At 41.5% G+C, this 576,716-nt stretch overlaps 3 protein-coding genes, 2 long non-coding RNA genes and 1 other non-coding gene across 10 annotated transcripts; 3 read left to right on the top strand and 3 right to left on the bottom strand.

The window, feature by feature from the left end:
• Nucleotides 1-83,295: 83,295 nt before the first annotated feature.
• On the bottom strand, nt 83,296-163,778 carry TRPA1 (transient receptor potential cation channel subfamily A member 1). 3 transcript variants are annotated; one of them, XM_069957472.1, is made up of 28 exons: nt 163,610-163,778; nt 147,539-147,668; nt 143,901-144,063; nt 136,685-136,860; nt 132,934-133,041; nt 131,526-131,634; nt 131,299-131,447; nt 129,038-129,174; nt 124,453-124,501; nt 121,661-121,760; nt 119,124-119,224; nt 117,444-117,613; nt 115,677-115,841; nt 115,283-115,397; nt 111,169-111,335; nt 110,746-110,836; nt 109,147-109,206; nt 106,332-106,430; nt 104,835-104,905; nt 101,461-101,605; nt 98,663-98,752; nt 96,914-97,089; nt 95,319-95,448; nt 94,390-94,572; nt 91,774-91,842; nt 89,494-89,613; nt 89,148-89,245; nt 83,296-87,543 (listed from the first exon to the last, which is right to left on the bottom strand). In XM_069957472.1, exons 2-28 carry the CDS (start codon nt 147,662-147,664, stop codon nt 87,348-87,350), a joined length of 3,363 nt encoding a protein of 1,120 aa, XP_069813573.1. In that variant the 5' UTR covers nt 147,665-147,668; nt 163,610-163,778; the 3' UTR covers nt 83,296-87,347. The 3 variants fall into 3 exon arrangements, with proteins under 3 accessions (XP_069813573.1, XP_069813575.1, XP_069813574.1); XM_069957474.1 differs by having other exon boundaries at nt 131,302-131,447; XM_069957473.1 differs by lacking the exon at nt 163,610-163,778 and having other exon boundaries at nt 147,539-147,861.
• A 105,637-nt stretch (nt 163,779-269,415) lies between these two features.
• Nucleotides 269,416-288,298, bottom strand: LOC138784411 (uncharacterized). The gene is made up of 5 exons (XR_011361837.1): nt 288,207-288,298; nt 279,182-279,404; nt 273,880-273,954; nt 272,245-272,419; nt 269,416-269,567 (listed from the first exon to the last, which is right to left on the bottom strand). It is a non-coding gene; the product is annotated as an uncharacterized lncRNA (long non-coding RNA).
• Nucleotides 288,299-324,178: 35,880 nt separating this feature from the next.
• On the top strand, nt 324,179-527,388 carry KCNB2 (potassium voltage-gated channel subfamily B member 2). Its single transcript, XM_069957468.1, has 3 exons — nt 324,179-324,560; nt 344,494-345,191; nt 523,845-527,388. The coding sequence occupies exons 2-3, from the start codon at nt 344,613-344,615 to the stop codon at nt 525,969-525,971; spliced, it is 2,706 nt and encodes a 901-aa protein (XP_069813569.1). The 5' UTR covers nt 324,179-324,560; nt 344,494-344,612; the 3' UTR covers nt 525,972-527,388.
• On the top strand, nt 450,792-450,982 carry LOC138785083 (U2 spliceosomal RNA). The gene has a single exon (XR_011362057.1). It is a non-coding gene; the product is annotated as a U2 spliceosomal RNA (small nuclear RNA).
• On the bottom strand, nt 472,880-548,476 carry LOC138783159 (uncharacterized). 2 transcript variants are annotated; one of them, XR_011361643.1, is made up of 4 exons: nt 548,231-548,476; nt 535,556-535,656; nt 531,347-531,406; nt 472,880-473,160 (listed from the first exon to the last, which is right to left on the bottom strand). It is a non-coding gene; the product is annotated as an uncharacterized lncRNA (long non-coding RNA). The 2 variants fall into 2 exon arrangements; XR_011361644.1 differs by having other exon boundaries at nt 535,561-535,656.
• On the top strand, nt 548,269-564,475 carry TERF1 (telomeric repeat binding factor 1). Of its 2 annotated transcripts, XM_069957469.1 has the most exons (13): nt 548,269-548,500; nt 551,475-551,570; nt 551,653-551,783; nt 553,884-553,970; nt 554,888-555,037; nt 556,308-556,387; nt 556,514-556,558; nt 557,012-557,086; nt 557,870-557,926; nt 558,397-558,441; nt 559,056-559,144; nt 560,005-560,090; nt 562,661-564,475. In XM_069957469.1, exons 1-13 carry the CDS (start codon nt 548,344-548,346, stop codon nt 562,826-562,828), a joined length of 1,266 nt encoding a protein of 421 aa, XP_069813570.1. In that variant the 5' UTR covers nt 548,269-548,343; the 3' UTR covers nt 562,829-564,475. The 2 variants fall into 2 exon arrangements, with proteins under 2 accessions (XP_069813570.1, XP_069813571.1); XM_069957470.1 differs by lacking the exon at nt 557,870-557,926 and having other exon boundaries at nt 548,271-548,500; nt 562,661-564,474.
• The last annotated feature ends 12,241 nt before the right edge of the window (nt 564,476-576,716 follow it).

The following is a 576,716-nucleotide window of genomic DNA, read 5'->3' as shown; positions in this document are numbered from 1 at the left end:
TATCTGGATATTCCTGTGTTTTGAGACTCGCAACCAAGGCTCAAAGGAATCTTTTTTTGCATATTTAAATTTTGGGGGGCATCAGTGGAGACTCTTGATTGAGTACTCCATTAGAATTTTTTAACTAATCTCCTTGAGTTCAGTGATTAATGTGTTTTGTTGGTTGATTTGTCATTGCCCCACTAGCCAGAATCCTGCTCCACACTGACGAGGGGCAAATACCCCGAAACAGCTGTCTGTGGATGGCTGCCTGCCTTGGCAAGCCCTTGTCATGTCACAATACTCGCACCTTGAGTTAGACTTTGACACAAAAGAGGCCACCCTGTTGTTTCCCTATTTATGTTCCAATACTCTCAAAAGAGTGGGACTTAAGGGGTTATCTATCAGGGTGGTGTTGTGCTCTCCCCATCTGGAGGCACCCCTTGGCAACAGGCTAAGGATATCTGGCTATTCCCATGTTTTGAGAATCACAACCAAGGCTCCAGAACTCCTTTTTTGCATGTTGCTATTGGTTACACCCTTTGTAAAAGCCTGTACTTATTGTACACAAGTGGTGATGAAGGTAGTGGTAGTTTCGCCACTAAATGTTGCTGTATTAGGTATATGTATTTGGATGCTGCATAGCTGCAGTATGTAAAGGGTTATTGTTTGTTTGTGTGTCACCTGGATCTGTGAACTATGGGAATCTTTTCTTCTTCTATCCTATCATCTCTCTTTTTACTTCTTCTAATGCACTCTTCACCCACTCACAGCGCACCTTAGATACACTGTGGAAGGAAGTCACATGGGTAGAGGAAGTGTATGAGTCTTTTGTGTTGGACATTGTAGAGGAAGGATGCAATCTAGACAGCTCTCTACAGTGGTCCTCTCTGCCAGGTCCTCCTACTCTCAAGAGTTCAGGCTTAGTCAGATCCCCGTATGGGTAGGAAGCAAGACAAGACACAACTAACAGTTTCTCCTCAGTGTACTCTACACAACATTATGCAGTGTTAAGCTCCTACAGGAGAGGACAAGTCAGAGATAATCTCAACCCCCTCCGTGGACTAGGAGAGTCACAGTTCAGGACAGTATCCACAGACAGCAAACAAGCTGGGAACTGATCCAGATAGAGCAAGGTTGCTAAAAGCTTAGGAACTCTATCTCATAGAGCAGTTGTCAGCAGGAAATCCTCAGCATTCCGCTCATCCCAGGTAACAAGGTCTGGGTCCTTGTGTCACCCTCATAGGACAGGTCACCCGACACTAGTGGGCATTAGGTGGTGTTAAGATCCAAAGGTCAATACACGGGCACAAGTATTCTCTTCTTCTTCTTCTTCTAAGTATTCTTCTACCTCATGATCCCAACATCCCAGCAGAGCACAGTACTACTTGGATTGGGACTTTCACAACATCCTCCTCTCTGCTACTCTGATTCTTTGTATCTCTCAACATGCTACTCAGTCAGCACAACTGTGCTCTTTACTGTATTCCTATCACAGATCTGGCTGCTGTATTATCAAGTGCACTACTGAGTGTATTATAAAGTGTATTATCAAGAGCTTTCTCAAGAGAAATGTACCCTCTCAAGGGAAAGTTATTTTACCTACTGCACACAAGTAATTTAAAAGTAAACAAAAGCTTATTTATGATAAAGAGACTCTGTGATTCTTCACCTTACACCGACACAGTGTACACTACATCCTTGGGACATTTCCCCTTTCTGTGGGTGGCAGTTCTAATAGTCCGGGAGGGTCACTACACCACTCCGGCCCACCGTAATATCATCCCAATGGACCCTGTAGCAGCCCGGCAGGGTACTGACCACAGGGGAACAAGGTACAACCGGCCCTTTAAAATAAAAGCAGGTGTGCCACCATACCTGTGTGCCCAACCGACACTGGCGTCATGACATAACATAACTGGGCCCAGCTGTATCTCGGCTAACCACCATAGAACTATCAGGAACTGGCAGAAATGCTGTGGAGAGTAGTCAAGGTGGAAAAATGAATAGCAACGGGAAAGCAATGCATTCTGGGACTTATAGTACTGATCAACTAGCAAGTACAACTACAAAATACAGAACTTAGATGGACCGCAAATAAATTATTTTTGGAACAGAGTCAGAGAGGTAAGCAATGCTATCTGCTTCCTATAATTTGATATCAGTCTTTCACATAGCTGTGAAGAATGCCACACACTGCTTTTCCCTAAGGAACTGTTATAAAATACACTGACATATTGGTAGCTTTTTGAAGATAAAACAACTATTAGATTTGGCCACAGAATTTCTATTGGTTCCAAGTAAAGACTTTGTGCAGCAAAACTATTGTAACGTACATAGAGTTTGTATAGATCCTTACATTCATCCTCAGCATTGTAGATATATAAGGCAAAGACAGGAGAAGCATTTAGCGACATTCATACTAGTAATCATGGGGATCCCAGTAGTGGGCATTAACCACCTAACAGGTCCTTTTAGCTTCCCTGTATTTGATTAATAAGCCTACAAAGCATTTAGCATTTCTTGAAATCTAAAGTAGTTACCCCAAGATTATAATTTACCAATCCATAGTGTAGCTAAAAAGTATCTGATCTGTGGGCAGTTTCCATTCTCGTTTACATGCGGGGCAGTGACCATACAAGGGTCGTGTGGTAGAGGATTGGAGGAATACAGCCAGGAGGGTTATGAAAAAGGACAAAGACCGGAGGTATGCATATATCCGTGCTGCCAGTTTCTTGACACCAATCACAGGAGCATGACATACATACCTTTAGCAATGCCCTGTGATCTAGCACTTTCAGTAAAAGGCATCTTTATTCTTGGCTGACTATTACAGAGGTGGGTCAGCATTAGACCACCCCGCACTCCGACCGCTGCTGTATCTGCAGGCCAGCCCCCCGGTAACAATCCGTCTGGAGGAGGCGGTCAATTCCCCAACATCTGATGATCTTTAATGAAAAGTAGGCTAGCCCCTTAAAGGGAAATTATCAGCCTGTTAGGAGCATCTAACCTGATGATATGTCCCTAGGCACATATAGGCACGGGGTGCTACTTTTATCCTCAGCACCATTTTTTTTAGTACCTTGTATTTTATTCATATGTAAATGAAGCAGATTGGTGCACTGGGGGTGGAACTACCACCTTCAGTGTCTTGATCCAGCCCACCTCTTGTAAAGAATACAGGGGTGGCACTCTGCAGTGACGCCACTCTGGTGCTCATCAATGCATCACACTAGATGAATATTCATTACAAGGTGGTGGGAAGTGGTCTGGTGGGGGTGGATCGGTGCATTGAGGGTGGATGTCCCACCCCAGTGCACCAAACCTTGGATTAAACACATGGATTAAACTACAAAGTACACAACATGGTGCCAAAGATGCAAATTAACTGCTTATAATCTGCTGAGTTTCCCACCAAGAAAGAAGTCCGGTGCTGGGGACTATTTTTTAAAAGACAGGGGCAGGGGAGGAACATGATAAACCATTATTACTCACCTGTCCCCGTGCTACTCCAGTGCCAGATTGCCGCTGTGGGACCCCCCCCTGGGTTCCTGGGATTTTCAACGCTGCACACAACACAACCTGGTTGATGGAATGTCTGCTCAGCCAGTCAGTGACTGGGACGGGACACAGCTCCAGTCTCTGATTGGCTGAATGGGCTGTCCATAAGCCAGATCTGCATCTTGATGATGGTGCCCCGACTCGGGAGAAAATGTCTTTTGGCGGGGGTCCCGTAGCCTGCCACACGGCGCACATGGAGAGGTAAGTGGTGGTTTCTTATTATGCTGAAGTTAGAATAGTTAAAAACTTTGCAGACAGCATTTCTTACATCCTCGTCAATATATTGCATTAAATCACCCATCTATACAGGCACGCTTAACTCCTCTGTGCTGTAGTAAAAAACTGAACCTGAGAGCTTGTGATGACAATATTACATAATATCTATATTTGACAACTTTGACAGTGTAGTAGCCCATAAATGCAAGAGCTCCCTTAGTTAATACAATGTAAAATAAGCGTGGTAAAAATGAATATTTCCAGTGAAACCGTATCTGCATACAATTACTTTACTATTTTATCTGATCTCTGCAACAGGTGCAAGGAAGCTGGAGCTTGGGAATCGGTTCCCACTGTTTTCCTAAAAATGATCTCAGACCCAGCTAACACTTGAGGCATGCAGGTTTTCCCTACTATAATCTGTTTTCTGCTTCTGTGTGATAATTCCTGAGCCTTTCAGACCAATTAATTGTGGACTCCCTCGTAGCAATGGGGAAGTGTATACTGCTGGAGGAGAGATTAATGAGGGCCAATGCTTTTCCAATATGAACCAAGTGCTGGACGAGGTATCTAGGGTGTTGAAATATACAAATGAAGTTGTCTTGCAATTGGATAGTTTGAACTTAATTTGACTCTTTTTGCATTAAGGAAAGGGGATCATTTACACTACTGCAGCATAATCTAGCATCATCCAAACTGAAATGGTTGTGTGTTTTCGAAAACTTCTCTTTTCTAATATTAGTTAAAGTGTTATTCCAGTGATTGAATTTTTAAAGTGGACTCGGGATGCTTTATAAACATAAAAACAATGCCTGTTCAGTCAATTACTTGCTGCAAATGTTACCCCAATTAGTAAGTACTGGCTGAATGGGAAAGAAGCACTAGAAAGCAATAGGGACTGGCAGTAGTCAGAAGATTGGGGCAGGCGAGTATGCTTGTTTTTGTTTTTTTAGTTTAAAGCACCCTATGTCTACAACACAATGTTCTATTCTCTGAATTACCCTTTATTAGGACTAGTGATGAGCAAATATCCCGATGTTTAGTTTGGATCCCGAACACGAACATAGAAAAAAACTATTATGATCCGTTCATGCTCGCCGAACATTCATGAACAAATAATGAACATACAGTAGAAGCAAACATTTAGGTGCTGGGGCGTGGCTAAGTGGTGCTTTGGCCGTAAAGTCCCGCCCAGGTATCCCAATCCCAGATAATTATAACATCCACTTCAATAAAGACCTATTTCCTCCTTAAAAAAAAAAGAAAGAAACACTGATAATTTGACCCCCTCTATCAAGCAACAGTAGGTGGGAAGAAAAAAAAACATATATATATATATATATATATATATATATATATATATATATATAAATAATTATTTATTTTTAATTGTATTTTTTTTTTCTAGAGCTTGTTCACTACTGTCTGCACATTGTAAAGGCACAAGCATGTTTGCCTCATTGAGCCTTACAGGATGCTTGGAAAATATGCACTTAGTGCTCTTTGATGTTGCATTACTATAACATTAGGAGGATGGAAGCTTGTGAAAATGAAAACAAACGTCTAAACCAATAGTATCAAATGTTACACAATAAACTACATTTATCCTTTGAAAAGGAAGAGGAAAGAGGTCACCATAAGCTAAAATTCTAGCACATATTGTCTTCATACCTAAAAAATATCAGCAGATATGTTATTGAACACTGACAATTTACTACAACTTTGACTACAAAATATACTAACTGTTAATTACCAGCGAATAATAATTATACCCCATACACTGACAGCAACTTAAAGGGGTTTTACAGGATTGGAAATACAGCAGATTATTTTCGAAAACAGCACCGGCCGTGTCTGGTATTGCAGCTCAGTTCCCCTGAACTAAATAGAGCAGAGATGTAATATCACAAACAACCTGAGGGCAGGTGTGGCACCATTTGTCAGAGAAAATTAGTAAGTTTTTCTAATCCTGTAAAATGCCTTTAATAATAATTTCTAGGTCTCCACTAAAACAGGTCATAGGGATAGAAAGCAAACAGATTTCACATTTTATGACTATAAATGTTTATTTGGAAGAAAGGAATGATTTTTATTATGTTTTTGCAAACAAAAAATACATGGATCCTGCACAGCACACAATACCTAGGTTAGGTGGGTGCTCAGAACCTGACCCAAAAGAAGCAATTAACCCAAAACTAAAAAAGAAGGTCAGGATAAGTACCGGCACACCAACAATATAGTCAAAAATGAAAAAAATCTTTATTAATGTAAATGTGGCATACACGAGACAACATCGAAAAACAATTAAAACAACATATAACACTACACATGTTAATGTTAATAATAATAATAATACGGTCATAAGACCATGGTGAGCCAATGCAACTGTCCACTCCTCATACACCATTAAACCAAATAGAAATATGAGCCCTGATACCTATAATATATGAACAAGTAACTAGAGTAGGGTCGTGAAATATGATACCAATGCTGATGGCAATTTGCATATACTCCAGAATGTTATAAAGAGTGATCAGCTTAACAGCAATTACTTGCAAAGTCAATATTTGCCTAGAAAATGAACTTTATCCCCCAAAACACATTTCAACATCATTGAAGCCCTGCCTTAAAAGGACCAGCTAACATCGTTTCAGTGATTGCTCCATTAACTCAGGTGTGGGTGTTGATGAGAACAGGGCTGGAGATCAATCTGTCATGATTAAGTAAGAATGAGACCACTGGACACTTTTAAAGAAGTCTGGTGCTTGGCATCATTGTTTCTCTTCTGTTAACCATGGTTATCTCTAAAGAAACACGTGTAGTCATCATTGCACTGCACAAAAATGGCCTAACAGGTAAGAGTATCGCAGCTAGAAAGATTGCACCTCAGTCAACAATCTATCACATCATCAAGAACTTTAAAGAGAGAGGTTCCATTGTTGCCAAAAAAGGCTCCAGGGCGCCTAAAAAAGACCAGCAAGTGCCAGGACCACCTCTTAAAAGTGTTTCAGCTGCGGGATCAGGCTACCAGCAGTGCAGAGCTTGCTCAGGAATGGCAGCAGGCAGGTGTGAGTGCATTTGTACACACTGTGAGGCGGAGACTTTTAGAGCAAGGCCTGGTCTCAAGAAGGGCAGCAAAGAAGCCACTTCTCTCCAGAAAAAACATCAGGGACAGACTGATATTCTGCAAGAGGTACAGGGAGTGGACTGCTGAGGACTGGGGTAAAGTAATTTTCTCTAATGAATCCCCTTTCCAATTACTTGGGACATCTGAAAAACAGCTTATTTGGAGAAGACGAGGTGAGCGCTACCACCAGTCTTGTCTGATGCCAACTGTAAAGCATCCTGAAACCATCCATGTGTGGGGGTGCTTCTCAGCCAAGGGAATCAGCTCTCTCACAGTCTTGCCTAAAAACACAGCCATGAATAAAGAATGGTACCAGAATGTCCTCCAAGAGCACCTTCTCCCACCGTCCAAGAGCAGTTTGGCGATCAACAATGCCTTTTCCAGCATGATGGAGCACCTTGCCATAAAGCAAAGGTGATAACTAAATGGCTCAGGGAACAAAACATAGAGATTTGGGGTCCATGGCCTGGAAACTCCCCAGATTTTAATCCCATTGAGAACTTGTCAATCATCAAGAGACGGGTGGACAAACAAAGAACAACAAATTCTGACAAAATGCAAGCATTGATTGTGCAAGAATGGACTGCTATCAGTTGGATTTGGTCCAGAAGTTGATTGAGAGTATGGCAGGGAGAATTGCAAAGGTCCTGAAGAAGAAGGGTCAACACTGCAAATATTGACTTGCTGCATGAACTCATTCTGTCAGTATAAGCTTATGTTACTCATAATATGATTGCAATTATATTTCTGTATGTGATAAAAACATCTGACAAACACACATAAAAACCAGAGGGCAGCAGATCATGTGAAAATATAATATTTGTGTCATTCACAAAACTTTTGGTCATGACTGTACAGATGATACACGTGAAAAAACTGTGAGAATAGATGCATACTGTAAATAAATAAATAAGTCATGTATACACCAAACAAGTAGGAATGCAAAAAATAAAACAATATAGAAGCACAATGAGGGATAGTGCACAAAAATAAAAATATAACTGGATGCATGGTGTTGGGAGTGGAAAGAGACCAGGGTCCACCGTTGCGTCCAGTTAAGTCGACTTACTTAAGGGTCTTCCCAACATACTAAAACATCCTGCCTTTCTGCTGCCACCCCCAACCTCCTCTATGGCAACATAACTGCCATCCTGCTGTTCCACCCATACTGTGCCCACTGCTACCCCTTGTGCCCTCTAAACCTAGAACACTGCCCAATGCTATTAAAGGGGTACTCCAGCAAAAAGCGTTTTAACAGTAATTGAAACACATTACTAAGTTTTATACCTGTGTAATATGCTTCAATGACCTATCTGCCCCCTTCCCTATCTTTTCCCCCCTCAACCCCCAACCAGGAAGTGAAGTAAACTCATTCTTACCTAATGACTGTTGACCCCAGGCTGCTCTGTGGCAGCCATTTTTGACAATGACATCATCAAAGGGGAGGCGGGTCTAAGCCCTGTGAAGCCGGCCTCCCTTTGTCAGATGACTCAGGTTGCTCAGCTCTGATTGGCTGAACAAGCTGTAAGCCATCTAAAAGTTTTACAGAGTCAGTTAGACATAACAGGAGACAAAGTGCATCATGGGAAAGCCCAAACCAGGAAGTAAAGAAAAAATGAAGCCACCAACTGGAGTTTCAGGTACCTTCAAACGGAGACAGACTCCGGAGGGATGGTAAATGTAAAAACTATGATTGATTGATTGATTGATTGATTGATTGTTTTTTTTTATCAGTGCCGGAGTACCCATTTAAGTACTTCAAATAAATTAGATCCTGACCATCTTGATAAAAATGACAGCAGGAGAGAAACTGCAAATTAATGGGTCCCTGACTAAACTCAAACTTCAGTCAGACAGACTCCAGTCAGGAACATGTTAGGGATTGCTGTCTAGTGGCTGTCTATTTATGAGATAACTGTGTTTGCATGATATGTTCCCGAAGTAGGAACATAGCCTTATTCATAAACTGACACACCTGTCTCGCATAAACAGATGCCCTATACTGTCGTTCATGGACCTCTCTGACAGAGGCTGCTGCTTACTCCCCTTCCCCCGTCCCTACCCCCACAAACCTTTTTCCATGTCCCCTTCCTCACAGACTCCTTATGTTACTCCTATTACCTCCTCTTCCTCCCCCTAAGTTGTGCTGGAGCTACAGATGAAAGGACCTACTGTATGACCACATCATCAAAGGTCTTGAACTTCAAGCTGCTGATGGACTCTTTGTACAGCAATCAGCTACAGCAATCATTCTGGTCCTAGGTCCATTGTGTATCATGCCTGTCCAAGCAAGCATAAGGAATCGGCACAATACAACAATTATAACTCTTGTTGTGACTGATTACTGTTAGCTTTACAGCAGCATTTATATTGGATAGGTTTTTGAGCATGTGAGCATGCTTTGTGACCTTTGCGGAGGTCACTCTACAAAGAGGGTGAGGCTGAGCTGCTTTTGTCATATCGATATATTGGTGTCAACTTTCATTTTAATCCTATAGGTAATAATACAAAAGACACTGCTAGAAAGTAATCTATACAGAACAGAAAATGTTAGATTCATATTAAACCTCATGCCAGACTGAAAAAGACAGATTTTAGGATTATTTTGTAATATATTGTAGATAGTAAATTAGAAAACTAGAAAAAAGCATCAAAACTTTGTATACATTATGTTTAATTTAAAAAAAGCTTGATGTCTAATGGAGGTCAATATCCAATGGAGGGACAATATACACTTAAGACAGTAGGTGGGTTGGAATAACCTTTCTAAAAAACAGGTAGGTATTATGCTTGGCACAGTCCTCAGGCCATACAATCCCCATACATACTCAGTGCTGCCATGCTGGACATTCTCGTCTGACCCAGGTGGTTCTTTGATATAGCACTGATTGCATAGTTGTATAGAAGATATAAAGAAAGGTGGCACTCACCAAATTCTGTAGGGTCTTTTATTGCACAAAAACAATACAATGGGGACAGTGGCAGTAAAAAGATCAGTGGGTGCACTTCTTCCAGCCTAGTGATAATTTACATCTTTTCCACAATTATCTGGAATAACCATTAGTTGGCTTACTTCCAACCATACATGTAATGTATTTTTGACTTGTTTGTGCTACATCTCTTTGTCAAAGCCACTCCACCTGTTATCATACCCAATGGAAACATATCTAAAACTCATAATGTAGAGCAGTCACATCAGACAGTTGCCTCACACAAATTGCATCAACATTTTTGTGCACTTGCAATAGTAAATCTGAATTATTCTGTGCATGAACCACAACAGAGAAACAGCATGCAATAATTGGGCTACTGTACCCTTAAACACCCCCCCCCCCCACACACACACACACACACTCCTTCGACTGACTAATAAGACGTCAAGTGTAGTCATAACTGGAAGTGCTTGTCAGGACTCATTACAGATAAAGGGATATTTGCAGAACCTAGCCACTGGGTGCTGTAAATGATGACCGCTCATGGGGCCCAGTGTTTTGCAGGAGCAGACCATTGGGCCCCCTGATTCGGCAGGCCCTGTAGCAGCCGCTATGGCTGTTACAGTGGTAGTTACACCTCTGTATTGATGATATGTCTCTGGGATATGTAGTCAATGTATGTTAAGAGGATATTAGTCCACTAAGACTACCAATAACTACAACAAAAGAATTTCTCATTTTCATTCTCCTTCTTTCTTATTTGTGGGGTTCCTGAGGTTAGAGCCACACAGATAACAAATTGATGGCATAACATTGGAATAAACCAAGAACATTCAGTAGTACTGAATCTTTATGATTCCTGGAAAGTTTTAAGCTACAATAGCATCAGAGCAAAGCTTTTGTGTAATGGATTTATCATTGTGCTAAAACATTGACTTCACTAGGGTGGTCAATTAGTCATTAAAAAAAAAAAACAATAGCAAAAAGAAAAAGATATCCATCTTCAAATATAAAGACTGATCAAAGAGAAAATTATTTAGCCAGAATAATAGGCATGTAAATTCATACCACTAAGCTGAACCTAATTAGTCTAAGTAACAATAACAGTGATTCCCTGGCAACAATCTTTGCTTCTAGGGTTGCAGTCACTGCCTTGTGTCCTAATCCCTGGGTGACCTGGACGGAGAGAAAACATCATTTAATTAGGATAGTGCACATTTTACATGATTCATGCTTGGTTTGGACATATATATAATATGTAAAGCGGTAATGTAAGGGGTTTGCAAAAAACTGCAATTCAACGATCATGTGAAAGAATGGTATTCTAGTGCTGTTTAATGTCTTTAAGTTTTAAACCAAAGTAAAATTAAATTAGATAAATGTAATGATAAATGTTTTTTTTTTCCAACCCATGTGACCTTTCCCTTAGGGTCCTATTAGACAAAGCAATTTTTAACGATTAACGACTATGACGATTGCAAACGAGATTGTTTATCGTTAACCCGAAATCGTTCACAGCATTAGGCTGGGTTCACACTATGTATATTTGAGGCTGTATTTGGTCCTCATGTCAGGTCCTCATAGCAACCAAAACCAGGAGTGGATTGAAAACACAGAAAGGATCTGTTCACACAATGTTGAAATTGAGTGGATGGCCGCCATATAACAGTAAATAACGGCCATTATTTCAATACCACAGCCGTTGTTTTAAAATAACAGCAAATATTTGCCATTAAATGGCGGCCATCCACTCAATTACAACATTATGTGAACAGAGCCTTTCTGTGTTTTCAATCCACTCCTGGTTTTGGTTGCTATACAGCCTCACAAATACAGCCTCAAATATACATAGTGTGAACCCAGCCTAATTAAGGTGCGTTTACACAGAGAGATTTATCTGACAGATTTTTAAAGCCAACGTCAGGAATGGATTTGAAGAAAAGGATAGATCACTATCTTTCCTTTATCACCTGTTCCCTGTTTATAGTCTGTTCCTGGCTTTAGCTTTAAAGATCTGTCAGATAAATCTCTGTATGTAAACGCACCATTACACAGAATGATTGTCGCTAGTTACAATCGTTACTATGGTCGTTACTGCGATCGTTACTATAATCGTTTACTTCATTTGATCCTAGCAAAACAATGAACAATGTGCAATTACCCTGAACGATTGTGACCAAATGCGAAACATGAGCGAACAATTGTGGAATTACAGCAAACTGTTAGCGAACAATTAACAATGACTTTAGGTTCAGATCCAAATCAACGATCAACAACACACAAACGTTTTTCCAATTGTTGCTTGCAATTACACAGATGATTATAGTTTAAATTTGAACATTATAACGATTTTTTGCATGATAATCGTCCCGTGTAATAGGGCTCTAACTCTTCAAGGGAGACTCCACCAGATGTTTAAGAGAATCTGTTCCATTGGTATTGCAGGTAGCATGTTCAAGTGCAGATGAAAATTGAAATATAGTTTGAGGAGATTGATATATAGTTTGTGTGAAAAGTTCCACAATAACTTCCTATCTGCTCATTCTGGAGAAAGTATTCAAATGGGTGGTTATGTGATTGATAGCTATCTGTGTATATGTGTACATATAAAAAGATCTGCCAATCACAGCGCCATGCCACTGATAGCACCAAACCTGTGGATAATAAATGTGGAGGTAGGTAAGTATGGAACTGATTTTGAGAGGCGTCACCAGCTCTGAGGACATTGGAGGAGACAGCAGGAAAGCACTGCTAAAGGGGCAGCAGCTTCGCAAAGGATTAGGATAGGGAATAGACAGAGAGGGTGCTGGAATAGTGAGGGGCCAAAGACGCATGGGGGGGAGGGCTAGAGAAGGATAAGGGTATTATAAGGATAATTATAGGCAACAGTATGGCAATGATCACACAGTAAAGAATTAAAACAGAGGTAGCATATGATGAACCACCTAAAAACTTTGCCTGACACAGCATAGCAACATCCAAAGAAGGTAGAAGGTACTGTTGAAAGGACGGCAGAGGACATGCGTAAGATGACATCCACAGATAATATGGTTCGAAATGGACAAGACAAGGATGCTAAATTGGATTTGACTTTGAATTTGACTGTAGCAGTTGGAGTAACATTCCCTGCATCATGTGACTCACCACCTCTCCCCCCACCGTGGTTTTGAGTTTGATGTTCATGGGGTATGACCGACTCAATACTCAACATAACTGCAGAACTGATGTGGCTCCGGCATCCTGGTTTTAATTCCTTGAGGATCTGGCAATTGTCTCATGCAAAGGGATCATCACTTGAGGTTCTGCCATACTAAATTATGTGCTGCCCAACAACTAGAATTGTCATTTGTTTCTTTAGTTTGAGCAGGGTCTGATTTTTTCCCCCTCCCTTTATCCTCTTTTGTTTTGTTATCATTTTATGCCAGCAGACACACACAGGTCTGTATACAGACACACACTAAAGAATAGAATACTGACAAAGTTTATCACTCGGTTTCCAAATTGTACAAAAAAAAGAGTGAGAGAGAGACAGACAAACACAGAATTAGACAGCAAAGTTTGCATTGTTCATTGTAGCACTATTTGGTAATAAAAGAAAAACATGTTTGTGCATTTTTATGTGAAGATCCTTCTCATATTTTATTTGGAAAGATGGGCAAGGTCAGCTTCCTTCATTTTATTTTCCCTGTTTTTGAAAGGCAATTTTCTGCCATGTTCTGCCAATTCACAGCCAAAGTAGTATGTATCTCCTTGCAGTACAAGGATCTGCAGGCCCCTGTGGCACGGAATGGGCAGACAAAACCTATGATCCACTCTAGGCAATAGATCCAAAGGTGTCTCGATATTGTATAAATGTTTTCTTTTGGAATGGGATCTGGAATTCGGGAGCCGGAGGGCATGGGAAAAGGAGGTGGGGGAGAGGGTGAACTGGGGGATTGTCTACCATAATATTAGGAGAGTAGCGTCATCGGCAAATCACCAACTGATCCAGTTCTATATTGTACATAGACTATACTATACCCCCGCCTTCATGTTTAAAATAAAAAAAAGACCTGACGATCTATGTCCGAGATGTAAAGAAAAAGAGGGGGACTTTGGTCATATGCTGTGGTCGTGTGTAAAGCTCGAGCCTTATTGGTTTGGGGTGATACAGAGAATCAACCGGGATCTGGGGCTGTCTTTAGAAGAAGATTTTTGCTTGTTCATTTTGGGTGGTACGTCAAGGTTACCTAGTAGGACCTCTGGTAGACAAAGAAAAGGTTTGTTAAAAATGGCGTTTTGTGCGAAGTTATTGATTATGAGAAGATGGATCTCTTCCCAGCCTCCGTGCTTGGAGGAATGGGAACAATGTCTGAGATGGTATCAGGGTCAGAGGGGAGAATAGAGGGGCAGATATTTTGATTGAATACAGTGCTATTCCTTTTTTTTTTTCTTTCTCTTTTCGTCTGTGCAAGGCCAAATCGGGGGTGGGGGGGAGGGGGGTTTGATGGGAGGGGGGGATAAAGGGGTATTATGTATTTATTGGATTGTGTTATGAAAAAAGTGTCTCCTTTTTTCCTTTTTTTATGTAGATTTGTGGAACTCCCTGTGTGGAGAACTTGCTGTAATCATGTTTTTTTTTTTTTATATATATATATAAAAAAAAAAAAGATCCACTCTTAAGGAGAAAGATATTGCCACAACCTTTGGACAATTTCCAGTGTTGTGTATCACTAAGCTTCATCTTTCCAGAATTAGCAAAACACTGTGCAGTCTTTGTTACAATTTTGTAATAAATTTGTAATAAATGTGTTCAGACTCAGGGAAGTGTCCAGAAAAGAGTTCCTGGGAGCAGGGTGGTGGTGGATCTGAATCCCTTCTTTCCCTGGAGGGGCCAGGTTGTGGGGAAGGAGGCTGAGCTAATGGAGCAAGGGTTCCACTCCCTTAGGTAGTGTGGATGGACTGCATGGAAGACTGGGTAAATCTGATCAAGAGTAGGAACTTACCTCTCCCTGTGCCCACAGTGAGCGCTGTGCCCAGCCTCAGGACCCCCGCCAGAAGACATTTTACCCTGAGTTGTGATTACGTCACAACTCTGGAGAAAAGGCCTGTCCTGGCTGATGGACTGGCCACTCAGCCAGTCAGTGACTTGAGCGGTGTCCCTCCCCAGTCACTGACTGGCTAAGCGGCCAGTGCATCAGCCAGGTCATGGTGTGTCAGTGTCGGAGATATCAGAGCCCGTAGGGGTCCCGAGGTCGGTCCCACCACTCATCATGGGCACAGGGAGAGGTACATTTATACTTCTGATAAAATTCCCTCCTGCCACTGCCAGATTTTAAAAACAGACGATCAAAAGAATAAGTATAGCATACCTAACAACTACACATTTATACATCTTTCAACACACTCTTTTCTCTATAGATATTCACAGACAACTCTGTGAATGTCCTTCACAGTGGTCAAGCCAAGAGCTCGGACTGGAACACAATTAAGAATCTCTGGAGAGACCTGAAATGGCTATGCATTTACAGGCCTCATCCAACCTGACAAGTCTTGAGGTGATCTGGCCAGAAGAATGGCAGAAAATAAAAATTTAGGTGTATATGGTTCAGTTCACATGTACAGACTTGCAGCGTAAATCTCGCTGCGAGTCTGTCAGGTCCTTGCAGTTCACTGTCACTACATACTCACGAACCTTACAAATACAGACAAGGCACTACCACAAAAATTAATATAACTAATAAAGAACTGATCAAAAAAATTCCTGGAGTGCTCAAACCCAATGTAGCATGAAAAAGCACAATATACTACTACAAGAAAAGAGCATGCCAAAAACATCGGTGGCACTTCCAATAAAAAGTATAAAGAAATAAATCAATTAAGATGAAAAAAGGTATACTTTATTACAAAAAAGCAAGTGAGAAACACTGCATAAAAGAACTTAAAATACACAAACAAGACCAAACACTGTACCATGTACAGTAGGCACGGCACAAGGACAAGCCGACATGTGTGTATGAGGGATCCTCACTGGTTAAAGTAATGTAAAGTGAAATGGACACAAGTACAAGAGTGACAGATGGTAAATGAAAAAAAAGCCGAAGCTTAAAGAAATGTGTATCACCAGATAGAAGGATCCATGTCGGCGTCCACAGAACCCCACGCGTTCGGACTTGAACACAATTAAGAATCTCTAGAGAGACCTGAAATGGCTGTGCATTTACAGGCCTCATCCAACCAGAAAATAAAAATTTAGGTGTATATGGGTCAGTTCACATGTACAGACTCGCAGCGTAAATCTCGCTGCGAGTCTGTCAGGTCCTTGCAGTTCACTGTCACTACATACTCGCAGCTGTCTGAACGACCGCTGCGTGTATGTAAATCTGCCAGCCCCTTAACCCCTTCTGCTGCCGCCTTGCTCCTGCTCTGTATACATTACATCTCCACGCTGCTCCTTGCGTACTGCTCTCCCGCCCGGCTAATGAGTGTGTTGCCCAGCCGCAGCCACTGATTGGCCGGGCGGCACCTTAAGGGATGTGCAGCTGGGGCTGAGAAATCTGAAGGGCCAGATCGACAAGTTGCGCCAAAGGCGTTGTTTTTTTTTTCCTGTTTATTTCTGTTTTTCGTTATTTGTTTTCCTAATTTTATAATTAAAATTTGTTATTATTTACATCTCTATGCAGTGTTTGTATTGATTTCTTCCATTCGTTTTTTAATACACTTTGCTCAAAGGCAGGCACTTCAGCTCAGCCTTCTAAGAACAAGGTAGCAGGCAGGCACTTCAGCTCAGCCTTCCAAGAACAAGGTAGCAGGCAGGCACTTCAGCTCAGCCTTCCAAGAACAAGGTAGCAGGCAGGCACTTCAGCTCAGCCTTCCAAAAATTAGGTTGAGGACCATCAAGCAAGCCGTGGAAAAATGAGGTTGAAGCCCATCAGGTGAGCCCTGGAAAAATGAGGTTGAAGCCCATCAGGTGAGCCCTGGAAAAATGAGGTTGAAGCCCATTGGGTGAGCCCTGGAAAAATTAGGTTGAAGCCCATTTGGTGAGCCCTGGAAAAATTAGGTTGAGGCCCATCAGGTAAGCCCTGGAAAAGATTATATGGAGGCCCATCAGTTGAGCCCTGGAAAAATTAGAAGGGGGGGGGGGGGGCTTGAGTTGAGCCCCTGAAAACATTGCCCATAGTAGGCTTAAAAGGTTTTAAAGCGAGCCCCCGGAAAAATTGGGTCTAGTAGACCCTACAGGTGCAGTCAGGGGTTAAGGAGGAAGTAGGAGGTTGAGAAGGAGTAGGAGATAATGTGATAGGGAAGTGCACAAGGCACTTCACTGTTGGCTGCTTTGCTGTGGTGGACAAGTTCGGAATTCTAGGTCTATCCAGTTGTTGTTCATCTTTATTAGCGTCAGGCAGTCAGCACTGTCCATGGACAGCCGGCTGCGCTTATCGGTTTGGAACACCCCTGGCTGCGCTGAAGAGCCTCTCTGACAGCACACTGGCAGCAGGGCAGGCCAGCCCCTCCAAAGCATATGGAGACAGCTCAAGCCATGTGTCCAGCTTGTTCACCCGTGCCTTTACTGGACTTCTGGAACAGTATGTATCACGTGCCTTTACTGGGCTTCTGTAAAAGTATGTAACACATGCCTTTTACTGGGCTACTGAAACAATATGTATCAGGTGCCTTTTACTGGGCTACTGAAACAATATGCATCACATGCCTATTACTGGGCTACTGGCACAATATGCATGAGGTGCCTATTACTGGGCTACTGGAACAATAACTATGAGGTGCCCTTACTGGGCTACTGGAACAATATGTATAACGTGCCCTTAGTGGCCTAAACCAGAGAGACTATAAGTCACTTGTACAAACAGGGCACACCTGCTGATGCTGATGCTACTATTATATATGTTTTAGCACTGAGAAGTGCTTTGGATTCAGAGATGACTTTTTCGCTGTATCTTAGCCCTGAAAAGGACTTTTGGGTTCTGTAGAAAGCCTGCCTAACCAAAACGCTACTAAAACCTATCTCTCCCTGCTCCAAAATCTTTCCCTGGCTAGGTTGAAAGCGCATCTGCGGTCGAGAGGCAGAAGTCAAGTATTAAGTATGGTATTAAGTATGGTTCAGCCATCCAATGAGGGTAGATGCCGTTTTGGCGCAGCGTGCGTACTCCCAGGGTCCCTCACGGCCTCCCTGCATGGTGATTGGATTTAAAAAAGCGCGAAGTGCAATGAGAGGGATTTCGAATGTTTGCCGTGTATTCGTCACACTACTCGATTTAATTTGAATCTTTCGAATACCGCAATATTCGATCGAATACCATCTCGATCGAATCGTATTCGCTCATCTCTACAAATAATGTAGCTTTTTCTTCTGTAGTTATCTATAGTAAGAGAAAAAGTAGATAAATGATGAAAACAGACAGAAACATAACACATGGGTACAGTATTAAGGAACAATAGGAAAGAGCACATAACACACTATAAAGATAATACTGTTAATAATGTGGAATGGTTTACTGCTGTAGATTACCTGCATCAATTCAGCCTTTAACTGTTCCACCTGTTTTTCATTTGTGGTGGCATATGCAATCTCTCCGGCGTCAGGATAAGACAACATAGTGTCATGGGTCCTTCTTACCAATCATTCTCAGTACTCTCTTAACAGCTAACACTCAGACACATCCTGTGCAAAGTTTACTCCTACGAACATGGTGTCCTTAGAGCTTATGTTAAATAGCTTAGTATTCAAGTCTTTCCTCCAAAGGTACATAGAGCCTATGCATCACTGCAACCACAGCTTACACTTTACAAATCATTTGTTGTTTCCAAGAAGATAGGGCTAGACAGGGATGTACGTAGTTATAAGACATTTTGCTGAGTAAGGGGCAAATTCTTTATAGCTGCAAAGCTTTATAGCTTTGTTTACATAGTTGAGATTTTGTAGGTTTGTAAAGAGAAAAATGAAAATGAACGAATTTTTATGTATTTTTAGTTTTTAAGAAAAGCCGTCATCTACAATTAGAGATGGGCACAGTTTTCAAAACTTTGTTCCAGCAGGTTCACAGGTCCAAACTGACCTTTAAATAGACCACACTAAGGGTATATTCACACGGGCGAGAATCTCGCTGCGAGCCCAGCAGGTCCTGGCAGTTCCCATACACTACATACTTGCTGCGGTCTAAACGACCGCAGCGAGTATGTAATTATACCGCCCTTAACCCCTTCTGCTCCCGGCCGGCTCCCCCACTGTAAGCATACTTTACCTGTCCTTGCTGCACGGGGTCCCGGCGTCCTGCTCTCCCGTCCGGCCAATCAGTGGCTGCGGCTGGGCAACACACTAATTGGCCGGACGGGAGAGCAGGACGCCGGGACCCCGTGCAGCAAGGACAGGTAAAGTATGCTTACAGTGGGGGAGCCGGCCGGGAGCAGAAGGGGTTAAGGGCGCAGAATTACATACTCGCTGCGGTCGTTTAGACCGCAGCAAGTATGTAGTGTGTGGGAACTGCCGGGCTGCTGCGAGCCCGTGCGTGTGAATATACCCTAAAACAACTAAACAAGCTGTTTTAGTGCAGTTCAGCAAGTTCGCTCAACAATACTTACCTGTCCACTATCCCCCAGTATCCTCTTTCTCTGATCACCGGGTTCACTGCAGTCGCCTCCAGCCATTCACTAACTGAGACGGGACTGTATGATGGCAAGTGATTGTATGAGCGAGCTGTAACTTGAATCACTGGCCATGGGACGGTCCCCTCTCATTCAGTTATTGGCTGAGCGGGCTGTCACTCTTGTCTCGGGAGTGACAGCCTGCTTAGCCAATGATTGGCAGCAGGGATGTCCCATCTCAGTCAATAAACGGCTATGCAGGCTGAAGGTTACTGTAGGTGACACCGGAGAGCTACAAGAGGGTTTGGGGTTTTTTGTGTATTTTATTGTGCTGACGCCATCTTTATGAATTCATTACAAACTTTGCAAAAAGTTTGGTTTGGCACTGAACCAAACTTTTTGCAGTTTGTAAGGAATCTTGGTTTGTAAGATTCAGTTTGCTCATCTCTACCTATAATACATTTATGGGAATTTTTACACATAGGTTATAAACATCTATGATAGTAAAAATCCCGGAGAAACTGTTATTTCACAAGAGAGAGAGAGAGAAAAAATAAGACGCAGCCGTGAAGAAGTGCCATATAGGCACGAAACAGCTGTAGCTGTATCGCTGATGGCGTCCTCTTACATGTCTGTCTGCTGTTTATATTTTTGTATAGAATAAAGAAACAAGAAGAAGACCTTTACAGTGGTAAGTGCCATACCTTTTTCTTAATTCCTGCTTAGTTTTGGTAGATTAATGCTTCAAAATGTTGCCAGTGTGAATTTTACCCTCTCACTGCTATTACTGAAGCCCTATCAGCCTACACCATGACTAAACTGTTTGCCAGTAGTACACACAGTCATTCCTTCATTAGTTGCCTAACCAATCACAGCACAATGCTCATTCCTTAATATCATGCCATGACATAGTGCTGGTCAAAGTGAACTGAACAGACTAACATTATGCTGGGAATGTTTTACATAGTTCTATAGATTATACATGAAGGAGAGAAATGTTTTCTGATGCACTATGCTTGCAAGGTGCTGTGTGGGCAGAAATCCAGGTTTGCAGCAATGCTAGCCCTCCCTCCCTGTAAACTTAATAATTGCATTTAGTTTTTGTGTTTATTCTTTTTACTTACTTATATTTTATTTTAAAATTTCACAGTGTATTCTATGGCAAAACTATTTTTAGCCAAATAAACAATACTGCAGCAAAAAGAAGGAATGTGCAAGAAACAAAAGCTGAAATATATTTGTTGCAGTGTCACATACATTAAACTTAGGGCAAATGTTCCTCCTTACAGATGTGGAAGTCATCTGTAGTCTGTAAAACATATAGCCATATTGAAATGATTAAGGCAGAGCAAGATTTAGGAAATCCATAGCATTTTATGGATAAAGTGACTTGCATTAAAGTGTGATTGACCATATCCTAATTTATCACGTTTTGCTTATCATATCATGTTGAATGACAACTTTATATCTGAAAACCATCTGCCTGAGAAAGTCTGTTTGGAGTTTCGTGCTGCATATTGCATGGCTAAAATGCCATATAAAACGGTGACAGTACAGAAATATATGTATCTTTATATGTATATGATATATATCTGAATTAAATAATTACATTGCGTTTAGAAACTATGATCCAACTGAATTTTATCACATAAAAGATGTGATGTATGTTCTGTTACTTTGAATAGTAATAATCTAGTAAAGCAAAGGACAGATTATTAAAGGGGTTGTCCAGCGAAAAGTTTTTTCTTTCAAATCAACTGGTGTCAGAAGGTTATATAAATTTGTAATTTACTTCTATTTAAAAATCTCCAGTCTTCCCATACTTATAAACTGTTGTATGTTCAGCAGGAAGTTTTGTTTGTTTACATTCAGAAACAGTGCTCTCTGCTGACATCTCTGGCCGAGTCAGGAACTGTCCAGAGTTGTTGCAAATCCCCATAGAAAACCTCTCCTGCTCTGGACAGTTCCTGACTTGGCCAGAGATGTCAGCAGAGAGCACTGTTTCTGAATGTAAATAAACAACACTTTCTGCAGGATATATAGTAGCTTATAAGTATGGGAAGACTTGAGATTCTTAAATAGATGTAAATTACAAATCTATATAACTTTCTCACACCAGTTGATTTAAAAGAAAACATTTTTTGCTGGAGAACCCCTTTAACCCTTTGAGGACCAGGCCCAAAATGACCCAGTGGACCGCGCAAATTTTGATCTTAGTGATTTCGTTTTTCCCTCCTCCCCTTCTAAGAGCTCTAGCACTCTCAGTTTTCTATCTACAAGCCATGTAAGTGCTTGTTTTTTACAGGAATAGTTGTACTGTGTAATGGCGTCATTCATTTTACCATAACATGTATGATGGAATTCCAAATATATTATTTATGAAGATATAAATAGGTGAAATCGTAAATAAGAATGCAATATGGTAACGTTTGGGGGGTTCCTGTGTCTACGTAATGCACTATATGGTAACAGCGACATGACACTATTATTCTATAGGTCAGTCCGAACACAACCATATGCAGGTTACACAGATTCTCTAATGTTATATATGTATTTTTTTTATAAAATCCTTTTTTTTGGCAATTAAATATTAATAAAATGGGCCTATTGTGACGCTTATAACGGTTTTATTTTTTCACCTACGGGGCTGTATGGGGTGTCATTTTTTCCACCATGATCTCTAGTTTTTATTAATACCATATTTGTGAAGATCGGACGTTTTGATCACTTTTTATAGATTTTTTTAAATATATAATGTAACATAAAATCGGTAATCCGCGCACTTTTTCCCCTCTTTTCGTGTACGCCCTTTACCAGTCGCAATGACGCTTGTTATATTTTAATAGATCGGACAATTACGCACGCTACGGTATATTATATGTTTATCTATTTATTCATTTTTATATGTTTTATTTATATAATGGGAAAGGGGGGTGATTTAGACTTTTATTGGGGGAGGGGTTTTGGGGTAGTGTGTTAGTGTTTTGAACTTTTTTTTTTTTACACTTTTGAAGTCCCTTTGGGGGACTTCTACATACAGTACTTTGATTTCTACACTGATGAATGCTATGCCATAGGCATAGCATTGATCAGTGTTATCGGCGATCTGCTCATTGAGCCTGCCTGTGCAGCCTTAGTGCAGCAGATCGCCGATCGGACCGCACAGAGGCAGGTAAGAGACCTCCGGCAGTCCGTCTCAACGATCGGGACCCCCGCAGTCACACTGCGGGGGTCCCGATCGGTAAGTGACAGGGGACTCCCTCTGCCACTTACACTTAAAAGCCGCGGTCGGCGTTTAAGGGGTTAATGACACGCGGCAGCGCGATCGCTACAGCGTGTCATTACCGGTGAGGTCCCGGCTGCTGTTTGCAGCCGGCCCCCACCTGCTATGAAGCGCGCTCCGCTCCGGAGCGCGCTTCATAGCGGGAGAAACACTCAGGACGTAAGGTTACGTCATGGGTCGTCTGGGGACAGACTTCCATGACGTAACCCTACGTCCAGGGTCGTCTAGGGGTTAACCCCTTAGCGACCCATGACGTATCTGGTACGTCATGGTGCTGCGGGGGGTGTTCAGAGCGGGGTACTTCAATGCAGCTGTCAAACCTGACAGCTGTATTGAAGGGCTTTAAACTTTATGTCCCTGGTGTCTAGTGGGACGGATCTCCCCCCCCCCGGGATGCGATCACAGGGGGGTGATCCGTTCTTCTGCCCGTGCCAGGCTTCAGCATCGCAATGATGCTGATCCCGGCAACGACAACGTCCCGGAGGAGCGATCCACCCCACTAGACACCAGGGAAGTGCTGCATCCGGTAATCGGATGCAGCTGTCATCTTTGACAGCTTCATCTGATTACTGTATTAGCGGGCACGGCGATCGGACCGTGCCCACTAATAGCCGCGGCCCTGGGCTACACGCGGCGCCCGGGACCGCGCCGGTTCAGAGTGGGGTCGCCGCGCGGCCCCGCTCTGGACACCTCTTTTGGACCTTGGTGGATCAGCGGCATTAAATCAAGTTCTTTTTTTCCTAGGACAGCAGTGAACATTGGTGGATCAGTAGTGTATGCTTACTTTTCTCCTTGGGTAGTAGTGGATCAGTGGTGTAAAATGATGCTTTCCCCCATGACAGTAGTAGACATTCTTAAGTGGCAGCAACATCAAGGGCAATGTTTTAGACCTAGAAGGCCCCTTAACAGACACCTGGCAGCACCAGCAGTGGCACTTTTATAGACCCAGACATACTTAGAACAGACACTGGGAGGTGGCAGCGGCAGCACACAGACTTTTTGCGACCCGGAGGGGCCTAGACAGTTGACAGTGGTAACTGTAGCAGAATTTCCTTTTTTTTTCTATGAAATATGCGAGATAAGAAAAAAAAATCTCGTAAAATTAAAACCCGACAGTTGAGCATCCAACTGGCAAAAATGGAAATGAACACCAAGTCAATTGGGATATACTTAAATAATCCAGAAAACCCCACCCGCAAAAGCGCGTATGGAAGAGAATGGAAAATATATTTTTACAACAACTTTAAGCTAGAAAAGATATTCCTACTGTACTGTACAGTATGTTCTTAAAAGAAATGGTGCAAATAATGTGTTCAAAAACCTTGCTGAATCTGGGCCTCTGGCTTTTTGAAAGACATGCATACATATCAACATGCATACATATAATCTGCCTTTGAGCAACAGATAGCTGCTGGTAGTAGCTTTAGAAGTTTCTTATATCACATTATATCACATTTAGAGGACATCATCCTTTGTGATATATACCTCACCAACAACTCTATACGTTATCAGGAACCATTGTGTAAGCTCTAAGTATCCTTGAGATATCTTAAAAACCCCAAGAAGAGTTATTGTTCAGTTACAATGCGTGTCCAGAAAAATGGAACACGAAAAGTAAGATTCCTTGGCACAAGGAAACCCTATGGCTATGTTTAATAAGTGTGCTGCAGGAAGTGGTGCAAACTATATACGGGGGGGGGGGGGGGGGGGGGGGGGGGTGCTGACATCCCAGTGGGGCTTGTAGGTTATGGGACAGCGGCAAGGGATTATGGAAAATCCTTTGCTCTAGCCAAGTGACAGTACTTTAACTAAAAATGTGCATACGCCATTGTGATTGTTATGTTTAGTGAATTTTTTAACGAATCCCGTGGAATTTGCTTTGTTCATTCTTTAAAATCACCTAAAGGGATACTCCGGAGAAACAAAATTGTTTTTAAATCAACTGGTATCAGAATCTTATACAGACTTGTAAATTACCTCTGTTTTAAAAAACCCAAGCCTTCCAGTAGTTATCAGCTGCTTTATGTCCTGCAGGAAGTGATGTATTCTTTTTAGTTCAACATGGTTCTCCCTGCTACCAACTCTGTTCGTGACACAGAATAGAAAACCTCTACTGCTTTGGACAGTTCCTGTCACAGACAGAGGTGGCAGCAAAGAGCCTAGAAGTAATTTACAAATCTAGGTAAATTTCTGACAATATCCTACCTAAGAACTAATGCTTAAAGGCTTACCACGTTAACAGCCTTTTCAAACATCTATTTGGCGCCAACATCAGCACGAGGTCCCGCGGGCAACACAACTCACTGCGCATGTACGGAGCTCCGATCTGCATTAATACCTGGGCTGAGCACGGTACACGCTTCCAGCATTAGGAACAGCTCAACTAAGACCGGCAAGTTTGAGCGCACAAGCCAGCCGCTCCGGGGACCCTTCTTCTCGCAGGAACGGTGAGAGGTGTAATACACACCACACGAATGTACTAGCAATTGCATGCACATCGCTATACTTACGCGATAACCATTACTCAACCTATTCCTGCTGACTATATATCAGGCTCATTTGCCGTATGAACAGTTCGCCACATGAATGCTACCATTTAAGACTTCACAACTGGATCTGAGTAGCGCACATTCATGAATGTTTGGCGTAACCAAGTGCTATATAAGCGCCATCATACTATGAACTCTGCTACAATCATATGATTTACCATTATAAATTTTAGCTTATAGTGCTGATGAATTGAGGATATTTTGTATACCAATCATGTGCACAATTTTATAATCTTATACCACCATTTTGCATTTTTTCATTCTTTTCATCTATTATTATCATTTTTTCATTTTTTCATTTTTTTCATTTTCCATTTTTTTACCTACATTTTTCTTTTTAAATTCCTATATTATTTTTTTTTGCCATTTTTTACGATCTTTTTATTTCTGGTATAAATCATATATTCTACATATTATATCTGTATTTATTTGTGTTTTATCATGTCACTTGCTATTTAATATATGTTTTTATCATGCTATTGGTTACACGACATATACTATATACAACATTTTGATTATTTACCAGTAAAAATTATCTTATAAATTACCTTTATATCTCATTATTTGTAATTATTCACCTTCTTTTTAGACTTGTCTAGAGGACCTAGATTCCCTTTTTCCTTTACTTTATACACCATTGTCTTTAGGGTATAGACATCACATAGGTTAACCTCGCCAAGTCATTAGCAGTTGAACTCACACTAACCGCTTCCTGTGTTATAAATTTCTGACACCAGTTGATCTAAAGTCAAATTTTTTTATAGAGTGCCCTTTAAATATTTTTTTTTTAACTAGTATGAGCAAAATATTATCAACAAAACAAATGTACAGAAAAAACTAAAATAATAGCTTGGATTTTCTGCAATTGTCATCAGTATCAGATGCAATATGTGCTGGAGGGTGACCCCACCATGACATTGCATGAAAATGCCATTTTTGTTCATTGCTTTTAATGCAGTTTGCTCTCAGTATCATGTAACACCGTTACCACATAAATCTCACATTCACAAGACACAGGGCTATGCTTATTTCTTATTTATATATAAAATGCACGTTAACATTTGAAACCATGCATAAACCACAGTATTTGTTATCTAGATATTTTGCTTTCCCAGAAAGTCTTCCCTTTTTCCCATCTGATGCATGTTTTGGCTAACACAATTACATTATACTCCTCTAATCCCTTGTATAGAAGAGAATTTTTCCCATCATCTCCGAGAACAGCTGCAGTCAAAACAAGTAGATCAACACTCCCACCTGTGTTTCTGGAAAGATGAGCCAATGGCTTGCACAACAATCCTCCATTTTCCAGAGCTCACTCATCAACCCTTTACATTTCTCTGCAATATTACAGACACTATTGCAACCTTATGAACTTCGTATACAGGGACATAGCTGCTGACATCTTTTGCATGAACCAGACTAATGTATTTCATTTTCAAATCTTTATTGCTGGTCACTGTCTTCATAGGTAGGTTATTTCTATAAATCACTTTACAGTCATATATTAAACTATTACTTCTACACAGTAATGTAAAAAAAACCTTAGGGCATATTATGTTTTTTTATTATTATTGTAAAATATGTTGACAAGGGGCGCGGCTTGCTGATGGGCATGTAAACATCTGCTGAGTTGGAGTTTTAAAGTTATATCGAAAGTGACACTTTAAGAAGCAAGGGTGTCAGAAATTGTTGGATTAGCCAGTTCTAATTTATCACTAGGAAAGATGTAAAAATTATAATTTTCTGGGGACTCTTTGGTCTTCCATGTCAACATTGCAACAATGGCTTCTCTAATGTCTGGTATATAGAACACTAGGTGCATCAACAAACGAGAGAAATTTGAAATTTTCTCTAGAAAATAAAAAAAAAAGGTCCATGGTTGTCAAATTTCTAGAGGTGCAGTTTAAAGAAGAATTATGAGCAGACTGACTTTAAAAAAAAAAATGCTGAGGAGGATGAAAAGAATAACATGGACTTAGCTCTCCGACTCCAGCACTGGTGCCCGCTTACCGATGCTCCAGTCCCTGGACTCTTCCTGGTCCCAGCCAGTCAGGCTAGGCCGTCTCAGTCATTGCGGGGTACCGCCTCTGCTACTGACTGGCTGAGCTTGCCTGACACGTCATGTTTCAGGGCCTCTCTCTAACTTGGAAGTGGCCAGGGAGATGCTGTAAGTGTATGTTATTTTTTTCATCCTCTCCAGCACTTTAGTCAAAAATTAGTCTGCTGGGAATTCTTCTGGTAGGCTGCGTTCACACTACGTATATTTCAGTCAGTATATGTATATTTCAGTCAGTATATTTCAGTCAGTATTGCAACCAAAACCAGGAGTGGATTAAAAACACAGAAAGGATCTGTTCACACAATGTTGAAATTGAGAGGATGGCCGCCATTTAATGGCAAATATTTGCTGTTATTTTAGAACAACCGCTGTTATATTGAAATAATGGCAGTTATTTACTGTTATATGGCGGCCATCCACTCAATTTCAACATTGTGTGAACAAATCCTTTCTGTGTTTTCAATCCACTCCTGGTTTTGGTTGCAATACTGACTGAAATATACTGACTGAAATATACGTAGTGTGAACACAGCCTAATTAAACCTATAATGTGCCTATAGATACATTGAGGGAAAAGAAGCATTGTTCCTTTTAACAATGGGAGTCGTGGATCCTCTGTACCATCACCAGCAATGGCATAAACCGCACCAGGGAGTGGAGTGTAAGGGGCCGCTGGTTTTCACCAGAGCCCGCCGCAAGGCGGGATGGGCTTGCTGCGGCAGGCGACCCCCAGGTCGCTACCCCCAGTTTGGTTTGCTAGTGACGGCGGGCAAGGTGTAGCAGGAGTAGTAGGCAGGTGACTGTGCAGACAGTGGTCTTAGGCTTAACCGCAGGTGGCAGAGACAACGGATAGGAATCACGGACAAGGGCAACGGACAGGAACAAGGGACAAGGGCAGCGAACAGGAACAACAGGGAGCTGGGCCAAAACACTATGGGAAGCATGTGGAGGCTCCAACACAAGGGACAGGGCATGCTGGGATTTATAGGGAGTGATTGTGCACATGGACCAATCAAGGGCGTACTGGCCCTTTAAATCTGTGACAGCCGGCACGCGCATGCTCTAGGAGGCAGGGACGCGCACGCCGGCCGAGACAGTCAGCGACGGGAACGGGGCGAGGTGAGACGCCCCCGGGGGCCGAAGCAGCAGCGCCCCCGGGGGCCCCTGAGAGTACACAACATGCCAACTGCCAACATGTTCAAGGTGTTTTTCATTTTTTTAATTGTTATTTACCATTTTGGTGCATACTAGTTTGTAAATGCCTGATACAAAATGCTAATTAATTTACACCTCTGCCTTTGTGTGTATCAAGTGCCAAAAATAGGACCAGAAAACTTTTTTCATAAGCAAACTTTCATCACAAAAAATATGACTCAAAGGCATGTATCTGCCATAGGCCAAACTTTGGTATTTGAGAGAACAAAAATGTAGAATAGTAAATCCATCCCTGTATCCATTGCTCAGAGAAAGTATGCAGAATGTTGATTGTACTCTATAAAACACAAGGGGCAGATATTTTTTGATGGCATCTCTTGCCATTGTACTCCTACAAAACGCTTCTTTAAGTGGTATTATAGTAGGAGCCATACTGTACTACAAACTGTTACTTTTTACCTACAATCTAATATTATATGTCTCCTCCCCAAGAATAAACCTTCCTGTTATCTTATGGGGGTTTACAAAATACAGCAGAGTAAGTATCATGCAATAATCTGAAATTCTAAATGTCATTCAGACTCAGAAGTAGCCCACCTCTAAACAACTTTCCATTTCCACTGGCAACATACAGGTCCTCTAATCACTAATAATGATATATAATTGGCATGACCAAGGCTCTTGAAGCCCCGAAGTTCCCAACACAGCCACTGGTGGTAGCTAAGGTGCCATATTACCCATATTAATGCCAGTCAATGGAAACATTAAAAAAAAAATTATACAACTTTATAAAAGAAATGTAGAAAAACAATATCTTAGGAATACCCCTTTAAAGAGTTTATGTAATTAAAAAGAACTTTGAATATGTTGCATAGACATGTCAAAAGTTTTGATCATACAGGACCTCCTCCGATCATTAGATATAGCAGGGTGAAAGTGCATGGCAGCATGCTTGACTCCCTGACAGCTTGATCTGACTGATTGAAAGAGACGTTTCCATTATCAGTCTATAAAATCGGCTAGCCATGGGCTGAAATGTGCTGCCGAACCTCACCTCAATTTATCTAATAATCAAAGGAAGTCTCAGCACCTAGACCCCAAATGATCTTCATTTTTGATGTGTCAAATTTTTATTTAAATGACAGTAATGTTTTAATGTTTGAGGAGACCAAGGACCTTAAAGGAGATTTTGTAAAGACATGGGAAACTGATTCATGTCTTTTTTCACCTTATCACCTCTCTTCCTTCTTACACACACACACACCCACATGCCACCAATCAGACACTAGCTAAGGTAACCCTGTTAAAAGGAGCTAGTTCCTGATTGGAGGGTCTTTTTTCAGTAGAGGTGGGGAGGGACTGAGACACTCAAGCGAGCTACTTGTTTCCTGCTGTTCACTACCGCTAGCATGCATTTCCAGACCCTAGGGAGGGTGACGTCCTCTGAGGAGAGCCTTGTCCATTCCAGGGATACCATCAGCAACACGCACGGGCAGTATCTGGAGTGAGGTATTGATCCCAGTAGGACAAAGCAGCATGCAAGCCTATGTATCCTACTGTAACAAATGGCTATTCTGGAAAGTCTTGGAAAGTCTGCTCAACCTAAAACAGGGACCTGGAACCTTGTACTATCCTAGCAGGACGGGAACCCCGACACTATTGGGCAAAAGGCGGTCATATCAAAAGTATCTATACGTGAGTACGAGTATCTTCTTCTTCTTCTGCTACTTCTATCCTCAACTATGGTATCCCATCAGAGTACTTTACTACAATGGACAGGGCCCTCAAGACACTCCTCTACCCTTACTTCGGAAAGTCTACTATAACTAGCTCTTGCCTGCACCTGCATGCCAAAGTCTTCCTATTATCCTGTATTGCACTGAAGATTCTAAGTAAAAGGAAGTTCTTCTGGTTAAGTCATTGGACTCTCGTCTTTTCTTTCTTGCACCTACACACCAGTTCACACTTGGGCTTCCCTAAACCTTGAGCGCGGTGCCATTTGTCCGGGGGTGGGTTCCAATACCACTCCTGCCCATCGTGACAAGTTCCCAAGTGACCCTACACCAACAGAGCTTCCACAACACCGCACAAACTCCCCGCTATATGGCAAAATTACGTTGCTATCGAAATATATATCTCTCTAAAATAAAAAAAGACATTCTTCACCATCCCAAGCGTCATCCACACAGCTATTGTGGGTTGAAGTTTTTAATCTACAGAAAAAATTTAACCAGATGATAACACTGACTCTGAGGCTTTTGTACAACCTGCAAACTTACAGTTCAGATTTGTCACCTTAACACACCCACTTCTGTTTTCCTTCCGTTATCTTTTACTTGTCATGTACTCAAGTATTACTTTGTGAAAGCCTTATTGTTTACAGGGAAATCTATATGCTATGACTAACTAAAACAGAATATTAATGCATTACCATGCTTCCTACATACTATTTCACTGTGAGGCTGCATTCTCCTTACTAGATTTTGTTAGCTCTACTTCTCTTGCTGTAAAGTTGTTTGACACACGTTATTATTATTATTATTATTATTATTATTATTGGGAGCGAGACAGAAGGTAAAGGACAGCCAGTCAAAGTGTCATGCAGAATTATTGTAGGTTGTAGTCTACTTTCAAGAAATGGGTTTTTAGGTTACCTTTGAAGATCTTGATGGTGCAGAGAGAGTAGAGAGTACCACAGTATGGGGGAGGCTCTGGGAAAATGTAGAAGGTGGTTGTATGTGTGAGTTACCAACAAGAGGGGAGCACAAACGGTCATTGCAGGATCGAAGGTTGCGTGAGGGACAGTAGCAGGATAACAGGTTAGAGATGCATAGAGGGGACAAGCTGTGGATGGCCTTGTATGTCATGGATAAGTAAAAAAAAAAGCAAGTCTCTAGAAAGGGTACCAGCACTACTCAGTAGCATGGCTTGTATAGGTATAAGGAACATGCTGTGCAAACGTACTATATATTGACTGCAGTGAAGGTGCTTCTCAAAATGTGACCATAATTAACATACAATGATGTGAAGATAAAGAGTTGAGGGCACTAACCAATGTCTTGCAGTATTCTTTATTCCGAAATGCAGTAAAATTCAGCAGGGCAAAGACAACTCAACTCCAGTTCAGGTGCGGTTTGCAATTAAGCTCTATTCACTTCAATGAAACTGAGTTTTAAAATCTCACCCAAACTGGAGACAAGAGTTGTGCTATCTCTAGAAGAAAGTGGCCATGTTTTTCTAATGCGCGATAACTGTGCTACATCTCTTTCTAGAGCACTCACAGTTAAGACTGCCCTGTAAAACACCAATTCCTATTTCTTCCTTTCAACAAGACAATTGTTATTGACCCAACACGTGTAAGGCCATGCTTACATAAGTTTTTGGTTCGACTTTTTGTTTCATCTTTAGGCTATGTTCTTACAGTGGGACGGACATAAAAAGACAGCCATCATTTAAAACATAATAGGCGCATATAATGTTCATGATCATTATTTGCAGCTGTCTTTATAAAATAATGTCCATCATTGAACAATGCCTGTTATTTTGCCTAAAAAACATTATGGGACTGTGTTTTGTAGGCATCTTTTGCTTAAAAATTGCCATCTTTTTCTCAAATAATGGCTGTTACATAATACAATGTGTGCATTACCAGCTGTTTGTTCATTGAACACAATAACGATTAAAGATGGACATTTTTTGGCTAAATTTTGTACCTTTACAGGGCCGAATAATGGGAATTTTTTGATACAAAAGAATTAAGAATAACTATATGTGAACACAGCCTAAATGAAACATTTTTGTTAAATGGAATCTGTCACTAGATTTGTGTGGCCTTAAATGAGGGCAGCATGAACTAGTGCTAGAAATGCTGAACAGATCAGTGTATTATTACTTACATCATTCTGTTTAGCAGTTCTCCTAATTTGCAGGAGAATAGGAATCCTCCCACACCCCTCCCCCGCCCTCCAGCTGCTGATTGACAGCTGATTGCCTATACACAGTATGGATAGATAACTGCCAATCAGCAGCTGGTGGGTGGAGTTTTCCGCTTCTCATGAATATCCAGGACTACTGGGCTCATGCACATAATAGAGAGGACTACTTATTGTCCATGTTATTCAGGAGGATATCTCTGAATCAGCTGTACAGAACAATGTCAATGATATATCATTCTGTTCAGCTTCAATGTCACTAGTTTATGCTGCACTGAGATAGGACATCATAAACCTACCGACAGAGTCTTTTTAATAAAAAAATTGTCTAACATTAGCTTTCTTCTGGACAGAACGAAACTATCCCATACTAGCCAAACCAGACTCAGAGCTATTTTGCGGCTCTTGATCTTGTAGGTACAGAGCAGGGTGCTGGTTAGTAGAGATCCCTTATGTGCTGCTTGAAAGGGGGGGAGGGTTGCACTGTGTATGGAGCCATATTTTCTGTAAATGTTTTATAGGAAAAGTATTGTTACTGTTGTACTTGTGACTTTGAACGGACAAATTGGCAATTATTTAAGCAGAATATTTTGTTTGACTATCATTAACATACAATATTTATCAATTTTTTTGTTCTGTACTGAATTAGAAATCCCAACTATTTGTCACTGTTATCTATCAGCCATGAGCAACATGCTTAAAAGCTTGTAGTGGTATATACAAACACTAACCTATAGACCCAGAGATTGTAAATTACATCTCTATTAGAAACTATGACATTGGGAACAATTCGTTACACATAATATATCATAAGACTTTTTTTTTTATTAGGATTGTAAGATGGTTATTAATTAAAAAGAAAAACAGAATATATGTAGATACATCTTACATTAGTCACCTGATTTTGAGTTACCATCAATAAAGCTTATAATGAATTTTTATAATAAGTTATTTGGGGAATATTTAGCCAAATGATGTAGTTAATTTGTTTCTGTCATTTAAGTGTGTATAAGTCTATAAATCAGAGCAGCAAAAGCCAGCACTTTGTTTCTACTAAGGCCAATATCACATGAAGAAATTATTAATGCATTCTTGTATCCATACTCAGGAAAAAGACTCAAAAACATGACTTGTGGCCTAGTCTCTTTATCTGTGTGAGCAGGAAAGACAGCGCTGCTTAGCTCATGTACAGTATACAGCACTTGTGGTAACCCAGGGGGTGCAAGGTTTTGTTTGCAGAAGCTAGGTGTTGCGGTTTTGCTGTGGTACTTGTCATGGGGCTCAGAGTGGTAGTTAACGCTCCCTGGGACCAACACATGCCCGTTTAAGTGTTCCTATTACCCCTCTTGAGCATTGCGTTGGTTCAAGACTTAAACACAGTGCATGATAGGCACAGGCATGATATACAAGTCCCTTGTTCACGAGGTGTTTTCTTTTTCTATTTTGTCAGCTTTCCCTTTAGAGGTGAATCTCTGCTTTTAGTAGGTAAACTAAGTTGGGCTATACTTGAGATTTTAGGAAGTCTTTTAGAGGACAATTTAGTAGCTTTAGACTAGTGACAAGTGACAAGGGGGACTGCCTAGAGGGGACCTGTCCAAAGAGCAAGAAACTCTGCTGTAGGGGGTTCTGAGAACGCAAAAAGAGTGGTCAGTGGAGCCTCAGTCACAAGTCTTAAAACACAGGAATAGCCAGATATCCCTCCTGGGAAATAGGTGCCTCCCAGTGAGAAGATCACCAAACTACCCTGATATGTAGTCCCTTAAGTCCCACTCAGTTGCAAGTTTTGGGACACAAATTTGGAAATATCAGGGTGGCCCCTTTTGCATCAAAGTCTGACTCAGTTACGAGCATTGCAACATGACACAGACAGCTGTATTGGGGTGTTTGTCCTTCATCAGTGTTAAGTAGGATTCTGACTAACAGGGGATGACAAGTAGACCAACAAAAAATAACAATACAAAAAAACAAAAAATCACTGCAACCATATACATGACTGTAATGCAGGCCCTGACCCCTTGAAAAAGGCTACGCCGAAACGTGCGTTGGGGTGGGGGCCGCCGGTGGACACTCTGATCTTCACTGTTTATGGTAGGACACTGTAATTATTACTTTCTGTATCTATTGAGATTTGTGTATCATCTATTGCACCTTTTTGGTCTATCTAATATACAATATTTACACATAGTTCTCTTGGTACCACATTTAGCACTTTAGACTACCATTTATTTATTTATTTATTTCATTATTTATTTATTCATTTACTGGTGTCCATCTGCAGCAGCCCCCTCATTGTATGTTTGTCAATTTTAATATCTCTTTGTCAGCCATGGTTCATTGTGTATTTATTCATTATTTTGTCATTTGTTTGTAATTTTAATAAATAAAATTCATATGTTGTAATATATCAGAGGTTCAGTCGTTTCTCTATTGGTTTTTATGCCTGTAATGCAGGTCTGAACCTTCTCCTAGATACTAGCGTGGTATAGGAGGTGTCGCTAGTGCCCTGGAACTCGCAGGGCTGGTCAAAATGCAATGTCCAGAAAGTATTCCAGCGAGACAGCCATCCTTGATAAAACCCACTTTTATTTAGCTTGGACAAAAATAGAATAAAACATCCAACACATGGATAGTGCAAAAAGTGGGTTTTATCAAGGATGGCTGTCTCGCTGGAATACTTTCTGGACATTGCAAAAAATAACAATCACTGAGCTAAGGGAGATTACAAAACAAAAAAATCAATGTAGTACTATTTCAGTTGTGAGTATTGTGACATAGCAAGGGAAATACCAAAGCCAGGCATCCATCCACAAACAGTGTGGAGTAGGAATAGGAGAATTGCTCCTCATCAGTGTGGAGTAGGATTAGGAGTATTGCTCCTCATCAGTGTGGAGTAGGATTAGGAGTATTGCTCCTCATCAGTGTGGAGTAGGATTAGGAGTATTGCTCCTCATCAGTGTGGAGTAGGATTAGGAGTATTGCTCCTCATCAGTGTGGAGTAGGATTAGGAGTATTGCTCCTCATCAGTGTGGAGTAGGATTAGGAGTATTGCTCCTCATCAGTGTGGAGTAGGATTAGGAGTATTGCTCCTCATCAGTGTGGAGTAGGATTAGGAGTATTGCTCCTCATCAGTGTGGAGTAGGATTAGGAGTATTGCTCCTCATCAGTGTGGAGTAGGATTAGGAGTATTGCTCCTCATCAGTGTGGAGTAGGATTAGGAGTATTGCTCCTCATCAGTGTGGAGTAGGATTAGGAGTATTGCTCCTCATCAGTGTGGAGTAGGATTAGGAGTATTGCTCCTCATCAGTGTGGAGTAGGATTAGGAGTATTGCTCTTCATCAGTGTGGAGTAGGATTAGGAGTATTGCTCCTCATCAGTGTGGAGTAGGATTAGGAGTATTGCTCTTCATCGGTGTGGAGTAGGATTAGGAGTATTGCTCCTCATCAGTGTGGAGTAGGATTAGGAGTATTGCTCCTCATCAGTGTTGAGTAGGATTCTGGCTTATGGGGGCAATGAATAGTAGACCTACTATACTGGTCTACTATTGGTCTGCCATTGATCTACTAGCCCTTCCACTTATACCAAAGAGGCTAAGTAACTGCAGCGGGGTACGTAGGCAAATTGGCACTTCTCCAATCTGCTTGCTTAACTATAGAAGCTCTGCCGGACTTGCAGAGCTTGTAAGAAGATAATTTGCACAGTTCCTCCTCAGGCCCCTCCTGAACTGGACCCTCTGATGTACTAGCCAGCCATGGCTAGGGATACAGGAACACTGGAATTCAGGATACACCAAATGGCAAGGTTCTGTGTAACTCACGCTCTGGCCCTATGCGTTAGCAGGACACTTAGCAGGAACTCAACTGTATCTGGATGTGAACTAATCTGGCTCTGTGTCTACTCACTATGGTTCTGGAACATTGCACACTTTATTCTACACTAGATGAGATCACAGTATCTATCACAATATCTAATCATCCACATCTCAGACTGCCTACTCACTTCACAAGACTCTCTTGGAAAATATTTCGAATACTGTAGATCTGCAAAGTCAACAGAAAAAAATTTGGCCGTGACCATCAATTGTGTTCAACTTTATTTGTGTATATACAGTATCTGACTTATATTTATAAGACTCAATGGAATCAGAGTTTTCCGCATAGGATTTGTTTTTATCTTTCTTCGATTTAATGTAAATCTCCAAATGTGTATGACACGTTTTACAGGCCAATCATTATTACATGAAGATGTCTTTTCAGTCTGTTTCCCTTATTGTTACCACTAAACCTCTTCCTCAAATTTTATGGAAGAAAACAAAACTAAAATGAAGCTATTCCGGTGTCCTTCTTTTATAGCTTTGCGTCTCTTAGCGGAATCATGCTTTCTTTAAGGAACCCTTCAAGTGGTACTGTATGCCTGCAGGTGCATTGTCATGACTTGGAACTCGCACTGAAGTCATGCGAATATTTTTTGTTAGCATTTTAACAGTTACAGAACAAGACAATCGACAATACAGTTTTTGTTCTTATAAAAAAGAAAATAAAAAAAACTCTCAGATTTCCCCTCTCATTGTAGAAGAATGCATTCTAATCCAGCAGTACATTCTTCTACATTCATTAATCCTGCTGCTCTAGAATAGTTCACATGAAATCCTAAAATCACCAGGCTTTATGGGGTCCAAGAGTAAAACAGGGACATCCTTGAACTTGTCATCTGCTGAGGTATCCAATTACATCTTTTACTCAGTTACACAATCTTAACAACGTAAAAACTTGTTCTTCTCATTCATGTAAAGTTCTACAGCAGGAAAGCTTTAAGCATTTTACACGTTCACAAGAAGAAGAAAAGATTTTGCTTTCTAGGAATAGTCAAGAACGTACTATAGATACAGATAGAATTCTTCTGCATTAGTGTTACTGTAATTACTATTAGTCTATGTTCCCACTATGTCTTTTTTGGCCGTTATTTTAGGCTATGTTCACACAACGTAAGTTCATAGCTGTTGTTGCTGATTTTCAACAACGGTCGTGATTACTACTGAACCTATATTGTGCTGCAGGCTAAGGGAACCCCGGCCGGAGTGTATACACATAAGAGGAGCGTTGAAGATAGCCTTACACTGTTATACAATTTTTTCAGGTTCAGGTATGAAATGAGTCATTTGACAGGCTGAATTTTTTCATAAAGGACACTGCTGCAGCTGGAAGCAATCAAGTGCCGAGTCGGAGGAGGAGCATATGTGGATCGCTCCGCGCGGCCGGGCTCTGAACTAACGTAGGCAGCCAAATTGGTTCAAAGACAAAAACAGTAGTGAGGAGCGAGCATGCTCACTCGAGCTTGGTACTCGTTCGTGTATTAAGGTACTTGATGGTACTCGTTACTCGGACAAGCATCTCGCGATACTCGAGAAAATCTCATCATCCGTTTCCTGTAAGTTTGGGTGCTATTTCTCAGCCAATAAACATGCAGGGGACTCCAACCACTACCAGATTTTACCGTAAAGCCCCCCAAAAACTAGTGTGTACTACACTGTATTGCTGGGATTTGTAGTAAACCTGCATAGAACTTCACTGCTCATTGTAAGGGGGTATCACAGAGTGTGTGTATTGGTCCAGCCACTACCAGATTGTACCGTACAGCCCCCCCAAAACTAGTGTGTACTACACTGTATTGCTGTATACTACTGTATTGTAGTATACCTGCATAGGACTTCAATAGAATGTTAACCCAACTGCTACAGTCAAATTGAAAATTGAAAGGGTGCTGGGGGTAGAAGGCTACTTGTTGGCTTCTGCTGGGCCTTAACTGGCCTCCATGTTGACTACTGCTGGGCCTTTACTGGCATCCATGTTGACTACTGCTGGGCCTTTACTGGCATCCATGTTGACTACTGCTGTGCCTGCCCTTACCTTCCTTGCCTTGTCCATTTAAAACCATATTATCTGTGTATGTCATCTTATCTTACGGGTGTCCTTTGCCATTCTTTCACCAGTACCTTCTACCTTTTTTCAATGTTGTTCCCGTTTTTAAGGCAGGATTGACCAGAGCACTAATGGACCAGAGCATCCATGTTGACTACTTCTGTGCCTGCCCTTGCCTCCATGTTGGCTATTGCTGGGCCTTTACTGGCATCCATGTTGACTACTGCTGAGCCTTTACTGGCATACATGTTGACTACTGGTGTGCCTGCCCTTGCCTCCATGTTGGCTACTGCTGGGCCTTTACTGGCATCCATGTTGACTACTGCTGGGCCTTTACTGGCATCCATGTTTACTACTGCTGTGCCTGCCCTTACCTTCCTTGCCTTGTCCATTTCAAACCATATTATCTGTGTATGTCATCTTATCTTACGGGTGTCCTTTGCCATTCTTTCACCAGTACCTTCTACCTTTTTTCAATGTTGTTCCCGTTTTTAAGGCAGGATTGACCAGAGCACTAATGGACCAGAGCATCCATGTTGACTACTTCTGTGCCTGCCCTTGCCTCCATGTTGGCTATTGCTGGGCCTTTACTGGCATCCATGTTGACTACTGCTGAGCCTTTACTGGCATACATGTTGACTACTGGTGTGCCTGCCCTTGCCTCCATGTTGGCTACTGCTGGGCCTTAACTGGCATCCATGTTGACTACTGCTGTGCCTGTCATTGCCTCCATGTTGGCTACTGCTGGGCCTTAACTGGCATCCATGTTGACTACTGGTGTGCCTGCGCTTGCCTCCTTGTTGGCTACTGCTGGGCCTTAACTGGCATCCATGTTGACTGCTGGTGTGCCTGCCTTTGCTTCCTTGTTGCTGGGCCTTAACTGGCATCCATGTTGACTACTGGTGTGCCTGCCCTTACCTCCTTGTTGCTGGGCCTTAACTGGCATCCATGTTGACTACTGGTGTGTCTGCCCTTGCCTCCTTGTTGGCTACTGCTGGGCCTTAACTGGCATCCATGTTGACTACTGGTGTGCCTGCCCTTGCCTACTTGTTACTGGGCCTTAACTGGCATCCATGTTGACTACTGGTGTGCCTGCCCTTGCCTCCTTGTTGGCTACTGCTGGGTCTTAACTGGCATCCATGTTGACTACTGGTGTGCCTGCCCTTGCCTCCTTGTTGCTGGGCCTTAACTGGCATCCATGTTGACTACTGGTGTGCCTGCCCTTGCCTCCTTGTTGGCTGTCCACCCAGGGAAAGCAGCTCAACATGAAGATTCTTGTTATCTCCTCTCCTCCTACTCCTCTTCCTCCTCTTCCTTCAATTCTCGGCCAACAGCCTCATCTTCGTCTGCCATGCAGTGTCTGGCCTAATTATTGGGAGGCTCAATTGCTTCCTCACTCATTTCTAATGGTTATCTGTGTCCTCACTGCCATGCTCTGACGTCACACTACGTCTGCGGAGGAGCGGGACTGGTTGCTGGGGGCCCCGATCGCGCCCCCACCAACCAGCCAGCTGTTTTATTTATATTTTGTACTTTTACTCTGTGTCAGGCCTAATTTTTGTGAGGTTCCACGCCTGCCTCATCTAAAGGCCGGTAATGGCCACTTTATGTTTTTTTTTTCTAACCTTCAATTTAAATTTTAAAATCAAATCGACTTCAATTCAAGTGCTATTTTGCAGGGCTGTCTGGTCATCTATTGTATCTCCAAGATACACGCCACATCCTTTCATTTTTTAGCTCGGGGCCTCCTAAGAATACTGTATTGTTATTCTTCGTCCCTACCTCCAAAGAGACTCCTATCACGCAAAACTGCATGAGGGTGTGAGCAAAATCTAGCCATAATCCGGCTATCTTAGTTTTAGGCGTAGCAGCACTGCCGTGGGTAAGCACTGCCGTGGGTAAGCACTGCCGTGTTGTAGCCTTTTTAAAGGCAGGATTGACCAGGTCTTTTTAATACACAGGCTACCGCACTTGCCCTCTCTTAGAGACTCTTTAAAGGATTGAAAGTGTATTCGTTCTAATTCCGGGGCGTCTTAAGAAGAATCTATTGTTATTCTTCGTCCCTACCTCCAAAGAGATGAGTCAAAATCTAGCCATAATCCAGCTATTTTAGTTTTAGGCGCAGCAGCACTGCCGTGGGTAAGCGCCAACAGGCGGTGCTCAAACTGTTGAAGAGCACCTTCTACCTTCCTTTGATATTTTAGCCTTTTTGAAGGCAGGATTGACCAGGCCTTTCATCAGTAGCTTCTAACCTTTCTTGGATGTTGTCATAGCCTTTTTGAAGGCAGGATTGACTAGGTCTTTTTAATACACAGGCTACCGCACTTGCCGTCTCTTAGAGACTCCTTAATGGATTGAAAGTGTATTTGTTCAAATTCCTGGGCCTCTTAAGAAGACTGTATTGTTCTCCGTGTCCTCACTGCCATGCTCTGACATCACACTACATCTGCCGAGGAGCGGGACTGGTTGCCGGGGGCCCGCCGATCGCACCCTTGCCAACCAGCCAGCTGTTTTATTTTTATTTTTTTGGTCTAGCCGTGGCCGGGGCCTCACCACCCCCGGTCAAGAGGCATCAGGTGTACCTTTGATGGTGACTGACAGCTGGCCTAGCCAGTTAGCTGTCAGCACCCGGGTTCGTGTCCACTAAATATCCCAGCCCCTGGACTCACTCCAATTTTTGGGTGGACTCATTTGCTTCCTCATTCACTATTAATGGTTCTCTGTGTGTGTGCTCAATGCCATGCATTGTCTGGCCTAATTTTGGGGAGGCTCACTTGCTTCCTCACTTTTAATGGTTCTCTGTGTGCTCAATGCCATGCAGTGTCTGGGCTCACTTGCTTCCTCACTCACTTTTAATGGTTCTCGGTGTGCTCACTGCCATGCTATGTCTGGTATAATTTTTGGAAGGCTTACTGAATTTTTGGCTGGTTCATGATATGCTACCTCTGTTTTAATGGTTCCCTGTGTTCTAACTGCCATGCTGTGTCAGGCTGAGTTTTTGGGTGGTCCATATGCCTACCTCTGTTTTAACCAGGCTGTTGCACAGAATTAGGCATAATGGTGTCTCTAGGCAGCCTCAGAGGCATGCATACATGCTGCCCCTGTTGTTTCCTGTCCATTTCCGTTGTGTTTTCATCAATTTCTGAGGTTGACAGGTTTTCACACGACCTTCCCTCTACCGAACTTGAGTCTCCTGCAAAAATGCTCGAGTCTCCCATTGACTTCAATGGGGTTCGTTACTCGAAACGAGCACTCGAGTATCGGGAAATACTTATCTCGAATAACGAGCACCCGAGCATTTTAGTACTCGCTCATCACTAAAAAACAGTTGAACTCAACTAATTTTGTGTTGCTGAAAAAAAAAAAATGATGTTTAAATTTGCTAGTTCATGATTCAGATTAGGTTGTCTTTACTTATGACACCTTTCATGCAGGCTGTGTTTCATTGCGTTCCTGCATAAATTATTAGGAGTTATACCTTATCCTTGAAGCCACACTCTGCGCACGCTCTACCGGAGATCCACAGGAACTCATCTCATCATATTTGAGCCTGTAACCTGAGGTACCCTCATTACCACTACCTACTCTAAATCACCTATTACGCGGGACGATTATTGTGTGAAAAATCGTCATATCGTTCGAATTTAAACGATAATAGTTCTGTGTAATTGCAGGCAACGATCAAAAAATCGTTCGTATGTTGTTGATCATTGATTTAGATCTGAACCTAAAATTATCGTTAATCGTTTGCTAATCGTTCGCTGTAATTCCACATTTGTTCGCTCAAGTTCCGCATTTGTTCACTAATTGCTGAGTGTAATTGCACATTGTTCATTGTTTTGCTGGGATCAGAAGGAATAAACGATCATAGTAACGATCGTAACTAACGACCATCGTTCTGTGTAATATGGTGAACAATTTCAGGTTAACGATAAACAATCTCGTTTGCAATCATTTATCATTAGTCGTTAAATCGTTAATCATTAAAAATCGCTCCTTGTAATAGGACCCTAAGGGACACAAGTTTCTTTTGAAGAGAAGGATCATTGCTCCCCATGGATACTTCCTTGTATCTAGTCTAAAAACACACAAAACCTCTCTGCAGATAATGTTTCATTAATGGGTTCATAAATTTGTACTAACCTATCTAACTTGGGAATGACTAACGTGACACACAAGTGTATGACTTTATCATCCTCCTGACGTCCCTGGCTGCTTCTATTCATCTCTAGCTGGTGGAACAAGAACGCACATATAATGCCCCCTCCATGCCTAAACTCCCTGAGGATCCCACAATAAAAGGTGGCATCAAAGAAAGGGATTGGACAAAAAGATGACAACATTTGTTATTTGATGATATGTGCTCTATGTACAACTCATATGTGTTGCTATTATCTGTACTCATTCATTGGATGTTTTTATTACATGGTATTTTCTATTCATGAGTAATAAAGATTTATTTTAGCATATTTTTGGGGGGTACAGCTTGTTTCTTTGTAGGTAATTTATATGTACAAATCCTAGAGTCAATCTCTAATAGTGACTTTTTGCTAGACAAGATAAACATACCTACAAGATAAACATACAAAAAAAAAAAAAAAATTCTGATATAGGGTACGCCCGACCCATCGCTCCATCCATTCAGGTAGGGCAAAATAGGTCTACAATCCCAGACTTTGTTTGAACCCTCCTGACTACACTCTTTCCTGTTTCAAGTAGAAATACATTGTAAATAATTAATTGCTTCGTGAATAACTTCTCTTTTCACCTTATCCGATTGTGTCAATCACGTTTTTCTTTTTTTCCTAGTTTCTTTTTTAACTGGATAGGAAGGTTAAACAAAGACTTGTGAAAAGAAGGTTTCAGGGCAAAGACCACCTGGTCCATCTAGCCTGCCCTATTAGTACTTCCTCTCCGTGTTTGTAGATTTACCTACCACATCTGCTGGAAGTTAAAAAAAAAAAGAATATTTTCTTGTGTTGTTTTTGACCTTTCCCTCACTAACCTCTGATTATATCCCCTTGATCTTGTATTCAGGTTTTTTTTTTTTTTTTTTTCAAATTATTAATATTATTATAAACACTCTTCTTCTTTCTAGTGGTTATACATATCATTAGCTTTCCTTACCGCCTGGTGACTGATTTTAACACTGTCAAAAATCCCTACCCCTAAATCTTTCTCTTCTGAAGTTCTTTGCTAACACAGAACTACAAATATCATCTATTGTTTTGACCACATATCTAGTAAAGCTAAATAATTTTCTATATTACTGACACCTCCAGGAAAATTAACCCTATTGCGCACCTGTGTGTCATCAGCAAACAGACAAATTTCACTTCTCCTATGTCACTTACATACATATAAAAAAGAACAGACCCTTGTGGCCACCACTAGTAACCAGTCTCTGCTCAGAATATACACCATGAACAACAACCCTCTGATATCTATCCTTCAGCCAACCACAAAACCACCCATCCACTTCCTACTGACTCCTCTATGAACTCTTAATGGGGGATTGTATTTAACGCTGGTGAATTGGCAGTTAAAACTAACTTTAGGCTTATAGATATTTTTCCAGGATATCACGTCTTTGAGAAACAGGCAGATGTTATAGCCATTCCAGATGTTGAAGAAGCAGCTTCAACTATGTGTACTGATTTGCCTTTCTCAGACAATTAAGAAGAGTCCAAAAGCCTGAAGCCAATGAACAAAGAAGTGAGGCCACCCCCATACCTTCCATACTAGATAGGAATAGACTAAAATCTTATTTTTGACCTTCCTGTCTCACATAGGTCCCCCTCTCACCTCTGCCTGGACAGCAGCCGGCCCCCACAGGACCCCTGCCCAACCCTCAGACAGTCACTGGCCCCCCGCCCCACCTCCAGACAGCTTCCGGCCCACACCAGGTCCCCCACACCAGACCTTCACCTGGACAGCCGCCAGCCCACACAGGCCCCACCCCTAAACATCCACCACCCGCATAGGCCCCACTCTGTCAGACGCCCCCCCCCCCCGCTTTATCACGGATAGCCACTGACCCACACAGCCCCCCCTGCACAGACACCTCCAAACCCCCACCCCATGACAGCTGAGCCTGATGGGTATACAGTATGTGTTAATCAGACCCAAATATGAATTATGGATGGTAAGAGGATAATGCATTTATTCAATCATAGGAGTTTTAGAAGACCCAATTGATCAAAGTAGCTTTGTTTTGTGATACATTTTAATCAATGAGATTTACAGTATGTGTTATATAGCTGGACTAAATGAGCATTTTGCCAATGCAGTAATCCAGGCTTCTTGTTTCTCACAGTGGTGAAGCTAGAACATCATGGCTGGTGATATATTTACATACCTCAATGTTCATGCCAATTCAACATGTTTGTCAATGGCTTTCGACGTGATAACCTTAACATCAGAAATATTTCTTGGTCACTTCTGCCACTGTGTCAAGTGCTCCAAATTCCCACAACAACATTTGCATTAGGAGGGTTTAATGCCCACTCTGGGGACTTTCACAACAGCTGAAAACTTTTCATGAGAATATATAAATGGCAGAAGATTCTCTCTTGACCTCCGCTGTGGAAATAATTCACTGCCCTTAACTTAAGTTACATGTGTTGAATAAAAAAAAAAGCTATCATATTGTAACACTACATATAAAATCTGATAGTAAGGAAATGATGTTACTCAATGAACTGTATATTGTAACTTAAAGGGTTATTCTCATCTCAACTAACATTGATAAACTTCTAGAACATGTCAAATAAATATTTTTGTAAATACATTCATTTAGCAATGAACAATAATGTTAACAGGAGTCGGGCTCTATAGACTATAACAGAACCCAACTCCTGTAGTCAGGTGGATCAGGCAGCCAGCCAGGGATTGCAGGGTCCACATATACATATGTTTTCTAAAGCGTGATTTTTTTAGGTGCCCTACCATTACAGTTTTTGCTTACTGAAAGCTGTCCTTTAGACTGGCGCTACAGGGTAACTTTAGCAGTGGTACTGGTTATGAAGCTGCATCACTGTGACCAAAAAAGTGAATGGAATCATTCATAGTGACACATGACCCAGCGATAATTGGCCATACCACCCCTGTCATAGCCAAAGTGACCATGTAGCCCTAATAAAGCAATATCCTTTGTGTTAGTTTTTGTTGTTTTTTTATTATTCCCACTTGCCCACTCTTAGTCCCTACTAGTAGTCCCTATTAGTAACCAGGCAGTAAATTGTTATCTATGAATGTACTAATAGATTTTTTTAAGCCAAAGACATAAAACAAGCAAACTGAAAGGAACAGGATGAGGTGAACTATAGCTAAGGCAACTGCTATGGGTCCCAGAGGTTTAGGGGAAAAGCTCAGGTGAAGATTGTTCCTTATTATTGGGAATAACAAGGTCATGGCTTAATATTTTTAGCATTACATTTGATCCTTGCTACTTATGCTGCTGTTTTAGTTTCCTATTATTAAGGGGTGGAGGCCCCTCTCTTTGTACAGGAAGAAGACCTAGACTAGTTTAGCTAGAAGATGAAGAGAGTTTTTTTTAATGTAATGTAAAAAACTTAATAAGGGGTCTCAAATGGGGTGGGGGTGGGGAATTTGCTCCAATAAAGTACATTTAAGTTACCATATGGGTTGCAGAGATGGAGCTTAGAAATTAGAGGCTGTATTTCCATCTTTTATGGGGCCCTATACTTCTTTTTTTCCTGTACCATATCCCTAAGGGTCGTATTAGACAAAGCAATTTTTAACGATTAACGAACGCAAACTAGATTGTTTATCATTATGCTGCGTTTACACGGAACGATTGTCGTGCGAATTCGCACGATAACGGTCGAATTCGAACGATAATCATACATGTAAACGCAGCGAACGATCAAACGATGAACGAGAAATCGTTCATTTTGATCTTTCAACATGTTCTCAAATAGTCATTGATCGTTCGCAAAAAATTTGCAGATCGTACCGTGTAAACGGTCATTGCGAAAGTCCGGCCACCCGCAGCCCGCCCCCCCTCACCCGTAGCCGGGCCCTCCGCCCGTGGCCGGGCCCCCCGCTCATCGGCAGCCCGGCCACTCATCCTACAGCCCCCTGCGCCGGCCCGATCGCCACCCTTGCAGCTCCGATCGCCAACCCTTCCGCTCTGATAGCCCCCGCCGCCCCGGCCACGAGCATACCTTACCTGCTCGGCGTAGCGAGTGTTCGAAATTTCTGGCTCCCCTCTTCAGTGCATTGATTGGCTGAAGAGGGGAGCCGGGAATTTCAAACGGCTCCTCTTCAGCCAACAGTGCTGCCGTGCATTAATTGGCTGACGAGGGGAGCCGGGAATTTCAAACGGCTCCTCTTCAGCCAATCAGTGCTGCTGTGCATTGATTGGCTGAAGAGGGGAGCCGGGAATTTCAAACAGCTCCTCTTCAGCCAATCAGTGCTCCTCTTCAGCACTGATTGGCTGAAGAGGAGCTGTTTGAAATTCCCGGCTCCCCTCTTCAGCCAATCAATGCACGGCAGCACTGATTGGCTGAAGAGGAGCTGTTTGAAATTCCCGGCTCCCCTTCTCAGCCAATCAATGCACTGAAGAGGGGAGCCGGGAATTGCGAACACCCGCTACGCCGAGAAGGTATGCTCGTGGCCGGGGCGGCGGGGGCTATTGGAGCAGCGGGGGTAGCGATCGGAGCGGCGGGGGTGGCGATTGGAGCGGTGGGGGCGGCGGGTTGGCGATTGGTCGGCGGGGGTGGCGATCAAGCCAGCGGGGGGGCTGTAGGATGCGTGTCCGGGCTGCTGATGAGCAGGGGTGGGGGGCCAGGCTGCGGGCGGGTGGGTGATCTTAAAACGATTGAAAGAGGATTTTTCCGTACGATATATCGTACCCTCTAAACCAGTGCTTCTCAAACTTTTTCTACTGAAGCCTCACCCAACAGACCAAGGCAATGCCTGGGCCTCACCAGACTGACCAAGAGGGCACCTGGGCCTCACTATCTGTGGTGGAAGTCCATAGATAATGCTAGAGCTAGCTTTCACCTGTCTCCCAAGCTCTATATACTAATAAATTAAGTACAAAATACAAAATAAGATCACAGTTACTTCGTGAAAACTGGCTCCTCAGCTGGGCCTCACCAACAACTAGGGGGCGCCTCACTGGTGAGGCCCGCCTCACAGTTTGAGAAGCACTGCTCTAAATGCTGATCGTTATGTTAAAAAAAATGTTACTCCGACATCGTTAATCATACGATCGGGCGAATTATCGTTTCGTGTAAACGTAGCATTAGACTGGAATCATTCCCCATATTACACAGAACGATAGTCGTCAGTCGTTACTACGATTGTTTACCCCATCTGATCCTAGCAAATGATGGAACAATGGGAAATTACACTGAACGATTAGTAAACAATTGGTGAATAAATGCGAAACTACAGAGAATTATTAAGGAACGATTAACGATGAACGATTTTTCACTGGACGTTTCATTGTTGCCTGCATTTACACAAAATGATTATCGATTAAATTTGAACGATATAACAATAATTCGCACAATAATTGTCTGTGTAATAGGGCCCTAACTTGCAATTGCTTAATAACAATTACAGGTCAAAATAAAATACGGTTCACTAGCATGAGCGGGCCCCAGTGTACAGCTGTGCTGCATGTATCAACAAAAGCGTGAGACTTGGTTAATTACATAGGAAAAGCAAAATATCTCCCCCTCCCCCTAATAATAACTGATCGAATGGGAACATGCTTTTCCTAGAGACATCCTAGAGAGATATATTAGGGTAATATAGAGATTTTTTTTTTTTTCAGGATTTCATATAAACCTACTAAAGTCAAAGAATATCACTCATTTCCTTCACTCTGCATAGCTGTAATTTTGTAAGTTACGGCTGGGGACAAGGCTCTCACATTGGTGTACTTGTTAAAGTAACTGTGTGATGGCTAAAGTCTTTCCTTGTTCTACCTCAGCATCTGTACCACCCAACGTGCCAACTATGTCTCCCACATTATGGTTGGAGATGCAGAACAAACAGCAAAGAACCATTTTGGGGGAAATGAATCCAGACGTTTCTTCATGACTCAGGCATCAACATTGTCCTGAGGGTTTCCTATGGATTATCCACTGATGACCACAAACCATGTTCCTGTTGCATTTGTGAGACACAACAACACCAGAGGTTTTACATCCATCACCGCGGGATCACTAACAATAGGAGAATGATCTGTCATTACCATCCAAGAATTCTGCTTTTTCTCTCACTTCTGATTAAAGATTTTAGTCACCATGTTTGTTAAAAAGTTAACTGTTACATGATACTGGCGTATTTGGCCATTATTGGATTTATTTCCTCAGGAGACAGTGACGAGATTTTCTTTATAGCACTGATGAGGTTGATGCCTTTGACAGATGGTGACCTTAGATAAAGTTTACATCTTTCAGTTACTTAGAGGACACAGCTCTCATTTAACCTGCAGGTGCAAAGTATTTATCTTGACTTTTGTACAAGAGTTAAAAGATACAAGGAGCTATCTCAGATAGCAACAGGAACGGTAAAGGTCTTTCTGCTAGATTGTATTGGCTTGTTACAAGCTCTAATGCTACGTTTATACAAAGCGATAATTCGCCCAATCAGTCGTTTAACGATTTTGAAGCAACGATTTGGTTTTTGTAACATTCAGCGTTTAGACGAATAAATTGTTAGAAAAAAACGTTAAACATTTGTAAGAAAAATTGTTATTGCGATCGTTTTTAAGATCGCTTAAGCCCATCTTTCACATAGGGTGAATCTTTGAAAGACTGTTTACAAAAAGCGATCTGCGGATTTTTAGCGAACGACCAACGACGATTTGAGAACACGTTGAAAGATCAAAATGAATGATTTCTCGCTCGTCGCTTGATCGTTTGCTGTGTTTACACCGAACGATTATCGCTCAAATGCGATCGTTATTGCGAAAATTCAAACGATAATTGTTCCGTGTAAACGCAGCATAACACTTCTAATTATTTGTAGTGCTTTATTTTATACTGTATTTTAAGAAGAGCAACATCCTAATGGATATTGAACCTTAGTAAAAAAAAGAAAAAAAGTATAAAAAAAAACATCAGCCTGTTGTATGTAAATCTTCTCTTATGTGCCTAGTATCATAAATATAATTCTCCCAAAGGCTATTTTCACAAAACGTACTATTTTTGAAAAAGAATGGCCATTGTTTTCCATTAAAACAATGGCCATTCTTTTCATACTGCAGTGAAATGCGCTGAAGTCAGTGGAACAATGGCCTTTTTTTTTTTTCTAAAATAGTGTATCATGTGATCATAGCCAAAAGGTGGAAAATTGTATATCTTTTTAAAATAAAGGGGTAGTCCTATTCTATGACATCTGGGCTACTTTTATGAGTGTCCGTGTTTAGTTTTTTGCTGACTAAATAAAGACAGTGTACAATAGGGCTTCTCTCCCAATGGGGTATTCTTCTGGCAACATTCAGCTCCTTCTCTTGTAATGCCCCTATTCAGGGGCGGATTAACTTTACCATAGGCCCCAGGCTGTTCACCAAGCCTGGCCCCCACCACCACCACCACCTATGGTAGCACGAGAGTAGTGTTCATAGTACAGGATGGATAATGTCATGATGCCCTGATATGTGCAAAATTGATGTAAAAATACAGATTTTTTTTTTTTGTGCAAATCATGGCAGAACTGTAGCCAGGAAACAATACTCCACTCAAAGTATGTCTTTTGGAGTGACCTTGGGTGACCATCGGCTCCCCAAGAGCCCAGGGCCCTGGGCTACTGCCCGAAATGGACCTATTATAATCCACTACTGCCTCTATGTCTTAATGTAAATGCCCACTCTGTGACCTTTGCTGGGCTTTTGCAGTCCAGAGAAACACCCTGTGGGCTTTATTTCCCAATGATCAATAAAAGATTGAAATCTGAGTTTTACCTCTTAGTTCAGAGTAAGAATACCAATTCTACACCATCTTTACTTTCGTCAGCAAAAAGAAGCTGAGAGGTCCACTTTAATTGCACAAAATTAGAGATGAATGCAACTTGAGCATGCTCGAGTTCGATCATTACACGTCCATGTTTTCTCAGACTCCCTAGAGCTCCATGCAACTTCTTCAGCCACCAATATTCATGCCAAATGATCAGACTCAAGCATGCTGACATAATATGGTACTTACATCCTTGTCCAAAATAGATAATGTGTTTATCAGTCTTGCCGACTTTTCCTGTTATACCATGTGCATAGACGCTGTGATCGCAATTTGTGCAGCACATTTATAATGGCTTTTACTACTTTGCTGGTCAATTTCAACTTTTAAACTTTTTGAAAATTTTTGCATAGTGGCATTTAGTCAACATTTCAAGACAGACTGAAAAATGGGTGGAACCTGTAGCAGAAGCCTGAGCATACCCTCAGATATCTGATGTGGATTCGCCGTGTATATCCTACATGTTCAGATTAGATTTTGGACATAGTTTAGTGCCTCAGGTTAATGGGGATGATCTCTAATAATGATCTGTATGTATTTTGCATTAAAAAAAAACTGACATCACAATATTTATTAGCTTTGTCCAAATATCTACTGCCTTCATTTTGCAAGACTACAGACAAAGTATAATAATAATACCAGAAGCTTATTAATTTTCTAAAAATTTTAAGTTTTTTATGGCCTTGGCTGGTTTTACATTTTACTAAAGGATGGGCTCATAAGAAAGACTGGCAAATTTTTAAAGCATTCCCACAACAGGACTGTCGGCTATTGTCTATAGAGGAATTCGCTCTACCCCAGTCTCCTGTAAATATGCATCAATGATTGATTATGAACACTTTTAAACATTCTTTTCTCAGTACAGTAACATTCACTTCAGAAACATGTGTCCTTCATTTCAAGCAATCTCCATGAACAAGAGCTCATCAGATCTACATTTTTTTTTTTACAAACAATGAAATTCTGGGACTGATGTATAAAAAAAAAATTCAGAAAATCACAGATGTGCAATAGATGAGGAAGCAACCCTGCAGTTACCAATGTAAAGAGCTAATTTTAACAAACAGTTCTATGTCATGTCCTTACTTCGCACTCCCACGAGGCCTTCGGGCTCATTCTATAAAACTCAATCTCATTTATACATGTTCCTTAGAGGCTTCCAAAATATTGAGATCACATTTTAAGTACATTTTTGTCTCGAAGAATTAGGATGTGGATTAAAATCTAAATATGCACTTTAATGACTTGGATAGCAGTATCATCGACATTCATGTCATTCATACATGACTGACATTTTATCAATAAGTTTCAAGTATTTACAGAAAAAAAGAAGAAATTTACATAATTAGGCTATGTTCACACAATGTATTTTTTTTTAATTAATTACAGCCGTTGTTGCAATTTGCAACAACAGGCGTGATTAATTCAAAAGCTAAAGAATTAGGATGTGGATTAAAATCTAAATATGCACTTTAATGACTTGGATAGCAGTATCATCGACATTCATGTCATTCATACATGACTGACATTTTATCAATAAGTTTCAAGTATTTACAGAAAAAAAAGAAGAAATTTACATAATTAGGCTATGTTCACACAATGTATTTTTTTTTAATTAATTACAGCCGTTGTTGCAATTTGCAACAACAGGCGTGATTAATTCAAAAGCTAAAGAATTAGGATGTGGATTAAAATCTAAATATGCACTTTAATGACTTGGATAGCAGTATCATCGACATTCATGTCATTCATACATGACTGACATTTTATCAATAAGTTTCAAGTATTTACAGAAAAAAAGAAGAAATTTACATAATTAGGCTATGTTCACACAATGTATTTTTTTTAATTAATTACAGCCGTTGTTGCAATTTGCAACAACAGGCGTGATTAATTCAAAAGCTATTTTGAACTAAAAATCAATACGCTTAGTAAACGCTTTGGCTGGGATTGCAAGCGGCTGCATGGAAAACTGACATGTCAATTTTGTGCGGCCACTATTCATTGCGGCTGCACTTTCCACTGTGTGGGCTATGGTGAATTGGAATGCGGGCGCACATGGATGAGTCCGCATCCCAATTCAACATAAATGAAGTTCATCCGGCCGGTACTGCGGTACAGAGAACAGCGTCATACAGCGTGTGAACCCGGCCTTAAAAGGAAAATGAGATTAGGTCTTGTAAACACATTGTAAATACTCGTACACCTGTCTTAAATTTGGCCCAACTTCCAATTGCCCCAATGGATTCACTAAGAGGCACATGCTTCTTAGTGAAACCATCCTGACTTGCCTCTGCCATAGGGCGGGTGCAGAAAACAGGAAGTACAGTAATAACTACAGGAAGTTCCATGATAAAAAAAAAATAATGAATGTAAATTGAAAACTTGCTTTATATTACTATATTACTTTATTATCTACTGTTAATTTAGATTTTGAAAGTTATAATGACAGTGACCCTTTAAAGTTAGAGATGAGTGAACAGAATTATAAACCCAGATTCGTTACGTACTTTGCAAAAAGTTCACTTTGTTGCAGAACCAAATTTTTTACAATGTTCGGAATGAACCAAGTCCAAGATGGTGGCCGTCACATTTTAATACCATTCTGCTATTATATAAAGAACAAAAAAGAGTCTATGCTTACCTGTCTGAATTCCCCTGGGGGTCCTTATACTGGTCTCTAGTTTCCACCACTAATCACACCGCCTCCACTTCCAAGACACAACCAATCACTGATTGAGACAGGACAGCGCCGCAACCAGTGATTGACTGAGTAGGCTGTCACTCTCAAGACAAGTTTGTCTCGAAAGTGGAAAAAGCTGTGATCAGCGGGAGACACCAGGGCAGTGCAGACAGGTAAGAAGTTATGAGTGAACATGCTGAACTGCGCTAAAATAGCTACTGTAGATGCCTGCAATTGTTTAGCTGTTTTGGTGCAGTTCGTTTAAGGTTTGTTTCCGACAAAGCCCAAACTTTGGATCAAAGTTCAGTGAACCTGCCAAACCGAACTTTTAAAAAGTTTGCTCATCTCAATTAAAGATATTCTCTCTGACTGATGTCTCTATGAATAGGGGCCCTTTATGCAGATTAGTAATACAAAGTTTCATGGCTGTACAACCACAGAATTTGCAATAAACTTTGATCAATAATAAAGGGCCTCTTTACTACCATTCAGTTTAATAATAATTTAGCCATAGGGATAATTTTCTGCTGCAATGAAGATATTCTTCAAAGTGTCTGTGTGGCCTGACAGATGCATTACAGAGCTCAGAAGCACGGCACCGTTTAACAGAATTGGCACAGTTCATAGGGGATGTCATTAAGAAAATATTTCAGAAAATGCAAAAAGAGGCACTGTCCATAATTTCCTGGGAAACTGCTACTGCCATCTCTAAATCCAATAGAAATAGCTAGATAAGTTTCTTTACTAAATGTGCCATAGGGATCATGTACATGACAAGCTAAATGTTAGTGCCCAGGGACACATTACGGATTGTTGGGTGCTCATCCTGACAAGCTGGAGGTTATATGACATCTAAACAGCCATTGAAGGGTTAAGATAGATAGATAGATAGATAGATAGCAGGTGTTGTACATTCTGGATGATCATATGGCAGATAATCCTTGTAATATCTAATATGACAGTCACAAAAAAAAGTGGTAAGAATTCTATTTTCCCATAATTTATAGGGAAGCCCGTTATTGAGACATGTGGAGACTTACAGACCATTGCTGCTTCACTGAGAATTCTGGGAAGAAAGGATATGCAAAATAGCTCTCACACCTCCTAAGCCAAGAGATGTCCCGTCAAGTCAATGAGCCTTAGATCATTGACTGGGGATTTTTTTGCTAAGCCAAACAATCTCTCCACACTTCTTTATGGGGGGGCATCTATAAGGGGGACAACATAAGGGGGCAGCTATAAGGGGGACAACACAGGGGGCCATCTATAAGAGGGATAATACAGGAGGCCATCTATAAGGAGGCTACACAGAGGGGTCATCTATAAGGGGGACAACACAGAGGAGCCATCTATAAGAGGGATTACACAGAGGGGCCATCTATAAGTAGGCTACACAGAGGGGGGCATATGCTATAAGGGAGATTACATAATGTCAGCCTACCCACTAAATGAGGGCGTAAAGGGGCCAATACAGATGTGAAGTTTGTAGAGAGATGAGAATAGTGCCAGAGGGAGGAGCCTAATACGTTTGTCTGGCAGATTGTGTGGATTTGTGGCTCAGAGAAGTTTTCATAATGGTCCAGGGCAGATGGAGAAGAAAATAAAAAGGGAACAACTCTGATCAGAAAAGACGTCCCCTGTGAGTCACTTGATATAACTGCACTGTAATGTATGTGGTGCACAGAACCTGTGTAGAGCTGTGGCTACCGCTATATGACTGTATAAGGGGATATTGATCTTTGTACAGTGGATTTTATTCAGTAGCAGCGCTAGTGTTAGTCAGTATGTGGGGGGTATTATTTGTAACTTGTTATCTGGTGCTGTGTTTTATTGGTTTTAGTATACAGGATTTGGTCAGGAACAGGTATGGCGGTAATATGTATGGTGATAATATTTCCTTCCTATATACTTGTATTATTGGTAATATCGGTCTTGGTAAATATATCAATTGCATCACTTGGTCATTAGTAACTGCATTGTAATCACTTATATCAGTGGTCAGCTCCATACTGGAGAATGACTCCCATCCTGTGCACGAGACCGTGATAGCATTGGGCAGTACTATCAGTGACCGTTTAGTTCACCCAAAGTGCGAGAAGGAGCGATATCTGAAGTCCTTCCTTCCTGCAGCGGTTAGGCTGTACAACCAACACCGACCCATGCAGAGATCACTCCATAAAAAGAACTAAAATAGTCTAATGTTTTTATTGTATCTTTTTTACCTTTTCTTCTCTTTGTCTACTTTAATCGTAATGCCTTTAAGCTTTTTGTATGTGTAATATCTATGCTGCTGTAACACACTGAATTTCCCTATGGTGGGACTATTAAAGGATTATCTTATCTTATCTGATAGTGTGCAGAGCCTGTGTACCATTGGTGTATAAATGGGTCAGTGTATGGTTTGCGCTAGTGTACTGACAAAGCCCCGTGGTCACTACAGTACACTAGTGCCATCATAATTAACCCTGATGCTGGGAGCTCCCAGGTCCAGTCCGCAGAACAGTGTGACGGTATAGTGATAATATGGTAGGGGTAAATGTTTTTGTTCTATCCCCTATTAGTGCTGTTCTGGGGTCACTACCCTACACTGAGCCCCCACAGATCTATGTATTCTTATATGCCACAAAGCATCCAGTGTATGATGCACCTAGGACCCAACTACAACTGCTGCAGCCACTACAATTCCCAGCAGTAACTGACAGTCTGCAACCCTCAGGATATGCTGGGAGTTGTAGTACAGTAAAGAGACAATCCTCTGATAACTGGTGCTGTAGACAGATGTATTGATGGACCTTCAGGACCCACCGATTGCAGCCACCAGGAGCCACTGCACACAGTGATTTATTAAATGGTTGTCCTCCCAGAAACTACAACTCCCAGCATTTCCCTGAGAGCTTTATCAATGTAGGGTGTTCTGAGATTTATTACAGATACAGATGAATCCAGGAAAGGACCGTGTCAGCATGTCGTGTGTCACTGGTTCTTTATTGGTGGGCCCCAAGGATCATTTCCTCTGCTGGGCCCTAGGTACCCCAGTCCGACGCTGCTACCATGCCTACTCACTACTGCCTGGTTGAATAGTTCCCCAGTACTATAATTCCCAGAATGCATTGATTTCCCTCAGCTCTTCATCACAGCCTTCCCACCCTGCCTATACCCTTCCCACAGCACCCTGCTCAGTTTTCCATTCAGAACTTTTTCATAACATTTAAGTACACAGCAGACTGGATGCTAATACATTGTTTTAATAAAGTTTAACTTTATTTAAATACATGTAATTTGTTTTGTACACATATGCACCTCCATTGACTGGCAGCAGTAAGGAGCTGCACTCACATTTGTGTTGCAGTGATAGCGGGTGCTAAAATATATCACAATTGGCCGCACATCTCCCTGTGAAAGCAGGGGATGTGCGGCTGACAGCAATATTTTTAAATGGCCACACGAATAATGCAGCAATCATTTTGGTGGCCCGCTCAAATAATGGTGCCTTCTCTGAAATATCTGCAAACAAGTGCTGATCTCACTTGTGGTGCTCACTTGCGTCATTGTCATGTATAAGCATACTTAGACCTAGTAGCCAGAATGAAAACTGCAAGATTATTTTAAAATATACAGTAGATAGTAAAATGAAAAAATGTTTAACACAACTCGATTTAAACTATAGGTCAGTTTGATGAGTGATGAGCGTACATGCTCATCCGAGCTTGGTACTCATTCAAGTATTAAGGTACTCGATGGTACTCATTACTCGGACGAGCATCCCGCGATACTCGAGAAAATCTCTTTTTCTGCGCTTTTTCTCAGCCAATAAACATGCAGGAGACTCTTTGGTACATTCTACGATCACGTGGGACCCATACATGTCGATAGCAGCGATTGGTTGGCCAGATCAGATGACCCTGCCATATAAAAATCTCATCCACTGAGGCTCGGCTCGCATGCTGGAAGAGATTAGGGACAGAGCTGCTGCTGGTCAGGGAGAGCTTTAGGGAGGGAGTTAGCATTCCAGTAGGCAGAGAATACTAGCGAAACAACCAAACAGCCTTTGTAAGGGCTTCAAATCGTTTTTAAATTGTATTACTACAGACTGCTTGCTGGGATTTGCAGTGCAGCTACCACAATTTCATCAGCACACTGGGGTGATCGTCTGCTGGCAGAAAGGGGACATTAGGTGTTGCATATAGACCCCTAAGAAGTGCTCAGTACTATTTTATTGGGCCCTCTACTATATTTTCTGATTTCTGTATTTCTTTTCAAGCCACATTTAAGTTCACTACTGCTTGCACAGTGTAAAGGGGGTGTCACAGAGTGTATAGGTGCAGCCACCACCAGATTGTATCCCACAGCCCCCTAAAAACTAGTGGGTCCTCTACTATATTTACAGATTTCTGTCTTTCTTACTCAAGCCACATTTAAGTTCACTACTGCTTGCTCAGTGTAAAGGGGGTGTCACAGAGTGTATAGGTGCAGCCACCAAAAGATTGTATCCCACAGTTGTTGCACAGAATTAGGGCCCTATTCCAGCAGACGATTATCGTTCAGATTATCGTTAAATCGTTCAAATCTAAACGATAATTGTTCGGTTGAAATTCAGTTAACGATTAACGACCAAACGAGAAATAGTTGATCACTTTATAAGACCTGGACCTATTTTTATCTTTGCTTGTTCACAAAACGTTTGCAAATCGTTTGCATTGAATAAAATGTCGTTCAGTCGTTCGCAGTAGACACGAACGCAATAGCGAAGAAAAAACGATCGCAAATACGATCATAAGTAACGATTATTGTTCCATGGAAATGAGTGAACGTTTTCAGGTCTTTCGCAATAGCGGTCGTTTGAGATTGTTAATCGTTAACGATTATGCGAACGATAATCGCCCGATGGAATAGGGCCCTTAGGCATAATGGTGCGATTAGGCAGCCTCAGAGGCATGCATACATGCTGCCCCTGCTGTTTCCTGTCCATTTCCGTTGTGTTTCCATCATTTTCTGAGGTTGACAGGTTCTCACACGACCTTCCCTCTACCGAACTTGGGTCCCCTGCAAAAATGCTCAAGTTTCCCATTGACCTCACTGGGGTTCATTATTCGAAACGAGCACTCGAGTATCGGGAAATACTTGTCTCGAGTAACGAGCACCCGAGCATTTTAGTACTCGCTCCTCACTAGTAATGATATATTCACTTTAAGCAGGCTGACTATCTAATAATACACTTCATCTATAGCATCGTTTCCCACAGAAATGGTGCACATTTATTTTTAAAAACTACAATAAGCAAGGCAGCACACGTTATCTGGCCATGCAGAAATAACTGTTTCTATATGCAGCTTCACATTACATGTAGGCTGATGGCACAATGAGCAATTGGCAATGGCAACCATCAGCTGGCATTTGACATTTATAGCATTTTATTAGATTTTTACTGAGTCTCCTAAAAGCCAAAAAACCTGGGTGTGTGGCCTGGTTATAGAGGGGTGAAGATGTCTCTTTGTTATGGTAACAAGGCAAAGGACACAGGTAGCAGAGTAGATCAGGAGGCTTCCTGTCCATGGTGTGATATAGTCTGGGAGCGCATCAAAATAGAGTAGCACTAGAACCCGATAGAGGATCCAAGCCATGGTACACTGTCATCCTGAAAAGCAGTGAGCCTTTATACCAAACTCTTGACCCTTGTCATCCTGAAGACCAGCAGTCTGACATTCTGAGCCTGAGCTTTACCAGCCAAGCACAACTGGCCTGAATGTAGCCAACCTGAGCCATGTAAAAAGTCTTTATTCGGCAGAGTTAACAGGCCCATCAGCACTGCTTGGATAATGAAAGGACCCCCGACATAGACCATTAGTAAAGTAACCAGCAATGACATGGAAAGTTAATAGACTGCTACCAGTTCCTCCCTAAACACTATTCTCTAATGTATTTCAAGAGACTGATCTTCTGTTGGATCCATCCAAGGCTATGAAGCTCTGCACCCCCCACTTTGGTTGTAAATGCAGACTTGGGGAGCAGAGATGCATAGCATTGTCATATATGCCAACTTTAACAATAAGCACCCTATTACATGAGCTGATGTACAGCCTAAATCTTGCCTATCAGCACTGTTTAGAAAGCCTATTACATGGCTTCACTACTGTGCAATCGCTGGATCATTTGTGTGACTCTTTGCTTTTCTAATTCATTGACAGCACATGCCATATTGCATAGAGCGATGTGATGTACAGTCAACGAACGAGGATTCTCTGACCTGTCAAAGCAATGCGATCAGCTGAAGAATGATCACCCTGTTTAGAAATAATCCATACCATTATAATGCCATAGAAAAGCCCAAGTGATATTGGAGATAAGTTCAATAACCCATTATGGCCATATGACCTTTTATTCTATCAGCAAGTCTTAGGCCAAACATGTCTCTGACTCTCTTTAGACACTGATTTATGATGTCAGGGGGATTATTCCTCTGTAACCTTTATACCTTGTCTACCCTCAATGCCTTAGCTCTACTGTTACTAAGTGACACAATCTCATGGTTCAAACCCCATTTGAACCACACTAAACCAATGTATCATGATAAATTATCTCCTTTCTTTTGAATATATATCTCTTGTAGAATGCCCACAGTTACCTTATTAGTTACACAGAACATCAACTGTAGATTCTTGGAATAGTATTTTAACCTTAGTGTCCAAGAAAATTTTCACCTTTAAAATGTATCGTAGAAGCAAAAGAACCACACCAGAAATCAGTTACAGTACAGACCAAAAGTTTGGACACACCTTCACATTCAAAGAGTTTTCTGTATTGTCATGACTATGAAAATTGTAGATTCACACTGAAGGCATCAAAACTATGAATTCACATATGTGGTATTACTGTATATACTTAACAAAAAGGTGTGTCTTGTATGCTAGGTTCTTCAAAGTAGTCACGTTTTGCTTTGATTACTGCTTTGCACACTCTTGGCATTCTCTTGATGAGCTTTAAGAGGTAGTCACCTGAACTGGTCTTCCAACAGTCTTGAAGGAGTTCCCAGAGATGCTTAGCACTTGTTGGCCTTTTTGCCTTCACTCTGCAGTGCAGCTCACCCCAAACCATCTCGATTGGGTTCAGGTCTGGTGACTATGGAGGCCAGGCAATCTGGCGTAGCACCCCATCACTCTCCTTCTTGGTCAAATAGCCCTTACACAGCCTGGAGGTGTGTTTGGGGTCATTGTCCTGTTGAAAATTAAATGATGGTCCAACTAAACGCAAACCAGATGGAACAGCATGCAGCTACAATCTACAATTTTCATAGTCATAAAAATACAGAAAACTCTTTAAATAAGAAGGTGTGTCCAAACTTTTGGTCTGTACTGTATTTGCCCATGGATTACTTTCTACTTGGTGCATGAGGGTGGAAGCCCCATTGGTGGTGACCAAGGGAGGTAGAGACAAGCCAAATGTATCCAAACCTGAAGTGTCCTTCACACCTTGACATACCCCCTGCCAATCCATCCGATGAGCAGGGCATAGATAGACAAAATGTAAAAATGTGTGCAAACTGGTGCCAATCTATGCCCAGGCGCAGATTGGTGGCTCCTGATGAACAAAATCCATTCATGACGAACATACCAGTTTAAGAGCAGAATCACCAGCCATTTGAAAGGGGTTTTCCTAAATCAGTAAATAACCCACTATTAGGGTTTGAAGGGAATAGCAGTTTATCATTCTTAAAGATTTCCAGGCAACATAAAATAAAAAATAAAAACTGCTGGACAGCAAGGGGTGCTGTAAACACAAGAAACATAGTTGACCTGCTCAGGTCCAGTGCAGCTGCTGTGCCGCCTGTCTCCATATCCCTCTGGTTTACAGTACCTCCCTGTTCCTTTAATGTCACGGCCCCACAGGAGTGAGGTCTTAATGTCACAGAAACTGGGAGATAGGGAAGACCTGTGGGTCACGGGGTACAGCAGCAGCTGTGCTGGACCGAGACAGGTACGTGTAACTTGCTTATTGTGTTTATAGCACACCCTGCCGTCAAGCATTTTTATTTATTTATTTATTTATTTATTTATTTTTATTTTGCTTGGGCAACTCCTTTAAATCTCAAATTTTAGGTTTTGATATATTAGGTATGGAATTCTTCCTACGCTTAAGAAAAAAGGTAGATTAAGGCTAGAGCTACATGTCACGTGACCATAGATCACCATATTGCACCTAGTACATAGATCAGTACTTATCAGCTGCTGGATGCCCAGCAGGAAGTGGTATATATTTTTTCAGTCTCTTTGTTGGCACCTTTGTCCATGTCAGGAACTGTCTAGAGCAGTAGCAAATCCTATAGAAACCTCTCCAGTGCTGGACAGTTCCCATCACAGACAGCAGTGGCAGCAGAGAGCACTGTGTCAGGCTGGAAAAAAAAGTATACCACTTCCTGCAGGACATACAGTAGTTGATAAGCGCTGGAAGAGATTTTCAAATAGAAGTAAATTACAAATCTGTATAACTTTCTGGCACCAGTTGACACCGGAAAGATTTTTTTTTTCTCTATAGAAGCCCTTTAAATTGAGAGTGCCTTTTAGGACAGGGTCTGATATATATCATACTGGTTTTTGTAGAGAACGTGTTGGGCTATACAAACAAATAGAAATAAATACAAATAAGCAAATATAATGTGCCACATAACTGTAACTTAATAAACATAATATAAATGATAAGTTCCCTTGAGTTGAGCCCTCGGCACAGAAAGTCTGTATATACACATTTTTATGTAATACAGAAAGTGCATGAGAGCTGACTGAGATAACCAGAGGTTTAGACCTGTTCTGCTGAAGACCTGATATCTATTGCAGTGTTCGGCAGAGATGGAGATACGGCAGAGATTTCTTACCATTAATTGACACTAATGCAGTGCAAACTATTTGGTGAAAGATTTTTTTAATGGCTGAAATACTATAACTCAGGACTTAGATTGCAGGTGCAGAAATGATATTCTACACTCCCGGGAGAACTAAATTGTTCTTACTGTGAAATATCAATTAAAATTTATAGTCGCCTGTGCTGGTTCAGTGTCCTTTTCATGGGAAGCTTTAACTCTGTTATTTAACTTTTGATTCTGCTTCAGAATGTATTATCCAGGCACTTGCAGTCGCCATAGCATACCCTGCATCGATGTTAAAAGTATAGTGAAAGATTGTCAGGGTTTTTTTATGAGGTCATCGAAGTGACTTTTAAATGGGGCACCGGGCCAAACCTGATTCACACATCAGTTCATTAATTCACACAGCTGTCTAGAAAATCGGAATAATAACATGTGCTGCAAGGACTAGAGAGGGGTGAAACCTTCAGGACAATATTTCAATCAGCAGCCCTTGCTGACATCAGAAACAAGGAGCGGACAACCTCAGCTTGCTGTGAACAGCAGCGACGGGCTGAGCTAAATAACATTTACAGCTTTATTATTTATCTAAGACACATTTTAAGGCTAAGTTCACAGAGCGTATAATAATAACAACGGCCGTTGTTGCAGATTGTGTTGATTGTAATGGAATCTAAGCCAGAGTGTACACACTCTGTATACACTCTGGCCGGGATTTCTTGTGGCTGCACAAAAAACTGACATGTCAGTTTTCCGCAGCCACTATTCATTGAATAGCAGCTGCATAAGACTGACAGAGCATACAATGTAAAGTGTGGCTCGGGCCGCACTTCACATTGTTGGCTATGGTGAATTGCAACGCGAGAGAGTAAAAACAGTTCAGTAGATTATGAGGTAAGATGGCAGCCCTCACTAAAAAAAAATACATTACAAAAAATTACAAAAACAGGCAGAAAGATTAGCTCCAAAATGGAAAAGATGTCAAATAGTTGTCAAACTTGCGCATGCTTCCCAGCCAGTTCTGTCCCAAGAGCAGAAAGGAAGATGCTGAAAAAAAATTGAATCTCCAGAATTTCATCATGAGACCTGCAGATTGTTTTCACCACTGTTGATTTCATAGTCCATCCCTCTGCCATTAAAAAAGGGGCTTTACAAATTTGGTCTACATGAGAGATGTGCCAGGAGGGGAGCACTGATGTCCAAAAAGATCAAGACCAAGACTAAAGTTTGTCCATAAACACCCAAGCAAACACTAAGCTGTATGGAACAGTGGGGAAAATTGGTCACAATGGTGACCATAGATCAGATACTGCATGATAGGTCCAAACAGTATATCACTGATGCATCTTCATTACAGATCCACATGGGTTGTTACCCCAGGTGTCATATCTGCCTAGGTCCCTAATGATAGCTTAAAAAAAATAACTAGTCTGGCGTTTCTGTTGCCAGAGGCTCCGCCTCTCTTTGAGAATACATAAGGTCATCAGACGTAAGCCACGTGATATCAGAGCAATTTACTGTCGCATTCCTTGTTTAAAAAAAGTCAGATGAAGTAACAAGTTGTCAAGTGATACGTTGATCCAGGGATTATTCTGATTGCCTGATTGGAGTCGGGAAGGATTTTTCTCCCTGTGATGGGGCAATTGCCATCTGCCTCATGGGGGTTTTTGCCTTCCCCTGGATTAACACAGTAGGGTTTCCCTAGGTTGAACCTGATGGACTCTTGTCTTCTTTCCACCTTATTAACTATGTTACTATGTAAGCCCCTAGTACATAGACGGTTAAGTTATGGAGACAGAACTAGGACAGGAAGGGACAGAGGAAAGTACGTCAGTTGTACTTGAGAAGAGGTGGGTGTGAGAGGAGGAGCAGAGAATCGAGAGTCTAGTGGGAGGGGGGTGGGAGATCAATTTATATTCATCGGTGTCCTTAAAAGCCAACCACGGTAGTCAACAGTGCGAATATCTGTCCCCGTAATGAAAGGAATCCTCTTACGTTGAATGTGATTAAGTTCAAAGCATATTTTCATGCAAAAACAACACCATCCCTGTCCCCAGGTTTTATGTGGCATTACAATTCAGTTTTCTTCAACAATTAATTTTCTTCAAAAAAATTGACTTTCAAAATTAGAGATGAGAAAATTTTCTGTAATAACGAAGCAAATTGGTTTGTTATGTGCTGCTCATCAGCCGGCTGCCTTTTAACCCTTTGAGGACCAGGCCCAAAATGACCCAGTGGACCATGCCAATTTTCATCTTTGTGTTTTAGTTTTTCCTCCTCCCCTTCTAAGAGCTCTAGCACTTTCAGTTTTCTATCTACAGGGCCACGTAAGGGCTTGTTTTTTTACAAGAGTAGTTGTACTTTGTAATGGCATCTTTCATTCTACCATAACATGTATGACGGAATCCCCAAAATATTATTTATGAAGATATAAATTGGTGAAATCGTAAAAAGAATGCAATATGGTAACGTTTGGGGGGTTCCTGTGTCTACGTAATGCTCTATATGGTAACAGCGACATGATACAATTATTCTATAGGTCAGTCCGAACACAGCCATATGCAGGTTTACACAGATTCTCTAATGTTATATATTTTTTTTATGAAATCCTTTTTTTTTTGCAATTAATTATTAATAAAATGGGCCTATTGTGACGCTTATAACGGTTTTATTCCCCCCCCCTCCGGGGCTGTATGGGGTGTCATTTTTTCTGCCATGATCTCTAGTTTTTATTAACACCATATTTGTGAAGATCAGACGTTTTTTTATATATAATGTAAAAAAAAAATCGGTAATCTGCACACTTTTTTCTCTCCTTTCATCTATGCTGTTCGCCATTAGTGATGTCGATTGTTATATTGTAATAGATCAGACAATTATGCACGCTATGGTATATTATATGTTTATTTATATATTTTTATATGTTTTATTTATATAATGGGAAAGGGAAGTAATTTTAATCTTTATTGGGGAGGGGCTTTGGGGCATTTATAAAGACATAGGCATAGGCATAGCATTGATCAGTGTGATAGGCGCTCTGCTGTTTAAGCCTGCCTGTGGCAGACTTAATCAGCAGCGCACCGATCAGACCGCACGGAGGAAGGTGAGAGACCCCCAGCGGTCCGTTAAAATGATTGGGACCCCCGCAGTCACACTGCGGGGGTCCTGATGGGTAAGTGACAGGGGACTGCCCCCTGTCACTTACACTTAAATGCCGCGGTTTAAGGGGTTAATGACACGCTGCAGTGCAATCGCTGGAGCCTGTCATTAACGGTGAGGGGCCAGCTGCTCACTGCTCAGCCGGCCCCCACCTCCTATTAAAGGACGTACTGGTACACCCAGGGTCGTCTGGGGACGGTAACCCATGGCGTACTGGTACATCCAAAGTCGTCTAGGGGTTAACTCACTGCCGCTCCGTGTTGCTCCTCCCGAGGTGCTGGAAAAAGCTGGATCCAGTCCTGGGAAACTGGGAGAAGAAACAAAATAAAGACACAACACAGGTGTCAAATGATTAAAATTTTATTTAAAACCCCATGACACTGAAGAAAAAAAAACTGCAGACACAGACTTATGAAGAGTCACTCTCCAGCACTTGGGTGAGGAAAAAATCCCTGTGGATAAAACCTTGAAGGAGCCTTGAGTGAGAGAGTGAGAGAGTTCTGGCTGCCTTATCTGTCTGTCACCTTATTAATGGCTAAGCGGGAGTACCATTTCTCCCTTACAGATCCAGGTTCACCTCCCATGAAGGTAGAGACTTGGTTGAAGGGATAGTCTAAGGATACCTTCACATGTACAAATTCTGCAGCAGATTTCATGGTGCAGATCCGCAGCGGATTTGCAGCAGATTTGACTAAATAAATGAACAGAGTATTAAATCTTCACCATCAAATGTGCTGCGATACGGTACATATGAAGCTACCCTTAAGCTGGGAACCACCTGTTCCTCTACTAGAACCTCCAAATTACGTCAAGGGTAGGAGAGAGTAAAATAGTGGAGCTCAAGGTCCTCTGGCTCATCCAAGATGGCACTGATCCAGGCAGTGGGCCTTTCTTTTATGGAACTTTCCTTATGGAATAGGCGATTGACCTCACAGCTCACGGTTGCCATAGTAACTACAAGTAATCATACTGATGTTTTAACCCTTTAGTAACTATTATTGTGCTTTACTGCAGAGGTAATCAAACACATTTATGTCCACGCAAGTAGCTTATGGTTCGGACACTAAGTAAAAGGCTTTGCGATAGTAAAAAGTCTAAGTAAAAGGCTTTGCGATTACACAGGTAGATGTAGATGTGATAAACCAGGGTCCAGCCCTGCCCCCAGCACATAGCTCCAAACTTTTTGGAGGACCAAAGAGAGACACATATGGTCATTACACTAACACAACCGGCACACGTCCTACAACGGCTCTGTAATTGTCAGTGACTGCACTACATACAGCGTCTGTGGTTGTCATGGTGATGCTGCCACAACTAAACATGGCCGCTGTGCAGGACCTTGTACTGTAAGTGCTGCCCTTACATGAGATGTCAGAAGCATGGAGGATAAATAGATAGATAGCAGAAATTCAGCAACACAGTCAAGTCCAGCTGTAGATGTCCTGACTTGAGTTATATAAATAGTAGATATCCCACAGAGAGAGCTGTGAAATATCTACTAGATAGATAGATGGATAGATAGATAGATACACAGGACCACCTCTAGGTTTCAGTGTGTCCTTGGGTGACTTACCTTGAGGACCTATTACACGGAACAACTATCGGCCATATTTGGCCAATATTGGCCGTTACGACCGATAATCGTCCTGTGTAATAGAAGGCAACGATCGTCAGGTGATCGTTGCTGTCTTCTGTCTTTCAACATGTTGAAAGACAAATGACTATGATAGCAGAGATCTTCTGCCGTCGCTCAATGGAATAGGAGAGGTGGCAGAAGACCACTGTTATCCTCTATGGGCCCCCTGCAGCTCCCCGCGGCCTCCCCTGCACTTACCCGCTCGCTGCCACCACGTACAATGGCGGTGGCAGCGAGCGGGGAACGAGGAGCAAACGAACACTGACAACACTCGTTTGGTCCTCTATGTTACCCCCTGTAATAGTGACTTTACTGGGCCCCTTTTCAGTAACACTCATGCAGCGGTAGTTAAAACAGAAGAAACTACAGACACCTAACTGCTTTGCACCTGCTGTAATCGCACTAGGTATCATGCAGCTGTGCATTGAAAACATTAAAAGCAGTGGGCAAAACCTGCAAGAATAGCTGGCATTAAGGATGGTCCGAACCTGCCGAGGTTTAGGTTCGTATAAACCCGAACGCTCGGCATCAGATTCCCGCTGTCTTCCCGCTCTGTGCAGTGGGTGGATACAGCGGGAGGACCGCCTGGAAAACTGGGATACAGCCTATAGCTATGGCTGTATCCCAGTTTTCCAGACGGTCCTCCCGCTGTATCCAGGAAGACAGCGGGAATCATTGGCGAGAGTTCTGGTTCGTACGAACCCGAACCTCGGCAGGTTCGGACCATCCCTAGCTGGCATGCTAGGTTATAATTTGCAGTGCAGGTCACCTTGCACTGTGGCTTTTGGTTGGTTGTAGCACTATGCTGCTACTGGAGACTACAGCAGGCTAGTTGCTGGCAAATTTAGTAAACCAAGACCAGTATTACCAATAATGCTAGTATATAAGAGACAAATATTCTACCACAAAATTACCACTGGTCTCAAGTAGTAGTAGTGTCCTCATGTAGGTATCCCCCTCGCTCCCAGTTGGTAGTATCCCCTTGTAGGCAGTCTCCCCAATAAATGGCGCCTCTATGTACTTAATCACCCCTATTGGTTAACACTGCCTGCGGCCACAACAGCCACTGGCGGTACAGGGAGCCAATGGCTCCTCTCTGTGGCAGTGCACCCTATTGACCTGTAAGCACTTTTTACATGCACTTACCATTAAAGTGCTAGGCACAGCACTCAGTGGCTTAGGGCGCTCCTCCAATGATTACACTACCTTTCACTTGGAAGTTTTGTGACAAAAAAAGTCATGTGAACATAGCCTATATGTGCAACCACCTCTAATTATACTAGCTACAACCCTGCTATCACCTCTTTTATAGTAAGCCCTGTCTATTATCATATGTATAAGGTAATTGAAACAGCATATTTACGTATTTAATTGCATATAATTACAATAGGTGACAAACCACAAACACAATGCTCATTAACACGATACAAACTCTTACTATGCCTCAAAGGAGCAATAAAGCACAGTATTAGTAGTGTAAATGTGAGTGATTTCAGCACTGTGTGACCCCATGATACTGTACACTACAAACTTATAATGACTCCTTGGAGAGGTTAACTAAGGAGTGTTAGTGCTGTAAGCAGGAAGTACTTCCAGGAGAGAAGTGAACTAAGACACATGTCTGACCTACCTTGAGCACTAGATAAAATAAAATTGGCAAAAAAAAATGCAAAGAAAGAGGCTTTCCAAAGGGTTTTAGTTGCTTTCAGATGACCTCAATACACATTGATTATGTTCACCTTTTCCTTATTTGCTCTTTGTAGCGCTATACTATTCCCATGTAGTATATAAGTATGTATATCTTTAAGGCCAAATCCTAAGGAGCATGTAAAGTGATATCTTAATGCAGACGATATGGACATTTCCTATGATGAATCCAAAGAGAAGTCATGATGGTCCACAGGAGGGCAGTTAGGATGGGAAATGTGCTTTTAATTCTTACCGCTTACCTCTAGAGGGAATGATTCTGCTTGTAATTATAGAAACAGGAAAACAATAGAAAAACATAATATTTAGAAGTTTTCTCTCTTTCTATTTTTACTTGTAGTCATCAGAATGACGGGCTCTGCTTTAAAAGGTCCCCATGCAGGAGCAGTGTGTGGGCCCCTTTCTAGCAGTTAATTTGCCGAGATTATAAGGTGTCACAAAATTGTAACAAAGGGTGTTATGAAGTGTGATGACTTTATGTATTCTTTTAAACTAGTTTATAGGGAGTTTCTTTGTAGTTTTATACCATTAAAGAGGTTGTCTTAGCAACTATTTTTTATAGATATGCTTAAAATGGGGTGACCAATATGAAGCTGCCACCAGTATGCTCAGCCTATCAGCTGCCACAGCAGTATGACATCTCTGCCACTGATTGACTGAGCTGGCTGTAACATTACATCTACAAAACCGCAAAGCACTGCATACCAGGGATCGGCAACTGGGAATACTGGCAATGGTGGGGAAGCAATGGTGGTAAGGGTTCCATCTTTATTTTTGTAATATATATATATATATATATATATATATATATATATATATATATATATATTTGAATAATCCCTTTGAAATGAATTATTGAGTTGCTGAAAAGGAGGTGGTAAAAGAGGCAGGGCAGCTCACATGTGGTCCTGTCCTGTCCTTAAATATAAACCTTTTGGTCAAGGGCAAAAGGTCACCATAAGTGGCTTGATTGAAATCAAATTATTATCATCTATTTGCTTTTGCAGCTGTCATAGCCATTTCTCTATAGCTGATTGGTGCCACAGTTTTATTGCTTTGATCCCAATTTATGTCCCCTGATGAACTCAGAAATCCCCTGGGGAAACATGGTGAGATTTTATTATGGACATTAGTTTGTTTCAGTAGTCTGTCTTGTAACTGGGCCTTTTTTTGGAACAGACTATATAATAAAAGTTATTGTTAGCTGGAGTTATTGTCACTAATCGGAGAATCTCTTTTTGGTTATTATTACAACCAGTATACCTCTGCCTGCTGCCAGACTGATATTGTTGAATGCTATTGTATACTTAGGTGAACAATGATTTGGACTTGAGCAACATGAGCTTATATACATCCTAGACCCACAATCCAGACTAAAAACACATATTCTAAAATTTGGTATTATAACCCACACAAAACAGCACTTACCAATCTCAAGTCTTAAAATGTGAATGCCACAAACTCACACAATGACTAGACGATAATACAAATGTAACCATAGAAAAAGAATATCCTACATTTTACCTTGAACCCCATTATTGTGTTTGTAATTTTAGTTAAAGGGGTAGTGCGGTGCTCAGAAATTATTCACAGAATAACACACATTACAAAGTTATACAACTTTGTAATGTATGTTATGTCTGTAAATCGCCCCGTTCCCCGTGTCCCACCACCCCCACCCGTGTACCCGGAAGTGTGGTGCATTATACATTACCTGATCCGTGTCGAGGGCCGTCCGCCATCTTGTGCCAAACGTCATCTTCGGACGGACGGCTGAGTCGCTGCCGCCCGTCCCCCTCCGCCGCGTCACAACTGTGCTCAGCTGCGTTTGGCTGAGCACAGTTATGCTCAGCTAATCGCGGCTGAGCATCGGAGGACGCTGCAGAGGGCGGCCGGCATTCGGGACAGTCGGAGCTGTTAGCCGGCCGGCCGCCCGAACAAGACGTCACTCGCTGAAGATCGTAGACGGGTGTCGGCACGTGACAGGTGAGTATAGCGCACCACACTTTCGGGTACACGGGTGGGGGTGGTGGGACACGGGAGAGGGGGCCATTCACAGACATAACATACATTACAAAGTTGTATAACTTTGTAATGTGTGTTAGTCTGTGAATAATTCTTTACCCCTTTAAGGACAGAGTGTTATATAGTAAATCCAAAGCATCCCCTTAGAATGACTCTCAGCATCCTGATAGGTCACAGGATGGTCCCAGTGAATAACTGCTCGAGTCTCTGCTGTAATAGGAGATGTTTACTAAGGATACCATTTAATTAGGAAGATAAGTCATTGGCTTTGTGGTTGTATTCTATGTCTGGACGGAGAAGGTTAAGTAACCTCTTGTTGAAATATGTGAAATGGCTGCCACAACTTAGAATCACTGTGGTCCAAATTAAAAAAGGTAAATAATTGTCACATATTAGACTTAGGACTTAAGAGTTGGAAAGATTTGGTATTTTGGTACAAGAGAGGAGAGGAACATAAAACCATACAATTCAATCCAGCTGTATAAGCAATTCACATTGCTATATCCCTGCCTCTACATATATTTATCTTAGGGTTTTCTACATGGTGCTGTAGGCATCCCCCATCCCTCATTTACTATAATGACTAGGGCTGGGGCATGACACCCCCTGACTACTTTAGCAGTTGGGCTAATTTTACCAGTATCATGTCACTCACCACTTCTCCCTACTGCTTCTATTCTGGCGACCGAATTTAAAATTATTTTTTTTTATTTATTTTTGAATTTTGAATTATAATTTGATTTTGACTTTGAATTAAAATTTGAGTTTGAATTCGAATTAGTTTAAATTTTAAGTTTGAAGTTTGATTTTTTCTTTTTTATTTATTCAAGTTTGTATCCAGCAATAGCATGGTATGAAATGGACAATACAATCATCCAATAAAAATAGCTGGATTATGGCTAGATTTAGCCTCACACCCTCATGCAGTTGTGCATGAGGCAAAATCATTGGAGGTAGGGACGAAGAAGTAACAATACAGTCTTCTTAAGAGGCCCCAGAATTTGAATGAATACACATTTAGGCTGGGTTCACACACAGTATATTTCAGGCAGTATTTGGTCCTCATGTCAGGCCCTCATTGCAACCCAAACCAGGAGTGGATTGAAAACACAGAAAGGCCATCCACTCAATTACAACATTATGTGATCATAGCCTTTCTGTGTTTTCAATCCACTCCTGGTTTTGGTTGCAATGAGGACCTGAAATGAGGACCTGCCTGAAATATACTGTGTGTGAACCCAGCCTTAATTCTTTAAAGAGTATCTAAGAGAGGGCAAGTGCTGTACATTTTCACTGTCTGTTACTTTTAGCTGTGGCATGTACCTTAGAGATACAATAGATCACCTGACAGCCCTGCAAAATAGCATTTGAATTGAAGTCGATTTGAAAATTGAAATTGAAGATTAAAAAAACAGGCCATAAAGTGGTCTTTTCCAAGCTGCTGACTACTGCCTTTGAAACAGCTACAAAATGAAAGGACAGTAGAGGACACCCACAAGATTACATCCACAAATTGTTTGGTTTGAAATGGACAACACAAGGATTGAAAATGAGGATCCACCATTTTCACTGTGTGTTCCTTTTAGCTGTGGCATGTACCTTGGAGATATAACAGATGACCTGACAGCCCTGAAAAATAGCATTTGAATTGAAGTTGATTTGATTTGAAAATTGAAATTGAAGATTAAAAAAACAGGCCATAAAGTGGCCTTTACGAAGCTGCTGTCTACTGCCTTTGAAACAGCTACAAAATGAAAGGACAGCAGAGGACACCCGCAAATCATCCACCAATTATATGGTTTGAAATGGCCAACACAAGGATCCTAAATTAGGATCCACCATTTTCACTGTCTGTTCTTTTTAGCTGTGGCGTGTATCTTGGAGATACAATAGCTAACCTGACAGCCCTGCAAAATAGCACTTGACTTGAAGTCAACTTCCTTTGAAATTTAAAATCAAATATTAGAAAAACAGCCCATGAAGTGGCATTTACCAGCCTTTAGATGAGGCAGGCGTGGAGCCTCCCAAAAATTATGCCTGACAGAATGGTGGTGAGAACTCAGTGAACAAGGTAGATGACGCAGGTTTCAACCTCCCAAAAATTAGGCCTGACACAGCATTGTGGTGACAACTCAGTGAACAAGGTAGATAAAGCAGCCTTTCAGCTTCTGCACCAGGACCTGTTGATATTAATTCACTCTCATACTTGGTTCCTCGGCTGGAGTGAGAATGGAAAAGTTCAGCTTGTACTGAGGGTCCAGGAGGGTGAACAGCCAGTAATCGGTGTTATCAAAAAAAAATTTAACCCGAGGGTCACCGGAAAAATAGCCTAACATTAAGTCAGCCTTGTGCGCCAGGGTCCCAACACGCAAGAATTCCTTCTCCTCAACAGGCTGACTCCTGCTCCACCAATTCCTCCTCTTCAGGCCATACACGCTCAACAGCTAAGGATTGAGCATGCGTACCCTGGGTGGTGGATAGGTTACTGAACACATTATCCGCTATCCATGTCATCACCTGTTCACACTGCTGCAGTTTCAATAGCGGTGTACCCTGAGACCCCTTAAGTTGCGAGAATAAGCTAGGGAGTGAATGCCTGCGGTGTGCCACTTTTCTCTCCTCAAGGGGTGCTGTGTCACCCTGCCCAAAACCACGGCCTCTGCCCACTGCATCGCTTAGAACCTCATGCCCACGCCCTTAATAATATCATATTGGTGTAGCAGAAAAATTTTAATTGCTCTATATTAATTTTTTTTGTGATATATCATTTTTTTCTTGTTTCCATTTACGTCGTTCACCATGCAGGAACAATAACATTATATTTTAATAGAGCGGACAATTCCGCACGCTACGATATGTAATATGTTTATTTATGTATATTTAGGCTATGTTCACACTACGTAAAATAACCGGCCGGACTTTTGCGAACGAAACTACGGCCGTGGAATTACGAACGCACGGGCTAGTCGTTAAACTATGGCCGTTGTTTAATTTTGCTTCCTAGCATGTTTTTAAGTAGGCTGAAATGGGTCATTTACTTTAAATACTGCGCCCAGCCCGAGAAACCACTCAGAAAATTTTTTACATAAAAATCAAGTTTGATTCGGCAGATATAAGTTTTACGTTTGCGGCTGCATTGAAATCCACGGCCGTTGTTTTACGTAGTGTGAACATAGCCTTATATTTTTATAATGGGCAAGGGGGTCTTTTAAACTGGGGAGGGGGGTTATTAGGGTTTTTTTAATACTTTTTTTAACACTTTTATTTACAGTAAAAGATGCAATCATTAGATTGCATTTACTGATCTATGCTATGCCATAGCATAGCATAGATCAATGTTATCGGCGATCTATATATAGAGCCTGCCTGAGAGCAGACTCTAAACATAGATTGCCGATCTGACAGGATGGAGGTAAGGAGCTTACCCCCTCCTGTCGACACATGCAATCATGACCCCCGCAGCACGGCTGTGAGAGTCCCGATCACTCAGTGACGGATGCTTGATCTGTCACTGAGCACCTTAAACGCCACAATCGCTGTAGATCGCGGCGTTTAAGGGGTTAATGGGACTTAGCTGCAGGATCGCAGCTGACTATCATAACCTGCGGCCCTGGAGACTGATGTAAGTGGGATCACTCTCTCTGCAGCTATCCCGCTCACATAAATAACCCTGTCAGTGCAGAGAACGTATATACACATTCCTACTGCACGGGGTATGTGCAGTAGAAACATACAGTATATATACATCTTACTGACACAAAGGGGTTAAAGGAGGTATCCAGACTAAGAAAAACATCACTGCTTTCAAGCAGACGTTGCACCACTTCTGTCTGCAGTTTAGGCATGGCTTTGCAGCACAGATCAATTGAAGTTAATGGAGCTAAATTGTTATCCCACACACAGCCTGATGACAGGGGTGATGCTGTTTCTGCAAGAAAGTAACTGTGCTTTTTCTAATCCTGGATAACCCCCTTAATTATGGCTTATCATAGAAATCTTTATCTCATAGCTATTTTCTCAGAATGTGGTTTATGCAGCATGGTAAAGTCTTGGTTTGATTACTGCAGAATCTGTGGGAGAGGATGGGAAAAACCCAATGAACTCAATCCTAAGGTTAAAAAAGCAGAATGACATGCATTCAATTGTAGGCCAGAGTTAAGCTGAGCAAAGGTTTGTAAGTTTCTACTAAGGGAAACCGATTAGCACATACTGTATATTCATACACTGCAGCTTCTTCCCTGCTGGTTGTGAAGAATAGTCAGCGTAAACCACCTGGATGAGCTGTAAATTAACATCACTTATGGCTCTAATTCATCATCTGAGCTACAATAACTTATAAAACACTATGAGATTTACATCTCTATTCCTGTAATAGATCTATGATTCCCCTCTGTGAACTACAGAAACATTGAGACTGAGTCATATTAAGACAACATGTATTGTAATGTCTGGTGATTAAACTTCCCTGCAGATATAAACAGAGATACGGTTATGGATATTAGGGGATTTATTAATAATTATAAGAATAATGTTTATTTATATAGCACTAGCATATTCTGCCACGCTTTACATTTCAGTGAGTTCATATATAATGGAAGTCAGGCATTACATTGTAACAAATTAAACATCAATTTAGCCTGACCATAGTAGGCAATGGGGAGAGAAGGGAGAGGTGGCAGGAGAGAGTCAGACACAGCAAGATTCTGATGAAAGCTCTAATCTTCTATGTTATATCTGTAAGGGGCTGCTGCTTTTGAGTGTGCGCTTAAGAGATAGATTGGAGCAGGATTTCCTGTTTCGTTTGAAGGTGCTAGATGTTACTTGTAAGGGCTAGGTAGTGCGTTACCAATGCGGCACTTGTCATGGGGCTTAGAGTGGTAGAAGCCCTCCCTAGGTCCTAACATGCTGTAAATAGGTAGTCCCTGGTTTTCAGTGTCCAGTGTAGTTGAGTCAGGAGTGTGGTAGTGGATGAATGACATGGGAGACGGACACACTTTTCCTTTAGACGCTATCTTTGGTCCAACTATGCAGTGCTAAACTACTTGAGAGAGGACAATTTAGAGATCACCTCAACCCACGCTGAGAACACCTTTAAAAGTGCAGGACAGTATCCTGAAACAAGAGGAACTAATCCAGGTAGAGCAAAGTTGTTACAAACCCACATACTCTATCTCGCAGCGCGGGTGTAACCAGGTAAACTTGGCCCCATGCTCAACTTAGGTAACAAGGTCTGGGGCTTGTGTCACCCTAACAGGACGGGTCACCCAACACTGTAGGGCAACAGGTGGTATAGCAACAACAAAGGTCAAAACACGGGCACAAGTATACTTCTATTTTCAAGTATCCTTCAGTATTCTACTTCTTCTTCTTCTTATAAAGTTCTGGCAGAGCACACTTTTACCCTGGGTTGGGACATTCAGCACAAACTCCTCTCCACTACTCTGAGTTTGCAGCACAAACTTCTCTCTACTGTTCTCAGCTCACTCTACTTCTCAGCACACAACCAAGTCAGCTTAGTTCTTAGCGCAGATTCTGTTCTGTCACGTCTACCGTCTACAGCCTATGATCAGCAATTGTACAAAGTATTCTCACAGTAAAGAAGATTTTATTTACGACAACAGAATTCAGTGATTATTGTTCCGGCACCTACATGGTCACTACTTCATCCTTGGGTCATCTCCCCTTTGTGTGGTTGGAGGTAACGATAGTCCGGGTGGGTCACAGTTCCACTTCAGACCACCGTGATAAGTACCAAAGGGAACCCCTCACAGCCCGGCAGGTCACCGTCCACAGGGGAAAGGATATAGCCAGTCACCTTAAAATAAAAGCAGGTGTGCCTCCACACCTGTGTTCCCCACTGGCACTAATGTCGCTACAATTTACCGCCTGGCTACGTTAAATCTCGACAAACCATAGTGGCGTCACTCACCACCATCTGGCAAGTGAACGGTCGTCCACACGTGGGCACCACACTGCCAGGGAGGCATGATTGCTGGCAAGATTTCCCACCAGCTGTGACTACTTAGGAACTCCAGAACGCCCACATGACTAGATGGGTAAGTTTTACAAAGAAGTTTTTCGAGACATATATGTAACGCTCGCAACATTTACTTATATGTCCTTAAATAGTGCTGGGGGAGATATAGGGACATTTTTAGAGCTATAACAGTGTTTAGTAGGATTGGTTCCCTTTAAGGGGGATGTATCCAATTAGTACAGAACTCTAAGGGCTCCTGGTGATATACTTCACTCAACTGGTATGTACGACTATGACAATCCATCTATTGCTGGACGAGGGAACATAGTGACACAGGTACAGTACGGTATGCATATTTATGTCCTATAGCAAGAGGATCATGGGTAAAATATCTATCAATGAGCCCCCTATTACTGGGTCAGAAACAATCTCTACCCTAAAAACAACCATGGCACAGTTTATAACCCTCGACCTATGGCAGACTATTGCTACACAGAGGCAAATGAGACCTTGCTCTGGGAAATCTCCTACATACCATCTATTCCCAGCAAAATGGTTAACCCTTACAATGCTGAAAGATGTCTCCAAATACAATGTAAAGCCCTCCTTCTAGTCTAGTGTCTTTCCATACTGTATGTCCCACTGTTGATAGTCTCTTATACTGTAGGGTCCTCTGTAGTTAGCCCCCATACTGTATACTGGCAGTGTGATGAAGGGTCATTTAATACTCATTATATACATGACTGTGATATGTGTGTCTGAGTAATATGATTTTAGATATTGAAATGTGTTCAGTACACTTGTCAGTGATGCACCTGGAGTCATTGGGGTGTTACACAGCAACTCCAAACATCTCCTGAATTTGTGCTTTCAATGTATTTATTGTTCTCAAATATGTACAGTATGTACATGTATTTGTACTTTGTATTTGTTGTCAATTGTTTTGCTCTGTTGGATTAAAGAGGGTTTGAAATAATGTAAGGTTCCTGGTATTACTGCCTGTATAAAACTGTGGTCACATCAGCGCAAATATTGTGCACACTGTAAAAGGGTAAAGATTAAGTCAGCCAGTGTGTGTGGAGGACCCTGCATGTAAAGCCACAGCAGCAACCAGCAAAAGGTTGCCATCGCAGTGAGCACAGTGGCATACCTCCCAAATTTTTGGACGGCCAAAGAGGGACACTGTAAGAAAATTTTACAAACATTTGTATAATTTTTAATTCAAGGATGCAATTGCACATATGGGATCTGCTGCAGATTGATGCAACGACACATACAGGATCTGCTGCAGATTGATGCAATCACAAATATGGGATCTGCTGCAGATTGATGCAATCACACATACAGGATCTGCTGCAGATTGCTGCAATCACACATACGGGATCTGATGCAGATTGATACAATCACACATACAGGATCTGCTGCAGATTGATGCAATCACACATACAGGATCTGCTGCAGATTGATGCAATCACACATACGGGATCTGCTGCAGATTGCTGCAATCACACATACAGGATCTGCTGCAGATTGATGCAATCACACATACGGGATCTGCTGCAGATTAATGCAATCACACATTCGGGATCTGCTGCAGATTGATGCAACGACACATACAGGATCTGCTGCAGATTGATGCAATCACAAATATGGGATCTGCTGCAGATTGATGCAATCACACATACAGGATCTGCTGCAGATTGATGCAATCACACATACGGGATCTGCTGCAGATTGATGCAATCACACATACAGGATCTGCTGCAGATTGATGCAACGACACATACAGGATCTGCTGCAGATTGATGCAATCACAAATATGGGATCTGCTGCAGATTGATGCAATCACACATACAGGATCTGCTGCAGATTGATGCAATCACACATACGGGATCTGCTGCAGATTGATGCAATCACACATACAGGATCTGCTGCAGATTGTTGCAATCACACATACGGGATCTGCTGCAGATTGCTGCAATCACACATACAGGATCTGCTGCAGATTGATGCAATCACACATACGGGATCTGCTGCAGATTAATGCAATCACACATTCGGGATCTGCTGCAGATTGATGCAATCACACATACGGGATCTGCTGCAGATTGATGCAATCACACATACGGGATCTGCTGCAGATTGATGCAATCACACATACAGGATCTGCTGCAGATTGATTCTTTTAGTTACATTGATATCTGCAAATCTGCAGCTGATCCTGGAAGTGTGACTGAATCCTTAGTTCCCAGTCACATATGAGTAACGCTGTCTGTTATTGCGGAACCATGGACGGGATTACGAATGTGTTTCAGCAGCTATCTACATTTACAAGGATTCGCTGTCAGGTGACACAATCATTTTTTTGCAGCACAGATCTTGTTCCCAAATCAGATCAGTAACACCTACAGAAGTGTGTATGGGGCCGTAGAAATCAATGACACAAGTGTGAATCGAGTGTGTCACAGTGGCCATAATGTCATATGATTCATCTGAATATTACAATTTTTAGGATACAACCTGCCCCACATAATGGAATATTATGCAAGTTTGGGTCTATTATACAGGAAGAAATCAGACACTTTCTAGAGCAACATAGAAAGTTTATTGATGCAAATCTAATTCCTAGGTCAAAAAGAGGAACATGTAAGGGGCAAAGAGGGACAGAGGGACATGGGTCAAAAGTAGGGACTGTCCCACCAAAAGAGGGACACTTGGGAGGTATGCAGTGGTAAAGCCAAGTCTTTAGGTAAAAGGACCTACTGTTAGGACTGGTTCAGCTCGGTGTTCATAGCAACCAGAATGCTTATGTTTTTGACATACTCTCGATCACAGTGATTTGACTGACAACTGACTCGCCCAGATAGCTGTCAGTATTTGGACTGGGCTGGGACTTCTAGTCTAGTGAAAGAGCCTAGTTTCCTAGTGCCTCCTTGATCTAGCGTTTGTGACCTGACTATTCTGTCTATTTTGATCTTTGGCTGTTGTGACCTCGACTTCTCTTCCGGATATTGATTCTGTAGCTTTGCTTCCCATACGTTGCCGACTTGAACTGCTGACCCCCTTTTATTGTGTGTGTTTTGTCTTGTTTGTTTTGTATTACCACTTGCTGCAGTATAGGGAACGCTGCCCAGTTGCCCGCTGCCACCTAGGGCAGAGTGTGGCAACTAGGTAGAGACAGCTAGCGTGGGTTCAGCATCAAGGACCACACTGTCTGTGCCTTCCCTAGTCAGTCCTGACACCTACTGAGTACCTACTGAGCAGGTGGATCAGCCATATGGCTTTTAGCACATGTTGAGGCTTGGAAGTAACCATAATCAGTCTGTCCTAGATAGAAAGAGCTACAGGATGCTATGTGTTCTTAGTTCCAGAGAAAAATCTCCATCTGGACCAGTTCTACAGTTTAGTGCAAACTGGTAAGGAAAATATGTATGTTTCTACATGCTAGGCTAGCTTACTATCCATATAGCTGACTTCCAAAGCTATATATTTGTATGTTACACTGACACCTAGTGTTATCCTTTGAAACATTCACTATAACTACTGGAAACACTGACGTTCAAGGGCTCTCCACAACTTTTCAGTCTGACTTCTATCATTTAATAATCTCTGTACCCAACAGGTGCTATATACTGTATATTGTAAGTGTATGAAATTTTGTCTGCGTTAATTGGATTTATTTTATTGGGGTCAGTCTGAGTCTTCGTTGTTTTGTTCAAGATAAACCTAGAAGCCATATATAATAGTAGCAGTAGAAATATAGAGTAGCAGTTAACCACTACTTATTTTAGCTTTTAAAGAAACTCTGTACCCACAATCTGACCCCCCCAAACCACTTTTACCTTCGGATAGCTGCTTTTAATCCAAGATCTGTCCTGGGGTCCGATCGGCAGGTGATGCAGTTATTGTCCTTAAAAACAACTTTTAAACTTGCAGACCTGTGTCAAATTGGCGTGGCCTAGAGTACCCATGTCCTAGGCTTCCAACACCTCTCCATCCCTCCTCCCCGCCCTCTTCATCATTAGGAATGCCCCTAGAACAATTTCTCCTAATCACCACCTGTGTGAACACTACACATGAGCTGGATCGTTAAGGCGCTGTGCAGTGTTCAGTTGATGAATAGGAAAAACCATGCCCGGGGGCTTTCTTAGTGATGAGGAGGGCAGGGAGGAAGGATGGAGGGGCATTGCAATCCTAGGGCATACACACTTTAGGTCACGCAAATTTGACACAGGGCTGCAAGTTTAAATTTGTTTTTTAGGACAATAGCTGCATCACCTGCCAAACAGACCCCAGGACAGATATTGGATTAAAAGCAGCTATCCGAAGGTACAAGTGGTTTGGGGGTGTCAAATTGTGGGTACAGACTCGCTTTAACCTCATAAATACCTCATGAACAGCCAAACTGGTAGGAGATGAAGTCATAGAACTCATAGGAGATGAGTCATACGGCAGAGCCTACTGATGAACAACATTGACAGCTTTGTTGCCTGGTGCGTTAGCATAAAGGTTTTTTCCTGGTCCATAGTTAGTGAGTGCTGTGTACATCCGGCAAGGTCAAGACTGTCACATACACCTTTCCAGTCACTCAGTGTACCTATATGCCACATTTGGATGGACAGACAGATATTCACTTTTACAATAATAGATATATAGGGGGAGATTTATTAAACATGGTGTAAATTAAAACTGGCTCAGTTGCCCCTAGCAACAAATCAGATTCTACCTTTCATTTTCCAAAGAGTCTGTGAGGAATGAAAGGTGGAATCTGATTGGTTGCTAGGGGCAACTGAGCCAGTTTTACTTTACACCAGGTTTGATAAATCTCCCTCATAGTTTTAAATCCTGTTTCAACTCTTACGCAGGACGTGATACAGTTCAAATCTGTTCTAGAGAGATACAAAGCAGGGACTCAAAAGTAGGAGCGGCACAGATGATACCAAGCTTGCATTATCAGTGAAGTTCTGGGATTATAAAGGATGAAGGACTATTCCGGAGACCACAGGAAAGCTTTCCCCTACCTACCTCAAGTATCTACTGTGCTGACAGTCTGGCGAAGGAAGGGGGGGAAATGAGTGGGTTAAATTTGTGCTACACTGAGCTGTTTGTTGGTGTTGTATTGGTGCTGCATTGAAATATGTGTCACTGCTGGGGAGGTATTTAGTGCTGCATTGTGATATTGGATGCTGCTGGAGAGTTATTTTGTGCAGTACTATGATATCTACCTAGCGTTACTGCGGAGGAATCTGGTGCTGCACAGATTTATTTGGTTGGCAGTGGCACCAATCTGGTATTTGGCACTGTTTAGTATTTTTTGTTCGCGGGTGAGGTCTAAGTAGACATACAGGGCCGTATTTACCACTAGGCACCCATGGTACGGTGCTTAGGGCAGCATCTTTAAGGGGGCAGCACCAGGGGGCACTCCCACTCCCTGCTCAGACTTGCCAGTAGATCTGGTGGTGGTGGTGGGGTGTTATTGGTAAGGTCTTGTATGTGCTGTCACCAGGATTAGTGGCCATACGCCTATTGGTTACTGCATGAGGGTCTAGTTTCAGCTGCATGTTGTGACGTACAGTAAGGCTATGTTCACACTACGTATATTTCAGTCAGTATTGTGGTCCTCATATTGCAATCAAAACCAGGAGTGGATTAAAAACACAGAAAGGATCTGTTCACATAATGGTGAAATTGAGTGGATGGCCGCCATTTAATGGCAAATATTTGCTGTTATTTTAGAACAACGGCTGTTATATTGAAATAATGGCAGTTATTTACTGTTATATGGCGGCCATCCACTCAATTTCAACATTATGTGAACAGATCCTTTCTGTGTTTTTAATCCACTCCTTGTTTTGGTTGCAATACTGACTGAAATATACTGACTGAAATATACGTAGTGTGAACGCAGCCTCAAACCTATAATGTGCCTATAGATACATTGGGGAAAAGAAGCATTGTTCCTTGTAACGATGGGAGTCGTGGATCCTCTGTACCATCACCAGCAATGGCATAAACCGCACCAGGGAGCAGAGTGTAAGGGGCCGCTGATTTTCACCAGAGCCCGCCGCAAGGAGGGAACGGCTGTTATATTGAAATAATGGCAGTTATTTACTGTTATATGGCGGCCATCCACTCAATTTCATCATTGTGTGAACAGAGCCTTTCTGTGTTTTTAATCCACTCCTGGTTTTGGTTGCAATATGAGGACCACAATACTGACTGAAATATACGTAGTGTGAACCCAGCCTAAATGTGGGAATGCGGCCTAAGACTGATCAGATACCAATATGATGTTCAGAAACTAGAAAATCATAATGGTTACTGGTAAGTGAAAATGGGGGGTCTGCAGGTTTAGCACCTAGGGCAGCAGCAGCTGTTAATACGGCCCTGTAGACATAGCGTATATTGTTCATGAATGTGTTTGGATACAAAAACCTACTGACAGTAAAATAGGAATATTTAGGGCACCCCTACTTTACAGTCCCTACTGCAGTTTTCATGGCGCTCTATGCTAAAAGTATATGTACCCGTTGAAAGTATACAAAGGAGTACAGGCATCTGACAAATGCAGATGATTGAGACCACATTGCATGTCCATGCATGGTTGGGTGTCCAGGGCACGGTTCAGGGATATAATGAACTGTACTGTGTGAATGAACACAGCCCTGTACCACCATTGTGACTCCTCAGGATTGATGTGGACCCCAACAATTGAAACCCTATTAATCATAATGGCATATCCTGGTAATGTGCCATCACTTTATATGATGGGACAACTCTTTTATCAATGTTTTAAGGATACATGGAAGGCAACACTGAATAGCAAGAAATTTGGGACTATTCCACTCCTCCCAGGATACTCCCAGGTTGTCGCTTATGTGTATAACTTATAATCGATAAAATCAAAATCATGGAAATTAATTATGTTACACATGGAAAACAACACTTTAGCCAAATATGACCTTTTATTTGCATTTCGCATTACTTTTTTTTTTTTTTTTTTTTTTTACATTATATTGATGTATTTTGTACAGCAGGTTATGTGTGCTGCATATCCATATGAAAGCATGTATCACACCTCATAATGTCAATATTGGAATAATAGATCTTCAAAATCTTATACTATTGATGGTACAATAAGAGACTCTTGCTGAACAAGGCGTATAGATATGACATTCAAAAGAAGGAGATGATATTCAGTTACATAAAATGGCCGTCAATGAACTGGTAGCATCCACAGGATTATGAAAAAGCTATTAAATTATCTCTTAGTTATAGGTAAAGTTTCACTTAAAGAGTACCTTTCATTTAAACAATCTTCTGACATGTCTTAGCGGCGTATCAGAGGTTTGTATTGTCAAAGTCCGGGTGATGAGACCCCCGGCAATCATTAGAATGAAGGGGCTGATGGTGCAGCAGCGGTGGACTTAAAAGGGTTATCCAGCGCTACAAAAACATGGCCACTTTTCCCCCTACTGTTGTCTCCAGTTCAGGTTTGCAATTAAGCTCCAATTGAGTTTCAAAACCCCACCCAATCTGGAGACAACAGTAGGGGGAAAGTGGCCATGTTTTTGTAGCGCTGGATAACCCCTTTTATTATAATAGAGCCCTATGGAACTTCCAGTAACCAGAGCCAGAAGTTCCACCGGACTCCATTATAATTTTCTCGACTGCTACTTTACCAGTGAGGTGGACATGACGTCTACCCCTTCATTTTAACGATTGGTGGGTGTCTCAGCACCCGGACCCCAACTAATACAAACCTCTGACATGATAGTTAACCTTTAATTCTTTACTAATTAAAATTATATACTGAAACATATATTTCCCTATTTGTTTTCTATTGTATGTATGTAGATTTCTTTTTTTAATTCTAATTTCCTTGCAAAATAATAAGGCACCATCACTGCTGCAGGGCCTGTTTATATTACATCAGGCACCAGGACAGTCAGAAAATGATCTATTGGCTCATTTTCTGTGCCACATTCTAAAATACTTACCTGATTACCATTTTGTGTTTGTGTTGGTCTTTAGCCAGTCAGAGACCATAGAAACCAGACCAATCACCATCAGCCTGGCGTCTCATACTCTTCTAGCTCTGGCCTGGTTCCTTGTCTCTGCCTACTTGTTAACCTGACCTTTTTACCTTCTCTGCCTTCTGGTGTTTGATCCTTCTGGCTTCTGACCTCCCACCTACTAATAACCTCCCACCTACAGATACTACCATTACGACACCTCTTGGCTATGGACCCTTGAACTGTACGCTGAATATTTATTGTCTGCTGATTCTTCTGCTATGTGTCCTCCAAGTATTGATCTGGTTTGCTAGACTTTTCTCCTGGTTTAAATTCCCTTTGCACATAGGAAGGAACTGTCACCCAGATGGGGCTGCCATTATCAGGGCAATTGATCCAAGTAGGTAGAGCAGAGGTGCGGGTGGAGATCTGGGCTGAACATCTCTGTCCCTGTCATTATACATGTGTGAGGCGTTATGCGGTTTCCATTTCTTCCTGTAAATGAAGGAATCCTGTGTTATCTGCCTCTACTTTTCACTGTAGTCCTGCCCTGAGGATTATACGTTGACTGGCGTATACACAGAAAAACAGGCAGCGGAGAGGAGGTACTGACTAGCCACACCTACTTTACTCCCCCCTCTCCTACCGTCTACTTCTTCGGTGTACTTTGTAAGCGCTCATTTTAATGGCTCTTTACAATAATTCTAGTGAAATGGAACAGTAAAAAAAATAGGATTAACATAGAAATTAGGCTGAAATAAATATTTTCCTAATAAAGTGCCTTAAAATAAAATGATAGAAAACTTTTGGGCTCACTGCAATTGTACTGAATCTAACAGTACACAGAAAAACAGGCAGCGGAGAGGAGGTACTGACTAGCCACACCTACTTTACTCCCCCCCTCTCCTACCGTCTACTTCTTTGGTGTACTTTGTAAGCGCTCATTTTAATGGCTCTTTATAATAATTCCATTCAAAATGGAAAAGTAAGAAAAATAGGATTAACATAGAAATTAGGCTGAAATAAAGAATTATTTTCTTAATAAAGTGCCTTGAAATAAAATTACGGAAAACTTTTGGGCTCACTGCAATTTTACTAAATCTAACAATTCATCAGTGCACATATTTCCTTTTGTAAAGCTTATTTTCAATGTAAATATTCTAACATTTGTCTAAGCATGTCAGTATTTTTTTCACTATAAGTACCTTTATTCTTTCAGATTTATAAACATTAAAAGCTAATGTGAGAATTACAGGGGGAGATGGGTAAAAGCTGGTTCCAAACTAACCAAGCTTTGCTCTCAAATAATCTCACAATTCCTAGGTACATGAGAGGTTTCGTTTGCGTCAGTTAAGGGCCCTGAATATGGTGCAAAAAATATTGTTATCGTTTATCGTAATATCGTTATATCGTTTGAATTTAGTTGATAATCGTTTTGTGTAAATGCAGGAAACGATCAAATGACCAACAAGAAATTGTTTATGTGTCATTGATCATTAATTCTGTGCTGACACCAAAATCATTGTTAGTTGTTTGCTAATTATTCAGTGTAATTCCACATCGTTCACCCTTCTGCTGGGATCAGATGGAGTAAACATAGTATCGGTCGTAACTAACGACTATCGTTCTGTGTAATATGGTGAGCGATTTCAAGTAGCTCTCATTTAAAAGCGTTTATTGTTAAAAATTTCTTCGTCTAATAAGACCCTGAGCTAGATTCACATCTGAACATATCCCTCTGTGGTATGCCTTGTGGAATGCTGATATAGATAATAGCATACACCCCGCTCCGGATCCAATGATTCAAAGCTATTTCAATAGTGCAAAAGTGACTATGTTTGCCACATTCACCAGCAGATACTGTTTTTTTTGTGGGACTCAAAATCATGGGGAGCATGGAGAGTGCTCAAACAGTTTAGTGAAAGGTAAACATAGACACATTTGTATAGTGCATAAAAGCTATATGATCACTTAATATGGAGTCATACAGCCTTTGTGCAGCCAAATGACATAAACAGGGGTGTAACTACCACTGTAGCAGCCAAAGCAGCTGCTATGGGGCCCACTGCATCAGGGGCCCCATGGCCTGCTCCTGCAATACCCTGGGCCCCTTAAGCTGTCATCATTTGCAACACAAGTTGGCCGAGTGGGCCTCCCAGGATCTGCAAATGTCCCTTTAACTGAATGCACTGCAGTTATGACTACACTTCATGGCTTAGTGGTCAGTTGGGAGGGGGCTGAATCAAAAGTTTGCTATGGGGCCCAGCCATTTCTAGTTATGCCACTGAACATAAAAGCTTTGTTATGCCCTCTGTATGAAATTAGAGGTATATGGCCTAAAGGCACCATGTGAAACTCCTACAGAGCTATATGCATGAGCCCTTATAGGGGTGTTGCCACCATTAAGACATCCCCTTTTCACAGCACGGGATGCCTCTTGATCCCTCACTTTTATGGATAGAGGAAAAATAAAGGAATAAAATTTCTTCAAGGTTGTGAACACAACCCCTGTATTCTTAGGTCTGCATATATGAGGTTGGGAAGAAAAATCAAGTGTTATCGCATATTTAGCATATACAGTACAGTAGGAAAACTATCATTACTTAGGGTTGGATTCCTCTGAGCTCTTGTTTTTCTTCTCCATAAGAACCAGACAATACAAGGGTAAGTGTTCTCAGTCTTGGGCTACATAAATTACTGAAAACCAGAACATATATTCTTGGAAATAAAAAAAAAAGGCATTTCCCAAGAAGGAGACATATTACCATGGGTTGCCTTAAAATAAAAGCTCAGAAATCATGGGTCAAGTATTATACCCTTCAGTTGCTATCTGATAAAACTAACTACCATAACTTCCCATGAAAGACATAGTGGTGGACCCATTTAAGACTGGCACATAATCCAGATGCAGACCATAAGGAACACATTTCAATACAGCAGTCATCATCAGCCTTTGAAATATGTATGGTCAAATGAATATACAGGATATATTAGATGCACCAGTTTAACTTTTACATTTTACGGCTTTAACCACACAATCCCATTTGCTTTCTTTACGCTCCATCTGTTTCTTTGGTTTGTTATGGTGAAAGAGATCCTGCTGGTCTTCTTCGTCTGCTTCTGATACAATCTCCATTTTCTGAATTATTAGCTTGATAAGTTCATGCTGCTTCTGCATTACTGTGGATAGGTCCTTCAGTCTAAAAATTGGGCAAATATTACAGTCAGTTCTTATAGACACAAGATAATTTTTCTGCAAATCTAAGTATAGTTAAAGGGCCAGGTGAAGTAGGACTAACAATAAGTATAGCTGGGAGGATACATTAAATTGATTGTGAAGGGAGCAGAACACGGCTCAAGTCTTCTGCAACCAAGACATACCACCACCCCTCCGCCCCCCACCAATAACTTTTATTAAGGCCTATTAAATGACACTTTGACAACAGCACCCATGCCAGTACGGCGATTGTTACATGATGAATATTGAGGCCCCATTCACACGTCCGTGTCAGTTTTTACTGTCAGGAAATCCTGATCAGGAGACCTCAAATGTCATCAGGAAAGTATCAGGATTTCCTGTCAGTAATCCGTTTTTACCATCAGGAAACCATCAGGAAAAACCTTCAGGATTTCCTGATGAGAAAAAAAAAATAGTTCTTAATATGGTCTAGTATGCCAACATAAGGGATGATGGGAGTTGTACTTCTGCAACCTGGATGGCCACAGGCAGCAGAAGTAAAACTCCCATCATGGCCTGTCAGCAGAGGCATGATGAGAGTTGTACTTCTGCAACCTTGATGGCCACAGGCAGCAGAAGTACAACTCCCATCATGGCCTGTCAGCAGAGGCATGATGAGAGTTGTACTTCTGCAACCTGGATGGCCACAGGCAGCAGAAGTACAACTCCCATCAGGGCCTACATGATGGGAGTTTTAGTTCGGGGGGGATGTTGTATCTCACCTGTCGGCGGCGGCGGCTGGTGGTGAGTCCCGGGCGGGTTGGCGGAGGTGCAGAGCTGGGTGATCACAAGAGTGACGAGCTGGGTGATCGGGCGGCTGCTGTCCGGGGGTGCAGCGAAGGGTGGTGAGTTCCGGGGTGGGGGGGGGCACTGGCGTTGTGCGTACGCGGCCGGGTGATCCAGCGGCTGCGGTCCAGGGGGGGTGATTTGGGTGGATGCTGTCCGGGGGAGGGGGGGGAAGCTGTCCAGTCCGGGGGGGCGGGGTAGGTGCATGCTGTCCGGTCCGGGGGGGGTGCGGGGGTTGGAAGCTGTCCGATCCGGGGGGGAGGGGGCGGAGTTGGTGGAAGGGAGGGAGGCCTGTGCTGCTGCTGCCTGTGCGGTGGGAAGGTAGGGGTGCCAGTGTTTGCGGGGGCCGGCCGCCTCTCACTTATCCGGAATCACGGGCACTTTCCTGATGTACTTCAGGAAAGTGACCGTGATTCCGGCGCTCCCATAGACTTCTATGGGGGCGTCCGGGCCGGAATTCCGGATAAAAATAGGACATGTCCTATTTTTTCCGGATCTATTTTCCGGAACGGACACCCTTCCGGAAAAATCCGGAAGGGTGTCCGTGACTAATTAAAGTGTATGGGTCCGGAAATCCGGATGTTTTTTCCGGACGTGTGAAGGGGGCCTAACAGCAGCCCTTAACTTCTGACACTGGAAAAGAGTCACTGGGTATGAGGCCAAGCCATTTCCATAACAGCCCCATGGCGAAAATAGTTGTCTTCAGTCATTAAGGGGTTAACAACGTTTTGATTCACAAACCAAAATACAGAAAAATAGAAGAATATGGTGAATACAAACCTATTCTTCTGCTTCCAAAGTTCTACTTCCATTGTGGCATCATTATTAGGAACCTCAGCTTTAAGCCCTTCACAGGTGAGGAAATAATTCAAAAAATTCTAAAAAAAAAAAAAAAAAAAGTTATATTATTCCACAAGCTGTGGAATGACAAAGAACGTTTTGAACAAATAGTTTTATTTTCTCTTTAGCAACAGTGGCACAGTATGCAGGATAGTTTTAGTAGGTTGCATTGGATCTAATTAGAAACATTTTGAACTATAATTTAACAGAACCCATTTACATCTGTCAGGTTTCTGTTGTATCTGTTTGTTATATAACAAAATATTAACAAGAGAACAATACTCACTGATGTGATAGCAACTCCCCATATTCTTGGCCGATTGGGGTAAGCTATAGAAGTGACTTGATCCACACGCTTCAAGAACCAGTATGGAAGTTTCTTCTCTAAATTTGTATGGAGATTCACCTAAACATAAACAAGTACAAATACATAAATACAATGAAGATACACTTGGTATACTTACTATGTTGGGTCATATGTTTCAGGCTTTTTCAATCAACCTGGCTTAGGCTGAAATATTTTTTCTTTTAAATAGATTCTCCTTTTTTAATAGATTCTCCTTTTTTAATTTAATCTATCAGTTGCTCCTTAGTTTTATAGAAAAAAAATAGTATGATGGCAGAGCTTAAAGTGTACATATCATTTAATCAAACTTATGACATGTCATAAGAAGTTTTGATTTGTTTTGTGGTGGTCCGGGTGCTAAGACCACCACTGACTGGTAAAATTAATCTAGGAGACCTCACGCCTCATGCCACATATTGTTTGCTTCAGCTTCCTCAGGTGCACATAGCAGAAATAAAGAGGCACAGCACATGCAGCTGGGCACATCTAATTTATTTTAGAGATCAGTGGGGGTCTCAACACCCAGGCATCAACTGATCAAAACCACTGACTGTGATATGTCAGACGTTTGATGAAATGCGAGAAACACATTACAGAGCAGAATCCATGTTTAATGGAAGAGATACTGACCCTTAGATTCCTCCTTGTCAGTCACCATTATCACAGCACTTTTCTACTTTCCATATTTAGCTGTCATCCATCATATAGTACAGGATATTTTAATTTGCATCTGTGGTGTCCCACCACTGCTGTTACTAGTATTTTACACCCCTCACAAAAGTCTGTACTTCAAGTCAAAGTGGTAATAAAGTAGTACCTAATTTTTGCCACAAGATGTCACTACTGTATGTAACTGTACTTGTATACTGCACAGCTGTAGTAACTAAAGGGTTTTTCTTTGTTATAATCTGCGCACCAATAAGAGCCTTCTTTTTTTCTCTACCTATCTCTGTACTCCTTTCGCTTTAATCTCCACCACTCACAGGGGACATTACACTTACACCTGTAGGAAGTCGTCACATGGGGAGGGGAAGTACCCACCCACACTTAGGGAGTCTTACCTAAGTCTTGGTGGAGAGAGGATGCAAGATAGGACAGTCCCTGCTGTAGTACAGCTGGACCCTGGCTTTTCCAAGTCCCCACTCCAGTCCATGTACAGTGCAGTCCAGTCAGTGGTAGTGGACAGACACACATGGGAGACACAGACACCAGTTTCTTGAAAGCAGCACTTCTACACACTATGCAGTGTTAAGCTACTCAGGAGAGGACAAGTCAGAGAACACCCCAACTCACACCAAGAACACGTCTAAAAGTGCAGGACAGTATCCTGATAACAAAAGGAACTGATCCGGATAGGGCAAAGTTGCTAGAAGCCTACGTACTCTATCTTGCAGTGTGGGTGTCACCAGGAAATCCTGACCACTCTGCTCAACTCAGGTAACAAGACCTGGGGCTTGTGTTAACCTAAGATGGGTCACCCGACACTGTAGGGCAAACAGGTGGCACAAGACAACAAAAGGACGAAACACGGATGCAAGTATACTTCTACCTTCAAGTCTTCAGTATTCTACTTCTTCTTCTTCTAAAGTTCTGGCAGAGCACACTTCTACATTGGGTTGGGACTCTCACGACAAACCTTCTCTCACTACTCTGGACTTGAAGCACAAACTCCTCTATACTGTTCTCAGCTCACAGCCAAGTCAGTTCAGCTCTTCTATTCTACGGCTCTCAGCACAGATTCTGTTCAGTTACGTCTACAGTCTATGATCAACTATTGTAAAAAGTATTTTCACAGTAAAGAAGATTTATTTATGGGAACAAGACTCAGTGATTATTGCTCCGGCACCTACACAGTAGATACTCTATCCTTGGGTCATCTCCCCTTTCTGTGGATGGCAGTACCGATAGTCCGGGTGGATCACAACTCCACTCCGGACCACCGTGATAAGTCCCCAAGGGACCCCCTCTTAGACCGGCAGGTCAACAATCACAGGGGAAAGGATATAGCCAGCCACCTTAAAACAAAAACAAGTATGCTTTCATACCTGTGTGCCAAACCCGCACTGGCGTCACAACAGTACAACTACAGGCTGAGCTGTATTCCGACTAACCACCGGTCGAATGCCCATGCGGGCACACACCACACATCAAAGTCAACCTTTTTTTTTCTTTGCTTTCCCAAATGTGCAGCAATTTTTATTCTACAATATCTCCACTCACCTGCATTGCAATCCTTTTAAGAGCTGCATTCCTCTGTACTTCTGCAATGTCTCCAACAGCCAAACCAATCTATAGATTCAATATAAGATAGCAGGGTTAGTCCAGTGACCATCAGATACATACCACGGCACCACTATGCATGTCAGTACCACAGATACAGTACAGTGCCACAAAGACAGTACATGTTAGTCCCTTTTTAACATTATAGTATTAAGTTTCTTTGCAATAAAACAGCAAAAAATAATATCACCTGATCCATTGTAAAATTCATGAAATTTTATGAAAACTTTAGTTACTTTTAGTGTCATCAACCCCTTCTCATAATGAGGTGGAAAAGCTAATATTAACCCCTTAAGGACATAGCCCAAAATGGACTTAAGGACGGGACAATTTTGAATTTAGCATTTTCATTTTTTCCTCCTTGTCTTCTTTTATTTTTCCAGCTACAGGGCCATGTAAGGGCTTGTTTTTTTCAGGAACAGGTGTACTTTGTAAAGGCGCCTTTTGAACTACCATACCTTGTATGAAGGAGCCCCCACAATACTGCAAATTGTGGGGTTCCCAGTTTACGTAATGCACTTTACAGTAAAAATTACATTTTATCTTTATTCTATAGGTCAGTCTGAATACAGCGATATGCAGGTTATATAGCTTTTCTAATGTTTTACTATTTTTATTAATATTAAAACTTTGTTTTTGCAAATAGGTGTGATTACAATGGCCCTTTTTTGACTCTTATAGTGTTTTTATTTTTTCACATACTGGGCTGTATGGGGAGTAATTTTTTGTGCCATGATCTCTAGTTTTTATTAATACCATATTAATGAAACATAACTGATAATTTTTTATTTATTTTAAATAAAATGTAATAAAAATAATCAATCCTGGTGTTTCTTTAACTGCTTTTTGTTTACGCCGTTCACCGTGCAGGAACAATATTGATTTATTTAATTAGATTGGACGATTACGCATGCTACGATATATAATATTTTTATTTATTTATTTTTATGTGTTTTATTTATAAAATAAGAAAGAGGGGGGATTTAAATTTTTATTGGGGGAGGGGCTATGTCATGTTTTTAATTTTTTTTTTACACTTTTTATGTCCCCTTAACATTTTACATTACATTATATACACTGATCATTGCTATGCCATAGCATAGCATTGACCAGTGTAATCTGTGATCATTGCATAGAGCCTGCCTGTGCAGACACTATACATGGATCGCCGATCTGACTGCCAGCAGGAAGGTAAGAGACCTCTGGCAGTCAGATAGAACGATCGGAACAGTGACAGGAGCACAGCTCCTGTCACTGATGTAAGGGCCGCCATTAACAGTGAGGACCTGGCTGCATATAGGAGGTGGTCCCCATGTGCTTTGAAGTGAGCTCAGTTCCTGAGCTCACTTCAAAGCAACGCCAGACTCCATGACGTACGGGTACAGCATGGGTCCTTAAGTGACAGGATTCCATGACGTACCCGTATGGCATGGGTCCTTGAGGGATTAAAGTTAACTCCAATCCCACCCACTTAACCCCTAACAAGTTTTTCATAGAGAATTGTTCCTCACTGGTTGTCAGCCCACTGGTGTCCCCTGAAAAGATTGCAGGGTGTCAAGGGGTTTTAATATACCTGAAAAAAGGTCCCAAGGGGCATCTGTCTATTAGCCCACTGAGAGTCAATTAACACGGAGTGAAATCGACGGAATTCTGCCAAGGAATCCTACCTGCCTCAGTGTGATACTGTTTCTCTTTGGGAGAGCTCGTGCTCCTCTGCTTCTCTCAATCTTTGCTCAAAGAATGAACACATCAATTCTTTGAGTAGACAGCCGCGGAGAGCAAAGGCACGTAAACCCTCCCATAATGAAAAAAGTGTCACACCGAAGGAAGGCGGGATTCCGCGGCGGAACTCTCCGCTGATGGTCCTTAAAACAATAATGGTTTGAAAGCAATAAGAGGTTATTATTTATGATATTTAGAAATACAGCAGGCTCAGGAGCTAACACTTCTAAGCAGCCGCCAAGGATTACACTTGGTTTTATCCACTAAATAAAGTTTAACCCTGTTCAGTCCCCACCCAAAACCTAAGCTTGTTTGTAATAGGTTTCTATTACATAAATTGGGCCGTTTGACTGCAGCACATACTGACTCACACCCCAAAGCTGCAGAAAATACTCACTTCCTGATCCACATGGTCTCAGCTCCTCTGTTCCCTCCTCCTTTCTGACACCAAAGTCACATGAGCTTGGTCTCTTCTGTTGCCAGGCAAGCTGTAACACCTCATCTCTAGCCCCGCCCACCACTGATATCACACCAATCAATGAGCGGTGCAGGGAAATAACAGAACCGTGACAGAGCAGTATAGGGAAAAGGAAAGAAGAATCTTGTGTGGAGAGCAGTCAGTGTGTTGTGAGGTAAAATGAAGCAATGTCCTGTGTTTGTGAGGAATAAACAGTGACAGAGAATATACCTGAATAAATCCTGTTAAACTGCACTACAATGGAGCCTGCTTTGCTTAAGTGTGCTATAGAGAGGATACGCTTAAGGAAAAAAAAATGTAAGAAACAAAAAGTATTTTAGAAGTACAATATCCCCATATCAAGAAGTATAACTTACAAGTAAATTCATCAACAGGATTGGGATTAGCAAGGTGAATACAACCAGATGAGCAAATGTTAAAAATGGATATTCAATCTGATCATTAAGCATTGGCTCCAAAAAGCTGTCATGATAGTTGACATCACCAAGCATCATGGTAAAGGTCTGCATTAGGGAAAGGATAGGGGTCTTGAACGCCATCTAGAGAAAAAAGAATGAAACTGAAAATTAAATCCTATTAATGTTAATAGTGAAATAAAAATCAGTGCCAGAGCTAACAGTGCTTCCTCCATTAGAGGATTATTTAACTATTTATTAATTTACAGAAGAGAAATTCTCAATACAATATAAAAAAAATCATTTTCATAATTTAAAGGGTTTATCCAGCTCTACAAAAACATGGCCAATTTCTTCCAGAGACAGCACCACTCTTGTCTCCAGCTTGGGCGGGGTTTTGCTGCTCAGTTCCATTGAAGTGAATGGAGCTGAATTGCAAACACCCCTGAACTGGAGACAAGAGTCGTGTTGTCATTGAAAAAAAATGGCCATGTTTTTGTAGCACTGTATAACCCCTTTAAGACTCTGTCCTAGCTTCCCTTTGGCAATTGTATGCACCATTAAAGGGGTACTCCAGCTATTCTTTTTCCAATAAATCAAGTACTCAAAGTACTGGAAGACAGGAGATTTATAAATAGAAGTAAATTACAATTCTATATAGTAGTTGAATAGAACAAAAAAAAAAAAAAAAGTTTCCCTCTAAACATATAGGAAAATATGCAATGTATATGTAGGTAGTTGTTCTTTAGCCCATTTAGCCCACAGGAAAAAAAAAAAAACACAAAACATAAATTAGAGATGAGCGAGTACTAAAATGCTTGGGTGCTCAATACTCGAGACGAATATTTAATATTTATATATATTTAATATTTATTAAATATCTGACATACCTGTGGAGTTAGTACCACGTAGAAGCTTAATCCAAATCCCAAAATCAGGAAAAAGAAGAGGACTACAATTCGTACTAGTGTTCTCAGGATCTCCCAAAACATTACTATATAGATTCCACAGGATTCAAACCTGAAAGGATTTTTCAAAAGTAATAGTAAATGTTACTTGTCACTACTGTAATCGAGCATATAGTAATTCTTACTATAACAGCAATATAACAAAAAAAGGGGGTAGTGTTACTCTACTATTGCTGCTATCTGGATTATATTAAAATGTACAGTATTTGCATGTCCCTAAGGTGGTGGAAACAAACCAGCCATAGTTCTCAGTATTTGTGCAGCTCAGCTAGTACCATAGTCAGGCCTGTAATAGGGTCACAAAACATGTACTGATCAACAGGATAAGTGGTTGTTTGTAGACATTGTTGGACAATGTACTGTAGTAGGTAACATTGATAAATTCTATGGAGAATTCTCGAATCATTTTTTTTTTATACCAACTTATAAGGGAACATAATTTTTAAATGGGCATTTCTAAGTATAAGGGTGCCTTCACACCTACCGGATCCACAGCGGATCTCTCTTCTGTGGATTCGAAGCGAGAACCGCTGCGGATCCGGTACCATTCACCCCTATGATAGCACATAATCGCAGCGGGATTAACATTCTGCTGTGAATATGTGCTTTAACCCCTCGCTGTTCGCAGCCCCGCCGCCGCATTAGCCCATCCTCGGCTGCATCCCCCATCTCCGGCTGCATCCCCCCATCCCCTGCCGCATCCAGCAGTCCACATCCCCTATCCCCGGCCGCATCCTGCAGCCCGCCGCCGAGATCATAAAGTACCTGCTCGGCAACACGGCTGCAGTGAGGCTCCCGACTCCGGTCCTGCTCATTAGCGGGACCGGAGCCGGGAACCTCACTGCAGCCCCGCCACCGAGCAGGTACTTTATGCTTTCGGTGGCGGGCTGCAGGATGCTGCCGGGGATGCGGGCTGCTGGATGCGGCGGGGGATAGAGGAATGCGGCCGGAGCTGGGGGATGCGGCCAAGGATGGGCTAATGCGGTGGCGGGGCTGCGGACAGCGAGAGGTTAAAGCACAAATTCACAGCGGGATGTTAATCCCGCTGCGAATATGTGCTATCATAGGGGTGAATGGTACCGGATCCGCAGCGGTTCTCGCTTTGAATCCGCAGAAGAGAGATCCGCTGTGGATCCAGTAGGTGTGAAGGCACCCTAAAGCAGAATTAATCCTGACAGGATTCCTAGGAGAGATGGTGAGAGTCCTGCCTATCCCCCTGTCAATCAGACAATGTGGGTGGGGTAAAGAGGCTTCTCATTGTCTCTTCTAAGGGTTCTTTACGTAGAACCTGTCAGATTCTCTTGATAAGTGTGTATTTCCCATAGAATTACAGTCCTGAAACATTCTCTTCATAGAAGTCTGCGTTGTGCCATTACTCTGTTGTTGATCCTGGAAATATGTAAATAAATTGACACCTGGACGATACCATCCCCCTTCTGAATAGGTTGTCTTTACAGCCTGACACAATTACAAGTGATTAAGATAGAATATTATATAATGTATAACAGATAGATTACCTTTGAAGGTAAATCAAAAAGTTGACCCACGATGTAAACACGGCACAGGCTGCAAACTGCCATTTCCAACTGGCCACCTGAAGAGGACTTGTACAGACAGACGATGCAAAAAGGATGCTGGACATATAGATGGCCCAGTCTATAATATTACTGCTGTCCATTAGATACTTGAGTTTCTAAGATTAAAAAATATGATATAAAATAACATGACAATACACAGTGCATATCTTGCATACTCACCACAACTAATCTTACAGCATCATATGCATGCATTTTATTACTGTTACATAGACAAAGACCACGGTACCAGTCCCTCAGCGTATTACAGACCCAAGTATCAGGCCCCCAGCATATTATAGACCCCAGCATCAGGTCCCCAGCATATTACAGACCCTAGTTTCAGGTCCCCAGAATATTACAGACACCAGTATCAGGTCCCCAGAATGTTACAGACACCAGTATCAGGTCCCCAGAATGTTACAGACACCAGTATCAGGTCCCCAAAATGTTACAGACACCAGTATCAGGTCCCAAGAATATTACAGACGCCAGTATCAATTCCCCGGAATGTTACAGACACCAGTATCAGGTCCCCAGAATATTACAGACACCAGTATCAGGTCCCCAGAATGTTACAGACACCAGTATCAGGTCCCCAGAATATTACAGACACCAATATCAGGTCCCCAGAATGTTACAGACACCAGTATCAGGCTCCCAGCATATAACAGACCCTAGTATCAGGTCCCCAGAATATTACAGACCCTAGTATCAGGTCCCCAGAATATTACAGATACCAGTATCAGATCACCAGCATATTACAGACCCCAGTATCAAGCCCCAGCATATTACACGCCTCAGTATGCACAGCAATTTGAACAATATACCAATTTTTCGCACAATAATCGCCACGTGTAATAGGGCCCTAATGAAAATCCATCTGTGTATTGATGATCACATATTTTTTGCAGACCATAAAATCCCTGTTAGTTGTTTGCAAATCTTTCACACATCATTCGTTATTGCCATCATTATCATGATCCCTTGTGTACTGATTCGTATTTACAATGGTAACTAATGACTATCGTTCCATGTATTATGATCAACGATTTCAAGTTGTTTTACAAAAGTACTAATTTTTCATTATTTATCCTTGATCTGAGAAAACAAAAAATCGTTTTGTCTAATAGGATCCTGAGAGTGCCCATTTAGGAACAGACAAATCTGTATTTTTTGCACTAAGGTTATTTGGATGACGAGTATATTGTGTCCATAGACATTGCCTATCTCTTCAAAAGCCCCTGTACTACTTAGGAGGACAGTGGTATAATTAATAAGGGACAGTTAAGGGCCCATTATAGATTGTTGTTCTGGGCCCATTTCATACAATATACCGTTACTTTCGGTATAATAGCTAGATTTATGGCTAGATTTATGACTGGCCCACAGGGGAGCAGGGGAACCCCCCGGTGGGCCCTACCCATTGGTGGGCCCCTGAGCAGGAGGTCTGCATCCCTGTTTAGCAGCTTCAGGATGACACATAATCCCCCAGTTAGTTTCATGGGACTTCACCTTTCAAGAAACTTAAGTGGACGGCTGTGCTGTTTGCATAGAGCAGGGATGGGGAACCTTTGGCCCTCCAGCAGTGGGCCCCTAGAATAAAATAATCCCTGGCGGGCCCAAGTTACCCCAGTCCGACACTGGATTTATCTATGACTTACAAAGCCATGTCTTCATTATGTCACATACCTGTTGAAACATCTGAACAATTTCTTTCACAATTCCAAAGATACTCATGAGCATTACAATGCTTAAGCAGGTGCGTATAAAGTGTGTGTCCTAAAAGTAAATAGCAGAGAAATAATGAATCTTCAGTTACACGTTATTGATTGTCATCTTACTTTGTATTATATAGCCACTGCAATCAAAAGCCGCTGTACAAATCAATATTAGATATAAGCATAAAAATTATTCTATATGAATTACCAGAATAAACCATTGTTTGTGCACATGAGTGAACTCAGTATTTTAGTCCCTAATATCAGCAGCATTGAGCATTTTCCATCAGTTTTTCTCCTCTGCAGCCTCCAGTTTTCACTTTTTGCCTGAGATCAGCTCTACAAGGGGCACTGGCTGCTATTATGTGCTCCTATAGGATGCGCAGGGGACATCTGCTGGGATAACGCTGTCCGGAGTGGATGGTGGGCCCACAGGGAAGAAGCGCAAACCGGTGGTACTGATTGGGACTTGGGAGACACACAGGAACTTGCGGTCTATCCTAACTGGTCAGTACTCCCTCTCTAACCACAGTCACTCATTTAGGCCAACAGAACTTAAAGGAGAAATCTGGATAAAATTATTTATTAACCCTTAGGGGACACAGCCAGTTTTCATTTTTGCGTTTTCGTTTTTCCCTCCTCGTGTCTATAAGGCCATAGCGCCTGCATTTTTCCACCTAGAGACCCAAATGAGCCCTTATTTTTTGCGCAACTAATTGTACTTTGCTATGGCAGATGTAATTTTTGCCTAAAATGTGCCGGGAAACCAGAAAAAAATTATATGTGTGGTGAAATTGAAAAAAAAAAGTTTTTTTTTTTTTATTTGAGGGGGTTTGTTTTTACTCCGTTCGCCCTAGGGTAAAACTGATTCGTTATATATGTTCCTTAAGTTGTTACAATTACAACGATATGTAACATGTATAACTTTTATTTGATTTGATGGCTTGTAAAAAATTAAAACCTTTTAAAGAAAATATATGTTCCTTAAAATCGCTCCATTCCCAGGCTTATAGCGCTTTTATCCTTTGGTCTATGGGTCTGTGTGAGGTGTCATTTTTTGCGCCATGATGTGATCTTTCTATCGGTACCTTGATTGCGCATATCTGACGCCGTTTACCGTGTGAGATCAGGAATGTGATTAATTAATAGTTCGGGCGATTACGCACGCGGTGATAGCAAACATGTTTGTTTATTTATTATTTATTTTTATTTATAAAATGGGGAATTCAGACTTTTATTAGGGGAGGGGATTTTGTGTTATTAAAAATACATTTTTCTTTTACTTCACACATATACTAGAAGCCCCCCTGGGGGACTTCTAGTATGTGCACTCTGATCTCTCATAGAGATCCATGCAGTATAGTTATACTGCATGAATCCATGAGATCGGTGTTCTATTGCTTTTGGCTGCTGCAGCCAAAAGCAATAGAATGCCGAGCCGGGATCAGCGCCATTACGGCGCAGACCCCGGCCCGGGATGGATGCGGGGATCGCCCCCCTGCAATCGCGCTGCAGGGGGGCGATCCCCCCACTAGACCACCAGGGATGGAGATGAGCAAGTATTTAGAAGCAGCTGTCAACTTTGACAGCTGCTTCTAAGTACTTAATTAGCGGGCATGGCGATCGGACCGTGCCCGCTAATAGCCGCAATCCCGGGCTACATGCGGCAACCGGGATCGCGGCAGTTCAGAGGGGGGTCGCCGCGCGACCTCCCTCTGAACTCCCATAGCGGCACGAGGACGTTCAGTAACGTCCTGGTGCAGCTATGGGTTAAAGTAGTGTATTGCCCCCCAAAAGTTCTACAAATCACCAATATACACTTATTACAGGAAATACTTATAAAGTGCTTTTTTCCCTGCACTTACAACTGCATCAAGACTTCACTTCCTGGATAAACCCTTTAAATATTGATAGGCTATTCAGAGGATGGGTTATCAATAGTTGATTAACAGAGTACCAAGAGGCAACTACTCCTCCCCTCAACTGTTCAGTGCCTGAAATGTACTTAGAGCATTGCCAGAAGCAGATAGATTGTACTCAGTGTAGTGGCAGCCCTGGTTTACTGCAGCCCCAGCTCCTATTCATTTCGCAGGTGGATAGGCTATCAATTGTTTTTTGTATGTTTTTATTTTTGAGAAAATTTGGCACATGGACCCGGCCACAAAAGCAGTAAGTCAGTATTTTATGCATCCTTCTACAGCTTTCTACGCTGAACCTGAACTCAGACCCTCTCCCAGAAAAAAAAGTATGAAAAACAAATATTACAGTACAGCAATGATCATTTCAACACTATCTCCAGTTCTACATGAGAGAATTTATGAGAATTATGTATTTTTTGCTCTGGAAATCTGCCATGAGAATGCAGGCAACTATTTTGTTTTGTTTTTAGTGCAAAAAAAAACACCACCAGGGGGAGTTAGATGTAACTGAAAGATGGCATTCCACTGCAAATAGATAACTTTACTCCCATAAACAGGGTGCAGTAGAAGGTTATATTCCTATTATTGGATTCTATTGATAAAAGCAGCCGCAAATAATGATGATGTTCATTAATTGTGGCTGTCATTATCAACAGACGGCCTAAATGACGGCACGTTCTCGAAGTAGGTACATAGCCTAAGACAGGAGTTAACAACACTTAAGAATACTAAGCAGCAATTTAACAATACTAAACTCTCAGTATACAACATTAGTATACTACATACAGTAATGCCAAAACTTTGGAGGTGCATAAACACATCAAAGTAAAGTAGGAAAATGTAGAGATACCTGAAGTTGTAAAGGCTCCTGCTTTGTTGTTCCATTGTTGCCGTGGTTGGGTACCGAAGCATTTATTATCAGAAGTGTCAGAGGAATGAGACCCAATGAGTAAATAACCAAGTTAAGGAGATGTGCTTTGAATCCATACGCTCTCCTAGAATACAAGCAAAAAAAATAATAATAATCAACTAGATCGAAAAAGCATACAGTAAATTCATTAACATGAGTATTTTGCCACTTTGCTTTTTAAAAAGCATCATATCCTGAAGGGTTGTATGTAGGGATGAGCGAACCGAACCGTTACGAACCAGTTTTGTTACGAACTTTGGGAAAAGTTCGGTTCGGGGACAAACCGAACTTTGAGAAAGTTTGTTACAAATCTGGTAAAAATAACAGCGATGCAAAATTGTACTTTTGTCACAGAATAGACCAGGATACAAGGGATTATTACTCCTACAATCCCTTGTATCCTAGTTTTCTGTGAATATCAAGATGTGTGACGTCACCCCTGTTAGAATGAGACCTTAAATTAGTCTCCTCAGATATACCTGGGTGCTGCCTAATCAAAAATGTAATGTGACAGCTGTCTGTGAGTATTAACCAAGACACATGAAAGCAACTTCAGTGTTCAAGCTTATCGAATTTATTAAGGGAAAATCAGTTCATATCTTAACAATCAGTTTGAAAAAATAGAAGAACCCCGTTTAGCTGCAACAACAAAAAGTTAAAAAAAAAGTCCCATCACTGTCTGAGAAACAAAAAAAGACCAAAAAAAGTCCCATCACTGTCCCAGAAACAAAAAAAAGTCCAAAAAAAGTCCCATCAGCTGTGCCATGGGCTGTCCCATCACTGCAAAGTTGTGTAGAAAAATGTTGGCGACTCATTGGGTATCTTGGTGTCCAAGACCGTGCACCCCAGTGCTGATGTCTGGTCCTTTAATTATGGGCAAGGGCAGTACATGTCTGTTACTGCCCATTGGGTCAACATTCCCCCAGAAGACCACCAGAAAGTTAGCCCATTCTTGCCACTGTCACCTTCCCGATGCTTTAGGGGGCCAGTTCTGCACAAGTTCTGCCTCCACCAGCTTGCAACCATCCACCGCTTTGACTGCAGTCCAACCTGCCCCGGTGTCTTACCAACGATGTCAGGCCCGGCGCTCTCAGGCTGTCCTCCATTTTGTGAACGAAGCCACAGTGGGCAGGAGCTCCTCCGGACCATCAGGTAGGAGATATATGAATGGCTAAGCCAAAGTAAACTAACTGTGGGAAGTGTTGTAGCCCACAAAGGGAGGAACCTTTTCTCTGCAGTGCAGCAGGGAGGGCTGCGTCATACACCTTGTATCTGGCTAGTCCTGTGTTCTGAGACTCTTCAATGAGGCTCCATGGTCTCTTCTTTTGCATATTCATGTTTCCCAGGGGGCAATGCACCTAGGACTTCACTGCATTGAGCGCTTTCACTAGCAGCCGGCGTTGTTGTCGTTTGGCTGGTCTCCCTGAGTTCAGCAATCTGTTTCTCTTATGGCTCTACTAGGCATTGCTTCCACCTAGCCAGAATCCTGCTCCACACTGATGAGGGGCAACACCCCGAAACAGCTGTATGTGGATGGTTACCTAGCCTTGGTTTATCCCTTATCATTACATTGACTTATAGGGCCACTTAATATAGTGGTTTTGGTGGTTTCCTAACAGGAGCTACCCTTTGGCTGGGTCCTTCCCGGAGGGATATCTGGCTAGTCCTGTGTTCTGAGACTCTTTAATGAGGCTCTACGGGCTCTTCTTTTGCATATTCATGTTTCCCAGGGGGCAATGCACCTAGGACTTCACTGCATTGAGCGCTTTCACTAGCAGCCAGCGGTGTTGTCATTTGGCTGGTCTCCCTGAGTTCAGCAATCTGTTTCTCTTATACACCTTGTATTGCACATGTGATAAACCTCATAGTGCACAGATTTCTTTGAACATGTCGTGCCAATTGTTGATCCCTTTTGAGGACGCGACTCTGTGAGCAGGCATCAAGGACATCATCCCACTCGTCCGTATTCTGGAAAGTGCGGTAACCAACAGCATCAGCGAGGAATCCCAGGCCACCACTCCAAGGCTGACCATCCTCCTCCATGAATAGTCTGTTTGCAATCATACTGGGCTTGGTCCAATACAGTACTATAACTGCTGCTGGTTCCACTGTCAAATGTCTGTTTTCCACCCTACGGGGTCCAAGGAACTTTGTGTTCTATGTCCCGTGTAATCACTTACACCTTGGCTAATTTTTTTTTCCGTTATTTTTGCACTTTGATTTTTTTCACTTTTTTCATTGTAATAGCAACTGCAACTAAACGAAACTATACCCTATCAGACTCCTACTATTGTAGCTGCAATTATTCAGCCGTTATTGCAAGGTTCGTTTTCGGTTTGGTTGGTACGAATCCGAACTTCACGAAAGTTCGCCGGATCAAACCGAACTGAACTTTTCAAAAGTTCGCTCATCCCTAGTTGTATGCTTAAAGGGATACTCAGAAAGAAACCTATGTCACTTATCTTCAGGAGAGGTGAACATAAATCACTGGAGGTGAGCCCCCAGTGTGACGACCACCCTCCCTCATCCCTCGTGATTGGGAACCATTGTTTCTAATTAAGCCGTGACAAAGAGGGGAGGCAGAACATCACACTGGGGGCTGGCGAACCCGCCTCCAGTGCTTCAGGCCAGGCCTGTGACCTGGAAAAGACCAGCACCGTGCACAGGAACCAGGCCACGGTTAAAAAAAGAGACCATGCTGGAGTCAGTCTATTAATGTAAAGATCTTAAAGCGATGTTGTGATGTGCAACTGTGACCAAAAGCCCATATAATATGTCGCAAGATAATACCATTCACTAACATTTCGTAAAACATCTGCAGTCTTTATGTTATGCAACCAAAGGCTCAACCAGCTACATGTGAACATACCCTCTTCCTTTTACATTGTGGTGTAGTGCACTTTATTTCCACCCACATTATGGGGGGGGGGGGGATTTATCAAACTGGTGTAAAGTAGAATTGTCTTAGTTGCCCCTAGCAGCCAATCAGATTCCACCTTTCATTTTTCAAAGAATCTGTGTAATGAAAAGTGGAATCTGGTTGGTATAAAGTAAAATTGTCTTAGTTTCTCCTAGCAACCAATCAGATTCCACTTGTGTCTTTATTGGTAGATATACAAATGCATGAAGGAAACCTCTTTTTAGATCCTCCATTACATTGCACCCTTTGTCAGGCTTGGAAGCAGATATGGGAACGTTTTTATTGTTCTTTCTAAGTAAAATTTGGCAGTAGTTCTAAAAACTTACCCTTTCAATGACTTCACCCTAGAAAACCAATACATGGAACATAGTAAACTATCACCTATCTTACATACCATTTCATGAGCAAATATTCTTTACAAACTGGATGAGACAAGAGCTCCACACGGTTGTGCTGTACCATAGCCTACAATAGTAAGTACGGGAAAAAGTCACATCTTTATAGCATGTTGAGATGACATGGCATGTGTAGAAACGTTATAATAAACACAAATGACGCTTCAAGATATTTCAAAGGGAGTCTGTCAGCTGTGCGTCATGCTCAGAGCTGAAGACATGGCGGATAACATATAGGGAGATGAAACAAATGGTATTTTAAGGGGTTATCCAGCGAAAATATTTTTCTTTCATATCAACTGGTTTCAGAAAGTTGTATAGATTTGTATTTACTTTGATTAAAAAATCTCAAGTCTTCCCATATTTATCAGCTGCTGTATATCCTGCAGGAAATGGTGTTTTCTTTTCAGTCTGACACAGTGCTCTCTGCTGCCACCTCTGTCCATGTCAGGAACTGTCCAGAGCAGTAGCAAATCCTCATAGAAAACCTCTCCTGCTCTGGACAGTTCTGGCAGCAGAGAGCACTGTGTCAGACTGAAAAGAAAATACCATTTCCTGCAGGAAATACAGAAGCTGATAAGTATGGGAAGACTTGAGATATTTATATATCGAAGTAAATTACAAATCTGTATAACTTTCTGAAACCAGTTGATTTGAAAGAAAAAGATTTTCACTGGACCCCATTAAGGATAAAGTAATGCTTTAACCTGAGGCTGAGCTGCAGTATGCAGTCCCCCCTACACGCCCCTCTTTGCTGCATTTTTGAAGCACAAAACTGAATGCTGAAGGCCAAGCAGAGAAGGGTTGGGGGTAGGAGGCTGGCATGCAGCATAAGCTCAGTACAGTATTTGTGACACTTCAGTTATTTAGGATTAGTGAGACATTTCATGCACAATTTACCAAGGAAGCGTAGACTAAATAAATATTCCTCAATCTAAATAAGACAGTAAAATAGATATAAGGCCCCGTTCTCACTGAGCAAAACTAGCGGAATTCCACGGCGGAATTGTCCGCGCGGAATGCCGTTAGTCTCCTGCTCATAATGGGAGTCTATAGGAGGTGCGCGCTCCTGCCCTGTCCGCGCTGAAGAATGAACATGTTCATTCTTCAGCGCGGACAGAGCAGGAGCGCGCACCTCCCATAGACTCCCATTATGAGCGGGAGGCTAACGGCCTTCCGCGGCGGACAATTCCGCTGCGGAATTCCGCTAGTTTTGCTCAGTGGGAACGGGGCCTAAATGTGTCCATATTTTAAATCTCATAATGTGCTACTTTAAAGTCTACAGTAAAACAGCCAACTGTGCATACATTGTAGCAAAGGTTTTTTGTTTTTTATGCACAGACTTGACATTTTTTTTGCATATAATGGAGCACATTATTGCATTCAAAATACAGCTGCATTTTGCTGTTATATTTTGCTTTTATTTTTATTGTGTGTGTGAACATAGCCTAAAAGTTGCCTCATTAGCTAAAAATAAAGATAACATGATATCTTACATTTAGAGTAGTCAGAGGCTCATAATAGACATTGCTGTCTTGGAGTCCTTTTTTCTTAAAGGAGAGGGGACATTGAAGATAACGGAAGTTGTACTCAATCTAATGAACAAGAAAAAAGACGGTTAAAATCTGCTCACTACAATATATCACTATCGGCTGACTATAATGTAGGTTCACACACTGTTGAAATTGAGTGGATGGCCGTCATTTAATGGCAAATGGTTGCCATTATTTTAAAACATTGGCCGTGATTTGCCGTTAAATGACGGCCATCAACTAAATTTTAACAGTATGTGAACATGGCCTTTCTGTGTTTTCAATCCACTCCTGGTTTTGGTTACTGATCAAAATACTGAGCAAAAATATTGTGTGGGAACATAGCCCAAATGGGACAGAGGTATGCAGAGTACACATTGGCATTCAGTGACACTTCTATGCAGTTGTTTCATTCTTTTCTATCTGGTCCAGATTAAAGATGAGCGGAACTTTCGGACTTTCGGTCCGAAAGCCGCTCACTCCAGTGTGATGCCTGCGATCCCGGGTTCATAGTTGCGCTCGCAGGAATCTGCGGCCAGGATCTTCCAGGGAATTCAAGATACTTTCCCTGGAAATCCAGGGAATGTATCTTAAATTCCCTGGAAGATCCTGCCCGCAGATTCCCGGGAGCGCAACTAAGCACCCGGGATCACAGGCATAGTAATTGAGCAAAGATGCTGTCGGACCAAAAGTCCAACGGTTTGCTCATCCCTAGTCCAGATCTCCATATATACATATTGTTTCTGCGCAGTTTGTTGCTCAGACATCTTTGGCTCCTTGCTTTTGCAGTAGATTCTTATCCTCTGTATAAAGACTGCCTCCTTATTGTACTAAACTGTGTGCCCTCTGAATGTAACTCTGCCCCACACTGTGTCCCTGAATATTACCACACACTATTACCCATAAAAACAACAGCTCCACACCGTACCCTCTGAATATATTGCTTCTAAAATTGTATCCTTTCAGTATAATATTGCTAAACACTGTGCCCCCTAAAAACAACAGCTCCATACTGTACCTTCTGAATATAATGCTTCCCAACATTGCATCCTTTACGTATAATACTGCTAAACATTGTGCCCCCTAAAACCAACAGCCCCACACACTGTTCTCTCTGAATAGGATACTACTGCACACTGTGCAGCCTGAATATAGTACTGCCACACAATGTACCCTCTTAAAACAACAACATTGACACAAGTGACCAAAGCCATCAAAGAGATGTGTGGCGAATCTGTTGATATAACTCTGCAATTGGTACTATTATGGCTTTCCTCTGCTAATACTCACCTATCAAACCAGAATCTATTGGTTCACCTCCTCACTGCTGCTAAATTACTCAGACCAATTTATTGAAAACAACCTACAACACCACATGTGTAGGCGTGGTACACTAAGGTGGAACACATACACGCCATGGAAAAATTAGCGAGCTGGACACTGCGTTCCCACACTACTTTTCCAAAGATATGGACTCCTTGGGTGCAATACTCTCAGACTCATCAACTGACACTGTAAACCAGACCGAACTCGCAAAATTTCACAATCTCTTACCCCTCTCCCAAAGTAACGGCAGCAACACCCCCCTCCCCCCAACCTCACCCTCCGCACGTCCCTCGGTACCTGTCCTGTGTCTACTGGCCTGTCTTTTATGTTAGTTTTTTTTTAGTTTCCTCTTGAACATAACCTTCTCCACTAACGCCATCCTTAACATGGGTTTGTGCAACGGTGCTTTCATGTCACATTTGTGGCATTCTTCCATTACACAAGTAGTTCATCGAGACAGCTCAGCACTGGGATTTCTATTCTTTATTTTATATCATGACTTGAGATGAGCGAACCTCGAGCATGCTCAGGTCCATCTGAACCCAATTGTTCGGCATTTGATTAGCGGGGGCTGCTAAACTTGGATAAAGCCCTAAGGTTGTCTGGAAAACATGGATACAGCCAATGACTATATCCTTGTTTTCTACATAGCCTTAGGACTTTATCTAACTTCAGCAGCCACCGCTAATCAAATGCCGAACATTCGGGTTCGGATGGACTCAAGCATGCTCAAGGTTCGCTCATCTCTAATCATGACCCATGGTAAACTCTTTAACTTTACGTTGTGGATGGCGAGTTTCATATTATCCACTGTATAAGTACCTGTTTTACTATGAGTACTTCACTGTTTCTTATCGGTTATTGTCTTTCGACTTTAAATGTTTATATATAAACAAAAAAAAAACGTTAAATAAAGAATGTTTAAAAACATAAAACAACATTGTGTCCTCCCTAAGGAGGCAGGGTGAAGTGGCTCACCGGCTGTGAAGCTCCACCCAGGTGGCACAATCCACTAACAATAAAAAACATTTTTTAGCATTTTTCACTGGACCAAGCATTAAGCAGTTTATTATACAGTAAGGCATGCAAACTGCAGAATTTAGACTTTAGAGCTATGTAGAGAAGTCCTCGCACAGAAAGGGGGTGACAGTGTCACTTTAAAACTGTAACCATTGGGGGAGATTTATCAAAGGGTGTAAAATTTAGACTGGTGCAAACTACCCACAGCAACCAATCACAGCTCAGCTTTAGGCAGTGCTGAAAGGAAAGCTGAGCTGTGATTGGTTGCTGTGGGCAGTTTGCACCGGTCTAAATTTTACACCCTTTGATAAATCTCCCCCATTGTGTTGGAGTGAGTTGTGCAATGTGCCAACCAATTTAGACCCAGGAGATGGCAATGCCATAGACCATAGATTTTGTGCAGCTAATACATTGTCCACTCTAGGTAACTCACATAAAAATCCCAGCTCTTCTTGTCAGCTGATGATTCATTCATACATCTGTCCAAAAGGCTCTAAAAGACAAACAAAAAGGCAACAGAATTAACTCCGTCACTTCACAGCCAATGTTCATTTTTAAATATGTAAAACAAGAGTCCGTGGAGTCTCGGTTGCAAATCTCTAAACATGGGATAGCCAGATATCTCCTTGAGTTCAGTGATTTCTGTGTTTTGTTGGTTGATTTGTCATTGCCCTAACTAGCCAGAATCCTGCTCCACACTGACGAGGGGCAAATACTCCGAAACGGCTGTCTGTGGATGGAAGCCTAATACTTGTACCTTGAGTTAGACATTGACAAAAAGGGGCCACCCTGGTATTTCCCTATTTATGTTCCAATACTCGCAACCGAGTGGGACTTAAGGGGCTATTTATCAGGGTGGTGTGGTGCTCTCCCCATCATGGAGGCACCCCATGGCAAAAGGCTAGAGATATCATGTTTTGAGACTCGCAACCGAGACTCCACTGACTCTTGTTTTGCATATTTAAATTTTGGGGGCATCAGTGGAGACTCTTGATTGAGTACTTCATTTTTAGTTTTTTCACTGTTCTCCTTGAGTTCAGTGATTACTGTGTTTTGTTGGTTCAATGTTCATTTTTGCACTTCAATTTTTTCCTCATCATGTTTAAAAAGCCATAGTACTTTCATTTCTTCCCCTACAGACCCATACAAGCCTTTATATTTTGCAAAGCCAATTGTACTTCGTAACGGCTGCTTCATTTTTCCATAAAACGTGCAGTAAAACCAGGGGGGGGGGGATTTTCTTCATGGGGAGTGGGGGTTTAGGGGGGTTGGGTGTCTGGTCTCCTGAATCTCCCGAGTTCCTGTTTTGTCATGGCCCCACAGGAGCTACCTGCTCAGCCAGTGTCCCGCTTCAGTGACTGATTGGCTGAGCGGGCATTTCTGAGTAGGACCATGATGGCACAGGGTGATGCTGCACTGTGGGGGCACAGAACTTTTTTATTATTTTCTCACCACTCCCTTCCCTCCTGGATTTTTCACCTTTGCTCTTAGTAACCCTATAAAGATCTAAATCTGTATAGCCTGGAGAAAAGAAGCAAAGGGGGGATATAATTTAACCGTTTAAATATAATAAAAGCCTTAATAAGGTTCAGAAGAAGTGTTTTAAAAAAGAAACTGAACACAAGAACAAGGGGCCACATTCGAAAATTAGTTGGAGGAAAGATCAGGAGCCCCTTGAGGAAAGGCTATATTACTGAAAGAGTAGTAGATGCTTGGAACAAACTTTGAGCAGATGAGGTAGGAAAATCATAAATATAGATATATCTTAAGATGAAAGTAGAGGAAACACTAGATGGACCAAGTATTTTTTTTTTATTATTGTTTACAGCATATGGAAGTGTAAGGTAACTACAGTAGTTGACTCTTCTCTAATTTTGAATATTTCTGAAATCCCATTATGAAAAGGCCCTTTGTTAATAGCTTCATTTTAGAACCTATCTATCCAAAATATAATGTATGAACTTTTAGTGTAAACAATTACAGACATACTGTACATTTATTTCCATTTGCCAGGTTAAAAAAGAGCACTCACCTTTAGGCTTTCTGGTAGATGATTTACCATTTCCAGAATAGGACACTTAAAGCTAGTAGTGTCTGAAAAAGCCACAAGCACTTCCTCCCACCTATAATAAGACAGAAATAAAATGTAATAATATGTACTGCAATGAGTTCTACAATGTATGTAGAGTTCACAGATATATGATACTGTATACATATTTGCACAGTCTACAATTTGTACTTTCAGAGTGGAGCTAGCAGTCCTGTATTATCCGTTCTCATACAACCTCTTTAAAACATGGCTCCACTATTTGATTCCCCTCTCTATTCATTGTCCAATATGGAACAACCCATTTTAACCTAGAGAGTAAGCTGAAGGAAAGAGTTGGGATTTCTCAGATTTCTATTCTTTTTTTTATGAATTTATAGGTAGCACAGACAGAATCACACTTTTCACCTGTCACTCTGAATTCCAACAAAGACCGCTTCCTTTCTTCCTGCACGAATAGCCTCATGGAGGAAAGAAGCCCCAATTGCATTTAATGTTATAGATCCTCCACTCTCTAGAAGAAGGCCGACAGCCTTGGCATGTCCCTCACGGGCAGCTAAATGTAGAGCTGTGTTCTACATTAGTTAATACAAAAAAAAAAAAAAAAGAAAATGTAAGTACATTGAAAGACATAAAAACAATGAGCCACATTTAACCCTTAAATTAGAAGTCTGGCAGATTATAAAATCCTGCAGCCGGCAGGGGCAGGAGAGAAATTGATTACAAGTACTGACTTACCTCTCCCCGTACCGGCAGTGAGCGGCACACCCAGTCATAGGACCCCCGCCGGAAGGCATTTTCCCCCGAGTTGTGATGGCATCAAGACTTGGGGGAAAAGGCCTGTCCCGGCTGATGGACTGCCCGCTCAGCCAATCAGTGACTGGAGCGACGTCCCGCCCCAGTCACTGACTGGCTGAGCGGCCAGTCCATCAGTTGGGTCGTGAAGTGTCACCACCGGAGAGGGGTAAGTCAGTACATATCAATAATCAATTTTCCCCCGTCTCTGCTGGCTGCGGGATTTTATAAAATGCCAGACTTCTCCTTTAAATGGGCACTGTCATGAAAAAATAAAAAAAATAAAAAAAACTTTTGATATTTCAGAGACACATGTCAAAAGTTTTAATTGATTGGGGTCTGAGTATTAGAACCATGATAGATCAGGAGAACGAACTGGGAGAAGGCTGCATGCTGTGTGTTCACTCCCAGCTCTGTGTCATTTTTCGATCCTGGTTGATCCCATAGAATAACATTTGGCCGTCCAGGTCACATAACAAAGAACTGGGAGAGAACACTCTGCATGCAGACTTCTCCTGGTTCATTCTCCTGATCGGTCCAACCGATTTTTCATGACAGGTACCCTTTAAATTCCCCATAAACTGAAAACCAATGTCGGTGGAGATAGGGGCCGGGTGTTATGGAATAAATTTCATTACAATTGATTATGTATTTTTGATTTGTCTAATATTATGCATTAATCAGTAGTCAAAGATTTTTCTTTCATGTTTACAGCAAATATTGTGAATATTTAAAATGAATCCACAAGTATCATCAGTCTATATGTACTCATCATAATTTTAATCTCCTATGATTAGAGATGAGCAAACCGGTCTGCCCAAATCCGAGTTCAACCCAAACCTTCGGGTTTACTTGGATTTGGGCAAATCAAAAACTTTTACCAGTTTGTTATGTTATGTAACACCCCCTCCTCCAAGGGTTAAGTGAGGATGCAAGAGCTGTGTGTCGGGTCCAGTAAAAAGATAAGACGTGAGCCTAGAAAGGTAATTATAAGTCCCCCCCGACCTCAATAGAAAGAACACCTGCGCAAGAGAGAAGAGGTTAGGTCACTTGGGTCACAGCCCTAATTAACCACCTTAGAGCCAGACTTCAAATTGTTCAGAACAGATTATACCGAATGGTCGACCTAAAAATTTTTGAATGGGACAAGCCAAACTTTTCATGTTTGCTTATTTACAACCATTTGTACTAGCTTTAGAATATGAATGTTCTTTTTAAATATTCTTGATATCCATGTCACATAATCTAAGTGACACGAAAAAACAGAAGAAAAGCTATGCCACAAATAAAGGGTGGCACATCCACAAAGGAGTTAATAATAAATGTGAAATAATGAACTATGTCCTCAAAGCATAAACAATATAGAAATCTTTATTAATGTACAAAGCTACAAGTGCAAGACATACAAGATAAAATCATTTAAAACACACAAAACACACACATGGAACTGTGCAGAGTGAGCACAGACCCAGCAGGCACCCCGACATCTACAATTGTATCGACCCCTTCAATGGCTCATATGATGTTACAGGCTGCTGTACCAAAACCTAACATAAGGTGTGTAGTAAATGTATATGTGAGCCTGTAATCAATAAATGCAAAACAAGAAGTGAGAGAGAGTAAATGTGGCCAAATAAGGCCCGAGCATAAAGGATAGGTATCACCATAGAAGGGAGTCCATGTCGGGGTCCAATAAGCCCCAAGCGTTCCATCTCAACCACAAGACTTTCTCAAAGGGTAATGATATGGTTAACATATGACAAATAAATAGCCCCTGCAATCAAGAAAATTAGGAAGATTGGTATCCACACCTATATAATATTCAATACAATACTTCTCCCATGGAGTAAAACCCGCTCTGCATTCCCAAACATGGCCGCGGCGTCCACAAAGATACTCTGCGCATGTGCACAGCCCTCTAACCACCCCCTCCTCTGTCACGTGAGCGATGACGTGGGAGGAAGCAAACTTTATTCATAACATACAAGAACAATAGCAATCCAGTTGGCTCCATAGAGGAGCATATTCGCCGCGAGTATGCTAGCAATAGGGTTTAACCCCTCAACAACCAACCAAGCCGTTCCTACCAGCAGGACAGCAGGTGTAATTGCATGCTCTCACATAGTTGTATATACAGCGCTGCTCTAGCCAAATGAATAGATCAAATAAACATATTTATTAGTACTCGCAGTAATGGCATGTTTATTGGATCTGTTCATTTGGCTATAGCAGCGCTGTATATACAACTATGTGAGAGCTTGCAATTACACCTGCTGTCCTGCTGGTAGGAACGGCTTGGTTGGTTGTTGAGGGGTTAAACCCTATTGCTAGCATACTCGCGTTGAATATGCTCCTCTATGGAGCCAACTGGATTGCTCTTGTTCTTGTATGTTATGAATAAAGTTTGCTTCCTCCCACGTCATTGCTCACGTGACAGAGGAGGGGGTGGTTAGAGGGCTGTGCACATGCGCAGAGTATCTTTGTGGACGCCGCGGCCATGTTTGGGAATGCAGAGCGGGTTTTACTCCATGGGAGAAGTATTGTATTGAATACTATACAGGTATGGATACCAATCTTCCTAATTTTCTTGATTGCAGGGGCTATTTATATGTCGTATGTTCACCATATCATCACCCTTGAGAAAGTCTTGTGGTTGAGATGGAAAGCGTGGCGCTCATTGGACCCCGACATGGACTCCCTTCTTTGGTGATACCTATCCTTTACGCTCGGGCCTTATTTGGCCACATTTACTCTCTGTCACTTCTTGTTTTGCATTTTTTATTACAGGCTCACATATACATTTACTACACACCTTATGTTAGGTTTTGGTACAGCAGCCTGTAACATCATATGAGCCATTGAAGGGGTCGATACAATTGTAGATGTTGGGGTGCCTGCTGGGTCTGTGCTCACTCTGCACAGTTCCATGTGTGTGTTTTGTGTGTTTTAAATGATTTTATCTTGTATGTCTTGCACTTGTAGCTTTGTACATTAATAAAGATTTCTATATTGTTTATGCTTTGAGGACATAGTTCATTATTTCACATTTATTATTAACTCCTTTGTGGATATGCCACCCTTTATTTGTGGCATAGCTTTTCTACAGTTTTTTCGTGTTATATTCATTGTTTATGCCATGCTGGGTAGAGCACCCCGTATTAGTTATCCATTTATTTGAGTAGTGCCTTGTTCTTTTTGTTTGATTAACATAATCTAAGTGATATTTTGTGTCTAAATGACATTGTATATTATGAACACCTTTAGGCCGGCTTCACACCTACGTGAAACACCAGCCGTTCTGTGACCCATCCGGGTCACAGAACAGCCGGTGTTAGTGAATATCATCCCAGTCACTACTGCAGTACTGGCCCGATGATCTTCATTTGTGCTGAATTGGGATATGGGCGCATCCCAATTCACCATTGAACACAATGGAGAGTATGGCCGGAGGCGCACTTTCCATTGTGTGACCTCTCAGGCTTGTGCGCCCGCTATTCAATGAAACTTAAGACAATGGGGTGGGATTATGTATTCTGTATGTGCCACATTTTTGTGATCTTGTGTGCCAAAGTTTGGTGCCCAGCAGGTACCTGTCATTTACTATTGCTGTACACTATTTGAGCGTTTAATTTTCAAAGATGTTTATGTGTAGAACTTTTGCTTCCGAAAAGGGGAAATGGCTAGAAAGATGTAGGTGTTCCCAAAAATTTAATGAAAAAAGGTTTACTTTTTCCTTGTCCACTTTATCAATGAGTGAAATAGAAGTATCCAGGAGAACCTTGATGGTGCGGGTGTAGCCTCCAAAAGCTGCATAATGTAAACCTGTCCATCCACGATAGTCACTGAAAGCCAATAAAAGATAAACAGTATTAGTGCTATACTACATACCTATATTACATCCTTTTTTTTCTAAAATAGTTAGAAGAATTTCATTAAAAAAAAAAAAAAAGGCCTTGCTTTTCTGGCCTTAACAAGGCAACCCCCTGTGGCAGAATGATGATGAGAATGAACCACTATTCTTTCCAAGGGATGTCTAAGAGAATACTACCTAATAAGCCCACAGAAGGATGGGAGAGGTAGACTTCATTCACATTTGGCTCTTTCCTTTGGAGTTTTCCTACCTTAACAGAAGAGCTCCCTTTTTGAGTAACAAAAAAACTATTCGGTCATGACCATTTTCCGCAGCCAAATGAAGAGGCGTCATTCCTTTTTCATCTGCATCATTGAGAAGCGTGGCATCCGGCACAAATCTTAAGAGCCGCTCACAGGTATTGTAACGCCCGTAGCTTAAATAAGAAACAAAAAATATAGAAAGTACATAAAGTATTCAATCAATGCGAACCGAGCCTTAAAATAACATGATCTGTTCTGTATTTTTAAAAACTATATTATAATTTATTCAATGTATTTAAAAAAAGATGAGTAACATTGACATTAGATGGTATTAGTTATAGAATACTGATTGGGAGGTACAGCCTATATAACTGTCATGAGCTGTAGTTACAATTATGGGGGTAAATATAGTCAACAAGCTTGTTGCTAAACAGGACTCATGGCTGTAATTTTGAGGCCAAAATACAACTGTATTTTTAATATGTCAATGAGCAACCGGCAATTGATTTTATAATTACAGCCATTATTTTATAGTGGTAGCTGTAAATTATGATGAATTTTAAAGGCCGTCATAATAATAAAAAAAAAAATGTGTTTTTTTTAGTCTAGTCTAAAACAGATGTAACTAAGGCTATGGCTGTTTAGCGAAATAGACAGATTCTAACAATGATTATGATCATTATTAGCAGGCATCTATTTAAAGTGACTCTGTACCCACAATCTAACCCCCCCAAACCGCTTGTACCTTCGGATAGCTGCTTTCAATCCAAGATCTGTCCTGGGGTCCATTTGGCAGGTGATGCAGTCATTGTCCTAAAAAACAACTTTTAAACTTGCAGCCCTTGCCAAACGAGAGTATCTGTGCCCTGACTTTGCACCACCCCTCCGTACCTCCTCCCCACCCTCTTCATCATTAGGAATGCCACTGAAACATTTACTCCTGCCTGAACATTGCACAGGTCCTTAACAATCCAGCCCATGTGCCGGGCTAACACAGCTGATGAATAGGAGACAATCTGCCTGGAGCATTCCTAATGATGAGGAGGGTGGGGAGGAGGGACAGGGAGGTTGTGCCAGCCTAAAGCATACACAATCTAGGCCACGGCCGTTGGGCACGGGGCTGCCAATTTAAAAGTAGTTTTTTAGGAAAATGACTGCATCACCTGCCGAACGGACCCCAGGGCAGATCTTGGATTAAAAGCAGCTATGTGACAGTAAAGCGTTTTGTGGGGTCAGATTGTGGGTACAAAGCCGCTTTAACGAGACTACCGTCTTCACCTGATATGTTACCTAAATGGGAGCATAGTCTTAATTTTACAGTCTAAGTTTATGGCTATATTCCAGCCATGGGACAAATACTTTGAATATTGAGAAATCCAGGATCCGCCGACTGTCAGGTTTTCAAAATCCCTACACGTCAGGGTTTTTGTTTCCCAAACAACTAGATTTATTGATTCCGATTGTCCTTGTATTTGGCAGTTTTTTTCAAATGTTACAAATGGATTTGTAGAATCCAATACCATTTCTTTAGTAAATGTATCAGTTATAATATTTTTTAAAAGGACACAAAATCATAGGTGAGTAGTTTTTCCATGATTTTTGTGGCGCAAAAAGTGAATAAATGTGGGGAAACCAAATCAAAAAAACACATAAGGAAAAACTAGTAAAAATGGCAATTTGATAATGAAATGACGCTAGTAAATTAGGAACATACTCCCTTTTTTAAACTATTAAAAGTCCGCTACAGTACAACATACAAAACATATAGAACATACAAAGCGGCAAAGTGCAGAGCTGATCTTTTATTCTTGGTCTTGGAATACAGTGAAACATTCAGTCCAAGTAGATTGTTCACAGAATTAGGAACACCATGGCGGCAGGCGTAATGTAGCGGAGTGCAGCCATCTGCATCTTCATCACTTACAAGGTTCTTAACATCTTCCCGCTAAAGAAAAAGAAAAATGGGAGGAAAAGTACACAGTAACAGATAATAGCAAGAGTTTGCTATAGCCTTACAAATATCCAAACAGTATCTTCATTTACTTTTCTTTTTAAATCTAGTTCCCAAATTGTTGCAGATTTATATAGCTCCCATTGAACCCATTAAGTACCAAGCTCTCTCTTGTGGCAACTGCATGAAACTACAATTTTGCCATATAAACTGCATCAGCCATTTCAAAAGAAATGTAAAACTCTATATGGTTTTGTTAAATTAACCCTTGAAAGTACTGACAAGGTGATTTAAAGCGATTCTGTACCCACAATCTAACCCCCCAAACCGCTTGTACCTTTAGATAGCTGCTTTTAATCAAAGATCTGTCCTGTGGTCCGTTCGGCAGGTGATGCAGTTATTGTCATAAAAAAACACTTTAAAACTGTCAGCCCCGTGCCCTTTGTCCGTGGCTTAGTTTGTGTATGCATTAGGCTAGCACAACCTCTCCATTCCAAAAAACTACACAGGTGCCTTAACGGTCCAGCCCATGTGCCATCCTCTCACAGCTGATGCATAGGAGGCAATCTGCCTGGAGCATTCCTAATGATGAGGAGGGCGGGGAGGAGGGACAAAGAGGGTGTGCCAGCCTAATGCATACACAATGTAAGCCATGGCCAAAGGGCACGGGGCTGCCAGTTTAAAAGTTGTTTTTTATTACATTAACTGCATCACCTGCCGAACGGACCGCAGGACAGATCTTGGATTAAAAGCAGCTATCTGAAGGTACAAGCAGTTTGGGGTGGGCAGATTGTGGGTACAGAGTCGCTTTAAGTGTTCTTGCTACTGTTTGAGCCACTGGGAGCCCTGTCCATAGTGCACAACCGTTAATTATTCTCTTCATTTTTTGGGACAGGGCCAGAACTGGGCTGTTTGCCAGTGTTACACACATGCTATTTGTTATACACCACCCAGACCATTGCTTTTAGAGCAGAGTGGTGGTCTTTAACCCAGAAAACAAGCTGTCAACAATGGGAGGGAAAGAGCGGCATATCAGGAGGAGAAGGAAAGTTTGCTAAATGAATGCATTTGCAAAAATATTTCACAAGATAAGCCCTACAAGTGGTAGTTGAGATGGAAATACCCCTTTAAGACCGGAACTAAAGAAGTCACAGCTATCATGTCCTGGAACTTACTCTGTGATGGTGCGTTCACACCTACAGGATCTGCAGCTGATTTTCTGCAGCAGATTTCATTTAAATAACTGAACACAGCATCAAATCTGCTGCAGATCCTGTAGGTGTGAACGCACCCTAACAGGGTATACGAGAAATCAGTGGAAGCAACCAAGCCCACAGGACCTGAACCATGAGAAGTTGTGGGCTGTTGTAGGCTATGTTCCCACAACATCTAATAGCGGCCATAATTAATGATCTTTAATGTTGGCCGTCATTATAAGAAAAACGCCAGTTTTCCACCTAAAAAAGATTTTGTGGGAACATCAAATTCAAAACACAGTATGTACCTGTAGAAATTCTTCACTGATGTTCTTTAAACCTCCTGGCTGCAGTACTGTGAGGTGAAGAAAATTTCTTCCATAATTATCGGTCAGCTTTACATCAGCTCCTAAAATAGGATCCAAAAAAATTATAATCTTTCAGAGTTTTGTTTCTTTCTTTTTTTTCTTGTAAAATTTCTGCTCATTACTTAGATGTTTAGGAAATACAGAAAGACAGTTTTGATGCATAAGGTTTCCTTCAGTTTAATATATTTTCCTCATGGACCAAGACGAAGCGCGTGTCACCGGGAAACGGCAGTTACCTTTATTTTAGTCTGTTGAAAGGTTGACATAAAGAAGTTTTAGGGAGGTTGTGATGTTTTCTTTTTTAAGAAGCAATCCCACAAAGAGTTTCCTACTGACCCATTACTGAACTATAATAGATAGAAGTATGTTGAATTTAAATAATAAAGTCCATTCTAGTACCTCAACCATGTACTCATCACTAAGACCATAATAAAGGGAGGAATCATCAGGGCCAGAATATTATACTGTGTAACCTGCACAGTGTTTTTTAAAAACATTGCCATTTGCACCCTCATTGAGATTTGCACCATGCCTTTGTTGTACTAGTTTATGCACACATAGATCCCTGGTGAACTGCATTAATATTAGCTGCAAAACTTGCTGGGATCAGAATCAGGCATGTTTTGCTTTAAGCCCCTCTTGGTAGCAATGCAGTACATGACTGCTGATGTTTGGGCCCTCTGAATATCTATGATTATCTCACTGCACACTAGTACTAGTACTGATCCGTTTTGACTGTGGGAATAAAACATTTTATTTGGCCTGTATGAATACACTATACTGTCTGAAATGCTTAAGGTTGATTATTTTGTAAGTATGTACAATATTTTGATATTTTTATAATTTCACTGGGTAGCTTTGTCATGTGTGTAAGAAAATGTAAACTAATTTTTAAAGGAGAAGTCCAGCAAAATTTTTTATTTAAGCATTGTATTGCCCCTAAAAAGTTATACAAATCATCAATATACACTTATCACAGGAAATGCTTATAAAGTGGTTTTTTTCCTGCACTTACTACTGCATCAAGGCTTCACATCCTGAATAAAATGGTGATGTCACGACCGGACTCTCAGAGCTGTGCAGACTGTGGCTGTTGGAGAGGATGATGGCAGGGGGATGCTCAGTGTCCCTCCAGTGCCCTGTGTCCCTCAGTGTCCCCCTGCCATCATCCTCTCCAGCAGCCACAGCCCGCACAGCTCTGGGCATCGGGTTGTGACATCAACATTTTATCCAGGAAGTGAAGCCTTGATGTATTTGTAAGTGCAGGGAAAAAAGCACTTTTTAAGCATTTCCTGTAATAAGTGTATATTGGTGATTTGTATAACTTTTGGGGGGCAAAACAATACTATAATAAAACATTTTGCCGGACTTCTCCTTTAAGTGGCTACATGTCAGTTATATTGTTTATTTGGGATTTGTTGGCCAAATGCAACTGACCCAGTTGATTTTTTGTGTAGCAATGTTGATTGACGTCCATCAATTAGATTTATTGAAATTTTATACAATCTCATGTATGCACAAGAAGTTAGTTTCTCAGTTTATTCTTATGGGAATGCATGAATAAAGAAACTGACTTCCTGAAGACACATTAAGTGTTGGGCTCCATTCACATGGAGCAAAACTGTCGGAATCCCGCCAGCCTCCCTGTGAAAATGACAGTCTAGATCATTTCAGCCAGATGACTGGCGGAACCAGCTGTCAGTCAGCTGATTGCAACAACAAACACCTTATGACGATTGGCTGGGACGGTTGTCAGGGATGCTGTCGGCAAGGGGCTGGTTGCACGTTTCAGCAGCAGTACGGGCCGGGCATGCAGATTATTTTCTAACATAAGACTCTGAAGAATTCAGCAAGTATCAGTGATGATCATGTAATACAGATAAAGGCTATGTTCACAGTATTTCTGTCAGTCTTTTGGTCCGTCTTTATTCAACCAAAACCAGGAATGGATTGAAAACTGCAAATGTTTCCATTATAATTATGCCCTGTTAGTTCCACTCCTGGTTTTGGTTGAAAAACTACTGAACAAAAGACTGACAGAAGTATTATGTGTGAACATAGCCATGGGATATGTTCCCACTTCGGGAACATATTTGTCAAAGATAGCTGTCTCTTGATATATGTATATGTATATATACGTCTTGATATAGACGGACGTAATATAGACGTTCGCTAATAATGATAATGATCAATATTAGGCCCGTCTATATAACAAGATGGCTGCCTTTGCCCAATATGTTACTGAAGTGGGATCATAGTCAAAGAATGTAAGTGAGCCGATAACTCTGCAATAATGGCAACAGTAACAACTACCTGTTACTTCTATTCACCTTGTATAGGTTATTAATGGGCAGAAGATAGATCTTTTTGTGGTTCTGGTTTTTTAAAGCATAATTCATTCATCAAAACAGTTATTTAATATCAAACTCGCCAGATTTGGTCTTATAATGCCAGATGGCTAAGTGTTTGACATGTACCTTTTTCAAGAAGTAAATTTACAATCTTCCAAGAAGAACACGAAGTAGCCATCAAAAGAGGAGTGCGTGATTCATTATCCACACTGTCAATATTTGCTCCCTGTAAATATAAGAAGAATGTGAGCACAAAGTGTAGTCTATAGCATGTAAAGCTATAATAACTACAACCAATGGAAAAGCCATCACCTGTGGTCACAGACTAATGGTTCTGCATTGCACCCCTATAGTATTATACATCTGCAAAGTCAAACAGTAAAACATGAATAGCGGAAAATCAGTGAACTACAACAGGAGGGTTATTTGATAAGTGAAGAGATACATGGACCACGTGCCTATTAGCCAATGTATGAAAAGTAAATATTTTGATAGGTTCAAGGTCCTCTATAAAGCTCTGTGTGAGGAAAATTTTCTATTTCAATGTGTTAATTAGAAAAAACAACATAATATAGAGATGGTCGGCACTACAGTCTCCTCTATCAACGGGCTCCGCTGGGAGTAAGGTCCGGAGGTGAAGGCTTTTAGAAATAGTCTAAAAGATAAACCATTATGAAGCGGAGAAAAACATCATCCAACATTTTCAGCTCTTTGATCCAGTCTTAAAAAAGCAACAGACAGAGTGAGCACATACAGCGGGCAGACAACAAAGAGTTAATGGTAACAGCTTCTTTCACGCTCTTGCGCTTCTGGTGGTCCGCAGAAGTGCAAGAGCGTGAAACAGGCTGTACCATTGACTGCTTGGAGTCTCCTCGCTGTATGTCCTCACTATGTCTCTTGCTTTTTTAAGACTGGAATAAAGACCTGAAAATGTTGCATGGTGAGTGCGGGTTGTGTTTTTTCTCTGCTTCATATTGGTTTATTAGAAAAAATAAGCCTTAATTCTTGTAGCCTCAATAATCATGGCAACACATGAAATTATGGATAGCAAAAAGCCGATCTAATATTACAAATGTGCCCGGAGGCAGAACATCAATATTTACTGCATGGATGGAAAACTGATGACATACTGACAGTATACATACACCCACATTAAAGGGCTGTGTTATAAGTGTGTCATTGGGACAGGTCGGGTCCAATTTACAGCGGCTTGCTGTAAAGCATTTCACTGAATGCTGTTAAAACCATTTAAAACAAGATAAGAGCCCCCATAATAATGTACAAAAAAAGAAAAAAAAATACAATCAGTAAATTGAAACCGATTACAAATAAAAGAACATGTTACAGTATTTGGCTCTAATCTGAATCTAACCCTGTTGGTGCTAAATGGCAAAAGGTTACATCATTTCCTCTCAACATACATAGAAGGACTATCAACCGTACAGTATCCACTAAGAAGATAACACTCCTGTGGCATAAGTGTGATGCTTAGCTACATTATCTTTCAATTGTCTTATCCAAACAGAACAGGTAGTGTTATAGCTTTATAATGGAAGAATACATGGTTCTGAATGAATACATGTCTGTGTTGCAAATAGACACAGTTGTTCAATGTACTCTATGAACTATGATGTTTCCTAGTAATATGAACTGTGCAGCTTATCATGCTTATCAGGGTAATAAGGACCCATTTCTGCATCTGTATAACAGCAGAAAGTTCCAATGTGACCATAGATCTAAGGACCCAAGTGGCCAGCATTGTGAGGCTACATGTTATTAGTTCTGGTCATTAGACCACAGTAAGACCAGGATTTGTGGCCATAATATGAATGCACAAATGTGCCAGCATTGTGCTTAGGTGACATTGGCCCTAGGCCCTAGTCAGCACATGTTTTGGGGGTATGTCACTGGTACATTGGTATATGTCAGGTAGTTCACTACAGAATACAATTAGTCTATTTTTTCAAGCATATACTTGAGGGTCTCAGAACTGCATTCCAGAAAATAAAAATTATATTTTATATATATTTATTCAGTTATATAACTTTGTAATACATCCTAATTTAAGTGAATGTACTAAAAGAGCAAAGGAGGTGGAATTTCCGGCTGAGCCCGTGCTGCAAGCTCTGCTTGAATTTCTACCTGTCCTGCCTGTCCTACTGAATAGGAAGCCTCGTGCGCCCCCCGGCTCTCCACCAAAAGAATTGACTCTGTTTGAAATTCCCCCTCTTTTGCTCTGTGTGAATGGGACCTAAAGGCATTATTCCATGGAACGATTATCGGCAGTATTCAGCCAATATCGGCGGTTACGGCCGATAATCGTCCTGTGGAATAAAAGACAGCGATCAGCCGACATCTTTCATGTCTTCTGATCATTGCAGCCGTTTGTCTTTCAACCATGTTAAAAAACAAACGACTCTGATAGCAGCGATCAGCTGCCGTCACTCCGTGGAATAGAAGGGCGGGCAGCAGACCGTCTCTATCCTCTATGGGCTGCCCGGACGATCTAGCGATCACCCAGGCAGCCCCGCCGCGTGTAATAGCGGTGGCAGCGAGTGGGGAACGAGCTGACAGCGCTCGTTTGCTCCCCACAGTCGGCCCATGTAATAGGGCCTTAAGACCAACTACACAAATATTCTACCACAGTAAAATTGATAAGAACCTAAACTAATAATGAGTGTGATATCCAGAACTTAAAAGGGTATTTAGAGACATGATTTTCATTTCTCTGCTGTATAATTCAGGAATGTTTACTCTGCCATTGATTTCCTTATTACCTGTGACCAGGCTTGCTGCCATAACTAAAGGTTTTAGCCATTAAGTGTTAACTTTATGGAAGGACACGGAATGAATGAAGCAGTGTAATAGATAGCAAACAATGTCTCATTTATTATAGCGTTTATTAGAAATGTAGTTACCATTGATAATAAATAGTCTGCCAGCTCCACATGATCAAACAGGCAGGATCTGCAGGGGAACAATATAAGTTACAGTTCATTATTACAAGCAAATACTTCTATAGCATTTATACTATGAAAGGGCCTTTATATGGTATGCCCCAGATTTTTCCTGAGGTGCTCACCTCTACACATAATAAAATAATAAAACACACATAATACTCTTGTAATAATACATTGTAATATAACCTGCAGACTGCATTCAAAATTGTACCCCTGAATGTTGATCTTGGGTCTCAGAACGGGCAGGTTTTACATCCTCGACCAGGTATTTTTTGAGGAAGTACCTATGTGGCAGGACTGAATTGGTGGATCTGTAGGTTCTCCTATGCTACCCTATCTGGGGGTGGAATACAATAGATGGACAGAAGCTGAGCATATACATATATATATATATATATATATATATATATATATATATATATATATATATTATTTTACCTATTTATTTTTTCTCATGGCTTGATTTATATTTAGGAAACCAAATGGTTTTAAGGGAACCTGTTATAGGATAAGTTCACACTATGTATAGTATAAATTTAACGGCTGTAGTTGCAGGTTTGCAACCACAGCCGTTATTTAATGAATTTACCTATCACATTCATTATGATGGAATTCTGGCCACAGTGTATACACACTGTATACACTCCGGGTGGGATTCCTTGCAGCCGCACCAAAGACTGACATGTCAGTTTTGGGCAGCCGCTATTCATTGAATAGCAGCTGCACAAGACTGACAGAGCAGACAATGTAAAGTGAGGGTCCGGCCATACTTTACATTGTCGGGTATGGTTATTTGGAATGCAGGAACACACGAATGCGCCCGCATCCTAATTAAAAAGAAATAAAGTTCATCCGATCAGTATTGCAGTAATGGCCGGGATGAACTTCTCTGACCCCGGTAGTTCTGTGACACGGCCATGTCACAGAAAGGCCGGTGTCATGCTGGTGTGAATCACTGGTGGATCCTTCCTACCCCAGCAGCCTTGACTGATAGGTCACTCCCTGTTTGATATATAGAGGGATCTGTCAATCAAGGTTGGTAAAGCGGAGAGAAACTGCTGGGGACCGCTCCAAACAAAGGTTCCTATTAAATATGACTGTTCCACTAAGGTTGTATTTATTTGTACACATCAATATCAGGTAGGATGCAGTGAGTCACCAGCAGTCATACCTCATTATATAATCCTCACTGACAAATATTATTTAATATTCAACATCAATCATATTGTAAATCACATCCTAGAGCAGCCAAATGTTACTAATCCACAAAATGTCAGATGGTAATCATAACCTACGCCTTAACGGTAAATACAGGAACTATTTAGAAGAAGGTTACAGTACTCTTATAACCACAGTGCTTAAAGGGATATTAGGGGATGCTGCAAGTAAAGGTTATTCTTATAGTACAGCGAAAAGTTATTCATGTTTCTGTATCAATTCACTGTATAGCCATTCAAAACCCTCACTGTCTGCTTAGGAGAATAAAGAAATCTTGGTCATGTGATGAAAATCATGGAAAGTAAATAAATAAATCATACTTAAAAATAAATTTAAAGTTTCAGCTTTATTTGCAGAAAGCACAAAATCCTGTTAAAGGGGAGCTCTGGCAAAAAAGTCTTTTAAATCAACTGGTTTCAAAAAGTTATATAGATGTGTATTTTACTTCTATTTAAAAATCTCCAGTCTTTCAGTACTTATCTGCTGCTGTATGTCCTGCAGGAAGTGGAGTATTCCTTACAATCTGACACAGTGTTCTCTGCTGCCACCTCTGTCCATGTCAGGAACTGTCCAGCGTAGTAGCAAATCCCCATAAAAAAAACCTCTCCTACGCTGTACAGTTTCTGTCACGGACAGAGGTGGCAGCAGGGAGAACCGTGTTACACTGGAAAAAATATATCACTTTCTGCAGAACATACAGCATACAGAATTCCTGTGTTTGGTCTCTTTTTTAATAGAGAAAAGACCAAAAATCAGCACGGAGGAAGCATTGACCACAGTTTGACCATATGTATAATGTTGATTTATACATAAAAAAAAATAAAATAAAATAAAGCATGTATATTGTAAAACTCCTTGCAATCACAACCCCTGTTGATTTGTTAAAGACATTTTTTTGCAACAGGTACACTTTAATATTGCAACTCCATGTGTAATAACAAAGAGGAGGACAGAAGAAGCAGATGGTGAGCAGGAAGGTACAATCTATTCTCATCTCTGAACACATTGAAACCATAAAGTTAATGAGTTCATGTTATGTACGTTCAGTTCTTAACCTGCAGGCATATCTGGGAACATTCCCGTTACTATTTTTTGTTTATGGCTTGATTTTATACCAGGAATATAATTTCATTAATTTTTTTTTTACTTTGTAATATAAATGTATTAAAATAAAAATATAGTTTTTACTATTTACTTATTCAGTTCTGTTGACACATGGGATTGGGGGGGGGACGCAGGCCCCTCTGCTGCCACCAACATTTGTGTCGGGAATAGAGATGAGCGAACCGCGTTCGGGTTCGAGTCCATCCGAACCTGAACGTTCGGCATTTGATTAGCAGGGGCTGCTGAACTTGGATAAGGCTCTAAGGTTGTCTGGAAAACATGGATACAGCCAATGACTATATCCATGATTTCCACATAGCCTTAGGGCTTTATCCAACTTCAGCAGCCACCGCTAATCAAGTGCCAAAAATTCGGGTTCAGATCGACTAGAGCATGCTCGAGCTTCGCTCATCTCTAGTCTGGAACTGCAGGGCTATCTAAGCCCTGCAGTTCCTGATTCCCTGCTCTGATCAAGCGCTGCTGCACATCACTATGCAGAGAAGGGTCCCATTCCCCCTGTGTACTGTATATTCTTACCACAGTTACCATGGGAGGCTGTCTGACACAATCGCTATGTCTCTTTACAACAATGAAGTTATCACTGCTTGCTCTGCTTCTAGCTTCTAGCACAGTAAGCGGTGATAGCAATGCAACGGCAGCCACACACAGCAATTGTGTCTGTCAGTCTCCCCTGAGTACTGTGTATAAGAATATACAGTATACAGGGGGAACAGAACTCTGTTCTGTATAGCTCTGTGCATCAGCCCTTGAGCATAGCAGGGGATCATGAATTGCAGGACTTATATAGTAGAGATGAGCTGAACTTTCAGACTTTCGGTCCGAAAGCCGCTCACTCCAGTGCGATGCCTGGGATCCCGGGTGCATAGTTGCGTTCCTGGAAATCTGTGGCCGGGATCTTCAAGGGAATTCAAGATGCATTCCCTGGAAATCCAGGGAATGCACTTGAATTCCCTGGAAGATCCTGCCCGCAGATTCCCGGGAGTGCAACTATGTACCCGGGATCGCAGGCATACTAATTGAGCAAAGGTGCCGTCGGACCAAAAGTCAGACGGTTCGCTCATCCCTATTATATAGCCCAACAGTTCCCAAGACAAATGTTGGAGGTAACAGAGGGGGCCTAGTCAATGGAAGTATATATGTAAGTAAAAAAAACAAACTATACATTCATTTTAATAAAAATATATTATAAAGTATTAAAGCAGTGTATGAGCACAAAAAATATATATATATTTGGAGTCCTCTTTTCCGCATTGAAATCTGCTGCGATATTCCATACTGTTAGCCACGGCCTACTTAACTCAGCATCTGCCAGGCTTACAAGCAAATACCGTATATTACCCGTCCTGCTGCGGTGGGAAAGGGCACTGGTTGGCTGAGCAGAAGGGTAGTACCCTGGGAACTGGAGAAGCAAGCTGGAGTGCAAACAGGTAACATATTTGCTTGTTAGTCCGGCAGATGCTGAGTTAAAGGGGTTGGCCACTTTACAGTAAAATAGTTCAGTGTACAGTTTTAGTAAGTGTATTCACTGTATATACTGACAGCAGATCCCTGTGTACCCCATAGAGCTAAAATCACACATCCCTCCTCCAGGCTGTGCTGCCCTACTCTATGGTGAATCTGTCCATAAGATTGCTGACATGGAGGAGCATGTGACCATGCCCCCGCCCCCAGTGTGCTCCATAGGCATGTACAGGCTCAGTGATGGACACAGGGGGTGGGGCATGGTCACATGCTCCTCCATGTCGTCCATCTTATGGACAGCCTCACCACAGAACAAGGAAGCACAGCCTGGAGGAGGGTAATCTGATTTTAGTCTGAGGTAAACAGGGAGCTGCTGTCAGTATATACAATGAGTAATCTTACTAATACTGTACACTGAACTATTTTACTATAAAGTGGCCAACCCCTTTAAGTAGGCCATGGCTACATTCTCGCAGCGGAATAAAAATGCAATGTGAGAATTTAGAGCGATAGGCCATAACAGTACACAGCATAGCAACAGATATGGTACATGTAAAGGCACTCTCAAACATAATAAAATTTTACCGTAATTTGAATTAAAAATTACATTAAAATATTAAGAAACATCTGCAGCAATTCTTGCCATCGTATTAATAGGAAGGTCATTTGATTAGTTTTTATAATTATATTTGAGAACCTTGAAAATTTGACTGTATACATTGTTTTTAAGCTTCCTTACTTATGAAGTGGAGTTTCGTTGTTTCCATCTGGCAAATCCAGAATGTTGTTTTCCCCGGTGTATGATGCTATCATAAATTTCACTATCTCAGTTGCTCCTTGCGTGGCAGCAAAGTGAAGTGGGGTGGCATTATCAATCTGGGAATAAATACAAGTAACATTTCATTAACATGTGACGATAGCACAATAGGGCAAAGGGCAGTGACTGTAATGGTGACCATACACATGGAATAGCTGCAGCTGAGAATTTATTCAGCTGTGTGCGAGCTGTTCTCTCCATCCCTCCATCCTCCACCCTTCCTTTCAAGACCGCTCATGTAAACAGTGTGCCTAGCTCGCTATTTTTGGCGGGAAGATTAATCACAGTAAGGTCACATGTAACTTGACCTCAAATGAACTCTTCCACATAACCTAGTGCAGAGACAGGCAGCCAGGGACACTGTTTACATGAGCCGGGGGCAATAGAGGGAGACAGAGTGAACAGCTCAGACACAGTTTTCTGTGCCTTTAGCAGAAATTGGCAGGCCCAAAATTGGGGGACAGAAACAGAAAAGTTGATTACATGTATGGAATGAATTGTTAATCTCTAGGAGGGGGGATGATTCATCATGTATTTTACTTGAGAGGAACGACCCTTCAAATTGGGCTAATTTCAGTCCAAAACAGGTTGACAATATGTCACTGGAAGCCAAGGCTAGTATTTTTCTCATGACAGCCTTAGTATTACATGATAGCTAGTGTATGTTATTGTATCTTGTAAGTTATAAATGTATCCCTTCAGGGGGATTGGCCAGAAGAAACTCTAAGTACCAAATTCTGTAACTGGTTACATAATCTGTCTCAGCCAAATTTATTATTCCAGGAGCAATTAAAAGTATTTTCCTGGCAAAGAAATCTGTTGCTAAATCAAATTATCAAGCAAACACTAATAGCTTTCTAATACAGAGCTTTCTTCCTAAAGTAGCATACTTCATAAAGTAATACAATATAGAGGTTGAGAGGAAGGAGAGAGCAGGGGGGGGGGGGGGGTCCGCACACACTTTAACACTTTATACTAATGTTGGCCAGACCTGCCACTTGACTGTCAATATAAATTGTATGGGGGTCTTCTGAGACTCTACCAACAGTTGATGGCGGAGACAGGGGTGGTGGATGATGGGATTTCACTGTCCAAACCCATTTGTTTTGAGAAAGATAAGCCGCCACCAAAGCACTCTCGCTGCTCCATAGTCCTTCCCATAGAGAACACAGGAACAGTCACCAGTGCCAAACGTCCGTGTGTATGGGGAGCATGGGAGACATAACCGTTGGCTGACAGTTATTGAAGGTAAATAGCCATCTTTAGACTTTGCAGCAACATATTGTCTCAGAAGGGAAGGGGAGGGTACTGCCCATGGAGCAAAAAAGAGCTAAAAGAAGTCAATAAACTATAAAATATCTGGGCATGGGGATTTAATATCTTAACTCACAAAGGTGTTACTTTACTTTCTTAGCTATTGTTTAATAGCAATTTTATCTGCTCAGTGGTGTCCACTGAGTCCACACATTAAAGGGCAACTGACAGCACAGAACCATAAACAATATTTATCTCGGGCTGAAAGTGTCACAGAGGTAGTTTTGGGACATTGCATGGCCCGCCCTGATCTCTGGCCAATGCTCAGTTATCAAGCCATGTCCATCTCTTCGAGTGACAGGCAGCTAATCTTCAGGTGTGCTGGATTTCAAGGTGAACCAGCTGCCAATCACTCTCGGAGGAGGAAGGGGTGGCCTGAAGAAGGAGAGCAGGGTAAGCACAGACAGTGTTAGGGCCGGTTCACACTGATTCAATGGGATTCCTCGCATGCCTCCGCTCTCTGCGTCCAGAGGTGAACAAGAAATCCCTTTGAAACAATGCGCTCTGCTTGAAATTCCGCCACTTTTACTCCCTAACAGACCAACCTCTGTGACATTGTCAGCCCAAAATAAAGATCTTTTTTCTGTTTCTGAAGACGTAGGATCACAGAGACAAGGCAAATGTACCTACAAGATGCCCACTAACTGGAAACTGGCAACACGGATATATGCATATCCATGCTGTCAGTTTCCCTTTAATACAGTGCAAGATTGAATAAAAGTTTTATCCAAAAGTAGTCCAATCAGAGACCATTTCTATGGTCCCTTTATGAAGTCATTTGATAAATCCCCTGTATTGTATCAGTCATTACTATTGGACCTAATCCAAACTTTATTCTGTAAGAAATAAAAACTTGGTTAAATAGCAACTACCTGCTTGAGGTCTATTTTTGCCCCATACGATATGCATGCTTTCACAATTTCCAAGCGTCCATTTTGTACAGCCACGTGGAGCGGGCTGCTTTTTTCATTATCTGTGAAATTGATGTGATCTTCAATGCTAAATCCAAATTCTTCACCTAAAAGACAAGTTCTTAAAAGGTAAATAAGCAATTCCAGATGGACAAATATAGTAAGAATGGTACTACTATTGCTACCTTTCTTTAGGATCAGATCCATGCACTTTAAAGACCCAGCAAATGCTGTCATGTGTATCGGAAAGCACCCAATCTTGTTTCTCTTACACAGTTTTGCGCCATGGTTAAACTTTAAGATAAAAACACAAGATGAAGATGAAATCACAACACATCACTCCTTAACCTCTTCCCGCTATCTTGTCACTATGATTATTTTCACTTTTCCTCTTTGCCTTCTAAGAGCCATGACTGTTTTATTTTTCCATCCAGAGTGGCATGATCATTTTTTTCTTGTGAAAAAGGAGAATTCCAGTGATATTTACAAATGTCCAGCAGGCAGTAACAGGGAGGAAGATAATAAATAAGCTTAACTTACCGCTCTCTGGGCCCATGAAGCACTGCCTTGACGCTCTGGGACCCTCACCGGGCTCTGAGATCTCCGGCTCCAACAACGTCACAACTCACCTGATGGATTGCCCGCTCAGCCAATCAGTGACTGGGGTGGGACACCACTGCATTCAGCAATTGACTGATGAGGCAATCCATCAGCTGCGTCGGGCATGAGGACATCAGAACTTGGGGGGAAATTAGTTCTGTCCGCGATTCTAGAGTCTGTAATGTGACACATCTGGGGCACAGGGAGAGGCAAGTAACACTTTATTTTTTATTATGTTCTCCCGCCTGCCCCTGCTTGCTGGCAAATTTTAAAATTAAATCGACTTCTCTTTTAAACCCTTGATTTTACTGGCCGTGGTATAAATACTGCAGTGTACTGTACCGTACAAACATCCACCCCAGATTTACATGAGAGGTGCGCGCCTCTCAATACACACAGTGAATCTGTGACTGCTGTTATTAACTAGAAAACAGGGGCATAACTAGGAATGGCTGGGCCCCATAGCAAACTATTGATTGCCCCCCCCCCTTCCCTACTGACCACTAAGTCACCAAAAGCGCTAAAGATGTGACAGACTGAACCCTTGAACTCTTAAGAAACTCCCTGCCTCATAATTTCTTCGCTGCTGAAGTGACACGGCTGAGTCAGTCAAGTAGCACAGAGCTTTAACTGTTTCAGGGCTCATGGCATCATAATGAATTATGAGACAGGGAGGTCCATAAAAGTCTGTGGTATACAGTCAGCTTAGGGACCATATATCATGGACATGTAAATGTCGCCTTAAAGGGAAAGAGAAGTATCTAACCTGCACTAGGACACAGGGAGCTGAGGATAAAGTTTCTCACCCTTATAAACAGTTTTATTAGGAGGTGTTTTAATGTTGCTTTGGGATCAAGTTACACTAAGAGGTTTTGTGATCTTTCTACACTTCTACACTTCCACTTTCTACACTCATTTCCATGAACATAATAATAAGCCTGAATGAATGTATTGATGCCATATCCAACATTACTGTAAATTCTTTAGGCTTACCAGCATTACCAAGGCTTCTGAATTATCCTTATAGCATGCCTGCATAATAGGTGTATTCTCCAGATCACCTTCTAGGTTGACATTGGTAGCACTACAATCAAGTAATGCCTGCAAAAGAGTACAGAAAATGTCAGCTACAATACAAAACTATATTTAGAATAATACTAATAACTAATATTGCTCTTTTTACACCGGTGTCATCACCTCCATTCATAGCAGAGGGCCTGACTATGTGCCATATACTGTCCAAAGTATAGGTTTAAGCAATATCCAATGGACTCTATTGACTTATAATGGGGTTAAGTGGATTTTCCCTCAAGGTTTCATTTTGATTAGAGATGAGCAAATTTACAGTAATAACAAAGCAAATCACTTCATTATCTCTACAATCCGCTCATCAGACTGCTGCCTGTTACCTCTGTGCGGCTCCATGACTCTCCTCCCTGGGTGCTGGGACAAGCTGGATCCAGTCCTGGGAAACTGGGAGAGGTTTCCCAGGACTGGATCCAGCTTTTCCAGGCACCTGGGAAGGAGCAGCATGGAGTGACACTGGTTTAAAAGGCAGCAGGCTGATGACGGATTTCCAAGATAACAAAGTGATTCACTTCGTTATTAGTGTAAATTTGCTCATCATTGTGCACTATTACTGTCATCAAACGTGGCTGATACTGCAACAGAGGCTTATAATGGTTTTAAACAGAGCCTAGACTTGATGTATACTTTTAATTATGTTTAGTCAGGACTCAGGCTAGGTTCACACTGGTGTTATTCTTTCCACCACCGTTCTGTCCAACACCCTATTCATTACTATGTATTTTTATTGTGCTATTTGTCATAGTTGTGTCAGTTTGCATGTATTCCGTCAGTGTTTCGTCAATGAGGATGGATCTAAACAGAAGGTATTTCCGCTCACATCCGTTTGCAAGTTATCAGTTTTCATCAGTTTTTTCCGCAAAAGAAGTGGGAAACCTAAGAAGAAAAATGAGCTGACATGCAAACTGATGCTGACTGATGCAAATGGATGTACAAAATTAATTTTTTTAAAGCCAAAATGCAAACGGACCATTATAAAAAAATTAACATTTTGCAATCAGTTTGCATCAGTCTGCTTATCAGTTTATGTTTATCCGTTTAATTAATATGGATGGATCCATTAGCAAATAAGAAAAACTCTAGTGTGAACCCAGCCTAAGGCTATGTTCACACTAAGTATAACACTGTTATACTGCCAGATGCTGGGCGGTCTTCAGCATCTTCCTGCAGCCGATACCGCTGTATTAGCTGCAGGAACATTATCTTTTTACAGTTGAATTGCGGGCACCATTGGGTGTGCTTGCAATTCAATTAACCACCGGCCATGCTACTGTTTACCAAAGTTGTTTGGCGAACAGCGTCCGGAAATAATAGGCATGTTCATTATTTTAACGCTCGTTCTAAAAAACGGACATTAAAACAGCAATGTCGGAACACAGCGGGCAGCATTGCATTGAATTCAATGCATTGCCGCCGCTGCAGAAAGGAACGGATGCTGATTTCCTTTTAATCAGTGTTCATTCTTTAACCTCTTAGGGAGATTTGCTGTACCCGTACGTCATATATCGCCAAGAGGTGTTCAGAGGGGGGCCGCGCCGTGACCCCGCTCTGAACTGCTGTAATCCTGACTGCTATCTGCAGCACGGGACCGCGGCTATTAGCGGGAGCGGTCCGATCGCCGCTCTCGCTAATTAACACCATTGGATGCAGCTGTCAAACATGACAGCTGCATCTAACAGTGTTAAATGCAGCCCATCCCTGATGTCGAGTGGCGGATCCCCCCCCCCCCCCCCGTGCGATGCGACCGCGGGGGGGGGATCCCTTCATCTTACCGGGCCGGGCCTCAGCGACGTTATGACGCTGATCCTGGCTCAGTATTCTATTGTATTGGCCTGCAGCAGGCCAAAGCAATAGAGCACCGATCTCGTGGATCGGTGCTGTGTTATACAGCTACACTGATCTCTATGAGAGATCAGTGTAGCTGTATTAGAAGTCCCCCAGGGGGACTTCAAGTTAAAGTGAAAGTGAAAGAAAAAAAGAGTTTCCATTGATAAAAAGCCCTGTCCTCTAAAAAAAAGTATGAATCACCCCCCTTTTTCTATTTTATTATTAAAAATAAATAAATAAACAAACATGTTTGGTATCGTCACGTGCGTAATCGCGCAAACTATTTATCACATTCCTGATCTTGCACGGTACACGATGTAAGCGCAAAAAACGTACAAAGTACAAAAAAGTCGCATATACGCAATCAAGGTACCGATAGAAAGAACACATCATGGCGCAAAAAATGACACCTCACACAGCCCCATAGACCAAAGGATAAAAGCGTTATCAGCCTGGGAATAGAGCAATTTTAGGGAACGTTTTTTTGCTGTGAAAGGTTTTATTTTTTTAAAAGCCATCAAATAATATAAAAGTTTTATGCAAGTTGCATATCGTTTTAATCGTACCGACTTGAGGAACATGGATAACATGTCAGTTTTTCCATATGACAAACAGCGTAAAAATGAAAAAACCCCAAAGAAAAAGAATTGCGTTTATTTTTCAATTTCACCGCGCACATAATTTTTTTCTGGTTTCGCAGCATATTTTATGCAAAAATTAAGTCCGCCATTGCAAAGTTCAATTAGTGACGCAAAAAATAAGGGCTCATGTGGGTTTCTAGGTGAAAAACATGCAACTGCTATGGCTTTTTAAACACAAGGACGAAAACTCGAAAACGCAAAAAGGAAAATTTGCTCCTTCCTTAGGGTTCAAACCCACTTGCCGGATCTGCAGCGAGTCTCCTCGCTGCAGATCCCGGCCCTATACTTTCAATAGCAGAGAAACTCGCAGCAGGGATGTACATCCCTGCTGCGATTTTGTCTGCAGCCCGCCCCATTAACCCCCCAGCCGTCGTACATTATACATTACCGGGTCCCGTTCCTGCTTGCTCCCGGTGTCTTCACGGCCCGCCCGGCCAATCAGTGCCGGGAGCCGCCGAAGCAAGCAGGAGCCGGGATCAGGTAATGTATATCCTGCCCGCCCCCGGCAGCCCCCATCGCCCGCAGCCCCTGGCCGCACGATTGCCCCTTGCAGCCCCTGGCCGCACGATCGCCACCCCCCACAGCCCTCGGCCACACGATCGCCACCCCCCGCAGCCCCCAGCCGCACGATTGCCATCGCGGTGCGATCGTGAGGCCGGGGGGGGGGGTCATCGTGCGGCCGGGGGCTGCAGGGGATCGTGCAGCCGGGGCTGGGGGATTTCATGCGGCGGGGGGCGATCAGTGCTGCTGAGGGGGTGATCGGGGCAGCAGGGGAGCGGCCAGGCTATACATTACCGGGTCCCCACTCCTGCCCCGAAGCAAGCAGGAGCGGGGACCCGGTAATGTATAATCTCCGGCGGCCGGGGGGTTAATGGGGCGGGCTGCGATTTTGACTGCCATTGAAAGAATAGGGCTGGGATCCGCTGCGAGTCTCGCTGTGGATCCGGCAAGTGTGTTTGTCCCCTTAAGAGGTTAAAAAAAACTTGGCAAGTTAAATAAATAAATAAATGAATGCAATCAAGAAATACAGTAGCTTTGCCAATAGCAGCCTTTGAGATCACAGTCATTTTCCTAATTTGAGTCGTAGAATGAACAAAGCAACTTCATTGGTTGATATGGGCAATCCTTCAACTTTATAAATGTCTCTAAATATTATGTATAAGTTGATGAATTATGATTAGGGTGACTACCTCTACAATGTGGTTATAGTGCAAGTAAATAGCCATGTGAAGAGGAGACATCCTGTAGTAGTTCAGTAAGTTTGGGTTAGCTCCACGACTTAGGAGAACTTTCACACTGTCAACCTGGTTCTTCTGAACAGACCAATGTAGAGGTGTATTGCCTTTATTATCCACCGCATTGAGCACTAAGAACAGGAAAAAATACAAACAGATATTGGTTATTGTTACCTTAGCTCAACAAAACTTCTAGTTTCGAGAAACATGCATGGTTTGTTAAGATTAATCACAGCTGTTATTAACCCTTTCACGACCTGGGGTCATTGATTCCTCAATGCCCAGGTCGTTTTTGGACATCAGCTTATGGGATCATAATGATCCCAAAGGCTGATGTCCCTATCTCTGCCCCCACTCCTCAGTCCCCTCACGCTGTTACAATCGTGTGACAGCAGCAGGGAAGAGAGGGGAGGGGGTAGAGCTCACGGCCCTGCCCTGCCTTCCTTCCCTCCCTTCCACCGCCGGCCTCCATAGCTAAGAAGCCAGAAGCCTGAGGCTTCCAGTTTCCATGGCTACCATTGGGGCTCTGCAATTACTTTGCCAAGCCCTGATGGACAACGGAAAGAGAATTCTCCCTCCCTAGACGGAAAATTCTCTGTCAGGAGCCCTATAGATGCTGCGGTCATACTGACCGCAGTATCTATAGGGTTAACTCTCAGCACCAGAGCATGGCGGGTCCAGGTTAGCCGGGATCCGCCGCGGATGACCCAGGTGCAGCCCCTGCGACCTTTGTCATCCTGGATCGTAAATTAACATTGCTGCAGCATCAGGCATAGGCTGCAGCGATGTTAATTCACAGTGCGGCGGCGGGAGAGGGTTAAGCTCCGGAGAGTCCTCTCCATGGTGCACAGCTATTTATCATTCTCTCCATATCAGGGGGCAGGATCACAGCTTGCCAGTAGTACATACACAAGGCTTCCTTTCCCTTACTTCTCTGGCCAATCATAGCACAGCAAAAAACCTACTTCTTTCTATTATATTATGACAAAGTTCTGATGAAAGTGTCGGTCATGAACAGGCTGCACTGTGCTGATAATTTACACAATGCTAAAAATAATTGTATTTTATTTTTTTTTTTGACGTTTTTTGTTTTACATGTGAATGATTTTTTTTTGTAGTTTAGGTGTTTTTGAGTGCTGAACTTTTTTTTTCCTTTGCCATCACATGACCACAAAAGGTGCCAAAAGGGCCAGAAAAAAACATGCGCACAGCAATGTCATGTTTGAGATAACCAGAACATTGAACCATTGAAGTCTATGGTAGAAATAACTTTACAGTTTGCAAAAAAACACAGCACCCTCAGCATACTGCATTTTGGAAAAAACTGCCAAAAAGCTTCAGGAAAAGTAATCGGGACACCCGTAAACATGCTGTAGGGTCCTGATCAGTCAGTGACAGGTACGTTTCCTGTCACTGACTACCTTAAATATGGCCATCGCTATAGATGGTGGTGTTTAAAGTGTTAATGACAGGCAGTTGCACGATCGCGGCGGCCTGTCATTATGCCTGCCTCCATGGACACTAATGTGTGCAGAGCTGCTCACATTAAAGCAGGCACATATGAAACATATAAATGGGTATTGTGAACGTGAAGGGGTTAAAAAAGTGGCAGTTGCATTGAGGTTAAAGGGGTGTCCCGGACAAAAACATTTCTATCAAGTCTTCCAGTGTCAGAAAGTTAATTACATATGTAATTGACTTGTTTTAAAATCTCAAGCTTACCAGTACTTTTCAGCTGCTGTATGTCCTGCAGTAAGTGGAGTTTTATTTCCAGTCTGACACAGTGCTCTCTGCTGCCCCTCTGCTGTCTAAATCAGGAAAGTTTGGGGGAATTTTTTTTACTGTTTTGGACAGAGATAGCAGCAGAAAGTACTGTGTCAGAATTGATAGAATATACCACTTCTTACAGTACATACAGCAGTTGATAAGTAATGGAAGACTTAAAATTTTTAAATAGAAGTTAATTACAAAGCTATATGACTTTCTAACATTAGTTGATTTATTGGCCAAGACTTTTTAGAACTTTCTTTCTGGAGTAAGGAGACATTTCTTTGTCAAATTAAGTGATTTGCAGAAATGTTAGGAATCACATAGGGTATCACAAGGAGGGTAGTTGTATGAAATGACAGTGACCATTAAAAGTTTGATGCAACATAATCTTTTGGCTTCCTTTACACACATTTCATTGTACACATACAGCAGCTAAGTACAGGAAGCCTGTTGATTTTTAATAGAAGTAAATTACAATTCGCTAGTTCTTTTTGTTACCAGTTGATTTGAAATAATAATAATAAAAAATTAAAAAGTTGCTGGAGTACCCCTTTAACCCCCTCCCGCAGAAGGGCGGACCGGCAGGTCCTGCTGCGAGTGGGGAGGTTCAGACAGGGGTTGTGTCTGGGACCACAGCTATTAGCGGGTGCTGCCGATCGCAGCACCCACTAATTAGGACAGTTAAATGCAGCTGTCAAACATAACAGCTGCATTTAAATGCCCGGCTCAGCCCCATCCCTGGTGTCTAGTGGCTGGATGCCGCCCCCCACCCCCGACCCGCGCGGGGGATTAGTTATACTGGCCGTCCCAGGACTCAGTTGGCGCTGATCCTGGCTCGGCAATCCATGTATAAAGTCTGCTGCAGAGTAGAATAATAGAGCACTGATCTAATGGATCAGTGCTTTATTTTATACACAGCATTGATCTCAATGGGAGATCAGTGCCGTGTATATAGAAGTTACCCTGGGAACTTTTAATTAATGTATGTGAAAAAAAAAGTTTGAATCACCCCTCTTTTCCCATTTTATAAATAAAAATATACAGTAAATGTTTGATATTGCCTTGTGCATAATTGCCCAAACTATGAAATTATCACATTCCTGATCTTGCATGGTAAGCGACATAAGCGTAAAAAAAATCTAAAGTGTAAAATGCATTTTGAAAAGTGCATTTTTGGTTGCTTCAAATCCAGAAAAATTGTAATAAGAAGTGATGGTAAAAAGTTGCATGTATGCAAGCAAGGTACCGATAGAAAGTACACATCATGGCGCAAAATATGACACCTCACACAGCTTCATAGACCAAAGAATAAAAGCGCTATAAGGATGGTAATAGAGCAATTGTAAGGAACATTTAATTTTTTTTTTGTTAAAGGGGTTGTCCGGCGATAAAAAATTATTCACAGAATAACACACATTACAAAGTTATACAACTTTGTAATGTATGTTATGTCTGTGAATGGCCCCCTTCCCCGTGTTTCCCCCCACCCACGCTAGACCCGGAAGTGTGGTGCATTATACTCACCGCATCTCGTGTCGTCCACGGTCTCCGATTGTCAGCAGTGACGTCTTCTTCGGGAGGCCGGCGGATCTTCCCGAGTGCCGGCCGCACAGTTATGCTCAGCCAATCGCGGATGAGCTTCGGATGACGCTGCAGAGGGCGGCCGGCACTCGGGAAGATCCGCTGGCCTCCCGAAGAAGACGTCACTGCTGAGGATCGGAGACCGTGGTCGGCACGTGACAGGTAATGTATAGCGCACCACACTTCCGGGTACACGGGTGGGGGTGGTGGGACACGGGGAAGGGGGCCATTCACAGACATAACATACATTACAAAGTTGTATAACTTTGTAATGTGTGTTATTCTCTGAATAATTTTTTATCGCCGGACAACCCCTTTAAGTTTTCATTTTGAAATAAAATAAACAGTATGCAAGTTGCCTATCATTTTAATCGTACCAAGTTGACGAACATAGATAATAGTTTTACTATAGGATGAATGGTGTAAACACAAAACTACCCCCAAAAAAATTGTGTTTTATTTTCAATTTCAACGCACATATAATTTTATTTCTGGCTTTGCAACATATTTTATGCAAAAATTCACTCTGTCATTTCATTACAATTAGTGGCGCAAAAAATAATGGCTCGTGTGGCATTGTAGGTGAAAAAATGCAAGCGCTATGGCCTTTTAAACACAAGAAAGAAAAAATGAAAATTAGCTTGGGATGGAAGGGGTTAAGGAATTATAATATACACTGTGTCCTCATACATACAGTATTATGTCCCCTGGAAATAGATGTGCGCACTGTCCACCCTAAAAATGTATTAAAATACTATTAGTGCACCCTAAAATTAATTATAGTACATACTGTTACCCTAAATTAGATGTGAGCCTAAAATAAAATGTCACTTTAAAAAAACCACACTTCTAAACACGTCTAAACATTCAAACCCCAACAAATCAAAAATTTTGACATGTCTGTGTTACAGGGGAACTAACAATATTCCTCTCCATCAGAATAGTGTGATCTGCCATTCTGCAAAAATGTTTGAGAAATGGTTATCTGAACACAACAGGTTTGAAGACATTCATGTCTCCTCCTAATTCCTCTCACCTTAAATTGACTCTGTACCCACAATCTTCCCCCTCCTAATTGCTTGTACCTTCAGATAGCTGCTTTTATTCCAAGATCTGTCCTGGGGTCTGTTCGACAGGTGATGCAGCTATTGTCCTAAAAAACAACTTTTAAAATTGCAGCCCCTGTGTCCAACGGCTGTGGTCTAGAGTGTATGTGCCCTAGGCTTGCACTGCCTCTCCGTCCCTCCTCCCCACTTTCATCATCATTAGGAATACCCCTGGGCAGGTTTTTTTCTATTCATCACTTTTCTGAAAACTGTTCTTACAGGTGATGAATAGGAGAATACCTGCCTTGAGCATTCCTAATGATGGAGAGGGCTGGTGGGGAGGAGAGATGGAGGGCTGGTGCAAGTCTAATGCAAAGACACTCTAGGCCACGCCAATTTGACACAGGGCTGCAAGTTTAAAAGTTGTTTTTTAGGACAATAACTGCATCACCTGCCGAACGGACCCCAGGACAGATCTTGGATTAAAAGCAGCTATCTGAAGGTGCAAGTGGTTTGGGGGGGATCAGATTGTGGGTACAGAGTCACTTTAATTACATCAAGTGTCTGTGGGATACGCCGGAAAAACAAGTTCAATCCACGGAGGTCCCATCTAGCAAAGGATCTGTTGCTAACATGGGTCAAAGATGATTTGGTCAGACCTACACAATATCAGGCAGGTGGTTTAATGTTATGGTGGATCGGTGTATATTCCTACACTTTATGACCAGCCATAAAAATTCTTCACAAGATTAACAGCTGTTGACTTCCCTCCATAGGAACCATGTTATCTATAATTCAAACAGGAAGACAAATACTTTCTTATCTTCTACCTCAAAGCCAAGCTGCTTTCTATAAAATAACCATAATTACCAACTTAGAGAACGCATGTGACATTGCTTTCAATGACAGACCACGCATGCAGTGATTCAGCAAATCAGCCCTCTTTGGGTAAATTTAAAGGGGTTTTCCAGCAAAAATCTTTTTCTTTCAAATCAACTGATATTAGAAAGTTATATAGATTTGTAATTTTCTTGTATTAAAAAATCTCAAGTCTTTCTATACTTATTAGCTACTAAATGTCCTACAGGAAATGTTGTTTTATTTTCAGTCTGACACAGTGCTCTCTACTGACACCTGTGGCTGAGACAGGAACTGTCCAGAGCAGGAGAGGTTTTCTATGGGGATTCGTAGAAAACTGAGACAGAGTTCCTGTCTCGGCCAGAGGTGGCAGCAGAGAGCACTGTGTCAGACTGAAAATAAAAATAAAAATTCCTGCAGGACATATAGTAGCTAATAAGTATGGGAAGACTTGAGATTTTTTAATAGAAGTAAATTACAAATCTATATAACTTTCTGATATCAGTTGATTTGAAAGAAAAAGATTTTCGCTGGACAACCCCCTTTAAGTTTTGTGTATTTATAATACCATATTAGCAAAGGTCCAGTTCAGGCCCCTTTCTTCGCTAACTAGTAGCAGAAAATAATAATCATATTCCCATTTGTGGATGACAGATATTTGTGATCTAATGGGCTACAGTTACTAGGATTAAAGGATTAACAGGGATCTGTATTGAATATTGTAAATGTATTAATAAATTGGTCAATTTAATAAAATGTTAGCAAGGTTATGTTCACACAACATCTAACAGTGTCCGTTGCATAGCAACGGCAGCCAGGCTGCATTTAGTATTTTTCTTTACTGATACCTGTGTATTGGCTGCAGGAATAGTCTTTTTTTTACAAATGACTTGCGGGCACCATTGGCTGTGCCCGCAAATCAATTAACCATTCACTTCAATGCAAAATGCAGCCGCCACCGACACGTTTTATTGTGTGAACAGCTGTTATTAAAAGTAGGCATGTACATTATTTTAACGCCTGTTCTAAAGAATTGCAATGCCGCCCCTACAGTGAAGAACGGACGCTGATTCCATTGCAATCAGCATTTGTTCTTTACTAGAAAATAACATAGTCGAATAGAGTTCTATGCAATGCATTGAAGTCAATGGAACGGCGGTGTCCAATGCACACAATGTATAAAATGATGGACGTTGTCTGCTTGGACATCAAATAATGATCATGACAATTATTTTCAGACAGCTTTTGCAAACAGCGGACACTATTTTTTAGTTGTTCAAGCACAGTTTTTCTTATTTTACCGTCCTTTCACCATTTTTACTATTAAATTCAATGGACATCAGTCCGCCTAATCTAGAATAATGTACCAACAGCTTTTATTGCACTGACAGGTGACCAAACAGGGAAATGACGGATGTCATTCTTTCTTTCTAAAAACTGAGAAGAAAAAAACGTAGTGGGTACATAGCCTACAAGTGCAAATCTTTAAAGGGAACTTTTAGCACTGTCATGCTGCCTGAACCAAAAGTCATTGGGGCGGACCCCATCATCTTCTCCTCACTCCATCAGCCTTCATCGATAGATCTCTACTTGTTTGGGTATAGGGGAAAGAACCCACCACAGACCACCCCTATGTTTTAGGCAGCATGAAAGAGTGACAGGTTCCCTTCAAGATGCTGTAAAACAATATAAGACATCTTGGGAGGCTGTAACATATGTTGTCCGTTCTGCTCTATTTGCCCTTGCGTCTTTACTAATAGATGTCTGTACCTGGAATACTATCTCCCATGAGCAGTGGCTGCGTGTAAACATAATAATAATAAAGTCTTTGTCCTTTGCTCTGTACCGACACCATAGAGTACAATAGACAGTATACACTACATCACTATGTGTGAGAATATGAGGGGCTCTCTTACCTTCATCACAACTTTCATTGATAATTAATAACATCAGCTCCAAGTGTCCATATTTTGAAGCATAATGAAGTGGAGTGGCCTCAGAATCATCTCTAGCCATCGGACTTGAAGGGTTTTTCAATATGAAACTCCGGACACGGCACGCGTTGCCTTCTTGAATAAGCTGTATTATAAAAATGTACAGGGTCAGTGAAATTAAAGAGAGTCTATCAACAGTTTTATGCTTCCCTACACGAGGGTGGCATAACCTAGTGACAGAGAAGCTAAAGAGAAGGATGTATCACTTACATCCTTCTGAGATATCATCCTGCATAGCAAAGACTCTCCTATTCCGCTCCTTTATGTGCATATGCTCAGTAATACTCAATGTTCATGAGCACCAGCTCCCTCTGCTTACTGGCTGCTGATTGGCAGTTGTATATATATATATATATATTGTGTATAGGCAGGAAGCTGTCCAAGAGGCTGGAGGGAGTGGCACGGCATGAAGCCCATTTTCCTGCATATCAGGAGAACTGCTGAATAGAATGATGTAGTATACAGTAACTCAATACACCAATTAAAGGTTTATACCACCCAAATCGAGGCCAATATGACACTCTCTTGGTTTTCCTTAAATATGAGAGTATATTGATACTTTTATCTTATACTCCGGCAGATTTACTGGCAAATATTGTAAACTTACCCTGCCAACACAGTGCGAGAACATGTAGAATAATGTAACAAAAAGCTGCTGTGTCATTCTCACTGCTGATATCAAATCTTGGCTGTGGTTATAGTCGTGTCAGCAAAGTCATTAACACTTTAGGTAGATTATAAAATCCAGTATGAGGCAGATGTGCCCATAGATTTTAATGACGCTCTACTATATGTACCTGGCGCTCCACTGGCTCTTGTATTACATAGATTATTTCCTCTAGAAGAAGCTCTATTTGGAGAAATCAGGAGAATAATACACAGAGCCTTACAGAACACAATATGGCAGTGATGGCACACCAGCTGCTGCACTGCAATTCTGTAAATTGTACATAACTCTTATAACTCTTATAGCTCTGTAGTGTGAAATTCAGAGACTTTGCATATCTAAATAAAGCTCTGTTAGGTGCATAAGGTGTAAAAAGGTATAGTAAAAATACATTGTTAAAAAAAAGTAAGATTCATTGGTCTGATGAGACCAAAATTATTTCGATATTGACGTGTGTAAAACAGTTATAAGCCGATCCACAATGACTCGAGTGGTGACTCTAATTACTGTCAAAGAAGCCGTTAGTAAATATTTCCTTGAAAGCAGTAAATATTTACACTTTAACTTCAAAAGCTTGTTTACTAAGGCTGGGTTTACACTACGTTTCTGCAATCCGTTTTTTTTTTTTTACATCCATTTTTTGCAAAAAAAACAGATGCATGTGTGTGCATTCATTTTGATCTGTTTTTCCATTGACTTCCGTTATATAAAAAAAAAGTATCAAAAAGGATCCGGTTTTTTTTTTAGCGGACACAAAAATGAGGTCAACCACACTTGCATCCGTTTTTTTTTTCTATCTGTTTTTCATCCGTTTTTTGCAAAAAGGGATGAAAAAAACGGATTGCAAAAACATAGTGTGAACCCAGACTAATGGTGTCCAATAAGGCACAACTAAAGTTTTTGAAATAACTGTATGTGTTTGAGGGCTGTTTTTGGTTATGTTACACACACACACACACACACACACACACACACACACACACACACACACACCATATACCAGTCAGAAGGGTAACTTGAAGTTTCTAGGCCCCAATACAAAATGTCTAACAATGCTACAATGCTCCCAATTTACCCCCTAAGCAATGGATGTGGGGCTTGTTGTACAGTACTTGTTGTACATGCATTGTTGTGTTCATCGATCAGCTAGTGAGTACATATCTTAGTCCAGCATACATCATGTCTCTTCATAACCTATTCATGTTTTCCCCAAAAAAGCTCTAAAAAACATCAGAGGATTGTGAACATTTGGTAGTTCAGCCAACTCAAGATCAATGTTATTTCTGTGTTTATACATAATGAATAGTTATTTTACTAGAACACACAGATCTTCGAATATATATATATATATATATATATATATATATATATATATATATATTGATATGTGTGTTCAACAATCAAATGGTTCATTAGAAGTACAAATCCCTGAAACAATGTCCTATCTCTGTCTTTAGTGCACGAGATACAATTTTTATCGAATACATTACTTTAGGAGTAAGAACCTGGGCAGATCTATCATTTCTATCATCAGCATACATTAATACAGACGGCAAACCAGCAGAAAGAAGGAAACACGTGGTACCAGTGAGTCACATTGGAACCAATTCAAACAGCCCTGCAAACACAGAACTGATTGAAAACAAACCAGGACACTGGAAGGGAACATGGAAATCCCTGTATAGTTCTAGCTTTCATTTTTAGTTTGTTTTTCAGTCTTGTGTATGTATTCATAGATGTTACACTTAACACGGTAGAAATTGCCATGTAAGGCTAAGATTACAGGTGTCAAATTTGAATTTTGCAAATGCAATGTGTATTTTACTAAAAAATCCATTAAAGAAATCTGAATCTTATACTTGAATTTCTGCCACAGATGCGTGTTATGAAAAGCTGCACGTCCATATGATGCTAATACTCCGCAGGCTAATCCTCACTTTTATTGTGCGACATCCATGGGATGAAATTTTCCATTGCATGTCAATGGCATACTGGTACCAGCATTGAATGGAATATAGATCATTATTAGATTTGAATCCATGACAAATCCGACAAGCAAGAACTTTGTACACACACAAATGTTTACTTCTAGAAGTTTCCATGCATTCTGTTATCCTAAAGCAATACCTATGCCTGTACCATATTTCCATCTGGAAGATGAGAAAACAGCACTACTTGGCCAGCATAAATTATACAGTATATCCCATTGTGCTTAACCTTTATATCACAGAATTTGTTTCTGTATGGTACCCAAGGTCCAGCAAGTAATGGGATTCTACATTGAAAAACTATAAGACCTATGAATTAACTTACCTTATCCATGAAAACTCCCCTCTCCTCATAACTAATGGATGACAATACATATCAGCATGGCGTATGACTTAAAGCGCAGATATTGAGTCTATTGTAAACCTCAACTTATATTTTATTAAAATGGTATACTTCAATTTCCTGACATATGAGAGGGAGGCATCTGATAATAGAGCAGGGCGGTGAGTATGGAAATCACAATTGCCTTTTGCGGGTGCTGTGTTGCGATGGTATTGGTTGCCATGCAGTCCGGCGTTACAGTCGTCACGTTGCCGTATAAAATTGATTAAAATCTCTACTAAGAAACTCGTGTTCATTTTGGCTTAGCAGTGATACATCTCTGTCTGGGGGTGCAGAATTTCTTTGTGTTTTTTTGGGGCAGCAGGTTATATTTACTGAGAGGCATCAAGTTATTACTTGAAGTTGTGGCATCCTTCTTGCTGTTTATACAATTTTCTAATATACAAGAAAAGGTTTAACATTTGCGCAAAAGTAAAAAAAAAATATATTATAATAATAGTAATAATAATAACTTAGATACAGTATAAATTCCTATACAGCGCAGCTCTATAAACTTCCATACCTTGAATATAAGCTGTGGGTCTTCTAGAATGGAGGTGCAGGACTCAGACTGCAGGATGACCCCATCATATGGCCCACTGTCCTTCTCCCCCGCAGGCTGGAACATTCTCCTGATAGACTTCCTCATATTCCTAGGGGAGAAAAGCAGGACAGTCAGCAGAGATTTTAGGACAGGTACAGCAGTCAGTTCTAGGGATGTCTGCAGAAATGTCCATAAGGATTTATATACGTTCCTTATACTTCCAACTTCACAGGATATCTGCAAAGGATATCTGAGGCTGCAATGTATCTATTGGGGTGAGTATCATCTATTCAGAAAAGGAATGCTCAATGCACGCTGTTGTGGATAATGGAAGTATATGAGCGGCTGCAGTACAGAAACTCCCTCGTTAAGTCCCGCCTAGACATCAGAAGCCAACTTCAAGAGCTAGTCCTGACAGGCTACGTGTAAGACTTCTCCAAAGTTACTCTTCACACTTACTGACAACCAGGCCTGTCTCTCAGTCCTAATAACATCCCGTATGCAGCAATGTACAGACCCTCTCAGTGACATCTTTCAGTAACCAGAAACCCCATTCTGTATAGTTATCTGCTGTATTGCAGGATGAGAAGCTGTGCACACAGAATCCGACATTTCCCTCTCTATTATGTGCTGTGGATGAATGGAGCCTGTGTAACCCTTCTCCTCTAACCCATGCTGGCTGGATTTGCTCAATTGGCTATAATGTGATATCATTGTGCCATTAGCAATGCTCTGCCTTTGTTATAGAAAGCATGAGCACTGAGCTTTATCAGTCCCTCTTACAATGATTGCAGCTATTAAAGTGTTTAGTGTGTACATTACTATAGAACTGCCTCGTCTACAGCAAATATTTCTGTTAAATATGATATATATATATATATATATATATATATATATATATATATATATCCAGATGTAGTCTGTGTTAACTGTGATCACACTGATGCATTTGAAGCAACTTTCGAATTGACTTAAAGCGTAACTGTCATGTTTTTTTTTATTGCAGAAATCAGTAGTATAAGCAATTTTAAGAAACTCTGTAATAGGTTTTATCAGCCAAAAAAGGCTTCTTCTGTACTCAAGAAGCAATCTCCCAGCCCCCCCCCCCCCTGACTTCTTTCCGTGCATTATCAGGCAAACACGTCTTCATTACAGAGAAGCCAGTGAAGACGGGTTCTGCTCTCTCCATTGTAAGCCTATGAAGGGGGGAGGGGCTGAGGGAGATGAGGGAGCAGGAAGAGGTGACATGAAGGTCAGCTGTTTGTAGACTCTCTGGGCACCTAAAACGCTAAATTCAGGTGTCAGAAAGGTCAGTGCTTATCTATGAACTTACTGAGAGAAGATTGCAGGGTGTTGTGCTGTGCAGGACTGCTCCGTGCTCATTCACTCCTAACAGCACCTCCCCTCTCCATAGCCATGTAATGGAGACAGAAATCCTGCTTCATTTGATGTGAGGGGGGAGGCTGGGAGATTGCTTTTTCAGTCAAGAAGGAAACTCTTTTAGTACATAAAACCTATTACAGAGTTTCTTAAAATCGCTTGTACTGTTGATATTTAATGTTTTCAAAAAAATGACCCTGAAATGACAGTTACACTTTAATATACTGTACCTCTCTAACACAATTGTTGCATCAGAGAGCATGTTAACCCTGGCTACATCTATCTATCTATCTATCTATCTATCTATCTATCTATCTATCTATCTATCTATCTCCTATCTATTATCTATCTATCTATCTATCTATCTATCTATCTATCTATCTATCTATCTCCTATCTATTATCTATCTATCTATCTATCTATCTATCTATCTATCTCCTATCTATTATCTATCTATCTATCTATCTATCTATCTGTCTATCTATCTAACGTTAAGTAACTGTAACTTTATTGAAATTTTTCTTAAAGTTTTCCTGACATTAAAAAATAAAATTGACATGACAATGCAGATCCCTGGTAAGAGGAGTCCTGTCCACCTTCCTACCAGTATCATATAGAATGGGTCCAACCAGTGGTGGACATACTCTCTCCTTGGGCCCCGTAGCAGCTGCATGGTCTGTCTCTTTGATATGTATGCCCTTGGGTGTGAAACTCTTGAGTCACAGTGCAAATTTTGTAATAGAGACATCCACCTGCCTTATGCCAGCAATAACACTGCTGTTTTTGTATGTGACAAGCTTGCTTTAGGTGCCCAACAACTACCTATACTGATCTCCCAATACATATGAGCGTTAAGCACAGCTCTCACTATTTTGACAGGGTCAGGCATTTGAAATCCAACAAGCCCAATCACTCTCTTAAGGAAAAATTGGTTAGCCCCCCCCCCCCCCCCCATACACTCTAGACAGTAAACAGTGGGTTCTGCTGACTTTTAACTAAAGAGTATGGGGCTAGATACAATTGCACTTTAATAATTTGCTATAGCTACACCCATGAATCTCCTTGCCATGCAGATCAACCGACTTACCTTCCATTCTACCTGAGTGTGGTGCCCAGATTGCTGGTGTGTCACTGATAAGCATTGCTCGACAGAAGGTGGCTAATAACTAGTATTACAGGAGAAAGTATACGCTTATATCTATTCTCATCTCCTGACATCAGCCTTGTCAGGTATCAATCATTTTCATATATACAAATAAATGAGCAGAAAAAGTAAAATTCTATACAAATAACAGAATATGGAGGAGGTGTCAATTATCTCCTATACTGTCCAGGTGCAAGACTGAAAAATGTAATCCTTCCGGAAATCAATAGCTTTGTCTAAGTACACTAAACCCTCATAATAAGAAGGAGAATTTCCTCACTGTGGTGATAGGCTTATAACCTCTATTCTCCTGGGGGTAGGCCAGCCAATTTGTGACCAATTGTATATGATTGTATATGATGGTTACATGATCTTTGTATAATTCAGCATTACTGTTATATTCTTTTTATCCTGCCCCATCCCATCTCCAGCATTACAGATCAGTGGCAGTCTTGTTCTCTCTCCTGCTGGAGAGGTCCTAACATTCACCGCCTGCACTTGTGACTTATTGGGCATGAAAATCTTTATGTGTTTCCCGTCTGTGCCATCTTCCTCTCCACTTGCACAGTTTGAACATACTTTATATATACTGTAAACATCTGTTTATATACTGTACTGCATTATACAATGATTAAAAAATTGGAATAGAATATTATACATTAGGAACTCTGAAGGAAGTTAACGTTAGCATGCTAGATTTTCTATGAGATATGAGCCAAATGCCATGGGTTGCACTATGAGAATGGTTGCAGATGCCTCAGGTTTACTGTATATTACAGTTAATGCAGTCTCCATTATTTGCTTAACATGTAATTGTCATTTAATTTTTTTTTTATTTAATTTTTTTTTTCAGAAATCAATACTACAAGCAATTTAAAAAAAACTCTGTAATAGGTTTTATTAAGCAAAAAAAAAACTCTTTCTGTACTCAAAAAGCTGTTTTGCAGCCTCCCCCTCTCTTCCTATCTGCTCACTATCAGGCAAAGTCGTAATAATCACAGAGGAGCAAAGTGAAGACTGGTTTGCTAAGTTCAGAATAACCTATGGAGGTGGGAGGGGCTTAGGGGGATGAGTGAGCAGTAAGGGGAGACAAGAAGCTCTACTGTTTGGAGACTTTCTGGGCACATAAAATTCTGGATTCACAGGTCAGACTGGTCAGTCTGGAAGCTTGATAAAATAAATTTGCAGGGTGGTGTGTTGTGCAGGACTACCTTTTTTCCTCTCCGTGCTCACTCACCCTCCTCGGCGCCTTCCCTCTTCATAGAACATAATGGACACAGAAATCCTCCTTCTTCTGATGTGAGGGGGAAGGTAGAAAAGCATTTTTGAGTACAGAGGTAAACTTTTTTGCTTAATAAACCCTATTACAGAGTTTCTTAAAATCGCTTGTACTGATGCTTATTGATTTCTGAAAAGTAACATTTAAATAACAGTTGCACTTTAAAAAAAAAATATATATATATATATATATATATATATATATATATATATATATATATATATATATATAACCTATCTTGCATCCTTTAACTGTTTTTTTTCTTATTTATATTAGCTTTTGACATGTAAAGTCCTCTTCTCTTAGTCCACTCTGACCATGCTCAGCTCCCTCTTCCCTTTGTAGCCATAGGACATGTGATCTCCTCTCCGGGGGCCGAGCTGGCCGTCTATTGACTTGGTAACCCAACTTCCAGGAGACATTATCTGCACCATCTCCATGCACCTGTGCTGCTTCCATAGTCTTACATGTGTCATTGAGTCTGGTTTTCTGTAATATGAAAAGTTATAGTTCTATATCTGCTTGCTGTCAGTGAATCCAGGCATATGTACCTGTCTTTGTGTCACAGCTCTGTATATTGTAAGTGTTATAGATGTTCTTAGAGTCTGGCTAGAACTAGAATGTTTTCATTTATAGTCAGCAAGCAGAGATCTAAACCTGCACTACCCCCCCCCCCCACACACACACACAATAAACAGATGCCATTATGCAGCACACAGCTACAACATGCGCACGTCAGCTCTGCTACATCATCATATCGTATATGGAATACATATTGGGGTGATTTGATGCAAAACCAGTAAAAAAAACTGTTCTGTTTATACTTTACAATAGTAATGACAGCAATGGGCAGGAAAGAAAGCTAAGGGGGCGAGTACGCAAATGGACTAATCTGGGAAATGCATGATAGGAAATGTTATAGATTGGCTTATTAGTGTTATAGATCGGCTTTTAGAAAAAATTGTAAATCATGAATGGCAGCAGCTAGAGAAACAGGACATGGCTCAAAATACTGAGGGAGACTTGGTGAGTAAGACCAGCTAGCATTTAATTTTTTTGCTCTTAGGTGGATAACCCCTTTAAATACAGTTCATTTACTTACAATTGACCTTCATGTTCTAATCACTGATATTAGAATATTGTACTGTATTGCAATTTTGGGGAAAAGTTTAGCTATTTGTTAGCTATCTGTGGCGTGTTGGTTTTGTCTCATTACAGCAACAATATATGGGCTATTAGAACCTCACCATTGTGTTCCTTCCAGCTCCTTAGGTATTAAGCTGGCAGCTCTCGGTCAGAGTCTTATATGCAAGACTCTGATGTAACTGCCCTATCTAACTGTGGGGGAGAGTAGTCCAGTACTGGTGGATTATTCTAACCAAACATATGAAAAGGCTGGCAGTCTTTTGGACGCTAATGGATTAAAGGGCCACTCCAGCTGAAAATTATTTTACACCCCCAGCATAAGTATGGTGAGGGGAAACTGCCCTGCTTCCCCTCTTTCCGGACCCTTTATTTTTCCAATATATAACCCCTTCTGGTCTTCATAGGGAACTGTCTCATAGAGTTATATTGGGAACATTACATTTGGTCCATGCAGTAAGGGCATGTTAGAAAGATGTACTTGTATGCTGGTCTTCTGAATTTCCCCCCAAAGTGCCCATTAAAGAGGGGAGAGGGCAGCTGTTACCTCAACATACTTATGCTGGGGGGGGGGGGGAGTTTTCCGTTTGGACTAATTCACTGCTTATGCCTTTTGGTCCAGGACAGCACCTGATTCAATCACACAGATCAACAGAAATGTACTTCTCTACTAACTTGGGTGAGATGTGCCAAAAGTTTTTTCTAATCGTTTTTCATGATGGCATAATGGTGCTCACTACAACTGACTTTCATAATGTCTGATCAGGAACCCGTCAGGCTGCTATTTTTATATTACAGTACCTGGAGATCTTCCCTAGCATGCCTTTATATGTTATTTCAAATGTAGCAAAATCAGTAAAATCCTCTTTTTTTTAATGAATTTCCAGAGGCATCTCTTGAATGAATATAATGTTACTGGAAGTAGAAAAAAGCAGAGAGCACCAGGCACAGGGCACCATCAAAATGGCACCAACGAGGGACGAGAGAAGATGAGTATGGCTTCTTCTTTTTTTTTTTCTTTTTTTTTTTTTTTACAGCACCCAGGGGTATAAAAAAAAAAACTCTTGGATTAGCTTTGTTAACTGATCTGATTTAAATGGATTGTGCAAATCCATGGACAACCCTGAAAGTCAAACAAGAGAGAATCCTGTAAAACTGTTTATTGTTTTATTCAATATGCATATTTATATACTGAAGGTTATGTATACTCATCATTGACACTTCTATTCACTAGATACCATCAGGGCTAGGTGTTACAGCATTACATTTCACTCCCTGATACATTTGGTTACATAATTCTCTTGTCAATTTAATTTGTTACTTGATATCGTGAGAAGACTGGAGGATGACATGTATTGTGCTCCTGCGCCTGTAAAATTTGTAATTTCCTGCTAAGCTGACATTTGTATAAGTATATTGTTCTACTTATTGTTCTATTACAGACAGTAAGGGCAATATTACCTTATGTTTCACAACCATAACTTTTGTGCCAGCATCTTAAAAAGGCTATAAATAAAAACCATTATTTAAAGGGAAATTAACCTATTTACACATGACATGACATATTAGTTGTGAACTAATAGTGGGTTGTCCAGCGAAAATCTTTTCTTTCAAATCAACTGGTGTCAGAAAGTTATATAGATTTGTTATTTACTTCTAATTAAAAAAAATCTCCAGTCTTCCCATACTTATTAGCTACTAAATGTCCTGCAGGGAATGTTGTTTTATTTTCAGTCTGACACACTGCTCTCTGCTGCCACCTCTGGCCGAGACAGGAACTGTCCAGAGTAGGAGAGGTATTTCTATTTATTCATTATAAATATTTCTATTTATATGTTTCTATTACATAAATTGGACCAATTGTCTGCAGCACATCCTGACTTACAGCCTATGGCTGGTTTCACACACAGTATATTTCATGCAGTATTTGGTCCTCAAGTCAGGTCCTCATAGCAACCAAAACCAGGAGTGGATTGAAAACACAGAAAGGATCTGTTCACACAATGTTGTAATTGAGTGGATGGCCGCCATTTAATGGCAAATATTTGCTGTTATCTTAAAACGGCTGTTGTATTGAAATAATGGCAGTTATTTTCTGTTATATGGCGGCCATCCACTCAATTTCAACATTGTGTGAACAGATCCTTTCTGTGTTTTTAATCCACTCCTGGTTTTGGTTGCTATGAGGACCTGACATGAGGACTAAATACTGCTTGAAATATACTGTATGTGAACCCAGCCTGAAGCTGCATAAAATCCTCACTTCCTGGTCCACATGGTCTTGGCTCTTCTGTTCCCCTCATCGCTAACCCCGCCTACATCAAACCAATCAATAAGCACTTGGTCAAAGGGCAGAGAAACAACAGAACAGTGACAGCCTCCTGAGCAATATAGGGAAATGGAAAGAAGGATCTTGTTTGGAGTCCAGTGAGTGTGTTGTGAGATAAAATGAAGCAATGTCCTGTGTTTGTGAGGTAGAAACAGTGACAGAGAATATACCTGAATAATTCCTGTTAAACTTTACTACAATGGAGCCTGCCTAACTTTATTAAGTGTGCTATAGAGAGCATGGCAACCTCTCCCCCCTAATTCCTCCAGAATCTCAAAGAACGCACTACACGGACAATATCCCACACTGCCATAACCTAAGAGTGGTATCTGAATAAACAGATATGTTGATAGATACAGTATTTTGTTTACAGTGTAAAACGGAAGCAGATTGAGCCAGTGATGGGCAGATACTACAGGATGAGGCAGATACTTGTCAGTTGGCTCTGAGGTGCAATGCATGCTTGGAAATGTACTTTTCTGGCTGGCACCATCTTGGATATAGACCGGCTTTAAGAAAAACGTGTAGCTCAGGAACAGCAGCAGCTAGAAACCTGGGATACGGCTCAAAATGCTCAAGGGGACTTGGTTAGTAAGGACAGATTTTGTAGAATTTTAATTTTTAGCTCTTTAGTGGACTACCCCTTTAAGCTCCTCCCTATATCTCTTATGAGCATTGTGGTTTAACACAGTTCACAGTGTTTCAATGTTATAACATGTACAGTACACTTACATCATCATCATCATCAATCTAGTATCATTCAATCGTTCACTACCAGTCATTACAACAGGGCATGGCTGTGCTGCCGACAGTAGCGGATTATAATAGGCCCGTTTTGGGCAGTAGCCCAGAGCCCTGAGCTCCTGGGGGGCCCATGGACACCCAAACAGACTTATACTTTCAGTGGTGTATTGACTTCTGGCTACAGTTCTCCCAAGATTTGTGTGTATGAGAAAAGGGGGTATTGTGATAATTTAGGGTCTGAATTAATTTTGGGTTCCAGTATCTGTATTTAGGGGCTTAGTTGAGATCTGGAATAATGTTGTGCATTGAATTAGGAGGGAGGAGGTAAGTACATTATTTTATACTTTAACCCCTTGATGACACCCATCTCCAGCCTTGCACCATAGAATAACATTACACTGTGGCTTAAGCTTGAGATGGATCGGAAAGCTCCGCCTCCTAATTCCCAGGAACAAATAGCAGTGAGTGGAGACAATGGCGCTTCTGTTAAGGTATTTAGGCACCAAATTGAAAATGTAAGTAATTTAGAAAATGAAAAGTGAGCACAGTGCGGCCTGATAATCATTTTTCATACATTTTTACAGGTCCATGGTAAATATGACATTATCTATCCTGTACTATGAACACCATGCTAGTGCTGCCATAATTACAGTGGGGTGGGGGGGCCCAAGCTTAGTGAACAGCCCAGGGCCTATGGTAAAGTTCATCTGACCCTGGTTGTCAAGCATGGTGGTCTTCCATTTCATGCACACCTTTAGGCTATGTTCACACTACGTATATGTCCGGCCGCATATTTTCGCGGCCGGACATATACGTGTTAAACTCCGGCCGGGGATTTACGCTACTTGCGGCCGGCTACGTACGGAGCACGAACTTACGCCCGCAGTCTACTTAAGCTTCCCGAGTGCCGTACGTAGCGATCTGACAGCGGTCTTTTACTTGGAAATCTTCGCCTAGCCCCGGACACCCCACAGAACCTTTTGGATCAGCAAAGAATAGTGGAAAAATGAAGAAATCACCACTCTGTACAGGACCGCATGTAACGCTACGGGCGTAAGTTACGGCATTTTCATCCTCAAACAATGGTCTGGTTCATTTTTTACAGCGCAGAGTACGATCCTGGCGTAAGTTCGGACGTAGTGTGAACTGTGCAGCCGTAAATCGTATACTTTCCATTGTACGCAAACTACGTAAATCTCCGGCCTCTTATTCACGGAACGCACTACGGCCGGAGACTTACGTAGTGTGAACATAGCCCCCAGGTGCACAATCAGTAAATCTCACGTCATCACCTAAACAGTATTAAGTATATGCATTACATTTACTAGATAAAAAATGTCTTGAAAAATCACATCTGGTATAATGTGACTTTCACAACTCCCTTAAGCTCTTCTGAGGTCTAATGAGTGGCCATCTCAGCATTTATCATGTCCATAGCTTTACCGATCAATGCAGGCTCTTCAGGGGAAAAGCGGCAGATGCCTTGTCCTGATTTGCATTCCATATAGGCCCGGGTATCTGTGTAGTAAGTGATCAGAAACATTTCCATCTATTCTTGCCAGTGACCAATAATGCACAGCTATCACACCATTTTTCCAGGTTAGAGAATGGGGCACTATTTCTGACACTGATGTTCTCTAGTCTTCTCTCTTGACTATGGGTCTCCCAAAAAGCACAAATGTTTACCAGCAGTGCAGGATCTGCACAGACTCCCTGTCATGTACTTAAGCCCACAGCCCACTGTCCCACTTGCTCCAGCCTACCAGTGCTTTCACTATGAATAAGCCACTGTGGCATTTGGGTGCATTGCTACTTAATAAGGTTATGTAGGTGCCCCCGCTTATCACTGCTTTTCCTGGTTCCAATATGAGTTGTCTCCACAAGAACTGTAGCTTATCCAATCACTGGCTATGGCAGTGTCTCACCTCAGTGAGTAGTTAGCTGAGCTGTCAGTTCCTACATGGGAGATTCATTTTAGGACAAGGAAAGAGCAATGATAAGCTGGGACCAAGAGATGGCAAAACAAAAGCTGCTGGGAGTCAGTGTAGATGAGTACGGGTAAGACTTTTTTTAATGTTTAACACATCCTTAGCCGTATATAAAAAAAAATTTAAATTATGTTTGTGGACAAACTCTTTAAGGGTAGCTTCACACGTACCGACTCGCAGCGTTAATAACGCTGCGAGTCTGTCAGGTCCTGGCAGATCACTTTCACTACATACACACAGCGTTCTGAATGACCGCTGCTTGTATGTAATTCTGCCAGCCGCTTAACCCCTTCAGCTGCCGCCCAGCTCCCGCTCTGTATACATTACCTGTCCTTGCTGCACGGGGTCCCGGCGTACTGCTCTCTCGCCTGGCCAATCAGTGTGTTGCCCTGCAGCAGCCACTGATTGGCCGGGTGGGAGAGCAGTACGCCGGGACCCCGTGCAGCGAGAAGAGGTAATGTATACAGAGCGGGAGCCGGGCGGCAGCTGAAGGGGTTAAGCGGCCGGCAGAATTACATACACGCAGCGGTCGTTCAGACCGCTGTGTGTATGTAGTAAAAAGTGATCTGCCAGGACCTAGCCGACTCGGAGCGTTATTAATAAGCACTACAAGCGATTTTAAGAAACTCTGCAATAGATTCCTTCTGTACTCAAAAAATTGTTTTTTTTTTACCTCTCCCTCACTTCAGAAGAAGCAGGATTTCTGTGTCCATTATGCTCTATGGACAGGGAGGGGCTAAGAGGAGTGAGTGAGCACGGAGGAGAGAAATAGCAGTCCTGCACAGCACAACACCCTGCAATCTTCTCTCAGCAAGTTCCTAGATAAGCACTGACTTTTCTGACCTCTGAAGCCATGTCTCTCCTCCCTGCTCACTCAACTCCCTCGGCCTCTCCCCCCTCCATAAGATATAATGGACACAGCAGAACCCATCTTCATTTGCTTCTCTGTAATGTAGTTTATTAAAATCGCTTGTACTATTGACTCGTGCAAAAAAAAAAAAAAAAAAACATGACAGTTACACTTTTAACTATGTATGCCTCCTTCTAACTACCTAGTTTCCATGGGGCTCTACTGCAGGGCACTATCATTTTGACAGGAGTCCCTACTCCTCTACAATAAACAGCAATATGTTATGCATTACTTTATACTGTCTGGGTAAAAAAATCAGTAAGAGACAATGCACCTGGCTCTCGTATGTCTTAGATGTCACAGACACTTCAAACCTGCAGCCTGTGAAAGGTCAGCATAGTACAGTGAGGTAATAGCATCCACATGTGTTGGGCTGCATACAGCTCATGCCACAGGCTTTAAGAAGATTGTAGCCTGAGTTACATTGTTTTTTGTGGGCACTTTTTTACTTTTTACTTTTACTTTTTTTACTGTATTGGGAACACTGAGGGGGCACTTAAGCTACCCACAGGGCTTCAAAATGACTCTTTCATTGGGCATGGAACACTTTAACTATGTGTTGGACATTAACTTTGCTTCTTTTGGGGTTATTAATAGGGTATAAACTGCTACTAAGGAGAAGGAGAAGAGATAGTTAAAGGAGTACTCCGTAGAAAAAAATGTTAACTAATTAACTGGTGCCAGGAAGCTTTAACAATTTTTAATTTACTTCTATTTAAAAAAAAACCCTCAATTCTTCCAGTATTTCTTAGCTGCTGTATGTCCTGCAGGAAGGGGTGTATTCTTTCCAGGCTGACATGGTGTTCTCTGACTCTGTCCACAACAGAAGCAATTCCCCATAAAAAAAACTCTCCTTCTCTGGACAGTTCCTGACGCTGACAGAGGTGTCAGCAGCGAGCACTATGTCAGACTGGAGAGAATACATCACTTCCTGCAGGACATTCAGCAGCTGATAAATACTTGTAGGTTTTAGCTTATTAAACATACTTAATTTACTCTGTATAACTTTCTGACCCAAGCTTATTTAAAATCTATTTTTTTCCCCGCTGGAGTATCCCTTTAAGTTTCCGTAATGTAACTCACCATTTAAAACCTACCTGAGTGAGCCCAGTAATTACAGATGTAGGGGAAAAAGGTGGCAAGCTGATAGCAGCCATTATCACCTGAATGCACACATGAGGACTGCTTTGTGTGAGGGAGAGCCGTCTATGGATAGCAGCATGACCATACACTGACTGACTGCCTGTGTATAATAAACATCTGACTGAGCCAATAATCTATGATGTGATTTATGTGTTATTCTAACTGCACAAGTAAAAAATGAAAAGACATGAGCTCTGGCAGTGAAAATTCTCTGTCTTCTAGGAACAACAGCAAATGTTGCCTAATAGATCAGAGTTAAACGGCATAAGATGTAACCAATCACATTGCACACATTGGGAAACCAGTGTAACCATCTGTAATAATGTTAATGCTGTTATGTTAGCAGTGACAAACCAGTTCAATTATTAATACACTGTAATGGACAAGGATTGCCCTACAAAGACATTGTATAATTTTACAGACGCTTAAGTTATTTAAATTTTGATTCTTTGCAACTGTTAATAATGTATCTCATATACGGAGCTTGAATAAGAAGGGCACATGTAGCATATCTTCTGTTGCCTCGTTCTTCCTACGGGTGTCCACAGGGGCGGATTAACTTTACCATAGGCCCCGGGCTGTTCACCAGGCCTGGGCCCCCCAACCCACTGTAACTATGGCAGCACTAGCACTAGCTTGCCGTTCATAGTACAGGACAGATAATGTCATAATGTCCTGATTTGTGCAAAATTGCCATAAAAAAAAACTGTGATTTTTTTTGCAAATCATGGCGGAAGTGTAGCCAGGAGACAGTACACCACTGAAAGTATAAGTCTTTTTGGGTGGTCATGGGCCCCCAGGAGCTCAGGGCCCCGGGCTGCCGCCGGAATGCCCCTATTATAATCCACTACTGGGTGTCCAACGTCCACCCAGTAACAATTGCGTCTCATCGCTAGATGGCAGAACGACACTGATAGCAGTAACCTTTCCTGTGCTTCCCAGTATTCAGATACCCCCAGGACTTACAGTAGAATATTGTATGACAAGCAAAAGTTGCAAGAAAACTATACAAAGCATGTATCAGTACTGGAGGGTAGCAAGAGCAAGTATAGGAACTGACCAACAGATCAGAGATGATGGAATGGATGATGTAGTAAGTCAATGGTAATAACAGAAGTCAGAAATGAAGCAGAAGGTGAAAAACGAGAACAAATACAAGGACTGACCATAACTAGATGCCCTTAGTAATTCCTTAAATCTTCCCCTGAACTGTAACAAGACCCCAGCAAACCCTAGCCTCACGGTCCCTGCAAGTGCCCCTATGGAAAACCCTGGACCAACTTCCCCTAACAAAACATCAAGGAGGCATTAAGGGCCAGGGACAAAGCAAAGCTAAACAGAAAACTTAAACACAGAGATCCACAAGCAGATAAAGTGAGTTAAACAGCAGCATCTGCAAAATACAAAGCTGAAAAACTACAAGCGGAGGATTAAAATGGACTAAAGAAATACAATGCAAGAAAGAAATACAAAGAAAGAGTTTAAATACAGTTAAACTATAATCTGCATAGAACTGTACAAGGTACTAAAGAGATGTTTCACTCTAAGGCTATGTTCCCACACTGTATAAGAATGGGCGTCGTGGAACAGCGGCCGTTATTAATTGACATGCTCATTTTTTTGCGTGGCCACACCGAACACCGGCCGCTGTTGTGGGTGTGGCGTGTGCATTAAATGGGTGGCATTGCATTAATTTTGATGCAATACCGCCCAGGCTGAAAAGAACATCCACTGTTTTATTGAAAACAACAGCCATTCTTTTAAAAAATAGTACATGAACATAACCTAAAAATGCCCTATTGCTTAAAAGGTTGTGGCCCCTAAATACAAAAATGCCCCACACTGTGCCCCTCAGTTATAAAAAAAAAAAAAAAAAAATGGGCAAACTTAATTCTTGAAAGATACATATGCTCCACACCTACCTTACATACAGGTGTGACCTTCTGCTGACCTCTGCCCTTAGTCTTGTGCGCAACACTGTATGTTTATACTTTGATTATTATTGATCTCAGTGTAATAGGTTCAAAACTTGGGATTAGTGGTTGCATTCATATTCCAGAGTAGACCATGCATTAGAGGGGCAAAATTTGGTGACGAGCTATCCACAGGATAGGCCATTAGTAACTGATTGGCATTGTGCCGGTACCCAGCACACGTGCTGTTCAGCATTCTAGCACTATACTACAAAACATAACAGAGCTTGTCTGCATTTACAGAAGTGAAGCAAGCTGTGACACTTCCTCACTCCCCCTCCCTTCCAGACTTGACCTGCTTGAGACTCAGCTTCCAGATGTCAATCAAGCAAGGGGGGAGAGGACACATTCCAGAATTTAAAGAGGATGTACCATCAGGTACACTCTCTTTAAAATTACACGTGAATCGAACGGCACTGACATGGGGAAGCTGGTGCCACAGTTCTTTTTTCGAACCGCAGCCTGTTTCCCGCATACGGCGCCGTTCTATTCATGGTTACCGGGCCAGGGGTGAAGCACTGGAGGTGGACCAGCCCAACTCCAGTGGGAGGGAACCCCTGCCCCTCCATGACATGGCTCCAATGATTCTAAAGGAGCCGCGTCATTGAGGAGCAGGGGTTTTCCTCCTACTGGGAGACAGCCCGCCTCCAGTACCTCCCCCCCAGCCCGGTAACCATGACTATAACGGCACCGTACGTGGGAACCGTGCCACGGTTCAGAAAAAGGACTGCGGCACTGGCTTCTCCATGCCGACACCGTTTGATTCATGTGTAATTTTAAAGAGAGTGTACCTGATGGTACATCCTTTTTAAGCTTTTCAAGAGCCTCTTTTACTTTTTGTACCACAGAATAAACACAATGGAAGCACAGCTGGGTATATGAAAGATACCATATGTCTCCTTGATCTAACAGCTAAGAGTTAGCAGTTTGAAGTATGAATTGACAGATTCCCTTTAACTCCAGTTGTCAGCTAACTTATATAGCAGAAGTCATAAAAAGCTGTATAATGAGGAGAGCTCCTGAATTAAAAGGAGCTCCAACAAGTAGACCTTAACTTGCCCTCAAATGTAATTCTATGTTAACACAGGGATTGCAAACTACAACCTTTTCTTTTTTTCTTTATGGGACTTCCATTGCACTTTTTAGTATCTATTTAATTTGCAGTGGATTGCAGTGTATTCTTCTGTATTTTAAAGGTATTTCATGGACTGTCTTTAAAAAAGCAATAATAATGATATATAGTCATTGCACAAAAGTCAGAAAGCTTTTATGCCTTGAATCCTGAGAATAATCCTGCCCCGACCCTCAGTGGAGAGCTGGCTGTACTGCATGGTCACACTCTAGGAAGTACTGGATGTTAGTGAAAAGAGCTTTTTGTGGAAGTTCAGGACCAAAAACTGCCTCATTCCTGGAATTATTGGGGGTCCAGTTGTTCTCTACCAATTCTCTACATCTAGGTAATGTCTTGTTGCAGTTTTTTTTTTTTTAACAAATTTTGATGAGGTGAAACCATGCAAACGCTATTTGTTCCTAAACTTTTTCTTGTTGTGTCATTCTTCCCAACTACCTTTATATACAGTAGTAAATTCCTCTATCTATTGAACTAAAAATGTACAGTGCTGATATATATATATATATATATATATATATATATATATATATATATACGCATAAAATGCTATATTGATATTGGAGCTGCAGCAACTTTAATTTAAAAAAATATATATATATTATATAAGTTATTATTATTATTATTATTATTATTATTATTATTGTTAGTATTTTCACATTAACTAAAAAAGCACGTGTTCTGTTACCTAAAACCTATACTAATACTATAAGTCATCAATGTTTAGTGTTCAGAACCATACAAGCAATGTATCTGCCACTCCAACATAAACCTCCTTTCACTGTTAAGTACTTTGTATCCTTTCTATTCTTTAGAGATGTGTTATTAACCTACATTTGCAGTATTAACCACTTGTGCTATGTAAGAAATAGTATATATGAGTCTTACCTTATACAGCAGTGTCCTGATAACGTCAACTTCCCCAGATGTCCTGCAAAAAAGAATCCCAGAAATATAATGCCTGGATCCACGAGGATCTTCCTCCTTTATAGGTTTACGTCTATGGTCAAGCAGAGTCATTGGTCGTGTCACCTTGTGACTCATTTGTGTCAATATTTCTTCCCTGTGCCTGTTTCACAAACCAGAGGGGAGAAGGGAGGGGTTAAAGAGGGAGGCTGGCGATAGAGGAAAAAAATCCGTCTCTATAAGACTCTTAGAGATCTGTATAGCACAGGACCGTGTGCGAGGTCCTTTAATGAGATAATGTGCAGACTCTTAGTTCTGAAGAGCCACTTGGAATAATTTATTAATTATCTTTATTTTAGGCAAGATAACTGTCTGCAAAAACAACATTTAGTATATTTTTGGGATTCATTTTTCTTGCTCATACACACTTGTGGCTTACCAGCTAAAGTGCTTGGCGTTTGCTTCAGAAATCAGAGTAAACATAGGAAGCGTGTGATAATAGTGCTGTTATTTATATTCTTTGGTCCAAAGAAAACATGCAAAAAATGTCATTATTAGGTAAATGGTTGTTATGTATCTTAACCATCTACTGTTTCATGCACGCAAAAAATGGTTTATTTAGTTTTTTTTTTGTTTGTTTGTTTTTTTACAAACCTACAGCATATTATTTGCTAAGAAGACAACTATAATTAGAAAAAAAGGGTTGGTGAGATGGCTTTAAAAAAGATGATGTTGTCATGTTGATCTATAACCCCTTAAAGGTGTATTGCACTCAAAATTTTTATATGTTGCTGCCCACAGTGAGACTAACAATTCATTCTATACTTGTTATTATCTATTCAGTCTACTTTACCCAGTTCTTAGCTACTGCTTTATGCAGAAGACACCAAAAACAGTGTGTGAGCTCTTCTCTCCATCTCTCCCTTCTGTCCCTGGCAGACTTTATCTGCAACTCTGTAACTTCTTTGTAATGGTGGGTGGGTTAACCTGGGTCAAGTTGCTGATGAACTCACTGTGATTAATCCTCCCGGCCAGGGGCGTAACTAGAACTGGCTGGGCCCCATAGCAAACTTTTGATTGGGCCCTCCTGACCACTAAGTCGTCAAGTGTAGTCATAGCTGCAAGCACTGCAATAATCAATGGAGCTGCATTATAGCGGGGCGGGGGTTTCCTCCCACTGGGGGCGGGTCAGCCCTCCTTCAGTGCTTCACCCCCCGCCAGTGCCCGTAATTAGGACGGCGCCGTACACGGTTACCAGGCCACGGTTCAAAGAAGAGGACTGTGGCACTCAGGATTCGAACACTTCGGTAGTCAAACAAAATTTCCCCCTGAGATACTCGAACATTGTTCTGTATCTGAACAAAATCAGGGGAGATGACTATCAGCTGAACTATTGTGATTGTTATTGAGGTTTGGACACCAAGGCTCACAGGAGCGGGGATTCCCATCATAATATTGGGAATCCCTGCTCTGAACCGTGCTCCTGCACAGGGATTCCCTGCCACTCCAGGCGGCCGGCGCACACAGCTGCATAGGAGACATGTCGACCACCTGGAAAGGGGGGACGTCGCTGTGCAGGAGCTCCGGGGCCACACTTCTTTTCCTCCTTGCCTGCTGGTTGTATAAAGTGCATTGGGGGTGCACTGGATGGGTGCTGTGGGGGATGCCAGTGACCCAAGCTCCTGCACAGTGACATCCTCCCTCCCCAGGTGGCTGGCGTGTCTCCTATGTAGCTGAGTGCACCGACCTCCTGATGAGGCAGGACATCACTGTGCAGGAGCATAGTTTAGAGTGGGGATTCCCATCATTATGATGAGAATTCCTGCTCCTTTAGTGTGCATTCACACATACAGGATCTGCAGCAGATCTGCAGCAGATCCCCAGCAGATTTGATGGTGCAGATTTGAAGCTGTATTCAGTTATTTAGATGAAATCTGCTGTGGATCCGGTACGTGTGAACGTACCCTTACAGTAAGTAGTCTTGCACAATGCTCCACTACTTACTGATAGTCTTTACGTTCTGTGGGGCCCCTGACTCAGGGAGTGTAAAAACCGATTAAACACATTTCCATTGTTCCCTATGGGAGCACACAGCTTGGTTCTCAAACAGTTCCAGAACTGATTAAGTTTGAGAACAGAGGTATTGCTTTATTAAAAAAGACAGACAGACAACCCCTTTAAGACCATTATTATCCATTTCAGGAGTGGTTGACCAGCAAAAATGATCTCAGGAATAATAGTAAGAAAAAATAATTTGGTGTATCACCACCTGTACCTTAGCCCCTCCGGACAGCCGTCCTTTGTATCTCCGGACTCTTTAAGAGAAAGAAATCCCCGAAGTCTGGTCATCAATCCATAACTTTTTTTATTATTCAGGGTGCTGGTACAAACAATGCTCATGCGCTACGCTACGCGCATGAGGAAGGAGGAGCTTATCCTCCGAAACGTCCGCAAGACAACAGGTGGACGCTGGGTGAATGAAACAGCCTTGTGAGCATTGTTTGTACCAGCACCCTGAATAATAAAAAAAGTTATGGATTGATGACCAGACTTCGGGGATTTCTTTCTCTTAAAGAGTCCGGAGATACAAAGGACGGCTGTCCGGAGGGGCTAAGGTACAGGTGGTGATACACCAAATTATTTTTTCTCACTATTATTCCTGAGATGTTGAATGTGTGGGACGGAGTGGAGGTCCCGGAAGTGAGAATTTACTGGAAACTTATATAGTGCGGTTTTGCTGTTTTCTATACGGAGTTACCAGCAAAAATGATGCCAGTAGCTAGTCATATAGTAGTCCACAAGGTCACAAAGGAACCCAAAGTAGCCCCTAAGCAAATAAGCCCTTTTTCACATTAAATAATCAGAAGGAAATTGTGTAGAGTAGATTCTAAAACAAAATAACAGGATATTTGTCTGTGAGCAAACTCTTGAGAGAGTGTGGGTCATACAGGAAGACAATGACACCACACAAACTGTTCTACCAAAGAATGAACAAAGAAGGATAAAGGTAAACATTTGGAATGACCAAAGTCCTCACCTTAATCCAATAGAAATGTAGTGAGAGGACCTGAAGGGGGCAGTTCATTGGAAGAAACCAACATAACAGAACTGAAGTGGTTTTGTATTAAGGAATAAGTATGATCTAGAAATCAAGCAATATAAAAACCAGTGGACTTTGGAATAATTTCCCAATAAATTATGAGCACTGAATCACACTACTTTGAGTTTGCTATAAGGTGTCAATGGCAGACATCAAAGTAATCTACAAGGTCCCCAGGACGGCATTTATTAATGCCCATAAAGTTTTTTTATGACACATGCATTATTGAAAGAGTTATTTCTTCTGCTCTGGGATTCATAAAACTAAAGTGAAATCCATTATGGTTTAAGAGTGGTTACTCTTGCTAGGAGAGGACACTTTGCCAAAATGACTTCAAGGCTACAACAATAACAACCTAAATTGGTGGTCACGTCCAAAGAACATCTGGCTTCTATAACATCATGGGTAGGTGTTTTCTCTCATCTCTGCAAACAAAACAGGGGTGATATGCAACTTGTTTGAAGCATAAGATTAATGGACAGATCAGTATACTGCTGTGCGTAACTCTCTTGACCACACAGGTTCCATTATGTCTGGCGTTTATGAAATACAACATTCTAGACTAAAAACATCATAAATAGCTATCATTGCAAGTGTGATGATAAAGGGATGTTATGCTGCCTCTGGACCAGAAGAACACGCTATTATTAAAAGAGCCTTTAATTCTGCACTAGAAAATAATTAATTATCCAGCCTTGAATAGACCATCAATATCAGACTGGTGGAGTCCAACTACCAACACCCCCACGGGTGCAAATTATACAGTCTCTCCAGTGTTTGCATTGGCTGGAGGTCCATTGATACATAGGTGGACCAAGCATCCAGATCATGGTATTACATAGTATTTGCCTACAAAGACAAAGATACAAAGAAATGTAAACAGTTAGGCAGATATTACACATAGAACAGAGGCATTAGTCAAGTTAGACATGGCTATGTTAGTTAGAAATAGAATGTTTTACCTGTTAAAAAAATAAAATAAAATACCCAGCCAGAATGAGTATCTTTTATTTATTTTTATCTATTTATTTATTTATTTATTTTAAAAGCTGTAATTATTTATTTTTAACACTTTCCCTGTATTGTCTTTCTAGACATTTGTTTTTAGGCAGCTTTGTTATAAATTATTACAGCCTTTAGGAATTAATAGAGCATCTGTCATCATCGGGTATGGCAAAAGGCAGTCTAACAAGACGTGGACAGTGAGCCCTAAGCTGACCCCGCCCAGGTCCAGATCCCTATTGGACCGGCGCTCAGATCCACAAAGACCCTGACCGGCAGAGGCATCTGTCTGTCAATTGAAACACCATACTGCTCAGCTGCAGGACTCAAGCTAGCAGAGAGGCTGAGGAGGCTGAGTGCCCTATTACACGGGACGATTTTCGTGCGAAAAATCATTATATCATTCTAATTTAAACGATAATCGTTCTGTGTAATTGAAGGCAAGGATCGAAAAATCGTTTGTATGTCGATCGTTGATTTAGATCTAAACCTGTAATTTCACATTCGTTCGCTCAAGTGCCGCATTTTTTCACTAATCGTTCAGTGTAATTGCACATTGTTCATTGTTTTGCTGGGATCAGAAGGAATGAACGATCATAATAAGGATTGCAATAACAATCGCAGTAGCGATCGTAGTAACGATTATCGTTCTGTGTAATATGGTGAAGGATTTCAGGTTAACGATAAACAATCTCGTTTGCGATCATTTATCACTAGTCGTTAATCGTTAAAAATTGCTCCGTGTAATAGGACCCTGAGAGAAAAAGCTAGTGGGGCTGAACAAATAAAAACATAACTTGTTGACACCAGGTTCAGTGCCTTCTGTGCACAACCCAAACTGAGGAGCGCAAAGGCACATTCCTGACAGCATCGCCTCTTCCAAAGACATGAAGGAAGTGGCAGAAGAGATGCATTTTTTAAGCCTGCGACAATTGAACAATTAGTACATCACATACTCTCTAATTATAGTGAGTTGTCTCTGCTCATACTTTACTGTACTGCACAAATGTAACCAGTAAGCTACAAAAACAGAAATTATTGGCCTATGTGAAATCAATCTTCAATATTTTTCAGCAATTTTTATATCTAGATAGTAAATTAAAAAATTGAAAAAGTATACCAAAACTAAAAGAAAGTCTGTAATAAAAACATGATTTAAATATTGTAGAAATTATTTTGATACAATACTTCTAAGGAAATAAGGTACTGGAATCTGGTATTTAATTAAGTTACATAACATTTTGATATAAACATTTTGCTGAAGTTCTTTTTTTTTCAGCATCTCTTATTGCCATCAGTGAGTAGAAACATTTTTGTTTCAACTTCAAACTGAGCTTGATCCACATCTACTTTATAACTGTTTATTATACAATCAATAAATGTGCACTGTCACTTAAAAAAAAAACTTTGAAACTTTCAAAATGTTTGAAATGGTCAGAGTCTGGGCATTTAGACCTTAATTGGTTGCTAGAACAAGCCAGGAGAAGTTCCCAGTTTTCCCAATGTAAGGAATGGGGCTGACTTTGTCACATGACCAGACAGAGGTGGAAGAAGAGGCACACTTCAAAGAATTTATCTCATTTTCTTATCAAAGTCCTTAAAATTTAGTTTAAAAGTGATTTGCTGTGTTTGCAGCATAAAAATAGACTTTTCACTTATTTTCATGTGTCTTACTTGATGGTGCTGTGTGTCATGGGGTATGTGTGCTGTGCTGTGTGTCATGGGGTATGTGCACTGGGGTATGCTATGTGTAATGGGGTATGTGTGCTGTGCTATGTGTGCTGGGGTATGTGTGCTGTGCCATGCCATGTGTGCTGGGGTATGTGTCCTGTGCTATGCTATGTGTGCTGGGGTATGTGTGCTGTGCTATGCTATGTGTGCGTGCTGGGGTATGTGTGCTGTGCTATGCTATGTGTGCTGGGGTATGTGTGCTGTGCTATGCTATGTGTAATGGGGTATGTGTGCTGTGCTATGCTATGTGTAATGGGGTATGTGTGCTGGGGTATGCTATGTGTGCTGGGGTATGTGTGCTGTGCTATGCTATGTGTGCTGGGGTATGTGTGCTGTGCTGTGCTATGTGTGCTGGGGTATGTGTGCTGTGCTATGCTATGTGTTGGGGTATGTGTGCTGTGCTATGCTATGTGTGCGTGCTGGGGTATGTGTGCTGTGCTATGCTATGTGTGCTGGGGTATGTGTGCTGTGCTATGCTATGTGTAATGGGGTATGTGTGCTGTGCTATGCTATGTGTAATGGGGTATGTGTGCTGGGGTATGCTATGTGTGCTGGGGTATGTTATGTGTGCTGGGGTATGTGTGCTGGGGTATGCTATGTGTGCTGGGGTATGTGTGCTGTGCTGCTGAGAGACTGTTTTGTGAATTAAAGTTTATGTTAACAATAATTAGTATTTTTTATTGTACGTAATTGTACTGGCTAGGGGCGGGGTTGCATAGATGGGGGGGTTTTGATGGTGGCAGCCAGGGGGGGCTGGGGGCCAAATCGCACCTCTGCCCAGGGGCCCATAATGCTGTTAAGACGGCCCTGCATAGATGCAAAGGCTAATATTTATTGGTATATTTCCGCAGGTGTGGATATATCCACAGACCTGTGGATATATACCAATAAATATTAGCCTTTGCATCTATGGTCTGCGCTGAGACTATATCTCCTTTTTTCTCCTTTGGATTCTACATCCCAATGTAGTGTCCCTCTACATGTTTTTCTTCCTCTTCTTACACCTTGGTAAAAGTGTCTCACTGTAGTGTCACAGGATAGGACAGGAGGCCGCTGTTTCTTACTCCAATCACTAGATGTCACACTTTCACAGCACAGCTGCAGCTAACACTGGGTCTAGCTGCACACACTTTTCCCTCTTTATAGTTACCAGTTCCTTTTACCCGGGGAGTTAGTACCTGGCTACAGTCTGGACAGGATTTGTATATAGTTGTTCCTGCCTCTAGTGAGCCAACCTCTATGGGTTGCTAGACTAGACCCCTAGGGAAGCTGGAGAAAAGGGATTGTCACCACTTGCCTACGCCGTGGATATTACTTTGGAAAAAATGAAAATTGACTCTCTTAGAGAAAAGGGATGGATTATTCAAGCCTGTACCTGCAGTAGAGCACAGTGACAGAAAGCCGCTCTCTACTGACAAGTTGCTCAGCTTAGTAGGAAGGATTCTACAAGCCAGCTTCACCCAGTACAGGCAAAAGGACGCTGGTTGACCTCAGGGAGATCAACCAAAACACAGCAGAGACACCATCACGTGTCTCAACGTCAGTGTATTCTAGAACATTGCCCCCTGGGAAATCGAATATGCAAAAGAACACTGCAGAGACACCATCACATGTCTCGACGTCAGTGAACTAGCCAGACCTTCCCTCCGGGAAGGAACAACCAAGCCAAAGCGTTCTCCAGTCAAGGAAACCACCTCAGCAAGGTATCCATCCACAGACAGCTGTTTCGGGGGTTTTGCCCCTCATCAGTGTGGAGTAGGTTTCTGGCTAGTGGGAGCAATGACTAGTAAGTGCATGCAAAAGGACGCTGGTTGACCTCAGGGAGATCAACTAAAACACCGCAGAGACACCATCACGTGTCTCAACGTCAGTGTATTCTAGAACATTGCCCCCTGGGAAATCGAATATGCAAAAGAACACTGCAGAGACACCATCACATGTCTCGACGTCAGTGAACTAGCCAGACCTTCCCTCCGGGAAGGAACAACCAAGCCAAAGCGTTCTTCAGTCAAGGAAACCACCTCAGCAAGGTATCCATCCACAGACAGCTGTTTCGGGGTTTTTGCCCCTCATCAGTGTGGAGTAGGTTTCTGGCTAGTGGGAGCAATGACTAGCAAGTGCATGCAAAAGGACGCTGGTTGACCTCAGGGAGATCAACCAAAACACAGCAGAGACACCGTCACGTGTCTCAACGTCAGTGTATTCTAGAACATTGCCCCCTGGGAAATCGAATATGCAAAAGAACACTGCAGAGACACCATCACATGTCTCGACGTCAGTGAACTAGCCAGACCTTCCCTCCGGGAAGGAACAACCTAGCCAAAGCGTTCTCCAGTCAAGGAAACCACCTCAGCAAGGTATCCATCCACAGACAGCTGTTTCGGGGGTTTTGCCCCTCATCAGTGTGGAGTAGGTTTCTGGCTAGTGGGAGCAATGACTAGTAAGTGCATGCAAAAGGACGCTGGTTGACCTCAGGGAGATCAACTAAAACACCGCAGAGACACCATCACGTGTCTCAACGTCAGTGTATTCTAGAACATTGCCCCCTGGGAAATCGAATATGCAAAAGAACACTGCAGAGACACCATCACATGTCTCGACGTCAGTGAACTAGCCAGACCTTCCCTCCGGGAAGGAACAACCAAGCCAAAGCGTTCTCCAGTCAAGGAAACCACCTCAGCAAGGTATCCATCCACAGACAGCTGTTTCGGGGTTTTTGCCCCCCATCAGTGTGGAGTAGGTTTCTGGCTAGTGGGAGCAATGACTAGTAAGTGCATGCAAAAGGACGCTGGTTGACCTCAGGGAGATCAACCAAAACACCGCAGAGACACCATCATGTGTCTCAACATCAGTGTATTCTAGAACATTGCCCCCTGGGAAATCGAATATGCAAAAGAACACTGCAGAGACACCATCACATGTCTCGACGTCAGTGAACTAGCCAGACCTTCCCTCCGGGAAGGAACAACCAAGCCAAAGCGTTCTCCAGTCAAGGAAACCACCTCAGCAAGGTATCCATCCACAGACAGCTGTTTCGGGGTTTTTGCCCCTCATCAGTGTGGAGTAGGTTTCTGGCTAGTGGGAGCAATGACTAGTAAGTGCATGCAAAAGGACGCTGGTTGACCTCAGGGAGATCAACCAAAACACCGCAGAGACACCATCACGTGTCTCAACGTCAGTGTATTCTAGAACATTGCCCCCTGGGAAATCGAATATGCAAAAGAACACTGCAGAGACACCATCACATGTCTCGACGTCAGTGAACTAGCCAGACCTTCCCTCCGGGAAGGAACAACCAAGCCAAAGCGTTCTCCAGTCAAGGAAACCACCTCAGCAAGGTATCCATCCACAGACAGCTGTTTCGGGGTTTTTGCCCCTCATCAGTGTGGAGTAGGTTTCTGGCTAGTGGGAGCAATGACTAGTAAGTGCATGCAGAAGGACGCTGGTTGACCTCAGGGAGATCAACCAAAACACCGCAGAGACACCATCACGTGTCTCAACGTCAGTGTATTCTAGAACATTGCCCCCTGGGAAATCGAATATGCAAAAGAACACTGCAGAGACACCATCACGTGTCTCGACGTCAGTGAACTAGCCAGACCTTCCCTCCGGGAAGGAACAACCAAGCCAAAGCGTTCTCCAGTCAAGGAAACCACTTCAGCAAGGTATCCATCCACAGACAGCTGTTTCGGGGTTTTTGCCCCTCATCAGTGTGGAGTAGGTTTCTGGCTAGTGGGAGCAATGACTAGTAAGTGCATGCAAAAGGACGCTGGTTGACCTCAGGGAGATCAACCAAAACACCGCAGAGACACCATCACGTGTCTCAACGTCAGTGTATTCTAGAACATTGCCCCTTGGGAAATCGAATATGCAAAAGAACACTGCAGAGACACCAGAGGTCAACCAGCGTCCTTTTGCATGCACTTACTAGTCATTGCTCCCACTAGCCAGAAACCTACTCCACACTGATGAGGGGCAAAAACCCCGAAACAGCTGTCTGTGGATGGATACCTTGCTGAGGTGGTTTCCTTGACTGGAGAACGCTTTGGCTTGGTTGTTCCTTCCCGGAGGGAAGGTCTGGCTAGTTCACTGACGTCGAGACATGTGATGGTGTCTCTGCAGTGTTCTTTTGCATATTCGATTTCCCAGGGGGCAATGTTCTAGAATACACTGACGTTGAGACACGTGATGGTGTCTCTGCGGTGTTTTGGTTGATCTCCCTGAGGTCAACCAGCGTCCTTTTGCATGCACTTACTAGTCATTGCTCCCACTAGCCAGAAACCTACTCCACACTGATGAGGGGCAAAAACCCCGAAACAGCTGTCTGTGGATGGATACCTTGCTGAGGTGGTTTCCTTGACTGGAGAACGCTTTGGCTTGGTTGTTCCTTCCCGGAGGGAAGGTCTGGCTAGTTCACTGACGTCGAGACATGTGATGGTGTCTCTGCAGTGTTCTTTTGCATCACCCAGTACAGGGACCTGGGACTCGTACTGCCCCATTAGGACGGAAACCTGACACTGTGGGGCAGAAGGTGGTTAGGTGAGATAACTGGGACTCTTCCATACGGGACTATGAGGAAACACTTCACTACATTCTAACAGAGTACACTAGGCAAGGGGCCTTCCTATCCAGTCCCTGACATTTACTTTTGTTATTTTTATCAACTCACCTATCTATCTGTTGGATCAGTATTATTGAATTTTGCACTAAGTACCTGAGCACTGTTTGTGACTAATTTAGACCTTTTCTTAGTAAAGTTTGAATGTTATTTAAAGCGGGACTCTATTGCTTCACTTGCACTTACACCTCGCAACTCACCTTAGTTCTGGTGTGGGTGTGGGTGTTACCACTCCTGGAAACTGTGACAAGTAGACCCTTTCTAGTAGACCCCCTAGAAACTTTAGAACCCACCAGCGAGAACAACATTAGATTCAGCAACCCGGGCCACGGCATCAGCACTTATTTGTCCTGCCCCCACCAGTCCTGAAAAGCGGTTACAGTTGAAGACAGCACTGACACTCACAGAGCGAGAATCCATTAGCTCCCTGCTCTGCCAACTCAGCCAATTACGCCTGTGGCTGTAGGCATTATTATGCCCCTGCCCACGAGAGGCTGCTCCCTCCCTCTCCGGCGCTGAAGCAGGGAGAGGAACCACTACAGTACGATGTTTGTTTGTTTTCTGTTCCATTTTTTCTTCTTTACCTAGTTGGCATGGCTACATTGGGGGTAAGAGGTCTAAATAATAGAGGAGATGCCAACATAAGGGGGATAAATACCAGGGGAGATGCCTATTTAGGAGGGGGAAGTGGTCTAAATAACAGGGCAGATGCCTACATAAGGGGAGGAGGGGCATAACTACCAGGGGAGATGCCTACATACATGAGAGGTTGTTTTAAATAACAGGGAAGATGCCTACTTGAGTGGAGGTTATTAACCAGGAAGATGCCTAATAGGGGGAGAGGGGTTTAAATATGGGAGACTCCTGCATTGGGGCAGGGTAACTACAAGGGGAGATGACAACGTTATTAATTTCCAAACCTGCTTTAAAATCCTAACAGGATGAGAAGGAGTCTTTTTAGCTATACTGAATTACTGCATAAGCTCTGACCCTTCCTTGACAAGGATCAGGATCAAGAAAAGCTCATTCTTTTTGTTGGACATCAGTGAGGATCACTACACAGAGCTCTAACCCTCAGCTCCTTTGATAGATGTGGACTTTAAACACTTGAGGGCACCATGCTATGTAAATAATTATAACTGTTTACTGGATAATTTTTAACTCTATAAACTTTATTAACATAATATTCTTTTGTTTAAGCCTTTTTAAGCTATTTGACCTTAACAAAACCCAAAAAAAGAACATAACTTCCACCTTCTATGTGTAACAAGAAGTACATTATGAGGCTATGTTCACACGCTGTACAAACAACAGGCATCCCGCCACGAATGGCCATTGTTTAGTGCTACCTACGGCCAGAATTAATGATTATGAATACCGGCCGTAGGTAGCGTTAAACAATGGCCATTTATGGCGGAACCCCTTTATTTGGACAGCGTATGAACGCAGCCTTAGGCCGTATGAAACCGTCCATTCTGTGACCCGGCCGTGTCACAGAACGGACGGTGTCAGTAAAGTTTATCCCAGCCAGTACTGCAGTACCAGCCAGATAACCTTCAATTCTATTGCATTGGGATGCAGGAACACAATGGAGAGTGCAGCTGGAGCTGCTCTCTCCATTGTGTGACCTGTCAGGCTTGTGCAGCCGCTATTCAATAAATAGCGGCCGCACAAAACTGACGTCAATGAATGCAATGTATTTTTTGTATAAGTCATAACCGTTGTGTGCAATATGCTGTGATTAATACAAAAAATATGTTGCGTGAACATAGCTTTAAGATGCATTTGCTAAATAATAAAATGCATTAGTTCCTACTTCCGGGTGTATTCACATAGTGTTAGAGTGGTGGATCCCTAATCCTGTAAAGCCACATAAATGAGGGATGTGCATAATCCCAGACATAATGAAACAGTTGCTCATTATCACATGTTTAAAAAGATAGAGCAAAGCATAAATATTTATCACTATAATACAAACAGGATTTACAACAGGGATGTTTAACGCGCTCCATTATTGCGAAATACAAGGCGGCTATTTTTACTGCATAGTTATGGAGGATTTTTACTAATGTGTTACTGCTAGCAGTCAAAGCTCACTTAATGCTGTGATCAGGGAATCCACAGCAAAATCTGCATGTGTTACATTGTATTGTAACTTTCTAAAACTGACTAATTTTTAGACAGTGCAAACCCCCAGAGTGGAATTTCCGCTCTGTTGTTCACACTGCTGGATTTTATAGCTGAATTTTCTGCTGCAGATCCACTTTCCGCCCAAAGAAGTGACATGTCCGCTAGAGGATTCCTATAGAAGTTAATGGGGCTCGAATTCTGCTTGAAATCCTGCTTGAATTCTGCTCAAATTCAGCTCCTCTTCTGCTCCTATATAAAGCAGAAAACTTTCCATTTCAATTCCTTGCTGAATACTCGCCTATTCCTTAATGTGAACATACCCTTAGTCTAAACTGCACCAGAATCATGTGGAAGAATTTTGACACCTGCAGCGAGGCAGGAGTGAGTGGTGTGCATGTGGGTGGAGATTTATATTGATAATGGTGCATTTACACAGAACGATTATCGTTTGAATTTTCGCAATAACGATCGCATTTGAGCGATAATCGGCTCGTGTAAACACAGTGAACGATCAAGCGACGAGCGAAAAATAGTTCATTGCGATCTTTCAGCATGTTCTCAAATTGTTGGTCGTTCGCTAAAAATTCGCAGATTGATTTGTGTAAACAGTCTTTCAAAGATTCACCCTATGTGTGAGATGGGCTTAAGAGATCTTAAAAACGATCCCAATAACGATTTTTCTAACAAATTTTCTAACGATTTTTCTACTGATTTATTCGTCTAAACGCTGATTGTTATAAAAAACAAATCGTTGCTTCAAAATCGTTAAACGTGAATTTTACCAGCACTAATCCATAAGTAAAATACAGAAGAAGCCCCTTGTTTACTAAAATCGGTTTTTCGATACTTACTTTTATCATTTGTTTAAAAATTTTGTTCAACTTTTCTTTCAACTATTTTATTGTGGCATCATCATTTATTCCTGTGATTTAGTGTGAAGGAGTTCATTAGAAACACTATACCTGTGGTCAGAACTGTATACTTTCTTGACTTATGTTATGACGAATGTCAAATGAAAGGCTAAAGAATGGACATGTCCCTTAAAAACAAAAGGTCATGCAAATATATTTGCCCTTATTTCCATAAGCGTCAATGTTCTGTATTCATAGCTATCTGCTTACTGTAGATGGAGAAGGATTTTGTCACACAAAGAAAACTCATTCATCCCATAAGCTGCCTAGAATTCTGAACTGTCTAAAGCTCATTTATATCATAGAGGAACACAGATGATTATTTGTCTCATTACAGTATATGGATCTAATACATGGAGACACTTGCATTCGACATGACATCAATATCCAGAGCACAAAGCCATTGAAAAAAAAAAAAAGAGAGAGAAAGAAATTTTTAATTGACAGCTCATTGCTGAAGATGCCTCACTCCCACCAATTACAACTGATCAGCTCCTTTTTGAACAAACGGAAGTATAGTCTTAGCCTTACATTCAGTGTTTGGGCAAGTAGTGTACTGTACATAATCAAAATCTTATAGTTTCCTATTTGCTCCTATAGTTAAAAAAATAAAATAAAATCAGTACTTATTTATTTTTACATTGCCGTCTTTTTCCAATATTGTCACCACACATATTCATGCCTGCTGAAATATGAATCCTAAACCATATGAAATTGTGAAGCCCACCTCAATCAATGCTAGCTTTTCTGCTGCCTGAAGTGAAAATGAACTTTGCACCTTCTTTGTTATTTACCTATCTATATACCAGCAGTAAATATGCCACACACATAACTGTATATCAGCAGTCTATATCCAGCGCATATAAATACATACCAGCATTGTATACACCACACACATAACTGTATACCAGCAGTCTATATACAGCACATATAAATACATACCAGCATTGTATATACTACATACATAACTATATACCAGCAGTCTATATACAGCACATATAAATACATACCAGCATTGTATATACCACACACATAACTGTATATCAGCAGTCTATATCCAGCGCATATAAATACGTATTAGCATTGTATATAACACACACATAACTGTATATCAGCCGTCTATATCCAGCACATATAAATACATACCAGCATTGTATATATCACACACATAACTGTATATTAGCCGTCTATATCCAGCACATATAAATACATAGCATTGTATATACCACACACATAACTGTATATCAGCCGTCTATATCCAGCACATATAAATACATACCAGCATTGTATATACCACACACATAACTGTATATTAGCCGTCTACTGTATATCCAGCACATATAAATACATACCAGCATTGTATATACCATACACATAACTGTATATCAGCAGTCTATATCCAGCACATATAAATACATACCAGTATTGTATATATCACACACATAACTGTATATTAGCCGTCTATATCCAGCACATATAAATACATACCAGCATTGTATATACCACACACATAACTGTATATCAGCAGTCTATATCCAGCACATATAAATACATACCAGCATTGTATATATCACACACATAACTGTATATCAGCCGTCTATATCCAGCACATATAAATACATACCAGCATTGTATATACCACACACATAACTGTATATAAGTCGTCTATATCCAGCACATATATTTATAGCACATATAACTGTGAACTGAAAATATATGAAATATGTATAGCATAAAAATAACTATATACCAGCAATATAAGCAGTAACCACCCCCACTGAGGGCCTCAACAGGGACCCATAGTAGCAAGCCTCTGCTTAGAGTCAGACTAGAGGCTTAGACTAAATTTTTGCTTCCAGAGGAGGACAACTTGCCATATGTGACATCACATACAGTATGTGCATAGTATTGTATTGTTGTTTGTTTTTAACAGAAAGTAGACAAGCGCCAGAGATTAGGAGTAATATTGCAGCAGTGATTGTGAGGATGAACTAAATAGTTAGCAGCTTGTTAGTGTCAGTGCTGACCCTGCACCCTCAGGGACCCCAGAATTCACCACTTGAGGTAAGAAGTTCATCTAACCTTATGGAAGATGCAGCCCTGATAATACAGTAACTCCAAAATAACATAGAAAGAAATGCCCTGGTTATGTAAATATATGAAAACCTTGCTCCCGCTTGATTTGAAGGTAAGGCTGAGTTTACACTACGTTTTTGCAATTCGTTTTTTAGGCTGGGTTCACACTACGTATATTTCAGGCAGTATTTGGTCCTTAAGTCAGGTCCTCATAGCAACCAAAACCAGGAGTGGATTGAAAACACAGAAAGGATCTGTTCACACAATGTTGAAATTGAGTGGATGGCCGCCATATAATAGTAAATAACGGCCATTATTTCAATATAACAGCCGTTGTTTTAAAATAACAGCAAATATTTGCCATTAAATGACGGCCATCCACTCAATTACAACATTATGTGAACATAGCCTTTCTGTGTTTTCAATCCACTCCTGGTTTTGGTTGCTATACAGCCTCACAAATACAGCCTCAAATATACATAGTGTGAACCCAGCCTTAATCTGTTTTTGCAAAAAAAAAGGATAGAAAAAAAGGATATATTTTTGTGCATCCATTTTGATCCTTTTTTCTATTGACTTCCATTAAAAAAAAGGATCCGTTTTTCTTTAACGGACACAAAAACGTAGTCGACCTCATTTTTGTGTCCATTAAAAAAAAAATGGAAGTGAATGGAAAAACAGATCAAAACGGATGCACACAAACGCATCAATTTTTTTTCTTTTTCATCCATTTTTTGAAAAAAAAAAAAAAAAAAAAAAGATGAAAAAAACGGATAGGAAAATTGCAGTGTGAACCCATTAGACTTGTGATAACTGAAAAGTGCACATCACACACAAAAAGTTGTACAGTGTCTGATCTAAAATTACCCAAATGTACAAAAATGCTTAAAGGGAATCTGTCAGCTCTGTAGCATTCTCAGAGCTTCAGACGAGGGTAGATAGCTGATAGGATGATAAAACAAATGACACTTGATTCTTAGCAGATGTCTGTTTTTTAAACTATAAATCATATTAAAACTTTGTAAACAACCATCAGCTACGAGTGAGGTATCAGTTCTTTCTCCTCCCTATCAGTTATCGGCCCATGTCTGAAGCTCTTAGCATAATGTAAAGTGTATGCCACCATGCTGCAGTCTCTATAGTGTGAAATGTGTGTCACCTATTTTATAGACCTAAAGGTATAAATCGGATTAACATTTGTGACACAAATATACAAACACAAAAACTGTTATAGGACTTTCACAGTCTAAACCTTTAGTGGAAATGCAGATTATTTTCATTTTAAGATCCTTGTAAACCTTTTTGCTCATTTTCAGTTTTTAATGTTTTATTAATATTTCCTTAAATTACTAAATGCTTTTATATAAATGTGTTTATATTTATAACCAAATGCTTTTTTGTTACATAAATTCCAGTGTCACTATTTGACACTGGAAATACAAAAACTGAAACATATATACAAGAAGATTACATATCGCTGCACTTCACCTTAAAAGCTTCATCTTTACTGTATCAAAAAACACATAACAGGATGTAGAGGAATACAAACTCCCTGCCGACTGTTTCGCGCTATCAATCGCTTTCTCAGGGCATGCTACAAGTGTCATGACCTGCAAGTGTCCGGATCTACGGTATATACTCTCTCTGTCATACACATTAAAAAAAAGGTTCTTAGCAAACCATTTAATCAAATACAATGTACCATCTCACCATGATAAGGTGACCTCAGAAAGAGATGGTCCTACACGAACAATTGAATCTCTCTGACTATAAGCCTACAAAACTGGGCATAAAGGATCCAACTGAACTCTGTTTAAAACACCCACAGGAGACGGGTGGATTCAAACCTATAGGCGGCAGCCCTAACCCCAAATATAACGCAAAAAAAACACAAAACACTCCAATACCACTGTTCACTCTGTGCAGGTTGCACGCTAATGTGGCTAATATACAGACAAAAACAGAAAATGTCATCTCAAAATGACATCTTAAAAGTTTTGATTGGTCCAGGTCTGAGTGTTCAGACCTAAATAGAAAATTGCTCCAGCAAACTGCAAGTTTCAGGATTCACCACATATACCCCCTCTAGCGTACATACAATAAAAACCTGTTCTAATAGGTGTTCGATAAAAACATGTTCTACTGTCCAACTAGGTGAGGCTGCAGTAAAGTCATACAGGACAACCTTATCCATGCTGGGCAGCAATTCACTCAAGTTCCTGAAGGTCATGCCAGGATAAGAAGACAGTGGCTAGGTTAGCACTATTAGCCGAATCCTCCTCTGCAAGTACTAGGATTCCTTAGGGGTCTAGCTTCTTCCACTAAGTGGGCCTACATTCCTGATCCTTTGTCACTTGGTGCCCACAAGATAGCCCAGGCAGATATTAATTCTCTTCTACAGTAGAGAACCCTAGGGTCTGGATAGGGCCCCACACCAAAGTCAAGTCAGAGTATGGCTGTGTATAGTATTTGTATATTGTCCACCAGCGAAGATGCTGTGATCTGCAAAGAGTATATTATATATATTTGTCTCTGATTCTGTCAGTGAGAAGCTGAAAGTATTTTCTATGTTACTACTGAGAAAACTGTGAGGAAACATATTCCATAAATTGCACTATATTCCAAGAGGCAGTATAGTGTGTACTGCACTTTTGAAGATTCATTCAGTAAACCGTTTGGAGTGTGCTTAGTTGAAATTTGCCGAGGATCTGAGAATGCACAAATGCTAAGGAATTTCCACTACAGAAAACCTGCATCACATTGCCATCATGTAGATTGTAACACTACAAAAAAAAACACACATAGGTCCAACCAGCTTAGCTTATTAGTGTTGATCCAGAGGAAGGCAAAATCCAAATTTTAACAAATATGGCAAGCCGACCGGGTTTGCCACAAAATGTCATTTACATCAGTTTTAAACAAGAGTATGATAGGCACAGCCAAATGTTTCAGCCTTACCACAGGTTTACTTATCTAAACTCATAATATCATAAAACAGGGTCATTATGGGGTTATTATTAAGCCAATTAAACTTTCTGCCTCTGTTACACCCACTTGAAAAACTTTATTTAGCTGATGGCTGAATGGCCAGGAATGTAAATAGCTAAATTCCTTCAATAGGCACAAAGGATGAAATATTTTTATTAAGACTATTTATACATTTGTTTTTTGTTTTTTTTGTTTTTTATTCATTAAAAGAAAACCAACATAAATGGCTGGAACCCACTCCAGTGCGCAAAGTGCCAGTTTGACCATGGAAAGAAAGATTAAAGGGAACCAATCATTCCAAAAATGCCCAGGAAGCTATACAGTATGTATGGTGTAATGTGTAACTGACACCTATGAGCTTTGCATATACCCCCTAAAATAGAAGTTTGTAAACCTCTTGCGCTGTATGCAGATTACCCTCATCTAATCTAGCGCACGTTCCTCAATGCCAAACTAGTCACAGAGGACCCCCTTGAGTTGGCTGTAATCCTGCCTTTCTGGAAGCGATGGTGCTCAGATACGGCCCTTTTGTGATTTGCAGCAGGCTCCTGTATTGACAATCATGCCCAGAGTGACCAACCATGGGCACAGACACTACCGGAGAGGCAGGATTACAGCCAACTCAACTGCGTCATCCATGACTAGTTTGGTGCTGAGCAATGCCCATGTGAATAGTTAAGGGTAATTTACAGACTGAGCAGGACATTTACAAACTTTATTTTCTTGGGGGTACGTGCAAAGCTCATAGGTGTCCGTTACACGTTTGGGAACAGTGCTGGGAGCTTCATTACACTGTACCTATAGCTTTCTAGCATTTTTGGAATGATTAGCTTTCTTTAAAGGGGTAGTTTAAAAAAAAAAATCCTTCTTCTTCTTTCAAATCAACTGGTGGCAGAAAGTGCCAGAGATTTGTAATTTACTTTCCTGTTAAAAAAAATCTTAGGTCTTCCAAAACTTATCAGCTGCTGTATGTCCTGCTGGAAGTTATGTATTCTTCCCAGTCTGACACAGTGTTCTCTGCTGCCACCTCTGTCTTTGACAGGAACTGTCCACAGCAGTAGCCAATCCCCATAGAAAACCTCTACTGCTCTCCAGACTGGAAAGAATACACCACTTCCTGCAGTGTCTGAGCACTGAGCAGGAATTTTCGTGTGCTGACACTGAAACAAGGAAGTGATTTTCATGGGGAGCAATACCATGACAGCGGAAATGGTGGGAGCACAAGTAAAGTATAGGATTGTTTTCTGTTTATATATACCCTGAACATGGTTAAATAGAAAACGCTCTCCCCCCCAAAAAAAAAACTTAAAACATTGAAAACAGAATGGACTTTTTTTCTCATAAGAAGTGATTTTTTTTTTTTTACTATGCAGCCAGACACAGAATATTGCAGAGTGGAGAATGATGAAATAAGCTATAAGCTTTGTATTTGCTAACATACATTGGTGCAGCCAGCTGTTCTAATGTTCACAGATGACAGAGGAGGGGAACACTAATATGTATGGGGCGAGGCACATCCTGTTCTGTATATCAAATAAAATTAGGGAAAACAGAAGTTCTAAAGGAAGAAGACAACATAATATTGAGAACTAAAGAAAAAAATCTTCCATTCTTTGGTTTCATTGAATTTCCTTCTTTTCATTTAATTTGCCATTTAATTGTGCATTTCAGGAAACGTCAGAATCATTTTTATTCAATCAATCAGTTGATATTAAAATCCAGTTATTCATTGTGAGCGGTTTTCAGGCTCATAGGTTATATATACAGAGTAAGCAGGACTGATCTTATAGCCGCAAAATGCTCGATAGTTTGGAGAGAGTGGATTGAAGCATTAAGTGGAATTATGAAAATAACGGTTCCAGGAAGAGATGCTGGCTCTATGTAAGGTGGATTAACACTTAGAAAACACAATATAAGTGTTCTGAAGTCTCAGGGCAGAGATTGTGATTTAAGCAGAAGTGAGAATGTAAAAACAGCAGAATATTACTAAAGTAAATAGAACTTAAAGGAGAAGTTCCAAAAAACTAAAAAAGTACAGATTGGCAGAGAGAGTTGCAGGAAATTAATAAAAAAAAAGGTAGACTTACCTATCCAGTCTGTACACCCCAGTGAATGAGGAGATAATGGCGCCCAGAACACATAACAGATATATATATGATGGTCATGTGATTTTAACAGCCAATGAGACCCCTACACCTCAGCAATGACGTTTCTGACACTTCTATGTGCTGTGCACTGATTGGCTGGCAAAAAGGCGCTCAAATTCGAACACTAACAGTAAAATGTTCTGTTTGTTTCGAGTTCGAGAAAATCGAACTTAACGTTTCTCGAACAATTCGATCAGTACTAGTTGTGTGTGGTATTACAATTCAGCTCCATTCATTTCAATGAAACTGAGCTACAAAGCCACACCCAAACCCACACATTATCATATTACTTGAGTTATATTTTGGTAATATTTCAGTAGTCTTGTGTTTCGGTACCCTTTCCTATTTTCATTAAGAGATTTAGATGCCAGAGAGTAATTCATATTTGCACAGGATTTGAGTGTAGTATATAACCATGAGACATACAGTACAGTACGTGGTCTGTATAGAAGCTGTACACACCAAACTGTAGATTTTAATTATGTTTTTTAATGTTACATAGTATTTTTCTTGGCTCAATAAAAAAAAAATCATTGGCTACATAAGTGTTCATATCCTTTTAGGTTCTAATACTGTTAACTCTGTCCCTAAAGCAATAAATGCTATTACAAGCCATTTTAAAAGATGTTTACACTTGTAGGAAATCTAGTTAAAAAGAGCTTAACTCACCATGATTCAGCAGGAGAAATGTAGTGAGAGACGTAATCGCATTGTAAATGGCTTTTTTTTCTTGCTTTTAATATAATTTGTTGGAAAAAATTCAGTGTTTCAACGAATCCGATTTTCCAAATATCAACATTTAGCAATGTTGATGAAGTATTTGATATTGTGGAGCAGATGTGGAAAGAAGTAATGATGCTTCCTTATCGGTGGAAACAAGAAAAGAAGATTACTTATCATGAAGGCAATGCCATTTTTATACTTCTCCTTTTAAAAGGAAGTTGCCACAATTCCAAGCTGCACGCTATGTTACAGTTCACGAGAAGCCGAGCAGACAGAAGTGTTTTTTCTTTTTTCTTTTTGAGAAATGTGGAATAACTTGACATTTATTTATGTTAATCCCTGCTCATTCTAAGCTAAGCAGTCATGTGGGCGGTCCTACTCAGTGACGGACAGCTCTCTTTATAAGTAAACTTTTACACAGATAACTGTCAGTTACTGCGCATGTCCACCTACATCAACCCAGAATGAGCAGAGATTTACATGAATAAATGACAAGCTATCCCACAACTTTCTGCCCAACAAAATACATCTCGGACTGTCCATCTTCTCTTTCTCAGTAACTAATCTAAATACACTACCAACAAAAGAAAAAGCTGAACCATTCAGATACAACATAGAAAGCTTCATTGATTAACCCTTAGGGGACACAGCCAGTTTTCATTTTTGCGTTTTCGTTTTTCCCTCCTCGTGTATATAAGGCCATAGCGCCTGCATTTTTCCACCTAGAGACCCAAATGAGCCCTTATTTTTTGCGCAACTAATTGTACTTTGCTAAGGCAGATGTAATTTTTGCCTAAAATGTGCCGGGAAACCAGAAAAAAATTATATGTGTGGTGAAATTGAAAAAAAAAACGCATTTCTTTTATTTGGGGGAAATGTGTTTTTACGCCATTCACCCTGGGGTAAAACTGACTTGTTATGCATGTTCCTCAAGTCGTTACGATTAAAACGATATGTAACATGTATAACTTATATTGTATCTGATGGCCTGTATAAAATTCAAACCGTTGTTAACCAATATACGTTCCTTAAAATCGCTCCATTCCCGGGCTTATAGCGCTTTTATCCTTTGGTCTATGGGTCTGTGTGAGGTGTCATTTTTTGCGCCATGATGTGATCTTTCTATCGGTACCTTGATTGCGCATATATGACTTTTTGATCGCTTTTTATTACAATTATTCTGGATTTGATGCGACCAAAAATGCGCAATTTTGCACTTTGGGATTTTTTTGTGCTGACGCCGTTTACCGTGTGAGATCAGGAATGTGATTAATTAATAGTTCGGGCGATTACGCACGCGGCGATAGCAAACATGTTTGTTTATTAATTTATTTATTTATTTTTATTTATAAAATGGGGAAAGGGGGGTGATTCAGACTTTTATTAGGGGAGGGGGTTTTGTGTTATTAAAAATACTTTTTTCTTTTACTTTAGACATATACTAGAAGCCCCCCTGGGGGGCTTCTAGTATATGCACTCTGATCTCTCATAGAGATCCATGCAGTATAGTTATACTGCATGAATCCATGAGATCGGTGTTCTATTACTTTTGGCTGCTGCAGCCAAAAGCAATAGAATGCCGAGCCGGGATCAGCGCCATTACGGAGCAGACCCCGGCCCGGTATGGATGCAGGGATCGCCCCCCCGCAATCGCGCCGCAGGGGGGCGATCCCCCCACTAGACCACCAGGGATGTGTAACCGCAAGTATTTAGAAGCAGCTGTCAACTTTGACAGCTGCTTCTAAGTACTTAATTAGCGGGCACGGCGATCGGACCGTGCCCGCTAATAGCCGCGAGCCCGGGCTACTCGCGGCACCCGGGATCGCGGCAGTTCAGAGGGTGGTCGCCGCGCGACCCCCCTCTGAACTCCCATAGCGGCACGAGGACGTTAAATAACGTCCTGGTGCAGCTATGGGTTAAAACATATAATATGTCATAATAACATATGTCCAAGCAGGCCCGGACTGGGCATAGGGCAGCTCTGGCAAATGCCAGAGGGGCCGACCCCCTCTGGGCCGGTCCCGACCCCCTACATACTCGCCCGTTTACTCCCCCCCTCAACCCTACACAGCCGTTTTTACAACAACAAGGGGGTGCCAGGCGGTTCCCGACAGCGCCCGACCCCCCTGCACTGACCGCAACATTGCTTACTCAAATCCAACACCCCCCACCCCCCCTCCGGACAGCTGGACAGCATGTGATGTCTTAAGTACACTTCACTTAAGACTGAGCAGGTACAGCACTGTCGGCTCCTCTCACACGGAGCCGACAGTGCAGTGAGTAAAGTTCAAAACGGCCCAGCCAGATAAGACTGAAGCCGCCCCCACATACACTGTGCTGAACAGTGAGCTGTACAAAATGTAACATCAATCAGTCGGCTGTATGTGGGGGCAGTTGCAATCCTTATCTGTTAGACAGACTGGGCTTTCTGTCAGTGTGCTGACCTGTGCCCTCTGCCGACATGTGTGCGTCCTCCCTCCTCTTTCCCATGCAGCTCCAGGATCCTCTGCCTCTCCTCCATGTCGTCCTGTGCCCCTGCTGGTTCCTTAGTAAGTAAGCCTGTCTATGTCCTCTCTCTCCTCTGTCCAGCAGTTATCTCCTATCTATCTATCTATCTATCTATCTATCTCCTATCTATCTATCTATCTATCTATCTATCTATCTATCTATCTATCTATCTCCTATCTATCTATCTATCTATCTATCTATCTATCTATCTATCATCTATCTCCTATCTATCTATCTCCTGTCTCCTATCTATCTATCTCCTATCTATCTATCTTCTATCTATCTCCTATCCATCTATCTCCTATCTATCTAGCTATCTATCTATCTCCTATCTATCTCCCATCCATCTATCTATCTATCTATCTATCTATCTATCTATCCATCCATCCATCCATCCATCCATCCATCTATCTATCTATCTATCTATCTATCTATCTATCTATCTCCTATCTATCTATCTATCTATCTATCTCCTATCTATCTATCTATCTATCTCCTATCCATCTGTCTCCTATCTATCTATCTTAGGAATGATCTCAGCTGTGGTCCAGTAGTCGCAGTTTCCCACAGTAGTTCCAGTGATAGGTGTGTGCTTTTATTCCACAGCAAAGTAACAGGTGCAGCACAGCAATACAAAAAGTCAGAGGCAACATTTCAGCATTCGCCACCGCTGTTTTTGAGCATGCATGTAAAAGGCTGTGGAGATTGCTAAAATGTTGCATTTATGAAATAATGCATCTAATTTTATTTTTATGCCCCATTCACACGGAGCAAAACTGGTGGAATTCTCCGCCGCGGAATCTCACCAGCCTCCCTGTCATAATGGGAGTCTGTGGGAGGCTAGTGCGCCTCCTCTCTTCATGCTGAAGAATGAACATGTTCATTCTTCAGTGTGGAGAGAAATGGCACGCGAGCTTCCCATAAACTCCCATTATGACAGGGAGGCTGGTGAGATTCCGGAATTCCGTCAGTTTTGCCCCATGTGAACAGAGCCTTAGGCCATATCGTCCAGCCCTAAAATCAGCACTGGTAAAAGTTGGCTACTATATAGGGCACTATTGGGGGGGGGGGGGGGGGGGTTAAATACTATATGGGTTGTTTTTTCTGTGCCGCACAGTTGACACAATGGATACAAGGAGACTTGTATGTGGGCTGGTGGGGTGTGTGCGCCAGGGCTGCTTTTCAGTCCCAGTCTGGCCCTGTGTCCAAGTACCATGAACGATGGTCTGCAACTGTTAACATACAGAGGGCTTAGCTGTAAATTTTTTTTAAAGTGCAATAGTAAATCAGCATAAGTATACGATCAACATATCCACTCACACATAGAAATCAAAGGTATACAATATTATTGCAAGTGCCATCAATATACACATATGACCTATACCTGTAAAATGTGATAATATGGTCAACCACAGCCGCTTTACCTCAACGCACGTTTCAGCAGGGTGCCTTTATTGGTATAAATTCTATTTATTATTATACCAGTAATTGACAGGTAAATATTTTTTGGGTTGCAACTTTTTCTTTAAATCTGCATGTTTTGAGTATTCAACCAAAAGTTCACGTAATCCGGGATTAACGGCCAATTTATCATTTGCGACTAGAATAGTCACACAAATTAGACTCCTTCGTAAATGTCCCTCATAGAGTCTAATATGGCTGCAGATATGTTTATTTGTGCAAAAGTCCTTATGCTGGCCAGTTAATGATCTCCAGATACCCCCCCACCCCCACTCCCCAATTATGCAGATTGGGTATTAAAGTTTGTCACATGGAAAAATAGGTGAGTTGGGGAGAAGTCATACACACTGTAATTTCCTCCTCCACACTGCTTAGAGGTCCCCCCCAACCCTACACGAAAGCTTCCCACCAACCCCAATTCCCTACTTATTTTCTTACTATATTGTAATGGATTTATTTGATCTATTCCACTTAATAATGACTGGGATTCTACATTGTAGCTTCTCCATTGTACTTTGTTATTACCCAGCTTGAATATATTTAAGTCTTTGATCTGTGATTTTTACTTTTTTCCTACTTTAGGTCTAATGTAAATCCACAAGGGTCACTTGTGACTTGCTGCGTTTACATGAAGCGATAATTCGCCCAATCGATCGTTTAGCAAATTTGAAGCAACGATTTGGTTTTTATAACGATCAGCGTTTAGATGAATAAATCGTTAGAAAAATCGTAAGAAAATTTGTAAGAAAAAACGTTATTGCGATCGTTTTTAAGAGCCCTTCTTTTACATAGGGTGAATCTTTGAAAGACTGTTTACACTAAACGATCTGCAAATTTTTAGCGAATGATGAACGACGATTTGAGAACATGTCGAAAGATCAAAATGAACGATTTTTCGCTCATCGCTTGATTGTTTGCTGTGTTTACACGGAACGATTATCGCTCAAATGTGATCGTTATTGCGAAAATTCTAACAACAATCGTTCCATGTAAATGCAGCATTATTTTAATTTATATTTCCTATTTTAATATTATTCATACTTAATAAACTGGTAACGGCTTACTGTATAAAATAAGTCACATTTCGATTAAATGCCGAGACCTGAGGACTCTTAAATATGACTTTATCCTGCCCAATGATCATGTTTCATACTTCAAGAGTAAAGTTGTTCTTGAACGCAGGCCATCCATATTACCACCTGCTCCAGGAGATATTGATAGAAGCAGCTGTTTCATAACTCACAGCTAGAAGTATGTCTCCAGCCTCTTAGACCTTTGATAGATGAAGACAACATTCCAGCCTTATAAACAGCACATTCTACAGAGTGACAGTGCTATGTGTAGGAGAGTACATACTGCTGAAAGTTTTCATATTGCACAAGAATACTAGTTACCTGATTGAATGGTTCCTCCTAGCTGAAACACTTACAATGCTACTTTATGTGTAGTAACTGTGTTCCAGCCACAGTAGAAAATGTATGTGTTGTTCTATTCCTGTTATACCTTTATATGACTACATTAAAGGGGTTGTCCAGCAAAAATCTTTTTCTTTCAAATCAACTGGTTTTAGGCAGTCATATAGATTCGTAACTTACTTCTATTTAAAAATCTCAAGTCTTCCCACTTATCAGCTGCTGTATGTCCTGTAGGAAATGTTGTTTCCAATATGACACAATGCTCTCTGCTGCCACCTGTGTCCAAAACAGGAACTGTCCAGAGCAGTAATCAATAAACAGGGTGGCAATAAACAGGTGGCAGGGTTGGCCTGCTGCTAATGGACAACTGCTTCTTAACCCAACCCCTGCTCTCCCTGACCTCACCCTCACCTCCTTTGAAGTACACTCTATCCATATCTATTCGCCCTCTAACCTCCAACTAGCCGTCATCTACTGACCACCAGGCTCCGCAACAACCTTCCTTGACCAATTCAACACTTGGCTATTGCATTTCCTCTCAACTGATATTCCCACAATCATCATGGGCGACTTTAACATCCCCATTCACACAACCAGATCAGCCTCTAAAATCCCATCCCTAGCCTCCTCCTTCGGCCTCACACATTGGCCCTCTATGGCCTCTTACAAAAAGGGTCACACACTGGACCTCATCTTCTCCCGCCTCTGCCCCATATCTGACCTCACCAGCACATCTGTCAATATCTCTGACCACAACCTCCTAACATTCTCTTCTCTAGTCTCCTCATTTGCTAGTCTCCTCCTAACATTCTCTAGTCTCCTCCTAACATTCTCTTCTCTAGTCTCCGCCTTCCCCCCCCCCCCCCCCGAGTGCAGAACCTTGCCCACCCTCGCAGGAACCTTAACATTCAAACACTCTCTGACTCCCTTCTGCCACTCTCCGCCATACACTCTCTGAACGACACTGACACAGCTGCAACCTTCTACAATTCCACAATAATCTCAGCCCTTGACTCTGTCACCCCTCTCACGAAAAAGAGGACACAACGCATCAACAGACAGCCCTGGCACACCCACCTAACCAAACAACTGAGGCGAATGTCCAGAGCTACTGAGCGGCACTGGAAGAAAACAAACTCCAAGGAAAACTTCCAGACATACAGACGAGCTCTCCTTGACTTCAAATCTGCCCTCACCTCTGCTATTAAATTTTCTTCCCTCATATCTTCCTTATCTCACAAGCCTAAGCAACTGTTTAACACCTTCATCTCTCTTCTCCGCCCCCACTGCCACCCCCCACTTCTCTCATCTCTGCTGAGGATTTTGCCACATTCTTCAAGCAGAAAATCGATGACATCAGAGTAAGCTTCACCTTACAGTCCCCTCAGCCCTCTCTCATGCCCGTCCAGTGCTCTTCCCCAGTAACTCACCTCTCCACTATCACTGAAGAACATCTTTCCAAACTACTCATCACATCGCACTTCACCACCTGCGCACTTGACCCAATCCCATCCCACCTTATACCCAACCTTTCCTCAGCACTTGTCCCAGCACTAACACATCTCTTTAATCTATCACTAACTTCTGACATCTTCCCATCTCCATACAAACATGCAATCATCACACCCATCCTTAAAAAGCCATCCCTTGACCCTACTTCCTTATCCAGCTACCGCCCCATCTCACTTCTCCCCTTTGCCTTAAAACTCCTGGAACAACATGTCTACCTTGAACTATCTTCCCACTTTTCATCCAACTCGCTTTTTGATTCCCTGCAATCCAGATTTCGCCCCCACCACTCCAGAGAAACTGTCCTCACCAAAATGGCTAATAACTTGCTAACTGCCAAAACCTCACACCAATACTCTGTCCTCCTACTCCTTGACCTATCTTCTGCCTTCAACACAGTTGACCATTCTCTCCTCCTACAAATCCTCTCATCCCTTGGTGTCACTAGCCTAGCCCTCTCCTGGATCTCCTCTTACCTCTCCAACCGCACTTTTAGTGTCTCTCACTCCCACAAAACCTCCTCTCCTCGTCCCCTCACTGTTGGTGTTCCCCAAGGCTCTGTACTCGGACCACTTCTCTTCTCCATCTATACTTCTGGCCTGGGACATATCATAGAATCCCAAGGCTTCAGGTACCATCTCTAAGCCGATGACACTCAGATCTACCTCTCTGGTCCGGATGTCACCTCTTTGTTATCCAGGATTCCAGAGTGTCTATCGGCCATATCCTCCTTCTCCTCCTGCTTTCTAAAACTCAACATGGACAAAACAGAACGTATTATCTTTCCCCTATCCCGCCCCACCCTGCCTTCTAATCTGTCAATCAATGGCTGCACCCTGTCCCCCAAGTCCGCTGCCTCGGGGTCACCTTTGACCCTGCCCTGTCCTTTAAACCGCACATTCAGGTCCTGACCACCTCCTGCCGCCTTCACCTCAAAAACATTTCCAGAATCTGCACTTTTCTCACCCCTGACTCACCCCTGACACCAAACTGCTGGTACATGCTCTCATTATTTCCCACTTGGACTACTGTAACATCCTTCTCTCTGGCCTTCCATCTAACTCCCTTGATCCCCTCCAGTCTATCCTTAACTGTGCTGCCCGACTAATCCACCTCTACCCTTGTTCTGCCCCTGCCTCTCCCCTCTGCCAATCCCTCCACTGGCTCCCCATTGCCCAACATGTTCACTTTAAATTGTTGACCATGACGTACAAGGCCATCCACAACCTGTCCCCTCCGTACATTTCTGACGTTATATCCTGCTACCGTCCCTCACACAACCTTCAAACCTCCTGTGACCTCCGTCTGCGTTCCCCCTTTGTTCATACTTTGCACAACCGCCTCCAAGACTTTGCCGGAGCCTCCCCCATACTCTGGAACTCACTACCCCGACTCATCCGGCTCTCATCCACCATCAAGTCCTTCAAAAGTAACCTGAAAACCCATCTCTTCAAACAAGGCTACAACCAACAATAACTCTGCATCACACTTGACTGGCTGCACTTTACCTCCTGTTTCTCTCCCAGTACCTTATAGATTGTGAGCCCTCACGGGCAGGTCCTCTTCCCCCATGTACCAGTGTGCCATTTGCCTTCATGTAATGTGTTTTGATCTTGTATTGTTTCTGTTTGTTACCCCTATCTGTTGTATAGCGCTCTGGAATTAAGGACGCTTTATAAATAAATAATAATAATAAGTAGCAAATTCCCATAGAAAACCTCTCCTGCTCTGGACAGTTCATGTCTCAGACACAGGTGGCAGCAGAGAGCAAAGTTTTAGACTAAAAAGAAAACAAAATTTCTTGCAGGACATACAGCAGCTGATAAGTATGGGAAGACTTGAGATTTTTTTAATAGAAGTAAATTGCTAATCTATATAACTTTCTGAAACCAGTTAATTTAAAAGAAAAAGATTTTCGCTGGTTAACCCCTTTAACAAGGTTTATCCATTAATTTTTGCACAGACTCTATCAGCTTAAATTGGACAGTGTCAGGCCATGTTCACATGGCATAAAACACCCGGTCTGGTCACAGAACGGCCGGTGTTTGTGAAGATCATCCCGGCCGGTACTGCAGTAACGGCTGGATGATCTTCCTTTCTGCTGAATTGGGATGCGGGCATATTTATGTGTACTTATATTATGTGTACTGTACATCCAAATTCACCATAGCTGACAATGGAGCCGGAGCCGCACCCTCCATTATGTGACTTGTCAGGATTCTGCGGCCACTAACAGTAAATAGTGGTCGCACAAAACTGACATGTCAGTTTTTTGTGTGTCCGCCGGGGATCCCTGCTGGAGTGTATACTATATGTATACACTCCGTCTGGGATTCCCTCAGCCTTCAGTGCACATAAGTTTTGAATTAATCACGGCCGTTGTTGCGATTGTTGTGTGAACATGGCCTCACAATTTATAGGGACAAAAGGGAATGGTAACTTGCAGTGGTCGGTGTATTCTTTTCCAGGATAAAAACCTGAGAAACAGAAAAGAGATAATTATTTTATGGGAAATGCAAGGATTTACTATATAAAACATTACAAGAAATCTAAAAGAAACCTATAACTATGTGTTGTTATGTCTGGCTCTACCTCTTGCTTCTTACACCTCGCCCTTGTCAGATTTTCCTTGCAACCGATCATTATGAGACACAGCCCGTCCCTCTTTTTCTGCAGTGCATTGCCTGACAGTGTCTATGGATGGAAATGTTGTACCTACAAGATGTTGTGTGTACATGAGGAATAGCAGTATCATTGGCCTTGTATCTGGCGTATTTCATCAATGTTTTACCTTGCTGGCTCCATCTCTAGTTTTCAGTTGTCCCTGAGTTTGAGGGTGAAGGCTGGTTGCTATAATATCTCCAATATATTTCTCATACAAAAATTGTATCCTACTTCCCCATATTTCTTTAGCATTCTCAGAAGAAGCAGTAGCATGCAGGACATTATAGAGCAAAGTTAAAGGGGTTATCCAGTGCTACAAAAACATGGCCACTTTTCCCCCTCTCTTGTCTCCAGATTGGGTGGGGTTTCAAACTCAGTTCCATTGACGTAAATAGAGCTTAATTGCAAACCACACCTAAACTGGAGACAAGAGAGGGGGAAAAGTGACCATGTTTTTGTAGCACTGGATAACCCCTTTAAGAAGCAGACACTGAGGTAAGAGATAACATGTATTAGAACTTTTAGCAGCATCTCCCTGTCCCCATGTCACTTTACAGCTAACATCACCCCATTATCTGTTCTTTGGCTTTTATGGGAAGTATGTATCCTGATCCCTCAGTAAGTTTTTAAACAAAGTTTAGTTTTTCAGAGTGAATGATGAGTTTAGGAAGGAGGGTGCCTAATAAAGTGAAAGAAACCTGATATTTACAAAAAATAAAAAATAAAAACACAATTGTAATAATTATCTATGAAAAGTTGATTGAAAGATTAATGACGATTTAACTTTAAATGATATGGTACATGTTCAGAATATTCACAAATACAGTACATGAGTTTTTTGATTGACAACTTGTTTTAACGGGAAACTATCAGAAGGTTAGAAGCATTTATCCTGCTGATATGTCTTGCCTTGATCCTCTGCACCATTTTTCATGTGCTTTTTAGTTTAATCCATATGCTAATATGGCAGTTTGGTGCACTGGGGGCAGGACTACCACCCTCAGTACATTGATCCGCTCTGGCCGTCCGACCCCTTCTAATGAATATTGCGCTCTGCAGTGGTGAGTGCTGGAGTGACGTCACGGCAGAGCGATGAATAAATATTCATTAGAAGGGGCAGGTCAGGATGGATTGGTGTACAGAAGGTGGAAGTCCCGCCCCCAGTGCACCAAACCACCTCATTAGCATATTGATTAAATTAAAAAGTACACGGAAATGGTACCAAGGATCAAGGTAAGAAAACTAAGCTCCATCCTCAGGGCCACATGCACTATAGGAATATTCTTTTAACCTGCTGATAGTTCCCCTTTAAGCTTTTGGCACATGGAATGGAAATCTTTCCCATATTTTTAGAGTACACCAGATAGACATAAACATGTTAGTATTATTGTTGCTTATGCTTTTTACCTCCACCTGAATAAACATTAATATGCTTTCACATGTTGACTGTCTAAACATTTTACTAAGCTATAACATATGTTTGTTAAGTGTCTAACAGTGACCGCAAGGATACAGTTTCCCTTCCTAGAACATGTTGTCATGAAATAGTCCATTTTTTTCCTAAAATAGAAATTTGTTTGCAGGTTTTGAAATTTTAATGCAAATAATTCATAGGAGTCCATACCAAAACTCTAATACATTCCACCCACATTTGTCGGCTCTGACAAATGAATATTTATCTAAAGTTAATGCATACAGCCAGAGAAAAACAAGAGCTTCAGATTCTGATGAGCAGAACTTATGTGAAGCCTTCTCCTTCCGAAGTTACTCACCTCTGCTTTCTCATGCTCTTTCTAACACAAAGTTGATTTCATGGTTAAAGGGTCAATTCTAGTCCTTAAAGGGGTACTCCAGCGAAAGCTTTTTCCCAGTAACTGAAAAACATTACAAAGTTATATAACTTTGTAATATACTTCAATCACCTATCTGCCCATCTTCCCTATTTTTTTCCCCCTCAATCCTCCACCAGGAAGTGAAGTAAACTCATTCTTACCTCTCTGTGGCAGCCATTTTGTGACAATGACATCATCAAGAGGGAGGCGGGTCTAAGCCCTGTTAAGCCAGCCTCCTATTGTCAGATGACTCAGGTTGCTCAGCTCTGATTGGATGAGCAAGCTGTAAGCCATCTAACAGTTTTACAGAGTCAGTTAGACATCACAGGAGACAAAGTGCATCATGGGAAAGCCCAAACCAGGAAGCGAAGAAAAAATGAAGACAGTAGTAAATGGATGTATCTTTACTCCATCAGAAGTAGGGTTAATGGTACATGCCCAATGAATACAACCTGGGTGGTTACTTACAAATAGGTACAAGGCTTGATGGTTACAGTGTTTCTTAAAGGCACAGAACTATGTGAGGTAATTTCAGTCCCTCGATGATGGCACTTACCTTTGGGGTCACAGTCTTTGAGAACAATTTACAATAACTGATAATGGCAGGGTATGTGGTCATGATATGATAACCAATGTACTGTAACTCCCCCCAATTCATCATGGTAATGAGACTTCAAAGTGCGATTTTTGTGAAGTGGATGTGATCCAGTCAAGCAGTGTGTGTTCTTCCACATTCTATGGGCCGGGACTCTGCATCTGACCCAGCCAAAGTAAGGAGAGCAACTAAGCAAATGGTATTGTGCACTGACACTTAGTTTACAGTATCCAGAACTCTTGCCCGGAGAAGGAAGGAGGGCTTTTATCAGGATTCGGGTTATTAGGAAGAAGCAGGGTGTGTATTATGGCATAGATCGGTGTTGCACCCCTAAGAGATAATGTTCAACCGAATACAGAATCATCATACAGGGACTCACAGGTGACATTCTCTTTGATCTGCGGCACCATTTTCCTTTTCCTCTCCAACCGGACCACCATGATGATTTCTTGCTGCTACAATTCGTCTCTTCAGAACCTGCCACACAAACATCTCAGGCTCCGCACTTATCCAGCAACTTCCTTCCCTTTTCCCTCCTTTAGGCTCCTAAATTATAGTAATTCTGCTGCTTGGTGCAGTAAAGTCTGCAAGGTGTGACCTCCATTACACTGACATACAGGATACTGGGAAAGCTGTGTGACCTCCATCACACTGACATACAGGATACTGGGAGAGCTGGGTGGCCTCCATTACATTGACATACAGGATGCTGGGAAAGCTGGGTGACCTCGATTATACTGACATACAGGATACTGGGAGAGCTGGGTGACCTCCATTACACTGACATACAGGATGCTGGGAAAGCTGTGTGAACTCCATTACACTGACATACAGGATACTGGGAAAGCTGGGTGACCTCCATTACACTGACATACAGGATGCTGGGAAAGCTTTGTGACCTCCATTACACACTGACATACAGGATGCTGGGAAAGCTGTGTGACCTCCATTATACTGACATGCAGGATGCTGGAAAAGCTGGGTGACCTCCATTTTACTGACATACAGGATGCTGGAAAAGCTGGGTGACCACCCCCTGTAATCCCCCCTGTGCTGTCCCCATTGTAATAATCCCCTCTGCTCCCGCTGCATTGCCAAACACACACACAAAAAAAAAAAACATTATACTCACCTTATTCTGGCATAGGAGTCCCTCTCTCCTCTTCTCTTCTTCTCCAGCCTACGAGGAGCAGGCCGATGCTGACCCTGCACACATCTCTCTCTAGCAAACGCAGTGAAATGACGTCATTGCGCTGCTGGAGGGAGAAGATGTCTGCAGGTGCAGAGTGCTCGGCTGGGTTGGAGTGGTCCGGGGGCGGAGCTACGGTCGGTCCGGGGGCGGGGCTACGACGGTCCGGGGGTGGAGCTACGGGCGGCCCGGGGCGGAGGGCAGTCTTGCCAGGTGATGGGCCCAGCGAGCTAGCAGGCGGGCGGCCGGCCTGCCCGCCTCTAGAAACGGCCCTGCTCCTGCCTTTGACAGGAGACTATGCTTTTATACATGTTTTCTGTGCCTCTGTGCTACTGGCATTAAGCATCACAAAGAAATACATACACAAAGAAGTACATACAGTATTTGTAACTTGTAATATAATTGAATACAGAAAACATCAATAATGATTAATGAGTTTACCACAACAACTTGCTTAGATTAGGTTGACAGGACTGATGCCTCATAAATCTTGCTGATTTTTGCCTTTTGCAAGAAAATGTAAGTTTTAACTTTTCACTCTTCAGTTATTCCTGTGAAATGCCTAAAGGGTTAAAAAAAAGTGTATGAATGTCACTTTGAATAATTGAAAGGGTCAATATTTCAATATGGAGTGAGTTATGAGAGTTTCTAGTTTTCAGGCCTCTAAAATATTCTTCAAAACTAAACTGGTTCCTAAAAAATTTCTGAGTTTGAAGTTTTCACAAAAATTTTGAAAATGTCTACTAAACATTTACTACCTCTAACATCCTAAAAAAAAAGTAAAAGCATGTTCACCTTATTGGCAGTGACTTTCAAATTTAGAAAGTTTTTCACAAAAAAATTCTAGATATAGATATCAACCTAAACTGGCTGTGTCCCTAAAGGATGCTCAAATGGATAAACAACCGTCAGAGATGGATTGAAGACAACACACACATGCTACACTGTACTGTATATGCCTAAAGAACTTTCCCATTCTTTTCCTAAACTGACAAGTACACGAAGCAATACTGTGTGACTTTCAAATACCAAAATCAGGAAAACTTGAACATGAAACCAGAAAATGACAAAAACCACAAAACAGAATATGGAAACAAAAGTAATAACACTTGGAAAAGCCTCGGCAACTGTACCGCCTAGTGTGAGCTAAATCTCGCTGGGCTGATCTTCACAGAATGGGTAGGAGATTAACTTTGGATGCACAATTTAAAGGGGTTGTCCAGGATCAAACAATTGATAGCCTATGCACAGGGGAGGCTATCAATAGTATCAGTAGCTGATTGTCGGGTTGCTGACACTAGCCCCCCCCCTGCCCTTCAGCTGTTGCCCGCACTACAATGAGAATAAAGGTGGAAGCAGTTGGCTTTGTTCTCTGTGTAATGTCGGCACAAGATACTGCAGCTTCTATTGAAGTGAATAAGAGCCAAAGTTGTAGTACATCAGCTTTACTACTATTGAATCATTTTAAAGGCTAACAAATGGAACTCTAGCCATATAGCGGACATTAGATCCATTAGCCTGGAATCAAACTAATAAACTACTGCCCAGCCACTGCCTCAGTGATTACCCAAAAGGTAAATAGCTCTGCCGCCCCCCCCCCCCCCCCTTCTTCACGTTATTACTCTTTTGTCTTTTACTTCTTTTTTTCTATTGCTCGAATTTACCACTGTAATTCCTATGAACTCATTCCTTCAATTCATAAGCTGGGTGTATTGTTGATTTCTTTCCGATGGTAGTGTCATTTTTTTTGTATGTTCATACAAAATATTTTCAATACAAATTACAAATATAACAACAAAAAAAAAGAACACAGGGACATTTTCCTGCCCGGATGAGCCCACAGACCATGAGAGTTACCCATGTACATTATATGTGACTGTGTTGAAGTTAGAATGAACCTGTCATCACTTTCATGCTGGCTGAAGCACCAGTCATTGAGGTGGTCCCTGGTGGCTTCTCCTCACCACACCAGCGTTGATTGATTGCTCTCACTGTTTGGGTATATAGAGAGGGTTCTATTAATAAGGGCTGGCTGGGCGGGAGGGGCCTCAGAGGGGCTGCCCGGATGACTTGTGGTTTGGGCAGCATGAAAGGGATGACAGGTTCCATTTAAGTGTGACAAAGCTACTCATTAACCCTTATATTCCAATGCATTTTATTCAGGTCTAATTTTATCGGCTAATGGCTAAGAGAAACTATTGTAACGCCTGGAGTAGTGGATCCACTGGACCGTCACTAGCGATAGCACTAACCTCACCAGGGAGCGGAGTCTAAGGGGCCGCTGGTTTTCACCAAAGCCCGCCGCAAGGCGGGATGGACTTGCTGCGGCAGGTGACCCCCAGGTCGCTACCCCTGGCTTGGTTGCTAGTGACGGCAGGCGAGGTATGGCAGGAGCAGTAGGCAGGAGATAGGGCAGGCAGAGGACTGTAGACGTGATCGCAGGTGGCGGACAGGACTCAGGAACAATGGGAAGGCAGCGGGCAAGGACTAGGGACAAGGACTGAAGACAGGAACAAGGGACAAGGACTAAGGTCAGGAACAACAGGGAGCTGGGCCAAACGCTATGGGAAGCATGTAGAGGCTCCAACACCTGTAGTGGGGCAGGGCTGGAATTAATAGGGAGTGATTGTGTGCATACACCAATTAGGGGCGGACTGGCCCTTTAAATCTGAGACAGCCGGCGCGCGCGCGCCCTAGGAGGCGGGGGCGCGCGCCGGCCGACACAGTGAGAGACAGGAGCGGAGGAGAGGTGAGGCGCCCCCAGGGGCCGAACTAGCAGCAGCACCGGGTCCCTGCACAAGGAGCCCGGCGGCTGCATGGGGCAGGAGGAGGTTGCGGCGGCGGCCCGGAACATGGGATGCCGCCGCGGCCATGACAACTATGAACAGTTCTCTAAGAGTTCTCTAGGATTTTGCTGGAAAATAAAAATCATGCCTTAATCGGCTGAAAAAGATTACAAGTACAATATGATATTGTTTAAAAATATAAAGGTGATCCAGAGGCTTGGACTAAAGAGAGCCACCGGCAATATACTATTGAAAGGTTTCAGTGTACTATGAAAGAATGGAAACAAAGCCAATTCATAGAGTACATGACCTAAAACATAGCAGGGGAAATAAGGGCCCTAAAAAAGGAAACCAATGTTTCCTTTTCAGAAACTGAGATTTCAGAAAAGAGAATTCATATCATGCAGTGAAAAAATCAGGTATCCATCAAGAGTGAAGACACACAGAGGTAGAAACAATTTCAGGTTTGAAGTATGGGTTCGGCCACGTTTTTCAAACCAAAGAGCTCGGCATTTGACTACCAACATGTGGAGAAGTTGGCTGCCACCATAGAAAGTCTTGGGCAAAATGGATCCATGTTTTCCTGGCAGCCCTAGGACGGTTCACAACTTTTCCAGACTCCGGTAGTCAAATGCTGAGTACTTGGATTAAGAAAAACTTGGCCAAACCCAAACTTCTGAAGGGTCCGCTCATCACTACAGAAGACAAATACAGACATCTGCTCTCCTTCCAAAATAACCACAATTAATCTCTAAACCTAAACTTCCCATACTACTGCTAGCCCAAGTGAACTTCTGAATGCCCCTAAACAGTACCTGTAACTCAGTTTGTGTCTCTACTAGAGATGAGTGAACCTGGAGCATGCTCGAGTCCATCCGAACCCGAACGTTCGGCATTTGATTAGCAGTGGCTGCTGAAGTTGGATAAAGCCCTAAGGCTATGTGGAAAACATGGATATAGTCATTGGCTGTATCCATGTTTTACAGACAACCTTAGAGCTTTATCCAAGTTCAGCAGCCTCAGCTAATCAAATGCCGATCATTCGAGTTCAGATGGAATCGAACCCCAACCTGGTTCGCTCATCTCTAGTCTCTACTTTTATAATTTCCCTATTGCAGTAGCGACAAAAAAACAAGATCAAGTGTCTAAGCAACTTTAACAAGTGCTAAATAATAATGGATAAAACACTTAGAGCATCTCCAAAATGGCAGGTCATGTACAGTGTTACAAGTATGCATTGGTTATTAGCTATAAAAAGATACTATAGAAGAATACAGATAACACATTGTAAATATTGTATAGAATGGTTTGAGAAAGATAACAAAGAGTTAAAGGTGTTAAGTTAATTTTCGGGAACTTCCCACAGATTCTCGGTTGGGTTGAGCTCTCGGAAACTCAGCTAACATCTTAGAGCCAGATATCATCAGAGATCTTGTGGTTTCCATGTTTTCATGGGTCAGAGCTTTGATGGTACTGATTGAGATGGGTGGGTTTAATGTATGATCTGCCCATTATTGTACATTAGAAGCATCAGCAATATATCATATTTAACAGAACATGAGAACAGAAAATGGTTTAGAAATGGCAGATGTTTACAAAGATAGCAAAAGTAAAATGGCACACCCAATACAAATAACAAACGACTTGAGACCTAACAGTACCATAGAAACAGGTCCAGGAATTGGCAAATTCCAAACGGCTGACACTGTTAGGTCAAGGAGATACATTTTACCTTTCATATATCCAGCTGTGCTTCCAGGGTGTTGAGAAATGCTTTCATTCTCTGGTACAAGGAGTCATAGAGGCTTTTACAAGCTCCTGATATGCAGCTGTAATGTCTCCTTTCTCCCCCTCCCTGCCTGATTAACACTGGGAGTCGAAAGCAGGCTCAGGTATTAAAGAGGGAGTAAGGAGGTTGCTGCACTTCAGGAGCTCTGGAAAGACTTTTTGCCTTTTATGTTAATAAAAGCATTTTTCTACATTCTAGAAGCACAGACAGATATATGAAAGGTACCAAGTGTCTCCTTGTCCTATTACCTATATAACAGTATTAGCAGTTTGGGACATTAAAGGGGTAGTGCGGTGGTAAAGAATTATTCACAGAATAACACACATTACAAAGTTATACAACTTTGTAATGTATGTTATGTCTGTGAATGGCCCCCTTCCCCGTGTCCCACCACCCCCACCCGTGTACCCAGAAGTGTGGTGCGCTATACATAGTTATGCTCAGCCAATCGCGGCTGAGCATCTGATGACGCGGCAGAGGGCGGCCGGCATTCGGGAAGATCGGAGAACATCGGCCGGCCGCCCGAAGATGACGTTGCGGCACAAGATGGCGGACAGGCGCGACACGGATCAGGTAATGTATAATGCACCAACACTTCCGGGTACACGTGTGGGGGGACACAGGGAAGGGGGCGATTCACAGACATAACATACATTACAAAGTTGTATAACTTTGTAATGTGTGTTATTCTGTGAATAATTTCTTAGCGCCGCACTACCCCTTTAATTCCCTGACAGTTTCCCTTTAAGGCATATGCTCAAAGTGCAAATGATTCTTGACTCTCTGCTGTTTGAGAAATGCCCTTAGACCTGATATAAAAAGAGCAGAAAGGGGACAGAGATGGGTGGTTGTGTTTATAAAATCAGCGAAGGTTGTCTGGAAAACATGGATACAGCCAATGACTATATCCATGTTTTCCACATAGCCTTAGAGCTTTATCCAACTTCAGCAGCAACCGCTAATCAAATGCCGAACGTTCGGGTTCGGATGGACTCGAGCATGCTCCAGGTTCGCTCATTTCTAAAAATTACAGATTTTTGTAAACTTAATAAACACTTTCGGCATACAGAACAGTTAAAAAATATATAACAATACCTCTGCACACAGTGGTTGGTGCATAAAATGGGTGATGTCATTGTCCATTTATTTGCATAATTCATTCATCTTATCAATATAGTAGCCAAATTTCTTTTTTGTTTTGCATTTGCCGTAAGCATGTGTAAATATTCATCATATAAGCTATATTTGATTGATTGGGATAGAACGGAATTCAGCCTTTAAAGAATATTCCTGCTGACTGTCCTCTGTATAGTGAATTTATCACATTGACATAAACAAAGCCAATGCAAACTTCTGTTTGCACAGTCATGATGACCAGCCAGCATTATATTTACAGTATTATTGGTACCGTGACATTCATCAGTTCTTCAATACGAATCAGGAGTTCAGGCGGCTAATTTACTCAGTGTGAACATACCCTAAGGCCATGTTTCGGCACCGTAAGACACTGGCCGTTCCGTGGTCACAGAACGGCCAGTGTCAGAGAAGAGAATGATCTGCTCTGACACCGGTCGTTGCTTGCCGATCTTTACTGCTGCTGAATTCGGATGCGGGCGCATATGTCAGCAAGTGCACTGACAGGTTTTCTGCTATTCTATTCACTGAATAGCTGCCGAAGAAAACTAAAATGTCAGTTTCTTGCAGTGCTGCTAGGGATCCTGGCCGGGGTGTATACTATGTGTATAGACTCTGGCCTGGGATTCCTTAGAAGGCAGCACAACTTAAGTTCCATAGTAATTATGGCCGTTGTTACAATGGCCGTGATTATTACAAAACTTACATAGTGTGAACATAGTCTAAGGCTATGTTCACACAACGTATCCTTTCGTAAAAGCACGGCTGTTGTTGAAATCGACAACAACGGCCGTACCTTTTGCGAAAACATACATTGCCTATTCTGCTATTGGATCCCGGCGGAAGCGTATACACATAGTATATGCTCCGGACGGGTTCTCTCGCGGCGCCACAAATAATTGACATGTCAGTTATTAGTTCAGTGAATAGCAACCACATAAACCCATGTCAGGATCCGTCTGCTCGCTCCATAGCGTGCAGTGGAGTGTTCTGATGCGGGCGTGCACGGATGTGCCCGCATCAGAACCCTGCAGCCGAAAAGATCATCTGGCTGGTACTGCTCTTTTCAGAGACCTGCTGTTCCGTGACTCGTCCGGGTCCTGGAATGGCCAGTCTAATGCGCTATGGGAACGTAGCCCAAGAGAGCATTTTCATCTATAAATGTAAGCAGACAATTTTCTCCCTTATATCTAGAAGAGAAAAAAAGTATTGTTTTACTGTTCAAAAGTTGTAATAGCAAAGTGACGCAAAGGGAACCGATGTAAATAAAATATTCGCAAAAACTGTTTGTGAATATATTTAAGCATATTGGGCACATCTGCACCATAACATGGCATTTTAGCCTTATATTAAATGTCCCTCTATGTGTTCTATGTCATTTGCATATACCACCAACACTACAAACTATACCAACACATGCAGACGCCAAATTACAGAGTTTCCCAGAAAGATACACAGGGGAAGACTCATCAAACATGAAGTAGAATTGGCTCAGTTGCCCTTAAAGGGGTAGTGCGGCGGTAAAGAATTATTCACAGAATGACACACATTACAAAGTTATACAACTTTGTAATGTATGTTATGTCTGTGAATGGCCCCCTTCCCCATGTCCCACCACCCCCACCCGTGTACCCGGAAGTATGGTGCGATATACTCACCTGTCACGTGCCAACACCCGTCTCCGATCTTCATTCAGTGACGTCTTCTTCGGCCGGCCGGCGAACAGCTCCGTCTGTTCCGAATGCCGGCCGCCCTCTGCAGCATCATCCGATGCTCAGCCGAGATTGGCTGATTATAACTGTGCTCAGCCAATCGCGGCTGAGCACAGTTGTGACGCGGCGGAGGGGGGGCGGGCGGCAGGGATTCGTCCGTCCGTCCGAAGATGACGTTTGGCACAAAATGGCGGACGGCCCTCGACACGGATCAGGTAATGTATAATGCACCACACTTCCAGGTACACGGGTGGGGGTGGGGGGACACGGGGAACGGGTCGATTCACAGACATAACATACATTACAAAGTTGTATAATAATTTTTCAGCGCCGCACTACCCCTTTAACAACCAATAAGATTCCACCTTTCATTTTCCAAAATGTCTGTAAGGAATAAAAAGTGTAATCTGATTGGTTGCTAGGGGCAACTGAGCCAGTTCTACTTAAGACTAGTTTGATAATACCCCCCCCACACACAGTGTTTAGCTAAGGCCCTTTCCATTAAGTACTAATATTCCCTTCTTCATCATGGGAACCACAATTTGAGTTATTTTACATCATAGAAAGGAAAGTTAACTCCAAAGGTTTAGGGCAAAACTACAGTTACTGTGTTTAAAACTGACTAGCGCAATCACCAGGACTCTCTACTCATAAGGTGGTGTCCACTGTTTGCAGGAAAACCACAGCATAAACATGACTCATGGTTAGTGTTTGCCTAAAGTTATATGTCAGTATCGTTAAAAAAAGAAAAAAAAATCTGAGTTGATCAGCCAATTCAACCCCATAGAAAATATTGAAGTTGCATGTGAGTTGCAGAAAAAAACATTTCTATTGCTATTTACTTAGGGCACTGAAGTAGAACGGCATTGTCGGAGCTGCTGCGAAAGCGCTGCGGAATAAAAGCGCTGCAGAATCTGTTGGCGCTATACAAATAAATAAAAATATATATATTATATTATATAGCTGTCATTTTCTCTGATCTACGGTTGACTTACAGACTGCAGGCACATCAGATCTATCGCCTATTAGCTGTCGGGACATGTTCCTAGCACTAGCAGGTTTAATGATCATCACAACTGGCAGGATATCCCGTCCCGGCTTCTCACAGGCTGGAGGCCTAAAAAGCAAGAAGGAAACTCTGTATATCATGGCAGCCTGAGCTAGGTGAGTATTAGTTTATTTTTTAGCCTCAATGGGCATTATTAGTACAGGTGCACATTATTGCTATATGGGGTGGAGGGGCACAGAGGGCACTACTATATGGGATACTATGGGACATTATTGCTATATTAGGGCACACGGAGCATTCAAATCAGGGCATTGGTGGGGACATTATTGCTATATGGGAACACTATTACTATAGAATACTATTGCTATATGGGGCACAAAAGGCACTATTATTGTATGGTGGAACAGGAGGCATTATAACTGTATAGAGGTACGCTATGGCATTTCAAAAGTCTTCAATAAATTACAATATTTTATAGTGAGTGCCCTCTACGATTCCTGCTTTTCTACTTGAAGAGGTGCAGGGGATCAGTATTACTGTATGGGAGCATGGGGGAATTATTATATTATAGGGGCATTACACTAGGGCACAAGAACATTATAAAAGAGCTTCTCGGCCTTTTGGCTAAGATCAAGTGTAGTACCGCTCGTGAGAGAGCAGGGAAACACACGGAGGGAATAAGGGTTGAGCAGGTGGCTGGCGTGGCAAGTCAGCCGGTGCAAGATGCCATGACCCTCCGGATCTGTGCCAGGGGCTCGAGGGGGCTGAGAGCCGAGGTGCCAGAAGTGCCCTGGGAGTGGTGACCCCAGGGTGCCGTAACTCACTGGGGATGGGATCCCACTGAGTGAAAGCACTTTGCACGGTACTTCACTATCACCCCTTGAGCACACTCACCTTTAGCTTTCCGGTCTCCGGCTGTTGAGAGCTATGGGTAATTTTTATAGATCCGGCCGGATGTCCGGGCTGTATCACACAGCACACATCTTTATTTATTTAATGTAATTTTTGTCACTGTGTGTTCACTTTTCACGTGTGTTTTGTCACAAGGATTTTCTAGGTTGCGGTCGCCCTTTTGGGTGTCCCCCTAGAGGTCTAGGGGAGGCATGTGTGGCCATTAGGTTCCTTGCCTCCCTGCACCCCTGGGTCTCCTTCGGGAGATAGCCAAACCGTTTGGTACGGCTGCTCATTGGCGAACGCCATAGCTAACGCTAGGGTGGTTGCTGTGAGCGGCATTGGTCCTCTCTCTGCTTCGGCAGTGAGAGGATATTTGTCCCGAACCTTTGCAGGTGCCTTCTGGCCCGGAAGGGGAGGGAATGTGGTTGGTTGGGGGCCCATCTCTTTTTAGAGTGGGCTTGCGATAGACCGCATCCTTGTTGCACTTTTTTGTGTGGCACGTCTGCACCTTTTTGTGCACTTGGGTGAGAGCACGCTCCTCGGACTCTCGGAAAAAAAAAAAAAAAAGAGGGTAGAGTAGTTGGGGTGTCTTAGTTTAGGAGGGTGTCATATTTTGGGGGAAACACAGTAGTATCTACCACTATATGGTCAATATATGGGGGTAATATTGGTTTTATTGGACTTTCCAGTAGATACAGTATATGTGGTTATGGTGTAGATGATTAATTGTCCCTTGTATAGTGGTATTAGTGTATGGAGGACTGTATTATGAGATGAGATACACTGTTGTATATACTGTACAATACATAAGGTGACTACTAACACTTGAAGTTTGAGAACCATCTCAACTTGAAAACATCACAGCCCTGGACACTGCCTAGCCAGACTTTGGTCTATGAACCTTTCAAGAAAAATGCTAAATTGGTTTTAGAAAGTAAAAAAAAAGAAAAGTTGTTCAGTTGTGGTAGACTAATAGGCGCTTCACATTCATCAACCCCCATTTTAAAATAATACTACTCTACTGTCATAAATTGAGTGGGATGTAGAGCAATTTAGTTTTCATCTCTAATCTTATCCATCTTTAATCTTATCCAATTTTCTCTTAGAACCAAACACTATTATAAAAGTTCTGCACACCTACACAACCAATACAAAAAAATAAAATGATAAATTGAAGAAACTCTGCAATACTTTGTAATTTAAAATATGCTATAGTTTTGTTTCTATAGCCCCTGTGCAGACGACTGCTATGTTCACACTACGTATATTTCCGCTCGTAGTGCGAACCGCGAATATATGTACGTAGTTTTGAGGTTGATGCGTTCGCTTGAAAGTATACGATATACGGTCGCACAATGCACACTACGTATGAACTTACAATCGCATTGTATACGCCGCCGGGAAAAATGAACAAGACCATTGTTTGAGGACGGAAATGTTCGAACTCACGGCCGTGGATTTCCATGCGGTCCCGTACGGAGTACTTATTTCAGTCAAATTGAACTTGATTTTTCGATCCAAAAGGTTCTGTGTGTTTTATTGGGCTGGGCGAAGATTTCCAAGTAAATGACCTGCTTCAGATCGCTTCGAAACAAGCTAGGAAAGCAGAACTGTACTACGGGCGTATGTTCGCGGTGCTTACGCATCCGGCCGCGTGTCGATTTTTCGCACACCCGTAGTATCAGCCGCACATGTACGGCGGCGTAAGAACTGCGTACGTATTCGTACGCAGTGTGAACATAGCCTAAGCGCCTCATCAAACAGCAACATCTAGGTAATATAATCCTGCAGTCTATCAGTCTCATATGGGCTGACGTATATATGTCAATTTTATCACAAGTAGATGAAACACAGGGGAAATGACAGTGGAATTAGACAACACCATATTTTTTGCTTTTTTCATGGAGATGGATAGCTTACACAGGAAAAAAAATGTTAAGTTTAAGGCTAGGTTCCCACAACAATTTTTTGGGGTGAAAAATGTCCATTTTTTAATTATGACAGTAGTTAATATTGCTCATAATCATTAATAATGGCCGTCATTATCCAAAACATGAAAAAAGTCAATCGCTCAACACTACTGCCGAGAACCATTCAGCTGTGCTCGGATCGCTGTCTGGCAGGAACAGCCCTATATTGAACACGAATGGGAGAAATATCCAGCAACTCAGTATAGTCCAATCGATACGTCTTAATTATATAAATTATATAATAGATATGTCTTAATTATATAAAAACACACTCCAGACCTAGAAGACTTTGGAATGTGTTTTTATACAATAAAGACGTATCAAGTGGACTACACCGAGTTGCTGGATATTCCTCCCATTTGTCAATATCCAAAAACAGAGATTTTTTTTTAAACCAAAAAGACATTGTGGTAGCATAGCCTAAGTATGCAATATTTATTCCTTAAGAAAGAAAGGATTTTTAAACATTTTGGAAGCTTAGCTGGACACATAAAAAGGTACTGTGTGTCTCTTTGTCCGAGAAGCTATGTAACAGTGTGAACAGTTTGGAACGCTAATAACAGCCGACACATTCCCTTTAAACGGAAACTAACAGCGGGTTTGTGCATACAAGCCTGCTGATAGCTCCCAGTAGCTGCTGAACTCCTATTACTTCATTAGGAGCCTCAATGCTCCTGTCTACTTATGCATATGTATAGGAAGGCAGGCTGGAATATGTGTGGAGGGGTGAGCATCGGAGGCAGCAGGTGGGCTGAATGGTGCTCTGGAGGGCTGAGGAAAGTCTCCAGTGCTTCATACAAGCAAATTTGCATATTCTTATAGCATTTAAGATCACAAAAATGTGGGTACTTAAGAGCGTGAGAAGACTGGTGATGGTAAGAGGAATTCAGCAGCTACTGGGAACTATCAGCAGGTTTATATGCACAAACCTGCTGATATTTTGCCTTTAAGGAGAAGTGGTATTCCTTTGATCCTACACAGCCCAAGTAATAATCTGCAAACTGACTTTTGTGTGTTTTCCTTCCTATCTACAGCCTGTGTGAGCTGCCCTCCATGTATGCTCTCCCTTCTTTCTACACTCTGAGCTGCTGTGCACAACTCCCTCCCCCTCTCTGCTGCTATCTCTAACCCTCTAACATTAAGACGGCTTATTTTTTATATATATTTCTCTCGGAGCAACAGTTATTTAAAAGTTTGCTTTATTTTGCACTCAGGAAACAACGCGCTGACAGGCAATGACATGGCTGGGTACTCAGGCATCCATAGCGGCTTGAACATCAAAGACCAATTGTCATCTGCATGACAATAGGTAAGTATCGATCTGCAGACTGTTTACATGTTGTGGTTAAGATCTGAACATGGCATGTAAACAGTTACTCTAACAGGAATAGATACAGTAGGGGCCCACATGGAGAGCCCGCAGTACCTCACTCTAGTCCCACGGTAAAAAGGCAGAAAAGGAACCCTTAAAGGCATTATCCATGGCTACTTTTTTCCAGAAACAGCACAACTCTTATCTCCAGTTTAGGTGGAGTTTTTCAACTCAGTTCCTTTGACTGGAGCTTAATTGCAAATCACACCTGACCTGGAGACAAGAGGTGGAAGAAAGAAAGTGACCATGTTTTCCTAATCCTGGACAACTTTTATCAATTCTTTATTGAAAGGTTATCAGAACAAAAGCAATATTGTTTACACACTGTATAAGGCTATGTTCACACAACTTCAAAAATAGAGATAAGGCGGCCGCTTTTGCAATTTAATTGACTGCAATGGCAATGCATTAAAGTCAATGGAAAGACGAATGCCCAATGCGCACAATGTATTAAATAATGGACGTTATTGCTGCGGACGTCAAAATAATGTTCATCTTTTGCAGACAGCGGACATTTTTTATTAGTTGTTCACACACAGTTTTGGGGTGGTTTTTTGTCACTGTTCTTTCTCCGTTTTACTATTAAATTCAATGTACTTTTTAATTAAGACACAACCAAAGGCCAATTAGTAACCCAAACTAGAATAATGTACCAACAACCGTCATTTCACTAAGGGGAGGCCTGACAGCTAAATGTCGTCCGTTATTTTAGACTCATAATGATGGACATAATTTTAAACGAAGCTGAAAAAACATTGTGTGAACATAGCCTAATGAAAACAATTGTTGGATTCACACAGACCTCAGTAAAACACATTATTAGATCAATTCAAATGATCACTTTTTGTAGTAATTTTCAGTTTTTTTGTTTGTTTGTCTCATTTGGAATTTACAGTGTGTGAACCCAGTCTTGAGAGAAATATGGAACACAGTATAATACTACATGTAGCTAAAACATTGAAAGAAACAACAGAGAACACAGGGTATGTTGTAGGAAGAATTTCTAAGGTACAAACATAACCTGTTTTCTGATATATCTCAAAGTGAGTTTGCCAAAGCCCCAGGGGGATTCATGACAGCCAAGTATCCAGGAATTTGTTAAGACATTTTTCTTCCAAGTGGGAATTTCCTGAAGGCAATTTTTCTTCTTAATCCTGATAAATTGTGTTTAGAGTTAAAGCAATGCTCACAGGATTGATTGAGAAGTACTGGCGTAAGGGAAATCAAGAAGGAACATGTCTTATTTATAGTGGACTCATTAGTTTTCTTGTGGGGCAATAGAGGAAAAATCCCTTTAAATATGAAAGAAGGAACCTGGGCTCCATCCTCAACTCCAGGAAATGTAGATGAGGGAGTTTATCTACTGTGTGAGAAGTAGTACGACCTGGCAATAAGTTAATAAAAGTTCTTCTGCCTTTTACGCATCTATATTTTTAAAACTTTTTTTATATATAAAAGTTTGTAATGACTGAATTCGTGGATCCACAGTACCACTGCTAACAATGGCGTAAGCTACACCAGGGAGCAGAGTCTAAGGGGCCACTGGTCGTCACCACAGCCCACCTCAAAGTGGGATGGATTTGCTGTGGCAGGAGACCCCCAAGTCTCTAACCCTGGCTTAGCTTGCTAACAACAGTGGGCGAGGTACTGCTGGAGACATGTAGGCAGAGCTCAAACTCAGCAGGACTTAGGCTTGAACTGGAATAGCAGACATAGGCAGAATCACAGGTACAGTAGCTTGAAACATGAACAGCAGGAAGAAAGAACCATGGGCAGGAATCATGGGCAGGAATCACGGGCAAACTGACCCACACACTAGGAAGTCCGCGTGGGGAGAGTGGCAGAAGGAGCCGGTGCGGCAGCCCTAACAAAGTCCAAGTGATCACAGAATAATGTCATACCATAGGGGAGGTAGGGGAGATTATTTCTCTCACCAAGTGTACTGGAGGAAAAGTCATAGAATTAGTCATAATAAGTTTGGCATGAGCTTTGTATAGAAAAGGGGCAAAGCCAACAGTACAATAAACACAATCTACGTAATAAAGCTAACATTCCGAATAAAACAAACAAATATGAATTATAGAGTCTGGGAAACTTGATGTTGCTGTTTGTATGAGTATACAACGTAATCTTGTGTCTATTTTGTGTTTATTGGTAGAAGTGTGTAGTTATGTGTGAAGTTTCATTCTACAGTCAATAGAAATTCTAAGGATAAGCAAAAGTAAAAGTGGTTCTTAACTCTCAAAGCTACAGTAACATCTTCTAAGTCGAGAGTCGAGAAATTGGTTTTGATTACTCTTATAACTATGGAAAATATTTTAAAACGATTTTGCAAATACTGAAAAGTATCATGCCTTCAATAATACACCAATGGCCAAATGGATTATGCATTGGTCAATAAAACTTATCAATAGGTATACCTTAAAGTGGTCCAGGAAACCGTATTATAACCAGTGTCCATAATGGATCCATCTAAAGCAAGGGGCTAACAAACAACACACTTTCAGGCCATGTTCACACAACGTATATTTTCGTATAAAGTATGGCCGTTGTTGCCGATTGCAACAACGGCCGTGATTAATACGAAATTATACATTGCGTTGCCGTCTATGAAATCCCAGACGGCGTGTATACACATAGTATACACTCCGGCTGGGATCCCTAGCGGCGCCGCGAGAAACTGACATGTCAGTTTTCTGCGGCCGCTATTCATTGAATAGCAGCCGCAGAAAACCCTGTCAGTGCACACAGTGGAGCGAGCGGCTCCGGCTGCACGCTCCATAGTGTGCGGTGGGGAGTTCTGATGCAGGCGCACGCATGCACCCACATCAGAACTCAGCGGCACTATAGATCATCTGGCCAGTACTGCAGTACCAGCCAGGATGATCTTTTCTGAGTCCGGTTGTTTCGGTGGGTCACGGAACGGCCGGTCTCATGCTACGTGTGTACATAGCCTCAACTGGCTTGGCAAATCTGAGAATTTACTTTCATATTTACATTGAATGGTTGAGTCTGTTTATGTGTTGTCTAGTTAAAGGGGTTATTCAAGATTAGAAAGACATGGACACTTTCTTCCAGAAACAAAATTACTCCAGTTTGGGTTTTGCAATTAGGCTTATTCACTTTGAATTTAGTTGCAAAACCCCATCCAAACTAGAGTTTTGCTGTTTCTGAAAGAAAGCCATGTTTTTCTAAACCTGAATAACCACTTTAACTATCAATTCTACGATCAGGTGGATAAGAGGGTAACTTCCCACCCACAGCACATCCAGCTTTCTGCCAAATATTATATTATATATCATGTAGATGTACTTAGTCTCTGATCTTCTTGTGATGTCGGATCAGTGTTCAGCACTTTAGTATTTGGACTAACTGTTCTTTAGAAAGGCTTGCCAGGCTCAAAAGTTTTTGAAAGGCAATCAAGTCTTAAAGGGCAAATGTTAATACTTAGTATTATATAGCAATATCCATATATCCTCTTATGGAACTAGAAGCAATATAATAATTTGGCTTTTAGAAATGTGGTTTGAGCATTGCTATTGATCTGCTAAGGTGTAGGCACGTACAATGATGTTTCTTTTTCCTCACCCTGCTCACTTTTTTTCTTCATCCTTAGATCTTGATTTTGCAGCAATTGGTATTTCTTACATAAAGTAAGCCTGATGTATGTTCACACAGGACAGACTTGTTGCACAAATGTCTGCTATTATTCCATATATCTGAAAACGGTTGTAAAAATTGATAAACATACTGCATAGGCAACTCCATTCTAATGTATCGAATGGGTTCTGAATAGAGATGAGCGAACCTCGAGCATGCTCGAGTCGATCCGAACCCGAACTTTTGGCATTGGATTAGCGGTGGCTGCTGAAGTTGGATAAAGCCCTAAGGCTATGTGGAAAACATGGATATAGTCATTGGCTGTATCCATGTTTTCCAGACAACCTTAGAGCTTTATCCAAGTTCAGCAGCCACCGCTAATCAAATACCAAACGTTCGGGTTCGGATCGACTCGAACCCGAACCCGGTTTGCTCATCTGTAGTTCTGAATCCTATGCTGCAAGTGATTGCTAATAAACTGCATTATGTTGTCAGCATTTCGCTAAGCCATCAATTCCTTTTTCATCACACCATAAATGTATAGCACAGGAGGTAGTGTTTTAAAGCCCATGGACATAAATCAAATACATTTTTGTATCAAATGTATAATGTTCAATTGAATACAATTATTATTTATGCTGCATAGTAAACAGTGTAAAAAATAGGAATGCATTGTATTTATTTCACATAAAAATGTACAACTCAGCACACCAAAAACAACCTCTTAAAATCTTTAGCATGTTTAAAAAAAAAAAAATTAAGATGATTTCCAATTAAAATAAAATAAATATCCATAGAATGTTCATATATGGATCCCTGAGGGTTCACATGTTTTTTTCTTAGAAAAAGAGATGCATTTGTGTGCATCTGTTTTGATCCATTTTCCTTTTGACTTCCATTGTCAAAAAAAGGATCAAAACACATCCGATTTTTTAACGTACGCAAAAATAATGTCAGCTACGTTTTTGTGTACATTAAAACAAAGGATACGTTTTGATCCTTTTTTTTTTACAATATAAGTCAATGGAAAAACTGATCAAAACAGATGCAAACAAATGCATCCCTTTTTCCTTTCATTTTTCATCCATTTTTTTGCAAAAACGTATGAAAAAATGGATGAAAAAACGTAGTCTGAACCCAGCCCAACATAAGAAGGAAGTAAACTTTACGGCATGTTCACTCAATGGCCGTAACTACGCCCGTTAAATTCACACTACGTATCAGATAACGGCCGTTGTGTATACGACCCCGTGAAAAATGAACATGTCAATTATTTCCAGCCGGTAATACTGCAACAACGGCCGTGGATTTCAATGCGGCCACGAACGTAAAACTTATATCTGCCGAACGTAAAACTTGATTTTGATGTAAAAAAAAATTCTTAGGGGTTTCTCGGGCTGGGCGCAGTATTTAACGTAAATGACCTGTTTCATCCCGTTTATAAACTTGCTAGGAATCAAAATTAAACAACGGCCGTAGTTTCACGACTAGCCTGTACGATCGTAACTCTACAGCCGTAGTTTTGGTCGCAAAAGTCCGGCCGGTGAAAACAACGGCCGTTATTTTACGTAGTGTGAACATAGCCTTAATCTGTAATTTTTTTTTTCATCAGTATCTTGCTTGCTTGTAACTTTTTGATCACTTTTTATTTCAATTTTTCCAGATTTGATGTGACTAAAAATCTGCAATTCTGCACTTTGGCAGAATTTTGTGCTTATGCCGTTTACCATGCAAGATCAGGAATGTGATACTTCAATAGTCCTGGCAATTCCACACACGGCAATAGCAAATATTTTCATTTATTTAACTTTTTTCTTTCTTTTTTTTCATTTAAAAAATGTGAAAAGGGTGTGATTTCAACATTTATTATGGGATGGGATATATTATTTTTAAAAAAACAACTTTTTGCATTGTAATTTGTAGTCCCCGGGGACTTATACAGATCAATACAGTACATATGTACTGCATTGATCTCTGCAACCTGCGCGCTATTATTAAGGGCTGCTAGAGCCCATAGTGGATTGGCAAGCCAGGATCAGCCTCATAATGTCGCTGAGGCCCAGCGCAGCCCAGCAAGTAGGAAGGATCGCCCCCTTGTGATCGTATTAAGGGGGAGTCAGATCCTACCACTAGACCACTAGGGATGTGTTTTTAACGGCATATAATACAGCATCACAGTATGACCTTTTCTGAACCCCCCTAGCAGCGCCATGACGTTTATTTACGTCAATTTGTCAAATGGCCAAAGAAAGATACTGTGTGAACATAGTGTAATATATAGTGTACAGTGTAGTTACTGATCCCTATGTGATGGACACTATACAGAAGTGGCAGAAGCAAACATTGTTCAGTATAAAATGCTTTCTGTAAACTCACAGTTTTCTTAACAAACACTTCTGAGAGCGATTTAGACCTCAGCACAGATGGACAGAGTGGGTGTGAGCTCCTTCATATTTTTCCATTAAATACATTTCCATTAAGGAAAACCACAATGGTAGCTGAGACATTGTAATGCAGGAAGTGTCCTGGTATGACTGACCAAAACATCTCTGTTTCTAATGCAATCTCGGTATTAATTGTAAAAGGTGGTTGAATAATTTAGAGAAAAGTGTCACATTGCTTTAAGAGGTTTAAAAATAATGATGAAGAGTGCAACGTATGAGAATCAGGCTTTAAATATAAGAGGTCATGAACCTTATTTGTCCGTTATTATATATTTGACGCCAGGCTAATTGGGTGAAAATACACTAGTGCTGACATTGTAAAACAGATTTACTGTCAAGGGACCCTACAAGTAGGGATATCCCAAAGTAGATGTCTTAAAGACAAGGCTCGTAATAGATGACATAATAATTGAAAATGTTGTGAACCATTGAAGTCAAAACAGCCATACAATGTGTGGACAGAGCCGCTGTTCAATACAGTGTGTGAACGACAGCCGTTGTTCCCATAGATAAGATAAGATATTCCCACCATGGGGAAATTCAGTGTGTTACAGCAGCATAGATATTACACATACAAAAAGCTAAAAAGGTAAAGTAAAGGCATTACGATTAAAGTAGACAAAGAGAAGAAAAGGTAAAAAAGATACAATAAAAACATTTGACTATTTTGGTTCTTTTATGCAGTGATCTCTGCATGGGTCGGTGTTGGTTGTACAGCCTAACCGCTGCAGGAAGGAAGGACTTCTGATATTGCTCCTTTTCGCACTTTGGGTGAATTAAACGGTCACTGATAGTACTGCCCAATGCTATCACGGTCTTGTGCAAAGGATGGGAGTCATTCTCCAGTATGGAGCTGACCACTGACAAAATCCTTCGCTCCCCCACCACCTGCACTGGTTCCAGGGGGCTTCCAAGGACAGAGCTGGCCCTTCTGATCAGCTTGCCAGTTTGTTCCTATCGCTGGTTGATATGCCGCTCCCCCAGCAAGCCACTCTGAAGGAGATGGCTGATGCCACTACAGAGTTAAAGAAGGTCCTAAGAAGTGCCCCCTGGACTCCAAAGGCTCTCAGCCTCCTGAGCAGGTAGAGCCTGGTGTGGCCCTTTCTGTACAGTGAGTCCATGTGATCAGCCCAGTCCAGCCTATTATTGAGGACCACATCCATCTTTATACATGTTCACTGTGTCAATGTCGGTCCCCTGGATGCCCACTGGACTTGGAGGAAATTCGTGCTTGCGGAAATCCACCACCATCTCCTTGGTCTTTCCAGCATTAATCCTCAGGTGGTTCCGCTGGCATCAATCAACAAAACCCCTGTTCACCTCTCTGTACTCCCTGTCGTCTTCACCTGTGATGAGGCCTACTATTGCAGAGTCATCAGAGTACTTTTGTAAGTAGCAGGTAGGTGAGTTGTACCTGAAGTCTGCAGTGTACAGTGTGAAGAGAAAGGGAGCAAGAACTGTATCCTAAGGTGCCCCCGTATTACAGATGACAGTATCTGACACACAGTCCCTGGCTCTCATATACTGAGGTCGATTTGAGAGGTAGTCTAGGATCCAGTTTGAGAGATGGAGATCCACTCCAACAAAGGCCAGCTTGTCTCTCAGTAGCCTCGGCTGTATGGTGTTTAAAGCACTGGAGAAATCGAAGAACATTATTCTCACAGTGTTCCCGGTTTCTCCAGGTGAGAAAGGGCTCTGTGTAGAAGGTGGATGATGGCTACATCCACCCCAATGCCCTGCCGATAAGCAAACTGGAGAGGGTCCATGGCTGGCCTCACAAGAGGGCGGAGATGTGTAAGAACCAATCTCTCCAAGACCTTCATCAAGTGGGATGTGAGTGCTACAGGTCTATAGCCGTTCAGGTCCCTTGGATGTGGTATCTTTGGAACTGGTACCACACATGATGATTTCCACAGTTGTGGTACCATTTCTAGCTTCAGGCTCATATTAAACATATAGTATATGTAATAATACCAAACAGCTGGTCCCCACAAGTCTTAAGTAGCCAGGCACTGATGCCATCTGGCTCTGCAGCCTTTCCAACATTGATCTTTCTGAGTTCCTTCCTCGCCTGAGAACAATGAAGTGCATTGTTTTAAGGCAATAACGGCCATTGTTTTGTGAACAGCCGTTCTTGTCTTAAAAAATACACTGTGTGAACATAGCCTAAAAGAAAAAGAGACAATGATTGTGAGCAACTTCCAGTATGCATGTACAGTAGTAACAGTTTACATATATACATGTACTTTACATCACCTATGTCTATATCCAAGGCAAAAGAATATCCCCATTTTGCCCTGAAAATACATGTAAAGGGGTACTCTGGTGATTTTTTTTTTCTTCTTTCAACTTGACTGGTCTCAAAAAGTTATATAGATTTGGAATTTTCTCCTATTTCAAAATCTTCAGTTTTCCAGCACTTATGAGCTACTGTATGTCCTGCAGAAATTGGTGTGTTATTTCTGGTATGACACAGTGCTCTCTGCTGCCACCTCTGTCCATGACAGGAACTGTCCAGACCAGAGCAGTGGGTATTTGCTACTTTTTTGAACAGTACAGACATAGCAGCAGAGAGCACTGTGTCAGACTGGAAACAATACACCACTTCCTGTAGGACATACGGCAGCTGATAAGTACTGGAAAACTGGACATTTTGAAATAGAAGTAAATTAAAAATCAGTTAATCTTTCTGAAACCAGTGGATTTGAAAAGGAAAATGTGCCGTCGGAGTACTCCTTTAAATCCTTTCAAATATTTATGTGCTTTGTAAATTATGTGTGAAGAACTACACTACCGTTCAAAAGTTTGGGGTCACATTGAAATGTCCTTATTTTTGAAGGAAAAGAACTGTACTTTTCAATGAAGATAACTTTAAACTAGTCCTAACTTTAAAAAAATACACTCGATACATTGCTAATGTTGTAAATGACTATTCTAGCTGCAAATGTCTGGTTTTTGGTACAATATCTACATAGGTGTATAGAGGCCCATTTCCAGCAACTATCACTCCAGTGTTCTAATGGTACAATGTGTTTGCTCATTGGCTCTGAAGGCTAATTGATGATTAGAAAACCCTTGTGCAATCATGTTCACACATCTGAAAACAGTCTAGCTCGTTACCGAAGCTACAAAACTGACCTTCCTTTGAGCAGATTGTGTTTCTGGAGCATCACATTTGTGGGGTCAATTAAACTCTCAAATTGGCCAGAAAAAGAGAACTTTCATCTGAAACTCGACAATCTATTCTTGTCCTTAGAAATGAAGACTGTTCTATGCAAGAAATTGCTAAGAAATTGAAGATTTCCTACAACGGTGTGTACTACTCCCTTCAGAGGACAGCACAAACAGGCTCTAACCAGAGTAGAAAAAGAAGTGGGAGGCCGTGTTGCACAACTAAGCAAGAAGATAAGCACATTAGAGTCTCTAGTTTGAGAAACAGACGCATCATAGGTCCCCAACTGGCATCTTCATTAAATAGTACCCGCAAAACACCAATGTCAACATCTACAGTGAAGAGGCGGCTGCTGGATTTTGGCCTTCAGGGCAAAGTGGCAAAGAAAAAGCCATATCTGAGACTGGCCAATAAAAGAAAAAGATTAAGATGGGCAAAAGAACACAGACATTGGACAGAGGAAGACTGGAAAAAAGTGTTGTGGACGGATGAATCCAAGTTTGAGGTGTTTGAATCACAAAGAAGAACGTTTGTGAGACGCAGAACAAATGAAAAGATGCTGGAAGAATGCCTGACGCCATCTGTTAAGCATGGTGGAGGTAATGTGATGGCCTGGGGTTGCTTTGGTGCTGGTAAGGTGGGAGATTTGTACAGGGTAAAAGGGATTCTGAATAAGGAAGGCTATCACTCAATTTTGCAACGCCATGCCATACCCAGTGGACAGCGCTTGATTGGAGCCAATTTCATCCTACAACAGGACAATGACCCTAAACACACCTCCAAATTGTGCAAGAACTATTTACAGCAGAAGCAGCAGCTGGTATTCTATCATAGGTAATGGAGTGGCCAGCGCAGTCACCAGATCTGAACCCCATTGAGCTGTTGTGGGAGCAGCTTGACCGTATGGTACGCCAGAAGTGCCCATCCAACCAATCCAACTTGTGGGAGCTGCTTCTAGAAACGTGGGGTGCAATTTCTCCAGCTTACCTCAACAGAATTAATAGGTAGAAGGTGTGCAATGCTGTAATTGCTGCAAAAGGAGGATTCTTTTGAAGAAAGAAAAGTTTGATGTAAAAACAATGTTATTTCAAATACAAATTATTATTTCTAACCTTGTCAATGTCTTGACTCTATTTTCTATTAATTTCACAACGTATGGTGGTGAATAAGTGTGACTTTTCATGGAAAACACAAAATTGTTTGGGTGACCCAAACTTTTAAACGGTAGTGTATATATACATTACCGTACCCATTATGATGATGGTTTTTAGCCATTCCTTGTTTAACCCTCAAACCAGTTGCTGTTGTTTATAAAGAAAAGATTGTCTTCTCATTTCACCTACGTATAAACAAGAAATCTGGACAATATTGTTATCTTAAGTGATCTGTCTATTTTTTTACTTCCTCTTATGTCATGGGACATCCTGTTTGGAGTTCCATCAAGGACATGGAATGTTGTTGAATACAGAGTTACTATACTTTTAAATAGCTTAGAGAGGATTACAGAGCAATACTAAGGTGCCAAGAGCCATGACACATCAGTATGCAGTGGAGAACTGGGATGCTTGTATCCATCACTTGCAAACTGTGACTCCATAACTGGAGATTAAACACACATAAAAAGTTTTATTAGATGTCAGAAAACATGGATCACAGCAGATCGGCATCGAATTGGTACAAATGTTTTTGTTTTGTTTTTTTTGTTATAGAAACAATATAGGGTCTGTAAAAATTGTGAGTTTTCACTAGCAAAATAGATCATGAAATCATGAAATCTCACTGATCTGAGGTAACGCTGTCAGCTGGTTAAAGCGCTCAGTGCAGTGTAATCCTAGGTGCATTGCTCCCTGGGATATACAAATGTGCAAAAAAGAGCCCAAGGAGCCTCAAAGGATGGTTCCTGTAGGAAGCCAACCAAAACCACTATATTAAGTAGCCCTATAAGTCAATGTAATGAAACATACAGCTGTTTCGGGGTGTTGCCCCTCATCAGTGTGGAGCAGGATTCTGGCTAGGTGGAAGGAATGCCTAGTCACTGATCTGTTTTATCTTTGTCTGGTCTCCGTAAGATCAGTAATCTGTTTCCTGTATGGTTCCACTAGACGTTACTCCCACCTAGCCAGAATCCTGCTCCATGCTAATGAGGGGCAACACCTCAAAACAGCTGTCTGTTGATGAATACCTGGCTTTAGTTTTTCCCTTGTCATTTCATTGACTTGTAGGTCCACTTAATATGGTGGTTTCCCTACAGGAGCCACCCCAAGGCTGGGCCCTTCCCAGAGGGTTATCTGGCTCGTCCTGTGTTTCAAGACTCTTAAATGTGGTTCAACAGGCTCTTTTTGCGTAAAGAATGTATTTGACGCACACAGATTTAAGAACTCTGTCATCCACTTGCTCCAAGAGCACATGCATTGAAAGGCTGGGTACACACCATGTAATAATGACGGCCGTCTTTCATAACAGTGGGCGTCAATGTGCTGGGCGTTATCTGCGTAATGATGCCACTTTTATGAAAGACTGTTTCATATCATGCATCCCACACTAGGAAAAATAACATTTACTCTTTGCAATTCTCAAGATCTGTGCATAAGGCATTCACTGCACACTTGGTTTCCACTCAGTGTCTCAAAATGTCTCAAAAGCACTGGAGAAAATATTAAAATAAGTAATTAAACTTATGTGGGAGGAAACCCATGCAAAAACTAAGGGGACATATAGATGATCTGCAGATGTTACCCTTCATCAGATTTGAAACCAGGACCCCAATGCTTCCATGTAATAGTGGTAACTACTGAGCCAATGTGCTGCCCATATGTAGACACTCCTGTACATGATGGACTTAAGCTATTTTTATATTGCTCTCTGATTGCTTTGCTCATTGTATATCCATTGATCACCTATATATGTAACTTACTGTTATGTAACAGGAAAGCTGAAAAGTGATTATTACCCAGAGAATCACGAAAGCTCTTTCCACAGTCATTACTGACAGTCGACTTCCATAGAGAAATGAAAAAACAAAGCAAATTCATTTACATCCTTTTACTCTGCTATCTGTTCAGTAATCCGTGTCCATTAGTCAATTAACAGGACATAAATGGCATGTAACAAATACAAACAAGATCAGCCAACTATAGCTTTTATGGTAGATTTCCATTTAGGAGAATTCTAGAAGCATCTCTGAACATATTCAGGATGTAAGGTAAAATTAGGGCTGAGGATAACGAAGCATAATTAGATGCAAGTAATAAATAATACATCAATCATACATGTACATGGAGACTAAATATATATCTATAATTCCTACGAGATGGGCAACTCCAGTGGCCAACAATGACATAGCCATACTAACTGGCCCACCCAGTGTCCAACAAGACGCCTTTTGTGAAATGTGGTGGATAGAGATGACAGAACTTTCAAACGTTCAGTTCGGCAGGGTTCTTAAGGTTCGGGGTCGTGTCGAACAGCACTTTTGCGAACCGCATTAAAAAAGCTAAATGCCTGCAGCTGTTTTAATGCAGTTTCTAAAGGCCACTCCTTATACTTACATGTCCACACTTTCTCAGGGTCCTTCTTCTTCAGTCCCGTCCCAGAGTCTTCTACGGTGAAGGCCCGCTCAGCCAATCACAGGCTTACTGAGATGGGACAGCACCATGGACTGTGACTGGCTGAGTGACTGTGACTCTAGAGATAAGAGTTACAGCCTGCTCAGCCACTCACAGGCCCCAGTGTTGCCCCATCCTAGTCAGCCTGTGATTAAATGAGCAGGAGTGATGCCATCTTCCTAAATCCCTCCAAACATGTTTGGTTCAATAGCAGAGGTGCAAAGTTCGGAACAAATCTGGGTTTGTGTGGCTCGGTTTGCTTATCTCTAGTGGTGAAGTAACTAAGTTTCCCCTTTTTGCAGCTTACGCCATCTGAAGTGCATAAAGTTGCATTTTTTCACCTAAAGACCCATATGAGCCCTTACTTTTTGCGACACCAATTGTACTTTGCAAGGACAGACTTTATTTTCCCATAAAATATGCTGTGAAACCGGAAAAAAATCATTTGCGCTGTCAAATTGACAAAAAAAAAGGAATTTGTTTTCATTTCAGGGGGTTTCATGTTTACGCCGTCCTATGGTAAAACTGACATGTTATCTATGTTCCTCACATCCGTACAATTACAACGATATGTACAGTATTACTTTTATTTTATTTGTAGGCTTTTCAAAAATTAAAACCTTTTAAAAAAAACTAAATGTGTTTAAAATTGCTCTATTCCCATCAGTATAATGCTTTTATTTCTTGTCGCCTATGGGGCTGTGTGAGGTGTCATTTTTTGCACCATGGTCTCTGCTTTCTATTGGTACCTTGAATGCGCATATGCGACTTTTTGATCACCTTATTACATTATTTCTGGATTTGATGCGGTCAAAAATGCGCAATTTTGTATTTGACATTTTTTTGCGCTTACGCCGTTTAACGTGCAAGATCAGAAATGTGATAATTTAATAGTTCAGGCGAAGGGGTTAAAGGTGTTCTCAGAGGAGCAGAAAACAGACAAAGCCTTCTAAAGTTGCTATGTGTGTGGTTGTAAGAGTAGATTTACAAGCAACAGATTAGTTGCGCAGTCAGTTACATTCATTTGGTCTATTTTGGTGACAAACAAATACTGGAGGTCTCTGCAAGCCTTGTTTAAATGAATGGGACCCTCACATATAGATCTGCTGAATTAAAATTCAATATGAATATGTAAATATTGTAATTGTGTCTAACAACGGTTGTGATTTTTTAAGCTCTAAACCGGATTTTGCTTCTTAGAGTATGCAATCTAGACCAGACCCTATTGATATGGGTCAATAGACCTGCCGTATCCTTAGCAGTTTCTGTGCAGTTCTGTGAATTCTGAGGCAATGCACATCTGCAAAGCTCCCAACATAGAAACATGTTAAATATGATTTTTGTGAGACACCGACTGATTGCTAGTAGAAATTAGCCTATGTCTGCATCAATGTTTTCAGGCAACCAGAGTGAGGAAGTGCAGTGCCGAGAGCAGAATATATAGGACCTTTTCTGCTCTCCAGATAACCCCTTTAAAGGGAATCTGTCAGCCCCAGGCCATACCTGAGGTGCTGAGATTGTGGTGTAGCTGGCAGTCCCCTAGTAAGCATGGTACCTTTTGGTAATTTGTCCGTGCAGTGGATTATGCACAATCCTACTGTAATAAAGTGTCAAACAGGAATTGTTTGTGCCGCACTCTGGCACACCTCACTTCTGCTTCCTCTTACCCCTCCTTCATGAATAATCAATGCTGCCCAGCCTTTTGCTCGCTCTGCTGTCAGCCAGTGTCTCTGATTGCAGATTAGTCCTCTGTAGGCAGTTTATGTCTGAAAGAAACACTCAGATATAGTTTAACAATGTGTTGGAACTGTGGTCTAGGAGTAACTCACCTGTCTAGGGAACACCAGCAGTTCATTCTTTGCTTTGATCCCTCTAATAAAAAAAATAAAATATAGTTATTTATTATTATTTTTCCTCATTACTGTATCATTTTTATAAGTGCAATTTTTAAAATTGATACCATAATGAGAACGGAAAAAAATAATAACCAAATTTCCTTTTCATAAGGGGGATTTGAACCAAAAAAAGACCTGCTGGAGGTCTCTAGCCAAGTGATTTACCCCTAGACCACAGCTCATACACAGGTTAGGTGATTCAACTATGTCTGATTGCAGATCAGTCCTCTGTTGGCAGATTCTGTCTGACAGCTAAGTGAGAAGAAGGCCGGGCAGCATTAATAATTCATGAAGAAGAAGGAGGAGGAAGTAGGGGTGAGGTGTGCCAGAGTGCAGTACAAACGCTGAGGCACAACTCCTCATTGACTCTTAGGTACCTTAGGTAGGGCACGTGTGTTTACAGATTCCCTTTAACCTCTTAAGGACGGAGCCAATTTTCACTTTTTCCTCCTTGTGTTTAAAAGGCCATAGTACTTGCATTTTTTAACCTAGAAACCCACACGAGCTCTTATTTTTTGCGTACCTAATTGTACTTTGCAATGGCAGACTTAACTTTTGCATAAAATATGCTGTGAAACCAGAAAAAAATTATATGTGTGGTGAAATTTAAAAAAAGAACCCCGCAATTCTTTTTCTTTGGGGAAGGGGTGTTCCTTTTTATGCTGTTCATCCTATGGAAAAACTGACATGTTATATATGTTCCTCAAGTTGGTATGATTAAAACGATATGCAACTTGCATAACTTTTATATTATTTGATGGCTTTTAAAAAAATAAAACCTTTTACAGAAAAAAAAGCTCCTTAAAATTGCTCTATTACCATACTTATAACACTTTTATCCTTTTGTTTATAGCGCGAATTGAGGTGTCACTTTTTGCGGCATGATGTGTTCTTTCTATCGGTACCTTGATTGTGTATATGCAACTAAAAAATTTTCTGGATTTGATGCGACCAAAAATGCGCAATTTTGCACTTTGGCAGGTCTTTGAGCTTACACCGTTTACCGTGTGAGATCAGGATTGTGATAAATTAATAGTTCACGCTATTATGCACGTAGCGATATCAAACATGTTTATTTATTTATTTTTATTTATAAAATGAGAAGGGGGGTGATTCAGACTTTTATTAGGGGAAGGGATTTTGTATTTATAGAAACACAATTTTTTTTAACTTTCACAGTAAATAAAAGTCCCCCTGGGGAGGTCCTCTAATACAACTACACTGATCACTCATAGAAATCAGTGTAGTTGAATTACACAGCAACAATCTTATTGCAGACCAATGCAATAGAATACCGAGCCTGGATCAGCGTCATTCCAATGCTGAGGCCCGGAGCGGTAAGATGAAGGGATCCCCCCTCCGCAATCGCATTGCGGGCGGGGATTCCACCCGTAGACACCAGGGATGGGGTGCAGAGAAGACTGTTAGATGCAGCTATCATGTTTGACATCTGCATCTAACTGTCTTAATTAGTGGGAACGGAGATCGGCTGCTCCCGCTAATAGCCGTGGTCACATGCTGCAGATAGCAGTTGGGATTGCGGCAGTTCAGAGCGGGGTCGCGGTGCGGCCCCCTCTGAGCTCCTCTAGTGGACGTATGCCGTACCTTCAGGGCCGGATTAAAGGGAGGGCACCAGGGGCACGTGCCCCGGGGCCTCCACCACTTAGGGGCCCCCACCAGCTCGAACCCTAGCAGAACGGTGCTGCTTACCCAGGATATCAGGCCATATAATAGGGCCCTAACACAGTGGGCAACAGCGCGCAGAAAGTGCTGTGTTCTCACATTGCATTATTAACACAAACACAATGTGGGAATACACTCTGATACTTAGTCCACCCCCCCCCCCTCTGCTCCTGTCTCTAGGGCCTTGCATCTTCCCCTGTACTGCAGCCTCTAGTGGCCACGTGCATAACAGAAGGGGATGCTGACCCATACAGCCAGGAGCGAGGAGGAGTCTGTGCTAAGTCACCTACAGTAAACAGCCATCTGTATAGATTGCGGTATAGTTTATCTATTTTTTTTTGGGGGGGGGGATTGTCGCCCGGGGCCTCCACCAACCTTAATCCGGCCCTGCGTACCCTTACGGCATATGTCCTTAAAGGACAAGTGCCATGAAAAACTTTTTCCCAGTAATTGAAGCACATTACAAAGTTATATAACTCTGTAATGTGCTTCAATCACCTATCTGCGTCCCTTCCCTGTCTTTTCCCCCCTCCACCCCCCACCAGGAAGTGTCCTAACTCACACAGACCTAATGACTGTCGTCACAGTCACCGGGGAGCTCCTTCTTGTGAGGATGAGTCATCAGCAGGAGGGCTGCTCTAGCTCCTGTTACAGCAGCCCCCCCCTCCCCTGCCTTGTCAGGTGACTCAGCTTGTTCAGCTCCCATTGGCTGAACAACTGCAAGCCATCACTTGGACTGGGGAGGGGAGGCTGGTGTAACAGGACCTAGACCAGCCCTCCTGCTGATGACTCACCCTCACAAGAAGGAGCTGCCTGGTGACTGACGGCAGTCATTAGGTCTGTGTGAGTTAGGACACTTCCTGGTGGGGGGTGGATGGGGGGAAAAGACAGGGAAGGGAGGCAGATAGGTGATTGAAGCATATTACAGAGTTATATAACTTTGTAATGTGCTTCAATTACTGGGAAAAAGTTTTTCATGGCACTTGTCCTTCAAGAGGTTAAAGGTGGGGAAAAAAAATGAAAATGTTTTTTCTTGTTCGTCTGACACACATGACAACAAGCATTCTTCATTCTGCAGCAACATATTATATCATAGGCAACTGGAATTCATCGCCCCCTAAATATTCCTTATATTTCATTCATCTGGCTTTGTTCATCAGACCTTTCCTACAGCTTTGTAAGCTGAAATGTGAACTCTCTCTGTTCTATGCCGCAGTGTCACTTTTTTCTCAGTTTTATTTAGAGTTCCAATAAGATCAGCTATAACACAGGGATCTGTGATCAGCCATTATATGTATATACTGTAAAGTTGGAGCTAGGCTTTACCTTATGCAGGGAAAACTTTCAGTTAACAATTAAAGGGGTAGTGCGGCATTTAACTTTTATTCACTAAATAACACACATTACAAAGTTATCCAACTTTGGAATGTGTGTTATTTAAGTGAATGGCCCCCTTCCCCGTGTTCCCCCCATCCCAGAAGTGTTGGTGCATTATACTTACATGTTATCTGTCGACCCGGACGCCATCTTGTGGCGACCATGTCATCTTCGGGAGGCCAGCCGTCCCTTATGCCGATCCCCCTCTGCCGCGTCATCAGCTGCTCAGCCGCGATTGGCTGAGCATAACATGGTGTGAACATAGCCTATGGCTGTATCCATGTTTTCCATGACTTCCTAGAGTGGCATCCTGCTTCTCCAGCCACCTGGAGTCAAAAGCAGAGCTTTCACATTTGCGCAAACCAAAATGTTCTGCAAGTTTGCTCAAAACTACTCTCTATGTCTTCTATAGAATCATCTTCTGGCTTGCTTAAATTTTGAAGCTAAAGAGCCATCTAATGGACAAGTTGTAAAACATTAGGCTTTGCTGCCTATAGCATTTCTGTACAGTTTGCAATTGGCAGTAGACTAGAATAATTTCACATAAGTATATCTTCCTGATTGAAGCTTTATGGGAGATTGTTTTCCGGTGTTTTTTTTAACTGTAATGCACACATGACATTTTTCTTCTGCACTGTATTGTTATATTCATTATTTTTGCTGCCTATAGCATTTCTGTACAGTTTGCAATTGGCAGTAGACTAGAATAATTTCACATAAGTATATCTTCCTGATTGAAGCTTTATGGGAGATTGTTTTCCGGTGTTTTTTTTAACTGTAATGCACACATGACATTTTTCTTCTGCACTGTATTGTTATATTCATTATGTCCACTAGATGTCTCTCTAGGGCAACAAAAATTTCCATTTTTCATCATGTTAGAGTTTGTGTCTTGAAGCTTCTACATTTGTTTTCCTATTTGTGCCTTAAGGTAGCAAATGTTCCCATTCGCTGACAGCAAACTAGTCTAAAATGTAAGACCTGAAAAAGTATTAATTATTTAAAAATTATCAATATTTTATATCAATGTGTGATTATTTACTATTAATTAGTTTTTATTTTAATTTATGTAGCTCCAAAGAAAAAAGAACACACACACATATATGTACATGTTGCGGGGCCTCTATTGTAATTTTGGCCCAGCGTACATCACTGTGGAATAAAATGCAACCTCTGAGCCATGTCTCTCTTTTTAGGATTGGCGGATATGGTGCAAACAAAGAAAAATTTGAGTGTAATCTATTTCAAAGTGAGGAGTAAATATCATGCGCCTCTTTAGACTAGGTCTTGGAACAAATGCACCAAAAATCTCCCCTACTGTCTGTTCTCACTTCATATATTTTGACTATGCAGTTAGACATAAATGCGTTAGACACAAATTTAGCACAGGGTTTATGGGTCTGAAAAACACCACAAAAAAAGTCCAAAAACTACCAGCATTTTTTAAAAGTTGACTCTTTTCATTGAGCAATAGAGATGGGCAAACTTGCAGAAAGTTTGGGTCTGGTTGTGTAGTCTCCCAGTATAGTCGGTATAGGTTTTATACTGCCTTTGTGAAAGAATCTCTGTCAGGTGCCACACCAAGAGCTAGGAGCTGTGATGTGATTTCCACTCCAGCCACTAGGTGTCTCACTTCTCCCCCTGTACACAGCTGCAGTATGTCAAAGGTTTAGATATTTGTTGTGCTTACCAATCACAGGTGCAGACCTTCTACAATCAACACTCTCTCTATCTTCTTTCCTTCCGGTGACACAGCCCTATATAGGATAAGGGTTTCCTGTTGAGTTTGTCCTGATCCAGTCAGGATAGGGACTGACCTACTAGGGTTAATCCGGGGGTCGGGGGGGGGGGGGGGTACGTATTCATCTCCTCTCACCATGGATTCATTGTGAGTAAAGATAAAAGCTTCAGCGGAGTCGACAATGCCCGTTACAGGTGTCCGCTGTTTTACTGTTAATAATAGTGATCGCTGGTGCAGGGGGTGGCCAGGACTGACTCCACTCTCTTCCCCAATCCCTCAGCTACGACCGGGAGCTGAGAGGAGGGGGCTGCGGGCTTTACCGACACCACTGCACTATTCTGTGCCATCGCCATAAAGAGCTGATGGCAGCAGAATATAGGCCATTAGCGACTGCTGTAAAAAGCCGTATTGACGGTCACTAATAACATAATAAATGTATTCTCTGGGTCGATGCGGTTACGGCAATACCAAATTTTATTGTTTTTTTTCAACTATTACCACTTTGGCGCAATAGAAACTATATTCCTAACAAAAACCCACAAAAACAGGGTTTTAAGCGTGCTTATCTTTTGCGCAACAGAGCTGTTTTGTGCTTATTATTTGCAGGAAAATGTGTAGTTTCTCTTGATACCAAGTTTTATGTGTATATGACTTTTTGATCTCTTTCATGACATATTTTCTAAAGGGAATTAATAAAATACAGCAATTCTGGAGTAATTTTTTTTTTTTTACAGCATGTGTCGTGCAATATAATTATTGATAAAATTTCATAGATTAGGTTGTTACGAATGTGGCGATACCAAACATGTATAGGACTTGTGGTTTTGATCTGTTTTATGTAACGTATTATTATGTAAAGGGAATGTAATGTATTTTTATTATTAGGGAGGCTGGGGGGGGGGGGTGTTATTGTGTTTGGTGCACTTTTTTATAACTTTTTTTTACTTTTACACTAGTTTACATTACTGTGCACTAGTGTAAATACTAAACAGTGATCATTGATCACTGATAGAGTACACTGCACTACTACTGTAGTGCAGTGTATTGTATTATGCATCATACTGACAGGCAATCGGCACAGCCATGCCTGTCAGCATGATGGCATCTCTATGGTAAGTCCGAGGGGCTTCAAAAGGCCCCCAGGATTACCATGGAGACCATCGGGTGACCGGACGCCACCGCGGGACCACCGATCACGTGAGTACCCCACAGCAGCCACCGGAACCCATTAGATGTCGCTGTCATGATTTGACAGCATTTAACGGTTTAAACTACCCGGAGCGGAGAATCCGTACGTAGATTTCGGGTGTAAGTTCGCGGTCCGTACTCCAGCCGGAGTTTACGGCGTATATGTCCGGCCGGGAAAATATACGGCCGGACATATACGCAGTGTGAACATAGCCTCAAAAGGCGTATAAACACCAGCAGGCATCTCCCAGTTTTGAAAAGTTTGCTCATCTCTATAGCATGTAAGAATTGTGGTCTCTGTAAAGCACCTAAGGATTGCCAGGGCCATTCAGCTTGTTCCTACTGTTACCTCTATTATTTCGAGCTAAATTAGACAATGTCTCTCTAACAAGCTACTGTGGCAGACTATGATGCAGCTGTCTAGCATACTCTGAATGGTCCTTCCAGGTCCTCTGTTTACTGTATGTTTACTGGTCTTAGAAAACATGGCCTGTGGTGTTGTCTTCATGCTTAGATTATTGCTACAGCTATACATACATAAGGGTGCTGTATGCTGTAGCAGATGGGAAAAAAACAGAAAAAACGCAAGGCAGAGCGCCTCATAGCATGACACTGTATGAATGGATGGCAATCATGCAACATATATAGGTATAGGCTCACCTGGTGTGGTTGTGAAAAGTCACAACCACTATAAAGCGCATTCAAGGTAGCAAGATAGAGGCTGGTCGCAGCTGAGGACTCTCCACCGCAGACTCAAGGTGTGCGTAATCAATGGCAAAAAATCCAAAAATAGAAAAACGGAGAAATTGTCCTCGCGCAGACTAAGTGTAAAATCTCTAGTTTATTAATACATACGAATCCATAGGTAACGCGTTTCGAGAGTCTTATGCTCTCTTTATCAAACCTCTAGGATAATAACAAACAATACACAGGTCCAGTCCATATATACCCTCAAACATATATTGGACATGCCCACATGCGGGCCGTAACGGAAGTCTAGACATAATCTGTAGTATACCGGGTAGCACTACAATCACACAACCCAACAGTACATCATATGGTATGATTCTGACATATCACATAGCATAAATAAATAAATAAAAGAATAAAAATAGAAATAAATCCCGTACACTCACCGCGCGCTCCCTCACGGGCTCTGTGTCCGTCAAGGACCTGGGCGCATGCGCATTCTGATCCTACGTATCTAGGCAACCAGAAACGCCAAAGGTCCTATGTGTGTTTATCACAAAAGGGAAAAGGAGGCTGGATTAACCCCTCTAGATCTAAAGAGACTCAAAGGAAGCTACAAGGAGTCCTCTATTCTGCTAGAATGTTAGTATGACATTCCATATAATCTATTGCATATTAAAAAGCCTTGGAATGGACCAGATAGGTAGCGCATCCCCCCTGGGTGACTTATGTAAAAGATGCGTATATAAGTGCATGTATAGATGTGCAGTAAGGTAGATAAATAAATAAATGAGTAGATAGATAATACATAATGTGGGCATATCATACCCTAGCTGACCAGGTTAGCCCATATAAAAAGCACATAAAGTATATATATTAAAATAGGTGGATAAATACATAAATAGGTATAAACATGGTGTAGACATATCACACTCATATAAATACACACACATCAGTAGATAAATACATACATATAAACGCAAATTCATAAGGGGTGCCAGTGATAGTTCATCGTACTGCTTTAAGAAAAATATGAAACTAAAAATATGTATATAAATGCTCTATAAACTATATATACATTCTATATAGGGAAATATATTCAGGGGATCATATACCTCCTACCTACCTACACCATCCACCTTATATGTTGCTCTCGATGGCCTCATTCAATCCCCAGGGAATCAGTGAGGAGATTTTATATATCCAATACATTTCTCTACGTCTCAACGTGGCGAACCGATTATTATGCTCCTGAGGGACATGTTCAATTGGCAGAATATGAAAACCATCAAAAGACCCATTTTGACAACTGCTGGCATGACGTGACACACTATGTTTATCAAACTTATTAATAACGTTTGATCTATGTTTGTTTAGCCTAGTGCGTAGGCTCATCTGTGTCCTCCCTACATACTGTAGCCCACACGGGCATTCTAATAAATATATAACGAATTTGGTGGCACAATTCATAAAATGGTTAATCTCAAAGGAATCACCAGTGGTGTTACTCTGAAAACTATGTTGATTGTGTTTTATAGTGGAGCAACATTTACACCGCACATTATTACATCTATAGCTACCACATGGTTTAGAACCTAGTTCGGACCTAGTGAGTGGGTTAATCGTTCTAAGTTTGCTCGGAGCAATGTGATTCCTGAGGGTCCGAGCACGTCTATACGTAATCCCAGGTTTTTTTGGAAGAATTTCCTTCAAATATGGGTCATTATGTAGAATGTGCCAATGTTTGGAAAGTATTTTCCTAATGTTACTAGCAGAATGATTGAAAGTAGTGATAAAATTATTTTTAAAATCAACGCCATTCTTTTTCCTCTGAATTTTCTCTTTGTTTGTTGTTAGACAAGTATCCTGGGATAGTTCCCGGGCTGCTAAATATGCATTGTTGATAACCTGTGTAGGGTAGTGTTTCTCTTTAAAACGCTTAGTCATAACTCTACTCTGAATTTTATAGTCTGTCACATCAGTACAGTTCCGTCTGAGTCGTTTGAATTGTCCGAAAGGAACTGTAGTTTTCCATTTTTTATAATGCGAACTCCTAAAATCAAGCAGACTATTGCAATCTACCTTCTTAAAAAACGTTTTTGTGTAGATAGTATTATTGTTAATGTATAAAATCAAATCTAGATATTCAATACTGGACTCAGAATATGTATTAGTAAACGTCAAACCCCAGTCATTGGTATTAAGGTATTGCACAAACTCCATCAAACTATCACTGGTACCATTCCAAATAAATATCAGGTCGTCTATATACCGTTTATATGTGACTATATTCTCAGACCACCTATTGGGCAACTGTATAAATGTTTTCTCAAATTCGCCCATATAGATGTTAGCAAAGCTAGGTGCGAAACGCGTGCCCATTGCAGTCCCCCGGCACTGAATAAAAAACCGTCCATCAAAATTAAAAACATTGTGTTTTAAAATAAATTTAATACCATCTAAAATAAATTGTCTTTGTTTTCTTGACATGGACTGGTCTTCCATAATATGTTGTTCTATTGTTAGTACTCCTCTGTCATGTGGGATGTTGCTATACAGAGCTGCCACGTCTAATGTCACCCACAGATAAGTAGGTTGCCATGTGATGTTTTTAAGGTGTTTGATTAGACTGGCTGAGTCACGCAAATAGGAATTCAAATTCTGGACGTATTTTTGTAATAGCGTGTCGATATATTGAGAGAGGTTACTTGTAAGCGAATTAATGCCGGCTATAATAGGACGACCCGGGGGATTGGATGTGTCCTTGTGTAATTTTGGAAGGTGATAAAAAATAGGGGTAGTGGGGTTTAAAATCTTAATAAAATCCTTCTCCTTTTTGGATAAGATACCTTCCATATAGGCTTCATCTATCAGTTTATAGAAATCAGTCACAAATTCTGGTGTGGTGTCTTTTATCAAGGGCTGGTAATAGTCATGATCGGAAAGAATCCGATAGGCTTCCCTAACATAATCATCCCTATCCTGGATAACAACACCTCCTCCCTTGTCGGCTCCACGTATAACAATAGTATTATTGGTTGCTAGTTCTCGCATAGCTGTTCTCTCAACTCTCGTAAGATTATTACCTTTAACTGTGTGGGAGTTAATAGATCTAAAATCAGATGCTACCAGAGAAAAAAAAATGTATCGATATTGTGACCCCGTGAGTGCAGAGGATAGAAGGTGGATTTTGGTTTGAGATCAGTATGAATAATGGGAGGTTCATCTACGTTATTCTTATATAGTGTAGATAACATGTTATCATCAATCTGAGGGGCAAGATACCCTATCTCGGAGCTATCTCTCATAGAGAAATGCCTAGTGAGGGTGAGCTTTCTAATAAAATTGTTCAGGTCTAGGAACAGGCTAAATTCATTAATCTTGTCCGTTGGACAGAATGATAGTCCTCTCTCCAACAGGCTAATTTCGGCTGTTGTTAGGGGACGAGAAGATAGATTGTAGATTTTTATTTGGTCTGTCTGTTCCTTTTGGAGTTTGGAGACATTTTTATTTTTTCCTCTCTTCCCTCCTCTAGTTCCCCGTTTAGACTTACATTTTCGTTGGTAGCTTTCCTTTTTATCCCCATAGGGCTGAAATATTCCGTCAGTTTCACCCGATGTGGTTGTTCTTTGACATGATAGGTGGCCAACGGGGAAATGGCCACCGGCAAATCTAAAAAAGAAGGATCGTGAGTGCTATTATCCACAGAGGCAGATCTAGAAATAGGTCTAGGGGTATTCCCTAATGTAGATACAGCTGTACACGTAGTGGGGCTGCCCTCAGTTACAGCAGTGCCAGGGGTATTACATATGGTAATGAGTGAGTCGTTGAATGGACTAGAATCAGTAGCCGATTCTGCACTATCTGTAGACTTTTTAGTGTCCCGACTAATCTGGATGGATGTAAATAGGGTTGGCCACCTATCATGTCAAAGAACAACCACATCGGGTGAAACTGACGGAATATTTCAGCCCTATGGGGATAAAAAGGAAAGCTACCAACGAAAATGTAAGTCTAAACGGGGAACTAGAGGAGGGAAGAGAGGAAAAAATAAAAATGTCTCCAAACTCCAAAAGGAACAGACAGACCAAATAAAAATCTACAATCTATCTTCTCGTCCCCTAACAACAGCCGAAATTAGCCTGTTGGAGAGAGGACTATCATTCTGTCCAACGGACAAGATTAATGAATTTAGCCTGTTCCTAGACCTGAACAATTTTATTAGAAAGCTCACCCTCACTAGGCATTTCTCTATGAGAGATAGCTCCGAGATAGGGTATCTTGCCCCTCAGATTGATGATAACATGTTATCTACACTATATAAGAATAACGTAGATGAACCTCCCATTATTCATACTGATCTCAAACCAAAATTCACCTTCTATCCTCTGCACTCACGGGGTCACAATATCGATACATTTTTTTCTCTGGTAGCATCTGATTTTAGATCTATTAACTCCCACACAGTTAAAGGTAATAATCTTACGAGAGTTGAGAGAACAGCTATGCGAGAACTAGCAACCAATAATACTATTGTTATACGTGGAGCCGACAAGGGAGGAGGTGTTGTTATCCAGGATAGGGATGATTATGTTAGGGAAGCCTATCGGATTCTTTCCGATCATGACTATTACCAGCCCTTGATAAAAGACACCACACCAGAATTTGTGACTGATTTCTATAAACTGATAGATGAAGCCTATATGGAAGGTATCTTATCCAAAAAGGAGAAGGATTTTATTAAGATTTTAAACCCCACTACCCCTATTTTTTATCACCTTCCAAAATTACACAAGGACACATCCAATCCCCCGGGTCGTCCTATTATAGCCGGCATTAATTCGCTTACAAGTAACCTCTCTCAATATATCGACACGCTATTACAAAAATACGTCCAGAATTTGAATTCCTATTTGCGTGACTCAGCCAGTCTAATCAAACACCTTAAAAACATCACATGGCAACCTACTTATCTGTGGGTGACATTAGACGTGGCAGCTCTGTATAGCAACATCCCACATGACAGAGGAGTACTAACAATAGAACAACATATTATGGAAGACCAGTCCATGTCAAGAAAACAAAGACAATTTATTTTAGATGGTATTAAATTTATTTTAAAACACAATGTTTTTAATTTTGATGGACGGTTTTTTATTCAGTGCCGGGGGACTGCAATGGGCACGCGTTTCGCACCTAGCTTTGCTAACATCTATATGGGCAAATTTGAGAAAACATTTATACAGTTGCCCAATAGGTGGTCTGAGAATATAGTCACATATAAACGGTATATAGACGACCTGATATTTATTTGGAATGGTACCAGTGATAGTTTGATGGAGTTTGTGCAATACCTTAATACCAATGACTGGGGTTTGACGTTTACTAATACATATTCTGAGTCCAGTATTGAATATCTAGATTTGATTTTATACATTAACAATAATACTATCTACACAAAAACGTTTTTTAAGAAGGTAGATTGCAATAGTCTGCTTGATTTTAGGAGTTCGCATTATAAAAAATGGAAAACTACAGTTCCTTTCGGACAATTCAAACGACTCAGACGGAACTGTACTGATGTGACAGACTATAAAATTCAGAGTAGAGTTATGACTAAGCGTTTTAAAGAGAAACACTACCCTACACAGGTTATCAACAATGCATATTTAGCAGCCCGGGAACTATCCCAGGATACTTGTCTAACAACAAACAAAGAGAAAATTCAGAGGAAAAAGAATGGCGTTGATTTTAAAAATAATTTTATCACTACTTTCAATCATTCTGCTAGTAACATTAGGAAAATACTTTCCAAACATTGGCACATTCTACATAATGACCCATATTTGAAGGAAATTCTTCCAAAAAAACCTGGGATTACGTATAGACGTGCTCGGACCCTCAGGAATCACATTGCTCCGAGCAAACTTAGAACGATTAACCCACTCACTAGGTCCGAACTAGGTTCTAAACCATGTGGTAGCTATAGATGTAATAATGTGCGGTGTAAATGTTGCTCCACTATAAAACACAATCAACATAGTTTTCAGAGTAACACCACTGGTGATTCCTTTGAGATTAACCATTTTATGAATTGTGCCACCAAATTCGTTATATATTTATTAGAATGCCCGTGTGGGCTACAGTATGTAGGGAGGACACAGATGAGCCTACGCACTAGGCTAAACAAACATAGATCAAACGTTATTAATAAGTTTGATAAACATAGTGTGTCACGTCATGCCAGCAGTTGTCAAAATGGGTCTTTTGATGGTTTTCATATTCTGCCAATTGAACATGTCCCTCAGGAGCATAATAATCGGTTCGCCACGTTGAGACGTAGAGAAATGTATTGGATATATAAAATCTCCTCACTGATTCCCTGGGGATTGAATGAGGCCATCGAGAGCAACATATAAGGTGGATGGTGTAGGTAGGTAGGAGGTATATGATCCCCTGAATATATTTCCCTATATAGAATGTATATATAGTTTATAGAGCATTTATATACATATTTTTAGTTTCATATTTTTCTTAAAGCAGTACGATGAACTATCACTGGCACCCCTTATGAATTTGCGTTTATATGTATGTATTTATCTACTGATGTGTGTGTATTTATATGAGTGTGATATGTCTACACCATGTTTATACCTATTTATGTATTTATCCACCTATTTTAATATATATACTTTATGTGCTTTTTATATGGGCTAACCTGGTCAGCTAGGGTATGATATGCCCACATTATGTATTATCTATCTACTCATTTATTTATTTATCTACCTTACTGCACATCTATACATGCACTTATATACGCATCTTTACATAAGTCACCCAGGGGGGATGCGCTACCTATCTGGTCCATTCCAAGGCTTTTTAATATGCAATAGATTATATGGAATGTCATACTAACATTCTAGCAGAATAGAGGACTCCTTGTAGCTTCCTTTGAGTCTCTTTAGATCTAGAGGGGTTAATCCAGCCTCCTTTTCCCTTTTGTGATAAACACACATAGGACCTTTGGCGTTTCTGGTTGCCTAGATACGTAGGATCAGAATGCGCATGCGCCCAGGTCCTTGACGGACACAGAGCCCGTGAGGGAGCGCGCGGTGAGTGTACGGGATTTATTTCTATTTTTATTCTTTTATTTATTTATTTATGCTATGTGATATGTCAGAATCATACCATATGATGTACTGTTGGGTTGTGTGATTGTAGTGCTACCCGGTATACTACAGATTATGTCTAGACTTCCGTTACGGCCCGCATGTGGGCATGTCCAATATATGTTTGAGGGTATATATGGACTGGACCTGTGTATTGTTTGTTATTATCCTAGAGGTTTGATAAAGAGAGCATAAGACTCTCGAAACGCGTTACCTATGGATTCGTATGTATTAATAAACTAGAGATTTTACACTTAGTCTGCGCGAGGACAATTTCTCCGTTTTTCTATTTTTGGATTTTTTGCCTGTATGCTGTAGGACCCAGTGAGAGAAAAAAATAATTCTGTGGTTAACCTGCTTGAAGTGTGAGGATTGTACACCAGGTCATTGTAGGCTTTATTGGACCGGGTTCTTGTAGGATATATCAGGGTCAGTGGTGTCTAGAGACGAGCTAACCTTGAGCACAATAAAGTTAGTCAGAACCAAATTTCAACATTTCAAGTGGTTGAAGTTTGATACAGACCCATGTCTGCCTGGAAAACATGGATACAGCCTATGGCCTATGGCTGTTTCCATGTTTTCCAGACTTCCTAGGGCTGCATCCAACTTCTTGGCCAATTTAAGCCCTTCTCACATAGATTGGGCGCTTTGGCCTTTTAAACACGAGGAGGAAAAAACAAAAGCACAAAAAAAAAAATTAGTCCGGTCCTGAAGGGGTTAATAGATTATTGTTATTATTATTATTATTATTATTATTATTATTATTATTATTGCCTAAGGCTATGTTCACACAATGTATATTTAATGAAAATAATGGCTATTGCTTTAAATTAAAACAACGGCTGTAGAAATAATTGACGTCCATTATTTCCGTACATTGTGCATTAATTTCAATACAATTTTCAATGCAGCAACATGCCAAACAACGTTCGTTGTCCGTACCTTGTGTGAACATAGCCTAAAGCTATGTTCACACTACGTAAATAACACGCTGTTTGCGCAATTATGGCCGTTGTTATGAAAAATACAGCCGTGTTTTTTACGTAGTGTGAACCCGGCCTAAAGGTGTAAGTGTAATCCAAAATCCAAAAACAGCATCCTAATGTGTTAGGTTTTACAGTATGGTCAGTGATGTTTGGCAAGCACTTTGACGGGTTGGGTTGGAGGGAGTCCATGGAGTTTGGGCAGATGATGGTGCTGATTTTGTTTAAAGCATACTATAGCCACAGAGTTATAGGTATACAATAGTATATCATATTTATATAGCACCAATATATTTATATGCTTGAATTAAGAAGCTAGAACTAAGCTATTGGGAGGTGTCACTTGCCAATCTGGTTGATGGCACAAGAAAAACATCTAGAGTTAATACACACCATAAAGACTATAATAAAATATGCTTTATTCAGTATACTTCATTGTAATAAAATGCAACAGTGAAGAGGAATAAAGAAACTGACCACATTAAAAGAAAATCCATGCAATGAAGGAAACAAACAAACAAACATGCATAAATGTAACCACAAGGGTAATAGAAAACATAATGGGCTATTCTGGGTCAAATAGCTAGGGTGCAATTGATGGAACATCCATCTTGCATGCAAACTGTGGCTATGTTCCCACAATGTAAAAATAAGGACAAATAGCGGACATTGTTGCAAAATAACAGCTGCCCTCACATGCCCTCAATGTCATCTGCCCTCACATCATGACTAGTATGGGCGTGTACAGGAAGTGATGTTTTCTGCCCTCACAGTCTCTCCAGTCTTATGAAAAGGCACCCGCAGCAGGCGGAGGCCAAGCAGTACCGGCGGGTGCTGGAGGTGAGGGGAAGCAGGGGGTTGCGGGGCAGGCAGACTATACATCCAAGCACTTCCAGGATTCTCTGCTACTGATGTGGAGGTGCAAGCAATAAAGACTTGTCAGTCTCTGGGCAAGCTCACGAATGGCTCTCAATAACATACCATGTGTGTGGTCAAAGAAAGGCTGTCACTTCCTGTGTTCCCGTCTCTTTTTTTAACAGCCTGAGTATCAGAGTAAACCAAGGAGTGTAAGGCCGGTTTCACACTGAGCAAAACTAGCGGAATTCCGTTAGCCTCCCTCTCATAATGGGCCTTATCAGTGTTCACAGCAGAGAGCCCTGGTCTGAGTATCAGATTATGAAAACTGTTCTCCAGAGAAGCCAAACCAAGGAGTGATATCAGTGTTCCAGGCGAGAGGGGGGGGGGGGTAGGTCCATCTCCCCTCCGAGAAGTGAGTAGATTTATATGCAATATTCCATGCTTTAGAGTTGGTATTAAGAAAAAGAGTTCGCTCCCCATTTTTCTGGCTTTTTATTGCTTTTTTCTCTACTTTTTTTTAACAAAGCAAAGATGAGGAGAAAGCATTGACTGCAGTTTTTGAAGAAAGGGAGACACCTAGTAGACATATGTTTAGCGCTGATTTAAACATAAAAAATTCAAAGAAAAATAAAATAAAAACAACATATTACAAAAATGATTGTTTACACAACCTCTGTTTTTTTTTTTTTTAATTGCGACAGTGTCTCTTTAATAATGTCCCCGATTTTGCAACAATGGCCATTATTTGCCCCTTTTATTACATTGTGGGGGCTTTCCTGAAGTGCAAGTATGCTACAAACCGCATTATAGGCAAATAAAGAGCATGTGTAAATTATGTAAAAAGGTCAAAGTAACATAAATAAAAACATACAAACTTATGGCTTAATAGGTGTATCATCTAGTTTATGGTTTTATATGATTGCCTAGGGTCCTCTTTCACTGAGATTAATTCATGGTCGACCTTGTTCTGGCCCTAGGTGAGCTGCATGAAAATTGGCCACATTTAATTAGTTGGGAGGGATATTGTGCCCCCATACTATAAATACAGAAATATAAATCCCAGGAATGTGATTACATCTTTACAATGACAAAGGACACCGGCCTGGAATCAGTTCATTTCTGGAAATGACTTTATTAATTACAATAAGCCCTTGCTCCTTGATGCAGAGCATGCAGCTTTGCAGACATCTGGTTATAATTATCTTACACAAGAAACAGCATCAGCACTTTAATTAAATCATCAGGAAACATCATCATTCAATTATTTGATAAAACCAACTAAACATACAAGAGAAGTCTGTAACAAAGTCATTAGAGGGAAAACTGCTGGTTAAAAATGTTAATATTAATAAAGTAGTTACTTGGTCATCTTGATATAGCTCTATAAAATGTATAAAGAAAAAAAAACTCAGGCTTCACACATCGTATCTAGTCAGCATTTGTTGGTAAAACCAGGGGAGGGTTATATTTTTCGGTTTTCTCTTCCAAGGTTTGGCTTGTTGACCACCATGAGGTTTAACATTCTCTATGAGTTAGAATGAGTCTGCTATAACTTGTCTGCAATTTTCCCATTATTCCTTTTACAAGTTTTTGCTTATGGTCAGGGGGTGGGGGGAATTAAAAAAAACATAATATGCTCACATGTCCCTGTGCCTGCACTGTACTGCATCACCGGGCTCCCGTACCCTGTCTGGTGTCCTCTTCTCCTGGTTTCCGGGTAAATCACGACCTGGGTTGAACATCACAAGTTGGTGGGATTATGTCAGCTCAGCCAATCAGTGACTGCAGCGGTGTCCCACCCCAGCCACTGAATGGCTGAGTGGGGCATCCGTCAACCGGGTCGCGACGTAGCCTAAGGAGGGCTATGAAGACAGTCAGATGGGGTCTAGGAGCGGTTTAGGAGCAGGACGCGGTGCTGTGCGACCACTGAGACAGGAGAATATAACTTCTTTTTATGTTACTTCACCCCCAGCCGGACACAATTTTTTTTTTCCCTATGCCGGATTTCTCCTTTAACTGAACACCATGAAGCTATAATTTAAAACTACAAGTCCAGGCAAAAACTATGAAAACTGTGCTAAACAAAACTAATTCTCGACTCGATAGTCATTCTCCAGCACTAAGGAGAGAAAAAGAAAACCCTGTGGAGGAAACCTCTAGGGAAACATTGGCTTTAAGGGTTAATGCCAAACTGTAACTAGTCAATAAAATTATTATGGTCATCGCATATGCATCATGCATAAACAGATATGATTTACAATAGTATATGAATTATTACACTTGCAAAAAGAGAATCGGTTGTAAAGTAAGGATTAAAAAAGGAGGAGAGCGGGAGGGAAATGTTTTCCTCCAGATCTTCTTGTGAGAGTGAGGAAGGGGGAGACAAAACAGGAAGTTATATCTATTCCTAAACCCAACTCTCCTCATAGCAAATACTCCTTATTCTTAAAGCAGAACCAACTGTGTTTAGGTGTATACCATTATACAGGTAAGACTGCAGGGGCTATAGGTCCCCTCTCCCTTCATGCCCCTCTTTGCTGAGGGCCATAGGTCCCCTCTCTCAAGTTCATCTTTGCTTAGGGCTTTTGCTTCTACAGCCTCTGCATTTTGCTGTATGAGCTCTCTTTTCTTTTCTATCCACCACAGTAATGATGAAGCATGTTTAACCTTCTAGCAACCACTTCACCTCTTATGTATAGTTTAATACTGATATGTATACAGTATCTCTTGTATCTGATTTCTTCCTATGTATGTACCCCCAGAATTGTAAATTGCTGTGGAATCTGTATGTGCTATATAAATAAAAAATATTATTATTATCTACACTTGTACACAGACTATATGATTCTCTCTTGTAGGCTGACTTGCTTTTGCACCTGTTGGGGGGGTGAATGATGTATAAGTTTGTCTGTTTGTGTCTGTGTCTTTCTCTTACTTTCTTTCTCTGCTGGCCAGCAAAACCTCTTTCTATCCACTGTTATTTCTGCAGACAGACAAGTGCGGCATTTCCCACCAGCATACAAACAGCACCACAGCTTACCAGGAGGAACCAGAGGGGAGGGGGTGCTGGGTTTATATGGAGCACTGACCTGATTACTGCCAGGTGAGGCTGAGCTGGAGCTATGCAGCTATAGTGGGTTTTGTATTCCTGGTTATTTTTTGTATTTCTATGTTATTTATTTTCACAATATGTATTATAATTTTATGCTGTGTAAGAAAAGGACAAGTTTGTAGCACTTTTATGTTTGGATTTAAACTGACGTGTATATTGCTTTAAGAGTGTTGCATTTTGGATAAATTGGGTATAAAGACACCTGGAATCCCTAGGTTTAGAAAGAGTCTGGCTCAGAGTATGTGAGCTGGGAAAGCAGGGTGCTGCTTGATACCAAGGCAGCTGCAACAAACCCTGATCTGCTGTATATTATTTGTTTTGTTATTATGCTTAAAATAAAGGAGAAGAATTTTTTTTTTGCTATGACTGAGTGACATTGCTTCTTTTTGTGACCTCAACAAATCCCACACCTCAACAGCACCCCTCTCTATCTCCAGCCTGTCTGAGCTGTCCTCCAAATTTTTCTTCACTTTGTTGGTTATCTGTACTAGTCTCTAACCTCCTTCCTGCTGCTATCTCTAACACTGAAAAAGCAAAATGTCATATAATTAAAGCATAACTTGCCTTTAAATATCATTTTTCAGAAATCAATAACTATCAATCGATTTTAAGAAACTCTGTAATATGTTTTATTAAAGGAGAAGTCCAGTGAAAATTTTTATTAAAGTATTGTTTTGCCCCCCAAAAGTTATACAAATCACCAATATACATTTAGGCTATGTTCACACTACAAAACAGACCGGCCGTTCCGTGCCCCCGGCCGGGTCACGGAACGGCCGGTCTCTGGCCGGATCATCTCGGCCAGTACTTAAATACTGGCCGGGTGATCTTTCCGGCCGCGGAGCTCTGATGCGGGCGCATCAGCACACACCCGCATCAGAGCTTCCCAAAGCACACAGTGAAGCAAGCGGCCAGAGCCGTTTGATTCACTGTGTGAACTGACAGGTCTTTCTGTGGCCGGAATTCACTGAATTCCGGCCGCAGAAAACTGACTTGTCAGTTTTTTCAGGCACCGCACAGGATCCCGGCCGGAGCGTATACGATGTGTGTACGCTCCGGCCGGGATCCAATTGACATTAATGGCTATGTTCCACCCCACAAAACTACGGCCGTGTGAACATAGCCTTATTATGGGAAATGCTTATAAAGTCCTTTTTTGCCCTGCACTTACTACTGCATCAAGGATTCACTTCCTGGATAACACAGTGATGTCACGACCCGACTCCCAGAGCTGTGCGGGCTGTGGCTGGAAAACAGCTTTTTAAGTACAGAAAGAGACTTTTTTTTGCCTAATACAACCTATTGCAGAGTTTCGTAAAATTGCTTGTACTATTGAGTTCTGCAATAAAAATTTAAATGACAGTTACACTTTAAGCCCTAAAACAATTATAGCAAAATGCATTTAAAGAGAACCAATCATGGACGAAAGTTAAAAAAATTTTTTTCCCTAATTAGATGTAAATCATCATTTTATTAACATTTGTAAATATAATTCATTATTTTTATTGTCACGTTTTTTAATTATTCACTTTTTATTTTCCTGTCTCGAGCCGGCTCTTTTCAAAAGAGCCGGCGCGAGACAGGAAACTCCCGTCATGCAGAGCGGCAGGAAAGGTTCCCATGATCCTTTGCCCGCCGCTCCGTTAATACACAGTGATCTCGCGCTATACAGCGCAAGATCGCTGTGTATTTTCTAGTCCTTTTCCTCTAATCTATTTATGAAGATACAGACTGCCTCTGCAGTCTGTATCTTTATACTTTACCTATCCTCTTCTTCGGTGCAGCAAGGCCGGCGCCGCCAACTTGATTACGTCACTTGCGTTCCAGCGGTGGAACGCAAGGCCCGTAATCAAGATGGCGGCGCCCGGCCGTGCGGCACTGAAGCAGAGGATAGGTAAAGTATAAAGATACAGACTGCAAATACAGTCTGTATCTTCATGAAGTCTATCTATGAAGATACAGACTGCCTTTGCAGTCTGTATCTTTATACTTTACCCGATTCTCTGTTCCCTGGCTGTTCCGGCGGCGGCGCCATCTTGATGACGTCACGCTGGAACGCACCGCTGGAACGCAAGTGACGTCATCAAGATGGCGGCGCCCACCGGAACAGCCAGGGAACAGAGGATTAGGTAAAGTATAAAGATACAGACTGCAAATGCAGTCTGTATCTTCATGAATAGAGTTAGGGAGAGATATACTTTCATAATAGGGACAGTTACATTTAGGTGATTGGTCCTCTTTAAGTACTGTATATACTGGATGTTTTTGCAGGGTGCATCTTTTTACAGCTTAATGTACTGCATATCCTACAGAAATCAATGCTCTATGGAGGACAGAACACTAAATGCACAATAACTGTAACCTGGAATTACAGTACTATCTATGATTACTTTTCATTCATTTTGCTTCCTGTTAAAAGCGAGAAAATATCTAACATGTTATTGAACAGGAAGCTTCTCAGTGTGGCATTATTGCCTTGATTTGTTTGTGATTTTGTAGCTCGTTTTTCACCTGAGAATTACTTGTAGCTGTCTTTGTCTGGAGAGCACATGGCAAGGAACATCATCATTTAGGTGTTTTCAAGAGTAGACGCTTCCCATTAGAACTGTACAATTAGAGTAAACATCTGAAAATACACCTACAGTGGGGAAGGTAAGTATTAGATACACTGTTGATTCTGCACGTTTTCCCACCTACAAAGAAAGTAAGGCTGAATAGTGGGGCAGAATGCCTACATGCCGATATGCGCTGGTGTACACAGGACAACTTTGTGTGTCCTGCAGGAGTTTAATCCATGACTACTTAGTTTGTTAGTTTTGTCAACTGACCAGGTTCTCGCTTGTAGTTCTGCGCTGATTCCTGACCTTTTACAGAATCATCCTTACCCCACAAGGCGAGATGTTACATGGAGCCCAAGACCAAGGAAGCTCGACAGTAATTGATACAGGTAATAAGTCCAGAGTTGCAGGTTGGTAGGTGATCAAATGCTCATTTTAATAAAATGCTAATTAATTATTTGAAAATCATACAATACGATTTTCTGGATTTTTTTTTTTTATAAATTCTGTCTCTCAAAAGTTGAAGTGTACTTACGATAAAATTTACATGCCTCTTCATTTCTCGTAGGTGGGAAAACTTGCAAAATCGGCAGTGTATCAAATCACTTATTTTCCTCACTCTAGATTGCTTCCATTCAAGCCAAAGTCAGCTCTCGGAATCCTGAGCTTTTACAATACTCTCCATATGATAGGTTAGTATAGAGGTCTTAGGTAAAGTGGACCTTAAGAGACGTACCCCTAAAAATAAGACATTCCTCAATTCTATTCTGTCAAATTGTTGAAGATTAATTGCAAACTGTTTCCGGGAAAACCAACTGATGGCTTCCAGTATAGCTCCAGCACAGTCTGTCAGGTTTTGTAAAATTTCTTGCACATGAGTAAAAAAGAGGGCTACACTCACCAAAAAGTCCTTAGTAGGGATGGTCCGAACCGAGTGATGATGATAATGATTCCCGCTGTCTGCCCGCTCCGAGGAGAGGGTGGATACATCGGGAGGACCACCTGTATAACTGGGATACAGCCATAGCCATAGACAGCGGGAATCTGATGCCGAGCGTTCAGGTTCATACGAACCCGAACCTCGGCAGTTTCGGACCATCCCTAGTCCTTAGGTTGATGCTTTATTAAGGCCAACAGCAGAGTTAAAAAAAAAACGTATAACTGTGCACCACCTATCTTGTTCATGTGGAACCACACCAGTGGAAATTTGCAAATACTCGCCTCCTGGGGCACATTGAGCAGTGGTTGCCGTCTATGTCTATTGCTTGGATTATAAAATTTCTACATACTCAAAAATAGAAAATCAGAGAGACAAATATATTATCATCCTGTCTTTCCATAGCTAAATTTAGAAGGATTTTTAGGGGTTTTCCACAATCAGAAAATTTTATATAAATAGAACTATCACATTCACTAACCCCACTCATCTGTGATGTCACTATCTCTAAACAGCCCCCTTCAACCTAATAAATCTATATAAAAAAAAACATTAGTTTGCACCAGTGACATTATGTTGCTGAGTGGTTGTTTTGTGGTAGTGTTGGTGCGTGAGTTTTATGGAGCAGCCAGAGAGCTTGGGTGGGGAAGGTCGCTCCTATACTCAAGCCCAGGTCTTACCAGCCCTTTAAAAGGTGGCTGGTTCAGAGCAGAGGAGGGTGAGGTGTGTTAATGAATAAGGCTATGTTCACACTGCGTATAAGTCCAGCCGCATTTCATACGCCGCCGTACATGTGCGGCTGAAACTACGGGCGTGGGAAAAATAGACATGCGGCCGGATGCGTACGAACCGCGAACATACGCCCGCAGTATAGTTATGCTTCCCTAGCTTGTTTCAAAGCGATCTGAGGCAGGTCATTTACTTGGAAATCCCAGCACCTTAAACCACAGCACCTTAAACCACACAGAACCTTTTGGATCGAAAAATCAAGTTCAATTTGGCTGAAATAAGTACTCCGTACGGGACCGCATGGAAATCCACGGCCGTGAGTTTCAACATTTCCGTCCTCAAACAATGGTCTTGTTCATTTTTCACGGCGCCGTATACGATCTGGCCGTAAGCTCATATGGAGTGTGCATTGTGCGGGCGTATATCGTATACTTTCAAGCGAACGCATCAACCTCAAAACTACGTGCGTATATTCGCGGTTCGCACTATGGCCGGAATCATACTCAGTGTGAACATAGCCTAATAGTGTGAATGCGATCAAAGCTGCAAGGCTAAGGAATATGTGTATATATATATATATATATATATATATATATATATATATATTGTGGACATGTCACGGGAGAAGTGCTCGAGGGGATGTACATCTCACCCAGGTTAATACTTAGTGTGAGATGGTAAGTCCAGGAGGGATCTGTGCTCAGCAGTGTTATGCTGCTGAGCTATTATTTATTATTGCCGGGCCTGGACTTACATGGAATGGCAGGTAGGTTTTGGTAGTGGGACTTGCCATTCCCTCCCCCCGATCCAGGTCAGGTTTTGGGGTCAGGTGTCTCTGACCCTAATCAGCCTGACAAGGTAAAAGCCCTGCAGAGGATCCAGTGTTTGCTCTCAGCCTGGAGTGAAAAGCCTGCATGCTGTGTTTGCTGGGAGCAAAGAATACTGCCACTCCTGGGGCTGATTCATACCGTGCGATACCGATGATCGAAGTGTCAGATAGGTGACCTGTTGGTTAGTAAGTGCCCAGACGGGCAAGACCTTTTTGTTTGTTTTTAAAGCACATTGTTGCTGTATTTATGTTTCTGGACTGTTTATGCTGCAAATAAACGCCAAGCTGTTATTTTACAAAGCCAAGTCTGCTGTGAACTGTGTCCAAACACACCATCCCCCGGGAAGATCCTTACAATATATATATATATATATATATATATATATACTACCGTTCAAAAGTTTGGGGTCACCCAAACAATTTTGTGTTTTCCAATAAAAGTCACACTTCTTCACCACCATACGTTGTGAAATGAATAGAAAATAGAGTCAAGACATTGACAAGGTTAGAAATAATGATTTGTATTTGAAATAACATTGTTTTTACATCAAACTTTGCTTTCCTCAAAGAATCCACCTTTTGCAGCAATTCCAGCATTGCACACTTTTGGCATTCTAGCTATTAATCTGTTGAGGTAAGCTGGAGAAATTGCACCCCACACTTCTAGAAGCAGCTCCCACAAGTTGGATTGGTTGGATGGGCACTTCTGGCGTACCATACGGTCAAGCTGCTCCCACAACAGCTCAATGGGGTTCAGATCTGGTGACTGCGCTGGCCACTCCATTACCTATGATAGAATACCAGCTGCTGCTTCTGCTGTAAATAGTTCTTGCACAATTTGGAGGTGTGTTTAGGATCATTGTCCTGTTGTAGGATGAAATTGGCTCCAATCAAGCGCTGTCCACTGGGTATGGCATGGCGTTGCAAAATTGAGTGATAGCCTTCATTATTCAGAATCCCTTTTACCCTGTACAAATCTCCTACCTTACCAGCACCAAAGCAACCCCAGACCATCACATTACCTCCACCATGCTTAACAGATGGCGTCAGGCATTCTTCCAGCATCTTTTCATTTGTTCTGCGTCTCACAAACGTTCTTCTTTGTGATCCAAACACCTCAAACTTGGATTCATCCGTCCACAACACTTTTTCCAGTCTTCCTCTGTCCAATGTCTGTGTTCTTTTGCCCATCTTAATCTTTTTCTTTTATTGGCCAGTCTCAGATATGGCTTTTTCTTTGCCACTCTGCCCTGAAGCCCAAAATCCTGCAGCCACCTCTTCACTGTAGATGCTGACACTGGTGTTTTGCGGGTACTATTTAATAAAGATGCCAGTTGGGGACCTGTGAGGCGTCTGTTTCTCAAACTAGAGACTCTAATGTGCCTATCTTCTTGCTTAGTTGTGCAACGCAGCCTCCCACTTCTTTTTCTACTCTGGTTAGAGCCTGTTTCTCGCATGGAATAGCCTTCATTTCTAAGAACAAGAATAGACTGTGAGTTTCAGATAAAAGTTCTCTTTTTCTGGCCATATTTATGGACATTTAGGAGAGTGAGTTGTGTTTACAGCATGCTGCTTCATGCTGAATGATGCTACGGAAAGAACAGACAAGGAGATAATGCATAAGGTGCTGTAGAATAAGCAGTAGGATAAGGCAAAGTAAAGCATTCTGGGAATTGTAGTACTGAGCAACTGCTCAATCAGACACTACTAAAAAAAATACAGAACAAGTACCTGCAAAACAAACGGATTTTGGTGGCTTTAAAAGTAAAGCAGACAGGTAAACAATGATCTATGATTCTTATTTTTTTTTTTAACCTATGTTATGTTGGAGTACCCCTTTAAATCCCTGTGCAATGGAGATCATCCTGGTGAGAAAAGACTGGGTCCCCCACTCTAACCTAAGTCTATGAACTTGCAAAATCTTTAGCAGAGCTCTCCACTTACTACTGATGCTATCCTATGTGGTTTAGGCCTTTAAGAGCCCTCTAGCAAGAAAGCCCTGGTGCCACTGCCTCCTCTACACCCCCTATAGTTATGGATAAGCATACTAGCAAAGAGTTCAGGTTCCAATGGTCAAAACAGTGATTCATGGGAATAAAAGAGCTAGATCAGAAAAAACATATATTAGCATTAACGATTGATGACAAATCTAAACATGGCCACTAGGTGCTGCACACCTACCAGGATTTTCTTTCCCTTTTAATAAGGGTTTGTGAATGTTCTTGTGACAGTACAATACAGGATTTAAAGGGAGATCTGGCTTTGGTGCATTGCCATAACCCCAGGGAGGGCTATAATGATGCCTGCACATTGAAAATTCAACAGATTCAGGTTGCAATGAGATTCCTGTATAAGATGTTCACAGCTCAAAGATATAAAGAAATATTCTCTTTTATGCTTCCTGATACAGTATGAAGAACAAGAACATTATACAACATGCACTCAGTTTTTAGTCATTAACAGGTACACATATTTGGTTTAACTGCAATACCTCAGTACACATGTAAGTAAAAGCATTGCATGTATTGTGGTCCCTTTGGGCTAATCTGACAAAAGCTATAATCTTGTATCACCATATAGTTGTTAGCAAAATTCTATTGATAAAACTGCAGGATATAGCAGTATGTTGTTGTGTTAGGCTCTGTGTCTTTATACCAAAAACCAGAGCGGGATCCATCATATGGAGTATACTTGGAGGGTCTTCCATTCTTTAATATTTCATAATTCCATGGTATATGAATCATAAATGAACTTTGACCTTGAGGATTCCCTTATCTGCTGCTGGCAGTATTCTCAGTATACAGTATATGCTTTTTGCCCAAATAGCCTTTGTCCTTTTGGATTGAGGCCTCTGTACCTCTGTACCTGTACCTAGTACCTCTATTCCCTTACAGAGTTTCATCCCTAAACTAAATAAAAAATTGTGACACCCAGAGAAACCATTAAGGTCCCCCTACTTGTCATCCTTGCGTCAACTGTCTCAAACATGTTTTCTACTTGGCTACTGAGGGGGCGCCAGCCCGGCCTACAAGGTATTTTCATGGGGCTGTAAGCTGCAGGATGCTGAGGGAAGTGATGTATTCTTACATGGAAGTTATGTTCTTTACACAGGACTGTATGGTAGAGGGGCTGAAGAGAAGGCTTGTGTGTGACCACAACACAGGGAAAACTGCACCAAGCAGCATGTTGATATTGACCATCAACAATATGCAAACCTTAGCAGAATTTCTTACAACATTTCTTACCTAACATCACCAGGGGTTGCTTGGAGGGACCATGTGAGACAGAGTCATGGTAAACTACCCCCATTAGTGGTGGAGGATGACCATTGAATTGTCCCCTGAGTGCAGACTATCTATGCCTCTTTATAAAGCTGTTCTGTAAAAAAAAAAAGTGCATATTATATGCACACACACAGAAGAGAACACAGAGGTTCTCCAAGAAAAATGAATACTTAGCCAGACTTTTGGTGCTGCAGGAGACATGTTGGTAATGTATACTTACCTGTCCTTGTCCCTCATCGCTGCCAGATTCCGAGCCACTCGCTCTGCACGGCTGCTTGTGTTTTCAGAACATCTGATGATGTTGCTAAGTATTAATTTTTACTGGACAACCTGTTTAATTTCTTACCCCTCTTTAATTTGACACACACATCTTCCCCTCTTTTTTTCTTTTCTGCCGTCATCCCAGTTATTACAGCCTCAATATTGAAAAGTGCGATGCATTACCGTAGGTCTGGTTCACATCACAATTTTGCTATCTGTTTAATGTACAGTATCTGTTCTATGAAAAAAAAAAAACAGATGGTAAAAACAAATGCTGTTTTATGTCATCCTTTTTGATCCGTTTTCCATTGACTTTATAAAAAAAAAAAACCATCAAAAAATATGTTTGTTTTTTACATTTTGTAGCATGCACAACAATGTGGTTGACCACATTTTTCTGTACATTTTGCAAAAGCGATAGTGAGACAGATTGCAAAATCGTCATCTGAACCTAGCCATACAGGCCAAGTTATAAAACTTTATTTTTAGATAAGTTTGAATGTAATTTAAATATAATTCACTGCACTGATTCAGGCTGGCAAGGACTGAAGGTCATGGACATAGAGTCTGAATGCCTCTCATAATTATCTATGTAACACGATGGAAACACAACCCTTTCAGATAATCCCATTGTTGTGCTCAGACCTTCCTTATGATTGTTAATTTATTATGTTATTTATAGATTCACAAATAGACAGAAAATGTTAGCTACAATTCATCATTGGACAAAGTATGTAAAATGCCACAAGTTTTATTTGTAGCCTTCTGGGTGTGTATAATGCCATGGCGGTATTCAGTCATGCTATTACTTATGTGGAATGGCATGTTATAATAATCCTTGTTGAATGGGCTTTTTTAAATGGCCTTATAAATATTGGATTGTATTGATCTATATGAAAACCTAATGCTTGCCTAGGCTGTGAAGCGTTCTATAATGTTATTTGTGTAATATACTGCACAAGTGTAGAACGATAGATGGATACTGGGAAGGAAATGAAGAACACTTTTAGAACCAAAAAAAAAAAAGATAAAAAGATCGGCTGAAATGAATGTACAGTATAAAATATTTGTAACAAGAACAATCTATGGTTGGCCCATCATTATCATTCTATTGGGGGCACTAAACCACTCTAGTAGTAATGTGACTGCATTTGGGGCACTGTGGTTGGTAGTATTTTTGGGAATTCTAGATTAAGAGTTCATGACATTAGAATTTAAAGGTGAAACGTTGACTGACATTGTTGTCCTGCTCAAGCACTGTATGCACAGCCTTCTCGTAATAGATGCCCTTTATGCACAGTGCCACTCTATCATGACACATTGGGTTATTTTTTAGCTATTTCTCAGTAGAAGCTTTATAGTATTTTCCCTCCTGTATAGTAAGTAAACTCACTTCCACACTGTTGTGGATACAGTACTGTTTAAAGCTCATGTATATAGGTAGCTCCAGAACTATCACTTTAACACTGGGAAATATTTTACACAGGGCCCTGCATGATACATCTCCTCCATCATCGCTACATGGGACAATAATGTGTAAGGAAATTGTGTGTATCTACTAGAAGGTGCCACACTCAGCAGCAGAAGATCAGGAGGGAGTTGTGTTACATATGGGGCAGACCTGTGCTGGGTAGGGTGCCTGGAGAGTCCACATTAGGGAGCTGGGGTGGCTCTGGACTAGGGATGGGGAGGGTCTGCATTGGGGGCTATGGCAGGCCTGGGCTGGGAAGGGCGATGAGAGGATATGCGTTACAGATCTGGACTGGGCCTGGGATGAAAAAGGAAGGGTCCATGTTAAGGAACTTGGGTGGGCCTTGGCTGGGAAGGGCGACAAGAGGGTCAGCGTTAAGGGGATGGGATGAGAAGGGTGCTGTTTGAACTGTACAGCTTTCTATAACCAATTAATTACTATGTTGTGAAGTGCATGGAGGGTGCTCTGCTGAGGAAAAGCCTGCCATCGTGGTGTTCATGGACTGGCCCACTTAGCACACCAACCCATCTGGAATTTGCCCAAATTGCCAGATGGGCAGTCCAGCCCTGGACATAAGTATTAAGACCCTCTACTCCATACTTAGTTGTAGCTCCTTTGATTGGAGGCTGTTACAGCCTCCAGTCTTTTTCCTATAATGCTTACACACCTGTATTAGGGGATTTTTTTCCCTTTCTTGTCTGCAGATCCTCTCAAGCTGTCAGGTTGGGGGCTGTTGGTGGATGTTATTGTCAGGTCTCTCCAATGATTTTTAATTGGGTTCATGTCTGGGTGGGGTACAGTCAATTACTACTACACTAATATAAAACCTGTCAAATAAGAGAAAACAATTGATGCTGGTATGTCTGGATCATCAAACTGAAATAATACTACAACATTCCCAAATAGAGAAACAGATCACTGATCTCAGGGAGACCAGCCAAAGACAACACTGCCGGCTGCCAGTTAAAGCGCTCAATGCAGTGAAATCCTAGGTGCACTGCTCCCTGAGAAACACGAACACGCAAAAAAGGAGCCCGTGGAGCCTCATCTAAGAGTCTTGAAAAACAGGACTAGCCAGATATCCCTCTGGGAAGGACCAAGACAAGGGATGGCTCCTGTAGGGAAATCACCAAAACCACCATATTAAGTGGCCCTATAAGTCAATGTAATGAAATTCCCAAATAATAATACCACATATACTCAAATAATAACATTATATCATACCTAAATATTAAAGGGGTTTGACACTCTAACAGTTTTATTTTTAAAATCATATGAGCAAGTACACCAGGTGACATATACTTAAAACTATACATTACTGTAGCCACGTTTGACAGCTGGGTCTGCCCTTTCGATTGCTGGCCTGTTCGTGCCATGTGCAGTAATGCCAACCATAACATGGTGGCCAGTTGAGGGTTACCATACAAAGTCACTTAGCCACCTCCAGTGCACCTGGGCACTAGCACGCAGTGTCTTTCTATGGAGAAGGCTAAATTACCTAAAGGTCACATGCTCCTTTATATGCCACCATGTTATGGAAGAGATCACTGCATAAACATCATTGATAGGCCTGTAATCGAGGAGATGAAACCTCAGAATGGTGCTGAAGGGGGTGATTAATCTAATGCTATAAGTATATGTCACCTATTCTGTTTGATATGATTTAAAAACAAAGGGGGGGATTTATGAAAGGGTGTAAATATACACCTGGTGTAAACTGCCCACAGCAACCAAGCACAGCTCAGCTTTCGGCTCTGGTAAAATATAAGAGGAGCTGTGATTGGATACTGGGGGCAGTTTACATTAGTTGTATATTTACACCCTTTCATAAATCTCCCCCAAAATGTTTAGAGAGTAGCCCACCCTTTTAATGTATGGTGTATTATGGAGGAGACGGTGGCAAGAAGTAGCAGCAATGGAGGTAACCGCTCCACAGCTTTATCCCAGGCGGTAAGGCAGCTGTAGTGAAAGATTTAGGTTAAGGGTCCTTTTACATTAAATGAATTTTTGGCCGATCAGCGAGATGTTTGCAGTGCCTTTACACGGCACAACAAATTGAAAGGCCGGGCTGCATGTATGATCCTTGTATTGTTCATGCAGCCCTGGAAACTGACAGCACAAATATGTATATATCCATGCTGTCAGTTTCCAGATAACAAGCAGTGCATACTTACCTTCTGTGCTGCTTGTGATACAGCATCCCTCTCTTCAGTCCTCCTGCTGTCTCTTCAGGCCCTGTTTCCTCTGCATGTCAATCATCATGAAGGAGGCGGTGGCCTGAAGTTACAGCAGCAGCCAGAGGACTGGAGAGCATGATGCCGGATCAAAAGCGGCACAGAAGGTAAGTAGGCACTTCTTGCGTGATCTGGAAACTGACAGCATACCTGTATTCTTATCTGTTTACAAAACAGTTGAACTAACAGGGCAAAATTATAATTGAAAGATATACACAGCCTCTGTGTTTTAAACCCATTCCTGGTTTTGGTTGAAAAATGACTGACTGATGGAAATACTAGGTGTGAACATAGCCCTACACAGGCCAATTATCGGCTGCAGGAGCAATTCTAGCAGCGCTCCTGCCAAGTGATTGGCCTATGTAAAAGGTCCTTGAGCCTTTAAAAGCAGTTGTGTTCTCTTCCTCTAACAAATGAATTCCCTAAAGACAGCTTTGTCCTCCTATAACAGATTAACCCTTTACAACTAGGTCATCCTACTTTAGCTGAGCTGCATAATATGCATGATTGATAATATTCAATATGAAGTCAAAAGTCTCAAGTCTTCAGAAACGAAAGGAAGAATGACATATCTGAATACCCCAGCAAGTTAAGGGTGAAGGGGCCTATCTTTTCAGCTATGTCCAGAACATGGCCACTATTTTGAAAGCAGGCATATTGGATCAAGAGCATGTTTTTCCAATGGGTGGTCATGTATCATATCAAGGAAGACTGCCACAATCAGATTGGGTAACAGTAAAGATGACGGCCAATAGCCACTACCTAGGCCTCTTTATCAGGCATGAGGAAAGCTCACTGTTGTAAGGAAACAGGCAAAGAGTCCCAATAGTAAAGGTTCCTGGACAGTTGCCCATTTTGCCCTTTATTTATCTTACCCTTAACCCACTTTATAAGAAGCACAATGTTTGGTTCCCTTTAATTAATGTACCATTCATTACAACTACTTTTTCCTTGAATCTATGTAATGTTTCCTCAATGGAAATGTTCATTTATTTCTGAATATCTTCCCTTCCCAGCAATCTACCGATTAATGGGCAGAATTTCCATTCAGACGTCCTTTGCATTTTCGTTATCCAGTTTTTCTCATTTTACATATTCTTTGTAATGAAATGTACTGGAAGAGTTGTCTTACTAGCACATTTGATCTGAGCCGCAGTTTAAATAATTCAAACAGTTTAGTCTTGAAGGGAGAGAAAAGGTGGACTACAGAGGATAAATCACAAAGGCGCTCTGCTCCCGCCTGTAATAGCGCTTTATCTAGAAGTTTAATCTTAAAATTGCTGTATTGTTCACGTTAAATCCTCTTTTCCCTTCATCTGTTTTTTTCCTTTGTTTCCATTCCACTATGATGATGAAAAATCAGCTCTTTTCATTTAATGTGAAATTACGTTTGCTGTCATTATGATGTACTCTCTCTGATTTACATTCAGGTATTTTTCATAATCTGGAAAGTATATCGGTATATGAGTAATCTGCAGCCACTCAAAGAGGAATTGTATTTACTATGTAATTTGATGGTTTTTAATCTTAGCATATTGGAATTTATTCAACTGCTATGAAGAAAATTATTTGTGTGTATGGATGTATAGGATCCCTATGGATCCTATAGGGGCACGTGTTTCAGTTTAACGAGAAAGGACATTTTGAGATCTTTGAGATTAGAAAACAGCATCTGCTTTTGTTTCCAGAAACAGCGCCTCTCTTATCTGTAGGTTGTATCTGGTATTGCAGCTCAGACCCATTGATTTTTTTTCATGTTCTAGGACATACCCCATGCCAGTTATGAAAAGAAAAGGTGCTGTTGTAATATTGCTTTAGGTGCTTTAGTTCCCCTCTTCTGACATCAAGTGATCAACGTAAAGGGAATGTTTCACCTGAATTTTCTTTAAGTAATTAGAGTCAGATACTAAGGGTGCCTTTACACAGAGAGATTTATCTGACAGATTTTTGAAGCCAAAGACCAGAATGGATTTGAAAAGAGGAGAAATCCAAGTCTTTCCTAAAAGATCTGTTCTTTGTTTATAGTCTGTCCCTGGCTTTGGCTTCAAAGATCTGTCAGATAAATCTCTCTGTGTAAAGGCACTCTTAAACTTGTTCTCTTATTCTAATATGTTTCTATTTTCTGACTTTATTTATTTTTATTCACTTTTTGTACATTGTTAAGTGGGCTGCCATATTTCCTGGGTTGTTCTTTACAGCATTTAGGGACAAACTTTATAGTAAGACTCGTAGACATAGACAACAATAGACAAACTCTGTCCCCTTGAGATGAATGTACAGTAAAACATCATTGAGCATGCTCTGTAACCTTTGAAAAGGTCATTCCATAGGGAGTTGCTATTGTCTTGTATTGATGCTATCTACTGTACCTACTGGTGTCACATGTTGCTGCAATGCAGTACAGATCACTTTACAGTAGCCTCCTCTTATCACTACAGGCTAAACAGGAAGTTTCAACTTAGTTTTAGCCCCAGTGGTGAGAATGAAAACAGCAAGATTATAGGATTATTTTACAATATATATATATATATATATATATATATATATATAAAAATGAAAAATTCGAGGCGGCATAGGGGGGCTGTCATGAGGGACGGATGGAGCGGTTCGGCCGGCCTCCCGAAGACGACGTCATTGTCACAAGATGGCGGACAGGGGTCGACACAAATGCGGTAAGTATAATGCACCAACACTTCTAGCGGTCTAGCGTGGGTGGGGGGAACACGAGGAAGAGGGCCATTCACATACATAACATACATTAAGGTCTCAAATAATTATCTCCATGCCAATAATGCGTCAGGAACGGCCCACCTCAGAACATAATAAAGGCAACATGAACATCATGTACAGGGGTGAGACCTATGATAAACTAGGATGCCCAGTGAACTATAAATGAACAAGTGAGTAACTACATAGTGGTGAAGTCAGTGCAAAACATAAGGAGAAAAAGACAAACAAAGCACACATAAAGGAGAGAGGAGAGGACCTTAAAAAAAAAGGGAGAAGGGAGGGGTCCATGAGCTTTTCCAATAATTGGAAAACGTAATGAGGCAAATAGCTAGAGGTGAGCAAGTAAGAAGCAGAGTAGTGGGGGCGTCCTATACCCATTCCTAGAGAACAAAGAAAGAAAAGGGGGAAGAACTCACCCGGGAAAACCTTATAGAGTAAAAATTAAAATAGAATAAAGTAAAATACGGCAATCACAAAGAGGCAGCGCTCCTATAAGTATCAGTGGTCTGAAAAGATAACCAAGAACCCCAGGTGGCATTGTACTTCTTGACCTCCTGTGGAGTGAGTGCGATCAGGTTTTCCATATGGTGGGTTTGGGTTTGGTTATTCTCTGCATACCAATTATCCAGAGAGGAAGGGGGGTGCCGGAGACTTCCACTTCCTGGGAATTACAGTCTTTGAACTTTGAAGGAAATGACATAGTAACATAGTAACATAGTAAATAAGGTTGAAAGAAGACAAGAGTCCATCAGGTTCAACCTAGGGAAACCCTACTGTGTTGATCCAGGGAAGGCAAAAAACCTCACGAGGCAGACGACAACCACCCCACCACAGGGAGAAAACTCCCCCCAACTCCAATGGCAACCAAAACAATCCCTGGATCAACGTATCACCGGAAATCTAATGCCCATAACTTGTAATATTATATTGTTCAAGAAAAGCACCCAGGCCTCCCTTGAACTTATTTAATGAATCGGCCATGACAACATCATGTGGCAGAGAGTTCCACAGTCTTACCGCTCGTACAGTAAAGAACCCGCGTTGATGCTGATGATAAAATCTTCTTTCCTCTAGACGTAGAGGATGCCCCCTTGTCATGGTTACAGACCTAGGAGTAAAAAGACCACTACAAAGATCTCTGTACTGTCCATTCATATATTTGTACATTGTGATCAGATCGCCCCTAAGACGTCTTTTTTCTAGCGTAAATAACCCCAAGCTTGATAACCTATCCTGGTACTGTAACCCACCCATTCCCTTAATGACCTTTGTTGCCCTCCTCTGCACCTGCTCCAGTTGAGCTGTGTCCTTCTTATATACCGGTGCCCAAAACTGTACACAGTATTCCATATGTGGTCTGACCAGCGATTTATAAAGAGGCAAAACTATGTTCTCATCTTTAGCATCTATACCTCTTTTGATGCATCCCATTATTTTATTAGCCTTGGCAGCTGCTGCCTGGCACTGATCACTAAAGTTGAGTTTACTGTCCACCAATACCCCCAGGTCCTTTTCGGAAGTAGCTTTACCCAGTGTTATATTATTTAGCACATAACTGTATTTATTATTTCAATGGCCCAAGTGCATAACCTTACATTTATCCACATTAACCCCTTAGCGACCCATGACGTATCTGATACGTCATGGCGCTGCGGGGGGTGTTCAGAGCGGGGTCCCGCCGGGACCCCGCTCTGAACGGCGCTGATCCCGGCTGACATGTGCAGCCGGGCAGTGCCTCTGTTAGCCGGCGCGGGTCCCGTTGCCGCGCCGGCTAATTAAGCACTTCAATGCAGCTGTCAAACCTGACAGCTGCATTGAAGTGCTTTATGCACACTATCCCTGGTGTCTAGTGGGTCGGATCTCCCCCCGCGATGCGATCGCGGGGGGGAGATCCGTTCTTCTGCCCGTGCCGAGCCTCAGCGTCGGAATGACGCTGATCCCGGCTCGGCAATAGATTGCTATGGCCTGCAGCAGGCCATAGCAATCTATGACCGATCTCATGGATCTTTGCTGTGTATATACACAGCATTAATCTCTATGAGAGATCAGTGCTATGTATATACAAGCCCCGCAGGGGGGCTTCTAGTCCATGTAAAAAAAAAAGTAAAAAAGTGTTTTTATTAATAAAAAATCCCCTCCCCTAATAAAAGTCCAAATCACCCCCCTTTTCCCATTTTATAAATATAAATTAATAAATAAATAAATAAACATATTTAGTATCGCCGCACGCGTAATCGCCCGAACTATTAATTAATCACATTCCTGATCTCGCACGGTAAACGGCGTCAGCGCAAAAAAATTCCAAAGTGCAAAATTTAATTTAATAAAAATTCCAAAGTGCAAAAAAAAATTTAATAAAAAACGATCAAAAAGTCATATATGCGCAATCAAGGTACCGATAGAAAGAATACATCATGGCGCAAAAAATGACACCGCACACAGCCCCATAGACCAAAGGATAAAAGCGCTATAAGCCTGGGAATGGAGCGATTTTAAGGAACGTATATTTGTTAACAATGGTTTGAATTTTTTACAGGCCATCCGATACAATATAAGTTATACATGTTATATATCATAGTAATCGTAACGACTTGAGGAACATGCATAACAAGTCAGTTTTACCATAGGACGGACGGCGTAAATGCAAAACTCCCCGAAATCAAAACAAATTCGTTTTTTTTTTCAATTTGACAGCGCAAATGATTTTTTTCCGGTTTCGCAGCATATGTTATGGAAAAATAATGCCTGTCATTGCAAAGTACAATTGGTTTCGCAAAAAATAAGCGCTCATATACGTCTCTAGGTGAAAAAATGCAAGCGCTATGGACTTTTAAACTTAAAATGGAATAAGCAAAAGCGCAAAAACGAAAATAGGCTTTGACCTTAAGGGGTTAAACTTCATTTGCCATTTCACCGCCCAAGCCTCTAGCTTCTCCAAATCCCTCTGTAATATGATATGATCCTCCTCTGTGCTGATTACTTTACCCAGTTTAGTATCATCTGCAAAAATGGAGATTCTGCTCTGTAGCCCCTCAACAAGATCATTAATAAAAATATTAAAAAGAAGTGGACCCAACACTGACTCTTCATAGAAGCCTATCAGATTAGTCTGACAGGATCAATCCCTCATAAATCCATGCTGGTGCAGCGTCATAAGATTATTTTCATTAAGATTATTTTCATTAATGACATGCTCTATACTACTAGCTACCGTAAGCCGACGGCGACAAATGCTTTCCTACACTATAAAAGTTATCACCCAAACCACACAAAGAGAGCTGTCCCTTATGGGCAGTTCTTAAGGTTAAGGAGAATTAACAGCGATAACAACACCTACCTTGAGAAGTCAGATGAACTCATGCAACGGCTGATCCTGAGAGGCTATCCTGAAAAAGAATTAGAAAAAGCAAGATGTGATGCTCTTGCTAAGGAGCGATCAACTCTGCTACGCAAAAAGAGTAAAAACGCACAAAAAACGCAAATGGAGAAAACGCAGGGTGTGAAGACACGGTTTGCGTTTTCTTTTAAATTCTCCCCTTTAGCAGATAAAATTAAACAAGTGATTAAGGAAAACTGGTTTCTAGTAAAACAGGACCCTATACTTTCTAAATCTTATGCCGAAGTACCCCTAGTAACATTTAAAAGGGCTAAAAACATTAGGGATACCTTAGTACATAGTAATTTACCACTAGCAAATAATAATAAAAATACTAACTGGCTTTCTGGTATGGCCCCCAGAGGTAACTTTAGATGTGGCTCTTGCAATTGGTGTGAGAATTTCCTTCCAGGCAAACAGGTAACAATAGGAGGAGTTACCACCAATGTATCAGACATGATCTGCTGTCGCACCAGTGGAGTGGTTTACGCTCTGGTGTGCGACTGCGGAATGTTCTACATTGGAAAAACAGTGAGAAAATTGAACAGGAGATTTTATGAACATGCTAGATCACTGTGTACAGGTAAAGGAGTACCGCGTTTGATACAACATATGAGAGAAGTGCATAACAATGATATTTCAGCCCTTAAATTTATGGGCTTAGAACGTGTTCAGAGAAAGAGAGGCAGGGATCAAAATAAGATATTATTACAGAGGGAAGCGCGATGGATTCTCTCTACAAACGCACAAGGCTTATGCGGTTTAAATGAAAGAATTGATCTCTCTATGTTCTTATAATTGTCACTGGATGTTTTTTGTATTTATTTGTTTTTAATTTTATGTGTAACGCCCCTTCTGCTGACGTCGGCGTCTTGATCCTTTAAGCCGCTGACACAGCTGAAGAGGTGACGTCAGAGGAAGTGCTGTGATTAGCACGAAACAGCTGTAACGATCAGTGGAGGGTGCTGGCGTACTACGCCGTTGTCTGCTAAAGTCTGGACTTTTAAGGATTTAATAAAGAAAGCTTTTAATGGTGAGTGCACTCTCAAGATTCTTCTATGGTTAAGTGTTATAAGATTATTTTCATTAAGATACTCCAGTATAGCATCTCTTACAAACCCCTCAAATACTTTACCTACTATAGATGTTAGACTTACGGGCCTGTAGTTTCCAGGGTCACTCTTTGACCCCTTCTTGAATATTGGTACCACATTAGCAATACGCCAGTCCTGTGGAACAATCCCTGTCGTAATAGAATCTTTAAATATTAGGAATAACGGTCTGTCTAACACAGTATTTAATTCTTGCAAAACTCTAGGATGGATACCTTCTGGGCCCAGTGACTTATGGATTTTAATGTTTTTAAGGCATCTCCCCACTTCTTGTTGTGTTAGGCAGGTGAGATTTATGGGAGGATTTATATTATCCCTAGTCATGTCGTCTGTTATGGGATTCTCCTCTGTGAATACAGTAGAGAAGAATGTATTTAGTAGATTGGCCTTTTCCTCTTCCCAATCCACCATTACACCCAGATTATTTTTGAGGGGACCTACATTTTCAGTTTTAAGTCTTTTGTTGTTTATATAAGTGAAGAACATTTTGGGATTCATTTTACTTTCTTTGGCTATCCTTCTTTCTGTTGCTATTTTTGCTTCTTTTATTTACTTTTAAAAAAATTCTATTCTTCTGTCTATAGTTGCTCAATGCTTCCCTACTACCTTCTTGTTTTAGTAGTCTGAATGCTTGTTTCTTATCACTTATTGCACCCCTTACAGCTGAAGTTAACCACATTGAATTTCTCTTGTTTCTACTACTTTTATTCCCATATGGTATGTGTCGTTCACACGATTTACCCAGGATGCTCTTAAATATGTCCCATTTCTCTTGTGTATTATTCTATTCTATTTCTGAAGGCATTGTCCCAGTCTATGTTCCCAAGGTCCTCTCTTAGTTTTTGGAAGTTAGCCTTCCTGAAATTTAATGTTTTTGTAGCCCCTCTAGTAATCATTTTATTGAAGGATAATTGAAAACTTACTATATTATGGTCACTATTACCTAGGTGACCCCCCACCTCTATTTTTGATATTCTGTCTGGCCTATTGGTTAAGATTAGGTCCAAGAGTGCCCCCCCCCCCCTCTTGTTGGTTCCTGTACTAGTTGGGAAAGGTAATTATCTGACGACTGATTTCTTAAAGCGAGATTGAGTTGCTGGAAACATAAATAGGAGCACAGCCTCAGGAGTGCCTGGAATAGAAATACCTATGATTTTGTGGATAAGTTGTAACACTGTGTTCCAAGAACCCCGCAATTTCGGGCAACCCCACCAAATGTGTGTCATGTTGCCACCTGCGTTTCCAGTCTCCAGGACCCTATACCAGTGAGAAATAATTTTGTAACTGGTTTCTTGTGTTTTACAAGTCATCACAGCTTTATGGGAAAGGAACAAAGCCTTTAGCCATTGTTTTTGGGATAATTGCTTCCCCAGTTCTACTTCCCATGCAGAGCAAAAGGAAGGCAATTGTCGAGACAGAACAGATAGAAGTATGTGGTAAATGAGAGAGATGGCGTGAGGAGGGCAGGTGGATGCCACACACAGTTGTTCAAAGTCAGATCGACCTTTATGTAACTTGCGGGTGTGAGCTAGAGAAGAGTAAAAATGTTGTAGCTGCATGTACTCAAATAGGTGTTTAGCAGTATGTAAGGTAAAGTTAAGGATAGCTGACAAAGGTAATAGTGTGCCCTGTTTGACTACTTGATGGAAACTTAGAGGGGAGTTTTGGGGTACACCCAAAAAGGGTGAGAAAAGCCCCGATGGAAAAGATGGGTTGTCCTTAATTGGGGTCATGGGTCCTACTCTATCTATAAGGGCAAGGGGAGTTCCCGATGCAGGTAAGGATGCAAGCGTGTGATGGGTAGTATAGGATAAAGGAATAAGATCATGTAGTGAGGAGGACCATATCCACGGAAGGGTTGACAACAGTCTCGGACTTAAAGTGACACAGTCATCCCGTTTTTTCAATTTTACATCATTTAACATTTGTAAAGGGTTAATTTTTGATTTTCCATACCTTATTTTATATATTGTGCAATGGTGCTACTTGAGGTAAAAAGTAATCTTTTATCTCATCCTAACTGCGCCACCTGGGCAGGGCTTGTCCTCCCAAGCGCCACTTATCTCCGCCCATTTTTCCATCGTAGACTCCGCCCCCATCATGACATAATATCTTGCTGCCGCTCTGCTCTGCCGTTTGTCAAGTCGGGCCTCAGAGCGGACACATTGCTCCCTGCATACTGCGCCTGCATCCTCCTCATTGCTGGCGCAGGCGCACTTGATCTGCGATGGAGGGCTGTCCCAGGAAGGCTGTGCCTTGCGCTGGCACAGCCCGCGATGCTGTGCGGCGCTGGTACAGTGGGGCACAGATGCTCCTATCCTGATAGCCTATTGTGGCGACTGTGAGTGCGTCCGCAAAGGCTATGAATCGATGTGGTGGTAATGCACAGGCGCAGTCCGGCTTTGAAGCTGCCCTGCTCCTGCGCCCGGCCCGTGGTGTCATCTGGCAGGGCGTCGGGCATTGAAGCTGCCCTGCTCCTACTTCCGTTGTGCGTGAGCCCTGCCGGATGACACTGCGGGCTGAGCGGGCACCGGCACAGCCAAACAGAAGCAGTGCGGCATCACTGCCCGACTGCCTGCCCCACGCCAGGGGGCCTTTACACAGAGAGATTTATCTAACAGATTTTTTAAGTCAAAGCCAGGAATGGATTTGAAAAGAGGAGAAATCTCAGTCTTTCCTTTATGACGTATTCTCTGTTTATAGTCTGTTACTGGCTTTGGCTTCAAAAATCTGTCAGATAAATCTGTATGTGTAAAAGCACCCTTAGCATTGTATATTCCAGTAAGTAACATGAGCATATAGCTTATTTCTCCAATATGATGCTTCGAAGTATGTCTGCTAGCTAGAAGCCCACCTTCAAGGTAATTATATCCGGTGTTTGCCCTCATATAACCATAGAGAAACAACCTGCACACACTGCCTGGATGGGAATGATTCCATAGTAATTACACAAACCAGTGTTGTTTGTTTGAACAGCTCCTTGGATTTGCATAGACTAGTGAAAACATCTGCTTCCAGCATCTAAACCTGGGCTCAGCATATATTAGCTGAACTATTTCAGTCTTTTTCCCCTTCAATCAAGACTACACTTTGCATTTTCATTATCGTTTATTAATACATGTGGTTCATATAGCGCCAAGGTCCTCTTCCACATAGTGGGTCTCTTTTGAGACCTTTACAGGATAGGCTCAAGTATTCTTGACATTATTTCTAAAACAAAAAAAAAACACAGATGTGACGGATTGGATGTCAAAGATGATTTGCTTTTACTGTGTTGACTGTCCCGTCAAATTATATATTTACTTATTCTTCAGGTCAGTAAAATGACTTGGATACTGGTTTCTTACTTTTCAACAAAAATAGCAACAGGAACCTTTTTTTATTTTTTATTTTTTAAAATGTTATCAAAGGGGATCTAGCCTAAATACACCATATTTGTAATGCTAAACAAAGGACCAAATTCTGCAAAGTTGTCATTCACACTAATAGAAGTGAACAGTATGGATTCAGTTTATTCCAGTGAGAATAACTAGACGGAAAGCAATCTCATCGGACTAAAGAGGTAAAATAAGGGGTGGAACACAAATAATTATCCCTTCTGTCCTTAGTCACACAGAATTGATCTACACCTCAGATCAATGTGTATTATGAGACAGTGAAGGACAGATGTGTTTCATACTTCTAAGGCAAAAAGAAAAATACTGCATGGCAGTGGTCCATATTTCCCCCCCATTATGTAATCTGGAGACTACTTTAAAGTGTACACGTTTCAAAAAGAGTGTTAAAGAAGGTTAATGCATATCCTTTCCTCCTCTTGTGGCACAACTCTTTTGACCCTTGTAAGTCCAGCAGTTTTCGTTTTCATCCAATTCAATCCTATAAAAATATGCAAATTAGCAGGCCACCCCCCCCCCCCCCACACACACACACACATCCGCACCATTCACCCCATTCAAGTGCTCCAAAGGAGCTAATTTGCATATTTTCATGGAATTGAATTTCGCATTCGCTATTTCGCATTCTCTACATGTCAGGGAAAGGTACCAGAGGTAGGCAGTTTTTCAGCGGTACACATACTGTACATTGACTTCCTTTCCCTTACTTTTTAAGCCAATCACAACACAGCACACACCCCTCTCTGCTATGCCATGACACAGTGCTGGCACACTGAACAGGCTACACAGTGCTGGGCGTGCATATATATATAGTACTTTACACTTATACTACTATAGATGGCATGAAGGGAGAAAGGAGGGTACTAATACATTGGCTTGCATGTGAGCATACTGTAAATAAAAGAAAAGGCTGCAGCTCAGCAAGGGGTTACACTAAGGACCAAACTACTACTACTACTACTACTACTACTACTACTACTACTACTACTACTACTGCTGCTGAGAAGCTAAAGGGAAGAGTATGTACTTATAGCAGTATTTACACAACTACCCTAAGCTTTATGAGGTGTGAGAGATGAAAGGGAAGCCTTGATTTCCTAATTTACCTTTAAGAAATTGTGTTGATCATATTGAGCAGACGGACTGGCTTCTTGAACAGACAGACTGGATAGTTTTCAGGGATACAGCCCAAAAGTTCACTCACTTCCTGTAATTTGATTTAGCTGTTACCAGAGACAGATTTCTCCTAACAACAGACAGTCTGGGGTAACGTTTTATTTTTGGTAAATGAAGTGATTTGAAAGTATGTTAAGGATCACATAGGGAATCATATGGCTAGAATCAGTTTGAAAGGGCAGTGACCATTTACTGTTTTTTTTTGTTTGTTTTTTTCTGGAGGGGCTTTAGAAGCCAGGCACTTATATCCTAAGTGTTTAGTTTGATAAAGGGATTTTGTTAAGAACAAAATGTTGCATTTTACGTTATAAAGCATTATAAGTATTGGACATTACTTCTAGAGGACATTGTACTGTATAGCCTTAGAGAGGTATCCCTGCTCTTATGAACCTATATTACACTCATGCTTTCCTCAGAATATGACACACATGTAATAACATTTGCACTATTTTAGCAGACACAAAATTGGTAACAAAACAGTAATTTTTTATATGTGCCCTAAGCTTGTGATCTACCTCGGATACATTATTTAACAGGTAAATAATCATGTAAAAGTTTGTTTTCTTCACTCACAGGCTGATGAGAATCTTCCTAGATAGAGATTCTTGAAGATGAGACCAGAAGGAGTAAAGGAATACTCTACCTTGACAATGTCACCGAGAAGCTAGTTGTTATGAAACAACTGTCATTGAGCTGTGAATGAAGCTCCAGAAGTGTGAGTCATACATGATTAATGTGATATTTATACATGGGATAATGCACCTCCTTGCCTGAAATGTAAGACTGCTAGAAGTCAGTAGCAAGGAGAGGGCTATAGGCTCAGATGTTTTGTAAGAAAGAGAAGTTGAACATCTTCAGGAAACTCATATTTTATGAGCTGCAGCACACAGAGTCTGATATATAAATGTCACGGGGTCACCAAGAACACGATGCATATAGTATGAGAATCTGATGCTTCCATCATGGCCGGAGGTCAGACGATTTCCTTCTTTTTCTTCTATTACTTATCTTCATCAACATTGCTATGATATAACTGCAGCTTACTTTAGGGATAGACTTTTAGCCCCTAGAAAAAAAAAGAATGTCAATGTCGGGTCTGGAAAAATAGCATGATGAATGATGCATATAATACAATAAAGGCAAAGGCTAAAGCCCAAAAAGGTTTTATCCAACATATTACACTAGATGAGACATTCGACATCTTGCAGGAATTAATGGTGTCATTCATAGCTAAAGTCTTCTGCTTCCTGGAGCTGAAACTTCCCCCCTCCATCCCGAGACATGGGTGCGGAGGCTAAGGGCCCTATTCCACCGGACGATTATCGTTTGCATAATCGTTAACGATTAACAATCTCAAATGACCGCTATTGCGAAAGACCTGAAAACGTTCTCTCATTTCCATGGAACGATAATCGTTACTTATGATCGTAATTGCGATCTTTTTTTTATTCGCTATTTCTTCGCTATTGTGTTCGTATCTATTGCAAACGACCGAACGATGTCTTATTCAATGCGAACGATTTGCGAAAGTTTTGGGAACGAGCAACGATAAAAATAGGTCCAGGTCTTATAAAGCAATCAACGATTTCTTGTTCGGTCGTTAATCGTTAACTGCATTTCAACTGAACGATTATCGTTTAGATTCGAACGATTTAACGATAATCTGAACGATAATCGTCCAGTGGAATAGGGCCCTAAGTCTTAATCATTATGTGTAGTCAATATATTAGAGACACCGTGCAGCTATTGGACATCACATGCAGACGTAGTTTCACCTGCATGCAATGATTGCGACTTAAAGGAGAAGTTCAGCCAGACCGATATTTTTTATTTTTTTTATTTATTTTTTTTTTGTGCTGGGGAGGGGAAGATTAAAAGAAATAACATGCTCTTTCTTCCCCCGCTCCAGTGCTAGTGGCCACATACTGCCACTCTGGTTCCCAGCCGCTTCCTTGTCTGATTAGGGGCCCAAGTTGTGACGTGTGTGGTCCAGTCAGTCAGTAAGCAGCCGTAGTCCCACCTCTGCCGCTGACTGGCTGAGCAGACTTCACATGTTACAACCCAGGTCCCCGCTCAGACCAGGAAGCGGCCGGTGACCCATGCACTGGAGTGGTAGTATGTGGCCACTAGTGCTGGAGCGGGGAAGGAGCACTTGCTAAAAATAATTTGAAAAAAAGAGTCTGGCCGAACTTCTCTTTTAACCCCACCCCTTCATATTTCAGAAGGCTGACTTACAAGATGTGTAATCTCAGGAAGTGAGACCCGGGGCTTCTGCCATCTTCTGCTCCCCGGACAACCCCCTTTTTTCCAGTGCCAAATCGTGCTCCTAAAGTGCAGCTTTTTGGCTCTGTATAAATCTTTTTTTTAGCAAAAAGATTATTGTAGATGGAGATTTGGAAAGTGAAGACGAACAAAGAGAAGGGTCTATAAATTAAATTCTTCTATTTATAAATGTGCTTCTTCTCATTTTATTAACTATATTTAAGACATGAGAAAAAAAAATCTACTGCCTCTTGTTAGGGAAATATACATTGACTAATGCAACTAGAGCATTACTAAAACCGCAGACAATAATAAGAAAACAGCTCACTGGGTTGGAAATAGAGTCGGAGAACTCCCAATTTTCTTTTTCATTATGATCAGAGGCAAGAAAAATAGTAGGAAAGTTTGGATCAGATGCTTGTCTTAAATAAAATAGGTCTCTTGAGCCAAAAATCATCAGCCTGTGATTTAAGGGCTTTGTGCCAAAGCATACTGCATTCAAATGGACTATTCAAGCCCTTAACATTGAAGGAAGTAATTGAGATAGTGAACTATGAGAGAAGAAGCCAGACTGTCATAAAAAATACTAGAGAGTTACATAGCACTAGATATATGTGAAGGGCTCACTAAAAATAGACAAAATGGTCTCAGTAGAACCAGAGAACCAGACAAATAATAGAAATAAATAAATAAAAAAAAATAAAACTAGAGAACATAAAGATACTGATCACCAGGTACAATATGCACTACTAGCTGATATTTAGGATATAGGAACATATTCTTTTTTTTTAAAGTAAATATCGATAAAGCTGTAGGTGGGACTGACAATTACTTTGAGATTCCTCAGAATATTATATTGTTATACGTTAACATGTCTTAAAGGCTGGCTTCTAATGGTGAGTTTACACGTAACGACCATCGTGCGAATTTGCGCGCTAATGATCGAATTTGAACGATAATTGTACGTGTAAACGCAGCGAACGATCAAACGACGAACGAGAAATCGTTCATTTTGATCTTTCAACATGTTATCAAATCGTCGTTCGTCGTTCGCAAAAAAAACGCAGATCGTTCCGTGTGAACAGTCGTTCGCCGATTTAACCAATGTGTTAGATCGGCTTAAGGATCGCAAAACGATCGCAAAACTAATTTTCCGTATGATATATCGTACCGTTTAAACGCTGATCGTTATGAAAAAAATCGTTACTCCGAGATCGTTAATCGTGCGATCGGGGCAATTATCGTTTCGTGGAAAAGCACCATTAGTTTTGCCATGTAGTGACAGCATAATGAGCTTGTTTGCAAATTATGAACAATCTTTTAATATCTTGAGGTTGCAGGGACAATATCATTTTGTTTGTAAAGTGTCACTGTCATTATACCTTTCAAAATCTAAATCAACAGTAGATGTGATATAAAGCAAGTTTGCATTATACATTTTTTTTTTTTTTAATCATGCTGTAAAACAAAGCTGAACTTACCAGAAATCCAGGTCCAGTCTCCTGAAGGCAGCTTTTTAGTCTTGTGCTGGTTGAAAAAAAGACACTAAAGGCAGGAGGTCTGACCAGTACAGAGAGTCTCGGCTCAATGTGTCCATCAATTACATGACTGCCTCCTCTGTGAGCGCTCAGATGGCCTGGGAAACACAGGATTTTCCTGTGTTTAGATTATTTGAAAAAAAAGAGTCAGAACACAGGAAGTGCCATATTTTCCATGATTACAAAAAAGAAAATAATGAAAGTAAATTGCAAACTTGCTTTAGATCACATCTACTCTTGATTTAGGTTTTTAAAGTTATAACACTTTAAAGTGCCTGTTGTGTTGGGGGTCATGAGACCCCTATAGTCCTGCAAACCTGCACTGTAGCAACTTCTATGTTTATTTATTTATTTTTGAATGTTAGGCCTTTGCACTAAATATTGAGAAGTGGGAGCACTTCTCTTACTCTCCAGAGGGAGTCATTACACTGTCTGAGTGGGCAGATTGTTGGGTGCTTTCTTGGGTGCAACTTTAAGTAAAGCATGAGAAAAAGAGGAACAGTATTATGCCAACTTATTGAGAAGCCCTGTTGCAGTTTTAAGACTTGCTTAGATATTTAAGGCTGGCTTAGATCTTACCATAAGTGGTGGATGACCAATGAAATTGGGAAGTAATTGGGGGGGGGGGGGGGGCATTTGTAAAGAAAGTTTAGGCCAAAATGAACATATTTTTCTAATTGAAAAAACGACTCTCTAAAAAATTGAGTTTCTGTTTTAGGAGAATCTAGATAGTCTAGTCAGATAAACCAAAGTAATGTACCACCAGCTTGACATTGAGAATAATCAGTAAATAATAGATATATGGCATATGTGGTATTACTTTAGGACACAAGTCATATCAGTAATTATAATTAGCTCTGTAAAGAAAACCAGTAGATGTTGGTAATGTTACAACACACCATCTAAGTACTAAAACCTTATTTGCTGAGGCAAGGATGTTGCAACTCCAAGAATGTAAGGCACTCGCCATGTTTGTCACCCGGACACTTGGCACACTTGGGTGTCTAGGATTGACAATACAATTGCCAGGCAAAAGGGCCGATATTTGTGAATAAACTTTTTTAAACTTTTTTAAAAAATGTATCAATTATCAATTTCATCAATTATTTATTAATGTTTAAATTTACTTGTTAACATTTTATTTTTCCTTCCATTCAGCTAATTTAACTAATACAGTTAACTTTGTAGATCTGGTCAAAAGTTCATTGCCTAGGTTACAGACCACAACTCTGTTAAAAAAAAAGTGGTCTGACTGGTATATATATACTTCTCTATACATTGACATTATAGCTATATACAGTATGCACCAGGAAGACCACATAGTGGTGGTCTGTGATCAAGAGAACGAGCTGTCAGTAATGTATGGGGGGGGGGAGCAAAATATTAGGAGTAGGAGGAAGTAAAGTTGCTGAATGAATGCAAAAATTCTCAACTTGACAACAAAGTTTCAACAAAGATAAGAAAATCTCTTTATTGGAATGGACAATACGTATTGAACTTCCAGTATCTATATTATTGATTAAAAAAACTAATCTATGAACTGTGCAGCAATAGTAAATGAATAGGTAATTGACTGACCTGTTGCTGAAGGATGACTTATTGATGTAGACATCTTCCATGACATGCTTATCAGCCAAATGAAGATTTTTTTTTCTTAAAAATAGGAAGATAAATAGATAACCATGGACAATTATACAAGTAAAGTTTTCTTGGACTTATATCATGAATGATGTCAACCTAGAAAAATCTGAGGACATGTAGCTAAATAGAATAACTACGCATGAGATTCTTGTTTTCTAGAAAGGTCTCTTTGTGACTATGAAAAGGAAAAGACTTAATAGAAAGCCACATATGCTATGGCTCTATCTAGGTTCAGCTTAGTAGAACTGTTATTAGGCCATAATGTGGAACCTAAAAAGTGCCTGTACCACGGCCATGTTAAGCTAGCTTAATTTGAGGATGCTTCTCTTTTTTATGCAAAAAACAAAACAAAGTGCAACAGCAACCTACAGGTGCTTACTGTATATACTCCCCCAGGTGAGGATCTTGGCAAACTATTTGATCAAACAGAGTGTACCATGTCACCACGTTGTTAAGGTGTCCTCAGAGACATGGTCCTACTTTAGCATTTTCACACAAGCAATGGCCTCTCCTGGGCTAAATAAGCCTACAACTGGACAAATAGAAGCCAAATCTCTATTTATACCACCCACCAACATGAGGTAGCCACACACCCCACATACAACAGAAAAAAAGGGAAAATTTGCAGCACCTCTATGCCTTTGTTCACACTGCAGGTTGCGCGCTGCATGTGGCTTAAATATAGACAAAAAAAAACCAGAAAGACTCCCCCCAGGAATATTTACGGTAAGCACTTGCACCTGTAGGTTGCTGTTGCACTTTCAGTTTTGTTGTCTGTACCACATGCAGCATGCAAGCTGCAGTGTGAACATAGATGTGCTGCCAATTTTTCCTTTTTTTCTGTTGTATGTAGGGGGTGTGGCTACCTCCTATTGGCTTGCACTCCGCCCATGTCTCACGGGTGGTATAAGTAGAGATTTGGCTCCTATCTGCCCAATTTTAGGCTTATTTAGCCTAGGAGAGGCCCTTGCTAGTATAAAAATTTTAGAGTAGGACCATGTCTCTGAGGAAACCTTAACGTGGTGACATGGTACACTTTGTTTCTTCAAATAATTTGCTAAGATTCTCAATTTTTAATATCTATAGAGCAGGTTTTTATCATGTGTACACCAGGGGGAGTATATACGGTAGGCACTTGCACCTGTAGGTTGCTGTTGCATCTTCTGTTTTTTTGTCTGTACTTAAGCCACATGCAGCGTGCAACCTGCTGTGTGAACGGAGGCATAGACGTGCAGCCAATTTTTTTAATAAAGACTATTGCAGTTAGTAATATAACATGTACATGGCACCTTCTCAGTTTGTATAACATACTTAAAGGGGTTTTAAGATTAAAAACTACTTGCCCCCCATCCACAGGATAGAGATTGTGGGGGGTTTGACCTCTGTGCCCCCCACGACCCCCCACCACCACCATGGTCTCTGGATCACCACCTGGCTCCTATGTTTTGAAAGAAGCCACGGGTCAACATGTGACAAGCTCTGGACATCCATATTTATCTGTTACAGAGTACTTTCGCCATAGACCCAGGATTTGATCCTTTTAGAGTATCTTTTAAAAGTCGAGACAACTACACCCATTGATTTCCTTAGAAAACTGCATCCTCCTCAAAGGCTTGAAGGCTTTGACAAACTTTTATTTCTCATCAAAACTTTATCAGGTAAGTGTCACTTACTAGACATACTGCCCATAGGGGAGCTTGCTTCTTTTCATCATAATTCGGCATTCTTTCCCTCCTCTTGTGTCTCCTCATAGCTCTTGTTACCAAATCTCTGGCTCCTTTGTTTCTTTATAATGAGCTTGTTACTATATGATTATGTTGGTACATGTTCCCTCTGTATTGTATAGCATTGTGGGATATGTTACCACTACATAAACATTACTATTCTGTACAAGCACTTGAAGTAATACCGGTTCAGACAAGGGAAATATCTTTTCTTATATGAACAATACCCCGAGTTAAAAATGTTCATGTGTGTAAAACGAATGTCACCACTTTCTAAAATCTGCGTGGGACATTGCTTGCGTAGTAATTTTCCATGTCCAGCATTTCACGTCTTTATAACATGTTCAATCAACAGGAACATATGTTGTAAATTCTTTATCAAACAGAATGCATAATGGAATGGTGAAAGACTGCTGGAAGCAGCTGCTAGAACATCGGGGCGGGATGTGCTCGCTGCTGAACGGAGAACAATTTATAAATGAAGACTAACCTTTCATAGGCATGAATACATTTAATATCATACAGAATGGGCATATTAATGCAGCTTTGAATCTGGAACAGGGTTATTACAGTATGCATTGTAAGCACTAAATGGACCTGTTTTTGGAAAACAAGCCACTGTCCAACCACTGGTATACAAGATGCATCTGCAAATTAGATATTTGGCCTGGTCATATCTAGGATAACTAGTTGTAGCTCAGGTATATATTATATGACGATAAATTATAAGCTCACTAAGTTGTTTCAGTCATGATAAATATATCATCTAAGACTTACTATCAGGGACATAGCTAAAGGAAGTGGGCGGAAATATGTAAATGAGCTCCTCATATAAGCCCGGGATCGACAGAACTAGAACTGAGACCCAGTTGAGTGTAGCTGTGGAAAAGACAGCATCATCAGAGGGGACCACGTGCTGTGAGATATTGAGGAGATAACTAGAAGACGGATCAGGAAGGGCCGTTATAGTGTGACAGATGTGAGCTATTAAGCAGAAAGAGAAGTTTATTTTGTCAGGAAAGGAAGCTTGGGCAACTTTTCTTCTTTGAGTTTTATCTCCTACAATTAGTTGTAAAGTCTTGGCCATTAGGGTCATACAGCCCAGCAATCTGCTATACATTGCCTGTTTTGGAGAAATTATGTCACAGGACAGAATACAGGAAGCGGGACGGTGCTTAGCATGTGCTATGTGCAGAAGAGAAATTTACCTTTTAGCTAAGCCAGTTAGCCTACTGAAGATGATCCATGCTATAAATCAAGGCTTTCCTCTCATCTTTGACCACCCATGAAGTTTTGTGCAGCCATCCCCTGAGTAAATGCCAGTGCACCTCCTGCTGTGGTGTCTTGCGTAGTAGCGTAGAGGAGAGGAGTTTGTCAAGGGAGTCCTAACCCAATGTAGTACTGTGCTCTGCCGGAACTTTAGAAGAATACTTGAGAGTGAGAGAGCTACTTGTACCTGTTGAGACTAGGGTCTGACTTCCTGCAGTGTTGAGGTACTCATCCTAATAGGGTGATACAAGCCCCAGCCTTGGTTACCTGGATGAAGTGTCAAAGTCTTCCCAGCTAACTTGCACTGCTAGATAGAATATGTAGACCTTCTGGTAGCTAGTCAAGGCTAGTCTGGTAGCTATCCAGGATAGTTCCTCTTGGGTTGTAGGATACTGCCCTGCACTTTGTGGAGTGGTTCTCGGCGTGGGCTAGGATTAAACCCGAATTTTCTCTCTCTTGTAGTGTCTAGCACTGCTTAGTGTATATAATATATCTACAAGAAGAGCTGAGTGTCGCTGGTTGCATCTCCACATACATGTTTTAACCAACTCACTGAACACACTCAACTGAACTGAACCAGTTTTCCATCATCTCCAGTTGCAGTCATTTCTTGGAGTTTCCAATCTTGTCCTGGTTACTTACCAAATTTCATGTGTTTCTTTTGTATTTTTCTTGCACATGAATGCTTTTTAAACTATTCAACTCTATTGTAAGTCCTAGAGGTATCTGAGTACTGGGTACCAGAGTTTGCTAGCATTGTTACATGTATACTGTCCTCCTCACAGTGATGGACAGGCTGTCCTGTATGCCAATTAACAACTGCCTATCAACCACTGCTAAGAAAGGAAGGGATAGGTGGGGAAGGCTTTATTTAAAGGGGTTATCCAGCATTAGAAAAACATAGCCACTTTCTTCCAGTGACAACACCACTCCAGTTGTCTCCAGTTCAGGTGTGGTTTGCAATTAAGCCCCATTCACTTCAATGGAACTGAGTTGCAAAACCTGCACCTGAACTGGAGACAAGGGTTGTGCTGTCTCTGGAAGAAAGTGGCTATGTTTTTTTTAATGCTGGATAACCCCTTTAAGATTACATCAGATTCATAAACTTTGTCAGATGTATTCTCTGATCACTCCTATCGGCAACACGATCGAATATTTTTTGTTTTATTTTGGCTAATAGAGTTGTATAGTGTGATGACAGATCCACTTTAATCCCATAGGAAAACAAAGTATCACCACTCTTGTGTATTCAGTCAAGTAAAACGCCTTCTATGGCACGAGAAGATAGCAGCTGCACACAAAAACAACACATAGAAGGCTATTTCAGGACAATATTTAGAAGTAAAAATGGTATCTGGTAATTTACTTTGCAAATGTAGTCTATGATATGGTGAATATCATCTGTGCATTATTCAAATGAGTAAAACAGGTGAACTGTTGAAGATGATATACATGTCTGTAGTTTTGCACCTGCAGCAGCTGAAAATTGTGTTTAAATGTAGGAACTGAAGTGTCATCAGTAACAGATTTATATATAAAGTATTTTCTCCAGCTGCAAATACCCATTGTCTCAAAGTAATACCGTATGTGGCAGATATGCTGCAAAGTTTTAGTGTTTTGTGATTTGGCAATGAAAACCTGTAACAAAGTACAGTGTATGCAATTTAGTATACGTTTGGTGTGGTCAAGGAGAGAGCCTATAAAATGTGGAAATGCGCAACATGGCCAATAACCTCCTGGCAGAACCACACACATGTAAATATAGAGTACTCTGCAAATGGGTTTACAGAGAAACAGAGGTGATTTTTTTTTTTATTCATGTACATGACAGGTTATTATCAAATCTACTTTGTGCTGAAGACACAGAAAACTGTGTGTGAGCTGTTCTCTCTGTCCGCTCTTATCTCTGTCACGAGACAGCACCAGTAGACAGTGTTCCTGGCCGTCTGTCTCTGCACTCTGTAATGCCGGAAAGGTTAATCACAGTGAGGTAACCAGCAGCTTGGCCTCAGATTAACCCTCCGGGCATTACAAAGTACAGAGACAGCAGGCCAGGGACACTTGTCGACAGAGGTGTATCGAAAGAGAGGAGATCAGAGCAGAGATGGAGAAAACAACATCTCTTCAGCACAAAGCAGCAGGTTTAGAACTGGGGGAATGAAACTTAAAGGGTAATAACAAGTTTGGAAGGAATTGTTAGTCTTCGGAGGGGAGGGGGGGGGGGGTTGATTTAACATGTATCTTACCTTAGCGGAATACCCCTTCAACCCTCCTCTTTCCATGCACAATACATGAATGTTCAGCCATGGTAGATGTTCATGTATATGGGGAAATCAAGAGAGAAAGATAAATTATCATTCGTATTGTAGATGTATGGGCACCTTAAAGGCCCTGCATTTTGAAAGATTTTTTAAAAAAAACCTGCATAGTCTTCTTATATCAACCCATCAGCTGTCTTGGTCTTCATGGCTGGTAGGAGATGAAAGAAAAACATTGAATTAGGAACAGTGTCAATCATCTGGTTCATTCAGCTTGGGGTTACACAGCCCAAGCTCTCTCCCCCTCTAATGCCCATAGCACATGCTAAGCCTCACCTCACTTTATGTGATCTGTCTTGATCCAGCTTTCACTAGTGATTAGCCTATGGCTTTATTTATGTTTTCGAGGACTCCCTGGGGCGGCATTCAACTGCTGCAACCACAGGGAATCAAACGTTGAGCATTCGTTTTCGGATAACGTTGCCGAACCTGAACATTTTGAGAGATCTGGTCAACATTATTAGTGACAGAATTGCACTGGGGTAAGTAGTCATTGTTGGTAAATGCAGCAATTTATAAGTCTTTAAAAAATCACATAGCCTATCACATGAAGCAAAGCTGTTTGAAATGACAGAGACCATTTTAGTAAATTTTTTGTTCCATGTGGGCAGTTCTATGCTTGCGTTGTCTGGAGACTAATCTTAAAAAAAAATAAAAAATAAAAAAAATCTCGGAGGAGATTTATCAAACATGGTGTAAAGTGAAACTGACTGTTGCCCCTAGCAACCAATCAGATTCCACCTTTTCATTCCTCACAGACTCTTTGGAAAATTAAAGGTGGAATCTGGTTGCTAGATGCCCCCCATCAAGTTGGAAAAATTGTAGCGTGCAACAAAATAATGCACTCTAGGATGAAATGTATCACAAGCCCCACTTATAAAGCAGAAGGGCTCTTGACCTATTCCTTGACCCTAAATCATACATCCTCACAGGGGCCACGGACAAGTGGATTCTCTTCATCAAAGCTTAAAAACATCTGAATTCTAATGTCTAGCTAGGCCCTCAATCTCTCATTAGGTAGAGCTGTGTTGCGTGAGGGTAGGAACCTCATCGTGACCATAAACATTTTCTCTGGACCACCAGCAGGGACCCATACAAAAGCACCTTACCCCGAAGAATCTTTGTGACACTAAAACATGGAAAAGTGCAATACAATAATAAAGATGTGCACCATGTCAAAACAACTGGGACATCAACCTGTTGTGTCTATTACAAATCATGTACTAGTTGTAGCTGTAATTCATGTACTAGAGAATTGCTATATATGTTGGGCATGTTCAATGTCACCCTAGGGTTACCAGGAAAACATGGATATAGCCTAAGGCTGAATCTATGTTTTCCAGGGCTCCCCATGGTGGCTTCAAACTTCTCCAGCTGCCTGGAGTCAAATGCTGAGTGTTCAAGTTTGGAGAATGTTGCTGAACCTGAACAGTTAGGCAAGTCCGCTCAACACTAACTATGGCATCTGCAATTTTTTTTAAATGGTTTTGGAAAAATTTATTTGTTTTACAAAATAGATATTGTGTCACAATATTGTGATTCATTTACATTGTGTGTGTTCATTATTATAATATACTCATGGGAGAAGATAAAGTGAGATGGAGTAGGGAGCATCCATGGACAAAAATGCAATGTGGCAAACATAGCAAGTATTAAGGGAGTTGGCAGCTGAGGGGGCCATCTCCAGGTGATTACAATGCATGATAAGGGCAAAAGGGACTGCGGAAATCTAAATGCTGAGACATCAAGGAAAGAGGAAAATACACAGGGGACACAGTGGGGACCAAAATAACCATGAGCTTTTCATGGGCTGAGCTCCCTGCTAAAGATAGATATGGTGGGGTGGGGCTCCATTCCAGGTTTTACTATGAAGTCTCATTGTTACTTGTTTTGCGTCATTCGATCTATTTAAATGGACAGATTCAAAGCTGGAATTTGCCTTGTTGACTTCGTAACTTGCATTCTTTACTTACAGTAGATTTTATATGAGGAATGTTAGTAGTGTTTGTTACCAGAACTAACTTTGTGAATTGTAATAATTTGAGAAAGGTGTGGAAAAAATGCTGCACAGTCAAAATGCATTAAAAAATAGAAGTGTTAATAGTTTATTTTTATCAATTAACAAAATGGAAAGTGAATAAACTAAAGAAGATTCTATATCAGGTCAATATTTGATGTGACCGTCCTTTGCCTTCAGAACAACATCAGTTCCTCTAGGGATCTTACCTACAGTTTTTGAAGAAATTTGTCAGGGAGATATGTAGAGACTTAGGATGTCCAACAGCCCAAAAATGGGTGTGACTGGTGCTTGGAAGTGAGTGTGGTAAGCAGTGGTGGACATGGCTTGAAGAGCTCCCTGCTGCTGGGCTGTAGCTGGAGTGAGGGAACCTCCAGAGAGAGACATTTGTGTAGAGGGGCTGATGTAAGAAAGAAAGAATATGGTCTTCAGTAGTGTCAAATTGTTTGGGTTCGGCAATGCTCATAGATCTGCTCACCACTAGTCTTTAGCCAATCTGTTAAGGGAAAATTTCCACTAAAACAAAGTGTGCACATAGCAAGGTGGGACAAAATCGATGGAGAAGAGCTGCCTGGTAATATGGAGAGTTGCCCTGTGGTAACCTGTATTTCTCTACTGTCTTCTGTCAGCTCTTGCCTCTAAGCTAATGTGGATATCTAGCTGGTCCAGAGACAAAGATAAAGAGGGTACTCTGTAGCCACCTAGAAATGTTGGAGCTTTGTGTGGTCCTTGGCCAACCTACCACCAAAGAGTTGAGTAGTGGGTAGCCACCACAAGGACCGCACTCTTGTAAGCTACGGTCTTCCAATGCAAGTGCAGCTATATTGAGTGGTATTCTCTGTGGTAGAGAAAGGCTCCTTCATGACCCACAGCAACATGTAGGTCCCTTGGTCGGTAGTTTAGGCACAGATGACTGATTAGACACTGGAGACAGGAATGCTGGACTGGTGCGCCAGTACAGGATCTACATTTAAGTCTGATATTTTCAAAAACTAAGCACTGCTGAAGTCCTTCTATCCAGGCTGTCCATTTGGAAGGTTTTTACATGCACAAGAAAACATTGGGGGGGGGGGGGGGAAACTGATCCAAATAAAAATTTTGGAGCTGCTCGAAAGCCCTCCTAACCCTACATTTTTACATCTGTCATTTTTCACAAGCAACAATTGCTATTTATCTGTGACAATAAAATGATCAGACCAGTAGCACAATGTATATATGAATAGTCTGTGGGGACCAATAAACAATATCTTTGTGACTTTAATTCACTTTCAATCAATACCCTTCAATCATCATCCATCTTCAGTAGCCAATTTATAAGCCTGTAGTCATTTCTTGCACAAGTCAATTTGTTAAATGCATATCCGTGTATATTTTTATTACATGACCATGAATCATACTTATTAGATAGAGGGATCCTGGACATTAATCGGTTGTCTGGTTGAGTATATATTCAGGACCAATGACGCGTTGTAAATCCCGGGTGTGCTCTTTGTTTCAATTCAGTTCCTGACAGATGACCATGGGGACCTTATGTCTGACCTATGGACAACTGATGTGCATATATTATCTATACCTTGGCCTCTGTGTCTAAGAGGTGTAAATAGCATCCCTCATGCTTAAATTATGGCTCTCTACTAAACAAGACAACACGTTACATTGTGTTTATGCAGATCCTGTAATAAAGTCACCCTACAAGGATTCCATTGTATTCTTCAACGTGCAACAGCATTGACCCCTATATAATGGATTTAGATTGTTTTATAGGAGATTATATACTATTTGTGCTACTAGGAAGGTAAGGTCAGGTGCAATGGATATTTTCTGTAAAGCTGGCCTGATTTATACAGTGATTATCATATCCAGGGACAGGTGGAAGTCTCTTGAGACACCAAGACAGCAGGCTCGCCGTCTGTGCATAACAGTATTGTTGAACAATGACAGAGACCGTAGATATTAAAATATTTGAAAATAGGTAAATTAAAAGGCACACGATAAACAAAAGAGTTGTTTTAAGTCAACTGCGGACATGGCAGAGAAGAGGTAGAGAGAGAAGTTGATAGTTAGCTATTACTTATATTAGATTTCAGTAGCTTTACCAATCTACTCATTTACTTATCCTTAGCCCTTAATTATAGCATGTAATATAGCCCCAAGCTGTCAGCAGTTTCTGCTTGTTACTATCCAAACCAGTCAACAATCTGTTGACAGACATATTCATTGCAGCTTATATACATTGTTATTACTCTACAGCAGTGATTTTCAACCTTTTTTGAGCCGCGGCACACTTTTTATACTTAAAAAATCCCGGGGCACACCACCAACCAAAATGGCACAAAATGACACTAAAACAGTACATATTATACATATAGTTCACGGAGTTCACTCTTGGGGGTTTTAAATCAGCTTCTTATCACCACAAGAGCTGCTTTTTAAGCCCTCAAGAGTGACATATGCCGGGCAGAGATCCTTTCAATAAATTATTCATTTTAAAAAAAGTGAAATAAAAAAGGATAACCCCCTCATATATACAATCCCATGTAACCTCATACATACAGTGCCATGTATTCCCATATATATATATATATATATATATATATATATATATATATATATAACAGTCCCATGAAAACTCATACATACAGTCCCACGTATATGAGCACATAATTATCAGCACCATATACTGTGGTGATGTGCACTGTATAGCCACAGTATATGGTGCTGATAATTATGTGGCTCATATAACTGCAGTATAAAGGGGTACAATGAGACGTACTATGGCCATGAGGCCAGAGTACAAGTGCCCCCTGCTTTGCCCTCATACAGTAATAATGCCCCCTGCAGTATGCCCCCATATAATAATAATGCCCCCTGCAGTATGCCCCCATATAATAATAATAATGCCCCCTGCAGTATGCCCCATATAATAATAATGCCCCCTGCAGTATGCCCCCATATAATAATAATGCCCCCTGCAGTATGCCCCCATATAATAATAATAATGCCCCCTGCAGTATGCCCCATATAATAATAATGCCCCCTGCAGTATGCCCCCATATAATAATAATGCCCCCTGCAGTATGCCCCCATATATTAATAATGCCCTCTGCAGTATGCCCCCATATATTAATAATGCCCTCTGCAGTATGCCCCCATATATTAATAATGCCCCCTGCAGTATGTCCCCATATATTAATAATGCCCTCTGCAGTATGCCCCCATATATTAATGCCCCCTGCAGTATGCCCCATATAATGCCCCCTGCAGTATGCCCCCATATAATGCCCCCTGCAGTATGCCCCCATATATTAATGCCCCCTGCAGTATGCCCCCATATAATGCCCCCTGCAGTATGCCCCCATATATTAATGCCCCCTGCAGTATGCCCCCATATATTAATGCCCCCTGCAGTATGCCCCATATAATGCCCCCTGCAGTATGCCCCCATATAATGCCCCCTGCAGTATGCCCCCATATATTAATGCCCCCTGCAGTATGCCCCCATATAATGCCCCCTGCAGTATGCCCCCATATAATGCCCCCTGCAGTATGCCCCCATATATTAATGCCCCCTGCAGTATGCCCCCATATAATGCCCCCTGCAGTATGCCCCCATATAATGCCCCCTGCAGTATGAGAATATGCACCAATAGTTTTAAAAAAAACAAAACAACAAACCATCATACTCACCTAATCGGCGCTGTGTGTTCTCCCTCCTCTTCAGGCTCCGTCCTGTGAGCCGCGGCGACTGAACCTCCGGCAGGCGTGATGACGTCACATCATCACGCCTGCCGGAGAGGTCACGTCCCGGCCTCCCATAGGCTGCTGGCATGAAGTGCCGCGGCCTATGGGAGTCAATGTCAGAGCAGGACGCTGACAGGTCCTGCTCTGACATTGTGCGCGATTGAATGTTTCGCCCGCTCACTGTGTGAGCGGGCGGAACATCAATCCATCGGCATATCCCTAGAAGCTGCGCGGCCGCAGCTTCTAGGGATATTAAAGGGACAGTTTCTAATTTCCGACCGGGATCCCGCGGCACAGCTGGCGGGTTCTCACGGCACACCAGTGTGCCGCGGCACCCCGGTTGGGAAACGCTGCTCTACAGCACCTGGTGTACAGAAGGCACTTACAGAAAAGCTGACCACCAGTGCAGGCTCTATGAAGACATTGACCCTATTGGGAATGTCAAGGGATGTGAGCTCAGAAACTTACTGCAGCTGTAGATGGTAAGGGATTATAAAACATGATTCAAAATAAGTAACAATGTAGTAACAGTTTTCATCTTGGTAAAAGTGTACCTCCCATTCTAAACAGCTTTCCAGAAATAAACTTTACAAGCAAACGTAGGGAACTATCTACATATCTTAAAGCAACTCTGTACCCACAATCTGTCCCCCCTCAAACCATTTGTACCTTCGGATAGCTGCTTTTAATCCAAGATCTGTCCTGGGGTCGGTTTGGTAGGTGATGCAGTTATTGTCCTAAAAAACAACTTTAAAACTTGCAGCCCTGTGCCCAACAGCCGTGGCCTAGAGTATCTGTGCCCTAACCTTAGAGCTGGCACAACCTCTCAGTCCCTCCTCCTCACCCTCTTCACCATTTTCCCCTTTTTTCTGCAGTAAAAACTACACAGGTGCCTTACCGATCCAGCCCATGTGCCATGCTGACACAGCTGATGAATATTAGACAATCTGCCTGGAGCATTCCTTATGATGAAGAGAGCGGGGAGGAGGGACAGAGAGGTAGTGCCAGCCTAATGCATACACAACCTAGGCCACAGCCGTTGGGCACAAGGCTGCAAGTTTAAAAGTTGTTTTTAGGACAATAACTGCATCACCTGCTGAACGGACCCCAGGACAGATCTTGGATTAAAAGCAGCTATCTGATGCTACAAGCGGTTTGGGGGGTTCAGATTGTGGGTGCAGAGTCACTTTAATACAGAAATATTCTTCCATCTTCCATCTTGGAAATCAGTAATAGAATCTGGAGAGCAGAGAAAAGATGGATTTTGAGCTCCACTGAGAGAGCAGTTACAGCTGCTTATTAAAGTCTACAAGGAGTGAGAGAGGGAGGAGGAGACAACAGAAGCACGGATACAGGGCTGATCCTAGGGTTTCTGCCGCCCCATCGCAAAACCTAGGCCTACACCCCCCCCACCCACCGCAACTAGCTAACTGCCCTATCATCACTAAGCCCCCCCTCCCATGCGACAAGCAGTGGCAGTGGTGCAGCTCATGATCACCCTCCGGCACGACCCCCATGTACTCACCAAAGCACAGAGTGAAGACACGGCGGGAGATGACAGCTGCCAGGTGATGTCAAGGATCAAGCCAAGGGGGACGTGGTGACAGCGATGAGCGTGGGCGGCAGGTATAGAGGGGAGCGGCTGCAGAGTGGGGCCCTGGCTGCTGTCATTTTTGTTAGGTTAAACAAAAATGACAGCAGCGGGAAAAATTATGACGCCCCATCCAGGACCGCAGAATCTGCCGCATGAGGTAGAATACTCAGTCCGCTTCATGGCAGAAGCTGCCCTACATATATATACAGAGGACATTCCTGCTCCTCTATTTTTCTGTGACAAATTTATACAAAAAAGCAGCTGTGTGGAAATTGTTCACACTACGTATATTTCAGTCAGTATATGTATTTTTCAGTCAGTATATTTCAGTCAGTATTGCAACCAAAACCAGGAGTGGATTAAAAACACAGAAAGGCTCTGTTCACACAATGTTGAAATTGAGTGGATGGCCGCCATATAACAGTAAATAACGGCCATTATTTCAATACAACAGCCGTTGTTTTAAAATACCAGCAAATATTTGCCATTAAATAACGTCCATCCACTCAATTTCAACATTGTGTGAACAGAGCCTTTCTGCGTATTTAATCCACTCCTGGTTTTGGTTGCAATATGAGGACCACAATACTGACTGAAATATACGTAGTGTGAACCCAGCCTTAGAGTATGTTCACACTGATCACTCGCTGCGGATTCTGCTGATCATCCCCGCTCACGCCCGTGCACATCTCCACCCTCATCACTAATATGGATTTAGTACTGTTCTGGCCAGTTCCTGTCACAGACAGAGGTGGCGGTGGAGAGCACTGTGTCTGGTTGAATGAATACACCACTTCCTGCAGGATATAAAGTAGATCAGTACTGGAAGGTTTCTTTTTTTTTTAAACAGAAAAAAAGAGGTTATTTATAAATCTACAGTACATACCTTTCTGGCACCAGTTGATTTAAAAAATAAAACTACATTGCTCTTTTAAGAGGAATGTAGCTTGTGAATCCTGTAGAGGCAAGATAAAACACTTACTAAAAGCTGCAGTCATGTTAGTGTTTCTCCCAGCCTCTCCCTGTTCCAGATCTCTACTTCTACTTCATCTTTCCTCTCCCCATAGACTTCTGTAAGCAGCTGTAACCTGATCTCTCAGTGAAATTGACAATCTGCCTACAAATTCTTCTAGAAATTTTTTTAGTGAGTGAACAGTTAAGGTGGCGGTGAAAGGGAAGAAAAGAAAATAGTTTATTTTTCTCTAGTAAAATATGATAAAGTTTCTACACTTAGCTTGCGCTACTGATTTATGGAAAATTGCTTTGTAACGGAGGTACAAATGAGAACATTATATGTAAATGTGCTTGTAAACATGCTGTACTGTCTTTTATATAATTGACATTGAGTTTTTTTGTAACAATAACTTTGAAAAGAATCCAAGAATACTTTTATTTTGTGCACACTTATTTCTCTTGCAGTACCTTGGGAACATTGCAATTTATCATATGAACTGGCTGTAAACAAAACCTTGTACTGACAGTAAATCTATACATTACATGAAATGAATGGAGCTGATCATTTGTGTTCAACAGTTGCCATATATCATTGTAACTATCAAAGAGAAGAAATCACGTTTTATATATGTTTGGCTTATTATTACCTCTCCATGCTTCCTTGCTGTCCCGATGCAGTTGCTGGTGTCCTGCACTGCCTGTAGCTGTTATTTCCAAGACGAGCTTGTCTCGGGAGTAACAGCTCGCTCAGCCAGTCCCTGGACGCAGCGCTGTCCCGTCTCAGTTAGTGATTGGCTGAGCAAGCTGTCACTCTTGAGACAAGCTTGCCTCGGAAGTAACAGCAACTGCAGACAGCTGGGGTGGATTAAGTTTACCATAGGCCCTGGGCTGTTCACCAAGCCTAGGCCCCCCACTACACTGTAACTATGGTAACACTAGTGTGGTGCTAAGAGTACAGGATAGATAATGTCGTGATGCCCTTATTTGTGCAAAACTGGGGTAAAAAAGCAGCAATTTTTTTGTAAATCATGGCGGAACTGTATCCAGGAGACAATACACCACTAAAAGTATAAGTCTTTTTGGGTGACCATGGGCCCCCTAGGAGCTCAGGGCCCCGGGCTACTGCCCAAAATGGACCTATTATAATCCGCTACTGGCAGACAGCAGGGGACAGCATATAATATGTATATTGGAGAGCTGGATAGCCCCTTTAAGCATGACTGCTTGTTGTCTGCTCAATCTACTACTGTTCACTTTCCATGTATTGATCCAGCTAGTTGGACTTTTCTTCCCCCTGCTAGGTTAGTGTGCCCTTGCACTTAAAAAGGGAGAGCTTTCATAGCTGAGGTCAGTTATATCACGGCGAGTGCTTTAAGAAGTCAGATACAAGGTTGTGGGTTGAGATTAGGGTGACGCATTCTTCCCCTGTCACTAGAATTATTGGATACTGTCAATGTGAATATTAGAATAGGACATCTCTTTTGTAAATTTGCAACTAAATAAGCTTTAGCTGAATATCAATGCTTATACAGTATGGGTCTGACTTTTATCAATAGCCTTAAAAATGAAAATCCACTCTTGAATACAACTAAATAGGTCAACATTTTATGGTGATTCACTTTAAATAGATCCACATAGCAGTAGAAGCGTCATTTGTCCAATGCAGAGCTCCAAATCCCATGCGCAGATAGAGATATGCAAAAATGTGTTGATTAGTCTTGGAGTTATAGCCAATTTCTCTGAGCCTCCAGTAAATGGGTCATAATAGAATCCAGAGAATATCTATTACTACGACAAATAGATGAGGCAGCAAATCACATTGACGACATTATTATGGAGGACTTCACTGACATAAACTGGGAAACTGGCACCTGTGGATCTCATAAAGGAAACAAGTTTTTGACAAATAAAATTAGGATAGTTATCTTGTCATGTCTGTGCCTGTGCTGAACTTCGTGAGCGACTCGACTCCTGCTGTGCTGCTGAGACAGCGCTGATAGTTAGGGTTTTGTATGTTTTATGCAGGGTCCTGATCCCTGTCTGAATACTGGTCTATCTCTGTCTGGGTTTGTCCAGCCACACCCGAGTTAGGCCTTATGCACGGGTTCACTATTTTTTTCATGTCCGCAGATTCCTCCCGATATCCATCCGTACAATCCGCTAAAAATGACAGATTAGGCTTCTGTAGTGCATCCATAGTGCATCCATATTTCGGTTAATCCATTCTTTAGAAACATAACCTTTTAACATGAGACTAAAGACTAATGAAGGTTACAATCATAACCATAGAAAACAGCAGATCCCGTTGATTTTTAACCTGCTCTGTTCATGACAAGAACTGTCCAGAGCAGCAGCAAATCCCCATAAAAAACCTGTACTGCTCTGGACAGTTCCTGACACAGACAGAGGTGGCAGCAGAGAGCACTGTGTCAGACTGCAAAAAAATAACCACTTCCTGTAGGACATACAGCAGCTGATAGATACTGGAATTCTTGATATTTTTCTAATAGAAACAATTTACAAATCTCTACCAATCTGTATCAATGCACTTCACATGTTCACTATGAAAGGTACACTCCTTTTGGAAATCTATATCATAAAAATCAAAGTCTGTCTGTCTGTCTGTCCTTCTGTCTGTCTGTCTGTCCTCTATAGACTTCCAAACGCCTGAACCGTTTGACCCCAAATTTGGCACACAGATACATTGGGTGCCCGGGAAGGTTATTGCGAAGTTCCCGTCCCCGCCAGATGTACAGGAGGGGAGGGGGAGGGGAAAGAGAGGCGCCTCATAGAGATGAATGGGAAAATCTCCTCACTGCAAACACAGGTGATATAATTAGCTGCAGCAGACACGGCAGTTGGAGCCTTAGCAACCAATAGGATTACTGCTTTCATTTTCACAGGGAGCAATGGTTGCTAGGGAAGCTGCCTCACAACATCCACAGTAATAACTGGTAGACCCCCTACTCCATCTATACAGTACATGTATACAGGACCCCCTACTCCATCTATACAGTACATGTATATACAGGACCCCCTACTCCATCTATACAGGACATGTATATACAGGACCCCCTACTCCATCTATACAGTACATGTATATACAGGGCCCCCTACTCCATCTATACAGAACATGTATATACAGGACCCCCTACTCCATCTATACAGTACATGTATATACAGGACCCCCTACTCCATCCATACAGTACATGTATATACAGGACCCCCTACTCCATCCATACAGTACATGTATATACAGGGCACAACAGATATACCAAACTGTGACTGGGTAACACTGCTACACCAGACCTGACCAATACCGCCATACTGTGCTGGATAACACTGTCACACCAGACCTGACCAATACCGCCATACTGTGACTGGATAACACCGCCACACCAGACCTGACCAATACCGCCATACTGTGACTGGATAACACTGCCACACCAGACCTGACCAATACCGCCATACTGTGACTGGATAACACTGCCACACCAGACCTGACCAATACCGCCATACTGTGACTGGATAACACTGCCACACCAGACCTGACCAATACCGCCATACTGTGACTGGATAACACTGTCATACCAGACCTGACCAATACCGCCATACTGTGCTGGATAACACTGTCATACCAGACCTGACCAATACCGCCATACTGTGACTGGATAACACTGCCATACCAGACCTGACCAATACCGGCAAACTGTGACTGGGTAACACCGCCACACCAGTCCTGACCAATACCACCATACTGTGACTGGATAACACCATCATATCAGACCTGACCGATACTGCCATACTGTGACTGGATAACACTGCTATACCAGACCTGACCAATACCACCATACCGTGACTGGATAACACCGCCACACCAGACCTGACCAATACCGCCATACTGTGACTGGATAACACCCCCATACCAGACATGACCAATACTGACACTCTGTGACTGAATAACACTGCCATACGGGTAAATACAACCCTGCAGGTATACAGGACACTACAGGTATACAGGACCCCAAAACTATACACTACAAGTGCACGGGACCTCCACAAAACTATATACTACAGGTATACAGGACCCCAAACTTTACACTACAGGTATACAGGACCCCAAAACTATATACTACAGGTATACAGGACCTCCACCAACTATATACTTCAGGTATACAGGACCTCCACCAACTATATACTACAGGTATACAGGACCCCAAACTATACACTACAGGTATACAGGACCCCAAAACTATACACTACAGGTATACAGGAACTCCACCAACTATATACTACAGGTATATAGGACCCCAAACTATACACTACAGGTATACAGGACCTCAAAACCATACACTACAGGTATACAGGACCTACACCAACTCTATAATACAGGTATACAGCACCTTCACCAACTCTATACTACAAGTATACAGGACCCCAAATATACTATAGGTATACAGGAACTCCACCAGCTATATACTACAGGTATATCGGACCCCAAACTATACACTACAGGTATACAGGACCTCCACCAACTCTATACTATAGTTATACAGGACCCTCAAACTATTTACTACAGGTATACAGGACCCCCGAACTATATACTACAGGTATACAAGACCTCCACCAATTATACACTACAGGTATCCAGGACCCTCAAACTATAAACTACAGGTATACAAGACCTCCACCAACTATACATTACAGGTATACAGCACCAACTATATACTACAGGTATACAGGACCCCCGAACTATACAGTATAGGTATACAGGACCTTCACCAACTGTACACTGCAGGTATACAGGACCTCCCTCAACTATACACTATAGGTATACAGCCCCCTTAACTATGCACTACAGATATGCGAGACCCCTAAAAACTATACATTGTGGGTATACAGAACCCCTCCAACTATGCACTACAGGTATACACTAATTCCACTGATTAACTCAGATGAAACAATACCTTTAGCTTGGCTTCCTGGGCACCTTAGAACAAATCTAATTAACACACTGACACTTTATACCCGGGCAGCGCCGGGTACGTTTTCTGAAATGAATAAAAATAAGGGTCCATTTACACAGAAAGATTATCTGACAGATTATCTGCCAAAGAGTTGAAACGAAAGGCAGAAACAGACTATAAAAAGAGAGAGATCAGGTCATAAAGGAAAGACTGAGATTTTTCCTCTTTTCAAATCCATTCCTGGCTTTGGCTTCAAATCTTTGTCAGATAATCTTTCTGTGTAAACGGACCCTAAGCTCCATGCAGTGTCATGAACCCAATAAAATCAAATGATTTATTAATCCTTAGTTAAAATAACATCTTCACATACAGAGTGTGCCTTACGCGTTATTATTATTGGCCTTTCTTCATGTCCAGTGCAACAGTGTTGGAATCCTGGGAGTGGAGAGCAGATATGGTTTGATTTATGGAAACAATGGGATTAGGAACTGGAGAAATCCAATGAAGATAAATAAAAATGTAAGGGGGCAATAAATAACAAGGAAAAGCAAGGAAAGCATGTAAGCATTTAATCTAATACTAACAGAAGAGGCATTAAAATCCAAAAGGTGTTAAGTACCTTTATCGCTAATAGTTATGAACTCTATCTATCTATAGGGGTGGTGGGTCAAAGGCTGCTTGGAAACTATGTACTATAAGATCAACCTCTAAAATGATCTCTGAAAGCTGTGAAAACGTCTGTAAATTCCGGCAATGCCTTCATATTGAGCACAGGATGTAAAGTTGCAGTACTTGAAATGGGGGTTGGAGATTTTTTTACAATCCGTACAGACGAGGACAGCAAGAACTTTTCATGTCATGAAAGGTACGCTTTACCCACCCCAGCTGTAAAGGCCCTATTACATAAAGCGATTATCAGCCGTATTTGGCCGATCATCGGCCATTACGGCCGATAATCTCTTTGTGTAATAGAAGGCAACAATCAGCTGACATGACCGGTGTCGGCTGATTGTTATCTTTCAACATTTTGAAAGACAAACGACTAATACAGCAACGATCTGCTGCCATCGGCCAGTAATAGAAGCGGCAACAGCAGACCACCGCCATCTCCTATGGGCTCTAAAGATCGCCCCCGCCTGCACTTACCTGCTCGCTTGCTCCATTAGATAGCACAGTGTAATAGGGGCTTAAGATTATAAAAAGTTTTGCAAGAGAGTCCTTGAAAACTCCTAAACAATGTCATGATCATTGTATATGCCACCCAGATCTGTCTTAGGTGATGGTAGCAACTAACTAAGCCTAAAACTTGGTGTGGGGACTACCAAAAAAAATACCTCAAAGTTTACTGTCCATACGCATACACGTACACAACTTAACAAAAAAAAACCCTAAAAACAATGCTGGACATAAACATATCATACGTAATGCAAAAAATTAATAGAGTAGTCCCTCAACATACGATATTATTTGGTTCCAGGACGACCATTGTATGTTGAAACCATTGTATGTTGAGACCAAAACTGTATGGAAAACTAGTAATTGGTTCTGAAGCCCCCAAAATATCATCCCAAAATGAGAAAAAAATAATAATTTAAAGGGAAATAAGCAGATAACTAATAAGGATAAAGAAAGTCCTTACATATAGCAGTCAGAAAGAGTTACAAGAGACTAAATTTTTTTCTATGTAAAGGACTAGTGCATTTTCAGGGTCCCAGAAAAATAAAATGAAGCCCCCCTCCCCTGGTGCCCAAAGAAGCAACTCATCCGGGCACAGGTTAAGAACAGTGCAGGGCATGTAGTATCACAGTGTACTGTAGAGAGGTGTGTGCACTTCCATCAATCATCTGCTGTAGTTATTCACCTCTGCCACAGATCTAGACTGTCCATAGCATTGTATGTTGAGACTGGCCTCAAGTTACGATGGTCCAGAAAGGACCATTGTATGTTAAAAATATTGTATCCTGAGGCCATTGTAAGTTGAGGGACCACTGTACTTTATTCAATAATTTCACATAATGTTAAAATACACAGCAACAAACCCCTAGGGAGTCACAGGAGGCATATACAATACAATATAAGACCATGTTCACATGGCGTAAGACACCAGCTGTTCTGTGACCCGGCCGGGTCACAGAACGGCCGGTGTCAGACAAGATCATCCCGATTGGTACTGCAGTCTCGACTGGATGATATTCACTTCTGCTGAATTCGAAGGCAGCCAAACGCTCCATTGTGTGAACTGACAAGTTCTCTGCGGCTGCTATTCAATAAATAGTGGCTGCAGAAAACTGACATGTCAGTTTTTTGCGGGGCCGCTAGCAATCTCGAGAGAGCACAGTGGACAATGGTCCCCCTGCTGGAAATATGTAACCGAGTTTGGATGACCAGGCCCATACAAGGTAAATTACCTACTACCTCCTCCTCCTTCTTACACAATGCATGTTTCGCATGTTTCCGCCCTGTCAAGGGCCCTACATGCAGTACAGATGAAAAGTTTGGACACACCTTCTCATCCAAAGAGTAGATTACAGTGGCATGCTATTCCATCTGGTTTGCGTTTAGTTGGACCATCATTTAATTTTCAATAGGACAATGACCCCATACACACCTCCAGGTTGTGTAAGGACTATTTGACCAAGAAGTAGAGTGATGGGGTGCTATGCCAGATGACCTGGCCTCCATAGTCACCAGACCTGAACCCGATCTCCTTCAAGACTGTTGGAAGACCATTTCCGGTGACTACCTCTTGAACTTCATCAAGAGAATGCCAAGAGTGTGCAAAGCAGTAATCAAAGCAAAAGGTGGCTACTTTGAAGAACCTACAATATAAGACACACTTTTTTGTTAAGTATATACAGTAATACCAAATGTGTTAATTCATAGTTTTGATGTCTTCAGTGTGAATCTACAATTTTCATAGTCATTCAAAAAGTTTTCTGTATTTTCATAAGAAGGTGTGTCCAAACTTATGGTCTGTACTGTATGTACATACGGCAACTTTAATTATAAGTCAGTGGGGTTATTGCTGGGATGCATTGTACAACAAATCTGGCACAGTATTATAAACTGTAGTCGCTATAGTGAATTATAGTGAACAGTGCCTTTTCCCACATTAAATCGTTAGTATCTTCAATGAATCCCACCAAAAATATGTGATTGTTTTTCTCCAACAGTTTATGACCATGGGATTCCTAGCTGTGATTTAGCGCTGTCACTTATTTCTGAAGGAACAATCATGGCGCTTATGAAAATGACTCTTTTACTTCTACTATTTTTAGGGTGTGATATCTTGTGGGAGGAAAACATGACCAGAAACTTTCATCTTATGTTCTAAAGTAACTATTGTCATCTTGTCACCTATCTATACCATATGCAGGGATTTGCATCTCACAAATCAGATACATTAACTCATTTTAAGATGTAGTTTCTCATTCACTTGCCAAGGACTTTAATTTTAATGGAATTTTATGCTTATCAAGAAGTTAATAACCATGAGGACTGAAGTCACTTATTCAACTAGCTTATTCTCTTTCTATAAATAGTGGTGCCAAATGGTCCTTTTCAAGTGGCAGACTGGTGCTCTGGATCTGGTAGCCCAGCACTTTAAGGAACCTTTTACATAGCTCAATTATTAGGTAGGCCGCACAAATTGCTGGATTGTTCACTGATCCCTTTACCTACACTATTGTTGGCTCCACATCCCCAACTTTTACAGCTGATCACTAGGTCTTTTACTCTGAGTAATAATAGTGGAAAAACAACGTGTGACTTAGTCCACAGATAACATGCAAAGTGATGTTATAGCAGCCAGCTCCTTGTGTGATGTTTTCTTAGGCTCCAAATGATTTTCTTGTGCATTCATCTGTCAGATAAATGACATGATGTCCTGTTCCAATGATGCTGAACGGTCATGGTCATGGGTAATAATTCGAAGTGGAACCTAGAAAGAACAGGACAGGGAGGTTCTACCTCTAAAAACACAATTATTATAGATCTGTAAATCCAATCACTCCCTGGACCGAGACTCTGACATCACGTTAAAAAAAACACTGGCCCTCTGCTCCAAGATTACTATAAATCTATTTTGGATTTGGTTAGCGTTAGATTTTCTGACCTCTGGGTTGCTATTTTCTGACCTCCCAGGGGGTTGTACAGGAGCATAACAAGAAAGGAATAAAGGTACTTCAGTAGAGATGAGCAAGTAGTGAAATATTCGACTTTCAAGAATTTGAATCGAATAGTCACCAAAATTCAACTATTCGGACGAATATTCAATCCTATTATAGTCTATGGGAAAAAAAAATACTCCGCACTTGGAAATCCAAATTTGATCACTTGGAGGTCACCAAGTCCCCGATGAAACTTCCCTAAACTATGCCAACACCTCCGGAATGACACTAAGACATTAGGGGGAGCATGCCTGGGTGCACCCAACACCCCAAAATCGCAGTATAATGCCACTCTCCGCAGTTGCAAAGGAAAAATATTTGTGAACGCTTTATGAACGTCTACGGTAATGTTCACACATTTCGTTTGTATTTCTTGCACGGAGTTACATACAGTACATGATTCCAATGTGCATCCGTAGAGCGTCATGGTATTCGCGCGTATCACGCATTACGCTGTATGAACGCCTTTACTGGGCTACTGGAACAGTATGTATCACGTGCCCTTAGTGGGCTACTGGAACAGTATGTATCAGGTGCCCTTTTTGGGTTACTGGAACAGTATGTATAACGTGCCCTTAGTGGGCTACTTGAACAGTATGTATCACGTGTCTTTTACTGGGCTTCTGGAACAGTATATATCACGTGCCTTTACTGGGCTACTGGAACAGTATGTATCATGTGCCCTTAGTGGGCTACTGGAACAGTATGTATGTATGTATGGTGATTGGATTAAAAAAAGCGCTCGAAAAAAAATTCGATCGAATACCTACTCGATTGAATCGTATTCGCTCATCTCTATACTTGAGGCTAAAAATTATAAATTAAAGTAAAAAAAAATTGGATTTACCACAGGTGACTTGGCCTACCAGACTTTCACTGTGTATTAGAGTTCACTCTCATTCTGATCCCTGATTTATCCCGACTTTTACCTGAACGTGTACCTGGGTATTGCACCTGCCTTGTTCTGACACTAGGTTCTGTCATGTTATGATGTCACATTCTGACCATGTCTACTGGTGATGACCTTCAGCTTCATTCTGGACTATGCTACTGCTCTTAAGTAACTTACTATAAGTCCAGGAGGTATCAGAGTTCATGGAGCAATTAGTTGGAACCTGAAAAGGTGGCTTCTATTGGTGAAGTCTGGTTCTGCAACTTAGCAAGCCATCAGCATCGTTACAACAAGTTGGAACAATAGCCATGATCAAGTTCTGTTACCTCTGAACTAAAGGTTGCCTTAAAGGTAGAATTCTGGGTATGAGCTCTTGACACATGCTTGGTGAACAGCATGAATGAACATTGATATTCATAGACATCTGCCTTTGTTGGTATTATGGATGTTAAAGCAGCTGCAGCTTAATTAGATATTAGCACTGACAAGAAGGCAGATGTGGTGACAAGGAAGCAGATGTGGTGGTGGCACCGAACATCCAAGTGAATCTCGAGAGGACGCCTTATTTTACCCTCACCATTGGTGAACGCTCTGCAGAGGTCATATTCATAGAGTATATGTTCCATTCCACTTTTTCAGAATATGCAAATTTAATCCATTGAAACGTAATGAGCTTGATTTTAAGTAGAGTTGTTCTTCAATCACATCGATCAAAGGCTTCTCAGTTGCATGTGTATTCTTGGCATTAGCCCGAATGCTCTGTGCTGTTTAACATTATGACCTTATGACTTTCCATTCTGCTCCTTTCACTTTGTGAGTGGCTTTTAATTGGTTTCACGCTGAGAAGAGCTGAGCAACAAATCTGTGTCTGTGTTTTCTAAACACAACAATGGTTTGGATTTCAAAGCTTTCCTGGGATGTGTGGAAAATTTAATAATCGACTCTCTAACAATATAATGCGCAAACCTGGCTTTTGTGACAAGTCAAAACAATGTGACAATAAAAATAATAGATATGATTACTTGCCCTCTTAAGTCAACTGTTAGCCAAACCAGCGTCACATTGCCATAATCGGTAGCTATAACCATGGCGTCCATTTCTTATTTGCTGTAGATGGACCCAACAACTAGTTTTACACTTGTGTTCACGCCAAGTTTAGCCATCAGTCTAAGGTGTATGGGGTTTCACCAATCAACAGATCATGTTGGTGGAGATAGGGGTCGGGCATGATGGAAAATCAACACCCGACCCCTTTGTTTTGGTGAGATAAGCTGCAGCAGCTTATCCCTCCCTATATAGAACACAGGAACCCTCGACCGGGCCTAACATTCCTGTGTATGGGAAGGACAGGGGCTCAGTTGGAAGAAATAATTGATGGCCAAACGCTCATTCGGCCATTAGTTATTAAAGGTATATGGCTACCTTTATGGAATGCTGAAACTACTTTAAGAGTTTTTCCAAGAGAACAAAGGAATCATTGTTTAAAGGAGGGAGATATGAAAACGGCATATTGGAATCTCTTAAATACAATGATTTAGTAACTGATAATCTGTAGCCTAACTTCCATTTATGGACACCCAGGCAGGGGCGGTCTTGGCATTTCTGGGGCCCCAAGCGAAGTTATGTCTGGGGCCCCCCCCTCGACACGCGTTCCAAAACAATAGACCGCTGTGTGTTGCCCCCAGTAGTATATACCCCTTGTGCGCTACCGCCAGTAATATATACTCCTTGTGTGCTGCCCCTAATAGTATATACCCCTTTTGTCCTGCCCCCAGTAGTATATACCCCTTGTTTGCTTCCGTGTTCCCCCAGTTAAATTTAGCCCCCCCGTGTGCTCCCCCAGAAGTATATAGACCTCCTGTGTGCTGCCCCAGTTGTATATAGACCCCCTGTGTACTGCCCCCAGTTGTATATACCCCCTGTGTGCTCCCCCACAAGTATATAGGACCCTTGTGTGCTCCCTCAGGGGTATATAGCCCCCCTGTGTGCTCCCCCACTTGGATATAGACCTCCTGTGTGCTCCCCCACTTGGATATAGACCCCTGTGTGCTCCTCCAGTAGTATATAAACCCCCTGTGTGGTTCCCCCAGTAGTATATAGACCCCCTGTGTGCCCCACCAGTATTGTATAGACCCCTTGTGTGCTGCCCCAGTAGTATATAGACCCCCTGTATGTTCCCCCAGTAGTATATAGGCCCCCTGTGTGCCCCACCAGTAGTATATAGACCCCTGTGTGCTCCTCCAGTAGTATATAGCCCCCCTGTGTGCTCCCCCACTTGGATATAGACCTCCTGTGTGCTCTCCAAGTTGTATATAGACCCCATTCTGCTGCCCCAAGTAGTATATAGACCACCTGTGTGCTGCCCCCAGTAGTATATAAACCCCTCTGTGAAGCCCCAGTAGTCTATAGCCCCCCTGTGTGCTCCCCGTTATATAGCCCCCCTGTGTGCTCCCCCCATTTATATAGACCCCCGATGTGCGCTCCCTTAGTTAAACAGACCCCTGTTTAACCAAGGAGGGGATGGATACAGGGAAGGGGGAGGGGTGATAGATTCTATACATATGCATTTATATTATTTTGCTCTAAGAACTTGTCTAGCCCTGTTTTGAAGCCCTCTACTGTTGTTGCTGTTCAGATGGCAGCAGCGAGCGGGGCAGCAGCCCTGTCCAGCGGTCTTAAGCACAAGAGCGGGGCGTGGGGGCCCCCCTGGATGTTGGGAGCCCCAAGCGATTGCTTGGGGTGCTTGGTGCCAAAGACCGCCACTGCACCCAGGTTGGATCCTAATACAAGAGATCTGAAATGGGTCATCACTAGAGATGAGCGAACCGGGTTCCATCCGAACCCGATCGTTCGGCATTTGATTAGCTGGCGCTGCTGAAGTTGGATAAAGCTCTAAGGTTGTCTGGAAAACATGGATACAGCCAATGACTATATCCATGTTTTCCACATAGCCTCAGCAGCCACCGCTAATCAAATGCCGAAAATTCGGCCGATTATCGTTCTGTGTAATAGTACCCTGAGGTACAAAAAGAGTTACAGTACTTGCATAGCACTAGTGTTTACCTACTAAAGCTTTAAGGAAAGTAAACATATATGTGTTTAGAAGGTCAGTGCCATATTGTAATGGTTTCACTAAATACACAAAACATAATCATGCAGTTTGGAATTGACCATTGGACCATACATACAGCCACGGCGCAGGACTCACAAAATAACTCCAAGGACCTCACGGGTGTCTATCTTGGGCGTTTATTCACACTAGGCTTAAAAATGAGCGACGCGTTTCGGTGTCGGACTGACACCTTTATCAAGCTCCTCCTCACTGCTAAACACTATTTTGTGAGTCCTGCGCCGTGGCTGTATGTATGGTCCAATGGTCAGTTCCAAACTGCATTTTCGTGCTTTGGCATCAGGACGGGTGCTGGGAGGCAAGGCAGCGGACTGATCTAACCAAAACGCCTACTAGTGTTGTGCCTATGATTTGCACAACACCACCAGATTAGTTTGGTCATCTTTCAAGTAATTTTCCCACTGTTATTATTTATGCTACACTATATTAGCGCCCCTTTTTGTCTATATATGTTGTTGTCTGCCTTACAAAACATAATCATGACATCCTTAACACACCAACATAAGACGTTTGAGTGACCCTCCTAATACAGCTTTGCTTTTTTGCCCCCTTGTGCTATTTTGGATCCCATATAAAGTGAAACCTCTCCAAAAGACCAACTGTTTTCTAAAACAACCCTCCTATCCATATTTCATTAGCCAGATTTTCATATATCCATATATGGATACTGGTCATCATTTTTAGGAAGACTAGCCCCCTAAAAGACCACTTTTAATGCAATGGTCAATAGCCATCTCAAAGAGGTTTTACTGTAGTTACTTACAGCCACCATGATAATGTCCAGTCAGAAACTTCCTGTAAAGGGGTATTCCAGAAAAAAATTACTTTTCCCTTATCCACAGGATAAGGGAAAAATAGGAGGTCGTGGGAGGGGGCGGTCAACCTCTGTCCCCCCCCGCAGACCTCCATATCAGGCCCCGCCGGCTGTGTTATGAATAGAGCCGCGGATTTGACGCGGGACTTATGGCTCTATTCATTCCTATGGAGTGACAGAAAGAGCCGAGTACACCGGACAAGCACTTTACTCTTTCCGTCGGCTCTATAGGAATAAATAGAGCCGCAGGTCGCATGCTGTACCCGTGGCTCTTTTCATAACAGAGTCGGCGGGGCCCGATTCAGAGATCGGCAGGGGGTACAAAGGTCGGACCCTCCGCGTCCTTGTGAATTTTTCTTTGAATTCCTCTTTAACCTCCAACGTAAATTGGGTCCATTACAATGGCATCAAACCCAAGTCTACCCTTGCTGAGCTATAATAATAAGCATAGCCAGGATGGAAATCAGATATAAAAAGCATCTTCACCCTAGGGAGGACTAGGTCCAGGTTTCAATGAGCAGTGTATAATGACCCACTTTCTCTTTGGTGGTGCTACAGAGAAATTGGATATTTGCTGACAGGTTCCCCGGCAGATTACAGCGAATCGATGGGGATCACAATAGTAGGTCACCCTGTGATCATCAGAGGCTTTTCCTAAATCTAGGAATTGTTCACACTTGACAGACCCTTTAATGACACTAGACAGTTCCATTAAAAAGAAACAAGACTATGAAAGCTGCACAGACAGTCACTATCACCACTGGTATAACCCAAATAACTGCTTCCATTAGCAATAAATGAAGATGCATCTGTGGTTATAATAATGGTCATGAATCCTCGCAGACAGGAAAAACTATAAGTAGAAAATGATCTAAATACACATTCTAATGAAAATAACCGCTTTGAACTTGGGAGGACAAATGTAATAGACTATTTTAGCGTTTGACTTTTACTGCAAAATAATAGATGGTGTGGCCATACAAGGGCATTTTTTTCTTCAACTTGTCAAATTTTATGTGAATTTCTGCAGAATTTTCTGTCTGTATTTCTGCACTTGCTATTAATCCATTGATTTTCTCGGTTTGACTAATGGTTCACTGGGCAATTCAACACATTGTTCTTCTATTTTGGGATCCTTAAAAGGTTTTTATCTCTGCCACAAGAATCTTTATATTACACAAGCTATTATACATTCCTAGCAAGTATTCTTTGTAAAATATTGCATTTTTTTATCCTGTATAAAAAAAAAATGTAAAATGTGAAAGAATAACTATTAGACCTTGTGCACTCTGCTGGATTATGGATCTGTGTTTCCAGTATTTTCACTCTAAACTATCAGCTATATACTGTAAGTAGGATCTTCCCTATCCTGCATTGTAATGGACATAAGATGCTACAGACGTATTACTGCTAATGGTGGGTAACTGATTCCCATAGTTGTCAGATAATGTTTTGCCATTTGGGGTTGCCTCTAGTTTACTTCCAATTAACTTACAGAGTATAAACTTATTTCACAAGTGATAACAATGTTTATATATAATATATTTATGGGTAAATGGATGATTGTCAGATAGATGTCACTAATGGCTTCTCCGCATACACATAGCGCCATGCACATACATTAACATAACTAAATACTAGTATGTACAAAGTCAGGAGTAAATCCAACTAAGAATATCTCCTAAAAAATATATATTCTGCTATTTAAAAACACCATAATACCAGCATAGATTGGCTAATACATTATAGACCACAATATAGTCCTTAAAGGAGTATTTCCCGCAAGAGCGAAAAAATTAAATGTCAAATTTAGCTAGTCTTGCTCACTAAATATTTTGAGTCATCTCCCGTCTTTCTAGCTGCCCCTTTCCTGAGTTACAAGTTTTTCTAAAAGCAGGTCTAAATCCAAGATGGCGCCATCCAGAAAACTAAATTTCCAATCATGCAGTGCTACTCCCTGATTAGTCCATTTGTACCTGCCCCCTTAGCTTTATTTCCTGCCCACTGCTGTCATCACTACATTGCACAGTAAATAGAGGGGGGGGGGTTGTCACAGAGAGAACAAGTGGCTGGGGGTGATGTGCAGCAGCGCCGAGGGGGACTGCTGTCAAAGAGACTGACCTAGCAGGGGGATCTGCAGCAGCGCTAGGGGGTGACTGCTGTAATACTTTCACAGAGAGACCCAGCAGCTGGGGGCGGTGCTTGAGGGTATGTGATATTAGAGACACTGTGCGAGTTGGTGCTGTCAGAGAGACCAGAGACAGAGCAGCAGTGGTCCTAGGGGTTTTCTGCAGGAAGGTCGTGTGCTGTCAGAGAGACTGGAGACAGTGGCGTAGCCACCGTGGTCGCGGGGGTCGCCGCCGCGACCGGGCCCGCCACAAAGGAGGGCCCGCGGGGCCCTCAGGGCCCCGCAAGGCCCTCCCTTTCAATCACTCTTGTGACCGCAAGCATTGTTTTGCTTGCGGTCACAAGAGTCCCCGGCTGCTGCGCAGCTGCCAGGGATGTCGCGTCTTATCCCCGGCAGCGCACGCATCCCAGAGCTCCCTGCGCGCCTTGGGCCCTGACTTCCGGTTCCGGCGCGCAGGGAGCTCTGGGATGCGCGCTGCCAGGGATAAGACGCGACACCCCTGGCAGCCGCGCAGCAGCCGGGGACAGACCAGGAGGAGTGAGGATCAACGTGGGAGCGCGTTGTCAGGTGAGTTAAGTTTTGTTTTTTATCAGCCTGTACGGGTGGAGGGAAAGAGGGGGGCATCTATGAGGGTGGGGGGAAAGAGGGGGGCATCTATGAGGGTGGGGGAAAGGGGACCATCTATAAGGGAGGAGGGGGGGTGAAGGGGACCATCTATAAGAGAGGGGGGGGTGAAGGGGGCCATCTATAAGGGAGGGGGGGGGGGTGAAGGGGACAATCTATAAGGGAGGAGGGGGGGGTGAAGGGGACCATCTATAAGGGAGGAGGGGGGGTGAAGGGGACCATCTATAAGGGAGGAGGGGGGGTGAAGGGGACCATCTATAAGGGAGGGGGGGTGAAGGGGACTATCTATAAGGGAGGAGGGGGGGTGAAGGGGACCATCTATAAGGGAGGAGGGGGGGGTGAAGGGGACCATCTATAAGGGAGGGGGGGGGTGAAGGGGACCATCTATAAGGGAGGGGGGGGGTGAAGGGGACCATCTATAAGGGAGGGGGGGTGAAGGGGACCATCTATAAGGGGGGGTTAAGGGGACCATCTATAAGGGAGGGGGGGGTGAAGGGGACCATCTATAAGGGGGGGGTGAAGGGGACCATCTATAAGGGAGGGGGGGTGAAGGGGACCATCTATAAGGGAGGAGGGGGGGGTGAAGGGGACCATCTATAAGGGAGGGGGGTGAAGGGGACCATCTATAAGGGGGGGGGGTGAGGGGACCATCTATAAGGGAGGAGGGGGGGGATGAAGGGGACCATCTATAAGGGAGGGGGGGTGAAGGGGACCATCTATAAGGGAGGGGGGGTGAAGGGGACCATCTATAAGGGAGGGGGGGGGTGAAGGGGACCATCTATAAGGGAGGGGGGGGAGAGGGGACCATCTATAAGGGAGGGGGGGGTGAAGGGGACCACCTATAAGGCAGGGGGGGAAGGGGACCATCTATAAGGGAGGGGGGGGGGGAGGGGACCATCTATAAGGGAGGGGGGGAGAGGGGGCCATCTATAAGGGAGGGTGGGGGGAGAGGGGGCCATCCATAAGGGAGGGTGAGGAGAGAGGGGGCCATCTATAAGTAAGGGGGTAAAGGGGGCCATATATATGGAGGGGGGAGAGGAGGCCATCTATAAGGGAGGGTGGGGGGAGAGGGGGCCATCTATAAGGAGGGCAACATGGGGGGAGAGGGGCCATCTATTTGGGGGGGCAACATAGGGGGAGAGGGAATACACAGAGGGGGGCATATATTATTAGGGGGTCACATAGAGTCAGGGCTACCCACTAAATGAGGGTGTAAAGGGGACAATACAGATGTGCAGTGTGTATATAGATGAGGATGGTGCCAGAGTGAGGAGACTAATATGTTTGTCTGGCAGATTCTGTGGATTCGTGGCTCGGAGAAGTTCTCATAACGGCCCAGGACAGACGGAGAAGAAGATGAAAAGGGAAGAACTCCGATCAGAGAAGACGTCCCCCTGTGAGTCACCTGATATATTTGCACTGTAATGTATATGGTGTATAGAGCCTGTGTAGAGCTGGGGCCACCTCTATATGACTGGATGAGGTGATTTAGTGTACTGGATTTGGTCAGTAACAATATGGTGGTGATGGTTGTGGTTGTGGTGTGGCGGTAATGTTTCCTCCCTATATACTGGTATTACTGGTAATATTGGTCTCAGTATACAGGATTTGGTCGGTAACAGTATGGCAGTAATATGTACTGTGATAATACTTTCTCTTCCAATATGCTGGTGTTAGTGGTAATATCTGTCTTGGTGTGTGTGTATATATATATATATATATATATATATATATATACACACACCAAGAGCATCACTTGGTCGTGAAAGGAGGGGGGGGGGCCCAAGTTGGCCTCTCGCACCAGGGCCCAGGAGACATTAGCTACGCCCCTGACTGGAGATAATGCAGCGCTGTCAGAAAGACCAGGCCTTATTAGACACTGAATTTAACCACAAACTGCATGTATATGGCGCTGAGGATGGAGGTAAAAGGCTTACCTTCATCCTCAGTACCGTGCTCATTTGTATAACTTTCTGACACCAGTTGATTTACCAAAAAAAATAAAAAATCTTTTGAGTACCCCTTAAACTTATTCTGAATCGACACTACAGGATAATATTTTTCAGAATTTTACTTCTTTTACTTTCAACTTTTTTATTTACTTTACAAACTATATTGCTATAGTTCATGATTTTTTTTTACATTAAAAATGTATGTACATATGTCCTATAATAAATATATTCATGTGCTGAACAGCAGAGAAAGCTAAAATTAAGTAGGTATATTTTATAATGTTAAATAAGTAGTTTTAGACATTGTTATTACAGTGAATGAGAGTGTCTCTCATCCCATGTAAAGGGTATTGGTAAATGGAATAAAGAAACCGACTTTACACATAAACCAGCAATAAATAATTTCTTCACCAGAGGCAAGTGGCAATTAAACTACAAGGATTTACTGCACATAAAGCTACTTAAACTAATAAAACAAGATTAGTAAATAGAAATAGTAAGAAGAGTTTACAAATCCAAATGCAGTTTTATCAATAAGTCATGAGGTATATGTTGACAGGAGCTCCCAATACCTCAATGTAGTGCAAGTCAAGTCTAGGTAGAATATCTTGACCTTATAAATAAAATAGGGAAATTAACTTCTGTTTTACAACTGGTGATTGAGTAGTAACACTGACTGCATCATGTACAGGCTCCTCTTACACTAGACAGGTTCCACTCAGTTTACGTTTCACACCTACACTTGTTCCCTTATTTGGGTATGTTCACACTGAGCAAAACAGGCAGAATTCCACAGCGGAGCCCCCCGCCGTGGAATCCCGCCAGCGTCAGTGTCTCTATGGAATGGCTTGTGCGTCTCCGCTCCTGATGCTCTCCGCTCAGGGTACATGCACACTGGGGAATGGCGACGGATAACCCGCACCCGCCAGCGGACTGTGGGGGGTGCGCGCATCTGCACCTGTGTCATAGACTCCATTCTATGCACAGGCGGATTCCGCCTTCCGTCCAAAGAATAACCGTTTTCATTCTTTGGACGGACAATAGAATAAGCCTGTGCATAGAATGGAGTTTATGACACGGGGGCGGAGACGTGCGCGCCTGCCACAGTCCGCCAGCGGGTTCGGGCTGCAGAATGCGCAACGGGTTATCCGTCAACATTCCGCAGTGTGCACGTACCAAAACAGAGCGTCAGAAGCAGAGGTGCAAAAGCCATTCTATAAAGATGCTGTGTGAAACTGAGGCAGGCGGGTGTCATGATCGCGTCTGAAAAGGCATCAGTGCCACCCTCTGCTGCAAAGATTCGACCTCTGCGCCAAAGACTGCGCTTTTGGCCATGATCCCTTCCTGGTTTTAGTGTGTTCTCTGCTTCTGTCTTCTTTGATCCGATCCATGTTTTCTTAGTTCTCCCTGCACCTTCCTTGCTGTGGTCTGTTTTCTAATTGTGTCTACTGTGTTGTGATTGACAGGTCTCTTCACCTCTGGTTTTCTGTGTGTTTCTCCTGCTCCACCTATCAGTATATTGTCTATGGACGACACTCTCATTATCCGCTGCCTCTGTCTACATCCTCTGAGGTGCCAGCCATGGACGAACTAGTAAAAGACTTTGCGTCCATTGGGAAACGCATCCCTAATGCTTGTATCTGGTCAGATAAAGTCCCAGGCAGACAAGAAGGAAAGACCTGCTATAAGCAACTCAATTAGGAATGTAGACCCGGCACCACTAACTCCTGGCTCTGTAGTAGTTGAAAAGCGCTAGACACGCTAGGGATACATTCGGGTGATGCTCTATAACAAACGAGTATACAGTCCACATGAACTCATATAGAGAAAAAAGGTAAGGCACTCACCCGGTAGTGTATCTTCCTCTTTATTTCAAAGCATAAACAACTTTAAAAGCCGCAGGGAGAGGGAGCACGGCACATGGGTCACAGCGACGCACGTTTCGTGTTCAGCAGAACACTTCCTCTAGCTGATGATTGACCAATGATTGTCAATCATCAGCTAGAGGAAGTGTTCTGCTGAACATGAAACGTGCGTCGCTGTGACCCATGTGCCGTGCTCCCTCTCCCTGCGGGCTTTAAAAGTTGTTTATGCTTTGAAATAAAGAGGAAGATACACTACCGGGTGAGTGCCTTACCTTTTTTCTCTATATGAGTTCATAAAGACCTGTTATAAACTTTGCTCTTGAAGACAAAGTCTGGTTATCTGCCAAATATGTGCAACTGAAAATGCCAAGTTACAAGTTGCGTCCACGGTTTCTTGGACCATTTACGGTGCTGGAACACATCAACCTTATTGCCTCCTACCATGGGGATGATTCTCAACCGCTTTTTAAGAAAGTCCATCTCTCCTTCTCTGCAAGCAGTCACCTCTGACATCTACACTGTTAAAGACATCCTGGGGGAAATTCTTCTTAGTGGATTGAGAGTAATATCTTGGACCATAATCAGCTGAGAATATTTCTACAGGCAAGAAATGCGAGACCAAAGTGGGGAGTACTGCACTCTTCTCTGGCCCATTTGCCCTCTGCCCCCCCCCCTTCATCCTTACTTAGGGCCCTATTCCTCCGGACGATTATTGTCAGATTATCGTTAAATCGTTCGAATCTAAACGATAATCGTTCGGTTGAAATGCAGCTAACGATTAACGACCGAACGAGAAATCGTTGATCGCTTTATAAGACCTGGACCTATTTTTATCGTTGCTCGTTCGCAAAACGTTCGCAAAACGTTCGTATTAAATAAGACATCGTTCGGTCGTTCGCAATAGATACGAACGCAATAGCGAAGAAAAAATTATCGCAATTACGATCATAAGTAACGATTATCGTTCCATGGAAATGAGTGAACATTTTCAGGTCTTTCATAATAGTGGTCGTTTGAGATTGTTAATCGTTAACGATTATGCAAACGATTATCGTCCGGTGGAATAGGGCCCTTACCCTGCCCCGCACCTGCTCTCACTCCCCATCGCCAGTGTGCGTGTCCCCGCTTCTGCCCTTAATTGGTTGAATGCATCTAAGCACTCCCCTGTAAATGTGTGCACCAATCTGACACCCCATTGGAGCCTCTCTATGCTAACCTTAAGCATAGTGGTCCCAGTTCTCCTGCCTGTGATTCCTGGTTCCTGTCCGTGAGTCCTGTCCGACTCACCTTTTGGGGGCTTTGAGAAGCTTTTTTTTATCAGCAGATTAGATGCTGCTAGCCTTTTTATAATTTCCCTGTAACTGGTGATATAGAAGTGTAGTCTGGCCCTATAGTATTCTATAATGTCCACCTTACAGCTTCATACAACTCAGAACATGTATACAGCCATAATCTGGCTTTCTGCCTGAGGCCTAAGTTAGTTTACATCTGTTACATGACTCGCAAAGTCTGAAAACCTTCCAAAAATAAAATGTAATCATGCAGGTGGGAAAAAAAATAGATTTTATATATATATCATCACTGCGACCAAGACACCAGCTAGATCTGGTAGTAAACAGAGAGAACAACAATTGTTAATTGGAGACACCAAGCGAAAGCTACCAAGCATGCTGAGTGCTGTAGTCCACAAAAGATGGAAAGCCGTAGGATGCCTAAGAACTAGCACTGTGTGTGCTGATTATAAAAGAAGCAGAGATGACAGCCTGTCACATCCTAAGCTCTGCTTGAGGAAGGCTGGCAGCAGAAATTGTCAAGGAGGAATCTATTGCTATAAAATGATGGGTTGCAAAAGATAGAATTAGCCCCAGGGCTGGCTGCTTGAGCCACCTGCTGCGTCTTTAAGATCGAATCGCAGGTAGAAGAAATTGACTTCCAAGTGATTTTAACACTCTTAGCTCTTGCCCCGAGTGAGGTCTGTTTGTACACATGAAAGGTGCAAATGAAATATTTAGAACTAAAAATAATTGCCTTTACACTATAAAAATATTACACAGGACTCTCCAATAGCAGCTCAGTCCCAGCCAGCACATCTATTAAATATAAGGACACCCAGGAAGGAAACGTTTAGGTACAGCCGCAAGCAGACTCTGAATATTTCACATGACAATGATTAAGGGACTGGATGTCCTCCAGTGGCATGCATAGACAAGATGGGCCCCATAGCAAGATCAATATAGGCCCCTAGTTCCAGTGCTAAGCTTTTGGCAAGATTACCAATGCAGATCATAAGTTATAGGTTATGACCACTGAGCAGCATGGGGATGGGCCCAACCATGGACCCCATAGTAGCTACATGGTCTGCCCTACCTGTGTCTGATGATTTTAACTAATTTATGAGCTATTAAATTCTATAGACAGAAAAGAATGGGACTTTCCTACAAGTGGATAAAGTAATGTTGGCAACAAAAGGAGCACAGTTAAATACAACTCTAGAGGTATTACCCACCTCACGGGCACTGTGTTTGAAAAGGGGTAGGTGCAGGTGCGGTGACACAAAAATAGGACAGAGTTTAGCACAGAGTTTAGCTACAGATAACTTTTACTTGGAAAAAAACTTTAGTGCAATACAGGGAATAACAGTGGTAACCTCAGCAGGTGCAGGTGAAGAGTAGAAAGGAAGTAGAAGTAGTTTAGTGCAGATGTAGGGATCGTCTTGGGGGCCTTGTCCAATTAGTAGTGTACTCTGCCTAGATTTGTAGTATAGAAGAGTGTGGAGAAGGATACTCATACTCACGTTTAGATACTTGCTATCTGACAGCCTTCTTCCCAACCAGTTCAGTGAGTGCCAAGTTGGGTAGTACGAGCCCTTGGCCTTTACTACTGGATGCAGCAGACTTCCCGCGACCTCCCAGGAGAACCGTGTGTTATTCAGTAAGATACTTCAGCTTGCTGCTCTTTGTCTTACTGGGGATCAGTTCCTTGCTGTGGTAACTGTCCTGGGAATACTTGAGAAGGATCCCTGGTGTGGACAAGGTGTACCCTAGAGAACAGTTACCTCTCCTGAGCGTTTAGCACTGCATATCTCTCAGTGGAAGAGTCTTTCTCTCTCTCTCTCTATCTCTCTCTCTCTCTCTCTTTCTCTATCTCTCCCCCCCCTCTCGGCTGTCCCGCAACTTCTGAAAAAAGACTAACTAAAGACCTCTCACCAGGAACTAACCACCCTTTTATAGGGGAAACCGAGACTAACTCCCAATGGTGGGGAAAGAAGAGGGAAGAAGTGTAATAGGTGTAAAGCAGTGTGAGGCACCTGCATCTGTGAATGGATAAACCATTGCAAAGACAAGAACATAAGTTGAACTATTAACTTCAGCTGTGCTTAAAGTGACTCTGTACCCACACTCTGTACCCACTTGTACCTTCGAATAGCTGCTTTTAATCCAAGATCTGTCCTGCGGTCCGTTTGGCAGGTGATGTAGTTATTGTCATAAAAATTTACTTAAAATTTACATAAAAATTGCAGCCCCATGCCCTATGGGCGTATCTGTGCCCTAACTTTGCACAACCCCCTCCGTTCCCACCCTCTTCATCATTAGGAATGCCACTGGAACATTTACTTCTGTTTGAACAATGCACAGGTGTCTTAATGATCCAGCCCATGTGCTGTGGTAACACAGGTGGTGAATAATAGGCAATCTGCCTGGAGCATTCCTAATGATGAGGAGGGCGGGGAGGAGGGACGGAGAGGTGATGCAAAGTTAGGGAACAGATACGCCCATAGGGCACGGGGCTGCAAATTTAAAAGTAAATTTTTATGACAATAACTGCATCACCTGCCGAATGGACCGCAGGACAGATCTTGGATTAAAAGCAGCTATCTGAAGGTCCAAATGGTTTGGGGTAGGTCAAATTGTGGGTACAGAGTCGCTTTAAATACATAAGTACATAGTTGTAAACCAGAGTGAGACACCTAGTGGGGAAATATACAATGGGCAATCAAATGATACTAGTCACGGTAGAGATCATTCCTGGTAGGACTACTATGGGAGTCTGTCTACTTTTGGTGGCAACCTGCGACACCAGGTCCTTATACTGTACCTCTAGTAATGTTTTGCCACACTATATTCTCCTATATTCTCCTGCACTAGGTCCTTGTACCTTAGGTAGTAACCTGCCACACTGAGTCCTCATACCTCTGGAGTTGAGCAGATAATGCTAAGATATACAGCTAAGTCCTTCCAATTTAGGAAACCATATGATACAATATATGTCAGGAGCCATCTGCCATAACAACTTATGGCCTCTATTATGCATGAACAGGCTAGCAATTTCTAGCAGGAAACCAGTCTAAGTAATACTTAACCTCTTATGACCTACAGTATATGCAGTAGCAGTAGCATGTTGTAGGAAGAGGAAGCGGACATAATTATCCCATCACTTAATACAGTGAAACACCCCATCTAATACATACAGCAACAGAATAACCCAACCACTAAACATGGCAAGTAGATGTGTGTCTGTAAAAAAGAAAACAAAACAACACTTTTATTAGGTATAATAGTTTAATATGTATCTCTAATATTGTGGGAAACACCCCTTTAAACCTTTTAATAAGAACTGTTCACAGACAGGTGGAGACCCATACATCATGCTGGTAATGAAGCATGAGTGCTGCAGCTCTAGTCACAGTCCATGTGACTGACTGCCAAGTACGATAGTCAGCTATCTCCATCAAATGCACAGACTTTGAATAGCAAGGCAGCACACATGCTCAACTGCCTTACCATTTAGTCTCATCCTCGCTGTGCTCATGATCACTGTGATATTAGTGATAGGTGAGGTCTCTGTGGCCCCTGTGTCCCAGTAATCAGACTTTACTTTGGATAGTTGATAAATGTCATTTCTGGTTAAAAAAAAAGGGGTATTCCATCCAAGAGCTTAAAAATAAAAAAGCTCTCAAGCTGCTGCCATTACTGATTTACAAGGTTTTCTAAAAGCCTGTCAATATGCAAGATGGCGCTAGCTGGGAAACTACGTTTCAACTGAGAGCAAACTGGCAAGTATCAACCTCATCTTGTAGTGCCTGCCTATAGCTGGCTCAATCTGTGTCTGCCTACGGCTATGTTCACACTACGTAAAAGTACGGCTGTTGTTGCCATGTGAACACTGCCTCTACTTCAATGGGATCCCGGTCAGAGCGTATATACACATCGTATATGCTCCGGCCGGGATCCCATGCGGACCCGCAAATAACTGACATGTCAGTTTTCTGCAGCCGCAATTCAGTGAATTGCGGCCGTAGAAACCCATGTCAGTTCACACGATGAAGCAAGCGGCTCTGGCCGTTTGCTCCATTGTGTGCAGTGGCAAATTCTGATGTGGGCGCGCGCTGATGCGCCCGTATCAGAACACTACGGCCAGAAAGATCATCCGGGCAGAGACCGGCCATTCCGTGATCCGGCCGGGGTCCCGAAGCGGCCGGTCTCTTACGTTGTGGGAACATAGCCTTACACTGTAAATAAAATATCTATCTTTTCATCTAAGTCCAAGAATTTGCAGCACTTCCACATGGTGAAAAACTTGTAGTTTATTTCATATCAACATCAACCAGTGCAATGTTTCTGTCTCATCATTAGACCTTTCTCAAGCATGATGCTTGAGAAAGGTCTTGTGATGAGACAGAAACCTTGCACTGGCTGATGTTGATATGAAATAAACTACCACAAGTTTTTTACCATATAGAAGTGCTGCAAATTCTTGGACTTATTTAAAGAGGAGACGTTTTTCCAATCTCCATTGCTGGTACTCCGACACCTTTATTGTGTTTGCACTCCATTGTGCAACCAGTGTGCACCCCATTATTCATCTATATACATAGATTAGAAAGGGAGAGATGAAACAACAATGTTTCATTTTCCCCTATACTGCTCAGGAGGCTTTCAGTATTCTGTTGTTTTCCTCCCCTTGGTCAGGTGCTCACTGATTGGTGTGATATCAGCAGTGGGCGGGGTTACAGATTAAGTGTTACAGCTTGCCTCGCAACAGAGGAGACAGAGATCTTTTCAACAACTTCAGGGTGAAAGTCTGGAAATACTTCAGACAAAAGCCCAATTCATGGAATAGAAAGCTATTACAAATAAGCTTAGATCATGGGTGGGGATAGAACAGGGTTTAATCTTTCTTAAGTAGAGTACACCTTTAAAATAATTCAGTAGACATGAAGCCTTGTATTAACTGGTTACACTTTGTAGTATCACAACCTGTTGTGAACAATTACAAACTAATTTTCTGTGTTTTTTTTTTGTTCACTGCAGAGACGAACACTCCCTACCCATTAAACTGCGATTTGTTTGAATGTGACAGCATTAAGGGTGTGTTTTTAATTGCAATTATTGAATTCAAACCCAGGGATAGGTCATACATGTATAAAGCAAAGACTGAGGCTTCTCCTCATTATATTCAATAATTGTAATTAAAGCCTAAACACATAGAAAGTGCAATTAACACTAAAGCCAGGACGCCCCCTTACAATAGCTTATAAAAAGTGCTTAGCGTATCAGTCAAGCTGTTTGGGTTCGCCAACGTTCTCCGAACCCCATTTGATTCTCCGCGACTGCATAAGATTGGCAGATCCTCTCAACACTTCTTTTGAGTAATAGCTTTTCAGCACCATGGACAGAGGGTTGCACTCCCATATACATCAACAGTGTAAGAAGCTATGTGCCTTTTTTTGCTATATCAGTGTATACCAATACAGTGTAATAGTTTAGCATATAACAGTACAGTGTGATTGTAAAGGCAAATGTTCTAGAACCAAGGTCATGAATCCTGTGTAATCCCAACTAGTAGCTGAAATTAGTTTTACTAGTGGTGTAAAGAGCACCTAGAGAGCAAGAGAGCGCCTAGTAGGGTAGGTGGAAAGAGGAGAAAAATATCTGACCTTTCAAAGACATGTGTGAGAGAGGCCACCAAGAGACCTACAGTATGCGGCTGAGATAGGAGAGACTTGCTGTTCATGCAGGATTCATGTTGCCCTAGACCCATTCAGTGCTGATGACTTACGTGTCATCGTATTGATAGCATAGCAGCAGCATAGCGTGCCACAGAAACAGGGCATCACTCTAAAAGATCATGTTGTTGGCTGCTACATCTGTCCGTGATGTATGTCATTGTGCAGCATGCGTTGGCATATGTCAAGCCTGTACGTTTGGTGCATACATCAGAGATGGGAAATAAGATGGATGTAATGGCAAACCAGATGTGAACATTGCCCAAGCCAATACAGTGTTAAACATCCCTTAAAGGGAACCTGTCACATTGAGAATGCATCTACAGGCATCATAATGTAGAGCAGGAAAAACTGAGCTGACATATAGGATAGATGGATAGATAGATAGATAGATAGATAGATAGATAGATAGATAGATAGATAGATTTTTCTCAGGAAAGTTCCTGAATAACTTGCCATTTATTCCTATAAATCTCTGCTCATTCTAAGCCAAGTAGCCATGCAGACGGCCCTACTTAGTGACTGATGGATACTGTATCTCTATATGCCCAGAAACACAAAAAATTTAATCTTATCTATAGCCACAGCTGCCCCTAAGTACTGGTCCTATGACAGGAAAAAGGCGAAAAAAATTGTGGGAAGTCAAGTGGAAAAATATTTTATATTGTAATAGGCAGGGGCGTAGCTAGGATTCACGGGGCCCCATAGCAAAAATTTTTAAGGGGCCCCTCTCCCCTACTCACAACACAAAGCACTGCATCTATATATATATATATATATATATACGAAGCAATGGTCCGCAGCACACCAGCATAAGAGAAAAAATGTGTTTTATTGCCAAAAGTGCAAAGTACAAGGAAGCAATGTTTCGATTTCCTCTCAAAATCGTTTTTAAGCTTGAGAGGAAATCAAAACGTTGCTTCCTTGTACTTTGCACTTTTGGCAATAAAACACATTTTTTTCTCCTATGCTGGTGTGCTGTGGACCATTGCTTCGTATTTTCTGGGATCCCAGGCCGAGGGACCTACTCTGTACAGCACCCGCTGCATCTGGTTAGGAAGTGCCGCTTTCTCCTACCTCTATATGTATATATATACTGTATATATTAGAGATGAACGAACCAGGTTCGGGTTCGAGTCGGTCCGAACCCGAACTTTCAGCCTTTGATTAGCGGGGGCTGATGAACTTGGATGAAGCCCTAAGTTTGGAAAACATGGATACAGCTAATGACTATACCCATGTTTTCCACATAGCCTTAGGGCTTTATCCAACTTCAGCAGCCACCGCTAATCAAATGCCAAAAGTTCGGGTTCGGATGGACTCGAGCATGCTCGAGGTTCTCTCATCTCTATATACTGTATAGTATGCTTTGTAATGTGGCCAAAAAATAAAATCTCTTGTGGCCACAGGCAGTCCACTGTTTTTACCTATAAGGGCCCATTAGGAGCCCTTGTGGTTAAACACATAGGTGCAGGAGCAGAGTACCTTCTGCTTAACCACTTATGTACTGCAGTGTGTAAGTGACCCAACGTTCAGAAGACAAGGAGATATCTGCTTTACTGCTCGTGCACTGATAACCCCTGACCTCTGCATGGAGCCCTGCACATTTTCCTTTCCTACTTTATTGCGCAGCTGTAGAACAGAGGTCATAGGTTATCAGTGCAGTGAAGCAGAGATCTGTCTACTGCTTGTCAACCCTTTTTTTGTGTTGCAGCATGTAAGTAAACATTGGGTCACTTACACACAGCAGTACATAAGGGGTTAAGCAGAAGGACACAGCTCTTACCTTCTCCCCCTCCTGCATGGGCCCCATAGAAACTGCCTACCCTGCCTCTATGGTAGCTATGCCACTGGTGATAGGATAGAACCCAGTAGTTATGAATAAATCAAGATACATTTGGGGTAACTAAACATGGCAGAGAAGCAGGAACATAGTGGTGGCAGCACCATGCTGTGCAGAAAATTCTCCCCAGCAGCTTTTATAGAGTTAATTATAGTCCATAAAGTACAGGGAAACCCTGGCGAAAATGTTGCTGTATTCTGCATCACAACTGCGACTTAGGATATAATTTACTCTTTTTTTTTTCTGTGGAACAAGTGGAATGCATATATACCAGATTTAACCAGCTTTTTATTCCACATTTTATGGCCTTTAAATTACAGATAATATAACTTTATTGTACAGTTCATTATGAGAGCGGCCATTACAAATATTTACGTGTTTTAGGCTATGCTCAAACAACTTTTTAAAAGAAAATACGGGCATATTTTGATGATTAGAGCATGATCATTATTTACAGCCATAGTAATCAAATTAAGGCCACGTTCACACAACGTAAACAATCTATAAACAATGGGCACTGTTTACTAACAGCGGCCAGCTGCATTTGTTTCTATGAAGCACCGGCCACACTGTATACACTCTGCGGACTCTGTGTTCTCTGCGGACGCACAAAAAAAAGACATGTCTATTTTGTGTGGCCACAATTCACTCAATTGCGGACGCACAAAATAGTCTATCCACTGTGTGCTATGCTTTATTGCAGTTGGGGCAGAGCAAAATAAAGTCATACAGATTTGGAAATTGCTTCTATTTAAAAATATCCAGTCTTCCAGTTCCTATCAGCTGCTGTATGTCCTGCAGGAAGTGGTGTATTCTTTCCAATGTAACACATTGTTCTCTGCTGCCACCTCTGTTCATGTCAGGAACTGTCCAGAGCAGGAGCAAATCCCCATAGAAAACCTCTCCTGCTCTGGACAGTTCCTGACATGGACAGAGGTGGCAGGAGAGAGCATTGTGTCAGACTGAATACACCACTTCCTGCAGGACATACAGCAGCTGATAAGTAAGACTGGTGATTTTTAAATAGAAGTTATCTACAAATCTGTATAATTTTCTGACACCGTCTGATATTTTTTTTTACCTCTTTCAAAACAGTGCTACAACCTACATATGAAAATTATGCTCATTTTCCCCTGTTTGGTATAACTTGTTAGTCATACAAATGACTTTAATCCTACAAAATCTCTGACTTATGTTCGTTCACTTTGCATTTTGTTTTCGGATAACAAAAAACTATGAACCCTTCTGTTATTTTACGTATTCTCTCCACACCTGCCTAAAGCTTTTGCTTAGTACTATGCAAGTAGGTAGTTTTACATAATCTTGACAGAAAAAACTATGTAAAAAAAAAAACAGTAAAACATTATTTTTTTTTACGTTCAGAGGTATAGATTAGTAGAGGACAGCAAAGTGCATCTGCTGTGATGAATATAGCACTGTGCATAAGCAATCCTGTATATGATAATATGGAGTGTACATCATCATCCGATGTGCTACATTGCAACCCCACCCCCAACTATAATAAACAATCTGAACATGATACTAGCAAAGCGCAGGCTCAATTGCCCCTTGTTCCATCCAGATTGTGAGCATCATAAAAATAATCTTTCTATTCTTTTCTAACACAACATATGTCAGTATTTTGGACAAGGGATGCCATTTGTTCCAGAAAAAGAAGATGTTTTGTAACAGCCAAATAGGAACATCTTTATGGCTGTAATATATGGGCTGCTGTAGATGCTGCATAGGAGATGCCAGGTGTCCAGTGTGCACTTGTAACAAATAGATTTAATTCAAGTGAAAACACCTAAAAACACAAGCTACAGTGCATAAACTGCGACAGCAACTATGTCGTTTATATCATCAAATGTGTCACTTGTAATTCAACGTGTGTGGGCTGCGCCATCAGAGGCTTTCAGAATATATCTACCATTTAGATGTTCATTTCCTCCAGGGCTGAATCTTAACAAAATACTGCAGGATTTTTTACTTTCAGCAAGTCATCCAAGCACCCTCCTCCTCTGATCCCAAAAGGTGCCCATACACTTTATTCTAAAGTCTGGCTGTCAGTACATGGTGTATGGGGGCCTCCCGAGTTTCCACCAACATCATCATCTGATAGATTTTCACTGCACAACCCCTTTGTTCTCAGACAGATAAGCCAGCACCAGAGCAGTCAAGTAATTGCGATGCTGAACGTTCACGTGTATTGGAAGGAAAGAGAGATGACTGTGATCAGTATGTGGCCACGTTCACATGCTGTAAGACAACGGACATTCCGCTGTCTGTGAAGTTTAACCCGGCCGGTATTGCAGTATCAGCCGGATGAACCTCATTTCCTTTGAATTGGAATGTGGGCACATTTGGGTATGCCCAATTAACCATTGCAGACAATGTAACTTGCGTCCGGAACCGTACTTTACATTGTCTGCCATGTCAATTTTGTGCGGCTGCTATTCAATGAATAGTGGCAGCACAAAATTGACAGTACTGTGTGTATACACTCCAGCCGGGATTTCATAGAAAACAATGTTATTTGATTTTTTTACTAAATAGCAGCAGTTGTTGCAATCCTATGAAAAAATACATTGTGTGAATGTGGCCTATAGGTGGATGGCACAAAAATCTAAGTGCCAGGTGGCTATGATTTTACTTTGTCTGTAGAATGGCAGCTGCAGACACTCAGGATTTTTATTTTTTTTTAATGGGGGATGGGTTGTGTCCAGAGCCAGGGAACCATTTAGATACTTAAATACCTTAATGAGTGCCTAGTGTAGAATATGGTTCTGTCCGTGGCTAGGCAGATCTATAGGCAGACAATCATGCTGTATTGTGTATTCTGACACTTATCATAGTCATCATTGCCTTTTTTTAGCATTCTGTGCTACAGTAGCTATTTATGGAGTCACAATCAATAGGCTAGCTTTCATTACCCCCCGCCATAAGTCAGCCTTGGGCACCAATAACCTTGTCATCCAATCACATATTGTCCTTGGTTTGACCATTTGTGATAGATACAACCATCCCACAAGACCTGCCATTTTGGAGATGCCGTCACCCAACCATCTGGCCATCACAAAGTCACTCAGATCTTTATGCTTGCCAATATTTCCTTCTTGCTTACTTGCTCTATCCCACCCCCTGACAGGAGCCATCGTCACCAGATAATCAATGTTATTCACTCCACCTGTCAGTGGTTCTAATGTTATGGCTGATTTGTGTATATTTGACAACAGTAAATGGTGCCAAGTGACCCTTTAGGCTAGTATATTCAGGTTATTGTTATTATGAAGGACACTGTGGAATAGTCCCTCAGAGAACATAAAACATGATAACAACTAAGCACAAAGTTCTGTCCTCACATTGCCTTACACTGGCCTTAGGGGGATTATCTGGATTAGAAAAACAATTTTCAAAGACAGGTTCCTGAGAATATATATGGGGAAGGTGACAATTCAAGAGCTTCATCTATTAGCCCCAGCCAAGGGTGACTACAAACTGCGTCTATTGAGACCTGGCTCGACTGTGCTTAACACACACAGTCCATTTATTTCAATGTGCACAGTTCATCTTGACTGTAGTTGTCTTGGAGAGAAATTATATACTTCCTGCTCCATGGATTACAGCAGATTGCTGAGAATTCTTTTTAAAGGGGTTGTCCAGGCAGGGTGTTCTTTTAATATATGTCTGGGTGTGGGTGTTTGAAAATAATAATCACACAGGTTATAGACAACACACTGCTCTTAGGCAAGGCTTATCTTGGAGGAAGGATCAACACAGGCAGGACTGCAGGCTATTTGCTACTAGAGTGCTCCTTGTAAGTAGTGAAAAAACAAATGACATAAAGCATAAGAAGGAACAAAAGCTAAAGGCACTCACCGGATTCTGTGCAGAAAAAAATCTTCTTTATTTCTAACAGTATAAAAACCGCAGGGTAGCTCATCATGGGCGGGGATACCAAACACTGTTCAATGCAAGCATGACAGCCGCTTTGCGCGTTTGCGCTGTCATACTTGTACTGAACAGTGTTTGGCATCAACGCCCTTAGCTGAGTGCCCTTAACTTTTATTCCTTCTTATGCTTTATTTGAAAATAATAAGCTGCACTTACCTCCCTGGCTCCTGTGACACTACCAGTATCCTACTGCTCTATCTTCATTGTGTGGCCGTGTGATGTTGTACGCCTCATCGGCCAATCAGCGACTGAGCCGGAACACTTCTGCATCTACTGACTGGCTGGATGCACCCCTGGAACCCAAAATCAGCTGCACAGCAGGGACAGAGCTGTTAGATACCGCCAGGGGCATGGCACAGAGAGGTAAGTGCAGTTTTATTAATTTCAATCATCACATCCCCAGTCATATGTCAAAAAGTCCCCTGCCCTGACAACCCTTTTAAGGCCCAGCTGACAGTGATTTTTTCGGCACATATTTCATTGTGTACTAGACTTTTTCACCTCGCTCGACAAAGGGGCGGGTCTTCTATTAAAAGTGGACATGTCATAAATGTGCCAAAAACAGTAAACCAACTTATAGAATGTGCAAAGCCTAAAGATTTCCCAGATTAAAAACCAGCCTGCGCCACTTTCTGAAACCGGGTGTATTTGTGGACCGTCTTTCTAACCTATTATGAATGGTTGCACATATGTTTTCGAGTGCACATTGTCAGTACGCTAATACAAGTGACATGTCACTTATTCCGAGTGTATCCCTTGGGAATGTATGTTGGAGATGTCGGATGCCTATCGAATGACCGCGATTAAAGATGCAGTGCAAAGTGTCAAAATACACAGCAGAAATTCAAGGCTACCCTGGGAATTTCAGCCTCATATTACATGGTGTATTTTACCTCTTGGGAAAAATATATGTGGTGGGAACAATACACTAAGGAGGAAATGATGAGCTGCAGGGAGGAGTCGACCTTAGGCACAGTCAGCATTGGAAAGTTCTTGGATTGTCGCAGGTCCCGGTCCAAACCACAAGATCTAATAATGCAAGCCTTTGGAAGGTTCTTTGGCGATAGATTTTAAGTTCTTACTGAAAATGTGTATTGAGTAGCAGAGCTGTTAGCATGCCAGTCCGGCGGCCTGCCAGCTATGCCTCTCCAGCAAATCTCTATTTGTCTTAATTATCTTGTACCTACAGCATTTGTCTATTTCTCAGCATGGGCTCCTTTTATGACCGAGCAAGGGTTAATGCCCACACTATCAGAAGCCATCGGCACTGACTACATAAAACATTGCATCCACCAATAATGCGCTTCCATAAACACAGTCATACAATATTAATGTGCACAGCAGCTACAATAACAAATATGATATGAGCAGGGTGCAGCTGATGTATGGTGATGCAGGAAGGCTGTAACCTGGTGCTGGGGAGATATCCCATTCCTGATAAATGGCTGCTGCACAAGCTCTCATACAGTACAGTGAGCCAGTGGGGTTTTCCTAGCAACCTTAACACCGGGATTCCTCCTCCTCCTCCTCCTCCCAATGCTCAGACTGATTAGCAATGAAGCGGCAGAGCCTCATCCACTGTGTCATCATTCATGACACACGTAGTCTTTTCCCCCCTCTTCTTCTTCTTCTTCCTCCTCCTGCAAATCAATAACACACTCACACCACCAGTAAACTGAGCTTATTTACAGGGTTCTCATATGAACGTCCCTGGACGTGACCTTTATACTACAAATAACCACCTATAATACTCTCCTCCAGCTGTGGCCTGGCATTGTTATAAACCCTCCCTATACCATATGTGATTGTATACATCAATCACATTGTAAGAGGTGGGAAAACCAAGAGTTGAGTCATTGGCAAAGCCCCTTTTGCTTCACCCTAAAGATTACAATGTAAATGAATACAAAATACCAACTATAACATTAAAATAATTATAATTTAGATTATTGAATTCTTCTTGTTAAAACCATAGTTGTTTTATATAAAAGGGCAAATAAAATCATATAGTAGTGTCAGAATATTGGGCTCAAATGTTAAAACGCTGGCGTTGTTGGTGTCTTAATGATACTATCCGATAGTATTACCATTGTTAGAGTTTTGTTATACCAGACATGGCTTATCGACCTGGGGGTAAAAAAAAAATTGCCCCATTTGGGGGGTCCGCTGGTCAGTACAAGATACATTGAATAAGACAAGAGTGGCGGAATCACTGGATTGAGCCTTCTAAGGCATTTAAACAATTAGCTGGGTTTCAGACACTGCCTGAGGATGTGCGGCTGTCTTCTAGAGATGGTATTGTATTACGGCCTCTCCATATTTCGCATAGAGTAGAGTGAGTCCTCTGGCGGCTCGCAGGCAATGCGTGTGTGTGTGTTGTGTGACTGTGACCCTTTCTTATTTATAGACGAACAACAAGCTCACCGCCATGCCTGTCGCTGGCGTCCCCTATATGCCAGCGCTGAGCGTTCACACGGACGTTTCCTGTCCTACTCTGGGGAACCATAACAACCGAGCACATAGCTATTAAAAGGCAAATATACTTTAACCCTTCAAGGCAGGGAAGCAGCCGTACTGTACCGGAGACCTGCTCTGTCTCTCTCTGTCTCTCTCTCTGGCAGCTGCTTTCAATAACAATTTCAATGCATTATGCGTCTTTGTGAATGGACAGAGACGGCTTACACTAGGCAAAGTGGGGATTTAGTGAAATTGTGTATTTAGAGACGGATGAGTACATATTTAAGGTTTTATTTCTTTCTACTTTAGCTTCCATGTGTTCCACAATGGGTTAAAGTGCCGCAGACAAATACGGTATATATCCTATATAATCTCTTATAGATAGTCTAGGGAAATACTGAATATGAGACGTGTCAGGTCCAGGAATAGGTCTGCCTGCATTCTCACCACTGTATCTCCTATATGTATAGAAGCTTTCACACAGCTTAATTTACAATGATATATATAGTTATAAATAAATCCTCCCTGTAATTTCCCATCATTGGTTTTCTATAGAGCATGCTGCTTCTTTAAGCTAGAAAGCTGCAGGCAGGTAAGGGTTAAGGGAGGAAAGGGTTAAAGCTGTGCTCAGAATAGGATTCCCCCGGCCCCCTCCTCTCCTCCCTGGGCTTGTTCTCCTCGGGATTTCTTGGCTTTGGGAAGGAGCACTTGCCGATCTGTTGCTGCTGTCCTTGGTGATGCAGAGCTCAATCCAATTAGCTTTCACCTCTAGATCCTCTGAGCCAGATTGTGGGAGATCCAGGCCGGTCCATCCCTTCTGCTGTGCAGAGAGTGTGTGATGGTGGAGACTATGGCTCTGCAGCTCACAGTCTCCAAGCTGGGCTGAGCTGCCTGCTCTTCTTCCATTCCAGGATCCATACACAGCCGCAGCCCATCATCACCATCATCATCATCACCATCTCTGGAGGAGGATGCACTGAATCTCAAGACTCAAAGCTTCATGGCACTCTCTAGCCCCTGTCCCTCTCTAGACTTGTAGAGCCCTGGGATAGGTCCAAGCAGCAAGACATGGGACAGAAGAACATTGCCCAGCTCAGTGTGAAGTGGCTTCTCCTGGAGAACATCTAACAAGCTCTGGTTAAGACATGAACCCATCCTTCCTGGAGCTGGTCAGCTTGTCTTTAATCCACTTTAAGCAAGGTAAGTAGTTGGGGTATTTCTCCTCTAACTCTTAAAGGGATGAATCATCTGTGCTTAGTTCTTAAGGAGGCCAGTGACAACATGGGGCCAAATGGCACCAACTTCAGTGACTTAAGGGGCATCTTGTAGTGTTGTGTTTGTGTCATATTTGCAGATGTGATGAGAGATAGATAGATAGATAGATAGATAGATAGATAGATAGATAGATAGATAGATAGATAGGACTGAATAAACAATCTCCCACATGACCAGGTATGGAGGAACACCTTGTTCTATCCACTTCTCCTGACCAGTGTCTATAGTGGTTATCATTTGTATTATGATTATTATTATTATTATTATTATTATTATTATTATGAGTGATGTTCTTCTCCTTCTTCTCCTTCTTTTTCTTTTTAATATTATTATTATTATTATTATTATTATTATTATTAGTGATGTTCTTCTCCTTCTTCTCCTTCTTCTTCTTTTTATTATTATTATTATTATTATTATTATTATATTGGCATTTCTATTCATACTATTTTGCTCTTGTTTTATTATGTATACAGTACAGATACTGTCTTGTGTCGTTTAACCGCTTCAACCCCATACCGAGCCATAGAGACCTCAGCATTAGATCCATTTAACCCTCATCCAGATTAAGTTCCTATCCGAGAGTGCAAAACACGATAATGATGAATAATAAAACACAGATGAGACAGCGTTCCTCCTCTCATAATCTATAACATACATGTACGCGGAGGGGTGTATATACAATTGTCTCTCTGTAATCCAAGCAAATCAAGTTATGTAACGTTTTAATCTTGAAGAAGCTGCCGTTTTGTGGAGGTTATACAATGAAAGTCTTTTAATAGTTTCATCTTCCTCCGTGATGTGGAGACTTAAGTGAAAGGGAGGATCCTCGGTAAATTACCAGCAATGAAAGTTCAATACTAAAATGTAAGCTGAAAAAGAAGTCTAAAGGAGAGATGATTTCAATCGATAATAATCCTATCCGGTGCTGCTAAGGAGCTGGCATGGCTGGTGAAAAAAAATACGCCAGCACAAAATGTACTAGGCTAAAAAAAAGTTTTATAAGCGTGCGGCTTTGTGTAAGTTAGCGGTGAGATCTGTCATTTCTTCACAGAACAATAGGCCCCTATTGCTTAGCAACATTCCCAAGGCCAATAAGGCATCTAATCTAGCAGAGCAGGTAGAAATCCATTGAAAGAGCATCTATGGTATCGTGGTCATGTTCAGGTTGTGACCTTCATCCCAAGGTGGATCTCTCCAGTCATTCGTACCAGGCTTTGATTGCCCATAGACTCTTTACGACGGGGTGTTTAATGCATCAACAACACCGTAACCGTATACAATAGCACGGTGCAGAGAACATTGCTGATCTGTAACCAAGGGCAACCAGACACTACAGCGGCTTATAGCAGGTTACCATCATCAGAGATCCATTTATTCAGCTTTGCAGGCTTTATGTCGATAGAGACGTGACATGATGACATCACGTTTGTTTGTGTTTGTAGCCTGAACCTACATGCTTTGTGCTTTTATATAGCTGTGTATGTGTATTTTTAATCAAACCTGTAGTTTGTCGTTTTGAGGAGTTAGCGTCGGTTTTTACACAGGACTGCAGGTTGAAAGTAAAATGTTATCATATTGATTTATCAATCACCAACACAAAGAGCCAATAACATGTTGAGCTCTACTGCATCTATTCATGTTGACAGTGAACGTGCCCGCCAATGGCTTTATACACAGAATTACAGGCAGTAGTTCCAATATTTGATATAAATCAATCTAGAAAAGAAAATCGGAATATGTTTACATGGAACCAGATTGTGATATTATGTCTATGATATTGTGATTGTCCTACCTCTAGGCTGTCTGATTGGGAAAGGCCACCATTACTTTATAAGAGTACGTTTTTTCAGTGTTTCCATGGAGTATTTCAACTCAACTATTTCTAGTAAGATAATTGGTTCTTCATTTCTATTGAATGACCAGGTTGGGTTAGGAGGCTTCATAGACAAGGACGCTTGTTCATGATGTGACCGGACAGTAGGGCCTATTAGTGACACAGAGGAATACTATGTCAATCTGTAATATGACCGTGTTCATGAGGCATGGGTGTTGACCAAAGATGTTCATAAACATAAGCCATGAAACCATTGATGGCCACCACCACCGAGTGCATTAGGTGGTCATGATGACTTATAGTCTAAACAACCATGGTTACATTTTGAACCAAGTATATAAGTTTATTTGGATTGTTAAATGTGATCATAGAATTTTGTAAATTAGTTTATTTTTTGTCACCTTTCGTCATGTGCCAGCACAAACATACCAAAATATTATTGAATCCTCCATACTGATGGTCGCACCGTCTTCTCCTTCCTAGGTTGAATTCACCTGCCTATCACTTGTATGTGGACTGTGTAGGCTTGGTTCACATGTCCGCTAGAAGCACAGTTCTGGGCCAAATTAGTTCAAAGAACCTGACAAAACGTTGCCAACACTATTTTCTGTCTGGTAAAATCCAGTGAAATCACCGAGACCACCTCAAAACCCAGCTGATCCCAATAAAGTCAATGAGGTCTGTTGTCCATCGTTCAGTGGACTGGCTAGATTTGTTTTATGCTCCTGAATGGAATTTGAAACAGAGCCAGAGCCTACAATACAGGTGTGAACCTAGCCTGACCTAGGGTACATTCACACATACATCCATCGTTATCTGCAATGCACTGACCTATACATAGATAAATAGTGATTCATGCTGCAGTTGTCTTTTTTTTTTATTGTCACGAATCATGGCCCCATACCATGTATGGACATGTGAATGGAGTCATTCAAGTGTATAGATCCACAATCTATCCAGAATTGCAGATTGTTGAGATTTTGCAGTTTTCTGCGTCCGCTATTGATTAAATAGCGGCCATAGAAAACCATGTCAGCGCACACCGTGGAGCGAGCGGCTCCGGCCGATCGCTCCATAGTGTGCTATGAAGAGTTCTGATGTGGGCGCGCACGGATGCGCCCGCATCAGAACACTTCGGCCGAAAAGATCATACGGCCGGTACTGCAGTGCCGGCCGGGGTAATCTTTTCAGAGGCCGACCGTTCCATGACCCGCTATGTGAACATAGCCTCAGGCTATGTTGTATTGAAATAATGGCTGTTATTTACCGTTATATGGCGGCCATCCACTCAATTTCAACATTGTGTGAACATAGCTTTTCTGTGTTTTCAATCCACTCCTGGTTTTGGTTGCAAAATACTGACCAAATACTGACTGAAATATACGTAGTGTGAACCTAGCCTTAAGGTTTAAATAAATGAAGAAAGATAATGTCCAGCGGCACTCACTATAAAACTTGATCTTTCCTCAATTTTCAAACGACATACAGAACAGGAACAAGGTGACACCTCTCCATACAGCCTCAGGCTATGTTTACACTATGTAAAAACAGTGGCCGTTGTTTGTGAAAAGGCTGTGAAAAGAGGTGTCTCTATTTTCCTGTTCCTGTTCTATATGTCTTGAATAAAGATCATTTTATGGTGAGTGCCAATGAACATTATCTTTCTTCATCTATTCACACATGGACTGTCCGATAACCAAGCTGAGCACAACTGAACTGATCATATGTGAATATAGGACCTGATATCTATGCCTGCTGAGAGTTGTAGTGCCAGGGTAATCTCTTGCTAGCAGTCTTAGGGTTGTATGATAAAGGTGTATAACCATTCTAGGATCCCCCTTTCCTTTTCTCAGGCCATACAAATCGAAAGGACATCCTTTTGAGCATCCATGCAGACACATCTCCTTCTTGTTATATTCTATGAGAAATTCCTTTAATCCATCAACCAATAATCTAGAAAGTTTGATAAACCCGCATTTGTTTGAACTGCAAATGGGAAAATTCATGAGATGAGAGTATGAAGAAGGCCAAGCAGCGATAACCAGAGAGGAAATCATTTTTATATATTAGCAGACTTTACTGTATTATATATTCATTTTTGGCTACATTTATCTACTTCAGACTAACTTGGTGCCAAGCAGATATTATTGATTGTGGACTTAAGTAAATTCACTACAGTGTATCAATCTTTGTGCATATTTAGATGCATAAGGTAATACATTTCCAAAGTTGAGTCCTGTTTATTACACTTGCCCTATAACATAAATTGTAAAAATCTGACTAAGGCTATGTTCAAACAACGTCAAAAATATTGAAAAGGCGGACGATTTTCATATTTAGATTTAACTGGCTGCAATGGCAATACATTGAAGTCAATGGGAAGACGGACTTCCTATGCACACAGTATATTGAATAACGGACGTTTTTACCGCGGACGTCAAAATATTGAACATGATCATTATTTTCGGACGTCCTTTGCAAACAGCGGATGTTTTTTATTAGTTGTTCACACACAGTTTTTCTTTTGTCACTGTTCTTTCTCTGTTTTTACTATTAAAATCAATGGACTTTTAAATTAAGCCACAACCAAAGGTCAATTAGTAACCCCAAACTAGAATAATGTACCAACAGCCGTCATTGCACTTAGGGGAGGCTAGACAGCTAAATGACGTCCGTTATTGTAGGCTCAAAATGACGGACGTTATTTTAAACAGAGCTGAAAAAACGGTGTGTGAACATAGCCTTAGAGCCCAAAAGCAATTCACTAGACTATCCAAACTATAGGATGCAGGTTCCCCACAATGCATTGATCCTGTCCCATGATATTTAACCCTTTAGTCTCCAGACCAGCAAAGTATTGCATCGAGAATGTGTATCCATCTAGGTGTTGACCTCTAGATATGAGTTTCATGCTGGGGTTTTGCATTGCACAATAATAGGCTGATGTTAGTACGAGTGCAGAATATAATGAACCTTGGATATAGTGTAGCAGCTCTCTTTCCCATAGGAGACGCTTTACTTGGGAAGAAATGCTGATGCAGGTTGTCCAGCTTAAAAACTACACGGTTTTTAAAAGTCTACATCTTAGGGATAACACGTTTCATATTCGGTGTCGGAAAAAGATAAAGGACTTCATCTCCGTTGAATAAAATACACTGAGAATTGACATATTTGCCAGAAACATCTGATAATGAATATGTGAGGCCGCAGGGGCTTAACTAGAAATGGCTGGGCCCTGTAGCAAACTTTAGATTGCCCCCCCCACCTCGAGTGACCAAAAACTCATCAAGTGTAGATATAACTTTTAACATTTAAAGGGGTTATGCAGTGTTACAAAAACATGGCCACTTTCTTTTAGAGACAACACGACTCTTGTCTCCAGTTCAGGTGCGGTTTGCAATTAAGTTCTATTCACTTCAATGGAAGTGAGTAGCAAAACCCCGGCCAAGCTGGAGACAAGAGTGGGACTGTCTCTGGAAAAAAGTGGCCATGTTTTTGTAGCACTGGATAACCCCTTAAACTACAACTGCTTGTCAGGAGAAATGCAGTTAAAGGGATATATGCTGCACCCTAAAGGCCTGCTCGGCCACTAGGTACTGCAAACCTATTAGGTATCATATAGTATACATTTATATATATGAATTACAGGTGACACGGGTCTGTTTACTGGTGTTGGTTTGGCTTTGATGCTCTGCTATTAGTATGTAGCTACGCTTCCTCCACTATGTTTGATAGCTGCCGGGAGACGCCACCCCCCGTCTGTAAACATGATCGGCGCTATGGCAACGCGACCGATGACGTCGGCGGGGCCCGCTCACGTGGGTGTACGTGTGACGTCAGGACGCCACGCCGTAGCGTGCGACCATGTGACCAGCGGGGGAGGCGTCTAGAGACCGGCATTTCCCTCTGGTGTATATAAGGAACAGGATTATAGGGATCTGCACTCCTCTGTGAACATGCGGTATGCGAAACGTGCGTTAGAGGTGGCAGCACACATTTATATCAGGTACTGTCTTTCTTTCCCAGTCATTGTATTTTACTGTTTTGGAGAACTTTCTCATTACCATTTAGACACTTTTATTCATCTGGGTTTAGTGCAATAGCAGGAGACATTAAAGTGCAATACAGAGCACCAAAGCCAATACCATCTTGTAGGCAGTGTTCACACTAGTAGTGGATACCTTTACATCTTATAGATACACTGCTTGTATCTATACTATCTTTGTATATCTAGACAGTACTTCTTGTGTGCATGAATTTTACTCCATGTTGTGATTTTATTGATACTTAAGATAATAAAGAGATTTATATTGGTTAAACAGTAGTAGCCTTTTTAGTTTAGGAAATTAAGGGTAGTGAAAAGCACGGTACATGAAGTACAGGTAGAAAAGAGCACTGGTACAGAACAGTATAGTATAGAAAATGTAGAACAGATAAGGAAGAGCACAGTACATGTAGTGCAAGGGTAGAGAAGAGCACAGTACATGTAGTACAGGTAGAGAAAGCACAGTACATATAGTACAAGGGTAGAGTAGAGCACAGTACATGTAGTACAGGTAGAGAAAGCACAGTACATATAGTACAAGGGTAGAGAAGAGCACAGTACATGTAGTACAGGTAGAGAAAGCACAGTACATATAGTACAAGGGTAGAGAAGAGCACAGTACATGTAGTACAGGTAGAGAAAGCACAATACATATAGTACAAGGGTAGAGAAGAGCACAGTACATGTAGTACAGGTAGAGAAAGCACAGTACATATAGTACAAGGGTAGAGAAGAGCACAGTACATGTAGTACAGGTAGAGAAGAGCACAGTACATATAGTACAAGGGTAGAGAAGAGCACAGTACATGTAGTACCGGTAGAGAAGAGCACAGTACTTGCAGTACAAGGGTAGAGAAGAGCACATTACATGTGTTACAGGTAAAGAAGTGCACGGTACATGTAGTACAGGTAGAAAAGAGCACAGAACATGTATTACAGGTAAAGAACAGTACAAAACATGTACTATAGATAAAGAATGGTACAGTGCATGTAGTGCAAGTAGACAACAGTACAGTACATGTGCAGCAGGAAGACAAGTGGGCTAAATATTGTACTGCTAAGAAGCTAAACAATGTAGGACTTTCATATAGATAGAGTGATATAAAATCAATTTAAAAAAAACAATTAAAAAATATGTTTTCCTCTGGTTCTTCTGAATTGCAATGAAATATGTTCTTTTTATTTTATTTGTATTGACTTTTACCTATTTTAAACTTTATTACTATTGGGAAGCAGCCCCCATTGGAACCCCAGTTTGATGAGTTTTATGCCCAAGATATAAAGTAAAATATGGTTTCAGGTTAAGAGGGCCCAGCTAAGACCATTGTACTGTTAAGGGTATTTGAAATCCTCTTGAATCAAAGCTGAAAGTCTACAATCACATATCCATGGCTTTGTTTCAAATCCATTGTGGCAATGTAGAATGACTAAACTATGAAAATTGTTCTGTACTTCAACTACTTGTTGAGTCACCTGCATAGAATATGTATAATACGTAAAACTGCCAATTCAGTGCCAAGCATCATGGCAGGGACTTGAACAATCTTTAGTCTGAGCTTCAAAACTATTTGTATACAAGTAATTGAGTAAATGTCATTTATCTGCCAAGAATTGATCTGGTGTCAAAAAAAGTATGTGATAATAGAGTAATGAGTTTATAATCAGTCTCATGGCCCCCTCTTGATAGCTCTGATGCACAATTCCAAACCATTAACATATAACTGATGTTTTAAGTTCATACCATCTTGCATCTGCCTCCACATATCCACTGGGTAGTGCTGAGCCACCAACCATATGGTTAATGGTGTGTATTCCAAGCAGAGACTGGTTACAAGTGGTGTGCCACAAGGGCCTGTCCTGGGTCCTGTTCCTTTTAATATGTTTATCAGTTACATAGGAGAAGGTTTGGTAGGTAAGGTTTGCCTGTTTACTAGATAAGTGTTAAAAACAATGGAAACTGCAATTCAATGTACAATAAGGCACTTAGGGAGGTGTCATATTGCCAATTGTGAGTTAGCAAAAAAGACTTCAGAAGAGAAGGACTTATGGGTAGTGATTTCTCAGTCACCAGTGCATGCAGGCGGTAGAGAAAGCAAATTGTATTTTGGGCTGTATAGCTAGAGGTATAATCAGTAATAGATTGTGATTCCCGCTGTATAGAGCTCTAGTGAGACCACATCTGGAATACTGTGACCTCACCTACATAAATTTATTAATCAAATAGAACGGGTCCAAGGACGGGCTTCAAAAATGGTGGAGGATGTGAGGCATAAAACATTTAGTCAGGCCACTACGCCATAAGACAAGACCCACATGGTCGCTCTCTCTTCTTCCGCAGACCTTTTCTCTCCTCCGGTGACCGTGCTGGCATCCCCCTTCTTTTTCTTCCCCTTCTTCCCTCCTTTTTCGCTGTCCTATCTTTTGTTATTGTTACCTCTCCGGATTTATCTGGGAGATTTTGTTTGCCCGTTTTTATTGGATGATTGTTTTGCCACATAGAACTGTATGCATACCTCACCTACTGCTAACTCTTAATCTACTCTTTGCTGTTTGTAATGCATTATGTTCTCAATAAAAAGCTTTGAGAAAGAAAAAAAAAACATTTAGTCAGGAGGAAAGGAAGGAAAGGGGGGGTATGATCGAAATATGTTAAAGGCCTAAATAAGGTTCAAGAGGGAAGTGTTTTTAATTTAAAAAAAAAAAAAACTAACACAAAAAAAAGAGGACATAATCTGAGATTTGTTGGGGAAAGGTCAGGAACAACACAAGAAAAGATTAACTTTGTGAGAGTAGTAGATGCTTGGAACAAACTTCCAGCACACATGGTAGGTAAATCTACAGTAACTGAATGTAAACCTGCCTGGGGTAAACTTATATCTATCCTAAGATAATAAGAAGGGAAATACTAAAAGGGCGGACTAGATGGACCAGGGGGTCTTTTATTGCTCACAATATTCTATGTTTCTATGTAGGCCATGTAAGACAACAAAGACCAAAAAAAAAAAAAAATTAAGTCATTAACAACAAAGCTCAGACTCCATCTTAGGATGCTTTTTGGAAGAGAAGTATCCAGAAGTAATGGCGTCATAAATATATACACATAAATCATTAACATAGCTAATGTAGTAGTCAGAGTACAGAATGTAGCCGAGTATTAAATGTGATGATGCAAATGCTTAGGAAACATCCCATTACGGTTCAAAGTGTAAAAATAGATGATTAAGTCATTAGAAGCGCCTGTAAGTAAAACATATCAAAGTTTGTTATACTGCGCTCCTATTCTGGTGTTCGCTGCTAGCGTTAGATCGCGGTATGTTGCTGTATGTTTAAACAAGGGATCTGCTGAAGACAGGACATTGCACTAAGTTTGGACTGAACGCTCAGACGTCTGGCACCAGCCTAAGATATTCTGCAAACGCTGGGGGAATTTGTGTTAGTTGTGCCATAGAAGTGACTGTGTATACATTATATATACAGAGAAGCCACCCGTAATTAAACCACACTTAATATTCTAAATGTGACCTTTTGGGGGGAGGGATTTATTAATCGACTGTTCACATAGTTTAATTGCTTTAATGCAACTTAAAAATAAAAAGTGCAGCAGGTGTGCAAATAAATAATTAAAAAATTCTGAATCCAAAAATCTACGTTTGTTGTGTACAATGCTCCTATGGAACATCAGCCATAGAAATGTATTTTAGTTCTTGTAATTCTTCCTAGGATCCGTCTCTTTTTCTTAATCCCAAAGACTCTACTAATGGTTCCCTGACCGTAAATAGTGACTGCTGTCAGGAAATACTGTTTCCTGAAGTCTCCTGATCAGTATTTCCTGACAGTAAAAACTGATATGGTGTGGGCATGGGGCCTAAAAGTGATTGGCTATGTTCACACACTGTTAGAATGACAGCCGTTTTTGTTAGACAGCCATCTTTTATTGACAAATAGCAAGTGTTGTTATAAAATAACACCGCTATTTGTTGATAAATAAATGGCCGTCATTAAAACGTCCGTCATTCTGACAGTGGGTGAACATAGCCATTAGCTGTGCTCTAAGGCAAAAGCTGGCAGTAAGTGTTTAAGTTCCCCGCAGGGAAAATTAAAATGTCACTTTAAAAAATATTGACATGTGAGTGTTATTGTTGAGACCCTGATTGATTGCTAAAAGGACCAGTCAGAGGTGCACACTAAGCAGTTCTATGTCATGTGACTGAGACTGAATCCCAATGCAAGTAAGGTTTTTAAAGAGACAGGTACACTTTAAAGGAAACCTGTCATCTCTTTCATACAGAACCACAACTTCTCATGGTGACCCTGACAGCTTCTCCCCATCCAACGAGCCTTGATTGATAGAGCTCTCCCCATTGGGGTATAGAGAGGGATTTGACTATCGCAGCAGGGGGCAGGCAGAAGATCACTGGCCTTTTTACATACAGTAGGCCAGTTGTCGGTAACAAGCCTTCATAGGAAAGCTCATTTGCCCAATGATCCATCTGTATAAAAGAAACATTCACAATTTTGTAAAAATTAATGAAGAAATCCTTTAAAGAGGAAGTCTGGAGATTTTTTTCTAAATCCGACAGGGGGGGAAGTGATAGGGAAACTCGTTACGCCAGGAGGTTTGGGATTCCCCCCCCCCCCCCCCGAGTTAAATACCTGACCCAGCTGATGGACTGCTGTTTGCTGAGCCAATCAGTGACTCGAGTGGCGTCCCGTCCCAGTGACTGGCTGACTGGCTAAGCGGGCTGTCAATCAGCTGGGTTGTGACGTCAGCAGCAGAGGAGATCCTGGAGCCCGGTGGGAGTCCCAGGGTTGGTCAGATGGCGGATCGCCCTGCCAAGGCCGAACTCCTCCTTAAAATTAGATGGCCACGAGTATTAATTTGATGGGATGTTATTACAGATGAGTGATTACTGAGAGACGGCACGTCTTGGAAACGTTTAAGCAAATAAATGTAGTAAATTTTCATATAACACTGCCCAGTATAAAGCTTGGCTATTGCACAGCATAATCAGAATGAACCTATACGTTATAATAGTTCAGAGATATCTCTGCCATTTTCTACTTTGGTGCCATACCTATTCCTGAAAAGTTGTCAAAACCTCTATAAACTTTCTCAGTTGTAATGTAACACATGAAAACTGAGGACAAGCAGCAATGAATTAGCAATAAGAGATCTAACAGAGTAAACAATAAGGCATTGAAATGGTATCTGTCTTTTAAATATAACAGCAGTTGCCACTTTGCAAAGGATTCATTATTCATTACTATGTAACCTATCAATTCTCTGGAAATTGCCATACATTGTATTCTCATGTATAGTTTTGCAGGCCACAAAATAAATGTTGTGGTAGGGAAGTTTGAAGGTAAAATAAAATATGAATAATGATTTTATTATACCCACATAATGCCACTTAACGGGTTTCTCTGTTTCACGTAATGTATTATATGTCCTATTAGGATGTTGAGTTAACAGGATGGGGGTCATATGTCAGGAGTCCAACGCTCATAGAGAATGACGGCTCCAGTCATTTTCTATAGACATCGGACTCCTCTCTGGTGAACGCGGCTTCAGACGGGGATATCTCGGCGGCGGGACGGGCTCCGGGATCGGGACTTCTCGGAAGGTGTAAGTATATGTGTCTGCACCAGGCGGTCGGCCGGGGGGGTGACAGGTTCCCCTTTAAAGTGTACCTCTAGCAAAATGTCTCATATTATAGTGTCATGGTTCTTATTGGTGTTGATTCATGTTTTTAAGGTGGCCATACACGTTCAGTAGCTATCTCTCCTGATATCCCCATAAACATAAATGTTTCGCACAGCCACACATTACTGTGTATGAAGAAAGAAGGGTTAAGCTGTTGAAATTCAGCATGTGTGACCCATCTCTCCTCTGACTTCATCTATCGCGGGAGAGTCAAAGAGGCCACAATACACTGTAGGCAGCTGACTGGCCCTGCACAAAATCTGCAGGTGTGGCCAAGATTTGTCTAAAGTGTCTGGGGACCTCTAGTCTACCCATCATTACTAGGCTAAAGGGCTGTGGTGCGCTACAGATTGCTGTATGTATTAAGCAGATAGGAAATGAACCTGCAATACAACACAGAATGAAAGCAAGAGAGGCTAAGGTGATGTCATTTAGATGTAAAGATAGAAAAACTTCAGAATGTTACAGTTCCTTCCTTAGTTATTTGTGAGATTTTAGACCCTACCAAGTCCATTAGAACTTAAAGGGGTTCTCCGTTGTTTTTGTTGTTTTTTTTCCTTTCAAATCAACTGATGTCAGAAAATTATATAGATATATAGATATGTAATTTACTTCTATTTCAAATTCTCTAGTCTTCCAGTACTTATCCTCTGCTGTATGTCCTGCAGGAAGTGGTGTATTCTTTCTAGTTCGACACAGTGCTCTCTGCTGCCACCTCTGTGCATGTCAAGAACAGTTCAGAGCATAAGAGGTTTTCTTTTTCTTTGCTTCTGCTCTGGACAGTTCCTGACATGAACAGAGAGAACACTACAGAATTCCTGCGAAAAACCCGCGGCGTATTCCGTCGCTCATACCCGCAGGCGGCGGTGTGCATCTCCGCCTGTGCCATAGACACTATTCTATGCACGGGCGGATTCCGCATTCCGCCGAAAGAATTGACATGTCATTTCAGTCGGTGGAATGCGGAATCTGCCCGTGCATAGAATAGTGTCTATGGCACAGGCAGAGATGCGCGCCGCCGCGTGCAAGTACGAGCGACGGAATACACCGCGGGTTTTACGCAGGATTTCCATAGTGTGCACGCACCCTCAGACTGGAAATAATACACCACTTCCTGCAGGACATATAGCAGCTGATACTGGAAGACTTGAGAATTTTTGAATAAAAGTAAATCACAAATTTATATAACTTTCTGACAGCAGTTTATGTGAAAGAAAAAGAAATTTGCCAGAGTAGCTGTTTAAAAGAGGCTTTTTATTAACAGAATATGAGATAACCAGCTGTTGGGTGGGAGTCTGACTGCAGGGATCTCCACAGATCATGAAAATGGAGGTAGCTTGTCCCCTAGGTGAATGATACGGCAATGCTCAAGCTCAGCCATTGCTCAGTTTATTCCTTATGGAACCTCCAAAAATGGTGTGACTGCTGAACTTCCACTCCATTCACTCAGGGGGCAACTGACCTCCATTCCTGTGAACAGTGGGAGCTCCAGCAGTCATCCACCAATCAGTTAGGTATCTTCTCTCCTTTACATAGGGGATAACTTTTTAAGGCTATGATCCCACACAGTATTTTTGCTCAGTATTATGCAACCAAAAACAGGAGTGGATTGAAAACACAGAAAGGCTATGTTCACACACTGTTGAAATTGAGTAAATGGCCGCCATTTAATGGCAAAATATGGCCAGCCATATTATGCCATTAAATGGCGGCCATCCACTCAAATACAACAGTGTGTGAACATAGCCTTTCTGTGTTTTCAATCCACTCCTGGTTTTGGTTGTAAAATACTGAGCAAAAATACTGTGTGGGATCATAGCCTAAGGATGGATTCACACATACCATATCACAGTGTATTCCGTGAGCATGCTCGGGATCATCCGAAACCCAAGTGTGCGGCATTTGATTTGCAATCTCTTCTGAAGTTGGATGCCGCCCTAGGGAGTCCTGGAAAACATGGATAAAGCCTATGGCGTGCTTGAAGTTTGCGCAACTCCAGTTCTTAGCCCGAAGACCTTTCTAAGTACAGCTTAGGGGTTTCCACAGCAGCATAACTGGTTGACCCCATCAAATTAAGATGGATGGAGGGACCAAAGAGATCTCATTTTAATTTATCAAAGTTTGAGTCCTCCCTTAAAAGTTTCAATTGGCAATGAGACATCATAGAAGTTTCCACTGAACTTTTCATTAAGAGCCCGAGAGGATGACTATACCCAAAGCTAATCAATCATGCAACTACTATAGGACACAGAAGGGCAAAGAAACAGTCGGAGCCATTTTCCAGAAAGAAAAAAGTGTCCTAAAGGGCAAACCGAATGATTAATCTATGTACATATAGGAGCTGACAAAACGTAATTATAAAATGTATGTCTATATAATTAAGATCCTTGGACCAGAGTTCTATTAATGAAATGACTAAGTAAACCACTGGGTATTGTCCTGGGATGGAGCTGATCTTGTTGCTGACATTAGGTTAATGACGAGGAGGCCAATCACAACTTTACTGCTGGGCCCGAACCTTGTAAGACATGTAGAGAACAAAGGAGTAAGGTCAAGCTTGTAAGACTTGCATAGAACAATGGCATAAGGTTGTGCTCATCTGATTGGAAGGTTCAGGACATTTTCCTTTTAGCCAAGGCTCTGCACACTTACATTTTATTGTTCTGTTCTGTCTGCTTCTGCTGTTTTTTCATCTACAGCTTAGCCATTCGCTGTGTTATTCTACCTAGTAAGAACAAGGAAAAGCCAGTATAAGGTCATGTTCACACAACGTAAATTAAGTATTAATCACGTCCGTTGCTGCCGATTTGCAACACGACCGTGATTAATACTTAACTTACATTGTGCTGCAGCTTAAGGGAATCCCGGCCGGAGTGTATACACATAGTATACACTCTGTCCAGAATTGTCAGTTTTCTGTGGCCGCTATTCATTAAATAGCGGCCGCAGAAGAAATGTCAGTGTACACATGTCTCTGGCTCCGGCCGCACGCTCCATTGTGTGCAGCGTTGAATTGGGACGTGGGCACACACTGATGTGCCCGCATCCCAAGTCATCATAAGTGAAGATCATCTGGCCGGTACTGCAGTACTGGCTGGGATGATCTTCTCAAACACCAGCCGTTCTGTGACCTGGCCGGGTCGCAGAACAGCCGGTGTTTTACAAAATCTGAACCTGACCTAAGGATGCATTCACACGTACAAGATCCACAGCAGATTTGTTATCAGTGTAACTAAATAACTGAACACAGCATCTAATCTGCGCCATCTGCTGCGGATCCTGTACGTGTAAACACACCCTAAGACCATGTTCACGTTGTTTTGTTTTTTTTTAAATTAAAATAACGAACATTGTTTTGAGTCGTCTTCAACGATTGAAGTTTATGGAAAGAATGGTCATTAGTTCACACAATGCATAGAATATTGCCATTGTTCACAGCAGCCGTCAAAATAATGTTCAGGACATTTAAGTTGTTCACACACGGATTTCTTTTTTGCCCATCCATTCACCGTCTTTTCAACAAAATTCAATATTAATAATAGCCGCATTCAAAAGGGTGTTAAAAGTGGGCATCGTTCAAAAGTAAGTCAAATAACAGCTGCTATTTGGTACTCAAAACAACGACCATTATTTTGAGTATCAAATAACGGCCCTTAAAAATTGTTGTACGAGCATAGCCTAAACCTGACTGTCTACTATCTAGGACCTATTTATATGTGGCAGAATGGTTGTAGAACCTCCGTAGCAGAATGGCTGTTAGGGGTCGGGGAATACTAGGAGTAGAATGGCCACTGTTTGGTTCTCACAATACAAAGGACCTTGTCCTATTTCTAGGGCCACAGAGCAATTATTAGCGAAACATTCCAATATTGTCCAATATGTCGGGGCAGCAAATGCTTGTACTGTATATCAACTTATGAGTTTGCCCTGCTTAAAAATTCTTGTTTGTTGGCCACACAGAGATTTCAGGTCTGTAGGAAAGATCTAGGGATTGTTCAATAGTCAAGCCTTGTAATAGGTTCTATAAACAATCTATGAAATGGGTGCTGTTTACAGAGAGTGTTGGACCATGTAATGGGGTCCTAAGGACACAGGGGAGGACCCCCAGTGATCTTGAGTGGCAGTGGGCATTGTGGCTACAGCATTTCCCAGTGGTCCTTCCTTCATTTATCTCATCATCTTTCACAGTTTTTCATTAGTCCTTGTAGCTGATTTATACAAGAGTTTTCCCATATCAAATCCTGACATCTTTTAGAACTATTTGTTGAAGAAAAGTTCCGTCTAACAATAGCCAGCCTATTAATACATTAACCATCTGCAGTTGACTTGTCCTGAGGTCAGTAACACTAATAACATGGATCCCCTATGATCCTTAGTTCCCATGCTATTTATTTATTTATTATGCTATTTTCAGGAACAGAATGTTTTTCACAAGATACAAGAGAGTCCAGACTAATAGAGTTGAAAATAGTTGAATATTGTATCTTGTCCGTTTCTAATCTCGTCACCAAAATCTTAGATCATTAGTGGGGAACGTTCGACCCTCCAGCTGTTGCAAAACTACAATTCCCATCATGCCTGGACTGGACTTCCAAAGCTTTGGATTTGGCTGTCCAGGCATGATGGGAATTGTAGTTTTGCAACAGCTGGAGGGTGGAAGGTTCCCCATGCCTGTTTTAGATCTAGAATCATAATTTTGCAGTCAGGGCTGCCATCAACACCCAGCAAACCCCAATAATACTAATACTGGGGCTTCTTGAGCTCAGGAGGCCCATTGCAAGCTGGGTACACTATGACTTACATAGACCTATAAAAGCCTGTGGACAGCTTTGGTTGTGTTTAGGGATAAGTAAATTTACAGTACTAGCGAAGCGAAGCTTTTCACTAGGCTAGACAGTCAGCTTGTCAGTCGACTGCCTCTGGGTGCCTGGAAAAGCTGGACCCAGTCCTGGCAAACAGGAAGAAGTTTCCAAGGACTTGATACAGCTTCCCTAGGCACCTGAAGTGGAACAGAGCAGGCTGACAGGCCGACTGCCGAGCCTAGCCAAGCGCTTCACTAGTACTGAAAGTTTTCTCATCCCCAGTTGTGTTGTTCTTTTTAACTTTTTTGTACTAGAGGCCATACATGAGGCATTATTATTATTATTATTATTATTTTATAGAATTATAAAAAAAAAATGCTATAATAAAGGGAACTATTACCATTCAGGGCCTGTAAATTCTGTTGGAATATTCTTTCATTGTTTGTATTAATGCAATGTAGTTATTACTGTACAGTGTCTAAATGTTGCAGATATTACCTCAGTATCCATTAGCTGAATGTGTACTATGTGTTTTGTAATGGAAACTAGAAATCAGAGACCTGTGGGAAGGCACAGTACTTGGCCTGTGCACTGACATCATCAGGGAATGCTTTATGACTTTACCGTACTATTATCACTGACAATCTCACATCTCATTGTAACAATCCAGTACAGATAACAAAAACACTTTGTTGTCCATTGTAGACATTAGAATTTTTTGCATTTTTCTGTATAAATTGTAAGTGGGGATCCCATTGGCTGACTTAAGAGCTCTTATTTTTTCTCTTAGATAAATACTAAGCTGATCTTTATTGTCTGTGCAGACTACTAGAGAGCTCCAATACTGTCTATAATGTCCTATCAAAGCCAAAGTCGTCAGCATTATTGTACGCTACTTAAAGTGCATATCAAGGGGCTTAAGAGATTGAATCCTTCCCGCCCCCACACTTGGCACATTAGAACATCCATCTTAGCTTTTCTATTTTCCATCACAGGATGGAGGGGTTTATGTTACAAACTATTATCAGTAAAATACCCCAATGTAAAAAAATAGTGTCTATAGTTCACTTAAAGGGGTACTCCAGTGGGAAAAAAATTTGGCTGGTGTCAGAAATGTATACAAATAAATATATATTTATATATTTATAAATGACTTCTATTTATCCCATTTATCCAATGCCTTCTAGTACTTCCAGGAATGGAGTATTCTTTTTAGTCTGACACTGTACTGTTTTGTAGCGAATACTCTAATATACAATGACAAAGCTTTATTTACAGCTCATCATTGTATAATGCCACATAATTCACTATTATTCTATGAAATCCCTTAAAGATCTATTCCAGCGGGGGAAAAAATACTTTCTAATCAACTAGTGTCAAGAAGTTTTACAGATTTGTAATTTACTTCTATTTAAAAAAAATAATAAGTCTTCCAGTACTTATCAGTTGCTGTATGTCCTGTAGGAAGTGGTATATTCTTTTCAGTGACACAGTGCTCTCTGCTGCCAGAGCAGGAACTGACCAGAGCAGGAGAGGTTTTCTATGGGGATTTGCTACTGCTCTGGACAGTTCCTGATATAGACAGAGGTGGCAGCAGAGGGCAATGTGTCAGACTGGAAAGAATACCCCACTTCCTGCAGGACATACAGCAGCTGATAAGTATTGAAAGGCTTGAGGATTTTAAATAGAAGTAATTTACAAATCTGTATAATTTTCTGACACCAGTTGATTTGAAAGAAATTCTTTTTAACCAGAGTACCCCTTTAAAGTTTCATAGTCATAACCCAGGAGGCTTTTTTTACATATCTAGCTTAGTCTATTGGAGCTCTTCCCTTAGCTCTAAATAAATAAACCTCAATTGTTTTTCGAGGGGGAAGCCAAGGCCAGCTAGGCATTTCTCCTGCAGGTATCAGAATAAAGTTCAATGGATTCAACTTGAATCCTCTAGAATCCAAAGCTTTCATATAGAGAGGCTCCTGTTTGGCCTCAGAAGAGAGTTGTGTTCATGAGATAGCCCATCACATTCATTTGTATGGTTGCATTTTAAGACAGGCATGGGTAGGCAGGCATCATTCTACCTGTAGGCATCAACCTGACTAACCTAGGCTGTATGTAACTTTGGCACCCAGCTGGAAGTATACTGTACAGTCAAGGTTTTCTTCATTTAAAAAGTAGCTTCTGGGATAACAAATCCCTAATTTATTTGTACGATCAGAGTATCTGCCATAAACGGCAACCCTTAATCCGCTAATGGATCTGTAGGGCATTGGTGGGGAATTTAAAATTCCCAGCCGCCCCATTTGTTATGATCAGTATGTTACTATCTGCTAAGGGGAGTTATTCCAAAAATTGTATTCTGGTAGGTTCCGTAACGGCGAGCCGCATATTAATATCCCTCCTGGTAATTTTTTAACAATGCATGCTTTACCCTCCCTATATTTATAACAGTTAAATCATATATTATAGCAAGAGTCGGTGGTGAAATGTTCCTGTCTGTAAGTACTAAAGGTTTAGTTTAGAAATTACATAGAATCCTAGAAAGGTATATTTTATTTTATTCATTTGTAAGATACGTTAGTGGTATGGTCAGCTTGCCGCTTTTATGGAAATAAACTATTTTCAGTTTTTATACTGTAGGTAGGTGATCTTTATTAATTTATACAATGGACCAGTTATATCCATGTAAACCTAAACATAGTACAACGTGGAACTGGTGGGAGAAGGAGTACATGATCCCACCAAAATACATCCCTAAGCTGTGCAGTCACTTACTATGGCAGAAAATTGCAGGGCATGTTAAAATTTGCAAAAACTACATGTACTACAAAGGGCATTTACTGTATTTATGTACTCCGATACATGGAATGATTGAACCTTGTGCATCAATTAGACAGGGAAGGGGGGGGGGGGGGAGGGAGGAGGCTTGCATGCTGCATCTCAGCATGGCCTCTATTGCACTTGAGTTTGTTAGGAAAATTAAATTTTATAACTTTGCAAACAGGTATCATTTGTTTTATCTCCATATTAGCTATATGCCCATATCAGCATTGAGCATGATATAGTGACAACAGATTTCCCTTAAGGGTGCGTTCACACGTACAGGATCCGCAGCAGATCTGCAGCAGATTTAAAGTTGCAGATTTGCTTTGAATCTAATCTGGGCCATCAGATCTGCTGCGGATCCTGTATGTGTGAACACACCCTAAACTAGAAAAATCAATTGATTCCACCAAACAGCGGACTGTAGTGCCCATCTAGGGGCCAGAAGAAAACTTTTCATATCAGCTAACAACAATTTGCCATGGTTTCCGCCATTCTTTGAGCACTTTTTCCCAGTAAAAGATTACGTTAGGTTATGCCTATCACCAAAACACTCCTGTATTTACTATTATTTTGACCTTTTGTATACAATTAGTGTGTAAATGTCTTGCATAGAATTGTCATTCATCCATCTTCCCTTTACATTGCAGCTTGAATCGTGGGTCTCTCTGTACCATCGGTAAGCAGCCCAAGTTTTGAGAAATCTCTTCTGCATTTCCCATGACGACCAACTCCAAGAATCTCGACTAAGCCCTGTGTTTTACACAATATGGCAGAAAAGGCTCCTCCAGGGCTGAACAGAAAGTCCTCCCGGTCTACCCTTTCTCTTCCACCAGAACCGGTGGAGATAATTCGAAGCAAGGCATGTTCTCGGAGAGTCAAAATAAACGTTGGAGGCTTAAACCATGAGGTCTTATGGAGGACTTTAGACCGTCTACCAAGGACTAGACTAGGAAAATTGAGAGACTGCAACACTCACGAGAGTCTACTGGAAGTATGCGATGACTACAATCTAAACGAAAATGAGTATTTTTTTGACCGACATCCAGGAGCTTTTACTTCTATATTAAATTTCTATAGGACAGGGAAGCTGCATATGATGGAGGAGATGTGTGCACTGTCATTTGGCCAGGAGCTGGACTACTGGGGAATTGATGAAATATATTTGGAGTCTTGCTGCCAGGCTAGATATCATCAGAAGAAAGAACAAATGAACGAGGAGCTGAGAAGAGAAGCAGAGACTTTGAGAGAGAGGGAAGGAGAAGAATTTGATAATACTTGCTGCCCCGAAAAACGGAAAAAGCTTTGGGACCTACTGGAAAAGCCAAACTCATCAGTAGCTGCAAAGGTAATATGCACTGTAAACTTCCTAGACTTTTACATTGTATGTAAAAAAAAATATATATATAGCACCTTCAGAAAGAAGAAGTGTTTTGTCTTGTTTTTGTTTTGTTTCGTAGATTTTTTTAATTCAAAATACACTATATACCAATATGGTTTACTGAAGAAGTGAGTGATATAGTAGAAAAATATGGCTGCCTATCAGAGAAAGTAAATAGAGAATTCTATAACGTTAGAAGGCAAAACAGATATCTGTTAAAAGTCTTGGACATTTTTTCTATTGTTTATGGAAATAACTGCAGTGATAACAGTAATAACTTTCCCATTCGGTAGCTCCATCCCTTTGTGGTCCCCCAACCCCGTATACCACTGGACATCTCCATCCATCCTGTACATGGCGCCCAGTGGAAAATAACATGGGGATACATGTCGCTGTGCCTGCTCCATAGCAGTATATTGTACTCAAGGAGGGTGTAACAAGAGCAATGGAGGGTGGCTAGTGATATAGAGCATCTAAGTTATGAGGAGAGATTAAAAGAATTTAATTTGTTTAGTCTGGAGAACAGACGTATAAGAGGAGATATGATTCATTTATCTAAATATATAAATGTCTCCTTCAAGAAATATGGGGGAAAGATGTTCCAGGTAAAACCCCTTCAAAAGACAATGGGGCACTGCCTCCGCCTAGAGAAAAAAAGGTTCAGTCTCCGGAGGCGACAAGTCTTCTTTTTTTCTTTGACACCATGTATGGATGGAGGAGACATCAAGCGGTATATGGGGACATAAACAAAATAAAAGGTGGCCAACCTCATTTTAGGAAGGGATAAAATAGTGTTTGGTAAATTTTAGTGACAGAAAATTACAAAAATGTAACCATACAGATAACCATACAGATGGGGTTAAGGTAGTCACTGACCCTTATATAAATACAGTGGCTACTTTTGTTGAGCGTTTTACAAGGTGTCATTCTATATCATAATGTGTTTAGGCATAGCATTAACTTTAATTGTGAGGATTGAAATGTAGATAAAAATCCATTATAATCCACACAGAGTAAAATAAAAGCAAAATGCAATAAGGAAGTAATATGTCTGGGTCTTTTCCCTTTTTTTTAATTTTACATTAAAGTCTATAGAAAATTTTATTTTACTGTGTGTGTGAAACTACTGTAGCCTCAGTCTATGTTCCCATTTCGGGAACACATTGAGGGAACACGTCCGTCTCGTTAAAAAGATGACAAGTAATAAAGAACATGATCTTTAGTAGCGGGCTTCTATTTAACAAGACAGACACTTTGCCCTGATACAGTATGTTCCAGAAGTTGAAACATAGCCTCCAGGTGCTTCCCATTGATGTTAAAGAGATATCTGTGACCATGTGCAAACATGTTTTTTACCATGGATTTTTCCCATATAAATTTCAAATTTGCATCAGCAATTGACACGTCAGTTCTTGATATTGATGCCAGTTACTGTACCTTGACATCTGTAGTAGTAAAAATAATGAAACTTCCTATAGGATAATTGATCACCTAAAATCAACAACTTGATGGACCCAAACCATCTTGGCTTTACTGATGTCATACAAATCTAATTGATGTCTTTGACTATGTCACAAAAGTGTCAGATGAAGGTGGTGACCTGGATATTGCCTATCTGGACTTCAGTAAAGCCTTGTATAGTTCAGTGGATTTTTGTTTGGCTGAAGGATAGATATCAGAGGGTTGTTGGTAATGGAGTGTATTCCGAGCAGAGACTGGTTACAAGTGGTGTAAACAAGGGTCTGCTCTTTTTATTATGTGATTATTAGATGATTTTGTAGGTAAGGTTTGTCTGTTTGCGAATGATCGAAAATTGCGCAATCAGATCGATATTCCTAGAGTTGTCGGTAATATGGAAAATGATTTAACTTTACTAAATAAGTAGTCAAAATAATGGAAACTGCAGTGCAATGTTTCCATATGTAAAATAATGCACTTGGGAAAAAGAACGCCCCCCCCCCCCCCCATCTGAGTATCAATTCTGTATCAGTAAAGACTTCAGAAGAGAAGGATTTAGGAGCAGTAAATTCTTCAAGTTGGTGGAGCTTTTACATGTAAAAGACTACTTGTTTCTGCCAAAGGAGTATATGCTCATTCTTCTGAATTTGACTTTGCAGTGGACACTGGAATGGCCATTCTTCAGGTAAACCTTACAATGTAGATTTTCTACACTCATTTTACCATACTCCCGGCCTATGTTTACACTATGGTATTTTTTGTCTGTCATTGCTGACAGCTGTCAAAAAGACGTCCGATATTTGTTAATTGGCGGCCGTCTATAATGATCATGATCATTTATAGATGGTTTTCCTTGGCAAATATCGGGCGTCTTATTGACGGCCATCTGCAATGATGGACAAATAATACCGTATTGTTAACAGAATCAGCCTTGCTCTTTTTTTATGGTGTGTGGGGGGTACTGCAGCTAAGGGTCTATGGACAAGAGTTAAGAGTTTTTGTTTCAGAGAGAAAGCCGCCATGTTGTACAACCCATATAACCTGTCAACAAAACACATGATAAAAGTCACAGGCAAGGAAAAAATGCCAACTTTGGTTAGATTGAGGAAGAAAAACCATTAACTTACAAAGAAACAATTAAAATACAGTAGCTACTGGATCTATCTATTACTCTATTGGTCAGATGCCACCACTTATACTTGATCGTCACTATTACCAGGAATTAGATTAGAGAAGAAGTGAAGAGGTGCCACATTGATAATCCGCAGATAGATTTTATATGCCACATAACAGATTATAGGGGATGTATTGCTGGAATACAGATCCATACTTCAGCTTTTACTGTCTGATACTATGAAGCGGGTGATGATCAATTCAGGATTAAACACAGAAACCCATTACTGAAATCATAACCAGACAAATATAATTTTATCTATAAAAAAAAAACAGTCAGGGACAGCAGAATGTCTTATAAAGGACCAGAGTGGTTGCATTTTGCCTGTCACAGCTCAGAGGACATGATGAGGACATGGTGCCTTACACTAAGCAGGTATGACCTAAACCTGAACTTTTAAGAAGAGCAGTAGGGGAAAATTTAATATTCAATCAGAGAGCTTTATGTACAACTGGAACAGGCTAGCAATAGCATTCTGAGACTACTGTCAAGCTGCTTTCCCGCCTTTCTGCTGTCCGTTATTAGCAGTCTTTTCAATTTATTGTTGCTAAGGACACTCTGGTGAGCAACTTAAAGTGACACTGTCACCACCTTTTTTGCATTCAGACTTCTCCACACAGGTGTAAAGGGTAAATTTGGCAGTTTTAATACCTTATTTTATATCATAATACGTCATGGTGCTTGTTCTAGTAAAAAGTGATCTTTTATCATTTGCGGATTGGGGAGCGGGGTCTATGGTGCTGTTGTGGGCATGGCTAAGTGGCACTTCGTTCTAGAAGCCCCGCCTAGGTAGCACAATCTGCAGATGATAAAAGATCACTTTTAACTGGAACAACCACCATGACGTATAATATAAAATAAGGTATGAAAACTGCAAAATTTACCCTTTTCACCTGTGTAGAGAAGTCAGAATGCAAAAAGGGGGGGGGGGACAGTGTCACTTTGAACTTTTCTTAATCGTTAAAATGCGTATCCCTAGCAACCAGTCTGTCTAAGATTACACCTGTTCTCATGTCATCGTCCTGGGAATAAAGATCAGGCAAAGTGACTGATGGTTACATAAAAAGGATGCTTTCAAATACTCTGCTGCTATATTATTCAGATTTATGTAAAGTAACCATAAATGCAAAATGGCTTTTCCAAGACTTTAATGTTGATGATATATCTATGGTAGTATACAGTGGAGACGTTGTGCCTTCATTCATCTGATTCGTAGAGGTGTCCTAGTCAACCTCGAGATGAGCCATCAATAATAAAGTCCCAGGAAGCATCTTTAAAAACTGTCTTCCTTTCCCTATGTACAAGTCAACATAACAATTGACACAGTCCCTGACCCGTCATAAACCCCAGATATCGTAAATTCGTAAGACCCAAAACCCTAGCAATAATGGAATAGCTACACTAAGTCGAAGAATAGTATATGTTCACTTGCATTTTTTTACATTGTGATAAATATGCAAATCACAGATGTGACACTATGCTATGTCTTCTTAATGAAGATTGGTGATTTATCACTGAATATCACATTTATCCAATCCTCCACACTTCATAATGCTCCTCTTCAGCCCACTTTTTCTTCTCTTTAGGTGTTACAGCAGATATTTACTTGGCTTTTTATATGTAAATAACATTTCATTCAGATATTCAACACTCAAACATTGACGCCCGATTCCACCCAATTGTTTCTTTGTTTCTATTTTTCAGGCATATTATTATGCATACTTTAACTTTACATAGAACTGAATGGGAACAACCAACATCTTTTGCAACAATCTGAGTTGGATTGACATAGAGTTTTATTATATTTTCCATTGTTTCAAACAACAGCTGTCTTGTTGGGGAAAACATTTTATTTCAGAAGTCAGTAAAGTCTGTAGGTGCTTTCCCTTTTGACTGCAAACTAATTAAAAGGTCATTTGTCATTACATGCAGCCATACTAACCTGTTGGTATGCACTTGTAAACAGTTGTACTCCCTTAAAATCTAGTTTTCCTTTTTAAATCTTTTATGTTGTTCTGGAGATCTAAAATTTGCTTATGTTAATTAGGTGCTTTGATGCACTGGTGGTGGTTGTGAGCCCCAAGTGCACTATTTACCACACTCAGCAGCTCAATTAAGCACATCCCAACCTTTCAATATGTATACCATTCCATCTTCAAGACATGGTTATGTATTAGCATAAAAATATTTTTGGATATCTCCAGAATACAACGAGTTTCAAAAATGAAAACTGTGTTCTCAAGGGAAACTGACAGCATGTATATGTAAATATTCGTGCTGCCACTTTCCATTGCAGATCACACGAGCAGTGCATACTTATCATTCGCACTGCTTTGTGATCCGGCCTGTTCCTAAAAAACAATTAAATAAATTTTTATCCCCGGGCTGACAGTCTCACAAAGGGGTGTCACTTACTCACTGTCTGTGCCTGCCCTGCATGTCCTCTCCCCTCCCAGCTCTTCGGGTAATGCTGTATCTTCAGGCCACCCCACCCCCTCCTGCTGTCAATCATTCTGGAGAAGGCAGGTGATGGCCTGAAGGTAAAGCATGGGCCGGAGAGCAGGGTTGACAGAGGCTGTGAAAACAGTGTCACAGATACACCTCTGCCAGGGCATAAGGATTGTTTTTTAGGAACAGGCCGGATCACAGAGCAGCTTGGAAGGTAAGTATGCACTACTTGTGATCGGCAATGGGAAACTGGCAGCATGGATGTATAACAGTGCTGTCAGTTTCCCCTTTAATTAGGGTGTCATGGGCTACAAGTACATGCCAGCAGGTTGTGAATATGAATGTATGTAAGGATAGATTCTTTTTGAACTAATTTGAAATTTTTAGACTTGTGTCGGTATTTGTTTAGTAAGGCCGCTTGCAAGATGATTCCGTAATTCTTCCTAAACGTTAAGTGATTCCATAATTTTGTCCTCTACTTCATCTGGAAAAACTATTGGGGAGATTTATCAAACATGGTGTAAAGTGAAACTGGCTCAGTTGACCCTAGCAACCAATCAGATTCCCCTTTTCATTCCTCACAGACGCTTTGGAAAATGACAGGTGGAATCTGATTGGTTGCTAGGGGCAACTGGGCCAGTTTCACTTTACACCATGTCTGATAAATCTCCCCCTATATGTCAGTAATCAAAATAATTTCCTTTTATTTCTTTGAGGTTTGTTTCACAAAACCAGAATGTTTGTTTAGTATACATTACTCACAGCTGTGATTTGTGTATTCGCCAAAAAAAACGGTAAATCATGACCACATCATCTATATGCACCTAAGGCTTATCTACACTTTTGAGAGGAGGTTCACAGAAAGCTTATATACTAATGAATGTGGTGGCTACATGGTATTTCAGGGGGATTCTTACTGCATAACAAATACCAAGCTAGTGATAGTCATAGTTCTTACATAGTATATATGACACACCATCAGTATTTATTTCACATTTCATTGTGCTAGGTCCTTTTTAAGTATAGTCCAGGAATACACGGTAGAATACATCATTAATTCATCTCATACTCTCACTACAACCCATTAGTCAATAAAAGTATAAAAGCGTTTGACGTACTTGTCCACTAAGTTGTAAATAATTGAGTCTGGATTGGGCCTGTACTTCATCAACTATTTGGATTACTGATGGGTTTGTCAGCCAAACGCCAAATAAACCTTATTTTCTTGATGAATTTCACGCTGTATCTGATTTTTAGCACCTACTTTATTTGTCTAATGGGAATATTCTTTTGCAAGCTTTTCAGAAATGTACTTTGCCCAGAGCTGTGTAAATAAATATTTATATTATTGTCAGGCTCGGTAAGAGAGTCTGAGTGTTCTGGAGACACTAAGCATTTACTTGCACTGTCACAGCCGCTATGTGTTATGTTCCAAATACATAACAGACTATAGCACCAGCATCGCTACATTGGGTATTTTTGGGATTTCAAAGTAGTAAAAATACAGAAAAACTATAAGAAAAAAAAAGGAACTTCTTTTGTAAAAAGTTTAAAAAGCAGTCTACCAAGGCAGTCAAGTTGCCAAACCACGGGCAGCATACAGTAAAATCCTGACAAATGTTCTGGCTGGTTAGAAACAATGCTTCAATGTTGTGAGTGGTCCTCAGTGGCCTCTCCCCATCCAGTTTGTTTTGATTGACAGATCCTACCATGTTGGCTGATTGTTGTCTTTCAATGTCTTTCAACATGTCTTTTTCACGGAGCGGAGGCAGCAGATCACCGTCTATGGGTGATCGCCCGGGTAGCCCCCCGCAGGTCCCCAAGATCCCCACACACACTCTTACCCACCATCTTACGACAGCCAGTGAGGGAATGAGGAGCAAGTGAGTGAGGATCTGACAGGTCGGCGCTTTATTGCTGTGAAGAACAGGCCATGTAATATGGGCTTTATTTATCAAGCCAGGTGGGCTAAAGCCAGTTGAGACTGTCCAGTTGGCACCACTCCCTGTGCCCCTGGTCATTGCTAGACTATGTTTTCTTTTAAACCTTGTGATTCAGGAAGCATGAATCTCCTGACAGACTCCTAAAGCTGCAAAAAGACTTCTGCCAAGATCTGCTGTACAGTAAAACAACTCCATAGGTCATTTGTATAACGAGTCGTAGTTTGTTCTATGCCTGACCCACAATTTTCAGGACAATCACATGACAGAAGGGGATTATAATTACCGAGCTCTCTGCTTTCGCAATTGAGAAGAGAATTGTGGGTGGAAACATAGAAAAATAAAATAGAACTGGTTACAGATTTGACGTACGGAGGTGGATAATTTACATAGAAAGCTATGAATGTATTGGAATGTTTTACCCTGATATTCATACAACAGGACTGGTTAACTCTTTGACAATCCATGTTGTAATAGTATGGCACAGACAGAAGACCCCCAATGACCTGTATTATACTCTTATGTTGCTTTGAACATAGGGACACTACCAATATGCCCAGAACCCCATCTCTAGTAACTGACTATGTTATTTACTTTTCATTCTGGCCCAAACTATCACAATGACTAGAGATGAACACAACTCAAGCATGCTCGAGTCTGATCCTTTGGCCTTTGAATATGGGTGGCTAAAGATTTTGGATGCAGCCCTAGGGAGTTCTGGAGAACCATAGGCTTTATCCATGTTTTCCTGGACTCCCTAGGGCTGCATTCAACTTTTTCAGCCACTGGTATTCAAATGCTGAACTATCAGCATGCTTCAGTTGCACTCATCTCTAGTATTTTCTGGCCACAACTCGTCTCTGCAGAATTTTCCAGGTTTCTTTGACTCCTTCCCCATCTGTGCTTCAGCCTCTATACAAAATACCAGCTCACTAATATTATCTCACAAAAAGTAAGTGCCCCCTTTAAGCTCCATATAGTAATAGTGCTCTTCTTAGTGCCTCGCATACTTTTAGTGCCCCCATACCATTAAAGTGCCCCCCTTTTTGCATCAATACAATGGTAATGCCCCCTTTGGTGCGGCCATTCTGTAGTAATGTCTTCCTTTGTGCCCTAAACAATAGTCATGCTCTCCCCTTTTGCCCACATATTGTAATAGGTATTTTTTTATATACAGTTACATGTATTTTGTGCACTAGTCCCCTATTTATAATGCCTGACCCTACCCCATAGCTAAGAAGAGCAGCTGTATCCATGGTTCAATGCAGTGGAATCCATGACAAGCCTTCTTCCTCTTTAGGCCTGCTCATAGTCACAATCCCTATGGGCATGACCATCAAACTATTGTCTGTGTATACACTGATCATTATAAAGGTGAACCTACTGGATAAGTCCTACCAATATATACATAGTTATTATGACTCTATACCACTACAGTTCTATGCTTTATGTATCTACATAAAAAAAACACTACCCACACTGCGTAAGATGAAAAGGAAGCAGAAAGACACTGTAGACTGATGACAGGAGCAATTTATCAGTACTACTAAGTGGCTGCTGACGGCCTGAAGTAATGAATTTGTACCCATGTGAGGGCAAGTAGAATTATTTTACATTATGAAGTGCCTTGCTTATATAGGCTACTTTGTCATTACGCTTATAATATCTTAGTCTATTTTTAATGCGTCCTTGTCACATACAGCCAGTGAAAAGGAAAATCAACAAAACTAACAGCCTATCTGCGTGGCTCATTGTTGGCTGCAATCCAGAATTATAGGTATATTGGTATAAACAGTACTCTGCAGACACATAGATCTGTTAATGTACAGTACATAGATAGTGGTGGTTATCATAGATTTTTCTCTTAGATTTCCTATGGGTCCAAATTAAAAATTAAAAATAAAAATTCCTTTGCCTCTACTATATGGGACATTGGAGGCAAAAGATTGTACAGTATATCGGCATGGTATCCTATAAGATCCATACAACTTGGAAATTATACAAAACGCAATATATACCCAGGCCCTTTTAGGTGGGACAAGGCAAGCCCATGACGCAGGCCGATGTAGAAGATTGGTGCACATTTAAAGGGGTGATCCAGGCTTAGAAAAACATGTCTGCCTTTTTTCAGGAACAGGACTAATCCTGTATCCAGATTTAGGTTTGGTTTTACGATTCAGTTCCATTAAAGTGGATGTAGCTTATTTGCAAAACAACACCCAAACTGGTGACAAGAGTGGTGCTGGTTATAGAAGAAAGCGGTCCTATTTTCTTTCTAATCCTGGATAACCCTGTTTAAGGAGTTTTTTTTTACACATCCAACAATTGCTGGATGGGCCCTTCACTGTCATCATTTTTGGCTCCACAAAAAAAAACATGGCCGCTTTCTTCTAGAAACAGCACTAATCCTGTCTCCAGTTTGGGTTCCGTTTTACAATTCAGTTCCATTGAAGTGAATGGAGCTTATTTGCAATGCAATACCCAAACTGGAAACAAGAGTGATGCTTTTTATAGAAGAAAGCGGCCATGTTTTCTTTCTAATCCTGGGTATCACCTTGAAGGAGCGTTTTACACGTCCAACAATTGCTTGATGGGTTCTTTATCTCATCCTTGTTGGCTCCAGCAGAAATATTGAAATAGGATATTTGGCAGGTTAGGATGACAGGGACATAGATTCACATGTCTATACATGCACATCCCCTGTCATGCTATCGATGCAGCAGAGAAGGGAATACTGCTGTGAACGCTGGTTGGTGTCCATGTTTACCTGTCACATAGATACACTGCTTTACATTTATTTGATTTGTAAATGTCCCCGAAGAAGGTTCAGTGATAATGGAAATAGCACAGTAGTAAGGTTTCTCCTAACAATACTAAGCTCTAATAATCTGGTGATAAATATTCAGTAATGAAGGCTGCTCACGTCTAATATGAATGCATAGATTATTATTCATTCACCGGTAATGTAATTGCTTGTGTGCAGGTTTTAGTCATTTTGCCTGTGTGACAACCTGCAACAATTCAAATTCTGAGGTGTTCGCTATGTAAGTAATGTGTCCCCTGTGTAAAATAACTCAGCGAATAGCATGCCCTTAGTCTCATAGATATATATATATAATCTAACACAGCATAATGTGGCGCTCACTTGACTGTCAATATATACAGTATGTATCTAACATGTCGCTGCATTACATGCACTAAGGGGGAGATTTATCAAACATGGTGTAAAGTGAAACTGGCACAGTTGCCCCTAGCAACCAATCAGTTTCCACTTTTCATTCCTCACAGACTCTTTGGAAAATGAAAGGTGCAATCTGATTGGTTACTAGGGGCAACTGAGCCAGTTTAATTTTACATCATGTTTGATAAATCTTCCCAATCATGTTTATATCTATATGGCAAGGTGCATGCTATACAATGCTTTGGTTTGTTACATATATCTAAAGACTAAGGGGGGGATTTATCAAACATGGTGTAAAGTGAAACTGGCTCAGTTGCCCCTAGTAACCAATCAGATTCCACCTTTCATTTTCCAAAGAGTCTGTGAGGAATGAAAAGTGGAATCTGATTGGTTGCTAAGGGCAACTGAGCCAGTCTCACTTTACACCATGTTTGATAAATCTCCTGATAAGTAGAGATGAGCGAGTACTAAAATGCTTGAATGCTCGTTACTCGCATCAATTAATTACTGATACTCGAGTGCTTGATTCAAGTAACCTACCCCATTAAAAGTCAATGGGAGAGTCAAGCATTTTTCAGGGACCTCCTATTCGGCATAGGGGAGGGTGTGTGGTGCACCTGAAAACCTCAGAAAGGGATGAAAACACTACCGAAATGGAACTGGAGCAGCAGAAGGAGGATACATGGATGGATTAAAGATTCCCAGGTCCCTGAGTTATGCCACTTTTACAGACAGAATATTGCGCTCCCACCTAAAGATAAAAAGTGGGAGGAAAGTTAGGAAACACCTTTTCCTGGACATTTTCTTGTATAGAAACCAAAAAGGAAATAAAAAAAATCCTCCTACACCTTTTTAAAAGCTGGCCCATCTCTCACTTTAGTTCCTGTCATCTCTGACATCCGCATATGCTGTAAACGGGGGGGGGGGGGGGGGACCTCAAACTACACCCACCAGTAACTATTATTGCATGTGTCTCACAGGGTCCGACCCATCCTGTTTTAATTTTAAATGATGGACTCCTCAAGCCAAGGTACCAAGTGCCAGGGCTGCCAAAAAGCTGAAAGGAAAGAGGGATTCCCATACACTCTTCATTACATATAAAGGAGGGCTCCATGCACACAATGTAAAAAAAAAAAACGAGAGCCTGGTGGTGACCCTCCTTATAATTGGGGAAGAGAACCTGTTATGACCCTAATAATAGTGGGTAAGAGCCTGTTATGACCATCATAATAATTGTGGGTAAGAGCCTGTTGTGACCCTCATTATAATTGTGGGTAAGAGCCTGTTATGACCCTCATTATAATTGTGGGTAAGAGCCTGTTATGACCCTCATTATAATTGTGGGTAAGAGCCTGTTATGACCCTCATTATAATTTTGGGTAAGAGCCTGTTGTGACCATCATTTTAATTGTGGATAAGAGCCTGTTGTGACCCTGATAAAAATTGTGAGTAAGAGCCTTTTATGACCCTTTTAAACATTGTGGTTAAGAGCTTGTTATAACCCTCATTATAATTTTGGCTAAGAGCCTGTTGTGACCTTGTTAAAAATTGGGGATAAGAACGTGTTGTGACCTTCATTATAATTGTGTGTAAGAGCTTGTTGTGACCCTGTTAAAAATTGGGAGAACCTGTTGTGACTCCCTAAATATTTTTGGGCAAGAGCCCGCTCCATGGAGAGGGTGGATACAGCGGGAGGACCTCCTGGAAAACTGGGATACAGCCATAGCCATAGGCTGTATCCCAGTTTTCCAGGCGGTCCTCCCGCTGTATCCACCCGCTGCATGGAGCGGGCAGACAGCGGGAATCTGATCCTGAGAGCTCAGGTTCATTCGACCATCCCTAGTCATAAGACAGAAACTGTGGCCAGTATCCAGGGGTATGTATAAAATGTTACTTTCTGTGACTCACGTCTCCACATCTTGCTTACTATTACCTGTATTGATTTAGTTGTCTCGTGTGCTCTTGATGTATTGCAGTTGCAGTAGTTTAGTCAATGAAATCACAACTATAATTTGTGTACTGACAGTCTGGGAATGCTGCCAAATTTAATGCTGGTACCTTTCATATGGTATATGTTATTGGTGCATTATGCTAAAAATAGCAAGCATAATGTATTATTGGAGTATTTCATGTTGATATATGCACTGTATGGATGTACTGTGACTATTTTGGGAAACATTATAGTCAATGGGCAGAGTGCTAGCACCAACTGTACTGTGCAGGTGTTTTTGTAGCGTGCACCCCTTACACATACAATATGCATATTTTTTATATTGTTCTTTTAGGGCTTTTGTATATAGGCTGCATATAAGCAATGATAACTAAAGTTCTCCTCTATCCCATCCTCCAAGCGTTTTTACGCTGACTTGGTTATTTGTTTGACTACAGTCCCCATCGTACTGTTTGACATTCAGCCCAAAAGTCCTCCTAGACATCTGCTAGCGTTACAAAAGAGGTTGTGTTGAGCGAGTTTGCATTGCATGTGTTCTTTGACTAAATTGGTCATGGCTACAATCCCATCAGCTGCAAATAAATATGAGATTATTTGCGGTTTCTTTAGCTTGGAGAGAAAAAAAATAGCAATGAAGGTCGGGAATTTGTACGAATTTATCGTCGAAACAAGACATTATGGATTCTAGCATCATAGTTTAATCAGTAAAAGGCCGGAAAGTAATTATCTTTAGGATAATTTATTTATTAGATAGATTAATAGAAAATGCCTTGCTTCAGACCAGTGTAATTACAAATGGAAGATCATAGAATACAACGGCGTGATACAATAACAGTTCATGTATGGACATCCAGTGACTTCAGCTGGGGTTCTGCATATAGTTCTGTTCTTTATATAGCACCGACAGCTATTCCACAGCTATACAAAGATTGTCTCCATTCACATCAGTCCCTCTAGGTTATACTGCACCATCGCTTACTAGGTCTATAAGGTCAAAAACATTAAAAAGAACTTCAATCAAGAAATCTAAAATCTAAAATTGGGGTTACAGGATTCTGTTTGGAGCCGGAAAACCAAGCCGGATGGTCCACTGCACAATAAACACCAATGGATCCTCATCGATCCAAGTAACTTCAATGGGGTCCATTGGTTTCAGTCATCCGGTTTTAGTAATATATTTAGCAGGATTTGACAGAACAAACAAATACTGTACTTAATATCCTGATAAACGGAAACTGCAACCGAGCCCCGTGAATAGCGCTCCAAAGCAAATTTGTACTCATCTACTTGTAGTTAAAGGAGAACTATGGCAAAAGATAATAATAGAATCTATACTCAAACCCTCCGGGCTCCAGTTTCTCCCGACTTTCTGTTTCATCACAGCCGAGAGGGTAGTGTCCTCTCTGGCAGTCAGTGTCTGCAGCAGTGTCCTGTCCCAGTCATTGAGCCAGGCCATGAGGTTGCAGGAACGGGAGCTTCAGAAGGCTGGTGGGGGTCTGGAAGCGGTGATGTGGCATTGCGGGGCATGGGAATGGGTAAGTATAGATTTATTATGTTCCCATGCCCCCCTGCCTGCACTAGATTTTTTGTTTTCGCCAGAGTTCTCCGATAACAGTATTACAGTAGATGTCTAGGTTCTTCTCCCCCATGGATCTGATCACTTCCTGGTTTCCTCTCTGAACTGTGACCCTGCTTTCCTATAATCCCCCTTGCCTGCATACATAATAGACACTGACTTTTGTGACAGAGCAGGAGATTGCAATTGAACTGAGTATGTTTGACCTTCTCAATTGTGGTAACCAAGGACAACAGGGCAAAACAAAGCAGGAAATAGTACGTGTGACATTTCACATTTAATTTCACATAAAGCATCTGTATAGTCCTGCTTATCTTCATGGGAAAATCCCTTTAAAGTAATCTTCAGGGAATTACATTGGGAACAGTTTCCTGTGATGTTTCTATGACCAGAATTTTTCCTTTTTTTTAACGTACTTTCTAGCCTGCACAGAAGGCATATACAGTAAGCTTCCATTAATGGTGGTTCTGTTGATGGTATTTTCCCTCAATTACAGTTCTGTTCTGTTACTGAAGTCACTGCGCTCATATAATTATCAATTCAGATAACAGAGATATACATAACAAGATAGATCAGAAAGTATAGCAGGTACTGGGAAGGTGGAACTTATTTTTCTAAACAACAACAACTCTCAAAACAACAATTTTTAAGGGCAAAAAATGTGTAAAAATTTTGCTCATTTTGATCTCATCATTTATGTTTTAGCTTTATTTTTAGCTGCTCAGAATACTTGCCAAATAACATGCCAGAATACAGCCATATTTTGGCCTGGAAACTGTCCACCACCTTTAGGCTGGGTTCACACTATGTATATTTCAGTCAGTATTGTGGTCCTCATATTGCAACCAAAACCAGGAGTGGATTGAAAACACAGAAAGGATCTGTTCACACAATGTTGAAATTGAGTGGATGGCCGCCATTTAATGGCAAATATTTGCTGTTATTTTAAAACAACGGCTGTTATTATTGAAATAATGGCCGTTATTTACTGTTATATGGCAGCCATCCACTCAATTTCAACATTGTGTGAACAGATCCTTTCTGTGTTTTTAATCCACTCCTGGTTTTGGTTGCAATATGAGGACCACAATACTGACTGAAATATAAGTGTATATTGAGCAGTGACTACAATATGCGGCCATAACATAAGACAAGGTCCCTTTGTTTTTCCACAGGCCTGAGCTGAATGTAGAGCACTGCGTCCCTTAAAGGTCATGCTGGCAATAACAACTGGGCTTCTTTTAGCAGCATGATTTATATGAAGCCCAGCTATGACATCTGGTATCATGTAACTATCGATTCTGTTATTTTAAAGATCTTGAAATATCCTGAAACAATATCTTCCAACAAACGTTGATCTTTACTGGTCCTGGAAAACTTCCAGCCTCCCTGCCTTCATGGTGAATCATTGTTAGATCTCCTGCACATGATACCAGTCACATAGGCCACATAGGAACAGTTGTGAGCTCTGATGTCCTCTGCAGAAAATGTATGCTATGCTGCAAAGTTATGTTATTAACGGTACACCCTGAATACAGTCGGGAGTGGACACAACTCTACGGCTAAATTCTACTTATACTGAGTATGGTTTCAAAGCACAAGCTTTACCTAATGCTTTACTTAGTCATTAACTTCTTGTTAATTTTAGTAGAATCTACCAAAAACTTAAAGGGTCTTTCTGACTTGAAAAAGTTATCCCCTATTAAATGGCTTGTTCAGTAAAGATCTTTTTCTTTCAAATCAACTTATTTCAGAAAGTTACATAGATTTTACTTCTATTTAAAAATCTCAAATATTTTCATTCTTATCAGCTGGTGTATGTCCTGCAGGAAGTGGTGTGTTTTTTTCAGTCTGACACAGTGCTCTCTGCTGACATCTCTGTCTGAGTCAGGAACTGTCCACAGCAGGAGAGGTTTCCTATGAGAATTTGGTACTGATCTAAACAGTTCCTATCTCAGACAGAGGTGACAGCAGAGAGCAGACTGTGTCAGACTGAAAAGAAAACACCACTTTTTGCAGGACGTACAGCAGCTAATAAGTATGAGAAGCTTTGAGATTTTTAGATTTTTAAATCTAAGTTGATAACAAATATAAGTGTGTTTGTGTGTGTTGTGTGTGTGTGTGTATATATATATATATATATATATATATATATATATATCTTTCTGAAACAAGTTGATTTGAAAGAAAAGGTTTTTTTAAGAGTTCCCTACTTATTCTCACAACTGAGTAAAATTGCAGCCCTAAATAATTTAACAAACCGAGACACTTACCATATGTTGCCGAGGGCTGCTATTGAATGGAGTAGTGGACTCACATGTTCAAATAAGAGTATCCCTTTAAGTTTTGTCATTGCTATTAGGGACCATAAATGACAGGTTGAGGTAGTGCATGCATTAAGCACTCATCTTCTCCTGGGAATGCAGCTCTAGGAACCTCCCCTGAGCCATAGAATTCTACGCCTTCTTCCTCCTCCACTTCTCCATCCCTTGACTGATTGACATACAGGGCTCAGTCCTGGAAGCCAAGCCCTGTTAATCACTTAGGGCAGTGGCAGGTGGGTGAGGAAACATGTGGATTAGCGCTGCCTCATGGACATTTGAGTTCAGAAATAAAACACGATTGTATATGTTTGCAAATGGCCATTCAATAAGACACATGTATCATTAGTTTTATTACCCTATGAGCTATCTGTCAATATTTGAAGCTCATAGCATGAAGCAGAACTGACAGATTCCCTTTAGTGCCCGGCCTCTCTGCACTGCTAAGGAGAAAAAGTCAAGTGCCTGACCAAGGATGGTTATTGCCTCTGGAGGACAGAAAAATCCCTAATAACAACCAGACATAAAACATTAAGGGTAGCTTCACACGTACCAGATCGGCTGCGGATTCATGTAGTGTTAAGGGGTTACATATCCATATGGGGTTTCATATCCGCAGCAGAATATTCATTCCACTGCGGATATGTAAGTCAGCCCCTTTAATCCCCTGAAGCCCCCGACCCGGAGCATACATTACCTGTTCAGTGCCGCGGCTGTGTGAGGCTCCCGGTGCCCCTCGCTCCCCATCAGCCAATCAGTGCTGCCGTGCACTGATTGGCTGATGAGGAGCGAGGGGCACCGGGAGCCTCACACACATCCGTGACCGGGGGCCGGGGGCTGTGGGCGGTGGGATGCGGGGGAGTTAAAGGGGACGGGTCCCATACTGGCAGCGGAATGAAAATTCCGCTGCGTGTATGTCACCCATTCATTTCACACTTCCAGGATCCGCAGCAGATTTTGCTGCAAACACGCAGCGTGAAATCCGCTGTGGGGCTGGTAAGTGTAAAGGCACCCTAAAGAGGTTGTCTAGAGAAAACCTAAACTATGCATACTGCCATCCTGTGGCATAAAACAACAAACAAGCCATACTCATTCTCTCCTCACTCCTCCCGCTGCTGCCACCGTGCCATCTTCTGGTCCTGGCTGTGTTCCTCTTCTGCCGGATTCCTGTCACATCCTGTTCACCACGCAACCAATTATGGACCTGAGGGGGGAGCATGATGTTAGCTGGCAGATCATGAACACAGTCGGGATGGGACGATCTTGCAGTGGGGGAAGCGAGAGAGGTAAGTATGACTCCTTTGTCGTGCAATGTGTATAGTTTAAAATATCCCCAGACTACCTCTTTAAATATGGTAAAACCCAGCCTGCTGAATCCTTCCAAGATTTTACTCGTACATAGAGATGAGCGAACCTGGAGCATGCTCGAGTCCATCCGAACCCGAACGGTCGGCATTTGATTAGCGGTGGCTGCTGAAGTTGGATAAAGCCCTAAGGCTATGTGGAAAACATGGATATAGTCATTGGCTGTATCCATGTTTTCCAGACAACCTTAGAGCTTTATCCAAGTTTAGCAGCCACCGCTAATCAAATGCCGAACGTTCGGGTTCCGATCGACTCGAACCCGAACCCGGTTCACTCATCTCTACTCGTACACAGTTTTAACAAATCCTATTGTTATCAGCAAGATCTGGTGTGTATGGCCAGTTAAACTTCACCTTGCTTTACATCATACTCTTGCTGGTTAGAGGGTGCACACCAATTTATTCGACTGAGGGCTTTTACTCACCTAGATCTTGACATAGTCTTCAACCCTATCAGACAAGTGCATGAAAGAATAGACAAATAAATGTTTTGCCACCCTTGTAATCGCCTGGGTCAGCAGCAGGGCAGGTGTATAAAAGGAAGCAATGTACGATCCTCTAAAGGCGAACGAGTTCTATTGTAATATACTAGATGTGAAAATTATCAATGATCCCATCGTACAGTGGTAGAGTACAAACACCTGCGGCAATAACCTAAGTGTAACATTAAATGCTAATAGACGGTTGTAGCTATTTCCAACCAGAACTCTTTAACCTTTTTTTCAGCCCCTGTGGCAGCCCAAGGTTTAACTATCTTCTGCTAGGTATACAAGCGTGCCTCTGGGACATGCCAAGCTGAGGGAAATCTATAGAATCCGCATTGTTAGAATTACTTCATGGCAAGGTCGTATGAAAGTGTGATAAACGAATACAAAATGTAGGAATTATGTAGTTTGACATTCAGCAGGGGTTGCTGTTTTTTATATGAAAAGCAATGATAGAAACTGAAGGCTTTGTGTAGGGAGTTATGAGGGTCTCGGAGCTAGAAGTGTGCGGTTGTAATCTGGCGATTCATGATTTAGACCAGTCTCCGGAGAGTAGGATACGCTTGCGTGAAATTGGCCTTGCTCCTCTCCTCATCCTTACCTATAAACAAGCGATCTATTTTAAGAACCTTATGTATTTCTGTGCATCCATCACATACATATTGATTACACAACGTCTATTGAGTCCTTATGTAATCATAGTCAGAGCTCTATAAATAGCTCCGTACAGCACATAGCAGTCACAGCAGCACCCGGGTGACGGTAATATATTCCTGAATGTCACATGGTATTCTTAAGGTGTCCTCTGGTGCATGGAAAGGACAAGTAAACAATATCTATCTATGTATATAAAAAAAACAAGAAAAAAAGCCGCACATCCAAAATTTGTGTGGCGGGTGCTGAAAGGGTTAAGTCCCTGGCTAGGGATTCCTTCAATAGATAGCGAAAGTCCACAAGCATCCTGCTTGAAAATGGTTTTGTGAGAAAACCGAAACGTCGCATCTCCTGTTTTGTACACGTTTTTGGAATAAATTATACTATCTCCACCATCTGAGCTGGCGTGCTGTGGACTTTCGCTATCTATCTACTGTATGTATATATGTATTTTTTACAGGGACCTGATTATCGCTGGGGGATTGTATAAAACAGTAAACATTTTGTACTCACCCACTCCATTCCCCTGCCGCCACTATGTTAATGCTTCTGGTCTTCTTCTGGCATCTACTTCTTCTGGGTTGTGACCCCACAGGCCCTGCCCACTTAGCCAATCAGTGGCCCCAGTGGTGTCTTGCTTCAGTTACTGTGGGGTCAGGACTGCACAGAACCCAGAAGAAGTGGAGACCGACGGGGAACTGAGAGCACTGCCATAGCAGCAGCAGGGAACCGGTGGAGGTGAGTATAGCATGTTCAGAATTTTTTTACAACCCCATGCTTTTCGAGCTAATTTTTGTTTTGTTCAGTTAACATCTTTAATTTCAGGATACTCAGGATGTCTAAAAGGATTGTGCCCATCCGGGTTTAAAATCTGCAGACACATGACCTAAAAGTGCATTCTCCCACAACTCTTGTGATGGTCTTATAATACAAGTCGATGGGACAGTCTCAATACCATATACAGAGAGCGTCCATAGAATCACTCACCTTTGCATTGCCCTCCCCACTCATTCTAGTCATCATTTGGGATCTGAACATTAACACCCTAACAAACAAAGACTCTTGCTATGTCTTTAGGAGTTTGTTTTAAAAGTAACAGGTGCATTTTGAAGCTCCTGTGCCCAATGAAAATCTGTCAAGGTGCTTTGACACTGGAACCCTCCCTACCATTAATCGGAAATCTTTAATTTGTTGGCTGATCACACCTTTTGTGCAGGCATTAAATCATTGCTAGTCACCAGGTGAATTATTAGAAAGTTTATAGATCACGATGTAAAGGCCCTGCACATGAATGCTGATCATGTTAGTGGTGCTGGGTCCACCCATGTAAATAGACCCTTAGGGCCTGTTCACACTGCCGCAGACTCCACTTGAAGTTCTACCTGTCCTATTCATTGAATAGGATGCCTCGTGCACCTAGTGGCAATAATTTCAGTGGAGAGCGGAGGAAACATAAGGCATCCTATTCAATGAATAGGACAGGTAGAACTTCAAGCAGAGTCCGCGGCATGGGCTCCGCTTGAAATTTCGAAATAATTACTCTGTGTGAACGGGCACTTACAGAAAAACCCCATACCATGTATAATACAGGATCAGGGTATGACTGCTTACATAGTCACCCATCTTTCCATCTATTTATGTGTCTGGGCATTCTGACTGTTTCACCACAGTCACACAGTACATTGGTTTCATTTAAATGTAGATGAATAAATGGCGGGTGGTGTAAAATATATATACAGGTCAAGCTTCAGTAGTTGCAATTAAAATGATTTTGTAATATTCTTGTTCTTTGTCCCGTAGCCGTATCAGTAATAATTAATGTTGTGGCAAGGATCGGTGGCTCGCCGGTTACTTACATCTTTATTGTTATTTATTATTTAGCACAAAAAAAAACAGCTAGTTGTGTCGTGTCAGATATTTCCCTTATTCGCCTTTCATGTGGCCGATCATATAGCCACAAAAGAGTTGTGTGTTGGTCGATGGATGCATGTAACCCGTCGCTATAGTGTGCAATCGGCAGCCCTTGTGTTACCACCCCTATATATATATATATATATATATATACTGTATATATATGTTGTGGGAATTGTTAGAAGCAGAATCCTGTGTTTCTTTTACAACTGAAAAAAGACATTCGAAACAGCAACATCCCCATTTGCATAGCCACAGCTACTTTTGGTGGAATTATTTGCCCAATCGTGCACATCAAATGTGTAGGGAAGATATATAAATGATTACAGGTATAGTGTAATAAGATACCAGGTCTTGCCACCAGGGGGCATAGAAGTGCTTACCACTATAAAATAGGCTCTCAGAGGCTACTTTTAGTTAGGGTACCTCTAAATGCATTAATGACACATTCAAACACATTTTCCCTGTTGACAGACGCTGAAAGGAGGAATATTATTGGACTGTGGATAACAGTGGATGTTCGTTTTGATGAATAGTCTGTCATTTAAGCCTTTCTGACTAAACTCCTAAGAAGTGTTGGGAGCAGTGGTTACACGTACAGTGAACAGGCATGAGCAGCTCCCACAGCTTTCATGTCCACCATACAGAAACATGTGGCCTCACTCCTGGTCAGTATCAGGCTCTTAGCAGAAGACAAAGACCTATATGTGTTCCGCCATTGACAGTCAGCCACCAGACCTTTATTGCAGTGGTTTCATGAGAAACCTGGATAGTACAGACTGGAGCTGTGGTCAGGTTTGAGTATGGAGGCGTCGTGGTGTGTGATTGTGCTGTGGAGCAACACACTGCCCCCTGCTGGTTTGTTCTGGGGAGCCATTGCATTTGACAGTCCGTCACCCCTAGCAGTGATATGAAGGACACTAACAGCTCAGTGATATGTACAGGACATCCTGGGTTGCTTCTCATGGCTTCCAGCTGGCATTTGTCAGCAGTATTATGCTCACCTATACATGGCTTCCAAGGAATGTCTCTGCCAGATTGTAACATTTTTTTGACCTGCCTGGTCACCTGTATATGGCCCATTAAGCTATTGTGGTGGGGCAGCTTTAGAAGCCTATGAGCGGACAGGATCTACAGGCCCAGCTGCAACATTTCATGTGGGGAAATGTTGTGCAGGATGCCATTTATAACCTGTATGCCTCCATGCCCAACTATATCTCATATTATATCACAGCTATAGGTGACCCAGAAAGGTGCTACAGCCTCCTTTCAATCATTTTGATGGGTCATTAGTCAGAAAAATAGACAAGAACAGGGCCGGCTCCAGGTTTTTGCGGCCCTCGGGCAACAGAGCTTCAGTGGGCCCCTCATTCATCCACTATGCACCCACTATGCACGATCACTTGAGACACCACTAACATAGACAAACACACATTACTAACATAGACACTGACTGACTGTTTGACAGACACTGACACACGGCACTTATAGCTTAGTCTTCTCCCTTTTCCTCTCTGCTAGGCTGATCTTCACACTGTAATGTTGAGGACCTTTGGGTCATGTGATCAGGTCCTTAACCCTTTTCTCAAACTGTGCAGGTCCTGCTCCATCTCCTGAGTGTTCTGGTGTTGAAGGCTCACCCTGCACTACAGCGAGGGGGCTGAACATTAGAACACGGGGCCCCTCTCCCTCTCTGGGCCCCTAGAGGCTGTGTGGGCCCCGGCACTTGCCCGGATAAGCCCTGTGCTGACGCCGGCCCTAGACAAGAAGGCACAATCGCGGCTAAATGTTCACACGACTAGGGCAAGGATTCAATTGTTGCCCTACTGATTCTTAGTACCTTGTCCTTGTCCAGGGCAAAACGCCACCTACTACCAACAGCCAACACCTGGGGCACATGCCCTATCTGCCTCTCCCATCTGCCAGAAGGATTTATGGGATCTGTACTAGAATTTTTCAACACTTGCATGGAGAATGGGAAGTGCCAGGATTAACTAACTGTTAGCAGCAGCAATAGGCCGGTCAATACATAGGGCACAGGTGCCAAAGACTAATGTGGCCTCGGCGTCTGCCAGCTTTGATTATGGACAGTGTAAATGCAGTGCGTTCTCAGAAGATTATGCTGGGTACGTAGCCATTGATATATATTACAGAAGTGTATATCCTGCTCTTTAATGTCACTTTATACAATAAGTCACTGATTCCTTTCAGACTATGATCATTATAATGCCATCATTTTGACAGAAGGGTCATTTTGGCTGTCGAAATTGGCAGCCGAACCTGAGACTATGTCTTATGTTCTTACATTTTCATTGTAAAGGATCTATACTTGAAGACTGCCATGGATACAAGGTCATCATAGATCTTTGTATTTGTGACCTAACACCATTTTCAGCAGCTCCTAGCTACCAAATCTAGCTATGAAATAGATGCGTAGCATGAAGAAGGGGACAGATGGAATTATGACTGTAGATTCACAGGGTTTGTTAGTAGTCTGCAACTGTGGATACACATAGTCTGGTACAGGAGCTGTAGACGTACAGCAGTATGATAAGATTGATTTTTTTTTTTTATGAAGATCATGGCCCTGATTTACTAAGATTGTCTGGTGTTCAGGAACCCTACACTTTAGGGTTTTAGTTCCCCAAACCAATAGATTTATTAATGTCTCCTCTTGCTCTTAGTAAATTTGTTGGGATTTTCACATGACAAAACTAAAACCTGATCTTTCCGTCACACTTGAAGTGGTTGATTTGCAGAATAGCAAACCAATCAAAAATAGCGTTTCATTTAATAAATATGTTGGTTATGGCGGGTTTTAAAGGGACACCTCTACCTCACACCGACTTTTCAGTTTCAAAACACAAAATGTGCGAGTGTGTCAGTTTTTCGACTTTCAACTTTAGTAAATGTGGTAAAAAAAAACACAGGGGAAAAACTACCCTGTTTCCCCGAAAATAAGACATCCTCTGAAAATAAGACCAAGCAGAGGTTTTGCTGACTTGCTAAATATAAGGCCTCTCCTGAAAGTAAGACCTAGCAGAGTTGTTTGGAAGCATGCCCGCTGGACAGAGCACCCGAGCATGCAGTTGTGATTCCTTTTAGCCCGCTGCCATTGTCCCTTACCTTCACTGTCCATTGCAGAGCAGCTGCATGCAGGACATGAAGACCGTCACCTGCCACCAACCCTGATGTTCCATTCTGCGGTTGTCACTTGTAAATGTGCAGGGAAGGCATCAAGAGGCCCATCGCCTTCCGCCATGCCGGTTGCCAGATGTAGAGCTGCACACAGTCTGCCCTTAACCTGTTGCCTGCCGCCATACCATATGCTGTCCTTGCTGTGTTGTACAAGTGTCCTGTGGTGAGCTCCCCCTGGTGTCCGGAAGCCGCCATACCATATGCTCTGTCCCTGCTGTGCATGTGACATGGTAATTCTTCTTCATGGAAAAATAAGACATTCCCTGAAAATAAGATATAGCGGATCTCTGGGAGCAATAATTAATACAAGACACTGTCTTATTTTCAGGGAAACACAGTAGTAAAAGTTGTCAATTTGAGGACAGAAACGCGTTAGTAAATCAGGGCCTAAATCCAAAGATGCTTATTCAAAAAAGTAATAAAAATTGTTGGGAAAAAAAATGTTTAAAATCTGTAGGTTTTTATGAAGTTTTAGCCTAAAAATGGTGAACCTGTAAATTACATAACAGCATTTGCTGCAAAAAAAATGGATAAAAATGGCTGAAATTTTTTCGAAGCTATCAAATAGCTCAATAAAATGGACTACATGCCAGAAAAACAGCTGAATTTTTATTGCCATTTTTTTGTATGAAAAACTGCTTTTTTAAGGCTGAAAGTATGGACGAAAAACTAAATGTGCAGATGTCCTAGACAAGCAAGATAGTACAAAATGTACTATATCTCCATATACTGAGATAGATAGATAGACAGACATATACAGATGTGTATAAATATATATATATATATATATATATATATATATATATATGTATATATATAGTCAAGCTGAGAGGGTAAAATTGTTAGCTTCCTCAACGGCCTTCCATCCCCTATGTACACTTCCAACCAATAGTCTGAGATCTGTTTTTAGCTTTTGAACTGATTAAAAAGTTATTATTAAAGGGGCCTGTCTCTTAAAACTGAAATAGAATACCGTTCATAATTTTGAGATATGAACAAAAAGAATGACTTTCTACTGATCCCTACCATAGTATTTCTTCCTTTTGTTGATTTAACAATGTTGTGAGCAGCTTTCATTTAAAACTAAAAAAAAAGTAAATAAATAAATATTAAAGGACCAGATAACCAATTTGCAAAGTAAAGATTTTTTTCTTACAGTTTAGAGTCTTTGATGGGTGGCCATGTTCCTTAGATGCTTGAGCAGTGAGCGGTGCAGGTTTCCCCCTCCGGAGATGGGTTTGTGAGTTTTCCAGAGCTGAAGAAGTAGGAGTATTGAGCACACCCGGCATCACAATAAATTTATGGATACTAAAATCTAGATTTAATACCAAGTCTACTAGGAAAGCCATGCGTGTAATAATTACTTCACTCCAGACTCATTTTGTCTTCATCACCTTATTTCATTTCACATCGGCATTTCTGCTTTATGGTCTATGAAATTAAGAATAAAAACGTTATTACAAATGTTCCACTACAAAGATGTTCAGTAGGTCAGGCCTGCTGTTTCAGGTTTTCATTTTGCACTTCCCAGGAAAATAATCTCACATCACATTTGCGCACGCTGTGCTCCGCTATCTTTCGCCATTTCCAGACTGAACGAGGGAAAGCAGTGTTTAGCTTTTAAAAGCTTTGGAATTGTTGGAATACAATAGCAAGACACTGCAGGTAGATTATAAAACTTTTTAATTACTTTGTAAGTATGAGCAAATTCAGCATGCATCATTCTCTTAACACCTTGGGATTTGGTCCTTGTCGGTAATTCATGCACCATAATTAGCATGTTTTATTATAGATTTGACTTGCAATACCTTTCATAGCCACATGGTTTGCTGTGGGGAAATGTATCTATAAGTAATATGGTGCACATAACACTTTAATTCAGACTTGGTTAATGCTTCAAAGTTCTGTGTAGCAGTTGAACTCAATGTTAGAACCACCCCCCCTTAGTTCATACTCATCTTAAAGGGGTACTCCCACAAAATGCTTTTTCTTTCAAATCAACTGGTTCCAGAAAGTTATATTGATATGAAAGTTACTTCTATTTAAAAATCTGCAGTCTTCCAGTAAAGCTGCTGTATGTCCTGCAGGAAGTGGTGGATTCTTTCCAAAGTGACACAATGCTTTCTGCTGCCACCACTGTCCAAGACAGAAACTGTTCAGAGCAATAGCAAATACTCATACAAAACCATTCCTTCTGTGGACAGTTCCTAGCTCGGACAGAGGTGGCCCCAGAGAGCACTGTGTCAGACTGAAAAGAATACCCCACTTCCTGCAGGACATACAGCAGCTGATAAGTATGGGAAAATTTGAGATTGTTAAATAGAAGTTAATTACAAATCTATATAACTTTCTGAAACCAAAGATTTTTTACCAGAGTAGCCCTTTAATTTTCTATACATATTTTCGTATCGGTTTTGGCATGTATTGTGAGACATATTTTACAGTGTAGACGCATAATAAAACAACAAGATATTTTCGGGCCACAGCTTTTGCTAAAAAAAAAAAAAAAAAAAAAAAGCCTTAAAAGCAAAAAATAAATAAATCTGAAGAAAAAACATCTGAAAGTTTCAAAAAGTTGTACACACAAAGCTTTAGGTAGCTCATCAATCATCAATAATCTGTGGAGGTATTTGGAAGCAAATATTAATTTCCTCTGTGTCACTACAGCAGAGACAATGGGCTGTCTATGTAATGTCACAAATTAGAGACTCCCCTCCAGTAGTGGATTGTAATAGGTCCGATTCGGGCGGTAGACCGGGGGCCCTGAGCTCCTGGGGGGTCCATGGCCACCCAAACAGACTTATACTTCCAGTGGTGTATTGTCTCCTGGCTGCAGTTCTGCCTCGATTTTGCACAAATCAGGGCATCATGACATTATCTACCCTGTACTATGAACACCATGTTAGTGCTGCCTTTGTTATAATGTTACAGTCTTTGCATTCAAGTTGTCATAACTTTTACATTTTCTGTTCCATGTAGCTGTAAGAGGCTTTATTTTTGTTGGATCAGTAGTATTTTATGTCGATGTCATGTTTTTTATAGCTAGACATTATTTTTTATACTTTCTGGCTAAATGTGGAAAACAGATCAATTTTACTGTAGTTCTTTTTATGACATACACCACTCAAATAAAGGATGCTATTCATGTATTATATAAATAGGCGATAACTGCGATGATAACAAATAATTGCATATTATTTTATGTCTTTGGTCTTACAATTAGAGTTTATTAAAAGTTGTTTTTTTTAATTGCTTGCTGTTTTGTTTTTATTTAAGTTTTAACAAGATTTAGATTTTTTAAAACTGAAGATTTGCAATGCCAGTACCTTAAACTTAATATTAGGAGTACACAGGAGGTTATTGGGGTTATTGTCTGCGTATGGATATCTCACCCACAAAAAAAGCGATAACATAGAACCCAAAGTCTCAAAAATATAACGTGGAAACATTTAGAACACTTAAAGGGAATGTGTCGTCAGAAAATGACTTATTTTTTAAAGTTTTTCAAATTTTCCATTTATCTATTTATATTATAAAATAATCCTAAAATTTAGCAGTTTTCATTCTCGCCTCTGGGGCTAAAACTAAGCTTAGACTTCCTGTTGTGTCTGTGGTGATAAGAGGAGGTTGCTGTAAAGAGATCTGTACAGAATTGCAGCGACATGTAACACTAGTAGATAGAGCAGACAATAGCAGCTCCCAGTTAAATGGTCTTTTCAGATGTCACAGAGCATGCTTAGTGATGTTTCACATTCATGTCAAGGGGACAGACTCTGTCTATTGTCATCTATATCCATGAGTCTTGCTGTAAAGCATGTCACAAAATGCTGTTAAAAACAGCCCAGGCAAGATGCCCCCCCCCCCCCATAACATTGTACAAAGAGTGAAATAAGAAAAATTACATTTGGAAAATAGTTATTAATAGTTATTAGTACCGGCGTTGTTGCCGATTGCAACAACGGCCATAGTTAATACGAGGAAATACGTTGGTCGGTTGTCTATGGGATCCCGACCGGAGCAAATACACATACAGTATACACTCCGGCCGGGACCCCTAGCTGCGCCGCAAACAACTGACATGTCAGTTTTCTGCATCGCTATTCAGTGAATAGCGGCTGTAGGAAACCGTGTCAGTGTACATTACAAAGCAAGCGGCTCCGGCCGCAAGCTTCATAGTATGCTGTGGTGAGTTCTGATGCGGGTGTGCGCGGATGCGCCCGCATCAGAACTCTGTGGGCCAAAAGATCATCCATCCAGTACTGCAGTACCGGCCGGGATGATCTTTTCAGAGACCGGCCGCTCCGTTACCCGGGCGGCTCACGGAACGGCTGGTCTCTTACGCCATGTGAACATGGCCTAAAGTGGTATTCCAGCCGATAGCACCAATCTCCTATCCACAACATGGGAGATAAGATAATGACTGATAAAATATCCTGATAAAATTTGGGGAATACCCTTTTAAACATAACAAATATAATGAATTTAAAATTTGTGTTCCTTTTCCCAGTATGTTCATTGCCTGCACTGGCTTTATTTTCATGATGCTTCAGAGAGGTTTGTTTGTTTCTTATGAATACCATTGAGAATGTTTAGCCATTTACACTCCCATTACCATTAGCGATTTCGCTTTTTCTTACAAATGACTTACTAGAAGAGGATATGTACAGGAACCAGTGATAAGTGCTTGGCTTCTTTTTACTTAGGTTTAACAGTTTAGGGAATATAACTACACAATTATGTTTTTCTGCGGCCACTTCTTAGAATTTATTATTCATGCGTTTACTCATATTGGAGAGGAATTTTAAAGTGTACCTGTCATGATGTACGCTGACCCGATCAGCATGAAATCCATTCTGGTGCCGGAAGTTCTGCTATCCATGGATATGACTATGCTGGGCTGGTTTTGAGCGCAGAAACAACCCAATTTGGTCATATCCATGAATACCCGAACTTCTGTCGCCAGAATGGATTTCATACTAATTGGATCAGTGATAGAGATGAGCAAATCTCAAACACATTTTGGTTCTTACTAAGGGTCCTATTACACAGAAAGATTACTGTGCAAACAAGTCCTTATATCATTAGAATTAAAAAGATAATCTTTCCAAGTGTCTGCAGGCAACGATCAAATGACGATTATTAGCAACAATTATTATAAACGATTATATAACGATTGTTAGCAAATCTTTCAGTGTATATACAAATTGTTTGTCCATTCGTTACTTAGATCGTTCATATACTAGAGTGTATGAATGATCGTAATAACAATTGTGATTACTATCGTGATTACAATCATAACTAATGGCTATCGTTCAGTGTATTATGGTGAACAATCGTTTATCGGTAATCTGAGAAAATGACCCTAACCCCAATGTTCTGCATTTGATTACTGGTGGCTGAAGAAGTTGGATGCAGCCCTAGGGAGTCCTGGAAAACATGGATACAGCCTATGGTTGTATCCATGTTTTCCAGGCAGCCTTAGGACTACATCCAACCTCTTCAGCCACCGGTAATCAAATGCAAAGTGTTTGGGTTTGGAATTTTTAAATAAAATGTGTCCTGGGTGAAAGTTTATCTGTCAATGTATGGCCCCCCTAAAGCAGGCCATACACATTCACACATTTATCCAAGAACGGTCACCTCATACAAGCTCAATGCTGCCAGGCTTCTCTATTGGTGGTTTATCTCCCTGAGAATAAAAGGATTGGGCAGTTTAAATACAACACACCCTCACCTCATTTCTCCCAACATCAGCCATCAGAGGAAATGGGAGGGGGGGGACCTTATATTAGATGATTGTCCGCATTCACCCAACATGTTTCCTATGCCTTGTATGACCAGGCTACTATATCCTTTGTGTGCAGATAAAGTGGGGACTTATTGTGCCCTTTCAATGGCAGACCACATGTCTCAGTATCTCAAGTGTCTGGAACCAGACTGTAATTACATAACTTTTTGTACTGTTTTCTTGCAATTTTTATCTATGATCATTTGACATATGTGTCAGATACAAGGAAACAAGATGTGAACAAAGACTTAGGCCTGATTTACACATTTCATACATGGATCCTATTTATGGACAATATGCTATGGATTGAACTTTCGAACTCCCAACATCATCATTTATTATGATGTTGTGAGCTCCAAAATAGTTAAATCTTCAAGCTACTGTAGTGACGCAGCAGACACTTCCTGTGTGTTCGAACAGGACCAAGTGGTGATCAGCTGGGACTTGGTGAGCACTGGCACAGAAGTGACAGGGGATTAGGAAAGTTTTCTTTTTTCTTTTTTTTTTACCAACTTGGCCAATTTAACACTTAATAAGCAGTTAAATGCTGGACAATTTTCTTAATATAAAAGGGCTTTATAAGGGTTTTACATCTTGGAAACTTGCGAAAAAAAGAACTTTGAGTATATTGCAATGTATTTAGTTTTAGGACGCCCTATTGATTTGTTTGTGCTATAAAACATTGGCCGGCTATGGAAGAAATTTGAAATAAGTATTGTAGGAACAGGAAAGTTTTCCGGAGTGGCTGCATCTCAATAGACTTGTAATGTTAATTGTTCTATTTATGTCTGATGATTGTTGAACCCAGAGTGCCAGATTGTACATAAAATATAGGGGAAATGATGACTGAAATGTAATCTTTTAGGGCAAAAACTATTTAATTACCTTATGCACTTATATATGTGTGTGAAATGTGTAAAAATCCTGTGTTTCGAAACTCTTAATAGAAACCCATCACAATGAATATGCTACAGAGGCATTGGCATCATTTTATAGAGCAGAAGGAGCTGAACAGAATGATATATATCTTTTTTTGAAAATATTTAGTATAACTTGTAATTTATTGATTGGAATCTCAGATTTTTCCATGCTAAAGAGTCCGGTCCCTTGAGTGACACCGCCCACTGGACTCCATAACACAGAATGAGCAGGGATTTCATTCAACATATTACAGGTTATACTTTTCCTACAAAGTTATATATTAATCTGCTCAGTTCTTCCTGCTCTATAACATGATGACGATAGATTAGATAACATTGTCTTGGTGATAGATAGGTAGATTTTAATGACATTATTTGGGGTCATTATCCTGCTGCAGAAGAAAACTTTTGCAAAGTACTGTATGTGTCTAAGAAAGATACTGTAAGCAATTAAGCCAGTATGCTCTGTTAAGGCCCTATTACACGAAATGATTATTTATTATCTGCTATGGGCTGTCCGGATGATCTAGCAATCACCCGGGCAGCCCCTCGGCAGCTCCCCGCAGCCCTCTCTGCACTCACCTGCTCTCTGCCGACACGTGTAATAGCACTGGCAGCGAGCTGGAACAAGGAGCTGACAGCGCCCGTTGGCTCCTCTCTGTTGCCCCATGTAATAGGGGCTTAACTCTCTCAGACTGCAATGGAAAAAGGGTGCAGACAGTTGTTTCCTGCCTTTTTTGCTTTTTGTGGCCACTGCGACCTAGTTTACCGGCACAATGGGAGGAGGGGGTCACAAATATCATAAACTATATCTGCTGAAAATTTGGACAAAGTGGGACAAACACATATGATAGTTGTTGGACCTTGGCCAACATCCATATCTCCAGATCCTCTGATATAAATGAACACTTGACCCATCCAAGCTTCATTTGTTCAGAGTGGAGAGATTAGGGGCAAGCTGCTGTCACACACCTCTGGTGTCGTAGTGGCTTATCCCCCCAAGATCAAAAGGATAGGGCAGCTAAAATTCCCGATATGTCTTTCACTGTGACCTCCCAGGATCCCATAAACATTAAATAATCTGCCCTTCCCGACATATGACGTTTTTCTGAATGAACTAGTATGTAGTCTAAGCAATTAATGTAATATATATTAGTTGGCAGTCACTGTGGAGTTAGTGTAGGGACTCATGTGAACCAGGGGACCTGCATGAGGTACATGAGGCAATATGGTTTAATCAAATTATATACTGTACCAACATCCTGGCGTTGGTTTTTAAATGTAGCATTAGTGTCAGCCATAGGTGTGAGATGCAGCAGCTCCTTTCTCTCTCCATGTCCACATGTAAATAGTTTATTAGAATTATAAGCATAGGTTAAATATATACACTCTACAAATTATAGTTTTTCGTTTAGCCTTTAAATCTAAATAGAAATGAGGCCATAATGGTTAATAAATTCAACCACCTTGTAAATGTAGCCAGTATGTTGATCAGCTGATCATCGCAGGTTTGGCTTCTTCGATTTCAGGTGACCCTGCCGGGAACTTGTACTACCAGATATTGGATAACAGCCATTTATATGAATGGCCGACCAAGTAATACATGAGTCTGGCAGAACAAGAGCTGACCTTTGTGAATGGCTTATACAGGGAATCCCAACTGGGGGATATTTTTGAAGTTCATATAGTCTAATAAGGCCTAATAAAGGAGCTGTGATCATGAGGCCTTCCCTTTCAGCTAACTTTACTGTAGATAAACAGATATAGCTATGCTCCCTTAGCATCCTGCTATCTATAGACAGATTTAGCTAAATAGAAAATTCCAGGTATTCCATAGAAGCTCTTTGACGTCAATGTTTGGATTATAAATCACAGCTTTACTTGTTCTTTGACCCTACTTACCAGCCATTCATCCAGACCCAAGGACTTGGATACTGCAAAATTTACAGCCATCAATCTAAGTTCCAGGCAGCCTGCTTCAGCCTCATTAGATCTCATCCCAGAATGACATTTATCCATTATCTCAATGTTTTGTAACAAATTCAATTTTGTACTTCGGTAATATACACGGAAATGACACATATGTTCCAAACATATAAATCATAAGTGAACAGATGGCTTGTAAAATTGAATAGAAAGGGCAGGATACTCCAACACAAACCTGATCATTGCCTCTGCCGTTTTTATGCTTTTATTCGTATGGGATACAATAAAATAAAGTTTGATTTGCACCAAATGTTTATGCAATCTTACAACCTTCCAGAGGGTGTCTGTGACAAAGACGGTGCCTTCGTTTCTACCATGTGATTAAATTAAAAGGTGTTTAACTAAGCAAACGGTTGGCAATCAAGGACGTTTTATTGGCTGCCGTGTGTTTGTGCGGCTTATGGATCATGGTATTGAGAAGTGATAAATTAGTGATTTGTGGAAATTAACGGTAACTGGGGCTTATTAAAGGTTGTATTTTCCAGGAATGGAGTTGGCAAAACACATTAAATCAATGAGAGGCAAACCCAACCTCTCGACTCTCCCCCAACAGCAAATTTCAGAGGACAGAGGGATCAGGAAGTTGGATTTCCCAATGTCTAATCTTTTTGTTCTTAAAGGGGATAAGCAGCTTCCCACTCAATACATATATGCTTAACCAACTGGATCATGCATGTATATGGAGGGACCAGGGGAGATAGCTTTTGGCTGAACTAGTATATGAAAAGTGATGGCCAGTCTAATAATAAGCCATCCATCTATTATTGGTGGCCATCCAACCTCCATGACCCCTGCCAGTCAGCTCATTGAAAGGGAAGCAGTGCTCACACCCACTTCATATTAAATAGACACAATCTTAGTCCACACTACTGGCTGTTCCTGGTACTAAAGGCCATCTGTTTCATTGTGCAGTTTCATTGTGCAGTTTAGACTAGAGATGAGCAAATTTACAGTAATAATGCAAAGCTCTTCATTATTTCGGCAATCCTCTGCCTTTTAACTCAGTGCCGCTCCGTGCCACTCCTCCCAGGGAGCTGGAAAAGCTAGATACAGTCCTGGGAAACTGGGAAAAGTTTCCAAGGACTGGATCCAGATTTTCCAGACACACGGGAAGGAGCAGCACTGAGTTAAAAGGCAGCCGGCTAGTGAGCGGATTGCCGAGATAATGAATCGCCTTATTATTACTGTAAATTTGCTTATTTCCATTTAACACTTTTCTACAGTATAAGGCTATGTTCACACTACGTAAAAGTAAGGCCGCTGTTGCATTGGCAACATTGGCCGTACTTTGTACGGTGTGGAACACTGCCTTATCTGCTATAGGATCCCAGCCGGAGCGTATACTCATAGTATACGCTCCGGCTGGGATCCCATACGGCGCCGCAAAGAACTGACATTTCAGTTTTCTGCGGCCACAATTCAGTGAATTGCGACCGCAGAAAGACCTGTCAGTTCACACAATGAAGCGAGCGGCTCCGGCCCCTTGCTTCATTGTGTGCTGTGTGAAGTTCTGATGCGGGCGTGCGGTGATGCGCCCATATCAGAACACTGCAGACGGAAAGATCATCCGGCTGGTACTTAAGTACCAGCCCGGAAAGATCTTTGCAGAGACCGGCCGTTCCATGACTTGGCCGGGTCACGGAACGTCCGGTCTCTTACGTAGTGGGAACATAGCCTAACATTGCTTTTATGGCCTCATACACATACGCATATGTATTGAACTTGTTTGTTGTAGCAAATGTGTACTTATCACAAAAGCAAATTAACGGAGTCTTATAGTAAGGGGACTGTAAACCAGGTTGGGCCCATTCCATTCTCTATGGGATATGAACCTGTAAAAATTTCCACAAAGAATGGAAAAACAGGCTTTGTACCCTTCTCTCCTACTACAGTATAGTGGAAGGATTCCTAAAAAATTCTCTGGTTTTTCTGGATGTACCAACCCTGCGCCTGCTGCACCAACCCTCAAAGCATCACAGTATGAAGAACAGATTTCATGAGCGTAGCTCCTCCCTTCATCAGGTCCATTATCTGTCCTACTAAGATGTGGGGAGATCAGGATATGGAGAGATCAGGGTGTTGATCACAGAAAGGCACCTAGGAAAGCATAAGGCATGACCTATGAAGTGTTGTTCATTATTAATACATTTATTCATAGCTACCAAATGTTCTGCTACTTCATTTACCAAAATACAAGACAGAACTAGAAATCTTCCTGCCGACCAGTCCGGTGAACATAGTCTGGGTTGTGTTTTTTTATTGTGTTCATAGAGAAAAACAGAGATGTTTGAAGTGGCGCAATAATGACTAAGATTGTAAATTACTTTTGGTTATGAGTCAGAGAGAGTTATTGATCAAGGTACGTGGCGAACACTTTGCAACCAGAGATACAAATGCGGTTGACAGTACAAGAAAAATAATCATAGTTTCATTCGGGTCCTTTTAACATGCCTTTATTTCCACTGTGTTGTCCCAATGTTCTTTGTATAGATACAGATAATCTATGCCTTTTGCCACCATGATAAGTGAGAGGAGACCTTGGAGTTGTTAAGATGAGAGGCTGGACAGTCTGAGGTGGATAGTCTGCTAGTGAAGAATACTGCTGACCTTTGTAAAGAGAAACTGAAGAGGCGTGAGGCTTGTTCACATAGATACTTTCCTTTCTACAGGGGAGGCTTGAGGATGTATGCTGTGAAGTAAAGGTAAACTAGGTTACTTGCCCATCATAGAGGTTGTGGTCCAAGAGACATAATGTGGGCTTGTGAGCTATACAAGGCAGCTGTGGAGGGAATAGCAAGGCTCTGCGGGGAAAACTGTTCAGCTGCTTTGCCAAGTAGGCCTTGAAGGAGAATAATGGTGCAGACAGTGAGCTACCAGCGTGACTGCTATCATTTAGGGGCCCAGAGTCTGAACTTGAAGGAGGTTACCTGCTGTATCCCATGTAGGTCAATGCCAAGTCTGATGTCACTCTGGGAATGGTTAACTCGAGAAAGTCTACTGAAGGAAATGGGGCACCAGTGATTAGTGGTGTGCTCAAGTGCCCAATTTGGCTCAGGTACTGTATGTGGGCAAAGTAGGATCCTTGTCCTAATAAAAGGCCTTAGAGAGGTCTGGTGGCAACAATAGAAGGATATATCTTAATGGCTAGTATAATTGTACGGCTATGTTTACACACCATCTTTTTATAGCCCGTTGACAGCCATCTTTTAGGACAGCCATCATTTTGAGTCCAAATAACGGACATTATTTCATAATGACGGCAGTGAATGTACAAGTAACTGCCATTATATGGTCTCAAAATGAAGGCCATCTTAAAAGACAGCCATCAAAAGGCCAAAAAAATATGTTGTGTGAACAAAGTCCAAGAGGCCATATTGAAATATTTGCTAACGCCAGAGAACCCCTTTAAACACTGGACTGTGAGTTGCTCTTGTTTAGCGGGAACTTAAAATATTAACAGTTGAATATACTGTAGTTTTACTTGTTGTGTTCCAAAAACTTTCAAGCAACACCACAACTTAAAATGAATGTAACAACTAAGCTTTTGTGCCTCTTGTGAGAACTATAACTATCAACACTGCTGTGCCACTTTACGTGAAGTAATGTTACATAATCTGAGATTTCTAGGTTATATATTAGTCTGCAAACGACTTCTTTTAAAAAGGAACGCTTGAGAGAATCAAACCCACATAAAACTCAAACCCACACTACAATTTTTGTCCATATTCAGCAATCTTGATTACCGTGACGCAGACCTGACACATCTCTCTATAAGCTTAGCTATATGTAAAATTTGGTATGTTTTATGGGGAACTGTTAGAGTCACAGAGGGTATGTGGAATATGGAGTTAAAGCACATTGATTTCCAGGCTAGAATTGCAGCACTGCAGGGAGCAGAACATCCAAGGACAGGTGATCGACAGGCCAAGGACACTCATTGCTGGATTTTCTTAGAGTACACATGTGGACACATTTCTGCACTTACAAAAATATGATTTCACCTTGTTACAAAAGGTTACCTGGATGAGATATAGCAACAGGACTAGGTGATAAACTCAGGTCCCTGGCCTGTTAATAGGGGCAGTGACATAACCCCAATGCCCAGGAACACTGATAAATTGTGGATTTCTTCTCTCAGATTTTTCTCTGTAAGTCCCGTATTGTGACGCTGACAGTCCATCACTGACAAAAATGGTGACAAGCTCTAAGTTCACAAATGTGATGTGAGGATATGTGCAGATTTGGCGGGCGTACTTCCTTTTAGAAAACCCGTCTGCAAAGTCTGACTGATCTGACTTAGCATAAGTCTTTGGTTTTGAAATACAAATTTTGAAAGTGCTTTTACATCTTCCATTTCTAACTTCAACATCCACTTAAAGGGAACCTGTCTTCACTTTCATGCTGCCTGAACCACAAGCCATCAATACCTTCACTGTAGTTAGTACTGCACCCATCAGTACAGTACAGTATAGCTATATACAAGTAACTGTAGAGAATAGCATTTAATAGTAATACAATATACTATTTTTCTTTTATGCTATTTTTTGTAGTCACCCATTTTTTCTTTTCCACGTACATGCCCCCCACCTCTTCATGGCACTTTTTGTATTATCTTAGTGTATGCAATGCTTTCACTTACTAGTCTCTGTAACATGAAATGGTAAAGATACTCCATTGCTAAGCCTGTAGCTTAAGGTTTATAGTCACTATGGGCAGTAAAACCAATCAATTAAAAGGTACTGGATATCAATCACTCCCCAGTGAGGAGACTGGAGCAGGATCCAAGCGAATACAGTTCATCCAGCAGAACACAAATCAGCGGCTCATACTGGGGTTAGACACTTTATGCTGCCAATGTATCTAATTACTAAGCAGAGGACAGATGCTCATTCGCAAACCTCCCAACCCAAATTATCCTCCACATGCAGAAGCTACTGTGACAAGCTTGCCATCCCCAGCAAATCTGTCTTTGTTGTGTGACACTGGCCAAAGTGCGGCCCACATTGTTCTTATTGTTCATGCAGCTAAGAAATGTAATTTAATTCTCGTGCAGGGTTGTAGCTAGATGGGGGGGGGGGGTTTCTTAGTTTTTTACTCAGGACAAATAACTAAGGGGTAGTCTAGACTAGAGAGAATTTTTTTTTTTTCAGAAATGCCACCCGATGCTGACAAAATAAAAATAACCCATACTTACTTGCCTGATCCCACTGCAGTTCTGGAATCTAGTCGTCTCTGCTTCTTCCTGCTTTTGATAATGTACCTACACGGCAGGACCTGTTCACTCACCCAATCACTGGTCAAAGCAACAACCTTCATCAGTCAGTGATTGGCTGAGCAGGCATTTCCTGCAAAACAAAAACAAGTGGAGAAGAATGAGAACCAGGAGCCATTGGAACAGCAGTAGAGGGAATTGGGGCAGGTGAGTATGGGTTATTGCATTTGGGGACAGTTCTTAAAAAAAGGAAGGTCTAGTTCTTACAACCCCTGTAGGTAGTTAGGGAGAGCAGTCTGCTTTGCAGCTGTATCCCCTATATCTACAATCATCTGGGATACTATTATTTAGCTGGATTCAGCTGGATGATCATGTGGCTTTGTTTCCTGGTCATGCAACATAGAAACATAAAAGAGTGTTGGCAGAAAATGACCACCACTTGGTCCTTCTAGTCTGTCCTTTTAGTATTTCTTTTTCTATAATCTTTGGATGGATATCTTTATCCCAGGCATGTTTAAATTCAGTAAGTGTAGATTTAATTACCACATGTGCTGGAAGTTTATTCCAAGAATCTACTACTCGTTTAGTAAGGTAATATTTTCTCATTTTGAATGTGATCTTTCCCTCAACTAACCTCAGACTGTGTCCTCTTGTTCTTGTGTAAAGTTTTTTTTTTATTAAAAACACTTCCTTCCTGAACCTTATTTTGTTCTTTAACATATTTAAAGGTTTCGATCATGCCCCCCCCCTCCTCCTCTTTCCTCCAGTAAATACAGATTTAAATCCTTTCCTGATTTAAGTCTTTGAAGTGTCACTGTAATTTTAAAAAACTTTTGACATGTCATAGAGACATGTGAAAAGTTTTGATCATTGCGGGTTTGAGTGTTCAGACCTGGATCGATTGGGAGAACAAGCCGGGAGAATACCCCTGCAACGCATCCGCTCTCACTGCCAATCGGTATACGTCTGAACATTCAGACCTGGAGTGATCAAAACGTTTGACATATCTCTTTGACATGTCAAAAGTTATTTCAAATGACAATGACACTTAAAGGTTTAATAGTTGGGCCTCCTATGGTCACATCTTGACATGTATACTGTTGGTACAAGGAGAAACAATTTCTGCATAAATAGAAGCTGACTATACTGTTCCCCAATGGAAAACTGACAGGAAGTCAAAAAAATCTCCAACCTGTGATTTGCCAACCATCCTCAAGCTACAACTCTAGCAGTCAAATCTGCTGGGAGGAGTTGTAGATTTGCAAAAAGCTAAAGGCCCTATTACACCAAGCAATTATCGGCCGTATTCGGCCTATTACGGACCGAACACGAGGAGTGGCTGCAGCAGACCACCGATATCTCCGATGGGCCCCTCCAGCAGCTTCCTGACCCACTTACTGTTGGCACATGTAACAGCGCCCGCAGCGAACGGGGAACGAGGAGCAAGTGAGCGTTGACCTGACAGGTCGGCGCTTACATGCCCCTCACCATCAACCCGTGTAATAGGGGCTTTAGGTTGCTAAAGGATAAGGACTTCTATATAAAAAGACTATATAAAGTCCTTTAACATGTTTCACCAGTCTTCAGGAGCTTGGTGGGCATGTCATTGCCACATTATTCCCTGAAGATGCTGTGTGATGCTATACATTTAGTCACTTCATTATCTACAGTTGTCAGAGGGTTATTCCTTAGAACAAAAGTAATATTTATATCACTTTTTTCCCTGCTGGGTTTTGTAGGGATCTTCCCGGGGGATGGTGTGTTTGGACACAGTTCACAGCAGACTTGGACTTGTAAAACAACAGCTTGGCGTTTATTTTCAGCATAAACAGTCCGTAACAGAAATATAGCAACACTGTGCTTTAAGAACAAAACAAAAGGTCTTGCCCGTCTGGGCGCTAACTAACAAAAGCAGGTTACCTCTCTGACACTTCAGTCGGCAGTATTGCGGGGTGTGAACAGGCCCCAGCAGCGGCTGTCTTCCCAGCTCTCACCAAACAGCATGCAGGCTGTTCACTCCTGGCTGAGAGAGAGAGACCTGTACACTGAGCACACCTTTTGCCTTCTCAGGCTGATTGGGATCAGAGCTCACCTGATCCCAAAACCCACACTGGATCGAGGGGGAGGGAATGGCAAGTCCCACTACCAAAACCTACCTGCCATTCCATGTAAGTCCAGGCCCGGCAATAATAAATAATAGCTCAGCAGCATAACACTGCTGAGCACAGATGCCTCCTGGACTCACCATCTCACACTATGTATCAACCTGGGTGAGATGTACATCCCCTCGAGCACTTTTCCCGTGACATGTCCACATATCCCCCCCCTCTTCTTCAGACCGGAGGGCTGAGCATTTTGTCCCCACAGACAGTGTACCCTAGATAGGGCGTCAGCATTTGCCTGTAATTTCCCTGGCCGGTGTTCCACCATGAAATTAAAGTTTTGGAGGGAAAGAAACCACCTAGTCACCCTTGCATTTTTCTCCTTGTTTAATTTCATCCATGTTAGGGGGGCATGGTCTGTCACTAACTTAAACCTCCTGCCTAGTAAGTAGTACTTCAGGGATTCTAGGGCCCACTTCACTGCCAGACATTCTCGCTCAACTATGGCGTAGTTTTTCTCGGCCGGGGATAGTTTCCTGCTTAAGTACATCACCGGGTGCTCCTCGCCATTCACGACCTGTGAGAGGACGGCACCTAACCCTGTGTTAGAGGCATCTGTCTGTACTAGAAACTCTCGCCTAAAGTCAGGGGTAACTAGCACAGGCTGTTGGCACAAGGCAGACTTAAGGCTTTGAAAAGCTTTCTCAGCCTCTGGAGTCCATGTCACCATTGCGGACTTCGCACCCTTTGTCAGGTCAGTTAGTGGGGCTGCAACTGAAGCAAAATTCGGCACAAACCTTCGGTAATAGCCCGTAATACCCAGGAAAGCTCTGACCTGTTTCTTTGTGAGGGGTTGAGGCCAATTCTGTATTGCCTCAATTTTATTCAGTTGTGGTTTCACTAACCCCCTCCCAATAATGTAGCCCAAGTATTTGGCCTCCTCTAAGGCTAGTGCACACTTCTCTGCATTGATGGTTAACCCCGCATCACTTATGGCATCTAACACCGCCTGGACCTTACAGAGGTGACTTTCCCAATCCGGACTAAAAATGACCACATCATCGAGGTAGGCAGCGGAGTAATCACGATGTGGTCGCAGAATCAAGTCCATCAACCTCTGAAAAGTGGCAGGGGCTCCATGTAACCCGAATGGCATCACTACATATTGGAAGAGCCCATCAGGGGTGGAGAATGCAGTCTTCTCTCTAGCCTTAGGAGTGAGTGGGATCTGCCAGTAGCCCTTAGTGAGATCGAGGGTAGTTATGTACCTGGCATTACCCATCCTTTCTATCAACTCATCTACCCTGGGCATGGGGTAGGCATCGAACTTGGAGATCTCATTTAACTTTCTAAAGTCATTACAGAACCTCCAAGTTCCATTGGGCTTTGGGATTAACACAATCGGGCTGGACCACTCGCTCTGGGACACCTCAATGACTCCTAGGTCAAGCATACGTTTTACCTCGGATGATACCGCCTCCCTCCGTGCTTCTGGTATCCTATAGGGCTTCAGGTTTACTCTGCTTCTAGGCTCAGTTTCAATATGATGACTAATGAGATGCGTACGCCCTGGTAGGTCAGAAAACTTGTCTTTATTTCTCTGCAGGAACTCCTTAGCTTCCTGCTTCTGGGATACTGATAGGGTGTCACCAATCCTGACCGGAGGGATTGGTGGTGACAGATGACCAACAGGCTTTGTCGCCACCAAGGATTCCCTGTCTTTCCAGGGCTTGATCAAGTTTATGTGATAAACTTGGAAAGGCTTCCTTCTACCTGGTTGGTGTACCTTGTAGTTGACCTCACTGATCTTCTCTACAATTTCATAGGGACCCTGCCACTTGGCTAAGAATTTGCTTTCTACCGTGGGAACAAGTATGAGTACCCGGTCACCTGGGCTAAAGGTCCTGATTCTTGCAGAACGATTGTAAATTCTGCTTTGGCCCTCTTGCGCCCTCTGGAGGTGTTCCCTTACTAGGGGCATTACAGTGGCTATACGGTCCTGCATTTGTGCTACATGCTCTATAACACTCTTGTATGGGGTGGACTCACTTTCCCATGTCTCTTTCGCTATATCCAACAAACCCCTAGGGTGACGACCATAGACTAATTCGAAGGGAGAGAACCCTGTGGACGCTTGGGGTACTTCCCTAATAGAAAACATTAGATAAGGTAGTAAGTGATCCCAATCACGACCATCCTTTTCCACCACTTTTTTTAACATATGTTTCAGGGTTTTATTAAACCTCTCCACTAACCCGTCTGTCTGTGGGTGATATACAGAGGTACGTAGGTGTGAGATTTTAAACAGTTTGCATAGCTCTTTCATTACCTTTGAAACAAATGGGGTACCTTGGTCAGTCAAGATTTCCTTGGGGATCCCCACCCTGGAAAACATATAAAACAATTCCCGTGCAATTGTTTTAGAGGTAGTGTTTCTTAGGGGTACAGCCTCAGGATAGCGGGTCGCGTAGTCCAACACCACTAGAATGTACTGGTGTCCCCTAGCCGACTTTACAATGGGACCCACCAAGTCCATTGCGATCCGGTCAAAAGGTACCTCTATGATGGGGAGTGGGACCAAAGGACTGCGAAAATGCGCCACTGGAGCGCTAAGCTGACATGTGGGGCACGACTCACAGTATTTTTTTATGTCAGCATAAATCGCAGGCCAATAAAACCTCTGGAGGACTCTCTCCTGTGTTTTATCTGTCCCCAAGTGGCCCCCAAGGACATGATTATGGGCCATGTCGAGTACCTGACGCCGGTACGACTTAGGCACCAGAAGCTGTTCCACCACCTCATCATTAATCTTAGTGACTCTATAGAAGAGATCATTAGTCATAGAAAAATGTGGAAATTTTTTCTCAGCTTCTGGTTCCTGAGGTACCCCATTCATAACAGTGACCTGCTCTCTCGCATTTTTGAGAGTGGGGTCCTGTAATTGTGCAGTACCAAAATTATCCCTAGACACCTCTAAGTCTGGAACATTTTGCGCAGTGGGAGGAGCCTCTTCCTCACCAGCCAGGACCTGCAAAGGAAAAGCATCATTTTCATCCTGTACATTTTTATCATTTACCGTGGGTAATGCAATAGACTTAGGGGTCTCCTCACTCCTTTCAGGGGATTGTTGTTTTCCCCATAGAGCCCAGAACAAAGGAAAATCACGCCCCAATATCACATTATGCATAAGATTTTTAACCACACCCACTTCATATTGTACAGCGCCTAGTTCAGTCCCGACATTAGCCCGTACTATAGGGTAAACCTTTGTATCACCATGTATGCATACCACACTCATATGTCTTGCTGGCACAAAGTCCCCAGTCACCAGGCTGGCATGCACCAGGGTGACAAGGCTTCCTGAGTCCAGCAACGCCTTAACAGGAAAGTCATTTACAGTAATGTTGCAGACTTGTGGTTCAGTCTCTAGTCCAGTGACTGCAACAAAAGACGGCTCCGCAAATAGCGACTGACGCCGGCTAGCGTCACACTCCATGGGCTCAGTGGTAAGAGGGCAATGGGCAGACATATGTCCCGTCTCATGGCATCTCCAGCACTGGATAGGGCCTGGTCTCCTTGGCAGGGAGTCCTTTTTAGGGCCACTTAGCCACCGGGGACCACCACCAGTCTTTTGCCCCTGAGACGCCTCCTGAGCGCTCTTCCCTCTATCAGCACCCCTCCACACTCCCCCAATAGATGGAAGTCTCTTACCAGCTGACGGCACAGGTCTGGCACTCCGGGGAGGTGACGGTGCTGCAGGAACATCACGGAGGTAGTCCTCGGTCGCCTGGAACCTCTCCACAAGGCTGACAAGTTCGTCGGCACTCTTAGGGTCGCCTTGTCCCACCAAGCGTTGCAGATCAGCAGGAAGTGCGCGGAGGTAGCGATCCATCACGACCCTCTCTAGGATCTGTGCAGGAGTAGAGGTGTCTGGCTCCAACCACTTTCTTGCCAAATGAATCAGGTCGTACATCTGGGACCTCGCTGACTTGTCCAGACTGTAGCTCCAGTTGCGGACTCTCCGGGCACGGACAGCAGCAGTAACTCCTAGTCGGGCGAGTATCTCTGCTCTTAGCCGAGGATAGTCCTTGACCTCTTGCTCACTGAGGTCATAGTAGGCCTTTTGAGGTTCGCCTGTTAAATAGGGAGCAATGACCTCTGCCCACTCAGGGGAGGGTAACTTTTCTCGCTCAGCCACACGCTCAAAGACAGTTAAATAGGCCTCAACATCGTCATCAGCAGTCATCTTTTGCAGCGCACGCTGCACAGCTCTTCTTACAGACAAAGTCTCTGGCGCGGCTGCTGCCACCAGCTGGGGATTAGCACCTGCAGACGCCTCTTGCTTCGCTATCAGGTGCTCAATAAGTCTCTGTTGTTGAGCCATCGCTTGTTCGTGGCGCAGATTAGCATCTGCCAGAGCCTGTTGTTGCTGCCGATTAGCCTGCTCATGGCGCAGATTGGCGTCTGTCAGAGCCTGTTGTTGCTGCCGATTAGCCTGCTGGTGTGCAGCCAATGCCTGTTCATGGCGCAGGTTAGCAGCCTCCTGATCCTGCTTAGCGGCTGCCTGAGCCTGTTGTTGTGCGACCAACGCCTGTTGCTGTTGCAGACTCACTTGCATTAGCTGCTTCATCATTTCCTCCATGTTGCTTGACTGTTTTTGGAGTGAAGCAGCAGCCTTCACCCAGGACATACGCAGCTGTAGCCAAGTTGATGCACACCGTTGCCCCTAGCAACCGCTTTGCCCGCTCCGCAGCACCAATTGTAGGGATCTTCCCGGGGGATGGTGTGTTTGGACACAGTTCACAGCAGACTTGGACTTGTAAAACAACAGCTTGGCGTTTATTTTCAGCATAAACAGTCCGTAACAGAAATATAGCAACACTGTGCTTTAAGAACAAAACAAAAGGTCTTGCCCGTCTGGGCGCTAACTAACAAAAGCAGGTTACCTCTCTGACACTTCAGTCGGCAGTATTGCGGGGTGTGAACAGGCCCCAGCAGCGGCTGTCTTCCCAGCTCTCACCAAACAGCATGCAGGCTGTTCACTCCTGGCTGAGAGAGAGAGACCTGTACACTGAGCACAGCTTTTGCCTTCTCAGGCTGATTGGGATCAGAGCTCACCTGATCCCAAAACCCACACTGGATCGAGGGGGAGGGAATGGCAAGTCCCACTACCAAAACCTACCTGCCATTCCATGTAAGTCCAGGCCCGGCAATAATAAATAATAGCTCAGCAGCATAACACTGCTGAGCACAGATGCCTCCTGGACTCACCATCTCACACTATGTATCAACCTGGGTGAGATGTACATCCCCTCGAGCACTTTTCCCGTGACATGTCCACAGTTTTTAATATATTGTTTTTGACTACCATTCATTGACTTTGAGTGTTGTGGACTTGGTCACATTCTATTGAGTTTGTTGCAGTAGTTTTATGTTGATCTTAAAAAGGATGTACCATCAGGTACCGTACATTCTCTTTAATATGACCCACAGATAGAACAGCGCCGTCACGGGGAAGCCGGTGCCGCGGTCTGTGTTTTGAACCGCACCCCGGTTTCCGTGTACTATCCACGGGTACCAGGCAAGGCTTAAGAACTGGAGACAGGCCAGCCCGCCCCCAGTGGGAGGGAATTCTCTCCCCTCTATGACGCAGCTCTATTAGAATCAATGGAGCCGCGTCATAGAGGGGCGGGGGTTTCCTCCCACTGGGGGCGGGCCGGCCTGCCTCCATCGCTTTAGCTCCGGGCCGGTACCGTGGATAGAATGACAGCGTACACAGGAACTGGGCCAAGGTTAAAAAACTGACCACGACCCGGCTAACCCGTGACGGCGCCGTTCTATCCGTGGGTCATATTAAAGAGGATGTACCTGATGATACATCCTCTTTAATTAATGTTATGTTTTAGTTCTGTCCTTTTTTCAGTGATAGGTGAACACCAGGGAGCATCATTTTGTCCTGGACTAGTGAGCTTGTACGCTTGGAGTTGTGCAACCAGGGAGGTTCCTGCTCCATTAAGTGGAAGATTTCTCTGACAATATCAAGCTGTGTTTTAAAGTTTAAATAATTTAGCTAATGTTGAAGTTAAATTATAAATGAGACAAATTTACCCGTCTTCTAATGTCAATAATTAAGAGCTGCCAAGAAGTCTGATTTTCATAGTAATATAGTAAAAAAAAAAACGAACATTTGAACTGGTTTAATTGATTAGTTTATTGTTAATTAGAAAAGCATTAAACTCTTTAGTACCTACTAGAAGTTCCTAATAGCTTCATTTGAAGTCTGCAACAGAAAGAAACCCAGAGACTGAAACCAGAATCTAGACTTATATTGTTTACTAGTTTAGCAGGGTCTCGATTATTCTCCCGGGTATAGGGTGTTTGCCATCTTTTTCTTTTTTTTTTTTTTTTAGCCAAAACCACAATCGGATTGGAAAGGAAATAGAGGTAAAATGTGTATCTTTGGGCTAAGGCTTCCCTAAAACCTGAAAGTGTTACTGTCATCTACATGTCAAAGTTACTGACTGCACCAGACCTCCCTCCTGAGACCCTCCACATTCTTGATATACAGCCGGAGGTAGTGCACAGCAGCATTTGTCTCTCCTTGGCTGCAAATAAAGTTTGCCTTTTTCACTTGAGGTGAACAAATTTCTTCCATATACATATGAACTTTTTGGGGAGGAGTAAGGTGAAGTTAAACAACTCCATTGACATGTTGGGATTACATATGTTGGTTCTACACCATATAAGAAATTTCAAACATTTCAACATAGGAAAAGACATGATTCCCAGCTGATTCATTTTTTGGCTGTACTATGAGGAATTTTCTATTTTATCAGGAACATGAACATGAGATTATATATGTATCAGTGGAAGGGCAACTGACTGCCACACCATTTGAATGTTTGATGGGACCATTATAATGCTGCTCCTATGCCTTTTTACGTTGAATCACACATTTAAAGATGGGTGGCCCTGTCTTCCTCTTAACACGGCACAATATTGAGGAGGAAGCAAGCGCAGACCTGTCAGGCCGGCGTTCACTTTCTGCTCATTCCCCTTAGGCTGCCTGTGCTATTACACACACAGACAGTGCAGCATGGAGCAGCGCGAGGGGCTGCCTGTATGATCCTTAGACCGTCTGGGCTGCCCAAGTCAGCGTCGGTTTGCTGGCAATTATATGGAGCGATGGGCAGCAGACCTTCCCAGACATGATCATGTCATTTCAACATGTTAAAAAACAATGATCAGCCGACATCATTGCCTTTTAACATATCCTATTACACTAAACGATTATTGGATACAGCCAATAATTGTTTGGTGTAATATTGTGTTTAAGACCTAAGTAAAACCCAACGTAAATCATTATCAAGAAAAGGCGGCAAGACAAAATTATACTGTGAGACTGCGGCATTTATAATTGCTAGGATATTGTAAGTTGAAAACATTTGACAAGAACATACAGATAATTTAATATATAACCCAAATGTAATAATAATTAAAAAAATATATATGTATTCATAGTGGTCTAATAGGTGAATCAAAGTGCTTTGTGGATTACAAGAGTCAGTTTTTAGGTTTAGGGGTGATATCATTATCTCTGGTGGTCTAGGTAAATTAAAATCTCCTGATTGGCCAGAAGTTAATATTAGTGTTGTGTGCGAGAACTAAAATGCTCAAGTGCTCATTGAAATCGATGGGAAACTCAACCAGGGAAATTTAATGGGAATTTAACCAGGTGCCCCCTGTTCGGTAGAGCGGAAGGAACCTGGTTCACTTTTAGGTAACCTATTGCATTCTTTCATTCTGATTTTTGAATATTTCAATACTTAAAGGGATGTGTAAACAAAAATGAAAAAAAAAAGCAATACATTACTGTAGTGGGTGAGAGATATAACTGATGGCCATCGGTTATTAAAGGCGTATGGCTGCCTTTACCTAAACAACACTAAGGGGGACATTTATTAAGTCCGAGGTTTTTTACACCGGGCTTACAAATGTCCTCGCAGCTCCTGAGCTCAGAGGAATTATATAGAGGCGCACTATCTCTATATAAATCCTGTGCGCACGGAGCCCGTCCATGCGAACAAAGTGAAACCTACTGTACGCTATCTCAGAGTTGGCTTAGGTTTCACTATCATTTTTCCTCCAAAAATGATAAATGCAGCGCACGTAGAGGCCACGCCCCCTCTGCCTGCTGCCGCACTCCCCGTAACGCCCCCTCTCCGCTCCACTGGTGTCCATCTGTTCCTATTAAAGACATTTTAGCCTTTTAATAAATGTCCCCCTAGGTGCTCAGTCAAGCATCGAGTTTGATTAGCATGCTCACTCATGCAGTTAATATTAAATGCATGAATAAAAGGGGTTATACCATGAATCAACATTCATTTACATTTTATCTGTTAGATCGGAGTAGAACAGTTCTCCATTTGAAATACCATAAATATTGCTTCTACATACTTGGTATGTCAGCCCCTGGTGTCTCTACTTATTCTTTCTCAGAACATCCAGAGCTGGTGGTCGCACATGCTCAGTAGCTCACTCTCACGGCTAAGCTTTGCAGGGAAGCTAATACAGATGAGGGCACTAAAACGTTCATTGGGGACAATTTTTTTTAGACAGGTTCTGGTGTGCTGAAATAATAAACCATGTTTGCCGTATATATTCTTTTCCAGTTTTTATACTCCAGTACTTCCCATTGCAGTTTTGTGCCTCATCTCTCATTTACTGCATAACATTTGCGGGTATTGTAGGTCACATTTGTAAGATGCGTTTCAGCTGGTGTATTTACAATGTCAATAGATTTTCTTGGGCTTTGAGAGAAACTAATTTCTTATCTACTGCTGTGCACTAGCTTTATCTAGAACATGAATTCTCCCCATGGAAAATGTTAGTGAAATACCAGAAGATGTTTCACATTTAATTTAAATATTGGCATTAAGCATAGCAGCAAGCTAAAGCTTCAATTACCATCTGGGCTTCACTACTCCACAATGTCCTTTAAGGTCAAATGCAGAGATTTCCATTGGTGAAATATAATGTACATGCGGTAAGTGATGCCTTGGCAATTAGGGTAAAATATATACTTTCAATACTTTTCAGACCTCAATTTCTTATGAATTGAGTTAGATTAGACTTCCTTAAAATAAACTTGAGCAATGTTATTATAAAGCGGAGCTCATCTGTTGAAGCATTGGGATCGCCTTGTAGTAATTGCCATTTTATATACTGCTTTTTAATTCCTCTTTAATAAGTAAATGTACTTCTGCAGTAAAATCTCTGCCTAGGTTGTAAAAAAAAATAATGCTGATTTAATCTCGGCTACAGAGAAGTACCAGGATTCAATTACAGCGTGACTCCATTCCTGTGAATCTAATATTGGTATTTATGTCTAATATTCTAATGTCCTCTTTATTAGAAAAGGAAAAGCTAGAAGCCAGAAGTCATTGCCTTATACAAACCGAGAAGAAGAAAGGGCAGGTTCTACTATGCACATGATCTTTGTTAAATGGGTAAAGAATAGCGTTGAGTGTAACTAAAATGTGACTGAAGAAGTTGGATGCAGCACCAGGGAGTCCAGGAAACATGCATACAGCCTATGGCTAAGTTCACACAGCGTATTTATTCAATTAATAACGGCCGTTGTTGCAGATTGCAACACTGGACGTTATTAATTGAATAAATACATTGTGTGGACTTCCATGGAATCCCGACCTGAGTGTATGCACATATAATACACTCCAGCCGGGATTCCTTGTGGCCGCACAAAAAATGGACATGTCAGTTTTGTGTGTCCGCTATTCATTGAATAACGGGCGCACCAGACTGACTGAGCAGACAATGTAAAGTGCGGCTCCGGACGCACTTTTCATTGTCGGCTATGATGAATTGGAATGCGGGGACAGCGGGCAGGGCAACTCCCGTCATTCTTCTTTTTTAGCTTATTTAACACACATTCACACTTCACTGACATCAGCTGTTCTGTGATGCGGCCGTATCACAGAATGTCCGGTATCATACATTGTGTGAACCCAGCCTTAGGCTGTATTCATGTTTTCCATGCTTTCCCTTGTGTTTCTCATTGGCTCTGCTTACCTTGGACTTACTGTACTATAGATCTGTGCCATTTTTCAGTTTCTATGAAACGTTAGCTGAGCACTTCCGCCCATGTCAGAAGTTTGTCAAAATGATACCATGAGTACCCTTTAAACCTTTCATTGAATGGGACTAGTTTAAAAAACACAGCTATAACTTCCTTTTGATCACTTTAACATGCACTATGTATGAAGCTAAATTGCAGTACTGCCTACACCCCGAGAATATGGGTGGTGCTGTTTTTGAAAGAAGGTAGCTGTGCTTTTTCTAATCCTTAGATTATGCATTGTATACGGACATGCTCTATTTTTCTATAGGTGAAGAGTAAGCCCTTTCTAATGATCTTGTACACCATACACAATTGTTTACACTATACAGGTAAAATTCTATATAATTTATTTGTAGCATATGCATTCATTTTAGCACTGGTAGCTATGAATTGCTTTTCTCTTTTTGAGTTGCAAAATGATTTCCTTTCTTTGCATTCAGAACAACCGTGTTCCACTAGCTAAAGTTATGACAGGCAATTATTTTACTAAAATCTTTTATACTAGCTTTAATAATTATATCTTTGCCGCTTATATTTACTGTGAGTTTCAATGTGCCATGAGGAATAGAAAAAAAAATCATTGTGACATAAAAATGCTAAATCGAAAGATATGCCAGACTGCGAAGTATAACATGTTGTGTTCAGTCTTTTAAAACTATAAAAAAATAAGTATATGTGTTTAGGAGCCTATTGAAACAACATGGAGTTTTCATATTTTATACTGTATTATAAATAGGAGCTAATATTGGTGACCTTATATTGGGTATATTGGGTATAAGTTGAGGTTTTGCAAAGTCTCTGGGTTCTTTAGTAAAGACTTGTACTTGTGCTAAGGCAGGCATGTCCAAACTTTTTTCGAAGAGTGCCAAATTTGATGAAGTGAACATGTGCGAGGGGCGACCATTTTACATGCTATATGCTTTATAACACAGGCAGATAATAGCAAGCTGGATACCTGGGGGGCCGTAAAAGTTCGGAACGCGGGCCGCAAATGGCCCTCCGGCCGGACTTTGGACATGCCTGTGCTAAGGGGACTGCCTAGAGGGACCTGTCCATATACACAGAGAAATCTGCTGGGGGGGATCCAGATAACCTCGGCTATAGTTGTGATAAACTGTAGACAAAGAGAAAAAACCATACTGACAGTTATGACTGATCCATTGATGCTGGCCAAGTACACAGAGTGGCAAATCCAGTAGCACTTCATCATAGCCGGGAAAGCTGAGCAGGAAACAGAGGGGCAGTACAGCGAATAGCAATTTCTCTAACCGCTTTCAGATAAGTCCTGGTTAAGACTGGTAGGTCATGCAGCACAAAAATCCCCCTCTATGTGGACAGGTGTAATCCCCTCGCCGGTGGTAGTTACCCCTTTTGACTTTAGCAGACCATATCCTGGCTTTCAGGAAGTTGTAGAAATAAGGCTTTAGTTACTTCAGGTACTGGCCACAGGGCCAGGCCCTGAAAAGGACACTTTCTGTACTCTCTGTTCTCCTGTGCTCTTTACATTAAAACCAGAAATAGTGTTTAACTGAACACATGGTTCTCTCCACAAGACTTTAGGGCCTATTATTTCCTTTGTTGTTTCCTATTGGTGGAGAAGGCTCTGTGGTAGCTTAACACCTGATAGGTCACACCTGGAGGGAAACTTTTACAGGGCTGTGAGAGGCCCATAGGTAGGAAGGCGGCTGGCAAACTTACTCTAAAGCACGTACAGTCTGTCACATAAACAGTTAGCCCCTGCAGCATCCTTTAGCACGTGCTGGCTATGGATGAAAACAGTAACACCTAGTGGCCGGAATACAATATAACAACTTTATCCACAGACTACCCTGAAATATACAACAGCAGTGCTAACCTACATATATACAGATGTGGAGTCACACAGGTTCTGGAACACTGCATAATCCTGAAATCACACCGGTCACTAAGCCTTATAAGTTGAGTTCTGTCCTGTAGACAAAACTTTTTAGCAGTCTCATCCTTATCACAAGCAGGATTACAGTAATAGGTGGTCTATAAGTAAGACGAGATGAGGCCATTCACAATAGGCAAAGGCCACGGCACAGATCTTCCTCTACTCCCTCCTGCACAATGACTTCTGCACAGGTAACATAGCATGCCTAGAAAACATACCATAGCATTCCTAAAGAAGTCAATACAGTCTTCTCCAGCTTGTTTCCTGTGTCTATTGATATCATGCCACAGATTGTACATACAGGAGCAGGGACTCCTGTCTATTGCAGAACTCCCTGCTCTTATACTATACTAAGCAGCTATTTATACACTGTACTGTATGTATCACTGTACTTCACATTCACCAAGCCAGAAGCAAACAGTGAAGCATGCAGACTGTGTATTGCTTCTCACATACACATTTGTCTGAATTGCACCTGCCGACTGCAAGAGCCACAGCGGGCTATTATGTAGTATCGGCCCACTCATAATATTCCTTATTTCTGCAGGGTTGACAATTGTAATCTCCCAGCATTCTGTGAGGGCTCAATGTCTATATGGTGCTTTCTATGGTGATTTACCATCAGAAAATGTAATATGTAAAACAGGCGCTACACATTAATGTAAAATACTTAGCATGTATTGGAGATTATAGCTATTAGTAAACTGTGGAATGATGTTCAAAGATGCTTCACCCCTTGACCCTTATGCACACCACAAAGATTTTTGCATCTACGAGGCCTCACTAGTGCACTAAGGAGCACTACTTGCCCACCCGAGAAAATTAGCATTGGAACGTCCGAAATAATTGTTTGTACAAAAGCAGTGTCGGGGATAGACTCTTAGCTCGACGTGCCTGGAAATTTCAAGGAAAAGTCACTCTGACTTTTTTAACCTGCACTACATAATTTTGAATGAACCTGTATTTAAGCGTAGGACTTTTAGTTAAGTATTGTGTTCATACATGGTGTGGTTAACACTGTTATATTAAAGTGCTAAATCAAAACATACAATTTTGTATTGTATAAAATGGTGACTCATAGGCCACTCCACACGATGTGGTCAGAGATTTTGCAGGAAATAGTGATTCTATCACAAGGGAACAGCATATGGTTACTTGCAGATGCCTAAACTGCCTATTGTCTTCGAGGCTGCTGTCAAACAATATTCATCGAATGGCAAATATTTTGGGATCGGCATAATCTTCTTCTCCTAAGGTTTGAATGTTTCATCCTCAGGGGTCTTTATTAAGCCGTTATTAAGTCAAGACTAAAATTGATGCACTTGAGTTGAATTAACGAATTGCAAAAAATTGAAATAGACATGTTTATACTGTATTGATGGGGGTGGGTTAAAAACACAAAAACACCTATACTCACCTCTCCTGATCTCATGCAGCTGCTATGTCAATGGTCTCGATGTTGGGTACTCACTGCTAATTCCTGATAAAGATGTCTTGTCTGCTCAGCCAATAAATTACATGTTATTTAGAAAACAGAAGTGAGGACCAGGCACCAGAAGAATTGGTGTGGCCGCTGCATGGGATCCGGAGAGGTGAGTACAGTTTTTTTTTTTATATTTAAAACCGTCTCCCTTCCAAATATTTTTTCCCCAATTACCTGACTTAAAGACTAGTTTACCATCAGGTACATTGCCTTAAGTTTTTTTTACATGAATAGACCGGCACTGGCGTGGGGATGTGGGTGCTGCGGTCCTTCTTTTGAAGCGCGGCAACGGCCGAGCATGAATAGACCAGGAATAGACTGGCGCAGTGCGCGGGAACCGGACCACAGTTAAAGTGATGTCCCTGATTCGCTTTAAAGGGACTGTGTGTTCCTTCTAGGAACAAGTAAACAGACAGTGCCCTAATGCCTGAATTGTCAGTGCATCCTAGATACATATAAAGAAAGAAAAACGACCCTATAATATAGGTTAATATACCGTAAATTACTGCCAAGCATAACATTGCTAAGCATCATTTACTGTTAGTTTTAGTACTATCATGACTGTCCCAAAGGAATTTAAAATTGTTCTCCTCACATTTTTACAACCTCTAAGAGGTTGGTTCATGACTCTTGACACATCCCATCATCCAGCCTTTAGCTCAAGTCTGCATCATTACATCTTAATGTACTAAAGTAAAGCTAATCCAATTGTTTGCAGATATGGTAAATGTCTTGCAAATTAACTAAACAGGAGCCAAATTATATTTATACTGTTCTCCCACGTGTACATTATCTGAAGTCAGAGGCTAATGCCGAGGTATTCGTCAAAATGTTTGCAGGATTCACTTTCTGTTGCCCTAGTAAGCAGATAAAACTGGTTCAGGATGTAAAAATGGGCTGGAAGTATCTGAAAGCTGCTTAACCAGTACCCCTTACCACCTTTAGTAGGGTCAAAATGTAAAAAAAAAGTGGATATGCTTGATAACAAGCAAAATCAGTGGCCAAATATATAGAGTATTGACATTGTGTGTGAACATAGCCCAAGCCAGCAAAATGGTGGTCACAAAGTATAAAGGATCTCCTGTCACTATAGGGAAAAAATAATAATATTTATTTATTTATATAGCGCCAACAGATTCCACAGGTTTTATTTTCACAATACTGGGGTTAGGGTCCTATTACACGGAGCGATTTTTAATGATTAATGACTAACGATAAACGATCGCAAACGAGATATGGGGGGGCCCTTAGGGACTGGCTTGCAAGATCTTACAGACTAGGAGGCCTTACCGACTAGGAATTCCGCCTGCCTCACTGCCTCAATGTTAAGTATAGGCCACCTATGATCTCCTCGGCTCAGCAGAGAGCGGAGGCGTCCTATACTTAACATTGAGACAGTGAGGCAGGCTGAATTCGGAGCAGAGTCCGCGGCGGGGATTCACCCGGAATTTACGCCTGGTTTCCGCAGTGTAAGGCTATGTTCACACTCTGTAAGAGACCTGGTCAGGTCATGGAACGGCCGGTCCGTAGTAGTGTTCTGTAGTGTTCTGATGCGGGCGCATCAGCGCGCACCTGCATCAGAACTCCCCACAGGACACAATGTCAGAGCCGTTTGCTTCATCGTGTGAACTGACATGGGTTTCTACGGCCGCAATTCACTGAATAGTGGCCGCAGAAAACTGACATGTAAGTTATTTGCGGGTCCGCATGGGATCCCGGCCGGAGCGTTTACGATGTGTATATGCTCCGGGCGGGATCCCATTGAAGTAGAGGCAGTGTTCACAGGCGCATAAAATATGGCCGTTGTTGCCGATGGCAACAACGGCCGTACTTTTACCTAGTGTGAACATAGCCTAAATGTTATATTCAGTCCAGAAGAGGGTAAAGAAATATGGCACTCACCGGCTGTTGTCTTCATAAATCTTTAATTCATCCGAAAATAAGGAGACAGACAGGTTACAAACAGTGAGAGGACGCCATCAGCGCTAACAGCGACAGCTGTTTCCTGCCCTTCGGCACTTCGTCTTGGCTGCCACTTCGTCACGCAGCCAAGACGAAGTGCCGAAGGGCAGGAAACAGCTGTCGCTGTTAGCGCTGATGGCGTCCTCTCACTGTTTGTAACCTGTCTGTCTCCTTATTTTCGGATGAATTAAAGATTTATGAAGACAACAGCCGGTGAGTGCCATATTTCTTTACCCTCTTCTGGACTGAACCGATAACCACTATATTTATATATAGAGCACCACCGATGTCCTACTGTTGAATGCATCCATATATCCACTCTCCCTAAAACTTCTGAAATCACAGCCATAGTGCCGTTTTCTTCTCCTCTACCTTGTGTGCCTAAATGTTATATTATACGCGTGCTTGAAGAGATGAGTCTTTAGGGCACACTTGAAATTGTGAGTGTTGGAAATGAGTCTGATGTTTTGGGGTGAAGCATTCTAGAGAACTGGTGCAGCATAAGAAAGTCTTGGAGGCGAGAGTGAGAGGCTCTGAATTTGCAAGATGTTAGTGTAAGATCTTTAGCAGAAGGTAGAGCACGGGTAGGATGGTAGCTGGAGATGAGGGCACAACCAATAAACTGAGCTGTAACAAGAAGAAATTCCTCTAGACTCATCTTATCTGTCTCTGCATGGGAGATAAATGGTAGAAATTTTTTAATGAAGACAATTTAGAAAGTTACTTCACTTTGCATTGAGGAAACAAACTGATAAAAAGAAAATCAGTGTGAAGGTGATAAGTTTATGAATTGACAGGAAATATACTATATTACTGTCCATCATATGTTAATAAATCTTCTGAACGATATATGATCAGTAATAATAACAAACATCAGAACTTTTTGTTTCTTTTGAAAGATTTTGCTTCTATTTGCACCTCCAGATGTTTTTTTTTTATTAGAAACAAAGCTCAGACTATTATTAATTCAGAATCACTCAGAGAAAAAAAGTAATAAAAGTCCTTCTAGTAGAGGTACACACGTCCTGAAAAGTAAGCCGCAGTTCCTCAGGCTAGTTTCTCCGTTGGGATGTAATACATAAACTGTACTTAATCATCTTACAAGCTTTTTGGCTGAGGCATAAGACAAGCAATGCTGACATTTTTTTAAATTAGATATATATTTTAAAAGTACCTGGAAGATAATATATTATATAAATGATATAAATGTTCCCATAGAGTGTAACTTATTCAAAGTCAAGAATTCAAAGTCATATTATAAAATCTATGTTTCGTCAGTAAAACTCAGAGAGGTACACTTAAAGGTACAGTGTTAGTTATAAAAGACTGATCTAAAAGTTTTGTGTTTTATATATGCTGCCATCTGCTGGCCATGCATGCTACCTGGCTCAAGGAAAGGCATCTTGCTTTACAACCTACAGTGAAATTGAATGCTCTTATCTACAAAGTTGTGGATTAATGCCAGAATTACATTTTGGACTCCTTAAGAAAAAGCACAAATAAAAAAGTGTAGACAGTAGACAATGAGAAGAATGGGACAGAGATGTCATGGTTCCTCTTAAGCTCCAGATACAACGTTATGCATCTCTCTCCAGCTAAAAAGTGGAAGTGGAGGTGAAGACCACCTTCAGGAAGTAATAGATTAAGGGTTGTCTCATCATGACGTGAGACCTTTGCATGGTGTCAAGTTGGATACCTGATTGGAACTTTAATCTATAGGGGAGAGCCACCTTTTTGACCATTTATGCTATGACAGTCACTCATTCTTTGGAATGGTCTCTTTGGAGTGGCCCCCTAGCAACACTTTTCCACAGGACCCCCAGAGGACAATGGATATGTAATATTATATTATTGCTGACAGTACAACCCCTAGGACTCCCACTGACCAAGAAAATGTCTGTCCTTAAGTGTCCTCTGTAAATGGTGATCACTTCTCCATCAGTGTCGATAGAACCAACAATGAAAGCCAAGTAGACCACTCGGTTATTGCTGTTATTACAGCAAATTGGAGTTGTGTTTACACTACTGCTCAATTCACATGGACTCTTGAGGAGCCCCATTGATTGGTGGGAATCCCATTGGTTGGACCATGAGCGATTGGACATTCATTACCTATCCTATGGACAGATGATAAATACTATTAGAAAGCCATCCCCTTTCACTTTCTCTGTAGTAGCTAAATTAAATGACTCTTCTTGAGGGGTACCCCTTTAAAATGGGTTAAGACATATTGTACTGTTTCCTTAACAACTGTAAATGCTATTTATATAATGCATATGTTATAGTCAGGATGAATGGGTCTGGTTCTATTGAGGAGAAGCATCCCCCGTTATTCCACAGTCTTCCAATATGAGTACAGCTGTAATTTAAACTTATCTGACTGGAAACATGATTGTTCAGCAGTTTTGATGACAGAGCATTTGATTCTAATAAAATCTCTAACACAAGAAGACTCATTTCATTCTGCGCGTCACATAATCATAAGAGACTAGACCAAAACCGGAAGATCAAAGACGACAAAAATGTTCGTTAAAATACATAAGATCATTAATAAACGGTCAAGGGATTGCTCTATAAAATATTCTCTGTTATCTAGCAGATTTATATTAGAATGGTGTTTCATTATGGAGTATGGATACATCAGGGAATGTTTCAGATCTTTGCCTATATTACCTTATTGTTTAAAAGGGTATGGGTAGAGATGAGTGAACTTACAGTAAGTTCGGGTTCATGTGATCCCGAACAGTCGGCATTTGAATTGCCTGGAGAAGATTGTTGCAGCCCAAGGGCCGTCTAAAAAACATGGATACAGCCATAGCTGTGTATTATATGTCACAAGCCTAGGCCAGACAGTAACAGTAGTATTAGACAATAGCACAGGAGAAAACTGTGGTTCGGCACTACCTTTCAGTCCATACAATTGTGAGGGCGCTCAAGTCAAGACCCGGAGGCAATTACTGTCAAGCAGGATAATGATGGTGCTCAGCTTAAAATAGTAGAAGTCCATCCATATCTAGCATAAGTAATAGAGAGCGGCACTCACCTGGCAACTGTAATCTACCCTCAGCCGTGACGAAGTGTGCAAGCGCGTGAAACAGCCGTCGCCGGTATGCTGTGTTTGTCCTCTCTCTCCTGCACTTGTACCTGCTACTACCTACATGTTTTTTTCCACAATAAAGCAAGATTAAAGTTGCCAGGTGAGTGCCGCTTTTTATTTATGCTGGAAACAGTAGTAATAGTCTGGCTAAAACTGGCTTTGGTCGCTGTCAGGACCATTAAACTATTCTTTTAGCAGCAGGTGACTTACATTATCAGAAGGATGCAGAATTAAGAAAGCAAGACACTCTATTTGGCATACTGGGGCTGACACTGGGATTACTGTGACTGGCTCTGGGTTTAAGTGTTTGTTATGTAGGCAGTAGGCACTATGGTTGCCACTGGGATGTAAACAATACCCATAACTTAGCCTTTATGTGGCATTGTAGTAGTTATCCTGTGGATGGCCCAACACTGTGGGCACTGTGATTGGTTGTGTGGTGGGTTACTTTGCCAGGTTCGGCTATGTTGTTGGCTATATCATGGTAGTACCCTGACTGATTCTGTGTTAAGGCACTGGAGCCGGTGATGCAATAGGGCTTTGTGACTGAACTATTGTTGGGCACTGTGACTGGTACTCCATTGTAGCTTTTGGCTTGTTCTGCAAAGTAAAAACATTAGTTACCTTATGTAGATCTGTTGCATTTAATTCATGTTATTGAGAATGAGATAAAGAGAAACTGTTAGGGGGATCTGTCACCCTCACACTGGTCCCAGTATCTCATAGATGGAAAGAAGAACATTCTGGCATTGTCCTCCTATGTTACACCCAATGTGTTCTTGCCATATTCTCATGAGCGCTAACTAATAATGGGACACTATAGCTTCTCCCCATACTCAGGCTGTCAATCAAGGTGGTCTGGGAGGAAGAAGGGTTCGGCAGGAGTGAAAAGAACTTCCCAAGACTAGTTGGTGCTCAGTAGCATACTGTGATAGCCCCAATTTAAGTTGTGTGTGTTTTTTTTATTGTATTAGATGCATAAGATGTACTTAGAAAAACATGGCCACTTTCTTCCAGAGACAGCACCATTCTTGTCCTCAGTTTGGGTGCAGGTTTTGCAGCTCAGTTCCATTGAAGTGAATGAAGCTTAATTGCAAACCACAGCTAAACTGGAGACTAGAGTTGTGCTTTATCTGGAAGAAAGTGGCCATGTTTTTCTAATGCTGGATAACCCCTTTAAGCACTTTGTTACCAGATAAATGCTTTAACCAGACACAACAATGGTTCATATTGTTATTCTATTTGCTCCCACTGGTAGTTGGATTAGAGAGAACTACCTCTGAGCAGTCTGCATCCTGCCCTCATCCATATACCACATCGGTCTGGTAGTTTATCAGATGACAGAGCGGTGACAACTATGATTTGCCTTTTTTCTGTTGCTTTAGAGCAGGGATGGGGAACCTTCGGCCCTCCAGCTGTTGCAAAACTACAATTTCCATCATGTCTGGACAGCCAAAGCAAAGCTTTGGCTGTCCAGGCATAATGGGAATTGTAATTTTGCAACAGCTGGAGGGCAGAAGGTTTCTCATCCCAGCTTTAGAGTTTGAGGACACATAAGAGTAGGATATTTTTCAGGGTGGCACAACTACTGTACATTTTCAGTACATTGCTTTTTACCATTATTATAAGCATGTTGACAGTGCTGCAGTACAACAGACCATATCTGCTCCCCAGGCAAAGCATTGGCAGGGCTTCCCTGGCTGGGCGTGCAGCTATAACATCATGTGATATGAATAATTCAGCTTTAGGCCATTGACCACTTTTTTCTTTCAGATTTATTTCTGCCGTCTTGGATATGATCAAGCAAAATATGTCTGTGTATATAATAACTTCCAGCAAACAATGGTTTATGGTTGCGCTATTTCTTAGAATTGTAGAACCATTTGTGAAAAAAAGAAAGCTACAAAGGGTTAATCTAGTGGACGCTGACAGTGTGGGAGGTTATGCACGGAGTCCTGCACAACAGATGGATTTGCTGTCTGGGCAACACAGTGAGAGGGAAGCCCTGTCTGTCAGTGTGCTTGCAGCAAATAAGCAGCACCAATGAAGCTTCTCTTTTTATTGTAAGCCTCTGTATCTCTCTAGAGCATATGAGGCACGGAAGCAATGTATCCCCATCCTACTATCATTAGTATTTCCTTATGCTGTGTTCACATTTCAGTTATTTAATTGCATTTAATGAAGATAAATAAAGGAATGGATTTGAGAAGAGGAAAAACCTCAGTCTTTTCTTCATGACCTGTTCCCTGTTTATAATTCCTGGTTTTGGCTTCAACGATTTCAATTATATTCCTAACTGCGTAATCACACTGTAAGGTTAAAGTGCATATAGAAATCAATATAGAGTAAGTTTAGGCCTGAGCATATCTGTTCTTTACCTTTAAAGAGGATGTACCATCAGGTACATCCTCTTTAATCTGACCCAGGGATATAATGGCGTGTCATAGAGGGGAGGGAATTCCCTCCCACTGGGAGCGGTCCGGCCCGCCTCCTGTGCTTCAGCCCCACCCCAGTACCCGTGGATAGACCGACGCCATACACGGGAAACCGGGTTGCGGTTCAAAAAACGAATCCGCAGCTCCGGCTTCCCCCGTGATGGCTCCGTTCTATCTCTGGGTCAGATTAAAGAGGATGTACCTGATGGTACATCCTCTTTAAGTAATCATTGCTTTTTGATATCCTGAATAATATGCTGCACCATTCTGTCCTATAAAAAACTTTTCTAACAGCCTCATTAAAGCTATGTTCACATTTATAAAACATGGGCCCCTGGCGTACGCTATTGGGAAGACGCAAATTTTTGTCTTTTCCATGGCGTATGCGTCAGCTGTAAGCCCTACTCGCCTAATGGGTGGGAGGAAAGAGTTGTGGCCTCCTCCCGCACCTAATTTATTATGGTTTATGTTAGAAGAGCAGATGTATATTTCTATGTAGGCCCTGGTCCCATCAGTTTTATTAATAGGAGTGCAACTTTTAGTAAATGAGGTGAATGGCAAGGGGCTTGATTTATATATCCATGCTGTCAGTTTTCAGATCACACAAGCAGTGCGTACTTACCTAGTACGCTGCTGTGTGATCCGGCATCCCACTCTCCGGCTCTCCCGTCCTGCTCTCTGGGGAGGTGGCCTGAAGATATAGTGGGGGGCCAGAAAACAGTATGGGAGAGTTGGAGAGCAGGATGTTGGATCACACAGTAGTGCCAAAGGTAAGTATGCACTGCTTGTGTGATCTGGAAACTTGTTTACACAGGAAAATGTGTGGCAGTCCAAAAGATACGATCAGCATAAGATCAGGCATTTTCCCGGTCATCAGCTAATCACTGTCACTTTTACATGGGCTGATTATCGGCCAAAGAAGTGTTTCTAGCAAGGGTGCTTGCCAATAATCACCCCGTGTCAATATGTTGAATCTAAGGCTTAAATGCAGCAGTTAAGAAAGCTACTCTAGCTCTGGAGGTGTTGTAATTAGATGCAGAAGGAGGCCATGCCCCATTCTGCACCTTGCCGTACCCCCGTCAGCAGGCATAGAGTGGGCATAAGGATGATAAATCCCCCCATGTGTGAACACAGTTTAAAAGTAAAAAAAGAAAGAAGTCACGACAGTGTATGACATCTGTCATAAAAATAATTAATGCTTTTTCATTCCCCTTATTCTTGCTCAGTCTTTTCACTTGCCACAAAACAGAGTAGAAAAATACTTGAATTACTACAGCCCTTTATTCGCCCTTTGTTCGCCCTGCAGGAGTAGAAAATGTCAAGCAATTTATGTGTCTGTAGAGGGAATCTTCTACCTAGTCCTGTGATTACAGCAGCAAAGGCGCTGAAGCAGTGCGCAGGGTCACACTAACAGGTGACAAGGTAACAGGGGGTGGCGAGTGTACTGTGAGCAAGCAGACTCAAAGACATAGTGACTGGTGACTGGGACACAGCCCCTATAACATGGAAAACAATGTAGTAACATAGCAAAGAGCTCTGCAGCACAACCATAAATTTTCTATACTAAAGGTTTACCTTACGGCTAGGCCTCAAACCACATTCACTATAGTGCATTTACGTTGTTAGCTCGAAAATATCTTCTTGCTAGTAATCCATTTTATCTGGCGATATAAAATTGCAACTGTGCAAACACCAGAAGTAAGTTAAGGACATACAAAGCCTTCAGAATCCACAAAGCATGTGTGTGACACCTCCATGTACAATATACTATGTCAAGAAGGAAACAATTTTTACTGACCTTGACTTCTTTTTTCTTGAAAGATAATAGTTGCGGTTAATTTTTGCTGACACTGTGAATGAACTGGCGCTTTGCAATCCCGGCCCTTCAGTGTATGCATCATCAGTGTACCCTGTCTGCCGCTGCCAGCCTTGAAGCTCAGTGCTGGAGGTTCTGAAATGTGACCTGCTTCCTAGTCCTCTCATTAGTGCAATCTCTAATCTCATTGAAACTCACAAGGAGTCTTGAAATCCCCACAGAGTAGAAGCCAGCTTGAGAAAATTTAAAGTTGGAAGACTAAAATGGTGTAGAATATGTTAAAAATATTACATGGTAGAGAAAATGCATTTACTTCTAAAAACAGTGTATACAGTACGTATAGTACATAGACAGCTAGATACTTGACAGCTCCATACAAACTTGACTTACCTCCCTTTGAGGCGGAAAGGTGATGAGATGCAGTAACCCTGCATGGCCACTAACCACTATATGGAGCTGTCTGCTTCAGTCTCCTTTCACTCTGTATACACAGTGGTTCTGGCAAACATCTGGTCAGCGGGGGTGACTTGTCAGCATACTTATGACTTATTTTGACAACCAACCATTAAAATTCCCCAGAAAGCCCATCTTCTGCACTGCTAACAATTTTCTATCATTATTAGAACATACTTTTTAGCAGTATGAATCGGTGGACAAAAACTGTTCCATTTTCAAAACAGATGTGAGGATGATGACATTGGAATCAATGAGTCATAAAAAAACTGATTTGTTGATGACGCCAAAGAAATCAGAGCAAAAGCCAATTTTTGCTACTTGAGTATTTACTTCTTTTCCTATTGGGTAAGGGGCAGATGCATCAAGAGACGCAGATTTTCTTTGTTTTTGTTTTTTTGAGCCACTGATACTAAATTCCCCGGGGGCAGATTCGGGAATCTGTACATTATGGTCTAGAATAGAGATGAGCGAAGCAGCCGGAAATTCATTTCACAAGCTTTGCGAATTTCTGGTCAAACTCGTTAAGATTTGCAAATCGAATCTTAACAAATTACATTAAAACAGCCAAAACTATAGCAGCTAGAATACTGGGACTATTACTGAAGGACAAATTTGTTAAAGCATGTTGTTGTAAAAGTGTAAAAAATCTGAAAATTATAATTTAAAAAAAATGTCAATCAGCCAATCATCCAGTTTCTGCTATTCCTCTCCTCTCTGTCCGTATATCCCTCTGTTATGGTACTTTTACACAGAGCGATAATTCGCCCAATCGCACGATTAACGATTTTGAATGAACAATGTTTTTTTTATAACGATCAGTGTTTAGACGGAACGATACAGCGTACGGAAAATTCGCTATGCGATCGTTTTGCGATCGTTTAAGCCTATCACACACAGGTGAAATCGTTGAAAGAATGTTTACACAGAACAATCTGCGATTTTTTTGCGAACGACCAACGATGATTTGAGAACATGTTGAAAGATCAAAATGAACGATTTATCGCTCATCGTTTGATCGTTCGTTGCGTTTACACGTACTATTATCGTTCGAATTCGATCGTTATCGTGCAAAAACGAACGATCAATCGTTCCATGTAAAAGGACCATTAGTCTCTCCCTGCTCTGCTGTAACTGCCTGCTGCCATCCTGCTCTCTCCTCCACATACAGCCGACTGGCCACCTCCATTACTGAACCGCCTTATATAGAGGGGGAGGGGCTGACATCACAGAGGGGCCTGCAGCTGATTGGATGGGCACTAGGGATTATGATTAATCTCTTTCTTTCGCCCAGTGACGCTCCAGACAGCATGTGCGGGCGCCATTTGTTTTTTTCCTTAACAAATTGGCGGGAATTCGCTTTGCAGAAGGAAGCGAATTGACAGCACGATTTGCAGCGAATCTTGATTCACCAGATTCATTTTGCTAATTTCTAGTCTAGAACTTATGCCATAAGTAACGTTGTCATTATTTCTTTAGAATATTAGAAAGAAGAAAAAAAAAAAATAATATATATATATATATATATATATATAATATTTTGGTGTTACTTCTTATGTATAAAAAGAGTTTCACCGAGTCCACAGTAATGGAATTAAGTGCTTGAAATCTATTTTTATGTTCCCCCTGGGAAGCTTCCATTTGTAATCTTATGTGTCAACTCAATATTTAACAAAAGAAAGAAAACTTTCCAGCATTTGTCTTGCTTTACCTCCTCACGTTCTACTTAGTAGTCAAGTTTAGGATCCAGTAATATTGCACTTTAATCCCTTTTTTTGTGCTATTTCTTTCATTTGTAGCAAGCAAATTAATAGACTTTCAAAATAAGCCTAAGGCTACTCTCAAACAACTTATCAAAATTCTCATTAAAATTTAAAGTAAAAAAAAATGCAAGCTGTTCAGTGCACTGCAGTACATTAACTTCGGGCTACAACATTGTCATCTGTTTCCAGAGATCCACTTATAGGTACTTACTTAGGTTTAATTATTATAGTAAGGGGTTCTGTTTAGCTTACGCTGCAATGTATCTTCAAAGGTGGTACAGATGGGTGCATGGTTAGACGTTGTGGATATCAATTAACCTTACATTGACTTTGCTTTGAATTCATGTAAATTTTGCACTGCGAGTACCTTATGTCATTTCAGAGGATAAAAAATGGATTGGGCCATCAATATTCTTATACTATGTAAATACCATAGGGCAGTCATGAGGTCTGCGACAGGGCCTGTAGAGAGGGAGGCTTTAGTTTCATTCTATGTTGAAAAATTTTACAGTTTACTTAGTAACATAGCTAATAAGGTCCATCAAGTACAACCTACAGTATAACCCTACAGTGTTGATCCATCTAGAATTAAACTTTATTGTAAACTAAATTGTAAGTAATTTAAAGGGGTATTCCACTCAAACATAACTTTTCATATGTTGCTGCCCATGGTAAAACTAACAATTCCTTCTACACTTGTTATTATCTGTTCAGTCTCCGTCCTCCAGTTCTCAGCTGCTGCTTTCTACTGAAGACACAGAAAACTCTGTGTAAGTTTTTCTTTCCATCTCCCCCTCCCTCTTTACTTTTGAGACAGCTGATGTAAACATGTCCCTGACAGGCTGTATCTGCAACATTGTAGCTTCTTTGTAATGCTGGGAGGGGTATTCTGAGGTCAAGTTGCTTATGAACTGTGATTAACCCTCCCAGTGTTACAAAGACACTACAATATCTTAAAAAAAAACCTGCAAAAGCTTAAAAGAAGCTACAATGTTGCAGATAAAGCCAGTCAGGGACTTGTTTTCATTAGTTGTCACAGGAGGGGAGAGGAGGGGCAGACAGAGAGAAAAGTTCAAACACAGATTTTTGTGTTTTCAGCAGAAAGCAGCAGCTCAGAACTGTTGGAAGGAGACTAAATGGATATTAAGTGTGGAAGGAATTGTTAGTCTCACCATGGGCAGCAACATATGAAAAGTTATGTTACAGTGGAATACCCCTTTAATGTGACAGAAATACAGGAACCTGGGGTATTATGGACAAAGATTCCAGAAGTGGCCAAAGAATAAACAGTTTGGGGTTTTTAAATTATTTAGGGGTGAGATGCTACTTAGTATGTTGCATTCTGCCCCTATGGTGTATGGTTTTGGCCCTGATTCTGCTGAAGGTGTCTGGCCTAAAATGGGAGTTCCAGAAGGAAGCGATACCAATACTATTATACCACAGAATTGCTTAAACATGGTGTAAAGTGAAACTGGCTCAGTTGCCCCTAGCAACCAATCAGATTCCACTTTTCAATCCTCACAGACTCTGTGGAAAATGAAAGGTGGAATCTGATTGGTTGCTAGGGGCAACTGAGCCAGTTTCACTTTACACCATGTTTGATAAATCTCCCCCATTGTGTATTCCTTGAACCTCTACCATTTATAACAGCTAAAGTTTTTTGTGAATAGTTGTTTTGTGAATAGTTTGTTTATTAACATAAAAAGAGGACATTTATGACCTAGATATTTTCTCCGGCTCTGCTTGACATTTTTACATTTTTAGCTTTCATCTCCCCATATTAAATGGAAATAATATTTTATTAGCACAGCCAAATATTTTCTTTTCTGACAAGGCATCCGCGCCTTCCTAAAGTTACGTAATATGTGAAGCCACCTTGTCAGATGATAGTCTCTGTTAGCTGGTATGAAAACCTTTGATATTTTGGACGTACTGTATATCCTCACCTACACAAAGTGAGTAGATTTAATAAGGAACAGCAATTCTAGGCTAAATAAATGAGCCTAGCGAGGCTTCAAATATTAAAGCTGGTGTTATATAAAGAAAGTATAATCATGGTGTAATTAAAGGGGGTTATCCAGGATTTTAAAAAGCACAACTACTTCTTTTTTTTTTTTCTTGCAAAAAAAACCAGCACCACCCCTGTCCCCAGGCTGTGTGTGGTATTGCAATTCAGCTCCAATTACTTCACTGGAACTGAGATGCAATACCACACAAAAACTGGGGACAGGGGTGGCGCTGTTTCTGGATGAACCAATCAAAACAAAGATACTGATACTCCTACAAATTTATCAATAATAAAAAAAACAACCACAACACATTTTTATTAAATTACACAGATTGAACAAAATGCGTAAGAAACAAAACTCGAGTAAACACAAAGTGACTCAACACTTAGGGCCCTATTCCACCGTACGATTATCGTTCGCATAATCATTAACGATTTACGATCTTAAACGACCGCTATTGCAAAAGACCTGAAAACGTTCACTCATTTCCATGGAACGATAATCGTTACTTATGATCGTATTTGCAATCATTTTTTCTTTGCAACTTCTTCGCTATTACGTTCGTATCTACTGAGAACGACCGAACGACTTCTTATTCAATGCGAACGATTTGCGAATAATTTGCGAACGAGCAACGATAAAAATGGGTCCAGGTCTTATAAAGCGATCAACGATTTCTCGTTTGGTCGTTAATCGTTACCTGCATTTCAACCGAACGATTATTGTTTAGATTCGAACGATTTAACGATAATCTGAACAATAATCGTCCGGTGGAATAGGGCCCTTAGAAACCTGCCTCAGCAGAACTTCCAAGACATCCCCTGTTAAGGGAGACTATGCCCCCCCCCCAACCACCTGGTGAGGGTATAAACACTCTAAAGGCAGCAATATAATAAGTATATATGTATATATGGGAACCTGCTGCTGATAATTCTCAGCAGGGATAACCACCCGACGTATATCGATCCACCCCTGGAGCTTCATCAGGAGGAAAGCGGCTACGTTTTTCTAATCCTGGGTAATCCCTTCAAACGTTATGCGGCTTTATTATATAAGACCTCTGCTTGCTGTCAGTGAATGCAAACAGACTAGTGTACTTTACAGATTTACAGCTGTTGCAAAACTACAACTCCCAGCATGCCGTGACTCCAACGCTGCAGTCCATCTAGTCACCTATTTAGTATTTTGAAGGGATTATGCGCTACACAGAGTGTCGCTGTACAGGCAGTATATGCGTGGCGGTTTTGTATACTCATGTTTATTGTATTTAAAGCTGGATAAGGGAGGATTATAAAATATAGATCTGTCAATGTGTTTGATCTTATGGAAGGATAAATTGCAGGGTCATCATTTGAAACCCTGGCAGGTTTTCAGGGTGGAAATCTCAGCAAAAATTAAAATAACATCAGAGTGAATTTTCAAAACCCAACTTAAAAAGGAAGCCACACCAAAGGGAAATCTTTCTTCTTCTCTAAGACGTGTGATATTTTACTTTCTGGAGTTGAGAGGTAATGTGAGTTACTTCTGTGTAAAATGTACCCAGTATAATTAGGATTTACTAGGCGCCCTTAGTTATAGCACTGTCATCCTCTTGAGATGACAGGGGTACTCGGAGGAAAATGATTTTCAACCAACTGGTGTCAAAAAGTTATTTGTAAATTACTTCTATTTAAAAAAAAAACAAGCCTTCTAGTATGAGCTGCTTTATGTCCTGCAGGAAGTGGTGCTCTCTGCTGCCACCTCTGTCTGTATCAGGAATTGTCCGGAGCAGAAGCAAATCCCCCTAGAAAACCCTTTCTGCTCTGTACAGTTCCTGAAATAGACAGAGGTGGCAACAGAGAGCATTTGAAAGAAAAAATTCTCTGGAATACCCCTTTAAATATACCATATTGGATTGATAGTTGGGCTCCACCGTTATCATGGCTTGCATGTTGGTTGCTGTGGGTAACTAAGGCCACCTCTCATTGGGACGGGTTTAGACATAAGAACACTGATATTATTGAATTATTTTTTTTTAAGTTTACTTGTTATTTCATTTAATTTTTCAGGATAAGCTGCTGTGCGTAGTACTATTTCTGTCCATTATAACTTGTATATGGCATTTTTCACCAGATTCCTACTCTGCAGGCTTCATCTCTAATTTTCAGTTGTCTCTGAGCTTAGTGGGTGAAGGCCAGCATCTATGATAGCTCCCAACACACAGAAGAGGATCTTGCTCTTCTATGTCTCTATGCATACCCTAAGAAGCAGCAGCAGCCCGAAGGACATTATAGAGCAGTACTAAGATGTGAATCAAGCCCTGGGGTGAGATTACTGGGTTACCTTGTGTAATCTTTTTACATTATGTGTATGTGTGTGTACGTGTGTGTGTGCCTTTGACACTGCTGTCTAAACTCATTCCCTCTCCCATCTCACTCCTTACCCCTCCCTTTACATAAACTTTTATTTGCAGCATGTAATCTAATAGAAAGAAGTACTTTTCTTTGTAACCATACATTAAAACATTTCTTATAGTTTTTGTACTATTCTTTGGCCATTTTGGCAGCCATAAAATAGAACAAAAGCCAACTAAAAAGGGCCTAACGGGCCTCCTTGCCTGTGAATTACCCTGCAGAGCATGCTGACAGGACAGAGAGCCGTAACTAGTCACAGCCCAGATGACTAGTTCACAGCTCTCCCCCTTCCTCGCGCATGAGATTAAAATGTATTTTACCGGACATGAAGACTATGGAGCCCAGAACCTCCAACACCATTGGTGCGCGCAGCTGTTCTGGGAGCCCAATCAGCACAAATGTGCTGATTGGTTATCTTTACAGACAAAAATCTAAAAAAAAATAGCTGCCAATCACAAAAATCTGACTTTTTGGTTTCTCAGTGTTAGTGACAATAACAGGTAGGGGGAGTAAATTACACAAAAACTAAAAATTAAGACAGGTGGGAGTGAAACCTTGGAGGACAGCTCACACAGGCTGGAGAAAGAGAGAAAAGCAGACAAAAGGTAGTTTGCAGAAAAGAATCTATATAGATATCTCGAAGTGCAACAGATATATGTATGAAATCTATGCAGAGATTACTCTTGACTGCTTTAGACTGCTTTAGATCAGTGCTTCTTAAACTTTATCTACTGGAGCCTCATCCAACAGACCAAGGCAATGCCTGGGCCTCACCAGACTGACCAAGAGGGTGCCTGGGCCTCACCAGCTGTGGTAAAAGTCCTTTTAAAAGCTGAAAATAATGCTAGGGCTGCCTTTCACCCATCTCCCAAGCTCTATATACTAATAAAGCAAGTACAAAATAAATTAAGTGTGTTGCTAAAATGGAGACTTTTGCAAACAGCACAAGGACTGTGCAGATCATAGTTCCATTTGTGAAAACTGTCTCCCCAGCTGGTCCTCACCAACAACTAGGGGGCGCCTCACAGTTTGAGAAGCACTGCTTTAGATTAATCACCATTTAGCATCTCAACACATTATAGAGAGTGTATCCTTTAATTGATATCAATCTTAATCTTCGGGTCTGAGGATCCCTGAGAGATATTATATTTCTCAGGTAAGTTCCCGTCTTATCGTCATGCTGGTTACTATTTTATGAGCTTCTTTGGTGGTTGCTGCAGATTTAAGCATGACTGAAGTCGACTGAAGTCTTACACAGGAGCTCGCATTAACGTGAAATGACATGAACGCTTGGGGATTCCACGTTATTATTAAATTAGGCAGCTCTGCTTCTTTTTTGAAGGAGGAAAAGACAGTGCATTGTTAAAAAAGACCACGTCACATGTAAGATAGGATGTTGAGACCTGATTGTTTGGAGGAACATTTAATTTCTTATGACATAAATGAAATTAAGTCATAAAATATTCACTAGAACATTTCTTTTATCTCTTCTCCTGTAGACTGGATTCTTTATTTTCACAGAATGACATTAACTGGGAATGAGTTATGAAATAATGGCACCATTTCACCGAAATTACGGGGAGAAAGTTCATAGCAGCAATATGTATTGCTTCCCCCGAATATCGTCCGGAAAAAAAAACAAACAAAGAAAAAAAAAGTCCCAATTTTTAGAAATGATTACAATATATTAGTCCATTTCTCTTAACCCTTTGAGGACCAGGCCCAAAATGACCCAGTGGACCGCGCAAATTTTGATCTTAGTGTTTTCGTTTTTCCCTCCCCCCTTTCTAAGAGCTCTAGCACTCTCAGTTTTCTATCTACAAGCCATGTAAGTGCTTGTTTTTTACAGGAATAGTTGTACTTTGTAATGGCGTCATTCATTTTACCATAACATGTATGATGGAATTCCAAATATATTATTTATGAAGATATAAATAGGTGAAATCGTAAAAAAGAATGCAATATGGCAACGTTTGGGGGGTTCCTGTGTCTACGTAATACACTATATGGTAACAGCGACATGATACTATTATTCTATAGGTCAGTCCGAACACAACCATATGCAGGTTACACAGATTCTCTAATGTTATATATGTATTTTTTTTTATGAAATCCTTTTTTTTGGCAATTAAATATTAATAAAATGGGCCTATTGTGACACTTATAACGGTTTTATTTTTTCACCTACGGGACTGTATGGGGTGTCATTTTTTCCACCATGATCTCTAGTTTTTATTAATACCATATTTGTGAAGATCGGACGTTTTGATCACTTTTTATAGATTTTTTGAAAAAATAATGTAACATAAAATCGGTAATCTGCGCACTTTTTTCCCTCTTTTCGTGTACACCGCTCACCGATCACAATGACGCTTGTTATATTTTAATAGATCGGACAATTACGCACGCTACGGTATATTATATGTTTATCTATTTATTTATTTTTAGATGTTTTATTTATATAATAGGATAGGGGGGGGTTATTTCAACTTTTATTGGGGGAGGGGTTTTGGGGTAGTGTAATAGTGTTTTGAACTTTTTTTTTTTTACACATTTGAAGTCCCTTTGGGGGACTTCTACATACACTAGTTTGATTTCTACACTGATGATTGCTATGCCATAGGCATAGAATTGATCAGTGTTATCGGCGCTCTGCTCATTGAGCCTGCCTGTGCAGGCTCAGTGTAGCAGATCGCCGATCGGACCGCACGGAGGCAGGTGAGAGACCTCGGGCGGTCCGTTTCAACGATCGGGACCCCCGCAGTCACACTGCGGCGGTCCCGATCGGTAAGTGACAGGGGACTCCCCCTGTCACTTACACTTAAACGCTGCGGTCGCGCCGCAGTGAGGTGAGGTCCCGGCTGCTCACTGCAGCCGGCCCCCACCTCCTATGAAGCGGGCTCCGCTCCGGAGCGCGCTTCATAGCGGGAGAAACACCCAGGACGTAGAGTTACGTCATGGGTCGTCTGGGGACAGACTTCCACGACGTAACCCTACGTCCAGGGTCGTCTAGGGGTTAAATATATTGTTTATGGATCGCTCCGGGTAATAGAGACAACGATCAGCCAATTAAACGATCATCGCTGATTGTTAGTTTAGATTTGGACCTAAAATCGTTGGTCGCGACCTCGCATCGCTAAGTGTAATAGCGGTGCACGGCTGACCATTGCACAAACACCTGATACCTTACCTCTTAGCCTGCCATTGGCCCGAGCAACCTGTCAGCTGACAGGCTACTCAGACGCTGATTCCTCCAGGATCGGGAAGCTGGAAAGAAGACAGAGAGTGGGGAGAGGTAGGTTATCAGGCATTTGGGCAAGTGTTGCATGGACATCGCTAATGATGTCCATGCAGTCTTTACTGCCTGATTATTGGGCCGGCCGATAGGTCCAGTAGACGAGCACCCATCTAGCAGATCGGCACTCGTTTACTAAAATGATTGGGCCGTACTTGGCCTGTGTAATTGGACCCTAAGTGGGAAATCCTTAAAATTTGCTCCCCTAATAAATTGAGCTGCAATTTGGAACCATGAAAGCATTGACTGTGTCATTGGATTTAATAGATTTCCAAAGATAGAAATTTCTTAAAGGGGTTTTCCCACTAACAACACTGATCACCTATGTAGAGGTTAGGCAATAATTCTAATCGGTGGGAGTCTGACCACTGTGACCCCCACCAGTCAGGACAGGGGATCCATGACCTCTGGAGCAGTTGATGAACAGCACTGGCCACAGAAATAAGATACTTGTCAGCAGGAGAACCATTTGGCTGTCAACTAATCATTAGCTTGGCCCATACTACCTGCTAGGAGATATCCTGTTCTTGCTTGCATAAGTAGACAAGTACTCTATTAGCAGGACTGGTGACCATTGCTTACTAAGTGCTTTCTGTCACTGAATGTTTGTCAATGATATTTGACCAGAGAACCTCTTTGAGTCTAGTTATAGGTAAAAAGTACCTCATTTTATGTTAGAAGTGTATGACATCTAATGAGCTACTTTCCTCTGGGATTTGTCAATATCTATTCATTTAGATCTAAAAAGTGCATATTTACGCTAGGCCACAGAAATGCAGTATTCATAGTCAAAGTAGCTATTTGTAGTAGCATCAAGAAATTACATGACATGCCGTCAAATAAGCTAGAAACATCCAGCACCTAGTGAGACCACAAATATGTATTTTTTATTGTGGTAAGGGTAAGTATACAGACTGGCAGTCTTGATTTCAGATTAGGCAAAACTTAGCTGTCTTTGACTAAACGGCCTTTAAGACGCCTTAGAACATGAATGAGGATTAAAGTCCGGCCAAAATAAAAAATACACTGCAGGCAGGGGGATGTGGGAACCTAATAAAGAATCTATACTTACCCATCCCTGTGCCCCCGCAGTGCTGTGTCACAAGATTACTGGATGCCGCCAGGATGATGGTATGCTTAGCCAGTTAGTGACTACAGCGGTGACCTGCCCCAGTCATTAACTGGCTGAGTGGGCATTCCTGAGCCTGGTCATTACTATGCAGGAGTGGAAGACATAGGAGGGTGTTGGGGGTCCATGACTGGTGATGCAGCACTGCAGGGGCACTGAGACAGTAAGTATAGATTCTTTGTTATGTTACAGCATACCACTGCCTCCAATGGATTTTTTTTTTTGGGCCAGATTTCTCCTTTAAGTAAGCCAAGCTAAATATTCCCCAGCAGGAGAAGTTACCCATTGTAGACAGCTGTTTTTGGATTGTTGCACACAGTGCTGGGATTTCAAAGAGGCCTACTGTCATGGGACCAAAGAGGTAATGTTTCCCCTTGACAAGAGTACCTTAAAGATATGTAGAGACTTATAGCACATTCAGGTTTAAGAAGAAGCTTTACCCCTTTGGTCCTACAACAATAGGCCTCTCTGCAGCCAGCCAGGACCTAGTTTATAATACGAAAGGGCAGCAGCCCCAAAACAGCTGTCTACAGATGGATAACTTCCCTTGAAGGAATTTCTGGCTTAGCTAATTTCATGTTCTAAGGCCTCAAACATCAACTTGAAGCAACCTGCAAAACATGGCATCGGACAGCTGTTTTGCATATATTTCTTCCCAGAATTCCCAGTGGAGCATGAATGACCTATAAATCTTCACATGTCTTTCTGGCTCTCTCCTCAAGGAGAGTGATTTTCAAAAATTCCATTTTACTATTACGACCATGTGACCTACCCTAAGTACTCTATATAAACAGATTTTAGAATATTTAAAGGGTCTCACCTTAGCCATTATTTAATCCCTTTATGATGTTGTAAGTAAATACCAAAAAGCAAGGGTTAATATATTTGCTAGCATTTTATCTTTAAAAGCAAATTACAAAGATCAGTGGCAGGAGGTCCACCATCACAGTGACTCATAAGTGAAGTCTCATTCGACACCTCTCCTGGCACCGCAGATGTAATGTGCCATTTTGTGTGCAGCTTCACAAAAGAAAAGCTTCCTTGTTACACTTACACCATTCATTACGACAGGTTGTCATGGCATTTGCTTTGTTCTTTCCTCTAACCCCCATCAATTGTGCTGCCTGCTTCAATAGTCCATTTTCATTTTGTGGGTTACATTGTGTGACATTCAGCACAATTCACCCTAGAAAGAAAGGCATTTGGAAATGTCATGCTGTCTATTTTTAGCCGCGCGGTATCATGATGCACAATTGCTGGCCACATTTAAATGAAACACATCTCCGTTTATCTCCACTTGTTTGTTGTCTAGTTTGCCTTTCTTTTTTTTTATTTTTAATGGAATTGTGTATTGTGGCAGCTGGGAAATATTCGAGCTGGTACATTACAGGGCTTAGCTTCGAGTGCTGGTTTACGTACCGTTGTAATTTAGGGTATGGAATATCTGGAAACTTATAAAAAAAAATATTCAGAATTTCTCCTCTTCTGAGTTCTAACAATCCATCAATAAACCTATATAAACTATAGTGGTATATGTTTTGGGTATACAGTTCCTATATATAGCTTTGGGCAGAAGGGTGATGCAGTCACAGACTACAATTGTGTGTCTATGTAGTCTGATCGTATGGTTAAAGGGGCTTTGAGGGAAAAAAATTATTGCTCCAGATTGAGACCCAGCATTTCGATCAGCTTTTCTGCTCTGAACAGGCTTCATTCAATGGGTAGTGTCCGTGTCTGGTTACTGGGGCTTAGCTCCTGCTTCTGTCCCCTGCAGGACAGCTGATCATCAAAGCTGACAGCAGTCGGTGACTGATGGCCTATCCAAAACATAGGCCATCAATTATTTTTGCCCCTAAAAACCCTTTAAGCATTACTGATATGTTCTTTGCTAACCTACTGTTGAGCATGGCAAAGTCTTTTCTCATAGGTTTTAACATTTAGGGAAAAAAATGCAAATTTTAGCTGCCAAAGATGGTCGGGAAGCCAAAAAGAAACACAGAATATTGGCAGAAAAAGACCACTTGGTCCATTTAGTCTGCCCCTTTTTTTTCCTTTAGAGTTGCTTCACACGTACCGTATCACAGTGGATTTTCTGCTGCAAATCCGCAGCAGATTTGACTAAATGAATGCTCACAGCATCAAATCTGCACCATCAAATCCGCAGCATTGAGCATTGAGAGATGGGAGGGTGGTAAGAGCATGCGTCACAGGTAATGTCACCTGAGCTCTGAACTTGAAGTTCCACAAGCAGGGATATCAAAGAAAGTAAGGCTTGGAAATAAAAGAAGCAATGCAGAAATCAGCCAATCCCATAATGCACCCTTTTCCATTCACAAATCCATATCTACAAGCCACCTAAGATTTAATAAATGTACTTCTTGGATGTAGCCAACGAGGAACAAACTGTATATAAGAAAAACATCCAGTACAGTGTATTGAAAAGAAGGTAGGCATATGACAGTACACACACATTACCTAAAGATATGTTCACCATGCCATTAGTAATCCTTAACAGATAGTAAAAATAGCCTACAGAGAGTTCTGGGCTTCTGACAACTATGTTAAACAGGTGACTGCTGCTATACTATTATACCATACGGAGGATCAGACTCAAAGATCAGTGCCAGAGAAGCATAGGATGCCACAGCTTTTCTGAAGCATTGTCCAAAAATTTCCAGGGATGTTCCTGATATATTCTATAAATAGATGGTTCCTGCTAAACCTCTATAAAGGAAGGTGTTACATATACTGTAATTGGAGAGTCTATTTACCTATAGCTACACCTGTATATTGAACAGATGTAGAACTGGATATAGGATATATTATAAATTTAATATTCGAATAGTAAATATGATTTATTCTGATGTTCTAATCAACTTATCAGGGTTGATATAGCGGCATCCTAGAAAGTGCACTAATATTAATTTTTGCTCAAAATCAGGAACTATGAGGGACATTAATTAAGTCTGGTGTTTTTATACTGTACACCGGGCTTAAAACCGTCCCAGCGGTGCCGATGGTATGCAGATTTATGTATGTATGTATGCATCACTTAGAGCTGGTATAGGTTTTCTTATCATTTTTCCAATGGAAAGTGGGGCAGTGTGCATTGGGCTGTGCAGCAGCATGTGGCGGGATGTGAGGAGGATGTGGGGGCCATGGACTAGGCTGCCTGTGGCGTCGGCTATGAAGGTCCACAATGGGATTAGGTGAGTCCTGGGTGGTGGCAGGACTTTGTTAGGGGACGTCTTACAGTATTTTCAGGGGAACACTGTATACGGCACACAGTACAGAAAATATAACACACAGTCTTTGTCTTCGTAAAGCGATGAATAAGAAGGACAAGCCATGAAGTTTTAAGAGTTTATGAAAAGAATACTGTATATCTTTATATAAGTAATGGCCCTGATACTGTCTCATTGATATAAGACTTTCTTCCTCTGCATCAGCATAAAACATTTACAGCGTAGACACTTTATAACAGGTGTCTTTTTTCAGGTTCAATAAACATGTCAGTGTTACTCGTCCATACAATTTATGTACATAGAGCAACTCGCTGTCTGCTGCTTTCGCTCCAAGCAGTAGTGCTGTCATTTTCTTCTAGGCTGGACTGTCTCTCTCAATTACTGACTTCACAAAGCACCAAATGTTGGCAATGATTGTCTTGAGTATCTGGAACTCTGCTGACGGTGATGTAGATATAACATAGTGCCCATCTTATAGATCCTGCGCTTGTTACAGTCACGAGGGGAGGGGTGCGTGAGCGTTAGCTACATCCTTCATATGGTCTTTTGCTGCCATCACTTATCGGCCACACTTTTTGTATTACATGGAAAACGACCCCACCAGACGATGAACTAAGAAAATTGAGAACAGAGTAAAAATGTCTACACTCTAGTGATATGGAAGACAGTTTTCCTCTATCCTCCTTATTGGTGGGAGTTCCAGCTGATTCCAATATTCCCACTGATCAATTTGGGATAAGTGGATAGGGGATAACTTTTTGAGTTAAAAATCAGACCCAGCATCTTGACAGTCAGCTTTTCTGCAGGGTTGTTGTTAAATGTTTAGGCCTCGTTTAATGGGTAGTGATCGTGTCTGGTTACTGGGGCTTAGCTCCTGCTTCTGTCCCCATTCACAGCCACAGCATCCCTGCAGAACAGCTGATCATCAGAGCACCTAACTGATCAGTGATTGATGGCCTATCCAAAGCGTAGGCCATCAATTATTTTTGCCCCTAAAAACCCTTTAAGTAATACTGCTATGCTGACCTACTGATCAGCATGGAAAAGTATTTTCTCATAGGTTTTATCATCTTGGAAAAAAGGCTGATTTTAGCTGCCAGAGATGGTCAGGAAGAAACATAGAAAATTGACAGAAAAAAGACCACCTGGTCCATCTACTCTGTATTTTTTTTTATTATCTTAGGATATATCATAATAGATAACAAGCCAATCAGCAGCCGACAGGCTGAGTGTGCTGGTGCTCACATGCTCACAAATATCCAGGACCACTGAGCACATGCACATAATGGAGAGGAATAGTTTTCAATACTCCGCGTCATTGTTATTCAGGAGGATAGCTCCAAATCAGCTGCACAGAACAATGTAAGGTCTTCAGAGCAACAGCTTCTCTATGCCATAGTCTTTCATACTGGAGGGTTCTGGAAGGGGAACCTCACTTTATCACATTCCTATATCCTGTTGTTGTCTGGACTCCTCCTTAACCACAAAATGTCTCCTATTCTATAATGATAAGTCCATGGTCCTTTATAAGCTTTAAGATTTAATATTTCTGAATTTCTGAATCTTAAGTGTGAATTAGTTTGTATGCAGAATCCTATGGTAAGATTAAGAAGCAGCCATGAGGAACAATTTTGCTTGTCCTTGAAAATTGTGAATTGCTAAACCCTTCCTAAGAAAGACCCTCTAGTAATGGAATATCACAGATAGAGATTCAACCTTTACAGCAGATTAATTCTGTATGTAAACTGGAAATTACATGTAGGGTAACATAAGACGTCATGAGACTTAATGCGACCTCATGGAACTTGTCATCGGGTTATTTGCAGTTTTGATGATGAATATAAGAACTATGTGATCAGAATCTGATCCGAATAAGATTGATACCTTTCTAGCATATTCTGCATGAGACTAATCAATAAATATAGCCATTAAAAAGTGTTAAAACAATCCACAGCAATAATCCATCATGGAGACTATCATTATTGTATACATCACTTAGCTCTAATTCCTGTCTTTCTTTGTTACTAGAGAGTTGCCAGAAGCTGTCCATTCTCAGTATTTTAGATGACTTAATGGGGAACTGATGCATGATTGTGTAAAGAATGAACTCAGTAGATGGTCTCTCTGGGGAGCATCTGTCCATAGACCACTATGTCAGAGCCAATTACAATATAGGCAGAGTGCAAAGCTTTACCATTGCCATAAGAAATGGAAGATCTTCAGCACTTAAGAAATAGACGTTAAAATCATCAGCTACGAAGAAAAATGGTTTCAGGCTCGATACGTATGCAACTGCTGTACCATAGCCCTAAGGGATATGACTACAAATGAGGAGATTTTTGGGAACTGACACTAAATATTTTAAAGAATGAAAGAATTTAGTGATTTAGTCAGAATTCACAGCTGATTGATTCCTGACAGTATCTTTATAGGGTTTTACAAGTATAATCTTGAGTGAAGGATATACATTCAGAAGTAGCTTTCCTTTCTAGCCAGTGTTTCACTCTGGCAAGGAGTGACTGACTGGGGATATATGCCAAGCCAAAGCTTGTCCCGGAAGGTATGATCACCCATCTTTAGACAGCGCAATCTCCTGCCTATTCTTTACATTATGCTTGGAGCGACACATTTCACGCTGGGCTGTCGGGCTAGCAAGGCCACAGTCGGAGACCCTACGAGTTCTATTCAGTAGACATCCTTACTTGCATGGACCTTGTTGGGTATCATATAGTTCCCTGAGCTACTGTACTGCCTAAAGGCCCGTTCACACTACAGAAATGGTGCAGAGATTCTGCTTGGAATCCCCACCCACCTGCTATGTCTTTCAATGTGAGGTCTTACATGCCTCCACTCTCCACACCTCTCTGCTCAACAAATTGACATGTCAATTCTTTAAAGCGTAAGAAATTCTGTAATAGGTTTTATTTAGCAAAAGAATTTCCTGCTGTACTGAAAAGGCTGTTTTCCTAGTTCCCCCCTGACTTCAGAAGAAGCAGGATTTCTGTGTCCATTATGTGGCTATGGAGAGGGGCTGAGAGGAGTGAGTGAGTGCGGAGGAGTCCTGCACAGCACAACAACCTGCAATCTTCTCTCAGTAAGTTCCTAGATAAGCACTGACCTTTCTGAAACCTGAATCCAGCATTTTAGGTGCCCAGAGAGTCTACAAACTGCTGACCTTCATTTCTCCTCTTCCTGCTCACTCATCTTCCTTTGGCCCCTCCCCCCTTCGTAGGGATATAATGGAGACAGCAGAACTCGTCTTCACTGGCTTCTCTCTGTAATGAAGACAGATTTTCCTGATAATGCACAGATAAGAAGTCAGGGGGGGAGGCTGGGAAATTGTTTTAGAGTACATAAAGAGGCTTTTTTGCCTAATAAAACCTATAATAGAGTTTCTTAAAATCACTTATACTACTGATTTCTGCAATAAAAAAAAAATATGACAGTTACACTTTAAGCGGAAAGGTGCGGAGAGCAGAGGTGCATGAGGCCTTCCATTGAAACACATATTCTATAGTGTGAATGGTCCCTAACATGAAATGAGCCACTCCACTTCCAATGGGCAAGAGTTGAAAATTATGGTTATCCTTTAAACAGCTCCATCTGGCAATTTACTACTTTTTAGGACATTTTAGTGCAATTGCCATTTCTGCAAAATCAGTTTCACGTTTATTGTTAATCTGTTAAATGCAAAGAAAGTGGGCAGGGGTTGAGGTAGATATGAGATTGCTTTAGGGTTAATGAGTGTTCAACCTGTGCACATGAATTTTCAGCCAAGGGTTTATGTGTTCGTAATGGAGAAAGGGGTAGACCACTACCGACTAATGTCATGGCAGTTGTCTCCACAATAACAAAAGGTCCATCCTCCTCTCCCCCAACAACATCAGTTGGAAGAGAGTCATGAAGCATCCTACACCTTAAATGGCTGTCCAAACCCACCTGTAATTCTGACCCTCCATACATCTCCTCCCTCATCTCCACCTACCATCCTACCCACACTCTACACTCTACTACTGATCTCAAACTAACATCTTCCATATTTACAACCTCTCACTCCCACCTCCAAGACTTCTCTCGTGCTGCACCAGTTCTCTGGAACGCTTTACCCAAAGACCTTAGACTTATTTCCTACACTTACAGTTTCACAGTGCCCTAAAGATTCATCTCTTCAGGTGCACTTATAACATTCCCTAAACTTGTCTCCCCTCTGCTGTTCTCTCACCTTCTACTCTATATCTAGGTCTATTACTCCCTTTGTACCTATATTTACTTTAATTATAACAGAATATTTAATTTTGTTATGTGTTAGGGCCCGTTAACACTGAGCAAAACAGGCAAACATGTCAATTCTTTGAACGGAGAGCGGAGGCGCTCGAGACATCACATTGAGACAGTGAGGCAGGCAGGATTCCGAGCAAAGTACACGTCGCAAGTTCTACTCAGAATTTCCACCTGTGTTGCTCAATGTGAACAGGCCCTTTATGTAACCCCTGTACTGGGTTAAAAAAAAACACTGCAGAATCTGTAGGCGCTATATAAATAAATATTATTATTGCTACTATTATTATTACCTGTAAAAGCAGGTTTAGCCAACACATGTCTAGTATGTAGAGGAGACTTTAATCATGTGAACTCCTGTGGACCAACAGATTTACCATAACTTATGGTGTAAATCTACTCTATAGCTCTATAACATATGCACCGTATTAATAAAATTTTATTCCAGCATTGCTTATAGCAATGTATAAAATTGTGGTCTTAGTAATTTAGATTATTATTTCATCTGCCTTGAGATACTCTCCAGAGCAGGGATGGCCCTCCAGATGTTTCAAAACTACAATTTCCATCATGGCTACACAGCTATAGCCAAAGCTTTGGCTGTCTTGGCATGGTGGGAATTTTAGTTTTGCAACAGCTGAGGGGCTGAAGATTCCCCATCCCTGGTCTACGGGAAGCTTAGGAGCTTACAATATACTGTTTATACACAATAATAACAGTATGCAGTAGCTGGGTTTACATATGTCTGGAGATCTGGCACCATCTGGGAATGAATGAAAATACTGGATGTCACAAGCTGGATCTTTTGCATCCAATGTCCCATCTGCTGCCCCATAGGCTGAAATAGGGGCACCTGCTTCTGATGGCAAATCTTCAGGATAATGGAGAAATGTGAATGAGCTCTTAGTGGTAGCTACTGACAGAATTTATATCACTTAACCCTATGTTTATTTAGCAAATTTAGAGCTCAGCATAACAAAAACTGAACTCTAAATCCCTAAAATAAGGAACAGTTAAGCACAGATTATTAGACCTTTAAAGAGATGATATGTAAGATGATATTATTTACCCAATGCACTTGGTGATGCTAAGGGGTTAAAGCCTCCTGAGACATCTACAGACGTCATCTTTGAATATGTAACTGTTTCTTGTTTGGACCATAATTGCTTGTTAAAGCGATTCAAGGCGTTATCCAACCTTCAGTAATCGATGATCTATCCCCAGAATAGACCATGTATATTAGATGGGACGGGTTCTGTCTCCTAGCACCCCTGCAGATCAACAGTTTGGAGGTGCCACACTGCTTGGGCACTGTATTCTTTTCAGTGTTTACATCGACTTGTAGTGTAATCGCAGTGAAAGATACTGCAGCGTCGTCTCATTGAGGTGAATGGAACAACACTGCAGTGCCTTGTGCCTCTACAACAAATAGTACCGAGCACATGGGGACAATATACAAGACTGCGGCGCCTTCACACCATTGAGATCTCACGATCTACCATTGATCATCAACTTCTAAAGGTTTAAGTGTTACATGTGGGTTTAACTCATTTCACAGTAGTATTTCCTTTACTATAGATATGACATTGTATACGTTATTCTCATTCGCAAACAAAGGCCTTCTCCTCCAACAATACAGTCTCTGTGTGCAAAGAAACGTATAGGCTACACTGCTATTCCCTTATAACTCGCAGAGAAAAATTGGAATAACAAGAACCTTTGGTTTCCATAGATACTGTACATATTATGGGCATCAGTGTTTGGTGCCAGTCATTTTCCGTGTATCCTTAATAACCTATAGCCTTAACCAGGCGTCACAGACCCTACTCCGATCACTATGTTTATAGGTTTTTTGATCATTTTGCACAGTAACAATTAGTAAACTAATACAAAAACACGTGTTTTTTTTTATTACGAGAATCAATCAAAGCGGCTTCCGAGTTGTTGTTTTAACAGAAGGATCATGGAAATAACTGATGTTCCTGATTATATAACCCATTGCAAACAAATTAAGAAATTAAACCAAATAACAATTAACGTTGGGTCTTGACTGAGATCTGCAGTCAAGCGAAATAACTGCACTATGCATCTTTATTAGCGGCATCAATGAGCATCCTATTCAACCAAGTAGATATTAGTAGAATCCACTACCGCCGCCTGCTAGCTTATGGTTTGTGTGTTTCTCTTCCATACCTTGGTAGAGCTATTTTACTTTTCTGTCCACTTGCCGTATAGGGTAAAACAGGGGGAACTCTTCGACGCGGAATCCCGCCTGCCTCAGTGTGACACTGCTTCTCTATGGGAGAGCGCGCGCTCCTCCACTGCCCCCGCTCTCCGCTCAAAGAAGTGACATGTCGGGCTATGGCACACTGAGGCAGGCGGGAACTCTCCGCCGCTGAATTCTGCCTGTTGTACTTTAGTGTGAACATACCCTAAGGGCCTGTTTTTTTGGTTGGACAAGTTATATTTTTTAATGGTACAATTTAATGTATTATATATTAAGTACCTGCCCAAAACATATTTGTGGGGTAGGGTGGAACAGAAAAAAATGCAATAGTGCAATTTTTTTTTCTGTTTGTTTAGTTTTTTTTTAATATATATATTAAACATAGAGGAGGGAAACAGGAGTAGGGTTTGTGATGCCTGGCTTTGAGTGTAGGTCACTGCTAGTTAAAGCAGAAGTCCCAAGAAAATAATAGTCACCAGCAGGCAGGGGGGAAAAATGTTTACTTACCTGATCCTGTGCCCCCACAGTGCTGCTTTATCGATCACTGACAACCACGGCTTACTGCAGCTCCAACGTCATGCACCACTCAGCCAATAAGTGAATGTGGTAAGACACTGCTGCAGTCACTGATTGGCTAAGCGCATAGTCCATCAGCAGGGTTGTGACGCTGCAGCAGCAGGAGATAGACTGTGATGTAAGGTGAATGGTTAGAGCGGCATTACAGTGGCAATGGTGGAAATCACCATTGCATGCTTCTACTTAAACATCCTACTTTCATGATATAATAGAACTTTTTTTGTTTGCTTTTTCTATAAATTTTACCTGCAAGCCAAATATCTTGAATATCTCGTAGTGTATGTATTTAACCCGTATTTAATCCATTTGTCAAAGTGTAATTGACGTTCCTGTCTAAAAGACGTCTATTCATATTTCCTGTACAGAATATGGATGCAGTAGTTAAGCAATGGGGAAATACTCCTGACAAAGTGATGGTATTTTATCCACAATACATCCATATTTTGCATCCATATTACAGATGCATACCCATATGTTTATGTGAAACAGACCTAAACTAAATTTTTACTTTTTTTCTCTAATGCAACAACTTTACAAACAACCTTTATCAAAGTCTCCAGCCTTTGACTGTCTACAGCTCCTGTGCAAACTTACTTGTCTCTTTGGTTACAGACTACAATCAAACCTTATGTAGTCTGATCCGGCCGTCATGCCCCCTTCCATCTGTCCCCTACTTGTTGCTTACCCTCTCATTCTTTTTTTGCTTCCCATATTTTTTCTGTGTGACCTGTATTAACAATGAAAACTTTTCTATGCAATATTTTATTTAACTTTATTGCTCTTGTTGATTCATAATTCTGTACCATTGTATACCATATTTTACCGTAAAACATTCTCTCGTGTTTACTTTTGTGCATTTTCTTTTTGTTTTGCACTTGGAAATGATGCCTGCTATATAGATGTCATTGTAAAACAAGTGCCTGAAAGAACGGCATAGCAGGAAGCAAATGTATACAAGGTAAAAACTTAATGTTCCATTTCCTCCGGCAGAATAATTAGCGGTGATTAATACAACGACTACGTATGATTTCATTTCTTTTTAACAGAAAAATGTAACCAGCACTTAAGTGGATTTATAGATTGTTCAATGGAAGCATTAGCCTGACTATACAGAGATGAAAATGTGCTGATACCTTCCTGCTCTGTGTATATATCTAGTGTAAAGTACTTTATATTGTCCTACTCAGTGCCACTTGAAAGCCATGATTTATCGATACTCCTGTACACTCAATGCAGCTACATACATTTTCCAAGCCTAAAAATTCTTATTGGGGAAAGATGTTTGTTTTTGTTTTTTTCAGATCTTTTTCCATACCAGTAACTTTTCTTAGGGCATATTTGCATAATTTTTTTTCTATTTGTCAAGTGTATACATTCGATACCTGAAACATTAATTAAAACATATTGCTCAACTTATATTTAACCGGTTTTAGTTAGTTTTGCACAGATAGATAGATAGATAGATAGATAGATAGATAGAGGAATTTTCAGCTGCAAAACTTACCCCTCTTTATGATCTAAGCCTGCTTTCACTTCCTGCTTTACTTCTCTGCCCTGCACTCTGCTGTTCTGTGTTGGGCTCTACTATGCCAAGTCCCACCCTGTCAGCTCCATGTGGATTATGAATTACTGTAGATAATGTGGCTGGCCAGAGGAGCCAGTACACATCTCTTTACTGATGTGTGCTCTGAGATTCAGATTGTCCCACCCTTCAGAGCAGTGAGGGAGTGAATCACCAGCTCGGCCACCCCTGATAACACAGAGAGGTGGTAAGAAACCTAGATAACAGCTGCAAAAATGACAAATCAGAGTGCCTAGAAGAGAGACACAGCTAAGAAGGTAAATAGAACCAATTGCAAAGTTTAACTTTTAATTATCTACTATTTTAGATATAGTTGTTGTGATGAGAATGCCCCTTTAAGGAAAACAAAGTTGCAGAGATATAAGGACATATTACACTTGGCAAGGAATATATCGTGCCTTATAAAGAGCAGATAATAGGTACAATCATGTGAGCTGTGAGCTGACAACCATTAAAAGGATACCCACAGACTTTAGATGGTAAAAGATAATGCAGAAGTGCATTTTGCCCTGTTTGTGTTGTTTTGTTGTGGGATTGAACACCATGGCTTTTTGTCCTTAATGAAAAGTTGTAAGTGGTGTGTAATTTTGATATAACATTTGAGTCAATGTGAAATGCATGGAGGCATAAAGCTTTATGTTTTCATGCATTTAACTTTTCCATTTTTTTTATTTCAGACATGCACGGTATAGCTAGGGTTTTTTTGTTTTTTAAAGCTTTACTTTCGACTTCTCTTTTTTATATAGTTGTTAAAGTTCATTGCAAAATTTAGTAAAGAGTACCTGTCAATAAAGGACATTGCCCATTTAAGAGAAAATATATTCTATATACAGTGGTGCCTTGGATTACGAGCATAATTCATACTGGGACCGTGCTTGTAATCCAAATCCACTCTTAAACCAAAGCAAGTTTTCCCGTAGGAAATCATAGAAATGCAGACAATTGGTTCCACGCCCCAAAAATAATGTTTTTTTATTTTATTCTAAATAACATGTAGAACAGATGAAACAAACAATGAGAAATAGCTGAATATGTGATATTATAAGTTACTATACAGTATAGCAATCAGCATGTGGAGTATAATGTATAGTAAGTGTATACGAATGAAATACAGCAGCAGTTTGTAGATACAGGTTGGAACAACTGCAGATCCCCATAATACAGTATTGTAGTACAACAGGCTACAATAAAGAAGCAGAGGTCTGTGTGGTCACATGACAGCAATGGGGAAGGGGTGTGTGTTCAGCATGGACCAATCAGGAAGTGAGAATCACAGAGTTGTGCAGGAGAACATTGACAGAGATTTCTCTATACAGCAGTGTGAATGGCTGAGTATAAGTGCAGGCACATTATATCAGCAGTGTGTATAGCTGGGTGTAAGTACGGGCACATTATAGCAGTTGCAGTGCGTATAGCTGAGTGTAAGTGCAGGCACATTATAGCAGGAATGGAGAGGGTGGGAAACACAAGGACTGACAGAGACTGCAGGGAGCATGAAGGAATGAGCAGGGCAGATGTGGGCACAGTATAGCAGCACTCTCTGTCCAGGGAGAGAGGGGTTACAGCTATGAAGAGATTACCTCCACAGTGCTGTCCCCTTATGCAGGCCCCAGCCTGAAGTTGATCTGCTATAATTTGGAAGGTGAGGGAGACTTCCTAGTGTGTATAAAGTTTTATTTACTTTTCTACCTGTTTTAGGAATACATTTCATGTACTGTACTGAAAACCATAACAGGAAAACAGCCTTAGAACTTTGTCAGGCCTTCTGGAAATATATGAATAAATTGACAGCTTTCATATTATCAGTATTGATATACCACTATTAATCTAGTAAAACCTGGACCAATATAACCACATGAGTCACTAAGGAGTGTTTAGTGAAGGTGCTGACGTCTATATCAGTATGTGGCACAGAGCTTCACATTAAACATACATCAGAAGTATTCCTGAGTATCTCTCTGTGCTCTTACACTTGCAGAGCTGTATACTGGCAGGGCTTTTAAAACTACAAGGATGTATATTATAGGGTTTGCTATTGCAATTAAACACCACACAAGTAGCTCTATATAAGTAAGGCTAGGTTCACACTGCGTTTTCAGCATCCGTTTAACGCATCCGTTTTTTGCAAAAAACGCATGAAAAACGGATTGCAAAAAACGAAATTTGTGTGCATCCGTTTTTCCATTGACTTCCATTATAAAAAAAACGGATCCGTTTTTTTTGGCGGACCAAAACGGACCAAAAAACGTTGCTGACCCTATTTTTCTGGACGTTAAAAAAAACGGATCCGTTAAACGGATGCTGAAAACGCAGTGTGAACCTAGCCTAAGCTGATGCAAGGGTATAATATACAAGTATCTCCATATTATAGAATACATAGATCCTTATACAGTACGACATATAGTACTTGTGGCCGTGTAGAGCAATTTGAAGCTATTGAGCCCTAAAGTAAATCGTGTACCAGGGCCGCGAAAGCTAGTTTGGCCCTTTTATAACAATGCTAGTAGAGGGGACTAGGGTCTGCCCAGGCAGCAGCTGTGACTGTTCTACTTTGCAGCCCTTACATTGGCCCCCATAATAAAGTCAAGAGTCTGGGTTTAGTTTTTGCATAGTTGCCCATAAACTATAAGCTACACCCCTGACTCAGGGCTGGCTCAAAGTTTTTGTGGGCACTTGGGCGACAGAGCCCCAACGCGCCCCACATCCATCCACTATGCACCCATCATCCACACACTATGCACAATCACTTGGGACACCACTTACATACACAAATACACATTACTGACACAGACACATTACTAACACTGACTGACACACACACATACACTTACTGACTTACAGATTACTGACTGACACATACTTACTGATTGACACCCACTACCAATTAACACACACGCACACATTACTGACACACACAAACACACACACACAGAACCTGCAGCTCAGTCTTCTGCCCTTTGCTCTCTGTCTGCCGATCTCCACGCTGTATTTAGGTTGAGGACCTTCCGATCATGTGATCAGGTCCTTTATCCCTCTCTGCAGGATGCTCACAGGTCCTGCTCTTTTTCTGTCTTCTGATGTTCAGTGCTCACCTTGAACTACAGTGAGCGGCTGAACATCAGAACACCGGGCCCCTCTTCCTCTCTGGGCCCCTGGAGCCCCAACACTTGCCCTGGTAAGCCCTGTGCTGATGCCAGCCCTGCTCTGACTGCAAGTAAAAGGGTAAGTCAAAAGGGTTACAAGGACACCCCTAAATCCCCTGTAAGGCTATGTTCACACGTCGTAAGAGACCGGCCTCTGAGATCATCCCAGCCGGTACGACAGTACCGGGCATATGATCTTTATGGCCGCAGAGTCCTGATGCGGGCGCATCCGTGCGCGCCCGCATCAGAACTAACTGCAGACTATGGAGCATGCGGCCGTAGCTGCTCGCTCCACAGTGTGCACTGACATGGTTTTCTACGGCCGCTATTCACTAAATAGCGGCCGCAGAAAACTGACATGACAGTTGTTTGCGGCGCCGCTAAGGATCCCGGCAGGAGCGTATACTTTGTGTATACGTTCCGGCCGGGATCCCATAAACAGCAATGCAACGTATATTCTTGTAATAATCACGCCCGTTGTACAACGGCCGTGATTTTACGAAAATATATGTTGTGTGAACATAGCCTGTGTCTGTAATGTACACTATAGCAGAGATTAATATGGCTCAAGCAACGACTACAGAATCGTATTGCTACAAAAGACCCTTTCCCATATAACTATGTGACTACTATCCTGAGCACATAGGATGCATTTCATCTTGGATCCAAAGCCTCTTACCGACAACTAAAACTAAAAACTACAGAACACAGAACCTCCTCCCTTCTAATACTACGTCTTGCAAAAGTCAATGCAGTATTTTTAGCAGCACTGAGATATGGTTGCTATGCTGTATCCATAGATACAATAGGCTCCGTCCTATAGCATTAGCCTGGATTGGCCCGTAGCTTAGGTAGCAATTAGCTAAGAGAATATAAATTTATGAGATTTCCTGTTTGCTAAAAACATTCTGGAGAATCCTTGAGTTTTATCCCTACAAAAATGTGTGTACGTATTGGGAAGGCTCTGTCGGGAATCATCTTTGGGGGATTTTCTATTTACTTGGATGCTCCCTTGTTCGGTGTGCTGCAGATCGCATGAAGCTTCTGTGTACCCTTCCCGGTGCATGGGAAGGATATTTCATCTTCCTCTGGTCTCATCAGGCTCTTGCATTTGTTGCATGTATGGTATCAATACGGTCACATGCAGGGGAAACATTCAAGATGTTCTGCAGCATTTCAACTCTAAAATCCACAGAAGAAAATTCATATTGGTGCAGATTTTCAGTGCAGATTAGGCAAGTTCCATATAAATGTGCAAGTAATTTGGCACGTGATGTTTTTTAGTTTAGAAAAAAAGAGCAGCGGCCAGGTGATAAATTAGGGCACAGTTTCCCCTTGAAGTTAATGGGACTTCTTTTTGAAGTGGAAAATAAGCATGGACTTCAAGGCTATGTTCCCACAACATCTTTTCCTGGCATTTTTACTGCTATCTTTGTGAAGTGAAAATCCAAACGTATTATACAAATACGGACTCAGTTTGCATAATACGACCATCATTTTAGTTCCAAATGATGGCCAAAGAAACTGCCACCAAAAAAAAGATGTTGTGTGAACATAGCCCAAGTGTACATGACTTAATAGGCAAATTGATCCTCCCATTGTTGTCCATGGAATCACTACTGTGTTTAGCCACTACAACATATGTGTATACTATATCCATCGATGACCTCTAAAAGCCAGGTGCCTGGTGGAATGTGTTAGTATTCGTGTTTCACAGTATTCCAGTGATAGGGTAACATTACTTTTTTATGACCTATTGTTGCATGTTACTTGAGATCCCTTTACAATAGGTCCTCTAGTATAAGCACTCAAAATAATTAAGGGTGCCTTCACACATACCGCATCGCACAAAACTCGCATGAAACTCGCACAAAAGTAGCTGCGTTTTTTGTGGAAATTATGTGAAATTCAAAACTCGCATGTAAAAATTGCACCAAACACGCACCAAAATCGCACCAAACACGCAGCGAGAATACACATACATTGACTTTATAGCAATCAGTATCACTGTGGATAAGTACGCAGCGATACGGTACGTGTGAAGGCACCCTTAATCTTATTTAATACACCACCAACTTGTAATGTGAATAGGAGCAGTGTTCCGGAGAGTCTTTGCACTTCTTCAGGCATAAGTGTTTTCCGGATACATTTGAGATTGGCGGGACATTTGGCATTCGAGCAGCCAGTTTCCTTTGGGTGCACCATCTAACTGCAATGAAAAGCATGGCCAACTATGCCTTATAATAAATCTGTATAGCACGTCAGTCAAAGACAGAAGTACGTCATTTTATAGGCTCAGTTGCTTACACTGGAGGCATAGATACATTTGGCAGCACTTTTCAGATGTGCACATAAACCATAAGGCCTGACGTGACGTGATCCTTTTAGCCCCATCCTTACACTTTTCAAATACATCAAGACAACTTATTGTGAATGCACATCTCTCAGGCCAAAGAGCCTGTCGTCTGGATGACATAAGTGGTGTAAATCCAAAGGTAAATATCAAAGTCACCGTTTGTCGTGCGAAACCTGTATTGATTGACGGTAAGAAAAGGGTTGCACATTCTTAATGGTTCTTCCTTCCACTGGGAAGCAGCCTTGACTTCAGCGATAGATAAAAATTTAATGAAGGGCTTTTTGCCTGCTCTAACATGTATAGTACATTATGATGACACATTTAAAATAAGATTCTTGTTTCAACCTGTGCAGTTCGACTGTCATCCGGAGAGGAAACTTTCTGTACACAACGTAATTAAGTTCTTTGATAAAATAGAGGTATTTATAACCACCGCTCATTTCATGTCACTCTTCCCCATCCACAATGCCTTTATTATATGGAGACACCGCTATAGCTCTTTCAGCTAGGAAATGAACTATTCACAACAAGCCTTTATTAAGGCTGGGTTCACACTTCGCTCATCACTAGTAAAGACTAAAAGAAATAACAATCCTGGAGGATCCTTACTTAGAACTCTGCGTTGTTTGTTCTTTGCTATTCTTTGTGTGAATAAATTGACAAAAGGGTGTTACCTGTTTTGTTATCAATAAGTTGTGTCTCCACACAGTCTGAAGTTGTCACCTCCAATTTGTATGGCTAGTCTTAGGGTACTATTACACAGAACGATAATCGTCCGAGTTGGCCCGATTCGGCCGTTTACCGCTCCGTGTAATAAATGCAACGATCAGCCGATGACAACGATCATCGGCTGATCGTTGATATAGGTTAGACCCTATTCTTGTCGGGCGCCGACCGCGCACCGCTACGTATAATCGCGGTGCATGGCCGGTGACTAACAATATACATTACCCATCCACGTTCCAGGGTTGCTCCTTTCCGTCCGCTTCTCCCGGGGTCCCGCGCGCGCTCTAGCTTCACAGCGGCCTGTCAGCTGATAGGCCGCTCAGCCAATCACAGGGCCGCGGCGGTCCCGGCCTGTGATTGGCTGAGCGGCCTACCAGCTGACAGGCCGCTGTGAAGCTAGAGCGCGCGCGGGACCCCGGGAGAATTGGACGGCAGGAGCAGCCCTGGAACGTGAATGGGTAATGTATGCCAGTTTAGCAAGGGCTGCAAGGACATCGGTAACGATGTCCTTGCAGCTCTTGTCAAACGATTATCGGGCCGTGTAATAGGCCCAGTAAACGAGCAACGATCTAGCAGATCGGCGCTCGTTTGCAGGTATTATCGGGCCCTACTCGGCCTGTGTAATACCACCCTTAGGTCCCTATTAAACCGAGCCTCATCAGGCTGATAATCAACCAAGATAATCAGGTCGATGATCAGCCAAGGAGCAAGCAATAGTTCGCTCATCTGCTAATTGTTGTTTTTCACCATATTTAAAAATCAGCCGCTGGCTGCCCGTCGGTGTGATAGGCGACGCGTGGCTGACGGCTGATGAAAGGAGTACTTAGTGTATAAAAAATAATAATGATTATGCTTACCTTGCCACACTCCCCCGATGTCCTCCTTCCATGTCTCTGGGATCCCCTGATGACTGCAGTTGCTACCAAACCCATCTCTGCAGTAACAGCTTGCTTAGCCAATCCCTGGCTGCGGCACTGTCTCACCCCGGTCAATTAGATTATTAAACCGCCTAATAGGCTTGGTAAGAGTGCTCCGATCTAGCAGAAATTTCTTGTCTGATCGCATGTTTTAAGTCATCAAGCAGGAATGTGTGTCCGACTATGATGAAGTTAATAGGCCACATCACCAATACAGCAATCATCCATGCAGACCGGACGTAACGCTCCTTTCAGATCCTTGTTAAGGGTGTCTCCCAGGCTGTATGCCTCTCTAAAAGCATCTGAGATTAAAGGGGTTACCCAGCGCTACAAAAACATGGCCACTTTCTTACAGAGACAGCCCCACTCTTGTCTCCAGCTTGGATGGGGTTTTGCTGCTCAGTTCCATTGAAGTGAATGGAGCTTATTTGCAAACGGCACCTGAACTGGAGACAAGAGTAGTGTTGACTCTGAAAGAAAGTGTCCATGTTTTTGTAGCACTGGATAACCCCTTTAATCCCTGGACCCTGAGGTTTTCATATGTGAAGAAGAAAACAATTATCTCCAGCTCTCTTAAAACATTCAATACTTTATTTTCATATTTAAAAGGGCTGACACATTTCAGGCTTACTAGCCCTTAATCATGGCTTTGTCTCACTGTATCACATTAGGTAAATATCATGTCCTGATTCCTGCTGTGGCCAGGTGTGTGCCGTCACGCTCTCCACGAAGGCTGCATACATAACCGAAACTTTACATTGGTGGGATCAAAAAATAAAGACTCGTTTGGAAGTGCAGTCTCCTATGTTCTTTTCTGGTGTGGTTATACCATAAAGATACAGTACATATAAAAAAAACATACGCAAAGTCTATGGGCTTATGCAAATAGTCATAATAGGGATCAGTGTAGGAGCTGTACAGTTAGAGCCAAGAACAGAATTGGAACCCAATGAATCAAGAAAGAATTTCTTTGAAAGAGGCCTAATCTGCCAGGGATCCGATCCTTGGCCCTAAATGTATGTTTTCCACATTCAACCATATTATGGCCGTCTGATCCTGTTACTTATATGTGACTAATCCTGCACTACAGACACAGGGTTGAAATTCAGCCTATTCTTATCAGAAGGGTCTGAGATATTTCAAAAAATTTCAGTATTCTAATTCCTGTTCAATGCAATGCCAGTAGTATCATATATTATATATCACAGCTAGCTAATGTTTCTATTGTTAACATAATCGGAGCTAGAACTTGCTTTAGGCCTTGTCGGTGGATTACCACACATTTACACCTTTCTGCTCATTCTCAATGTACATAAGTGTTTAACGCATGAATATTTCATTTGCATAATATAGACATTTAACCATTGGATGAATTAGAGCTGTAATCCTTCTATACACAGTCGCTGTAAGTGCCAGCTTCACAGCTAATGCCTGCAAAAATCCTGGCTCACGTTTCACAGCGATGCCTTTAATGTAAAGCGTTCCAGCGAGACAATGGAAAGGCAATGCTTGAAAATAGTTGTTTGACAGGGACATGTAATGCATTGTCCAGCATGGTCTCAGGTAGCGTCTCAGATAGCACATATAAGCTGTTAAACTGCTATCTACTATAATTATACTTTCATCATATGGCTGGTATTCCAATGGTGTATGCTGGGTGATGCTTAGGAGGGGAACAAGATGTAAATGTAAGCTTCTATGTAAGGCTGGGTGCACATGTAGTATTTTTAGCCAAAACCAAGAGTGGAGCCAACACATGAACTAAAAGGCTGGGTTTTTAGTGAATTAAATTTTTGCAGTCTTTTTTTTTCCCGTTTGTTTTTTTTAAGTGTGGGCACAGGCAATCTTTTTTCCATAGACTTTGATGTTGCACAATATTAAATTTAACAGCAGTTTTTTTTTCTCCGTATTTTACTGCATGTGAACCCAGTCTATGCCTGACAGACACAAATTTAGTTTGGCATTTTGGAATTTATCAATGATTTTTGTGTAGGTCTGGGGGGGATTTGGAAATTTTTAGGAATCGCTCATTTGCACAAAAAAATTGACTTTATTTGTCCCTTTATTTAGTGCAAAAATGATTCTTTTTTTTTTGTAGCTTGTGCCAAAAAATGGCACCAAAAATACACCTTTTCCCATTAAATTAAACTAGAAAACATACATATCAGTAGCCCCTCCTATTTCAGAAACAGAAACTTCCAAAAATACAGCACTTAAAAAATTCACAGTCACCCACACTTTAATCCTGGCCTACTGATGACTTTTGTAGAATAAAGATTTGCTAGGGGGTCTATATTGATAAGTAACTCTGCTCTAGTGGTGACCATTAGTCCTCCTGCCCGAGGAATGGAAGGGTGCAATGCTCTGTCACTGTCATATACAACAACAATTCCAACTACCGCTCAGTCCCAATGGGGTTTATGGCTTGTCAGTGTTAAGACAGGGATGAAATGAAAGTGAAGGGAGCCATGCTGCATTGCATTAAAACTGTATGTCCTTTACTTGTGTCATTCAGACAGCAGAGTTCCTTAAAGGGTTGTCTGTGATCGAATAAAAAAAATAGTATACTTAGTACTAGAAACTACTCTTGATCCTGCACAGTTAACAGCATAAATGACAAAAATACCAAATGTAAGAATTGCTAATTTTTGGTCAGAAAAAAATGCAAAGAATTTTATTTTACAATTTGTTTTATTTTTAAAAGGCAGCAAAACAAAATGAAAAATAAAAAAATACAAATGTGGTATCATTTTCATCATGCTGACCCACAATATATGGCTATGTTCACACACCGTTGAAATGGTGGCTCAGATGACTTCTTGGTCTGAGCAGGGACCCAGGTCGTGATGTATCAGACCCACTCAGCCAGTCAGTGTCCGAGGTGGGACCACGCTACAACCACTGACTGGCCGAGCAAGCCTGTCAAGTCACGGCCACAGTCCCCACTCAGACCAGGAAGCGGTGAGGTACGTTTAATCCTGAAACTCTTACCTGAAGGAGCTGTGCAAAGGATGACTAACATCTTAGATCAGACCACAGCATCTCCCAAAAATCCTCTAGGGATCATAATGGAGACAAGAAAAACCTCCTTCCACTCGACTTCAGGTACAAACGGGCACAGGTCCGAAGCACAGACTAAAAAGTGCAAGGCATTGTGTGTAATAAATTTTTAAACAGCACTTTTTAGTCTGGGCTTCAGACATGTGCCCGGTCTTACCCAAAGTTGAGTGGAAGGAGGTTTTTTAATTGTCTGTAATTTTACCGTATGGCAAACTCTGAAAAAATAATGTGCGCATAAAAAAATAGTGTAACTATATATATATATATATATATATATATATATATATATATATATATATATATATTTATATATTTTTATTTTTTTTATTTTTTTTAATTTTAAATTTTAGCCCCAAGAGGAAAAATAAAATGCTGTTTCCATTAACATTATATAGGGAAATAATAAGTCATGCAACTCTGTTGGTGAGAAAATAAAAATGCTATGGATCTTAGAAAGCGAGTACAAAAAAAGGAAAATGAAAATTTGCAAGGTCAGTAAAGGGATGAAGACTTGGGGTAAGGTGGTGGGGGGTATTCTTTACATTTTCTGCTGTATCATATATGCCTGAAGCAAGTTCTGCAGAATTTAGTCTGAAGATATTATCTTACTAAAACCGATCCATGTCATGAGGATATCCCACTTGTCTGGAAGCAATGATATCCGTTCCACAAGCGAGACACGAGGCATGGTCATTAAACGTGCGGCGGAAAGAAAAGTTGAAACGTTAGGCATTTCACCATCCTGTGCCATGATATTTAAACAGCAACTCATAAGCTGTTTACAGGAGAAGAATGCAAAGCACTGGGTTAATCTTCTTAAATCTCCCAGAGCCAGATGTTCCAAGGACTGTGGTAGACCAGAGGTCATAGTTAACCTGAAGGCTTTCTCAGCTACAGCGCCTTATTCCTTGTGATGAATCAATCTCGAAGGGAGATTAGGCGGCCTCCAGCAGTATTTAATTTCTTTGGAGCTGCACAGCCAGGAGATTGCATCATTAGTAACTCTGATTTTTTTTTTAGAGTCAAAACATCATCACATCATTTTTAGTGGGTATACAGTATGGCAGACAGATGGCACTTATGGGATGGTGTGACTATAAGAGCTATAACAGAGCACTCATTATTAGGCTTTGCACATGGATTCTGACACTGATTTTACAGTGACAATGCTCAGAATCTGCATCCTATTGTTTTCAGTAAGAATTTGTGCCATTGATCGTAGAACACAGATTGTTTTTTTTTTTTTTGCTCAGAGTTGAAATGTGTATTTTATAATAAAAAAAAACAACAACTGTGTAAATAGAACCTTATTTAGTTTGTTTTTTTTATTCATGTAGGCATAGAAGTAAGGTAATAAAAATTGACAAAAATTTCCTAAAAGGGTATTCCAGGGAAAATTCACTTATGGCCTTTCTTCGGGATAGGTCATCACTAGCTGATCGATAGAGTGACACCCAGCACACCCACTGACAAGCGGTGCCTACATGTAAACATGGAATACAGCCAGAAGACTCAGTTTTGGACATTTCATAGTGGGTGGACCATTGAATGAATGAGCGGCAATAACTCTGCACCAACACCACTTAACAGGGTCGGCTCTAGGTTTTTGTGGGCCCATGGGTGACAGAGCCTTAGGGCTGTATTACACCAACAGGTTTATCTGACAGATTTTTTTCTGCCAAAGCCAGGAATGGATTTGAAAAGAGGATGAATCTCAGTCTTTGCTTTATTACCTGTTCTCTGTTTATAATCCATTCCTTGCTTTGGCTCAAAAAAATATGTCAGATAATCTGTTGGTGTAATAGGGCCCTTAGCTCAGCCCTGTGAGGCAAATCATGTGGCAACAGTAAAACCAACATTTACTGTACAAATATTAGTATACCTCCCTTTAGTACATGCCCCCCCACTCATGAGATGGCCCCCAGTGTAGTCCTTCTATCAGTATATTGCCCCCAGTGTAGTCCCACCATCAGTATATGGCCCCTGTGTAGTCCCCTCTTAGTATATGGCCTCCGGTGTAGTCCCTGTTTAGCAGATGACCCCAGTGTAGTCCCCCTTTAGCCAAGTAAGTTGGGTGCTGCCCCCAGTGTTGCCAACCAATGTACAGAGGTCAGTACTAGCTCCATATATTATTTACACTAGGATGTTGTGACATCAATAGGTTTTCCCCGTTAATCTAATTGCATCTGGTAAAAAGATGATTAATAGAAATAAATAAATATATATATATATATATATATATATATAAAATCAATTATTTTTTACGCCTAGAAAAATGTTGGTATTCGGAGTTAGCTGTGGATGCATATGTAGCTCCATTTATTTGTTAGCCATCATAGAAAACATGGTGGAAAAAGTATTGTTAACATTATTTGTTTCCGTCATTACCAATAAACGGATGTCTTTTGGAACTAAAATGACTGCCATCCAAAAAGACAGATATCATTTACCCGTTGTGGGGACATAGCTTTTGATTGTTCCTGACCACTCCAGCCATAGATAAAATAAAAGTAACTACTGTATAGACACAATACAACATACAGACAATGTACTGGCTGTTTCTTCATTGCTTCTGCTATTAATTCTTTACTTCTGCAGCAAACAGAATGGATTCACATTGGTCACTGCCATTGGAGGGGGGGGGTGTTCTTAAAATCCTATTTCCCCTTCTCCACAAATACTTACACACTAGGGCTTAGTTCATAGGAAGCCAATTAACCTAAGTATGTTTTAGCTTAAAAGAGGAAACTGGTGGATTTGAGTCCATGGATCTAAAGCTGTCTGGAAGGCAGCAATGTAAAGTCGGCTATGCACATGAGATAGCATGTCCATTCATATGAACGATCCTGCCATTGATATACCAGAATAAATTATCAGATTAGGGAGGTATATAAAAAAAAAAGGACCGTAAAAGAGTGGGCTTCAACAAAAAGTGACAGACAATGGAGCGTGCTTGACTGATTGTGCCATGCAGTTGCATTTTCTGTCGACGACGGCCAAAAAAATTAAACCAAAACCAAATTGTCCAAATCAGCCATTTTGCCAAACATTTATCTTATATGAGCGGCGAAGAGGAAGTCTGTCTCTAGTTTTATGATGGGAAAACAAACACGATAGGGGTGGTCAGTGCCCAGTTAGATGGGTGATGCCTCCTTATAATCAATGTGGATTGAGAGCATGGAGGTAAAGCCCCTGGATTCCGGGGCATTCATGGCAAAGAAGAAAGAACTGGATTCCTTCAGCTCACGTAAAAATCATCTTTATTTTTGCCAATCTTTAAAACAGCCAACGCGTTTCGAGTCTCCCTGGCTCTTAGTCAAGGCATCTGAAGTAGGAATAATTTATGGGGAAAGTAATACATCCCATTCCACAGGTCTTCAGAGAGTAAGAGAGCTCTCCAGGACCTGCCATGACTAAGAGCCAGGCAGGCTCGAAACGCGTCGGCTGTTTTAAAGATTTGCAAAAATAAAGATGATTTTTATGTGAGCTGAAGGAATGCAGTTCTTTCTTCTAGTTTTATGATACCTGAGCCACAGGCAGCATGAAACACTTACAGGCTCCCTTACCACAGGTGTCTATGATTCAGTCTGAACAGTTGGGCCTATTCAGAGTAATCATAGTCATCTTCATCCAGGAATAAAGTTCTACGCAGTGACCGACCCTGACTACAGATCTCTCCCTATCAAGTGAAATCTGTCAATTAGGGATTGTGGACCATCCCAATGACTCCACACAATTCAGAGCATGTGGAGACAATGGTAATAACAATGCTCTTACCTGACAATTACTATTATAAAGAGTAGTGCATCCTATACATGTAATGTTGTACAGATGCATTACCTTGGAGTTTCCTATATGAACAGTACAAATGTAGGTCGTGGAATATATTAACAGATCTCATTGGTTACATCAAGTAACTAGAACATGACTAGGTCACAGTCTAGCAGGGGCAAACATAGAACAAAGGGTGCAAAAATGATTTACTGGTTCACACACTAGAGCAAGAACACTACCCTTATACTCACCTCTATTTGATAGAGAGACTTGCATAAAGAGCATCAAGCTAGTTACTTTTTCCTTTGTTTATTAACCCTTTCACGACCATGGGTCATTGATTCCTCAATGCCCAGGTCGTTTTTGGACATCAGCTGATGGGATCATAATGCCCCCTCTTCTCTGTCCCCTGCCGCTTTCACAATCTTTTGACAGTGGCAGGGGAGAGAGGGGAGGGGGCAGATTGCACCCCTCTGCATCCCCGGCTCTGCCTTCCCTCCCCCCACCGGCCTCCGTAGCCAGGAAACCGGAAGCCTGAGGCTTCCGGTTTCCATGGCTACCATCGGGGCTCTGCGATCACTTCACAGCTCCGGTGCTGAGACTTGCGGCCGTCCCTGGCTATCACTGATAGCCGGGACCCGCCGCGGATGACACAGGCGCAGCTTCTTCGCCTGTGTCATCCTGCAGCATAAATTAACATCTCTGCAGCATCAGGCATAGGCTGCAGCGACGTAAATTTATAGTGCAGCGGCGGGAGGGGGTTAACCTTTAAGAGTCTGCAGAGAGAGTAGAGCTGCAAACTTCACCAGGAAAGGATTTGATTCGACTAGAAATCTTGGTCTCTACAAGGCCCAATACAACATTGGCCGTTTGCATATTGCAGAAGCTTTTTTTTTTTATAAATATGTATAGTATTTTATTAAATATTTGAGTTGTGTAGAATCCAAAAGATTTAAAAAATAAGCTCCTAAACATAGTCGCTTAAGAAGAGATAGGCCGCAAATATGATTTATCATCTATCCGCAAAGTATGATCACTAGTAGAGATGAGCACAACTTGAGGATAATCGAGTCCAGATGTTCTGCATTTGATTACTGGTGGCTGAAGAATTTTGATGCAGCCCTAGGGAGTCCGGGAAAACTTGGATACAGCCAAACATTGTAAGCTGTATCCATGTCTTCCCAAACTACCAAGGACTGCAGTTTTTTTCTTAATAGCAGCTTGCTGTCTTCTCCTGGTCTATCGGTAGGTGCACGGACCGCGTTTTACTACTAATAAAGACATCAGATATTGGAATATCGCAATGGTGTTGGACATATTTTTTTTTATTTTATTTTTTTTTGGGGGGGGGGGGCATCCAACTTTTTCAGCCACCAGTATTTAAATGCTGTATAATTGGACTATGGCATGCTGTTGTGCTCATCTCTAATCACTAGGATCTGACCCCTGAGACCCCCTCGGTCAGGAGATGGGAGTCCTGAGTCCTGCTTTGAAAAGATAACTGATAGAACATGTATGATGCTGTTCCATTTGATATCTGTGGTAAAGAACTTGGCTATTTCTGTCAATTATGGAGCCTCAGCACAAATGCTATGGGCTCCATTCAAACAGTGGTTGAACCCCCATGATTATACATTAGTCACCTGTCCTAGGAATAGGTCAGTAGGGTAACATGGCTCATGATTAAGGGCCCTATTCGATTATCGTTCGGTAAATTAGAGAGAACGATCAGCCGATGATCGTGTCATCGGCTGATCGTTCATTTAGGGCAAGACCTAAAATCATTGTTCCCCCACCGCGCATCGCTACGGTTGAATAGCGGTGCGCGGCGGGCGACCGACGATTTGACAGTAGCAGCATCATCATACATTACCTGTCAAGGCTTCTCCGCGCTGTCTTCATCCCCGGGTCCCGCGCTCTCTATCTTCTGAACGGCCAGTTAGCTGACGGAGCGCTCAGCCAATCACAGGCCGGGACCGCTGCGGTCTGCGATTGGCTGAGTGTGGCCTGTCAGCTGACTGGCCATTCAGAAGATAGAGCGCGCGGGACCCGGGGATGAAGACAGCGCAGAGGAGAAGACCTGCAGGTAATGTATGATGCTGCAAGGGCTGCAAGGACATCGGTAACAATGTCCTTGCAGCCCTCGCTCAACGATCATCGGGCCGTGGAATAGGCCCAGTAGCAGATCGCCGCTCGTTTACATCGTTGATCGGGCCCTCCTCGGCCCGTGGAATAGGACCCTAAGCCTCTAACTATCTACACTCTATGCATGCAGAGGCTTAAAATGACTTCACTATATGGAACTGTGTTCTTCCTTTTCTAGATTAATAAAAAAAAATTCTGACTACTGGTAGTTGGATTAATGAACGTCTAAAATACAGTGTCAAGATTATCAATCAAACCCGCAATCAATTAACAAGTTTGATCCAAATTCGGCTCTATGCCAAAAAATATCTACTACTATTTTAAGCTTTGCTCCGAATGAGGAATGCAGTGACAGAACACATTAGTATGATCTTCAGCTTTTTGGAATCAACTTTAATAAAGATGTGAAAGCCTCATCCTACGGCACCAAGCTACACACAATTAAAAATGTGTTAATAATTTATAAAGCAGTTACAGGCCCATTAGACAGGCAACCCCTCCAGCCTCGCTGCACACACCAAGAAGTTAAACAGAAAATGGCTTTTCAGAGCAGATGGCATTTATGTTCTATGTAGTAAATTATGATTGCTGATATTACTGTGTCAAATCCTTTAAAAACTAGGTCAAGACGCTGTACATCTTCATCTACCAAGAGTACAGTATAAGAAACACTTTGAATATGTATATGCAGAGTGAACTTTTAAAGGGGTTATCCAGCGCTACAAAAACATGGCCACTTTTTCCCCTTTCTTGTCTCCAGATTGGGTAGGGTTTGGAACTCAGTTACATTGAAGTAAATAGAGCTTGATTGCAAACCACACCTGAACTGGAGACAAGAGAGGGGGAAAAGTGGCCATGTTTTTGTAGCGGTGGATAACCCCTTTAAGTACTCTGTGGATCTGTCAGCTGCAAATCACATTCTAAACTGCTGGCACTGTTAGATAGCTGTTACATTAAGGAGACAATAAGGTGCCTTTCATTTATCTGTCTGTGCTTCCATATCCATGTTTTCCCAGACTCCCTAGAGCTGCATCCAACTTCTTCAGGCACCGCTGATGACTGGACTTGAGTTGTGTGTCACCCATCAGTCATGTTCAGATTCCTTCATATTACTACAGTGGCTTGTTTGAAACAATATTATTTGTGTCAGAAACTAACCCGGCCTAGCTCCAGCATGGGATCCTGCGGCACCTGGAGCGCCGCTGCGAATCGTTGGAGGAACACCCCAGCAGCCTGTCTACACCGGAGCATGTCCCCCCCCTCACTAGACTGTGTAGATGACATCCCTCGTAACCAGGGATGCCACAGGCCCGCATTACAGGCAGGGAAATGCCATTGAAAGCAGCTGTCCTGCTGTTATCTGGGGTTGATTGGCAGGTGTTCCTGCCATTCAGCTTCAAGCTTCTTATGTGTTGTTCATAGGATCGGAGAGGCCGGTCCAATCAGCTTTTGGACCAGACTTCTGGTCCACTATGTAGTGTATGTCTGCCCACACTGGGTTGCAGATTATAATCTTAATAATATTATATTATAATGAATAATAATTATTGAGCTTGTCTTGTGCCTGCTATCGTGCCTATTGCTGTTATCTTGTACCCTTGATCCTTCTCTGTTTTCCCAACTTGTCTTGTTTGCTGCCAGCTCTGACCTTTTACTTCTGTCTTTGACTTAGCTTTTGAATTCCATTTTTGTACTGCGCTGCCCGATTGTTGTGACCAAGATTACTGACTATTCTTTATTGTTTTTTTTCGTCTTGTCTGCGTTATACCTTTCACATATCCAGGTTAGGGACTGTCACCCAGTTGCTCGCTGCCATTTAGGGCACATCGGGGCAAGTAAGCAGGGACAGTGGGCAGGACTTTAGCTTAAGGTCCACTATCTGTGCCGTTTTCCTGTCTTCCGAGCCACTGGTCCTGACAATCTGCCTGTTCTTTTCTTTAAAATTTTCACTTCTGCTCTTTTTCCCCTTCTCCTTTTCACTAGGCAACTATTCCAGTTTGTATAATGTGGCTTAATCCTAAAATAAAGAATTTAATATTGGATAGTATGGGATTTTTTACACATTTAAAATTGACATTACTAAAGTCAACATTAGAACTGAGCAAAGAAGATTTATCTTTCCTTCTTAATATAAAGTTGGTAACATTATGTGGGTCACAGTGAAAAGTGGATTTGGAATGGAACAGGGAGGCTGGCCGTTATTCATTGTCATCTTTAACATTCTTCAAAAAGGAATACACTTTATGAAATGACCGAAATAATACTATCAGAGGAACATTTGGTTGTTATGCTGATGGGAATGCTATAGTCTCAGAATGGTACTATTATTTTTAATTTATGGAATTGTGACCAAGGTCATCTTGTGTCATCTTCATAGTGTCGAATAGATATACTCACACTTTGGTCTAGAGTCCCCTAGATGCTGAAAACGTTTCTTGCAGTTGCTAAACATTAGATGAAGGTGCTGACATGCTGGGAACAGCTTGTTCTACCTTGTCCCAGAGACATTCTACAGGATTAATATGTGAGGGGAGCATGGAAAACTTCCTGTTATGTTGCTGTCCTATAACAAATATGTGAGTATATGACCCTTGTGACATGCATGGTCCTTAAAGTGACCTTCTGCCATAGAATAAACAGCTGCCACAAATGGATGAACTTGGTTACCCACAATGCTTAGATAAGCCTACTGCCCAAACGTTCATCCACAGGTATCAGAAAACCCAGGGTGTGCCGAGAGGACATTCCCCACTACTTTCAGAACTGTTGACAATGGAATGGGGTGGTGGATTTATGCTGCTTGATCCAAATTTTGACCCTCCTATTATCTGGTGGAACAAATCTGAATTTATGTGGCCAGGGAATGTATTTCTACTGCTTAGTGATCCCGTTTTTGTGCATTTTCATTTAATACTTGAATTCCAGAAGAGACACCTTTTCACGTACACCTCACCAGTATACATCTATGTGCTCTTTTTTCAAAAGTATTGAAAACATACCTAAAGGGGTATTTCCATCCGGAAAAGTTATCCCCTATCTACAGTATAGTTGATAGTGGGGGTCTGACTGCTGGGACCTTCCTATGATCTGGCAATCTTAATTTACTTATGCAAAACAAGAGTCCGTGGAGCCTCGGTTGCGAGTCTCAAAACATGGATAACCAGATATCTCTAGCCTGTTGCCATGGGGTGCCTCCAGATGGGGAGATCACCACACCACCCTGATAGGTAGCCCCTTAAGTCCCATTCAGTTGTGAGTATTGGAACATAAATTGGAAAACAACAGGGTGGCCCCTTAATTTACTGTCAGAACAGAATAGTGGGTTGCTCATGTGTGCCACTGCTCCATTAACTCTCTATGGGACCTGGCAGAAACAGCCAAAAGCTGTACTCCCATAGAGAATATATAGAGTGGTTGGAGTCATGGGGTCCTCATTGTCAAGATTGTAGGTAGCCCCAGTGGTGTGACTCCCAGCTAGTTATCCCCAGATCCTGCGCAGGTGCTGTAGATACTAGTGTATTGAGAAGTACACAGTGCCAGCGGTTCTGTTAGCGTTATGGAGCTGACAGATTAGCTTTACAATGCAAGTCAGTGGCAGGCATATGGAACTATGTAAGCACAAGTTGCCATACTTCTTGGGGGACATGTTCAGCACATTTCTAAAAATGAGTTTAGAAAAGTATAGCCCACACCAGTGTTGTTAGCCGGACTCCTGACATAATGGGCTACTTGGTGTGTAAAATCTGGAGACTAGAAATGAGCGAACTTCAAGATTATGTCAAGTTTGTCAACTTCTCTGAACACTCGGCATTTAAAGGGAACCTGTCACCTTCCCAGCATCTGGAATAGTTGATTTCCGCCCTTGGGACTCCTGAAAAAACATGGACACTGACATAGGCTATATGCTTGTTTTCTTGGCAGCCCTAGGTCGGCAACCAAGTTTTCCTGACACAAGGGAGTTAAATACCAAGTGTTTTTATCTCTTCTCGGCCTTTTGGCTAAGATCAAGTGTAGTATTTGTTCTTATCAGTTTAATATCTGATACATCCCCTATCTGGGGACCATATATTAAATGGATTTTTAGAACAGGGAGATGGAAAAAGAGCTTGCTCTGTCCTCTCCAGGCATTGACCTGGTATTGCAGTGCTTCCAGGTTCAGTGCACCAAAAAAAATACCAAGTGTTCGAGTTCGGAGAAGTTGCCGAACCTGGATTTAACTTGAAGTTTGCTCATCTCTACTGGAAACGGTTGCCATGATTAGCATTTACCTCTCTCAGCATCTGCTGCCTCATATCTGTTAGTTGACAGAAGCTAAGTATTGTACGTATTGTATGTATTGTATGCCTCGGTTTTGAAACAAGACAAACAGTTTTTTAATGAATTGCTAGTGGACTGCATTGTGTGATGAGCTGTCCCTCCTATTAGAAGTAATCATTCTTATGTCCTAATTTTCCGACTTCTTAAAAAAAATCAATGACATCAGGAGTAATGTGATTTGTGGCCGATCAGTAACCTGCAGTTCTGTGTCCATCAGCTCATTAGGAAAGCAAAGTAAATTGTGAAACCGATCTCTTTCCCTCCTATACAAGCTACGCGCTTCTCATCCTACCTCTCCTCTTCTTGTTGTGTCCTAGCAGTAAACATAGGTTTATATGTTTTTCTTTATATCTATCGATCTCTATCGAAGAGCGATAACTAAGGTGGCTGCCATTCCGTTTTTACTCGGTTCATCATGCCGCTTTGTCTGGCAGCAATGCTTTTCATAAGCAGTGATATCGTCTCCGCTGTTCCCACATACTGTGTGTATCTAAGCATAGGCAAATTGATTTGTTATTCATGGGTCTGGGAAAAATTGGTGACAGCCCCTTTTGGGCGTTAAAATGATAATTTCCCAGCATGCAGTTTTTTTTGTTTTTTTCTTGAATAATGATTCTCCTGACTACCCACTGTGCAGGAAACAGCAGTATAGTCCCATTCACTTAAATGGGCTTGTTTTATAATTCCCTGACAATAGGTGGCCGTGAGCACCACTGCCCAGGAGGAAGGATAGAGAGTCTGCTCGTCTTACAGATTGGTGGGTGTCCCTTTGCTTGGACCCCCATCGATCAGAATCCAAATGATATGCTATAACATCCTAAAACTTACACATACAACAAATTGCTTTGACTACCTGGATCCAATTGGGGCAAGCTATTGCTGTGCTGCGATATTAGATTTACATGGGAAACAAAGGTTTTGAATACAAATCCTAGAAGGTTTTGTATTATTGCACTATAGAGTCACATAACATCAGGCCAGAGAACCACAATGTCATCAATAAGAAGAAAGACCTAACCCCTTCTTACATAGGATTGCACAAAGGGTTAAAGGCAAAATTCGCAGTATATCAAAAAGTATTTCATAACAAGGAAAATCATTGCGGCAAATCCTATATGATGTTGGCAAGCCTGTTGCTATGACTCCCCAGCTAAGCCTGTGACAAGTACCACAACCCTCCTTCATTGAATGGATCTGCCTTCATGTTGTACTATCCACAGTTTATATTCTGAAAACTGGATTTTTACAGTGCTACAGAAGGCAGCACAGTATAGAGCTCTCAGGAGCTCTGACCTGTTAAAGGGGAACTCCATTATTACAATTGGCACTTGTTATTGGACTGGGAGAGCGAACAGGCCATCATCCAGCCCAGGGGCGTAGGTGAAGAGAGGAGAGGCAGGGAAGAGGCACAGAGAAGTAATGCAGGCCTAGGCCCCGCCTCTTTGACCACAGTGTCTAGAAATATACATAATATATAATATATACCCAGATACGCTGTTATTCCTTATGGAAATATGCAGCATATTCTAAAAAGTCTGATAGCAAGTACGCTTTAAACCCTTTAAGGGACTTTGTAAATGCTTTTTTTTTTTTGTCAATTCAAATTTAAAGTAAAATACACAACTTTCCTGGCATCTTTATACCAGAGAACATTGCATTATGGGAGCTTTGACTACTCAACAGTTTTCAATGGTAACCAGTAGAGTTGTTGAAACAGCTATAGATATGAATAGAAAAAATACCTGCAATAATATTCTGAGAAACGGGGACACACAGGAAACAGGGCCAGGTTGAAATAAAAACAGACTTTAACCCAAAAGTTGACATTTTTACCATCTCAGTAGAATATGCCTAAGCAGGCTTAAAGCATTACTGTCAGTTTAATGGACTTTTGCCATATCATAGAGACACTGATTGGTCAGGTTATGGGTGTTCAGACCCCCACTCATAGCTAGAATAAGCCAGGAGAAGTGCTTGGCTGAGTGCTTCTCTCCCCAGCTCACTGCTCTCCCTGTCTTGCTGCTGGAGACAGATTCCATAGTCCATCGAAGTCCATAGAGCCTGTCTACTGCAGCAAGGCAAGGAGAGCAGCTAGTCAAAGAGGGAAGCGCTCGGCCAATAGAGTCCGACCACCCCCTTCTTTTGTCTTTATCTTCCTGTCTGCTACAGAACCTGATTATAATATGAAGCTGTTGGCTTCAGAGCTAAAATTTGCAAGCACCCCCTGCTGTCTCCATGTCGGGACAGCATTTGCCCTTGTTGTTCACATTTTGGCAGATGTCATCCTTACAGCAGGCCCTGTACAGTAATCTGATGTAGGAAAAACTGTCTCACTGCCTTATAGGAGCTCAGCTAATCTGATATTGGAGAGTCTGAAAAGCTCTGTATCCACTCATGACCTGAGCTATGAATTCAGCTTTGGGCTCTTTTAAAGATTTACCAAATTATTTTAGTAATTATATAGAATATATCTCATACATATAATCTGTATATAATCTGTTTTAACATATTGTGGGGAGGATTTGTTAAAGTTGAAGTCTTTAAAAGGTGTATAGTTAGAGGAGCTAGGAGCTAAAGTCAAGGGTAAGGTAAAGGGTAACAGGAAAAGTTTTTATTACATGTGGAAGGAGCACATACATTAGTTTAGGTTGACATCTGCCTCACGGCCTCCGTTTACAAACATTGCCTGACAAACCCTATTGACTTATAATGGGGTCTGCCAGGAATATGTAAAATTTTCTGTATTTTAATGGCAGAATGAGTAGTAGCTGGACTTTCAGAATCCCCAACAGTGGTAGTGAATGCCAGCATGGACAGAGCCTAACATAATCAGAAGATCAGAAATAGAGCCTGGTTTAACAGGGTTTGCCAGCATGAACATACTTAACAGCTTCTCCATTCATTGTCTATAGAAGTGCTGAAAATACATTCAGCACTCCCATAGACAATAAATGGAATAGTACTCGGGGATACACGCTGCTGTTCCATACAGATGAGAGCTTCAGGGTTCCTGCTTGTTTTCTGACTTTCCAGTTTCACCGCCTGCCTTGACCGTATTGCCTGACCCTTGAACATCCAACTGCCTCCGTTTTTTTGTACCTTTGTTGCCCATCGTTACCGACCTGGACTGTTCACCACGCTTTATTGTGTTTGTTTGTCTGTGTTCTGTGTTTTACTTACACCAGTGCAGGGACCGTCTTCGTGGTTGTCTGCAGCCGCCTAGGGCTGACCGAGGCAAGTAGGCAGGGACAGAGGGTGGGAACAGCCAAGGCTCACTGTCTGTCTTTATCTGACTGCGCTTGCCATACCTGGTGCTAACAGGTATGAGTTCTGAAATACTTGTGGCCTTCTTGTTTTGTTCTAGGTCTTACACATTACATTAGTCCATCTTGTAGCTTTCTGCTTTCTATTTTATAAATGTATTATTCCTGTCTGAGCTTGTCTCCTGATTCTAACACCCAGTGCTGCCATTCAGCTACAGAGATTTACATATCCGGATGTATGTGTTGTTTATGTATTAGGTTTTGATGAAGTATTAATGGGTTTCTCCGGGAATTTATAATGAAGACAGAAACAACAGAGAACTAAATGAGATCTGATTTCTTAATATACAGAATTATCTTATAAAATTCAGATGTCAACAAGAACTCTGGGCTATTGAGTATTTATGACCTGTTACTTATACCGTAGTACCAACACATTCTGGAATGCTGTGCATACACTTATGCAACGTCCAATCTATACATGTATTAGATATGTACACAAACAGTTCTGACACTAGTAGCGGTTCCCTAGGGTCCTAGTTTCAACTAGATGCACACTGAGAATGTAGTGTGTGTAAGTAAAGCATCATTAGGCTGGGATCACATCTGCGTTAGAGGCTCTGACAGTCACAGATTATACTCAGCAGTGGCAAACAGGGCCTGCCGGCACAACAGAGACCGATGAGGCCCAACAGACCCCCATTGGCTTAAAGGGGTTGGCCACTTTACAGTAAAATAGTTCAGTGTACAGTATTAGTAAGTGAACTCACTGCACTTACTGACACCAGCTCCCTGGGTACCTCATAGAGCTAAAATCATACACCCCCCCGCCTCCAGGCCGTGCTGCCCTGCTCTGTGGTGAGTCTGTCCATAAGACCATGTGACCATGCCCCGTCACCCAGTGTCCACCATAGGCATATACAGGCTCAGTGGTGGACACTAGGGGGCAGGGCATGGTCACATGCTCCTCCAAGCCGGCCATCTTATGGACAGACTCTCCACAGAGCAGGACAGCACAGCCTGTAGGAGGAGAATCTGATTTTAGCTCAATGAGGTACACAGGGAGCTGCTGTCAGTAAGTATAATGAGTACACATACAAAGGCTATGTTCACACTACTTAAGTGCCGCGGAAATTACGGCGGTTGTTACAAGGGCCGTGATTCCTGCGGCACTTATGTAGTGCTGCAGCCTGAGGGAATCCTGGCCGGAGTGTATACAAATAGTATACAATCCGGCCGGGATCCCTAGCGGCGCCGTAGAAAACTGACATGTCAGTTTTCTGCGGCCGCTATTCAGTGAATAGCGGCCACAGAAAACCCTGTCAGTTTACACAATAGAGCGAGCGGCTCCGGCCACACGTTCCATAGTGTGCAGTGTGGAGTTCTGATGCGGGAGCGCACTGATGCGCCCACATCAGAACTCTGCAGCCCAAAAGATTATCTGTCCGGCACTGCAATATCGGCCGGGATGATCTTTTCAGAGACCGGCCGTACCGTGACCCAGCCGGGTCACGGAACGGCCGGTCTCTTACTAAGTGTGAACATAGCCTAATACTGTACACAGAACTATTTTATTATAAAGTGACCAACCCCTTTAAGTGGAGTCAGTTGGATTTCTGGAGGTAGTTCAGTGAAACTGAGTCTGATTTACGTCCCTCAGCCTCATGTTCGCACCCCCAGGACCTAGCAGGAGCACCTTTTTTTTAAACATGGTTCCTGCCCACTTGACTATTTAGGGAAAGAGCTGATCATCAATCACATATGAATATCCTGACATCTCAGCAAGGGGGAGGTGCAGTGAGAGGAGGATTGTAGCAACGAATGAGTCGCCACCAGAAGCTACAAAATCATAAAAAAACCATTTCCTTTTTAAACTGACTACTGGAGCTCTTTAAAGGGGATGTTTGGTTTCAGTTCATACAGGGTATCAATTGTACAATGATCATTATGTGGTTTTCTATTTTACCCTTATGTATCAGTTTTTAAGGTCTCTTCTTGTGCATGGAAATTTCAATGATTAAGACTCTTGAATGATGGTTTATCAGTTGAGATGAGTGAAACTCGAGCACGCTTGGGTCCGTCCGAGCCTGAGTATTGGGCATTTGATTACTGTTGGTTAAAGAAGGTTGCCTGGAAAACATGTATATAGCCCTACGCTATAGTCTATATCCATCGTTTCCAGAACTCCCTAGGGCTGCATCCAACTTCTTTAGCCACCAGAAATCAAATATCGAATTTCTTAAGGCTCGGGCGGATGGACCGAAGCATGCTCGAATTTCTCTAATTTCTTATTATAGGCATGTTTAGTTTTTTCAGCCAATTTACCTACTAAAAATGGGTTCCTTTAGGAAACAAAAAGGCAATTTTTTGTATATTTCAGCATTTTATACATTGTACCACACAAGAGGACAGCACTATTATGTGCCATGAGTGTTGAGAAAGAAAAAAAGTTCATGGTGCTTTATAGCAAAACCAGACCAGGACCAGTGATAGTCCAGCACCATGGATTCTGGCACTATACACAGTAGTAATCATGTATCTGATATTATATTAGATGTTTTCTTGGAAACCCTTATATGTTGGGTATTCTTCACATTCCAGACCCATCGGATACCATTTTCCTACTAATCAGATTATGTATGCTCTGTAGGCTCCATACAATGCCATTATTCACACTAGTTTTATTACAGCCGTTATTTGCACTTAACATCTCTTCATTATAGTGTTATAGATTTCCTTTTTATTAATTTATATAATAAAAATAATGACTGTCAGGTCGCGTTCCTTGCCATGGATGACAGTGCAGTGTTATTAATTTTACATTGTGCCTTTGGGTTTTTTATTTCTTGGCTTTCTGCTGCAGCTGAATTCTATGTTAACACTTTGCCAAGTTATTCTTGTCATGTTGTTATATAACTTCTGAAATAAATCACTGACACACGTCCAAAGCTTTCAGTATTTACAAGGAGATATAAGTAATGTGAAAGTGGCGGCAGATAGGTCACAGATGCAATATAACGTGCATTGGGGAGCTTATAGGTTGGTTAATGGCATCACAAATCTTTTGTCCTGGATAAATTATGGAAACTTTACCTAACATTCATTCAGATTAGTAATATACCATTTACTCATTATTTTTTTTAATAATATAATAAAATAATATCTGATCCTAAATCGCAGTCTGTTTGTAGTCCAGAGCTGTATTCACAATTCTGCTGGCCAGAAGATGACATGCTTATTGTGAGACACACCGTTAAAGCTTCTGTAATTTGGTAGTACAGTTTGTTTGTAGATATGTAGTACATAGGATAGAGAATAGGGTTTAACAGTCACTTATTGAAAAGCCCACTGCAGCAGTACAACCTCTGCTCTGTGATTTCAGCGCTGAAGCCTACAGAATTTTTAATCTCTGAACTAGAAAACGTAGCAATGTGTGATCAGGGCACGATAGGTAATGTAGTGGATTAGCAAGATTTTTGGAGTTTACTGTGTTTAAAAGTAGACATAGGGCCCTATCACACCCACCGATTATCGGCCGATAATTGTTTGGTGAAATAATGACTGTCTTTTAAGACCACGATCGTCCGACAGGTTGAAAAATCTTGATCACGATAGTGATGGTATTCTGCACATAGTCCCATGCAATAGGAGTGGCAGTAGTAGACCGCTGCCCCCTTCAATGGGCCGCCCAGACAATCTAGGGATGGTCCAGGCAGCTGCGGAAGGGGCTGCCTGCACACCAGCTTCCCCAACTCCTCCCCAATTGCTGATTGTGCATGAAATAGCACAGACAGCAAACGGAAAACGAGAAAGCGTACACGTGCAAGTCTTATTAGAGCGACTCTGTACCCACAATCTGACCCCCCCCCCCCCCCAAACCACTTGTACCTTCGGATAGCTGCTTTTAATCCAAGATCTGTCCTGTGGTCTGTTCGGCAGGTGATGCAGTTATTGTCCTAAAAAACAACTTTTAAACTTTTATCCCGGTGCCCTACGGGAGTATCTGTGCCCTAACTTTGCACCACCCCTCCGTCCCTCCTCCCCACCCTCTTCATCATAAGGAATGCCATTGGAACATTTTCTCCATGCTGAACATTGCACAGGTCCTTAATGATCCAGCCCATGTGCCGTGCTGACACAGGTAAGGAATAGGAGACAATCTGCCTGGCACATTCCTAATGATGAGGAGGGTGGGGAGGAGGGACAGAGGGGTGTGCCAGCCTAATGCATACACAATTTAGGCAACGGCTGTTGGGCACAGGGCTGCAAGTTTAAAAGTTGTTTTTTAGGACAATAACTGCATCACCTGCCGAACGGACCCCAGGACAGATCTTGGATTAAAAGCAGCTATCTGAAGGTACAAGTGAATTGGGGGGGGGGTCAGATTGTGGGTACAGAGTTGCTTTAAGCCCAGTTTTTAATTTGGTTTTGACAGGGAAGGCTGGCAATTGTAGCCGCCTTTCTTCCTTAAACATTTTCCCCATATATATACACTCACCGGCCACTTTATTAGGTACACCTGTCCAACTGCACGTTACCACTTAATTTCTAATCAGCCAATCACATGGCGGCAACTCGGTGCATTCAGGCATGTAGACATGGTCAAGACAATCTCCTGCAGTTCAAACCGAGCATCAGTATGGGGAAGAAAGGTGATTTGAGTGCCTTTGAACGTGGCATGGTTGTTGGTACCAGAAGGTCTGGTCTGAGTATTTCAGAAACTGCTGATCTACTGGGATTTTCACGCACAACCATCTCTAGGGTTTACAGAGAATGGTCCGAAAAAGAAAAAACATCCAGTGAGCGGCAGTTCTGTGGGCGGAAATGCCTTGTTGATGCCAGAGGTCAGAGGAGAATGGGCAGACTGGTTCGAGCTGATAGAAAGGCAACAGTGACTCAAATAGCCAACCGTTACAACCAAGGTAGCCAGAAGAGCATCTCTGAACGCACAGTACGTCCAACTTTGAGGCAGATGGGCTACAGCAGCAGAAGACCACCCGTTACTAGCATGGTGTACCTAATAAAGTGGCCGGTGAGTATATATATATATATATATATATATATATACTGTATATATATATATATGTTTATCACACCCAATGATGACCATTTTATTGACATACTATAAAACGGAAGGAATAACTACTGCATTTGCCCCTAATTCACAAGGGTCTATATGGTCGAAACCTGAACCTACCGTACAAATACAATAAAGATTGCTTTATCCGTGTTTACTTCTGTACTTCTCTCCTTATTTTTTTTTTCGTATTGATTTTCTTAGGTTCTGTGTTTTGTCATCTTCTTCTCGTCTTTTTTTCAGCCGCATTTTCTCCCATATGGCAAGCGCAAAAAAAAAATGAATCAGATAAGAAAGGCTGCTTCCATTTCCGAGCTGCATTGACAGCCATTACAGCCCAAATACAGATAAAAATAGAACGGGAGTTAGAAATACAGACATAGACAGGCACCCACTGAATCTCTGCATTGTCCTATACAGTTGGCGAGGATGTGCAGCTCTCCGATTCCTCAGAAACAGCTGCAACGTTGCCTATCCTGGTTGTAGGTGATCATAATCATATCCACGTCTATTGCCAGCAGGGCTTTGTGACAGTAATTATTGCCTAGTAAAGACATGGCCCTGTAGACAAATGAATGGCTGCCACCTAATAATCACTGAAGCCTGACATCATTGAAACCACCAGCAGAAATAGATTGTGCACCTTGTACTTAACATGAAATACAGGGTAAAAATACACTGGAGAAAAAAAAAAACTTTACAACCTAAACACCTGCAAAGATAAGAGTCGAATACTTAATCACACGATGATCAGAACAGGCAGCGCTACAGCCCATAGGTCATGCTCATCCGGGCCCTGGTAATGAGAGGCTATAAATAATAAGTCCGGGATTCGGGAATGACTGCTCAGAGCCATAGGTGTTATTCCCACCATGAAGCTCTGTTTATTATTAAATTCATTTTTTATGTTGTTAAGCGGACATAAAAGGGAAGAAAAGCTTAAAGGGATGGCACTCAGCAGCCGGATTTCAGATAAAAGTCATCTACATAAGAAAGCAAAGCTTTTAAAGCATTGCTTCAATACTGCTGCTGTAGACGGGAAAGAAAAAAAATCAGTACATTAATGAAAAGACCAAAGCGCTCAGAATGCTACGGGAAATCTTACTGCTTACTTAATAATGTATAAGAGCAAAGACTGGACTAGTCAAATAGCAAATTATTCCAAAAACATATATTCCTACCGGATCGCCCGAAAATTACTGATAAGAGGATAGCAAAGCTTTTTACGCTAAACAAGTTCTAGACTTTAAGAAGCTTTATAGTTGATGGATTTTGATTTTCAGCAGAGTTCTTGTAATCTCTGGTGAGAACCAAAGATTCAGTACTTAAAAGGGTACTCCGGCCAAGGTTACTTTGTACGGAGCTCTGCCAAAGAAAGTGTGTCGTGGCGCCACGGCGTCTCTTGCTTCAGGCTGAGCCATCGTTCTCTTCAGACATATCGCTGTGCCGTACTCTTGTGATACGCAAGACTATGGCTCTGTTCTGTCGGCTGTACTTTCACAAGAGTATGGCACAGCGCTGTGTCTGAAGGGGAGGGTGGCACAGCCTGAAGCAAGAGACGCCCACTGCAGATGATGGCACAGGGTGACGGCGCTAGAACACAGCCAAATGTGACGTCACACTTCCTGCGGCAGAGCTCCCTACAAAGTAAGACTTTAATTCTTAACGTTCACAAACTAGGTCTATCCATTTCGTAAGGGGTTCTCCAGTGTTAGAAAAATGTGGCTACTTTCTTACTGAGACAGCACCACTCTTGTCTCCAGTTTGGGTGTAGGTTTTACAACTCAGTTCCATTGAACTGAATGGAGCTCATTTCCAAACCGCACCTGCACTGGAGGCAAAACTGGAGTCATACTGTCTCTGAAAGAAAGTGGCCATGTCATGAGCAGGTTCAGCATGGGCAGACATTTCTATGGGTGCCATATTACAAAACTTAAATACACAAGTCTATAGTATGGCCCTGTGCGTGGACCCTGAAAGGGAGTCATAATGTAGTATTGTTTATATCAATTAAAAGCTGCTAAATAGTCAAGCAGTTCTTAAAGGAATTTTACAGACAAAAATGATTAAGGCTATGTTCATACACCGTCAAACAGCCATTTGTATTGGACAGACGTCATTTAATGGCAAATAACAACCCCTGTTATTCCTAAAATAATGGCCATTATTTACCATTAAATGCTGGATGTCCAATAAAAACGGCCGTCATTTCCGCGGGGGTTTGAACAAAGCCTTACACCTAAATGGTGACACCAAATCAACTGTTTTGCAGAGCTTCACAGTCACATCTAAAGTAAATGGTGGCCAAGGTGCACTAACCAGGCATACTCACTATGTCTGGCCATGGCCCCATTCACAGCATAGAGCTCACCATGACAGCCCTGCTCCTGTTAGCCCATGAATATTGGGGCTACTATTCATTAGGAGTGGGGCAGATAAGAGCACTGATCCCTTTGTGCCACTACTTTGGCATCTAACATGCCCTTACCCTTTCTTTACCAATATATCCATACATACATATATACATATACATATATCAAAAGATTTTTATTTTTACATTTTATATTTTACATTTTCCATAAAATATCAGTATACCTTGGCCTCAACTATTGAAAAGAGCAGACGACCACTGTTAATACATCTGGGTCATCATTTGTGAACCATTTCAAATAGTCCGGCTGAACATAATGGACAAGCGCAGTGTGAACCTAATCTGAGTTTATTGATGTCGTGAATCATCAAGGGTTTATGTTCAGGAAAAAAAAGGTATCCTACTATAATAAAATGATCTGGAACATGTTCGACTTCAAACTTTTCTGATCTTGGTACAAACCCTTCCACAACCAGCCAAATCGAAAACAATCCCGAGAGATCTCCAGCTTTGGATGAATCATTATTGTTTTGCTATAGACGGCTTGGGTCTTGGGAATATTTTGGTTTTCTTAAGATGAATGAGTAGGCTGGCACAATATGTACGCGTCTGTGTCTTTTCAGCCGTCATTCACCTTTTTCAGTCACATTTGAATTGGCATAAATTCCTCTATTTAATGATCTGAGTCAAATATCAAACACATAATTAGCTTCTGACACGCTGAGTAACACTAATCCTAAGGAGAAAAAAAAGGCCATTACAAGCTATTTTAGAGCCTGGCAAATAAAAATTAAATCATTATGTAATTAACCCCAAACCATTATGCCAGGTGACAATGTGTGTTCTTTCTCCAGCTCTCAGTTTACGCTTGTTGCCCTTAGGAGGCATGTGTGTGCGAAAAGCCATAGGGGACAACAGGCTGTTTATTTGTAGCAATAAATACTTGATAGATATATATAGGGCTCTCGTATTTCTCTCCATTACAAAGCCACCTTAAGGCCATGTTCACACACTGAACAACATGGCTGTTGTTTTCAGTCTTCAATCATTTCCATTGAAGTTTATGGAAACAGCGTCCTTTAGTTCCCACAATGCATAGAATAAGGGACGTTGTACGCAAATTAATCTTTGGGATATTTATTGGTGGACATTATTTAAAGTTATTCACACACTTTTTTTTGTCCATCTTTTTACCGTCTTTTCAACGAAATTCAATGGACCCTTAAAAATAGCCAGACCCAAAAGGGTGTTGAAAGCGGCCATCATTCGACCTAGGGAATCTGTCACTAGGTTTATGCCGCCTTAAATGAGGGCAGCATAAATTAGTGACAGAAATGCTAAACAGATCGGTGTATTACTTACATCAGTCTGGTTAGCAGTTCTCCTGATATGCAGGAGAATAGGATTCTTGCCACACCCCTACCCCCACTGCTGATTGGCAGTTGCCTGACAATACACAGTGTGGATAGATAACTGCCAATCAGAAGCTATTGGGCGGAGTTTTCTGCTCCTGAATAATGAGGACTAGTGGGCTCATGCACATAATGGAAAGGACTACTTATTGTCCATGTTATTCAGGAGGATATCTTTGGATCAGCTGCACAGAACAATGTCAGTGATACATCATTCTGTTTAGCTACTCTGTCACTACTTTATGCAACCCTTAAATAAGACAGCCTAAACCTGCTGACAGAGTCTCTTTAAATGATGTACCAATGGCCATTATTGCAATGACATCCACCAAAGTATGTTAAATATGGCCGTTATTTGATCAAATCACGTCTGTTGAAAGTGTGTTGTGTGAACATAACCTCAAACTTATTAATGTGTAATCTAGTACCTACCCACTTTATCTCCTTTTGTGTCCTCCATCAGCACTGTAAGACTATATTTAACATATCAAAACACATATAATACAAATCTGTATAACTTTCTGACACCAGTTGACTTGAAAAAAAAAATTCTCCGCATGGTCTAAGTACCTAGCATATAAAAAATGGATGGAGATTGAAAAAATCTGGCTAGCCCCTTTTCATCCTAACTCCTTTCTCTGGCACCCCTCCCCACCTCGGTCCACCCATTTACGTTTGTTAGGCCCTATCAATTTCACCTTGCACATATGGTCCACGTGCTCCTCCAAGTTTGGGTTGCTGTCTAAAGCCTCGCCTCTTCAGTCTTTTCTTCTCTTTCCTGCTTTCCAGCCTGGTTCACAATCCCACACCGTTCAGCTGTGGGGCACTAAAAAGTTATTTCAATTCGCAGACATTGTAGATCCCATTACCCGTACCCTGTCTCCATTTAATAAACTAGTAGAAAGGGCTGGCCTGCCGTCCTCAGAACGTCTCGCCTGGGATCCCTCAGGGTTTTCGAAACCGACTGCCTTTGAGCAACTGGTGAGGTGTGGTACCTCGACTTCCGGCCTGATATCAGATATTTACCGCATACTAAACTCACCGCTGGGTGGCTCCCAGGCCAGACATTGCTACATGGATAGATTGGAGGAGGTGTTGGGCAGACAGTTTTTGCCGGAGTGCTGGGATGTGATTTGGGACAGGGCGGCAAAGTCGTCCATATGTACCACGTATAAAGAGTCATATTACAAATTGTTAATGTTATGGTACCATACACCAGAACTCCTCCATAAACTGAACGCTGCCATCTCTCCATTGTGTTGGAGATGTCTGAGTGACACGGGTTCACACCACCACATTTTCTGGGCTTGTCACGCCATCAGACCATTTTGGGGAGAGGTCTGCAGGTTGGCCTCCACGATACTCGGTGCTGCCGTTCCCAATGAACCGGCGGTCTGCCTATTGAACTTATTTCCCAAAACTTTCAGGAAAAAACAGACTAAACTACTGCTGACTATCCTAATGGCGGCCAAATCCTTAATTGCACGACACTGGAAGCAGATGTCCCCCCCTTCCCTACATTGCTTACTGGCTAGGATCAGAGAGCTGCGTTCGCTAGAAAAATTAACTGCTTCCCTGAATAACACCATAGACAAATTCGAGTCCATATGGTCGCCATGGGATTCTTTTGATGTAACCTCCTCTAGGAGTGGACCCTAGACCCCTTCCTTTGTTCTCTTCTGTACAGGGGTGGATGTGGGCCCGCCACCGTGTGGACAATAATTATTGTACACAACTTTTTTGTGTTTATGGTTACCACCTTCTTATTCTTCCCTGCCTCTCTTTAAGCTCATGCGATGTTTTGTTTTATTGGCTAATAGTTCGGTGACCATCATTTGAACTCCTTTGTGTTCCTGACAGATGCACTACATTTTGAGGTTGTTCCCCCCTTTTCTTTCTTTCTCTTTTGCATTGTTTATGCCTATGTCTATCCTTGTTTAAAATGGAAAAAAAAAAAATCCCAATAAAAATTACAGTTATATATAAAAAAAAAGAAAAAAAAAATATCTGGAGTACCCTTTTAATTAACATCTAACAATTAAGCTTAGACAATTGTAAGCAACTTTATACATGCATCTTTGTTTTCAACATATACTGTACATTAAATGTATAGATTTATATTTTTATGTGTTTTTATTGGTCTTTACATAAAAACGTTTGCATTTCCAATAGACTAGAATGTGAAAAAATTTAGGTATATGGTTTTTTTTTTCAAAGGGACAGAAATGCATGATATGCTACACTATTACACCCCAGAAAAGGCTTACACAGATGTAAAGAAGGTAAACACAGTCAAAAAATAGCCTACAGTTAGTCTCTAATGAATACATTTTTACACAAGATTTCATAGAGTAATAAACTTTATTTAAAAACAAAAACCACATTGTGTATAAATATATCACAGGCACAAATATATAAATAAGTACAAAGTACCAATTGATCTGTACCTACATAGGAAACTAACCACAAAAAGGTGAAATGTCACAGTCCAAATGTTGCATTAATAAGGTAGTAAAGTGCATAAATAATAATAAACATAACATATATTTAAATAACAGTGGAATAAGGAACATTACTATAAACTTTATATAATAGTTAAAAAACAAACATGAGAAAAGAACTATACAAAACTGTGCTTTACCCCCTGAAGAAGCCATTGGGTGAAACATGTCAGGGTCTGGAATGGAATTCATGGTCATGTCCGAATATAAGCACAAATATTTGGGGTATTTGTATAGTTCTTTTGTTAAACACTATATATTCTACCATGCATTTCTGTTCTTGTGAGAAAAAAAAAATCATACACATACTTTTTTAACAATTAGAGTCTATTGGAAAAATATGGAAATGTAAAGCATTATGTTTCCATTTTAAACCTTTTTTAAGTTCAAGCATGTACAACAAGGAGGATTGAATTGAATTTTACAGCTTTCTTTACAAAGAATATACTGTACAGGAAAAAATGCGTCCTTTTGTTTGTAAAGACCCATAGAAACATATCAAAATGTAAAGCTTGACTATAAGATAGATAGATAGATAGATAGATAGATAGAGATGTATGCATAAAGTATGTTTTTCATTAAAAATCTTCACATTTATGCCCAAAATACATTAAATGTGCACTACTTTTCCACCTTGGATTGACAGTGGCCTTAATCTGCTATTTGGATAGTTGCCTTCTCTATCCTCATTATTGATAATGAGTCTAATTAATTACATTTTATTAAGGTACACTATAGAGTAATTCGCTAAAGAGGTTTTGCACTGATATACTGTAGCCAAAAGTGCAGAATTCATTAAAAAGTAATCGCTATGGAAAAGAGGCCACGTAATGCTACATTCAAATATTGCATCTGCAGTAATACATGCGCTTTTGGTCATGTACAATAGTAATATATTTAATGTGCACTTAGTAATATAAGTTCAGCTTAATTTCTTAGGATATTTAAATCCAATCCCAGACATATAAGGAAACATTATGATTTGTCGGGGGCTAGTTAAGCCGGCCAGATGGACCACGTAAAGTACTTGGGCCACATATTACACAATGGAGCCATAAAATTAATCTGTAAGTAAATGAGGTTTGTTAAGCTGCATAAAGAATATATGAGATCTGTGTATTTCTGAGATTGAAATTTGTGACAAGATATGATGGCTTGGACAGTATTAGAAAAAAAAGAAAGAAATCAATTTCTGGTCGGAAAATATCCTTCACTATATATTGTAAGGCTTCGGCTTCAAGGAATGCTTCATGTGATGTGTGGCTTTTGTTTGTGATGTACAAAAGAAAGAAGGTCATTGTTTTGTTTGGGAGTCTTCTTGAGTTCAGGACATTGCACCTTGTAGACCTTCGTAAAAAAGGCCTCAGGCGGAGGATCAGTCATAATAGAGCCAGCCGCGAAGGAAGACATTGTTGGCAAAGGTGCCAATCAAGAGTATAGTTGATCTACCGCTGAAAAGACCTTTACAGAATGGGTTGGAAGTAGAATGGAGGGTCAAGGAAAGAACTGCGCACTGTATATTAACAAATGTCAGCCACCTTTATAGTTCATCCATAAAAGAGAATAATCGGACAGTCCCTTTTATGATATATATATAAATATATATGAAAGAAACCTTACGATTATGTGAACATATATATATATATATATATATATATATATATATATATATAGACATAAAAGAGACTGTACGATGTGAATATATATATATATATATATATATATATATATATATAGACAGAGAGAGAGAGTCTATATATATATATATATATATATATATATATATTTATATATTTTTTCACATCAGTGCCAGATGTCCTATGGCCAGACAGAAAACTCACCGGTGACTAAATGAGTGATATGCAACTAGAAGTCTATTACATAGAACTATAAATGTAACGTCAGAAATAGCACCACGAGAGTGGGAAGCATTTTATTTGTTAAAAATAGCCGAGCTTAAGCATACCATTAGTTAGATCAAGTAAATGGGTAGAAAAGACGATTTATTACCAACTAAAAATAAAACCCTCATTGCGACACATAGGAAACGCGTAAAATAAAATGGAAAATAAAGAAGCCACTCAGAACGGATGACATATAACCCGTGCTCGTATTGATTGGAGATCCTTTTGTCTGTGAAAAGTCTGGCTATGGTTACTATGGTAACAGTCTAGGCCACAGTTACTATGGTGATAGTCTGGGAAATCTGCCATGTTAAATGCTGTTACTGATTTAGTTACGTTATTATTGGTGTAGAGCCAGCTTTGCCACAGCCAGGAGACACAATATAAGAGAAGTATAAAGACAAAGCAAGGCTTATATGTGCACGAGTCTGGCATCAGGATTTGGTGACTGTCTATGCCAACTAGGAAACAGGCTATAAAGAGTGAGGTTAGAAAAAGTTTGTTATAGACCACATGAAAACTTGGGTCCCCAGACTTTTGGGTAAAATCTCCTTTACAGTATGGTATTGGAGCGCATTGGAGAGGACCATCCTTTAACCCCTTAATGTCAAAGCCAATTTTCATTTTTGGGCTTTTGCTTTTTCCACTTTATGTTTAAAAGGCCATAGCACTTGCATTTTTGTTCACCTACAGACCCACATGAGCCCTTATTTTTTGCGACACCAATTGTACTTTGCAATGACAGACTTTATTTTCCCATAAAATATGCTGCGAAACCGGAGAAAAATCATTTGAGCTGTCAAATTGAAAAAAAAAGGAATTTGTTTTAATTTCAGGGAGTTTCGTGTTTACGCCGTTCACCCTGGGGTAAAACTGACTTGTTGTGCATGTTCCTTAAGTCGTTACGATTACAACAATATGTAACATGTATAACTTTTATATTATCTGATGGCTTGTTAAAAAATTCAAACCATTGTTAACAAATATATGTTCCTTAAAATCGCTCCATTCCCAGGCTTATAGCGCTTTTATCCTTTGGTCTATGGGGCAGTGATTTGATGCAACCAAAAATGCGCAATTTTGCACTTTGGAATTTTTTTGCGCTTACGCTGTTTACCGTACGAGTTCAGGAATGTGATAAATTAATAGTTCGGGCGATTACACGCCCGGCGATACCAAATATGTTTATTAAATTTTTATTTATTTATAAAATGGGAAAAGGGGGGTGATTTGGACTTTTATTATGGGAGGGGGCTTTTTATTAATAAAAAAACATTTTTACTTTTTTTTTTACATTAACTAGAAGTCCCCCTGGGGGACTTGTATATACACAGCACTGATCTCTCATAGAGATCAATGCTGTGTATATACACAGCAATGATCAGTAAGATTGATGATACATTGCTTTGGCCTGCTGCAGGCCAGTGCAATGTATTGCCGAGCCGAGATCAGTGTCATTGCGATGCTGAGGCCTGGCACGGGCAGAAGGATGGATCTCCAACCACCCCCCACGTGATCGCATCGCGGGGGGGAGATAAGACCCACTAGACACCAGGGACGTACGGCGCAAAGCCTCTAAATGCAGCTGTCAGGTTTGACAGCTGCATTTAGAGGCTTAGCCGGTGCGGCAACGGGACCCATGCCAGCTAATAGAGGCGCTCCCCGGCTGCAGATATCAGCCAGGGGCGGCGCCGTTCAGAGTGGGGTGCTGGCAGGACCCCTCTCTGAACTCCCCCCGCGGCACCATGACGTATCAGATACGTCATGGATCACAAAGGGGTTAAGGGGTTCTCTTATTTGAAGCATGTTCTGCAAGGAGCGACGTGGAGGCAGACAGGTAATGCTGGATTGCTGAGGCAACCACCTGACTCCTAACAAATCCTGTTCATCAGTAAAAGTGTACACTCTCCTAGCTACACTGATGATGCTCCAAATTAGTTGCAGAGGGTTCTGGGTGTCATCTGGAGAGCTGGAAGAGCTTGTCATCAGTAGAGCTAGGAGAACATGTCATCAGAAGAGCCAGGAGAGCATGTCATTAGAAGACCCAGAAGAGCATGTCATCAGAAGAGCCAGGAGAGCATGTCATCGGAAGAGCCAGGGGAGCATGTCACCAGAAGAGCCAGGACAGCATGTCACCAGAAGAGCCAGGACAGCATGTCATCAGAAGAGCCAGGAGAATATGTCATCAGAAGAGCCAGGAGAGCATGTCATCAGAAGAGCCAGGAGAACATGTCATCAGAAGAGCCAGGGGAGCACGTCACCAAAAGAGCCAGGAGAGCATGTCATCAGAGGAGCCAGGGGAGCACATCACCAGAAGAGCCAGGAGAGCATGTTATCAGAAGAGCCAGGAGAGCATGTCATCAGAAGAGCCAGGAGAGCATGTCATCAGAAGAGCCAGGAGAGCATGTCATCAGAAGAGCCAGGAGAGCATGTCATCAGAGGAGCCAGGGGAGCACATCACCAGAAGAGCCAGGAGAGCATGTTATCAGAAGAGCCAGGGGACATGTCATGAAGTGAGCTAAATATCTAAGTATCAGGGTGGACTGAGCACCAGTGCTGTACACATCTATTGGATAGGTCAAAAGCTTGCCACATCCATTAGAAGGCTCGTATGGCTAACAGCTATCTCCCAAAATCCACCTATACACAACCTCAGCTGAACCTATGTTGTTCTGAATGGGTAAAAGAGAGTAAGGGTCCTTTTACACATACAGATAAGTTACTCTAACATAACGACAAGTCATGATTTTTTTCTTCTAAAGGATAAACGCTAGAGATGAGCAAACCTCGAGCATGCTCAAGTCGATCCGAACCCGAACTTTCGGCATTTGATTAGCGGTGGCTGCTGAAGTTGGATAAAGCCCTAAGGCTATGTGGAAATCATGGATATAGTCATTGTCTGTATCCATGTATTCCAGACAACCTTAGAGCTTTATCCAAGTTCAGCAGCCCCAGCTAATAAAATACTGAACGTTCGTGTTCGGATCGACTGGAACCCGAACCCGGTTCTCTCATCTCTAATAAACACCTAGATGAGAAGATAAATCACTATTAGAGATGAGCGAACCGGGTTCGGGTTTGAGTCCATCCGAACCCGAATGTTCTGCATTTGATTAGCTGGGGCTGCTGAACTTGGATAAAGCTCTAAGGTTGTCTGGAAAACATGGATACAGCCAATGACTATATCCATGTTTTCCACATAGCCTTAGGGCTTTATCCAAGTTCAGCAGCCACCGCTAATCAAATGCCAAACGTTCGGGTTCGGATGGACTCGAGCATGCTCCAGGTTTGCTCATCTCTAATCACTATGAAAAGTTGTTAATGCGTTTAAAATTACAAACCTAAATATGATCGTAATTGTGTTCATATGTATATTCTGACTGATCATAATTGCGGTCATATCTATATACTTTGAAAGATGAGCATTTACACTGAAAGACTTGGGAACAATTAACAATCATTTTGAGCTCGAAAGATGCTATTAACGACATGCAAAAAAATTTTCATTTGTAGTTTGATCGTTGCCACCACAAGATTATCACTTAAATTTGAACAATTTAACGATTATTTGCCTGATAATTGTACCATGTAAAAGGCCCTTGAGACGCCACCAGACTCCTCTGGCAGCCGCTTACTTCCCTCCTGGACAAACAGATTGGCATATTGAAATCTATCATACTTGGCCAAATCCATAGAACCACAGGTTGAAGACTGCTGCAGGTCCAAGAAAGTGGCTTAATACTTTTGCCATCATTTTTCCTTGAAGGATCTAGGAGCCTTCACAGATTTCTTTACAATGTCTCCTTACAAAGCTCTAAAGCCTGTGTTCAGCTCTCCCAGCTGCCTCTAAACATAGCTTTTTTTAAAGTTTCACTGACCCTAAATGACTTGCGATGTGTTAGTCACCCTTCTTTATTGCTCCTTCGCACCCAATGATCTTTAAATTATAGTTTCAAGAGTCTAAAGGGGTTATCTGCAAGTAAATATGTAAATGTAACATTTTTCTCCGCATATACCTCTTCCATAGTTATACGGTATATAAGCTTTACTGGCATTTATAAACATAGAAAGAAAAGCTAAATGAAAGCATCCATCAGCCATTAAAATGTTATTCTCATGACACAAGGCCCATAATGCTGTTCATTTAGTGGAGTTAATTCGGAACGTCTGTCCCTAGTAATAACCTATTTGACCATTTACACAATGCATAATGCATAAATAACATATTTTAGTTATTCATTCAGGACATGAATAATATATAAAAGGTTGTTTGAGAGAAAAAAAGCGCTTCTTATTATGAATAGATCCATTTAATTTAACATATGAAAATGTAGCAGTCTGCATTGTCTGTCTGTCTATTTATCATTTTGTCATTAATTGCTGTATAGCACCATTCATTTATAGCATGCAATATGAAATAAGGAATACTAATACAATATATAACATAGGAACCAATGATAAAAACAAGTAAAATTATCAACATACAGAATAACAACCTGGTACATACAGCGAATCTATCAATTAAATTGTCTATTAGAGATAAGGGAACCTCGAGCACGCTGGGCTTCATCCTAACTCGGACACTCAGCATTTCATTACCAGTTGCTGGAGAAGTTGGATACAGCCCTATGGAGTCCTGGAAACATGGATACAGCCAGAGGCCATGTTTACGCAACGTAAGTTTAGTATTTGCAACGACGGCCGTGATTAATAGGGACCTAAACTTCCAGTTAGAAGGAATCCCAGCCGGAGGCACAACCCTGACATGTCACACAATGGATTGGGATGTGGGTGCACACAGATGCAGTAGCGGCTGAGACCATCTTCACTGACACCGGACGTTCTGTGACACGGCCGGGTCACAGAACGGTCAGCGTCATACGACACGTGAATGTGGCCATAGGCTGTATCCATGTTTTTTTAGGTAGCCTTAGGGCTGCATCCTCGGAGCTGCAGACATGGCAGATAGAGATATAAAACAAATGATACCTGTCTCATAACTGGTGCTGTTTTCAAAATGATAAAATCATGTTTTCCTTCCAAGCTCAGGTGTCATAGGGGAGGAGCAAAGCTGCAACATGCAAGTCTCTACCCCTCCCCCATCTCTGCCCTGCAACTAATATCCATCATGCAGGGCTGCAAAGTTTCACAACAATATAAATGTAGAAAAAAAAACGTAAACCAATTATATTTTCTTTTTCAAGAAATTATTTATTCATCGGAATACCCCTTTAACTACTTAATCGTGGAAAAGTGGGGTGGTTGGATTTAGCATGCTGAACACAGCTCAGGTCTGCTGGAGTTTTAATTCACCACGTTATAATATGTATCTCTTTTATTCAGTCCAAACAGATGATGTGCAGATATTTACTACATATTCAGCGAATGCCCTTGAATGGCTTTCAATTCCTGATTATTGTGTTGCCATCTTTTCTTCACCATTGTTGGAACAGGGAATCCCTTAAGGACCTGTCTATGGTTCATATGACAGAATGTTCAGAACTAGAAAAAAAAAAATCAGATGATTGATTATCGCACAGAGACAGTCACTGAATCTGGTGAATAATTTTATTGCTGCTGGATAAACAAACATTTGCAAACTGTTAAACCATTAAGTGTTACTGCAAAACCACAAACACACAATGGTCTTCATCCCTTACTGCCAAGTAATATATTTTCTGCACTTATTTATGGTTACTCCTTGAGTGCCCTTCACTGCATTATACAGTAGGTCAAACACTGTCTTCCGTTATACACTATTGTCCATATACATTAAAAAGGGTCTGTCATCTCTCTTGACATGTCCACTTCAGTAAATGCTTGTTTCCCTATGAAAGAACAATGTTTAAACATCTGGTTTAAGAACACTGCATTGTGCCATTTTGTTATTTCTTCTGGAAATCCATGATTGTATTGACTAGTGTTGATCGGCATTGCCAAATGTTCTCCAAACCTGAATACTCAGCATTTGAATTCTGGCGGCTGGAGAATGCCATCCTAAAGAGTCTGATAGTCATGGAGTCCATGTTTTCCTGGCAGCTCTATGGCGGTACTCAACGTCTCCAGCCATCAGGAGTCAAATGCTGAGTGTTCAGGTTCGGAGAACGTTGCCAAACCAGAACATGTATAGCACCATTCATTTATAGCATGCAATATGAAATAAGGAATACTAATACAATATATAACATAGGAACCAATGATAAAAAAACAAGTAAAATTATCAACATACAGAATAACAACCTGGTACATACAGCGAATCTATCAATTAAATTGTCTATTAGAGATGAGGGAATGAGAGAACAGTTTGGCAAGTCCGCTCAACACTAGTATTGACTGGTTGTTACCATCTCCCTTGTCCTTGTCCCTAGACAATCTGACAACTGGGTATGGAAAAGATGTACAAGATGTATGTTAATTTATAGGGAATAGAAGTTGCTGAATCAGATATGTCAAGAAATTAAAAAGTTCTGCATTTTCACAATGGCAACCTCTTTCTAAGGAGAAGCCAGTGCAAACATCAGCAGATTGCCACTGGGTCTAATTTACTTAGCTGTTATTACCAGTGAAGCCAAACTAGGAAAGTTGGTCATTCAAATGAATTGGTGTCAATGTAATGCATGGACACAAGAGCACAAGAGGTGCACAAGAGCACAAAGAGGTTCACAAGAGCAGGAGCTGCCCTTTCAGGACGACTTTCTATTATAATACAGAAGGTAGTGGTGGTGGTCGGCACATAGAGGACACATCTCTATTAAGTCCATATGCTTTAATAAGGCATATTGGGTTATGGGTTATGCTAACTTAAGTTATGCCCTATTAACTGAACAGTGGATAGCCTAAAGTCTCTGAAAATGGAAGACAGATGTCCCCCGAATGAATGGATTAGCAGTGCACAGGGTTCTATTCATTCTCTATGGGGCTGCTTTGTTGAGCACTGCTGGAATTTGCCCCCTGCCCCCTGTATCATAGGTGGTTCTTGTGGTTGGGCCCCCACAAATTAGCTAGTAATCCCCTTTCCTGTGGATAGGGGATAACTTTTAATGTTGAAACAATAGCTTTAAGGCATATGGTTCATGTCACTAGACACCTTTTAGTGGAAATGAAGCTGAAGAATGCAGATGTAGCAAACACCATGTATACAGCTGGACCACTACTCTATATGAGTATTGCATGACAATGCACTAGACTATCTCTATATTATACTGTTCTGTGGCTGATACTTAACTAGAATGTCTGCTCATTCCTCAGCTCCACATCTGTGCTTTACAGCTTACTGACTTGTACGATAATTACAAAACACAGATATTGTGAATGTAATACATGCAAGTGGAAAAGATGTATGCCTATAGAAAATCCTGCCACCAGGGAAACTGCAGTATCTTTTAATAGAATGAGAAAAAAAAATAATTGGGTCTGGTATATCCTAAAAGCCCTAAGCAATTCCTTGACTTATTCTTAGATGTTTCTTTGCATTCAGCGGAGAACTGATCTTGTGCATTTTTATTTAAAGCAACTTCCCAGACTCCCCGTAACAAAGGCTCCTTCCCATCAGAATATGTGGTGGCATTACCTGATAGTCATCGGTTTCTTACTGGTGAAGAATAGTGTGGAGTGGATCTGTCAAATTGTCCGCGTTCGGCAATGTTTTCTGAACTTGAACACTCAGCAGTTGATTCTCTGCGGCTAAAGAAGCTGGATGCCGGGCCTAGTGCTGCCAGGAAAACATAGATGCAGCCTAGGGCCATATTCAAATGGGGTATTAACATTGGCCGTTGTTTGATACAGCCATGTCAAACAACAACCGATGTCTGGCATGTTCACCTAGCTGATACTGCGGTGTCAGCCGGATGAACATCACTTGATTTCGTTAAGAATGTGGGCACAGTCGGGTGTGCCTGCACTCCAATTTGCCATTGACCACAGTGTTAAGTAAGGCCAGGAGCTGTACTTTACACTGTGAGCACAGTCTGTTCTGTACGGTCGCTGTTCATTGAATAGCGCCCATACAAAATAGACCTGTCAATTATTTTGTGCGGCCGCAGAGAACACCGGCTATAGTGTATACACTATAGCCGGTGTTCCATACACTCCAATGGAATTGAATCAATGCAATGGAATCAAATGCCAAGCATTCGGGTTCAGAGGATATTTCCAAACCCAAACAGCATATCAGATCCACTACCAAGGAACTAAAAGAAATTAGTTATCATCTATACTTATTGATCAACAAAGTAGCTTTAATCACTATTACAGTGCTAAGTGCACGTCTTTTTTGGGGGTAAAGTTCATTTAGCATAATAATAGAAACTACTCACCGAGGCTGAATTTCCATTAAATAGCCACCAGTCGTAAGGAAACGTCCTACTGGATCGATATGTGTTAAAATAAATTTTCCCAATCACAGCACAACCAAGCACAGAGGGGATTTGAGAAGAAAGTCTTCAGCAAAGTTTGAGCTTCTTACAAAGCCTATTATGCTTGTTGAATATTGTGTCCCCTTTACGGAGCCTAAATAGAGAGCTGGCTGTTCCTTATTGCAACTCGTTGTCATGCTGTAGGCAATTTTCTGCATTACCATACAAATTTCTTTCAAATGCTAATGCATGAGTGCATCCCTCCGAACGGTTAATCACCTTCTGTTCACTCTTCACATTTGCCATGCACAATATTTTAGTAATTATATCTGCATGGATGCAAAGTTTATCTGTATTGTAAAACACTATTAGGCCCTGTTCCCACTGCATATAACACAGGACGTTCTGTGACCTGGCCAGGTCACAGAACGTCCGGTGTTACTGAAGATAATCAGTACCGGCCGGATGATCTTCATTTCTAGTTAATTTGGATGCGGGTGCACCGCATCCCGATTCACCGCTCCATTGTGTGAACTGACATGTTCAATGAATAGCGGCCACAGTAAGTCATGTCAGTTTTTCCTGCGGCCGAATGGAATCCTGGCTGGAGCGTATACTATGGGGGAGATTTATCAAACATGGTGTAAAGTAAAACTGGCTCAGTTGCCCCTAGCAACCAATCAGATTCCACCTTTCATTTCCCAAAGAGTCTGTGAGGAATGAAAGGTGGAATCTGATTGGTTGCTAGGGGCAACTGAGCCAGTTTCACTTTACACCATGTTTGATAAATCTCCCCCTATGTGTATACGCTCCGTCCGGGATTCCATTCATTCCAATACAACGTATGTTTAGTATAAATCACGGCCGTTGTTGCAGATTGCAACAACGGCAGTGATTTATGCCAAACATACGTTGTGTGAAAATGGCCTAAGTAAGGCAGTGTTTACACCACAGTTTTTAAATACAATGAAGGTCAATACATCTTTTTGCCCGATGCATAGTGAATTGTATTCAAATATTTATGTATACTATACCATTGGATCTTCGTTTTGACTTTTATACTAAAAAAAATGTATAGGTTCGCTTACAGGTGCAAATATCATATATCAAGCACATAGCCCTGCAGTCACTTTAAACAAATAATAGCAGAGGCTTGCATTGTACTGAAGACTTCACTAAATTACAATGTCGCCATTTGTCCAACAAGGCAGTCAGTGAAATATCTGACCTGCCAGGGCTGCCTGGTTTAACTGGAAGTGTTGTTATTGAAGAATGTCCAGGAGCGTAAAATGCTTTGTTGATATATATGCTGTAAGAATTGTCTGTGCTTGGTTCCAATAGTGTTGATCGACCTTGAAAATGCCTCATAAAGTAACATCATTTTGTAGCTGCTGTCACCTAAAGGAGTGGGAACGTGTTTTTTGGAGTTATGTATCATGCTTCACCATCTAATGAATCTGTGTGGTTGACTCCAGGAGAACATTAGAGCAATGGTCTTATCCATAATTTGAGCTAAGCCCCCTCACTTTCAGTTTTAGGCTATGTTCACACTACCTAAAAGTACGGCCGTTGTTGCCACCAGCAACAACGGCCATACTTTGTACGCTAAAACACACTGCCTTCTCTTCTATCGGATCCCGGCCGGAGCGTAAACACATGGTATACGCTCCGTCCGGGATCCCACGCGTCGCCGCAAAGAACTGACATGTCAGTTTTCTGCGGCCGCAATTCAGTGAATTGCGGCCGTAGGAAGACCTGTCAGTTCACACAATGAAGTGAGCAGCTCCGGCCGCATGCTTCATTGTGTGCTATGAGGAGTTTTGATGCGGGCGCGCGCTGATGTGCCTGCATCAGAACACTGCGGTGCGGAAAGATCATTCGGCCGGTACTTCAGTACCGGCCAGGATGATCTTTGCAGAGACCGGCCGTTCCGTGACCTGTCCGGGTAGCGGAACGGCCGGTCTCTTACGCCATGTGAACATGGCCTTAATCTGAGAGTTTATATGGGAAAGCCCATGCTTCCAAAGCGCCTTTCTGTTTCGGCATGACTGTGGCCCCATGCACAAAATGAGGTCTATAAAAATTGATAGCTAAGTTTATGTGGAGGAAACATAGAAACATAGACGATTGTCGCAGAAAAAGAGCACCTTGTCCATTTAGTCTGCCCTTTTAGTATTTCCTTTCTTATTATCATAGCATAGATACCTGTTTATCCCAGAGTTACATTTAATTATTATAGATTTACGTACCACATCTGCTAGACGTTTGTTCCAAGCATCTACTACTCTTTAAGTAAAACAATATTTTGTGTTGTTTCTAAACTTTTTTGTGTTCATTTTTTTTTTCATTAAAAACACTTGTCTTCTAAACCGCATTTAGTCCAGATGATACAGATTTAGATCCTTAAAAGGTAACTATCATTTAGGGACCACGGCAAGATACACTATAAAGAGTCCGGCAGGTGGACGGTCCTCTAATGACATGAGCAGGCTACGAGCACCGTTGACTGCATTGTAATATACTTCTAATGCAGTCTACAGCACTTCCAGGAACTCCATCCTTCAGCTGCAGCACAGGAGGACTGCGCACCTACTGGATTTTGTTAAGCATATCCTGTTGTCCAAAAGTGACCGTTACAGTCTTTCCTGATATATTTTATGCTTTTTGTAGCCCGTCTTTGGCCAACTTAGAATATTCACATCACAATTTTATATGAAGAATCATTCCTCCTTCCCAAGATACCACCTCATCTCTTTCTGTCCCAGGTATTATCTCTTCCATATTCGCTCTAGTATTATCTACCTTCCCTCCTCCAAGTATAATCCCTCTCTTACTCCAAAATATCACCCCCAGGTACTATTTTTCACCTTCCCTGCCAGTATCATCTCTTCTTATTCTCTATGTATTCCTACAGTATTATAACGACTCTGAGCACCGCACATTATGTGCTTGATATTCATGAGCACCAGCTCCCTCTGCACACCGTCTGCTGAGTGGCAGTTGTTTATCTATACTGTGACTATATACTGTGTATAGGCAGACAGCTGTCAATCAGCAGCTGGATAACAGTGGGAGTGGTGCAGCACAAAGTCCATTCTCAGGAGGACGGCTGACCAAAATAATGTAAGAAATACATTGTTAAGTTCAGCATTTCTTTCACTAGTTTATGCTGCCCTCATTTATGGCACAAATTATACAGATTCCCTTAAAGCCAACTTACATTTGGTCCATCTTGGTCTGAACACTCTAATGCTACGTTTACACGGAACGATTATCGGGCGAATTTTCGCGATAACGATCGAATTCGAACAATAATCGTACATGTAAATGCGGCGAACGATCAATAAATCGTTCATTTTGATCTTTTAACATGTTCTTAAATCGTCATTCGTAAAAAAATTCGCCGATCGTTCCGTGTAAACAGTCGTTCACAGATTTTACCTATGTGTGACTAGGCTTAAGCGATTGCAAAACGATCGCAAAACGAATTTTTTGTACGATATATCGTTCCATCTAAACGATCGTTATAAAAAAAAATTGTTACTTCGAAATCGTTAATCGTACGATCGGGCCAATTATCGCTCCGTGTAAACTTAGCATAAGGGTTCATTTACACAGAAAGATTATCTGCCAAAGATTTGAAGCCAAAGCCAGGCATGGATTTGAAAAGAGGAGAAATCTCAGGCTTTCCTTTATGACCGGATCTCTGTTTATAGTCTGTTTCTGGTAGATAATCTTTCTGTGTAAATTGACCCTTAGGCTATGTCCTTTTTTAATGACGGACACAAATAATGATCATTAACATAATGTTCAATTGTCATTTGCCATTATAATGACGCTCGTGTAGAAAAACAGCTGTAATTTTTACATGGTGGGAACATAGCCTAAAGGCGATAGACAAGTCAGCAACTGTTTTCTTCTTTCTCTTATCGATCTTCCTAGAAATCCTTTTAGCTTGTATTGACAGTAAGCTCATCGGCAAGAGCCACAATGCTTTATTATGCCAAAAAGTGATAATTGCCTTTTAAACTGCACATAACATTGATGTATAGAAGAGGTTGAAATTGTGCCGACCACATTAATAGTTACACGACTACACTTTAGAGTGTAAGTTTATTAGCAAACGGCTCTCGGTTCTAATTTCTAGAACGATATTGGGCTATAAAAACCACTTTAGATGGTTATAAATGTGAGAACAGGTGGTTTGCTGAGAAAAAACAAATCCCTCTGAGGTTTTTCTGTTGCTACAAGTACAAAGAAATGCCAGCATGATACATCTATACTGGCACACCAGGCAGTCCATGACTATCCGTCGGTGCCCTCTTACTAATAAAGCGGTTATGGAGGCAGTTACTCATAGAGATGCACTGATGTACACAAGACTTGTCATGATGCATGCCGAAATACAGGCAGGCCAATTTAATAATCTCTGTTGATCAGTCAACATCCAACAGGCCTATGTCATCAAGTATACATAAGGTTATTATCCAGCTAAAGTGCCTGCGCTCCCAACAATAAATGACAGCTTGAGATCCGACTCGGTGCGGTCATCTTCAGATTTATCAAGACAAGAGCAGTAAAACAAAAGGGAAAACCTCCGTACTTCTGGCTCTTCATTTCATTTTAGCTTCCTCAGCTGAATTGTAAACAGCGCATTTCAGCTTCTTTTATAATAACTCTGAAGAGCTGGAGCCAGGATCTTAGCGATAGCAGCTATCAGCCTGTTTATACAACAGTTTGCAAGTAATGCTTCCACTAAGGAGATTACGTGATTTGTTCTTCACATGAGATAATAGAAACATAGAATTTGACAGAAGATAAGGACCAATTGTTCCATCTACAAGACAGTCTGTTTATCTCCCTTTCCACTCTTATAGAGCCATTTCTCATCCTTACCCCAGTCCCAGGACAGACCTGCGTTCATCCGAAAATATTCCAACAGTGTAGCTATTATACCATTGTGTCTCATTGTTACCAAATACCATCTTCAGCTGAGTCTTGATAAAGTGAAGTACTCACTCCTTGCAGAGATTGTTTAACTCTTTAGAGGAAATCGCTAAAAAAGTCCACAATTATCGTTTAACATTTACATGCAGATACCTTCTTTATACTACTACCATATATTACTGTATCATTACTACTGACATATACAGATTCCAACATGTCTATACCTTTTAATAACCGACTATGGATATATCCCTGCTATTATTATATTGCTTTTATTACACAGTATGTTGTCTTCCAATACAGAGCTATTACATGGTACTTTAAGACCTGACATTCCAAATTCTGTCCAATTTTATCACAAATAAGAGACAATTATTAGAGATTAGCGTAACTCTAATAAGCTCAGATCCAGTCATTCGGCATTTAAATGTGAAGTCCGGTAAATAATTGACAGCCGGCAGGAGCAGGGGGGTAACATAATAACCAAGCACTACTTACCTCTTCACATGAAGCACCGTGCCACCAGCTAGACCCCTGCCAGATGGCATTTTCCCCCCAAGTTGTCATGATGTCACGATACGGGGGAAAATGCCAACCTGGTTGATGGACAGGCCGCTTTCACTTAGCCCTTTTACACAGTGCGATTATCTGCTCAATAAGGCATAATCAAGCAGATATCGCCATGTGTAATAAAGAGAATGATTAGCCAAGGAGCCAATCATCTGCTGATAGTTTTCTTTTAACATGTTATAAAATCATTGGCCACCAGTCCTGTATCACTACATGTAATAGTGAAGCATAAAGAAAAAAAATAAAGCTTATACTTACCTATCCAGGCTCCCCGGTGTCCTTTTGTCTTGTTCCTGTGTTCTCCATTCACTGTAGGCACCTCTGGCACTTCGGAACCCTCCTCTAAAGTGATAGGCAGCTCCGCACTGTCCTGTCTCAGCCAGTGATTGCTGAGCAGCCTGCCGCTTCAGAGATGGGATCAGAAGTGCGGGAGGAGGCTGCAGTCAGTGGCGAACAAAGGAACAAGGCAGCAGGACAGCAGGGGAGCCTAGATAGGTAAGTATAAACTTAATTTTTTTAAGGCAAAGGAAGGGATGCACAGATACCTTTAACCATTCTACGTGATAATCGAGCCATAAAATAGGCTCAGTAAGCAAGTGCTGACCTAGCAATTGGTGCTCGATTTCTGAGGAAATCAGGCCATGTAATATGACCCTAAGTTAAAGTGACTGTACCACCAGGCCCAGGCAGAAGCACTGGAGGCGGGCCGACCCACCCTTAGTGGGAGGAAACCCCAGCCCCTCCATGACGTGAATCCATTAGAATCAATGGAACCCTATCATAGAGGGGCGGGGGTTTCTCCCACTAAGGGTGGGTCGGCCCGCCTCCAGTGCTTCTGCCTGGGCCTGGTGGTACAGTCACTTTAAGCCAAATTTCACAGTCGCACCAACCATCAAGTGTATGAGTAATGAGTGTCAGGGATAAGAAGGGTCAGGCATTGTGGATCTCAACAGCCTCATCCAATTGTTTTGCTGGGGATAGGATGCCGCCAGCAGCTTTCTTCTCTCTCATTAAGAACACATGAATACTTGTCTAAGCCTGCCTTTGTATGCGGGGATTGTAAGAGATAGCTATCGTTTAGCCAACAGTTATCTGAAATGTACGTCTGGCTATAAGGCATAAAAAGGTTACAACCTAGATGATCTGCATTTAACTGTGGTTTTATTTGTTCTTTAATTATATTGATAGCTGTTCTGTTTAACCGCCTGTTATCACCGTTCAGATATTTCATTGTAAAGGTATAATGTGGAAGACATTTTATTTACAATCTGCACGTATCAGTGGATAATATATTACACCCTGCAGGTTACACTGCTTTTCTTTATACCATAATATATGTCTACTTCATGAGCTTTAATACCTACCGAGGATTCATCACCCTGGCTGATGAAGCTTTAAATGATTATTTAACAATAATACCTTGTTTGACTGATATGACGGTCCATTAAGCAGGATTGCATCGCAATTGTTTCCTTCCAGTCTACATAGAGCTGTTTTTCTTTGATATAGAAAAGGCACCTTCCCTCCGCCAGCAGAATTAGACGAGTCTAATCAGGATTTAGCACTAGCATTTCTGTCACAGACGTCAACTGTATACCCATCTAGCCAGGCATCTATATTTAGTTCTCTTTTGAACTGACAATGTAGGTTGATGTTTTCCAGCAGTTCAATAACATATTCTTTTTGATCAAAATGTCATGAACAGTATACAAAGTTTATTGGCCGTCATCAATTATAAGTTTGTGTTTGATTAAAAAAAAAACGTAAAATACTTTTGGCGAGTTTTACACGGGGTGTATTACAGGGGTTTTGAGGCATAGAATTTAACATCTGTATTATGGATGAAAGAAACAGATCCCCCATGGTCCTACTAAAACAATCTCAGATCACCATAGGGTTATATGATAAGTTCAGTTAAAAAAATTCAGGTATGTTGGTGTTGTGTGTGTATTCTACTGGAAACTATATACAGTATACTTATAGGAATGAACAGCAATGATTTCATCAAAGCACTCGGCTAGCTGCCGTGGCTCCATAGAGAATAAATGGAGCAGCGGGTCACTTGCTGTTCTATGGCTCCATTGAAAAAAATATTCTGCGGGACCCAAAGGTCAGAACCCCCTCCCCCCCATAATCTCATAATTGTCCCCTATCCTATGGACAAGGACAAGTAAAAATAACTCAGCGAACTCCTTTAACTTCACATGATCTGCTTATTCAGGATGATGTGTCACTGATAACAATGAATGTTTTTGCTTTTTTTTTGTTTTCTTGTTCATCAGCTAATCACTGGCCATTTTATACAGGCAGTTTATAGAGATTGAGCATTTATGGCCTTCTTTAATATGTCTATGTCATATGCCCCACCTCCCTTTTGAGACAGCTGATGAAAACAAGTCCCTGGAAGGCTTTATCTGCAACTTTGTAGCTACTTTATAATGCCCGGAGGATTAATCACAGTGCATAGCAACTTAACAGTGCATAGAGTTCATTAGCAACTTCAGAGTAACCTTCCTCCCTGCATTACACAAAAGTTACAAGGTTGCAGATAAAGCCTGTCAGGGACTTGTTCACTTTAGCTGTCTCAGAAGGGAGGGGGAGGAGGGGGAGACAGAGAGAAAAGCTCACACAGAGTTTTGTGTCTTCAGCAGAAAGCAGCAGCTGAGAACTGAGAAGGAGACCTAATAGATAATAAAAAGTATGGAATGAATTGTTAGTCTCACCATGGGCAGCAACAAAAGTTATGTTTGAGTGGAATACCTCTTTAAAGGGGTTGTCCCATGATTACAAGTTACTTCCTGTCCTTTGATGTGTGAAAACTAATAACAAGGTGTATAACTACAGGAACTCCCCATAATCTTAAGAATGGAAACTCTAGTCTTCCATAAGAATGAAGTATCATGACATACGTATATTCTGTATCAGAGCCATTGAGATAGTCGAGTACATTGGTCCATCATTCCATTCTTACAGGAGACTGACCGCCCTGTTCTTAAGCTCACATGAGATAAGTCAAACCTACCTGATCAGATAGTTATCTCCTGTCCTGAGGATCCTGGGAGAGCACCTTTAGATCACTTTTGACCTTCCACCATGCACAGCCTATTTGACCCAGACCCAGATGTAATGCAGCTCCCTTCACAGAGAATGGATGGGGCCCATACTGCACTAAGCATTTTACTGCCCATTTGTTCTTAAGATCAGTTGGGAACCCATAGGGCATATTGGCTACATACAATGGTAAACAAAGGATCTAAAGCTTTAAAGGGGTTATCCAGCACTACAAAAACATGGCCACTTCTCCCCCTCTCTTGTCTCCAGATTGGGTAGGGTTTCAAACTCAGTTCCGTTTAAATAAATGGAGCTTAATTGCAAACCACACCTGACCTGCAGACAAGAGAGGGGGAAAAGTGGCCATGTTTTTGTAGCACTGGATAACCCATTTAAGGTGTGTATTTAGAGGAATTATACTATGGTACTTGGGTATGACTTGGGCTCATTTTCCCCATCACTGTATTGACCCGATGACCAGACTTTATTTCGGCCCACTGATGAAAACCATGTTTGCAGCTGTTATCCTGTCTTTTGTTAGAAGTAAAAAAAAGAAATAATAAAAGACACACAAGGAAAATGAACACAAATCTTTTGAGCTGCCCCATTCAAGTACTTAGCTTGCCTGCTTGATAAATACAGCACTTGTTTTTACCAGATTAAAATGTAATGCCTGTTGAGTTTGTGCTCATCTCGTACACCCACGCAACCTGCAAAACATGAAACATTTGAAATGGGAACATCATTACATCCTTCATCTGCCCCGTGGCTTAATTTTATAAAAAAACATTAAGTGTGTCTCCACTATTCACTTATATTTCAGAATATGTTTGGGCAATAATGAAAATACTTAGGCTGCAATTCCCTATTAGGATGTTATCAGTGTCAGTAATCTAAAAATACAGCCGGGATATCAGAGAATGTGAAATTTCCAATGCTTTCTCTGCTATCGGTCATCAGAGTACAGGCGGTGTACCTTATCCTGTCTGTAGACTGTGGAGATATATTCGGCAAATGATAAGGAAGCTACATTATGGGAAAAGTTCTTTTTACTGCTGCTCACCTTCTCTCCTACACTACTGTCAGTATTGTCTTACTGAAAGGGGACTCACAGGGATCAGACACATTACCTATTCTGGGAATAGATGATAAATGGCCACCTTAAAATTTTAGTTTTAGCCAGTGATTGGCTGAGCAGCTTGTCACTTCAGAGAGCGGCTCTAAAGTTCCACCAACAGCTGGCGGGGGCAGAAAGAAGCAAGGAACATACCAGGGAGTGGGCAGAAGCACCGGTGAGCATAGAGAGGCATGTATGTACTTTATTATTTTCTTTAGACAGTCATCAGCAGATGATTTTAGGTCGGGACCTAAGGACACGACCGGTTGTTATCTTTATTACACAGAGTGATGTTCTGCTGATTTGGCCTGATTTGGCACATTATCGCTCCGTATAATAGGGCCCTAAGAATTGGACAGTTTTTAATATCTTTCCCACCATTTGGAAATTACCGATCATGAAAGTTTGGTTTTGTATATTGGTTCTATCTCTGGAGGACCTGGTATGCCAGCGATACAGGCTGTATCCATGTGTTCCAGGCAGTGCTCAGGCTACATCCACCTTCTTTAGGCAGAAGGATTAAAACGCCAATTGTTCAGGTTCATGCAAACCGGAACTTTCGTCAAGTTCGTTCATCTCTAGTAGGAGCTATGGTATGTTTTATTAGAAATAAGCATGACTCAAGCATGCTCGTATGCGATCGCTCTGAATTTGAATATTGCTGGCTGACAAAGATGGATGCAGCCCTGGGGACTCCTGGAAAACTTGGATACATAGACTCTATCAATGTTTTTCAAGATTCCTTAAGGCTTCATCCAACTTCTTCAGCCACTGGTAATCAAATGCAGAGTGATTGTATTTAAGCATGCTCGAGTTGCGATCATCTCTGTGCTTTACATATCCTGCTCTTGCTGCAGAATTACCTCAAATATTACAGATGACCATTGGGGACCCCAACAACAGGACATCCTGTGATCAGCTTATTGGGGGCCTTTCTAACATGGGATATTAAAGGCAAATGCTGTAAGTTTCATATATATATATATATATATATATATATATATATATATATATATATTGTACTCATTTTAAAAAAATCTTGGTATTTCTGACACCAAACTGATTTTGTAAACTGAACTTTCCTGATCCCACATCTCTAGTCCCCTGGTTTTATCATCTGCAGCAGTTATATATACTGTAATGTCAAGAAGCAACAAATATACACTTTCCGAACCACCATAGAAATGAATCTCTTCCACTTCACCACAATCACTGTTATGACAGGATGGCTCTTTATAAGATAAAATATCTCCTTCATGTAAGGTTATTCCACTATCATCTGCTCGCCATCATTTTATTTTTCAAGCACAGAAAGTAGATTTATTTTCAGCGGCAATTATGGCCTGAATCTTGTATATATTATATCAAGAGTCACACATTTTCCATGGAACTTTATTTATCACACTGGCTTCTGTTTCTACTGAATCTAATGAATGTTTATTGGCTCGTTCTTTCCTAGCACAGACACTGAAATACCTAAAATAATATTTATTTTCTTAACATTACAGCCACTTTATATGCCCTTATACAGATAGGCCTACACCATACACTAATGCACTCAACTATGCAGATGTACGCTGTGTTATGGTTGCACGCTATATATATATATATATATATATATATATATATATATACTCAGCCAATACACTGTCACTATCATGGCAATTGTCATTGAAAAAAGCTTCCATATGTCAGTGACAAATCAAATGTTTTTATTAGTTGGGTCTGAGTGTTCAGAAGGCGACCAATCATGAGAAGGAGCAGGAAGAAGCCCACACTGATGGCTCTGTGTCATGTCACAGCCACATAATTTATATCTATTGGACTGTCTCACTCACACAGACACAGAGAGGAGTGCAGTAGCATCAGCTGAGTGCCTCTCTCCCCATCCTTATTAGTGTTCTCCCTCCATCCCTATGAATGCGTTCCTCCCCATCCCTATTAGTGTCTCTCCCCATCCCTATGAGTGTATCTCTCCCCATCCCTGACTGCTTCACTCCCCATACCTATCAATGCGTCTCTCCCCATCCCTATGAGTGCCTCTCTCCACATCCTTATGAGTGCCTCTCTCCCCATCCCTATCAGTGCATCGCTCCCCATCCCTGACTGCTTCACTCCCCATATCTATCAGTGTGTCTCTCCCCATCCCTGACTGCTTCACTCCCCATACCTATCAATGCGTCTCTCCCCATCCCTATGAGTGCCTCTCTCCCTATCCCTATCAGTGCATCTGTTAGGACTAGGAATAAACGCTCAGGCCGGTTGCTGGGGGCGCGACGACTGTTGAAACAGTGACCAGGGTGCTCTCCCCTGGCCGATCAGCATAAGCTGTAGTAGGTTTCACTGATTGTTGATTGACAGCTGACACACCAGTCAGCTGTCAGTACCTGGGCAGGACCTGGAGCCTCAGCCCCTATCACGCCTGGGGGCTGGGACTACAGGTTGCATAAGTATCCTCCTCTGTCTTCCACCCCCTGCCTGTGAAAGTGCCTAGTCCGCTAGTGTATCTGGATCAAGTGTTTTCCCTGCTTTGTATTTCTGGTAACTTAACTTCTGGCTTCTGACTTATCGACTACCCCTTGGACACGTTTTGTACTGCACTGCTCGACTGTTACTGACCCGGATTCCTGACCTTGCTCTCATTGTGTTTTGTCTGTCTTGTTTTGTTTAGTGTTGCACTTTAGTAGATTAGGGACTGCCGTCCAGTTGTCCGTTTGCCACCTAGGGCATCTGAGGCAAGCAGGTAGGGGCGGGTGTCAGCTTCAGGGCTCACCTGTCCTTGTGTCTCCCTGTCCCTATCCTAACAGCATCTCTCCCCATCCCTATTAGTGCATCTCTCCCCATTTCTGAGTGTTTCTCTCCCTATCCCTATCAGTGCATCTCTCCCCATCCCTATGAGTGCATCTCTCCCCATTTCTGAGTGTTTCTCTCCCCATCCCTATCAGTGCGTCTCTCCCCTTCCCTATGAGTGCCCCGCTCTTCATCCCTGAGTGTGCCTCTCCTCATCCCTATAAGTGAGTTCCTTCCTATTCCTATAAGTGCGTCTCTCTCCATCCTATTGAGTGCATCTCTCCCCATCCCTATTAGTGTGTCTCTCCCCATCCCTATGAGTGCATCTCTCCCCATTTCTGAGTGTTTCTCTCCCCATCCCTATCAGTGTGTCTCTCCCCTTCCCTAGGAGTGCCTCTCTCTTCATCCCTGAGTGTGCCTCTCCTCATCCCTATGAGTGAGTCCCTTCCCATTCCTATAAGTGCGTCTCTCTCCATCCTATTGAGTGCGTCCCTCCCCATCCCTATAAATGTGTCTCTCCCCATCCCTATGAGTGTGTCTCTCCCCATTCCTATAAATGCTTCTCTCCCCATTTTACCTATGTTCTTGGTTCTAAATCTAATTCATTTAAATGCTTTATTTAGAGATCTGCAGAATATATACAAAATAATAGCATTATGGAGTAGCATGTTTGCCCACCATGATCCTTGCCATGTTACATGGTGCCACCTGAGCACTTCTCACTCTCAGTTCAGTTGTCAGTTTCTTATGGAAACACCCCCTGTACTCTTTATTCACATACAGCACAAGCAGCAAATTCAGTTTGATCTGTGATGGTCTGTGGCACATGGTAGTTCTTTATAGAACAAGGACTCTGATATGCCAAGTAGACACTGTTTTTTTGCAGCCTTATAGTCATAGCTATTGACATATAGATAGCTGTCCCCCAAAATGTTAAAGTGGACAACTCACCAACGCATCTCGTCCCCCTAAGTGTATGGTAGAAAGTTCATTTTCCATGAAAAAGTGACCAGAAGTGCTTAACCGCTGGCCATACATGGTTCACTGAGCCACAAAATTGCACAGTGAATGACTGACTTAACACATTGTACTGTAGGCTGTGCTGGTAGCAATTCAATGGAGTGTAAGGAAATAGTTTTAACACTAAAGACAATAAACTGCTATAGTATATCAAAGACCTTGATAATTGTGCCCCTTCTTACCTTTCCATAGTTTAAAGAGTACACACAACATATTCTATCTAATTCTTGTTTGTTATATAACAAAGTAACAGTCAAGGTATCCAATGTTTTGGGGTATTTATTCAACTTATAAAAAGACAAAGGGGGAGATTTATCAAACTGGTGTTAAGTAGAATTGTCTTAGTTGCCCCTAGCAACCAATCAGATTCCACTTTTCATTCCACACAGACTCTTTGGAAAAAGAAAGGTGGAATCTGATTGGTTGCTAGGGGCAACTGAGCCAGTTTCACTTTACACCATGTTTGATAAATATCCCCCTAAGTGTACAGTAAAATGTTATCTTCTACCCCAGGGATGGGGAACCTTTGGCCCTTCAGCTATTGCAAAATTCTCATCATGTAAGGGAGCCAGGAACGACTGCCACCTCCACACCCTCTATAGCAGGGATGGGAAACCTTCGGCTGTCCAGGCATGATGGGAATTGTACTTTTGCAACAGCTGGAGGGCCGAAGGTTCCCCATCCCTGCTCTACCCTTCTGCTTTATAGCCTTGAGCTTATGTAAATTAGTTATGCAAGTAACATGAACTTGACATAAAATGTATTGATTATTATATATTTGTTACTATTTCTTCTCCATTAATATAATTGGCGAGTACTTGGAAACCGATTCTACCGCTGTGACATTGTGGTCATTTAGTGTTCTAATTTCTCCTATGTGTTTGGAGAACTTTTCGGTTACTTCCAAGTCTTTTGCCTGCGGTATGTGGCTAAGTGTGCTGACCTTATCCAGCCATCACTGCCTTTTATTTTTAGTATTAATTGGCAGAATGTCCTTCGTACAATGACATTGATACTTCAGATCTCCATTTAATAAAGTGCCTAAGCGCTTCTGCAAACACCATTGTAAGTCAAGGTATTATTCAATTATAATCTCAGTGTGTAATTTTGCAATTTGCTTAGAAGAGCAAAGGTGCCAATATAAAGGCCCAATTATCTGTATTTTCCCTGGTGGCAAAGATGTGCTTAAAGTGAACATGTCATTGAAAAGTATCTAGAGACACAATGACCATTGTTAATTCCTGTAAAGAGAGGGCATGTTTTGGAAATCGGCAAGATCATTCCATTTTGATAACTAGGCTTCACAATGAGTCCAGGGCTAAACCTAGACTGCAAAGAATCCTCTGATATCTGTATTGGGAGGCATTGAGTGGCTTAAAAGTCATTGGGTTCTACAATACTCTCTTCTGGACTCCTAGTTTGTTCAAATATCATCTTTTAATTTGTATGTTGGAAATATGTTAAATATTTTCTGCGTTACAAGGGTTTTTTCCTTAGGCCATGTTTACACACTGTCTTTTTTTAGTAAAATAATGGCCATTATATTAAGTCTTTAATGATTTAAATTAAGTTCTATAGAAACAACATCTCTTAGTTCACAAAATGCGTAGAATAACATCCGTTATTCGCATGAGCCCTCAAATCAATGTTCAGGACATTTGTTGGTGGCCGTTAGTCCAAGGGAGGACTGGATGCCCTTTAAATATATTATTATATATTATTACTAATTATGGGCACTAAATTTTACGTGATGGACTTTAAAATCTATTTCAATCTTATTAACTATGTAAATAATAATCAGGGCAGAAAGTATCTCACTTCAGAGGAACCAACACATCCATGCATTAACCTTGATTTAACAAGAATTGTGCAATACCTCACTTCTCCTGTGGTGGCACTGTAGTTAAATTAACAATATATGTGGACATGAAATTTCCAAAAAGGGCAGACAATTCCTTTAAAGTGGACCTCTCAACATTTTGCTGACAAAAAAACTCCTGAGTACAATAGCATTTCTTACCCAGAGTTAGTAGCTATCACTTTTATTTCACTCTGCTGAGATATAAGCTTTAGATGTTTTGTGCAGAACAGGTGATAAAGCCCACAAGGTGTTCCCCTGGGCTGCAGAATAAGACATGTTGCACGTCTACATTTCCCATGTGTTTGGCAGCTTAATTTTTCTCTCTCCTCTTTAATATACAGTGGTGCCTTGGATTACGAGCATAATTCGTTCCGGGTCTGTGCTTGTAGTCCAAATCACTCTCAAACCACAGCAAAATTTCCCATATGAAATCACTGAAATGCAGACAATTGGTTTCATACCCCAAAAATACAGATTTTATATTCTGAATAACATGTCAAACAAATTAAACAAACATTTAGAAACAGCTAAATATGTTATAATACAAGTTACTGTACAGTATAGCAATCACCAAGTGGAGTATAATGTATAGTAGCTGCATAAACCTGATAACACAGCAGTGGTTTGTATATTCAGGATGGAGATTCAGTTCCCCATAATGCAGCAGTGTAGTACAACAGGCTAGAATAGAGAAGCAGGGCTGCTGTCAGATGTCTGTGTGATCACATGACAGCAATGGGGAAGGGGGTGTGTTCAGCATGGACCAATCAGGACTGACAGAGACTGTATAGCAGCACTCTCTGTGCGGGGAGAGAGGGGTTACAGCTATGGAGAGATTACTTCCACAGTCCTGTCCCCTGATGCAAGCCCCAGCCTGAAGTGGATATGCTATGATTTGGAAGGTGAGGGACACTTCTTGGGTCAGAGTACAGTGCTGTGGACCCAGCTATGCAGACCATGCCCCTCATCCACTCCCGATCCCATCCAGCACAGGGAGCTCTTAAACCGAAGCAATGCTCTTAAACCAAGTCACAATTTTGAAAAACTTTGAGCTCTTAAACCAAAATGCTCTTAAACCAAGGTTCCACTGTACATTGTTGGTTAGTATGTGGTCATGTTTAGGCTATGCATTTTTGCTCAGTATTTTGGTCAGTATTTTGCAACCAAAACCAGGAGTGGATTGAAAACACAGAAAGGCTATGTTCACACCCTCTTGAAATTTAGTGAAAGGATGCCATCTAATGGCAAATAATTACTGCTATTTTAAAACAATGGCCATCCACAAAATTTCAACAGTGTGTGAACATAGCCTTTCTTTGTTTTCAATCCACTCCTGGTTTTAGTTGCAAAATACTGACCAAAAATACTATGTGGGAACATAGCCTTAGGCTAGGTCTTATTGCCTTAGGCTATGTGCACACTATGTATAACACTGCCGGACGCCGTTTGGCACATTCCTGCAGCCACTTCTCCTGTATAAGCTATAGAACGGATGTTAAAATAACAATGTCAGGACACAGCAGGTGGCATTGCATTGAATTCCATGCAATGCCGCAGCTGCAGAAAAGAAGACGCTGATTTCATTGCAATCAGTTTTCAATCTTTTCTGAAACCTAGCAGTGTGTGAACTTAGCCTTACAGTGGTGCCAGGAGAAATAGTTCACCATATAATAAAATACAATCTTACGTATATGGTCACTCAAAAGGCAAATTTGATAAGACCATTTCATATATGTATAGTCTGTCAGTGATCTGTATTGCCCTTAAAGCATCCTTACAAATTTAATTTATAAAAAAAATACAGTTTATATGTATTATTTATGAATTATGGATGTGCGGCCATGTCTGTATTTACATTGAATATATTGAATCCTTATATATTGTTTAGAATTATTGTTTGTGTATCTCTATAATGAGTGGCGATCCAGTTTTATATGCATCTGTGGTTATTTATCTGGTGCACTTCTCATAGATACAATGCATAGGATATCTAGAAGATATAAAAGCAAAGTTGATATCTTGACGTGTTTCTAAGGGTTTCTCTGTGCGGATGCTCTTAGCAAGGATATTCTTGCTGGAAAGAGCTTATTTAGTAAGGAGATCAGGGCATTAACTGGAGACACAAGGGAAACAGGGTGGAAAGTTAGTTAACGTCTCAAGGCATTTTCTTGTCTTATTATACTTCCTATTAAATCTAAGCAGCCTGCTGGAGTTATATCTATAATGTACCACCTATTAGTTTTTAATGGTTGCTTCATATGTCTTCATGATTATTACCCATGATCAGGCAATATCTCTGATGTGAAATCTACTTGGCTTCCCATGACAGAAAAGTTAATTCATCTCCCAAAATAGCTTCTTGAGTCACATGTGTTCGAGCTGCGGCTGTAAATTAAACATCAACAGCTTTCCATTGGCAGCAAGTGAGGGATTAATGTCTAGGTCTATTGAATGCTCATCATGTATCCATACAGTGTGTAATTGTCCTGTCACCATCCTCCGGACTCATGCTGATGACATAACTTTAAATATAAATTGAAATTCATAAATCACGTTTGCATAAAAAGCCATTAAAATTGGGCCTCATTTATCAGAACTGGGGGAAAAATACAACCTGTCCTTGCTCAGAGCCAATCACAGCTTGTCTTTTCATTCTTGAACTGTAATAAAATGAAAGATGAGTTCTGGTTGGTTGGTTGGTTGGTTGTTATGGACAACAAAGAATCTTTTAAAATACATTTTAAATCAAATTCTATTAGATTCTAATTCAATCGAATGTGTGTCACTTTTCTACACTTTTGTTTTATTTATTTTTTTAATATCATAAATTTAAATACATTTAAATCTTTATGGCCATTCTTCCTCTTGTCACAGTAATTTTTTCTGTACTGTCCATAATCATTATTTAATTCTGATTATTGCACAAAATTACATAATCCTAGTTATTGCACTTTTTTCATTCATTGCACATAACCCCTTCTTATATAAATGTCCTTTTTTCTTTATTGTGCCTTTTTATCCATGTATTTTCTTATTTAGTACATTAGTCCCATACAACATAATCATTTATTATGTCAATCCATACTTCTTATTATTGGTATAAAGTTTTTTACTTTCCTTTATTCTTGAAGCTTGTTCAGATGTAGCTTTTCCATCCAACGCGTTTCTTATGCGATAAATCCTCAGGGGTTCGTTTGGCTTCACTTATTTGGGACTCCGGTATAAAGTATCGATGTGAACAGCTCAGATGATGGCCGAAACGGAGAAAGAACGGTGACAAAAGAAAAACTGTGCGTGAATAAGTAATAAAAAACGTCCGCTGTTTGCAAAAGACGTCTGAAAATAATGATCATGATCATTGTTTTGACGTCCGCGGTATAAACGTCCGTTATTCGATACGTTGTGTGCATTGGATGTCCGTCTTTCCATTGACTTCAATGCATTGCCATTGCAGTCAGTTAAATATCAAAATCGGATGCCTTTTCTCTATTTTTGATGTTGTGTGAACATAGACTTACTAATAAAAGACACCTTACTTTAAATTGAAGGCTTGTGTCTTCATTTAATAAGGATGCCTACTGTATGACTGCAGCACAGGCTTAGTTACCACATGGGATGAAGCTAAGTGGCAAGGTTCAATCTCCAATGTGCCCTTTTTATTCTGCCACTAAACACCTACCAGAGACTGATGCTTCTACTGGGTACAAAAGCGTGGGAGGTGATAGTGTGAAATAGCGTAGGGCCATGGGGTATGGTCCTCTAATGAAAATTGTTGCAGAGAGACTTGTATTAGTGAGCGCTCAACCATATTAAAATGTACCTGCAAAATATACAAAGCTAGAAGTGGATTCGAAAAGGAAGTTATAGTCAGTGCAGTTATAGTCATTACAATGCAGTTGCTTGTATTATTTCAATGAAAGGTTCTATGTACATTCATATATAGCTACAGTGTATTCATTTAGCCACTTAGTACCGGGCGGATGATCTTTAGCGCCGCTGAGTTCTGATGCGGGGGCATCCGTGTGCGCCCGCATCAGAACTCCCCACAGCACACAATGAAGCGTGTGACCGGAGCCGCTGGCTCCATTGTGTGAACTGACAGGGTTTTCTGTGGCTGATATTCACTGAACAGCGTCCGCTGAAAACTGACATGTCAGTTTTCTATGGCGCCGCTAGGGATCCCGGCCGAAGTGTATACTATGTGTATACACTCCGGCCGGGATTCCCTACGTAAGTACTGCAGAAATCACGGCCGTTGTAACAACGGCCATGATTTCTGCGGGACTTTAGTGTGAACATAGCCTTACATGGTAAGGCTATGTTCACACTACGTATGAGACCGGCCATTCCGTGACTCCGGCCGGGTCACGGAACGGCCGGTCTCAGCCCGGATCATCACGGCCGGTACTTAAGAACCGGCCGGATGATCTTTCCTCCGTGGAGCTCTGATGCGGGCGCATCAGCGCGCGCCCGCATCAGAGATTCCCATAGCACAGAGTGAAGCAAGTGGCCGGAGCCGCTCGCTTCACTGTGTGAACTGACAGGTCCTTCTGCGGGCGGAATTCATTGAATTCCGTCCACAAATAATGGACCTGTCAGTTGTTTGCGGCGCCGTATGGGAACCGGCCGAAGCGTATACGATGTGTGTACGCTCCGGCCGGGATCCCATAGAAAACAATGATATGTTCCACCCCGCAAATCTACGGCTGTAGTTCTGCGGCGAGAACTACGGCCGTAGATTTACGTAGTGTGAACATAGCCTAAAGCTATGTTCACACAGTGTAAAAGTACGGCCGTTGTTGCAATTGGCAACAAAGGCCGTACTTTGTACGAAAAGATACGCTGCATGTTCTTCTGTGGGATCCACATAGTATACGCTCTGTCCGGGATCCCAAGCAGCGCCACAAGCAATTGACATGTCAGTTTTCTGCGGCCACTATTCAGTGAATAGCAGCCCTAGGAAACCATGTCAGTGCACACTATGAAACGAGTGGATCCGGTAGGTTGCTTCATAGTGTGCAATGGGGAGTTCTGATGCGTGCGCGCTGATGCGCCTTCATCAGAACTCTGCGGCTGGTACTGCAGTATCGGCCAGGATGATCTTTGCAGAGACCGGCCGCCGGGTCACGGAATGACTGGTTTCTTACGCCATGTAAACATGGCCTTATACTTACCATAAAACCTTCATGTTAGTTATGGACTTGGGAGGGATGACATTTCACTGCTTTGGGAGGAGGGTATTGATGGTGTCAGAAAGTGTAGGGTCATCTTATATTTGCTGTGGCCCTATCTTTTCTATCTTTTATGAATTTATGTTTCATTGCAGGATAATATACTGGCAGGCTTATGAGTTAACACAATATATCATTTACAATTCAAAAATAACTTATTTGCATATTGTAATGCATTGGGGATTGCATTATTGCTATTAATATGAACATACTGCAAAGTCCTGAAAACACATACTGGAGATCAATACAGCGAGGAAGCTATTGTGAGACACAGTGACACGTGAAGGTCGCAGAAAGGATAGTCTCTGTATTTCCAGGCCGTGCAGTGAGACATTGCAATATACATACCTACATTTTTAAGTTTTTGGGGTTTTTTTGAAAAACGGTTTCACATGCATTTGCCTGTTCTATCCTTTGTATGCCCACAATACCATATATTTCAATAGTTTTTTCTACACATAAGCGACAACCAAGATTTACTAAAATAATGTAAGTGATCAAACACTAACCTGCCCTGGAATTTATACACATGGCAGAGGGGCAACTAAGTTCCCCCTAAGTTGGGCCCCAAAGCAATATTTATAATGGAGCCCCCCCTCCCCTATCTACTATGTCCCATTTTTAATAGGGTGCATCTATTGCTGTGGCAGAGTGGTCTATAGCCTAAAAGCATCAGGTCTACTTCTGCACCCTTGTAGGTAAATGTCTGGAATACACTATATAGTTAAATGGGCTGTGTGGCCCCAGAAAAAAAATATACAAAAGTTATTGGGTGGCATGAAGATAAAAAAAAGGCATACTCACCATCTCAGAGCCCCCTCCAACAGCAACTCCTGTTTTCACACTCACAATTTCTGCTGCTTCCTGTGATGTATTGAGCACATAGGAGCCACCCGCCTCAGCCAGCAATTGGCTGTTTAGCTATCTGTCTTTCTATCTATGTTTATAAACAGTCCAAAAATTTTACATTTCAGGGGTCTAATCTGTAATGGTCCTCTATACTAGGAGTGGGCTAGACCACTGTAATTATTATGCTTTATGAGTATTCTCATTCTTGTCTTACATTTACATCTTACAGTTATGTCTCTCATTCCCCCTATACAGCATTGTCGAAATGTTCATGTGCTTCCTATGGGGAAGGGGAGGGGTAAACTGCAGCCAGGCAGCTCAGAGCCATCTAATCCCTCCAAGAACAAAAGGGTCAGGCAGCAAAAATCCAGTACATTCAACTCTTCTTTCCACCAACATCATCTGTCGGTGGAGAGTCATGAAGCCGCCATACACCTTATGCGGTTTACCCAACTTTTGGTATATATTGAATTTTTCTTAATTCCGTTGGTATGTCTATTTCTGTTTTAGTTGGTTATTATGAAGTTCACTTTATAATACTTCTTGTAATACTTTCAATATTATTCTATAATTAATAGGATAAAAAATGATCTTGTACATATAAAAAATGAAGTACTATTTTTGTATTTTTCTGGACCTTTGGCTACTTGTTTGTGCTCTTCTATATGAGTATTAATGTTAACGGGGTCCTATTAGATTTGCAAACTACAGGTGCTTTATATCCACAAGGTGTGCAGTCTTGTAGCTCAGCCCCCATCAGTACCAAGAGTATTGCTGTTTCTTATAGAAAGCAGCAATGTTTGTACTTGCATAAAACCCTTCAAATCCAATACTTGTGTCTGTTGTCTGTGTTACTGTAAGTGTCGCCCTGTACAATGTCATCTCATTTAGTATGCATACAACTATGTCAACAGATAAAGCCACAAATCGGTTTACATTTCAGCTATGGTATTGCCAGTCATGCAACTACTTAGCTTCAATGCATAGTGAAAACCCACAAAGAAACTTCCCATATACTTTCCGTATACTAAAATAATGGAAATCATTTCTTGTTGGGGAACTATTTTGGACATATTCATTTTACCACTTAGACCACTAGTTTCCTTCTCCTTCTGACTACAGGTAGTTTATGACTATAAGCTCCCATACACATTAGATAGATGTAAGCTGAACCCCCAGGTTTAGGTGGGACCAGTTGATTATCCAATGGTTTGGTGGTCTATCAACTCTCTCCAACAGATGATGTCGGAGATAATTTGCTGCCATAAAGTAGATAAATTGCTATTCATTGTGTATGGGGTGTTTGGACAGACAGCTGTTAGCCAAACAAGAATGTGGCCACAAATTGCTATTTTATGTATATGGCTACCATGATGCGATGCAGACTACAGATGATTTCAGGGGACGAGAAGAATCGGGGATGTTGAAATTCAACTGCCTGATCCTTAAAGGGGCTGTCTGGGGAGCAGAAGACGACTGAATCCCTCTGCTCCTTAATGCTCACATCAGCCAATTTCACATCTCAGAAGTAAGCCTTCTCAGATGTGGAGGGGGCAGGTGCATATCTTGATCACCCTATGCTGGTGAAACCACACCCAGACACATAGGGGTTGATTTATGAAACATGTAAAGTGAAACTGGCTCAGTTGCCCCTAGCAATAAATCAGATTTCACCTTTCATTTCCCAAAGAGTCTGTGAGGAATGAAAGGTGGAATCTGATTGGTTGCTAGGGGCAACTGAGCCAGTTTCACTTTACACCATGTTTTACAAATCTCCCCCAATGTCCAATACATGGACATTGTGACATTGTGCAGCTATTGGACATAGCATGTAGGCATGGTTTTGCCAGTGCGTGATGATAGGGATAAGCCCCATACATGTTTGGAAGGCCTATTTTTGAGACATGGACTTATTGGAATTAAGCATCATAAAGCAGAAAGTTTTAGCCATCTTTCGCTCCCCGGACAACCCCTTTAAGATCTTGGGTAGGTAATCTCCTGCCATATTATTTCGTCAATAACTCTTGGAAACCAAGCTCAGTTGTTGTGGATTGTTTGCACCAGGATTCCAGGGCTCTTCCTTTGGTACATCCCACACCAGACTTGTTATGACCTGGACGGGATTTCTTACATAGCTTCCAACAATTTGTAGTGGAAGTCATCTGCGACCACAGCCCCTCATGTTCATAATAGGAAAAAAGTTGAAAATTTTTGCACAAAACCATGGCTTTCAGAAAAAAATACAACTTGTATATGCCATAAAACTGGTGTCCATCCTTGATAAATTCCCTTGTTGAGTTTTAACAATGCCCTCTTGTCATTGTCCACGGTATTCCTATTTATATATCAGCAGACTGAACCGTGATCACATTTTGATATGGCAGTGTGTCTGTGTAAATTAGTTGCATGGCAGCCCAGTTATAGGCAGGCAGTAACAGTCTTTAGCTAATCACAAGAAAACACATCCTCTGCAAAAATAAGATAACAGGAACATTAAGCCTTTGTATGATTTGTATGCAAATTAGTCCTCCTCCAGAAGGAAGAGATACAGCTTGGGAAGGGTTGAGGTGCTGATTTTTATTGAAGAGACCCAGTAGTGTATGGAGATCTTTTTTTAGGCACTGCTCTTTGGAGAAAAGTGTATGCTAATTAGCGTTCATCCAGAAGGAAGAAAGCCCTCATACAAGTCCAACCAAAGACACCCATCTTTGACAGTTGTGTTGCCCTACTGTCTGGCTGGGTCAGTAAGAATTATTAACCACTGAAGCTGCATATGTCAGATGAGCCAATACCTTGTTTGAAATTGATAAGCGACAAGAATCCCAAACAGCTGTCTACAGATGAACGTCATCCTTGTGGAAGAGTCTCTGGTTTGACTAGTATGAGAGCTAATAGGCCTATGGCCCCCCACCAATCACAATACCAATAGCCCTTTTGTCTTTTCCTTGCCTTGCTGCACTTTTAGGTCATGTTCCCACTGTGTGAGACACCAGCCGTTCTGTGACCCGGCCGGGTCACAGAATGGCCAGTGTCAGAGAAGATTATCACTTCTGCTGAATTGGGATGCAGGTGCATCCATGCGCGTCCGCATCCGAATTCCCTGCTGCACACTCCACTGTGTGAACTGACAGGTTCTCTGCAGTCGCTATTCAATGAATAGAGGCCACAGAAAACTGACATGTCCGTTTTTTGCGGCACAGCTAGGGATCTCGGCCAGAGTGTATACTATGAGGGGATTCATCAAACATGGTGTAAAGTGAAACTGTCTCAGTTGCCCCTAGCAACCAATCAGATTCCACCTTTTATTTTACGAAGAGTCTGTGAGGAATGAAAGGTGGAATCTGATTCAGCGGCTACATGACTGATCAGGAAGTACACGCACTGCCTCCAAACAGGAGAAGCACTGTGCAATGGGACTGTGCAATGGAAAGCTTCAGAAGGAGCAAGGAAAGTATAAGCATATGTTTGTTTATGGTTTACAGCAGTTTTCACACTTTTTTCCCTCACAACTTCAAACACCCTTTTAATAACATTGTGTAGAATAGAGACGCCATTTTTCTTCCATAACAATCTAATCGGAGAAGAAAAGATAAGATGCCCACAATTAGAAGAGGGGAAAAAAGCCAAAGTATTACTGTAGCACAGCAGTGATAAAGCTGCTAAAATAGCCATTTCTGCTTCCCCAAGACTACAAAATAAATCTCTGGTCTCATACTGACCTGTATTATTATATGTCCTGAAAATTTGCTTACGTTGAAAAAAAAGAACCCTTTGATTACTCTATTACAAACAGGCAAATTATGCAGAGCATTGTGTGGCTACCAGAAGGACCATTGCATTGTGCATTTCACGATATGTTTGTGCTTTGTATTCATGTGGCGCGGTACTTAACTGTATTCATAAAATCAATGACACAAGCCGGGTAATCTCTGTTCACTGTGAATACTAAACCACGAGGTGCATTTTCTGTCAAGTAAAATACCCGGCTTATCCACAGCTTCCTTCAGCTCGGTAGCTGACATGTCTGTGCCAACGCCTCATTATTGTACTTTCAGACTAAGTAGGGCAGCGTATAAAAGCAAAGTTTGCTTGAAGTAGTGCAGCGGAGATATTACAGCCTACAGCTGCCTGTGCCGGAGTCTTACGAATAAATATAGTGCCTTGTGGAGCATAAATGTCTTGGGAGATCTATAATTAGGCAGATGACTACGCGGCACTCAGCTAAGCCATACTAATAGTATTCTTATTGGAATGACTGTATTAAAGGGGTTGGCCCACGACTCAATTTACTACCAAAACCGGTTAAAAGTGCATATAGCGTATAAGATCAAACATTGTTTTTCCATGGAAAAATGAAGAGTAGTCAGCTCACCTCAATAGTGGGATGTCGGTCACAGTCTATTGCAGGAGGGTGCACGGTTCCAGCGATAGCCAATCGCAAATAACATGGAGAGTAAGAAAATAAGTGATGGTTCCGGCACTCCAAAAAAAGTTAAAATCTAATACTTTATTTCATAACAGTGATAAAATGGTGCTGCAGAGTGACACCGTGTCACTCTGCAGCACCATTTTATCACTGTTATGAAATAAAGTATTAGATTTTAACTTTTTTTGGAGTGCCGGAACCATCACTTATTTTCTTACTCTCCATTGTTTTTCCATTATCAGTAGGACATACACAGTATTTTGGGGCTGTTATCTTCATGCTAGATTAGCATTATATATTGCAGCTGTTCAGTGGAGAACACATTAGTCCTGTTTTATTGATAGTAGGAATGCTGCAGTGGTATGGGGGTATATATTTCTATGTCAGTGTTGCCACCATGTTGCTCTTTCATTTGCCTATACGATCAACAAATGTGGAGTGCCATAAATTATTGCCCACTTCTGTGCATACTTCATTTTCATTCTGAATTTCAGAAAGGAAACCAAAATCAATTATTCACCTTATTACTTATGGTAATATGAAAGCGATTTACAATCTGCACATGCATGACCACCAGCTAAGGCGTTGCTAGGTGGACGTGCACAGACTATGACTTATCAAACAGCAGAGGGCACCATTGGAAGGAGATAATATTGAAATCTAGGCATAGCAGCTTATTTTTGTAACACAACGATGGAAATATTTTTTTTTTATAAGAGGATCCGTCGCTTCAATGGCAATTAGAGATTTCCCCTTTAAGAATTATGGGACACAAAATAATAATGTATTACATGTGTGTTTCACTCCTATGAAGAGATGTAAAATTTTGTTCTTAAATAATTTAACTTATGCTTCCTTTATTTGGCCCTTTGGTGTACATCTCAAGTAGGAACAGTTGACAAAGTTAAAATTGTTTGTCTGAACCCAAAATGCGCGACGGCCAACTCTTAATCTTAGTTCTTTACATGTTGTACAAGTCTAAAACCCAAGGCACCACTTATTTGGCTAGTATTGTATAAGGGTATGTTCACACTGTTTAACCTCCGCAGAATCCTGCCTGCCTCAGTGTGTCAATGGGATGCCTCTTGCACCTCCGCTCTCTGCTGCTCTCCACTCAAAGAATTGACAATGTAAGATTCTCAAAGATTCTGATATGAGAGCTATGTAAGTTCTACAGAAATTTTGATGACAAATTTAGGTTCCCATACACCTTATACTAAAGGTGGCCCAACCTGCAGTCGAGTTCGGCCAACTGCCCAAACCCCTTTTGTTCTTGTGAGAGATAAGCCGCCACCAGAGCTGTCTGGCTGCGACCTAACCCTTCCGATAGAGAACACAGGAACTCTCGTCAATGCCAAACGTTTCTGTGTATAGGGAGGACAGGAGACATAGTTTGGCCAACAGTTATTGAAAGTGTATGCCTACCTTAATAAAAAGAGATCTAGGTTCCTAAGGACATTGACAAATTAAGTTCTTCTTTAGTCGATGTCTTGTCACATCAGGCTATTGAAGGATTCTTCTCTCAGTACGGTTCTTTGAAGTGCAAGTGTTATTCTGTTCTGTATATTGAGTTTCTGATACGGCTTGTTTCTTGACATTATCTGTTTGCTGCTGTCTGTTTTGACTATCCTTCATCATTAGACCTGCCTGCCTGCCCCAACCTTGGCCGGTCCATCATATTAAGAGAACTTCACCTGCCCTGACCTTGTCCAGTCCATCATATTTAGAGAACTCCACCTGTCTTGACCTTGGCCAGTCATTATATTGAGAGAACTCCACCTGCCCTGACCTTGGCCGGTCCATCCTATTGAGAGAACTCCACCTGCCCTGACTTTGGCAGGTCCATCCTATTAAGAGAACTCCACCTGCCCTGACCTTGGCCTGTCCATCCTATTGAGAGAACTCCACCTGCCCTGACCTTGGCCTGTCCATCCTATTGAGAGAACTCCACCTGCCCTGACCTTGGCCGGTCGATCATATTGAGAGAACTCCACCTGCCGTGACTTTGGCTCATGGTCTGGATTTGTTCATTGTCTTCTCTTTTGATTCCATGCCTGGATAGGTCAACTGTTCCCAACAGAGACTTTTCTGATGGTAGAATCCAGGGAATGCATTAACCCCTCATCAGATCTGTTCTGACCCAGGGGATTTATATTTGCAGTGTAGGTCTCATGTCACTACTGACCTTCTATCATATATTCTAAGTTATCATTGTAAGTTATAAATCACTATGACATAGATCCTCGATACAGACACCCCTTATAATGATAAAATTGTACTTGGATTAAATTTACACACGTCACCTGGATAACCTGGCATCCAGGGTGGTCCTATTGCTTGAAGGTTCCAAAGATCTGCTCCTAAATATTGTCTTTTAATAACAGTTTATACTGAAGCCTCCAGAGAGGAGCAAAGGAACGTCCTGGTAGCATTTTCCTAACGCTAGATTATGTTTATACAAACAGATGATAACAATGACACCACTAAAAATAGTTGCAGTCAATGTAATCCCTTCTTATTACTGCCAAGTATCTATCAAGATAATTTATTACTAAACTACCGAATAACCTGCTCCAGATTTCACACAGGCTTGTCATCCATTACAATGCTCAATGCTATACTACTAGCAAAATGATTAAAATCTCCTGAGATTTATGTGCAGCACAGGAAATCCCTGCAATGGCTATTAACAGCGCATAAAGCTATTTCTAGTGACAGGTTATGTTGACCAGATAGATTAGCTTCTTCTACACTTGTTCTATTTAATATTCTATGCAACGGAATCATTGCTGGTAATTTTATTTATGCCGTAATTTTTATTAGATGTTTTTGCCTTTAGTGTAAGCTTGATAAGACCTGCCTGGGGCTTAGTGCTATGGTTTATATACATATGTTTTCTTTGATTTTCTGGCAGAGGTATCTGTAACCATGGAGCTTCAGCTGCTAATCACTGCAGTCATCCTGTATAGTATCAGCCCTATGCACAGCAGCTTAAAGGTGAAGTGCAATAATATGCGGCATCTATAGGCAATGATTAGGTTGGATCATTGAGATCAATAGAGCCATCACTACAATGTTACATGCTCATTTAGGCTGTTGAGAAAATCCACAGGCATGTAAAACAGTACGTACAGTAATATATACAGCCGACACGTCAAATGCGGGAAAGGCATTGCAGGATTGTACTAGTATTCCATTACAAAATTCATTGGGCAAGTCAATTTTGCAAGTCAAGGTTCTTGTAGAGTCACAAGGGACCAGCGCACAAAGAATTCCAAATCAATAAACTGAGAAAAAAACCTTTTGAGCCTTTAGGTTTGTAGAATGCCATAAAAACGTAGAAAATATTCTGTTTGTGTATCTCAGACAGATTCTCAGTATATTATAATAATAACAATAATCATTATATACCATTGTAAGTATTCCACAGCACTACACATGAGAAATGATATACTGTAAAACATAGAGACTATTGACAATGGAACAAAAGCAGAGGGGACCCTGCCTGTAAGCGACTGCAATCTACAGTATACAGAGCATTATAGTAAATGAAAGCCATGACCCTGGAAAATGCATTCCACAGATTGATGGATGTGTACCGAGAATGCATTCACATCAGTCTTGTCCCCTATTGAAGCTCACAATCTAATTTCCCTATCTTACACACACACGCACGCACACACACACACACACACACACACACACACACACACACACTATGGCGCATTTACAAGGATCATATATTCAGGGTGTAGGAAGAAGAAGAAAACAAGGAGCAGCCCATTCAAAGATGGAGATTAGATGAAAACCCTTCACAAGTGTTCCCTGGCTGAATTCAAACCAATTTTTCAAATTGGAATACAACATTGTGATAAGGATAAACATCCGGACTCTGAACTGTGCAGCCTTTCTGCTTGCACGCAAAACTTAAAAAAATTAATGAGGCTCCTTTAAAGAGGCAGAATATGGGCAGGAAGAGCATGTAAAAGATCCAGCAATTATCTGATGCATGAGAAAATGTCCTTTCACGTGTCATACAACGGCCGCTGTCTTACATGTTCACCTGACCGATACTGCAGTATTGGCCGGATGTACATTTTATTGAAATTGGAATGCGGACACATTTGGGTGGGCCCCCAATACAATTGACCATTGACCACAGTGTAAAGTACGGCCGGGAGCTGTCCTTTACGCTGTGAGCACGGACTATTTTCTATGGCCGCTGTTCACCAAACTACAGCCATAGAAAATAGACATGTCAATTATCTTCTGAGGCCGCAGTGAACAATGGCCGTAGTGTATACAGTGTAAATACACTACGACCATTGTCCCATTCACTGCCATTCAATGATGCCATATTCAATTATCACTGTTAGTAAACAACGGCCAGTGTTGCATCCTCCAACAACTGCCATTGTTTTATGAAAAAAGTGTGTGAATAAGGCCTAAAAGCGAATGTACCACCAGGTACAGTACATTGCTTTTCTTTTCTTTTTTTTTTTTAAACTTTAGCTGATTGGTGTTGGCACGGGGATCTCGGGGGAGTGGTCTTTTTTTTTTGTTTTGTTTTAAACGTCTACCGATTGCCATGCTTGGCGCTGTTCTTTTGCAATGCACTGGCCGGCTCTATGCACTGGAGGTGGGCCCGCCGCTCCTCACTGTGACCATATCTCCTTTCCTCTGTGACGCGGTTCCATTGATTCTAATGGAGCCACAACACAGAAGGGAGGGGAGCCAGCCAGTGCCGGCCAGTGCATTGCAAAGAATGGCACAGTGCACAGGAACGAGGCGATATTTCAAAAATAGGACCGCACCATCGGGATCTCCACACACCAACTCGCTACGGTACATGCGCTTTAAAAATCCTCTTTATCTGCCACCCATTGTCCTATGTTAACAGGATGTGCACCAGAAAATGATGAAATTAAAGCACTTGGCCTACATTATAAACTGAGCTGCGTAAGGCTCATTAAACGAGTGCAGATCACACGCAACTGCTTTTCCAGCCCACCGCTTCAGCATGCAGTGAAAGGGGAGATGCCGTCACCATTGTATGCTCCTAGGATGAATTCCCTAGACTATTTACAGAAGATTGAAGAGATGAATATAGATACCATGAATTATTGTTCGCAGAACTCAAATTTTTCTACCAAACCACAATAAAATGTATCATGCCAGGGTTTCACTGCACTCCATTCGGCATATAACCATAATTGCCATCTTTTGAAAAGAAATTTCAGGTACCTTCCAATGAGGAAAGAAAAAGCAACAAGTGCACAGTTTTTCCTTGTGTATCTCCTTCTTTTTGGCTTTTGATCCTGTGCAGCACTGCTGTCTGGTGTGGAAATAACTTATAAGAACTTATGCCTTATTATAAATAATGGATGTTTGCAGGAAATGGGTATTTCCAGTTCTGTCTAGTCAAGCCTAGTTTGGCTATTCTTGAGAACATGAACATTATTGTGAATGACTCCTCTATTCCAAAGTCCACATTGTACAGGTAGTGTATGCTGGCAGCACTCATCCTTCATGGCTAGGCTTTTCCCGTACGTCCCGTAAAGTCCCTATTACAGTAAACGATTATCAGCAGTATTTGGCCAATAATTGCCTGGTGTAATAGAAGGCAACGATCAGCCGATATGATTTATGTTGGCTAATCGTTGCTGTCATTTGTCAGACTGCCGCTATCCTCTATTGGCTGCCCGGACGATTTAGCGATCACCCAGACAGCCCCCTCACAGCTCCCCGAACCTCTCCATGCGTGTAATTGCGCCAGAAGCGATCGGGGAACGAGGAGCAAACGAGGGTACAAATTTACCAGAAATGTTACCAGGGATGTTACTTTGTGTCTCCGTTGATCTTATGGACCACTAAAATAAGGGACATTGTGCAACGTATCGCTGAGTCCAAGTGATCTTTTGAGGTCATACACCTTTAACGGCTGTAAGCAAATGATTGTTTTTATAATAGTTATCTTTCCTATATGCAAGAGCGTTCAGCGCCAATACACATTAGAAAAGTTCTCACGTTGGCAGGTTTAGCATACCCTTGACTAAAGTGTAGTGGCACCTTTACACAATTGACATACTAAGGCAATCATATTCATATTTGGGATAAAGAAAAAGATCTGTAGCTCTTACATGATGGTAAAAGAAGCACTGGTATTAAGGTTTGTTGTCCTATGAATTCTATTGCATTATGCCCCCTGCAAAGTATTATTTCCTATCCCTCATAATCAGAATGACCGGATCTGGTGGAGAATTTTTCCGATGAAATAAACATTTGATGTTACTCTCTTCCTCACTGTAACAAACGATTATAAATAGCAGAACAGACTTGCCTTGCTCCAAACAGATCATCATATGTATTACTGCAAAATCTAGATGCACTTCCTCATAATATTCTAAAAGTAGAACAGTCGCCATAGCAACCCGTTTTCTCTGTGAAGTGTAATTAATAAGGAACTTGAAAAGTACATTACACATACATATCCTGTTGTCTTCAAAAACTGGAGGAAAGTTCTATTTATCTGTAAAATTGCTGAACGTCTCCCACAAGATTTATGTAAAATAATATACAATTAGGAAGAAGAGAATTTCAGACCTGTGTTAACGCTTTCCGTGATGGCTTGTCTCTTACTGTATGTCTGTGGCTGAAGCTAAGGCAGCTGGGTAGGCACAGATATAGGGACAGGCTGCTCGGGTAGGTTCATATAGGGTTTAAAACCTATCATTATCTACAAAACTAATCTTTGTCATTTTAATCCTAAATTTAAAAAAAACACCACACTCTTAGCCGGAGTATCACACTGTATGCTCCTCTGCTGTGGTCTCCGCTCAGACTTCACTGTCTGGTTAATGCCGGCTCACTGTTTTCCATCATTTGTCTCTGCTCCGTGCCCCCCTCTACATTGGCTGTCACCATGTTCCTGTAGTTCCTGTCATGGCCTACATGTGAGTATATTTATATTTAAAGGGGTTGTCTAGGCTTGGGAAAACATGGCCACGTTGTTCTAGAAACAGCACCACTCTTGTCCTTAGTTTAGGTGTGGGTTTTGCAGCTGAGTTCCAGTGAAGTTAATGGAGCTAAGTTGTAATACCACACACAACCTCAGGACAGGTGGTGGTGTTTTTGCAAGAGTAGCCGTGCTTTTCCAAATCCTGGATGACCCCTTTAAAAGACCATTGTGCACAATATTCTGTAAATTGTAACTTGTGCCTGATTTCTGATTCCCCTGACCCCTTCTGTATATTGACTCTCCTGTTGGCAATCCAGATTTCTGGCCTGAACCTGTCTCGATCATTTGACTATGCACAAGTCTCAATCCTAGTTGCATCGTCAGCTGGACTATACTTTCCTTCCTCTTTCCCCAGTGGTGCACACAAGTCATGTCTGGCCGCTCCTGGAACAGTAGCTACCACACTGGGACAACTCACTGGAAACATTCTAGTACCTACTGACAGTGAGGTCCAGGGGGAAGGGGGGGTCCAAAGCCAAATCAGTTGGTGACAAATTGGGTTCATACCTGTTGGCCATTACAAGATACAACATTACTCCTTTAAATATAAAGATCAGTTCTACCTCCTGCACCACCACATGCCTCCTCCCTCTAAGTTTACCTTGCAAACTATTTCAAAACTCCCTAAATAGTATTGTGAGGAATCCCTCCACAGAGGGATCAGAGACATTTTCTTTATAGAACCTGGCATATTTCCTGGCCGATTCAACCATTAACCTACTTCTGTCTCATGTATATAGCCACCCTTCCTTTCAAGGGACCCATTTTACCGCCTACATATTTTAAATTGCATAAAGAGTAGGTAATGAGATAAATAACATAAAAAGCATTATAAGTTATATACAGTAGATGGCATCGGCAACCTTGAATACATTATGTCTTACATACACATTTTTATATCTAGGAGATATTATTTGAGCCAAGGTTAATGCTTTTTTAGGCTCACTTTTCACACCACTGAACAGCAGTTTTTTTGGACAGCAGTCATATAATGGCCTTTATTTAAACTCAAAATGACTGCCGTCCCAAAAGATGTCCCAAATAAAAGGTCTGTGAACATAGCCCTGAGATGCTTTTATAAGATTTTGAACTGTGAATATTTTTAAATATACTGTGAATGGCCTTAAAGGGATATTTCAGCTAATAATAATAATAATAATAATATGCTGCTCTGGCATGGGGTAAAATAAAATAAAAAAAAAACATAATTATCTAGTGCTGGTCTCCTGCAGATCCCATTTGGCTAAACCAGTCACCTACCTGACCTGTTGTCTACCTCTTTCCAAGATGAATGGTAGGAGGAAGATCTCCCAGCACAGCCAATTACTGCCTAAACTGGGAAACAGCTGCGGACAGTGATTGGCTCCACCGGCAGACCTTCCACCAGGCCCTACCCATCAACCATAGTTAAAACCACTTAAATACCTGTGAAATAATATAAGCCGCAGTATAAATATGCCTACACCTATATTTTATCTGACTTATTGGAAGTGCTTTAATAGATTGTAGTGAAATATACAATAAAGTGCAACATGGGTATGTCCCGAAGTCATGCAGATATAAGTAGTATAAAAGTATGACCTATGTGCATGCAGATGTGTAGAAACAGACCCTTCCACACAGCGTGTCGTCCTCAGTGGTGACAGACATGGGATGTTCAAGGGCCTTAAATACAGTGTGCCTTGTATGGGATCACTGAACCAGAGGGCAAGGGTAAAAAAAAAACGTAAAGGTGTGTGTGGAATATAGCAATGCACATATGACAGTTGTGTATGTACTGTACATGTCATGCTACCCAGTCTATGCAGGGCTGAGTATGTATGCACAATAGACAGCTGTAAGTCATTTATGTCCATGCGAATCTCAATACCACTTGAATTGAGAGCACCAGTGTAAAATATCATTACCCATATTGGCTTGATGCACTTATGATATACATAAGGTTAATAGCCTGACACCAAGTGTAGGTAACTGTCAATATCTAAGTGACACTTGTGTAGATATTGCAAGGTGTATAAGTATTATTATTATATAGGATTTGATGGCCCTTATGTGGAGCCAATTATTCTAGAAAAGTAATACAAAATAATAATATATAAATATTTAGTATATTTTTTTTTTTTTTTTTTTTTCAAATACATGTGAAAGGAGCACACCATGTGTACAGCCACTATGTAATTTATTCTCTATGGGACCCCTAGACATTTTTGAGTTCAGAATACCCCTTTAGGCTATGTTTACACTACGTAAGAGACCGGCCGTTCCGTGACCCCGGCCGGGTCACGGAACGGCTGGCCTCTGGCTTACTTAAGTACCGGCCGGATGATCTTTCGGCCGCGGAGCTCTGATGCGGGCGCATCAGCGTGCGCCCGCATCAGAGCTTCCCATAGCCCACAGTGAAGCAAGCGTCCGGAGCCGCTCACTTCACTGTGTGAACTGACAGGTCTTTCTGCGGCCGGAATTCACTGAATTCCGACCGCAGAAAACTGACCTGTCAGTTATTTGCGGCGCCGCATAGAGCCCGGCCGGAGCACATACGATGTGTGTACGCTCCGGTCGGGATCCCATTGCACATAAGGGTATGTCACACACCGCAAAACTACGGCCGTAGTTCTGCAGCGAGAACTACAGACGTAGTTTTACGTAGTGTGAACATAGCCTTAAGATCTTTTTATCTGCTAGAAGAGACTTGTTCCAGTAACAGTAGTCTTATGTTTTCTTCGCGTCTCAAAATAGGGCACAAAAACAATAATGCCTTCTAGTTGACATCTGTGAATAAATCAGATTGAACACTGTAACTGTTCCATATTTATGTATAGATCTCATGTAAATCAATGCATTTCACTGGGTATTTAGCAGAACCATATGCTGTTGTGTCGGTAATAAATCTTTCTAAATAAAATGTGCTGACATGTTCTTTGTTATAATCATTTATAATAATCATTTATGAGGAGGGTCTAGGTCTTTCTGAACAGAGACGGGAAGGGAGTGGTTCTAGTATATCACTCTGCACACGCTCCTCTATGTCATTTGCAGATCCTATTGTTTTATTGTACACATCAATATTGACTTTCCAGTTACATCCTTATGAATAATATTTGTATAGTTATCACCTGCACAGGCTTTATTCTCTTGTGCCAACCACAGTGACATGTTTGCTTCTATAAAACGAGGTTCTGCAGCAGCTGCAGTGGGTATTATACAGTTCTGTGCACCAGCTGCTATATGAAAAGAAACATCAGAATACACAACTGAGATGTTGCTTCACTTGACTTAGGACAGGCCAGCAATGTCAGTAATATCAAATTTAAGGCTCACATAAATGCATGTTTAGTTGGACATTACAGTAAGGGTGTGTTAGCATGGACTTTAACCGTATAAGTGGAAACCAAAAGATTTCAATACAAAAAAAAATCCTATTGATTTCAATGGAATATCATTTGACTTGTTCAATGACATGTCATTTTGTACCATTTAGTTCTGCACTTAAGCCCCCACTGAAATCAGTCATCTTCAGGACAGCCCCCCTATGCTGACCAGGGTATACAAAGCATACAAGAGAGAAAAGGAATTATGTGAAGTGTATTTCAAGATTAGTACTATGGGTGTATGACATCTCATGTTGGTCCAAGTGAAAGGCATAACAAGGGGCCATGACGAAAGGATAATGGCACCCATTGGCTATGTTCACACAATGTCTTCTTTTGGACGTTTTTTTTTTCTTTGCACCAAAACGTGACAGGTTTATGCAAATTACAGCAAAAATTAGAAACATAGAAACATAGAAACATAGAAGATTGTCGGCAGAAAAAGACCACTGGGTCCATCTAGTCCGCCCTTTTAGTATTTTCTTCCTTATTATCTTAGGATAGATATATGTCTATCCCAGGCGTGTTTAAATTCTGTTATTGTAGATTTACCAACCACCTCTGCTGGAAGTTTGTTCCAGGTATCTACCACTCTTTCAGTAAAATAATATTTTCTTACATTGCTTCTGATCTTTCCCCCAACTAACCTCTCACTGTGTCCTCTTGTTCTTGAGCTCAGTTTTTTACTAAAAACACTCCCCTCTTGAACCTTATTTAGTCCCTTAACATACTTAAAGGTTTCAATCATGTCCCCCCTTTCCCGTCTTTCCTCCAGACTATACAGATTCAAATCCTTAAGTCTTTCCTGATATGGTTTATGTCTCACACCCTCCACCATTTTTGTAGCTCGTCTTTGGACCCGTTCTATTTTATCAATGTCCTTTTTTAGGTGAGGTCTCCAGAACTGGACACAGTATTCCAGATGTGGCCTCACCAGAGCTCTATACAGCGGGATCACAATCTCCCTCTTCCTACTGGTTATACCTCTAGCTATACACCCCAGCATACGATTTGCTTTCCCCACCGCCTGGTTGCACTGGTGACTCATTTTAAGGCTTTCAGAAATCATTACCCCTAAATCCTTCTCTTCTGAAGTCTTTTCCAACACAGTACTGCCGATGTGATACTCGGATAGAGGATTCCTCCTCCCCAAGTGCATTATTTTACATTTGGAAACGTTGAACTTCAATTTCCACTGTTTGGACCACGTATCTAGCAAAGCTAAATCATTTTCCATATTACTGACACCTCCAGGAATATCCACCCTATTGCACACTTTTGTGTCGTCAGCAAACAGACAAACTTTACCTATCAACCCTTCTCCTATGTCACTTACAAACATATTAAAAAGAATAGGACCCAGAACAGACCCTTGTGGCACACCACTTGTAACCAGTCTCTGCTCAGAATATACACCATTAACAACAACCCTCTGATATCTCTCCTTCAGCCAACCACAAATCCACTGAACTATCCAGGGATTTAGTCCAATTTTCTCCAACTTCTCTATCAGCTCTTTATGGGGAACTGTATCAAAAGCTTTGCTGAAGTCCAGATAGGCGATATCCACAGCACCACCTTCATCCAGCACTTTTGTGGCATAATCAAAGAAATCAATGAGATTAGTCTGACATGATCGGCCCTCAGTAAAGCCATGCTGGTTTGGATCCATCAAATTGTTGATTCTTAGGTGATCCATTATCTTCTTTTTTAGAAGAGTTTCCATCATTTTCACTACTACAGATGTCAGGCTCACTGGCCTGTAGTTACTGGGCTCTTCTCTATTCCCCTTCTTGTGGATTGGTATAACATTGGCTGTTCTCCAATCATCGGGGACATCTCCTGTTAGCAGGGATTGGTTATACAGATCTGTCAGGGGGGCAGCAATCACAGATCTGAGTTCTTTAAGAACCCTGGGATGGATCCCATCTGGACCCATCGCCTTATTCAGCTTTAAACGGGCAAGTTCCTCTGCAACTTCAGCCTCTGAAAATACTGGAGCCGAACCCATATAGCTGGAGGCAATGTTGTGTCCAACCATCCTGTGATTGTGAAGGCCGCCTTCTGAAAACACTGAGCAGAAGTAACTATTCAAATAGTCAGCGACCGCCTTATCTCCATCAATAAACGTATTCTCCCCATTACTTATTTTAGTAATGCTGCAGCCATTCTTCTTCTTCTTCCTGTCACTTATATATCTGAAGAAGGTTTTATTCCCCGCAGTAACAGATTTTGCCATTTCCTCTTCTTTTGAGGCTTTAGCAGCATTTATAATCTGCTTTGCCTCCTTCTGTATACTTTTGTACGTCTCTCTGTCAGCTTCATTCCCAGTCTCCTTATACTTCCTATACGCTGCCTTTTTTCCTTTTACAATGGCCTTAACCTCTCTAGTAAACCATAATGGATTCTTCTTCCTTTTACTTTTGCTAACTTCTCGTACATATAGTCTAGTTGCCTTTAATATGACATTTTTTAATTCTGCCCACTGAGTGCTCGCCCCCGATGTTTTATCCCACCCTCTTAATTCTTTATCTAAATACTCCCCCATTTTATTAAAATCTGTCTTCCTAAAATCCAATACTCTTGTTGTAGTATGGGATTGGACGTAGTCAGTTTGTACGTCAAACCATAGACACTGGTGGTCACTGGAACCTAGATTTTCTTCCACTCTAACTTCAGACACCCGATCCACATTAGTAAATACTAAATCTAGAATGTTCTCTCCTCTGGTAGGTGACTTCACTAGCTGTTTCAGAGATGCCCCTGTAAGGGCCTCCAGTACATTCTTGCTTTTACATGTAAGTGCAGAAGGGATATTCCAATCCACATCCGGCATGTTAAAGTCGCCCATAACTACAATGTCCCCCTTTAATGACATTTTAGTAATTTCATCCATCAGCATATTATCATAGTCCTCGCTTTGCCCCGGAGGCCTATAGACAACACCTATCCTAATAACAGATCCCTCTTTGGACTGCATACAAACCCAGAGAGTCTCCAGCTCTTTATATGTATTTTGGATGAGTGTCGATTTAAGACTATCCCTGACATAAATGGCTACCCCGCCTCCCCTTCTCTCTGCTCTGTCTTTCCTGTACAGAATATATCCCGGTATAGCTATTTCCCAATCATTAGACTCTTTAAACCAGGTCTCTGTTACAGCAACAAGGTCCAAATCATCTCTAGACATAATGGCCGTCAGCTCACAGATCTTGTTTCCTAAGCTGCGAGCATTCGTACACATTGCCCGAAGATTACTAAACTTCATAATACCTTTATTCGCACCAACAACTGCGTCAACAGCACCAACAACTACATCAACAGCACCAACCACTGTGTCTACAGCACCAACCACTGCACTTTCACCAATCCGGATACACTTACTTGTCTTTACTGGTCGGGGACAGAAATCCTCCTCTTCTATTATACTTCTGTCCCCTTCATCTAGTTTAAATGTCTGTCCAAAAACAATCTGAATTCCTCACTAAGTACCTGTGTACCTATGTGTGATGGGTGCAAACCATCCCTCTTGAACATGTCCTTTTTGCACCACTTGCAAAAGCTATGACTAACAAACCCAAAACCTTCTGCCTTACACCACTGCCTTAACCATGCATTAAACTCTGAGATACGACATGCCTTGTTGTTCTGATTACAGACCGGCAAAACCTCTGAAAATGTCACAGAATCTGTTATCTTGCCCAGCTCCAGACTAAAAGTTTGAAATTCCTTTTTAACCAAATCCACATCTCCTTGGGACAAGTCATTGGTTCCAAGATGAACCACCAGATCAATCTTGCTATCTATACTAGCAGCCTTCACAATGTTCACAATCCGTCTCCTATCCCTCCTGACAGTAGCACCTGGGAGACATCTCACCTCTCTAAACACATCCTCCTCCTGTCCTACCACAACACCTCTAACAATCGAGTCACCAACTAGAAGATGCCTTCTCTTCTTACTAACCTTTACTTCTGCCCTCAGTGGCCCATCCAAAACAACATCCCCATTGGAAATAACCTGAGCAGCCATGTCTCCAACAGCAACAGCATCTCTAGCAATATCAGCAAGAACACTAAAACTATTCTGCACAGAGAGGCCAAACGTGCTATGCTTCTGCTCTACAGCTCGCAACCTACCTGAACCAACTGTTTTCCAAACCGCCCTTTTCCTCTGAGGTCTTTGAGGAAGAGGTGGCTGATAACCAGGCTGCACAGCAACTCCTGGCTGGGATAGTCTCCTCACATCAGATTGAAGTGTACAGACTAAGGACTGCAGCCTAGAAATTTCACAACGTAAACCAGAAATCTGCATGCAAACTGGACAGCACCCCAAGTCCCAAAGGGTTCTACGGAAAACTACAGCCAAACAAGAATTACACTGCACCAAACCAGACATCATTTAAGAACAAGTGAAAGCAAGTATTTTGCCTCGTTGCACTTATGCCACGCTGCTTCTACCAGTAGTCAACTCTCCAGAGTAAAAAAAAAAAAAAAAAAGGTCAAGAAACGGCAAAAAAAAAAAGACGTTTTAAAGCCATTTGGTGATTTTTTTTTATGGCGTGCCTGCATACATCTCTGATAAGTGCAATATGGATAAGCAACAGAAGTCCAGCTCCCATGAGCCCCAGCAGTTGTAGTAGTCTATCTATTTCCCCTGCCATGGCCACTACAATGGAAACGCAGTCTGACATGCATACATTCAGACAAATGGCCATCTGTGTAAGACCTGGAAGGGCCCAATGCTCTACTTGTTTGTGACTCTCTCCTCTGCCTGTTAGTGGGCAATCCCCAAGCAATCCCTGTAGAATCCCTGCACACAATTAGTTTCTTCTTCTTTTATCCACATATACTTTTTATACTTTCATTCTCCATATGCTCTATAGCTAAACCTGGATGTGCCGAGATGCTGGTGCTTTGTATTTCTACTAACAATCTCCTTTTTTAGTAAAAATAAAAGGCTGTTCGGTCTGCACAGACAATGGTTAAAACTCATACAAAGCATTTCAAAGGATGGCATCAAATATCTTGTTTGCATAGAAAATATTTAAATGGATGAAGAGGATGGATAGGGGGGAAAAAAAGCATCCGAACGCTACAAAATGACTAAGCCCAAGTGGCAACAGGCTTTGAATTTACTGTTACAAAGAATACACTTATCACAGAGGAAACATATTAATCAGAATTCACTTAGAGCTCATATGAATATAAATCAGTTTGTCTGGAAATCCGCAGCATTTAAACCTATGTAGGTTTTTTTCCCTTTAAACTATGTTACTTTGTAACGATTCGCTACAGGGGTAGAAGTGCGGCACAATAGACGATGGCGTGCGGAGAGAAACAATACGTTCTCCATTGTGATTCTGAATTCACAAATAGAGCTGACATTATTATACCATGTGAGGTGATCGTAGCTGGTTGCCACTTATTTTACAGCAAGTTGATCATCTGAACTCTGCATACAGTACATGCATTTAGGCAGACTTGTGTCTTCTCTAGACATGAATGAATTTCGAGTACGCTCGGGTCCATCCAAAACCAAGCGTGCAACATTTTAAGTTGGATGCAGCCCTAGGAAGTACTGGAAAAAATGGCCTATGGCTGTATCCATGTTTTCCAGACAGCCTTAGGGTTAGGGGCATAGCTAGGATTCACAGGGCCCCATAGCAAAATTTTAAGGGGCCCCCCTCCCCTATGCACAACACAAAGCACTGCCAGTGGCTGCTTACTATGACAGTCCACAGTTTTTACCTATAAGGGCCCATTAGGAGCCCTTATTGTTAAGTACATAGGTGCAGGACCAGACTACCTTCTGCTTAACCCATTATATACTGTAGTGTGTAAGTAACCTAATATTCAGAAGACAAGTAGATCTTTGCTTTATTGCTGATAATCCCTGACCACTGCACGGAGCTCCGCACATTTTCCTACTTGATTGCGCAACTGGAGAACAGAGGTTAGGGGTTAACAATGTAGTGAAGCAGAGATCTCTATTTTCTGCTTGTTAACCCTTTTTTTGTGTTGCAGCATGTAAGGAAACATTGGGTCACTTACATACTGCAGTACATAAGGGGCTAAACAGAAGGACAAACACTCTTAACTTCTCCCCCCGGGCCCCCCTCCTGCATGGGCTCCATAGCAACTGCCTACTCTGCCTCTATGGTAGCTACGCCACTGCTTAGGGTTGCATCCAACTTCTGCAGCCACCAGTAATCAAATGCTACACACTCCATTTCAGATGGACCTGATCATGCTCAAGATTCGCTCAACTCTTGTCCGTAGATATAACATCTAGTATAGACCTGAGCTGAATTCACAATCTCCATGCATGTCTTCCTTGCCCAATGGGCGCACAGAGCTTGCCGTGATGGTTTTCACTATCTTCATTATTCTAGTACAAAAAAAACAACTCTTAGGAGAGCGCTTGTCAACTAGATGTTAGCTGTTTCCAATAACAACCGAAAGAAATGAGAACCCTGGGCGATAATACATTCAATAATTCAAGATTAAAGGTAAAGGTTTTCCAGGAAGAATATCAATCTCATCCATGGGCTGTGTTTGCCGCTGTAGCATAGCATCATTTATGTGAATACGGATGGGTTTCAGTATCAGATATAGCACATAGACAAGCATGGTGGATTGGCACTCACACAAAGGAACTTGCAATATAAGGTTACCTATATATAGCAAAAGTAAGGGAGGGAAAAGAAATGCCATAATTATCTAATATATTGTCCTCAATTGATGATCTTGGGAATAGTTAATGGAGTATAAATATGTTTCATCCACATATGTGGAACATGTCTATAGGGAACTATAAATGAGTAGGTAGGATCCCCCAGTTCCCTTCCACTCAAGCATTCAGGGAATTAGGTTTTAGTATATAAGAAAGCACCTGAAGAGCTCAGTTATTGAACTGCATTTTATACGACTCAATAACATTAAACAGAAAACATGAATAAGATTGGTTATTTTATTACAATGGCGCTTGTCAAGGGGTGAGATATATTAGACAACAAGTAAACAATAAACTCTTGATGTTGATACATTGGAAGCAAGAGAAATTAAAAGGTTTAAAGTGGCCCTGTCATCACAAAAAACTTTAGACATGTCAAAGTGTTTAGACCCTGATCGATCAATAGAATGAGCTAGGAGAGGACCTTGCTACAGAGTGAGGATAGAAAGTGAGGCCTTCTTATCACATGACACAGGGCCGGGAGAGAAGCTGGAGGGTGCAGACTTCTCCCCGCTTGTTCTCATGTTCGGTTACAGTCTAAACACTCAGACCCGGTAAAATCTCTGACATGTCAAAAGTTCTTTGTGTTGGCATCCTTAAGGATCTAATAGTGAGGTCCAATTTTCAATAGTAGTTAGGTCAGAGCATCTCCAAAAGGCCAGGTCTTGTGGGGTGTTCATGGTATCTAATCATCAGTACCTACTAAAAGAGTACGAAGACACAATTTGTAAACTGAGCAAGGCTGCCCATGGCAAATGAAGATTAGCCCATCTTGTCCCATCTCTCAGAAGAACAACCCATAGTACAAGCTTGTGAAATAGTTAAAGTGTTGTTATCAATGAAAAAAAAAACTTTAGTTTTTAACAGTACGGGTCTGGTTACTGAGACCCCCCCCCCCCCCCCCAATTGCTAGAATGGGTGGGAAGAAGCTTGGCTGAGCACTTCACTTCCCATCTCTCCCCTTGCTGTGAAGACAGATTCTATAGAAGTCCATAGAATCGGTCTTCTTTAGCGAGGAGAGAGGGAAAAAAGTGCTCAGCCAAGCAATAGGTGGGAATCCAAACATCCTCTATTATATATAAAAGGTTTTTTGACATAGTATAGTAATTAGTGACTAATGCTGAAACAATGGAATAGGGTGGGCTCGTCCGATAAATCACGTTTTCTTCTATATCACATGGATGACATGCTGTATATGAGTCACATACCTGAAAAAACAAGGGCACCAGGATTCACAGCTGGGAGAAGGCAAGGTGGTGGAGGCAGTGTGATACTCTAGGCAATTTTCTACTAAGAAGCCTTTGCTCTTGGCATTAATGTGGATGTTACTTTACCACATATCACCTGCCTAAATTATAATACAGACCAAGTATATCCAGTCAAGACACCAGTATTCTTTGATAGCAATGGCCACACTGTAAAAATTGTTCCCAATTGGCAAGGCCCAAACTTGCAACTTGCAGTATATAAAGGATCTGCTGCTAACTTGTTGATGCCAAATACCACAGAACATCTTTAGTAGTCCTGCTCAACGCAGATTGGACAGCAAGTGGGTTGCCTACTATACACAGAATTAAAGGGAATCTGCCACTCGGTTTATTTCACATAAATGAGGGCAGCAAAACTAGTGAGTTAAATGCTGAACAGATCGGTGTATTACTTACATCATTTTGTTCAGCCGTTCTCCATATATGCAGGAGAAAAGGATTCTTGCCACACCCCGCCCCCCAGCTGCTGATTGACAGTTGACTGCCTATACACAGCATGGATAGATAACTGCCAATCAGCAGCTGGTGGGCGGAGTTTTCTGCTTCTCATAAATATCCAGGACTACTGGACTCATGCTTATGATGTAGAGGACTAGCTTTTGTCCATGTTATCCAGGAGGATATCCTCGCATCAGCTGTACAGAACAATGTAAGTGATACATCACTCTGTTCAGCTTCTCTGTCACTAGTTTATGCTACCCTGAGATAGGTTAGCATAAACCTGCTGACAGAGTCACTTACAGCAGGCATTTTAATTGTAATGGCTGATCAGTACAAATATGAACCCATTTGAATGGGTTACATGACTAAACCAAAAAATATGTTTACACATTACATCTCTTTCTGAATGGACCTAACATATTTAAAGTTAATTCAATAACTTTTCGCACTCTGCAAAGTTTTTACATTTCAGCAACAGACAACTGGAGAGAACAAACATTACCCTTCTGTACTCATTGTAGGCAGTCGGATGATTTCACTGGGAAATAAGCATAGAGGTACAATGAATATGTAAAGATGGTTTGCACAAGCAAACAAAACAAAGCATATGCTGAGCAGCCAGGTGAGACAGTGCCTTCCATCTACAGCACCAGGGAATTCTTTCACCACTTCTGCAGCTTGCAGAACAAAGCCCTGGGGATTCCGCTCCCATATTTACTGAACAGCCTGTTTTCTATGTATTCACAATAACGTAATACAGTCCAGAAGGCGCCCTTCATTTATTGACATAGAGCTTTTATGTTGCATTTCAAATGCATTATCTATCCCAAAATTCTCACGTGGAGAGTGATAATTTAGTTGCATCTATTCACGCTGAATAAAATAATGGTGCACACAGTTTTATGTTTAAAAAAAATAAAGTAAATTTTATATACACACATACACAAACGTATACTTGTTGTCTATAAACTGTAGAAGGATAGTGCCACCTACTGCCTAGTTCAGACATGACTTAGAACTGACATTACTTTAGCTGAAATGTCTTCTCCTATTAAATCTGAAGTCTCATTGGATTGTATTAACTGCCCTGGGCTATGTCTATGTTCACACCCCCCTCCCCCCCCCCCCCCTTCCCCGTAAAATTTATGGGAGTATTGTGCATGGTTTTTCAAAAATAGAAAAAAAAAGTTCCTTATTTAAAAATCTAAAATACATATATCTATAAAAAGGTTAAGAAGAGCTGCACAGAACACAATTTTATTTCGTATATACATATGCTGAAATAATCCAAAAACATGCATTTTAATCAGGGATGGGGAATCTTTGGCCCTCCAGCTGTTGGAAAACTACAATTCCCATCATGCCTGTACAGGGAATTGTAGTTTTGCAACAGCTGGAGGGCCAACAGTTCCCCATCCCTGATTTAAATGAATGCACAAGGCTGCCCAAAATGGAAAATTGATGCAGGAAATTTGACCCTGTATATCCTGGCATAACATACTTTCTAGAACTACTCTTTCATGATGGAAACCTGATCATCTCTATTATAAGGCTATAGGGTCATTCAGGATTTGAAAATGGATCCATCATAGTTGTCACTGCACTTTTATACACAGTCCCTGACACTAGTGTGAACACAGCCATATATGGAAGGAAGTATTCTCACTTACAAAGGGCAGTTACTACCTTATAGGGTTTTTTTTGCCTTCTTCTCTATCAGCATTGCACCCTAACAGCTTTCATCAGATGAACAATATTCAACTTTCACCTTTGTAAATGAGGGTTTTATGCAATGAAGAATCTATACACAGAATTAAAAAAAAAAAAATCCATTCTAATCTGCGCCTCACATTTGTAAGTTTCTATTTTTCCCTCTTTCTAACGTTCTGTACCTAACACCAAGGAATCTGCTGTATTTAATTATATTTTCACAATGCTTAGTCATACTTGTGTGCTTGCCGCTGTTATTAAACTTTACAAATCCGGTAGACGCTATTGATCTGCCATTTATATTTTAGCATTTTTCTACCGCTGTGTTTTAAGCTTCCTCAGCAGGCGTAAGACTACAATAATACATGTAAATAATGCAATTAATCTCGGTACATGAGGTCTATGTTTCTACAGACTCTGCACATAAGCTTGATTGGTTACTGTTTTAGGATACTTCTTGTAAATTTCTGGGTATTGTTCTTATAAAAATGTCAGACTGACTAATGCTGAGTTTTACAAAACGAAGTGTACTGACACAGCAGTGGAGTGAGAAATGTCAGGAATTTACTAAAAGAGTCTTTAATGCTGTAGTATATGTAATTAATGAAATGAAAGGAGTAGCGGCGTCTTATCTTAAGTGAAAGAAATGTAGCTTTGTGGCAAACTTTCTATGTTTAGATAACTGTGGAAGGGATATTTGGCAATACTAAATATAAAATGTCACATTAAAAGCTACTGGTGATGCATAAGGGTTTAAGGCAGGGTTCACACAGCATATGACATTGGCCGTTCTGCGACACGGCCGTGTTACAGAACGGCCAGTATCAGTGAAGTTCATCCTGGCCAGTACTGCAGTACCGGCTGGATGAATTTCATTTCTTTTTAATTGGAATGCGGGCACATTTGGGTGTGCCCGAATTCCAATTGCCCATAGCAGACAATGTAAAGTGCAGCCGGAGCCATACTTTACATTGTCTGCTCTGTCAGTCTTGTGTGGCCAGCATTCAATGAATAGCGGCAACAAAAAACTGACTAGACAGTTTTTTCTGCGGCCACAAGGAACCCTGGCCGTAATGTGTATACAGTGTGTATATACTCCGGACGGGATTCCGTAGCAAAGCAAGCTGTAATTTCATTTAATAATAGCTGTGGTTGCAAAACTGCAACTACAGCCGTTGTTTATTGAAATCATACGTAGTGTGACCACATGCAACAGATCACAGGTGTTGTAACTATAAATGTCCCTTTAAATTGTTTTCAAGATGGTTTTTTTCACGTTGAGGATCAGTAGGAGGAGGGTATCATATTTATTGGTAATGCATAGTGTCTAACAGATATTTGTGTGGATTCTGAAATTTGCCTATAATAAGGATTTATATTTTAACTCTGATTACCAATATTAAACAATTTCTTTTGATCTTGTCTTTCAGATTTTGGCGATTATATCCATTCTGTTTATTGTGCTTTCGACCATCGCATTATCACTGAACACACTACCTGATCTGCAAGAACCAGATGAATTTGGGCAACCAAATGATAACCCTCAGTTGGCACACGTAGAAGCCGTTTGCATTGCATGGTTCACAATGGAGTATCTACTACGATTTCTTTCTTCACCTAACAAGTGGAAGTTTTTCAAAGGCCCACTGAACATAATTGATTTGTTGGCCATTTTGCCATATTATGTGACAATTTTCCTTACAGAATCCAACAAGAGCGTTCTTCAGTTTCAAAATGTCCGTCGAGTGGTCCAAATTTTCAGAATTATGAGAATATTACGTATACTTAAACTTGCCAGACATTCAACAGGTCTACAATCCCTAGGATTCACACTCAGGAGAAGTTACAATGAACTAGGATTACTGATACTATTTTTGGCTATGGGTATAATGATATTTTCCAGTTTGGTGTTTTTTGCGGAAAAAGATGAGGATGCTACTAAATTTACAAGTATACCTGCTTCATTTTGGTGGGCAACCATAACTATGACTACAGTCGGGTATGGAGATATTTACCCAAAGACATTACTTGGCAAAATAGTTGGGGGCCTCTGTTGCATTGCTGGAGTGTTGGTGATCGCTTTGCCTATTCCAATCATTGTAAACAATTTCTCAGAATTTTACAAAGAGCAGAAAAGACAAGAGAAGGCAATAAAGAGGAGAGAAGCACTTGAACGAGCTAAGAGAAATGGCAGCATTGTGTCTATGAATCTAAAAGATGCATTTGCTCGCAGCATGGAGCTGATCGATATTGTTGTAGATAAGTCTGGCGACGGATCTAATAAAGTAGAGAATGCTAATGATAATCATTTGTCCCCAAGCCGATGGAAATGGGCAAGGAGGACAATGTCTGAGACAAGTTCAAATAAATCATTCGACAATAAATATCAGGAGGTCAGTCAACATGATTCCCAAGAACTATTAAACAATTCTTCTTCTAGCCCACAACATCTCAGTGCCCAGAAACTCGAAGAGCTGTACAATGAAATCACAAAAGCGCAGTCACATCCTAGTGTTAACTCTGCCTATCATGAGCAATCAGTCATCCCTCCGGCATACGAAGAGGAAATAGAAATGGAAGATGTTTCAGCAAAGAGAAACCAGTTATCAGTTGCTCCAAAAGATATAATAACTGACATGAGAAGCGTCTCGAGCATTGACAGCTTTGCCAGTTGTGCAACAGACTTTACTGAAGCGGAAAGATCTCCTCTTACTCCATTTCCAGGGAGTAATCTCGAAATGAGGTTCCATTCATATACCCATCCTGAGGAAGGTGGTAGAGAGGTTAAAATGTCTCACTTTCAGCCACGTACAAAATACCCGGGATTTGCTCCCAAAGATGTCACTTTTGAGTATAAGTTATCAGAGGCATCTGCTAGGAATGAATGTGGAACCCCAAAGATACTTCTCCAAGAACAAATGGGTGCTGAGCGAGAAGACAGCCAAAGTTCCATGAGACTGAATCATCCAATTAGATCTAGATCGTTGAAAGTTAATTTCAAACAGTCAAAAGGAAGCACTCTTCAAAATCCAGCAAATATTACAAGCGCATTGCCGGCTAACACAATAGAACACCCGCTATACACTCATCTTCAGCTAAGCACACTTTTTCTGCAAGACTATCCATCCTCAGAGCAACCGACACAGACAGAAAAGGAGTCCCCAAGTGTGTTTTCAAGGCCTCCGACATCACCTTCTCGAAATCCCAAAATTGTTTCACTCTCTTCCAAGAAGAGAAGCAGCTTTACAGAAATAGACACAGAAGACGATGACTTCATGCAGGTATGTGGTTCAAAGAATGATACTCAGGAGGACATAAAAACTAACTGCATTGAGGACAAGAATGATGGCAGCCATGCTACAGCAGAAACTGATGTACTCTCCCTGCAAAAAACAATCAATCAAAATTGTACTCAGGACATTTACTTGGCAGGAGAGGATATCAAACAGGACAGTGCTCAGGAGGAGAGCAAAGTGGAAAATCATTTATTTGTCCCAGAAATCCACTCAGATACTGGTGAAACAGGTTATTGTCAGACACGTGAGACCAGCATGTGACTAGCTGCAAGAGCAATAAGGACTTTTTTTCTTAAAAGCACTAAGGTTGGTAAAGCCTATGAACTCAAAAGGAAAAGCCTCAAAGACATCCATAAACTATTAATTTTGCATGGCATGAAGAATTGCTTAGTAAAATAGTTCAGGAACTACCTTTTGTAAGAAAACATATAATGACTCAGCGGCAGTGTGTAATAATGAAAGCCCTTCTTAAGAGCCAGTGTATTGCAAATCCTGACATTCTTGATCCTTTAATCCATGATTGTAGATGTGTTTTGGAACATTTAAAAGCAGAGTAGAGTTTGTTCAAGAAAGGATTATGGGTCAATGCATGCATTAAAGATGGAAAAGAGGTTCTGTGAGCTTTAAGAAAGCCTATATGTGTATATATGTTAGCTAGAACGACTGAATATAAACTAGGTACATAAAGTGAACCCATTATTCTGGGACACAGGTACAGTACTTCCTTCACAGTGTACTGCTTGGAGGACTTGTACAGACTTACATTATGTTGCAGAATTGCAACCTTGTCAATAGCTGGTCCAGTGATACCGAGGTGAGAATTACAACATGGATACTGTGTTGGAAAGCTCACCAAGACTGGAATTGTTATGCAACTGAAGTAAATGCTTTCTGTTCAGAGATCATTGTTGGTTTAAATTAAGAGAATATTTTTTATTTTTTGTGCTATAAACCACTGCAGATTTTGCTGTGCATAAGATTGTTTTTGCATTTCTTATTTAAAAAAAAAATAAAGTAAAAAAAAAACAAAAAAACATAAGGCAAGATTAAACAACCACAAATGCAAGCGTGAAGACTGATATTTAATGTGTTAACTTGCCAAAAATGTTATTAATAATAATGTCCCAATGTTCAGTACACAAGTACAGTTATTGATCGCCACGTAAATAGTGCCAATTACCATGAAATAGTTCACTTTGCAATATACATGTTGGATAGTATCATGTGTTTTACCTTGCAGTCTATAATTTACCTCTCTTATGGAGCTGTCGATGGATAAGGGACATAGCAGTATTGGAATATTTTTCCAGGGACAGCAACCATAAATAGTTTATTGTTCTTGGTCATTCCAATTAGTCAAGAGCATCTTTCCACCACTGATTAACACTGTTCTCAAATGAAGTGACAACCTATGTATTCTCCACACCAGAGGGACACTTAATGAAATTCGACCTCCAAAAGAGAAGAATCAATGGTCCATAATATTGGGCCGACCCACTAATGTAATAATCCTTGAAAGTCTCCATGAGATATTGGTTTTTATGTTGGAGGGTTGACATGATGTAGTGATGGACAGACCTGACCTTATATTAAGCTGTGTGGGCCTTAGTGCACAAGGGTCTGTATGTCTTTATAGTGAGGGTCTGGACAGCGAGGCCTACTTTTTTTTATAATGTAAAGGGACTATAGCACCACATCCTCATTCGGTCCTGTTGGCTTTTTCCGGGAGTGGCACAATTAGGCTATGATTATTTACGGCCCAACAGTGCCGCTCCTAAATGAACCTAAAGAAACAAAAAGGCCCTGAAGGTATACAGCTGCTTTTTATACCACTTGATGGAGTATCTCCTTCTTCTCACATATCTTTATAGCGTGTCAGCAGACTATTGTGCACAAAGGTACACCTCTATCTTACATGCTCTTCTCACAGAAGGCTCGGAAGGCTGCCACCAACATTGTTGACAAATGTGTTAAGTTTACAGTCTAAAGATTCTTATTCTATGACTCCTCTGAGCTAAGCATATGCACCTACACAGTGGAGTAGCTAACATCATAAAAATGTGTTCAGTTCTCCTGCCTTTAAGTGTTTGCTTGAGAGGGAATAGAGAGGACAATATGGAATGCTTTAATATTAGATGAGTGAATGCTTTATGAAATTACATGTGGACAGTAATTTATTAAGGTAATAGGAAGCTATAAGAGCAAAGTTTAGTTTTATTTGCAAATTTACCTAATAGAAGTGCAGATAACTAGGTAACTACAATGATGTCTATAAGGCTAATTTTACACATGATTTTTTGCCAGCTTTGCGGCCATATTTTTTGGACGACCGTCATTTTGGCGCCAAAACATGCCAGTTTTATGCAAAAACAGTCGTATTTTGCATAAAATGGCCACATTTTGGAGCCAAAATGGGAGCTGTTCAAAAAAACGGCCATGAAACAGCCAAAAAAACAAACAAACCTAGTTCTTTTGTTGATGGTATTTTGTGGTAAAAGATGCAAGGCCGCTAAATAATACCTGCATGAAAAATACTAAACACTTAAGTAAAATCTAATATTTATATGGAGCAATATTGCTTGGAGAGTTACAGAGAAAACTGATTCATGGCCTATCCATAGAACAGTTGGTTCCTTTCACTGGTTAGTGGCCAGGCCTCATTAGTGCAGCTCAGCTCCATACACTTGAATAGCAGCTAAGACTCCACCACGACACAGTGAAAGAAGCCAACTGCTTCTGCCTCCACTCATGGTTTACAGGGGGCCTGATCGGCAGGGGACCTGCTGTAAGCGACTGCCAATGAGTGATTGATAGCCTATCCTGTGGATATGACATCTGTCAATGCAAATCTATCATGCACAAATTCGCTAATGAACCAACAGCACTATCCAATCAAATGTAATAACAGTATACGTCTTATCTTTGTAACCACTGTCTTAATTTTACTAAAAAAATACTGTTAAATAAACCATCCAAACGTCCACAAGGACCACAACGCATCGATGCATGGCAGCTTCCTCCTGCAGCTTTTAAGACAGGCTGGGCTCAGCAACTTAAAGCACAGGTGCCATGAGCCTTATTGGTAACATTCACCCTGTGTGTGCCACCGGAGGCAGAACTTGCTGCTTTCATTCTGGCTGTGCACGCAATGTGAGTGTTACCAGCTTCAATAGCTGTATGTCATTTTAGTAGGGCTCAGCAATTTAAGCCAAGCTCAACCTGTTGGTCAAGCTGTATGAGGGTGGCGATAAAATTTGCAATGGGACTGTGGCCCTACAACACAGCAGACCCTAGATCACACCTCTTTGACACTGAGGCTGAGACAGTTGTTACAAAGGTATGACATATATACTTTTAAAATAGTTCCCTCGGTTTATTATCAAATTTGTGTGACAGATCCATGCAAACAATAATTATTCCATAGCAGCATGTTTTACATGTAAGTGATGAGTCCTCATTTCTTATTGGGTACAAAGTGGATACAACATGTACATTGGACTTTTGGTCGCACTGCCACACCCTGGCAAGTTTACCCAATATCATCAGTGGTCTACAAACATGTTGGGGGTTGTGTACCAACACAGTACCACCATTTTTTTTTTCAAAGGAGAATTGGGTACTTACCTGATTTTATATGAAATTGGAACAGCTTATAGAAACTCATGGGATTTTTATTACTTACATTTGCAAAATGATTTATTAGAAAAATATCATTATATTAAAGAACTGTCCAAAGCCTCACATTACCAGAATGAGGGTATGATGTATAGAAAAAAAGTGATATGGTTATGTAGCCTTCCCCTTTGTTTTTGTTATACAATGCACCTCGTGATCTTTTGGACTTCTTGTAATGATATACATTATTGCATGACTACTTGCACATTTGCATGGGGGCACATTTTTGGCACTATTTGCTTGCCAATACAATAAATCTACTGCATTTCTTCAAGTGACATAGGGAACAATAAAAGATTATGTCCTTTATTCTGAGACACCATAAGCCATAAACAAAGATGACCAACCAGTAGTTCTAGACACAATTCTGAGATCTGATCTCAAGTGAAAGCAACTAGAGAATATGAGTGCTTTTTGGAATTTTGGGAGATGATCGTGGCTCATAGTCTGTAGAGTGCAAACCCTCAAATTTGCATGAAATGGCTCCCCTACTAGGACAACCCATTCAGATTACAACTTCTACATGTTGGCCAAAAAGTAAGTTAGTAGATGTATTTGTCACCCATTAAACCCTCACACTTCTCAACAGGGGCTCAAAATTGCTATGTGCCATATCGAAATAGCATGTGCATATAGGACATGTTCACAGGATTCTCTCAGAAGCAATGACTAGGCTCATAAGATACCTAGTAGATCTGTTCCTGCTTTGAGATAGGGAAACACTGAATTTTGAACCATCAGGGGTTTCTCACTTTCTCAAGTCCAATTGGCACGCTTCGATAGAGTACTCCTAGAGTAAGGGCCTTGTTACAGGGCCCATTTCTTGCTGTAAACTATTGCTGATCTTATAGATTGGCGCTTGTTTACAAAGCCTATTAGACGACTTGGCCAATATATGGGGAGTGCTGCACAAATTATTGTGCTGATGGGTGTCCTTTTCCCCAGAAAACTTAATACATTTGGGTGTAAATCCAAGTAAAAAGCTGCTAACAGCAGTAGTGTTTTGTGCATGAAAAAAAAAACAAGTTAAGGCTGGGTTCACACTACGCATATTTCAGTCAGTATTGTGGTCCTCATATTGCAACCAAAACCAGGAGTGGATTAAAAACACAGAAAGGATGTGTTCACACAATGTTGAAATTGAGTGGATGGCCGCCATATAACAGTAAATAACTGCCATTATTTCAATATAACAGCCGTTGTTTTAAAATAACAGCAAATATTTGCCTTTAAATGGCGGCCATCCACTCAATTTCAACATTGTGTGAACACATCCTTTCTATGTTTTTAATCCACTCCTGGTTTTGGTTGCAATATGAGGACCACAATACTGACTGAAATATACGTAGTGTGAACCCAGCCTCCATCAGTAACACTATGTCACTTACATCAAAGAGGCTGTATCCAACAAATATTAAAATGGAGATGTTATGTTTCCTTTTCAATTTTGAAGATATATTTTTTTTCCTATAATTTCTAATATCTTTAATTTGTCTGTAGAAATAGTTTAGATGTTCTGCATTTTGTGACAAATACGGGTACTGTCTATAATATTGTACTGGCATACAGAAATCTTATGTAGCACAAGTTGAGGTCAGGTGGAAATGTGTTCCCTGTTTCTGAGCGTATGGTTTTATGTTATATATTTATTGTACTGGTCTGAATATTTTTGTCATTTCGGCAGGCAGGTTCTGGGGAACTGACAATCTGAAAGCCATCCACAGCCTAGATTTATTGACTACCCTATAACAAGAGGGAACAATGCTACGCTTACAATATATATATAAAAAAAAAAAAGTACTAACACATAAAAAGAATCTTAACATTTAAAACAAGCAGTTTATCAAGTACACAAAATAAAATTAATCATCTTCATTTAAAAAGATCAAGGGGGAAAAATTAATATAATCACATTTTATAATGATTATGTATCTTTTACATTATAATGAGATTTATAATACCACTTCTCCAGGGATTCACCATCCAGAAGCTTTGTATAATTGAGGAATACTTCCAGTGATCTATGTTTAAAAAAAAAAATTAAAAATGAATGCTCTATGCTATTTATTTGCCTCATTCACTTGCATACTCCATTAATCTCAATATTGGGTAGAGTAAAAGAAGACTTGAGTTATGGCAGCTCTTTATTTATTCCTTGCGGAAACTTACAAATATAGATAAAATAACCTGAATTCCAGCAGCGTTGACACTAATTAAAACAGGTAATATTTCTCTCTCTCTCTACAATGTAAAGACCCTATTACGCAAGCAGATTAAAGGGCAAAAAAGGCCCTGTGTAATAGGGCCAGCAATCAGCTAAAGGGCAATTGCACCTTTGTTAACCGATCGCTCAAATGTGACATGTTTAAAAATTATGGGCCACACGTTCCCCCGTGTAACAGGGGATGTGCAGCTGATGGTTGATTAAAGCAAAGGGCTGTATGAAATATCTAGTGTTTGTTCATGCAGCCCTTGACACGATTATCAAGCCATGTATTAGGCTCAGTAAAAGAGCTGATCAACTAAATCGGCTCTTGATTGCTGTCTATATTTTTCTCTGGAAATACATTTTACTTCGGCTTTATTCACACTATAAAATAAACCTTGTTAAGAATTTTTTTTAATACTTAATCATTGTATTATTAAAGGATCCAAAATAAAATAATTTTTAAGACACATAGGATAAACCCATTATTGGTCTTGGCCTTTGTCTTGGGCATTTTCAGCCATAATACTAATATGGTTTCATATCACAAGCCAGGTTTTACCCAATATTTTTCATCTTATGAATCAAGTAGGCATGAGTAGATGACACATAAAGTAAATCTCTGTATACCATCATTTTTATGCCTGGTTCCATTAAAATGTATTAACTCTTCTGTTTCTCTTATTACCCAAAGCCAATTCAGCACGGCCATTCGGCCCTGGTGGATTGGCAGCAGTCACGCTTGAAAATAATAGATGTTCACAGTTTTCCTCATTACCAGCTGGTTCCACCAACAATTTAGTAGATCTCAGGATGTGCACTTTCCAAAGAGGTGTTATCTAAAGTAACATGTGTGGCATATCGATCAGCAAACTAATAATACATGATTGGCATACCCTATGATACTAGTCAGTAAATCTATTTAAGGGTACAAACCCACTTGCCGGATCTGCAGCGAGTCTCCTTGCTGCGTTTTTGCAGCGAGACTCGCTGCAGATCCCAGCCCTATACTTTCATTAGCAGAAAAACTCGCAGCAGGGATGTACATCCCTGCTGCAATTTTGTCTGCAGCCCTCCCCATTAACCCCCTAGCCGCCGGACATTATACATTACCAGGTCCCCGTTCCTGCTTGCTTCGGGGCTCCCGGTGTCTTCACGGCCCGCCCGGCCAATCAGTGCGCTGCGGCGGGGCAGCGCACTGATTGGCCGGGCGGAACGTGCCGGGAGCCGCCGAAGCAAGCAGGAGCGGGGACCTGGTAATGTATATCCTGCCCGCCCCCCCCTGCAGCCCCGATCGCCCCGGCCGCATGATCGCCCCTCGCACCCCCCCCGGCCGCATGATCGGCCCCCGCACCCCCCGGCCGTACGGCCGGGGGGTGCGGGGCGATCGGGGCTGCGGGGGGCTATCGTACGGCCGGGGGGTGCGGGGGCCGATCATGCGGCCGGGGGCAATCGGGGCTGCAGGGGGGGCGGGCAGGATATACATTACCAGGTCCCCGCTCCTGCTTGCTTCGGCAGCTCCCGGCACGTTCTGCCCGGCCAATCAGTGCGCTGCCCCGCCGCAGCGCACTGATTGGCCGGGCGGGCCGTGAAGACACCGGGAGCCCCGAAGCAAGCAGGAACGGGGACCCGGTAATGTATAATGTCCGGCGGCTAGGGGGTTAATGGGGAGGGCTGCAGACAAAATCGCAGCAGGGATGTACATCCCTGCTGCGAGTTTCTCTGCTAATGAAAGTATAGGGCTGGGATCTGCAGTGAGTGTCGCTGCAAAAACGCAGCAAGGAGACTCGCTGCAGATCCGGCAAGTGGGTTTGTACCCTAACAATGATTTTCACCAAATATATATTAGAACACTAAATAGAAAAGTTTACTTGTAAATACAAAACCTTGGTTCTCCCACTCCCATACATTGACACAACAAAAATGTTAGAAAATGGTAGAAACACCCTTTAATTTTTACAAAATATTTCCTCCAAAACAAAGCTTCAAAATGTATATATACTTAATCTTCTAAGGAATATCTTGTACATGTAAAATAAATTTATACAAAGTTAAAGAAACTATTGTAAAACTAAATTTTGTATTATTAGTATTCAACTATAGTATATTTCAACAAATACAATTGCTATTATAGTACGATATTTTCCAGTCTGAAAGTGGCTGCATTCACTGTGACTAGAAAAATTAATTTAAAAAAAAGTACCCTCTCTCAATGACAAAAACATACGATTTGTCATATATATAGAACATGTGCTAATATGTACAGTGATTGACCGTAATAATTTACATGTACTATTTTTGTACCAAGACTAAAGGCAATTATTTTGTAAGGCAGAGTCCAGAAAAAAAACACCATCTTTTTAATGTTTGGACCTTAGAGTCAAGTACCTTCTTAGTACAGGCTATATAATAGACATTAACGCAGTGTATTGTTCCTTTAAAAAAAAAAAATCAGTCTCTTTTCACATCTAGTTTAATTTCACTTCAGAAGCCTTTAACACATATTGATTCCCTTTGGAAAAAAAACAACAACTTATACTGTACATTTTTACTGTGTTCCTCTCTACAAGAAAGCATATCAGACTGCTCTTTACTATACAATAATCAAAAGGTATATAAATGAATAATGGCCCATCTTATTCCAAAAGGACATATGTTTTGGTATTCTGTGTGCCCATGGATACATAAGTCTTGTGCATTAGAAGCTTTCCCAGAGAATGTGAACATGAAATAAAGTGAAATGTGAATGGGTCCTTAGGTAAATAGAATCAGTAAAAATAGAGAATCAATTATGTAATGTATTTCTATTTTTCATAAATGTCTATAGTAGACTATGTCATTCCGAAAATTTGACATAAGACATATTAATATATCATATTATCTAATCATCACAGAAGAAAATTTAAAGATGCTCTATCATGGGAGGATAACTGTTTAGTGCCTTGAAATTTAAAAGGGGTTTCCAGGCAAAATATTGCCCAGAATACCCCTTTAAAGGGACATTGTCAACTCTGACCCCAAACTACAGTAAAACCTTTAAAAGTTCAAAAGAATATTCTCTTTATTTTGTACTTCTATTTACTGATACCAGAGACAAGAGCTTGAGTTGTATGAGAACCTATGAAATTATGTTGCTTACCTTTCACGGGTTACTTACCTTTTCTAGAGTGCCCCAGCTGAAGTAACTCCATAGCTACACGTTAATGGAAAAGTTTGTAAATCTGTTTACCCCCCCAATCATACACAGACACACACACTTCCACAATGTATTCCGTTCATTGCTTTTTGCACTTCAGATTGTCTGGTAACTATTGGTCTTCCGGTCTGGTAGACTACCAACTAGGTACATAAAACTACATGTACAGAAGTGGTAACAGGGAATTCATTTTAAAGCTCCTTCCTTGTCCCGATGTATTACATAACTTGGGTCTTTTATGAAATACATCTTATAGAGTTGCCCAATATCTCAGTAAATAAAGCTACATGCATAGAAATAGTAGCAGGAAGTCCTGTCTATTAATGCAATACGCTACCTCTCCACACAAAACAGGTCTCAGGACACATGAGAAGATAGCATAGCATGTCTTACATGTTTAGAATACTGTATAAAATAAGATGGAGAAAGGTGTGAGGACAAGACAGATTGTAAGTGTATATTTTTGTATAGCGGAGGCTCATACTGAACATCAAAAGGAGAGTTGGATGCGTTGGTGGTTTGCAAGGCTTACTATAATCTACTCCTACTATCATTAATAGGTATTTTTTAACTATTTAATAAATCATTACTACTTAAAAATCCATCAAACTACATGGGTACGGCTACACTAAAACATCTATTATTCGCACCACGAATGTTATAATAAACTAACATAAATTATATCTTAGTGTTGTTTGGCCCCATAAAATAATTTCTTTGTTTAAACAGTTCACAATGTTGTAAAATAATAAAATAAGTATTATTCACCTTACCGATCCACAATCTCTTCTCAGGGCCCAATTTTAGGGGCAATTGCTGGATTGTTTGTGTGGCTCTACCCACCTGGCACTTGAGCTGTGTAATAGTCTCTGTAAACAAGCACAAATTTATGTTAATTGGCACTGGTTTATATGAAGCATCAGGCTGTCTAATAGGGCCCTTAGCTTACTGAGTCCCTTAGTCCCCTAGTTTCCTGATCTCTCTCAACATGGACAAGTGACTACTAGTGCAGCCAGTTATATCTTATTTCAGAACATTATAAATTGTTTTTTTAAAGAATGGACCAGATAACCAGTTGAATTTCCCAAATTCCTGCATTATCAATGATGCCCAGATTGTATGGACTGCATCTGGTATTCACTTTTAACCTAAGTGACAACATTCCTTTTACCAGATCCCTATTCAGGACTTTTCACAGATATCACAACTTTAGAAAACAAAAAATGGCCTCAGGGGTCTTACCACAGTGTCCCACAATGGGTGTGAAGGGGAATGGGGAAACAAACATATGTCCTTCCTCTCTTTAGAATAAAAGACAGTGACATGGATTGGGATCAAGAAGGGGACCTATTTTATGAGCACATCTAAACAGCATAATGTAATTGTATGCTACAATATTTCAGCAGAAATGAAAAGATTACATGCACACATTATTGATCAGCCCACAATTAAACTGATCACAATTAAAATCTCAAATGATAAAACCATCTATGCTTCTCAGGTAATCCTCACTATTTAATCAGATGGCAAGATTGAGCTTTGATAGGAACCATGTGATCAATAAACTACAGTAAATACTTTCCACTAGTGGTCCGTTTACACAAAGGGATAATTCGCCCAATCGATCACTTAACTATTTTGAAGCAACAGTTTGGTTTTTATAACGATAAGTTATATAAGTTTTTTGGCTAATAAATCGTTAGAAAAATGTTAGAAAATTTGTTAGAAAAATCGTTATTGCGATTGTTTTTAAGATCACTTAAGCCCATCTCACACGTAGGGTGAATCTTTGAAAGACTGTTTACACATAGCAATCTGCGAATTTTTAGCGAACGACCAACGATGATTTGAGAACGTGGTGAAAGATCACAATGAACGATTTTTCGCTCGTTGCTTGATCGTACGTTGTTTACACGAGCCGTTTATCGCTTAAATGCAATCATTATTTCGACAATTCAAACGATAATCGTTCTGTGTAAACGCACCTTTAGAAATCTAAACATGATCATTAGTGGTTTAAATAACCAAGAATTACAGTTAGAGGAGTGTGCAACATAATACATAGAGCACCTAAAAAGTATCCATCATTTTATTATATATAATAATGGTAATAAAGCACAGACTTCAATTAATGGCACTTTATTACTAGGCATAGCATTAATTTTATTCCTAAATGTCCTTCACCTCTTTTACTTATCCTAAATATTAAAGATCTTTGAGATACTGTTGGGCTGACTATAGTGCATGAAGGCGAAATTCAGCCAAAGGACAAGCAAATACCAGTTCCTCAGATGGTTGTAATATTAAAGCAGGTTTAAAGGGGTACTCCAGAGGGTACAATGTTTTTCATCAATAGGTGTCAGAAAGCAAAAGAGGTTTTCTATGGGGATTTGCTACTGCTCTGGACAGTTCCTATCACAGACAGAGGTGGCAACAGACTGCACTGTGTCAGACTAGAAAGAATACACCACTTCCTGCAAGACATACAGCAGCTGATAAGTAGTGGAAGGCTTGAGATTTTTTAACAGAAGTAATTTACAAATCTGTATAACTTTCTGACACCAGTTGATTTAGAAACATTTTTTCCCTCTGAAATACCCTTTTAACAACCAACATTTGTCGACTGTACATCTCACTGTGAAGTAGGGGATCTGTGACCAACAAAGATAGAGGTAAAGAGCAGCATGGCAATCCAGCGAGCATTTGTGCAACCCCTATCCACATAATAACTTAGTAATGCAATAGGCTTCCTAAAGGGGTTATCCAGCGCTACAAAAGCATGGCCACTTTTCCCCCTCTCTTGTCTCCAGTTCAAGTGTGGTTTGCAATTAAGCTCCATTTACTTCGATGGAACTGAGTTTGAAACCCCACCCAATCTCGAGAAAAGAGAGGGAGAAAAGTGGCCATGTTTTTGTAGCGCTGGATAACCCCTTTAAGTAAGTGCTGATCAACCTGATTGGCACTCCCATCAGGCACGGGCCTACCCATGAAATAATATCCTTACATGCTCTATATAGTAGTCACCTGAGACACTGTAATATAAATTAAACATTTCCAACTTATACTTCGAGGGTTAGAACAACACTGCTTGCTTTTTATGTGCGGGCAGTGGTCAGCCGGGAAAGCTTTAGATGTCCAAAACCTGAGGTGGAAAACTAGCCTTATGCCTATCAAAAAGTTGAATAACATTGTAGCAAACTGAGATTTCATATGAATCCACTCTGAATGTAAACATATATTTAACCCAATAAACACCTTATCCTAAAAATGCAGTGACTGCTTCTGCTATAGAATATTTCACTATACTTAAAATATAGGTAGATCTTATTTATCCTGTAGCCAAGAGATTTTAGTGAGCTAAAGAAAACCATATACAAATTGCACAATGATAAATAGTATGGAGCATGTTTAGTACATGGTAACAAGCCACAAGGATTCTTACTTTTATAACAAAGAGTGATCGAACACTCAACCTAGCAACAATAGTAGGGATGAGTGAACTTACAGTAAGTTTGGGTTCACGTGAACCTTATTGCTCGACACTTGAAACCTGCTGCCTGGAGAAGATAGATGCATCTTCTCCGGGCTGCGGGATTCAAATACTGCAAGTCGCTCATCACTAGTTAATAGACTAATATTAATAGTTAATGCACCAAACACAAAGCTTAAGTGTTCATGATGTTTGACCACATCAGTAGCACCAAGTTTTTGTGTAAGTTCAGTTTTTTCTGTATATTATTTCTGTTGTCAAATAGTTTGATAATTTTTTTGCTCTGTAAATATATATGTATATACATATAAATTTATATTTGTACGATATTCGTTTCAGTAACTATCCTGAATGCTGCAAAGAACAAACGACAAAAGCACAAATGCTACTTTTACATCCTCCTCACATATATCTACCAATAACCGTCTGACCTTCCCGACATGGAAAGATTTAATAAAGTTTCAATAATGTTTGTAATGTATTTTTTTAAGACAGCAAGTATACAAACATCACAATGAATGTCAGTAGGATTGTAAGTGTTCGGCATCATTGTACAGTTGCAAGAAGAGCACAAGAACCAGAAAGATATTGTTGCGTCGTCTTTACAAGGTGCTCAGGTTAATGTCTAACTTTCAATTCTAAGGATCAGATCTTTGTTTGCTGTGTATTACTGGGATGCAGCATGTTCCATTATAATTCAGCCATTCTCTCTGCTCCTTCATTATTCCGGCCAAATGAACCAAAATGCTTCTTTTTGCTCTTCTTCATCTGCATCAACGTAATCTGCATTAGCTTCTTCTCAAACATATCTAATGGCGCTTTTATTAATGTTTCCATTCTTGCTGCCTTTGATTTACAGGAAGAGGAAATGTGACTTTGTAATAAGTAGGATGTTGATTACCTCCATACCAATCGTCCTTTGGATTCTGTATGCATGCATGTAACTGTTGAACATTTATGTCAAATGTCTGTACAATGACTGCATTACTTTCTTCATTTCAGTCTGAATGCATATGCAGGATAGAAATAAATGTATAAATGAATCATTCTGTCTCATCTCAATTCTCTGTCATTTACATTAGCATTACATAAATTCCACCGTATCCACAATGGCCCACAGTGCATTAGAAAAGATCATTTCCTGCAAGACATGGATTTCCAGTATATGAAATTCTTGCTGATTTGAATGTATCCAGTTATAATATGCAATATATATATATATATATATATATATATATATATATATATATATATATATAAAAATATATTTTATTTATTTATTTTTAATTTCTCCTAGGTTTTGGCAACATCCGCTTAAACCTAGGCCTCCAAACCTAGGGCAGGGGTCTAGGGGTCTACTAAAATAATGTAGTGATGTAGAAGGATGTAGATGGCAATCAGCTGCTTGTAGTAATAAAGACTTTTCTACTAAAACTACAGCAGGTAAGGAAGACAAAAGCCCCGAAGAGCCACAGGCAGCAGCAGAGCAGCCATTCTGCTTCATACCTTATGATGAAACGGCTGTGACCGCAAAACCTCTGTTTTACTATTGCCTGTGGCTCTTCAGAGCTTTTGCTTTCCTAACCTGCTGGAGTTGGGTGCATCTGCATCCTTCTACACCATCATATGATCTGTTTGTTCAAGACTGTGCACCACCACCACCACCAAGGGATTATTTGTTTGCTTCCCTGTACTCCTGGTCCGTATGGTATCCATGAGCTCAGTACCGGTCTGCTTTTCCTTGATACCTTTTCGGAAACATATTGTAAATGACGCTGCATTTGTGAAGAAGACCTCCCAGTAAAAGGATTTATGGGTACAACCAAGGTCTATGCTCTCTTGATAATTATTGGGTGGCTTTATTCCGTAATTTGTATAATTCTTCTTGGCATTACAACACAGTCGTCCCTCAAGTTACAATGGCCTCAGGGCACGCTGACTTCAACATAAAGGGGGAATTTATGAAGGCTGGCAGTTATGAAGTGACACTGACTGTGAAGCCATTTCTGCTGCTGTTGTGTAAATGGAACAGACAACAGGTAGAAATGATTGGCAATAAGCAACACAGCCCCTATAAAGGCGCCATCCTGCAGTGGTCCTGGTGACCACAGACCATTTCTCTGTTCTCATCCCTTTTGGCTCTTGTTTTGGTCACTTTTGCATTTTGTCATTGCTCTCAGCCCTAGAGGTGCATAAGGTGGTGTCTACAACCTGCAGAAGTTATTCATCCAGGGCACATCAATGCAAGCAGTGGCAAAAAGGTTAGCTGCGTCTATCAGCACAGGGTCGAGAGCATGAAGCACATACCAGAAAACAGGTGAGTACACCAGAGACGTGGAGGGGGCTGTAGGGCAACAACCCAGCAGCAGGACTGCTACCTGCTCCTTTGTGCAAGGAGGAGCAGTACCATAGCCCTGCATAATGACCTCCAGCAGGCCACTAATATCCATGTGTCTGTTCAAACTCTTAAAAGCAGAATCCATGGGGGAGGGGGGGTTATTAGGCCCCAAGGTTTGCAAGTCGGTGTCGTGCTTAAAGCCCAACACTGTGCAGGGCGATTGCATGTGCAGAGAACACCAAGATATGCAGATTCAACATTGGTGCCCTGTGCTCTTCACGGATGACAGCAGGTTCACACTAAGCACGTGTGACAGAAGTCTGGTGACATTGTGGAGAAAGTTCTGCTGCGTGCAACATCCTCCAGCATGGCCAGTTTGGGAATGGGTCAGTTATGGTGTGGGAAGGCATTTTTTGGGAGCCATAAAGACATTGATGCTGACCTGCCTGTTCCCAAGACCTGAATCCAACTGATCTGGGACATCATGTCTCATTCCATCCACCAAAGAAACGTTGGCCCACAGACTATCGAGGAGTTGACCGGTGCTTTAATCCAGATCTAAGAGAACATTTGCCACCTCATCGGGAGCACGGCCAGGTGCTGTAGGGAGGTCATATACAGGCACGTGGAGGCCACACACACTACTAAGCCTCATTTACTTGTCTTGAGACATTTCCACTGAAGTTACAGCAGCCTGTAGTTTGATTTTCAACTTTGATCTCCATAGGATATTAATCCAGACTTTCATTTTGATTTAAAGTGACACTGTCACCCCCTTTTTTTGCATTATGACTTTTCTACACAGGTGTAAAGGGTAAAGTTTGCAGTTTTCATACCCTATTTTATATCATACGTCATGGTGCTTGTTCCAGTTAAAAGTGAACTACTATCATCTGCGGATTGTGCCACCAGGACAGAGCTTCTCACCTGAAGCGCCACTTAGCCCCACCCACAAGGGCGCAGTAGACCGGCTCCTATGAAAGCCCGCCCAGGTTGCTCAATCTGCAGATGATAAAAGATCACTTTTTACTTGAACAAGCACCATAACATATGATATATGGTATGAAAACTGCAAAATTTACCCTTTACATCTGTGTAGAGAAGTCATAATCCAAAAAGGGGGTGACAGTGTCACTTTAAATGTATTTTTATGTTTTATTGTTCTCAATGCATTCTGGCGTAGCCTGGGCTGCTGCACACTGGTGCTGTGACTGTGGTGTCCCACTGTTAGTGTTCTTTGCACCTGTCAAAAAACTTTTCTCTCAGGTAGGAGTTAACTAGCTCCATGTGGGAGGAAGTGAGTTAGTTCAGTTGAGTCTAGTCACTAAAGTTAGCAGATGCAGATGGAGACCAACAGTTCTTTCAGCCAAACTTTTATACTCACTATATAGTGCTAAGCAACAACAAGGGTAAGGAGTCACCAAGGAACACTCTGACCCACGCTAGGCACACATCTTAAAAGTGCAGGGCAGTATCCTGAAAGAGATAGGAGGTAGCCTCAGTAGTACAAAGCAACAGTATATAAAGGTCTACGTATCCTACTGCGCAGTGCAGGTAACTGGGAAGACTTGGACACCTAACTACACCCAGATAACCCCAGCTGGCTCGCACAACCCCACTGGGACGCGTTCTATGCTACCAGAGGGCAGAAGGTGGTAAGACAGTGTCTAAACGTGAATACGAGTAACACTTCACTTAAAATATCTGGCAGAGTACAAGGCTACATTGGGTTGGGGCTACTCTGGCAAACTTCTCTCCTCTACTCTCTACTCTACAAGCACTGCTGCAACTCTTCTCAAGCACCTACCTCCGGCACTAAGGTCAAGCACTCAAGTGTGTGTTAAGATTATTCTCTATGAAAACGTGTACTGTAACCAGCAAAGTTCTACAGTAAAGCTGTTATATTTTTATATAAACGCACTGGACTCATCTTCTGTCTTCACCTGCACCCATACATACACCACCGCACACCTTGGGTAATTTTTTCCCTTTCTGTGGGTGGCGGTACCGACAGTCCATGTGGGTTGGTTGCCACTCAGGACTGCCGTGACAGAAGCCCAAGGGACCCACAACATAGCAAGCAAAACAAGCAGGTATCAACATCACACCTGTGTGCTGGACTAGCACTGGTGTCACGAAAACTAACACCTTTGGCTGAGCTAACATACACCAGTACCTCACCACAGTGACTGCTGGTAGACTTCTGGTGTTTGGACGGACTTCTGTCACTGTGGCCCCGGACACGCAGGCTATGCGTTTGACAAGAGGACAATTGTGTGTGTGAAGGTGCAGGTGCGAGTAAGGTGAGTCTAAAACTTAACCAACGGTTGATACTTTACTTAAGAAACTTTAGTGCAATACAAAAACACACAGTAGGTAACTGCTCAATTGTGCTTAGTGCAAAAATAGCGCAACACTTGAGGTAGACTACAGAGAGAGGAAAGAATAGAAAAAGACTTTGTAGCAAGGGTAGTGTATGGGGTGTAGATACTTGCAAGAAGAACTTCTCGTACTCATGTACACTACCGTTCAAAAGTTTGGGGTCACCCAAACAATTGTGTGTTTTCCATGAAAAGTCACACTTATTCACCACCATACGTTGTGAAATGAATAGAAAATAGAGTCAAGACATTGACAAGGTTAGAAATAATGATTTGTATTTGAAATAACATTGTTTTTACATCAAACTTTGCTTTCGTCAAAGAATCCACCTTTTGCAGCAATTACAGCATTGCACACCTTTGGCATTCTAGCTATTAATCTGTTGAGGTAAGCTGGAGAAATTGCACCCCACGCTTCTAGAAGCAGCTCCCACAAGTTGAATGGGCACTTCTGGTGTACCATACGGTCAAGCTGCTCCCACAACAGCTCAACAGCTGGGGTTCAGATCTGGTGACTGCGCTGGCCACTCCATTACCGATAGAATACTAGCTGCCTGCTTCTGCTGTAAATAGTTCTTGCACAATCTGGAGGTGTGTTTAGGGTCATTGCCCTGTTGTAGGGTGAAATTGGCTCCAATCAAGCGCTGTCCACTGCATTGCAAAATTGAGTGATAGCCTTCCTTTTTCAGAATCCCTTTTACCCTGTACAAATCTCCAACCTTACCAGCACCAAAGCAACCCCAGACCATCACATTACCTCCACCATGCTTAACAAATGGCGTCAGGCATTCTTCCAGCATCTTTTCATTTGTTCTGCGTCTCACAAGCGTTCTTCTTTGTGATCCAAACACCTCAAACTTGGATTCATGCGCCCACAACACTTTTTTCCAGTCTTCCTCTGTCCAATGTCTGTGTTCTTTTGCCCATCCTAATCTTTTTCTTTTATTGGCCAGTCTCAGATATGGCTTTTTTTTTGCCACTCTGCCCTGAAGGCCAAAATCCTGCAGCCACCTCTTCACTGTAGATGTTGACACTGGTGTTTTGCGGGTACTATTTAATGAAGATGCCAGTTGGGGACCTGTGAGGCGTCTGTTTCTCAAACTAGAGACTCTAATGTGCTTATCTTCTTGCTTAGTTGTGCAACGCGGCCTCCCACTTCTTTTTCTACTCTGGTTAGAGCCTGTTTGTGCTGTCCTCTGAAGGGAGTAGTACACACCGTTGTAGGAAATCTTCAATTTCTTAGCAATTTCTCGCATGGAATTACAGATTACAGATGCTTTCCGGCCCCAAGCAACGCCCTAAATGCTCTTAAAGAGGACCTGTCACCCCCTGTGCCAGGGTGACAGGCTCCCAACCCCCCGCTGGAGCACCCTATACTCACCTGATCCCGCCGGCTCCCGCTTCTGGAGGTGGCCGGGTGAGATATGAGCGCCCGAAGCCTGGCGCGCGCGCTCCTCAGATGAGTCCAACGCGTCGGACTCGCCTGTCATTCTCTATGAGCGTTGGACTCATCTGAGGAGCGGGCGCGCCAGGCTTCGGGCGCTCATATCTCAGTCACCCGACCACCTCCAGAAGCGGGACCCGGCGGGATCAGGTGAGTATAGGGTGCTCCAGCGGGGGGTCGGGAGGCTTTCAACCCGGCACAGGGGGTGACAGGTTCCCTTTAAGCAAGTATTGTGCATAAGAGCATTTAGCGATTTTATAAACAATGTGGGGGAGGAGAGGGGTGAAAGTAACGGCAGCATATCAGCAGGTTCTCTGGGAAGTGCGGCTTTAAATGCAGCTGTCAGTTTCTATCTATCTATCTATCCCCTCTGAACCGCCGTGATCCCGGGTGCTATTTGTAGTCCAGGACCGCGGCTATTAGCGGGCGCGGTCCCGCGCTACAAATAGCACCTGGGATCACGGCGCCTCCCAAAGCCTCTGTCATTCTTCCGAATCTCTCCCGAGTAGCCGAGCGGTGGGGATGCGGGCCATTTTTGAGCCTCCCCACCATATGGGGCGACCATTCCCGGCGTATAAGACGACCCCCGACTTCTGACAAGATTTTTCGGGGTTAAAAAGTAATCTTATACGCCGGAAAATACAGTATATATTGCTAAAATGTGGACATATAGATACTGTAGATAGATGGATAGATAGATAGATAGATAGATAGATAGATAGATAGATAGATAGATAGATAGATAGAGATACTAAATAAAATATTTAGTATACACAAAAATGTATGCTATAGCTGTCTACTAATGCTGGAAAGGACAAGTCCTCCAGGGCAGATGCTCACTGCAACCATTCTTGACAAAGAGATAAGAATGCAAAACAATGCTATTGCCTCAGAAGACTTATGGCATATGCCAATGGATTTTCCAAACTGGACAAACAAGAGCTTTATATACTGTACATGGTGGGGATTTACAAAGAAAAGCGCAAATTTTTTGATTGACTTAAAAATTTGTGACTTTTTACCATTGTACGCCCTGCTCACTTGATGGACGAGCAGGGGGCACAGCACGGCAGGAAGGAGGCGTGACCTCCTCCTATACCTGCTAGTAGACCTAAAGCATAGCGAAAATCTACACTGGCTCAGAGCTGGTGTAGAATATCTGCGACTGCCATGAGGCGGCCTCTGATTCATCGTCCCTGTGGGGCATGGGTAGGGGGCTTCATGTTTGAACAGTGTATTTGAAGGCCTGCCTTGATAAAAGCCCCGTACAGTACCTTTACCTTTTATAAATATACACTGAGACCCACCATACCATCCTTTAAAGTAGCTTGCATGCATACTTACCAGGTCTGATAGCATTCTCGTGGTGCAGTGTTATTTCCATGTCCCGACACTGCTTAGACCCCAATGGCTCCCATGTGACCTCTCCCCTGGCAATCCCAAATCTACAGCGCTTTTGAGCAGGCTTTAGGTCACTATCATCTATGTATCTCTATGGATCTCAAAATGCGTTGCACAGCCAAATGCTGTAGTAAATTCAAATACAATTCAAATGTTATCTAAAACAATATATACATTCATTGGAAAAATGGCAGATCATGGAGGGCCCCAGCAGTCAGACCCCTGCAATCGGACACCTATCCTGTAAAAAAGTGGACAAATAGGCAAATATCACCCTTTGTAAAATGGCTAGCAATAAGACGAGAATTGCTGTCAAAAAATAGTCAGGCAGCAGCTGGGGTGACAGGTCCCCTTTAAAGTGACACAAGTCCTATTTAAAAAATGTGGCCGTGTCATAAACGCCAAAACTGGCTGTGTCCCCTAAGGGTTAAAAAAGAAAAACTCTGTGAGAACAACTAATAAAACCACCCACTGTTTGCAAGAGAAGTCCAAAAATAATGATCAGGTTCAATATTTTGATGTCCACTGTAAAAACGTGTTATTCAATACATTGTGTGCATTGGACGTCTGTCTTTCCATTGACTTCAATGCATTACCATTGCAGTCAGTTAAATCGTGGCAATAACTGGCGTTTTTTAAAATATCAAAATTGTCCGCCCTTTCTCTATTTTTGAGGTTGTGTGAACATAGCCACATAGTTTAAATACAGCAAAACATTTTTAAAAATATAAATGCCTGGAGTACCACTTTAAGGGTACAAACCCACTTGGCGGGTCTGCAGCGAGTCTCCATGCTGCGTTTTTGCAGCGAGACTCGCTGCAGATCCCGGCCCTATGCTTTTAATGGCAGACAAACACGCAGCAGGGATGTACATCCCTGCTGCGAGTTTGTCTGCAGCCCACCCCATTAACCCCCCGGACGCCGGAGCTGATACTTCACCTGATCCCGGCTCCGGCGGTTCCCGATGTCTTCAGCAAGCCGGAGCGGGGACCAGGTGAAGTATATGCTCCAGCCAGCCGCCCGCAGCCCCGGCCGCCCGATCGCCCCCCCCCGCAGCCCCGGCCACCCCCCCGCAGCCCCGGCCGCCCGATCGCCCCCCCCGCAGCCCCGGCCGCCAGATCGCCCCCCCCGCAGCCCCGGCCCCCCCCCCCGAAGCCCCGGCCGCCCGATCGCCCCCCCGCAGCCCCGGCCGCCCCCCCGCAGCCCCAGCCGCCCGATCGCTCCCCCGCAGCCCCGGCCGCCCGATCGCCCCCCCGCAGCACCGATCGCACGCCCCCCCCCCCCCCCCGCAGCACCGATCGAGCGGCCGGGGCTGCAGGGGGTCGTGTAAGCGATCGGTGCTGCGGGGGGGGGGGCGTGCGATCGGTGCTGCGGGGGGGGGCGATCTGGCGGCCGGGGCGGCGGGGGGGCGATCGGGTGGCCGGGGCTGCGGGGGGGGCGGCCGGGGCTGCGGTGGGGCGATCGGGCAGCCGGGGCTGCGGGTGGCTGGCTGGAGCATATACTTCACCTGGTCCTTCAGCCGGGATCAAGTGAAGTATCAGCTCCGGCGGCCGGGGGGTTAATGGGGAGGGCTGCAGACAAACTCGCAGCAGGGATGTACATCCCTGCTGCGTGTTTGTCTGCCATTAAAAGCATAGGGCCGGGATCTGCAGCGAGTCTCGCTGCAAAAACGCAGCATGGAGACTCGCTGCAGACCCGCCAAGTGGGTTTGTACCCTAAGGGTACATTTATACATATGACGGCACATATCAATGACTGAATGACTAGAGATGAGCGAACCTCTAGTACATTTGGGTTCGTTTGAACCTGAACGCTCGTCGTTTGATTACTGGTGACTGAAAAATTGTTGACGCCCAAGGGAGTCTGGGAAAACACAGATACAGCCTGTGACTCATCCAACTTCTTGGGCTCCTTCCGACTTCTTCAGTCACTTCTAATCAAACACCAAGCATTGCGGTTCAAATGGAGCCAAGCGTGCTCGAGGGTGGCATATAAATGTCATATCTACAGCGGGTCCTGTACATCTCAATGTCATTTTACAAAAACAAAAAAAAAAGAAATATATATAAAGCCCCACAAAATTCCCCAATGACTTTTGCTTTTACCTAATAAAAATTATTATTTTTTGCTGTAAATTATATAATAAATGAAGCTGCCGCTAAAAAAAAACAAACACATATTATATTGTTGGACAATAAGCCTCATACTAATACGCCGATTAAAGGATAAAAACGTTAGCAGGAGAGGAGAAAAAAAAAACAGGAAGGGGTTAATACAGATAGAGAATTGTCTACATTGCGGACTCCTCACAGCAGTTACCGCACGGCCGACCACTATGCCGGTGTACCGCTATATTATACTGTGACGGTACAGCCGCGCTCCACCTCACCTCACACGGAGATTTGAATAAAAGTGGCGGGAATGTCAGCGGACTGCGCGCATGCGCACTGGTCGCGCCGGCTGATAGCGGGAGCGCGGTATTTTCAGTCTGTGGTAGTTACAATGGAGGAGGGCGCACCGGAGGAGACGGTTCCCTTCGAGCAGGTGGCTAACGTGGCCACAGCCTGGGTGTTTGATTACATGTTCGCCTATCTGTGTCATTACTTCGCAGATGATGAGCGGGCGGAGGATTTTCAGCGGACGTGCCGGGCAATGGAAGGTAATGAGGGATGAGGGGGACGGGACTGTTTTTACACTGAGTAGTGAGCGGTGGCGTAGTGTATCAGTGCGCGGGGCTACTCCAGCCTTATATATCCCGGCTGTCAGTCAGAACACCCGGGAGCAGATAGTAATGTCTGGTGTATACAGGTACGTGTGAGGCCGACACACTTGTATCAAGTTTACCTCATATATTGCTGTGTCTTAGTGGTTGTATATACCTGGCTGACTGGTCAAATAGGATGTTTCATATAGTCAGGAAATACACAGTGAGATTGTCAGTACAGCAAGAATATGCCGCATCGCACTGTGGCCCCAAATGTAAGTAAATGGGGCGGTGTCGGCCATACTGAGAGGTTGGGTGACAGGCGACTTGTGTTGATGGTAATGTATGCAAAGTCGCGTTGATCTGTGAGCGGAAATTCATCATATTTGGTACCACATCCACCATCTTTAGATGCCATGATGCAAACTTAAAGGGGTAGCGCGGCGCTAAACAATTATTCCCTAAATAACACACATTACAAAGTTATACAACTTTGTAATGGATGTTATGTAAGTGAATGGCCCCCACCCACACCAGACCCGGAAGTGTAGTGCTCTATACTCACCTGATTCGTGTCGACCCCGTCTGCCATCTTGTGACAATGATGTCATCTTCGGGCAGCGGCCGAGCCGCTCTGACCGTTCCTCGTGCCGCGTCATCAGCTGCTCAGTCGTGATTGGCTGAGCACAGTTAAGCTCTGCCAATTGCGGCTGAGGATGCAGCAGAGGGGGGATGGCACAAGGGACTGTCAGAGTGGTTCGGCCTCTGCCCTCTGCCGCATCCTCAGCCGCAATTGGCTGAGCTTTACTGTGCTCAGCCAATCACGACTGAGCAGCTGATGACGCGGCAGAGGGTGGCCCGCACGAGGAACGGTCAGAGCGGTTCGGCCGTGCCCGAAGACGACATCATTGTACCAAGATAGCGAACGGGGGTCGACACGAATCAGGTGAGTATAGTGCATCTGTGGGTGGGGGGAAACACTGGGAAGGGAGCCATTCACTAACATAACATACATTACAAAGTTGTATAACTTTGTAATGTGTGTTATTTAGTTAATAATTGTTTAGCGCCGCACTACCTCTTTAATATGTGTAGCCTGAGCCTTAGGTAAGAATTAGGGATGGTCCGAAACTGCCGAGGTTCGGGTTCGTATGAACCCGAACGCTCAGCATCAGATTCCCGCTGTCTGCCCGCTCCGTGGAGCGGGTGGATACAGCAGGAGGAACGCCTGGAAAACTGGAATACAGCCTATGGCTATGGCTGTATCCCAGTTTTCCAGGCGGTCCTCCCGCTGTATCCACCCTCTCCACGGAGCGGGCAGACAGCGGGAATCATTACTGAGAGTTCGGGTTCTTACGAACCTGAACCGAACTCGGTTCGGACCATCCCTAGTAAGAATACATACAGTTCACACTACATTTTTACAATGCACATTTTGCAAAAAACATATGGAAAAACTGAAGCATTTGTGTGCATTCGTTTTCATTCACTTCCATTATAAAAAAAAAATCAAAATGCATCCGTTTTTTTAAGTGTACACTGAAATGTAGCTGGCCACATTTTTGTGTCCATTCAAAAAAGGATGCGTTTTGATAGAAACACACATGCACACACATGCATCAGTTTTTGCCAAAATAGATTGCAAAAACGTAGTGTAAACCCAGCGTAATGCTCACAGAATGGTAAATGTGCATACTGCGTCTGAGCCCTCGCGTCTCATGTCTATGCTACGATATAAGCTCCATCCTACACTAAACATTTCCCAATGTATATTTTGTATTTTCCATGTGTTTTTTTTTGGGGGGGGGGGGGGGGAAGGGGTAAACTAAGCCTTTAACCCTCTGAAAAAGTCATGGACTACATTTGGTCTACAAAAAATGCACAGGCCCATCGGGGTATACGTCAAAATACCTTTTTACATGGTAACAGCACTGGTCTACAGCCTTGTACTCTGACCCAGGAAGTCTCCCTCACCTTCCATATCATGGCAGAGCCACTTCAGGCTGGGGCTTACATCAGGGGACAGGACTGTGGAGGTAATCTCTCCATTGCTGTAACCCCTCTCTCCCTGGACAGGGAGTGCTGCATGTATGTGAACACATCTGCTCTGCCTATTCCTTCATGCTCCCTGCTGTCTGTCAGCCCTCGTCCTCTCCATTCCTGCTATAATGTGCCTGCACTTACACTCAGCTATACACACTGCTGTGTAGAGAAGTTTCTGTCTCTGTCCTCCTGTACAGCTGTGATTCTCACTTCTTGATTGGTCCATGCTGAACACACACCCCTTCACCATTGTGACCACACAGACCTCTGACAGCAGCCTTGCTTCTCTATTCTAGCATGTTGTACTACGCTACTGCATTATGGCTATCTGCACCTCCATTCTTGATCTACAAACTGCTTCTGTTTTTTCAGGTTTATGCACTTACTATACATTATACTCCACAAGCTGATTGCTATACTGTACAGTAATGCATAATGGCACATATTCAGCTGTTTCCCATTGTTTGTTTTATCTGTCCTATGTTATTCAGTGTAAAATATCCTTATTTTTGGGTTGTGGAACCAATTCTCTGCATATCAGTGATTTCTTATGGGGAAATTTGCTTTGGTTTAAGAGTGGATTTGGATTACAAGCGCGGTCCCATAACAAATTATGCTCGTAATCCAAGGCACCACTGTACTGGCATACAGTATATCTCGGATGTAGCCCCAAAATATGACGTGTATTAGCCATAACACATATACATGGGACTCTTATTTACTGTCCATTTAGGCTCCATTAGCGGTGGTATGCATCAGTATAGTACAAAACCAGAAACAAAAGAGCTTGCATGGCCCACTCTCCTTAGGATTGTATGAGAGATCTGGAAATAGGTGAGTCAGGGTAATTATAAAGGGATGCTAACCTGTACACTCTCATTCACAGTGATCCTGGACGGTATCTCCACACTGGATCCAGAGAAATCAAAAGCTGTCCTAATCTCACAGTTCCTCAGCCGTGTTGTAGAAGGAAAACATCTTGGTAAAACATAATTTATGGTTTAGTTTAGTTTAGTCCTTTTGGAGTAATGTAAAAAAACAAACAAATATACTCTGCTTTCTAGATGTTCAGTTTGAAACAGATGAGAAACTTACTCCACTAGAAACAGCTGCAATGGTGTTGAATCAGGTGACTGAAGACGATGATGACCTGAAAGTTCTCCAAGAAGAAGTAAAAACATTGGTTAAAGTTCAGGTGAGTGTCCACAGTTGAAGAAGGTAATCTATTGTGCTGAGATTATTAGAGGATATACTGCTGTGCGTGTCTGTTATTTTAAAATCTATTTATTTTAAAGAGTAAAAGACAAAGGACAGCTCTCCTAGAACACTGTTCACACTAGGCAGGAGCGCGTTGCCGTGGCTGAACTTGCAAAAACACAGAGAAATGCGACAGCTCGCCGCAATGGCAAGATACAGACCTGATACAGATATGCAAATGCCTAATAGCAGCCCCCCCCCCCCAACTGCTAAAAAAAACTTCATAAAAATAATCAGGCTCTTGGTTACCATTAGCAAATAGTGTGAACCATCCCAACGATAAGGTGGCCTCATGCTGGAATGGGCCTACACTGCACTGTTTAGCCTCTCAATGGCAAATAATAAGCCTATGCTGTGGGCATGCAGGGTCCTGGATCCTGCATGCCCAGACCATAGGCTTTTTATATGCCATGGCGAGGCTAAAGTACAGTGTAGGCCCATCCCGACATGAGGCCACCTTATCATTGGTGGGATGGTTCACACTATTTGCAAATGGTAACCAAGAGCCTGATTATTTTTATGAAGCTTTTTTAGCAGTTGGGAGGGGGCTGCTTTTAGTGATTTGCATATCTGTATTGGGTCTGTGGGGAGCTGTTGCATTTGTGTGTTTGTGTATTTTAACCCCTTAATGACCAAGGGCGTAAATGTACTCCCTTGCGTCAGTAAGAGTGTTCAGAGGGGGGCCGCGCGGGGACCCCGCTCTGAACCGCTGCGATCAGGGGTCCTATTTGCAGCCCGGGACCGTGGCAATTAGCAGGCACAGTCTGATTGCCGTGCCCGCTAATTATTTGTTTAAATGCTGCTGTCAAAGTTGACAGCTACATTTAAAATGCTTATTTTCCGCATACCTGGTGTGAGGTGGGGGACGTCTTCCCCAGCCAAGAGCAATAGAACACCTAAGTCTTTGATCTATGCAGTATATCTATACTGCATAGATCTCAGTGATAGATCAGAGCAGGGATACTAGTCCCCCAATAGACACTACTGTGGCTATTGATTGGTTCATCAGAAAGGTTCTGTGGGGTTTTTGGTTAAACTACTGTATGTTTTTTGTATATCATGCTAGGGCTGGGCGATATAATTTGATGCATGCCCGATATAACGATATATCACGATATATCAATTTCTTTGTGTGTGTGCATCAGCCCACCCTGTGCCAGTCATCAGCCCACCCTTGTGCCAGTCATCAGCCCTCCCTTGTGCCAGTCATCAGCCCTCCCTTGTGCCAGTCATCAGCCCTCCCTTGTGCCAGTCATCAGCCCTCCCTTGTGCCAGTCATCAGCCCTCCCTTGTGCCAGTCATCAGCCCTCCCTTGTGCCAGTCATCAGCCCTCCCTTGTGCCAGTCATCAGCCCTCCCTTGTGCCAGTCATCAGCCCTCCCTTGTGCCAGTCATCAGCCCTCCCTTGTGCCAGTCATCAGCCATCTCCCCCTCTCAGTTTTCCCTATGTGCCAGCCAGGGCCATCATCAGCCCCATGCCAAGCCATCTGCCGCCCCCGACCCCTCTGCTACTTACCTTTCCTGCAGGACTGGCTGATGGAGTCCGCGAGGCGAGACGGGCCGCGTCTTCTTCCCAGCATGCACTGGGAGAGACCTGACGTCACACGCATCGTCAGCTAGCGCGCTGACGATGCGTGAACGGAAGGCCCTGCAGCGCGGTACCACGGAGCGGTAAGTGAGAAGCTTATTCACTACCGCTCCGTGGGCATGTATCGCGATATGACGATATGCCAAAAATCTATATCGTCAACCGAATTGATGACGATATTTTGGCATATCGTTTATATCGCCCAGCCCTATATCATGCCCAGTGCTGCTACATGGGCAGATACGGAGATAAAGCAAGTCACATCTGTCTCTTAGTGGGAGGTTGTTAAGTTATAAAATCGTGTTTTACTTGTAGTCTCATAGTACCTCAGCAGCATTCCTATTCTTTTCCAGTACACTTCTGGCTTTCTCTCAAATAACTATGTCAAAACTGAGACCCATTAATAAAGCGAGCACATTTCTTCCTAATTGTTTTTTTCTCTTTTGCACAGGCCGTAGCAGTGTGCATGGAGAAGGGAAGATTTAAGTTGTCATCAGAAGTTCTTGACCGACAGTTTGAAGAATCTGAGACAAATAAGGTCTCTCATGTGAACAAATATATAATGCAAATGTATAGGTAAAAGTTCCCAAATCTTGTAGGAACTGGAGATGTCATTTTATATAGCTGTAAATAAATAAACACCATAAAAAGCTATTTATTTTTATGTTTATTGTATCTTATGTATTGATTGTATGAATTCTTATTTGCATTGTACATTTAATCTCGCATTTCAAAAGCAAATCATTGGAAGCATAAATGTAAGGAGGCCATCTAGTGGTGTATAAGCTAAATACAAGTAATTGAGTTTTTAGCGGCAGAGACATTCTGTATTGGTTGTTTTTGGCCCATTTATGGCTTTTATATATATATATATATATATATATATATATATATATATATATATATATATATATATATATATAAAAAAAAAAAATAATATATATATGTATGTTTATAGCAAAACAGTAGCAAAGTGTGGTAAGATACATGCAGACAGGAAGTCAATTATACTAGGATTGCATGCATTATTTAATTGCTATTGATTAGTAATCCTCTTTGAATTTTTTTTTTTTCAAGTTTACAAGCCCTAGATACTAGGTAGTTTTAAACCATTTAACTGTTAACAAGAAATATTAATGTGAAAAATGCCTAGAGGCAGAGCTGCTTTGCCGAAACAATGTCTAGTTCTACTTAGCCGACTGTAGTGTCAAGTGCTTGTTGTTTGATCCTGACCCACAAGTCAAGTGCCAGTGATAGTTTGATAACTTGTGTAAACTGGTCATATGGTTGTGACCCTGGCACCTAGTTTCATTAATACTTTGATTTACATGGTGTAATTGCTCTGCAGTAAAAACTGTTTACAAATAATACTATAGAGGCAATATGTCATGAGTATGAGCGTTTAATTGTTCAGTATTTTACACCTAATAAAACTTGCTTTCTCTTTACTTTTAGTATCTGAGAATGAAAATGTCAATGGTTGTTAGTAAAAAAGATCCGTACCACGAATTCCTCGAGAATTTCTCATATGCCAAAATGTTGAACAAGATCAAATCTTACATCAGTCTTATGTTGGCCAGAAGGCCCCCTGTTTTTTTGCTGCAGGTAGGTTAACATTGATGTAAACAGTTGCATGCTTTTGGGAATGTTTGTTACCGCTTATCTTTTAGGCTATGTTCACTTGCTGTACAAGCAAAAGTAGTTCTGCCGTGAATGACCCTTGTTTAGCGCTACCTATGACCGGAATTAACTATCCTGATCGTTAATTCCGGCTGTAGTATGCCTTTCTGCTATGAATGGCCGTTGTTAAGGGTGCGTTCACATGTACAGGAATCTGCAGCAGATTTGATGGTGCAGATATCAATGTAATCAAATACCTGAACACAGCATCAAATCTGCTGCAGATTCTGTAAGTGTGAACCCACCCTAAGGGTACAAACCCACTTGCCGGATCCACAGCGAGTCCCCTTGCTGCGTTTTTGCAGCGAGACTCGCTGCTGATCGGGCCCCTATTCTTTCAATGGAAGACAAAATTGCAGCAGGGATGTACATCCCTGCTGCGATTTTGTCTGCAGCCCGCCCCATTAACCCCCTGGCCGCCAGACATTATACATTACCGGGTCCCCGTTCCTGCTTGCTTCGGGGCTCCCGGTGTCCCGGGTGGGACGTGCCAGGAGCCGCCGAAGCAAGCAGGAGTCGAGATCAGGTAATGTATACTGTATCCTGGCCGCCCCCCCTGCAGCCCCGATTGGCCGCACGATCGCCCCCTGCCCTGCAGCCCACAGCCGCACGATTGCCCGCAGCCCCCAGGCGATCGTACGGCCGGGGGCTGGGGGCAATCGTGGGGCTGGGGGCGATCGGGGCTGCAGGGGGCCGGCAGGATATACATTACCTGATCCCGGCTCCTGCTTGCTTCAGCGGCTCCCAGCACTTCCGGCCCGGCCTATCGGTGCGCTGCCCCGCCGCAGCGCACTGATTGGCCGGGTGGGCCGTGAAGACACCGGGAGCCCCGAAGCAAGCAGGAACGGGGACCCGGTAATGTATAATGTCTGGCGGCCGGGGGGTTAATGGGGCGGGCTGCAGACAAAATCGCAGCAGGGATGTACATCCCTGCTGCGATTTTGTCTTCCATTGAAAGAATAGGGGCCGGATCCGCAGCGAGTCTCACTGCAAATACGCAGCAAGGGGACTCGCTGCGGATCCGGCAAGTGGGTTTGTACCCTTAAGCTGTGTTTGTACAGGGTGTGAATATATCCTTATCCTTACTTTCCAGGTTCTCTGCTATTTTATTTCACAATCGTTGTGGTGCATGGAGCTAGTGCTAAACTAAAGTTCTGGCAAATAAAAGCAAAATTGTTTCATTTTGTGATTTTAGGCAGCTACAAAAGTGGTAGAAGCCAAAGGGAAACTGGAAGTGGAAGAAAATAAAGTTCACAAAGCAGGGAGTAGTATAAGGTATTTCTGATACTGGATATAATATGTTTGTGATAATGTCTACATACAGAGAGTTCTCCAGCATTTGAACAAGTTTATTCTTATGTACTGTAATATATCAGTAAGGACTGTTCCAATCTTCTTTAGGGAGAACAAAAAACAAGAAGTACAAACCACTGATGATAATGATGAGTAAGTTCTTTTCAAATACATTTTTTTCATTTAAAAAAATTTCAATTTTTCCATCCAATTGGGTTCTTTTTTTTTTTTCTAAATATTAAGCAGCCTTCTTTAACCTTAATAACTGAATTAGCAAAAATCCTAATGGAGGTACAGGACACAAATGTGAAGGTCCTTTTACATCCAGCAATCTTCGGCCATGGGCCGTGTATAGTTCATGCTGCCATATTATTGTATTGCCATCAGCCACACATCTGTTTTACACAGTCTTTACTGCCCAAACAAGATGCGATCAGCTGACAAGCAGGCGGGAGCTTCTAGGCTTTTCGATTACACTTTTACACAGCCCGATCGGCCAGAGGAGCATTTCTAGCAACGTGTAAAAGGGCTTTAAGAGGCAAATCTATAAAGAGGCCTGAATGATCATCTCGTTCTGTGGTGACACTTGGGTTAATTGTTTTACAGCTTTCAAAAGGAAAACATCTCTACAGACGAGTGTGAAGAGACGTCTGAGCAGAACAGCAGCGCCGATTTAAATCAGTAAGATCTATTTTCTAATTTAGCTGCGGATAGTCTAAAGCTTAGTATTGTTATCTGTCTGTTATTTATTGTGAGCTGAAGAGAAAAATGTTATTTTGAGAAGCCCTCACCAAGTTCTATAATTGGATCTAATTTGACGAATTTTATATATTGTGCCTTTTTGTTTACAGTAAAACAATATGTATTTACTGTGAAAAGTTCCTGTATTCTATATGAGATGTTATCCTTTTCTTCTCAATATAATTTTAATACAAACATCAATATATTTGATACGAGGCTTTAAAGGTGCTTCCTATCTGTGACATTTATGGCATAACAAAAAACAATACCATCATTTTTCTTTACCTTTTGGGATCCGCACCTAGTTTGAGGTCGAGGATCCCTGGCCCCCTCATGGGTGTGTTCACATGCACAGATTTTTGTGGTTGCAATTGGTTAAAACAAAGCCAAGCCAAGGAGAAATCTCAGTCTTTCCTTGATATGTTATTGTTGATATGTGGGAAGGATGAAAGCAGGAAGCATAATGGCTGTCATCCAAAATAAAGGGGCGTGACTGATGCTGAAATAGGCTCGCTAAATTTGGGCTCTTGCAGGGATAGGGAACACCCTAGACATTTTCAGGTTTCAGATGACATGAAAAAGGGACTTAAAGGGGTATTCCAGTGTTACATTTGAAAAAAAAAATAACTAAATACAAAAATGCTGCTGGGGAAAATAGAAACAAAATGGATACTTACCTACCCTCGATCTTGCACAGCTCCCTTATACTTTTTTGCTTTTCAGCGACAAGTGCTCAGTTCATGACCTGCTGGACCAGACGGCACACAGCGGAGGTGGCAGGTTCTGCACCAAAAACTTGTCTGTCTGTGTCTCTCTATCTATAAATAAATATATATATATATATATATATATATATATATATATATATATATATATATATATATATATATATATATATATATATATATATATATATATAATTTGTATATGCATTAGGCTGGCACAACCTCTCCTTCCCTCCTCCCCACCCTCCTCAGCATTAGGAATGCTCCAGGAACATTAACTGCTGTTTGAGCTTTGCACAGGTGTCTTAACGATCCAGCCCATGTGCCGGGCTGCCACAGGTGGGGAATAGGAAGAAATCTGCCTGGAGCATTCCTAATCATGAGGAGGGTGGGGAGGAAGGACAGAGAGGTGGTGCCAGCCTAATGCATATACTAATGTAAGCCCCGGCTGTTAGACACAGCGCTGCCGGATTAAAAGTTGTCTTTAAAACAATAACTCCTTTATTCCTTTGTATTATTAACAAGAAATGAAATAACAGAAGAAGCAGCAAATACAGAAAAAACTGAAAGGTAAGAAACTTCATTTAAACTTTAGTTTAATTTCATGAATTCAGGTTTAATGTTATTTTACACCGGTGAGCAGGGATATACCTTTGCTACCATTGTTGTGTATTACTACCTCTGTGTAGCTCTGTCTACATAGGGAAGGCGAAGAGGGAAATAAGGAAACAAATCATGGACCACGACCCAGCATAAACATAACCCCCCCCCCCCCATAGCCTGATAGATGTACATAATAGAGGCTGTGCCAACTGAAATCTTTGGCCATAGAACTAATTCATGGCCCTGACCACACCTTAATGGCACTTCAGAAATAAAAAGCATTTTTTAGGTTATTGCAGCCCCAGACAGCTACAGTTCTTTCCATGGCTAGCTGTGTTTGAGGCATCTTTTCTAGCTGACACTGTGATTTGAATGTTTTGAAGTCCCTGCCGCTCTGTGCTGCTGCACCCTGGGTGGCTGGAACCACTGTTTTTGCTGAAAAGGCCACTTTAAAATGCTTAGGTACTGAAACAGTATTACAATTTGTGCGAGGTGTCTTATTTTTTTTTTTTTTTCTGTTTACATAATGCTGAAGGACCCAAAGAGTGTGAAGTTGTACTATTAATTGCTATCTTTTGCAGAATGCAGAGGCGACTCTTTTCTTTTGCACAAGGCACACCATGGCATCCAGACAAAACACACAAAAGGGTAAAGAGCAAAGCTATTATAGGTGAGTCACTGCAATTTGAAAACTGACAGCTGCATTTAAATGTATAGAGCGCCCCTTTCCCTTGTGTCTAGTGGGGAGATCTTTTCTGCTTACTGGGGTGGGGCTCAGCGTCGCACTGACGCTGTTCACGCCTCTGCAATCAATTTAATCTGGTCTGCTGCAGACCACAGGAATACAGCAACGATTGATTAGTATTAGGTATACTGCAGTGATAGTCTGTAAGCTGATGCATGCGAGCAGGGCCCTCACTCCTCATGTATGGATAATTATATGTAGATCTCTGGAATGTCTGATTTTTGTCTATGTATGTACCCCCAGAATTGTAAAGTGCTGCGAAATCTGTTTGTGCTATATAAATAAACATTATCAGTGATATGGGAGATATCATCGCTGATAAAAGTTAAAGAATACAGTGAAAAAAAAGGGTTTTATAAATAAAAAAATCCCCTCCCCTAATAAAAGTTTGAATCCGCACCCTTTCCCCACAAAAAATAAGGGCTCATGTGGATGTGTAGGTGAAAAATTGCAAGCGCTAACTGGAACCCTGCTCTAACACTTAAATGCCACAATCAGCAGCCAGTCCTCACTCTCTATGAATTAAGCTCAACTCCTGAGCTGGCTTCATAGAGACCCTGCACATTATGACGTGCTAGAACATCATGATGTGTGAACTTTTTGCTTTTCATAACGTCCTGGAACGTCATTTTGCGGCAAGGGGTTAAGTTTTTTTCTGACATCAAACATTTTCAATCACAAAGTAGAAGGGCTCAGAAGATGGATTTACCTGGTAATATATTTATTTCATTTAGTTATTAAATCACAATAAAGTGACTGCTATTTCTCTTAATGTCATAAAATAGGAAAACAAAATTGTGACACCTTAAGAAATGTACCATCTAAACAGCTTGAGACTTCTGTTAATTCTGCAACAACAAAGAAAAAACAGGTAAGATTTACTGAACTGCAAATTTTTAATGTTTTAAAAAGATATTACTACCACAGAAAAGGTTATTTATGGGGGTCAGAATGCTTGGGACCCCCTCCCCATCGCTGTGCTAGCTAATTAACTATCTAAATGCCACTGTCCAAACCAGGGCTGTGGAGTTGGAACTAGTTTTGGCAGGAGTCGGAAAAAATGTAAATTTAAAATTGATTTTTGATATGAATTTTATAAGGTTTGCTCATCAATATATTTTATGAGCAACATTCTAATAGGACACTGGCCCTATTAGATGTGGGTGGTCGGGAAAATGTTGTCAGCTATTTGGCAGCTTGTTTCTGAGCTGGAAGAGTCCATTGTGTGGGGGGGAGATCTGTGCTGTTCACTTCCTGGATGCTGGATGATTGTATATGAGCAGCAGTGTAATATGAAGATATCCTGTGTAATATAGAGGAGGAGGAGAAGGAGGAGGAGGTTTTTCTTCAGTGTGCTATGGCTGCAGCTGTGTGTGTGTGTGTGTGTGTGTGTGTGTGTGTGTGTGTGCGCTATGGCTGCAGCAGTTTGTGTGGTATGGCTGCAGAAGGGTGTGTGTGTGTGCACTCTATGGCTGCAGCATGCTGTTTGGTGTGTAGGACTGCGTGCTATGGATGCAGCAAGCTGTGTATGTGCTATGGCGTGCCCCCACAACCACAGTGACCCCTCTATATCACTATGTGTGACTTCTCTAAATCACTATGTGTGACCCCCTCTATATCTCTATGGCTGATATCTATATTACAGGTATCTGGCAGTGTTTGTGTGTATGGTGAATATTTAGTTAGAAACATAGAAGATTGTCAGCAGGAAAAGACCACCTGCTCCATCTAGTCTACTTCTGAGTTGTTCAGGAAATGGAGGCTGGAGACTAGCTGCATCCACTGCACACACACAGGAGAAGCTGCTTTATATCTTTCCGTATTCCCTCAGAAGTCGCCCCAGGATTATGTAGTATATATTAGGGAGAAGCTGCTGAGCCAGTGTGATAAATAACTCCCCTGGTTATATGACTGGCCATTTATGAAGGAGCAGGAGTCCGAGTCTGTCCTGATAAAATTCAGGAGTTGGAGTCGGAGCTGCGGCTTACCGACTCCACAGCCCTGGCTGTAACCCCTCTCTCCCCAGACAGAGACTAGTGCACATATGAGCCCACATCTGTCCTGCTCATTCCTTCATACTCCCTGCAGTTTGTCAGTCCTTGTTTTTCCCATCCTTTCCACTCCTGCTATAATGCCTGAACTTACACTCAGCTATACACACTGCTGTAAAGAGAGGTTTCTGTCACTGTCCTCCTGCGCATCTCTGTGATTCTCAGTTCCTGATTGGTCCATGCTGAACACAGGCCCTTTCCTCACTGCTGTCATGTGACCACACAGACCTGACAGCAGCCCTGCTTCTATTTTCTAGCCTGTTGTACTATGCTGCTGCATTATGGGGATCTGTGGCTCCATCCTGTATCTACAAACTGCTGCTGTTTTTTTCAGGCTTATGCAATTACTATCCATTATAAACCACATGCTGATTGCTATACTGTACAGTAACTTAGAATATCACATATCCAGCTGTTTATAAATGTTTCTTTAGTTTTACATGTTCAGAATAAAATTATTTTCAGGGTGTTTGACTAATTGTCTGCATTTCAGTGATTTCTTATGGGAAAAGTTGCTTTGGTTTAAGAGTGGTTTTGGATTACAAGCACGGTCCCGGAACAAATTATGCTCGTAATCCAAGCACCACTGTACTGTTATCACGGTATCAGTCAAGATCTTAATTTACTGCCTACAGGAAACCTAAAATTTTACTTTTATTGGATGGCTCTAAAAAAAATGTTTACCCATAATATGATACGCCAAAACACAAGAAATGAGAACCAATAACTATCACCAATCAAAAAGAAACAAAAAAAAAAAAAGATAGACACACCCAAAACTAGTCTCGCATTTACCTGTCCAGTGTACTCCCCTTTGCCCGCGATAACCTTTTCCTACGTGGATAGGCATAGGGACTTCCAATCATAAAGTCCTGGTTACTGCGGCATGTTTTTAGCAGAGCTACTCATTTGTTGTCTTTTTTTTTTTTTTTTATATTTTTTTTTTATTGGTGATGGTCCTTTTGTTTTGGTGTATCATATTATGGGTAAACATTTCTTAGAGTGCCTTCAGCAAAATCCGCTGTGGATCCTGGTAGTGTGAAGTGAATGAGTCGCATACCTGCAGTGGAATTTTCATTCCGCTGCCAGTATGTGACCCGGACCCTTTACCACCACCCCCTGCTGCCCGGAGCATACATTACCCGCTCGGCGCACGGCTGTGTGAGGCTCCCGGCTCCCCTCGCTACCTATCAGCCAATCGGTGCACGGCAGCACTGGTTGGCTGATGTGGACCGACGGGAGCCTCACGAAGCGCAGGGTAGGTAATGTATGCTGCGGGGGAGTTAAGGGGCTGGCTTACATATCCACAGTGGAATGTGAGGACTTGGAAAGTCTATACGTTGGGCAGTGAAGATCTTAACTTACCTAACGTTTTATTCACCTTCTTTAGCCTTGGACCCAGAGAGAAGATGAACTATTGAAGAAAGGTGTAAAAAAATATGGAGTAGGCAACTGGAGCAAAATGCTAGTTCACTATGAATTCAACAACCGCACAGGTGTCATGCTAAAGGATCGCTGGAGAACCATGAAGAAGCTGAACATGGTCCATGATGAGTAATATTCCTTGATACCCAAGTCTACAGTTTTTACAGTCAATAAACTAAATACAAATAAGGAGGAGCCTCCTCTTCCTCATGCTTTTATAAACCATCCTGATCTTGAAGAAAGTTGAGTTGTTTTGGAGCGAATAGAGAAATTCACACTTTTTGGGGTGCTACAACAATTTTCTTTGTTTTTTTAAGTTATAGCAGTAGTAAAGGGATACTGTAGCTTTTTTTTTTTAGAGATTTATAATTTACTTAAAAAAAATCTCAAGTCTTCCAGTACTGCTGTAGCTGCTGTATGTCTTGTAGGAAGTAGTGTACTCTATTCAGTCTAAGGCTCCGTTTACACTGAGCAAAAACGGCGGAGAGGTCCGCCACAGAATCCCGCCGTGCTCTGTGTCCTGCAGTGAGTGAATGGGAGGGTGCATGCGTGTCCGCTTCCTCCCCTCTCCACTTAAAAAAGAATTGACATGTAATTTCTTTGAGCGAAGGACTCACTCACTGCAGGACAATGAGCACTGGGGGATTCTGGCATTTTTGCTCAGTGTAAACTGGGCCTAAAACAATGCTCTCTGCTGACACCTCTGTCCATGACAGTCCCTGACATGGACAGAGGTGGCAGCTAGAGATGAGCGGACTTTTCTGATTTCATTGGCATTGGCTGTATCCCAGTTTTCCAGGCGTTCCTTAGGAGGTATCCACCCGCTGCACGGAGCGAGCAGACAGCGGGAATCCGACGCCGATCGTTCTGGTTCTCACAAACCAGAAATCCGAAAAGTCCGCTCATCTCTAGTGGCAGCAGAGAGCACTGTGTCAAATTGGTAAGAATACACAACTTCTGCAAGACATAAGGCAGTTGATAAGTACTGGAAGCCTTGAGATTTTTTAATATGAGTAAATCTCTGGCACCAGTTGATTTAAAAGCAATTTTATTATGCTGAACCTACCCCTTTAATATAGATAAGGACAGTCAGCTGTTTTGACTTCTCAAAACTGCGTACAGACTCTTTTTAAATGTGTGAACAGCTTTTAAGTGTTTGTATGGCATTAAACAAAAAATTACTTTCCTCCTGGAGCAGAATTACTATACACATTTCCTTACTAGCAGTGCACCACATGGCCTATAAGATGCCATACCAGTTTGGAATTCTCCTCAAGGAAAAACATTACCTCTAAAGATGAGCGAACCTCGAGCATGCTTGAGTCTATCTGAACCAGCCACCGCTAATCAAATGCCGAACAATCTGGTTCGGATAGACTCGAGCATGCTCGAGGATCGCTCATCTCTAATTACCTCAGTCCCTTACAAAAAAATTGTATAAATCTAATGGCAGCATAAGTTCTAAAGAAACACAATGTCAACTGATGAACCTATTTGATTTGTGATACCAAAATTTTAAAAAGTAACATAAATTGAAAAAAAGTGTGGTGCTGAGACAGACCAATTATTGACCAAACTTGTTGATCATTATTGACCCATATAAAGGCTATGTCCACACATGGCGATGGTGATTCTTTTTTGCTGCAACGTGTGCAATCGCGGTTAATAATTTGGGAGGGGGGGAAAAACTAAAACTGTATGTGGTTTACACATCATCATTGAACAAGGTGAATTAAAGCAAATCTACCATTTTGTAACAACATCAGCATTGGCATGGTCCTTTTTTTTTTTTTTTTTTTTTTTTAATAATGGAGCTACGTCACAGAGGGGAGGGGGTTTTGCCGCAGTTGGGGGCTGGTGGGCCTGTCCCCAGTGCGGGAACTGGACGGTGGTTCAAAATAAGGACCCTGTCACTGGCATCCCCATGCCACTGCCGGTCTGTTAATGTTAAAAAACCAAAGTGATGTATCTAGTGGTGCTTTTGCTTTAATGTAACGTTACTTTACTATTATCTTTAACCATTGGAAAGCATAAAACACAGTAATGCAGCTACAATTTTACCTGCATCTCAGAATTGGTTTCTGGTTGTTATAGACAAACCCAATCTGACTATACTGATAACACACACACACACACAGTTGTATACTTCATGTCTTGAAGATTAGACTTCTTGTTATGGTTGGGTATAAACAGACCAATAGAACAATATCTGTGTTGACTTTTCATTTATTTTAAGATATTATTTGGCTATATAGGTGTTAGGAATAGAAGTTGGTGCTAGTGTTTAGCCAACACCTATTATAGATTTATGGGTCCAGGCTTAGAACAACAAGGCTACTTTCTTCCAGAAACAACACACCTTCTGTCCTCCATTTGGGTTTGGTTTTGCAGTTCGGCTGAAGTGAATAGAGCTGAAATATAATACTACACACAACCTGAGGACTGATGTAGTGTTGTTCTTGCAAAAACGTAGCTGCTTTTTTTTTTTTTTTTTTTTTTTCCTCTCCAATCGTGTCATGCATAACCCCTTTTAAGAGAATCTATCAGTGTTTTTTGGGCATTGGAAATGGTGACAACTCCATAAAGAGGTTTGGGAGGGAAGTGGAAGCATAAGTTACTTGACCAAGAAAACCATTGTTTAAGGCGACTCTGTACCCACAAACCCCCCCCAAATCAGATAGCTGCTTTTAGTCCAAGATCTGTCCTAGGGGCCGTTCAGCAGGTGATGCAGTTATTGTCCTAAACTACTTTTAAACTTTCAGCCCTGTGTCAAATTGGCGTGTCCTGGAGTGTCTATGCTCTAGGCTTGCACCACCTCTCCATCCCTCCTCCCCACCCTCTTAATCATTAGGAACGCCCCAGGCAGGATTTCTTCTATTAATCACCTGTGTGAGCATGGCACGTGCTGGATAGTTAAGGCACTTGTACAGTGTTCAAACAAGTGATTATTAGGAGAAATCCTGCCCAGGGGCGTTCCTAATGAGAAAGACTAGGGCATAAACACTCTAGGCCACACCAATTTGACTCAGGGCAGCAAGTTTAAAAGTTGTTTTTAGGACAATAACTGCATCACCTGCCGAACGGACCCCAGGACAGATCTTGGATTAAAAGCAGCTATCTGATGGTACAAGCGGTTTGGGGGGGGGGGCAAATTGTGGGTACAGAGTCACTGCCCTAAGTGTCTAAGAGGTGGAGTCTTCTCATTCCATGCACAGAGCTTACAGTTTTGGGACCCTTTCCAGCCCCTCACATTTGATATGATGTGATAGTGCCAGCGTCCAATCAGAATACTGCTAAAATAGTCAATTATGAGGAGAGAGAGAGTGGGAATATTCCTAATAGTCAGCTCTGTGCATAAAACAAGAAACCCCAATCTCCTAGGCACTTACTGCTGCAGCCTTGGCAATAAACAGCAGTTTTCTCTAACATCTTTATAGATCTGTCAGCAGTTTCTATGCCTCAAAACTATTGTCAGATTCCCTTTAACAAATGACCATGTCAATCTTTGTTGACCTCCGCCTTCTAACATAGAAATAGAATTAGAAGAAAAACACCTGTGTCCTTTGCAAGATTTTTACAAGATTATCTGGCTAACGAAAGCCCTGACCTGTCTGTTCTAGGCAGGTCTAAATACATACATTCCCCAAGAAATAACAATTTACTTATAACTGTGTGTTTAGTGATTTCTTTTTTTACAGTTTGACACTAACCGATTAAGGTGGACAGTGCCAGATTAGATGTAGGGACAAGCCCCAAACTGGTAACAAACACTTGGCAATATATTTATAGTGTGAATTGCCACATTGACAACTTTTCCTATAGCCCTAAGTTGTCTAAGTATTGTTATTTAATTGGGAATGCCTGTATCTTTTTTTTTTTTTTTTTTTTTTTTCCAGGTCAAAATTTAGTCCTTTTTTGGGCCGTTTTAAAGGCTGTTTTTTAGATGTTCATTATTTTGAGGCCAATTAACATTTCAAAATAAGGGACTCTGCAGCATATTTTTCCCATTTGTCCTTAAGCTGGGGCTGCTACACAGTTTTATTGACAAGAAATTAATTACAGAGGAAGCCGCATATAAAACAGCGGTAAGAAACTAAACTATTTTTACCAAAATTAGGAGTGGGTGCAAAACGCAGCAAAAAGTGCAGATTTTTCCATTATCTGTTGCAATTCCACTGAAAGGTTGGTTGAAAATAATAAAGCGTTAACTTTGTAGATTTTTTTTGTTTCTTTTAGGGTGCTTTCACACGTACCGTGTCTCTGCGTATTTAACTCTGTGTTTTTATCGCTGTGTTTTTGGTGCGATTTTTACATGCGAGTTTTGATTTTCACATGATTTTCATGTGAAAATCAAAACTCGCATGTACAAATCGCACCAAAAACGCAGCGTTAAATACGCAGCGATACAGTACGTGTGAAGCTAACCTTAAAGAGGTTACCCAAGCTTAGAAAAATGTGTGCTTGCTTCTGGAAACTGCTTCTCTCCTGTCCTTAATTTGGTTGTGGGTTGTGCAGCTCCGTTCCATCAAAGTGAATGGAGCTGAATTGTTATACCACAAACAACCTGAGGACTGGGGTGGTGTTTTTGCAAGAAAGTAGCTGTACTTTATGTAATCCTGGATAACCCCTTTACTTCTTTCAAAACTGGAATTACTTCCACATTTGTGTTTTCATGTTTTCCTCTTCTCCTTCTAAAAGGCATAATCCTTTTTTTTTTTTTTTTTTTCTTGTATAGAGCCATATGAGTGCTTGTCATTCGCAGGTCTACATTATACTTTCTAATATCACCATTATACTTTCTAATATCACCTTTCACTTTACCTTAAAATTTATGGCAAAAAAAAAATAAAAAATTTGTGCATTGAGGGAAACAAATGACCAAATTTAGTTTAGTATTAACACCATGCATGTTACAATAAAACTACAAAGGTAACCTTTTTATGTTACTAATTTTGAAAGTAAAATTTAATTTTTTTTTTTCTCAAGAAAATAAACTTAGTGACACTGTCACCTCCTTTTTGCATTCTGACATCTCTACATCGGCATAAAGGGTAAATTTAGCGGTTTTCATACCCTATTTTATATCATACGTCATGGTGCTTGCTCAAGTAGAAAGTCATCTTTTATCAACTGCAGATTGTGTTAAGTGGACGGGGCCTCACGGCATTAGCGCCACTTAGCCCCGCCCACAACGCCACAGGCTGGCCAAAAGGCGGGGTCAACTGTGCTGTTGTGGGCGGGGCTAAGTGGTGCTAATGCCACAAGGCCACGCCCACTTAATACAATCTGCCATTGATAAAAGGACACTTTTTTACTTGAACAAGCACCATGACGTATAATATTAAATAAGGTATGAAAAACGCTAAATTTACCCTTTACACCTATGTAGAGATGTCAGAATGCACAAAGGGGGTGACAGTGTCACTTTAAAATTTCTCTTCTGAATCATTTAATGTTTCTTTTTCTATCAATTGGCCTGTATGAGGGCACTTCTTTTGCATTGTGATCTGTAGTTTTAATCAGTACCATTTTGGTTTAGATGGGACTCTGATTTGAACCTAAATCAGCCATTTGTGTTTTTCAGTATTTTCTTTTCATTAGGATCATTCACTGTATAGGGTTGTTAATATTCTATAATAGTTTGGACAATTCCACATATGGCAATACCAAATATGATATATAATTTTTTTATTTTTTTTTAATGGAATAAGGCAGGTGTTTGTTTTTTTTTTTTTTTGCTGCTTACATAGAAATATGCCCGGACACAAGGGCTCCGGACCTTTAGGTGGCACCAGTGGGAGGTGCAGGGTGTGACGGCAAAGATGAGAGATGCATTTAAAGCGACTCTGTACCCACAATCTGACCCCCCCCCCCCAAATCACTTGTACCTCCGGATAGCTGCTTTTAATCCAAGATTTGTCCTGGTGTCCGTTCAGCAGGTGATGCAGTTATTGTCCTAAAAAACAACTGTTAAACTTGCAGCCCGTGCCAAATGGGATTGTCTGTGCCCTAACTTTGCACCAACCCTCTTCATCATTATGGTGCCTTTACAGAGATAGATTTATCTGACAGATTTTTTTTAAGTCAAAGCCAGTAACAGACTATAACCAGAGATCAGGTCATAAAGGAAAGACTGAAATTTCTCCTCTTCAAATCCATTCGTAGCTTTGGCTTCAAAAATCTGTCAGATAAATCTCTGTGTAAAGGCACCATTAGGAATGCTCCAGGCAGATTGCCTCCTATTCTCCACCTGTGTTAGCACGGCACATGCGCTGGATCGTTAAGCAGCTGTGAAGTGTTCAGCATGGAGAAAATGTTCCAGTGGCATTCTTAATGATGAAGAGGGTGGGGAGGAGGGACGGAGGGGTGGTGCAAAGTTAGGGTACAGATACTCCCGTTTGGCACAGGCTCCAAGCTTAAAAGTTGTTTTTTAGGACAATAATTGCATCATCTGCCGAATGGACCCCAGGACGGATCTTGGATTTAAAGCAGCTATCCGAAGGTACGAGCCGTTTAGGGGGGAGGGGGTCAGATTGTGGGTACAGAGTCTCTTTAATGGCATAGATTAGAGCATTTAAAGGGGAACTCCAGGTAGAGGTTAAAAAAATGAAACTTCTGCAGAAGCATCTAGCATTACTTACCTGTCTATCCCAGTTTTGAAACTACCAAAAATCCATTTGTTTGGGGAGGGGTTGCTCTGTTTTGTGTTTCTGTTCTTCCTGGTTTGGCATTTCCCAGAATGCAATGCTTTTCCCTCATGTGATCATCACAGCCCCCACCCATTGCAGCTGCTTCTGGGCGGTAAGAGATGGTGAATCACTCAGGGGATTGGGTTATCTAGCCAAGCCTCTTGTGAGATCACGCCCTGTCCCCCTGTCTGCATCATCAGCAAACACACACAATGTGAGACAGAGGCATGGGAGATTTGTCTCCTAGTGGGGATAGGAGCAGGAGACAATGTGGATTGGCACAGGGGGCCATTTTTTCACTTCCTGGATTTCTATCAGCTACCATTGTGGCACAACTGTAGAGATAGTAATACATTGTATAGACACATCTATATAACTTTTAATGTACTTTTAATAGAAAACAAGTTTTTCTTAACCGCAGTTCCCCTTTAAACGATGCTTAACTTTACTTAGAAAAATATCTTCAGTGCAATACAAAAGGTAACAGTGCTTTGGTACTTAGTGCAATAGTATAACAGTAACAGCTACTTGAGATACAGTCTTCCTTACTCGAACAGGAGAGATGGGCTGGATAGGAGGCCTTTGCCTAATTAGTGTCAGTTCTCTGCTGGGATGTGTGTGTGTATGTGTGTGAAGTAAAGTCTTGAAAGAATCCTCCTAATAAGTCCTAGTTATCTTATCTGACTGCTTTCCGCCTCTCGGCCTCTGTGACCGCCCTGAAATGTAGCATGAGTCCCAGGCCTCTGTCTCTACGTGAAGCTAACTAGTAGTTTCCTTCCTAATAAGTCGCACAAAGTAAGTAGAGAGCGGCTTACTGGCACTGTGCTCTACTGCATACAGTAAAGGCTGCCTGAGACAGACTTTATTAGCATATTTTCTATAGCAGGAACAAAGGCCTAGTAAAAGCCTCAATCTGCCATGGTACCTGATTTTGCATGGAACACTCTACTCATGTGCCCTCTGCATATTCCCCTATGTACATAGCCAGATTACTGATAGTAGGGGTTGTACAGTTTGCAGCAATGGATGTTCTAATAGGAGTCCTGCAGAGAACATAGGATAATTCTCAACTGATCGGCTCCATTTTTGATTGGGAAGTTGGCTAAGGGGATGGAGCTTTGACAAGGGTCAGGGTTTAATCATCTTTGTGTGTAGCTGTAAAATGACCATGAGAGGAAATCCGATAACCTATTGTAAAGTGATGCCAAGGCGGTGAGAAAATACAAACAGTGATTCCATTGATGCAAATCAACACTGTAAAGTACTGAGCCCATTACTTTCCATTCACTGACAACAGTCAGCAAGCTTCGAAATTCTCAGTAATGGAAACACTGAGTTTATTAGAAAGTGTGTGATTTTTACTATACATTGTTTTAAGCTTTGTTTACATAGAGCAAAAAATTCGAAAGAGCGTAAAGTATTGCTATTGAGCGCTATCTTTTGCAGACTCCAGGGGGGACACTTTTCTTTGAAGCAAGGCACACCGCTGGTTCCAAACAAAATACACAAAAAGGTAGTAAGTGGATCCATTATAGGTGAGTCAATATAAGTTCAGAATTCTTTTTATGTATTTCTTACACGGGCCGATGAAGGCCCAATAATAATAAACGAGCGCCGACTTTACCTGTCCCGACTGCAGGGCTTCTCTTGTTATGTGCTGCTCCCCGGGTCCGCGTGCTTCAGCTTCAGAGCGCCCTGTCTCAGCTGACAACATGTACCATTTTTATATCGTCTGTGCCCATAGCATAGAAAAATACTGTCGTTCTATGGTGCAAAGTAACAAAGTGGCTTTCTGCCGTCTTTGCACCCCCCCCCCCCCCCCCCATTCATATTCTTTTATAATTGACAGGGGTCTGGAAGCTGAGCCCTATTTCCAAATCTTGCATCTGGATGTAGTTTGTAAGAACAGAAAATATATTTGGAATCTAACTAATTCAAGTAGGGATAAGAGGGGGAGCAAAGACACATTACAGCTCTCGGTACATCTGCACTATTCTTTTTGTTTTATGTCTTATATCATTCTGTCAGATTTATGATTCACTGTCTAACTAAAATGTTTATTTTGTACATGATGTACATTATGACTACAGTGTTCCTTCAGCCATCGGGTTTACACTGTTAAGGTTAAATGGAGCACTACACTGTGTAAAGCTAGCAATAAAGTATATCATTTCAATACTTTAATTTAACCCTTCAGAGTAGTGATAAAGTGATTTTAAAGAGAACCTGTCACCCCCCCGTCGCGGGGCAAAGCCTGGCCGACCCCCCCAGTGCAGACACATATACTTACTGCTTCCACAAAGTCCCGGAGCCTGTCCCGCCGCAGAGATATCCCTATCCGAAGCCGCACTTCCCAGAGATGAGTCTTGACGTCCATAGAGAATGACTGGAGCTGTCATTCTCTGTGGGCGTTGGACTCATCTCTGATGAGCGCCTGCAGCTTCGGACGGGGAGATCTCTGCGGCGGGACGGGCTCCGGGACTTCGTGGAAGCAGTAAGTATATGTCTGCATCGGGGGGCTGGCCGTGCTCTGCCCAGGCACGGGGGGGGGGGGGGGGGGGGGTGACAGGTTCTCTTTAATGCTCTCACTGCTGTTGAGCCCCTGAGAGTTCCCTCCATGGTACATTTCTTCTTACTTTTGTTTGATCTGAAAAGTTTGTTGGTTCGGAAATCAAAGGGCCTGAAGTGCTTGGTAGACCAACCAAACCAAATGTCATTGGCTAGAGATTTCCCCCCATAAAAATATTTTCCCCTAACACTGCACCATTGTTGAGTATATTTGCATCTTAGACCTGTAAATAAATGTTAGAGCAGCTGAATTTAAGTTCATTTACCTGTTTAATTAATTTCCTAAAACATATATTTGGCAACTAACTCCTGATTTAAACTGATGTCATACCATAGGAAAACAAAATTGGGATGATTTTAGAGATGTACCATCTGATCATCTTGAAACTTCTATTAATTCATCAACAATGAAGAAAAAACAGGTAAGGATGGGTTATAAGTGGCGGATCTGTGAGGATCCCACCGCTCTTAAGAACAAGGGCTCTGTGTTTTAATGGTTCTGACGAAAAAGTTCATCCAGGAGAGGAGGTCTCTAATGCCCGCTTTAGAGACCACCTCTCCTTAATGAACTTTTTGCCCTGGTGATATGGTTTACATTTTTATTTTTCACTATGACTTCTATCTCAGGGTTGCACTTTAATTTGGGAATCCTTACCATCACTATATGCTGCTTTTATTGGACATTTACTTTTAGGGGAGAGTTGAGGTCTGTTGGGGAGTGTGGTTGTGTGTTTAAAGTCTACTTTTTTTTTTTTTGTGTATATCAAAAAAAAGTAATTTTTTTATTTTTAATTTTTTTTTGAGTGCACCCTCATTCAGGTAGGTACACACCTGTGTCTTTTTCGTGTTTATAATTATTTTACCAGGTGTGTTCTTAAATGGGTTGTCCAATAATCGAAACATTACCTTACATAAAGAGAATTGCTTGGATGGCCCATTTTCCTGGACAGTTAAATGATGCACTATTATTTTCTTCTTTGTCTGCACAGGGGATTACGTTGGTGCATGCTAGCTACTGTAATGCTGAGCATGTGCTGCATGCTCAATCAAAAGGTCACACTGTCTTCTGTTCTCCTCTATTCTCGATCTTTGCATACTGAGAAGTGATCATGAAATTAGTAGACCTTACCATTCGGCAGGTGATGCAGTTATTGTCCTAAAAAACTTTTAAACTTGCAGCCCTGTGCCAAACTGGCGTGGTCTAGAGTATCTGTGCCCTAACTTTGCTCCACCCCTTCGTCCCTCCTCCTCACCCTCTTCATCATTAGGAATGCCACTGGCAGGATTTTTCCTATTCCTCTGCAGTGAACGCTGCACAGGTGCCATGTTCTTACAGCTGATGTATAGGAGAATACCTGCCTGGGGCACTCCTAATGATGAAGAGGTTGGGGAGGAGGGGCGGTGCCAGCCTAATGCACAGACACTCTGGGCCAGTTTGCCACAGGGCCGCAAGTTTAAAAGTAGTTTTTTAGGACAATAACTGCATCACCTGCCGAATGGACCCCAGAACAGATGTTGGATTAAAAGCAGCTATCTAAAGGTACAAGCGGTTTGGGGGGGGGGGACAGTTAGTGAGTACAGAGTCGCTTTAAATTCACTATCATCAAGGAAAAGAAATAATGCAAGGGCACTCACCAATACCTGCTGTGTACTTAATTGTTCAATCTTCTTAAAACATAATATAGCAGGTGGCGAGGACGCCGGACACCCTCAGCACTCTGCTGAAGGTGTTGGCGTCCTCCCTTACCTGCTATATCATGTTTTAAGAAGATTTAACAATAAAGTACACATCACGTATTGGTGAGTGCCCTTGCATTATTTCTTTTCCTTGATGATTATGTGACTGCATATTTGCAATGGTATACTCGAGCCATTCAGTATTGGATCCAGGCCGCATGATGGGAGTAGTGCCGGTGTCTGTATCTTGTACACAGGACTTTAAATTCACTATATAACTATTACCATATGTTGATACCTTGTTGGTGAAGGTCACTAAGAAAAAAAAGCACAAGATTAATAAATTTACGCATGCCACTAATAGGGTGAATAATCTTGTTGTTGCTAGGAAAAATAAGCCATACCACACAGTTTTTATTTGTGCTGTTGAACTCAGTACAGTTATTTGAGGTATACACGTTGTTGTTTTGTTGTTTGGTCACTATTTTGTGGCACTTCTTCCCATTTTGTTTGGTACGAGCAAGAAATGCAATTATTAGCCATGTTTACATGATTGTATTTATTGAGTTGTATTCAAATAAAGTAGTTTCTGTACCTATGGCCCGTATCAGAAAGGATGAAAGGTAAGCAACATTGATTTATAGTAAATGAAAAAAAAAATAAATATAAATATAAATATATATATATATATATATATATATATATATATACATACATGCACACGTCATATACCCAGTCAAGATCTTTATTTACCAGTAGTTCCCTTTCTTTTGTTCAGCCTTGGACCTGGAAAGAAGATGAGCTATTGAAGAAAGGTGTAATAAAATATGGAGTAGGCAACTGGAGCAACATACTAGTTCACTATAAATTCAACAATCGTACAGGTGTCATGCTAAAGGATCGCTGGAGAACCATGAAGAAGCTGTACATGGTCCATGATGAGTAATATTCCTTGGTCCCCGCATTTAACAAACTTGGGAGTTTAAACAATAAAATCAGAAGGATCCTCCATTAACAAACCATCATTTTGAAGTAAAGGGTACTTAGCGCGGTAGATTCTCAGAATAAAAATGTTAGTGTCACTGTTGTTTAATTTTTATTTATTTTGTTTTGCAGAAATTAAGGCGATTTTAAAAAACTTTGTAATTGGGTTTATTAGCCGAAAAATGCATTTTTATCATGAAAAAGCAGTTTGAATCTCTCCCCGTCTTCATGGTTTTCTATGAAGAAGGGAGGGGTGGAGGGAGATGAGGCACCAAAACAGGACAACAAAGAGTTAATTTACAGCTACCTACCGGCTTTTACACAGCTCCCACTGTGTAATCCTTTGTTCTCTGCTGACGACTAATCTCCCTCCTCCCCTCTCTATAGAACAGACAGGGCCCAACTGATGTAAAAGAGTAGAGATTTCCTGATAATGAGCAGTGAATGAGAGAGAGGAAGGGAGGGGGGGACCTGGGGAAAGTCTTTTTGAATGCAGATAATGGCATATTTGCCTAATAAACCCAATTAAAAAGTTTCTTAAAATCGCCTGGACTATTGATTTTTGCAAAAAAAAAAAAAAGAAAGACAGTGACACTTTAAATACAAATAAAATATATATTTGTGTTTTCACAATCCTAGATAAAGACGTATTAAAGGGAGCCATTGAGAGGAGTGTAAATAAACTATTATTTAGTGCAATTGTGTCTTATGTAGTGCAACTTGCATGATTGAGAAAGATATATGCTCATATCATGAGCCAAGAAGGTGGATTCTTCATTTTAGATTCCCTTAGTTCTCTGCATTAATAGCTTCCCTGGCCCCTGTTTTCCATGAGTGACAGCTCCAGCCTCCAATCAGGAAACCACTAGAACGGTCTGTGCCAAGACGAGGGTCTGAAAATGCACTCAGATCTGGTTGCTTAGCATGAATAGCCTACCAACTGGGGATTTGCTAGAGTGTCTTGAACATTAAAGCAAATCTGTACCTGCATGTTTCAACCCCCAAATCGCCAGTACTGTGTTTTAGAGGTCCTCACGCTGTGTCCTGTTTGGTCTTTCTCCCGGTGCTAGTATTTTGAAGTGAAACTACTTTTGCGGGGTGGGGAGTCAATCTGGCATGGCCTAGAGAACCTCTACAACTCAGTACTAGCGGTTTGGGGGCAGCTACATGCCTGTACAGATTTGTTTTATGGCTGTAAAGAATACATCTTCATTCCTCTACCCATCCTTCAGTTTACCTCTGGCTATCATGGCAGCAAGCTAGCACTTGAGTGCATTGCGGAGGGGGCGGTAGTGTTGATCATACTTGCGGTACTTATCGTGTTTGTCAATATTCTCCAAAGCCTGAACACTCTGCATTTTACTCCTGGTGGCTGGAGAAGTTTGATACTGCTCAAGGGCTGCCAGGAAAATATTGATACAGCTTATGGTTGTATCCATGCTTTCCATACCTCCCTAGGTTGGCATCCCACTTCTCCAGCCGCTAAGAGTCAGATGCCAATTTTATCTGGTTCAGAGAACGTTGCCAAACCATGATCAGTCCACTCAACATTACTGATCGGAGATTTGAATGGATTGGCACAGAATCACCTATATGCCACTGTTACTTTTGACTTTCTCTTTTAACCCCTTCAAGACCAAGCCTATTTGCACCTAAAAGACCAGGCTCATTTTTCAAAATCTGACCTATCTCACTTTATGCGCTTATAGCTCAGTGATGCTTTAACGTATGCTAGCGATTCTGAGATGGTTTTTTCGTCACATATGGCACTTTATATTAGTGGCAAAATTTGGTCACTACTTTTTGTGTTTTTTGTGAAAAACATCAAAATATCATGAAAAATTGAAAAAATTAGCATTTTATGAACTTTGAAATTCTCTGCTTCTAAAAAAAGAAAGTTGTATTACATAAATTAGTTACTAAGTCACATTACCAATATGTCCTCTCTATTCTGGCTTCATTTCATAAACATATTTTACTTTTTTAGGGTGTTACGGGGCTTAGAAATTTATCAGCAAATTACCACATTTTCGTGAAAGTTTCCGAAACTGATTTTTTTTAGGGACCAGTTCTTATTTTAAGTTGATTTAGGAGATTTGTATA

Source organism: Dendropsophus ebraccatus, chromosome 2, assembly GCF_027789765.1.
Source record: "Dendropsophus ebraccatus isolate aDenEbr1 chromosome 2, aDenEbr1.pat, whole genome shotgun sequence".
In the NCBI taxonomy this organism is placed as follows: Eukaryota; Metazoa; Chordata; class Amphibia; order Anura; family Hylidae; genus Dendropsophus; species Dendropsophus ebraccatus.
Note: the sequence above shows the minus strand (reverse complement) of the source record. Positions and strands in the feature narration are given on the sequence as shown.

Excerpts from the sequence above, each read along its gene's own strand:
- TRPA1 (XM_069957472.1), bottom strand. The coding sequence starts at position 147,664 with ATGAGGAAGTCTATCAGGAGAATGTTCCAGCCTGCGGGGGAGAAGGAC. Across the intron at positions 133,042-136,684 it reads ACTATAACCACATTGTAGAG|GCATTACTTGATTGTAGTGC; the intron begins GTAGTCACCCTA and ends ACTCTTTTGCAG. Across the intron at positions 109,207-110,745 it reads ATCTACCAGAAAGCCTAAAG|AGCCTTTTGGACAGATGTAT; the intron begins GTGAGTGCTCTT and ends TTTGTCTTTTAG.
- TERF1 (XM_069957469.1), top strand. The coding sequence starts at position 548,344 with ATGGAGGAGGGCGCACCGGAGGAGACGGTTCCCTTCGAGCAGGTGGCT. Across the intron at positions 551,571-551,652 it reads TGTAGAAGGAAAACATCTTG|ATGTTCAGTTTGAAACAGAT; the intron begins GTAAAACATAAT and ends TCTGCTTTCTAG. Across the intron at positions 560,091-562,660 it reads CAACAACAAAGAAAAAACAG|CCTTGGACCCAGAGAGAAGA; the intron begins GTAAGATTTACT and ends CACCTTCTTTAG.
- KCNB2 (XM_069957468.1), top strand. The coding sequence starts at position 344,613 with ATGGCAGAAAAGGCTCCTCCAGGGCTGAACAGAAAGTCCTCCCGGTCT. Across the intron at positions 345,192-523,844 it reads ACTCATCAGTAGCTGCAAAG|ATTTTGGCGATTATATCCAT; the intron begins GTAATATGCACT and ends CTTGTCTTTCAG.